Source organism: Heterocephalus glaber, unplaced genomic scaffold (assembly GCF_053883595.1).
Source record: "Heterocephalus glaber isolate CG9 unplaced genomic scaffold, H.glaber_assembly_v1.0 deba00001606, whole genome shotgun sequence".
Taxonomy (NCBI): Eukaryota; Metazoa; Chordata; class Mammalia; order Rodentia; family Bathyergidae; genus Heterocephalus; species Heterocephalus glaber.
Genome location: NW_028258377.1, coordinates 16,203,696 through 16,780,411, shown reverse-complemented (window position 1 = coordinate 16,780,411; position 576,716 = coordinate 16,203,696). Strand labels below are relative to the sequence as shown.

Genomic DNA, 576,716 nt, shown 5'->3' with positions numbered 1-576,716 from the left:
CCACCTCTTGATTTTGCTATATAAAACCTCCCCTATAAGTAGAGTCTGTGGCAACCCACTTTTCCACTTTCCCACTTTCCCTTCTTTTCTCTCTTAAGAGCTATCTCTCAGTAAAATTTCCTACTTTAAAACAACAAATCCCTAGCTGAACCCCACTTCGGGAGTCATTTGCTATGGGGAGTCCCTGATATTCTCTGAGTCCCTGTGTCCTCATCTGTAAAGTGGACTTGATGAGCATTCAGTGAAACACTACACATGGAGCCTCTTGGCATATAAGGGATGTGTAGATCTATAGTCATCTGAATAGTATCTCCTAGACATTGGAGGTTATAGGGCTTCCTTTTGGTTTTTGGTGCTGAGGATTGAATTTATGGCTTTGTGCATGCTAGGCAAGTACTCTACCACAGAGCTACACCCCATCCCTTTTTGTTATTTTATTTTTAGACAGGGTCATGCTAAGTTGCCCAGGCTGACCTTCAACTTGCTATCCTCCTGCTTTGGCTTCCCAAGCAGCTGAGATGACAGCCATGCACTTCCATACCCAGCCTCCCAGATATATTGTTAATCCAAAACTCAAGTGGCTAAATGATATGTATGATACTACTAATCTAAAAGACAAATGAAATACAATATGTACATATGTAAAATGCAGAGAAAAAAAGTTGAAAATTTGCACCAAATGAAAAATAGGGGAAAAAAGAAAAATAAGGGTGCTGGCTGGGTGTGATGATGCACGCCTGTAATTCCAGCCTTCATGAGGGTGAGGCAGGAGGACCACTGCAAGTTCAAGGCCAGCCTGACCTACATAGTGAGTTCAAAGCAATCTTGAACTACATAGCAAGACCTTGTTTCAAAAAACAAAACAAACAAGCAAAAATAGGGAGCTAGGGGTGAGTGGAAGAAAAGTAAGATTGAAGTTGGAGATCAAAGGTGGATTTAAGGCAGAAGTGGTGGTGCATGCTTATAGTCCCAGCACTCGGGAGGCTGAGGCAGGTGCATCGGTGAAAGTTTGAGGCCAGCCTGGGCTACTTAGTGAGACCCTGTCTCAAAAAAAAAAGAGAAAATGAAACAAAACAAAATAACCCCCCAAAAAAGTGGATTTAGCTTTGTATGTAGTTTTCATTTTTATGAGGAAAACAGATTCCTTTATGACTTGTACTTAAAAATTATGACTGTAGTATTTAAAAATTAATTTGAAAGTAACCCAACAAAAACCTTTGATAGTGAGCAGGTACATATCTTACTTATACAGTAAAATCTGATGTCTTTCTGGTTCTGTTTCCCAATTCACCCCACTTCTGACCCCAGTCTGAGGCTCAAGTTACTTCTGGGCCATGATAGTCACTATCAATATTGGCAGAAGACTTTCTTCTCTAAAGATCTCTCAGTGACCTCATTTGTCTCCTCTCCAGGCTCTCGTGCCCCTAGAGACTCCTAGAGGGGCTGACCTCGGTCCTCAGCCAGAACCCTGAGGAAGCTGCCTCCCTCCAGCCTTCTGGGAGGCCCCCAAACATTTAGAAAGCATTCCCCATCTCCTGGACTCAGAGCTTACTGGCTGGGAAAATGGAATGACACCTCCCTCCATTGCATTCTCCCCGAAAAGCTCAAGATCACCCCTGGCACATGAATAAGCCCTGTCTGATGAAGGAAACTATCAGCCATCATTGCTTAGCCAGGGGAAGGGGCTGGGCACAAGAAGGACCCACTCTTCATGGTGGAGCCTTTGTCCTGTTTGAATCTCTTCTTAAATGTTACTTGTGAAATTAACTCATTACTATTTCTTTAGTGCAATAATCAGTTGGTGCAAACAAAAGCAAGTTTCACAAGAGCAAATTTTATTTTGATAACTGCTTTAAAGCGGATGAGAGTTCTTGATGAATGTACAGTTTTGAGGGGCAGAGTGGAAGGAACAATGATCCTCTGATGATTCTAAACATGATCATGCCCTCTTCTGGAGGACAGGATACAGATGTCTATATCCTGTCTACGTAACACCCAAAACCCTTCCTGGCTCTCATGTGAGGATTTCTGGAATTTGATTCACATAGGAAGCTAAGTCCAGGCTCTGCTAAAAATGTAGTTGTTTGTAAAGGAACAAAACAGTGCAGAGAATGGAAGGAATTTATAGAACAGGGGGAGGCCTTGGTCTCTGTTCTGACTCATTCTCCTTGCTTTGATGGGACTGTGACACCCAGAGGTGGGTTGTGTTTTCGGATCCAGCCAGATCCAGATCCAGATCCAAGGGAGAGTGAAAGGAGTGACACAGAATCAACACCTCACCCTCCTGATGAGCACTAGCTTCATTCTGCAGAGGAAAGAACTGAGGCCAGAGTGGAGAAGGGGTCAGCCCCAGCGAGACCTGGGCAGGCTCAGATCCAGAGCCCTGCCTGGCGAAGCCTTCTTTTACACCCTTGCCCTCACCTCTGACCATGCAGCTCTCCATTTTGCCTTGAGAAATGGCAGTCTGGCTGGGGCCATTGGAACCGGGGTCACTGTTGGGCTTGTTTATGTTTATACTGATTTATGGAGTGCTGAGCACTTAGACTTGGAGAGAAAGGGTTCCTGTTCTGTGATACTGGCTTCTCATGGACTTGGTTTTTGTTTTGTTTTGTTTTTGAGACAGGGTCTCCCTATGTAGTTCAGACTGGTCTTGAATTCACTATGTAGTCCAGGATGGCCTCGAACTCAAGGCAATCCTCCTGCCTCGGCCTCCCCAGTGCTGGGATTAGAGGTGTGTACCACCATGCCCGGGTTTCTCATCGATTTGTGAAGAGAGGGAGGAGAAAAAGGAAGGAAGAAATGGGCCCAGGATTTAGCTCAGTGGTGCTGTGACTGCCTTGCAAGCGCAAGGTCCTGAGATTGATCCCTGTACCAAAAAAAAAAAAAAAAAAGAAGGAAGGAAGGGAGGGAGGAAGGAAGGAAGAAAAAAGAAAAGAGAAAGAAGGAAGGAGAAAGAGAAAGAAAAAAGGAAGGAGAAAGGAGAAGGGAAGTAAAAAGAAGGAAGAAAGGAAGGAAGGAAAGAAAGAGAGCAGGGGTCGGAGAACCTCCAACTCTGCAGATCTTAGAGACGGAGAGGTTGAGGCTCAAGGAAGTGCAGTGATTTACTGCCGAGTCACCAGTCTCCCAGAGTCAAAGACCTTTTCTGTTTCCTCTTCAGTCAGTTTGACACCGAGCTGCCACGGCCCGCCCTGAGGAAGCAGAGCACAGTCATCAGCCAGGAGAGCGGACCCACCTGGCCTGGACGTCACGCAGCCTACGCACGCTGACGCCAGCCCGGTGACACACGCTCACGCTCCGGCCACCTAGAGCCAGAGACCCCAGGTGCAGGCTCAGAGCAGGAACAGCAGGAGGAGCCTGCAGGGTGGGGCAGGCGCTGAAGCTGGAGGGAGACTGGAAGGATGAACTTTGGGGAGAGCCCGGCCCCACCCCGGGCTGTGCCACACACCTGAGGAAAGGGTCTGAGAGACTTAAAGAAGATGAGCAGGTGGTGCTGAGTCACTGTAGCTTTCAGGAGCCACTGACAGAGGCAAAGTCACTTTGGGCAGACCGACTGAGTCTTTGAAAAGTATAGCAGGAAACTCAGAGGGCTGCTGTGTGTTTGGAACAACTGCTCCCTCTGTATGGATCCCAAAGATTCTATTTTCATGTAGACACTTTCCCTAGAGTAGGAGGGTGAGCACAAACTATCATTTCGTTAAATGTATACTATGGGCCTGATTCTATACTAAACTCGGGGCCTCCATCAGGTCCTTTAATAGTAGATATGGGCAACACTAACCCCAGATTAGCAATGAACAAACTGAGGCACTGTGGAGAACACTTTGAAATAAGATGGAATTGTATAACCCTAAGTGTGCTGTAACCCTAAAGTGTGCTGTGACTTTAAGAGTGCTGTAACCTAAGTAGGACATAATCATAAGAGTGATGTGTAACCATAAGATATGAAAGTAGAACCTTAAGCGGTATGGAACTGATAAGGGTGTGCCCTGAACTGGACAGGGTGTACCCCGAACTGGACAGGGTGTGCCCCGAAATGGACAGTGTGATAATATGTAATAAGTCTGAACCAATACCACAAACGCCCAGTTAGAATAGTATAAAAGGAGCTGAAGACCCCAAGCAAGTCGACGATCTGTCCCACCGACCAGTCGACTAGTCACTCTGCTGATCTGACTATCGACCGAGACATCTGCACACCTGATCCCGCTGGAAGGAGCATCTCCGCCGACCAGACAAGACTAGAGGACGAGGCAAGCGGAGAGGCGGATAGCCTAGCGTGACTCGACGCCCTTCGTCTACGGATCGGATCGGACCCTCTGACCCTAGGGGAGGAAACGTCGCGCTCCCATAAGGACTTGCGCAGTACAGGTACAGGGACGTGGTAATTGGCAGACTTAATATTGTGTGATAATTGCATTGAAGTGAATTATGATACTATAAGTGTGTGAACTGCCATCCGAGTCCGAGTCCTCTTTACCCACGGTGCCTGTTCGCGACAGGCACAGAGAGGTTCAGTAACTTGCCCAGGGTCACACTGCCTTAAAAACAGAAAATAGGGAACTGGGATAGGATTGGAATGCAAGTCCAGGACAATCCAAAGTATATTATCTCATGAGATTAACAGAACAGGGGCCCAATGAATGGTTAATGTGTCCAGGAGAAGGAAAGGTTCTGGCAAGTGGGTCTCAAGCAAGAGTCAAAACTGAACTGTAAACTGAGTGTGGTGGTGCATGCCTGTAACCCCAGCACTCTGGGAGGCTGAGGCAGAAGGATTGCAAGTTTGGGCAACTTAGTGACTTAGCAAGACCTTGTCTCAAAATAAAAAATAAAAGCAGGGCTGGGGATGCAGCTCAGTGCAAAAGCCCCGTGTTCAATCACCAGTTAAAAGAAAAAAAGGACTGAACTGACCCTTACAAGGGAAATTTATACTCCTAGATTTATTTGGATTCAGAGACCCAATGCAGACTAAGGAAGGGGCTCAGAAAAGCAACCCAATGGACTGAGATCTTCTTGTGTGCATTGAAAACATTAGAAAGTTACCTCCCAGGGACTGGTGACCAGGTAGGTTTGCATGTCACTATGTAGGGGAGCGTCTAGCACTTCACATAAAATGGCAGTGGTGTGCACACCACACTCCAGTGACACATGCACACGTGTGCTCCATTGACTGTGTGTCTGTGTGGGATACAGGAGTTGGTGCCAGAGTGGTGGAGGACACATATCTCCTCTCCATATCCATGGAGAGTGGGCCAGCTAATATTGCTTGAGCACCTACTATGTGCCTGGCACTTTGCCAAACACAAACAGCAACGGGGAGTCCAGGGTCCAAGGAGGATGGGATTTACAGCCATGAAGAATTAGCTATTTGTCTGGCTAATCTGCTCTTGCCAGGACTTGGGTTGGGAGTGCTTTAACTCTTACATCGCTTGCATGTATGTTCTTTTCCTGCAGGAAGAAGAGCCCAGCAGGAGTGGGTACAGGAGTGCTTGGGAAGAACTGCCCAGCATCTCACTATGGAAGGGCCACCCTGAGCCCATCACTTTGAGACCAGCCGCATGATGGCTTTCTTTTTTTTTTTTGGTGACTTTCTAATTCGATCCTCCCTTGTGGCTTTTCCATGGCACTCTGGGGTGAGAAACAGCTCTCCCTTCTCATTTGTTTTTTCAGTGTAAATTCAACTCTTATTTTTTCCATTCAATGTCATCACTAACAATTTTGATGTTGAACTTGTCCCAGATTAGCCAATGGGAGCTCTTGAGCTGGCTCCTGTGTCCTTTTGACATGTCCCTATCATATCCCCTAAGTGGATGAGGACACACCATATTGTTTCTTTAAGACTGCTTTTCTTTTCTTTTTTTTTTTTACAGGCCTGTTTTTCCACTGGTGGCATTCATCAGCGACCTTCACTGGGTTTTTTGGGGGGTTTTTTTGGTACTGGGGATCAAACTTGGGACCTTGAACTTGCAAGGCAGGCGGTGGCACCACTGAGCTAAATCCCCGTCCCCATTCACTGTGTTTTTGATCACACCTCATGGAGACAGTTATGAAAGAAGACTTCCAGAACTGCTTCAGAAGTGGCAAGAATGATGGGATAAGTATGTTCAAGCGAGGGGAATAATTTGGGGGGGATTAATGGCAATGCATCTTTTAATGTAAAAAATTCTTTAGAATTTAAACATTCACCATATTGTATGTTCTGACCACACCTTGTACTTAATCATGATAATATGTGACTAAGTTACTGGTTTATGTATTATTGTACTACATTTAAAAAAATTATTTTAGAGTGTGCCATTTCTATTCACTCAAAACGAAGTTCACTGTAAACCATGTTACGCTAGCAGAAGCCTCAGACATCTCAAGTTTGCTGTGTCTCTATGCATCATTTTCTCTTGTGTGTGATCTGACCTAATTCTTGTTCACCGTGGCCATAGGGGCAACTGGCTCAGACAGTGTCCTCTCACTACACAGCACACACTGTTCTCGTTGTTCACTGTGCCCATGTGTGACAGTGTCCTGTCAACCCAGGCCTCTTGCTTGGTCGGGGCCTTCCTGAATACAGTGGCCACTCAGGCCAACTTCCTGCCACCCTGGCATCTATTTATTCTGATTTACACTCCTTGCCTTCCCTCAATAAGTACTTACTTATCACCCTCTATGTGTGTATTCTAGATACAGAAAACCAAACACAGAGCAAGAAAATTCCTGTTGGGCTGGGCATTTTTAGCTCAGTGGTTCAGCCGCCTGCCTTGCAAGTGCAAGGTCCTGAGTTTGATCTCTGGAACCAAGGAAAAAAAAAAGAAAATTCTTGTCATCTTAGAGCTGATGTTCTTGTGGGAAAGAGAGACAACACACCTAATAGATCAATGAGAAATAAATGAATAAAAAATTAGAAGATAATGTCTATAGTGAAAAAAGTTAAGAGTAGGGTAAAAGGGGATTGGAATTGTAGGGGGAGGAATGTAGTTTGAAATAGAAGGCTAAGAAATTCTTACCAAGAAGACATTTGAGCAAAGACTGGGAGAAGAAGGTGCTAGACAAAGTCTTGAGGCAGGAACATTTCTGGGGCATTCAAGGAATGATGAAAAGCCACTGTAGCAGGAGCAGAGTGAGCGAGGGGAGAGTATAGGAAAGGAGGTCAGATGTGCAGTGGAGCAGACCCTGTGGGCTGTGGATCATTGCAAGGACTCTGCCTTTTACTGAATGAGATGTGCAGCCCTAGGAGTGTTGTAGGCAGAAGAGGGACCTGGTGTGATGTAGGTAAAAGTTCTGCTCTGGCTACAGCATGGGGAATAGGCTGGAGGTGAAACAAATGAAAGCAGAAGACCCACTGAGTAGTGATAATGGCTCGAAGAGAGAGGTGATGGTAGTGTGGATCAGCAGTAGCTGTGTGAGGTGGTCAGCAGGGCTCAGCCTCTGAATGCATTTTGAGGATCCGAGAGACAAATATCAAGAGTCCAGGACCAGACACAGTTTGGTGACCTGGTGAAATCCCCATAGCAGAGGCTGGTACCCTAAAACTCTGCACCCTCGAAGTAGGAGAGAATTACAGCTACTAAACCCCAAAGAGACTGAGTATAGCTTCAAGCCATGTGCCCTTGTCAATCTCAAGTTCTGAGCATGAAATAGTGATTCTAGAATGCTTGTTTGCCCCAAGATTCCTGGCAAAGCAACAACAACAACAAAAATTACCGCAGTTCATAAAATTATTTGTATATATACGTTTTCCAAACACAATTATTCAGCTGGGCCTGGTGGCGGACACCTGTAATCCCAGTACTCCCGAGGCTGAGGTAGGAGGACTGCTGTAGCCTGGACTACATAGTGAGTTCAAGGCCGCCCTGAACTACATAGTGAGACACTATCTCAAAAACAAAACAAAAAACTAAAATTCAAACACAATAATTCACCACATAATCAAAGATATCTATATTCACAATGAGAAAAAGTACCATGAGTGATAACATGCAGAAGTGGACCTCTGGGCCTCCAGACACGGTGATTATCAGGCACAGACTATAATGTAATTATGCTTGCTAAATTCAAAAAGATCCAAAGCCAGGGGCCAGGGATTTAATTCAGCGGTGCTGTTGCCTGCCTTGCAAGCACAAGGTCCTGAGTTCGATTCCTGCTACCACAAAAAAAAAAAATAGAAGAGATCCAAAGCCATACCTGCAAATTCTGTAAGGAAACCAGAAACCATAAAAAGGAGCTTATTGTGTCCAGTCCTGACCTGAAACTGATGACATTCGCTAGTGGTTAGAGAAGAATTTAATGAATGGGTGCTTTTTCAAAAGTATGGAAAAGTGCAGGAAAATGACAGGAGAGAAGCTGGAGCTAGTGGCAGTGAGTGCTGTCACCATACCTAGGCCTGAAAGGGCAGGGAGAAGTAGTTGCCTGAACTCAGCGAGTGGAACAAAGTGCGAAAGCCACCTGGTTGGAATTGGGAGGCCCACTGAGCGACAGACACAAGCAACCTAGTGACACTGGAGGGGGGTTCTGGGGAACACAAACCTAAACTTCACTCTTCTCCTCTTTTCAGCGTACCCCAGGGGCTCCCCATAGGCTGCAATCAGCCAGAGAATAAGGGGTCTCTCTGAGCAGGTCAGCCTCCCAGCCCACAGGGAAGGGTGGGGAAGCAGAGTTGCTCAGGAGGCACACAGAGAAGGTATCTGACTCTGTGACACAGAATATTTGAAAAAGAATCAAGCACAAATTCAGAAATTGAAAAATACAATCATTAAAATTAATAGTTCAAAGGACAGGTTTAACAGCGGATTAAGCACAGCCAAAGAGAGAAACTGAGGATTGGAAAATGCAATGGGTGATAAAAAATGTGGTGAGTGTTTAAATTTTTAAAATTTATTACAGTGAGAGATTTATTGCCATTGATCTCCCTCAAAATACTCGCCATTACTTCAAAAACACTTATCTCATCCTTCTTGTCACTTTCCGAAGCAGTTCTAGAAGTCCTCTTTCACGAGTGTTCTCAAGGTATGATCAAAAATACAGTGAATGCTGCTGTTGAGTGCCATCCAATGGAAAGGCAGGCTTGTAAAAACACTGTGTATCCTCACGCAGCTTCATCACTGGATCTGGCACTCTGTGACTTCCGGATCTTCCCCAAAGTCAAAATGATGTTGAAAGGTAAATTGTTTTGAATCAATTGAGGACATCAAGGCAGGCATGATAGCGCAACTAAAGACACGCACAAAAGAGGATTTCCAGAATTGCTTTGGAAAGTGACAAGAATGATGGGATAAGTGTGTTTGAAGCAAGAAAGAATAGTTTGAGGGAGAATAAAGGCAGTGTGTCTTTTATCGAAAAAAATTTTTAAAAATGAAAAGGCACACGGCTTCTTTTTCCCTTCACACTTCATAGGTCAAAAGAAACTATGCAAAATTAACAGAGATTAAAAACAGAACAAGGGAAGAAAAATAATGGGACAGTAGTAATGTTTGAAAATATGGTAAGTGACAATTTTCCAGAGCATTGAAAAAGGATGTCAACCCACAGGTTCAATAAACTTGAACCTCAGGTCTACATCTGTGCTTGTTGTAGTGACCCTGAGAAGACAAAGAGGGTCATGGACGACGGTGAGGATAATAGGCATCTGTAACCTGGTGGAGTCGCTGTGAGTTGAGATGGAGAGACTGAGTGGGATGAGGAATTCCCTGCCTGGCCTTTATGTTTCAGCCCTGTGGCCCTTGGAACTCTAAGTAGCTTGCCAAGAGCCCCAGAAACTTCCTCCAGATGGCCTCCCACTTCCAGTCTGTTGCCTGGAGGCTGCAGCATCCTCCTGCGTGGTCTCCCCTACAGTCCCAGCCTCCATGCTGGCCACCAGAGGCAAGCTTCTAACAGCTGCAGACTGTTGGGGAGGAGGTGTGTGTCCCCACTCCTGGGGCGCCCCCTGAACCCCACCAAGGAGACTGGTGCATTCTGACTGCTGCGTTCAGCATTAGGTCTGAGACACAGAGCCCAGGTTTTCTCTCTTCCTCCTTCTAGGAGGAGGCTGCCTGCAGGGAGTTTCATTCTGCTCTGCCTCCCCTGGGCTTCTCCAGGGAGCCTGTGCTTTTGTTCTGCCCTTCCTGTGCCTGGTGATCTATCTGCCAAATTCCAGGGTTCACCAACCCTGGAATGGCCCCCAAACCCACCCCACCTGCCCTCCAAATAGAAGTCACATTTGTTCAGAACACAGGCAGGGGAAGGATTGCTATGCTTTCGGGCTCCTTCAAACTCCAAAAGTAAAACACTATAATACACCTTGACTTAAAATGTTCGGGGATCTAATTGCCTTAATGGCCTATAGAAGAAAGTTTAACGTCTTTAACACAGCACACAGCGGTCTTTACAATAAGCCTCCACCTACTTATCTCTACCGATCCATGTTAGCTTAGGCATATCATGCTCTCCTCACCCCACCTACCTCAATCCTTATCCAGTGGAGCCAGTCCCTTGGTTTTAGAGGCTACTTTATAAATCTCTCTCTCTCTCTCTCTCTCTCTCTTTCTCTCTCTCTCTCTCTCTCTTTCTCACTTCTCTCTGCACTCACACTAAGGGAAGTGTGATCTCATGAGCAGCACTATGGAGAAGTCCATGTGGGAAGAACAAAACCCTGTAGCCAACCACCTGTGTGAGGGAGCCTGGATCCTGCAGCTCCAGCTGCCTTCAGACAGCAGCCTTTACTGAGCCAAAGCTACCTGGTTAAGCTGCTCCCACATTTCTGACCCTCAGACACTGAGACAATGCATGTTTTTTGTTTTAACGTTTTAAGTTTGGAGTAATTTCTTACATGGCAATAGATAACAAATGCACTGCCTCTCTCCCCCTGACCAATTCCTACTTGTTCTTTGTGTCTTGGCTTAGACTCATCCTCCTCCTGGAACCCTTCTCTGATTTCCTGACCCAAACTCCTGATGATTTAGCCTTCCAATATTCGTTCTGCCTTCTCTGCCTGGACTCCACCTGAAGGAACCACTCTTCTCCCGTCTGAGCCTATGCATGTCTGATGAGGCTGACCACCCCTCCCAGGCTCTAGGGGCTGGTGGACAGCCTAGACCTGGCCATTTCCCTGGAGCCACTGTGCAAGGCTATGACCTAAGCTAGGCCTTGAGGATCAGCCCAGGAGCCTTTGTCAGAGGTATTAAGAAATAGGTGATCTTTATCTACGGGAGTTGCTGGGTGGGGAAACGTGAGCCTGGACCTACATTCTGCCAGCATAGAGGGAAGGCCCACCTTGAGATGTGGCCAGAAGAAATAGATGAGCTGGGGGATAGGGACAGATTTCTGATGCAACTGTTGAAGCATCTGGATTCCACTGTGCTTGAAATCCATATCTATTGTCTGCTCCCTTTTTATCTTTCCCGTGATAGTGCTTTGAGATGATATCTATCACTTTCAGCTGAAAGAGGGCAGACTAACTCGTCTCCGTGGCTGGAATTAGCCACACACACACACACACCACCCCACTCCCAGGCCTTGGTGCTTCCTGAACTCACTACACAAAACTGCACTGGGCATTGGTGCTCCTGTCTGAATTTTGCACCACACTTTGCTTACCTCCTTTCCTGTTTCTTAAAATCAGAGCTCTATCATATCTATTTCTACGTCCACAGCACTTCCCACCATGAGGTGTTTAGTGAATAATTGTATAGTGAATCAATGACTGTCTTCTGATTGGTCAGGAGACTTTAATAGAGCGAGGAAGGGGAGTCACAGCTTCAGAGACCTGCTTATTACAAGGCCAGTGTTCCCAAGCAGTCTCTGAGTTGACAAAGGATTATTATTTTGTAATCCCTCTTCATCCAGATCATGGCTAAGCCAGTCATACCCATGGAACAGAAACCAGTCTCCCATAACAGAAAACAAATCTGACCCAGATTTTTCCAGCTTTAAACAACTCTCAGTGATGTTTTTTGGCAGAAGTGGGTAGAAGGGCTTGAACACATGGATTCAGGAAATCTCCTACATTGTAGGACATTGTTTCATTTATTGATTGATTCATTCAGCAAGCTTTAATTAGTACCTACTATGCATCAAGCATTAAGCATACTATGTAATCTTCACAACCAGCTTCTAGGGCAGTGTGGTTGCTGCCTCTTGACACATCAGCAATTATCCCAAACTTGGAGGCTTAAAACAACAGACGTTTACATGTCCCAGCATCCAGACGCAGTTCAGCTGAGCACCTCTGGGCCAAAGTGTGCCCTGAGGTCACAATCAAGCTGTCCACCAGGGCTATGTACATCCCATTTCCAAGCGCAGTCCTCTGGCTGTTGTCAGGCACAGCAGATTCACTTGCAAGCTCCCTCTCATGGCTTCTCCCAGAGTGGCCTCACCACATGGCAGCTGCTCCTGCTGGGCGACTGATCCAAGACAGAGTATACAAGACAGAAGTCAGACTTTATAATACAATCTTAGAGGGAACATGCCCATCATTCCACCACATTCTGCTCAATAGAAGCAAGTCAATAGGTTCAGCCCACACTCACAAGGAGGGCATTATGAGAGGGTATCAATACCAGGACATGGAGTCATCGGGCAGTCTCAGAGGCTACCTGCCGCAGGCAAGGTATTCTTATCCTTCATTTCATATCCAGAATACAGCTAGTTAAGCAACTTGTCTGGGTCACTCAGCCAGAGAGTTTTCTGAAAAGTAGTCTCTTATATCCCCAGGCTAGTTGGGAGTGAGATGAAGGAAAACAGGAAGAAGGTGTTAGTAGGGGAAAAAAAAATAAGGATAGAGTCTGTGTTAGTAAGCAACTGATATGTGACTGATTAACCCACAACTTAGTAGTTCAGTTTTTTGGGTTTTTTTTTTTAGCAATTTTAATCAGCCTTCTGTATCAGCTTCCTGACAGCAGTACGCTGTCGCCAGGAACAGAATAAGATGAAAATTCTGACATCATTGCAAACAACTTAGTAGTTTAGTGGCTTAAAATAAACATTTATTAATTTACAATTTCTATGGGTCAGGAATTTAAGAGCAGCTGAGCTGATTCAGCTCAGAGTCTCTCATGAGGCTGCAGTAAGCTGGATCCAGGGCAACTTTGGGGACTCAATCTGGGCTAAGGATGTGCTTCCCAGGTAGCTGTCTCACATGGTTGACGGCCAGTGGCCTCAGTGCCTTGCCTCATGAACCCCTCTACCAAAATCATGCTTAAGCACACTTAGGACATGGCAGTTGGGCTTCTCCCCAAACAAATGAGGCAAGAGAGCCTAAACAGAAGACGTAATGTCTTTTGCGACCTGGCTTGAGGAGTCACACACTGTCATTTCTGCAATATCCTGGTGGTTACACAGGTCAGCCTATTCATTGTGGGAAGTGATTGCCCAAGGGCAAGGGGATGTCCAGAGGTGAGGCCCCCTGGAGGCTGGCCACTGCAGAGTCCTGAAATTCAACTGTCATTGCACCATTCCTCCGCTCAAAGGGGTCCAGAGTGTTCCCATGCATGACAGCATGAAAACAGATTTCCTTAGCTCCATTCCTTACTGTCTCTTGGGGGGATGGACCAGACCTCAACAGTCCCCACAGAGATCTTTGCTCATGTGTCCACCCTGCCCCCATACTCTCTGTTCTAGGGAAAGGCCTGCCTCACCAACATTCTGCTTTCAACATGTGTCATTGTGCCCTCTCCATGAGCAGGCCCTGACTGGGTGTGGGAATATGAGGATGAGCAGACACACACCCTCCCTCGGGGAGCTTCCACTGAAGGCAGGGAAGTAGGTACTAGCCACTTAACAATAATCTAATCACAAATTATGCCAAGTTCTCCCAAGGAAACCTACACCAAGATCATATAATAGGGAACTGGCTTATTCCATGTGTGGTATTTTAGCAGTTGAGTAATTAACTAGGGTGGGTACTTTCTGAACCTATAGTATTAGCTATAGGTTCAAGGATAAGTGAAAATCCAAAATAACAGTAGCTTAAATAAGGCAGATGTTTGTCTAGAAGTCTAGATAGCTATGGTACCACTCAGTGACAGGGACTCAGGCTCCTTCCATCTTGTCCTCTGTGTGATCTCATGGCCCAGAATGGTGACATTGGCATTCTGTGCAGCCAGATGGAGAAAGGGACACGGAGGGAAGAAGTACATATTCCTGAAGCCACTTCATGACACTTCCCCTTATATCTCAAAGGCCAGAACTCAGTCACACTTAGCTGCCAGGGCAGCTGGGAAAGATAGCTTTTATTCTGAGCACCCATAAGTCCAGCCAAAAACTGGGCACTTCAACCACATGCAAAAACAGTCACACCAGTCAACCCTATCTAGCATTTACTCTGTGTCAGGCATTTGGAGATCATGCCAAGTGCACCTCTAATTCAGTAGGTCAAGGCTGGGGATGAGAATCTGCTCTATGGTATGATGCCCAAGTAGCTGGTCTTTGGACCACATTTTAGAAAGAGGGGACTAAGTTTCTAGTTCTGGCTGAGATTTCTTCCTCGCTTGCTCCCAAGAGCATCAGGCTGCTGTTGAGTGAGTGAAGAGAGGGGAATGGAGGAGGCCAAAGGGAAGAAGTGACTGGTCGGCTTCGGTGCATGCTGCAGTGTTTGTCCACCCCACCCCTGCTGGGCTGCCCTCTTCCAGTCCTCACAAGGAACAGGTATGAGGCTTCTACTGTAGACAAAGAACCTGCCCGCTGGACCAGTTGTTTGAACGTGAGCCTCCACCTTTCTGGGTTTCTTCCAGCCCTGAAAGAAGGGGCCAGTGACAGGACCTGGGGGACTTGGGGGACGTTCAGATCACAATGAGTTTTTCCTGCTGTTCAACTGCTTCCCCTCAACCCAGCAATCACAGAGGGAGCTGCTCTGTATTTCTGAGGCACTGAGGTTGGGAGAGAAGGGCAATCGGCACTTGTGCCTTGGGCCAGGTCACAGTGCAGAGTCTACCTCTGGACAGCCCTGCGTGTCCCTAGCTCAGAGTGGGCACTGGAACGCAGCTGGAGGGAACCGTAAGTGAAAGATGTGAGCAGACAGCTGTCCGCCAACCACAACGGCTTCCGGCCGGCAGATGAGCCCTTAGTAGGTGCACTGTTTTCTCATTTGACCCTCAGGAAACACCTCTTTGAGCAGGTGTCATCATCCTTTCTACAGAAGTGGAAAGGGGTGGGGGCCTCAGAGATGCTCAGTGATTTTCCCAGAGAGGCACAGCAGGGGTGGATGGTGGGTCTGGTGTACGATCCACGTCGGATGGATCTCCCTCCCTCCCCCTCCAGTATTAGGCCGGTACTCAGAGCTGGACACTATGCACAGCCCAAACTGGGACCAATCCATTTCATCTTCCCTCAGTGCAATTGTTTTGCAAATGCAAAAATAGGTAAGAGGCAGAGGCCACCCAGAGAGAAAGAAAGAAAACGAATCTGAGGCTTAAAGGAACGAATGATGGAGTCTTGAGGGAAGCCCCCATCGCTCGGCCCGAGGCCCTACTCCTCCGGATGCCTCCCGCGGGCCCCTTTAAACGGGTAGCGGAAGGGGCGGCGGAGGGCGGCGGGGGGCTGCGGCGGCGCCCAATGGGTTGCGCGGAGCGTCACTTCCCGGCCGCCTGAGGCGAGTGGCGAGTGGCTGGGGGAGGCGCGGGGGCGGGGAGGCCGAACAGGCGTTGGCAGCGGGCTCGGACCCACGCGGCGCCACGGCCCCCCCGGCCCGCAGCGCTCACACCCCGGCGGCAGCGGCGGCACGATGCCCTTTGATTTCAGGAGGTGAGTGTCGCGAGCCCGGTCACCCGGGAGCCCCTTCCGCAGGCCAAGGGGACACCCGGTCCGCCGCGGACCCCTCCTGCCCTGCATGCAGATGCAGCCCCCCAGCCTGGTGCACGTCTGGGGAGGCCTTCGGGGACCCGGCCTTGCAGGAAGTCAGAGCTGCAAGGTCCCCGGCGTGCAGCCGGAGACCAACCCACCTACCGCCACTCTGCAGAGCCCCCGCCCCAGCCGTCCCAGATACCTTGCATTCCCTCCGTCCCGGCACGGGAAACAGGTTTCCTCCAGTTGGGAACCAACCAGCACCCCCTCCTCCCTCCCGAGCCTCCTTTAGCGGACCCCACACCAGCTGACAGGTGAGGCTGAGCCACCCCGCCTGACCGCTCAGAGCAGCAGAGCTGGCAGCTCCAGCCTTTCTGGCAGCGGCTGGAGGCTTGCAGGTTAACGTAGCCTGTGTTCCTCTCCCTGCCTCTGGCCTTGTCCTTGTCCTCTGGGTCTGAGGGCACTACAGAAGGGGGGGGGGGCGCTGGGAGCCTTGGACAGGGCTCTGCAGAGAGGCCAACAGGGTTTGGTCTTAGCTTTCTGCAGTCCCACAATGGGTCCTTTGTGGGGTCGAGCTGCCTCGTGGTCCACTGTTGGTCCGCAGTTGGGCTGGGCCAGGCGTTCTGGAAGCCTTCCCAGGAGGGGGTCTCCACCAGACGTTCCCTTGAGGTATGGAGCTCCAAGGGGATGCCCTTGGCTGAGGCTGGGAAAACAGTAGAGCTTTGTAGGAGAAACTGGGTTAAGAACCTGGTTCAACTCTCTTCACAGAGCAACTTGATATATTCTAGAAGGGCAAAGGCTCTATGTTCAGACTTCCACTCACAGTTGGCTGGCCTGTTAAGTGTCTGAGACCTCTCAGTTTCATCACTTGCAAATTGGGACTAAAAATAACCTCCCCACCTGCAAGGACTGAATGCACGAGACACCTTAACCACGTTTGCATGGCTTGCAGCTTAGAAGTAGGCATCACTGGATGAGGGGCCTCTCCATAAGTATTTTCCACATCCCTAAAGTAGAGATTCCGCTGTCCCCATCAGAGGAGGAATTTCCCCCTCTCCTCTTACAGGGGTGAATGACAGGATAATGTGACAGCCCAACCAGAAAGGTCCCTTTCCTGCTGTGACCCCAAGACATGGGGCATGCTAGGGTGTAGGTGTAGAGAGGATGTCAGCTTGAGACCTTGAACACCTGACGTGTTGTTCCAGCCTGTTCTGATCATCGATGCCATCTAGCAAACATTTGCCAGCTTCCTGCTCCTTCCAGGCAGTCTGAGGCTGGTACCAGGGTCCCTGGGACAAATGCAGACTGAGGGCAGTTATGAATAAGGGGACCCCCACTGATGGAATTCAGAGGCATTCCTGACACTAAAAGTGAGTGTCCCCACCATAAGAGCCATGGTTAGCACACTGATTCCTGGTTCCACAAAGTCTCCCCTTCCCTGGGCTAACGATAGATTCCCCATGTGAGTCAGTAAGTTCCAGTGATTTTGATTTTGTTGGAGGAATCACTATGTCTGGTCATTTAATCTTTTCACTCTGCACCCTCCCCACCCTCATTGCACAGAGGAAGAAGTGGAGGCTCTAGGGCTGAGGGTCTTGCCCCGGACCTGCTCAGTGCTTGCAGGGAAGGTGAGCCTGGGTCCCAGTTGGAAGTGTGAAGGTCAAGTAAGGTGAAGGAACGGAAGCAGAAGGGGCTAGCTCTCGCCTTTGGCCTTGGATGATCCTGCCTGTTGCCAGCTCTGTGTTAGGCACTGTTAGTTAAAGGAGACATGGCTCAGCCCTGAGCAGCAGCTGTCCGGGTGCTCCCTGAGCATGCTTCAGCTAAAGGAGGCAAGTTAGTAAGTTCCTCGAGAGCTTGGGCTCACTGCAGAATGGTGAGAATGGACTCAACACATTGCCTGTGCACAATGGAGAGTGGGCCATGTGTGCCCAGCAAATCTGCACTCTTAAGATCTCTTGACCACAAGGCCCAGGGCTTCGTGCTGAGGAAGTGATGCCCCGACCTCACATCCCTTCCTCCTCTTCAGTGTCCACTCATCAAGGATTTCCTGGGTGTCTGCACGATGTTTAGCCCTCTGCCATCTACCTATCATGGGGAGATGGGTGGCACATGATCCATCCCAGGAGAAAGGGGAGGACAGCATGATGGGGTTCCCAAGGGAAGGGTGCCAGCCAGCGTGCAGGGGGAGCACCCATCATTGCACAAGCATCGACATCCATTCCCTTGTCACCTGAGAGAAGAGCTTTGAATCTTAATTCTAAATCCCAGAATTTGGAGACTCCATAGTGGAAGCTCTGTCTTGGGCCATATAACACCCAAATTGGGGAGGTTGGGATTGGACTCGGGGCCATCAGCTCCAAAGCCTTTGCTTTGGGAGAAAAGGCAAAGTTTGGAAGGCCCCACCACCCTGTCAGATCTTTCAAGTATGGTGGGGCGTGCAATCATAATGCAAACTATGATTGGGACTCCCCACCTCACCCCCAGCCATTTCAGGGCAGGAGAAACCTGGGCTTCCTGTTGCTCTTCTTAAAACAATCAAGAGAGGGGAAAACTAGCCACCTCTTGCCTTGCCTATCAATAGTTCTGGTTTCTTACTGCCCGTAGGACCTCATGCATCTTGCGTAGTTCTGGTGTATTTTCCTGTCTGTGAAATGGGAACATGAGCACACCCATTAGGACTGTTGGACCATGTGTGTAAAACATTTAGACACATAGTGAGCACCCAGTACTTTCTGGTTGCTACATTCAATATTTGTGTCTTTTCCTTTAAGCACTGATCATCCCCTAACACTCTATAATTCACTTACTTATGGAGCTTATTCTCTTTCTCCTTCCCTTTAGGATGGGGCTCCTGAGGGCAGGGATTTGTATCTGACTTTTTCAAGGTATATTCCCAATGCCTAGAACAATACTTGGGCCAAACTCACCCCTTAGAAATGCCTCTCAAATTGTGTCAAAGAAGCCAGAGGCATGGTGTGATTGCATATGCCAGTGCTTCCTTTAGCAGGCAGATTTTCAGCTACTAGTGAAGAATGCTCTCCCTTCCTCCTTCCTTCCCTTTTTCCTCTCTCTCCCTCCCTCCCTTCTCTCTCTTTCCCTCCTTCCTTTCTTCTTTCTCTGGAGATAGAACCTGGGGCCTTGTGCATGCTAGGCTCTACCACTGAGCTACAACCTGATCACCCCCTCTCCATCCTTGAATTTGCCTTTCCTAAATTGTTTTTGGGTTGATGGAGGGGGTAGAATACAGAGGAGGAACCCTGAGCCTTAAATGATTACTTGTGTTTGTTTTTGTTAAACTACTTCCCTGATAGCTGGATGTAGCACTTGTGGAACTGGCCTTGTGACCTAGATCCGGGAGTGTTGTTCCTAGTTCCGGCTGGCCTGACGCCAAGAGCACCTGCCACCTCCCCTCCTGAGGCTGGGACAGCCCCAGCCCAGGAGGGAGGAGGCGGGAGATAAGAACGGGACAGACCCTGTGCTTCAGGCCCAGGGGGACCTGCACCCTTCTCTCAGGAGGGGGTCCAGTGGCAGTGCCCCTTGAAACTCCAAGTCCTGGGGAGTGTCGCTGCCCTGCCATGGCCAGCTGTGCCCTAGGACAGTGCACTTACACTCCTGGAACCTCAGTGTCTTCATTTCAGGAGCTCATGTGATAGTTAGTTGTAGGGCCAGTGAGATGTCTCTGCAGTATCAGGCCAAGGACAGTTTTGGGGCCCAGTGCAAAATGAAAATGTGGAGTCCCTATTGAAAGAGAATTAAGAATTTCAGGATGGTGACAGCAGAGCTTTAAGCCAGATATGGATCCCTCTGAGCCTGTAACCCTGTGTGACAACACAGGTCCTATGCCCTGTGAGGCTTGCCCTCCTTTGGTCACCTCACTGTGGCTTTCCACGTGGTCCCTCCCTGTCCAGGAGACCCCAAAGCTCCTGAGGACCTCAGAGCGAGCTTTCTGAAGTTGACCTGATTTTTTTCATGTCTTGGTTCTAGCCTTCAAATGGATCTCATTGTTCCGAGAATCAAGTCTGGATTCCTTAGTGCTCCACGTGGCCTTGTCTGATGGGGTCCCCAGAACCTGTAGCCCCCTTGCCCCATACACCAGGCACCACAGGGGACTCAGCATATTTAATACTCCTCAGAGGGTGACCAACATGAATGTCTGTATTTCTATTCTGCTTCATTCCAGGCGGAACTGCAGGAAGCTAATAATAGCACATACTCTATAGCAAGTTTCTAAAAATATAAATAGGCTTAAAAATCAGATCAGAGGGAAAATTATATTTTAAAAAAAGCCAGGATTTCATGTTTATCAGGGATGTGCTAGTGGCAGGCACTGTTGTACACACCTCACGTGTCGGCTCATTTAATCCCTGGCCATCCCGCCTCACTGACAAGCCCACTGAACTGCAGCAGCGTGAAAGAGCGGGGCCGCTGGCGGAGGAGCCAGGGCTGGAGTGCAGCCATCAGGTTCCAGAGCTCCACTGTGTCCTGCCATCTGTCTCTAAAGCTTTTTCTTTTCCATTCACTAAGTTCAGAGAGGATGGAAGCCTCTTCTCATTAGATTTACTGGTTTCCTCTTCACTAATGCTTACCCAGTTGTGCTCATTATGAAACTTGAAGCCATCTTTTCTCCCTCCCTCCCTCCCTCCCTTCCTCCCTCCCTTCTTCCTTCCTTTCTTTATTTTTAAACTAGTCTCATGTAGTCTGACACCTGATTCTGGAACTTTCTATTACTAAAGACCCCACCCCCCTACCAGTTTATGGCATCTCATCCCAGAGTGCCCAGAGTTTTCCATACTGACCACTGGGGGCTTTTGAGTTGAAAGCCTGTGTTCACCTGCTTAGCTGGACTTGGCCAGGGGAGAATCATTCCTCCCCTCACAGTGTGGATTCCTGGCCTTGATTCCCCAGTGACTTGAGACAGGGGTTCAGCCAGCTGTGGTCTTGGTTAAGTTCTATCCCCTTCTGGTAATCTTTTCCAGTTGGATTTTGCAGTTGCTGTTAGGTGGTTTTCACAGACAGGACAGGCAGGCAGGACATGAGGAGGACATTTTGGGTGAGGGTTACCTGGTACCTCTAAATCAGTGAGCCAGCTGCCAGGTGTAATCCCAGGATTTGGGAGGCTGAGGAAGGAGGATCACTGTGAGTTCGAGGTCAGCCTGGGCTACGTAATTCAAAGCCAGCTGAACTACATAGCAAGACCCTGTCCCCAAAAAGGAAATCAATCAATCAGTGAGCCTGAACCATGGCCATCCATCAGAATCATCTGAGGAGATTTAAAACCCCTCAGACCTAGGGTACACATCAACCCAGTAGTCAACATTAGAGGGTGGTCCCCATGTGGGTGTTTAAAAATCCCCTTATATGATTCTAATGCCCAACCCAGACTAAACAGAATTGCTGTGTCTCAGGAGGGACTGTTGGCAAGCAGGTCAGGTTGAGCCTTGAAGGGCGAGACTGGGGAATGGAGTTCCGGTCCCACCTGTCGCTCCCGTGTGGCCTTCAGCAAACCTGTTTCCCCAGCAGTAAAGTGGTCTTACATTTCACTATCCTCTCTCTTCCAAGCAAGTGCCCAGACCAACAGCTTCCACATCACCTAGAGCTTTTGGATGTGCAGAATCTTAGCGTCCACTCTGAATCATCTGAATCTGCATTTTAATAAGATCCCTAAGTGACCTGTACATGAGTTAAAATTTATAAAGCCCTGCTCTCAACAACTGGCTTGACTGAAGTCCTCTCAGTCAGTATTTCTCCATCCACTGCTGGTTGCCTTCCTTACCAAAGGTACTGAGAAGTCTTGCACAGAAGGAGCCAATCTCCTTGACCAGCACAGTTTTGGCAGATGTATAGTCTGAGGTAGTGATGGAAAACCTTTTAGAGCTTTCAGTAACAAACAGCCGGCTGCGGGCTCCAGTTCACCACAGCTAGTCTAAGGCTTGATGCCTAGTGCTATTTCTCAGCCCTGGTGCCTGGGCCTGGAAACACAGCCCCTAATTGATCCTTTAAGGAAGTAGTAATTAGCCTGATTGTTGTCAAATTTAACATTTACGTCTATTAACCTAATTATATTGGTTGTATAAGTGGGGAAAGTATAGGCTAGGAAAAAACCTCCAACATGGCTATGTGTTTGTTTTTTAAAATTGTGGCCTGTGGGAAAGGCAGGAGGATGTCAAGGTTCCTTGTGCTACCATTACCAAGAACCAGGGGGTATACAGGACACCCTACAAATACCAACTGGCCCTCGGAGCAGGTGTTATCAACACTCAGAAATTTTGGGTCTCACACCTGGCATCAGGGAATCCCTGAGGACCCAGCACATCTGACAGTATAATCGATCGGCCCTTAAATACCCAGCTTCCTCCTGGAACCTGCCTGGCAGTGCTGCTGAACAGGAAGCAAGATCAGTCTGAAATGGACTCCTCTGCTTATCCAAATGGTGAAAACACTATGCACGATGAGAGGCCCGGTGGTAATTAAAGTACAATATACTGGTAATGCAGTAGTTTCTACAACATTAGCTTTTCTTTCTCACATTCTTGTTTGCATCAAGGATCTCTTGGGAAGACTGCTAGTCTTATTAGTAATGATTAATGGTTCTTAAGCTTGTATTGTGTGCAGTGCTTGGCTGGGCATATCAGTGGACTTAATAAAGTCACACTGGCCCTATGAGATGGACATGATTATTATTACTTTATTTTCTTTATTTTTTCGAATTAGCATATAATAAAATTGACTTGTGTGTGCTCTTCTATGAAATTTAAGAGATGTTTGTTATGTAAATGTTTATTATGTCACTTCCATCATCAGATACAGAACAGTTCCAGCACTCCACAAAACTCTCTCATCCTTTATAGTCACACCACATATTAATTCAGTTTTTAAAAATGTAGTAAGAACACTTGAGATCTACCCTCTGAACGGGTTTTAAATGCACAATGCAGCATTGCTAACTATAGGTACCACATAGGCACATCTCTAGAACATAGTCATCTTGCATTACTGAAACTTTATATGCATTGAGTAACTCCTCATTTCTCTCCCCAGTACCTGTCAACCACCATTCTACTCTGCTTAAATGAGTTTTTCTGTTTTGGAGCCTTTGTAAAAGCAGAATCATGCTGTATTTGTACTTTATTACTGACTTACTTTACGTCATATTCTATCTTCCAGGTTTATCCATCCTATCATAAATGATAGAATTTCCTTTTTAAAGAATAATATATGTCACTTCTTCTTCATCCATTCATCTGTTGATGGATATTCAGGTTGTTTCTACAACTTGGTTGTTGTGAACAATACTGCAGTGAACATGGGAGTGCAGATATCTCTTTGATGTATTGATTTCCATTCTTTTAGATAAATATTCAGTAGTGGGATTGCTGAATCTTGTGGTATTCTATTTTTAATTTTTTCGGAAACCTCCATGCCACTTTTCATAGTGGCCACACTATTCACAGACTCATCATCGGTGCATAAGGGTTCCCTATGTCCACATCCTTGCTCACAATTAAGCTATCTTGTTTTTCTGGTAATAGTCATCCTTACAGGTGTGGTACCTTGTGGTAGTTTTGGTTTGTATGTCCCTGATAATTAGTGACATTGGGCAGCTTTTCATATACCTGTTGGCCACTTGTTTGTCTTTGAGAAATTTAAAATTGGATTGTGTGTTCTTTTGCTATTGAGTTGAAACAAATATTAACTCCTTATCAGGTATTATGGTTTGCAAATATTTTCTCCCATTCCATAGGTTGCCTTATCACTCTGTTGTTTCTTTTGTTAATTCAGTTTTAAAATTGAAAGCCAAGGCTCAAAGCTGGGAAGTGACTGGCCCAGGCACACAGCTGGTGAGGTGCACAGCTAGAATTCCAGAACCTGGTGGCTCACCACCATGTGGTCCTGCCTTGCTGACACTTTGGGTTTGTTGATTTTTCGATTCTCCACTAGGTCTTTTCTCCCCTTCTGGTTTCATGCCAGAAGCCATCAACATACAGAATTTCATCAAAATATCCCTTGAGAACTTTGGGGGACCCTGGTGCTATTTGGCTTTCTTTGATGTCTCGCTGAGTTCAAGAGTGCATTCATGATATGTAGAAAGTGTCTCCAGATCTTCAGGCCAGTATGTTCTGTGATGGTCCAAACTTGCCCACCTTCCCCGAATGTTCTCCACTGCCACCTCCCCACCACCACCACTGGGCTGACTGACCACAAACTCACCTGGGAATATGGTCAAGCTGTGCTTCAGATGCCCCTCCCATTCACATCCTTTCCTGTACTAACTATGCCTCTATAACCTTATTTTTCCTTATCTGTAAATTGGCATGCTCCCAACTTCCTAGCAGGGATTTTGAGGATAGGATGAGCTCCTGTGGCCCATGAAACAAGTGTGAATGGACAGTGGCAGTCTGTACTCTCCTGCTGGCCTTGCCTGCAGCACAGTCCCCGTGTTTCTCACACCCTGCAGCAGGTTGTCTAGTGGGTGACTGTGGGAAACCACCAGACACCACTGCGTTCATCTATGATTAGAGAGAAAGTGGCCGAACAGTCACAACCGGAGATGCTCCCAGGACCCACGCTCCCAGGTGCCTCTGCGAGAGAGTTGGGCAGGTTGCAGGGTGTGACCAGCTGGAGGGCAGTGCTCCGTCAGGAAGGGCTGGTTTCAGTGCAGCTGTCGCCTGCAGGTTGTCGTGTTTTTAAGAGATGATGAAAATCTTTAAGTTTCATGAAATTAGTTGATAATGCAGTCCAGTTAAACATTGTGTCGGACCATGCAAACCTTTCTGCGGGCTGACAGTGGCTTGTGACTGACAGTGTACAGTCTCAGCGTCTCAGGTCCTGATGTGACCAACAAGCGCTCCCTGGCAGACAGGATTTGGACCAGAACCCTGAACTCTCAGGAGGTGGCCTGGTGTTCCCAGATTGGTGGCCGGAGGCAGAGGAGTGAGAGATGAGTAACTCAGCTGGCCTCGACAGAGGCAGCCCTGTCCTACCCGAGCCTTGCCTGGCCTGCGGGGCCTGACCCCTCCAGGGCCGTCAGCTGGAGCCCTCTCCTCTGGAGGGCGCTGCCAGCTTCTGCCACTGCACCTTGCTCTCCTCTGGCAATCCTAGGCCTGGACAAGGTCCCTCCTGAGGGGCATGCCCCTTTACCAGTCCCTTAATACCTTCCATCCCCAGGTATCCCTTTCCACCCACCTCCTAGGGCTGTGCCTTTTATCCAGTGCCAAGTGACAAACTTTTCTTGGATTCCCTCAGTTCACCCTCAGTCAGGTAGAAGCTATTCATTGCTCCCTCATTCGAGAGAGGGACACACAGAGGGCAATGGACTCAGTCAGGATCACACAGACAGCAGGTGACGCAGCTGATGCTTGTGTGTGACGTCAAAGCTGGCTTTCTCAACTACAGTGTCGTGCCCTCAAGGGAGTGTTATCACCTCAATTTGGGGGGGCACTCCATGGGGTACCCCAATGTTGTTATCTACTTGTTTATATTTATAGTTTGTTGCCATAGGAGCCTTTGGCGGGGGGGGGCGGGGGGCGGCTCTGGGTCACTGGTGAGGAGGTTGGGTCCAGGTGATCATTTCCTGTCACTGTGCTTATCTGTGAGCAGGAAATTGCCACTGAGCTCTGCTGGGGTATTATAGGGGTGCAGCGCTTCCTGTGGTGACCAGGCTGTCATCCTGACAAAGGAAGCTCCCTTCAGTGTCCAGAGCCCCCATCAGTAGGCCAGGAGTGGGCTGGGGGTGGTGGAGGAGCCATTTGTTCATGGAATGTATTTATTGAGGACCTACCATGTGCCCGGGTCTGTTCTAGAAGCCTGGGATATAGCACTGAGCTAAACACAATCCTAGCCCCTGTCAGCCTCATGGGACTTACATGTTAGTTCTGGTATTTTGCTTCTCATTTTTAAAAACTAAGTAAATTTCTACTTTTGAAGTAATGTTAGAGTTATGAAAAGTTATAAAGATAGATCAGAGTTGCTGTTACCCCATTATCCATTTCCTGCATTACATGACCTTCACAAGTAAGAAGGTACATGATTATTAACTAAATACAAGACTTTATTTGGTGACTACTTTCATTTTATACTGATGTCTTTTCTTTTAGTGCTCAGGATGCGATGATCCTGTACTGCATTCAGTGGTTGTGCCTCTCAGTTCCTACTAGTTGGGGACAGTTTCCCAGTCCCTCTTTGTTTCTCATGACCTTGACAGGCAAAGGAGGACAGTGTGGGCATCCCGTAGAATGTCTCCCAGCCTGACTTTGTCTGAGTTTCCTCAGGAGTACACAGGGCTATGGGTGTTGGGGAAACATCTGGATCAGTGATGGTGAACCTATGGCACGCATGTTATTTTTCTTTTAAGACAAAAGATGTTAATGTATGAGGGGTTTTTTTCTCAACTAAAACCTCAGTATTCAGGTTAATTTCAGGGTTGGAACTTTGTAATAAATAAGTGGGTTTGAGGTTGCACTTTGGGCTCTTGTCTCTAAAAGGTTCGCCATCGCTGATGTAGGGTAAGGTGCTCTTCTCAGTGCTTCTTCTCAGGATTCGAGACAGCTGTGGGACCTGGTGAGGTAGACCTCCAGCTCTTGGTTAGGGCCATGTGCGGCTCCTCATTTGGATGGGGAGCCTCTCTCTCTCCTTGCTCACTGTGAACTGACCCCCCCTCCCCGCGCACCATGGATGTGGATCACCAGCACCTGAAATTCATTGTGCAATGGCATCTGATGTAACAGTGCCTCTTTATGCTCTGTTTGCACAGGACCCACAGCAGTGGGTGCCTTGGATTATTTCTGAGCCTCGCAGCACAAGATGGGGTGGGGCAAATATGTGTGTAAGGGGTCAGGATGATGTCAGGCGGGTGATAGTCACAGTGTCATCTCTCCTTCATTGCAAACCTGTGGGGTTGGAGGTATCATCAGGGCTTGGGAAGGGTGGGGAGCAGAGGTAAGGAAGGATACAGCCAATCTGACCCCCCATTCTGGTCTTTCTAAGACACCCTGAACCTTTTATAAGTAAGCCAGTAACAAGAGCCATAGGAACGGTCATAAAAGAAACCTGAAAAGGAATAAAAGTATTTTTTATGAGGCAAGAGACTTGTCCCAGTCTTTTTTTTAAAATAAGTTTTACTATCTTTAGGTATACAGCATGATGTTATAAGATAGGTAGGTAGAGATATAGATATAGTTATTATAGTGAAATAAATCAACATATCTGTCATCTCACATAACTTCTGTGTCTGTTTTCTATGACTGTGACAAAATACCTGAGACTGAGTGACTTATAAAGAAAAGAAGTTTATTTAGTTCACAGTTTTTGAAGCTGAAAGTGCAAACAGCATTGCACAGGGTCTATAAGGGTCCCTCAGGCTGCATCACTTCATAGCTGATGGCATCATGGCTAGATCATGTGCAAGAAAGCAATCACACAGCAAGATCAGAAGCCAGAGTGATGGGAAGGGCCCTGTGATAACAACCCATCCTAGGGAAACCAACTGGAGTTCCTGGAGAACTACCTTAGTCCCTTCAAGGGCAGCACCCTCAATAGCCTTCCATTAGCCCCTCTCTAAGAGTCCCACTGCCTGGTAACATTGCCACACTGGGGACCAACCTTCCCTCACATGGGAGGACTGGCCAGCTCCACATCCAAACCATGGCAGTTACCCCAACACAAGTGGTAAGAGCAGCTGTAATCTACGTATTGAACAAAAATCTCAAATATAGGGCCAAGGATTTAGCTCAGTGGTGCTGCCGCCTGCCTCGCAAGCACAAGGTCCTGAGTTAGATCCCTGGTACCAAAAAAAAAAGTCTCAAATACAATAGACACTGGGACCATATCCTCATGGTGTGCATTAGATCTCCCCTCCCTGTGCTTCCTCACATTGACCACATAATATCCTGTGACCTTCTCATTTCCTCCCTAACCCAGACCTTGGCAACTACTTTCACTCCTATCTCTATATATTTGACTTTTTTTTTTTTTTAGCATCCACATATGAGTGAGATGTTGGTGCATTATTTGTCTTCTGTGTCTGGTTTATTTCACTGGGCCTAATGTCTTCCATGTCCATCTAAGTTGTGGTATTATGGTAAATGGCAGGATCCCCACCCCCTCGCCTTTGCTGAGGTCCTAAGGATTGAACTCATATTTTTAAAGGCTGAATAATGTTCCATTGAATCTCTATGCCACAGATTCTTTCTCCATTCACCCACTGATGGGAAGCTAGGTTGTTCAGATGTCTTGGCTATTGTGAATAGTGCTGCAGTAAACATGAGAGTACAGACCTTTATGAGGTGGTGCTTTCATCTTTTTGGGGCATATACGTAAAAATGCTTACTGGGTCATTCTATTTTTGGTTTCTCTGGGAACCTCCACTATGTTTTCCCCAGTGGCTGCACCAGTCTATCTATATTGGTACCAACAGCATGCAAAGGTCTCCTTTTCTCCATGTCTTCCCCAGCACTTGTTAGCTGTTGTTTTTATGGTAACAGCCATCGTAATGGGTGTAAGTTGATATCTCATAGTGGTTTTGATTTGCATTTCCCTGACAGTTAATGGTGTCGCACTTTTTCGTAAACCTCTTGGTAATTTTTGTCATCTTTGGCAAAATGTGCATTCAAGTCTGTGCTCAGGTTTTGATTGGGTTTTAGGTTTTTTTGCTATTAAGTTATATAAGTTTTTTATAAATCTTGAGTATTATTAGCTCTTTATCAGATGTATATGGTTTACAGATATTTTTTCCAATCTGTAGGTTGCCTTTTCATTCTGTTGACTCCTTTGCTGTACAGAAGCTTTTTGCTTGTTGTAGTCCCATTTATTTATTTTTGCCTGATTGTTTGGTGTGATATCCAAGAAATCACTGCCAAAGCCAGCATCAAGGAGCTTTTTTAAAATCTGTTTTCCCTAGGAGTTTTGTGATTTCAGGTCTTACATTTAGGCTTTTTATCCATTTTGGGTTGATTTTTTTTTTTTTTTTTGGTACCAGGTATCGAACTTGGATCCTTGCGCTTATGCAGCAGGTGGCGAAACTGCTGAGCTAAATCCCCGGCCTTGTGTTGATTTTTGTATAGAGTATAAGTGTCAAATTTCATTCATTTGCATGTGAAAAGCCAGTTTTCCCCACAGAATTGATTGAAAAGACTATCTTGGTGACCTTGTCAAAATTTAGTTCATCAGGTATATTTGGATTTATTTCTGGGCACTTTATTCTGGGTCTAAGTGTCTTGTTTTTATGGCAGTATCATATTTTGATTATTATAACTTTATAATATAACTTTAAATCAGGAAGTATGATGTTCCAACTATTTTTTTCCTCTAAATTGTTTTGGCTACTTGGGACTTTAGTGGTTCCATATAAATTTTTATGATTGTACTTTCTATTTCTGTGAACAGTGCCATTGGGATTTTGATTCGGGTTGCATTTAATCTATATATTGCTTTAGGTAATGTGGACATGTTTGGTTTTGGTTTTTTTTTTGGTACCGGGGATTGAACTTGGGTCCTTGTGCTTGTGCAGCAGGCGGGCGGACATATTAATATTAATTCTTCCAATCCATGAACATGAATGCCATTTATTTGTATTCTCTTCGATTTCTTTCATTTGTAATTTTTTTTGGTACCGGAGATCGAACTCGGGACCTTGCGCTTGCGAGGCAGGCAGCAGAACCACTGAGCTAAATCCCCAGCTTCATCTGCAATTTTATAGTTTTCAGTATGCAGGGTTTTTACTGCCTTGGTTAAATTTATTCCTAAATTTTTTTTTTTGCCTTCTAAATTATTTTTTATTGTTTGTTTTTTTTGTTGGTGTTTTACTATCATAAATGAGATTGTTTTCTTCTATTTCTTTTTTAGGTAGATAATCATTTGTGTATGGAAATGCCTCAGAGTTTTCATGTATTGCTTCTATATCCTGCAGCTTCACTGAATTCATTTTTTAGGTCTAATAGTTTTAATATCTAGGGTTGTCTACCTACAGAATCATGTCATCTGTTAATAGAGATAGTTTTACTCCTTCCTTTCCAATTTGGATGCCTTGTGTTTCTTTTTCTTGCCTGAACGCTCTTTCTTGCACTTCTAGTTCTGTGGACAGAAGTGGCAAGATGGGCAACCCTGTCTTTTCCGGATCTTAGCAAAAAAGTTTGCAGTTTTTTGGTTTTGTTTTTTGCAGTTTTACTCCACTGGTAATGTCAATGGTGGGTTTTTCATAAATGACTGTATTATTTTGAAAACTTTCTTCCTATACCTAAACCAGTAAGAGGTTTTGTTTATTTGTGGGTTTTTTTGGTTTTCTTCAATCAAGGAAGAATGTTGAACTTTGTCAAAGGTTTTTTTCTGGGTCAATTGATATGATCATGTGGTTTTGCTTTTCCATCTGTTAACATGGGGCATCATATTGCTTGGTTTGCATGCGTTGGACCAGCTGTACATGGCAGGGATGCATCCCACCTTATCGTGATGTATTGTCTTTCTGATGTATTGCTAAATTTAATTTGCTAGCGTTTTCTGCGTTCATCAGAGACACTGGCCAGTACATCTCTTTAGTTGTGGTGTCTTTGTCTGGCTTAGGTATCAAGGTGACGCTGGCCCCATAAAATGTGTTAGGGAGTATTCCCTGCAGCTTTGATTTTTGGAAGAGTTTTGGATGTGCTGGTATTAAATCTCCTTTTAGAATTTGGTAGAATTCAGCTGTGAAGCCTTCTGGTCCTGGGCCTTTCTTTGTTGGAAGCTTTCTATTTCTTATCTCAATCTATGTCTTTTGGCCTAGTCTTTCAGGTCTCTTAGAGGGCACAGGGTGGTGGGCCTGTCCTGAGCTCAGTGCTGTGGATCCAGGGTGTGGCTCTTGGCCGCAGGTGAGACGACCTGTCTCCCACCTCTCTGTACCTGCGGAAGTCACCCCCTCCCCTCTGCCAGGCTCAGGTGCCACTTTCTCCCAGAAGCCCTCCTCTTGCATTCAGTGGCTGATGCCCCTGCACTGTAAGCCCAGGTGCTCTCCTGCTACCCTCCCTGACCCTGACCATGCTGCCCTGCCTGTCTCCAGGTCTGGCTCTGTGCTTTTGCCTCACAGGCTTTGTTACTTCCTCAATCATGGGGCTCCAGGTCCTTGACAGCGGTACACTGGTGCTGTCCCCTGCAGGACTTGGCCCAGGGACAGTCACATAAGTGGGTCATGGCTATCCCTGGGAGATGTGCTCAGCTGAGTGGCATTGTGGCAAAGCAAGAACTTGGCACATCTGCCCATCCTAGGTTTAAGTCTCAGCTTCACTACTTCCTCACTGTGTGGCCTTGAGCACTGTGCTTCACCCCTCTGGGCCTTAGTTGCCTCATTGAAAGATAAACTAATAAGACATAGTGCCTGGTGCCTGGCCTCATCACCGGTGCCTGAGCAGCCTGCTCAACCTTGCTTCTCCTCTCCCGGTGGAGGCCCCTGGAGACCCGAGCAAGAAGCAGGCACCATGCTTCGACGCAAGCTGACGGCTCTCAGCTACCACAACCCTGCTGGCTTCAACTGCAAAGATGAAATAGAATTTAGAAACTTTATAGTTTGGCTTGAAGACCAGAAAATCAGACCCTACAAGATTGAAGACAGAGGTAATATAAGAAACATCCCCAGCAGTGACTGGCCCAAGTCCTTTGAAAAGTATCTCAGAGATGTTAACTATCCCTTCAAGATTCAGGACCGACAAGAAGCAATTGACTGGCTTCTTGGTTTAGCTGTTAGACTTGAATATGGAGGTAATGCTGAAAAATACAAGAACTTAACACCTGGTAATGCAAAAAATATTGACAGTGCAACTAAAAATGCAGAGCCATTGATCAATTTGGATGTAAATAATCCTGATTTTAAGGCTGGTGTAATGGCTTTGGCTAACCTCCTTCAGATTCAGCACCATGATGATTACCTGGTAATGCTTAAGGCAATTCGCATTTTGGTTCAGGAGCGCCTAACACTGGACACAGTTGCTAAAGCAAATCAAACAAAAGAGAGTTTGCCTGTTGCTTTATTTATTTATTTATTTTTGGTACTGGGGATTGAACTTGGGTCCTTGCGCTTGCACAGCAGGCGATGGAACCACTGAGCTAAATCTCCGGCCCTGCCTGTTGCTTTAGACAAACATATTCTTGGTTTTGACACAGGAGATGCAGTTCTTAATGAAGCTGCTCAAATTCTGCGATTGCTGCGTGTAGAACTCAGAGAGCTCCAGACAAAAATTTATGAAGCCATAGTAGCTGTTCAGGCAATTATTGCTGATCCAAAGACAGACCACAGGGACCAGGGATTTAGCTCACTGGTTCCGCTGCCTGCCTCGAAAGTGCAAGGTCCCAAGTTCAATCCCTGGCTAAAAAACAAAACAAAACAAAACAAAAAACAAAGACAGACCACAGACTGGGGAAAGTTGGAAGATGAACACTTTAGATTTCTGCTTCTTACCTACTTAGTACAGTTGGGAACTATATACTTCTGGCATGTACTTGGAAATCAAATCTCATTTTGGAGGGAGGAATCCCAGAAAATTGACTATGTTCTAAAGATTTACTGCCACTATTACCTTTTTCTTTAATAAAGTTTAAGAAAGTGAAAAAAAAAAAAGAAGACATAGTGCCTGGCTCCCAGGGCCGTCATGGGGATTAAATGAGTTTGTCTCTGGAAAGCCCTTAGGATTGAGCTTAGCAGCTACAGTATTAGAAGTTCAGTACTTGTTCATTACAGAAAAAAGCACCAGGATACTTGGGCTACATAGAAGATTCACGGATAGGCAGGAGACTGGATGAGAGATACCTTCTTTTATTCAGCTAAGAATAGAAGATTCAGGGCCATAGCTTTCTGAATTGGAATCCTATGGTTTCTCTGCAGACAGACCCTGACTTATGGTGGTTCCACTTAACAATTTTTCAACTTTATGATGGTGCAAAAGTTTAGTCGTTGTGTTTTTTGCTTTCAGTGCAGAATTCAGTCAATTCCATGAGATCCTCCACAATTCATTATAAAATAGGCTGGCAGACTATTTTGCCCAATGGTAGGCTGAGGTTAAGACATGCTGGGCTAAGCTGTGGTGTTTGGTAAATTAGGTGTACTAGTGCATTTTCAACTTGACAATATTTTCAGTGTACAATGGTCATCTCGGGATGTGATCCCGCTGTAAATTGAGGAGCATCTTTATTCCGTTTACTGTGCTAGTGATCTCTTTAGTTACTATTGACAGAGGAAACTGAAGCTCAGAGAGGTGAAGTAACTTGTCCAAGGTCACCCAGACAGTCAGTGGCAGAGCTGAGACTCACATCTGGGCTGGTTGCCTTAACCCCCTTGTATGTCAAGGAGCAGGTATAGTTTCCCACAGGAGGTGCTTGTACTTTGGTGAGTGTTAGGTCCTCACATCCCTCCCACTGTCACGGGTGTGGGTTTTGACTTTTTTTTTTGCCCCTGGTGTATGGTTCAGGGTCTGACCCATGTGTTCTGGAAGGAGGGGAGGAAAGAGGTGACAGTCGATGGGCAGGGATGACATCAGAGTAAAGGCCTTTATTGAACGTCTCTTGGTTATGGAGAAGTGTGACAACACATCATTGTATCCTGTGTTCACTTTGGATGGGTGAAGCGGGACTTTTACTGCCCGCATCACAGGTGAGAACACTGAGGTGGAGCAGTCCAGCCTACTGCTGGTCTGCATTGAGACTGACTGATCAGAATCAGTCAGTATGGAAGTAGAATGGGTAAGCCAGCTCCTTCTCTTTGGACTCAGGGGCCCATGGTTCTGAAAGCCGAAGTAACCCCGCCAAGATCTACTACCCAGTGAGTCAGGCAGCAGCCGCTGGTTCCCACTGTCCATAGCTCAGCTTCGCTCTATTACTAGGTCATGCTGGAGGCCAGGTCGTGTGTCAGAGCAGAGTTAGCCCTGAGTCAGAGGAGGCGGAAGAAGGCTCTCCTTCGCACCTCTGCCCTGCTGGCCCATCCAAAGTGGGGCCATTTGGACCCCTGCCCGCCCCACACTCCACTAGGCAGACCTGGAACAACCAGGCCAAGTAAGGGTGAGGGCTCGGGCCAGAGGAGGGGAGAGGGGCAGAGTGGCACATGGAGAGAACCTAGGGCTTCCGGGTCCCAGTCCTGGCTTTCCTGCCCACCCACTATGTAGCCATGGGCTGCTCACTTCCCTTCTCTGAGCTTGTTTTCTGGTCTACAAGCAGGATTGCTGTGCAGCTTTAAGGAGAGAGCTTCGTGCAGCCCCTGGCTCATAGGCAGTCCTAATTCAGTGTCTGAGTCCCTCTAATGTCCTTTCCCATTCATGAAACTTCTCAAGCAGAGGATGAAAATGGGGGACAGTGGGGGTTGGATTTTGCCCACAGGTGTGATTATTGGGCCCACCTGTTAAAAAAGGAAATTGAATTAAATGGCAGCCTTTTAGAATAAGGCAATTTCATATGAAAATGTGGGTTTCCAGTGTTTCTGAGGAAATGGGCCTTATGTGGTGGGCATATGCCAGCCCGTGGCTGAGGCGGAAGCGGAGCCACCTCTGGGGATGGGCACGCTCCCTGCTGCTCCCCAGCACCATACCCTCACCCCATCTGCTCCCCATACTAGAGGTTGAGCTCTGAACATTTGTGCTGAGCTACATCCTTAGCCGCCCCCCTTTTTTGCGGGGGTACCGGGGATGGAACTCGGGACCTTGTGCTTGTGAGGCAGGCAGCGGAACCACTGAGATAAATCCCCAGCCCCTTTAGCCCCCTTTTTTAAAAAAAATCATTTTTTAATTTCACTAAGTTGCCCAAGTTGGGCTCTGACCTGTGATCCTCCTGCCTTAGCCTCTCTTCATTTATAGAACCTACAGGTCATGGGGCACCAGCTTATGGGGATGGGGGAGCTGAGAGAAACAGGCCCTGGGCAGAAGTTCAGCTAGACTGAGCCCTAGGGATCTAGAAGTGGCAGGTGTGAGGCCTGGGGTCAGAGGTCCAGGCCCAAGTGCAAATTGGCTGTGGTCAATTCAGGGGCCTTAGGTGCCTCGATCTCTCTGGAGCCTGAAGACTGTATTGTAATGGAATCAAATTGATTGGATCTAATGGAAGAGGTTGCTAAGAGCCCAGATTCCTGAGATGGACTCCCTGGGAAAGGAGTCCTGCCCACTCTACCTTGGGAAAATTACTAAGTTTCTCTTTGCCTCACTTTCCTCATTTGCAAAATGAGGATCAGAGGTCATTAATAAATAGGCTTTGACATATAGTAGACACATGGTAAATATGAGTGGCTACTATGATTTATCCCCAAATAGTATGTATATGTGTGTGTGTGTGTGTGCGCGTGCGCACGTGTGTGAGTGTGTGTGTGTGTATTTTTTTTCTTTTTTGGTGCTGGGGTGGAACCCAAGGGCTCACACATGCAAGGAAAACACTCTACCAATGGGCCACACTCCAACCTTACAGCTTCTGTAAAAGATGGTCATAAAGGTTCCTGGAGAGACCCTGTGTCTGGAAATCCCCAGTGGAGTCTAGTGTAATTACATCTGTATCTACCAGTACATGCGCCAGCCGAAAGAAAGCTGCCAAAGCTTCAGGTGTACTATCACCACTTGATGGGGGACAGTGTTACATTTTAGTGCCTCCACTTTGAGCTCTGTGCTTAAAAACTCCATCAAACCCACTCTGTGCAAAATGGGTAGAATGAAGAAAGTGAGGTTCAGAGGCAGCTTCTAATTTTCTAAAACACAAGTGTGGGATGCAGGTTCCCTTTGGTAGCTGATTAGCCTGTGTGACCTGGTTTTTGCTGGGTGATGTCACATCAAAGAGACCTCTTAGCCTCTAACTCAGACTGCTTTCTCATGAGGAATTCTGCTGCACTTCATGCCAACAGTGGACTCCAAGGACCCAGACAGGGAAGTGTCCCTCTGAAAGGAGCTAGTGTCCTTAGGGAGAGAATAGACACCAGTCATTACTGCTGGGTCTCTGGAGTCCCCCATGAGAGCAGAGACTAGCTCTGCTGTGTTCCCTTCTGGGCCCCCAGGGCCAGAACAGTTCCAGACATATTGAAAGCTGTTGAAAACTATCTCATCTTTGATGAGCAGAGTCCCCTTTGTGGGTTTGAATCTCAGCTCTGTTATTGCAGGCCCTGTGATATGCTAGCACCTCAGCACTTGGGACCTTCCTCTTGGGGACCTGAATGAAATGGCATGTGTAGATCACTTGGGATGGCACCTGGCCATGGTCGCCATTCACACATGGGGCTGGGAATCTTATTTGCCCAGGTGTTTCTGTGTTTGGATTTTTTTTTTTTCTTTGGTACCGGGAATTGAACTCGGGACCTTGAGCTTGCAAGGCAGGCGCGGTGCCACTGAGCTAAATCCCTGTGTTTGGACTTTGATACAAGCTCTCATGTGGGGCCCTGGCCTTTGGGTGGTGGGATCACAGCTGGCCTTTTAGCGCCTTCACCTGAGCACCCTGGCAGTAACAGCCCAGAGGAGAGGGCCTCTGAGGAGAGCCACCCATCTGTCATAGAAGCAGCTGAGTGTACATGGTAAGTATAAGTGCACATAGGGCCAAGTGCGTATGTCAAACTGTGCTCCTGTCTTTGCTGCCATTAGTATCCCAGCTGGTGTCATCCTGAGGGTCTCCAGTGTGAAGACTTGAGAGATGGGGTTCATGTCCATCCTCCGTCCAGGCAGAACTGTCTGTCGTGGGTTACTATGCCTGGATGTACAGGAGATCCACTGTGGTGTGCGTGTACCCTGGAAGACAGGAACAGCACCCATTTCCGAGGCTTGTAGTGGAAATTCTATGAGCAGTTTGCATAACAGGGTCCTTTAGTGCCTGGCATGTTGGAAGTGTTCAGTAAATATTGATTCTTTGCTATTAGTCCACATGAGATTTGCTACAAAAGCAATTTAAGATATAACAACAGAATCCATGTACATAATTTTCAATAGTGTGTCTTCTCATCTCCTTTGACAAGGGACTTTTACAAGATCCTGGGGATCCAAGTCATCATGTCCCCATTTTAGAGATAAACTACTGAGGGGCCAATTGCCCTGAGGATTCACGTGGCCACTCTGTCACCAGGGCTCTGGGGCTCCCAAAATGGACCTCTTCAGCCAGCTGCCTGTTCCTGTTGTGGGTTGGGTATTGTGGGTCACTGTAGCACCTGTCATCTCACCTGGATGGCATTTCCGAGCATACTAGGCCACACCACTGGGTGGGGACAGTGACACCAGGAGGGCAGTGTGGGGAGGAAAAAAGGCATGCTCACAGCCTTCCATACCTGGTCTGGACAGGGAGAATCCTGTGCCCTCCATACCCATGCCTCATACTCTACTGGGGGCTGGACCAGAGACCCCACCCAGCATGCTTCTATCAAGGTGAGTCGCCAGATCTGGTTGGCATCTGTGGGCTCAGTGCTCCTTGGAGCACATCATCATTACCCCTGGAGCACCTGCTGTGTGCCATGCACCATGCAGAGGCCATGGCTGTGGTACCTGCTCTTGGGAGTCTTACTTTACACACCTGCAGGGAATACAGACACGCAGGAATACCCAGAGAGCTCGGGGCATGTAGGTCTTGCTGTGTTCAGGGTTCAAGAAGGTTCCCCCATACCCTTCATCCTGAGACCTTAATGATGAGCAAAGTGGGTCTAGTGCCACCGTGAGGGGTCCGAGCCTCCCAAGCAGAGGCTGGGATGGGCACGGCCATGGTGAACTGACTCATGGGTGCGAGTCAGGAGTGGGCCTGGGCCTCTGCTTGCAGGGAGCAGCTTTGCTGGAGCTGGTTCCACGCGTGGCGCCCAGCCTCTCAGGCTGTGCAGTGGAGAAGGCCTGGGGCAGCCCTTCAGCTCCTGGCTCTGGTGGCAGTCTGTTTGCCAAGGGGTCACTTTGATTCACAGTGTCCACATGGAGTGACGTTTTGAATATGTTGACCTTCGATTCATCAAATGACGCTTATTAAATTGTAAGTCACATTGAAGCCAAATAAAAAGACTGTGGAGGAGTGACTTGGCTTGTGGCCTCCTGGCAAGAGGGCACCTGCAGCGCTTGAGGCAGAGAAAAGACAGGAGCTTTAACTGAGAGCCTGTGTCCCCAGGTGTGGCCAGTGGGTCATCCCAGGGACCGCCTGGGTGGGAGAGGGTGGAGACTGGGTGCACAGCCAGGTGTGAGAAGTTGTGACAAGCAGGAAGGCCGGGCCCAGGCAGGTGGGCTTGAACCTGACTCACAAGAAGCCACGAGCGCTGTTTAAAAGGTAAAATGTCTTCACACAGGTCACACAGGAGTCGGCCGTGCGTGCAGTAGTGCTCATCAGGCAGAGCAGATGGCAGAATGCGAGAGTGAGTCAGGAGGCTTCCTGGGGGAGCAGCACCTGACAGACGAGTTGGAGGGGGTCCCTACAGGGGAAGAGATGACACTCTAGCGGAGTGCTCAGCACCCAGTGAGAGATTGAGAGATGGGGATGGCAGTGTGGGAAAGAGGGTGCAGTGCACAGGTAAGGTGGGTCCGCAGGTGCTGCCTCAGACACCTGGGAGCCAGAGAATGTTCTGGAGCAGAAACGGTGCTTAGGAAAACAAAAAGGATCAAGTAAATGTGAAAACTTCCTGGCGCTTGGAAGAAGGGGAACTGGAAGCCCATTGGCCCATATGGATTGGCACTTTGCCCGAAGATGGTGAGGGATGTGTTCTCCCTGTGATGACTGCTTCTTGTTCAGATCCTTGTGAGACAAAACAGACAGTGGAGCCCCACCTAAGACTGAGTTCCCATCCTCCTCCCCACCCCGTACCTCAGTGTCCCCACTCATAGCGGGGAAAGTGACCTCCCACAGGGTGTGTGGAGCTGGATGAAATCACAGATACTGCACACGATCTGTCTCCTCACCTGCTCTCTGCTGCACCTCCCTTTTCACTTTCCATCTCTGTGCAGTGTGATCGTTCATTCACTGTCACTCACTGGTTCACGTACCGATCATGAGGGGTCCTGTCCGGTAGGGAACACAAGAAGGGAATAAAGTCTCTGCCCTCAGACATCAGGGTTTGGCAATTAAATCAAACATCCAATTAGACGTGTAATTAGCAGTTGATACGAACCCTCTGAAGGATAGATGCAGGGACCTCTGCGACCTGAGACCTTGGCACCAAGGGAAGCCTCACGGAAGGGTTCACTGATTGGCTGAGGTGGAAGGAACGGTGCAGGCAAAGGCCCTGCAGTGGGGTGGGCACAGGTCGGCAGGCAGAAGCGGCTGTAGGACAGAGCCAGGCTGTGTGGGGCTGAGGAGTCTGCTGGGCCAGGCCATGAGAGCCTCGGAGGACACAATAAGGAATTTGTCATTTATTCTGAGAATCCTTCAGCTGTAGATATTGGAAGCAGATCCTCAGGTAAAGGTCACCCTGGACCAGAAGGGAAGAGTGAACCAGCTGAGAGCCTCCCACACATCCTCAAGAGGCAGGATGGTCTGCACTCTACCCCCACCAGGTCCTTTTGGTGCCTCTGAAGGTGGCAAAGGCTAGGACCATGTGCCCAGGAGCTGGGTGGGCTAGGGTGGAGGAGCCTTTGCCACGAGCCCTGCTGTTGTGTAACCGTGGCAGATGAAACCCAGCCCACTCCTGAGGCATCAGAAAGGAAAGGCTGCTAGGGGAGTGCTCCCATGTGCCCAGCGGGCCCAAGTTCATCATGCCACCAGCCTTCCCAGCACTCTGCAGGTGTGGGCAGCCATGTCTGGTCCAAAGGAAGAAAACAGGCCTAGGAATTTTCCCAGTGTCCACTGATCCTTCCTGCCAGGGGCTTGGGGCCAAAGTCCTCACCTCCTGCTCTACAGGTAACACTAGAGTGCCCTGGAGTATCTGAAACACTGGCTGATGTGGCTACCAAGGCAGCAGCACTGCACATGGCCACAAGACCTGTGGGGGGGGCCACTCTGAGGGTGTGACCGCTGAGCTTTCTGTGCCTCCTTCTCTGTAGGCTGCTCCATCCAGACTTAGCCTCATAGCTTCCTGGGATCCCAGGTCTGGGTGGGCAGTGGGTGGCCTTTCTAGAGGGCTTTGTTCCCCCTAAGTGCCCCATCTGTGCTCCTCGAACCCTGTCCATTTTCCTGGTCCTTGTGTCAAGGCAGGGCTGTTCCCTCTAAATACCAGTCCCCTTACATGTGCATTTTTCCTCTATGATTTTTCCTGTTTTGATGAGACACTGCCCTTGGCAGTGCAGGTTCCCGAGGGGACTGAGGTCTGGGCCCCAGCCAGCCAATCATTCAAGAACTCCACTCCCAGGCAGGCCTCACACCCAGCTGCATTCCTCCAGGGTCATAATCTCTTGCTCTGTGTGAGTGGGGCTGGTCCCCACCACCCCCAATTCCCATGATTTCTGAGGCCACTTCCTTATTGTTCTCAGCGGACTGAAAAGGGCTGTGTTGTAGTCTGGAGTTTTCCTCATCCTTTTCTGTGTTCTTCTAGCCTGAGGGGCATGGAGCTTACTGGAGTTCATGGTCTGGCACTGGAGCCCATGCATAGGGACCTGCTATGCAGGCTGCCTGTGGGAAAAGGGAAGAATAGGGAATGCCTGCTCAGTGCCTCAAAGCCTACTTGTTTGTTCCTTCGTTTATTGGACCATTCAACAAATGCACTAAGCACATCCTGTGTGCCAGCCATGGTTCTAGGCACTGGGCATTAGCGTGTACATTAGAAAGTATCATGGAGGTGACAGTGCATTCACCTGGCTCATGTCAGGTCGAGGCTGAGTCCAGAGACTGCATGCAGGTCAGTAGTGCTGCTGGTCACCTCTGCTACCTCCAGGAGATCACTTTAAAAGCTCCCCCCTCTTCAGGGCCCCTGGAGTCCCCATGCCTCCTGAAGCTGAGGATGGGCTCGATTTCAGCTCTCAGCCATTGTCAGGTGCCATCGGGCAGGGGACAGCTTGCCCAGATGTACCCAGTAGCCCTGCCAAGGGGACAGCGTGGCTAGTAGCTGGTGGTTTCAGGATTTGGAAACCAGAGTTCTCTGACTCCAAACATTGGTCAGTGCTTCGAGGTTCTGGACTGCTTGTTAGCAGCTGATCTCTGCTCCTTTGTCCCTGCGAGGTTCCTTGACTCTGTGCTATGCTGTGCCTTCAGCCTTTCCTTAATTACTCAGCCCTGCCAGAGGTGCCTTTGTTGAAAGTATTTGTCCCAAGTTAGTACAAGCTTTTAATCTCACCTTTGACGTATATGTAACCATCCTGTACTCCTACATGTTTGTTCAATACTTATTCATGTTTTCAGTAAACGGTACGTGTTCAGTGCCCGGCCCTGTGCCAGGAACAGAGATGAGCAAGCCGTGCCCCCAGCCTCAGGCAGCTCAGGTATGTGAGGCTGTGGGCACAGTGCTCTGAGGAGAAGGGGCAGGACAGGGAGAGGCCTGGCCACCCTGGGAGGACTGAGGATGCTAAGATGATTCTTGCTATTAGCCAGCAGTGGGAGCTGAGGGTGCAGCTTGGTGGCTGTGTGTGTGCTTAGCTTATGTGAGTCCCTGGCTTCCATCCCCAGAACCAAAAAACAAAAGACCAACAGTGGAATAGCATCCCCTGCCTCCTCATGTCTATTGATTTATTTAATACCCACAACCTATTTATGGACGTTCTACACATGGAGAAGCTGAAGCCCAGAGAAGTTCACTAGCTCATCCAGCTTCAGCCTGGACCAGTGGCTAAGCTAGGATTTGAACCCAGGCCTCCCTGCTCCAGAGTCTGTTCTCTTAACCGCTACCACATCACAGGGCTATGAATATGTCTGATAAAGGAATGGGAGCAGTGTTTGCTTGGAACAGTGTTTGCTCAGAACTCTGAGAGACACAGACTACTCTGAGGCTTGTGTGGCAGAATCCAGGGCAGCAGGCACCTCAGAAGAAGCTGTCTGTGGGCTGGTGCTGAGCAAGGGTCCTGGGGTCAAGGAAAGGAGAAGGACGGGTCCTTCCAGAGCCACAGATCTGCAGTGGGGCTTCTGAGTGGTCTTGTGTAGGAAGGAAGGCCAGGGCCTTTGTGACCCAGAGCTTTGCCTGAGTGCCTGGCCTGGTGTTCCATGGAGTAAGAAGGGCCCTGCTAGGTGGTCATAGACCTGGCTGTGTCGCTGACCACTGGGATCACTCTGGATGAAACCAAACTTCATGCTCTGCTTCAAATCCACCATGGAGAACAAGCCGAAGTCCTGGCCCCAGCCTGCGGACTCCATCCAGGCAGTCTGTCCTCTGTCCACCTTGCTGACCTCATCGTGGGCCATCTCCCCTCCCTGGGCCCTGGCTGTGGTAGCCATGGGTGTTTTCACACAGCTCGGCTTCATGCCCACCTCAGAGCCTTGGCCAAGCCCTGGCCGTTCCCTCTGCTTAGAAGGCTTTTCCTAGCGATGCTCCTGGCACAGTGGCTTCTTTGCCTCCTCAGGTCTCTGTTGGGAGGGGCCTGCTGCACCCTCTGTCATGCTGTGTCCCATCACCTTGTGTCTTCCTTCATAGCTCTTGTCACACTTCAGAAAAGCCCCTCTTCTGTTTGCTCATTTATTATCTGTTCCCTCCATCAGAAGGTCCATTCCTCAAAGGCCTGGGCTTTGCCAGTATTGTTCACTCCTGCTGTCCCAGTGTTATCAATGAGCCCTGGTACTTCAGACACTAAATATCTGCTGCCTGGATGAGTGAGCCTCAGTTTCCTCATCCATGAAATGGGAAGCAGCAGACTGATGTACCAAGACTGAGGCTGTGGTTTGGTTGATTTGACCATGCCAAAACTCACATTGAGGCTTAATTTCTCCCTGTGGTGGTATTGGGAGGGAGGGCCTAGAAGGAAGTGGTTGGGAGTTGGGAGTGGAGCTTCTGAACAGATTAATTCTTTTCTCATGGCAGTGAGTGCCCACTCACCCTCCTGCTTTCCACCGTGAAGCCTCACCTGTCTTCTTAGCCTCTAGAACTGTGAGCCACAATAGCCTCTTTAAAAAATAAGTCAATAAATTATCCAGTTCCAGGTACTCTGTTAGAGCAACAGAAAATGGACTGAGACAGTCAGTATGAGATTAAGGTTCCACCGCCTGCCTCACAAGCGCAAGGTCCTGAGTTAGATCCCCAGTAGCAAAAAAAAAAGAAAAAGAAAAGCGGTTAAAGATGTATATTTGGGGCAATGGCCTCGCACAGTGCCTGATACGTAGTAGGTGCTTAGGGATTAGTAAATAATTCAAGTGTCCAAGCCCAAGTGTGAATCACTGAGCTAGTTTAGAGTCAGAGTGCACTTCATAGCTATGTTTTCTGACACTGCTAGGCCAGCTCAGGACTCACTAGCTCTAAAATCAGAACGATGGATAAAGCAGAATAATGGATAAGGTGGAAAAAAGTACAGAAAGGAAAGAAGAAAATAGGGATTCAAAAGGATAAAGTCCTGAATGCAGTAGACTATTTTTTACTAGAAACATGGAAAGATATGATTTATCTCAAGGCCAAGCTTTGCTCACTGGCAAGTTTGTAAATTCCTGCCAACGACTTTTATTTTTAAGACAAAACAAAGGACAAGTATTTCAATGAATAAATGTAGAAAGAATGATGGAATGGGAAAAATCACCATTAGAACCATAGTAATCACCATAGTAATAATTGCTTCAATTAAAACCCACTGGTGGATGCTAAAATTAGTGCATAAAAGCTTAATCAGAAATGAGACATCTGCATAGTTTTAGAGTGCCCCCCCTAAATGTCTAGTGATTACAGGGAGGAAATAGAAACTTTGCAGTGCAGAGTGCTGGCAGACCTGCTTAGACAAGTGACAAAGGCTATAGTCACCATCAATGAGACACACTGACATTGTATCTCTTGGCATTAAGGAGGACGCATACCTCTGGAGTTCTTTCCAGGAATGCTACAATGGCTTGGAGAGGGTTTGTTTCTGCCAGAATTTGTGTGGAAATTTGATGGTCACCATGGCAGTATTGGGAGGAGATGCCTTTAAGAGAGGATTTGCAGCCTGGGATTTAGCTCAGTGGTTTCGCCGCCTGTTGCGTAAGCACAAGGACCCGAGTTCAATCTCCGGTACCAAAAAAAAAAAAAAAGAGAGAGAGGATTAAGTTGTTAAAAGAGATTAATGCCATTCTCAGGGATAGTTCTCACTTGAATAGGACTGGATCAGTTATCATGAGAACAGGTTGTTAGGAAGCAAGACTGCCACGTGTGCTTTGTCTGTTTCAAAGATAAAGGGCCCCATTTGGCCTTCTGCTTTCTGCCACAAGTTGAATCAGCATGAGGCCCACACAAGAAGCCAACCAGATGCTGGTGCCATGCCTTTGGACGTCCCATTCTCTAGAATTGTGAGCTAAGATAAACCTCTTTTCCTTGTCACTTCTCCTCTCTCAGATATTCTGTTAGAGCCACTTAGAAAATGGACTAAGTTGAACGCACACCGATAATATCAGAAAGACCCAGTTCAAGGGACATCTGAGAAAGTGACAAGTATTCTTCGAAAGTGTCACCATTTAAAAGATAAGGAATGACAAGGATATGTCACAGATTGGAGGGGACAACAGCTAAATGCACTGTGGGATCCCCAACAAGCAAAAGGGCAATTTGGTTAATAGGATCATGCCAGGGTTCAGTTCTAAGCGTTAAGAATCTTGCCATAGTTATGTAAGATGTTAACATGAGGCGAAACTGGTTAAAGGGTAGGGGGAACTTTTGGTACTATCCATTCAACCCTTTTGGGAGCCTAAAATTATCTCAAAATGCAAAGTTTAGAATGATAGCACAAGTGAAGGGGAAAGATAAAGAACAGTAGAGAAAAATGTAAGTGGTAGCTTCATTATCATATTAAGACTTTACAAATGAGTATAGCTGGTCTTCAGTCCTTGGGCTCTGTATCCACAGATTCAACCAAACCCGGCTTGGAAATGTTCAGGAAAAACATTGCATCTCTTGTCATTATCCCCTAAACAATACCATATAGCAACTATTCACACAGCATTTGCATTGTCTTATGTAGAGATGTTTAAAGTACTCAGGAGGCCGTGCCTACATTCCATGCAAATACCACATCATTTTATAAAACTTCAGCATCCCTGGGGTCTTGTATCCATGGAGGTCTTAGAACCAGTTCCCCGTGAACATTGAGCAGTGACTGTACATGTTTCTAGAAAGATCTGGGGAGGGGATGGTGACAGTGACAACGATAACATCCTTGCACTCAACAGCATAAAAGTCGATGCTTTTCCACTGTAAAAATCCCATTTCCATGAAGAATTTGCCCTGGCAGTTGACTGGCTAATCCTGACTTTTCTTGAGGGGGATCTGGGTTCCTTCTTGAGCTGTCACCCTTAGTAGGGAGTATGTCCCTTATTGTCACCTGCTGATGTCAGAGTATGAGAACCGTCCCAACCTCAGATCAGGGATGTCCTTAACCAGTACAAATCTCAACCACTCCTGGCCACTACCACAATTTTTGCTGTGTGTACATCTACCTACACTGTGATGCACATCACATTTTATTTAAACAGACTCATTTTTTAATCCTTGAATTGATGAGTTTTAAAAGGCAAACTTTCCATATCATCCCTAGAAATGGAAAGCCAGTACCACCTGCCATGAACCCAAGATATCCATAAAAGAGCAGTGAGAAGGAGCTTCAAGCTAGGGGCTATTGCTGGCTATTCTTTGCCTGACACTGGCTGTTCGTTTTACTGCAAAGTGAAAAGTTAGGGGGCATACCTCAGTGGTAGAATATATACCTAGCATCATTAAAAAAATGAGATTTTTTAGGTGTTAAAGGCCTTTAAAAAAATAAGGCCTATGAGCACCAAATGAGATCTTCTTCTAGACTTGATAAAGGCAATTAAAAGAGCAATAGAGTAGGTACAACTTCCTTCACCTGTGATTTAGATCATTTGCTGCCCTGTCTGTGTTCTACATAAAGCCATCTTACGTACAAGCTCTCTCCATAGCCACCTGTCTCCTTTTCGAGGGACAGGAGTGAAAGAGCCCTTGGGAGTGGCTGGCTGCACTGTGAGGCTGAGTGGCCATAGGTCCTCAGATGGCCTGGCCTACCACTTCTTTCCAGGAATTCAAATCTTTTCTGGTTCTTACAGAGCCAAGTCTAAAGCCACTTCCTCTAGCACAGTTCAGGAGAGACTGGGCATGCTAGAACTGCTAAGGGGTTAACATGTACTTCCTAGGACTTTCCCCGTGTACCCATTTGAGTTACCACAGGTCTACAGAGGGAAGATGGGAAGAGACTGCTGTATTCCTGTCCTTCCCTCAACTGTATAGTATTTTTGGTCTTTAAAGAAAGTCAAACAACCTTGCAAGTGCAAGGTCCTGAGTTCGATCCCTGGTACCAAAAAAAAAAATCAAACATAACTTTCTTGGCAGTATTAGAACTATTGTCAGAGTGTGTTGTTGTTCCTACTTAATTCTGAGACTGTGGCTTTGTCATATTGAGCTAGTACCTACACTGTTGCAGTGCTATGTGGCTCAACAGAACAGGGGTTTTGAGAATTTTTTGTTTTGGTTTTGGTTTTTGGGGTTTTTTTTAGTACCAGGGATCAAACTCAGGTCCTTGCGCTTTCAAGACAGGTGGTGTAACCACTGAGCTAAATCCTCCGGCCCTCAGAACAAGGCTTTTAATAGCTTTCACAGCATCTGTCCATAAGAAATACATTTTATATTGCAACACAATGTACAGTGCATAGAAGCTCAGCACAACAGTGCTTCCTTTATTAAAGGCAATAGAAATATTTTCTGTTTTGTTGTAGCCTTTTTTTTTAATGCTTACTGAAACCCAGTAAATGGATTTCTCAACTTATTACATGCAATCAGTAAAACATTTTTGTTTTGTTTTGTTTTTGGTACTGGGGTTCAAACTCAGGACCTTGTGCTTGTGAGGCAGGCTCGGTGCCACTGAGCTAAATCCCCAGCCCAGTAAAACATGGTTCTTAAGGATCAAACCACAGACCCTATTAACAAGTCTCATTTTTTTTTTTTGAGAGCCTATTTATGCTTAGGCACATACCCTCGGAACCTGTGCTGCCACCTCGTGATCATGCAGACAGTGGGGAGCACCCATCACTCTTGGCGGCCAGGCACTGTGCTTGGCCCTTCCCATGTGCTGACATAGGAACCCTCTTAGAGCAGTCCACTGAGGTGAGTGCTGTTTGATAGCATGGGAAACTGAGGCACAGGGAAGTAAAGTAAATACCCCAAAACCACAGCTGGCACCTGGAGGAGCTGGGCCTGGAAGGCAGCTGCAGACCTGCTGTAGCAATGCACTGTTCAGCCTGTCTTCCAGCAGTGGCAAGAAGGACCCCTGGGCCCTGGTCTGTCATAGCCCAGAGCAGAGCTCTGCTGGACTCTGGCTGCAGCCCAGTGACTGCCTTTGTTTAGCTCAGTTGCATCACCACCAGGGGAGCTGTGAGTGAAATGTGCACAACTGATGCCAAGTGTCACATGGACGAGTTCATGAAGGACAGTGATACAGCTGCAGAGCCCTGGAAAGCCAGCTGGGTAGAGTGACTGCAGACCTGAGCCTGGCTCCAGGCTGTAGGGGTCTGAAAGCCCAGGGTTTAGGTCTCAGCTCCAGTGTTTCCTGGCAATGCCACTTTGGGTAGCTTTGTCCTTATCTGGAAAGCAGGTGTCCTGACAGCCTGTCCTTCCCCAGTCACTAACACTACTTGGTCAGGAAGTGACACCTCTCCAGCCACTCTGGCTACAGTGAGGGTAAAAGGGCACTCAGGTGGGGATGTCTAATTTGAACAAAAGGCCAAGGATGTTACAGGACAGAGCTCGGGAGTCCTTGCTAATCATTGTCAGTTCCCCTGGTCTCACCGGTGGGCACAGTGTGAACAGGTTGCTGCCACCCCTTGGAGGCCTCAGGGACACCTGCTGGCTGGCATTGGCCGTGGTCTGTGTTTCAGCTCTCTGCTGTCATTTGACAATAAGAAGACAGCCAGGCAGGTCTCAGTCAGCTGCAGAGAAGTTGCTACCTGCATTCTAAGCCACTTTCCTCTCTCCCCTCCTTTGAAGAGGCCCTTCTGTCCCCAGTGCTAACCCACAGTGGTGCTTCTCCATCCTGATGTTGGGCAGCTGGGCAGCAGGGCTAGGCCTCCACCCCATTCTCAGATACACTGCTGTCCCCACTCCCCTGCACTCTGCAGGGCAGTTCCCAGGAAGTGCCAAGGCCCTCTCCCTCCCTGCCAGCAAGGACCTAGTATCTGCTGGATGCCAGAAGCTTTTTGTGCCTTCTAATTAGCAATCTCCTTTGTGCTCAAAATCCCCCTGGAAGAGGATGTGATACTCCCCTCCCCATTTTATATATCTGTGAGTAAAGGGAGGCCCAGAGAGGTCTACCCAGTTGCCTAAGCAGAGTCAGGGTTTGAACCCAAAGCCTAGGTTGTCTCTGCCTTCCCATGCTGCTTCACAGAGAGAAGGAGTTGAGTGGGCACACCCCAAGTGGTGACGACAGCCACAGAGCTAGTGAGCATAGTCACAGCTCACGTCTGCTGCGTGCTTGCTCCATGCCGTAAACTGTGATCAGTGCCTTAAGTGAGTTTCCACATTCATCCCCACTCCTATTGGGTAGGCAGGATTTTTATCCCCATTTTACAGATGGAAAACCCTGGGGGTTCAGAGGAAAATCTGCCCCAACTCACGCAGTTGATATACGAGGCAGTAGAGCCCCTGGCTGTGAAAATCCATGGAGATTGTAAGACCAGATACACTGTTACACCCAGACAATGGGATATTATTCAGCACTAAAAAGAAACGAGCTGTCACACTGTGAAAAGACTTGGAGGACCCTTAAATGCATATGGTTAAATGAAAGAAGCCAACCTGAAAAGACTACATGCTGTATGATTCCAGCTATATGACATTCTAGAAGAGGCAAAGCTGGAGAGAGGGAATGGTTGTCAGGAGTTGGGCACAGGGAAGAATGAATAGGCAAAGCACAAAGTAAGGCAGTGAAACTACTCCGTGTGACACTGTCGTGGTGGATGCATGTCCTGATACATTTGTCCAGACCCACAGAATGTGCAAGACCAAGAATGACCCCTGATGTATGCTGTGGGATTTGAGCAATGTGATGTGTCAGTGTTGGTTCACTGATGCGTCTTCTGGTGGAGATGTTGGTCACGGGGAGGCCGTTCATGTGTAGGGGCGTGGAAGATATGAGTATTTTGTGCCTTTCACTCAGTTTTGCTGTGAACCTAAAACTGCTCCAAACAGCAATCTGATTTTTGGGGTTTTTTTTTTGTTTTAAGGAACAGGTCCATGATGAACTTGGTACTGGAGATGCCAGCTAAGGGGCAGGAAGCCCTCCCTGGCCAGGTTAGCTGTAGGCTCCTCTTTTGTGGTGTTTCTCCCAGGCCTGCTTTCAGGTATCCTTGGAAATCTGATCCAAGAATGTGTGCTGTGCAGGGAGGGAATAGAGGAGGGCAGTAGTTATAGCAGGTGATGGCTGTCATGGGTGTGGGGTCTGGCCAGGGCCGGACAGATCCCACCAGTTAGGGAGAAAGAGAGAGGAGGCGCTAACCACATTCTTTGGTCCCGACTCCCCAGGACAGAGTGTGCTCAAGGGAGACTGGCCTCACCACTGGCAGGGCATTGCAAAATTCAGCCTCAGTTGAATCAGTGTCCTTTGGAAAAGTACATTTTGCTCAGGAGCCAAGTAAAACTGGAGACTGTGCAGCCAGTGCACTGAAGTGGAGAGGCATGACTCACACCCTGCGGGAGGGGCTGAGCAGGAGGCAACCCGCTTGCACTGTGGGCCCTGGCGCCCTCTGTGCCAGGCCCCTTGGCCAGCCCCAGGCCCTCAACTGGGACGCTGTGTGCCATGGGCAACATCATCGATGACTTCGTCAGGGATTAGGAGCCCCTCACTATTTAAAAAAGATGTTGTCTCTTAAGAAGTCATGGATAAAATGAATCACTATAAAAATTAAATTTCCTTATTGACTTGCGTTATTGGCTTAGAGATGGCTTCTCTCCAAGAGGAGTCTTTAGTAGGTAACAGCTCCAAAAACCTAAAGATTTAGGGGCATCTGGGAATCCTGGGAAAGAGACCAAGACTGGTTCTTGTTTATGACATTAGAGAATTCAGTGCCATTTTCTGGATATCGGTTCTTGCCCTTAAAATGGGTCTGGACTAAATTATCCTCAACAAATATCCAGAAAGTGTGAATCTCATGTTCCCATTCCAGAGCCTTTGGCAGGCATTGTTGGTCCCTCTCAGCACTTAACAGGGAGGCAAGATGAGGCCTTACAGCTAGACAGCGGCTAGACTTGATCCCTAAGGTTGAGACCTCCAGGTCAGAAGAGTCCATGATCTCAAAGTTCCCTTCTAGCTCACTAATGCTTAGGTCTCTTTTCCCTCTTGCTATCTTTTCTGTTCTGCCTGTACTGATACAAATATATTTCACAGCCAAGATTTAGGGTCAGATTTGGCCTGAGGACCTAACTGTTTTTACCAAATGTTTTCTTTGCTTTGCATATTTTTTTATTTTTTAAAAAACACTTGACATTATTTTTAATTGGTGATTTCCCATTAGATCCTCAGATTTCTGATTTCCCCTAATCTGGCCACCCCAGGGCCCCTGGGTCCAGCCATGGGCCCAGCTGGGATTCTTTCTGTGGACTGTAGTTTGCCAAGGGCCTTACCCAGCCCCCTTCTCTCTTTTCTGGAACCTGCCAGGCCTGCAGGCATTTCTTTATGCCAGAGGCATGTATTTCTGTGAGACATGCTGTGCCTTATGGTCTCTTATTTGCTGATGTGAGCAGCTGGGTGATCAGTGCTTGCATCTATTCCTTCATGTGGCACACTTGATGTTTCCTGGAATCTCTTTCAGCAGGAAAGGTGTTATCTAAGAATAACACTTTCCTGGCGAATTGACTTTCTATGTTTATTGTTCCATGAGGACTTTCTTCTTAAAGCCAGGGCTCAGATAGGCTGTGAGCTGTTGAAGAAAGTGTAGGCAGAGGCTGATGCTGGAAGTATGGGGGGGGGGTGTCCTCACCCTTACTCCCTCTCAGTCACTCATCACTGCCTCTCTCCCCACTCCATCTGTGAAGTCACCTTGACAGTGGCCAGTCAGGAAGCCAGATGGCTCCTTGAGGTAAGCTCACATCTGAGGTGAGCTCACGGCTCAGGTAAGACCCACAGTGTTCTGGGGCTCAATGAGCTTCCTGTTACTTAAAGGTGTTGCTCCCAACTCAAGATTGCAGTGCCAAACACTGGGGCTCCCAGAATGTATAAGGCAGCTGCCTGCTCTTGAGAAACTCACAGCTTTGAGGGACAACACAAATACTCTGAATAAGACAGGGTAGGTTGTGCTGCTCACTCCTGAATACAGCGTGTACAGGTTTGAAGACCACGTAGCTTGTGCCATGGGACAACAGAGAGATGCTCAGGGGCTGCAGAAACATTGAAGGGGTTAGGTGCCTCTGCTGGCCTGAGCCTGATTAGAGATCAGAGAAAAGAATGAGTGAATTGAGTTTTAAAGAATTAGCAGGGTCCTTGGACCTCACCACCTTCTCCAGCTTTATTAACCTCCTTATTGCTCCAGGAATCCAACGGGTATGTTCCCTGCCCCAGTGCCTTTGCACTTACTATCCCTTCTACCTGGAAAGCTCTTCCCTGGGTATCCATATGTCTGCTGTAGCATTTATTTTACATAGCTCCTTGTCCGATTAGCCTTACCTGACACCTTCCACAACCCACCTAAAACTGTCCCCACAGTGTTTTCTTTCTTCTTCATAACATATGTCAGCATAACATATGTCATTTGCACCTACAGGCCCCTGTGCCATGTTACCCAGCCAGGCCCAAGAACCTCCTGCTCTGCAAACCCCAGCTCACAACAAGCTCATTGAGTCACCTGGGCTTTGGGGATCATGAGCCTTTGCAAGAGGCACCCCATGCCTACGACGCCCTCCCTCCTTTTCTCCAGCCTTGTTCCTGCTTGTCTTTTTAGATTCAAGGTTTTGGTCTCAGATCACTGTTTCTATACAGCCTTTTCTATATCTCCGTTTTCTTTTTCTGTGAAGATGGGGATGGATCTAGCTTTTGTACCTTGAGTGGTTTTGAGCAAGGATGTGGTGAAAAGAGTCAGTAAATGCTGTGCCCCTTGACCTCTTGGAGCCTTCATCCTGTCCTTTCACCCCAGGCTTCTTCAGAACTTGGCCTTGACTTACTTCCCAGTGTTGTTGCGTATGCTGTCAAAAAGGCATTCTCCTAGCACAAAGCAAAACTGAAGCAAATGGGACCCCCATCCTTACTTGGGCTACTCCAAAAAGAGATGCCTTCCACAGGTATCTTGGCATGGCCACTTTTGCCCCTGATGCCCTCCCCCTGAACTTAAAAACACTGACAGCAACAGTTTATTCCTTTTAAATCTCTGTGAAAGGCTGTGCCTGGCGGGGAGCCACAGGCATGAGAAGCCAATCCCCGGAATAGCTTCTGCCGCTCAGCATTTAAATGCTGTCTGTATTTTTATCCGATGATGGGTCACTTTTAAAAAACCCCTCTCATGTTCTGCCCCTCTAAGAATACATTTCCATTTATAGAGTCTGCATACTGGATGTTGTTGTGTCCTGGTGGTGTGGGGCCACAGCCGCATCCTGTTTCCAGTGAGTTGGAAACATTTTGGGGGCCCCTGCTAATCCCTCACTTGCACTCCCTGTGGCCTTGACGAGTGGGAAGCCTGACTCCAGGCCAAGCCCCGGCTGCATTTCTTCTTCCTGTGCCTAAGCTCGCTCATCTGGCTGCTGCTGGGTGGCAGCTTCGGGAGAGGGCACGGGGCCCCTTACTGGCTGTGCTCTGCTAGGGCCCCCCTTGCTGCCGCTCCGTGGGCCCCTCGTCCCTTCCCTTGCTGACTGTGTCTGTGGCCTGCTCACAGCACCAGGCCTCGCATGGGCACAGGGGGGCAGCACTGAGCACAAACAGCCAGGGCCCCCAGAGGCCAGCGGAGAATTTGGGGAGCTAAAGTAGGATCAGTGTGTGGCCCCCTTGATGCCTGACCAGGGGTCCAATTTTGATTCTGCCTCTTGCTGGCAGTGTGAGCTTAGGCAAGTGGCTTGGCCTCTCTGACGCTGTTTCTGCATTTATTGAAGGTACCTGGTGAGCAGTGGGGAAAGTAGGTCTGGCCAACCCAAGTAATGGTTAGCCCAGGGAGCAGAGCCCAGGATACAGCAGTCTCTTCCCATCTTCCCTCTGTAGACCTGTGGTAACTCAAATGGGTATAAGGGGAAAGTCCTAGGAAGTACATGTTAACCCCTTAGCAGTTCTAGCATGCCCAGCCTCTCCTGAACTGTGCTTTTGGCAATGCAGATTCCTGCTCTCCCTAGCCCCAGCCTGGCTTAGTTCATTGCACAGTAGGGACCTGTAATCTACAAATGTAAGTGGCTTCCTGGGAGATTCTGAGGTAGTGATCTGTGGCCCGTACTTTGAGAAATGCTGCTCCCTTCATCCATCCCACAAGTGTTTCTTGTGGTCACCTCTGTGCTGGACCCTTTTCTAGGCCCTTGAAGTCCAGGCAGGTAAGACTGTGGCTCTTTCACTATGTATATTCCAGCGATGGGGTCAGGCAATGAACAGACATGGCCCTAGTCAGCAATGCCAAGGACTGTGCAGAAAAAGAGCAGAGTGAGGTCAGAGAGAGGAGTATATTTCATTCGGCATCCCGTACAGGCTTCTCCAAACAGGTGGCATTGGAATATAGAACTTAAATGAAGTAAGGGAGCAAGCCATGCCATAACCTTCCAGGTATGGTAGGACCCCCCTCCCCCATCTGAAGTTTTAATTGTGTATGGTCAGAGTCTGTCCAAAAATTTAAATTAAAAATTCCAAAAATAGACAATTCATTAGTTTTAAATTGTGTGATGTTCTAATCATTATGATGACATCTCCCAACGCTCTGTTCTATCTCACCCAAGATGCAAATGATCCCTTCATCTGGTGTCTCTGTGCTGGACACACTCTCCGTCCATTGGTCACTTAGTAGCCATCTAGGTTATCAGACTGTCGTGATGTTACAGTGCTTGTAAGTAAGCCTTATTTTACTTCCTAATGGCCCCAAAGTACAACTATAGTGATGCCAGCAATGTTATTGCAGCATATTGTTAAAATTGTTTTATTATTGATGTTGCTAATAATAAATTTTATCATTGATATGTATAGTTAAAAACATAGTATATATAGGGTTAGTGGTATCTGGTTTAAGGCATCCACTGAGGGTCATGGAACGGATCCTGCACAGATAAGAGGGGGCACTACTGCAGAGAGAACAGCAGTTTACACAAATTCTTTATCTAATGAACATCAAGAAGTCAAGACCCTGGGCCAGGGAATTAGCTCAGTGGTTCCGCCACCTGCCTCGCAAGCTCAAGGACCCGAGGTCAATCCCCGGTACCAAAAGAAAAAACAAAAAAGTCAAGACCCTTCCAGTCTCCTCTGCATTTGGTTTCATAGTTTATCTGTAAGGAGTGCTTTTGGCTGGAGTAACAGGAAGCCTGGCTAAAAGCAGACACAAATAAGAGTATATATATTTTTTTTGGTTTTTGTTTTTTTCAAATAGCCAGACAACCAGAGGTAGGCAGCTGCTGATGTTGATCCAACATCCCAAGGATGCCAAACAGTTTTTAATCTCTGCTGTTAGCTAAACTTTTCCCTTGTAGTCCCAAAAGAGCTGTCCCAGTTCCAGATGTTATATTTGCATCCAAGATGAGAAGCTAGAAATGAGTATGGAGGTATTAGTGCCAGTGATGTCTGACCCTTTGATCGTAAAATCACACACTCCCTGGCCCCAGGAGACACTCTTTTAATATCATCGATCCAAGCTGTTAGGTGATTACATCGTGCTACAGGGAAGGCTGGGGAAGTGAGTGGTTAGGGTTACACTGAATCAGGATCCAAGGAGATCTACTCATTGCACATGATTAGCACCTTTCTTAAAATTCTTCTAATTAGTAACAGTTTCACATGCTTTTTTTCCCCCTTGTAATCTTTATTTATTGAAGAATCTGGGTCATTTATTCTCTAGAATTCCCACAGTATGGATTTGGCTTATTGAAACACGTGACCTGTTCCTGGTATTTTCTGTAAACTAGTTTTTGTTTTGTTCTGGGGTTTTTTTTGGTACCGGGGATCGAACTCCCGTCCTTGTGCTTTCGAGGCAGGTGACAGAATCACTGGGCTAAATCCCCGGCCCTGTTTTCTGTAAACTAGTGGTGAGAGCTGGAACCTTGATTAGACTCAGGGTCCATTCTCTCGGCAAGAACCATTGCTATGCGGTGCCGTGTGTTTGCATAGCCTCACATTGGGAGGTCTAGAAGGGCTGGTGCCTTCTCTTGGAGACACTGAAATTGAATGTTGGGTTGAAATGGTGGCTGCCTGGTCTGGGTAGTAGGAAGTGGCCTGTCATTGCTGGTCCTTGCCTAGAACCACTATTTCATCACTGATGACTTTTCTGATTCTCTTAGTAGTACTAATGCATTAATTCTTTGAAATTTTTTTATAAAGTAGAACTTTGCCCTTGTTAACTATTTGGTTATCAACAGATACATTTTTTATAACAAGAAAGTCAGAATAAGTGTTTTCCCTTTATCAATTTTCAGAGGCTAAATCGGTGACCTAGCACCTCTAGCACCTCTAAAGGTATCCAACAAGGCTTTTTGTTGCTGCTGTTTAAAGTGTAATTATGAGCTCCTGGATTACATCATGCAGTTGATGTGTTGCAATCGTGGCTGTTATTAAAATTGTTTTCAAGGAGCTTCATTGAGGTATAATACACACAATAAATGTCACATACTTAAAGTATATAATTTGAGAAATTTGACATATGTGTATACCCATGAAACCATCATCACACTGAAGATAATGGATGTCACCATTTACCCCCCCAAAGCTTCCGTATACCTCCCCTCCCCCACCCCACAACCAGCCAGCTGTTGTCACTCCAGACTAATTTGCGTCTTCCAGAATTTTATGTAGATAGGCTCATACCGTATGTGCTGTAGTTTGCTTTCTATTCAACAGTTATTTTGAGAATCGCCCATATTGTTGCATGTAACAATGTGCATTGTTTTTTATTCTGAATACTATTCCATCTTGTCGGTAGGCCATCCTTTATCCATTTGCCTGCTGATTTGGTTTGTTTCCATCTTTTGGCCATTATAAATATAGCTACTATGACTATTCAAACATACCTGCCTTTCTATGGGCATAAACTTTCATCTCTGAGGGTGGCTGGATCATATGGTAGATGTATGTTGTGGTTTGGGTATGGTTTGTCCCCATGAAATCTCATGTGGTTTGATTCCTCCATGTGCTGGTGTTAGGAGGTGGGTCCTTTGGCAGGTGATTAGCATGGCAGGGTGGGGCACTTTCATGAGTGGATTAATGCTTTTCTCTGAAGACTGGGTCAGCTCTTTCCAGACTACATTAAGTCTTGAAGCAGTGAGTTGGGTCTCCTGTGAATGAGTTAGTCTGGAGGGATTAACTCTTTTCTTTATAAACTTCCTAGCTTCTGTTATTTTGTTATAGCAATGGAAAGCAGACTACAGTGGTTTATGTTTGACTTTTTATGAAATTGCCAAACTTCCAAAATGGCTTCTCTACTTTACATTCTTGTCAGTGGTATATGTGAGTTCCCCCTTGTTACCAACACTTGATATGGTCAGTCTTTATAATTTCAGTCATTCTAACAGGTGTAGAGTTGTGTCTCATTGTGGTTTTAATTGGAATTTCCCCCAGGGACTTTGATATTTGCCCTCCGTAAATCTCAGATGAAATGTCTGTTCAAATCTTTGGCTCATTTTTTAAAGTGGAATTTTTTTCTTATTATTGAATTTTAAGAGTTCTTTAAACTGTATTTAAATCCTTTATCAGACATGTGATACACATATATATTTCTCCAGTCTGTGGCTTATCTTTTTATTCTTTTAACAGTGGCGTTCAAAGAGCAGAAGTTTTTAGTTTTTGATGAAGCCTTACTCATCAAGTTTTCCTTTTAGGAATTATATTTTGTGGTAGCTCATATAAAAACTCTCTGCCTAACCTCAAATCACAAAAATTTTCTCCTCTTTTCCTCTAGAAGGATTTGATAGATCTTGCAGTCAGATCCAACTTTGTTCTTTTAAAAACTTGCTCTGCCCATTCTAAGTCCTTTGTATTTCCATGTGACAAGAACCAGCTTTCCAATTTCTACAAAAATGCCTGTGGTGATTTTGATTTGGAGTTAAGTTGAACCCGTAAGGCAATATGGGGGAAAATCTCATCTTACCAATATTGAGTCTTGTGACTTACTGTGTGTTTCTCCATTTATTTATGTCTTCTTTTATTTTCTTGAGTGATATTTTCTAGTTTTCAGTACATGGGTCATACACTTCTTTTGTCAAATTTAACCCTAAATATTTAACTTCTTACATATCGCCTAAGAATCATAGATGTAACCATTTATATACATGTTCAGTTTTACCATCTATGTTTTTCTTTTTGAAGATATAATCAAGAGTATAAATTCATTGTTATCACTACTCCCCACCCCTCCACACAGAAGCACACACATAAAATTTAACAGAACACAGTATTTGCCCTTTGTCTCTCTCCTTTTACTCTGTCCCAGAGAGTCCCCATGCCAGTGTATAGGACCTTGCTCATTCCCCTGAGCAGCTACATCATCCTCCGCTTTCTGGATGATCTAAGTATACGCACTGGTCCCCTCTGCCCGCATGTTTGCATAGTCTTCAGGAATTTGCTATTACAGCTGGTGCTATGGTTAATAGCCTTATGCAGACATCATTTTCTCTTTTCACCTGGAATTTACTGGGTGTCATTAACAGGCCAGGTCCTGTATGACCCACACAAGATTGAGGGACGAATCTGACCTAGCCCAGCCTAACTGGTGTGCAAGACCCTGTAGCTGTCTCCCAGAGCTGGGCCAGGAGTTTATCCACACAGCCCAGGGAGTTGGGGGAAGCCGGCTTGAGATGGAGATTGTGGTTTGTCTGGGCTCCTGGGAGCCCAGCAGTCAGTCTTGCCTCTCTTCCTCTTTGGCTAGACTTGGTCTTTGTGGGAATGAGGGGGAGGGGAAAGGCCAGTACTCTGTGGTCAGAGAGAATATTCTGGGGTGGGAGAGGTCACGTGTGGGATGATAGAGCAGATATGGAGCCTGCAGAGCTGAGAGGCCATGCTGAGGATAGAGACCACCATGTGGGGGCCAGGGTTTGGGGAGAGAGCCACAAGGATGGGCCGGGAGGAAAGAAATACAGTAAGTCCCTGACTTACGAGGGAGTTCCATCCCAGGAGCACATTGGTAAGTTGAATTGGATTTTTATTAGGCTTTACATTGTATATTTGTATCAAAGGTGTGTAAAATGAAACACATACAAAATAATGTACATAAACTCATTTTACTTTTACAGTTACCTTAAAATGGTACAGGGTTAGGGATAAGGTGAGCTACTTCCACAATTTGTTCTCATCTACGAATGTTTGTAATGTGAGATCGATTCATATCTGTGAAAGTTCCCAACTCGGATGTTCGTAAGTCAGGGACTTACTGTATTATATATTTATATCCTCCCCGTCACACATTCGTATGTACCAGAGGTCATCTCCTAACCTTCCCACAGCTCCAAGCCTTCAGTCCTCCACCTCCCAACCCGTGACTCTTAGGCAGGTGACCCTGTTAGAAACAACTGTCCTACAGCCAGACTATGTGAGTTCAGGTCTTGGCCCTGTGTCTTGGGCAAATAATTGGGAAGAATGATGTTATCTGCAGATGGAGTTTTAAAGTGATAACAAGGAGTGGGGGATTTAGCTCAATGGTGCTCTGTCTGCCAAGTGCAAGGTCCTGAGTTCGATCCCTGGTACAATGAAAGAAAGAGAGAAGGAAGGAAGGAGAAGGGAAGAGAAGGGAAGGGGAGAGGGGAGGGAGGGAAGGAAGGAGGGAGGGAGGGAGGGAGGGAGAGATAACAAGATAACAAGTGTAAAGTCTAAGTTCAAGCACTGGTGCACAGTAAGCCTTCACAATGGGAGTAGCAGCCATCAAAGATGTGATTGCTGTTATTGTTCCTCTCTTAAACCTCCTCCATCCCAGATGGAGACAGATGTTTATTCCATTTGACAGAGGGGAGGGCGGCCTAAGCACATATTAGCAGTTTGAATGTCAAGGTCAGTTTTCTGGTGGGAGGTGGGGTGAGAATGATTTTAGGACTCACTCACTGGAGTGTGCTCATTTACCTCTTGGCCCCAAACACACAGACATGCACACATGTGTACACAGCCAAGTGCGTACAAGCACAATCCCCATGCTGGTGATACTTGGTAAGGTGGAGGGAATCAGAGAACAAATTAACAACTTTTTTACCTAACTCCCTGGCCCTCAGCATGGGGGGCTCTGCCAGGCTGGTGGGCAGGGCCAACCAGGCCAAAGCTCCAACAAAGAGCCTTGATGGGTATTTTTGGAGTGAATGACCCACCACTTCCAATGACTTGCTGCTAAATGGCATCTAATTTCATTAAGCCTTGGAAACAGTGACATCACAAGCTCCTGCCCTGTAGCCACCCACATACAGAGAGCCACAGAGTGATCCGAGATTCATCTGCAAGAGCAAGTCCTGAGCAAAAATGTTAAAATAGCAAAGCTGAGACATTCTGCTATGAAAAGAAATTACAGATGAAACTTGTTAGTCAGACATTTCCAGTGGCAGTTTCCTTGCTTGGGAGCAGGGGAAGACACGTGTGTTTATTTTGGGCCAGGTTACGTGACCATTCTTCCCTCTGTCGGCTAGAGGTGGCCTGTAAAGTGCATTTCTGTTCTGTAAGTTGGATTCTTATTGGTGTCTAGTTATGATGTTCTCACAGGGCTGTTTTATCCTACAGTATGATGCTCAGAGGCATGAATTTGCCACCTTTCTGCGTGAAATAATGACGTTTGTACTTAACGCACCAGCACTGTAAGTCACGAAGTCATCCAGGTGAACCCTGTCTTTTTCCTATGGCTTCCTTCACCCAGTTTTTTCCATGTAAGCTCTGCCTTCTCAGGCACAGAGTAAAAAAGGACAGGGAAGCACTGCTTCACTCCAGGTTCTTAGTGTTCGTGGGGGCCATCAAGGTTGTGACTGTGACTTCACCCAGCAAAAGCAGAGCAACCACTGGCCTCTTGGAGAGAGTATAGGATGAACAGGGGGATGAGCTTACTCGTGGAGTTTTATTCCACTTACACTTTCTCCACTTCAGTGCTGGGGACATGGGGCTGCGCATGCTTCTTTGTGGAGGTCTGTCTTGGGCACTGGAAGCTGCTCAGCAGCATCCCTGGCTCCCCCTGCAGGATGCTGACAACATCCCCCAGCCCCAGCTGGGATGACCACAATGTCTCTAGACATTGCCACCTGTCCCCTGGGGGAATAATTGTTCCTCTTTGAGAACCACTGGCATATACCTTTTCAAGGAATTGAGAGGTATGAGGAATTCGTAGGTTTTTATTGACTTGTTTTTATTTTAAATACTTTTAAATTTTGATTTGTAATAAGACAGGGTCTTGCTATGTTGCCCAGGCTGACATTGAACTCCTGAGGTCCGGAACTTCTCCCTTGGCTTCCCAAGTAGCTGGGACTGCTACCGGCACATGCCACCATGCGGGCTGTTTTAAATACTCTGGAGTTTAATAAACCTTGAACTGGTCAATTCACTCTTCTCGAGGCTTCTGTTTTCTCGTCTGTAAGATGAATGGGGCGGGGCTGTGTGTGTGGAGATGACACAGTATTCTCAGAGAGGCTGCTAGTCCTGGTAGTAGAGAGAGTTAAGGGCAGGAGGCCCCATGAAGTCTCTGTTGGGATCCTTTCCCTGCAGGTGATGAAGGTCTTTCCCACCTGGCTCCATTTCCTACTCCAGTTCTCTCTACTCCTGGAGTCCAGGCTAATCTTTCTGAAATCCAATTGATTGTTCTCTCACTTTAATTTAAGCTCATTTTAAGTGAAAATTTGTAAATGCCCACCAAAGTAGAGAGAACAGTACTATATAAGGAACTACTGCAAGCATATTACCCAGCTTCACTGCTGTCCATTTCATCTTCCTCCCATTTTGGGGGGAGGGGATGGTTTGAGACAGGGTCTTTCTATGTTGTTCAGGCTGGCCTTGAATTTACTATGGAGCCCAGGCTGGCACTGAACTTGCAGGGATCTCCTGCCTCAGCCTCCCAAGTGCTAGGATTATAGGCGTGCACCACTACTTCTCACTTTGAAGCCCAGCCTGTGGGCCTCATCCTTGTGCCAATCCATTCATTCACTCAATTCCCCCAAGAGCTTGGGCTGGGCAAGGCTGAGCAGAGAGAAGGGCTCAAGGGGAAAGGCCTAGGACCTGCCCTGGAGAGACTCACAGGCTGCCGGAAGGCAGGGAGAGGACATTTTATTTTATGACAGGAAGAATCTGCCCTTCAGCTTTCTCTGTTTGAAGCCAAGCAATTCTAGTTCTTCAGCCCTAAAATGACCCTAACACCTACTAGGTCTGCACTCAACATCCCCTTTCCCTCCCTCATTCTCTTTCCCCTTTCTTCCACATTCTCTTGACAGTGAGGTGGCCACGGCTGATCACATCACCACAGCGAGGGACTGACTAATGTGAGCGAGAGAGGATGGCCACCTCACTTCCTAAACTGTCACATGGTGACAGTTAAATGGTGGCCCAATTTCTCAGTGACATTCACTACTGACTCACTTGACTTGTGGTCAGCTCTGAAATCAGGGTCCTTTTCAGCTCTCCTGCCCTAAGACTGCTCACCAGCTTGGGTCTATGGCACTGGAAAGCGACATTTTTACTGTATTCTGTGGGTACTAATATCCTTTCCAAGGAGCCAAAAGCTTGGTTAGATTGGCAGCTTCATGAGGGCAGGAGCTATGCTTGTGTTGATTAAATCCATTTCCCACCCTCTAGAACACTATCTGATACAATAGATGCTTTGTAAATACTTTTGAATTGAATGAATGAATTTTGAACTGGTCCCTGTTTTCCAAGAGATGCCCATCTCCTTCTGGGCAGCATCCTTGGAAAAGCAAATGACCAAAACCTTAATACCTTAATGTAGGTTTTCAATAAGTGAGTTCTAGACTGATTCCAAGTATGGGCCAGTAGAAAGACTCAGAGCCCTAATTCTGCTACTCACTGCCTTGGTAACTGAGCAAGTTGCTTCCATTTGAGCCTGTCTTTTCCCTAGAAATATGGACCATCAGTACCTACCAGGGTTATTGTGAGAATGAAGTGCAAATAAATATGTGACAAAGTACCCACCCTGGCCTGAAAGTGATCATGGCTTAGTATCGCTTATTCTTTCCCAAATACTCACTGCCTTTGGTTTCCGCCTGCACTTTGCCTCAGACCTCACTGTCTCTCTTCCAGCTTTATTCACTCATCTTGGTCACCACATCCCGGCCCCAACAAAGACACTGCCCTCAGCCTGACGCCCAGCACACTCAACAGGGACAAGGCCTGTGTGAAAAAATTATTAATTTTTTTAAAATTTCCATTTGATTTTTTAAAAGTATCTTTAACTTTTTGTTTTGAAATAATTTCAGGTTTGCCCCCAAAATTACAAAACTAGCACAGTTTCTATATCCCCTTTACATAAGCTAACATCTTACATAATCACAGCACCATTATCAAAACCAGGAAAATAGCATTATGCAGGACTGTTGGCCAATTTACAGGTCTTACTCAAATGTCATGAGATGTCTCACTGATGGCCTTTTTCTGAGCCAGGATCCCACATCAGATGTAGTTGTCATGTCTCCTTAGTCTCCTGTAATCCTTGGCAGTTCCTCTGTCTTTATTAGTTCTTTATACTCTTAACACTTTTGACAAATGCTGGCCAGTTACCAGTTTGGATGTTTGGTGTTTTCCTTGTCATGAGACTGGAGCTGTCCATTTAGGGCAAGGCCCCACAGAAGCAATGCTCCCTCTTTAGTGTGGCACATAGGAGGTAACTGATGCCACTGTGTCTCCTTCCTGGTGATGTTCACACCCTTGCTTAGTCAACATGATGTCTTCCTGGTTTCTCCACTGTACAATTGCACCTTCTTCTTTGTAATTAATGAGAATCTTACAGGGAGATAATATCCTGTTCCTCCTCAAACTTTGGCCTTATCCATTTCTTTCTCTCTATACACGTGTGCAGATTCATGGCTTCCTGTTTTATCTAGTGAGTTATCATTATGACTGTCATTATTCATTGTGATGCTCACACTGTCTTTTCTCTGGTCAGCAGTAGTCCCCTCAAGCTGGCCTCTTGCCTCATTGATTTGTCCTCTTCTTTCTTTGGACACTTTCCTGCTTTCTGACCTAAGGTGAAGCTCTGGGCTCATCTTGCATGTTCCCTTCCCAGCTCTGGAACCAGCCACTTCTGCAAGGCACTCTGCGTCCTTTGAATGGAGAATGATATTTAGAAGTTGAGGTTTGGCTGCTGGCTCTCCTCATTGCTGGCAAGCCGTTGGGGTTCCTGGACCCACTTTAGGAAAAGAGCTAGGGAACGTATGTACAGATAACATGTATACACATGCATCTATTTCTATATTTGTCTGTATTTTGAAAATCATGAATTCACACCAGTACCTCCATTTCCTCTCTATCACCACATGTTTGTAGCTCCTTCCTATGGCAAGGAGGCACCTGAACCCCATTAGCCTCAATATATGTCAATATTTGATCAGTCCCCTCTGCCACCCTTCTTTCCCCTTTCTGCTCACCCTGATACTCTGCCCCAGGAGAACGCCCCCTCAACCTGAGCACCCTCTGGCTTCTACCAAAACATACAATTTTTCATTAGTAGTTTCTATTTATTTATTTATTTATTTATTTTGGTATCAGGGATTGAACTCGGGACCTTGAGCTTGCAAGGCAGGTGGTGGCACCACTGAGCTAAATCCCTGGCCCTTGTATATATTTTTTTAAATGGGAGGTCCAGTTTTGGTTTGTGGGCCTCTCCTGGTGATTTGTACCAGAAAGCTGAATCATTAGCTACCTGGGGTGGCTCGAGCTCCAGGGCACTGCTAGAAGGAACCTTTCAGACTCTCTGTGGACATCCTTGTTTTATGTTCAGGGAAACTGAGTTCCAGTCAGGGACAGGAGTTTTCTGAATGTAGATAATCAAGTTGGGCCAGAGGGAGGACAGGGGACCCTGCCACAACCCTGCCTGTTGCTTGTTTTTCCAGTCTAGACCCCATATGTCCTCTCCCCTGGCCTAACGTGTCCTTCCCCAGACATGAGACTGACTATGTCCTTCAGCTCTGCCTTCTCAGCCCAGAGGGTCACAAGCTGGGTCCCTGGGCCTCGTTTGATCTACAGACTTGTCTTATTTGTCATGCACTGTATTGGCCCAAGATTTAAGAATTGGAAGCTTCCATGTCAATTTAAAAATTTTTGGCTTCACTTGGCAGATCAGAACATCTGGCCATGCTGACCCCATACCTCCACCTGGTTCCTCTGCAGATGCTCCTCAACTTACTATGAGGCTACACCCCAATAAATACATTGTAAGTCAAAAATGTATTTACTACCACTAACTTACCAGCCTTCATAGCTTAGCCCAGCCTGCCTTAAACATGTTCACTACATGTACATTGGCTTACAGTTGGGCAAGAGCGTCTAACACAGAGCCTATTTTATAATGAAGTGTTAACTCTCTGCTGAGGTTTACTGAACACAGCACATTGGAGTGTAAGTCAGTTGCTGTCCTGATCCTGTGGCTGACTGGGAGCCTCGGCTTGCTGTCAGTATTCAGCATGGAGAGAAAGAATTGTACTCAGTATTTCTAGCCTGGGAAAAGATCCAAATTCAAAAGTCAGAATGCGGTTTCCCCTGAATGCATATTACCTGTACACCATGGTCAAATCAAAATCACTATCAAACTATCACAAGATAGGGTGCTGTCTGTATAGTGCTGCAACTCAGCCACAGCAGGCCCCTTTCCTATTTTCTCCCCATCCCCAACTCTCATTTTGCTGACCTTGGACAGCCCCGAAGTGTGTTATCTACCCGGTCCCTGCTGGCACTGGCCTGGGAATCGCCAGCCACGGCCTGGCCCTCCGGACCCACTCCGGCTATGCACATCTCTGGCCTCCTGACTCATTCCCCTCCCTGCCCACATGGAGTAAATGCAGCGCTCTGGGCTCTGGCCCACTCTTAGTCTTGACCTTTCCTGTCCCCCTCCCGGGACTACTCTCCTTCCATCCACCCTCAACCTCCTCCTGCTCTACTATTCAGACGTCCCCTCTTACAGGAAGCCTCACAGAGTCTGAGCAGAACAGAGGTGGGGAGTAGGGGTCTGGTCCCCCAGTGTTGGCCACACCATTCTCTTTGTTTTGTTTCTTTGTCTCTGCTGCTAAGCTACAGGTTCACAGGGCCAAAAGCCAATTTTTATCCCTGTGTCCCTAGTACCTTTGAAAGGCTCTGCACATAGTAGATGCTTTGCAAATGTTAGTCAAGTGAGGATTAATAAAAACGCCAGCAAATTCTCACTGAGTACTTCCTGGATGCCAGGCACTGTTGTCATTTGTTTACATGAATTCAGTTATTTGACCCTCATTGCTGTGCTGTGGGATATTTACTGTTGCCCCTGTTTCATGGACAAAGTAACTGAAGCACACAGTGCTGAAGTAGCACGCCCAGCGTTACGCAGTGGTGGAGTCCTGGTTGAATTCCAGCAGTTTGACTCCATAGCCCATGATGGGACCTCTAATAGACCTTTCAAGGTTAAAGGGCTCCACATTTCCAAGATAAGGGAGTTGAGTAAGTATGGAGAGTTGTGTCACATAGATCTCCTCTCTCCCTGCCACACCCCCAGCCCTAATTTCTGGTCCCTTTAGTTAGGAGCCCAAGCACAGAGCAGACAGCAGAGAAAGTGATACCTTGAACCTGGCAGCCCACAGGAATTTTTTCTCCCCTGAGGTCTTAAGAAACGAAGCATGTTTCCCATGTAATTAGCACCCAGAGTCAAGTATCAGCCCTTATGCAAGATTGCCAGGCCATTGCATTGGGCTTAGCAGAGTGTATTTTGTTTGCCAATTACCAGAGGAGTCACATGCCAGCTTGTCACCAGCCACTCCACTGAGTCAAGCTCCACCCAAGAGCCTGGGAATGCTCTGTGGACTAAGGCTTTGTTAATAAATCTCTGCGGTGTGAGAACTGTCTGCTGCTCACATTTGAGGGACAGGAAGGGAGCCAAGCATGTGAGCACCTCCCCTGTGAACTTGGCATCTAATCCTCTGCAGACACATTTCCTCTTCTCATTAGCCTTGCAGGGTCACGTAGTTATGGCTCCACTTTTGCAGATGAGGAAACTGAGGCCCTGGGAAGAGAAGTCCTTTGCAGCCTGCAGTCTGATCCAGGCCTGCACTGTTCAATAGCCAGTGGTAAGATGGGCTCAGAACTGAACCCACATCTATGTGATTCTGAAGCCCTGGCTTTTCTCAACACATCCCTCAGTTGGGCTCAGGTGGGACCCACAGGAAAGCAAGGTCGTGATGTAACCATGGAGGAAAAGCACAGTGAGGAGGCAGCACTGTCATGAGTTGACACCAAGACTGTGGGCTCCAGGCTGGATTTTATGCTAATCTCCTGCTATAAAGTAAAGTTAAGAAGAATCTCCAAGGAGCAGACAGCAGGACCAGAGCCAGCAGGAGGGTGGGTGGGGGTGGAAACGTGAGGAGGAGGTGGTGGAGGCAGGAAAGGGAAAAGGGCGGAGAGGTGATGCAGAGCAGGAATGCAGCACCAGCACCATCAAACTGAAGAGAGCCCAAGCCTTTCCCTATTTTAGTGTACACGTCACCCGACACTCAGGTGTTCTGTTCATTCTGCAGTTATTGATCCAGTGTCTACAGCATACCAGGCCCATGCTGGGGTTTGGAGACACGGCTGGGGACAAAACCTAATAAGGCCCCTGCCCTTGGGGAGGATACATTTTGATGGGGGAAGACCCATCAAAAAATGTAAACAGGGCCAGGGATTTAACTCAGTGGTTCCCTCGCCTGCTTTGAAAGCACAAGGTCCTGAGTTCAATCCCCCATACCAAAAAAAAAAAAAAAAAAAAGAAATGTAAACAGATGAGTGGGCAAGGTCACCTGTAATGGCCCTGGGTAATGTGTCACACAGAAGATATGATGAAGAGATGCATGGAAGGACAGTGGAGGGGTGAGGGCTGCAGAAGGTGGGCTCTCCTGAGGCCTGGGGCAGGAGGGCGGGACTGGTCTGAAGCAGTGGAAGGAACTGTGGCTCTCTGACCCTCTTGCCCTGCAGCCACCCCACCTCCCACTGCCTTGAGACCCATCTGTGCATATGCCCTCCTCACTGCTGTTCTATTTCTACTCTGCAGGTTTGATATCTACAGGAAGGTGCCCAAGGACCTTACGCAGCCAACGTACACTGGGGCCATTAGTGAGTAGCTGCCCTCCGACCCCTGCCCCCACCCCTGCCTGTGCCCCTGGGTACTCATACCGTCTGCACAGAACTTCTGGATCAGGGAAGAAGGAAGGAAAAGCAGAAGGGAACTTCATGCCAGGTCCTTCACCTATTACCACATTGAGTTTCTGTTCTTACTGTATCCCTGCAAGGAATAATCATCACCTATTTCTAAAAGGATAAAAAGAAATTATTAAGACAGGTTGGGGATTGCTGATCTGAAAATCTGAAATCTAAAAATCTCTAAAATCCAAAACTTTTTTCTTGCAGTGCTGGAAATTGAACCCAGGCCCTCATGTGTTCTAGGCAAACACTCTACCACTGAGCTACATTCCCAGCCCCCAGAGGCAAAATTTTTTGAACACCAGCACGATGCTGGATGTGGAATATCCATACCTAGCCTTATGTGACAGGTGGCAGTCAAAACATAGGACCACTAAAAATATTGTATGAAATTACCTTCGGAGTATGTGTATAAGGTGTATCTAAAACATAAATTAGTTTTGTGTTTAGACTTGGGTCCCATCCCCAAGGCCTCTCATTACATATATGCAACTATTCCAAAGTCTGAAAAAATACAACACCCACAATGTTTCGGATCCAAAGCATTCTGGATGAGGGATATTGTACCTGTAGGGCCACCTTGGGAGAGGAAACTGAGATTGAGGGGTCTGTAGATTTACTTTTATCTTCATATGACTTGTATGTTTTATATGAGCATATTTTTATCCATTTAAAAAAAATCACAGACCCAGATTTTGGTTTCTAGAGACAATTCTTCAATGAAAGTAACCCGGGCTCTTTAGAAAAATGGCCGCTTCAAGCACTAGGCAGGGAAGGTATGAAGTGATCCGAGACACCTTGAGTCAGCACTCAAGAGGAAGGAGGCAGGAGGACAGGAGGACTCAGAGACCGAGCTGTAGAGTTATGAGGTTAATAATGACATTATTGGTTGAGCCCAAAGAATTAAGAAGGTCTGTGAGGCTATACTGATGTGAATAAGTGAGAAGAGACAAATCTTCCTTATAGAAGAATTCCAAATAATATATATAGATACTCACCCATCCAGAAGGTGAGTGTGGGCAGGATGTACCAACTCTCTGCCAAAGAATGGAAATTTAAAATAGTAGCTTTGCTGTAGGGAAACCTGGAGACAGCACCTCAGACAAAAGTGAGGCAGGTTTACATCACTAGTGGTAAAGCACATGGTTGTCATGACCCCTAATGGGATGTGTGGAGCCACCTTGCCCCCAGGGATCTTCCCCCAAAAGCTACAGGTCACAAGAAAACATTACAATCTCAGGTTGGGAGACCTTCTCTGGGATGCCTGGTCAGTCCTCTTCCAAAAGAACCAGACCTCAAAAAGCTGAGGGAAAACCGAGGCACCGTCCCAGATTAGAGCAAAAGCACCCAGGATGAGTAAGTGCAAAGAGGGATCCTGCCTCAGTACCTGGGACAGAAACAAAAGGCATTTGTGGGAAAACTGCTAGAATCCAAATGAGGCTGTAACTGAGTTAATAGTACTGAACCAATGATAATTTCTTCATTTTGACAGATACTCTGCATTACGTTGTGATCAGTAACAAAGGGAAAACCAGATGAAGGCTCTGTGGGAACTCTATGCTATCTTTACTTCTATTATCATTCCACAGTAGAAGTGTATTTTTAAAAAGAAATGATACCCAAACAAATCAAAGCTGTCTTACAAGCGAGGATGCTTCACCTTCATTTTTCTGATGAGAAAATGACTCAAAGGGGTAAGGTGACTCATCTGAAGTTTTGCAGCTTGTGAAAGGTAGAGCCAGAACTAGGACTAGGACTCAGGTGGGCTTCCTTGGACGGCCCTGCCCTCTCCCATGGGAAAGGGCCTGGTATCCAGGTCCAACAATCCTCAGCTGGGAAGGTGGCCTGGGAATGCCCACCCACCCCATTTGCACCCCCGCCCCCATCAGCTTATTGAGGCTATGGAAGCCTTCTTGAGTATAGGGGATGGGAATAGCATAGCCAAGTGGGGGACTGCATGTCGCACAGGCCCTGTTATCAGGCAGAGCTAGGTTGATTCTCCCATTTAGCAGCTGTGTGACCTTGGGCAAGTTACTTCACTTCTCTAAGCCCCAGTTTCCTGATGTGAAGGTTAAATGAGATCAAGCCTGTCCAGAGCAGGGCACATAAGCCCTTGGTGCATGGACAGCTCTCCTCTCTCTCATCACTGTTCCTCCTCTAGGAGCCCACAATCAACCTGTGAGGATCTGTGACTCAAGAGGCTGTGTGTCTTTGTCCTTGACCCCTCCCAAGGAATGGATGTTTAGGGAAACATGAGAGGAAAAGGGATGCTCTTAATTTATGAGCTTGTCTAAAAAGGTTCAGATGAAGCTCCCTACCCACTTTCTGCTACCAACCAACAGCTCAGACCTCTTTCCTTTTCTCAGTCCTACAGTCTCCCCCTTGTGTGGTTTAACAATCAGATGTGTATCCTTCTAGAACTTAAAAAAAAATATTCAGGCTTTGATGTATCTACATCATGCTTACACACCGGAGGAGCATGGTGTGCACATCTTTCTCTGTCTCCTGGACACCTTTCCTATCAGCACACCAACCCCCCGCACATTCTGCTATCCTATTCCATTACCTGGCTGACCGGTGGTTCAAGTAACAGCCCCTGAGGGTGTGCATTCACCATGCCAGTTTGTTGCCATTGCCACATCCTTGTCCACATCTCTTTGCATCCTTGTATGGCTGTTTGTAAGGTAACTTTCCTAGGTCAGAAATTACTGGGCCAAAGGGTATGTACACTGTGCCATGCAGAAGGCCTTGCCAGATGGCCCTCCAGGGACGTAGAGTCTGATGTGCATTCCCAGCCACAGCATGAGATGATGAATTTCCTTACACAAGAGGAAAGGCGTGAGGCATAGGAAGCCAGCCCTTAGCTACCATTTAGTGAACAAATATTTATGAAGCAGGTCCTGGGGCCAGGCGCCATGCCAAGTGCTAAAACCATGCTGATGAATGGACTTGACTCTTTGTCCTTGAGGAGCGCACAGCTAAGTGGGGCAGGCAGACTCAGGCACACGCCATCACATTATGTTGTGCTAAGTGCTATTAATAACTGAAAGAAAGCTCAAGGTCACTGGAGACTTATGGATCAGGATGTGGACTCTGCCTCTTCCACTTACATAGCCAGTAACCTTGGACAAATTTCTTGACCCTTTGGCAGAGTGTTGGGTCTCAGGTCCACTACCTGGCTGCTCCAGGTTTCCTACTAGCAAGCCTCTTCCCGGGGTCACATTCCTCCCATGCAGGGCCTGAGTCAGTTTCAAAAGAAGGCTAGACTCAGAGTCTTGCCCAAACATGGATTGAAAGCTCTTCATCAAGCCTTCCAGAAGACCTTCTGATGGAAATACTTCCTAGCTGCTTTCGTGTTTTTCATTCATTCATTTGACATATATTCGTTTTGTACCTTCTCTGAGCCAGGCACTGTGCTAGACCTCAAGGCCACAGTGGTACAAGACCTTGTTTCTGTCCTCCTAGTCTAGGTTGGGATAAGGAGAACAGACACAATAAAGCAAGTGTGATCAGGGCCTTTGGACTTCTTGGGTCTTGGTTAGCAGACTCAATGCTTATTGTGTCTACCTGGTGGGTTGACCAAGCTTTGGTCCAAGCACTAAAAAAGCATATAGCTTTCACAAAGAGGCCTGTCTTGCCACCTCCAGCCCAGATAGAGGGAGAACCTAGGGGCTTATCTGTAGGTACTCCCCCTCCCTGCAGGCCTGGGGCAGGGGAGGCAGCTGGAAGACTTGGGTCCATCTAGGTCAGCATGGACCTTCACAAATGCCTCCTGTGTTGTACTTGTCCATCGCTATAGGCTCTGATGGGGCTCGGAGTGGGGTGGTGGGAGTGATTCTGCAGTGTGGGTCCTACATGGTACTTAACAGAAAAGGTGCAAGGTTCCAGATGCAGGATGCTTTGTCCACCTGGTGAGATTACTGGCAGGTGGTGGTGGGTACAGTAACCATAGTTTCAGATGAGAAGAGGAAGACCAGCATCCAGGGAATTTGGGTTGGTAGCATAGCTTCCCTGGCAGATTTGTTCAGCAGCTGGAGAGGACATTTGAAATTCATTTTCATACCATTAAAAAAGGAAACAACAACAACAAAAACTCCTGCTAAGCATGGCCACTGTATGAACTGATGTGAAGCCCATGTGGACATAGATTTCTGAGTGAGCACAGCATGATTAGAAAAGGTGTGCCTGTTGTGCTCTGTTTGTTTAGGGAGAAAAGGGATTTTAAAAAATAAATAAATATATAAATCTATAATGTATAACTTGTATGACATTTTATGTACTGATATTAATACATAAATATGTACTTTTTATTAATACATATTTTCCATACATATTAAATACATTCATATTAGAGAATTGCTGCATACATATACACATTGCATCTTGGTCCTTATGTGGTTGTGAGAGCACACACAGAACCGTTGCAGGGATGGGAGCTTTGGATCAGAAGAGACTCACATGTATGCTGTCTTAGTTTTCATATGCTGTCTTAGTTACTTTTCTCTCATTGCTGAGACAAAATACCTGACATGCAAAGTTAAGGGGTAAAAGGTTTATTTAACTCCCAATTTGCTCAGGTGGCTCCAAGGCAGGGTGGCGCGGCAGACAGGCATCGCAGAAGAGAAACAGTTCATGGCAGGCAGAAGGTAGCAAAGCAAGCAAGGGGCTTTAGCAGCCTTTTTCTGCCCCTTTTGTACTCCATCTAGGCTACCAGGATTAGGGCTGTGCCAAACCAGTCAGTGGACTGATTTAGTAATCACACTTAATCCCAGCAATACACTCAAGATTCAGCCACCTCTGAAAAAGCCTCAGCTATGACTGCATGAGGCTTCAGGGGAACATCAAGACACAAACTATAACATGCATATTAAAAAAAAAAGTAAAGCCCTTAAATGCTGCCATTATACAACTTTTTCAAAGTTAAGTAGACATTGGGAGTATTCTAACCTCCGCATGATAACTTGGTGTAATTATAGGGACTCACGGACCATTTGATGACATCCTACCCTTCACTGTAGCCCAAGTTTCTGGGGACCCTTTGCTCAGTGCACACAGGCACTCCATCCTGCCTCCCACAACCACATGGCAGTCAGTTCATTTTTCTCCCTGAGCCTCTATTTCTGTGTCCTTAACATGGGTGGGGGCCCCTGTCAGGATCTGTAGGAGCTTGACATGACAGGGTGTTAATGCACCTACAACAGAGCATACAGTGGATGCCCAGCAAATGCTTGTTCTCTTCCTTCACTCAGAATCCATCTTTAGCTGTTTATTGTTAAGATAGGAAGGTAGGTAGGTGGGTAGGAAGATGATAGATAGATAGATAGATAGATAGATAGATAGATAGATAAAAAGTAGGTAGGTAAATAGGAAGATAGGTAGGTAGGTATGTGGATAGATACAGAAAAATACAGATGCCTCTTGACTTTTGATAAGGTTATATTCCAGTAAATCCGTCCTAGGTTGAAAATATCATAACTCAAAAATGTATTGAGCTGGATGTAGTAGCTTGTGACTATAATCTCAGCGACTCTGGGGGCCAAGGCTAGAAGATGGTGAGCTTAAGGCCAGCCTAGGTAAGATAGGCTCTGTCTCAAAGAAAAAAAAAAAAAGCATTGGATCCTCCTAACTACGAACCATGATAGCTTAGCAGCAGCACTTTAGAATACAGCTGTTTCTCCTGGTGCTCGCAGGGCTGACTGGGAACAGGGGTTCACTGCCCTGCCCAACATCATGAGAGAGTATTCTGTGTATCTCTAGCTGGGGAAAAAAGCAAAACTAACGGTATTGTTTCTACTGAATGTGTATCACTGTCACCCCATTGTAAAATTGAAAAGCATGTGTAGACAGACCAATGGGAGCAGACACTCCAGCCCGGCCTCAGAAGCGGGTAGGGAGGCAGGAGGGATCGATGGACCTCTGTATCAGTGTGGTGAAGCTGTGGCACACAGCAGGCCATTTATATCATTGAAAGCTCTAAAACGTTTGCCATCACTGCTCTATATGAAAACAAGGCTGGGTATTCTGCAAAAGTCAGAAATCTGGGCTTTTATATAAAATCAAACATTCAATGTGGACTCCACATTTTAAAATATATGTTACTCTGTGCTGCAAGTACTACATTTCCCTAAAAATAAGACAGGGTCTTAGATTAATTTTTGCTTCAAAAGACACAATAGGGCTTATTTTCAGGGGATGTCATTTTTTATGTACAACAAACCACATTTATTCAGGTATAACAATCTATACTTATTCATTTATTCATATACAAAACTTTACATTTATCCATATACAAAAACCTACATTTATTCAAATACAGTCATGTCATCTTCTGGAACACCAATCATAATTCCATACGTCCTTTGTATGTTGCAACAGACATACTAAATGCATCCCTCTGGCTGATGTTATTAACGGGCTTATTGGGAGGGTAGGGCTTATATTACAAGCATCCTGAAAAATTATGCTAGGGCTTATTTTCTGGTTAGGTCTTATTTTCAAAGAAATAGATGTAGTTTGGTGGTAGAGCTTGGTGTGCACGGAGCCCTGGGTTCAATTCATAGCGTAGATAGATAGACAGACAGATAAAATATCACTCAAGCCAAACAGAACACTTTGGTGGGCCCCAGTATGCAACCTTTCTTTCGGGCTGACTTGCATTAAAGAGCGCTCAAGGAGAATAGCAGGGCAGGTTCAAGGCAGTTCACCCACATTCAGGAGGCCCACCCTGACCCCAAGTCAGATCCATACCCAGACAGACTCCTTTTCTGGGGGTGGAATTGCTTCATACTGAGGCCATGAGTAAGAGGGGCTTTGGAGGGTCTGTGGGGATGTTGCCCACCCTGCATGCTAGGCCTCAGGGCAGGTTTTCTCCTGAACTGGCAGGATGGCTGGGGAGGGCTGGCCTCCCTTTCTTAACTGTCTGACTCTCAGTGTCATTTCTTGCAGTCTCCATCTGCTGCTGCCTCTTCATCCTCTTCCTCTTCCTTTCAGAACTCACCGGATTCATCACAACAGAAGTGTAAGTCCTTTTGCCCTGGGGCAGCGTCATGGGCTTTCTGGGACCCAGATGAACAGAGGGAGGGGTTTTTAGAAAGGACAGAAACCTTCAAACCTTCTAACTTCTATTGCCAGTGCTGTGACATCTGTTACTCACATTTCACAGAAAGGGTTTTAAACTTAAAGCAAATGTGAACGTTGCTTTATCAAAGTGGAAGGAAATGTATGAGCTCAGGTGACCACTCCAGGTCCACACATGAACAGAAATTGTTCACTCTTCTCTGCCAACCCATTGTGTGGGTTTTTTTCCCCTCTGAATCATCTCAGGGCCATTTCATGTTGAGTTCAGAGAGTCAGTGTGGCTTCTGGTAGAGACTGAGGATAGTGACATCAGGCCAGCCTCTCCACAAGGCCCTCTTGTTTCTCAGTCCACGCTCAGAGGAATTGGTGGTGGTAGGGATCCTGGCAGCAAGTGACATGATGCAGACTTGATCTCTCCCTGATTCCTAGAATTACCTACTGTCACCAGCCTACCAAGTGCTCAGGGGGTGTGTAACACACAGTGCCATTGGAATTGTTCCTCGGAGGAGGTCTCCTTTGCTCTCTGAGATGGAGCTTCCTGCCTCAGGCACTGGCTTCAAAGCCTCTCCATTCCTGTGTTTACAACTCACAAAGCCAAGGAGGAGCTGGGCCCACTTTGGAATTTCTGGTTTCCATTGCCTCCCTCTCAGCCATAGACAGTAGGAAGCTACAACTCAGCTGCTTAGGTGAAGATGGCCCTAATGTTAGGCAGATCTTACCACCTTTCACTTTCAGATGGTCTGGGAGGTGGCTGAGGCTGGGAGAGATGAAGGGATCCACCCTCTGTCACGTAGTTAGGTGGTGGCTCTCAGACCCACTTGGCTTCCAAGCCCACAGGGGTGCTGGACTCCCCTGATCTCTTTCCTGAATGTTGCTTCCCCTCTCCTCTGTGTGGGAGACTCTGTGTTCCCTTTCATTCTGTTCCTGTTTTTTAACCTTGATGGAATCAAGCCAAGGGGGCCTCATAGACTAGTGGGAAAAACACTGGGCATGGCATTGGGAGACCCAGATCTGCTCACTGGCTACTTCATGGTTGCGTGACCCTGGGCAAGTTGCTAAATCACTCTGGGTTTTAGTATTGCTGGCTGAATGAGCAAGAGCAGACCAGAGTCAAAGTTCGCTTCCAGCTTTGGAAGAGGCATTGTCTGCTTGTTAAGAAGTGACCCTTGTGGCCATGCAGGGGTCACAGAAAGAGTTTTGTTCCTCTCTGACCCCTAATGGGAGTCAGAGGTGACCTTGTCCAAGGCAAGCATCTTTCTCTCGGTGCACATTTGGGCCATTCAGTGTTTTCAGGAATTACTCCATCATCAATCAGAAGGAGAGGCAGAGAGAGAAGCAAGAGTTTGCAACTTGCTATTGAGACTTATTACGTACTATATGCCAGGCAGGCACTTGGTGGCCTCCCTAGGCTACCCTTTTCTCTCTGCGATGGTGGAGGTTTACTGTCACACTTATCATGTTCTGAGTAAGGTGCACATAAGATAGCAGCCGGGGCCAGGCACTTAGGCAGGTGGCTTTATGTGTTGTAGCCAGGAGCACCAGCAAATGCACAAAGGCCCTGAGGCAGGAATTACCTGGTATATGTGAAGAGCAGAAAGAAAGCTGACCTTTGGGGCATGGTGGGAATGTCTGTAATCCCAGCACTTAGGAGCCTGAGGCAGACAGATCACCACGAGTTCAAGGCCAGCCTGGGCTACATAGTGACATAGTGAGTTCAAGGACAGCCTGACCTGTGTAGCAAGACCCTGTCTCAAAAAAAGAGCAGAAGGCTGACATGACTGGGGCAAAGTGAGGATCAGTTGGACTCACTCTTTGGCTGGGAGAGCACTGGGGCAGGCCTGCAGGAGCTAAAATGGCTGTGTTGGACAGACAGCCAGTAGGCAGACAGAACTACACCCCACTTGTCCCTTGGTGTCCTTGGGGGATGGATTCCAGGGCCCTCCCAAAATAATAAAATCTTCAGGTGCTCAAGTCCCTTCTATAAAATGGCCTGGTATTTCCATATAACCTCTATGCACCCTTCTGTATATTTTCAACCATCTCTAGATGAACTTACAGTAACTTATATAATGCAAATGTCATGCGAATAGTCATTATACCATTTTGTGCAGAGAATAATGACCAAAAAAATGCCTGTATATGTTTAGTATAGACACATTTTGTGTGAGTGTGTGACAGAGTGTGTATGTGTGAGTGGATGGGGGTGTGTTTGTGAGTGGCTGGTACTGGGGATGGAACCTAGGCCCTGGCACATGCTAGGCAAGTGCTCAGCCACTGAGCTGCACCCCAGCTTTTCCATGTTTTTTAGTCCAAGGTTGGTTGAATCTGTGAGTGTGGAACACATGGATAAGAAGAGGGCTTTCCTATTAATTAGTGATATGTGATTGCTCGGAAGAAAAAAGCAGAACAAAGAAGGAGATGTAGAATGAAGAAGCTGTAGGGGTGTTGTGATATTTTGTGAGGATTAAACAGATTATTTAGCAGAAACGTATTTAACCTAGTGCCCAGTGAGCTGTAACGTTAACTGGCCTGCCTGTACTCCCTACCTAACTAAGCAGGTTTAGGGGCCGCTCTGTACCTGGCATGTAATACCTGCACAGTGCATGTTCATTTCCTTACACCTTCTCTCCAGTCCTTTACGTTTAAGAACCAGCCTCCTCGGCGTCCTGACAACTCGAGGGTGGCATTAGTCAGCTTGGCTGGTGGTGAGGTTGCAGGGTAGGGCACTGACAGGGAGTTTTGACGTCAGAGCTTGGGAGTAGAGCAGGCGGGGCCCCACCTGCTGTGTGCCTGGGGTGCTCTCCCACAGTCACTCAGCTGTTTACCAAGCGCAGGGCACAATGTGTTCCTGCTGCTGTCCCCTCCCCTGCTCTGGGATTTCCTCTTCCTGGCTCCTGCACTGATCTCACCACATCCCCAGAGAGGAAAAGAGATGAGGGGCAAGAAGAGGCTTGAAAAAGTGCGAGGGGCCACATGGCCTATGCCTTGTGTCGGGATAGTGGTAGACACTCTTCCACTTTTAGTGTCTGTGGCAGGAGCAAGGTGAGGAGGCAGGGTAAGTAGAACCCTGTCAGGTCCGTGGCAGCACAATGACCCTAATGCCTCCTCCTTCCCTCTTACCTCCTTACCATGGCTTAGGAGTTGCCCAGAGGGACAGGGATGAGGACTTAAGGAGCCATCAGAATGAAAAAGGATTGTCCCTTTGGGGTCTTATATTCATAGAAGCCTCTCTGGTCCCTAGGAAGCCCTGCAGGTTTGGGAAGAACTGAGTGTGACCATTTCTTTTTCTGGGTGGCAGCCCTCACGGGTCGCTTTATGACCATGGTGGGTCAGTGCCCCTCTCTCACCATGAGAGTGTAACCCAAGGAAATGAGTTCACCGCCAGTTGGATCAACATCGTTCCAACCCCAGCCTGTGGTTATCAGTGACATAAGATGCTTATTCTGGCCCGGCCCCATGGGGAGGAAGGCATGTTTGTTTGGGCGGTTGGGTTCCAACCTGGGCTTTGGACAGACCAGTGATTATCCTGGGAAAGTGGCCCCACAGGATGTTCTGAGACTGTGTTTTCAGCCAGCCAGTCCCCTCCCCTGAGAAGGTGGCCACAGAATGTTCTGGCCTTTGACTGCTTAGTCTCCAGATGGCTCTTAATTAGTAACCTGATGAGGATTTATAATAATAAAATGTAGCTACTATAACACTCCCCCAATAATTTATAGCATAATATACTTTACTTTCTAGTTGTGATTTACCGTTAAGTGACCCCATGCTAGGTTAGCATGCCTGGGTTAGGGCTGAGGGTGTAGCTTAGTGGTAGAATGCTTACCTAGCATACAAAAAGCCCTCAGTTCAATCCAGTGCACAAAATGCAGAACAAAACCAAAAAATGCCTAGGTTAGCATTTTATAATGATTGTCTCATTTAATTGTCACAAAGCCCCCTAGGGTTGCTACTACTGTTAGCTCCACTTGAAAGCTGGAGAAAGTGAGGCACCACACGACTAAAAGCCCATGAGGTCCGTGGGTGGAGGAGCCCGAGCCAAACCCAGGTCTGTTGCCAGCTGAAGCCCAGCCTCAGCTCCCACCCTCTCATTCTTCCCATCTGCTCTGAGCAGTTTGGAGCCCCGGGCATGTGGGAGCTGGTGATTTTTGGTCCTCTAATTGACTAGAGGACTTAGGTGCACCCTTTGGGAGTGAGGTGGCCAAGCAGGCAGGTGGAACACCAGGAAGTGGGAGCTCGGAGGGTACCTTGAATTGTATCCTTACATGTGTCTTTCCCATAGTTGGCCTGTAGTTTAACCAAGGAAGAATCTGGGTCTCCCCTGAGCCCAGGCCACCTGCTCTGAGCGTGGACTGTGGGCTGGAGCTGGGTGCAGAGCCAGGATGTCACATTAAAGGAACACTACGGACCTTGCTCTTAGCAGTGGCAGGCTTGACAGCTACTGAATGTGGAGTGACAGGGGTGTATCTCAGCAAGATCACCTTTTTTGAAAGTAGGTTTGAGCCATGACAACCCGAAGGCCCAGGTGGGGGGGTGCCAGTGATGGCCAGAGGCAGAGGGGCTGAGAGTCATGGGACCAGGCTTTGGAGCAGGGGATGGGCCAGGACAGGGTGGCTGGCAGTCCAGGGCCATTTTGCAGACATCCATCATGTAGGTAATAGATGTACTTGCTTACTTGCTGGAGGCTCAGGGTTTAAAGCCCAAGCCCGAGTGCTTGCTGGCATGACTGACAACCTTCCCTTCCCACTCATTCCCACCCCCACCCCACCCCCACCAGTCCTCACTGCGGCTTGGCTGCGGCTGCCACAATGTAACTTTCCATTCCATCACATCATGAAGCATGGAGGTCAGCAACTTTGGGCAGGAATCCTAACTATTCAAGTGCTCTTCTAAAAGCAAATAAAATTGTTTTCCATAGAAGTCATCAGACTCACGTCTCAGCCTAAAATTTCAAGGCCCTCAGCTACATTCCACCTCCATTCCCCACCTTGCCTCCCCAGCCCCGTTCTTCCCCTGTCCCTATAAGGCCTGTTCTTGCCGACCTCCTCCCCATGCACTCAGGCCACACAGGCGCCATCTGGCGTTCCCCACCTGGAATTTGCCCCCCACTCCACTAGAGCACACCCTCCCGCTTCCCAGGACGTCTGACTCAGAACTCCTCCATGTGTTCCTGTTCGGCTCCACAACAGCTCTAAACATGCACTCTGTGTCAGAGGCTTCAGGAGTCCTCGTCCCAGTGGAGGAGTCAGATGTCCCTGGGGTGGGTTCAGATGCTGCTGCCCACCAGGTGTGGCAAGAGGATGTGAAGAAGGAAAGTTTGTAGGGTACAGAAGGTGAGGAGCCCTAAGGGTCTTCATGCTCTGCCCGCACTGGGGCCGTGGGCTGGGCACCTCTGAAGATGATCAGAAAAGACAGTCACACCTGTATGACAGGTGTGTCTGCGGCCACATGGCCTGCAACTCTCCCTGGCTCTGTCCCATCCAGATAGGGAAAAGCATCAGGAACAGCTGGGATCTGGGCGTGGTGGCTTTGGGTTCAGAACCTGCATCTGCCTCTCCCTGGCCGTGTCATCTTGCCTGGCACTCATCCTCCTCTGGACTGTTTCCTCCATGTGGAAAGCACTGGAACCCTGTCCAGCCCTGGCTGGCTTGCTGGGTGTATAAAATGAAATAAGATGCCACATGGTGGTGTATGCCAGTAATCTCAGCACTCTGAGAGGCTGAGGGAGGGAGAATCACAAATTTGAGCCCAGCCGTGGCAACTTAACAACTTAGTGAGACCCTACCTAGAAATAAAAAAATAAGATACAATAAAAGGGCTGGGATGTAGCTCAGTCCTACTGAGGCTCTGAATTCAGTCCCCAGAACTGTACAAAACAAAGAAAAGAAGGATGCCACATGTGAAAGGGCCACATTGTCCCTGGCATGAGCTAGGTGCACAGAACTGAGATATCTCCTAGTTTTATAGGAGCCTGAGAATATATGGGGTGGGGCTTTGCCAAACACCAATATGTTTGCTCTTCACCATGATACTGTGAGGCGGATACTGTTAGCATGCCCGTTACTTTTACCTCATTAAATATTGATATTGGTAATAATGATGAAAAATAGTGGGTATAGCTTGACCTCTTACTATTTACCTTTTATGTTTTGTTTTGTTTTATTTTTTGAGACAGGGTCTCACTATGTAGCTCAGGCTGGCCTTGAACTTACAGCAATCCTCCTGCCTCAGCCTCCTGTGTGTTGAGATTACAGGTGTGCACCACCATGCCCAACTGAGCTGTTACTGTTTACTAAGACTGTGCTCAGTACTTCTCCTGTTCTCATTTAACCTTTGCAGTGGCCCTGATAGAGATACACTTGACCTCAGGGACCCTTGGGGATTGGGTCTGGAACCTCCACCCCCAGGACACCAAAATCTTCTGATGCTTGAGTCCCTTGTATATAGTAGCCTAGTATTTGCACGTATCTTGTGCGGTCCTCTCAGATACTTTAAATCATCTCTAGATGACTTATGCCTCTTCATTCAGTGTAAATGCTCTCGTTATTATACAGTTTCATTGGGGAATAATGATTTTTAGAAGCCTGTCTGCATCCAGTACAGACTCAGTTTCTTTTACAATTATTTTTGATCCATAATTGGTTGAACCCAAGGATGTAAAACCTGCAGATACAGAGGATCAGCTGTACTATGATGGTCCCATTCATATCTGGGGAAATTGAGGCTGGTGGAGGCAAAGTCCCTTATCCAACATCAATCAGCCAGGAGGTGGCTGAGCCAGGATTTGAACTCTGCCAGCATGGACTTCCCCATGATGCTATGCTCTCTACCCAGAGCCCGTGGTAGGTCCCTGAGACAAAGGTATGGGATGCAGAGTCAGTCCCTTCACTCCCGGGCAGCCTCCAGCTTTATCCACCAGTGCTCCAACAACCCTGTTAGTAGCCAGAATTCTTTTCCCTAATTTCTTCTTTCTTCATGTTTTCCTCTCTCCCTTCTTCCTTCCTTCCTTATTTTTTTTTCCTCCTTCTTAGGTACGTGTAACTTAGATACAGTGAAAGGAGAGGCGTGGTGAGCTTTCCTGTTTGTATCCAAGTCATCTCATCAAGACATAATACTTTTCCACCACCTGGACGTTCTCTTGAGCCCCCTGCCCCTGTCAGTAACCCCACAACCACTACAGCTGTTCTGACTTCAATTACCGTACATTAATTTTGCCTATTTTTAGACTTCATCGAAAGCTGCTCCAGTTGTTCAGATGAGGAAACTGAGGCTCAGAGGCATGAGGCAGTTTGTCCTGGACATGATAGCTTCTAAGTGGCAGAGCCAGGAGGTGAGCTCACATGTACCTGCCACTGTCTCCAAAGGGTCTTCTCATTGCCCGTACTAGGTGTCAGGCCTTTGAGAGTCCCCAAACCACAGGGATGTCCCAAAAAACATTTATTTTTCTTCTAGGTGGGCCAATTTCGGGCCTTTTAAAATCAGTTCAGTGCCTACCATGAGGCCAGCTAGCCTTGGCAGGCCCCTGATAAGTGGCTGTGGGCAGCAGGCCTAAGGCCTGGCTAGGGCAGCAGGAAACCAGCAGGCCTGGAACATTTGCCTTGGACATGGAAGGTGGCCATAGTGACCTCATTGGGTGGCACAGGTGATTGAACCTCGTTCATCCTGTGGCCTGGAGCCCCCCAGGAAGGAGCCTGGGAACAGCCAGTTCAGCCTTACATAACCAGACTGGCCTGGGCCGCACAGGCTGGCACCTCATCGCCTTTGTTCTGGGAGGCCCAGTGGCCCAGGGAGCTGGCCACTCTGGTTATTCTGGTTGGGAGGACAGGGACCTGTGCCCGGGTGAGGCCTCCTGAGGCCGCGCCGATGAGCTCACCGTGGTGCCGCACCTGGGATTCTCGCTTGCAGCTGAGGTCACCTCCCAGGATTACCAGGGGATGACATCATCCCACAATGCCACAGCAATGTGCAGAGGCCCGGGCTTGCCGGGTGAAAAGGTGAGGAGCTTCAAGGAAGAGCCTCACTCGGCTGGGAAGGGAAGCAGGGGGCTCTCCCTTGGAGACTGTTTTGTTAATCACCCAGAAATTTCATTACTAACCTCTCTCTGGAGTTGCAAACCACGGCTGGGGTAGAATTTGGGTGCTGAAGGCTAAGGAAGGGGATTTCTCTGTCAAGATGTCCATCTTCCTCTGGCTTAACTCCTGGCTTACCCCTCACCACCAGAGTTTGCTCTTCATGTTCTGTGCAATACGGGCCAGTACTGTGAACACTTCCAAGAGTAAGCCCTCGTTTGCTATCCCCACATCCTTTGGCCTCCAAGGGCCAGGGCCCTCTCATTTTCTCCCTTGACTCAGTACTGAGGAGAGGAAGGGAGGCAGTGTGAGCTCTCTCTAATGGCTCAACCATTTCCTGTTGTGTGATCTTGAGGAAGGAACACACCCTCTCTGAACCTCAGTTACCTGGTTTTGAAATGGGGATCAAGACATTTCACAGGAGCAGATGGGATGATGTAAATGCAAATATCGGCTTCCCTAGTTGCCCCCACCCCAACACCACCACAGTGGGCTAGGGTTCCAGCAGTCTGAAGGTTATGCCTTCAGTCTGAAGGATAGCTGTGGCTATCCTGTCCCTGGGAATGTCCTTGTGGCCCCCACAAGGAAACAAACCCTGACTGCCTTTCTCAGACCATACTTCCTGGTTAATTGAGCACCAGCTGTATCACGCTAGGTGCTAAGGACACAAAGGCGGTCCTCAGTAAAAACAAATTCCTTCACCCCAGCCAGATTCATTCTTTTCCTAAGAGATGACCATTTCCAAGGTTCTCTTGAAGTTTCATTGTTTAGAGCAGGCAACCCTTTATTTTTTAGACTGAACAGGACCTAAGGGACCTAATAAGTGTGGGGGGGGTTTTCAAGATTGATAGATTGATTGACTAGCAGTACTGGGGATAAACCCAGGGCCTTCACTCCAAACTATATCCCCATCCCTTTTTATTTTTTTATTTTAGGACAGAATCTCACTAAGTTGCTCAAACTGGGCTGGAACTTGGAATTCTCCTGCATCAGCCTCCCAGAGTGCTGGGATTACAGCTGGGCACTACCATGCCCAGCTTAGTTGTTTTTTGGTTTTTGGTTTTTTTTCTGGTACTGGAAATGAAACTCAAGACCCAGCACTTGCCGGGCAGGCATGGTGTCCCTGAGCTACATTCCTGGCCGAGTTTTATTTTATTTTTAATTGGCAGATAATAATTGTATATATTCATGGAGTACAAGGTGGTGTTTTGACTCATTGTGGAAGGATCAGATCAGCCTAATTAATGTCAACTAAATTTCTTTGTGGTGATAGTATTTTAAATCCTCTCTTAGCTAATTTGAAATAGGATTCGCTATCCCTGTCACATGATGGCCCCCTTAGCTAATTTGAAATGATGTATTATGATTAACTGTTAGTTACCTTGCCTGTGCAATAGAGCACCAAAACTCCTCCGTTCTAACCTTGTACCCATTGACCAGCATCTCTAGGTCCCCATCCTAATAACTGTTCCCTTCTGCTGCCGACTAGGTCAGGCCTTTGGATGTGGCTCCCTCTCCCTGCAGTAGTTCTCTGCAGGGCAAAAGTAGGTTGAGGCAGGGCAGTGTGACAGCCAGTTGACAGCTCCTCGGCAACACCTCCCGGGGACCTTAAGCTCAGCATCACCTGTAGAACTCAGTGCGTTCCCTCCTTCCAGTTCTGCTCCATTTCTAGGGACTCTTGGCCCAGAGAATGGGTGCAGAAAGAAGTGTGGCCATGTCCCTGATGGCCATCCATCATTGAGTTGGCCTGCTGCACAGGACATCCTGCTTCTCTGCCTCCTCTTCACTGCTCTTGCCTGTCAGGCTGCAGCCTCCCTATCCCATGATGGCCCCCTTAGCAGCCCTCAGGCAGCCATAGAGAACCCATTAAAGGCCAAGCCTTACCATACAGCTATGCTTAGCATCCAGTCTAAAGGCCAGGGCCTCTGAGCTGCCTAACGGTCCTGCCCACTCTCCAACTGTCATATACCACAGTTCCTTTTGCTCTGCAGCCATGGTGACCTTCATGTAGTTCCTCAAATGACCCACCCCTCCCCAGTTCTAGGCCTCTGTACATGCTGTCAGGACCTCCTGCCCCTCTGCAGGGACCCCGTCTGCTTACCTCCAGGCCTTAACCCACAGAGAAATCATCCCAGCCAGCTCTTCCCAAAGAGCAGGCACCTTGTTATCTCTCTCAGGGCACCCTGCAGCACTAATCATAGTCGGTGGCAACGTATTTATTTAGGAGATGAGTGGTATCTGGTTCTTGTGTGTGTGAGTTGACTGGAAGCACAGACCATGTTTGTGTGGTGCATTGCCATTTCTGGCACCTGGCAGGAAGTAGGTAGCCAAAGAATTGTTGAATAAATGTGTGTTGCTAACAGATCCTGACACCGTGCCACTGTCCCTAACTATGGTCATTATGATGATCCCCTACCCCCAAAGATATCCACGTCCCTGTCCTCATGGCTGTTACCTTACATGGCACAGGGAACCTTACAGATATGATTGCTTTAGGAGTCATGAGATGGCAAGGTGACCCTGGGTTATGCAGGTAGGTGAGATGGGTGGGTAGGATGAAGTCACAAGAGTTCTTGTATGAGGGAGGAAGGAAAATGTTGTGCAAGTATAAGAAAATAAATTTTGGTTATCACACAGCCATTGACTGTGTAATAATTTGTTATAGCAGCCACAGAAAGCTCATACAGCTGTCTGGTTATGTTGCTAACCTTGGATCCTCCCTAGGACTTTATAAAGGCTCTCAGGGACTTCCTGACTTCCTGCTGGGTGGGAGAGAACCCCAAGAAGAAAGGTAGTAGGTCCTGTGTGTCATCTGGTGCCAGGCACTAAGCCCTACCAAGACCCCCTTTTCTCATTTTAATGTTCAAACCACCCCTTAGTTATGAGCAGTATTGTCACCATTTAACAGATGAGTTCATAGAGGTGAGCATATAAAGTGCCAAGGCCAGGATTTGAACCTGAATCTTTCTCTGAAGTATGTGCTGTTACCCTTACCCACCCTTCCTCCCTCCTGAGCATTGGCCTCTTTGCTATTTCTTTTTCTTTTTGGTACCAGGGATCAAACTCAGGACCTTGCACTTGTGAGGCAGGGATGGTGCCACTGAGCTAAATTCCCAACCCCTCTTTGCATTTCCAGAGTGTACTCAAGGAGGGAGCCCTGGTCCCCTGGGCCTGAACATGCACATGGATTACAGATGGAGGTCTGGGCCATCTGTGCTGTGGCCAACAAATGAGGTGGTCCCTAGCTGTCCTTGGTAGCTAGGACCGGTGTCTCCATCTCAATAAAGGTTTCTGTACTTATCTCTCCAGTGTGAACGAGCTCTACGTTGATGACCCGGATAAGGACAGCGGGGGCAAAATTGATGTCAGTCTGAACATCAGTTTACCCAATTTGCACTGCGAATGTGAGTATTTCCAACTGCTGCTCCAGCAAGGCACCTCCTTCGGACAGATCTGTGTATGCAGCTGTGACAAGATGTCCAGGATAAGCAGAGTGAATGGCCAACAGCAAGGGAGCATGTGCTGCCCCCCATTCTTCAGAGGTTTTCTGGAGCAGTGCGTGCACACACACATACACACACACGCACACACACATTCACTCACTACTCAGAGGGGTTACTTGTGTAGAGCAGCCACATTGGTGCAGGGAAGTGGAGCCTCTTGAGTCTTGTTTCTTAGAAGCAGAACAGCAGATTCTTATGCACCTGGCCTGTTGAGAGGAGGAAGCGGTAAGGGAGGGAGGGCTGCAGGACCCAAAGATGAGCCAAGGCGCATGTTCAGCTGAAGTCCAGTGTCAGCCTGACTCCACAGGGAGCTATGTGAATGACACAATAGACCTGAGTACTGAGACTGGGCTGTTAATGTCCTTATCATTGGCAAATGGCTGCAAAGTAGTGTGCATGGAAACAGTGCCAGTCACATGACCTCCCAGACAGTCAAGGCAAGGAGACTTCTAGTTAGTCCTGAGCACTGGTTTAGAGCAGGACACGGCTACAACACCTGCCAAAGCTGGGGCTGGACCACTACTTGTGAAAGGACTCCAACAACATCTATTCCAGGGAAGCATCAGGAAGCTTCCTTTTTACGTCAACTCTATTTTTGCTTATTTATTTTAATCAAGACAATAAATTACTTCTACAAAATAAAACACAATCAGTCTGATTTGGAGTCAGATCCTTGCTTACAAAAACTGGGACTTTGGCTAAGGTGACTTCAGTTTCTCCTCTGCAAAATGAGCTTATTGTAGGAGTACCTATGGCCTGAGATTGTGGGGAGGATCTGATGCGATGGTTCCTTGACCTGTTGGAGCCCTCTCTGGGCCTGGGGTCCCAGCCATCTCTCTTCCCTGCCTAGCACACAACCTGGTGCAGCCTCCTGTCCTTCTCCCTCCCCCTCCCTTCCTGTTAAGGGACACAGCCAAGGGCAGAACACTGGGTGGGCCTCCAGCCAGAGATAAGGAGACATTCAGCCCTAATACTGATTTTGATGAGAACGACGGCACAATTTTGAATCCATTGTAGGCCCCAAGCCAGGGAATCTGTTGAAATAGGTCAACGTTATTTATTTTTGTTAAAAAAAAATTTTTTTTCTTCCTGTTTGAAAAATAATTCATTTGGCAGCTTCTCCTTTGGGAGCTAATTGTGTCTCTGGAGAAAGGAAATTCTTAGGCCAGAGGACTGGGACCCACAGAACAGGAAAGGGAAGGGGTGGCTCCAGGTAGTGGCCTGGACCAAGGCCAAGAGTCCTCAGGCTGCTGATTGTGTTGGCCCCTCTGCCCTGCCCCCCAGCAGGCTCTGCCAGATCTGCAGGATACACTACAGCCTACGTCGGGCAGCTGACACCAGCACCGTAGCTCTTTTTTAGAAGAACCTCAGGGTGGGCTGGGGATTTAGCTCAGTGGTGCTGCCACCTGCCTTGCAAGTGCAAGGTCCTGAGTTCGATCCCCGGTACCAAAAAAAAGAAAAGAAAACCTTAGGGTAGCTCAGTGGTAGACACACTTGCCTAGCATGTACAAGGTCCTGGGTTCAAGCCTAAGTAACCCCCCCAAAAAAAACCCCTCACATTTTTATCATAGGCAAAAATGCATACTTGTCATTGTACCTCAGAAAATCCAGAGATGTGCCCACAATTCCACAGATGATGACAGTGTCTGTTAGCATGTTGACATCATCCTGTCCACTTGGCCCTCCCTTTTGTGCATCTTTGAACATGGCTGAGATCATGCTATATGTATAGTCTCATACCTTGCTTTTATAAATAATATTCTTTATTACAAAACTAATAAACTAATATAGGAATTTTTTAAAAACACACTTTCAATCCTGGCCAGGCATGGTGGTACATGGCCTTAATCCCAGCACTCTGGGAGGCTGGGACAGGAAAATCACAAGTTCGAGCCTACCCTAGGCAACTTAGTGACTTAGGGAGACCCTGTTTCAAACTAAAAAAGAAAACAGCTGGGGATGTAGCTCTGGGTTCAATCTTCAGTACCAGAGAGGGTGGGGAGGGGAGAGGGAAGAGAAATTAATTCAAAACACACACACAAAATAAAGATACTCCTTTTGTATTCCTCCCCATTACTCCCCAGTGTGCTGCCCTCTCCTAAGGAGGCCTCTGCTAACAGAGGGGTGCCGGGCTTTTCCCCAGGTGCAGATCAAAAATGTTCAGAAAAAAATAACTGCATCTGTACCAAACATGTTCAGATGTTTTTTCTTATCATTATTCCCTAAATGATACAGCATAAAAACTATCAGTGTTGGCTTTCTGTTAACTTGAGATAATCAGCATATAAAGAGAAAAGTTTTGTTTTGGCTCACAATTTTGGAGATTCCAGTCCATGACTAATTGGCCCATTGCTTTGGGCCTGTGGCAATACATCATGGTGGAACGCAGCTGCTCACCCACACCAGGGAAGCAAAAGACAGGGAACCCCAGCACCTTTAGGAGCACTCCCAGGGGCCAGAAGACTGCCCCAGGCCCCAGCTCCTGAATGCTCCACCCTTCCCAACAGCACCCAGCCAGGGAGCAAGCCTTTATCACCTAGGCCTTTGGGGGACACTTAAAATCTGAACTGTAGCAGCTATTCATGTGGATTTGCATTTTGTTTCATATTAGAGTCTTTAGAAATGATTAAGCACACTGAGGGATGTGCATGGGTTATTGGGTTATACTACAGCATTCATCGAAGGCACCTGAGCATCCCCAGATTTTGGTATCCCTGAAGGTATGGAAACCAATCCCTCAGGGATACTGAGGGACAACTGTACCATGTTTGGCTTTTTCTTTCATCTATATATGAAAGAAAGACCATATGTGTATATGTATGCATATGTATAAATGTATATATAGAGAGAGCCATTGGCTTATCCCCCCTCTTGGCCAGGCCTGTCCTGCATCCCCTGCCTCATTGATGTGTTAAGGTCAGAGGTGAAGAGCAGAGTGGCTGAAGGGTGAGGGCACTGGAGCAAGATTCCCTCATAGCAGTCCAAGCGCTGCTCATGTTTCTCAGCTGGGAGATCTCTGTGCCTCAACTTCACATGTCAGCTGGGGCTGATACCATCATCTTCCCACAAGGATGTTTAGATGGTGTGTTCTCATGTGACAGCACATAGGAAGTGCTGTTTTAAGTTTCTTTGATCCTCATGAGGAGTCTGATAGAGGAAGACGTGGAGGCACAGAGAGGTTAGGGAACTGCTAGGCAGTTCGCTGCTGCCTGCTCTGAGCCTCCTCTCCATGCATACTGAGTTGGCACATTCTCTACCTGCTGCACCACATCAGAGAGGGGAGCTATTCCAGGCCGTTACCTGATTTCAAATAGGGCAGCCTAGTGCCCACATCTGGACATGTGTGTGTATCTGCAGGCCAGGCGGCAGTAGAACTGTGAGTCAAACAGGGACCGGCTCCTGTTTCTTTTATTTATTTATTTATTTATTTATTTGGTACCGGGGATTGAACTCGGGTCCTTGGGCTTGCGCAGCAGGCAGCGAAACCACTGAGCTAAATCCCCGGCCCTCGTGTTTCTTTTAACCTCAGCCTTACAGCGTGACCTTATTTCCCAGCTTCTGCAGACCCGTGCCCTCATCTGTAATGGCTACATCACAGCCCCTTCTATGGACGGCCCTCGCCCATTTCCCCACTCCCACTGAGGAGCACAGATTGCACCTGCTTTCCCTTTTATGGCTGGCTTGCTTTAAAATCACATCTAGCCATTTTTTCTGTGTATTATAGCCTCCCTTCTAGCTCTCTACGTTTCCCTAGTTTACAGAGATTTCCCCCCTGCTTGCCATTCAGATCATCTCAGGGAATGTGGTAGGCAGTGCCTATGTTACAGGTGCGGAAGCCAGGTCCCAGTGAAGGGACAGAGTCCTATTGAAGTTAGGAGCAGGACTCCAGCCCACAAGGTTCCTTTTGGTGTGCTGAGGAACCTAGAAAAAGCACCCAGGCTCTTGGGGCTGGGCCTGGTTTTCACCTTTGTGCATCCCTGGTGGTTAGGCAAGTGCTTAGGACCTGGTAGGAATAGACTCTGGGTAGGAGAAGTTGTGAATGAATGAATGAATGAACGAACAAATGCCTGAACCCATCCACTCAATGAACCCAGAGTCTGAGAATCAGTAAGTGCTAACAATTATTCAGTGCTTTTCATTTGCTGCCCATCAAACTCTCTTCTAAGCATTTTTTTATACCTGTGATTTGATCTTTTTAATCTTCCATGGAAGCTTCAATTATTACCACCCTCATTTTACCAAGAAATAAATGGAGGCATCTAGAAGTTAATAAGTACCTGAGCCAATGAGTTAATGAGTTGATGAGTATCTGTCAAAACAGCTGGGAAAGTGCAAAGCCAAGATGGAGACAACCAGGGGCAGACATGGTGCTTCCTCTTAACCCCTACCATCAACTGACTGCGTCAGTCTCCCTGTGAGCCGTCACCACCCTGCACCCTGCGTCCTCAGTCCCCCACCCCATCAGCTATTGCTTCTCCCACATCCCTTCCACTCTTCTCCAGCAACAGTCAATGGCAAAGGCTTTCTATTACCTTTACATTGCTGGGACAAAATGTCTAACACGTAATTTTAAGAAAGATTTTAGTTTTTTGGTTTTTCTTTTTTTTTTTCTTGTGGTACTGGGGATCGAACTCAGGACCTTGCACTTGCAAGGCAGGTGCATTGCCGCTGAGCTAAATCCCTGGCCCTAAAGAAGAAAGATTTATTTGAGTCCATGGCCAGCTGGCTCCAAGGCAGAAACATCATGGCATAAAGAAGGATAAACCTGAGGCATTTCTAGGTAAATGAATGCACCTTGACACCATGCTCTTAGGTGAGATAAATTGGATACACATGTTTAAATAGTGGAAACAAGGACCAAAATGTGTAATAGATATTGGGAAAGGGGAAGAAAATGTTCAAATGAGAAGGGGAACTAGGGAGTGGGGAGAGGGAGGGGAAAGGAAAGAAGGGACAAGAAAAAAAAGAATAGAAAGAAAAAATGGAAACAAAGCTTTTAGAGGAACTTTTAGAGAAACTTTTAGAGGAACTTTTAGAGGAACTGGGATCAGAGGGAGGGGAAGAGAATGGGAAAAAAATAAGCAAGCTACATCATGTACAGGTACAAATTCCCTATGATGAGTGTTATCACTATGTATATCTAAAATGTACCAATAAATGTTTTGTTTTAAAAAAAACTAAAATAAAAATACAATAATAATACAAGGATTTCTTTAAAAAATCATGGCAGAGGGCACAGCAGAACAAAGTTGCTCACTCATGGCAGCCAGGAAGCAGAGCAGGGGAACAGCCAGAGAGGAGGGGACTGGGAGCCAGATACAGTCCCCAGGGTCACTATCCTGTGACCTGCAAAGACCCCCACAGCATGCTTTACTAACCTGGGCCTCTCTCAAGCCAAGCAAGCTGACAGTCAGTGTTAACCATTGCTGGCACTGTGGCTGTGCTGGGAGGGGAGTGGGAATGTTTTGGGTGGTGCTTCCTCGTAGCCAAGCACCCAGTTCCTCCTCTCTCCACTGACTTCCTTTGTGGCCTGAGACCCCAGGCTGTGAGCTGGGGGCGGAGGGCCAGCATGTCCGAGGCCTGGGTGAATGAGGGCTCCATCTCGGGGTGGGGTAACTCTGCTCCCCTTGGCTCCCGCAGTGGTCGGGCTCGATATCCAGGATGAGATGGGCAGGCACGAGGTGGGCCACATCGACAACTCCATGAAGATCCCGCTGAACAATGGTGCAGGCTGCCGCTTTGAGGGCCAATTCAGCATCAATAAGGTATGGAGACCCTGCCTGCGCCCCATTGCCCTGTCCCCTTCCTCCCTGGACACCTGTTGGTGGAACTGAGTGCCACTCCTCCTGACCCCAGCAGATCCCCCAGCAAGCAGACTGCCAGTGTCCAGCGCCTGGCAGTTCCTGCTGAGAATCAGGGTGGGGTTTGTACTCCCTGAGGTTTTAAGCCCCTGTCACCATTCAGAAGTGGACTACTCTTTTCCCAATGAGGGGGACAGGGTGGTGAGATGCCCTTAGTATTTGTAGCCTGGAGCCCTCTTACTCCTCTTAACTAAGCAATATCCAGCAGGTCACTTGACCCAGATTTTTACATCTTTAAAGTGACTGTGTGATGGTGCTACTAATAGAGTGATGCCATCCACTTCAGAGTTGTGTGAGGATGAAATCGACATTCATTCATGCAAAAAGTTTTATTGAGCACCTTCTATGTTCAGGGACGGTTCCCAGCTCGGAGGCATTGCAGTGAACTGATGGGCAAAGTTCCCAGGCTGGTAGAGCTTATGTTCCAGTGGAAGGAGACAAGCAGTCTACAAATGAAAAAGCCGTTGCAGTAAAGTCAGGGAGACATGAGCTGAGGTGGATTTGAAGGTGCCTTGTCAGCACCAAAGGACCACTCAGGTATCGCTGTTGTTTGCCCTAGGACCAGAACTTCAGGTCCTAAGTCAGGGAGGGAGGGCGAGGAGCCTGGTGGACGCCAGCAGGGTCAGTAGGCATGTGCCTGCACTCCGCTGCACTCAATATCAGCACAGTGGACAGCACCATTGTAAAGAGTGCTGATACCCAGAGAAGCTAAGTACCTTGCCCTGGGTCATACAGCTATCCCGAGGTCCCAGCCAGCTGTATGAGCCAATGGGTGTTCCTGGCTTCTACTTGCCCCCTTGCAGCCTTTGCTTAGAACACCCTTCCCCAACCCTGATACCTGAACCTGAGGTTGCAAACTCCCTGGTCTCATCTGGCCCAAAGACAGGCTGGCATTTGTCCTGGCCGGCATTTAAACACATCAGAGCTAGCATTAAAAGATCAGAAGTCCACCTTTCTAGCTCTTAAAAGTCAGAGATTCAAGCCACATCAGACCCATGTTCCCACGCACAACAACCTGGTCCAAGGAGCAGCTGTCCCCTTTAGACTGTGGAGCCACTTCCCATGATCCCTGATAGGTGCCTGGAAGGCTGGGGCTTATCTTTCATGAGCTCAGGGCTCACAAAATGCTAAAGCAGAAGGCATGGAGCCCTCTTAGGTTTGGTTTGTTTGATTTTTGCTTTATGAGGCAGGGTCTTGTATGTAGTCCGGGTTGGTCTTGAACTCACTGTGTAGTCCAGGCTGGCCTCAAACTCATGGTGATCCTCCTGTCTCACCTTCCTGAGAGCTGGGATCACAGATGTGCACCACCACATCCAGCCCTCTTAGGTTTTGACTGGAGTGGAGAAAATGTCATTTATGCTGCATTTTATGGATTAAACTGAGTCACACCCTAGCCAGGCCAGGTTCAGGGGAGGGGGTAGAGGACAATCCAAGGGTGAGGATGTTGGAAGGGGTCAATCCCAGGGCTTTTTCTGCAGCTCAGCCACCACACAGTGTCCTTGTTATACCCCTGATTTGGATTTGGGAAGCTGACTGAGGGTTTTAAGCAGGGAAGGAATGTGATTAGTTTTATGCTTCAAAACCATGTTAGCCAATAAATAGCCATGTAAGGTGATTGAAACTTAATTAAAAATCAAATCAAAGGTCGCTGTCTCACTAGCCAGATTTCAAGCGCTCAGTAGTTGCACATCGTGGCTGTCTTTAGGTGGCCTGTGGATACTTTTTTCGTGTCTCTTTCACAGTGACCAGCATGCACATGTGTTCCAAGACACCTCTGCCCCAACCCCTGCAGGAACATGGAACTCCCTGCCCACTCTCCCTTGTTAGGGGCTCATGGCTTTGAGGAGTCACCCGCTTGGGTAAGGATGTCAACAGTGATGGTGTGTCAGGATGACCAGGACAGCAGCTGCCCTCCTTAGCCCGCAGCAGCAGGAGTAGACTTGTCCCTTAGCCCCCATATCCGCCCATCAGGAGGCCGACCCACAGCCAGGGTTCACATGTTTCCAGCTACCCAGACAGGCTTCATGGTGACCTCACTTAATCACCCAGCCCCTCAGGAGGAGGGTGGAAGGGGCAGGGGGAGGAAGCCCAGCCCAGCTATATATTTTTAAAATCCATCAGAGGCACTGACGTAGGTTCCTCAGTCACAGGCGCTAAAAGTGTCGTCGTTTCTTTCTTCAACCCAGCGTGTGCAGGCATGAGTCAGCCCCTGGTGATGGATTTGGAGTGGAGCGGGAGTGGGTTACTGAGTCACAGACCTGCAGGCATGGCCGAGGGTGGCAGGTGCTTGGGAGCCAGCCTGCTCAGCTCACATAACTCCCTGTGTGAGGCCCAGGCCCCAAACCTGATTCTGAACTGTGCCCGGGGCCATTCCACAGGAGTTCCCGGGCCACTGGAGTGAAAAACTAGCTGGACACACACACCAGGCAGCCATGGGTTTCTTATTTCCAGGAGTGATAGGCAACAGGGACTTTAGTGCTACCTGCATCATGGGAAGGTTTTATAATGAAAATGTATCCAGATATTATTTGTAGCAGTGAAAATGGAGTCTTTTATGTTTTGTTTTCTTGTGGTGCTGGGGAACCCAGGGCCTCCTGTGTGCTAGGTCAAACTCTTCCACCAAACTGCACTCCTAGCCTTGAAAATGAAGTTTAAAGAAAACTAAATGCAGCTGGCCTTTCCTCATGCCTTGGCTGTGGACATGCTGTTCCTCTACCTGAAAGGTTCTTCCCTGCTGGGTGATAACAAATGTGTCATCTCACAGTCCTGCCCCAAGAGCTGCCACCTGCTTTGCATGCATCACCCCTTTTGATCTCCCCGAAGCACTCTGTATGATGGAGGACGGCGGCACAGAGTGGCCACTGCCCTTGCTAAAGCCTCCTAGCCTGGAAGTGGGATTGGTTTTGAGCATGAGCATGGAGCTCAGAGCCACTGCTCTTTCATGGGTTCTCTGGTCCCTGAAGCAGGCCATGTGGTCCCTTGAGAACATCTCGTTGTGCTGTCCTCCATGCCACACCCTAGGCCCAGTGAACAGTCCCTCCGCTCGACCCATGGCACACTAGACAGTGGCTTGCTGATCCGCAGCTCTTGGCCTGTCAGCTTAGCCCTGCTGCAGACAGGTTGCTGCAGAAGCCTGTGGCTTTGGGATGGAAGCAGACTCACTGACAAGATCAGCAGACTTTGGGGGTGGCCACACACTAGGTGTGCCATAGTACTTTCTCCAGTGCAGCCCACCATGTCTCTACTGAGCTGGAATAAGATAAACCCTGGGCTTTACAGTGTGGCATTTGGGGTTTTGATAAATGGCCCCACCTCCCTCTTGTGCTTGTTTCCTCCTGCTACTACCTCCCTGGACCCTTCTCTATTCAGGGTTCAGTAATTCCAAACTCTGCCCACATGCCTTCCCCTGTCTTCCCGAGTCACACAGACTCATCCTCAAGGCCTTAGCACAAGGGTGTTCCCCAATCATGCCTTGCACCCCCGACAAAGCCAGGGGTCCTTCTCCTAGCCCCCATAGTCTGCACAGCCCTCTGGGCCAGTGTGGGACTTTCAGGGTCTCCTTGTCTGTTCTAAGTCAGTCTCACAGTGAGCCAGTGGCTTGGCCAGTCCAGACTGTCTGGGTCCTCTCCCCAGATCTGCACCTCCTGGAGGACTGGCTTCATGTGACCATGAGCCTAGGGCACTGAGACTAAGGGGCATCAGTGGGAGGGAGGAGCATGTGCAAGAGTTCAAACTGCAGCTCTCGGGCCTGTGACCTTAGCAAGATTTTCCCCTACGATAAGCCTCAGTTTCCTATTCTTTATCATGGAGATGATCAGGTTCCAGAGTCAAAGGATTGGATTCATTCATTCAGTAAATATTTGCTGAGTACCTGTTATGAATCAGGGTCTGGGGAGTATGGTAGGGAACAAATCCCTGCTGGCAGGGAGCTTTCCTTCCAGCAGGAGGAGAGAGAAGAGAACAAAGTAAGCATAAGGTATGGCAGGGGATGGTGAGCAGTGCTTTTGCAGGTGTGTGTGGAGGAGGTCCAGGTGCCCTTCAGATAGGCTGATGGGGAGAGCCTCTCTCTGAGGTGTCCTGAGCATAAACTAAAGGAGGTGAGGGAGGGCCATAGTGTGGGGCTTCCAGAAAGGGGTGGCAGTCCAAGGGCCTCAGGTGGAATCATGCTGGGCAGCCCTCCCAGCACAGTGAGGAGGCCAGTGTGAGCAGTACGAACTGTAGGACAGGAGGCAGAGAGCAGGGGGCAGGTGCGTGCAGCGGCCAGGCCGCAACACACGAGGATATGGACTTTGACTCTGCAATAGTCAGCTTTTCCATGGCTACAGTGGATAATGTATAAAGAAAAAAGGTTTATCAGCTTAGTTTTGCATCGGGCAGTCCCTTTATTAGCTTGGTTTTGCATCGGGCAGGCATGCAGGAGGGGTCACTCGATGAGACAGGAAGCCAGAGAAGGGAGGAAGGCGGGTCTTGCTGGTTTTATAACCCTCTTTTAAGAACTAACCAAGATCCCATGAGAATGACATTAATGCCTTCCAAGGGCAGAGCCCTCCCATGACCTAAGAACCCTCCCGAAGGCCCCATTTCTTAGAGATCCCAGGGTCTATCACTTGCCACTGTGGGGAGCAAGCCTCCAACACATAAACCCTTGAGGGACAAACTACGCACAAACTATAGGAGGCTGAGAAACAGAATCATTAGGGTTTGGTGCAGAGGTGCTGTGAGATCATACAAAGGGTCTAAAGCAATCTCTCCCATCTCTGTTGAGGAAATGCCTGGGGCAGGGAGGGATAGGGTGGGAGAGAGGTGCCCAGGAAGGAGTCCTCAGTGTTGCGTGTCCAGAGAGCTTGGACCAGCGCAGCAGTAAGGCCTCAGAAGGGTCAGATGCTGGGTGTGATTTGAAGGTGTGACTGACAGGGTTTCCTGACATGGGATAAGAGAAAGCTAGGGTTCCAGGATGACAACAGGGCTTTAGTCTAAGCAGCTGAGACAGGAAGAGGGGAGAGAAGACCTCTGGCTGACGAAGGGTGGTCACAGGAGAACCTATGGAGGCTCTTGGCACGTGGTTATCATCAGCACCCTCCATCCATGTGGCCAGCTGCCAGTGTGGAGGGGAAGAGGTACAAGTGGATGTGTTGCAACATTGGTCAGGATGTGCAAGGGCTGCGAGCCCCAGGGAAGAACTGAGGCCACAGTCTGTCCAGGCTTACCCCGTCCAGGATAATGGGCAGACTTGGGTAAGTGGCGATTGTGGTATAAAGCTCAAGGAAGCAGTGGTCATCTGCAGACTGAGTTCCCCACCCCACCATGGGGCCATGGCCCAGAATCCACAGAGGTGGATGGGGACCAACTGCCATTTTACATCCTGGCTTTGTGCCCGTCATCCAGGGGGTGCATTCACCTAGTTGTCCCAGCACCCTCCTCTGGTAGCCACTAGTGCCTTCACTCTACAGGTGAGGGGCCCAAGGCTCAGAGAGGTGGAGTGACTCCTTCAGAGTCACACAGTTGGCATTGTTACCAGCCTGCATTCAAACTTGGGTCTGTGTGACCCCATTGCCCATCCTGGCCTGGATCACACAGCCCCTGCCTTCCATCTCCTGAGGCAGTCAGCCAAACTCCTGAAACCCGCATTTCTCCCCAGGTCCCTGGCAATTTCCATGTCTCCACACATAGTGCCACAGCCCAACCACAGAACCCGGACATGACACACGTCATCCACAAGCTCTCCTTCGGGGACACACTACAGGTGAGCAGGGAACAGCCGGGGTGGCAGGGCAGGGAGTGAGTGTACAGGGGCTCTGTCACTGGCCGCCATCTGTCTCCCCTGGCCACAGGGAGATGCATTCTGGAGAGGTCGCCCGTTTGAGGCTGTCTTCATGCAACTCGTTTTCATCATTTCTCCCTGAGCGCATGGCTGTAGTTATCTACAGTGTGCCACGGTGTGCAGCTGGCAGAAGGGAAGAACAGGGCTGCCCTATGCTCAGTCATTAGTCTGAAGGAATTCTGATTTTATTTTAAACACAAAACTTAACTTTAGGGCCCATCCATTATCCATCTGTCCCTCCAAGAAACATTGATCAGCCATGCATGGTGGCATGTGCCTGTAATCTTAGAGCTCTGGGAGGCTGAGGCAGGAGTATTGCAAGTTTGAGCTGCCCAGGCAGCTTAGTAACTTAGCAAGATCTCATCTCAAAATACAAAACCACAATCCACAACAAGAGAAGGGAACATTCTAGCACTCTTGTCTTCATCACCATCCTCGTGGGTTAGAAACCAGGACTTCAGATTCCGGACCCCAGGCAGCAAGAGGGCAGTCCTCTCGGCCCTTCCCCTCTGCTCCCTGACTACTGAAAGTGTGCCGTTCTGTTGAGGGCTCTGCAGACCACTGGGGTTGGGTTGTCCCACCCGCCATCACGCACTGGCCCCTTCTGCAGGAGCCTGGCCCCACCTATATCCCTGATCTCCCGCGGGCAGAATCTTAGCCTCTTCCTCCTTGGGGCCCCAGAGCCTTTGAACAGACACTTACCTGATTCACTTCAGCTTTCCTCCAGACCTTGATGTCAATGTTGCTTCCTCCATGAAGCCCTCCCAGCTGTCTGGCTCGGTACCCCTTGATAACATGGCCCATGGTGGCATACTTCACACCCTGGGTGTGCCCTGGTCCTGCTTCAGACACTCCTTGAGGCTAATCTGGTTTCCCATCATTCTCTGAGAAAAGATCGGATATGGCTGTTACCCCATTCTGTAGCAGCCCCTGCCGGGAGGCACGGCCTAACCAGCTGCCACATGAAGTTCTCTGCTGCTGAACTGGTAGGAGGCCACTGCTCTGAGGTGCCCCAGCCTGGGCTCTTCTGGGGCCTTTCAGAGGTATGGGGCGCTCAGAATTGAGTACCTGAGTTTTCTGTGTGGCTGCAGAGAGCTCAGCATGAAGTCAGATTTGAATTTAGGCTCTGGCTCAACTACTATCAGTTGCTGGATGCCTCTCCAGCCCTTGGTTTGCTCTTCTGTAAAATGAGCCCAGTGAAACAGCTTTAAGGAAATTAAATGAGAGGACAGAGTTGCCAGAGTGGCACATACTAGGTGCTCAGGATGGGAACCTGGCTATGGCCTACTGTCTACTGTCCCAGCCCATGCTGTCTACTGCTCCCCACAGCCTCCCTATGAGACAAACTGTGCAGATTCCCTGTACACATGAGTGAGATCCCTATAGCAGGTGGCTCCCGGCCAGTCCCCCATAGCCTGGGACGGTGGCCTCCCAGGGACATCCCTCACTGTGCCTCTCCATAGGTCCAGAATGTCCACGGAGCTTTCAACGCTCTCGGGGGAGCAGACAGACTCACCTCCAACCGTGAGTATCCTGGCTGGACAGTGGTCTGCACAGGAGTCCCCTGCTTCTGTGGAGCAGGAAGAAGGGCAGAGGGGTGGGGTACTCCACTCCTGCGGCCAGCCTGTGAGGAAGGTAGACTCCACCCCATCTCATGGGGGAGGGGAGAAAAGCTCCCTGGGGAAGGTGAGTGGCAGTACTTGGCACATCAGCTGAGCTTGCTGAACGCCAGCTACTGTCATTCTTCCCGGTGCCATTGCTGCCACTTCACTGTGTTGAGTGGAGATGATCCCCTAAGATCCCCCTGGGAGAGTTGGCAGAGCCCGAGTCCATTCTGAGAACAGCTGTGTACGGTGGGTGGCCCAGTCATCTGCCCCTACCCCTCCAGCTTGAACCCTTGGTACCAACTGGTGGCTCCTCCCAGAGTCCTCTCTCTTTCAAAAGAATGCCACAGAGGGCCGGGGATTTAGCCCAGTGGTGCGGCTGCCTGCCTCGAAAGTGCAAGGACCCGAGTTCGATCCCTGGTACCAAAAAAAAAAAAGAAGAATGCCACAGGGCTGGGGATTTAGCTCAGCACCTGCCTTGCAAGCGCAAGGTCCTGAGTTTGATCCTGGGTACCAAAAAAAAAAAAAAAAAAGTTAAGAATGCCACATCTCCACACACAGCAGAAGAGCCCATGTAGATGGCGTGGACACCCACCACTTGAGTGCGCAGGGGGCACCCAGACTCTTCTTGCTCTGCACCCAGGGTCACCATTTCCACCCACATGGCTTTTTTTGTTATTTCCTGAAGCACATTTTCCCTCTCAGAGCCCGGAACCCAAACAAAACATCTGTCCATGATCTGCCCTCCAACAAACCAAACTTTTCATTGCTCTGTGTCCTTATGACGTCCCCATTTTATTTTTCCTGAGCGTAGGTCGAAGTTTCCTTTTGATTTTTGTTCTTGGCATTGTTACATAACCACCATCTGTGCACTGTCCCACCTCGCCACTCTGCCTACCTTCCTAAAGACATCTTTTCATGATGAAGATGTCAGTTGTCTCCAGTTTCTTGTCATCACAGAAATGCCTCTGATACATGTGCCATTTGCTCTGGTTTTTTGTTTGCTTGTTTTATTTTTTGAGACAGCATCCTCCTATGTAGCCCAGGCTGGCCTCGAACTCACTTGCAGTGATCCTCCTGCCTCAGCTTCCTAAGTGCTGGGATGATAGGCGTGTACCATCACACCCAGCATGTGTGCCATTTACTCTCCACATTGCCCGCTTGCTCTCCAGTTGCATGTGGGTCCACCTGTGCTGCCTGCAGAGTCCCTCCTCCCCATGAACAGTGCCTCTTTGTTGTTATGCAGAGGGCTGGTCTCGCAGTTGAGGCCAGGAGTTTGTCTGTGTAGGGCTGTTGCTCTCATTAAGGGCAGCATGTTCCAGAGTGGCCATCTGCCTGTCCTTGTAGCTAGGATGGACCCATAAGCTGCTCCATATTGGGAGAGAATGAAGCTATGGAGGCCCAGAATGCAGGAGCCCATAGAGGGTGTGGCCATAGAGGACCTTGCCTGCTCTGGGCTAATGACAGAACCCATCTCAGCATGACGTGGAAGGAAAGACATGAGATCAGGCAAGAGACAGCCAAGGCAGCGCTGGCTTTCATTTCCTCAGCTTCCGAGCTCCCTTGTCCTGTTGGACCTTTGTGTTACAGATCTGAGCTCAAATGCCACCACCTCAGAGAGGCCCACCCCATCCCCTGCCCCGGCCACACTGTCTAAAGCAACCCCCACTCCTAATAACATGCCTGTTTTTCCACCTGGCGTGTACCACTCATGGCAGTGATCCTGTTCTTTCAGTTTTCTTTTGTTCCTGGCTGTTGCTCCAACTAGAACAGAAGCTTCATGAGCTCAGGGACTCTGCTTACCCACTACTCTGTCTGTCCCCAGGGCCCAGCCCGGTGCCCAGTGTCTAGCAGGTGACAAACAGTCACATTGGAGGCCACTGTGGAGGAGTAGATGCTGGATGGCAGGGCAGTGTGGTGACCTCAGATTCCAGAGTCTCCCTCCTGTCCCCCAGCCCTGTAGCCTCAGGAAAGCCTTTTAACACTGAGCCTCAGTGCATCTGTAAGGTAGGGAGAGTCCTTACCACAAGGGTTAGTGAGCCACATGGAAAAAGATTAGTGCGTGGACCTGCACTCACATTGTGAGTGCTCAGTTTTAGCTGTTCTCTTTGGGTTGACAGCAACTTCCTGCAGGAACAAAACTCCGGGCAGAGCTAAGGTGACCCTCTCTCACGTGGAACTGTGTTCTGTGCTTTAGCACTGAGTGTTCCAACTGGCCGTGAATGGTGCAAATGGAATCGAAACAAATGTGATTGTTTGGATGCACACACATGCTGCTGGCTTAAAAATGCAGCTTAAAAATGCAGCTTCTAGGATGAGGGGTGCAGCGGGGTGCAGAACACTTGCCTGGCATATGCAAGGCCCTGAGTTCAGTCTCCAGCATGGAAAATAACTGCAGCCCCAAATCTCTTCTCAGTGGTGAGGGTGAGACAAAATATTTGGCCGTGTGTTAACTGGTAAAGCTGGGAAACGAATATGTGGGGAATTATCATCTCATTCCATGTCCTTCATGTTTGTATTGCTCCATACTAAGATGTTGGGAGGGAAAGAAGAGGGAATGTGGGGAATGTGAGCCTGCCTGGGCCAGATCAGAGCCAGCAGCCTCTCAGATTAGTCAGCTAATCAGGGATCCCTGGGGGTGTCATCTAGTGCTGGGTCTCCGCTGGGCATCTGGCAGACTGCAGCAACAGCTTTAACAATAGTCACCGCCTTTTGAGTCATCAATTCTAGTGGTCAGAGAGTAAGCTAAGGAAATAATCAGGAGAGTGTATGAAGATCTAGGGAAATAATGCTCACTGGGTCATTGTTTACAACAGTGAAAATGAGGAACCACGTCAGTGCCACCCGAGGAAGTTGGCTGAGTACGTCGTGTGAACCTGCATCATGGAATTTGTGCAGCTGCTGACCATTATGTGCAGGACCACACTGGTAGTCAGGCACCAGATGCCTGGCACCTACTGTGTGCTAGGCACTATGCAAAGCTCTGGGGACCTGGAGGAAAATGAAACAGACTCTCCATGGAGCTTCCAGTCTGTACCATGGACTTAAAAAGATGTCCGTGATGTCCAATCCTTAGAAGAAGTTACAGTATGATCCTACTAGAGGAAAGCATAAACATATGTATAAATATATGTCTGGCAGTTTATGTAAGAATGTGAACCAATTTTCTGGGGGTGATGGATTTAAGGGTGCTCTTTTTTTTTCCTTCTTGACTATCTGTATTTTGCATGAATTCTAACAAAAATCTTAAACAGGTGTGATTTTGGTAAGGCAGTCACTCTTTCATCCATTCCTTCAGTTTTAACCCTGTGTGATGGGCATCAGGAACACCGTATGTTAAGGGTGGTCTTTGGACTCCTGGTAGAAATGCAGAGGCCAAGCCCTAACCCGGACCCGTTGAGTGGAACTCTACAGTGATGGAAGCAGTCCAGGGTCTGCCACAGATAACCCTAGGTCTCTGACCTCTGGATCAAACCAGGAGCCTTGGAGTCTCCTGGGCTTAGCTTTGAGGCCACAGCACTATTGCTAGATTTTTGAGGAATCAACTGAATTCCAGAAGCCCTGTTTTTTCCTTAGGAGATGCAGTAGAGGCAGGAAGAGGCAGGAGGGAGCATATCAGGGCCAGGTATGTTCTCTCCATCCCCACACCTCTTAAGGATGAGTCCAAGAACAGCACTGACTCAATGATGAGACCAGGATTAGAACCCACAGGACTAAATTTTATGTTGTTTTAGCTCTGTGGTCCCCAATTCAAGGTTCTAGAAGGCAATAATCCATAGATCCTCTAGCCTCTCCCAGCATCTCAGAAGGCCCAAGAGAATCCATACCTGTCCCGGGTGAGCTCTGGCAGCCATGGGCCAGCCATTTGCAACCAGTGCTTGGCTCTAGTTACTTCATGCTTATCAGTAGCTGATTCATCTGTTCTTCCATTCATGCTTTGTCCAGTCATCCTCCCATCCGTTCATTCATCTAGCAAGCATTTGCCACCATCCCTGCCATACCAGGCCCTGTGCAGGGCTCTAGGGACTGGGAGATGAGTCAGGCACAGCCCTGGCCCTCAGTGCCCCCCCAATCCTGGCTGGATGGGAAAGAAAGAGGGTGAAAGAGAATTATGTTGGCACATTGCAGGGGAGGTGGTGGGAGACCTGATCTGCCATTCATTGATAAAGGGAAAGAAATCAGTCAGTTTTTCGTGGATGTTTTTTCTGGTTGGTGGGTCTTCTTACAACTGAAACCCAGTTTGTTTTTTAAAGTAAAACTATTCAAATCAATAGCCACAGTGAAATGAGACCTTTCTCAAATCCTGCCTTCCTCCCTAGGGACCAAAGCCGTTCAGAGTTCCCTGGAATTCATTCTAGAGAATTCTGTTGCATACACACTGTAGAGAGCTGTCTTCCCCTGCCTCAGATTCAGGGTCTATAAGGTGGTTCTTTACACTCCCCAGTACCTCCCGTACTCTTCCCGGCACCTGCTCTTTCGTGGCTGCCTGACTGATGGACATTTGGGTGTTTGCACAATTTTGATAGTGCGTGTAGTGGAGAGGGGCCGTCTGGTGGTGAGATGGGGAAAGAGCCCCTTGCCGAGCAGGAGGGTTTGGGATGAAGACTGAAATAGTAGAAAGAGCTACTGGCTGGGCGGTAACTATCCCCCTGATCATCCTACTCTGTCCTTCCTGCAGCCCTCGCCTCCCACGACTACATCCTGAAGATCGTGCCCACGGTTTACGAGGACAAGAGTGGCAAGCAGTGGTACTCCTACCAGTACACTGTGGCCAACAAGGTGCGTGGGCGGGCGGGGGCCGGCTAGCGGGTTGCAACTGCGCCCTCTGCTGGTGCAGAGCAGTAGTGACAGACAGCTACGCCTCAGGCTATTTCTGCTGCTTCCTTCCTGGCCTCTCCTGGGAGGGTTTGTCTCTCCAGGCTGTTACTCTGGATAAGGATGAAAGACCCAGTCCTTACCACGTGGGAGTCTCAGAGTTCCGGGGTGGGGATCTAACCAGAACGCGATCTGTTGAGAAAGAGCCAGGAGGGGCCTTTCCCCAGAGGCCCCAGGGTTACAAATGCCTCAGAGGCCCTACATCAGTCCTGGTCCTTCAGACTCAGATCTTGATTAAATCAGCACACGGCAGATGCTCCAGCTCTTGGGACATAAGCCCTTCATCCAAAATCAGGAGGCTGTCGAATCACTCTAGGACAGCTGTGGATTAATAGGCAACACACATCCTTCCAGAACCCCAACACACAAAGTCATGGAGAAGTGGGCAGGTCTTGGTGAGAAGCAGAGGGTGATCAGAGTCAATGTAATGGGAGGACTTAGTAGTGGAAATTTTCAAGCAGAGATGACCCTACTCATGGGATGTGAATGCTTGAAGCCTGTTGGCTGAAACGCCTCCCCTGGACTCCGTAGGTGGGCTTTCCCCATCAGCCCCAGCACTTGCCTTTTTCTTCTGTTCCAGGGCTGCCCACGCCCACTGTTTAGCTCAGTTACCTAGAATAAGAGGAGCAGCAGCTGTCATTGGGTACTTCTCACGGGCTAGACATGCTGAACTCCCCTCCACCATCTTTTTCAGTTGCTGTGACAGCTCTGATACTGGGAGCGTTAGTCCTGTTTTACACATTTGTCCATCAAGCCAATGAGGTGGTCATAGACATACACAGTGGCCACGTGGGAATTAGAACCAGGTTCGAGTTGGGCTTCAGAGCCTAGTCTCCTGCTTACATCAGCCACTCCATCTGACAGTGGCTGTGGAGACCAGAAGTCCGGTCAGGCCTTCGTGCTGCATCACAGCATGGTCAAGGGCATCACGTGGCCAGACTGAGCAAGTGTGCCAGCCTGGGTCCTCTTAGACACTGATGCCATCTTGGGGTTCCCACCTGCATGATCTCATCTAACCCCATTTACCTTCCAAGGCCCCTTCTCCAAATGCCACTAATATATGACTGTGGGGGCTGCATGCAAACTGTGGCAGCTCCTTGTCACCAGGAGAACACAAATGTGGTCTGAGCAGAAAGAAGGTGACCTCTCAACCAGTTCACCCCAGCTTAGTCATCTAGCTATGCTACCTGACCTGAGACACATCACAGAAGCACCTCAGTTTGCTCACTTTTAAACTGCTGATGGTTCCCCCTTCATAAGATTGCTGTCAGTGAGACAGTGTTTTCAAAAACGCTTAGCCCACGAAGATAGTTTGGGTAAATGATACCCACTGCTACTGTTTTTCTTTTTCTCTGTTCCTCAGCTCTGGGCCATGACCCAGACAGTCACCCTGCCCCATCAGCTCTCCTTGGAGAAAGCTGATCTTCCTCTGCTCCTTCCCCAAGGCCGGAACAGCCTACTCGGCTTCTCCTGTGAGCAGGGCTGGCATCCAGCCGGGAGCTCAGGGCTCCAGAGCTGCTCAAGCCCAGCATTTGGGGCTGGGGGTGCCCCAGTATCAGTCTCCATGTACTGTAGACAAGCAAGAACAGGAGCTGGGTGCTTGACTCAGGGGTAGAGCACTTGCCCAACAAAAAAATGCACCACAAAAAAAGTTTTTTTTGAATTTTAAAATGTGAGCATAGGCTAGGCTGTACGCTGAAGTGCCCAAATTGGAGGAATTCTGTGGTCCTCCTCCTGGAGCCCTTTGTGATGAGGTGGGGAAAACAAAGCCCTGAGCAGCATCGTCCAGTCCTCGCGTATGACTTCTCAGGAAGCCTGTGGTGGGGCGGGGTCCTGCCTTCCAGTTCTGCGTGTCTTCCCTCTTTTGATGATGCTGGCTTGCTCCCCTATGCCCGTCATGCTCTTCATACACATACATGTGCATGCGTGCACACACGCACACACGTACTCCTGTGTGTGGCTCAGAATGTCCCCTCCTTGAGAAGTCTTCCTGATTCCCCTGGGGAGAATGGGCCACTCGTTCTCAGCTCATGTCCCTCTGTCTCATGTGGCAGGGATGTTTTTGTGGCTTCCTTCTCTGGGGAAGGGGCTTCCTCACCTCAGGGACCCCAGCACCCAGAGCAACAGAGGTGCTCAGCAGACCAGTGCTGAGTAAATAAATGAACTTGGCATGGCCAGGGGAAATATGCTTTTACTCAAGACTGAGCCCAAGGTTACACTTTTCCTTTCATATCTCTGCTTTCACATTCATATTATGATTCCAGTGCTGCCTCCAGGGCCACATGGTCCATTTCCCAGTGGCTGAAGGGGTGAATGATGCCTCCAGTGGTGATACCCGTCCAGATGCTGAGGGCAGCATTGGGGGACCAGCGAGAGGGGTGTTGGGGAGGCAGGGGAACCTGGTGCCATGGGACAAAGGGAGAAAGCCCTTGCTCCCAGGCTGCTCTGCTGTGACCCCGTGAGACCTGGTCTGTGCTTCTGAGTCTCACAGGATTCTCGCTCCCCTCTTCCACCCCAGGAGTATGTCGCCTATAGTCACACAGGCCGCATCATCCCTGCCATCTGGTTCCGCTACGACCTCAGCCCCATCACAGTGAAGTACACCGAGAGAAGGCAGCCGCTGTACAGGTTCATCACCACGGTGAGTGCCGGGATGCCCCATCCGGCTGCACCTCCTGCATCGGCAGCCTCAGGGTCCAGCTGACCACAGGAGGCTTTGACTCAGGGAATCTGAGAAATGTTATGGGAAACATACTGTATCGGTGGTATGTCATCTGGAGAATATTTTTTATGGGGCAATGCCACTATGTCCTTCAATTCCATTTTTTTTGTTTGGTTGGTTGGTTTTGTTAATTTTTGTTTTGTTTTGTTTTGTTTGAGACAGGGTCTTGCTGTGTAGTTCAGGCTAGCCTTGAACTCATGGCAATCCTCCTGCCTCAGCCTCCCAAGTGCTGGAATTACAGGTACTACCACACCCGGCTTTAGTCCTTCAATTCCTAAAACAAATCTCCATATGGTTCCATGAGATGCTGATGATTTTCTTCATTTTTTTTAATTTCATGGAAATTATTCTTAGTAACATTTCAAGCCATAGTAGCAGAAAATTTTCCTTTTGATGTGTTATTTTTACTTTCTTCTTTCCTTTTTGCTATTATCTCTATCTTATCCAGTTGCCTCTGGGGCAGCTTCTAGCTGTCAGTTTCCTCTTACACTGATTTTTTTCTATCAGGTATGCAGTTTCCAGGCCTCCCATTTAAAATGTCCTTGGGGGCTGGTGATTTAGCTCAGTGGTTCCACTACCTGCCTCACAAGCGCAAGGTCCCAAATTCGATCCCTGATGCCAAAAAAAAAATGTCCTTGGGCCAGGGATTTAGCTCAGTGGTTTTGCTGCCTGCTGCGCAAGCGCAAGGACCCAAGTTCATCCCTGCTACCAAAAAAAAAAAAAATGTCCTTGGGGACAGAACAGGAGGTCACAGTGCCCTGCTTCAGCCCAGAGGCCCAGGAGATATTGGGCAAACTAGTCAAGTAAGGTAGACAAGATGGGATGATTGTTCCTACTCACAGATGTGGAAACTGAGGTCTAAATTTAAATATAGCATTGAGAAGCCTTTAAACTTCTATATTTCTTCAAACTTATTTTTAAGAGGCAGAATTTTGCTGTGTTTCCCAGGTTGGCTCTGAACTCCTGGATTCAAGTGATCCTCCTGCCTCAGCCTCCTGAGTAGTTGGGACTACAGGTGCTTGCCAATGCACCTGGCTTCATACTTTTAATAAGATCAGGAATCTTCTCCTGGCCTTTTCATTTCCTACTGTGGCTAGGTCTGCCTTAGTCAAAACTCTTACTGAGCAGACAGAACTGGAACTGGCTGGAGGGACTTCAAGTGGGCCTCAGGCATGGCTGGATCCAGCCACAAACATTGTTGGAAAGAGGGCTCTCTGTCTTGATTTGCCTTCCTCTGTCCTGGCTTCATTCTCAGATAGAATTTACCAGAAGAAATTGCCTTTTCCGACCCTGATTCAGTACTCTCACTGACCTAGCTCAGGTCCGGTGCTAGTCTCATGGTTGGAGAATGGAGTTCTCTGGTTGGCCAGGCCTAGGTCAAAGATGGTGAGGGATGGGGCTCCTCAGGAGAAAAGTCAGGAGCCAGTTCCTGGGAGAGGGTCAGTGAGTGCAGGGAGGCAAAATGGTCCAATATTCACCTTCTAACCTATGATATGAGTTGTGGTGCGTGAGGAGAGAGGGTCCTCACAGGGCCATACAGCCCCCTTCCATAGGGGATGGACCCCAGTCAGGTTGAGGGGAGCCATTGGCCTGAGAGCAGGAGGTTCCATGGAGCCACAGGAAAAGAACCTTTCCTCCTTCACCCAGAGGCCAAACCTTTGAAGGCTTCTTTTCTTTCTCTTCCCCATTTTGGCCACCAGCCTGTCCGCCTTCTCTGCCCCATCTACCTCCACTCAAGTGTGGGTCAATGAAGCTGCAGGCTCATGGGCTGTGGGGATCCTGTGACATCATTAGCTTGGTGATGTTTCTGAATGGCCCAGGCCACCATTTTGGTTGCCACAGCAACCATGAGATCAGTGCTGAGTGAGCCACCCAGCTGTCCCTGGCAGATGGCGTCATTGTGTGGACTCAGAGGCCCTTGTCACGGGGCAGCAGATGTGAGGATGACGCCTGCCACACACACACAGCACTGAGCTCCCCGGGAGCTGGTGGGGCGGGTGGGGCTGGATGGAAGTGGAGGCACCTGCTGCGCTGTCCCTTTCTCTTTCAAAGTCAAACACTTGTGTGCAAAGCCTCCCAGCTCCAAGTGAGGGTTTCTGCAAATAGCCCCTCTGAGAGCTGCTGATGAAGAGGGGCTTAGGCCAGAATGTCGTCACTGGCGGCTGCAGGGCTGGGGTAGCAGCTGTGGGTGAGCAGGAATGAGGAGGGGGAGTGTGGGCAGGGCCCCCCAGGGCTTTTTTAAGTATCAAGTACCCGGCTTTCTGGGATGTCCCATCTCCCAGGTTCTCTTGGTCTGCTAAGGACTTGCTAATCCTGGGCCCAAACAGTTTCTTCTCCTAAAAGTCTTCACCCAGGTTCCTTAAAGGTCCTCTCTTGGACCCTCAAGGAACCTTGCTGAGACCTACACTTTGTGCTCTACCAGGAAATTCCGCCACCAACGGAATAAACAAATTATACACAACAACACGCAAGTGTTCCCCTCCTACACACGGACATTTGTCCCCTGCCCCACCACTTGCTCAACTCCTTTTTTGAGATTGCCTTCAAGTGGGTTGTGGTGACAGATTGGATGGCCTCAGGGGTGTCAGATCTCTTTCCTTGCTTGGCATATTTTATTTTGGAGGTAATACCCAGAAGTCATAAAGTGCCAAATTGGGCTGGTATGGCTGTGACCATTGTTGCCCAGCAGAAATTACCAGATGCCGATGATGTGCTCCCCTTGAGTGCCACTCAAAGCCTAGCATTCTTGAAGAGTTGCGCATTGAGTTTGACTGAAGTGGTAGTCAGGGACCTTGGGAAGAGGAAGCGTTGCTCTAGCAAGCTCCTCCCATCATATTCCTCTCCTTGGTCCTCACCCTCCTGTCCTCACGTGTAAGACGGTTCCCCAGCCTTCAGGTCTCACTGCAGAGTTCAGTCCCAGGTATGACCTCCAGGTCTGATGTAGCTCTGACTCCAGCACCCAGCATAGGGACTGGGCTGTACATGGGCATTCATAGATGTACAATGCGGGCCTGCTTAAGGAAGGGATCACAAGCAACCCTTATTAATCACATACACACCAGGCAGTTTTATAGTTATCCCCTTTAGGCTTTCCAGAAAGCCTCCAACTAGGTGATACTGTTCATGTTTTCTATATGAATTCAGCAGAGGCTCAGAGAAGTGAACAAAGTCATCCAAGATCACACAACCCATAAATGGCAAGGCTGGGGTTTGACCCCCATGCCTTCCTCTATGGCATTCCTTTCCTACCACCACCTCAGTCTTCCAAAACAAGGGCTCTTGAACTGGGCCTTGTTGCACACACCTATCATCCTAGCCACTCTGGAGGCTGAGGCAGGAAGATCACAAGTTCAAGGCTAGCCTGTGCAACCTAGCGAGACCCTGCCTCAAAATAAAATTAAATTAAATTAAAAAGGGATGGGCGTGTAGCTCAGTGGTGGAGTACTTGCCTAGCATGCTGCAAGCCCTGGGTTCAATCCTCATTACTCAGCAACAAAAACAAAAACAAAATGATCCTTAAGGTTAGTGCAGCACCAGAGGCCCCAGAAGTCATGGAGCCCTTGGTGTAGGACACCGGGATTATCGATACTGGAACTTCCAGCCCAGGACAGAAATATTATAACAGGAAATAGAGCTGTTTGTGAGCGCACATGCTAGGATCACAGCCACACATACAGACCATATAGTTTGCATGTTTTCCTGCCCATATCTGATTCTCTTTGGTTCTGTTCGGATTTCTGCATGCATTTGCTAGAAACAAAAGGTATCAAGAAGAGGAAAGTAGAGTGGTGTTGAGAACTGACCAGGGGTAGATTTAAAACTGAAAGGGCCAGGGATTTAGCTCAGTGGTTTCGCCGCCTGCTGTGCAAGTGCAAGGACCTGAGTTCAATCCCTGGTACCAAAAAAACCCTCAAAAAATACTGAGAGATAAGCCTGGATGAGCTCAGTGGTAGAGTGTGTGCTTACCATGTGTAGCCCTTGTCTAGGTTCAGTCCCCCGCACAAAACAAAATCTCTGAAGCTTTTACACCCTGAGGTTGTGTGAGCTGAGAAGAGGCTGCCTGCTGCTGGAGGAGGGTGAGGAGACAGCCTTCACAGCCTCCTTCAGACAGCCTGGATTCTCTCCTGGCCTGTCTCTCTCCTCCCTGCACTGTGAGCCCAGGAAGGCTGACTCTCAGTCATCCCCGTCTCCAGGCCGGGCACAGCTTAGTTAGATTATAATAAACAGGTGTTTAAACAGTGGGCAAACACACGAGGGGCGTGCACCCCAGTCCTCCCATCCAAGGCAATTTCTGTTATCTGAGGAACAGAACAAAACCAAAATTAGAAGCTTGGTGATTCAAGTCTGGAAATGTGCAAAACACTTCATTCAGATCCTTGTGGGGCATCTGAGCTAAGCTAGCTCTTCCAGAAGGTTGTATACCAGGGACACATTGATCCAACTGGGTCTGAACACAGCCGGAGCTCCTGAGCTTGTGGTTCTAAGGCAGGATCTGAGGCAGGGAAGGACTAAAAGATAAAGTGGATTCTACTATACCAACAAGGATTTTGTGTTTTTTTGTACTGAGGACTAAACACTCAGCTACATCCCCAGCTTATTTTATTTGAAGAAAAGTTCTTCTAAATGACCCAGGCTGACCTTGAACTTGCAGTCCTCCTGCCTCAGCCTCACAAGTAGGTAGGATTACAGGCGTGCACCACCACATCCTGCTGTAAGTCTTGTTTCGAAAGGTACACAGCTTCTTACTTCATAAACTCTGCAGGTGAGGATCCTTTATTTCAGGATATTTGTTATATAAACCTCTTTCTAACAGAATTGAGAAAATAATTATACTTAGAAGCTCTCCATCCGTGAAGATAGGCACTGGGGGAGGCTATAGGTTGAGCGCAAGGCAAGGTGGTCTCACAGAAAAAGCAGACCCTCTGCAGCCTCCAAACCTGGATTCTGGAGGCCTGTGCCTCCCTGGTGACTGTGTGACCTTTACAAGTCCTTCCCTCTCTGAGTCTCTGTCTCCTCATCTGTGATATGGAGGTCACCCCGAAAAAGGATTGAATGAGAAGGTAGAAAAAAGTGCCGTCCCAGGCCCCACACATAGTAGGTGCTCAAGCAAGATGGAGGCTGTTTAGGGTGGAGTGCATTTGAAGTTATGAAAATGGCAGAGAGGGACCCCACTGTCCCCCAGGCCCTGGGCCAGGACAGGAGGCTGAGGGGTCTGGCAGGCGTGACACAGCTGGGTGGAGACCACCACACCCGCTCCTCTGCCACCCGCAAGCTTTCAGGGCCCAGTCACCAGCCTCCCTACACGACAGCCCCCACCCGGCCGCCACGACTTGGGTGTTCTCATCCGTGGCTCCAGTCTGTCTGGCGCCGCTGGCGGCATCTGATGGGACTTGGATTTATTATTTATTTCCTCCGGGGAGGCCTTTTCCACAGGCTCTGAGAACCACACTGACTGGATGGGGAAAGTGGGAGAGCAGTTCCTGGGCACTTAGGGTCCCCCAGGCAGTGGGCCTCAGTCTCCACTATCCTCACTGCAGGCCTCATTTCATAGATGGGGGAAACTGAGGGTCAGAGGCATTAAGCTGGCTGGCTCTCCCTGCCGGGGCCTCGGAGCTGGGACTGCACCCCAGGAGCGTTCCCTCCCAAACCACAGTGTGCACCCCATGGTGTGTGACTGGGGGGCCAGGGAGGGGCAGTGAGTTGGGAAGGTGTTTGCACTGGTGGAAAAACACCAGAATTTGGCTGTCCAGCCACTGTGGTTAGAACACAACCTTCCACGTTGCAAGGATTTGAGAGCTGTAACTGAAACATAAAGGAAACACACACCTTTCAGAGTTAGGCTGGGGGTGCAGCTTAGTGGCAGAGCACTTGCTTATCATTCATGAGGCCCTAGGTTCCATACCCCACATTGAAAAGAAAGAGAAAAAAACCCCCAAAAACTAATAAGCTGACTTCATCCTAGTCACGGTAGAAGGTTGGGAAGCTGAGAGAAACTCCAAAAGGAAGTTGCTGGGTAAGAACTGAAGAGTATTATTGATGATTTGTTTGTTTGTTTGTTTGGTTTGGTTTGGTTTTTTTGGTTCCAGGGATCGAACTCGGGTCCTTGTGCTTGTGCAACAGGCAGCAAAACCAGTGAGCTCAATCCCCGGCCCATATTGATGATTGATGATTTCTGATTTCTGTGTTCTCTCTTGCTTTTATTTCTGAGGCTGTGGTGGCTGAACAGAGTAGGGCTGCAGGTGCTGGCTGAGGTGACTGTGTGGCTCAGCAGCTCTGCCCCACCCCACCTCAGCTTGTCCCCGGCCTCTGGGCCTGGCAGGAGTGACAACAGCATAGCAGTGGCAAGTGAGCAGGGGACAGGTGTTTACATGTGCATCATGCCACAGACACTGCCACTGTAGCCCCAGAGACTGAGGAGGCCCAGGAACCAGAGGGTACAGGCACACGGATGGGAGGGGTCCAAATCAAGTTCTGCCAGACTCAAAGCCCAGGCCCTGGATGAAGCACCAGGGCCCTGGATGGAGCGCCCAGGCCCAGGGTTGAGGTCAGGTGGAGGTTCCCACAGGCAGTGGACATCACTGTGGCCACTCGCTCCACTTTAGCTCCACCACGGCCTTGAGTCACCTCTGCCTTGCCCTGGGCATGCAACTCTGCTCCTGTCCTGAGGTGGTCATGTCATGTTTTGATTCACTCATTCGCCCACTCGGCCGCTCTGGTTCCTACTTCTCCCTCACTGTCTCCTTTACTTCTCAACATACCCTACTGTGGATCACTTACTTCTGCTCTCCTCTCTCCCTGGGGCCTCTGAGAAGTGAGGGTGTAACAATAGGACTGGCTTGGGCATCGGTGAGATGCAGGGGGCCCGGACGGGTCAAAGAGTAGGAACAGCTTCTGGCCTGAGGGGCTGTGCCCTGGAGCAGGGCTCCTCCTCACAGACCCTCCCTGGCACTGGCTGAGGACGGCCCTGTCAGGGCATCTTGGGCCTGACTTCAGAGTGCCCTTAGAGTGCTCCAGCATAGGACAGCTGCCAAGAATCTTGCTGTCCTCTCCTTCCATGAATTGACTTGTCCCCTGCTTAAAGTGCCAGGCAGAGAATGGAAATTGAGACCCAAAGTCCTCTCTGGGGAATAAGTGATAGTTTACTCATTTTTCTGATTAAAGTGGGTCTCAGGTTTAGAAAATATCAGATCTTAGCAATAAGGCTGGAGCCTTCTGGTCAACTGAAAGAACAGATTAGGTGCCAGGCATGGTGGCACAAGCCTGTAATTGCAGTACTCTAGGAGGCTGATGCAGGAGGGTCACAAGTTCAAGCTCAGCCTGGGCAACTTAGTGACATAGTCAGCTCCTGTCTTAGCATAAAAAAATTAACATTAAAAAAGGTCTGGGGATGTACCTGTATGAAAACCCTGGTGCCCAGTACCACAAAAATAATTAAAAGTTTTTTAAACATGAGATTAGGTGTCATTTACTGAGCATCTACTTTGTGCCCAGCCCTCCAGAGGTATTTTCTGCAGAATGACAATTAGCAAGGCAGGAGTGGTTTTTCTGTCTTTTTTTTTTTGGTACTGGGGATCGAACTCTGGTCCTTGTGCTTGTGCAGCAGGCGGCAAAACCACTGAGCTAAATCCCCAGCCCCAGGTTTTTCTATCTTATAGGTAAAGGTGCTGAAGCCTCAGAAGGCTCTCCTATGGCCAGAGTTTGTAAATAAATAAAAGCCACAACTCAGCCCCCAAAGGTTGGGTTCTCCTGGCTGTCACGGCAGGCCAGGCCCCCGTGGACTCCCCAGTCATCATCTCCCACCCACTCTGTTCACTAACAGCAGGAGGTACAGCCCTCCCTGCCTTGTCCTCTGCACCCCTAGAGAGAGAGACAGATAGGAGAGCCCTGATTCTCCTGGCCCTTCTGTGTTCATGAGGAACTGGAGACTGGAATCTCAGTATCTGCTTTCTGTCCTTTTTTGCGGGGGTGGTTAGGGGGTATACTGAGGATTGAACCCAGGGCCTTCACAGTAAGTTACACCCCCAGCACATTTTTTATTTTGAGTGTACAGGGTCTCACGAAGTCACTAAGTTGCCCAGGTTGGGCTCAAACTTGGAATCTTCCTGCCTCAGCCTTCTAGCTGTCCAATTCCGTTCATTCCTTTTCATCTTGGCCCTTGTCCCCCTGAGTCAGAGAGGCACTGAGTTACTGTTACCACCTTCCCTCTTGCCAGCAACTCTCCACCTTGTCTTCAGCTTGTCCTAGCATCCTTCCAGCATAGCCTGTGGCCTCTGATCATACCTGCTCCACACATTTGGTCCTACATCCATGTGTGAGTGTGGCAAGGCTGTTGTCCTGCCGTCTCCATGCACAGCTCAGCTCCAAGTGCAAGCACAGCCCTGGTGCAGCCTTGGAGCTTCATTTCCCCATTTTAGACATGGGGATGGTGCCCTTTGCAGATGAGGGACAGTCATAGCCAGCTGCAGCAACACCTGTCTTCCTCTCTGTCAGATCCATGCAGCACCCAGACCCTCCCCCTGGGACCCTGCTTCACCCATGCAGGTTGTCCCCTATGCATGTGCACATGTCGGGGAGGCCAAGCAGGTTAAAGGGAAACACCATTGTTCCCTTATCCACAGCACTGCTTTCTGCAATTTCAGTTATCCGTGCTCTTCCAGTCTCAATTTTTTTTCTACAGTATTGGGGATTGAACATAAGGCTTTGTGCCTGCTAGGCAAGTGCCTTACCACTGAGCTATACTCTTGGCCCCCAGCTTGACAATGTCACAAGGAAAAAATAGGTTTTTTACTATAGTTTATTGTTGTAATTGTTCCACTTCATTATTAGTTGTTGTTAGTCTCTTACTGTGCCTGTTTCATACATTGAACTTCTTCATAGTGTTATATGTAGGGGGAAAAAACCATCTCTATATGGTTGGGTGCCACCCATGAATGTAGGCACACACTGCAGGTCTCAGAACGGAGTCCCCTGAGGATCAGGGGCTGTGCTCATGGAAGCCAGGGGGCCATGCCAGCAGGCCATGTGCCCAGATTCCCACCACCCACACCTCTGTCCACCAGAGACCAGCCCCCTCTCAGACGTAGGAGGCTGGGGGCATGGCCAAGGGAAGTGGCATCAGGTCACCCTCAGCTTGAGACTGCCAGTAACTCACTCTGTGATGGGCCAGCTGCTTAGCCGCTCCCATGCTCTCTGGGCCTCAGTTTCCCCACAGGCCACACTGTCTCATGTATGCCAGTGTGCATGTTTTCTCCCTGCGTTCCAGGACAGCACAGTGAAAGAAAGCTTCAGACCGGGTGCCAGGTGTATGTGAGTCACAGACACCCAGGTTCCAAATTGTGTGTAGATGAACACAGATGTGTTTGTGTATATGTGTGTGGTTATTTTTTTTTTTTGCTCCATTCCACTTAAATCATATTTTCCTATCCTCTGATCCAAGCTCTAAAAGCATTTTGTGGTATAAAATCTCTCATCATCTGATCCACTCTACCGAAATAAACCAGTTCCCCTGCCGTCATATTCCTTGAAAAGTGCCCCTACGTCATGCTCTGAGGCTGGCAGGGAGAGGCCTTGCCCGCTTCAAAACACTTCATCATAATCCCTCCAGCACGGCCAGTCCTCTTCACTCCCTGGAGGGCTACTTCGGTTTCTTGGGCTGTTATTACTGGAATGCCAGCTGCTCCCCTTACAACCCGTCCATACAGACCTGCTGTGTCTGTCTTGGGCCTTGCAAGCCTCTGCTTAGCTCATCTCATGGAAATATCATTTGAAAAATAAATGCCAGTTCCATCTGCCCTTCCCTCCTGCCTTTGCTGTGTCTCTGGTCCATCCACCCCTTGGCATTGATTGATCTATTTATTACAGTGCTGCCATCTCCCAGAGTCCCAAGGTGGTTGCTTGTTGGTAGCTGGCTATCCACCCACTCCCAAGTGCTGGGATTACAGGCTTGGGCCACCACGCCCAGCTGAGGCCCTGGGTTTCATCCCTCACACTGCAAAAAAAAAAAAGCTAGAAAGTTTGTCCTGATATAAGTTTTCTGATAGCTGCAGAGTGATTTTGGTGCTTGCTTTATGGTACTCTTACAGTTATTAGCATGATTATCAGCTTATTAGCCATCCCCCTGATGCAGTGCAAGCTCCTGAGGTTGGTTTCCAGGCCAGTGCTGCCGATTCAGTCCACTGCCAATCTCAGTCACAGGCGGCACAGGGCCTGGCTCTGTCAGCCTCGCCTTCAAATCCTAGGATTGTCACTTCCTGGCTATGTATGACCTTGGGCCAGTGGCACTGCCTTTCAGACTCTCCATCCTTTCAATTTGAAAATGGGATCATCCAGAGCCAGTAAAGTTAGGGTAGAGGTTAAAACCACAGGCTCCAAGGTCAAGATAAACCTGAGTTTAAGTCACAGCTCTGCCACTTACTTAATAAACTTTGGGAATTGATGGCTAAGCCTCAGTTTCCTCACTGTGAAATCAATTTAATAATCCCCCTCCTCACTCAGAGGACCCATATGGAAATCAAAGGAGCTAAAGTTGGTTGTTATCATGCTAATTATTCATCATCCAGCAAGTGGTTTTCTTTGGGCCCTGAGTATTCGTGGACCACAGAGCAGCACAGTGGCAGTCACAGGGCAGTGTGAGGGGATCTGCCTGGGGCTTCCTCCAGCACTGACCTCTGACACGTACCATCTCCTCCCCTCTTTCAGATCTGTGCCATCATTGGTGGGACCTTCACCGTCGCTGGCATTCTGGACTCCTGCATCTTCACAGCCTCTGAGGCCTGGAAAAAGATCCAGCTAGGCAAGATGCATTGACGTGCATTGACGTCCCGCCTGGTCCGACGGCCAAGGACCAGGGAGACCACCAGCTCTGCCTCTAGCACCCTGTCTCTCTGGCCCAGGATCTGGCTGCATCCCAAAGTGTGTGTGGGAGGTGGGGGAAAGGTACAGGGGTGGCTCAAGGTTCCACAGCTACCTCTCTTCCCCACATTTCATTTTAGATAAATAACACTGGCTGGAGTCATGATGTTCCTTTCCCCTGGGAGCTCCAAGAAGAGAGTCAGACAAGGGGTGTGCTCTAGAAATGTTGGGGAGTATTTCTGGAAGGCCAACAGTCCTTCCTTCTTAGGGAGCAGCCTAGAATCCTTGTTGACCAGCTGTTAGCCAGGCTTTGACAATCTTGCAGTGTTTCCCTTACTCAATTTGGACACATTATCACTTAGTTTCTCCCCTGGGCAGTCAATCTGGGCTCTCTACTGGGACCAGGCTGCCCAAAGGTACTCCTGCCTGGGGCCTTCAATGCAGGATGCCACTTTCCAGACAAGCCCCTGAGGTTTGACATTGTAGCTGGAACTCTCATTTCCGCCCCATCCGTCCCTGGCCAGGCCTTGTATCCTTTATTCCTACCCATCTGATTCTTCCGAGAAGCACGTGCCCAGTTGCTCGAGTGATCTGCCCACTGGTCACAAGGTGGGTCACAGACTCCTCTCCTGTCCTGTCCTTGTTCCTCTGAACCCCCCACCAATGTGCCTCTGCCGCTGTGCTGTGTGGCACCGGCATTTCTTGGTGGAAAGGCTGGTTCCCACTGCCAAGTCCCTCCATGGCGCTGTTGGGACCTGCAGTGGCAGGAAGTGGAAGTCATATGACTGAGAAGTCACCCTGGGAGAACCAGATAGATGTGGTTTGTGCACTTAGTCCGAAAGGGAAGTATCCTTCCCGATAACCCTCCAATAATCAGGTCTCAGCCTCTCTGGGCAGCCATCATTGGTTCCAAAGCTTTAGCTGAGGGAACAAAGTGGACCAGCCCTTCTTCTCCCTGTGGACCTCCCCATCCCAGGCTCCCCTTCCAGGGATGCCCCGCACTTGGACCTCTGCAGCCCGGGATGGTCTAGGTGACATTGAATTCCCCTGCTGTCTGACCACACACCACATTCCCCCTGGGGTGGTAGACTCCAGTGTCTCCCCACTTGCTGCTGAGGTGGGTTCCTACCCTGCTGCTCCCCCTCATTTGTCCCTTTGTGTCCTGAAAGGGAGGGGCAGTGGTCCAGGCATGAATTCCACCCAGGGAATTTTAGTTATGCCCTCATGTTCCAGGGAGAGTACCCTGCCGCCTGTTTTGCATTTATATCAAGATTGTTTGCATACTTTTATAATGAGGGGGAGTTTCCAGTAGAAGGATTTTTAAAATTATCTATATGGGGTAGCTCAAGTCTCTGCCATTTGTAAATCTTGGCTCTGATTCCAATTAGCAAAGCTGTCCCTTTTGCATATGAGTTGACTAATGTGTGTATAAAATGTCGTTGGTTATTTCTGGTATCTCTAGGCACTTGGATTTTTTTTTTCATTCTGTTCCCCAGTTATAGAAAGGAGTCCGTTTGGTGTGTGAATATGTGCACCTGTAGAGGGTGACAGGGTGGGGTGGGTGTGGAAAATGTGTGGCATGCACATGAATTGAAATTTCTACTTTTATGCATTAGAAAAACAAAACTCTGAGGACATGGGGGATGTCAGTTTCCTATGGAAGAGACACCACTGGTCTGTTATTCTTACAAACAAAATCTCAAGGGAAAAAAAATGTTTTAGTCCTTTCTCCACTCCTTGCGTTCAAATAGATTATTAAAATGCTGATTTTCGGAAGTAATGTTGTGTGATTCTTTCTGCCTTGGTTGTGGCTGGGGAGCTGGGAGGGAGAATCAGAGTCAGAATGGAATTTAATTCCAGAAGACTGATTTGGAAATGTTGGAAAAAATATCTATTGGAAACCAAGAGACTCATGTACTTAACATGATACTTACCATGATACCTTTGAGCAATTCCAATCATCTTTGTCCTGGCCAGATCATGTCAGTTAAGGGATAGGAAAGGCTCTAGAGAAGGGGCTTATTGTGAACAAGTTTGGCCATTGGCACCCCAATTTCATATACTGATAAATGAGGAGGAATCATGATATCATTGTAGTCCCAGGGCAGGCAGCTCTGAAATGCTAGACACTTAGACTCCAGATACTTGTAGGACTCAAGTTGTGGTTAAGTATTTATCAGAAACAAAGGAATCACATCTGCTGTTTGTGCTTTTTTTCTTTTCTTTCTTTTTTTTTTTTTTTTTTTTTTGGTGCTGGTGCTAGCAATGGAACCCAGGGCCTCAAGTATACTATGCAAGCACTCTACCACTGAGCTACACCCTTGGCCCACTGGCTCAAATATTTGCAATTATTTTCTATCTTGGGCAATTCCAGTACAAAACAATAAATCAAGACATGAGATGGCAGGGGGTGGGTGTAATAGATTCATGTAGATAATCAGAAAGTCAAGACCTCTTTGTTGTTTTGTTTTGTTTTTTTATTGTACCCGGGATCAAACTCAGGACCTTTCGTTTTTGAGGCAGGCTTGGTACCACTGAGCTAAATCCCCAGCCCAAGACCTCTTAAAGGAAACTGTTCCTTTTTTGAATCCCTGCAGAATGTTCCTGGGACTGGCACTTTCTGGATATGTAGCCTCAGTCTGGATCCTTAACCTCTCAGTGCCTCAGTTTCCCTTAAGTGGAAATGGGGATAGTAAAACAAATACATCATAAGATTGTTGTAATCTACCATTGAATCATTAAATTTAACTTTAATTACACAGATAATACATGCTCATAAGCCCACTGGAGGAAAACCAGAGAATACTATAAAGTTTAAAAAAAAAAAAGAAAGAAAAGAAAAATTAAGGTCACCCTTAAACCCAGTAATCAGAGGTAGTCATTAACATTTTAAGGATGCCTTTCTGTAAACAAAATAGATCATATTGTACATATTATTTTGTAGTTTCCTTTTTTCTATGATTGATAAACATCTTCCTAGGTTAATAAATATGGGACTTTCCCACCCCCTCTTTCTGGTAGGGATGTAGCTCAGGGCCTGGAATGTGCTAGATAAGCATTCTAGCATCGGGCCACATCTCTAGCCCTAAATCTCATTATTATCTTTCTTGGCTGCAAGATAAACAAATAGCTGGGTGTGGTGTCGAATGCCTGCAATCCCTGCACGCTGGAGGCTGAGTAAGGAGGACTGTCATGAGTTCAAGGCCAGCCTAAACTACATATTGAGACCCTGTCTCAAAAATAAAATAAAAAGATAACAAATAATAACCACAGCAAGCATGTTCATCCTTTGTGCCCTCTCACTCCAAGCCTTAATTTTCTCACCTGTGAAAGAAGCAATTCACAGGGCTTTTTTTTTTTTGGTACCAGGGATTGAAGTCGGGTCCTTGCGCAGCAGGTGGCAGAACCACTAAGCTCAATCCCCAGCCTTTCACAGGGTTTTTTACCAGATGAAATGAGGTAATGCTTGTAAACCGGTGAGCACAATGTCTGACAGGAAATCCACACCCTATTAAGATTAGCCATCCTTACCTGAGTTTGATCCTCGGTACAAAAAAAAAAAAAAAAAAAGATTAGCCATCTTTGCCAGGGACTTAGCTCAGTGGTTCTGCCACCTGCCTCACAAGAGCAAGGTCCTGAGTTCGATCTCTGGTACCAAAAAAAAAAACCAAAAAAAAAACCACAAATCAACAGCAACAACAAAAAGATTAGCCATCCTTATTCTTCCATTCAGCAAATAACTTCTCCCAATTATTAAGTTTTTACTGTGTGCCAATCATTGTGCTAAGGTTTTGTTTTGTCCTGACACCAAACTGATGACGTATTATCATGATTCCCATTTCTCAGATGAGGAAAGTGAGGGATCACAAGACTAAATATCTTACCCAAGCCACTGAGCCAGGAAGTAGTGGCGATCCAAAGCCCAAGCAGGTCTGATGCCAAGTCTCACATAATTCCCCACCCCTGCCTCTGGGACATAAAATTATGCAGTGGGCATTTGCTCTGTGTTAGGTGTGGGGCTTTTATAGCAGTCCCTGTGCACAAAGGGCATGAGCATGCGGTGAGATGAATGGACAGAACAGCAGAAAGTGAATGAGTGAACCTGGGTACGGATGGGGCCTTGAGGGTTGCTCTGGGAAGGAAAACCTCCAACTGCTCTGTGCACTGTGCGCCTGGTCTTGCCAGCACCTGCTCCCAGCTGCGGATGAAAAGTGACTCCTTTTCTCATGATCACTAAGCCCGACCTCCTAACCTTTGCAGCCTTGACACACACCGATGACTTGGCAATTACTGTTCCCTTTAACCACTTGCACCACTTTAACGCCATGTATTCTGCTGCTCAAGCTTCTGCAAACAGCCCAGGTGTGGCCTTCCTCCAACACTGACTCAGAGGATCTGAAATAAAACCTGAAAAAAGACCAACCGAGATGCCCCGCTTGACAAGTACTGGTAAATACGGGTGTTTAGCAGTTTCACCACTACCCGTCAGGGGACGTTGATAAGTCCGAAGAGTGTCCAGGATCAGCCTGAAAGTGGCTACTGACTTCGGACGAGACATCTTCCTTTCTGAAGTTTGGGGTCCCCATCTGTGAACATACAAAACATACAAACTCATGTTTGGCATCCGACGCAAAGTAGGAGCTGGACAGACACGGAGTGAATGGCTGAACTGGAAGGGTAGAGATAAGGGATGAATGAAGGCTTTTTTTTTTTTTTTTTTTGGTACTGGGGATCGAACTCGGGTCCTTGCGCTTGCGCAGCAGGCGGCGAAACCACTGAGCTAAATCCCCAGCCCGAATGAAGGCTTTTGAACTTTCATAGAATAAGCCCTTGGGTCCCTAGGGGGAGAATAGAGGAAGCTCAAAGCCTTTCCCTTCCCTCTTAGCCTAGTGAAGGCGGCGCCTCCGTGGGTGGGTGTTTCCTGCATAGCGCTGCCCAGACCGCAGACTTCAGACCCCAGGTCCCGCAGGGCATCTCCATGTGAGGAGCAGTGGGGTGGGGCCTGCCTCCCTGCAGACGTCCAACTCCGGAATTGGCCCGCTGCGGGGCGGGGCTGAGGACCCGGGTGGGTGGCACGGCGCTGTGGGCGGGGCTAGCGAGAGGGGCGGGGCGATGGCCACGGAGTCCCAGGAAAGTAATTGGTCCTCTTCCAAAGCTCTCACAGCTAAAAAAAAAAAAAAAGTAGAAAGGTAGATAGTGGTCAGAAAAAGAATGAAGCCAGACTAGTCGGCCCAGAGATGCGCGCTTTGTGAGAACCAATGGGAAGGAGCTCGAGCTGCTGGAACCTATTCCCTGTGAATTCAGGGCACATTAGGTATTTTTTAAAATTCCCTAAACCTAGCGTGGTGGCACATGCCTGTAATCCCAGTATTCTGGGATCCTGAGGCAGAAGAACTGCAAGCTCGAGCCCAGCCTGGGCAATTTACTGACTTAGTGACTTAGACGCTGGGTCTCCCTAGGTAGCCCAGGCTGGCCTCGAACTCATGGGGAATCCTCTTAGCCTCCCGTGGGCTGAGATTACAGGTATGCATCACCACTCCCAGCTAGAGAGACATATTTAAAAATATAAAATAAATAAGAGGCTGGAGGTGTAGGTCAATGCGAAGGCCCTGGGTTCAATCCCTAACACGGGGAGGGGGGGGCCTCTGGACTGTAAAAACATTTCTTTTAATTGAATGCAAGTGTTGTGTCCTCTCCCCCTACAAATATTTAAATTTTAAAAATGGTAGCGGTAGCACACACCTTGCACTCCAGCCAGAGTGGCAGGTTGCCCACTTATATTAAATACAGAAAGCTAACACTTAGGCCATCAGGATTAATGATAAAAGTCTGAAAATGAGCCCTCAGATAAACATGAGGCCTGGCCTTAGGACTATCCTGAAGCAAGTCCCACACACAAACCCCCTTTCATTAAGAAAAATCTGACTGGAATTCAGTACTATGTGCCAGGTACTCTAAATGGAGTACACATTCTAAATGGATTAACTCATTTAATCTCGGTAACAACACTATGAGGTGCCTACTAAAACCATCCTCAAAGAAAAAAATTATGAGAAAAAAATGGAATCAAACTCTGTGTAGATAGGGAAGGGTGGAGGGGGTGAAGGGTGCACAGGTAATGGGAGTAAAAATAAAAACTAAGATGCATCATGTTCTGGTACAAACACCCAATGATAAATGTAAATGTATTTTATACCTAAAATGTACCAATAAATATACATATTTTTTAAAAAATAAAATAAAACCATCCTCATTTTACAGATGAGAAAACTGAAGGCTGAAACATGAAAGCCATCTTTCAAGGTCCAGTAATGATTAGAAAAGGGCCTTGGATGGAGGTCTGACTCTGCATCCCTAGCTCTTTTGAAAAGGGCTAAACAAGTTGGCAAGAGGGAGAGTTTTGCAAAGCCAGATTTTTGGTTAACAACGATCCTTAAACATTGGTACACCTCAAAATCTTTGGGAGGGGAGACGGTGCTTGCTTTAAATTTAAAGTCAGGGGCCAGGGATTTAGCTCAGTGGTTTCGCTGCCTGCCCTGCAAGGGACCCGAGTTCAATCCCCGGTACCAAAAAAAAAAAAAAATTAAATAAATTTAAAGTCAGATTGCTTGGGTGTAGCTCAGTGGTACAGTGTGTGCTTATGCATGAGGCTCCAGGTTCAATCTCCACCACCAAAAAATTAAGTGAATGAATAAATACTCAAACTTGACCCCTACCTACCACTGTCTTGTTTTTAGGATTGTGATAGGGCCTGAACATTTGCATTTTGAAGAGGCTTCTTAGTGATTTTGAAGAAACAAGTCTACAGGTGGCAGTTAGAGGGAGCACTGGTCCTCGGTATGGACAGGTTCTACATTCACAGATTCAGAGATGGAAAATGTTCAGGAAAAAAATGTGTCTGTACTGATTTATTTTTCCTCTCCTTACTCCCTAGGCGATACAGTATAACAACTATTTACATGGCATTTACATTGTATTGGGTGTTATGTATGTCACCTAAAGATGACAAAGTATATAGGAGGGTGTTTGTAGGTCGTATGCAAATACTATGCCGTTATATGTAAGGGATGTGAACACCTGTAGAGTTTGCTAACTTTGGTAATTGATATTGAGTACAACTGCACAGTAAATATCCAGACGACCTCTGCAGTCTCCTTTGTGGAAGGCAACAAGGGCAAAGAGTTTTGGATAGGTAAGAACAACTGACAGGGCGCCTATTAAATGAGCATCAAGCCGAGCATGGTGATGCACGCCTATAATCCCAACGCTCGGAAAACTGAAGGATGACGGCGATTTGGAGACAGACACCTGTTAGGCTCCCTAGGAGGGTGGAAAGAGGCACTGCGATCCCACCCCAGGCCGCAGAGGGCGCCATTCTGCTTTTCTCCAGCAGGAATGGGTCCCTGGTATCTTTCTGCGCTTGCGCCACAAGGAAATGTCACTTCCGACTCTGCGCGTACCTGGCCGGAACCTGCCGGCGCCTGGGAAGTGAGTGAAACCCAGTTTTTGTTTGGAGCGTGAAGTAGTACCCTTCTCTCTGTGTGTCTTGAGGACACGCGCCTCTCTGCGCGAACCCCAACAATGCGTTCTGTAGCCCAGGCGCTCCTCAGCTTCAAGGGCCAGTGCTGTTCTCGTTCCACCACACCCCTTAGGTCACGCCCCCTCCTCCGCCAGTCTGACTTTGTGCAGCTCCCAGACCCCTCGCACACTCACACCTGTACTTCCCCTAATCATCCTCGAGGACTGATCTTCCCTTAGAGCACTTGCGCGGGGATGGGGAAGGTGCTTTGGATGAAGAAGAAGCCTCTCCACCCCACTGAGCGCCTCCTTCTCTGGCCGCCCTTTGCAGACTGTAACCATGAAGTTCAACCCCTTCTTGACCTCTGACTGCAGCAAAATCCGCAAGTGCATTTCAGTGCCCCCTCGCACGTGCGCCGGAAGATCATGTCTTCTCTTTCCAAGGAACTGCGGGAGAAATACAACGTCCGCTCCATGCCCAAACCCGGGGATGATGAGGTCCACGTACATCCCCCATCTTCCTCGGGTTCTAGTTACCCAGTTGTGTGGCGTGTGGCCACTTCCTTTGCATGAAAACATCCTATGTGCTTGGACCTGGAGGAGTCAGGGAACGTCAGGTCCTGAAGACTCTAGCAAGACCTTTAACTCTGTTAATGTGCTATACCAGAGGTGGAGCCCAGAGCCACTAAAGAGTGCCCGCAGGTCTTTAGTAATAGTAAATAAAATAAACCAGGTAAGCAAAAAAAACAAAACAAAAAAAAACTGCGTAAAAAAAAAAGTTTGTCCTGTGGTGTTTAGTTTGCCAGGTATTGCTGGGGGTGGGGGGCGCTCTTAGAACCAATCTAAGCAGGGGAAAGGCTTCTGTGAGAGTAGGTTGAGCTTAGTGTGTTTGATGGACAGGGCTGTAGGAGCTGGTCATGGAAGGTACTAGATTTGGTGGGAAAAATGGAGAAGCAACAGCACGTCAGAGGTGCAAAATTATGAACCACTGTAGCCCATGTGTGAAAGCATGTCTTCTATTTTCTGTGATTGGAGCTTAGGATTTATGAGTTGGGTTTTGGGGGGGGGGGTTTGGTACTGGGGATCAAACTCAGGACCTTACGCTTGCACGGCAGTCTTGGTGCCATTGAGCTAAATCCCCGGCCCTGAGCTTAGGATGTATGGGAGGGAAAATGATGTTGAGGGTGAAGGAAATAACTGGGGTTAGATTCCCCAGTGGAAGGGATACTTATTGAGCACTTAGACATTGGTCTAGATACCAGCAAAGAGCAAGTTTGACAAAGCCCCGTATTCCCATGGAGCTCACAGTGTTAGAGCGTGGCTTCTCAGCCTCCGTACTGTTGACGTTTTGAACCTGGTAATTATGGAGGGAAACTGCCCTGTGCATTGTAGACTGCTTAGCAGCATTCCTGGCTTCTCCCCCACCAGACGCCAGTAGTACTTCTCCCCCTTTTGCCATTTTGACAAGCAAAAATATTTCCAGATACTACCAAATGCCTCCTTGGGGGCAAAATTGACTCTTCTCCAATTGAGAAGCATCGTTTTAGAAAATGAAAGGAGATAATGTGATGGAGTTCAGTGTATCATCAGAGAAACTGGATTCTTTAAAGGTTGAGGGTTATATTGAGGATAAGTTTGTTTGGGGTTTTTTTGTTTTTTTTTTTGGTACCAGTGATTGAACTCCGGACCTTGCGCTTGCGAGGCAGGCGGCAGAACCACTGAGCTAAATCCCCGGCCCTATATTGAAGATAAGTAAGGCTGATGTGACAGAAGTGGGAAGTGTAGTTCAGATGTGTGATCAATAGTTACAGTCTCTTCTGGATCCTTCCTGTTAAGCACGTTCTAGAATGAGAGAACTGCAAACGCTTATAGGGGCTAGGCAGACAAATGAAGGAAGAAAAGTGGACTGAGAAAAGTGGATAAGAAAATGTTAACCTGGAAAGCTCAGGCTTCATTTGAAGGAAATAGTCATGCACTTTCAGCCCATTGCAACCTGGGAGAAATGCAGTCTCAGTGCTGTCAGATTCTTCAATTTGCAAGAGAAATGAAAAATTCAGATTCTCTTGCAGCCCTGCATATCCATCCAGCTCCTACTCTCTTCTCCATTTCAGAGTCAAACTCTTCAAGAGTTGTCTAGCTGGGCATGGTGGCACATGCCTATTATCCTAGCACTCAGGAAGCTGAGGCAGGAGGATTGCCACAAGTTCAAGGCCAGACTGGGCTACACAGTGTGTTCAAATTCAGCCTGAACTATATAGCAAGACACTGTCTCAAAAAAAAATTGCCTGTATTTCATCTCCCATTCACTCTTAGGTTCCCTCCAGTCTCATCTGTATCCCTACTTCTTTTTAAAAACTACTTTTGGCAGAGGTTACCAGTAACCTCTTTGTATCTAAATCCAGAGGACACATTTTGGTCTTGTCATACATACTTGACTTTTTCAGCAGCATTTGACATAGGTGCTACCACCTAAATTGAAATGGTCTCTCTGGCTTTTGGACACATCATGCTCACAGTTTGCTTTCATCTTGTCAGACTCTTGTGCTGACTATGTCTTCTCTCTCTAATCCCTGTCTCTTACACATCGTCAGGGGCTGGGCCTGGTCTAGCATCTCTTTTTGCCCTATTTTTTCTATGTAGGCATATATGGAAATAGGTAGTATTTTATTCTCAGAGCTTTAAATGTCTGCTCTGTGCTTCCTTCTTTTATCAGGTAACACAACTCATACTTGAGAGGCAGTCAAAAAGTGGCATATTTCCCTGATCCTCTTTTAACTCACCTTCCACAGCCATTCAGTCAGTAATTTTTTCATTCATTCAACAAGTATTGACTGAGACCCTGATCCCCTTGATTCACTTCTCTGAGCCCAGATCTACAGATCTGCCTACCTGCCAAACATCTCTGGATCTCTTATAGACACCTGAAGTTTCATAGCCAAGAACTCTTGATACTAACACCCCCAATGCTTCCAAAATCTGATTCTTCTCCCATTTCCCACAACTCAGTAAGTGATACTTAGACCTTCCCAGTTACAAATGCCATAAACCTTTAAGTTATCCTTAACAACTTTCCCTAACCCTCCTCCCTTCTAATCTACCAACAAGTCTTGTTGATTTATCTCCACAATAAGTCTTGAGCTGATTTCCACTTTCCATCACACTGGCCTTTTTAGGTCCTTAAATGGCCCTTGATCTTTCTCCCTCTACCTGGAGTGTTTCTCTTCCCTTTACCTGGCTAACTTCTCTCTCTCTTTTCCAGTGCCTGGGAATTGAACCCAGAGCCTTCACACTGAGCTACATCCCCAACCCTTTTGTATTTTTTTTATTTTGAGACAGGGTCTTGCAGAGTTGCTAAATTGCCCAGGCTGGGCTCAAACTTGCAGTCCTCCTGCCTAAGTCTCCCAGAATGCTGGGATTATAGGCATCCACCACCAGGCTGGATTCCTCATTTTTCTGGTTTTGTCTTAAATATCAGTTCCTCAGAAAAGCTTTCCCTTATCCTTTTATATATATTATAGTATTATATACTTTGTTTTTCCCCCCTCATAGCCATGAACACAATCCATGGTCATTTAAAAAGAAAAAAAAATTTGATCATAACATATTTAATATATATACATAAAATGCTCAGGTAGCTGTTACCTTAATTATTTATTAACGGCCTACTACTATACTCATTAGGCTAAGCTCCAAGAGGCCAAAGAGTTTGTCTTGTTTGCTACCTGAGCCTGGCACATAGTAGGATTTTCAGTCAATAACTTGTTGAAGGGCTGGGGATTTAGCTCAGTGATTCCACCACCTGCCTCACAAGCGCAAGGACCCTAGTTCGATCCCCGGTACCAAAAAAAAAACAAAAAAAAGTTGAATGGATGGAAAAAATACTGACTAAAAAGGTGTGGATGGCGAGTTAAAGGAGGAGTAGGGCAAATAGGCTGTTTTTTGGATGCCTCTGAGGTATGAGTTGTGTTTCTGTATACTCAAGTTAAATGATACAGGATCCCCACAAGTGCAAGGACCTGAGTTCGATCCCCAGTACTAAAAAAAAAAAAAAAAAAATGATACAGGAAATTAGTACTGCAGCTAGGAATTCAGGTCTCTGAGTTCGAAGGCCATCTTTCTCCATTAGGAAAATAAAATACCCTCAACTGAATTTGTTAAAACTGACTTTTCTGGCAGTTACAGTTGTGCCAGTTTGTAATCCCAGTATTTAGGAGGCTAATGCAAGAGGATTGCATGTTGAGGCTAGCCTGGGCAACTGAACAGGACCCTGTCTCAAAAAAAAGGTCTGGGATAGCTAAGTGGTAGAGTGCTTGCCAAGGCCCTGGGTTCAATCCTTATACCACAAAACAGTAACAAAAACTTGCCTCTTCTCTTTTGGGATTACCTTGTTTTGTTTTGTTTTGTTTTGGGAGAGAGGTTTTATTTCATTTTGTTTTTAAGACAAGGTCTCCATACATTACCCAGGCTGTTCTCAAACTCCTAGACTAAAGTGATCTTTTTCCTGCCTCCTGAGTAGCAGGGCTGGTCACACTTCCACACTGGGCTTTCTCTTGATGTCTTCTGAACTTCACTTACCTCTTTAAGAAGTTGGAGCTTCCTCCTATTTTACAGAGAAAACTGCAGCTGTCAGCCTGGAACCTCCTGATTCCACAGCCACTAACTTACTTATAATTCGACTTCATTGTCATTATTCCCTCCTGTTACAATGAAAGGGCTATCCCTCTTTCTGGTTACATAAATTGATTTTCTACTGTTGAACTCAACTTGCATACCTGTAATAGATCCTAATATTAGAAAAATCCAATGGTGGATTAGATTTGCTAGTATATTGTCTTAGTTACTTTTCTCATTGCTGAGACAAAATACTCAACACCCAAAATTAAAGGAGGAAAGGTTTATTTTGGCTCACAGTTTGTAGAGGTTTCAGTCGGTAGTTGGCTGGCTCCAAGACAGGGTGGCCTGGCAGAGGGGCGTCACAGAGAAGAAACAGTTCACAGTGGGCAGAAGGTAGCAGAGCAGTGACATAGCAAAGAAGTAGCAAGCTATGGGAGCAGCCCTCTTTCTGTCCCTTATATTCTATCCAGACTATGTCCCTGCCCTCAGGGTGGGTAGCACTCATACTCGGGAGGGCCTTCCCATTATCCATACCCAGAACTATGCTAAACCAGTCACTGATTTAGTAATCACACACCCTTGATCCCAGCATCACACACTCTAGATCCAGCCATCTCTGAAAAGCCCTACTTATGACCATGTGAGAATTTGGGGGGACGCCTAGACAAAAGCCATAACACCATCTAAACCTAATCCATCTGCCACTGTGTGCTTTAATCCTGCATTCTCCTCTCTCCTCTTGGAGATCTTTCTGTTTATTATCTTTGTTCTCTATAGTTTCTTTCACCCTCTTCCTCTGTACTTGTCCCTTTTCATGGGCATTTAAATACATTTATGTTTACCTGTCTTTTAAAAAAAAAAGTCCCTTGGGCTGGGGATTTAGCTCAGTGGCTCCACCACCTGCCTCGCAAGCACAAGGACCCGAGTTCAATCCCCGGTACCAAAAAAGTAAAAATAAAAAAATTTAAAAAGTCCCTTAACTTCATGCCCCCTAGAACATCTGTCCCCTCATCTTCAGAGCCAGGCTCTGTGGCTCTGTCTTCTCTCATTTCCCCTTCTCATACGGTGTACTCATCGCCCTCCCGTGAACGCTGTCCACGACACCTTCTCCCCTGGAAGTGCTGTAGTCACCTTTCTACATCTATCAAATATTTTATCTGCCCTGGACTTGACAGTTCATGGCATTTGACATTCTCTTGGCTACTGTAACACATATGCCTGTGGCTTCCTTTTCTTTCTGGCCTCTCTAGTCTCCTTTAAGCTTTTCTAGAATGTTGATGTGGCTCATCTTTTTGTTTTCTATCCTCTCATATCACAAGCCCCCTGAGTAAAATAAGGCTTTAAATTGTATGTCTTTGTATGGCCTTCCAGGGGTTTATCAGATTCCCTCCTGCAGTGTTAACAGATGCCTCAAATTCAACATGGTCCAAACTAAATGATCTTTCCCTTAAATCTGTCCTTCTCTGTGTTCCATACCTCTGGGAGAGGCATAGCCAGCCAAGTGTATCCTGATGGTCTTTATTTACACAGACCTGTGTGGGTTTTTCAGTGAGCCGTGGCTGTCCTCCTTTCAACCTGAAAATCACCTTGGAGAGTAAGCTGAACAATCTAGATAGGCGATTTAGAAATATTTAGCTCTCTAGTTGTTTGTATATTATATTTCTTCTGTGTTTATTAATCAGTGTCACTTATACTGTATCTACTGTTTAACAGGCCTTCAGGAAAACCATAGTCTTTTTTTTGTTGTTGTTGTTTTTTTGTGTGTGTGTGTTATTGTTGTTGTTTTTGCAGTACTAGAGATTGAATCCTGGAGCTAGTGCATAAAACACATGCTGTACCATTGAGTTATACCTCTAGCCCAAAAACCATTTTCTTTTCTTTTTTTTTTTGAGACAGAGTCTCCCTAAATTGCCCAGGTTGGCCTTGAACTTGTGATCTGATCCTCCTGCCTCAGCCTCTCAAGCAGCTGGAATTATAGATACACACTGCCATTCTGTCCTAGTTTAGGGGTTTTTTTTCCTTACTCTTTTTTAAAATTTTTTAAATAGAGTAGATCTTTAATACAGAAACAGCACATGAGATTTATTTGGATAGTAGAAATCTTGAAATTTAGAAGAATATAAATTTAAAGCAATAATCATCTGTAATCCTACTTCCTGCTGAGATTACTATTCATTCCACTGCATTAAATGTTATATATATGAATCTCAGAGTATATGTATACACACATATGTCTCTTCTTTCTCTCGAAAACACATATCTGGATCATTTCCCTAGGTAATAAAATATGTCTTTTTTATTATCTTTAACTACTTTCCTATATTTAGATCTTGAGAAGTTGTTTTTTTTTTAATTATTAGGATTAGTTTTGTGGTGACCATCCTAGTCCAAAGAGGTTTTTTGTTGTTGTTCTTCAGATCAAAGAAGAAAAAAATTCAAATGAAAAATTTCTAGCCAACCTGGCAAAACACAAAGCAAGTTTATACCACAAATAGCACTGGGTTTTGACTGCCAGGGCTTAATCTGTTTTTGTATAAAAGGTTATATTCATAGCCTACATGAGGACAATTAGCTTCCTCGTCATGACCTTCATCTATTAAGAATGGGTTCTCTTTTGTACTTTCTTTTAAGTGGTTCGAGGACACTACAAAGGTCAGCAAATTGCCAAGGTCTTTCAGGTGTACAGAAAGAAATATGTCATCTACATCGAGCAAGTGCAGCATGAGAAGGCTAATGGCCCAACCATCCATGTGGGCATTCACTCAAGCAAGGTATGGTCCCTGACTGAGTGGTGGCAGCAGCCATGTAAATGGTGTAGAGTTATTGGCACGTGGTACCATCTGCACAGGTGGCCAAAGTAAGGGCTTAGCAAGCAGGCTTGATTGGTTATCTGTTTTGCCATCCTGGTGATAACTTGAAGGTGGTGGCAAGATGGCTCCAGGCATCTGAGCATCACTGTCCCACTGGACAGTGTCTAGAGGGAGAAGGGGAACATCTCCTCCTGGGACCTTCATGCCCATCTGGTAGGATACGCTGTTCTGCTTTTGCACTCTTGTTTTATATTGTGTTATAGGATCTGTCTTTTTCCTGAGTTACACATTTTAAAGGCAGAATGGTCAGGGTCTTGTCCTTCTAATCTCTGTATTACCCAGTAGCTGTTGGGCATGTAGATATTTTTTAAAGCAGTGCATCTTTCCAGCCAAGGAATAATGAACAAATTTTCTTAACCCAAGTGACATATCACTGATCTATCTAAATGGTCAGCTGAATCCCCAAGAATTAGCAGGGTGGGAGGCTGGCTAGTATAAAAAGGAGCCAGGTATGGTAGCACCTGCTTGTAATCTCAGCACTTGGGAGGCTGAAGCAGGAGGATTCTTGCCAGTTCAAGGCCAGCCTGGGCTACATAGTGAGTTTAAGGCCAGCCTGAACTATATAGCGAGACCCTGTCTCAAAAATAAATAAATAAAATAAAATAAATTGTATAAAAAGGTACCTAAGTGGTGTTTATTGTCAGGGGATGCTCTGGTCTTCAGGATGATGGTGATTGTTTGGTTAGTTGGTTGGTTGGTTTTTTGAGACAGAGTCTTCCTATGTAGTTCAGGCTGGCTTGAACTCGTGGCAGCCTTCTTGTTTCAGGTTCTCAGGTGTTGGGATTACATTCTCAGCTAGGGATGGTGGTGATTATAAGTTCTTCATACCTAAAGATCTGTTGGTTTTCCTAACAGGTAATTATCACCAGGCTAAAACTGGACAAAGACAGAAAAAAAATTCTTGAACGCAAAGCCAAGTCTCGACAAGTTGAAAAAGAGAAAGGCAAATACAAGAGCTCATTGGGAAAATGCAGGAGTGAATATAACCTGTCCTGCAATCATGATTTAACTGCAGATGTCTAGCCTAGCCTGTTCTTTGCTGGGACTTTTCAAAATGTCTCTGCAATGTTTCATCGCCTTCCTGTTTTGTTACTGATATATGGCTCTGTAAATCTACTTTTGTGATTGATTAATAATTTTATGAATAAAATTGGAGCTATTTCCCAACTCCAAATGGTATTTACATCACTTTATAAATGAAATCCATCTTATCAGTTCTGTCCTGCAAGTCTTGCATATATTTGATCTGTGGACCAGCAAAAGAACATTGGTAGGGTTAAGCCAGCCTGCCCCTGCCTGAACCGTCATACCAATGGAGGAGAAAGGCATGGCTCTGGTCCCTAAAGCAGAAGTTTGCCTCACTCAGCAGTCGTGACATGAATTGGCATGCTCAAAACACCACGGAGTTCCTAGTCATGATGTGAACTGACACACTGAGGCCTCATGAAATTCCTGGTGCTCCTTTGTCCTCCCGTCTCCTAGGTAACAAATTCTGGAGCTAACTCACAAAACTAGCATCCTCTAGATGAGATTTGACTTAGATGGTTTGTTTTTATATTTTTTACAGCTTTTACTAATTTCCAACATTTAAGATGTGTGACACTCCACGGAGAATCACCTGGCTGCACAGGGCCTGGTTCCCGCATTGCATTCAGGTAGTGGAGCTCAGGGGTTGGCTTCTTGCCTGGCCTCCACTGGCATCTGTTTTAGACTCCAACTGAACTTCATTCTTGATTTAGCTCCAGGATCACATCTAAAATCTTCCCTGCCCCTGTGAAAAATGATTGATTAAAATGCACCCAACAGCATTTTTTCTTATGTTTTCAGTACTGTGGATTGAACCCAAGGCCTCACACATGCTAGGCAAGTGCTCTACCACTGAACTACATCTCCAGCCCACTCTTTTGTGACCCACTGTTCCCTATCTGAGAAGCTAGAAATGCTTATCTCTAAGGTTGTGAAAATTGAAGTAGCAGTCCCCCAGACCCACCTGATTCATGAGTTACTTGGGTGCTGTATTAGTTGCCATCCTCTTGCCTAGATTGTATATTCAGTAGGTCCAAAGAGAAATAATGTGTGTGTGTGTGTCTTATGTGGATTGCCTTTTGTTTGTTTTGTTTTTTGTACTGGGCATTGAACACAGGGCTTTCACACTGAGCTACATCTCCAACCCCCTTTTTTATTTTGATTTGAGTCTTTTTTTTTTCTGGTACCAGGAATCAAAGTCAGGACTCTGAGCTTGCCAGGCAGGCATGGCGCCACTGAGCTACATCTCCAGCCCTCCCCTTTTTTGAGACTGAGTCTCACAATGTCACTTAAGTTACCCAGGCTGAGCTTAAATTTGTGATCTTCCTCACTCAGTCTCCCAGAGCGCTGCGATTATAGGCTGTGCCACTATGCCTAGCTGACTAATTCTTAGAACGATATAAATTTGGAAAACTAGATGGAGATATATGTAAAATACATATACCTTATAAAATCCATGGTAGCCTACCACATGACCATTACATAATCAGCATCCTGAACTGTATATCTAATGATCATTGTAACAGGTCAGCCAGTAAATTCTGTAGTTTGTACTTTTCTAATTTCAGTATTGTCTTTATTCTTTTTCTGGTTTTTTGAGACAGGGCCTCACTATATAGTTCAAGCTGGCTTTGAACTCACTATGTAGCCCAGGTTGCCCTCAAACTAGTGGCAGTCCCACCTCAGCCTCTGGAATGCTGGGATTACAGGTCTGTGCCACCACATCCAGCTAGTTTTGTCTTTACTCTTTTTTTTAATGAATTTTATTGGTACATTTTAGGTATACAATATAATGACATTCATTATTGGAAATTTGCACCTTTACATAATCTCTCTTGGTTCTTATTTTTCCCCCTTCCCCTGCCCTCCCTTCAACCCCTCCATTCCTCCCTATTTACAAAGACTTTGTTTCTATTTTTTCATTTTCTCATATTAATTCCATTCCCTTCTTTCTTTCCCTTGCCCCTCCCACTTCCCCTTTGTCCCTTCTCTTCCTATTTCACATTATCTATTATACCTTTTAGTCCTTATTTACACTTTCAGTTTCTCACACTAGAGAAACTATTCGGTATTTACATGTGTGTGTCCTATTTATTTCACTTAAGAGTATCACCTCAATGTGCATCCATTTAGCTATAAATGTCTCCAATTCCTCATTTTTTATGGCTGAATAGTACTCCATTTTATATTAAAAAAACACATTTTCTTTATCCAGTCTCCAGTTGATGGGCAATTGGGCTGCTTCCAAGTTTTAGCTATTACAAATCGTGCTGCTATGAACATGAGTGCACATATATCACTGTGGTATGATTCTTTTAATTCTTTGGGAAAGATCCCCAGCAGGGGAATAGCTGGGTCAAATGGCACTTCCACTTCTAGTTCTTTGAGGTATTCCCATACTGATTGCCACAGTGGTTGCACCAGTCTACACTCCCACCAGCAGTGGAGCAGGGTTCCTCTTTCCCCACGGCCCCGCCAGCATTTGCTATTGGTTGATGTTATGATAGCAGCCATTCTTTCTGGGTTGAAGTGGAATCTCAGCATTGTTTTCATTTGCATATCTTGAATGACCAGTGATGTTGAACATTTTTTCATATGTTTATTTGCTATTTCTACTTCTTTGTGTGAGAAATGTCTGTTCATTTCAGATGCCCATTTTTGGATTGGGTCTTTAAATTTGGGAGGTCTGATTTTTTTAAGTTCTTTATAGTTTCTAGATAGTAGACCTTTCTCTGAGGAACAGCAGGTGAAAATTTTTTCCTACATTGTAGGTTGTCTCTTCACACTGTTGGTGGTTTATTTGTCTTTATTCTTTTTTTTTTTTTTTTTGTACCAGAGATCGAACTCGGGACCTTGCGCTTGCGAGGCAAGCGGCAGAACCACTGAGCTAAATCCCTAGCCCTAGTCTTTATTCTTAACCAACATGTTTTAGGACTCCAAAAGCTGCATAAAAATCAGATTTCATACCAGATTAAATTTGCCAACTCTTCATTGTATAATTCTGACACCTGGTCTGAATCCTAGGCTCTCCTCATTATTCTCATCAGTACATTTAAATTATGATATCACCTAGGAATTAGACTTAGCTTATTTTCAGCAACTTATTCCAATATAAGCGATAGATAAGAGCTTCGAAGGCTGGGATCCTCCCCACTCTGGCACTGAAATCAGCACATTGCTGACGCTTAGCCAAGTAAGGAATAGTGCATGAGCAAGAGCAGGAACTCAGGCTGGGGAGGTAGCTCAGTGGTAGCAGCCCTAGGTTTGTTCCCCACAGTGGCAAAAAAAAAAGGAGGGGCATGGTTTAGCTCAGTGGTGCTGCACCTACTGTGCAAGTGCAAGGTCCTGAGTTCCATCCCTGGTACCTAAAAAAAGAAAAGAATTTGGCATCAAAACAAATTTTTTTTTTTTGTATTTTTTTTGTACGGGGGACCAAACTCAGGTCCTTGCACTTGTGAGGCAGGCAGTGGAACCACTGAGCTAAATCCCTGACATCAAAACAAATTTTAATCCTAGTTCTATCAGTTCTGGACAGTGTGATCTTGAGAAAATTGCATATCAGTGACAAAAGGGAAGTAAAACTGTACCTATCTCAGAGTTGCTAAGTGTATTACTTAAGGTACTATGTGCTGGGCATGGTGAAGCACAACTGTAATTCTGGTACTCTTGGAGGCTGAGGCAGGAGGGTCACAAGTTCAAGCCAATACTGGGCAACTTGGTGACTCAGCAAGAACCTGTCTTGAAAAATGAAAAGGAATGGGGTGTAACCTAGTGTGAAGTTCCTGGGTTCAATCCCCAGTGCCAGAAAAAAAATACTATGTATAAACAAAAAATTTCTCTTTTTTTTGGTTTTTTGAGGCAGGGTCTCCCTTTGTAGTTCACGGTAGCCCTGAACTCACTATGTAGCCCAGGCTGGCCTCCAACTCACAGCAATCCTCCTGCCTCAGCCTCCCAAGTGCTAGGGTTACAGGCATGTACCCCCTCCCTGGCTTATAAACAAAATTTTATCCATTGTCTTTTAGAAGAGATGAGTGATGGACTTGTTCACAGGAGCAGAAGTAAGTTTTTCTCACCAGAGTTAAGACAATTAGACTGTTGAATGCAAAGTAAGGTTTAAGGCCAGCAGTGATGTGTTTGGGCTGCTCCAGGGAAGGAGACTGAAAAATACTGGGTGGGTGGGCCTGCCTATCAAGTTTCATGCCCTGGGATATGATCTTGTTTCCTGGAATGAATGAATTAAGCAGTTTCCTACTGACTTTTTCATCAGATTTGCAGATGTCTGTTCCCTTGAGTGAGTCTCTTTGTGCTATTTTGGGAAGACTCCAAACTTTTAAACTGCAGATAAGTGCTCAATGTCTGCTTTCATATCATGCTCAGACATGAGCTGTTCAGCCACACAGCTTTTGATGTGAGTTGAGTAGGCAAGTAATTGAACCTTCCAGAAACCTACCAAGTCTGCCATCCTCAGCTGATGTTACAGACTGAGCATTTCCTAACTTGTGATGACTTGAGTCTTAGTTCATTAGTATTTAAAATTTGTGTTTTTAAAATAAGTACCAGGACTGGGGACACGGCTCAGTGGCAGAGTACTTGTCAGCATGCATTGGCCTCGGTTCCATTCCCATCACCTAAAACAAAAGAAAGTAAGATACAACAAATAATGCTTATAAATGGTACAAAATAATGTCACCTTGACCCTCAGTCACTCAGTTCCCTGCAATGGAAGTCATTAATTCATTCTTTTGTATCCTTCCAGAAAAAGTCTGTGCTTATACAATTAGATATTAAAAGTTTGATCTATGAAGAAGTCTTTATGAGAAAAATAGGTCACCTATATCTAATTAAACAGCTATATATAAGATTGATTTATTGCCTAAACACCACATTTACATCATAAACATGCACAAATAGTAAATCAAATATTCTTTGTCCATCAGGAACAATTAAATCAATCACATGCCAACTTATCTCTAGCAGTGGAGTAATTCATTCTAGATTTTTTGTTTATGGTGTAGGCAAACATACTATCAGTGAGCTATACTCCCAGCCCCATGGGCACCTGGTTCTAGAACAATCTCCCAAAGGTCACATCTAATGCAATAGATGCTTCCATCTTGGAAAGTAGGGGTTGTTTTGTTTTTTTGGTATCCTCACTCCTTGCTCCTTGAAATAGGGGAGACAGTCGTGAGAAGAACAAGAGCCTTGATGATGGACATGCAGATGCCAGTTCTGTTCACTTACAACAGCTACACTCTAGGCAAGTTACAAATATGAGCCTCTTCCTCATTGTAAAATGGATGTAATAATATTGGGTGTTGTGAGTAGTCAATGAAACAGGTAATTCTAAGCACCTAGTCTAGTGTCTGGCAAAAGCAGTCACTCAAGAAAGGATTTATGCACTTCTCAAGCTTTTTGTCCTAAGATCTACTTGCACATTTAAAAATTACTGAGGACTCAAGTAGCTTACACTTATGTGTGTTATATATCAACATTTGCTATATTAGACATTAAAACAAAATTTTGAAGTATTTATTTTAAATTCATTTAAAAATATGGGGCTGGGGATGTAGCTCAGTGGTGCTGTGCCTGCCTGGCAAGCACAAAGTCCTGGTACAGGAAAAAAAAAAAAAAAGATAAAAATAGCAATAGGGCTAGGGGAACAGTTCAGGAGTAGAGTGTATGTTTAGCATGCTTGAGACGCTGGGTTCCATCCCCAGCACAAAAACATAACATAATAATAAATCACGAACATTTTAACACAACTAAAAATTTTATGGAAAATAACTATCTTTTCCAAAACAAATAAAAATGTAGTGGGAAGACTGGCATTAAGCTACATTTTTGCAAAATTCTTCAATATCTGGCTCAGAAGACCATGGATTCCCACAATGCTTCTGTTCTGCATTGTCTGTGACAATATGCTTTTTTTCCTTTTTTTATTAATTAGATTGGTACATTTAAGGTATATAATATAATGACATTCATCATTGGAAATTTGTACCTTGGCAATATGTTTTTTAAGATGAAGCACGAAAAAATAATTCAGTCTCAGATTCATCAGTAGAAAAGAGGTCCTGCTAAGAGACTCTGGAACTCCCCAGGGGTCCTCAGACCACACTACTCAGAGTCTCATTTATTTCCTAAAGACTTTAAGCATCTTGAGGATAGAAAGTATTTGCTCATTCAGTAGGTCACTGAATCATAGTTCCTGGCCTTACCCATAGTTTTCATGTGGAACGTGTGATAAAATGTTTTTGGCCGACTGACTGATAGAGGGAGCTGTTGGCCAGTATTAGCCCACAAATCTAATACTGAGATAAAGGATTTTTCTTGTTTCTCAGAGGATGAAATGGACAGATTCAGACAGAATTGCTGTCTGAAGAGCCATGTCCCTGATCTCCCTGACATCTGATTCCTAAAGAGTCTGCCTAGAAAGGGAGGCTAAGGTTAGACACTCTACCTGAGAGATCAATTTCAGACTAAATATTTGCATTTATTTAAGAAATGGGGGGCCGGGGATTTAGCTCAGTGGCATCGCGCCTGCCTCACAAGCACAAGGTCCTGGGTTTGATCCCCAGTACCAAACGAAGCAAAACAAAACAGAAATGGGAAAGAATTCACAATAGCCAAAAAACGGAATCAACCCAAATGTCCATGGATGGATGAATGGATTTTTAAAAAATGTAGTCTATACTTATAATGGAGTATTCAGCCTTACATAGGAAGGAAATTCTGCCACATGGACAACATGGATGAACCTTGAAGATATGCTAAATGAAATAAGCCAGTCATAAGAGGATAAATGCTGTATGATTCCATTTACAGGAAGTACCGAGGGTAGCAACACTCATAAAGATAGAAAGCAGAATGATGGTTGACAGGTGCTGGGGGAGGGGAAATGGAAAGTTATTGTTGAATGGATATGAAAACCTTATAGAAATTGTTTACACAATACTATGAATACAATTAATTGTATGCTTAACACTGGCTAAGATTTTATGCTATATGTATATTACCACAACTTAAATACATAAATAAATATCAAAGGGGAAAGAAAGTAAGTGAACTCTTTTTCTATTTAGCCTGGCATATCTCACCTGTTCTTAACAACACAGTTCAGTCGCACAATTGTGTACTCTCTTTGTATAATGTGATCTCAGAAACAAAAATCAGTTAAACAATTGCTGGTCTCCAGGAGAAGAATTGGACAAGATACATGCACAAACACAAAGAGATGGGCCAACAGAAATGGTTCTTGGAGAAGGCAGTACTTGAACTGGAATTTAAGAACACAACATTTCTGCTGAGTTTTGGAGGGAGCAATATAAGCATAAAGAATACCAACTAGTTTCCTGCATTACTGGTCAGTTAAAGGCTTAGAATCATGTTTGAAAAGTTGATGTAGATGTTGAATATTATTAGTCCAACTTTCCATGTAATTTAGAGACCCATTTTACTTGGTGAAGAAAAAAATCAGGAGGTAATATGAGGCAACAAAATGTAGCTATTACAGGGAAACTGGACCACAAAAAAACCCCACATTGGATTTAGTTGATAGATCTGTTTTCCATCTTGCTTCTTCCTATGAACATTATTTTTTTTTTGGTTCTTCTGAGGGAGGGTCTTGTCGGGCAGTTTAGGCTGGCTTGAACTCACTATGCAGTTTCCTATGAACTGTCAGTCTCAACATCTGAGAATTGGTTTCCTCTATTTTAAGGTTGTAGCATGCCATAATTTACATATGAAAATTCTCTTTTTTTTGGTATGGGAGATCGAACTCAGGACCTTGCACTTTTGAGGCAGGCGGTGGCACCACTGAGCTAAATCCCCTGCCCATATGTGAAAATTCTTGGCAAGCATTAGAAACCATGTTTATCTTCTTACTATAGAGGCTAATTCCTACTCTTTCACAGCCTAGCTGAAAACTGGCTGGTGTGGAAAGGCATGCACTATGTGTACATGACCAGCCATTCCACCTTCACACTATCTTCAGTGCCTGTTTGCAGGTCCATCTTCTCCCCAGAGTGTGAAACTCTCACCCCACAACCTGACATAGTGCACAAGATACACCATAGTGCAATAGTTAAGAGCTCTGCATTTGAAAATAAGATCATTAGGGTATGGTGGCACCTGCCTGTAATTTCAGCATTACAGGAGGCTGAAGCAGGAGGATTGCTGTGGGTTCGAGGCCAGCCTGGGCTACATACTGAGTTCAAGGCCAACCTGCACTACATAGCGAGACTGTCCCCCAAAAGCAAAAAACAAAGCAAAACAAAAAGCCCCAGATCAACAGTGGTTGAATCCTGGCCCTTACCACTTACCGTGTGACTTTGGACAAGATTCTTTTTTTTTTTTTTTTTTTTTTTTTTTTTTGGTACCGGGGATCGAACTCAGGACCTTGTGCTTTCGAGGCAGGCGGCGGCACCACTGAGCTAAATCCCCGGCCCTGGACAAGATTCTTAACCTCCTCCCTGGGCCTCATTTTCTTCAACTGCAAGACTGTAGTGCAGAATTAAAAAGCAACTCATACTAAAAGCTCATGTTCCAGTGCCCTGTACATAGGAACTCAGAATAGTAATTTATTATGTTAAGCTTTCTTCATGTCTGTTGCATAAAAAGTAAAGTTGTTAATAACCACACTTTGCCTAAAGGGCCTTAAGTTTCTATCGAAAACTTTGCTGTGCAAGAGCAAGAACCCGAGTTCGATCCCCGGTACCAAAAAGAAAAAAGAAAACTTTGCTGAACCCTTACAGGCTAAACCCTTATCTCTAGCCTGAGCTACATCTCTAAGCAGCTGCTGCCCTAAAGCAGGCCAGCTGAGGGCGGGACTCTGGAGCCAAGGGGCGGGGGTCTGGCGCGCAGGTCACGTGGGGCGTGAGAGGCGGGGCTTTGCGCGCGCCGGTCACGAGTCCCGGCGTTGACACTTCCGGGTGGGACCTAAGTGAGGCTTCTGGGCAGGGGCTGGCAGCTCCGGCGGCGGTCATGGCGTATCACGGCCTCACGGTGCCTTTGATCGTGATGAGCGTGTTCTGGGGCTTTGTCGGCTTCGTCGTGCCCTGGTTCATTCCTAAAGGTCCCAACCGGGGGTAAGTGAACGAGGCCACCTCGGGAGGGACGCGCGGTGAGGGCCGGCCTGGCCGGGCTGGCAGGGGCAGGGGGCGACCCCGCACCCCGGGCACCGACCTCCTACCCTGGCGGAGCCCCCTCTTATCCCTCTGTCATCTTATCACAGCAACTTCAGTGTCCTCGGCCCGAGTGTGAGGAGAGTCACTTTTGGCGGATCCTCCTTGGAAATGAGTTTAGGAGATTTTTTTTTTCTCATGGCCTTGGAAAGGAGTTTATGGGCTCCAGAAGTTGGGGTTCATCCCTCCCTGACTTCTGATCTTTTGGCCTTGCCTTCCCCTCGCATGAGGCCTTGTTGGATGAAACTTTAAAAGATGAGGTAAATAAAACAAAAGTTGTTCTCTCCCCCTCACCTGCTGTCTGCGTACGGAACAAACTTGTTCGACAATGAGCCCAGGCCTCACATCTAGTGGGCGCCAGCAGGGGATCGGTGCCTGATCTCATGTGAGATTAATTACTAGGAGCAAGAGGTATTGTTTAGAGTTCCCTGCGTCATATCTTTTCGGAGGACGCTTCCCTACTCGTACGTGATTGTAACAAGTGCTTAGAATGTTTGACTATGAAAGATTTGTCCCGCAGACTTCTTTATTAAATAGAGCTTTGTCAGGGCCGAGGATTTAGCTCAGTGGTTCCGCAGCCTGCCTCGCGAGCAGAAGGTCCCACGTTCGATCCCTGGTACAAAAAAAAAGAGTTTTATCTATTGGGGAAGTAAACCTTTGTTTTGGGGTTTGGAGATCGAACTTGGGACCTTGCATTTTCAGGGCAGGCGGCGGAACCACTGAGCTAAATCCCCAGCCCCTTAAACTTTTAAAATGTAGCATAAAATAGAGTTTTTAAAAAAATAAAATAGAATCTTCAAAGGAGCCTTGGGCACCCTCTTTCTGGTTCCTCTTTTGCTTTTTAATCATTTTTTCCCCTCAGCTCAAGATCATGAGGCAGTGAGACTTGGATTGATGTCACCGTTTGTCAGAAACACTCTTTATTCATCCTTAAAAAAAACTAATTGGTAGCTTCATAGTGCCTCCTTTCACAGTACTTTGTGTGCACAGTAGGCACTAAGTATCTTGAGTGGGTAGTTCTATTGCCTTGATTAAAGGAAGGGAAATTTTATTATCTCATTTTCTCTCTGCAGTAACTTGCTTTTTACTTCTGTTAACCTAAAAATAGCCACACATTTTTTTAAAAGGAAAAATGGTAGATGAATTTCTATCATTTGTAAGCATCAGGTCTCACCTTCCCCTTTTCTGAGCAGCTATGTAGTGTCATATCACCAGCTTGTAGTAGTAGATATAGATTTATTACAGCTTCTTGGCCTTTTGGCTAAGATCAAGTATAGTAGATATAGATTTATTTTTAAAAGCGGAAAACTCACTGTATTGCCCAGGCTGGTCTCCAACTGGAGATCTCAAGAAATCTGTCCACCTCACCCTCCCAAGTAACCAGACGTGTGCCACTGCTGCCAGAATTGTAGTTGATGTAGACTGTCAGAATTCTAAGGTTATTAAAAGAATTTTCAGGGCCAGGGATTTAGCTCAGTGATTCTACCGCCTGCCTCGAAAGCACAAGGTCCCGAGTTCGATCCCCGGTACCAAAAAAAAAAAGAATTTTCATGAACCAAATGTAATTAGACTTTTTTTTCTACTAAAGTTAGAGACCACAAAATGCTTCTTTGTTGTGTTTTATCTTCAGTGGTTTCATTACTGCTTTTCTGGCCGTCATCCTCAGAAAAGCATTTGTTAATGTGCTGGCAGTAGTGACCACTCCTTTATTTTTTTGGTGCTGGGAATGGAACCCAAGGCCTTGCACACCACGCACTCTACCACTGAATCACACCCTCTGCCCCACCGCTCCTTTCTTTTGTTTTTTGGTTTTTTTGGTACTAGGGATCGAACTCGGGTCCTTGCGCTTGCAAGGCAAGCGACGGAACCACTGAGCTAAATCCCTGGCCCCCACCGCTCCTTTCTTAAAGACTATGGTCTCCTCACTTTGGGATCTGATGCTGCTCTTATTATCGAGGTAAATAAAACCCCTCCTATGTCTGCTGAGTTTCTAGCCCTAGTGTAATGATTCTGGTATTTGACCTGCTAGTGATATATTATCTGGGTCCAGTTCAGAGCCTCCACCACAGTCCTTGTATTTCCTGCTCTTGGCAGGATTGAGCAGGTCTTGAAACAGTACCTGCTCGGAGTTACAGGATTACATTTTGAGAAGCACTGGTCCTAGGTAGATGACCTCTGTGACCTTGGACAATTTAGTTAACTTTTCCATGTTTCCATTTCCTCATTGTAAAATTAAAATGTTAGTACTAGTTCTCTTACCCCTGCAAATCAAAGACAATTTTTTGAAATACATGAAGGAGCTGAACTCCTTCATGGGCTTCAGTGAGTTTTAATATAGGGAAAAGATATGTCTGATTTGAGGGATTAAAAGTCTTCATAAAAGAAGTAGTAAAGGAACTATGTAAGAAGGGAGAAAGGCACTTTCCATATAAATGAACATCAGTTATGGGATTACTGATTTTAGTGTAATTATCTATATGGTTATCCAGAAGTAGTAATTATGATATTTCTATTTTGGATGGCATAACTATTTGAGCTCATATTTTTATAATCCTGATTGAGAATTTAAGGGCATGTTAATTTTTACCAAAACTGAATCTGATAATTTTAAGTAAAGCAACTGAATTTGGGCTGTTTACTTATTAATTGAAAAGAAATATGGGCACTTAGAAACTTGTCAGTATATTGGAAAATGTGAGAAGAGCTTTTTGTTCAAACTGTGTAGTTAATGAATTGAATTTTAAGAATTGTTTCCCAAACTTTGGGTCTGTGCTAGCCTATTGATTTTTAAATCAATAGCTTAAAAAATCTAGTTAAAAAAGTACTTGAAAATACTGTTTCTTCATGTTTTGTTACTTCCTGTCCTATGACAGTTCTATACTCAATGTATTTTAAAATAAAAGCCAAATCCAAGATTGAAGGGTTAAAAAAAAAAAGAAAAGGAGAAAGGCAAAAAGGACTTCGGTGTTGCATCCTGTTCCCCAAGAGACTTCTGCATAGCACACTGTGGAATTGGATGATTAGGAGATGAAGGGCCTGAAGAGGCAGGGTGAAGGTAGAAGGGAAAAAGCCTCTTCTGGATCTACTGCCAGCTGAAAGCAAACTGCTCTTTCAGTCCTTTCTGCAGCTGAAAAGGGATGGGATTGAATCAAGCCTGTGCCTGTAGGCAGCTTCCTGACATTCCTGTTGTTCATGCTTTCTCTTTTCAGGAACCCCCAGATTCTGTAAAAGCTTCAAGTTTTTTCACAGTGGCTCCCTTACCAGGTGTGGAGGAAGAGATGAGGAATGAGCACAGGGATAAGTGTGCCAAGAATTCAGGCAGCTGCAATCTTTTCAACGTTTTCAGACATACATAAAAGTAGGAAGAACAAAAGGAATGCCATCTATCCCCATCTAGATTCAGGAACATATTCATATATGCCTTATCTGTGAATACATATGAGTACATATGTAGATACCTTTTTCAAATTTTGCTGAATCGTTTGTAGATAAATTGTAGGATTTGTGACTTTTTGGTTTTTTGAGACAGGGTCTCACTGTGTATTTCAGGCTGGCCTCAAACTTGCAGTGATCCACCTGCCTTAGCCTCCTGAGTTCTGGGATTACAGGCATATGCCACCACGCCTGGCTTGTCTTTGTGACTTCTAACTTCTGAATATGTCAGTATGCAGCCCCTAAGAAGAAGCACATTTGAGCCAGGCATGGTGAACCATGTCTGTAATCCTAGCATTCCAGGAGGCTGAAACAGGAGGATCACAAGTTCAGCCTGGGCAACTTAGTGACTTCTCAAGACCCTGTCTCAAAATTTTAAAAAAGGGCTGGGAATTTAGCTCAGTGGTACTGCGCCTGCCTCTTAAGCACAAGGTCCTGAGTTCAATCCCTGGTACCTTTAAAAAAAAAAACTTTAAAAAGGCCTATGGATGTAGCTCCAGAGCAGCAGCAGCACATTCAGAACTAACATGAGGGAGCTTTTATATGAAATGATTAATACCAGCAGGTAATGTGGAAGAGGCTTAGCTGTCTCAACTCTCTGAGATGATCTTTTGGGAAGAGAGGACAGGGAAGGGATTTTAGATTGGGTCACGGGTGCAGGAAAAGATGACCAGCAGCTTGGAATTAAGACTCATAAACGGTTCATTCCCCAGTACTGAAAAAAACAACCTCATAAACATGATGTGACATGGAGGACAGTGAAGGCACCTGCCTTCAGGTATGAAGGGATGAAGGTAGAGGAGATGAGGAGTGGAGAGCTTTGATTATAAGTGAGGAGGTGGACTTGATTTTGTAGATAGATCTTCACTTTTTTGTGCAGTTAAGCCTTTTAGCACCAACTCTTACGGTACTTATGTATTATAAGTGTAATATATAAATTATTTCAAATAATCTGCCTTCAAAATATACTATCTAGAGTCTGATCAGCTGTTGCCAGCCTTAGCCACTTGGATTATCCCAGTTCACCATAACTGACTTTCTTTTCCCTTTGACCCTCTTCTCCCCAGTCTCTTTCAACCCACTTGAGTAACCTATTAGAATTTGGGTCAGATTTTGTCTGTCCTTTTCTCAAATGCTTCCCTTTCACTCAGTCTTTTTGCAGGATGTATGATAGCTCTTTGACTGCTCTTCTGACTAGGCTGTCCTTGCTTTGCTTCAGCCACGTAGGCCTTCTTTCTCAGAGCCCCTAGGACCCTTGCACCTCCCATCTTTGTATTTGCTGTTCTCCCTGCCTGGGCCCTCACTTTCTTTCTATGGGTCTGCACTCAAATTCCACCCCCTCTCCAAAGCTTTTCCTGACTGGCCTCTAAAATTGTAGCCATTTGCTCCAGTCCTCATGTAAGGAGTCTTCCTTTCCTGCTTTATTTCCTCCTTTAGCACTTGCTGGCATACTAATGGTATTGCTTATCTTGTTTGTTGTCCTTCTCCCCAACTAGCATGTAAACTTTAGGAAGGCAAGGTTAGGTTTTAATATTCTTTGTTCATGTCCCCTGGACACTCAGTGCACATCTGCTGAATGGATGAATGTGCTAGTAGATTTACTAGAAAAATGCACGCACAAAAATTCTAACATGAGTTAAAGATAAATGTAAATAGGGGTTCTAATTCTTGCTTTGCAGGTTGTAGGAGATAGTCATCCTCATTCCAAGAGTGTGGAAATAGCTCTTGGGAAACTACTCCTGTGGGGTGATAGGAGGCCACTAAAATGTCTTAAGGTGGAGAATGATACAGTGAAAAGCATAGATTAATCTGAGTGATTGTGGATAGAATGAAAGGGATGGAAAAAAGTTTTTAGTCTGCCAGTAATAAGTTAACCAAAGCACGCTGGTTAATTTTGTTACAGATAGTGGGGATAGAAAGGAAGAAACCCAGTTAGGGGAAAATGTTCTCAAGGGTGAATCCTTGGTGTTGGTGATGGTGAGGTTCAGGGAAGGAGTGAGCAAAAGATGATAGATGGGAGTGGGTAGAAATGGTAGGGTTGTTTCTGGGCAATGGGAGATTCCCTTTCTTTGTGTATGTGCTGGGAACTGAACCCAGGTCCTCACACTAAGCACACAATCTGTCACTACCACTGAGCCACACCCCCAGCCCTGAAGGGTAATAAGTTTAGAAGGGGAGCTCTTGGTATTTATTTTTTTCGGGGTTTTTTTTGTTGTTGTTGTTACCAGGGATTGAACTCTGGACCTTGTGCTTGCAAGGCAGGCGGTGGCACCACTGAGCTAAATCCCCAGCCCTAGTATTTATTTTTTTGAGACAGGGTCTCACTGTGTAGTTCAGGGTGGCCTTGAACTCACTGTGAAGCCCAGGCTGGCTGTGAACTCTCAGCAGTCCTCTTGCCTTAGCCTTCTGAGTGCTGGGATTACACGTATGCACCACCATACCTGGTTTAGAAGGGGAGCCTTAGGGAATAAATGGAAAGGATATCCTGAGTTCTGTTTTAAAAGTGTTAAAATTCAGCTGATCCGTGTGTAACTTTCAGACATGAATAGAGAAAGGGGAGAGGTCAACACTAGAGAGCATAATTTAGAAGTACAGTGTTAACTCACTGCAGAGAATACTACCAAATAGGGTAGTTACTTGGGTGTCAGAACTGTCAGTAAGAACAGACTTTTCCGTTTTAGATGAGTTTGATTTGGACGTATAAGCTGTGGCATCAATACATATCCTTTACATACAAATGTTTAATTATGTACTTAAACTTCTACCAAGTATACCCTTAGGCACATTGTAGTCTACTGGATATTTGAACAGATTTGAGACTGCTTTCCTTTTTTTGGGGGGGGTACCGGGGATCAAACTCAGGACCTTGTGTTTGCAAGGCAGGCAGTAGAACCACTGAGCTAAATCCCTGGCCCAAGACTGCTTTCTTGATGCACCATCTGTGGCAGTTTAATAACATGGGAAGGGACTTAAACCATTCTACATAGCTTGCTAGTTATCTAATAACATTTGTATTTTCCTTTTTAGAGTTATCATCACCATGTTGGTGACCTGTTCAATTTGCTGCTATCTCTTGTAAGTATATTGACCCTTCTGAGTAGTTTTGTCTAAAAATAATAAGCAGTTATTCTGAGTATTTGATGTGTATAGTTTATATACTTGTCTCATTGAAGCTTAACTTTTTTTTTTGGTACCGGGGATTGAACTCAGGACATTGCACTTGTGAGGCAGGCGGCAGTACCACTGAGCTAAATCCCCAGCCTGAAGCTTAACTCTTGTAATACCTAGTATCCTTAAATTGTAAACATCATATATTTCCGGCGCTTAGTATATCACGAGAGTTGTACAGATGCTCTGCTTCTGGGAATACAAGTGCAGTTTCATTGGCACAAATATAAAGTTTATAATTAGTTGGAAATTATACTACTTCATATTTTACTATTGTGAAATATTTAGATTTATTCATTTGGCTTACATATCACTATGAAACTCATAAAGCCATTTTTTTTTTTTTAGTTTATTTGAAAAAGTAAAAATGAAGAGTGAGAGAAACTGGCTTTGTAGATTGAGCTTGGGCTGAGTAAAAGAGGAAAGGGCAAGATAGAAGAACACCTTGGAGAAACCAGGATGAGCTGTCATGAGGAAAGCCACAATACCCATAGAACCATTCTTTACTGTGACTTATCTGATGAACAGAAGTTGAGCTAGAATTATAATCAAGTAGAGTAAGGATAGTTTTCCAAGTAATTCACTGTACATTATATCAAAGTGTAATAATTTGCATCTGAGTGGATTCAGTTATATAAACTAATTGAATGAAAACTATTTTAGGATATGTAAGGTAATTTCTTTCCTCAACATATATATTTAGAATGTTGCCCTTTATCTTCCTGAATACCAGACGTGGCAGAACTACAATTGAACTGTTTTAAAGATATTTCCAGCTCTTGTCAACAATCTCTTCTTTCCTGATAGATACGGAACAAGTCAAGCCCCAAAAAGCAGCTGAGTTTTAATCAGTTCTTGGAGGGTAACCACTTCAATGTATTCAAAGGCTGTAGGATTTTGACTTCTTTTTCTAAAAATTGAAATATGGATCACATACCTTAAAAGTCACTTTTTAAGAATTTCTCTGTAGAGTTTGGAAGAAGTGAATTTTTTGTTTTTTGGAGGGTTTTTTGGTACTGGGGATCAAACTTGAGACCTTGCGCTTGCAAGGCAGGTGCCAGAACCACTGAGCTAAATCCCCGGCCCTAGAACAAGTGAATTTTTTTTCCTTAAAAACAGCTTTCTAGCTCTCTTGAGAGTTTAATGACATGCAAAAGACTGGTGTTGGCCCAAGTATTATTTAGTGCCCATTTGAGATAGGAAGCAGCAGTTCTAATTCATTCTGAGATGAAAGACCAGTGCTCTCTGTGATCCTGAATCTGAGAATGTCCAGTATCTTTGGGCTTTAACACAAAGGTTTTTGAAAAGAGTTTATGGAGATGAGCCAAAGTCCAGTTCTTGGCATAGATCAGAATCCCTGTCAGAGTTTCTACCATGAAGTTGGGCTGTCTGGCCAGTAATTCATTCAGTTGCTAAATGCAACTTTAGCCGGGCATGGTGGTACACAATCTGTAATCACAGCAATCAGGAGGCTGAAGCAGGAGGAACGCCACAAATATGAGGCCAGCCTGGGCTCCATAGTGAGTTCAAGACCAGCCTGGACTGAATAATATAGCAAGACCCTGTCTCAGAAAAAAATTTATGAATAAATAAATAAATGCAACTTTAGAGTATTGTTTTTTGTTTTGTTTTGTTTTGTTTTTGTGGTATTAGAGATTGAGCCCAATGAGCCCAACTGAGCTACATCCCCAGCCCTTTTTTAGGGGGGCGGACAGGGTTTCATGAAGGCACTGAATTGCCTAGGCCATGTTTATAATCCTCCTCACTGAGTCTCCAGACTGCTGGGATTATAAGCATGTGCTACCATGCCTGGCCAAAACTAGGGTTTTAAATTACAATACATTGTAAAAAATTGTGCTAAATGATGCTGGTGTTTGACTGTTTCAACAGTAAGGCTTAGATAATGGAATTTTCTAAAAACTTTTTTTTCTGGTTAGAGTGATAAAAGAGGCTTTTTCAGGTGATAGCTTAGTCTTCAGAGTAAAAGTCTGCGTGGGGCAGGAGTTTTTTCACTAGTTGTGTTCAGCTCTGAAGTACAAATGAGAGCAAATTTATGTATCAAAAATTCCATCATCTTAGCAAGGGTGATGGAACATGAGCTTTTCTTACTGAATCTCCCTTAGAAATCTGGACAAGGGAGCCCTTTATCAAAATGAGTGTGAAGGAGTGGTCCTGTGATTGAAAATGCCTTTGTATTTATTGCTTTGAAGATCCCTGCAGTGTGAGGATTAAATTGATGGTGGTATCTTGCACTTGATCTTAGCTAAAAGGCCAAGATGTGATTGATGGTGATACCTTAAAAAAAGAAAATTATTGCGCAGAGGAATGGCTTAAGAGTAAACTAAAATGGGAGAAACATTTTGTAACTTTCTGGTTCTCCATCATCTTTCATATGTGATTAATTTTCCTGATAATCTCTTTGAAACAAACAAAAAAGCCTTTGCAGCCATGCTTCTTCTTTTCTTTTCTTTTTTTTTTTTTTTTTTTTTTTTTGCATGTTTTTTGTGGATCTCACCGAGCACTTATTTTCCTTTTCTAGTGCAAAATGAATAACTGGACTTGGTTGAAAATTATTTCTCTTTGAGTCCTAGTGACTGAATTGAGAACTATCCACCAGCCCTACCTCTTGCTGTCTAGACACTTGTTCATGTCTGCACTTGGCTCCAAGTGCTGGTGAGTGTTGATAGTGGATTGGTCACTGACGTATTAGTACTGGTAGTTGTCTTAGTTACTTTTCTCTTGTTGCTAAGACAAAATATCTGACACCCAAAGTTAAAGGAGAAAAGGTTTGTGTAGCTCACAGTTTGTAGAGGTTTCAGTCCATAATCGGCTGGCTGCAAGGCAGAGGAGCGTTGCAGAGGAGAAACATTTTGTAGCAGGCAGAAGGGAACAAGCAAGTAAAAATGACCCTAGCCCTCTTTCTGTCCCTTATACTTTACACAGAGCAGGTAACACTCACACCCTTAACCCTATCATCGAACTATGAATCAATCCCAGCGTCACACACTGTAGATCCAGCCACCTCCGAAAAGCCTCAGCTGTGACTGCATGAGACTTTGGGGGGACAGCTAGACACAAGCCCCTAACAGTAGTTTATAGCGTTCTTACGTTTGCTTCTGGCGACCATTTTATGGTGAGATTAGCTGGGTAGTATCAATTTTATGGAACCACTTTTCTCTTTCATTTCTTTGATAATATATTGTGTTTAGCAGGCTATCTGCCTAAAACGTTTGGATGTAATTCAGATCTCAAATATTTTACATACTTTATTCTACAAAGGAATGGGATTGTATAATGAAATAAATTTGAAATTCAAAAGAAAAATTCACTATTAGACACATTAGTATGTTTTCTTGAAAATATTTACTTTGAAGTAAGGCACGCCCAAAGAAACTTTGTCTTTCCTAAACAAAGTCCTGTTTTGAAATACATTCGTGGACTTTTAAATTGCCTTCTGTTTATGGCAATTTCTTCCCTTGTTAGTTTGTTCTAGTTTGAGGTTTGGTTCCCAGGGGCAGAACTTGTTTCAGCTCTGAATAAGTCAGGTTCTCCGCCAGTATCACCTCATTTTTGTTAATAATTCAGCACAGAAAAGTCTGAAAGGTCCCTCTTTGAGGCACAAAATCACTTTTGTCTGTTAAGTATACAATCCTATTAGTTACTGTCCAGTACTTTCTCTGGGTCTTAGCTAAATTTTTTCTTTCCTTTTTTTTGTTACTGGGTATCAAACTCAGATCCTTGCTCTTTCAAGGCAGGTGCCGGAACCACTGAGTTAAATCCCTCGCTCCCTTAGGTTAATTTTTAATGTCAAATTATGTTGTCGCTTACCTACAACTCATAAAACTCACATCTTAAGGGGAAACTAGAAATTTAGTGTTGTAGTGTAAAGATACAGTTGCTTCTTGGAAAATGTCCTCTATCTTTAGCATTTGACTAATTGTATGTCTTACCAGTAGAGTAATACAGAAAAAGGAGTAGTGTCTAGGAGTCATGAGACCTAGGTTCTTCTAGGCTGAATAGTACATGGTTTAGTCATGTTTCAGGGTGTTTTGGGAGGTTTTGTTTTATTTTGTTTTGAAGTAGAGTCTCGCTATGTAGTTTGGGCTCTCCTTGAGTTCACTACGTAGCCCAGGCTGGCCTCAAACTTGCAGCAATCCTCCTGGCTCAGCCTCCTGGGTGCTGGGATTACAGGCGTGTACCACCACACTCACGTTGTTTTGTGAGTTATAAAGAAGATACTAAATTTGAAAACTTAACAGAGGACAATAAAAATGTAAGGTAATGTCAGGTGTGGTAGTGAATGCCTGTAATCCCAGCGCTTGGGAAACTAAGACAGGAGGATCTCTACGAGTTAGAGGTCAGCCTGGGCTACATAGTGAGTTCAAGGTCAGCCTGAACTACCAAAGGTATATGTGTGTGTGTGTGTGTAAAGTAGTATTACTGGTGGTTTATTGTATATACCTCATATACATTATTTTAATTTGAAAAAATATATGTTACTTGTAAGCACAGTTTTCTTACAGAGCTATACAGCGTGTATTTTATTGAGCCCTGTTAGACTTCATTAACTGGACATGTGTTTTTTATAGTTTACTATGAACCAGGCCTTGCATCTAGGCACTGAATATGTAGCAGTGAATGAATGGGATACACAGCTCCTCTACCCTTTTACTGAGGAGAAACTGTCAGTGAATAAGTCAGAATCTCCTCACAGCTCATTCATTCACTTCCCAGACAGCTTTCCCCATCCTCTCATTCCCACAAATGCCTTTTCAGTTGTGACCCCCAAAGATTTCCCTTCAGTTGTCTTTCAGCACTCTAATTTAGTTACTCAGAACAGCATTATAAGGACCTGCATGGCCATAGGAATTTACAGATACACAGCTGAGCCCAGCCACCTTCCCTACCCTTTCTGGGTCCTGGCTCTAGAGCCACAATCACCTCCGAGGTGATCCACTTTGATTTCTAACCAAATAGCTACAAACTGGTCAGTTTCAGGGATGCTCTTTCTCTGTCTGTCTGTCTAAGGTACTAGAGAGGGATTCACACACACTAGGCAAGCACTGTACCACTGAGCTACATCCCCAGCCCCTTTCCCCTTTTCAGTTCTAGGAATTGAACCCAAGGCCCTTCCCCTGAGCTGTATCCCCAGCCCTCTTTTTTATTTTAAGGCAGGGTCATTTTGAGTTGCTCATTCTGGCCTCAAACTTTAATCCTCCTGCTTCAGTCACCTGAGTAGCTAGCATCATATGCTTGTGCTAGCATGCCTGTCTGTGGCATATACTTCTATTTTTTGACTCTTGGTTTTTTATTTTATTTTTTAGAGACAGGGTCTTTTTATATTACCCAGGCTGGCCTCGAACCCCTGGACTCCAGTGATCCTTCTGCCCCAGCCTCCCACTGTGCCAGGCATTTTTTTTTTTAACTTTTAAAACCTCCTACAAGTATATTTTCTCTGTAATTTGACTGTCACCCACCTTCAGACCTTATCACTCATCCCTAATCTTATCCCCCCACTTTTCCCCTCCACCCCAAATTACTTTGAAGCAAATCTAGTTCATCTGTAAATATTTTGGTGTTAATCACTATTTTCAAGTTATTGTGTACAAAAAATTCCTTTATATCACCAAACATCTTATATTTTACACCACTTTTATTTTCTGGTACCGGGGGTCGAACTGGGGGCCTTGGGCTTTCGAGGCAGGTGCGGTGCCACTGAGCTAAATCCTTGTGCTGCCCCCCCCCCTTTTCTTTTTGGTACCGGGGATCGAACTCAGGACCTTGTGCTTGCAAGGCAGGTAGGGTGCCACTGAGCTAAATCCCTAGCTGTATCATATTTTAAATTTCCTAATTGTTTCATTGTTAACAGTTTGCTTGATTAGAGTCACATAAACACCACACATTGAAGTTGGTAGAGTTGTCTCTTTAGTATATGTTTATAGATTTCTTCTCTGTACCTCTTTTTCTTTTTCCCCTGGGTTTTGTTTGTTTGATGTGGTGTGGTTTGGTTTCAGTGCTGGGAATTGAGCCCAGGACCTTGTACATGTTAAGCACACATTCTACCACTGAACTACAACCCAAGTGCTTAGGAATTTTTAGAAACACTGGGTTGTTTGCCTCCAAATTTTCCAAAGGCTAGTCTTTAATTGCATATCCTTGGTATTGTTGAAGAGGCCCTTGTATATTTCCTGTAAATTGGCAGTCATAGCTAAAGGCTAGATCAGATTCAGGTTCAATATTTTGGCAAGTCTGTTTCATAAGCAGTGTAGCGTACTCTCATCAGGAGGTACATTCCGTCTGCTTTTTCTCTGTGTTGCTGGTAGCCACTGATGATATGAGTTCTATAATTTCTTACTCATTCATTAGCTAGAATCCATCTGTAAATAGAGATTTACTTCATCAACTGTTTGATTATCCAAATAACTGAGGACCAGGGATTTAGCTCAGTGGTTCCACCGCCTGCGTTGAAATAAACTCCAAATAACTGAAAAACAGTTCATAAAGGAAAGGTAGGATGTATATTTGGTTTTCCCTTTATTTACCAGTTTTAAAAGTAATGAACTGGTTCCCAAACATCTTCAGTGGTGAACAGTGATTTTGTTTTTTATTAGTGTCGTTATAATTGCACACATGTAAATGTGTTGATGTGTTGAAGTCTACTATAATTAATAACCTTATTGATGTTGAGATTGTCCATCCTTGGCCAGTGGGAGCCTCTTCAAAGTTGGCCCCTGAGTCCCTTTCACCCAGCTATAGCATGAGTTTTATTTGGCCTTCTGGTGGCGTGTTGTTTTCTGTCTTCATCCCTACCCTGGAGTTCCTTCAGGACAAGAAAACATTTTGTACAAACAGGATGTCTCTAACTCTGTAGATGAGTAATTTTTTTTTTTTTTACAGTACTGGGGATCAAACTCAGGACCTTGCGATTGTGAGGCAGGCACAGTGCCACTGAGCTAAATCCCTGGCCCTGTAGATTAGTAATTTTTTGTATCTCTTCTAACTGATTTGCTAATGTCTGCTAATAAAAGGAAACAGTGACATGAATAATGGAAAAGAGTGGATAACAATTTAAATTTGTTCCTGAAAGGTTAGACTCCCTTGCCCTTGGACCTTTTAGTTTAAAAATCTTACCTAGATAGCTAGAAGAAGCCATGAGCTTTTAGCTCATTTGCTTGTTCTTTCATTGGGTTTTTCTCAATTTATCTCTTACTTATGTATTTTTGTTTTGTTATTTTGAGACAAGGTCTCACTGTGTAGTTCAGGCTGGCCTCAAACTCACTACCCTAGGCTGGTCTTGAACTCAGAGATCCTCCTGCCTCAGTCTCCCGAGTGCTGGGATTTTAGGCATTCGCCACCACGCCTCTATCAATTTTTTAAAAATAACAGCCTTATTGAACTAAAATTTGCATACCATACAGTTTGCAAACTAAAAATGTATAATTCAGTAGATTTTAGCATATTGATGGAGTTGTACAACCATGACTGCAATCAAATTTAGATAATTTTTGTTACCCCAAAACAAAACATTATCCACTAGCTATCATCTCCCAATCCCTTGGCAGCCGCTGAGCCACTGAGCTAAAATCTTCACAGATTTTCCTACTCTGGAAATTTTTTAAAAATTCAAAATAAACCTTGATCATAGCAACAATAAAGAATTTAACATAGCCAACAAAATGGAAATCCTGCAAAGTGAACTCTCATACCGTATTGGAATGAAACTAGAAACCAATAGCAGGAACTTAGACTACGGTAACTTTCTTTTTTCTCTTTTTTCCTAGTATCTGTCTTTTATTTCATACTTTATTGATATATTAATTTTTTCATGTAAGGGAAACCATGTTCAAGCTTGTGTGTCTGATTTACTTCACTTAACATTATTGTCTCTAGGTATGTCCATTTTCCCACAAATGCCTCAAGTTTATCTTTCTTTATGGCACAGTGTGTCGGTTCTGGAATATACAATGGACAACCAGTCCTCCAGAGCTGGTGGTCACGTGAAGACAATCAAACCAGCAGATTAACAACACAGCAGTAATATTGACCTTAGTCTATACAGCAGAGTTGTTCTTAGTTTGACAGGGTGCTTTAAAGGGCCAGACAAGATGCTGTGATGGAGAACAGTGGAGGCAATGGAAAGGGGAACAAAAGTTACTCATGGTGCTCACAGAAAGCCTCCCTGAGGAGGAATTGGCCATGGAGGGAACTAATAGGCAGGGCCTCCTACAAACCCAAAGGACTGAGGTATAGGTAAAGAGCTTGGAATGTTCAGACGGGGCAGCCCAATGTTGCTGGGTTTAATGAGTATGGGGAGTGGTAGGTCCAGGATTTAGGTTGGATTTTATGGGCCAGGAAGGAAGTTTGGTTTTATATCAAGGACAGGAGATCTTTTTAGATTTTTAGTAAAGGAGTGTTTGGAGGGATGATTGCTCTGGCTGCTCTGTGGAGAACAGCATATTGGCAGGAAGAGCTAAAGTGAGGACACCTGTCCAGAGGTTATTGCATTACTCAGGTGAGAGATCCTTGTTGTTTGGCCTGAGGTAGTTGTGGTTAAGATGAAGAGAAGTGCACAGATTTGAGAACTACTTTGAGAATGGAAGTATTTGGTTCTACTGGTAGATTGGATGTAGTAGGTATCAGAGATGATTCCCAGGTTCCTGGATTAGACCATTGTCCAAGATGGTAAAGACTTGGGACAGGATGAATTTTAAGACAAAAATTCACTGGGCCATATTGAGGTCTGAGATGCCCGTAAAACTTCCAAGAGCTGTTATGTGTGAAATTGGATAGAAGGGGAAGTATTTGAGGCCATAAGAATATAGGTCAGTGGTGGTGAACATACGGCACATGTGCTGCAGCAGGCTGTTTGTATCATTGAAAGCTCTAAAAGGTTCACCATGACTGACATAGGCAATTAGCTAACCCAGTGTTTCTCTACCAGGGCTTCTGCTGGCATCCAGTGAGTAGAGGTCCAGGATGTTCCTAAACATAATACCTGGCACAGGACAGCCTTGGATTCCCCTCAGGGAGGTAGGTGACCCAAAAGGTCTTTAGTAATGAGGTTAAGAAACTGACCTAAAGGATGAGAAAAGAGAATGAGGGGAGAGCCACAGTTGAGGAATGCCAACATTTAGGTGTGCCATAGTCCCCCACATACATCTGTGCTATAACTCTCCACATTTGTGGTCACTCAAGGTCAACCACCATCTGAAAATATTAGTAGTTGTGTTGATTCTTTCAAAAGAGATCACATTCACATAACTTTTATTACAGTAAATTGTTATAATTCTTCTATCCTATGGTTATTCATTGCTTATGATACCTAATTTATGAATTTAGATGTGTGGATGAAATATACATGAACTACATATTTGCGATGTATGTTACACATGGTTCCAGGGATCTACCTGGGGTCTAGGAACAAGTCCTTCTTGGATAAAGTGGGACCACTGTACAGATGAGGAAAAGCCAGACAGAGAAGCCTAGCAGAGCCGCCTCTGTTGAGTAAGGGGGCATGACTGGGAAAGTTGGAGGGGTGATAAAGTGGTAAAAACCAGCAGGCATTGGTCCTAAAGAATCAGTTTTTCACAAGAATGGACAGGGATGGTTTGAAGGTAGCACAGGAGAAGCAAAGATGTCACTAACCCCATTGCCAAAGAATAATCAGCCATCTCTGCTTGAAGGAGCTGGTGAGGGGTTCAGTTAAGCTGCAAGTAGTGGGAACTCCTTGAAGAGAAGGAGATAGGTGACTGGCAGATCCGTGAGCAAGAGCTGCAGAAAACACAGTGGAAGGGTTCAGACAAAGAGAAGGGTGGGAAGTTGAGCCATGGTGAGATGAGCAGAGCAGTCTAGGGATGGGGTTTTTGGCTTTTGTTTTTATGTTGTTGGGGATCCAACCTAGAGCCTCACACATGTTAAACATGTACTCTACCCTTGAGCTGAACCCTGAGCCCCAAGCGGTGAGGTTTGATTCATAATAGGTGGTCTGGGAGGTTTCAAATGTTGGCAAAATTGAGGTAGACAAAGGTAGGAGACCTGTTGCTCTCAGTTCATATAGTCCCTGTTGTTAGGCTTGGACCTGCAGACTTACCACAGTGCCTCTGCAGTGGAGAGGGTTTGAGCCTCTTAGGGACAACTGCTTCTAAAAGCTGGAGGCACTAGAATGTAGAAGTCATGCTTTGTTTTTTTCTTTTGGTGTGTGTGTGTGTGGTGCAGAATTCAAGGCGTTATGCATTTTAAGCATACACTCTGCCGCTGAACTAAATGTACACCCCTACACCAGTTTTTGAAAAGACATAGTTTTGCCACTTTTATTCAAAATTATTTGACCATACACATACAAGTTTTATTTTTGGCCTGTCCCTTCTGTTCACTAATCTCTTTGCCTAGACATACACCAATACATTGCTGTCTTGAATATTGGCTGTTCTAAAAGCCATATTTTGAATCAGTTTATCAGTTTCTAAAAATAAAAGCCTGTTGAGATGTTTGCTTTGTTTTATTTGTGGTATTGTGGTTTGAACCCAGCACCTTTGCATTAGCTGCATCCTTAGCCTTGTTTTTTGTCTTTTTGGTTTGGTTTTTTTGTTTTTGCTTTCATTTTTTCTTTTGAGACAAAGTCTCACTAAATTGCTGACTTGTCCAGGCTGGGCTAAAACTTTGCGTACTCTTCCCTCAGCTTCCCAGAGTGCTAGGATTACAGGCGTGCACCACCAAACCTAGTATAGCCTTTTGGGATTTCAACTGGGATTATATTGATCAATTTGGAAAGAACTAATATCTTTTTTGTTGTTGTGTTTTGGTACCTGAAATTGAACTCAGGACGAGTATCTTAATGATGCTTAGTTTTCTAGTTGTGTGGTATCCCTCTCCATTTATTTAGGTTTCCTTTTGTTTCTCTTAGGAATATTTTATAATTGGGGGGGTAGAGATCTTGCATATTTTTTGTTAAATGTATTCCTAAGTATTTTAATGTAATTTTTGTTTCTGTTTAAATGAAATAGTTGCACATTATCATTATTAATCTTTTCAAATAATCAAATTTTTAGCCTTGTTACTTTTGAGGTTTTTTGGTTAGTTTGTTTCATTGACATCTTCCTTGTTTCATTTTCTTTGGATTTGATTTGCTCTTTTCTAGTATAGGCATTTAATGCAGTAAAATTTCCTCTAAGTATTGCTTTAACTCCATCCCCAAATTTTGATATGGTGCATTTTTGTTTTATTCAGTTTGACATATTTTTAATTTGTCTTCACATTTCTTTTCTTTTCTATTCTTTTTTTTTCCTGGTACTGGGGATTGAACTCAGGACCTTGCTCTTGAGAGGCAGGTGTGGTGCCTCTGAGCTAAATCCCCGGCCCTGCCTTGCAATGTCTTTAAACAGTCAGTTGTTCAAAATTGTGGCATTTAATTTCTAAATACTTAGTGCTTTTGTCAATATCTTATTTCTTACATAATTCTCTATGGTCAGAAGATGTGCTCTGTTAGATTTCAGACTTTTGAAACTGGAACTTTATGACTCACCATTTTATGTATCTTGCCAACATTTCATGTGTGCTTGGATGTATAGTCTTAAGTTGTTGGTGGCAGTATTCTATAAATGTTAGGTCAGGATTATTCAAATCTTCTATGTTATTACTGTTTTGTTTTTGGTTTTTTCTATTCTAAGAGAGGGATGCTAAACATCACTAGCATATGGTTGTAGACTTTTATTTCTTCTAGTTCTTCCCACGTTTGCTTTATATATTTAAAGTTATGTTACCAGGAACATACAGAGTTAAGATTGTTTTATCATTATAAAATATTGTTTATCTTTGGTGATGTGCTTTGACTTGACTTTTACTTGATCTGATATTAATAATCATACCACTTTTTTTTTTTTTTTTTTTGGTACTGGGGATCGAACTCAGGACCTTGTGCTTGCGAGGCAGTTGTGGTGCCACTGAGCCAAATCCCCAGTCCCATACTACCTTTTTATATTTGCATGGTTTGTCTTGTTCTATACTTTTGTTTTCAGTTTATGTGTCTTTATATTTAGAATGTATTCTTTTCCTTTGGTTTTTTGTTTGTTTGTTTGTTTTTGGTACCAGGGATCGAACTTGGGTCCCTGAGCTTGTGCAGCAGGCAGCGAAACCACTGAGCTAAATCCCCAGCCCATCCTTTGGTTTTTTGAGACAGGTTCTTGCTATATAGTTGGGGCTGGCCTTGAGATTACTATGTATCCCAGGCTGGACTGAAACTCATGCTGATCCACCTGCCTCGGCCTCCTGAGTGCTGGGATTACAGGCATATGCTGTCACGCCCAGCTAGAATATTTTTACAGACTGCATATAGTTGGGTCTTATTTTTTTAAAAAATCAATTCTGACGGTCTTTGCCTTTTAAATGTCAAATGGATAGTCCATATAAAATTAATGTAATTATTGATATAGTTAGGTTTGGACTTACTGTTTTATTGTCTTATTTGTTTCATCTGATTTTTGTTCCCATTCTTTTCCTGCCTTAGTTTGAATGAATTTAATATTATTTGGTGCTCTTTCAATATTGCTAAGAACATCTAACCTACACATCTTGTGTTCCACAGATTATAATACACATTTTTAATTTTCCACAACCTACTTAGAATTAATACTTATTAATCACTTAAGGTAAAATGTAATGATCTTGCAACAGTGTAATTCAATTTACCCTCATTCTGCATCTTTGTGTTACCATTGTCAAATATTTTATACCTACATAAAAACCACATAATAGTATTTCAAATTTTTTAGTTATGTTTTTAAAAATATTAAGAGGAAAATGTCTCATATTTGTCCACATCATTTCTGGGGTTCATTTTTCCTGTAGGGTTCAGTTTCTACCAGGTATTGGTTTAGCCTGAAGAATTTTCTTTAGTATTGGTTGTAGGACAGGTCTGCTGGGCAGTGGATTTTCTCAGCTTTCGTTCATCTGAAAATATCTACTTCAGTTTCATTTTTTAATATTTTTGCTGAATATAGAATTCTGGATTGATGAATTTCTAGTTTTAGGTTTTCCCCCTTTTGGACAAACTTTAGAGATGCTATTCCATTCTCTCCTGACCTCTATTGTTTCTCTTAAAACTCGGCTGTGATTTGAATAGTTATGCATTCTTTTTCCCTTGGCTGTTGTCAGAATTTTCTCTTTATCTTTAGTTTTCAACAGTTGGACTTTATTTATTTATTTTGGTACTGGGAATCGAATTCAGGGCCTTGTGCTTTCCAGGCAGGCACTGTGCCGCTGAGCTACATCCCTGGCCAGTTACACTTTATTATGCATAGGTATGGTTTCCTGAGGTTTTTGGAGTTGAGTTGTAAGTAATATTTTCCACCAAATTTGGGAAGTTCCAGTCTATATTTATTTTATCATTTTTTTGTTTATTTTTTCACTTCTGAGATACCAATTATGTGTGTACTTTTTTTTCCCCTTTTCCTGATTTACTTCTTTCTTTCTTTTTATTCTGGGCATCAAGCACATAGCCTTATGCATGCTAGGGAAGCATTGTACCACTGAGTTACAACCCAACCCCCAGCCCACTTTATTTTCTCCCTCAACATTTTCCCCTCATTTCTTTAGATTGCACAGTTTCTGTTGATCTGTCTTTAAGTTCACTATTCAGTTATCACCAGTCTGCTAGTAATCCAGAGACCTTTCTTTTTTTCGGCTTAGAGATTATACTTTCTGATTCTAGAATTTCCACTTGTTCTGTGTGTGTGTGTGTGTGTGTGTGTGTGTGTGTGTGTGTGTGTGTGTGTGTGTGTGTGTGTGACTGGTGATTATATCGAGGGTCTTGTACTGAGTTACCTCCCCATCCCTTTTTTATTTTGAGACAGGGTCATGGTAAATTGGTAAGTTGTCCTGGCTGGAATGGATTGCTAACAGCACCCTCTTTTATGAGATTCCCTGTCTGTCTGTCTATCTATTTTGTGTTACTGGGAATTGAACCTGGGGCCTTTGCACTGAGCTACATTTTTAAATTTTGAGACAGGGTCTTGCTAAATCACTGTGTAGCTCAGACTAGGCTCAAACTTGTGATCTTGCCGCAGCCTCCCAGAATGTTGGGATTATAGCTGTCTACCACCAGTTAACACTTCAAGTCAATAGTAACTGTAGTTTTCTGCTTGAGTCTCAGCTGTCCTCCTCCACACTTGAACTGGGTAGTGTCCTCAGGAGAAATCAGTATAGTTTCCTTCCTATTTATTTATATGAGACAGGGTCTTGCTAAGTAGTTCCAGCTGGCCTTGATCTCACAGTGTAGCTCAGGCAGGCCTAGAACTTCCTCCTACCTCAGCCTCCTGAGTGATGGGATTACAGGCACGTACCACCACTCTGGGCTTGATTTTCTTCTTTCCAGTGTCAAATCCAGTTTCCGGCCCATTTTTTGGTGCTGGGATTGAACCCAGGGCTTACATACTAGGCAAGTATGCGGCCACTGAGAGAGTTGAGGGACTGTAGTCAAGGAAGGACAAACTTGGAAGGGATTCACATCTCATTGGGGGAAGGTATGGTTCAGCTCCACCAGAGAGCAGAGAAGTTTCTTCGTTTTGCCAGGCCAGAGGTGGTCTGGAGCTCCTGGACAAGCATTAATAGGCCACCCTCGAGTGTAGGCAGAAGGGCAAGAGATCAGCGGCCTGGCTGTCTGTGCTTCAACTGGCCTCCAGAGCACATGGCCCATCGAGGGCTCTGGCTTCCGTGCTGTAGAAAAGTGATGTCAGGCCAAGGCCACCAAATCAGAAAGACCAGTTCTGGGCCTGGGCCTAGGCCTGGGCAGGCTTCTCACATGCTCTCACACTCACTGAGCCTCACATCTGCAACATCCCTCCAGTTCCCTCTACTGAGAAGGCTGAACATGGAGAATTCAGTTGTTTCTCCCCAAGCACATACTGAGGGGTGCATTTGGAGCTGAGAGGCAATAAATTATAACCAGTGCACACTCTCTGTATGTCTTTTGGCAGGCAGAGCCCTGTCCCTTTTAAGATCACACCTGATTAGGGTAGGTCCACTGAGGATTGTCTCCCTTTGGTAAAGCTTGATTTATAGCATAACACAGTTTAATCATAGGCTTCACTGTTCCAGAGGTTTATGTGGGTCTGTACACTAGGGGGTAGGAAGCTGGGGGGAATATTTTAGAAATCTGCCTGTTGCAGAGTGGGTAAGTATGGGAGAGGAGGTAAAGACAGAGTGACACACTGCTACGAGAGAAACTCCTTTGTAAAGTAAATAGCTTGTCTTTCATTTCATGGCTTGAATACATTTTTTTTTTTTTGGTACTAGGAATCGAACTTGGGTCCTTGCGCTTGTGAGGCAGGCGGTCAAACCACTGAGCTAAATCCCCAGCCCTTGAATACATTTTTAACTGTCTCACAAAGGAAGGAGAAAATAGTGTTTGTTGAACATGTATTTGTGAGCTACTGCTCAGGACACTTACATTATCTCTTTAATTCTTAACACCTTGAGGCAAGGACTATCATCTTCATTTTACAAGTGGGGGAATGATCTTAGGGTTTGTAAGGTCGCTTGGCATGGAGCCACTCTACTAATTGATGGTGTATTAGAATTAAAATTCAACCCTGTGTAATACCACACCCCCTATATTCTAGTAGCATCTAACAACATTGCTGCCCTTGAAAGTGTTTGTACCATTAGAATGGATGGTAGGATTTTACAGAGGTCCCTTAGCAGAGCCAGGACAAGACACCTACATTTCTGCTGTTTGATAAGGAGCCCACTGGCAGAGGTCACTCCTCTCATGGCCCTGGCTTGAGGGACAGTAGATCACAGAGCAGTCATAGCCTAACTTCCCCATTCCAGCAGGGAGGCTGAGACTGCTCCATCTGTGTGTCACCAGGAAGTAACCCATGCCTTTGTTCCCTGTTCTTACATCCGACTGTGGAACAAAAGAACAAAGCAGGATTTGAGAGAGCTGGGTAGAGCCTTTTCAGTGGTGAGAGTATATTTTTATGCTTGGAGAATTCTGGTAACCAAGAGCTGAGCTTATGATCAATGGCCAGGGAGTGTTTGTAGTGTAAAAGTGCCTGGGCATATCTCTGCCAGGGTGCACTTTGCTACCATTTTGGTTTGCCACCAACCCACTCTGTCCTCAGAGCCTAGTGTGGAGCATGGCCGTAGTAAATGATTGTGGAATTACTGAGGGTCCTCTAGGCTGCTTTGTTGGTTTCGTCCTTAATACTTTATTGAAGCAGTTTGGTATAATGGGACTCAGGAATCCTGGGCTCCCCCTTCCAGTTCTGTCAGTGATTTGCTGTGGGTTATTAAGCTCTCTGGGATTTAGTTTTCTTATCTTTAAAATGCAGAACGGATTTAAATGTAGGACTGGATCCATTCTGGCTTTGTAGTTCTCTGAAATATACTACTACGCCATAGCTGCCTCTGTAGTTTGAAGCATCTCAGATGGCTGGGTTTTTGGTTGGCCTTCAGGTTATGAAGACATGTGGCACAGTTTGGGCAAATAAGGGTACATTTAGTTCCTTTTACACATGAAGTAATAGATTGATTAGAATATGATCTCTTCCTCCACCCACTTCCATCAATTCACAGTGGATTTTTTTTTCTCCTTCCAATCCTCTACATGTTTATCAGTTTTAAAGGGAAATTTTTAAGTCAGGATGCAGTCAGAAGGGCAGGCACAGAGCTCAGCTGGTTAGAGAGAAAATTCCTTCAGAAATTCCAAATGAACTATCCTGGACTGTTTCCCAAGGAATTTGTTGGGTTTTTTTTTGTATCGGGGATGGAACTTGGGTCCTTGCGCCTGCACGGCAGGTGGCGAAACCACTGAGCTAAATCCCCGGCCCTCCTAAGGAACTTTAAAAAACTGATTTGGTGGAGTTTTATTTGAGTGGAGTTTTTTTTTTCTTTTTTCTTATTCTTGACTTGAAATATTACAAATAGTGCATCTACTCAGGAGGATCACTTGAGGTCAGGAATTCGAGAGGACAATCTAGATAGTGAGACCCTGTCTCCAAAAAAAAAAAACAAAAAGATATGTAAAATTAAATTCAGAAATTTTCTAAATACTGATCTGAGCAAGCAAAGTGGTTTTCATTCTTGCTTCTAGATATTTATTCTTTCTTTTTTTTTTTTTTTTGGTACTGGGGATCGAACTCGGGTCCTTGCACTTGTGCAGCAGGCAGCGAAACCACTGAGCTAAATCCCTGGCCCTAGATATTTATTCTTTAGTGCCGGTATCAAAGATTTGTGATGGACTTAATTAATATCCAGCAGATAGAATCTCATTTCCTTAGTTCCCAAACAGTTTAGATATAGCTAAATTCATACCCTCTGAAATGTTAGTTAACCTATCTCAAAAGGTCAGTTTTTATAGCAAGAACATTAATATGACCTGGTTTCTGATCTAGGACCTAATAGTATTACAACCATAGGCAAATCACTTAGCTCCACTCTGCCTCAGTTTCCATAACTGTGTGGTGTGAGAATTAAAGGAAAGGATACATACGAAATACAGCATCATTGTTTTCAAAAGCTCCCCAAATGATTATAACATGCAGCAGAGATTGAGAACATTCCCTGAAGTGCTGGGAGATGGCGTTTTTGTTCAGTAGAATACATTTTGGGTGATAAGGAGTTAGTTTAAGCACTGTCATATTTTTTTGTTTTGTATTTCTAAGCATTGGCCAGTTATCTCAGCCTCTTATGAAATGTGGGCAACCGTTTTTACAGGCAGCTTGTATTGCCTGCTAGGATTGGGGAAATCCTGGGTTTGGGTGGAATTTTCCATGACTCTTAACTCCACACTGTTATTAGTGTTGACTGTGGCCACAGAGCTCTTCAGTGGGTCTGCCTGTGTCATCTTCCTCTTTCTTCTCTTTCCTTTGTATAATGTCAGATGGACGTTAAACCTCAACTACAAGTCATGGTGTTGTATTTGTTTTTAATACCCTAGTTCTAAGAGCAGATTGAGAATCTTATCTGAATTAACTTTTTATTTATAAAGTGAGTCAGCTTGAGGTATCTTCTTGGCCTGATTTCCTCAGGTATCATATTTCCTGTCACAAAACCAGCTTTTGTGGGCCGGGGCAGGCAGGTGCATCATTTCTGTAGGCACTGGCTTGTGGTGCTATGTGGGCTGCCTTCCCAGCAGCCTCTGCATTGGTGAGCAGAGTCAGCCTTTGGATTCTGTTGATTGAGAGAATTCCAGACATGACAGCTAATGGAAGAGACATCCAGCCCCAAGAGGGCCTAGTTAAGTTTGACTAGTTCCCCTCTTATTGAGGAATTTAAGGTTTTGAAAGTGTAGGAAACCTACAGAGCTATCTGTCTCCTTTTCCTTAGAAAACAATTCCCTAGACTCCATGCAGAGAGAATAACATCGGATTGTATTACTATAGTTCATACTCCCAGAGCAGTAGGTGGAGGTTGAGCTCATCTATTTGCCATACTCCACCTCCTTCCATGAAAGAAGTTCTAATCCATTCCTGTATCTTGAGTAGGAACTACAGTCAATGTGTGTTCTGCTTCCTTCTGCTTCTGTTTAAGTGCTATCTCCTTCCCTGACCATCTTGTCAGGGTACTATTCTCCCCCAACCATTTTCTATTCCTTCTCCCTGCCTTATTTCCTTCATTGCATTTATGTCTGACATCATATAAGCTCTATGAGGATAATGACAATTTATCTTCTTTATGGTACTCCTGGGGCCTATAAACTTAGTGCTCATTAAATATTTGTTTAGTAAGTAAAACATGGAAAGGCTTGAATAGTCAGATATTTGCATAGTGTCTTTCTTTTTGTTCCCTGCTTTTTGGTCTTAGCACAGTGATTCTCAAATCTCATTGGATATATGAATTACTACATTGGGTGTAAAATCATTTATTCAGAACTTTCTGAACAGTGTAAGAAAAATTTAAAGGTAACTTGTGCTGTTTCTCTTTCTTTTTTTGGTACCAGGGATCGAACTCGGGTCCTTGTGCTTGCGAGGCAGGCGGTGGGACCACTGAGCTAAATCCAGGCCCCAAATTTGTGGGGGTGTTTTTGTTTTGGTATCGGGGATTGAACTTGGGACCTTGCACTTGTGAGGCAGGCAGCAGAACCACTGAGCTAAATCCCAGGCCCTTGTGCTGTTTTTTGCTTCTAACCTTGAGATAGCATTGTACTCCATAATTGGTCTGTAATACAGAGGAATACTGTACCTTATTATTTAGATTCTGAAGTAAGCAGGGGAAATTAAAATGCCCATTTGGATCAGCTCCACTGCCGCCCACAAGATATATTATGTATTTTAGTGGCAGTGGTGATTAGAGAAGGGAAGCATAAGTGTTACGGTTTAAATGGAAGCTGACAGGCTGAAATAGGACCTTGCAATACTAGCAAAAATGGATATGTCATATGAGTTGTGGGTCTTAACATTTGCGGCATGTATATAATAAGACTTATTTTCCCTGAGCCTGGAAGTTGTGACAATGACAAATTGTGATTAGGTGAAGACACTTTGAAGTACAGATAGAAGGAATTCAGGAAATCTTGGTTCCTTAGAAAGATAATCAGGTAATGAGAGAAAAGGCAGAGACATACTGTGACAAAGCCTCAATGCTCTGGATTTGTGCTGGGAAATAAAGGCATGATTTGTGCTGGGAAATATTTTATCAGACACGCTCCTATTAGCACAATGTGTATTGAGGGTTTGGTCTGAACACAATAGATTTAAGTTTTATTAATGCATTTTTCTGTCCTACAGGAAAATGGTTGTGTTTCGACATGGTTTCACCACCTTTGGTTATTCTTATTCCTCTCTCCATTTTTTTTTTTTTTGTTATTTTTTAGTTGGTTGATTGCAATTCTGGCCCAACTCAACCCTCTCTTTGGACCACAGTTAAAAAATGAAACCATCTGGTATCTGAAGTATCATTGGCCTTGAGGAAGAAGACATACTCCACAGTGCCCAGTCATTGAGGTGACTATACACTTGACTTTAATATTAGTATTGTCAGTCAGTAAGCTAGAGTTTACTTGGACTTTTTCTCAGAATTTCATGACCATTTTAATACAATGCAAGAGCCAGCTGCTGAAAGCAAAATGTGACCTGAGGAGCAGAATGTTAGAATTTAAGCCATTCTCAATCTTAGGGATTTATTCATAAGAGGTTTTTCAATTCTACTATAACCCTGCCTTTTAAAAGAAATACAGTTTGATTTGCAAAGTTAAGCTTGGATGCAGGCTTTCAGACAGATCAGCAAAGTGACAGTTTGTACTTGGTGTTGCAAGATCCATCACCTATGAGAAATGGCTAACAAATTTGAAATTAAGAATGTTTCTGAATGCTTTGGATGGAGAGGGTGGCTTTTGAAAGCTGGTCTTAAAGTTGCAGCTTTTATTTGGTTCTGAGAATCAGAGAAGTAAACACTGGTAGAGTAGAAAGTTTGTTCGCTGGCTGAGAGGAAACTTGTTTATTTGCTGCTCTATCATTGTTATTTGATTAAATGGTAGTTACTGCCACATGCTTAAATAGATTTAGGTTCAACTTTGTTGGCAAGGGTGCTTCTGTGGTGGTACATGAATCACATATTGCCTCACATCAGGAGATGCTGTGGCTGGCTCTTCTATTTTTCTGATGCTAAGATGATCACTCGGTTCAGGTAATGACAGCACAGCCTGGTCCCTTCAGTGGTAAAGTTTTCTTGTCAGCCTTCATCCAGTGATTTTATCCATGCATGATCATAGTCTGAATCATTTCAGTAGAAATTGCAAAATTGATGATTTTGTAGTTTGAGCATTTCTTCCATATTTGATTAACTGAAACATTCCTATAAAGATCAACTTTCCAGCATGAACTAGGATTATTTAATAACCTTGAAATACAGATCATGTGGGAAAAGCAGGATACAGATTTAATTCTTTTTATTTTCAAAGTGAGATCTTGGAGCCCAGGTTACTTTGAGGATATCCAATGAACTTTTCTTTTTAATTTTAATTAATTACATTTGTTATCTGTTTTATATGAAGTTATTCTTTCTTTGGACAATGGGAGCTTATTTAGACTGGCTTCTGTGTATCTCATTTAGTTGTTAGCTTTTGTCAGTTCCTATAGTTTCTGGCAACATCAAGATGTCCCAGACTCCTCTTATATGTTTTCTGTCCCAGACTTGCATTCAGCTGTTTCTCCAGTTGCTTTCTAAATTTCCTTCTAGAAAAATCTCAGCTAGGTATGGTGGTACATGCTTATAAATCCCAGTTTGTAAATCCCTCAGGAGGCTGAGGCAGAAGGATTGCAACATAAGTGATACTCGCTGTAATTTTTTATCATACTTCATTTTTTTTTTTAAATCATGAATTCACATTAGTGTTTCTAACTCATTTAACATTGTAAGGGTTTTACTGCATTGGTTTTATACTTGCATATCATTCATATTTGCTGAGAATCTTGGTTCCTAATGACAGCAAATAACTTTCATTATTCTATAATATATATAAAATGCTGTACTTTCAAAATAACACCACTATAACTAATAATTATAAGTTTATCAAATATAGTTTAAGATTTCTTTACTGCTTTGTCCTTACAATAAATAAAGATCAAAATGCTGGGGTTTTTTTCACTTTTCAAATTTTTATTAGTACATGTTTGTAGTATAGAATGATTACATTCATCATGGGGAGTTGCAAAATGCTGTTTTTTGAGACCACTTGAAATAATTATGTTCTAGCCAGGAATGATGGTTCACACCTTTAATCACACCACTCAGGAGGCTGAGGCAGGAGAATCACCATGAGTTGGAGGCTAGCCTGGGCTACACAGTGAGTTGAAGGGTAGCCTGAACTACAAAGCAAGATCCTGTCTCAAAAAAAAAAAATTTATTTTCTTTGTTGGTTATATCATCAATTGGATATACAGTTAAATTGTTGCATTTAATATTTAATTTATATTAATTTTATTTTCTGTTCTTTTGAATATAGAGTTTGAGTATAAGTAAGATATGTGTGGAGAAGCCTTATCATTTTACAAAGATTAAATAAATACATTCATCTATTTATATACGTACCCATGTACGCTGCTGTCACAGAAAAGATATCATATATACTATTCTTTACCTTATTTTATTTTATTTTATTTTATTTTGGTACCGGGGATCGAACTCGGGATCTTGAGCTTGCAAGGCAGGCGCCGGAACCAGTACCTTATTTTATTCACCAAATAATGTATGCTGGCAATTGGTGCTTATCAGTGTATAGACATCTTCCTTAACTCCCAAAGCCATTGATATCCTTTGGGTTGTCTGAAAAAGGAAAAACCAACTACAACTCAGACAGTTTCTCCCCCTACACTCTCACAATACAGTTCACTTCTTATAGCACATGTGGGGCAAAAGGTTTCCCCACACATCAAGCCAGCAAGCAATTCTGTGGCTTTGTGGATACTGATAATACCTACCTGGAAATAGTTTCAGTTCCCACAGGTTGAGGGCTGCCAGTTACAAGCCCCAGGTTGTTTTGCTTACACTTTTGACCGACTTCTGGTATGAACCAGGCTTCCCCATAGCCCCTTCCTCATGTTGGATTTGAGTGACTACAGAATTTCAGGAAACAGTTTACTGGTTTTTTAAAAGAAAGTTTTCTTATTAGTATATGTTCAGATTGCATAATAAATACATTCTTCCTGGGAAATTGGTACATATACATATTGCATTTTACTGATCTCTTATAAAAGATTTTACAGAGGATACAAAGATATGGGTAGGGCTAGGCATGTGGCAGAAGGGACCACCACCATCTGAAAACCTCCATACATTGGCCATCTTGCCAAACCCTGTCCTTTTGGAATTTTATGGATATTTCATTGCTTATCTAATGCTGATAGGGTGAGGGCATCTAGCAAGGCCTGTTTGCTTATGTCTTTTTTTTTTTTTCCTTCTCAGTACTGGGGATCGAACTCAGGACCTTGGGCTTGTGAGGCAAGTGTGGCACCATTGAGTTACATCCCCGGCCCTGGAGAATTTCATTTCTGGCCAGCTCCAAGACAAAAAGACAGGGAAGATTAGAATTTTCTGTGACCCACCTTGGAGCAGAGAATTTCTACTTTGTATGGCCTGTCTTGGGTAGGGAGTTTTGAGCCAGTAACTTCAGAGGAAAACCAATATATTTTGTTTGTTTGTTTGTTTGCTTTTTGGTACTGGGGATCGAACTGGGGTCCTTGCACTTGTGCAGCAGGCAGTGAAACCACTGAGCTAAATCCCTGACTCAGAAAACCAATATATATGTGTATCATAATTTCATGGTTTGTTTCCAATATTTTGCTGTTACTGATGCAACCGCACCACCTTCTGTGCATATGACATTTGGTATTTTTGCATGTGACCTGTGGGGTAGATTCCTTGAAAAATAAAATCTCCAGGTTGCAAACATATACTGTTTTTCTAGAGATAGCTGCATTCTCCTTCATAGAGATTATACCATTTTTACATTCCCATCATCAGTGTATGATAGTACCCATTTTTCATAGCTGGGATTTTACCAATCTAATAGGCAGGTAGTCGGTGCCCCCGTGCTATTAGAATTTTGTCTTTTATATACAATATATATATATTTTTTTAAATATATAATTTTTTTTGATAGGGTCTCACTAGGTAATTGGACTAACTTGGACTAACTGTGTAGTCCAGGCTGATCTTGAACTCACAGTGATTCTTCTGCTTCAGCCTCCCGAATGCTGGGATTACAGGTGTGCACCACCATGCCTGGCTGACATATATATATATATTTTTTTGGTACGCTGAATTGAACTCAGGACCTTGCACGTGTCAGGCAGGCGCGGTGCCACTGACATACATGATTTTTTTAACCTACATTTTTCATCAAGTTCTCTTGTTTTTGAACTATAGTATAATGAATGTTAGGTGAGGTTGATGAGGTCTGAAGCTGGGAACTTCAGTCCTGTTGGATCTGGTTCTGGCATTGCCTTTCACTTCATTTCCCTGAGCTTCATTTCCTTTCCTTCAGTAGAGAATTGAGCCCTTTGACACTGAATAACACTGACTGGGTGAATCTGACAAGGTTACATGGGTCCACTTTTTCAGTCTTATGTTCCTGTTGACCTGACTGACTGACATATTCCTAACATTTGCACTCGGGTCTGCAGCATAACTCTGGGATGTTTGAAACCCTGTATTAATGGTCATTCCTTTAAAAACAAAATACCAAGAAGTGGGAGGCACTTCCAGGGGGCCCTGATGATGAACATCATGTCAGACCACCTCACCACTGAACATAATTACATGGCCCATAACTCTAGAACTTTGGAGTTAGCACATCAAGAGATCTAGGTTTGTGGCCTGTGTGCCTACAGCCCCTGCTACTCTGGAGACTGAGGAAGGATCAGTTGAACCTGAGTTTAAAACCAGCTTGGATAACATAATGAGACCCTGTCTTCAAAAAGGGGTGGGGGGAGAGTGAGACTGAGAGAGATTGAGCTCATCTGTGCCTAGGATTAAAACAGACAGAATTCTGAAGATAGTATCTCACTTTGCTTTGTGGTAAAATCAAAAGATTGAGCTCTATTTTCCTTTTGAACTTTGAATTTTATGTAACAGTAAGATGATACAGGAGTTCAGAAAACAGATTTAGGCCTGTCCTTACCTGATAAGGAAAAATAATTTTATTTTGTACATGATTATTTCACTTTTGTGTTTTGTTTGTAGTATTGTTTGAACCCAAGGCCTCCTTTGCCCAGCTGTACATGATTTCTTTAAGAGGCCAATTTGGAAAGTAAATGTAAGGTAGACATATTCAGTAGAGAAGAATAAGGCTCAGTCATGAAAGCTTTAGAATTTTTTTTTCCTTTGTGGTACCAGGGATTAAACCCAGGACTTTGCATGTGCTAGGCAAGTGCTCTGTCCCTGATTCCCACCCCTATCCCAAGAATAATTTTATATAGATGAAATTGAACCTCTGAACAGCATACTGTTAAACACCCCCCGATTCTTTGCTACTTTATTCACTTTAATTGTCATGGTTTTCTCTCCGGTATTGAAGAACTGAACCATAGTTATTGATGAGAGGCTGAGTTACACTCATTGTTTATTGGCCAGAAATCTTGTCCAGTGCTCGCTCCATCTCTTCCTGGAGCCAGCCTTGTGTGCTTTTTCTTGATTGCTAAGTGGGGCTTCCGAAGATATCTATGAAGTGTTGCATCGAGGCTGTGGGCGCTGTGGGTGTGCAGCCTTGCACTCGTGCACTGTATTACAGCTGTGGGATGTGATGCTGTGTGGAATCCCCTGAGGAGTGGATTTGGCTTCAGGTCAGTATCCTAAAAGGTTTTCATGGTTTTTGGGTTTTGTGTTGTTTTGTTTTATTGTTGTTTTGGTCTGGTTTTGTTTCTGAGACGTGGTGTTGCTCTGAAGTTCAGGCTGGCCTCAAACTTACTGTGTGGCCCACGCTGGCCTGAAACTTTGCTACTTTGCTTTGTTTATGAGATGAGCTCTCCCTATTTCCTAGGCTGGGTTGAACTTCTGGGCCCAAGTGATAACTCCCACCTCAGCCTCCTGAGTAGCTGGGGATGACAGGCACATGTCACAACATCTGACTTCTGTCCAAGACTTGCCATTGTGGTATGGCTTACCATAATCCTAAAGGGCAGATACTCTATTTTATTATAAAGCCTAGGACAAGAGAGGAAAAGAGGATATTGGCAGTGAGGTGCCTGTGTATTCAAGATACCCCTCACCACAAAGTGTTTTTTTCAGTCTGACCTCTCCGCCTGGATATTCTGCTCCCTTTTCAGATTCAGCCATGTCTCCGTTTCAGTTCCCGATGGCATAGTTTGCTCTGTCACTTAGGGTCAGAACCTGTTGTTAGTCTCTGCTCTTATTAGTCTGTGTCTGGCCTTCCTTTTCTTCCTTCTCCAGGTACCCTAATTTCTGGCCCAGATCACTGCAGCACTAGGCCCTGATGCCAGCCCTCACCTGGCATCCCTATCTCTGCAGTTGTCCATCTCCAGAGCACCACCCTGTCCACCTTCCTGATGCTGCACTTCCTGAGACCAATTGCTGCTTGCCCCAAAACTTTTGATAGTTCTTACTGGGCTAAAATGGGGTTGTGTTTTAACCCAACGTCTCTGAATTTAGTGGCTGCCTACCCCGTGAAATGCAAATAAAACACAAGTACACAGCTTTTGTTAGGGTCACCAAAGGTCCCAGGAGCCACAAAATATAGAAACATTTAATCTGCAGGTTATGTCTAGCTCTCTGACTCAGCCAGTAGCACCTTCCCAGGCTGCCCGCAAACCACCACCACTTTTCATCCTTTCTTTTCGCTGCCTCCTACATGAACTGGTGCTTCTAGCCTTGCCATTTACAAGTTCTTGACCTAATTAGCTTTACTTAGCATCTCCTGCCTCACTAGCCTACTGCATTCATTAATTTAGAAAGCAGTTAGTAAATGCCATCCAGTGTGGATTCTTTGTGCTTTCTGGCCTCAGCACACCCATTCTCTTAATGGTCTCTGATGTTTTCTCTTTCGCCACCTAGCCAAGTGCTTGTACTTCCTTTCAGGGCCATCTTATTTTAAGTGATTTCTTTTATCCTTAGATGTATTTAGCTCTCCAGTTTTTGCCATTCATTTGGTACGTTGCCTTCAAAGGGTCTCCCTATGTAGCCCAGGCCTGCCTGAGCTTCCTGAGTGCTGGGATTATAGGAGTGCATCACCACATCCACCTCCATAATATTTTAAATACATGTGCCTTCAGTTTGCTCACCTATTGTAGTTTACTTTCTATAAAATATACCTTACACATCATAGTAAGGAAGAAATTATTTTTCATATTTATCTGAAATGAAAAAATAAAGATAAAAATTAACCCTATCCTGTATGTCCCTTAAGAAATATACTCAGGTGGCTGGGTGTGGTGGTGCACACCTATAGTCCCAGCACTGGGGAGACTGAAGCAGGATCCCTGCAAGTTCAAGGCCAGACTGGGCTACATAGTGAGTGCAAGGCCAGTCTGAACTACACATCGAGACCTTGTCAAAACAACAACAACAACAAAAAACCTCTAGTAGAGTGCCTGCCTAGCATATGGGAGGCCTTGAGTTTGATTCTCAATACCACAAGAAAAAAAATAAGATCCTGGGTGTGGTAGCGTGTACATCTGTGATCCCAGCACTCTGGGAGGTTGAAGCAGGAGAATTGCAAGTTCAAGCCCCGCTCCAGTAATTTAATGACCTTGGGAGAACCTGTCTCAAAAAATTAAAAAGGAACAGTGGATGTAGCTCAGTGTAAAGGCCCAGTGTTCAATCCCTAGTAATGAGGGAGGGGGAACAAAAACAAAAAGAATGACATTCACATACCCTTTCCTGAAGATATTTGTTTGTTTGTTCGTTCTTTTTGAGGCAGGATCTCACTGTATAGACCAGGCTGGTCTTTGGGATTGAACCAAAGGCCTTCATACTGAGCTACATTCCAGACTTTTTTTAAAAAGTAATTTTTTTTTTTAGATAGAATCTCGCTGAATTTCCCAGACTGAACTTGAGTTTGTGATCCTTCTGCCTCAGACACTTAAAGTGCTGGGATTTTAGGCATGTACCACCACACTTGGCTCTGACCTTAATATTTTTAAGTTATTCACAGTTTTATCTAAAAGTAACCTCAGTGGCTGCTTTATTTTGGAAACCTAAAACATAGACTCTGTGAATTCCTTAGCACCACTCCCAAATAGCTATGTACTGTCAATGAGATGGTGATACACTTCCTTCATTTACTCCAAAATCAAACCTCAAGACCATATATTTAACATAATGCTCACTCACATTTATTTCAAACTGGTTTCATTGAGATTGAGTGAAAATTATCCCTCATTTGTGTGTAATTTTTCAAAAGTGAAAGCCCTGCTTTTCTCCTTGGTGATTGTTTGTCAGAAAAGGCCTAAATGGAGCTGGGCATAGGGGTGCACACCTGTAATCCCAACACTCAGGAGGCTGTGGAAGAGGATTGTTGAAAGCTTGATACTAGCCTGTACTACATAGTAAGTTCAAGGTCACCCTGAACTACACAGTGAAACCCTGTCTCAGAAAAACAAAACAAACAAATGAACCTAAACAATGAAGAAGTCTAATCTGTATGTTCTATATAGAAAGTTAACACATAAAATAACCACATTCACTACTGTAGTATTCAAGGTAAAGTTTTTAATCTACCTGGAATGGAAGGACTTTTACTGCCTTAAGGAGAACAGAAAATGATCATTAGAGCAGGTGCAGTGGTGCACACTTACAATCTTGGCATTTTGGGAGTCTGAGGCAGGAGGATCACAAGTTCAAGTCCCATCTTAGCAAGTTAGTGAGACCATTTCTCAAAATAATAAAAAGGGGGCTGATAATGTAAGTCAGTGCTAAAACATCCCTGAGTTCAAGTTGAAGGAATGGAGGGAGTTCAGAAGGAAGGAAGAAGGAGATAGGGAGGGAGGAAGGGACAAAAGGAGGAGAAAAGAGAAAAGAGAATAGAAAAAAGAAAGAAAATGATCATTAGACCAGAGCAAAAGGTTTTATGAGGTTTTCAGACAAGTCATTCTAATTCCCACTCCTTGGCCTGACAGTCTCCTAGTGCATGGTAAAAAAAGTCTGTAACTTACATTTTTTTCTTCTTTTTTTGTTTTCTTTTTTCCTTTCCCTTTTCCTTTCAATCCTCGGTACCTCAAAAAAAAAAATTGTCATTTGTCACCTACACTTGTGGTAGCCAGCATTGGGAACAACCTAGAGTGCAGCCCGAGGGCAGACAGGGAGCTGAGAGGAGACTGCAGGGCACCTGTGCTCACAGTGCTGCTGTGAAGGGTGACTGGTAACCCCAGGGCACTCTCAGTTCCAGCACCATCCGTGTTAGCACCTTCATACTTCCTTCTGGCTGTAACACAGGCTGTTGAATCACGCACTGTGACAGCTCAGCAACATCCTTGTAATCAAACCTTTTGCCCCATCCCATATTGAGTTCTTTGTTAGAGTTCTTTGTTTAGACATTGATTGTGCACCCACTTATTTGAAAGTATTGTCCTGGTTGACTTTCTTGATGTTATGTTTTTGCTCCCCTTCAGAAGGTTTGAGGACCAGTTATTGGAATGATTCTGTTTTGCAGGTCACGAAGAAAATTTCTTCTAGATCCAAAAGCACCTCTGAACCCAGACCGCCTTCTTTGACTTGCCTATTTTGGGCATCAGCTGCCTTCAACTAAGTTCACACCATCTTTGAAGATCTTTTCCTACAATGCAGTAATTTTTCCTTCATCGTTTTTTACACTTTGATGAAAGATGGGCCTACTTAACCTAAGCTGTGCTAACTCTACAAAATGTACATGCACTCCTCTGAGGGAGAAGGTGCTGTTTTTCTGAGAACTCTGTTACTCTTGCCTTGGCATCTGTGGATTTGAAGATAGCTCCTCCCAGCTCACAACATAGGAATCAGCAGTGTGTTGAGAAACTGCCGCAAGACAAATAAGACTCCAGTGGGGCAGTCAGTTGGAGATTGTGCTCAGAAAGATCTGTCCCAGCAGATTTACACCAAGCTATATTTTCAGGATGAATTTCTTACATCTGCCATCATTTGGAATAAAATATTTTTCTGCTTTCTATGGAAATCTGGCTCTGGTGTTGATAAAATTCATTTCTATAAACTATTCTGTGTCTAGATAATAATGCCGTTTTAAAAATGATTTTGTCAGCCGGGCATGCTGGTTCACACCTGTAATCCCAGGATTCAGAAGGCTGAGGCAAGAGGATCGATGTGAGTTTGAGGCCAGCCTTGACTACATAATGAGTTCAAGGTCAGCCTGAACTGCATAGCGAGACCCTGTCTCAAAAAGCAAAACAAAACAAAGATTTTGGTGTCTGAACTTAGGTTGGATGTATAAACCCTGCCTTGTAGTTTGAGATCCCTGAAGAGACTGGTAAGTACATTTCTTAATCATTCAGTAACCATTTGAGTGCCATTAGGTGATGCACTAGAGGAATAAACAGGTTTATCTTGGGGTTCCTGCAAGTTCAGGAGCTGATATGTCATTTAGAGAGGTACAGTGGTTATACTTAGAGATACAAGTAGGGCCACCTTTGACCACTGTTTAAAAATGATGGCCACTCACCTGTAACCCCAGCTACCCTAGAGACTGAGGTGGGAGGATCGCTTGAGACCAGGAGTTAAATGTTAATCTGGACAACACAGTGAGATCCTGTCTCTTAAGAAAAATAGGTTACAGTGGTGAGCATGTGGAGGATGACTATCAGCTATAGCGACCAGGGAGTGAATGCTGCTGAGATGGAGACATCACACCCTCAGAACAGGACTAAAGTAACCTAGAATGATTAAAAAGCCCAGCCAGGGGCAGTGCTTTTGTGCATTAGTAGCAGGTATCAATTCATGAGTTTGGCAGCTCTGTTAGTTTTAAGAAACTAAAAAGTAAAATAGATTTAAATTTTTACCACCTCATAGCTTTTTGACAGCCAGCCAAGTTTGGATTTCCTGTTTTGCAGTTTGTAATTTTCTATTCCCCCTAAACTGTCCGAACTCATTACTTTGCTATTCTTAAGACCAAAGAGAGTTTCAAGTTGAAGTGTCTCTCCTGCTTTCATTTCTTCCTTTTTATTCTTTACTTTTGTTTTGAATTTAACATTTTTCTGAAAGTTGGGCTGGGGGTAGGGTAAAAGTGGTAGAGCACTCGTCTAGCATGTATAAGGTTCTGGGTTTTGATTCCCAGCACTCCTACCAAAAAAAAAATATTTTTTTTGAAAGTTAGGCAATGTACATTTTTTTTATTGGTACTGGGGATTGAACTCAGGACCTTGCACTTACAAGGCAGGTGCCGGAACCACTGAGCTAAATCCCTGGCCCAAACATTGAAGTTTTGGAGTTGTGGTTTTTTTTTTTTCCGGTACCGGGGATTGAACTCAGGACCTTTCTCATGCAAGGCAGACCCGATGCCACTGAGCTAAATCCCCAGCCTGAATATTTGAAGTTCTTAAAGGGCCCATGATAGTGTAGATATACCTTGTTGTTTTATAAATAAGGAATCTGAGCTCATACAAGGAGATTTCCTTGCTTGGTTTAATGCAGCTGGTCAGAAGCAGCCTGGGGAGCAGAATCCTTGTTTTCTAATTTTTATTCTAGAGTAATTTATACTGGCCAACATGCCTCTTTTAAGAGTTGGGCTGGCCGGGAGCCAACTCTGGGCCTAAGCTGTCTTCCACCAGAAGAACTTACATGAGCCCTAATCGGGACTTGCATCTGAGAAGCAATGCTGGTGGTTACTGTGAATGTGTGAGAGGGTGCCACAAGCTTTGAACTCTGACCACTTGAGAAAGTATGACTCCGATGCATGCAGTCATGTCCTCAGATTCACAAAGTCAAGCCTTACAGCCCATTGGCACTGGGGATTAGTCTAAAGTCTTCCCATGACTAGAGTGTTTGTTGCCCATGCTGGCCTCAAGCTCCCACCTCAGTGTAGCAGCACTTCCCTTGAGTGTGGCATTTGCCTGTCTGGAGTTCAGCATATGGCATTTCCTAATAGATCCCAGGTTCAGCACAGGAGGCCCCAGCTGTGGTGTGCCTTGCAGCAGTGATGGAAGCATCTTTGGAGGCTCTTCTCATTGATGATCAGAGTGTGGGACACTTCTTTTTTTTTTGGTATTGGTAATCGAATTCAGGGCCTCGCACTTGCCAAACAGGTGCTGTACCACTGAACTATATCCCTGGCCCTATTTTTTTTTTTTTTTTTTTTTGCACACTTCTAGTTTAATGGCACATCTGAGAGCCCAGCTAACAACTCTGGCTGATCCAAGTCCCTGAGCTCTGTCTTACTCTGTCACTTTGTGCTGATCCATTTTTACACTTCTCACTTGTTCTAAGTGAATCAGACATTGAGAAGTGAACTGTGTGATGTTGCTTAATAGTTTGCTCTTGGTTGTGGTTGCCATTTGTGGGGGTTGCTTCCTGTAGACCTAAGTAAGGAAGATTAGTGTGTTGACTGCATGCATAACAGTGGGAAATGTGGGATTACTGGAACATCAAAGGGCCTGGACTTAACAGTGTTCTCTATAAGCCCTACTGTGACTCCCTCCTGAAGAGGCCTTGATGGCCTCAGCATAAAGCAGAGACCACTGCTGAAGCAGGAAGAAGTTAATTTCCTACCCAAACTGGAGATCAAAGACAGCAACTGTTCAAGTATCTAGCTGCATTACTATTAATGAAATGAGGGAATAATGAAACCAACTCAGATTTTGAGGGAAAACTCAGTAAGTGCCCTCTCCTCAGAAAGTCACTTTACTCTAGAAGCTCACTTTCCTCATTTATGGATTTTGTTTTTACAGTGCTGGGGATGGGACCCTGGGCCTCGGGAATACTAGGCACGCAGTCCTAGTTCTCCTGGAGGTATGCCCCCAGCCTTGAAATTCTTGATAAGATTTAATGCTGTTTACTTGTAAGCTCAGGCAGAGGTTCTCTCCTTACCTCACCTTCATAGTGGAACTGTTTAGTTCCAACACATTGCCTACCCTGGAGTCTGAGACAGATGCTTGTGAATCTCCCTTTTATAATTCCCTTGCTCTGGTGCTAGCCAGAGTCCGGACTGGAAGGAGTTCCGTCCCCTTTCAAAGGATACTCAAAATGTCCATCTCCTCCAAAGCCTTTCCAGGTTTACATAGTGTGGCCTCCTGGAATGATCATTAGGCTAGGAGAATCCTGGGTTTGCAGTCTTATTGCATTGCTTGCTAGCTATGTAACTTGGGACAAAATATTTAATTTCTGATCCTCAGTTTTTTCATTTACAAAATTAGGATAATACATACCCTTTCTGCTGTATGAAGTTGTTACCAAATGGTGATGGTGGTGGAGATACTTTATAAATTGTAATAATGCATGCCTGTAATCCCAGCACTAGGGAGGCTCAGGCAGTAGCCCGGGCTACATTGGGAGTTCAAGGACAGCCTGAACTACATAGTGAGACCCCCGTCTCAAAAAAACAAAAAGTATTTTCCAAGGGCATACTGACAGTCTTTTTCTATTAAGGTAGGACCCAGAGGGATGGCTTTTTTCCCCTTTCCACATATGGATTCCCTTTTGATTAGTCATTCGTATTCAAAGGGTTACAGAGAAATTTTAAAAAGGCATCTGCACCAGGTCCTCAGGCCTGACCTTTGAAGGAAAAACAATGTTAGTGTAAGTGGCTGGACCACACCCTTCCTGCCTTCTTGATTCTGCCAACCCTCACTAGACAAAGGTATTTCTGGAATGTTTTGGAAGATGGAGTCTGAGGACAAGTTGATTTGTTTTAGCATTTTGTTTTTGTTGTTGTTGTTGTTGTTGTTTGTGGTGCTGGGGATCCAACCCAGTACCTTGTGTGCAAGGCAAGTGCTCTATCAACTGAACCACTACAACACCAGCCCTTTTGGTTGTTTTTGAACCTTTATTACTGTCCCACTATAATATTTTATATTCTTCCTTTGATGTTGCTTCGAAAGTAGAATGTCATTTGGCTCTGCCAACGCAGATTTAGAGTTGAGAAGTTATTTTAAATTGTTGCTCAGACTCATGGAAAATTCAGCCCTGGATTTCATCCTTCAGAAGTTTAAAGAGTCAATCACTCCTTTACTTAATGAAATTTAAATTATATTTTAAAATAGATAGCTAGGCAGTTTAGCATTGTTTTGTCACCCCATCTCTCTACACAAAAACTTTCTTCAATTTGGAAAACAATTGTATATTTTATTTATTTATTTATTTTTTAGTACCGGGGATTGAACTCTGGACCTTGAGCTTGCAAGGCAGGTGGCAGAACCACGGAGCTAAATCCCTAAATCCCCGGCTCAACGATTGTATTTTAAATGGAGATGGAGACTTGGGGTAAAGTTATGCACTACTTTTCTCTCGGTCTCTAGTTGAGCTTTTTCTAGTTGAGTGGAAGTTGAAGAAAGTTCATAATTTTCAAAGGAAAGCACAACATAAAAACATCATTATAAAGAGTGTGTATGACAGTACAACTGATTGGAAGCAGCATTAATATCCATTCTAAGATGCTTATCAGTCAAACTGTTGTACCCAAATAAAGGAGTATCACTATTTTTTCCAAAATGTATGCCTAGGGGCTGGGGATTTAGCTCAGTGGTTTCGCTGCCTGTTGCGCAAGCGCAAGGACCCGAGTTCGATCCCTGGTACCAAAAAAACAAACAAACAAAAATGTATGCCTAACCTGGCTATGGTGGTGCACACCTGTAACACTCAGGAGGTTGAGGCAAGAGGATTGCTGCAAGTTGAAGGCCAGCCTGAACTACATAGCAAGACCCTGTCTCAAAAAACCAAAACTCAAAAGAAAACATGCATTGAAGATAAACAACAAAACTAAAATTGTCTCTGGATGGTGATTACACATGATTTTTTTTTAGCATATTCTGCAATGGATTAATAAAACAGTGGGAGTTACTTTAATAACAAAAGATAATTGAATATTGTGTTCAGAAAAAAACCACAGGATTTTAAATTTCTGTACATAAAAAGAAGCCTAGTAGAAAATATTCAAGATGTTGAAAGTGTTTATTTCTTTTATACTTTTTTTGTATTTTCCACACAGAACAAATTTGTAATCAGAGAAGAAAAAAAAGGTTTATTTTGTTGGTGACCATTGTCAGAATAATGTTAGTAGTTCCTTCAATTATTATGTAATACACATTCCCTTTTTTTCTCCAAGTAATTCAGGGTCAGGGGAATGAAGTCAGATTTGTAAAACACTGAAGATATTCTGAATCAATGAAAATCAACTAGTTCACAGAGAAATTCTGATTACCCCTGTCCATTGTGCAGGGCAGAGTACAGATTCTGCAGTGTATAAAACACTCCCCTCCTTTTGTATCAGTGCTCACAGTGACAGCATGGGAAATGAAAAGAGAGCGTTGATTTTTATTCTGCCCACATAGAAAAGTGAAACTCTAGAGTATTAACGTGCTGAAGTCCCACATGGTTTAGAAAAAGCCCCACTGTTCTTCCACTGCCAACGGCTCTAAGCAAGTCCTTCATTCAGGCTGTGTTGCTGCTTCAGTGCATTGCTGTTTCAGTCGGAATCCTGTCCTTGTGAAATGTGTTGGCTCTTCTCCAGATCCTACTCCCCTGCCCCAGGCCCACTCCAAAATGGGTGCACTCTAGTAGCTGTGGATCCTCAGCAACACCCCCCACCCCACCCCACCCCACCCCACCACAAAGGCAATCCCGATTGTATTTAGATGGCTGTCAGGATTTTGACAAGTCTTCCTTAGTTCTTTACATTGTCCAAAGTGTGCAACTACCTACTGTGGGTTACTACCCCAAAACGGAAAAGCAGAACAGATGTTTCGTTAAAGTATGTTCAATTTAAGAAGCTAAGGGTGATTAGTTTTCCATGTTCTAAATGGTTTTCAACATTCAACAGGTATTTTCAGGTCCTATTTGTGTATAGGTTGCCTATATGAAACAGACTCAGCCCCTGACCTTGTAGAACAAGAAAAACAAAGATAAAGGGTGGTTTTCTGGGCTGCTAGAGTACACCTGTAATCCCAGCATTCAGGAGCCTAAGGCAGGAGGATCCCCAAGGGTTCAAAGCCAGCCCGAACTCCATAGTAAGACCCTGTCTCAACCCAAATAATAATAAAAATAATAAATACTGGATTATTGTAGGGCTAAGGATATAGTAGCTCAGTAGCAGAGTGCTCACCTAGCATACCTAAAAGTCTGTGTTTGATCCCCAGGACTGAAAAATAGAAAGTGATTGCTCTTGGATAGTGTTAAAAGGAAAAGATTTTGATTAAATCAAGGTAGGAACAATGCATTTCTACTGAGCCGGGAGCCCCACAACAAGGTGCTTGGGGGAATGCAGGTTGTGAGGTGAGAGCACTAAGAATACTAACGGTGGAAGAATGGGTTTTGAAGGAAATGACCATTACAGGTGAAGCCAGGCAAAGAGGAGAGGTCAAAGTACTTGAGGCTGACCAGGGAGGAAGTTATTGCAGACTCTAGGAGAGTAGGTGCCCTGGATTAGGGTAATAGGAATGAAGCCAGAGAAACAACTACACTGAGGTAGTATTTATTAGCTAGTACAGATAGGCTTCAGTGGTTGGTTGGATGCAGTGTCGGGGGTGAGGGACAGGGAGTAGTCAAGGATTGCACTCTGGTTCCTGGCATGATAGGTGGATGGAACTTCTCACAGAGGTCAAGGTGCAAGGAGCACAACAGGCTTGGGGATATGGTGGAGTTCAGTTATGGACAGTTTGAGTTTGCAGGTCCCTGAAGTCTCCACAGGGAGATGCCCAGTGAGCAGCTGTTGTGTGGTCTGGAGAATAAAGAAGGAGCAGCTGGAGCTGGGAATGTAGGGCGCCAATCTAGATAACAGGTGGATGTGGATATGAGGCACAAAATCCTAAGCTATTAGGTAGAGGAAATGGATTTAAACCCAGAAAAGTCTGATCTTAGTATCCAGGGAACATTAGAGTGTCCCTGAGTCTCCAAGATACTTTTCCAGGGTAGAATCCCTTATACCCACTTGTGGTCTTGTAGTCTGAGCTTCTTTGCCACACTTTCAGCCTTTCAGTGTTTTGTAGTTTTTCCTACCCCAGAAGGATCATTGGTTCTTTAATTTTACATTACCTTCTCTGAAGAAGCCAAAAAGGTAAAACAATAGGTTCCTGAAAATGAGGCTAGAGGCCATTTAGAAAACCCTAAACCTGGTTGTGCAGGGTCTTGTTTTGGCTGCTTCAGAATGAGTTTCCTGTCAACTCCAGGGTCCTGTCTTTTGTCCCTCTCTTCCCCAGCTTCCTCCCAGGCCCAGTTTGGAAATGGTCACCCCTCTCCTGTAGGGCCCAAATATAGTTCCTTGCTACTTTTGTCACACCTCAAGGTCTGCAGGCAAATAATGGCTGCCCTGGTTTTCCTCAGTAGCTGCAGTGTGAGTTGCTCCAGGGGGCCGAGTTCAGTTCCTGCAGTCTGTGGTGCAGCAGTGTCTAGGACAGCAGCAGCCTGCACTGGCACCTGCATGCCAAGGAAAGGTGCAGCACCCCATGCTCTCTGCTGGCATTTCTGAAAGGTGGGAGCAGAGTGGAACTTTCAAGTGATTTCATATTCAAGGCCCTGAGAAATTGGCATTGTCTCTCTCCTCCCTTGGCCAGAACACCTCCATCCCTCTCCACTGAGCCTTGGGGTCCCAGGGTCAGGTCCTGGAAAAATTGTGGCCCCTCTGGGTTCTCATGGCTACCTTTGCTTATCTCTAGCATCACAATCGAATCCCTGGTTTGCTCAAGTGTTTGATCCCTGCAATCTTGTACAAAATAGGTACTTGATAATGTTCATTCATTGTCAGGTGGCTTGGAAAAAGAGTCCTGTGGGAGATCAGCTTTCAAATTTAGTAAATTCTAGTCTCTGGGAATTGAGTTTGTTCAAAGCAAGGATAAAACTGTCTGGCTCAAAGTTCCACGATCAGTTTGATGTTTGGCTCTCACTGTTGAAATTTTTAATAATTTTGTCTTAAATTTTTTTGGTTCTGTACAAAGGGAGGGGAGGGAGTTTGGGGGGGCGGAATGGGATAAAATAAAATTTATTAATAAAATAAACCTTTTTTTTCCTGTGCTCAGGATTGAACCCAAGATCACTTCTCGGCCTTTTGGCTAAGATCAAGTGTAGGATTGAACCCAGGGCTTTGTGGATGCTAGGCATCTGCCCTGCCACTGAACTACATCCCCTAACTCCTCTTAATAATTTTTGAACAAGGGTCCCAGCATTTTCATTTTGCAATTGGCCCTGCAAATTATACAGCTGGTCCTGCATACTGGAGAGTGTCTTTCTGACCTCTTGTTCCTAATTGTGGTCCACAAATGTCTGTAACACCCTGAAAACACCTACAGAGTTAGATGCATGTATACTTGTATTTTTCTGGGGAGCAAGTCTAAAGCATTTTTCAGATCCCCAGGAAAGTTCAGAATCATTGGTAATATATTAATAATAGCTTGTGCCAGGTGTTGTGGTGCATGCACATAATCCCAGCACTCAGGAGGCTGAGGTGGGAGGATTGCTTTGAATTTGAGGCCAACCTGGAGTACATAGTGAGTTCAAGTCTAGCCTGAACTACATAGCAAGACCTTGTTTTAAATAATAATAAAATAATAATAATAATAATAATAGTAGTAGTAGCAGCTAACCTCAATCTAGTGGTTTATCACCTGCCAGCCCCATTGTGTGTGTTGTCTTGTGCTTTACTAGATTTTAATGGATTGAACAGGACAGAGAGCAGTACTGTGCATTGTTGTCTAATCCCAGCACCTTTGTTCTCTACCCAGAGAGAAAAAAAGAAAACCACCTACTGGGTACTCCCTTCTTCCATGCCCTTTACAGAAACAGATCCACTGTCATTACTTTCTTTGTTAGGAGAAGGAGAGAACCACTCCCTACTTTGTCCTAACCTCTACTTCAATTCCCAATTTTCCCAAAGATGGCTTCTCTTGTGCCATAAAGGAAAAGGTTACTAGTTAAGTGGGCAAGAGGCCCCTTCAGGTCCAGCTCATCCAGACTTCTGCTTCCAGAATTCTCTGGTTTTGTCAGAGTGAAGGGATACCTCTCCAGTTGCCTGCCATCCCTGTAGAAAGACAGGCTGCCCTGTGGGAGGCAGGTGGATACCCTCAGGGGGTTAAGCAGTGAGAAGAGGTCTTGACCCTTACTCCTGGAGCTGCCACTTCTGATGTAGGACAGAATCTGCAGTTAGCATTCATGTCTGTCAATGCTCTTTACTTAGTCGCACTGTTGTAGTTGTGAAATAGTGCACCCATTTATTTGATACCTCATCTCGAAGCCCTAGCATTATGAAAACAAGATTAAAACTAAACCCCCAAAACTTGCAGCATAGTCTTTCCTGAGTTTCCCACTGTGTTGTGAGGGAAAGTTACAACTTTGGGCATTTGCAGGTTAAAAAAAAACTTTATTTACATAGATAGGATCCCCTAACATCACCAATTCTCTGAACTTTTTATTACTTCTTTCCCTTAGTAACCTTTCTGAACTATTTACTTTCTTCCTTTGGGAATCCAGCTTCACAGTGTTACACCAGATGTAGTCCTTTGGAGTGTGTCTCTATTTGTAGTTCAACAAACTGTTATCGTGGCTACAGGACTTGGTTCCTGCTTCTTATCACTCTGTCCCTCAACTTTCTGTTTTAATCGTCCTACTTCTGGCCTCACTAACAGAATGTCTTATTGTACCTGTCCTTTGGGAGTCTTTGCTACAACAATTGCTAAATTGTTCTCATTCCCTGGCTTCCTGGTTTCCTATCAGTTATAGCTGCTGATACCAACATTGTATGTTTAGCCCAGCACTGCCCCCCGCAAAAAAAAAGAAAAGAAAAACTGAAAAACCCAAAACCACTGGGACAACTTGTTATCCTACAACTTTTTAGTCAGTGAAAGAGACAATACAATTTTGACAGAAATGCTTTGTCAGGAGATGGCAGGAAACTGAGTGAGATGCCTACCTGCTTCTCTTTCTCATGCTGCTTTCCCTTCGAAGAAGCAGCTTCCAGTCACATTCCTCCCTGGAAGGTGGAGGAGGGGTACCTTTTATGTACCAAGTCCTTTATTAAATTCTCAAAATCAACTCACAAGGCAAATTAGAACAGAAATAAAGGACTGGTCAGCTTAGTAAGTTACTCAGGTAAGATAACAAGAAAGTAGTACTGAAATACATGTGTTCTGCTCTAACTATGCTCTGGCTACCTTCTTATGAATTCTCTTGCTGGATGGTGGGCTTTCCACATAAGTCTCCTTCACTAGGTTCTGAGTTCCTCCAGGGCAACCACTTGTCTTCAGTGTACACATTTAGCATTCTACAAATGTCAGCTTCTTTCTCTCCCTTTCCTTCCCAAGTTGTCACTAAAGGCAGGCTTGAATATGTGATCTAATGAAGTGTTTTGCATTCTCTGTAACTCAAAGATATGTTAGTGTTTATACCCATTTGATTTCATTTAAAAAACACGTACACATGATATGAATAATATAAAGCACTATGTACATTAAGTGCTCAGATAGGCAGTAGAAGAAGAGACAAAGACTGAAATAGAAACAGACTCTCTGAAAGAGGAAAGATTTTTTGTTTTTTAAGACAAGCTCTCCCTTGCAGCTCAGGTTAACCTTGAATTCATTATGTGGCACAGGCTGGCCTTAAACTCCCAATCCTCTTGCCTCAGCCTCCTGAGTGCTAGGATTACAGGTGCACACCACCATGCCTAGCAAGAGCAGGGATCTTGATATGTCAAGGATGGATAGGATTTGGATCTTAATTTGTTCATTCAGATCACAAACCTGCTCCTGTCCTATGGTAGGCTTGTTGCTGGGGAGTGGGAAAGGTTGAGGAATCAGGATAAATAAATTAGTAGACTAGGGAAGAGTATTTGGGAATAAAATCTAGTGCCTTCTGGGAAGAGTAAGAAACTGAGAGCTTTCACAGAATCAGAGCTGTCACACAAAGAAAACTGTCCTGTTGAAAGATCAGGCAGTGGGAAGAACTGATTTTTCTTCTCCCAAAGAATATTTTTAGGCAAGATGAATGCGGGATGGATGCCAGTTGCCAACAATCAATATGTATCTCATTTAGATTCACCCTCAGCAATACTCCAGTCTTCTTGCAAAGAAGTCATCATTTAGTGTCAGAGAGACACAGCTTTTCCTGGAGATAGTCCAGTTTTGAGTTAATTAATCTCACTTCTGAAGCTGTGAAATCTCAACATACCACACAGGTCCAGAGGAGTCTGAAAAGAAAACACTTTGACTCAAAAAGATGACACTTACTAAAAAGACATGTACATAATCAGCAGGCAGGGCTTAATCTGTTCTAATAAGGACTTAGTCACAGTGTAAACATTAGGTTATGAGGACAGGACATATGACAACCATTTTTAAAAGATTTAAGTTTTTGTGTGTGTTTTATTTTTGAGACAGAGTCTTGCTCAGTAGCTCAGGCTGGCCTCTCTCTATATAGCTAGGGCTGACCTTGATCTCTTCCTCCTGCCTCAGCCTTCCAAGTATTGTGATTATAGGCATGTGTCACCACCACACTTGACAGATTTCTTCGTTTTTTGTGCCACCTGAGTTTTTTCAGTTCCTTTTTTTTTTTTTTTTTTTTTTTTGGTGCCGGTGATCAAACTCAGGACCTTGTGCTTTCGAGGCAGGTGTGCAGGCGCCACTGAGCTAAATCCCTGGTCCTTCAGTTCCTCTTAATGGCATACTCTGATTCTTTGAAGTTTCCAGGGATGCTTTACATGCTTAGCAACTGTTTTTAATTCTTGCATGATATAGGCTTGCTGTTAAAGCTAGAAGGATTATAAAGAATATCCAGTTTTTGGTCCAGATTCCTCATCCAGGAGAATCTGGAAGCCAGAGAGGTCTGGTTCTTACAGTTAGTGGCAGACCTTATATTAAGGTCCTGTCCTCATGAACAGTATTCCAGACAGTCAAGGTGTATTTTTATCTTATTTTTGAGAGAGGATCTTGCTGTATTACTGAGGCTGGCTTTGAAGCCCTGGGCTTATGAGGCTTCCTGCCTCAGCCTTCTGCATATCAAGGTTTAAACTGGATAACATGTTGGCACTTTCAGAGAATATCTCTGTAAAGATTCACAGAGCATGGGTAACTGGTTGCTTCTGAGAAGGGGAAATGAGTGCCCAGGGAACATGGTTAAGAGGGAGACAATAATCATTGAAAACCTTTTTGAACCTTTTGAATTTTATACAATGTGTTGTTACCTCATCAAAAAGAAATAATTTATTTTTAAGAACTCAATGGAGTCCTAAATATCTATTGCTTTGTTTCTCCTTTTGTCTCATATTCCTGTAAAACTTTTTTCCTGACTCAAGATATCCCCATATGCAAATTATTATACAGAAGATGGTCGGACACCTTGAAAGTTGTGATGCCAGTTGGTTACTACTTTGTGGCTAGAACAGTAGCTTCCTGAACCTCAAGCCAGTGCTATTCCAGAGTCCCAATTTCCTGCCAACTTTGACTGGCAGAATCTGGCTGGATAAAACCCAGAGAAACACAAGCCAATTAGGATCCAGTGATTTCATTCACCTTAGAGCAAAACAAAGTCATTAACAAACCTTGATGGAAAGGTCTCCATTAGCCAAAACTATCCTTTTCCAAAACAACAGAAAATGCAAAGTCAGGGATCCAACATAATTCACCAGTAAAGCCCTCAGCAGGGGGAGCCTTCTAGAAGATGGACCTGGCTGCTTGCTCCCTGACCCCAAGAAACTGCTGCCAGGTAGAGGAGATGAAAATGCCTGTGTCCAGAGGGCAGTGTAACAGTGGAAGAGCTAACCATTTGCTGGAGCTTTTCCAAATAGAGGATTATACAAAAAGATACTGATGCATTTCATGGAGATTTAATACATGTTTCTCATTTTATCAAGCCAGAGAACTTGGCTTAAATTTACCAAGCTAATTTTTCTGCTTGGACTTTTTTTTTTTGAGACAGGGCCTCGCTATGTAGTTCAGGCTGGTCTTTTTTTTTTGGTACTGGGGATCGAACTTGGAACCTTGCATTTGCGAGGTAGGCACTGGAACCACTGAGCTAAATCCCCAGCCTTTCAGGCTGGTCTTGAACTCACTCCGTAGGCCAGGCTGGCCTCAAACTCACAGTGATCCTCCTGTCTCAGGCTCCTGAGTGCTGGATTACAGGTGTGCACCAAAACATCTGGCCATTGGCTTCGGTTTTAAACTCCAATGAAAATTGGAAATTGGTGTGTTAGACTTAATAAAGAAAATAATTATAATCCTGTCACTTCCTGTGCTGTAAATAGTCACTGCTTCACTAGTTATTGAGGCCCTATTGTGTGCTTGCCGTTGTAGGGAACACAGAGAGATTTTTGCTTTTAGGTATATTTATATATACTTACCTAATTTTGTGTACAGAAGTTTTACTTTAATGGCTGTTAAACTGCTAAAGTCTACAGTTGTCCTTTTAGTCTACAGATCTTTCAAATAATGCCCTTCAAACAATCTAATGCTGCCATTCATTATATGTTAACTGTATATCAGACACTATAGTAAGTGCTTTATATGAACTACTTCTCACATCAACCCTGAAGGAACTTACAGAGGTTGGAAACAGCCTCAGAAAAGATAATTTGTGGTAGTTCATATGTGGAGCAAGGATTCAGATCCAGGCTATTATTCGTTCAACCAGTATGTAATGACTGTCCATATGCCAGACTTGCAGAGTAGAGAACAAACACTGCTAGTCCCAGCCCTCTTAAAGATTTGGATGTGTTGGGGTTTTTGTGGGGGGGGGGGGGGTACTAGGGATTGAACTTGGAACCTTGCGCATGCGAGGCAGGCGCTGGAACCACTGAGCTAAATCCTGGCCCCTGGAAGTGTTTCGTTTTGAGATGGGGGTCTCACTGTGTTGTCCAGGCTGGGCTCAAACTCGTGGGCTCAGAGGGACTCTTGTCAGCCTCCCAAGCTGGGACTACAGTCACACTACACAGGTCTACTCCCCTAGTATGTTAGTCAAGGGTTCTATCACTGAGCTATATATCCCCAGGCCCCCTGGAAGGCTTCGATTCCAAAGTTCACAGGTTTTACATTGACATTAAATTATTTCTCATGATCAGTGCAAAGGGTAGTTTTATCTTAAGAGAAAGCTGACACAGTGACTCATACCAGTAGCTGGCATAAGCTCAGCTACTCTGGAGGCTGAGACAGGAGGATGATAAGTTTGAGCCCGGTCTGGGCAACGGAACGACTTAGTACGATCCCGTCTCTAAATAAAAAAATATAAAGGGCTGGGTATGTAGCTCCGTGGAAAAGGCCTTCGGTTCAGTCCCCTGTGCCGGAAAGGAAGGGGATGGGAGAGGGCAGAGCGAGAGAGCAAAGAGCATCAAGTTGTTATCCTGAAGGAATCTAGCCAGGTGTCTTTGTTTCTCAATCTTCCTTTCTTGTGCTTTATAAAACCAAACTTCTACTGCACACAAAATTCTGTGCCCTAAGTATAACAAGCATTTTGGAAGCACAAAAGACCTAGGTTCCAGGCCTAGCTAGGACATTTAACAGCTGTCTGACCTTGGGCAAATAATCCATTAGAGCCTTACTTTCCCTTCTGAAAAATCAAGTGTTATTTCGTGTGTTTGTAGGGAGAACTAGTTGAGGTGATGAACCTACCACATAATACACGTTCAATGTTCAAGAAAGAGCCACTGGTGTTTTCAAAAGAATTAGGAAGCACAAGATAACCTCAAAGTCACGTGTTATGAAGGCTGTCTTGGTGCTTCCACTAGCATTCTATTTGTACAGCTGTGTATGAATCTTCTCAGTCTTGTTTGTTTTTTGGTACCGGGGATTGAACTCATGTCCTTGCGCTTGTGAGGCAGGTGGCAGAGCCACTGAGCTAAATCCCCGGCCCCGAATCTTCTCAGTCTTAAAGGTGCACGCAGTCTGATTGATCCTTGTGTTTGGGGATATAGTACGTATTCACTACACGTTAGTTGAATCAGTGAATGAACGAACAAACTTAAAGCTAGGTCCCGCTCAGTGAATGAGAAGGCTATTCATAACACTGAAAGTCTATTCAGTTCCCTATTAACTTTCCTTTCGCTCCTTCAAGTTTCAGTTAACTTAAAACTGTAAATGAACATAAGGTCACTCCAGGCCTCACTGCGTAGTTCTGAGGTTAGCTAAAACGCTGGCCATGAAAGGCTTCGGAAAACAAATATCCCCTACAAACGTGTGCGCCTCGGTATCAGGAACCGCCCTCGCCCACGCCAGAGCCGCAGGCACCTACCGCCAGACCCGCCCTCTCTTCCTGGTTTTCCCCGGCAACCCGCCCCTCTAGTGTCATGTGATAGGGGTGCCCTGCCAGGCCAAGCCCCTGATTGGCTGAACTTCAGGACACCTCGCGATTGGCCAGAGGCCGCCGGGCCCCCGCCTCCCTCCTCCCTCCTCCTCCTCCTCCACCACCTCCTCCTCCTCCTCGCCACGGCCCACGTGAGGGGGGAGAGTCACGCGATTTCCGGGAACCCGTCAGGAAGGACATAAACAAAACAAACCCGAGGCAGCATGGAGAGGGGCCGTGGCCCCTGCAACGGAACCGGACTCAACCCCTGAGCCGCCCCCACACCTACAGGTAAGCGCCGCTGCTCACTGACCGGAGCTCGCAGGGACCTGGACTGGGGTACAAGCCGAGCGGCGGGCGGAGAAAGGCCGCTGGCCCAGGAGGCAGCAGTGCCGGGGCTCTGGGCTGGGCCGGGACCAGGGCTGAGGGTCAGCGCTCGCGGAACGCGACCACCGCCCGCTGTTCTCGGGGTCAGGCTCCCCTCCCCCACTCCCGGCCCGGGACCGTTACATAAAAGCGCCAGGCGGCGGCGGCGGATAAGACCGGCGGAAGGGCAGCAGGCTAGGCCGGGGATGGGCATTGCCGAGCGTCCGCTCTGCCAGGGCGCCAGGCCTTTCTCCGCTGTCCCGGAGCTCCAGGCCGCGGCTGCCGGCAACCGGCCTGTCAGAGACGGGAGCGGGTGGGAGGGGCCGGGGAGGGAGGGGAGACGAGGCTGGCGGGGGAGGAGAGGGGGGCGTGTGAGGAAGGGCCGGGACTGCGGAGGTCGGAGCTGGTCTGGCGGGAGACAAGGAAGCGCGGGATAGGGCTGGAGGGGATCCGGGCTGGGGTGTCTCAGAGTAGCCGCTCCCCTCCGTCCCCGCCCCAGAGGCGACCGGCGAGAGGGGCCTCCCTCTCGGGATTTGTTTATATGTCTTCTCAAAGCAGCTCGAAGCAGCTCGGAGGCGGGTCCCTTAGGACTAAGTGGCAGACGGTGATGTCCAATCGACAAGGCCATCCGAGGCGCCGCACCAATGGGTGAAGGGAAGGCGGTGCCGCGAGCACCCCAATTTGTGTTAGGCTGTGCCGGGGGTGGGCCAGGTGGGGCGGCCATGTTAGATGGGAGGGGACCTACGGTGGTGGGTCACTGAGGGGAGGAGACGGGGCAAAGGGCAAGCGAACGGGGCCGGGGGCGTTTCAGGTGGCCAAAGGCGAGTCCCATTGGACCAGGAAGTAGCTCGGGGGTGCCAGACCCCGACCTACCGCTCTCCTCCCACGAGCAGAGGAGGCAGGGAAGTACTGAGGGCAGTCAAGCCTTCCCTGGGGGTGGTTCCTGGGACTAGATGGAGCTCAGTCTCTGGATTTTCCCTCTTGCTCGGCCCTGCGCTTCCTGACAAACCCGGCCTCCAAACCTTGTAATCGCCCTCCTTTAACCTGAGAAAGCAAACCGTTCTGCTGTTTGTGAGCGGGTTTGAGCCTTAAGACCACCTTAAAGGAGGTACTTGGATAATAGCGGTCTTAAGTTTCTGTACCAGGCCTTTACGCAGGCAGTGAGGGGGGAAGTTCTGCTTTTCTAGGTTTTATATAGAGAAAACTGGGAAGAGAAAAGCCTAGAAAGTTGAGGGCTGGGCGGGGTTTCCATTTTTTCGTCCAGATGCCTTTTAAAGACCTGGCCCCATGCTTGCCCTTGTCTTATTAATTTGCCCATCTTGTTCACATTTATTGGTAACTCATGTAAATCAACTTCATGCGCAAACAGCCTTGAAAAAATTATTTAAGCTTGAACGTTCTTTAGGACATTTTCTTGTAAATGCCCAGCAGGTGAGAAAGAGGAGCAAGGTCTAACTTAATTCTTTTTTAAAAGCATAAAATAAGATTCCTGAGTGAATCTTTCAATCTGTAGTAAACTGGTTGTCACTTGGCTGTACTTTTAGATATATTTTTTTGTTTTTTTAAAAATCTAAAATAGTTAAGAGATACACCAAAAAGGAAAATGGTATGAGTACATAATTAGAAAATCAGTTGTATCGTGATTATGTTCATCATGTTGGCCTTGTTAAATTACTAATTTAAGCTTACTTTAACATCACCTTACAACCTGTCACTACAGAGGTATTGTCAATGGTACCAGGCTATTGGGTAAGCACTCAGAAATAGGAACACTTCAGAATATCATTGGAGACTCTTCCGGACTATTTTAAGAATTCACAGTATCTCCTTTGTCAACTGGAGAAAAATAGTAATGGATAAATAAATGAATTATCAGGTTTTATTGGTATTTTGTATGATTGACTCACGGATCTTTTAAGAATGCTGTGATGTGTAAAAATGTAGCCCTGGATTATTTGATAGACTTTTAGTTCTTAAGTATAACTTTCATAATATTCTAGAAATACTTTATAGAAATATTTTATAGAAATTCTAGGTTGGGGCCGGGGATTTAGCTCAGTGGTTCCGCCGCCTGCCTCAAAAGCGCAAGGTCCTGAATTCGATCCCCGGTACTAAAAAAAATTCTAGCTTGTATTTTACTATCAATATTGTGTTGCTTTCTGAACCCTATCCCTTTACAGTGCCATAATCAGTTATAAAAGAGTGTAGCTAAAATTAAAACCAGACAACTGTGTCATTGATAGCTAGAATGGTCAAGGCAATTTTCATTGTTAAATTAGCCCATAGTCAATTACCGTTGCTTAGCGTTTTCTTAAGAATAGTATAACTAACAGAACTTATTTGGCTGTAGTTCTTTTGTATGACTGGTGTAGCAGCTTTGGGATTTTTATTTTTATTTATTTTTGAGACAGTTTAGCTAAGTTGCCCAGACTGGTGTTGGACTCGTGGGCTTAAGCGATTCTCCTGTTCTGGAAATACAGGCAGTGCAACCATTCCCGGTTCTGGGATTTTTCGACATATGAACATAGAAAAGGCCAAATACACCCAGAACAGATTTTGGATACTCTTACTACCTTCTTATTCTGTTATGACAAGTGAAAACATTTTAAAAGTCAGTGATCTAAGTAGTTTACTGGTTGAACATTTAGAGATTCAAGGATACCAGTGCAAGGAATGAAGAAATAACTGTTATACATCTTGGTGGAGGTTAACTAAGTATGTGACAATGGAAGTAGAAGGAATTTGTATGTTATTACTGTAGCAGTTTTTAAAAGCTTAAGAGAAAGTTACCTTTGCCGTGTGTGTAGTTGTTTTTGTTGTTTTTGTGGTGCAGGGATTGAACCCACATGATAGGCAAGTGCTCTACCACAAAGCTGCACCTGTCCTCCCCCCCCCTTTTTTTTTTGGTACCGGAGATCGAACTCAGGTCCATCGGCTTGCACAGCGGGTGGCAAAACGACTGAGCTAAATCCCCAGCCCCTGTGGCCCTTTTTAAAATGTTGAGATGGGATGTCATTAAGTTGCTCAGACTGTCCTCAAACTTGCGATCCTCCTGCCTCAGCCTTCTAAGTAGCTGGGATTACAAGCATGTCCCACCATACCTGGCTCACCATTTGCTTTTAAAGTTTAATTTTTAGTCAGAATTGGCAATTGTATGATTTTGAGATGAATCAGCCAGAGGCTTTTTTCCATTTGGTTTGTAGTTGGATGTTTTGGGAAATAATTCATTGACTCTTTGACCATATTTATTCAGTATCTTATTCCAAGGTACATAAACTTATAGACTAATCATAAATTTGTTAGATCATTAGTTTTGATTATTCTAAGACAGGTTGACAGACACTTTTCTGTACAGAATCACATAGTAAATACTTAGGCTTTGTGGGCCATATTGTCTCTGTCACTACTACTCAGCCCTATAATTTATAGCATGATAACTGATAATAGCCAAAGAGCTGGACATGATAGCACACTCCTGTAATCTCAGTACCCAGGAGGATTGGTGTAAGTTTGAGGCTAGTGTGGGCTACATAGTCAATTCAGGGCCAGCCTAAACTGCAAAGTGAGACCTTGTCTGAAAAAATAAACAAAAAAAGGAGACAGCCATAAAAAGTATGTTCAGGATGTATATTACAAATAAAACGTTATTTACATGAACAGGCTGTTCCTCTGGCCAATAGTCATTGTTTGTCAACCCTTGTTGGCTTGCTCACTGAGTTTTAAGTACTGTGATATTAAGGTATCGAGTATGTAAATATATACTTAAGGTCATATTTGAGCATTAGCCAACTGTATGTATCTCCTGACTTAAAATAATTTTAGTACAAGTACATATGGCATCATTGTAGTCTGTATTTTTTTTACCTTACTTTCTTATAGCTGTTTTCCTGACCAGCCTTTTAAAAGAAATATTAGTATAAACCCTATGTATTTATTTGTTTGTTTACTTGAGATAGTCTCCCTGTGTAGTTCAGGCTGGACTTGAACTCACTGTGTAGCCCAGGCTGGCCTCAAACTTGCTGTGATCCTCCGGCCTGTTTCCTGAGTGTTGGGATTATAGGAATGTGGAATGCACTACCACACTTGGCAAATCGCATTTATTTTAGAGATGCATTCTTTTTTTTTTTTTTTTAATTTTTTTTTTTGAGATAGGGTCTCACTTTGTAGTTTAGACTGGCCCTGAATTGACTATGTTGCCCACACTAGCCTCAAACTTACAACAATCCTCCTGCCTCTGCCTCCTGAGTGCTAGGATTATAGCCATGTACCACTACGCCTGGCTAGAGATGCATTCTGATTGAAAACAGTTTAACTCTTCAGATATGGTACTTAAGAACTTTTATATTCAGGGCATGGTCCTAATGAGGTTTAAAGGTTCATTTAGCATGGGGTTTTTTTGTTTTGTTTTGTTTTTTGATTTTTTTGAGACAGGGTCTTTATATCTCAGGCTGGCCTCGAACTCGTGGCAATCCTCTTGCCTCAGCCTTCCAAGTGCTGGGATTGCAGATGGGTGACACCATGCCTGGCTAGCAAGTCACTTCCAACAAAACATTATTTCTGTTCTAAGAAATGGTGTTCCAAGTGAACCAGGTACCTGTGGTTTTTTTTTTTTTTTTTTTTTTTTTTTGTACCAGGGATTGAACTCAGGACCTTCCGCTTGTGAGGCAAGCATCTGAACCACTGAGCTAAATCCCCAGCCCCTACCTATAGTTCTTATATTCAGATACACAAGGATTTGGAAGACACATTGATTGTGTCATTACCTGAGATGTTTGTAGAATTATCTAAACATTAGGGTACATGTTTTTTCAACACCTCAAAAGATACAGGTTGCATTTTTTTTCTTTTGAAAGTGATGCTAAGTATCCAAGGAAGCAAAGATGCCATAATCTAAAATTTTACATATATATTTTCTTCGTTAGTAGTTTTTGCTTTGTTTTTATGTAATATTTTTTCATCTTCATTTACTTAAACTGGATTTTATGAAAACTGTAATTTCAATAGAAGCCAGCTGTGGTGCCACATGAACATAGTCCCAGCACTTGGGAGACTGAGGCAGGAGGATTGCCTCAAGTTCAAGGCCAACCTGAATTACAGAGCGATACCCTGTCTCAAAAAAAAAGTTTCAGTATACTATATTGGCTTTTTTTTTTTTTTTTTGAGACAGTGTCTCACTGGAGTTCAGGCTGGCCTTGAACTTACTGTGTAGCCCAGGCTGATCTCAGATTTGAGGCAGTCTTCCTTCATCACAGGTGTGTGCCACCAACACCTGGCTATTATTGGCCTGAACTGAAAAGGTTCTAGCTCACTTACTGTCTGGCTAGATGTCAGTGGGTAGTCTCAGTTTATTAATTTATAGTGGTAGGAATTAATCATTATTTCCATATCACAAAGGGATATTGGGAAGTTTTTAGTTACTGTGTTCTCAAGCTCATGTATTTTGAATATGTTAAGTGGAAACATATATCTCTCCTTTTTTGGGGGCGGGGGCAGTACTAGGGATTGAACCCAGGAGCTTTCCATTGAACTATATCCCCAGCCATTTTTATTTTTTAATTTTGAGATGGTTTCGCTAAACTGCTAAGTTACCCAGGCTGAAATTTGTGATCTTGCCTCAGCCTCCCAGAGGGCTGGGATTAGAGACATACATTACCATACCTGCTTTGGAATCACCTCTCAAATTTGGATTTCAATTTGCTTTCTCAGTTTATCTTTATTAGCACTTCCTTATTACCATAGTGTTTGTCTTCCGATTAAACTATGAGCTCCTTAGTCAGAGTCTACATTTTATTTTGGTACACTCACTGCTTCACTGCAGTTCAGTCATCTTGAGCTATTTAAATAAATGTATATGTTGGTAGGCACATGTCATTTGGAAGATAATAAAGTCTACAATTTTTTTGTTTTTTTAGGTACTGGGGATCGAACTCGGGTCCTTGCGCTTGCACAGCAGGCAGCGAAGCCACTGAGCTAAATCCCTGGGCCCTAAAGTCTACTATTATAGAGATGATGGACTTTTGTTACTGGGAAGGGAAGAATTAATCATTATTGTCCAATCAGAAAGCCTTTATTTTAAGATTGAGCCTTAAAAGAAATAAAGAAATGGGCCGGGGGGCTCAGTGGTTCCAGTGCCTGCAAGCACAAAGTCCTGAGTTCGAGCCCCGATATCAAAAAAAAAAAAGAAAAAGAAATAAAGCTGGGCCGGGGATTTAGCTCAGTGGTTTTGCCATCTGCTGGGCAAGTGCAAGGACCCAAGTTCAATCCCTGGTACAAACAAAGAAAGCTATTTTATGATTTTTTTTTTTTAATTTTATGATATCTTAAACCCTTAGTTTTTTGTTAAACTTGGTGCACACACCTCTCAGATACAAAAAAAAGTTGATTGTGTTTCACTTGCTCTTAGCCAAAAGGCCGAGAAGCATAGTTGATTGTGCTTTATTCATTAGATTTGTCATTAGTAGGCTTGGTTCTGGGTATTTGACAGATATGAACAGAGCCTTTTTTTTTTTTTTGTACCAGGGATTGAACTCGGGCCCTTGGGCTTGCACAGCAGACAGCAAAACCACTGAGCTAAATCCCCGGCCCAAAGCCTCTTTATTCTTGTAGACTTATAATTTTTCACCTATATAGCAGACCCCCTCCCTTTTTTTTTGAGAAAGACTGTAAAATCATTTACACCTAGCTAGGTGTGGTGGCACATGCCTATGATCCCAGCCAGCACTTGGGAGGCTAAGGCAGGAGGATCTCCATGAGTTGGAGGCCAGCCTGGGCTGCATAGTGAGTTCAAGGCAAGCCTGAACTACATAGAGAACCTGTCTCAAAAAATCATTCACACTTGATTCACCCCCTGAGGATCAGGCTACACTTGGAGAGAGTTTGTTGCAGAGAACTGCCTTGACACCTTGTGGGTACAATACCATGTTGTTCCATCACCACCAGACAAAATTTGTTTGCTTTTCATCAACTTATGACCTTTGTTCCAGAATCTGTCTTGGAACTTTCCTCCCTGAACAGCTTTTTCAACTACTACTCACCTCCCTTCTAATTCTGAGCAATTCTAATCATCCCATCATTCACTTCTTTGGAAACCAAACTACTTTTCTCTTACATATTTTGACAGTTTCCTATGAAAGCCTTATGAGATAGCTGATTTCCTCCAGTTTTCTTCAGATTCTTCTTGTACACTTACTTTTTTCCCCCCCAGAACTGAGGATTGAACCCAAGGCTTTTTTGTGTGTGGGGGGGGTACTGGGGATTGAACTCGGGACCTTGCATTTGTGAGGCAGGCACAGTGCCACTGAGCTAAATCCCCAGCCCTATCCTCACTTTTTTAAATTTTGAGAAAGGGTCTTACTAAATTGCTCAGGCTAGGACTGAACTTGTGATCCTCCTGCCGTAGCCTTCCAGAGTGCTCAGATTACTGACATGTGTCACCATCATTTTTTTTAGATGAGAGTTTTACCTTGAGAGTTTAAAATTCCATCTGGCTGCTGCACACCATTCCTGAGGAAATTGTTGCCTTCTCCTTCAAAGGATTGCCATTCACTGAGAAATTTAAATTTTGGGGGAGGGAGTACCGGGGATCGAACTTGGGTCTTTGTGCTTACGGGGCAGGCATTGGAACCACTGAGCTAAATCCCTGGCCCGAAATTTAAAATATTAACAAAACTATAACTTTAAAAAGGTCCTTGATGTATAGTTAATGGAGAAGAATTAGGGAAAGGGTGCTTGGACTTGTGTTCAAAAGATTCACTGAATTTGTTAAAACAGCAAGGCTTCTACTATCCTACTTATGTTGTATATAATGAGAGTAACTTGCTCAGTTTTGGAACTGCTTTTCAGTAAGGATTTTGTCTTTACTGTTGAATCCTCTTCTGGAGTTGCCCATACACTGGGAAAGAAAGACAACCATTGCAGCCCAGTATTGTGGCAGTGTTTCAGGACAAAACATAAACATATGCAACAGAAACTTCTAACTGTCTGGGAGAGTTTGAGAAGCTTCACAAGAAGAAATTTTTTAAAAGTGGCATTTGAACTAAGTTTTGAAGAATAGTGAAGAAAGCATTCTGGTCCAGTTAAAGAGATATAAAAGGTAAAGAAGATGTATAGGGTGGGGCTGGATATGAAAATCTTGAGATAAGGCAGAGGTGAGGGGATTAGAGAGAAGAAAACTGATTTATAAGATTAGGAGGAAGGGCACATACCTGTAGTCTCAGCACTCTGGAGGTTGAGGCAGAAGGATTGCCTTGAGTTTGAGGCCAGCCTGGGGCTACATGAGGGAGTCCCTGTGTCAAAAAAAAAAGGAGGAAAAAAAATTTGCTTTCACTTTAATTCTTTGGAGACTGCTCTACTATGTCAGATCTCTGGTCCCTTCTGTACCTCTGACTTTTGTTGGTTGGTCTCTTCTAGTTTTTAGTTTTTCTTTTTAGTCCCTGGTCAAGGTCTGACCCACCTCCTCTTGCTTCTCTTCTAATCTGTGGATACCAGGGTATCTTTGATTTTGACCTTATGTGTCCCTTGTCTTTATTTCACCTCCTACCTTATTTCTGTTCTTTATTCCCTTAGGGTTTCACTTTGACCCTTACCTTTCATTTTGCTTTATTTTAAAACGAAACAGATTCTTTCATACTACCTGATTTTTTTTTTTTTTTGTACCGGAGATCGAACTCGGAACCTTGAGCTTGCCAGGCAGGCACTGGAACCACTGAGCTAAATCCCTACCCCTACCTGATTATTTTGCATATGAGTATCAGTAAATACCTGTGAGTTGATGAGTTGATTCCCTTTTAGGCAGTCTTGTAAAATGAGCTTGTCTTTTATACCTATCCAAGTACTAATTATCTATCTCTGAATTTCTTTTTTATGAAACATTTTCATTTGTGTTCAAAAGTGCCACTTCTTATAGACGAATTGTTTTATAATGAGATCCAGTTCAAACCTCATCTTTTTTGTGAAGCTATCTCAAAATTTCCCTGGTAGAATTGGTAGTATTCTCTGTAAAATCTTTTTTTTTTTTTAGGTACTGGGGATCGAACTGGGGTCCTTGCGCTTGCGCAGCAGGCAGCGAAACCACTGAGCTAAATCCCCAGCCCATTTTTTTTTTTTTTTTTTAAGATACTGGGGATTGAACCCAGAGCCTTTGGATTGAGCTACATCCCTGGGTCTTTTTTTTAATTTTTAAAATTTTGAGATGGTCTTACTTAGAATTGCCCAGGCTGGGCCTGAATTTGTGATCCCCTTGCCTCAGCCTCAAAGAGTGCTGGGATTACAGGCTTGCACCACTAACCCTGGCTTCTTCTCCGCAGTTTGCTAATATTTTTTTTAATGGTGAAAATAATGTGTGTTTAGAATTAGCCAGCTGGACTCAGTTTAGATGATCCCAATTTTGTTGGCTACATCCAAAGCATCATAATCAGGAGCCAGTCGAACATATGCCTTCTTCTCTCCATCAGGCCTGATTAGAATATTGACCTTGGCCACGTCAATGTCATAGAGCTTCTTCACAGCTTGTTTGATGTGGTGCTTGTTGGCCTTGCCATCCACAGTGAACACTGTGTTGTTGTCCTCTATCTTCTTTATGGCTAACTCTGTGGTCAGAGGGAACTTTGATGATGGCATAGTGGTCAAGCTTGTTTCTCCTGGGGGCGCTCTTCCGAGGATATTTGGAGTGCCGTGGGAGCCGCAGTATCTTGGGATGGCGGAAGGTGGGTGAGGTGCGGATTTTCTTCTTTTTGTGCCTGTGGATGCCTTTCAGCACTGCTTTCTTGCCTTTCAAAGCTTTTGCTTTGGCTTCAGCTTTAGGAGGGGCAGGAGCTTCCTTCTTCGCCTTCGGCACCATCTTGGTCTGCTAATATTTTCTCAACAGTTCTTTTCTGGGGCAGTGGGGTGCCGGTTGAGGCAGGGTCTCCCTTTGTAGTTCAGGCTGGGCCTGACCTCACTATGTAGCCCAGGCTGGCCTTGAACTCGAGGGGATCCTCCTGTCTCAGCCACCCAAGTACTGGGATTACAGGCGTGTGCCACCATGCCCGGCTCTAAATGTAGATATTTATAGTAGAGTACATTTGTTAAGGTCCTTGTTACTTTTGTTTTAAAGTTTAGAGTAACAACTTGTTGGTTGCCTGACTCCCAAGTTAAAAACCATTGAGTTACTGTAAGTGAATTTTATTCTGTCTTCTGATTGTAGGGATATTAATTTACAAGAGTCTGGTGGAGAGGTGGGAACAAGCCCTGATTACTCTTTGTACTTCTCTGTTGACTGGTGATTCTACCATATGTAATGTATGTTTTCTCAGCAGTTGGAATAGTCTGCTTCCTGTTTGGTTTATTCTAAACCCTTTTGAGGCAAGTATGCCAAAGATCAAATTCTGTGTCTGTTTATTTGAAACTGTATAAAGTATTATGGATATATATACATAGATTTTATATAACTCCTTCCTTTAAGTTGCCCAAAACCTATGGGTAAGCCAGTATAAGTAACTGTAATAAAAATGATGTGATATGTAATTGAACATACATTAGGGCAATAAATCTTTTATGGAGCTCTTTCCTTTTGAAATTTACCTGCTAATTCTTTTTTTATCTGCTAATTCTTTATTGTGTATAAAGATTACTAGATAACAGGTTTATGAATTATTTTGTGAATTCAAAGATTATTTTGCTGATTAAACCAGCATAATTGGCAATCACCCTCATAAAGCTAGGGACAGGCGTATTAAATTATCTAGATTTCCTGAGTATCCTTTTTCACCCTAATCCCAGGAAGCTAGGTTTTTTGTGATAATTAAATGAGGAATTTAGACAGTCATATTCTGAGTTGAATTTGGGTTTATACCTTCATAGCAGCAGCGTCCCAGGAACTTCATTATATACCAGAGAAGGAATCTGAAAATAAAAATAGCCACCATTTATTGTCTGTTTTTGTTGTTGTTTGTTTTGATTTTTGAGATAGGGTCTCGCTATGATGCTCAGGCTGGTCTTGAACTCACTGTGTAGTCCACACTGGCCTCAAGCTCTTGTCAATCCTCTTGCCTCAGCCTCCTGAATGCTGGGACTACAGGTGTGCACCACCAAGCCTGGCCTTGAGTGTCTGTTTTATGCTTCAGCTGGAAACATACTATAGTGAATCACAGTATCCCTGCAAAGTAAGAGGGTAAATCTTGCATTTACACATAAAAGAAGGCAAGTAGGCATCTGGAATGAAATTCCAGATATTAGAAAGTAAAGTTATCTAGCTTTGACTCCTCATCGAAGAACCCTTTTCAGGGGTATTAGATGACTGTATTCAGAGCCTTGTAGTCCTGTGTCCACAACCTCCATATCTACTGTTGTTCAGTCACATCCTGGTGGCATATAGTTTCTTTGACACAGTAGGAAGGAATTTGAAACTTATCTCTAGCATGTATTTATTCCATTTTTGAGAAAGTGTCAAATCTGCGAGAAGAGGGAAGAAGCACACTTTGAAGAAGAGCTCAGATCCCTAAGAGCAGGGGCCCCTTCTGCATCCCATGGTGGGCATTTCACTCAAGTCTTACTGTATCGCCAGGTACATTCTTGTAACACTGCCCGTTTTCATGGCTGCTGCCTTGAATTACACTGTTCCCTTTCTGCAGTTTGTAGACTTCTGCAGAACAAACTCAAATCTTTATCATCCTGAATAGTTTTTTTAAAAACTAAAACTGGTGTCTGCTAGGCATGGTGGCACACGCCTGTAATCCCAGCTCTCAGGAGGCTGAGGCAGAAGGATCACCATGAGTTTGAGATCAGCCTGGGCTACATAGTGAGTTCAAGACCAGCCTGAACTACACTGTGAGGTCCTATCTCCAGAAAAACAAAACAAAACTAATAAAACCTCACTAGGGTGTGTATGAAAGATGGAGGGTATGGAAATGAAGACCATGTTAGTGCAATGCCTGGATTCAGTTGGTTTAAATAATTTTTAATCCTACTCCTTTCTCTACTCTCTGCTTCTTAGACAAGAATTATTTTAGGTCTTTAAAATCTACTTGAATTCAAACAACTCTTTCTGGAAATTAAAAATATTTGGGAGTTTAGTTTTTACTATTTTTATTCTATGATACCACAGAAGTTCAAGACTTAAATTAACAAGCTACTCTAAGTTACTTTGGAGCACATAAGCATGCTCAATAAATGCATATTGAATGACTTGATTCTTTTGCCTGTTGTTGTTGTTGTTATTATTATTATTATTATTATTTTGTTTTGTTTTTGGTACCGGGGATGGAACTCGGGTCCTTGCACTTGCGCAGCAGGCAGCGAACCCACTGAGCTAAATCCCTGGCCCCGCTCATTATTATTTTTATTTATTTATTTATTTTTTGCAGTACCAGGGATCGAACTCAGGACCTTGCGCTTGCAAGGCAGGCAACAGCACCACTGAGCTAAGTCCCTGGGCCCTCTTTTGTAATGTCCTCATTGTATATGAAGAATATCATGCTTGACTCCTTATCCAGGAAGTCCTATGGTGTTAGGGGGTCATTGTAGCCAGCTTGTCCATACATGTCCTAGGAAAGGCACTGCTTTTAGCACTGTAGTGAAACAAACAAGATAGGGTGGTCAGTCTCAAAAGATTTTCCAATCTGTTAGTAGAAGTAAGGGGAGAGTGAGGACAAAAAGGAAAAATTCTACTTGAGTAGTGGCACACACCTGTAATCCCAGCCCTCAAGAGGCTGTGACAGGAGGATCACTGAGTTCAAGGCCAGTCTGAACTACAGAGTGACACCCTGTCTAAAAAACAAAACAAAAAACCCACAAAAAGGAAAAATGTGAGGAAAGATATGAAAGCTAGTCTCACTGTTGGAGATCCTTCATGGAGTGAAGTGGGATTGAGGAGATGGTGAGATCAGGCTGACATTAGTGTTCATTAATAGAAGAATAGTGGAACATGGGGTTGTAAAATAGTTTCATTTCTATCTTGACTATTTTGGAAATTATCCAAGAGTTGTTTGGGAGTTGTTGAAAACTTAGGAACACAGTGTTAATATGATGTGGGTATGGAGAATAATTTTTTTTTCTGAGATAAGGTTTCACTATGTAGTCCAGGCTGGCCTCAAACTTGCAGTGATCCTCCTGCCTTAGGCTCCTGAGTGATGGGATTACAAGTGTGCGCCCTCATGCCTGACTGGAGAATAATCTTAAAGTGGGGCCTAAGAAGTGAGAAATGGAAAGGCTGGGGACAGGAAGACTGTAGGGTAATTATTTCTATGCTTAATTTAAGATGATGAGAGCCAAGGAAAAGTTGTGGAAATGGAAGGGCAAAGTCAAATGGATGCATTTGTGTTCAGTAGAGTGTGCTGTGTCTTTATTAAAGAAAATTGGCATTATTTAATAAAGCAGTTGGGGAGCAGGAAGAGAAGAGTCAAGACCGAGATGAACCCTTCATCTTGTCAGGGATACTATCAACAGAGTAGGAATGTTTGGATGGGTGATGGCACGTTCTTCGAGAGGTGATAGAATGTGAATATGGAGAGACCCTGATCGCAGATGGTAGGGCTCATGCACCCATGTGTTTGTCTGAAGGTATAGATTTAGGAGTCCTTTAGACATCATCATTGAGGGACTGAGCATGGTCTCTGTGATGCTAAGTTTGCTTGGAGACATCCATTTACTGAATGACCTTGGACAAATCTGTTGTCTTTGCTGAACTTTTTTTTATTAGCGTAAGAAGGATTGGACAGGGGTAGGGGACAGTGATAATCCTTATACTGTATTTACTCTGACTGCTTCACTAAGATATTTTATCAAAATCCTGGCTCTTGTTACTTCACCAAGTTTTATCAGTGTGGTTTGCAGTCTCTAGCCACACAAGCGTTTTGTCCCCAATGGTAAACAAGGGTGGCTAGGTTAGAAATGCATTCTCTGCTTCTGTCTGGAATCATTCCATGCTCTTGTGCTCTGAATAGCTTAACTTCCAGAAATCTATGCTGCAGAAAACCTCTAGTATCTTCCAGTTGTTGATAGTTTTCAAAAATAATAAGTAGCCCTTCCTATCCAAGTCAAATTGATCCAGAGAGCTACTTTAATGTCTTTTTGTTATTGTTGTTATTAGCTCCCAAAGGGCTTTAACTAGATTCCCATATGCTGTCTCTGTAGCCCAAAGATTAAAGTTGGCCAGAAGCCTTTGGAAAGAAATTGAACAAATTCTGAGAGGTCTTGTGTCTTCCTCCAAGACCTCATTGCAAGGAGAGATCACTTTTAGATATCATATCTCCTTAGGATTTTCAATAAAATGGAGCATTAATTGTTTTGTTTCATTAAATGTTTGTGGCAAACCTAATTCAGCCCGTATATTTTTAGAATTCTGAGTATGAGGATAAAAGGAGACTGTTAGATTGACCCCAGCTATGTAAAGGGTTTGCAAGGTCATATGGCAGAAAGATCATACCTATTAAGTACTGCTTTGGCTAGGAACATGATCTTTTTTACCCAATTTAATGAAAAAAAAAGTCTTCTCTTTCTTTAGTCTTCTCCTCCCGTCTTCTATCTTAAAGACTAACAGCAGGAAGACTTGGAAAATAAATACTGAGAGTCTTGCTAATAATTCCTGACATAAATTGTTTTTGTTTCAGTTTTGTTTCCCAGTACTTGGGAATTGTACTCAGGACTTTGCACTTGCCAGCCAAAGCTACATTCATGGCCCTCCTGACATAAATTGTAATCATGTAGTTTGAGTTTGAGATTTACTTGCCTGTGTCTAAATATTAGTCTAGATCACTGCTATTGGAGGGTATAGTGATTTGCCTGCAGTTGTGTTATAGGATTCCAATTACATAATAGAGGGATGAAGTTCCCCCAATGTATTCCTTTCCTTCCTCAGTAGCTTGGAGATTTTGGGATCTCTGATTTCTTCTGTACTATGAAACAGGTGGTAACTTCATTTAGTAAGCATCTGATTGGACTACTTTGTTGAACTCTTGCATATTAGAGTAGTTTAAATTGTTAGGTGAGAAATATCATTATAGCAGGACAGATGGAGTGTATGTATGGCAGGTGGGTCTTGGTTTACTAAGGCACTTGGGCAAACTGGTAAGTTGTCTTTTTTGTCAAGGAAGTCTCATGGGATATACATATTATATAAACTTTTAATTTAACATATCAGTGATTTGGCCTTTTTGCTTTTCTTTTTTCTTCCTTCCCTGCCCTTCTGTCCTCCTCTCTTCCACCTTTCTTTTTCCCTTTCCTTCCCTTCTCTTCCTTTTCTATCTTTTCCTTTTCCTTTCTTATTCCTTCGCAGCTTTTTCCCTACTTCCACCTTTCATTCTTTTAACTCCTTCCTTCCTTTCTTTAAGACTTGGCAGAAATAAATTCAATTCGGAATTGTGACAGTCTTTATTTCTTAGAATTGTGTATATGGTATAGGTTAAAGACAACAGAGAGGGCTGGGGATTTAGCTCAGTGGTTCCGGCACCTGCCTTGCAAGCATAAGGTCCCGAGTTTGATCTCCGGTACCAACCCCCCCTCCCAAAAAAAAGACAACAGAGAGAAGGGCTGGAGATTTAGCTCAGTGGTGCTGCCGCTCTGCCTTGCAAGTGAAAGGTCCTGAGTTCGATCCCCAATACCAAAAAAAAAAGATAACAGAAGACAACCTCTGACCACATGAAAAAAATGTTGGCATGAACCAGCAAAGATTAAGAAAGATCTAAATAAATCATAGTATATGAATTATCTAACAATATAAATATCTTGGTATTCTTTAGCTAAAAACTGTAGAAAAAAATTTATTGCAGTAAAATGTACATAAAACTCGCCTTTTTAAGAATTTTAAGTGTATAATTCAGTGTCTTTAAGTACATTGACAGTGTTGCATAACCATCACCACTGTGTATCTCCAGAATATTTTCATCATCCCAAATAGAAACTCCTACCCATTATATAATAACATAGACCCTGGAAACCTATATCCCATTTTCTGTATGAATTTATCTCTTTTGAGTACGTCATGTAAATGTAATCATACAATATTTGTCCTTTTGTGTCTGGATTTTGTATCAGGATTTTGTTCCTTTTTTATGGCTGAAGAATATTCCATTGTGTAACTATTCTGTTTTTACAGTCTGTTCATCTGGTGGTTGTTTCTACTCTCAGCTATTGTGAATAATGCTACTATGAATATGGGTGTATACATATCTGTTCAAATGCTTGCTTTCAATTCTTTTAGGTATACAGTATTCCTAGAAATGGAATCACTGAATCATACAGCAATTCTATATTTAACTTTTGAGGCACTGCCAAACTATTTCTTACACAAGCTGTCCCATTACTTCTCACCACCAATGCCTGACAGTTTTGATTTCTCTGTATCCTCCACTACACTTGTTATTTTTCATTTTTGGATCATAGCCACCCTAATGGGAGTTTCAAATTTTTAAACATCTCCTCTGATGAATGTTGGGTGACTCAGAAGGGCAGCTTACCATGATGAAGAACTGTTTCCCTCCAGTTACTAAAAATGGTCAGTGGCTTAAGCTAGTGTCATATAAAGGAAGAGATACAGGGATTCTGGCTATCACATACAGTATTTGCTGATTCAGAAGATATTTCATTTATAAAGAGATTTTTGTTTCTTGTGTGATTGTTTTTAATATGTACACTGAGGAAGCAGCTGAAAATCTCAGATTCAGAAGGGGCACAATTTAGAAGCTCTTGGGTATGTGTAAGCTGCTTGGGACACACAAATCAGCTCTTGGATTTGGCTTTTAAAGTTATGATTAATGGTTTGAACAGTCCTTAGAGATAAACTTTTATAGGAAGGCCCTTGACTACACCTACTGTCTTTATCATTTGCATTGTCTGAGATTCACTAAAATACACACAATAGGAACTGATAGGAAAGGCCGTGAAAAAAATCAAAATGATAGCTGTCTTCAGATTGTACCATTACTGCTTAAAAATTAACCATTTGCTCCTATTGCTCCATTCAGTTTCAGGAATGTTTTCTTATGCCTAGGAGGTGGTGTTATATTTTTTAATGCATCCAAGTACAGCAAATCTATTAGTAGATCTTTTTCTTTTTTTTGTTTGTTTTTTTGTTTTTTTGAGGCAGAGTCTCACTGTAGTTCAGGCTGGTCTCTAACTCCTGGCAATCCTCCTGCCTCAGCCTCCTGAGTAGTGGGATAACAGGCGTGCACCACCACTCCTAGCTCTCATAAATATTATTTCTGATAGGCTACAGTTCATTTCTCTTGAGAAACCCACAGAACTGTATTGGGAACTGATGAGCCAGTGCTGTGAAAAATAGGGAAGTAGCTACTGGGGAAATTTAGCCTTTCCCTGGCTTTTACCTCTCCCTGAAAGAAACTAGTCTTCAGGGAAGGTGTAAGATTTTATGATCAGATTTGGGAAATGATATCTGCTTTGTTCACCTCTTGTGATTTATAATATAGACAGCACCTTAAAGTTTTTAAGAATTCCTGTAATAAATGCAGTAGACAGTGTTGTTTACTGTAGTGTTTTCCAGACTTCACAACTCTGAAACTCTGATTGAAGTAACCATTTAGGATTCCTTGGAACAAATATTCCTCTGTTATAATGAAAATTAGATCATTGCTGCTTTTTCCTTTTTCTTTCTTTCTTTCTTTCTTTCTTTCTTTCTTTCTTTCTTTCTTTCTCTCTCTCTCTCTCTCTCTCTCTCTCTCTCTCTCTCTCTCTCTCTCTCTCGTCTTAAACTTGAAATTCTCTTGCCTCAGCTTTCTATGTAGATGAGATTACAAATGTGTACTGCCGTCGAACATTCCTTTTGTTTTTTTGTTTCTTTGTTTTTTGTTTTGAGACAGGGTCTTGCTATGTAGCTCAGGCTGGCCTTGAACGCACTTTGTGGTCCATGCTAGCCTTGAACTCAATGGCAGTCCTCCTGCCTCAGCCTCCCAAGCGCTGGGATTACAGGTATGCACCACCACGGCCAACTGAACATTGTTTTTGATATATTTTAATATCAAAACTTTGAGTAAAATATGAATATCCTTGGGCCTGAAAAAGTGTAAAATCACCCAGAAAAACAAGTTGTACTTTCTTCCTCTGTTATTCTGCCAACAAAGCATTAATGTCTTCTTAATAGATGGCTCTCAGGTATAGGCTAAGTTTTGGAGCAGTGTATCATTATGGAAAATTCTGTATAGTGGTAATCATTAAAGCTTTTATTGTTTTGTTTTTCTTTTGGGTGGGAATTTTGTTCTTTGGAACAATAAATGTTTCACGATAAATGTTTGGAACAGGACTAAGAATTTCTGGTAAATGGGTACAAAATATTGAGGATAAGGATAATTTATTGTAAAGTGGTTTCATTTATTTTAGAGACTGAGAGAGTTTTTATTACTGAAAAAGGGTCCCATTACTTAGAGTAGAATTAGTCCTTCTCCCATCCTATTTGAGAGACTAGGAGAAGCAACTCTTAGGACCTTCAATACCCAAGTGAACAAGGTCAATCCTTTACATAGTGGATACCCATTTTTTGGGGATCAGCATCTTTTAAAACATTTAGCTTTGCTGCCAAAAAATGTCACAAATAAATTTCTGAGCTGGACTGTTTATGGAACAAAGAAAGCATTGGCAAAATATATTTCATAATAATTACCTTTCCAAATTTATTTTATTACTGGTTCCTAGTAATCTCATTAATTTTCATAACATCCTTGTTTCATAGTTAAGATAAAAAACTTAGATCTCAGATTTGGAAGCTAAGCCATAAACTTAAGCAACTTGCTTTAATTCATAAGGCTTTTAAATTTTAATTATGAAATCAAAACAGGAATCAGATCTCTTATATTCCAAACAAGCGCTTTTCTTTTTTTGTTAACAGCATTAAATCATGTTTGTTTTGATGTTTTAAAATAAAATTTCTAAGAAATGCTTGACTTGTATGAAAGTTTCATTACTTAAATATCAGCCAGGAGAGAGTAGTAGTTTTTTTTCCAGCTACAAAATATTTTGGGGTTTATTTATATTTTAAAAATTAGTTTTAGATGTTTTTATTAATGAGTTTCATTTTGTCAGGTTCATATATACACATAACATATTTTGACCGTTTTTTTTTTTTTTTTCTTTTTGGTACAGGGGATCCAACTCGGGACCTTGCGCTTCCGTGGCAGGCTCCGGAACCACTGAGCTAAATCCCCAGCCCAATATTTTGATCATTTTTACCCTCCGTTATCATCCCCTTAACTTGTCCTCCTCCATGTGTTCTTTTCTTTTCTGTTTTTCTTTTTTTGTTTTTTTTTTGTGTATTTGGTTTTTTAGAGACGGTCTCACTGTGTAGTCCAGGCTGACCTTGAACTGTCTATGTAGCCCAGGCTGGCCTCAAATGGCCAATTATCCTGCCTCAGGCTCCCAAGTGCTGGGAGTACAGATGTGTGTTATGATTCCCAGCTTCCCTAAAGATGAGACAAATGAAGTTTAGAAAGATTCTTCTCAGTATTGTGTAGTTTGTGGGCCGGGGATTTAGCTCAGTGGTTTCGCTGCCTGCTGCGCAAGCTCAAGGACCTGAGTTCGATCCCCGGTACCAAAAAAAAAAAAAATAAGGACATGAGTATTGTGTAGTTTGCAAATGAAAGCTATGTGACTAAAACTTAGCCCTTTGTTTATTCAGCATTTCCCTGATAACTGAGCTACTGGCAGAGTGTTTGATAGATACCAACAAGTATACATTGAATAGGACTCAGTCTATTCTGAGTCCATAGTCTTGTTTTAGTAAGGATAAGTTTTCAGTTTTTATTTATTAAAAAAAATTTTTTTTCATTATTTAAAGACATGTTCTCACTACGTAGTTCAGGGTGGCCTTAATCTTTCTGCCTTAGCCTTCTGAGCGATTCCAGCTAGTTTTCAGGTTTTAGAGGATATCAGACCTTTCTTACAGAAAGATTCAAGTTATAAACCAGGATTTCACTACTCTGTTTTGTTGAATATGTGACTTGAATTAAATACCTTCTTGGGGTCTAGGTAATAGGTCTTGAAAAGATCACTGATTTTATTTCTTGCAAGAATCAAGGGAAAAGTTAGGACTGCAACTGCATTTCAGTAGTAGGAACAAGGATGGGGTCACCTGAGCAAGTATTTGCCTTTGGTGGGAGCTGGGATCAATCCATTTGGACTGTTGCATTGTTTTTAGGGCTAGGCTGGACACTAGACATTATTTTTAGGTTGGCCCAGTGAGCTGAGAATGAGAGCCCACCAGAAATTAGAGACCAGGAAATACAAATTGTAGTCCGTTTATTAATCTGATTAAGTAGAACAGTTATTGAGTCCCTTTTCGTCTATTGCTTATTTATTTAGCAAGAATTCTTTGAAATTGAAATAATATATCACTCTAGCCCAGAGAATGTGAGAACTACAGAGGGCACATTTAAATTAACTCTGCATTTGAGAAAATGACACTTCATCTAGACTGCATGAGAGGAAGGATGGGACAGCAGTCCTCAAACTTTAGGGATGATCAGAGTTGCCTTATTAAATCAATTTCCCACTCCTGAGGTTTCTGTTGTAGTGGTGGGGCTGGCACCCAAGATTTTTGGATTTCTAGCAAGTTTCTGGGTTGATGCTGATGATCCTGGAAGAAGTACTGATTTAGGAGAAGAGGTTACAGCTGGTATTGTTCAGTTCTTCCTAATTAATATTAACATTTTCATATATAGGAAAAGGGAATGTACATTTAACTCTCTACCCCTTCAAGACCCTGTACCACATGATTTGCAATCATAAATTTTAATTTAACCCTTGAAACCATTGTGCAAAGTGATCCTCATTTCTATTCCCCCAACATACACCCTTCTAAAACATGCTGAAGTAATTCTTCACAGTTTTGGCTTATAACTCAAAGAATAATGTTGTTATATATACTATTTAAATATTTTGTTTAATGTAAAGATATATTAAATTCTTGTACTATTATGTATTACTATTCTTATAAATTTATGAAAGATAAAAAATGTAGATTAATTTAGCAGTAATAACTATACAATAGATAGAATTAATATTGAGATATGTTTCCTTATAAGGAAACAAAAGTAAAAGAGGTTAAGTATAATGTATGTTTCAGATCACAGGAAAGATGAGGGTATACTAATTTGGTCGAGTGGTTTTTAAAAATGTTAACAGTTGGTTATTGGCCAACCCTGTTTTAGGAGCAAACAAGTGAAGAAATGGTGAATTTCAGAATAGTAGGCACTAAGATATTAAATTTTTGAAAATATAACCTATAAGACTTAATGTTTAGTGTACAGTGTTCTTTGTTAATATTGTTTTTGAAAGGTTAACTTGTTTGCAGTGAAGCTCAGTGAAATTGCTCTGTGTTGTTTGACAGAATTGCACAGAATTATTAAAAAGAAAAAAGCAGTGATCCAATCAGTTGAATTGAAGGATTCTGGGGAAACCTACTATTTACTGTGAAAATCATCTTGGAATTAAAAGTAAAGCTGGAAAGGAATTTACAAACAAGAAAAAAAAGAAGTTTGGAATTGGACACACAGGATCTGGGCTTGGAAATGCCTCAGGTAAATCATACAGAGTAGATGTAAAGTTTTTATTTTTTTGCTGCTGTAGAAAGTCAGTACTATTAGTTTTATAAATTCTCTGAATCAACACAACTTGACATATTACTCTTGTTTCTGATCTCAGCTAGCTTTGAACACATGTCCTTTATTCCATTGCCTTTATTTTTTTTGTTGTTTTTTTTTTTGAGACAAGGTCTTGCTATGTAGTTCAGGCTGGCCTTAAACTCACTATGTAGCCCAGGTTGGCCTTGAATTTAACACTGATCCTCCTGCTTCAGCCTCCCAAGGGCTGGGATTACAAGTACATGCCACTATGCCTGGTGCCTTTGCTTGTATTTTTGTGTTTGTGACAGCTTTTAACTTTGTTGAATTTGACATGGCAAGCACAGTGAATAAATAGGTTAGAAGGTGGGTAGATCTGCTAGCTTTATGGGAGTTAAACCAATTCCCCTGAAAATTAGTCATAGTAACCCTCTTTCCATCTCCTTTGACTTCTTATTTCCTACTCTTTCCTTGTGTTTATGACCCTTTAAAATAGATGTCTAGCTGAGACAAGTGGGAGCTAAAGTCAACCTGCCCTTGTATTCTGAGTTGCCTCCCTCAAGCCAGGGACAGAGCCTGGTGGTAACAAATCTTTCATGGGTTTTCAGGTGTCGGCACTGGTCAACTCCCAAATGTAAGGAACTTTACCTTGGTGTTGGTTCCTGTGACTAGCTAGATGCTCACCATAACACTGGCACAAAAATACATCTGTTTTCTGTACCTGGCTGTGGACAGCACTGGTGTAGAAGTAAAAGGAAATAGTGGGGAACTTTAGCCTCCTCACCCCATCTGTGTCCCATAAAGCGCACGCGCGCGCACACACACACACACACACACACACACCCCACATGCACACGCACACAGCGTGAAAAACATGTCTGGAATGATTGTAGTACAGCATCTACTTTGAGTTGATCAGTTTGGGTTGGAGGTGGTAACTGAAACAATAAATATTAGTTCCCATTCTGCTTATCCAAACTCCTTCTCTTCCCCTTCTAGTGGTTAGCTCATAACCCTGCCAGTGTTTGTTTTAGTGTTGGGAAGAAACAGAAATAATGAGCTGGCAGGGACTCTGAAGAGGGGCCTTATGTGGGGCCATATAGAACTATCCCTTGAGCACAGGGAATCAACAGCTTGTTGAGACTGGGGAACTGGGGAGGCAGGCAGCAGAAACAAAGAGGAATTGCTACCAGATACTAAAGAGATCAGAGAGGCCAGGGATTTAGGTCAGTGGCGCCGCACCTGCCTGGCAAGTTAAAGGTCCTGAGTTCAATCCCCGGTAAAGGAAAAAAATTTTTTTAAAAAGAGAGCAGAGGATTCCCTCTACCTCTAATGTTTGTGCCAAGTAGATTGCATATCCTCTTTTAGACTTCTTACCCAAACAAGATTTAGTATGCTGATTATTGAATACTTGAATTGAGGATTATATGCCTTTTTTTTCCTTAAGCTAAATTTTCTAGGAGAAAAGGTCCTACAGGTTTGGAAGGGCTACGGAAAATGAAAGAAAAAAATAAATGGAATGGGAAGTACCATATGAAAAGTATTGCTCCTCCTAATTAGAAGGTATATGAATAGACAAGTATAAGCAAATGATACCATTTTTTTAAATTTCTGCAGAAAATTACAGAAGAAAACAGGGAAAAATTATTCTTTCTCATCCTCTTCTCTCATTGGAGGTAGATTTTAGAGTGAGGCCTATTATTTGAGCCACTGTAGGAGTATGAGCCCTGACTTTGGAGTGATTTGGATAGATACTGAAATGTAAAAAGGGACTAGAAAGAAAAAAAAGGAGAACTCAATCATGAGAGCCAAGGGTTTTGTTGTTATTGTTGTTGTTGTTATTGTTAACTGTTTTTTGAGACAAGATCTCACTATGTAGTTCAGGTTAGCCTTAAACTATGTAGCCCAGGCTGGCCTCAAACTTGAAGCAATATTCCTTCCTGCCTCAGCCACCTCCCTAGTACTGGGATTACAGGCGTGCACCACCACACCCAGCCTAGTTGAAGCTAGCTTGCACGCTTGCTTGCGCTTGCTTGCTTCTTTCCTTCCTTCCTTCCTTCCTCCCCCCCCCCCCATTATAAAATGAACTGCACCCTTTTCAGGGATCAAGATGGAGACTGTAGTGGTCACACCCAGATTTTTGGTCATGTCCAGGAGATTTGGAGGCTGTTTTCTTGATCCTCTTTTGGACTGAAGTTGCCCAATTTGTTTTCCAGTTTCTTTTGGGAAATAAGACAAACACACTTAGGGAGTACAGAGTAAGACCTCTGCAGACTGCAGGAAATGGCAGGGAAGTTCTCTGTTTGAGGTGGGAATTAGAGTATATTAGTATACTAGAGATGGATTTGAAAAAATGTTGTATGGCTAAATAAAAGTACTTATTAGATGATATATGCTCATTCAGGTGGCTAAATAAACTTTAACATTTTTAGAAGTTGGCTCTTTTTTTGGTACCAGGACTCGAACTCAGGACCTTGTGCTTATGAGGCAGGCATGGCACCACTGAGCTAAATCCCCGACCCTTGAAGTTGGCTATTTTTAATAGTTGCTACTCCTTTTTTTTTTTCCTCTTCTTAATGCATCTTAGGTGTTTTCCTCATCTAAGTCCACAGATTGCTAGTTGAAACTCTTAAATGTACTATACAGTACAAAAATACAGAATTATTTTCTGAAAATAAGTTATTTTCAGATAAAGTGTAATAAATTGGTCTTGAAGTGGTCTTTAACTTTGTAAAATGAAAATCACTCTGTTGTAGCCTAGTGTAAGCGGAATGGATCCGCCTTTTGGGGATGCCTTTCGAAGCCACACCTTTTCAGAACAGACTCTGATGAGCACAGATCTTTTAGCAAACAGTTCCGATCCAGATTTCATGTACGAACTGGTAAGCAACATTTTCTTGGTTTTAGCTTTGATTGATTTGGGGTAAAAGTGTTGTGGCATAGTTCTTCAGTCTATGAATGTTTGAAAAGGAAAAAGATTTTTTTCAACCAGGTTTGATTCATAGGCTTAGTAATTTTAGAAGGATATATGGACACATCAAATACTAAGAAAAAAGATTAAGTATCTTGAAGTCCAGTTTTTCATGAGAAGAGGAAAATTTTTTAAAATGCTGAGCCAAGCATGGTGGTACATGCCTATAATTCCAGCACTTGGGAAGCTGAAGCAGAAGGATTGCCCCAAGTTCGAGGCCAGCCTGGGCTACATAGTGAGTTTAAGGCCAGCCTGAACTGTGTAGTGAGACCCTGCTTCAAAAATCAACTAACCAACCATTAGGAATACTTTACTTCCCATATATAAGAATTGTTAAAAGTTGTCTCAAAAGATCTTATTCTATGGCTGCAGTTCTTAGTTGTTCTTTGCCTCTTTATTTAAGTTCCTGCTTAAAAAGATATATCCTTTTGTAATAAAGATAAGGACATTAGTTGCTTTTTTTTTTTTAAACAGGGTCTCACCATGTTGCCCACCCTGGCCTGTAACAGGCAATGATTCTGCCTCCCTTTTTTTTTTTTTGGTACCGGGGATCAAACTGGGGTCCTTGCGCTTGCGCAGCAGGCAGCGAAACCACTGAGCTAAATCCCCAGCCCTCTGCCTCCCTTTTTTGAGACAAGGTCTACCGGTGTAGACCAGGCTTGATTTAAATGGACATCCTCCTGCCTCAGGCTTCCAAACGCTGAGATTACAGGTGTATGCTACCATACCTGGCTCCAGCTGTTTTAAAAATTATTTTAATTTTCAGACAAGATCTTGATAAGGTGACAAGGTTGGCCTTGAACTTTAGATCCTTCTGCTTCAGTCTTCCAAGTAGCTTGGATTACAAGCATGTACATCACACCCGGTTTATTTGCTTTTTTTTTTGGTACTGGGGATCAAACTCGAGTCCTTGCGCTTTTGAGGCAGGCAGTGGAACTCCTGAGCTAAATCCCCAGCCCTTCTTAAGTGAAGCTTATTTCTACAGATCCCCAGTCCTCCTAATACCAAGAAACATAAACTTATTTCAGGAAGAATGTTTATAGTAAAGTTTAAGAGCTCTTGACAATTGGGCCATACTCAAACCTCTCAAGGAACATTATTCCCCCCCCCCTTTTTTTTTGCCAAGTAAATAATGAAGTATATGGATTAGTATTGTCATGTCAGTAGCCTTTATCTTAAAACAGACCAGAAGTCTGACATATTCAAGTGAGGATGGAGGCAGATATTTGCTTCCTAAAATATGGTGTGTGATGTCTTTTTTTAAACTTTTCTTAGGATAGAGAGATGAACTACCAACAGAATCCTAGAGACAACTTCCTTTCTTTGGAGGACTGCAAAGATATTGAAAATCTGGAGTCTTACACAGATGTCCTGGATAATGAGGGTGCTTTAACCTCAAACTGGGAACAGTGGGATACATACTGTGAAGACTTAACCAAGTACACCAAACTAACCAGCTGTGACATCTGGGGAACAAAAGAAGTGGATTACTTGGGTCTTGATGACTTTTCTAGCCCTTACCAAGATGAAGAGGTCATAAGTAAAACTCCAACTTTGGCTCAGCTTAATAGTGAGGACTCTCAGTCTGTTTCTGATTCTCTTTATTACCCCGATTCACTTTTCAGTGTCAAACAAAATCCCTTGCCCTCTTCATTCCCTGGTAAAAAGATCACAAGTAGAGCAGCTGCCCCTGTGTGTTCTTCAAAGACTCTTCAGGCTGAGGTTCCTTTGTCAGACTGTGTCCAAAAAGCAAATAAACCCACTTCAAGCACACAAATCATGGTGAAGGCCAACATGTATCACAATGAAAAGGTGAACTTTCATGTTGAATGTAAGGACTATGTAAAAAAGGCAAAAGTAAAGATCAGCGCAGTGCAACAGAGCCGGCCCTTGCTGAGCCAGGCTCATACAGATGCAGCAAAGGAGAACACATGCTACTGTGGAGCCGTAGCAAAGAGACAAGAAAAAAGGGGAATGGAGCCTCTTCAGGGTCGTGCCACTCCTGCTTTGCCTTTCAAAGAAACCCAGGAACTATTACTCAGTCCCCTACCCCAGGAGGGTCCTGGGTCAGTTGCTGTAGGAGAGAGTAGTAACCTTTCTACTAGTATGTCAGTCTCAGATTCATCCCAGAAAAAAGAAGAACACAATTACTCTCTTTTTGTCTCCGACAACTTGGGAGGACAGCCAACCAAAGGCAATCCTGAAGAATATGAGGAGGATGAGGAGGATGATGATGAGGACCACGATGAAGGGTTTGGCAGTGAGCATGAACTCTCTGAAAATGAGGAGGAGGAAGAAGAAGAGGAGGATTATGAAGATGACAAAGATGATGATATTAGTGACACATTTTCTGAACCAGGTATTATAATGCTTGGAGGCTTACTAAACCTATTGCTGTTTTGAAATAGGAAGTTTTGTTTTGATGGTTGTTTTATTTTAGTTGGGGGATTAAATGACTTAATAACTTGACTTGAATATGTAACTGCTTTTTTCTATCCAAGCAGTTCTAAAATGATCACTTTTGCTCATATAGTAGTCTATATGCTGGCTCCCTGAGAGCTTATTTTGTCTTAGGTTCAATCACCTGAGTGGTCACTCTCTTAGGCAGTTGTGCAAAGATGCCAAGACTCTGTTGTTTTAAAATGTATTCCTGTTTATGACATGCTCCTCTATCATGGTTGAGATAAATTAGTATCTAGGATGGTTCACATTATTCATGCCTATAACAAAGCCAATTTAATTAATAATGTAAAGCAGGGATTTTATTTGTGTGTGCTACATTTCATTTCTACACTAAGAAAAATATATGCTAGAATTTGATAAGCATGAAGGAGATTCTGCTTTACTTATAGTGTATATAGTGCGTGTAAGTAAAAAGGCAAAAGAAAAAAAACCTGTGGGAAACTGGTGTTCACTTCAGCCCTTATATGTTGGGCTATAGCTACTAGTTGGCTGGTATAGTTTATTTATGAAAATGGCATTGCCAGTGGCATGGAGATAAAAATGCACAAAGAAGTGGAGATCTTCAAATTTAAGCAAAAATTACTTGCTTCAAAAATAGTATTGATACCAATAATTCTGTGTCAAACTGGATTATTTTTAAATAAACTCTATAAATTATCAAAGAGAGCCCCTTTCCATTGTGGTATTGAGAATTGAACCCTCAGCCTTCCCACTGAGTTACATCCCCAGCCCTTCTTATTTTTTGACACAGGGTCTTGCTGAGTAGCTCCGGGTGGGCTCAAACTTGGGATCCTCCTGCTTCAGTCTGTTAGAGGGCTGGTATTACAGGTGTGTGCACTACACTGGGTTCAACGAGAGCCAGTTTTGTTGATTGCTAGGATGTCAGGCAGTCTAATATTGATATTTAATTTTCTGGAAGGTTTTTAAGGTACATTAACTATATTATAGCCAGTGAAGCACTGTTGCTGCTTAAAATTTCTTTACTTTTGGTTAAATCTTTATCTTACAAAAGCACTTAGACTTATGCAATTGATAGAAGTACGTTACTTGATTTGGATGGAGTTTTAAGTAAGTAAAAGAAAGATACTTTAAGTTTAATGTGGATTAAAAGGACATATGCCCTTTGGTTTGCAGTACAACTTTGTATAGTTTAGATAGAGCAGTTGTCTTTTCTACTTATAGGAAAGTTTTTTTCTTGGAAAATTATTAAAATCTGCCTCAAAAGGTTTAAAGAAAACTTGTCTTGGTAACAAGGGATAGTTTGTATAGCTCCCTTCCCTTGGAAGGTCATAATGCTGTCTGTGTGTGGTCCTTAAAATCTAGTAGATCAATCCTGTTGGTTTGTTTTGAGATGGAGTATGTTGTGTAAACTGGTCTTGAACTTGGGGGTTCAAATGATCCTCTTTGCCTCAGCCTCCAGAGTAGCTGGGACTACATGCATGCTCCTATGCCTGGCCAGTCCTATTAATTTGTCTCCTATTTAGGATTAGGTTAGAAGGTTAGGGAAAGAGGAGACAAAGAAAAGATAGGAAATATTTACAAGCTGGTACAAATCCCACCATCACCAAGGCAAGCAAAGACCCTACCATTTACTCCACTTTAAAAGTTGTTCTTGTCAGCGGTTGTGGTGACACGCTTATAATCTCAGCACTTTGGAAACTGAGGCAGGATTGCCGTGAGTTTGAGGCCAGTTTGCACTACATAGTGAGTTTGAGGCCAACCTGAACTACATGGTAAGACCTTGTTTGTGTTTAATATACTTAAGATTCTTTGAATTTCACAGATTTGAATGCTTATTTCCTTTTCTAGTCATTTTTTAAAATGAACTTTCTACTCCTTTCTCTTTTTTTGTTCCATTTGGTATTTCCATAATGTTTCACTTGATGGTGTCTCTTAAGTGTTGTAGCCTTTCTTTAATCTTTTTCATTCTTATTTCTTGTTCTTCTATTGAGTAATTTCAAATAACTGGCCTTTGAGTTTGCTGATTTGTTTTCTGCTTGATCAAATCTATTGAAGCTCTCTGAAAGTTTTCAGTTTTAAGTAACTGTTCTTTAGCTGCAAATATTCCGCTTGTTTCTTTTTTATAGTTTCTGTCTCTTTGTTGAATTCTCATTTTGTTCATGTGTTGTTTTCTTGATTTTGTTTAGTGACCTATGTTCTTTTAAAATTCATTGAATTTCTGTAAGATTATAATTTTTTTTGGTACCGGGGATCAAACTCGGGAACTTCCGCTTGTGAGGTAGGCAGAGGAACCACTGAGCTAAATCCTCGGCCTAAGATTATAATTTTTAATACCATGTCAGGCATTTCTTAGATTCCCATTTATTTTGGGTCAGTTACTGGTGCTTTATTTTTGTTCCTTGAAAATGTACACACCTCATCTAGTATTTACAGATTGACTTTGCCTTAGGAAGCCTTTCATTAAGCCTATGCAGAGATTCACAGCCAAGCTAGCTGGAGGGGTCCGTATGCAGGCTTGCTGCTATAGGCATGGAATGCTATGGCCTTTTGCCTGAGTCATTGGGCAGTTGAGCCTGGTGCCTAGGACCATAGGGGCTGTCCTGGTGTCTGGGTCTAGCCTGAAATCTGGGTTCATAGGATCAGACCTGACATGGCTTGGCATGGCCCTGGATGTACAGGGGCCATACTGGGATTTAGAGCCTAGTGCTGTGCCACTGCCTCCTGGGTTTTTAGGAATTGTTTTGGAGCGTGGGCCTGATCCTTTTGACTTTATTTTGTCTTTTTTCAGGGTCTTTCCATGTGGTCCAGGCTGGCTTTTTTTTTTTTTTGGTACTGAGGATCGAACTCAGGTCCTTGCGCATGGGCAGCAGGCGGCGAAACCACTGAGCTAAATCCCCGGCCCCACCCTGTCTTTTAACATGTTCCTGCCAGCTTGAACCACTGGTGGTACAATGCATGACTCTCCCTCATGCAGCTTATACCACTTGTGATACAAATGGATCTAATTACTTTTATCAGTCTTTTTACTGATAAAATTAATAAAGTGGGACTGTCATGCATGTACCACGAGTTGATTCAACCTACCTGGCAGCAAGGCATATGAATTATAGCCCTGATGTGAATGTGTGAACTCACTATGTAGCCCAGGATAGCCTTGAACTTGCAGTTCTCAGCTTCCCAAGTGCTGCAACTTTGGGCATGCACCACTGTGCCTGGTCCTTTCTTTGACTTTTAACTTTACTTAAAATTCATCCTTGATCTTTTCATTTGATTCTGTCTGGATAAATGTGTTAAGAGAAGAGGAGGTCCATAAAGAGTGGTCACAGAGTAAATTGACCTCTATTTCCATGGGGCTTTTTTAGCTTTTTGACTCATATAGGGAAGGGGAATAAGTTTCATAGTTGGCCTTGTCCTGTCTTGCCACATCCTCCTCCCATGTCCCTCATAGAATAACCCTTGTCTGTGAGCTGTTCTTTAGCATCCAGCCAGTGGCTTTAACATTAGCTGGCACTTAGCAGGATCAAGTTCTCTTCTTGGACCTATTTAATCATGTTGAATGTTTGGATGGCATTTAAATTTATTCACTTCCAAATGACTTGAAATAAAACCCTTTTGGTTAGTATTACTTGGACAACTCACAAATGTTAATGTTAATGCTTTAACTATAAAATTAACACAATTTTATGGTATTATTTGGGCTTTATTTAAATTTGTTAATGAAAATTTCCCTTTTTCTTGAAAGGAAGAGCTAAACAAACAATTTCAGGAATGTAAAAGTGAATTATTGGTCAGAAATAGTGAAAAAAATCATTGAATCAAAAAAGTAAGGATTAAAAAAAACTAAGGATAGATCCTTCAGAGTGCTAGATTTAGGGTAGGTGATTGGTTTAATTTGTAGCTGATGGTTTACAAGGGCTCTTTTATAATGGCTAGCTTCCTTGATTCTGTTTCTTGGCAGATGGCTACAACAGTTCATGAGCCTACAAAGTTCCCGGAAAGATGCAAAATAGAGTTTCAGACCTTATTCTGGACTGACTGCCAAATTTTAATAGAGCCTGTTCTGTGGATAAGCTACAACTGTTTAGGGTCATGAAATTACATGGTTCTAAGACTAAGAATCGGGCCCCTAGAATGAGTTTATTTGTAATCCGCACTAAGCCTTTACACAGTTGACTTTACCAGCTTAATGGCAGTAGTCTGCACTAACCAGTGATTGGGATTTGAGGCAGTAAATATGACCTTTTTGACCTCGTTTTGATAATTATATCAGAATGGAATGAGTTTGATCATTATAGCAATATATTAGACCAAAAAAAAAAAAAAAAAGGAAAAGAGTCTGTGGAAAATGTTGCATTAATTTCCATTTAGAAAAAGAAAAAAAAGAAAAAACAGTGCAGCTTGCTGCCAGAATTCATATAATTTTCACCAACCATGAATTACTGTATTTTGTAAATGGAAATACCACTACTAAAATGAGAATGATATACAGATAGAATGTTATTCTTGTTTCCAAAGACTATTGATATACCAGAGCAATGTGAAAATAATACTAAAAGCAAGATATTTCATGGCAAACTTTGAGAGTAAGGTTAGGAATATAATCAGAATATGATCTGTGAGTTATCTTGGACTAAGCATTACAGCCACAAGTGCTGCTGGCAAGTATTCTGAGGCCAATGGAAAATGGCTTAAACAAAATCATTTATTAAAAAGTTTTTGAATGTCTACTTTTGTGTCAGGAACTGTTGGATATTAGCTTTATGGAGACGAATGGTTTTCTTTTTGTGTCTGTTTTTGTTTTTTTGAGACAGGGTCTCACTATGTAGTTCAGGCTGGCCTTGAACTCACTATGTAGCTCTGGCTGGCCATGCGCTCATGGTGATCTTCCTGCTTCAGCGAGGAATGGGTTGGGTTTATTGACAGTTATAATTTCTCAGTCTTCTTTGGAGGGGTTGGCTTTTTTGAGATAGGGTCTCATTGTGTAGTTCAGGCTGGCCTCAAACTCATGGCAATCCTCCTGCCTCAACCATGAATGAGTTTATTGACAGTTATGATTTCTCAGTCTTTTTTTTTTCCATTGTCAGGGATTGAAGCCATGACCTCAACTTGCTAATTAAGCAAGTGCTCTGTCACTGGGCTACACATACAACCCATTTCAGTCTTCTATGCTTATGTGCACTGTAATTTTTCAAGAGACAGATACAGGATCAGAGTTTCTTAATAGTTATTGGGCTGGGGATTTAGCTCCATGGTGCTGCACCTGCCTTGCAAGTGTAAGGTCTGGAGGAGTTTGATCCCTAGTACCAAAAAAAAAGGTTTTTTGACCACAGAATTTGCATGGTTGTGAAGCTTTATTTTATGATAATAGTGTTCCTTAGAACACTTTGAAAAATATTTAATGCCCCTACATAGTAGTAGAACAGTGATCTGGGAATGTAATTTTTCTGTGTTCTACTTAATCACTGTAGTCTCTGCATTAAATAATGAGTGGCTTTAGGCAACAAATCCTCTGTGTGTGTGTGTGTGTGTGTGTGTGTGTGTGTGTGTGTGTGTCTCAGAAAGAAAGGAGATAGGGAGGTAATAGTGAATTTATGGTGTATGTACTTAAAAAATGTTAATATGTTAAGTTAAAGAAAACTGATAGCCCTTAAATATTTATTTGGAAAAAGACATATGTAAGTAAATAAAACTAGTAGTTAAATTGGGTGAGACAAAAGAAATAAAAATTTTCATGAGTCTTTGAACTTAACATGGAAAATATGTGAGTAAAATCCAGTCAGCCATTTAAGGTAGGCACGGGAAAAGTGAGAAGTCCACTTGGAGCTAGAATCTTGAGTCACTGTGGCCTGACTCACTACCAGCTCTACCAGATCATGTCAGCCCACCACGAATATGGTCATTTGCTCAACTGGGGTTAATAATTTCTTCTTCACCAGGTTCCTAGAAGTCAAATGATATACAGTATGTGAGTACATGAAGTGAAGGGGGCAGTGTTTTGTTTGAGGAAAGGCAAAGATAGATGCTAGTAGCTAAAGAAACATACAAAATATCCAGGGGAATGTGTTGCCTGAGGAACCTGTATAAATTTTTTTCCTTGTGGTTTGGGCTGGGGTAGACTAGTAGAACACTAGTTGTGGAAATTGGTAGGAAGGTGAGACTGTTTTGGTTGTGCACAGCCTGTGTTGAAGTGTTTATAGTTCAAACTAGGATTATCTCTGTGAGCCAGTAAGTTTTGCTTAGATTAGTGTGGAACCAAGGGTCTTTTTAAAAAGATCATTTCTGGTGAAAACTTAGGTCCCCTGAACCTTTTCTAAAGCTGGGTTGATAACTGGAACAAGATGAAATCCTTTGAGATGAAACATAAGCACAATAGGTAAAAAGCTATTGCTTTATTGCATGGCTGTAATCCTAGCACTGGAGGGCTGAGGGAAGAAGATTGCCATGAGTTCAAGGCCAGCCTGGGCTACATAATGAGACCCTGTCTCAAAAACAAACAAAAAAAGCTATTGCTTTATGTATTTGACAGTTTTTAAAAAATCAGACTTCGGGCTGGGGATTTAGCTCAGTGGTTTCACTGCCTGCTGTGCAAGCACAAGGACCCGAGTTCAATCCCTGGCACCAAAAAAAAAAATCAGACTTCTAAAAATGATATCTCCTGTACACTATTGTTCAATAACCTAAGGTTCAATGTCACAGTGCTTGCCATACTCCTTTAAAGGACCACATGAGCACTAACCTCTAACATTCTAGTTAATGATGAACCACATATAGAATATGACAGTATGCACCTCAGCCTAGTTTGTGTAAATACACTCTATGATGTCCAAACAGCAGTGAAGTCTCAGAATAACACATTTCTCAAAGATTTCTCCACGATGTTAAGCAACACCTGACTTCACTGTAAATGCCAGCAGTGCTACAAAAAACTAGTTTTGACTGTTGGATAGAAACCATTCTGCTCTCCAAGTTTATCCTTTTTTGTTTTTCAGGTGTGCTCTGCCACCATGCCCAGATTATCCTTTTTTTAAAAAAAATCATGTTTATTGAGGTATAATTTTCATATAGTAAAGTTTACGCCTCTTGGAGTGTACCCTTATATAAGTTATTGTTTCAGTGCTGAGGTAGAAGTTTTACAAATGCATATCATCATATAACCACTTCCTTAATCAGGTTGCAAAATAGTTTAGGCCCCCAAATTCCCTCATTTCTTTATGGTCATTCTCTTCCTTTACCCCGAACCCCTGGCAACCACTGTCTCTATGGTTTTGCCTTTTCCAGAATGGCATATAAATGGAGTAGTGTTCCTAATTTCTTCTTACTCTGAACAAAACTTGGTACAACTCTAAAATTCAGACTTTTTTTTCCCCAAAATGAACAGATTTCATCACTTTCTTAGTGATGTTTCCAGTGGAGTCATGTTTTTACGAGGAAAAAATGGTCCTTTTTCTTAGTCAGTGCCTTCTAGTTTTTCCTGACTACTCTAAGTTTGGGTTTGTGTACATCTTATATACACCCTATTCCTCGTGTACTTAGCATTAATGCTGCACAGTTCACCTAAGACAGTCATTCTCTGAAGATATTTTAGATTTATAGGTTGTCCTGTGTTGGGTCTGATCAACAATTCGAGCAGCTCAGAATTAAGTATTTTCTAGAATTTCTCATTAGAAGGAAAATATCTCCTTAAAAGTGAAACAGCAAGGGGCCTGGGATTTAGCTCAGTGGTTCCACCACTTGCCTTGCAAGTGCAAGGTCCTGAGTTTGATCCTCGGTACCAAAAAAAAAAAAAAAAAGTGAAACAGCAAGGCCAGCCTGTATGACTTAGTGAGACCTTGTCTCAGAATAAAAACTTTAAAAGGGTTAAGGATGTAGCTCAGTGCGAAAATCCTTGATTCAATCTCCAGTACCACCTAAGTAAATACAAATTGCTTCTAGTAAAATATTAGCCAAATAAACATACACGTTTTTATTTGCTAGTCTAGGTCAGAACCATCTTTCATACTTTTCCAAATGGGGGAGTGTGGAACATAGGAAGAAAACTACTGCTCCCTTTCAAAACTAAGGTGCCACGGTAGATGGGTAGAGATGTACACAGCTTACTCTCGCTAAGCTGTTTCATATATGTAAATACTAAAAGGAGGACATTTTAAAATCACTGTATAGTATCTAAGTACCATCATCTAATGATACTTTTGACATTCCTGGAGCTATGTGTGTTCTTTCAATCCCATGTGAAGATACCAAAAAAAAGTATCATACACTAACTTACAGAAATCAAAGAAACCCAAGGAAGATAAACCCAAGGATTCAAGGGTGCTTAATCTCTGAATATTTTGTGAGAGATTTATGTGTTAACTTACTTTATAGACCTGATTTATTACCTTTGACATGTTAGTGATGTTTCCAGATGAAAGAAAATGTCTCAAGTTACAAAAAGAATCCTTTTGTTTGTTCTCATTGGTGTATTGAAGTTTATGGGGTTTAACAGTTTGAGATAGCTATCTCTTCACAACCACCCCATTCTCAGCTTTGAATATAGTCCTTTTTTAACCTTTTCTCATAACCTTATTTTAAGGTTATGAAAATGATTCTGTAGAAGACTTGAAGGAGATGACTTCAGTATCCTCTCGGAAAAGAGGTAAAAGAAGGTACTTCTGGGAGTATAGTGAACAGCTTATGCCATCACAGCAAGACAGAGTTCTGAGGCCATCTGAATGGAACCGAGATACCTTGCCAAGCAATATGTATCAGAAAAATGGCTTACATCATGGTAAGAGAGAGTTGCTGTTGAATATTTAGTGTCATTTTAAGTAGAGAGACTGAGCCATAATTCTTAACTCAGTGTGCTTGGGTTTTCAGCCTTTTGTAGCCAGCTGGAAAGGGAAATAGTAGAGCTGATATATGTGCTATGACTACTCTTTGCCCACAAATAGCTTTTACTAGTATCAAGAGCCATCACCTAAGCAGAAGGAAGGACAATATAAATACTATTTTATGTCTAATACCTTCTTATTACACTTACTCTACTACTCATAAATGGCCAGGAAGCTGCTGAACTGTCACAGTTGCTATAGGACTGAGGAGAAAGCAAATGGGCTGCAGCTTCCCTCTCTTCCATTTTCCTCCAACCCTCAAAGCTAAATGTAAAGGAGGATATTGGAATATAGAGAAAAGGAGGGAGAAAGAAAAGAAATTATAGTTGTGGAAAAGGAGTGATAAAGCTGGGCATGGTGGCATATACCAAAAAAATACAGAGGGGAAGTATCATGCTCAGTAAACAATTTAGTATTCACTTATGCTACACATTCAAGTTGCTAAGGATGTTTGAGGATAGGAATTATGTATAAGTAGGTCTGTGCCTCAGTTTCCCTGTCCATCAGCACCCAGATCTGTACTGTATTACTTCCCAGTGAATAATTATGAAATTTTTGCATTCTGTTCAATTTTCTGCCAAAAATGATAAACTCAGTAAATAATTCTAGGTAATTTGTGATAGTTCTAGGAAAGGATGGTGATGGTGAACATTTTAGAGCTTTCAGTAATTCAAACAGGCCACTGTGGCATATATGCTGTAGGTTCACCACCACTGCTATAGAAGTTCAGAGGACAGAGCCATCCATCCTCTTTCCCTGGAGTGATAGGGGGAGACACCTGGAGTGTTCTGTAATGTTACTTATCAAAGCAGCTGAAGAAGAACTTTCAAACAAGGTGATCCTTACTTGTTGAATTTTTGATCCAGCACAAAAAAATATGTATGTTTGACAAATTTTTAGTCCCAGCATCAAAACATCTTTGAGGGCTGGGGATTTAGCTCAGTGGTTCTGCTGCTTGCCTCGCAAGCACAAGGACCCGAGTTTGATCCCCAGTACCAAAAAAAAAAAAAAAAATCTTTGAGCAAAATATCTAAACTGTCTTGTGGACCATATATTATATCCTACCCCTGATTTTTGTGTACACTTGCACTCCAGTCTGAGATTTGAGATGCTTAATTCCATGAAAGGAATTAAGAATCTGTTGTACTGGGGTTAGGAACCTAGGAGTAAAGAAGGACATGGAAAAAAAAAAAAAAAAAAGGACATGGAAAAGTTTAGAAGTATGAAATAGCACCCCCACACATACTTTGTGGTGCTAGAAATGGAACCCAGAACCTTACATATGCTAGGCCAGTGCCCCACCACTGACGTACATCCACAGCCTACCCCTATTTCTTGCAGCCACACATGAGAAGATGGAAAGAGAGAAGGCTAGCCCTTCTAGGTTGTTAAACATACTAAGACTTTAAAAACATGCCAAGACTTTTTTTTTCTTTTGTGGAGACAGGGTTTCTCTGTAGTTTAGGCTGGCCTCAAACTTGTGGTGATCCTCCTGCCTCAGCCTCATGAGCCACCACGCCTGGCCAGACTTTTTAAGATGGTGGTGACTGTGGAAAATGTATCTTTTGTTCACACAAATGAGCTAACTTGTAACTTTTTTTACAACTGTCTAAAGGAAAATATGCAGTAAAGAAGTCACGGAGAACTGATGTAGAAGACCTGACTCCAAATCCTAAAAAACTACTCCAGATAGGCAATGAGCTACGGAAGCTGAATAAAGTGATTAGTGACCTAACTCCAGTCAGTGAGCTGCCTTTAACAGCTCGGCCAAGGTCAAGGAAGGAAAAAAATAAGCTGGCTTCCAGGTAAGTGCTAATAATGTTTACTCATGGGAATAAGTCTAGGAGGTGAAGTTAGATTCTGAATTTTAATAGAAGAGGTGGCCTTAAACCATTATTAAAAAATAAAAGTTTTCTTCTGTAAATACTACAATAAGAGTATTATACTTTTCCTTTGAAGGTAAAACATGTTATTTATGTTACCTAGAAAAGGTTTTTAAAGGGAAAACTGAATGGATTCAACTGCAACTGCCGTATAGTATAACAGTGAAAATTTGTGCAGCTTTATATTTCATTTACTTTTTTAGTGAGTCATGTTTATTGAGGTATCATTTACTTACGGTAAAATTTACCTTTCTAATGTACAGTATTAGGAATTTTTACAAACATAACCAATCATATAACCACCATCATAATAGAGATACTGAGTATTTTCATCACCTTAAAAAAATTACAAAAGCAAACCTCTTTTCCCACCCTCAGCCTCTCACAACCCCTCATCTCTCTCTTGTCTATATAGTTTGGCTTTTCTGGGCTGCCATATAGTTGGACTGTACTGTGTGTGTCCTTAGAATCAAGCTTTTCTTTCACTTAACATGATGCATTTGAGATCCATCCATGTCATTGTGTGGAGTAATAACTTGTTCCTTTTATTACTGAGTAGTATATACCTTTGTAGGGGTATACTACAGTTTATCTGTTTGCCAATTGAATGACCTTTTGAGTTATTGCCAGTTTTTGGCAAGTATAATAAAAGCACTGTAAACATTGACTTGGAGGAGTTTGTGTGAACGTAAGTTTTAATTTCTCTTAGATAAATGCCTAAGTGTGTATGTTCAACTTTATACTGCCAGACTGTCTTTCATAGTACTTGTGTGTACTATTTTACATTCCCGCCAGAACAAATGAGGGTTCTACAGTACTTACTTTACATCCTCTATAATAGTGGGTATTGTCAGTTTTTGCTTGTTTATTTTCAATTTTTTAGTCACGCTAATAGGTGTGTACTGGTTATAGCTTCATTTTTAAACATGTGCTAAATTTTTAAAAATCCATCTGGAAATGATTTTAACATGTTTTATAACTCGGATCCTTAGTAAACATCAGTATGCAATGATTTTTGGTTGCTATTAGAAAATTTGTATTAGTGCATATATGACTTTTCATGTCCGTTAGTATTTGTTTTATATAGTTGGGTGCACTAGTGTTTGGTGCATAGATATTTATGATTGTCATCTCTTCCTCTTGGATTCTTCCCTTTACAAGGATGTAGTGTCCTTCTTTGTCTCTCTTAACAGTAGCAAAAAGAAGTATATTCTGCATATTTTAAAAGGAAAAGTGAACTAATAGCTACTTCCTTTTACAGAGCTTGTCGGTTAAAGAAAAAAGCCCAGTATGAAGCTAATAAAGTGAAATTATGGGGCCTCAATACTGAATATGGTAAACCTAAACATTGAAGAATTTGATTAACCTCCTGTTAACTTTGCTGACCTCTCTTGTTCTTTGGTTTTGTTATTTGCTTGCCCTGCATTTTGCCCAGCCTTCTTTTTGTTGATCCATTCAGAAAGCCATGTGCCCACTTTCATTCTTGCCTTCCTCTTAGTGTGTGGGTGTCTGTGTCTGAGGCTGCACGAATCAATCTCATCATTACAGTAATGAGGTGGTCTGCTTGTAACCAGTCATTCTCCTGTTTTATAATTGTGTTCATTACCCAGTTTTGTTTACTTATTTCAATATTTTCCTTGATTTGAATATTTTAACCTTTGGCTAGTTTAGAGCTGTGTTTTCAAATTTGATTGCTAATTGGAATATCTGTTTACTTGTTAAAATAGATTCTTAGGCTTCTCCCTGAATCTTTTGAATTGGAATAGAACCCAGCAATGCTTTTTTTTGTTTTGTTTTTTATGAGACAGGGTCTCGCTTTGTAGTTCAGGGTGATCCTGAACTCACTATCTAGCCCAGGCTAGCCTCGAACTCGCAGTGACTCTCTTCCCTCTGCCTCCCAGGTGCTGGGATCACAGGCATGTGCTACCATGCCCAGCCAGAATCCATATTTTTGACATTTCCCAGATTATTCTTTTTTCTTGTGACACTCAGGATTGTACCTAGGGCCTTGTGCATGCTAGGCAAGTGCTCTACCACTGAGCTACACCCCCAGCTCTTTCATTTTTATATTGATTATCGCTTACTATTACATAAGTAAAGGCAAATTCTTCCATGTTGGTGATATGTTCCAAGAGTTTTGTTTTGTCTTACAGATAATTTATTATTTGTAATCAACTCCATAAAACAAGAGATTGTAAACCGGGTACAGAATCCGAGAGAGGAAAGAGGACCTAACATGGGGCAGAAGCTTGAAATCCTTATTAAAGAAACTCTTGGTAAGAATTTTGGATAAATTAATAAAATAATAGCATGTAGTATAAGATATGTGATTCTAGGAGATAATAAAGGTTCTTTTAGTTTAAGGAAATACTCAAGTGCTCTCATTATAGTTATTTTTTCTCTTTTTTGTTGTGGTGCTGGGGATTGAATTAGGACCTGACACATGCTAGGCATGTGCTCTACGACTGTGTTACATCCTCAGCTCATACTTACTCTCTTTTATGAGTAGTTTTGTCTTTTGAGATTTAAGGTTTCTAAACATATACTGCTGATTACTAAAATTTGTAATTTAGACTTAATCATTGTACAGTTTTAATTGTTAAGAGAGATGTGTTCAGACCAGGGATTTAGCTCAGTGGTTTTGCTGCCTGATGGGCAAACACAAGGACCTGAGAATGATCCCTGGTACCAAGAAAGAAAGGGAGGTGGGAGGGGGAGGGGGGAGGGAGGGAGGGGTGTTCAGAAAAAAAAAAGAAAGATATGTTCAGCAACTTTAACCTTACATGGGATAAAAAGCAGGCTCTGAGCTGTAAACCTAGTTTGCACCTTTACTGACGGTCTCATTTGTTTTGCTCAGTAATACATTTCACATGATTCTAATAAATATGGTTGTCTGGTTTCCCATCCCCAAACAGTTTGCACACTATAGTGAGGGTCAGAGAGGCAGGCATTCTGAAGCTAGGCCAACTGGTAGTAAGTGGGTAGAGAGGAGATAGCTAGTGTAGACATAGACATGAAAATGTTAAAGGCTGAGGAGCTTAGCTGCCATAGGAGCAAATCATTTTACAGATCAGTGGCTTGACAATCCGTGAAAATCCAAATAGTTAAAATTCACAGAGTAAAAGGCCATGTTTGTCTTGAACAAAATTATACTGACCTTGAAAACAATTTCACATGAACAGTAGATCCTAAATATCAATATTTTCCTAAACAGTCACTTATTTTTTTATTTCATGTGGATTACTTAATTACTTCAAGCATGAAGCAAAACAGGAAGCAGTAATAATGAGTTTGCTTGACTTTCTTCAAATGCACTGATGCTGTTTTAATGTTCTGAGTATTCTTTTTTTTTTTTCGGTACCGGGAATCGAACTCGGGTCCTTGTGCTTGCACAGCAGGTGGCAAAACCACTGAGCTAAAACCCTGGCCTTGTTCTGAGTATTCTTTCAAACCATTTCTGCTGATTTTTTAAAAAGGATTTCATTCTTTGTTAGGTGGAAGAAGAATTTAACACAAGAAAAAAGTATTTTTATCTTTTTATTTTTTAAATTAAAGCTCTCGTATGTTGATCAATTTGTGTATTTCCTTGATACTTGAAAGTCAGTTTTCTTCACCTGATATAAAATCCTTGATGCATATTTTCTTTTTTTTTTTTTTAATTCTTTTATTGGTACATTGTAGGTATACAACACAGTTACATTTCTCATTGGGAATTGTACCTTTACATAATGCATCTTGGTTCTTATTTTTTCCCCATTCCTAGCCCTCCCTTCACCCCCTCCACCCTTCCCTATTTACAAAGACTTTATTTCCATTTTTTCCATTTCTCAGCGTTTTTCCTTTCCCCTGCCCCTCCCACTATCCCTACCCCTTTGGACCTTTTCTTCCTATTTTACATTATCGATTATTCATTCTAATCATTGGTACATTTTAGGTATACAATATAATGACATTCATCATTGGAAATTTGCACCATTACATAGTCTCTCTGGGTTCTTATTTTTCACCCTTGCCCAGCCCTCCCTTCAACCCCTCCATTCCTCCCTATTTACAAAGATTTTGTTCCTATTTTTCCATTTTCTCATATTAATCCCATTCCCTTCTATCCTTTCCCCTAGCCCTCCCACTTCCTTCCCCTTTGCCCCTTTTCTTCCTATTTTACATTTAGTCCTTATTTACACTTTCAGTTTCTCACACCAGAGAAACTATTCGGTATTTATTCGTGTGTGTCCTATTTATTTCACTTAAGAGTATCACCTCAATGTGCATCCACTTAGCTATAAATGTCTCTATTTTCTCATTTTTTATGGCTGAGTAGTACTCCATTTTATTAAAAAACCACATTTTCTTTATCCAGTCTCCAGTTGATGGGCATTTGGGCTGTTTCCAAGCTTTAGCTATTACAAACTTGATCCATATTTTCTTTCCTGGGTATCTTGAATATGTTTTTCCAATTTCTTCTGCCATAAAGTATTTCTGTTGCAAAACTGTTGTACAGTTTTTATGTCACTTGTTTGCTGCTTTTTCCCAGATACCAAAATGATTTTTACTCTTTCTTTAAATCTTTGTTATTTTAGTAAACTGTGCTTAAAGTTAGTCATTAAAATTTGATATTCTCACATATGCACTGTATTCTTCCAATGTGTAGTTTCAGATATTTTTAGTATTTGATTTTCTTTTCTAGGAACTCATGATTTGCAGGTTGAATCTTCTTTGCCTGTCTTCAGTGTTTGTAAATTTTTTTTTTAGTGTTTGTAATTTTTTAAAGTTGTTTTTAATCTCTTAATTTCCCTCCCCTCCCCCCAGGGATTGAATCCAGGGCTTTCTTACTGAGCTATATCCCCACATTTCCAGCTCTTTTTTATTTTGAGATAGGGTCTCACTAAGTTGGTAAGTTGACCAGGCTGGGCTTGAACTTACATTTCTCCCACCTCAACCTTCCAGGGTGCTAGAATTACAGGCATGTGCCCCCATGCCTGGCTTAGGGTGATTTTTTTTTTTTAATAGAATTTTAACCTGGGTACCTTCCTGTTTTTCATTGATATGTGAAGTTAGTTTTTTCAAATTTTTAAAAGATGGCTTGTTCACAGTAGCTTTTTTCTAGCTTCACAGAGTCCTCCTTTTTTTCAATTAGGGTTCTTCTGCTCCCCTACCCCCATTTTATCTGGACCGTATCTATCTTTCATATCTTTTCTTCTGTAATGCTCAGTTTTAATGCCAGCCCCACAAGTTTCTTATCAGTGCTGGCTCTTCTGTAAGATCTGGTTGGCCATTTTTCTGAATTCCCAGAGGCTTGACTGTGGGGCTCTTCATATCTTACTGTAGGACCTTTTGAGTTCAAAATCGCTTACAGCTTCATCTGCAGTTCTCAAGTTGGCCTCTTGTGCTTCCCAGTGAATTATATATTGGCCATTTTAGACTTATGTTGTCCTCAGGTCCATTACTTCCATTTATCTTATAAAAATACTGATACCATTAAATAAATAAATGCTGATATCATTCAAGTCTTTTTTTTTTTTTGGTACCAGGGATCGAACTCGGGTCCTTGCACTTGGGAGGCAGGTAGCACAACCATTGAGCTAAATCCCTGGCCCTCAAGTCTTTTTTTTTTTTTTTTTTTTTTTAGTACGGGGGATTGAACTCAGGACCTTGTGCTTGCAAGGCAGGTGACAGAACCACTGAGCTAAATCTCTGGCCTGATTCAAGTCTTAATAGCCTTTGATATTTGTTCCCTCTCTCTTAAATGTTGAGGTTCATGAAGATAGCTTGTCATTTGTCAGTGTTTCAGGAGTTTGATTGGTTTTTGGTTTTTGTTTGTTTTGTTTTATGATGGTGTTGGGGATTGAACCCAGGACCTTTGCACTTGCTAAATTGCTAAATTGCCCAAGTTGAGCTCAAACTTGGAATCATCCTGCTTCAGCCTCCCGGAGTGCCAGGATTATAGGCATGAAGACCACGCTTAGCTTTCTTATTTTTAAGAGACAGTCTTATTTTGTTGCCCAAGCAGTCTTCTAACTCCTGGGCTTAAGTAATTCTCTTGCTTCAGCCTCCCAACTAGTTGGAACTACACAGGTGTGTGCTACTTGGGCCAGTTATCCATGGATTTAGTTGTTCTATTTTTTGTTTGTTTTGGTGTTGCTGGAGATTGAACTCTGGGCATTGAACATGTTAGGTAAGTGCTCTAGCACTGAGCTACGTTCCCCTTCTCATTTGCTTGTTTTTATATGGAAAAATGGAGATTTAAAAATATGCAAAAGGTGTGGTAGAATATTCTTTGAAACTATTTATCCTAATGTGTTTTTTGTGATTAACTCTTTGAAAATTTTTCTTTGATCCTAACAGTTTGTTAGATTACAGGTTCTTCCGGAGTCAGTTTTGATCATTTAATATATTCCTAGAAAATTATCTTCTTCTAGATTTTCAAATTTATTAAAATTGATCTTGTCTTTAGTTTTTGGGGGTTTTTTAGAAGTTAAGAGTAGGAAACTTTCTTGAGAGAGATAGCTCCTGAGACAGGAGGGGACCCAAAAGTGGGTTGCCAATGAGCCCACTTTCTGAGAAAGTATTATATAGCAAAGTCATGACAAGGATACATGGGTTAAATTTTTTCAGATAAAATATTATTTTATTAAAATATTTTATTTTATATAGGTTTATTTAAAACATTTCTCACCTTCAGTATTCAAAATACAAACTCCACAAAAAAATTAGTTGGGGTTGGTAGCATACACATGTAATCTCGGCACTTGGGGAGGCCGACGCAGGAGGATCACTGAGGGCAGCTTGGGCTACAAAGTTGAGTTCAAACCCAGCCTGAACTAATAGCGAGACCCTGTCTCAAAACACAAAAAATAAAATACGGGCCCCCCCCCCCAACTCAAAGACACCCTGATAGCCACAACTTCCAGTCTCTCCGATGGTGTTTTGTAAGTCTGGGCATGTTCAAGTTGGACTTAGAACTGGAATGATAGAAGATCCGGTCACAGACTCCATTTGTTCTTTGATTTTTCTGTCTTTTGGATTTGTCCTTTCTCCTGATTATCTGCTTACAAGCTGACCTGCTGGGAACTTGACCATGACTGCAGTGCTTGCCAGCAGGGCTCCTCCAGTCGTGGGAGCACAGCGTGAAAGGTTTAAAAAATTCTGAATTCTCGCCTGGCAGAGCGGGAGACTCATGTCCACTCTGGGGTTAAAAGTGCCGCTTCATTTGTAGGGCAAGGTGGTCCGACCTGGAGAAGACCGACCCGATCGCGCTGCGGGCACTGGAAGGGGCGGTGCCCCTTGTGTTTGCGGTAGTACCTGGTCAGTTCATCCGAGCGGGTGAACTTCCACTCTCAGCTATCCCAGTCGCAGCGGTACGGCTTCTCCTCGATGTGGGTCCACAGGTGTGCCTTGAGATGGGAACTCTTGGTGTAGGTCTTGCCGCAGCTGGCGTAACCACAAGTGTGGGCTGTCGATGTTTTCCGGGGGCACGACCTTCTTCCCCTCTTTGGCTTGGGCTCTGGCAGGCAGGAACCGGGCGACATGAGCTCTTGGTAGTGAAGCTCAGGGACGGACAGGAAGGGTGTGTAGCCGGTCCCGAATGGGGATGGAATCCCCGGGGCAGCGGCAGGGTGGGGTGACGTTCCCCGGAGCCCAGCAGTTCCGGGACCTCCGGTCGGGCTAGTCCTGCTCGTAGCTGCAGCCCCAGGGCGAAGTGGTGCGGGCCAGGCCGGAACCTGCTGCCCAGCGCCCAGGGGGGCCTCCCGGGCCAGCCTAGCGCGTAGGGCACCGCCTCCCGCTTGACCCTGGGGCTCGCTGCCCGCCGCTGTAGGGTGCCACCGTGGGGGCCGCCTTTGAAGCCGTACCCTCTCCCGGAGGTCCTCAGCGACGCCTGCTGCGCAAAACTGCCCATCGGCGGCTCCTGCTGCTGCTCCTGCTGCTCCTTCTGCTCCTGCTGCTGCAGAAAGTACACCGGGTCCAATTTGGGCTGCAGTAGCTCAGCCAGGAAGCTGCCAGACGGGCTCAAGTTGATATCGGCCAGGGTGAAGGGAGGGGGCGCCCACTCCCAGCTGCACAGGAAGCCACCGCCAGTGCCACTGGGAGCCATGCCTGGGTCACACCCGGCCCATATAGAGAGCGTCCTGGCTGCCGCTCGACTGGGAGGATGAGGACGTGGTGGGCGACGGCGGCCCCTGACTGTTGATAAGACAGCGAATTGGAAAGAATGAATCCTAGGTCCAGGAGATCGTTGAATTGCACCCTGTCCCTCCTGTGTAGAAGGGCTGGGTTCCTATCCCTTTAGTTTTTCATTTCTCCTGTATGGCTAGTTGCTCCATTTTCATTCCTTATTTGTATCTATTATGTTCTTTATTTTTTCTTTTCTCCTCCCTCCCACCCTCTCTTCCTTTCTTCCTTTCTTTGTTTTGTCCTGTACTGGGGCTGAACCCAGAGCTTCTTCACCCATGCTAGGCAAGTGCTCCACCACTGAGTTACTCACACACACACCCCACCCCCCTTTTTAGACAAGATCTGGCTGTGTAGTTCAGTCTGGCCTTAAACTCGTGGCAATCCTCCTGCCTGAGGCTCTCTAGTGCTGGTATTACAGACATGCACTACCACACCTGGCTCCTTACACAGCCCTTTTTATTTTTTGAAACAGGATCTCACTAAATTGCCAGCTTGGCCTCAAACTTGCAATTCTGCCTCAACCTCAGGAGTAACTATGATTACAAGCATGTGCCACCATGCCGAGCTTCTTTTTTTTTTTTTTTTGTACCGGGGATCAAACTTGGGTCCTTGTGCTTGTGCAGTAGGCAGCAAAACCGCTGAGCTAAATCCCCGGCTCTATTCCTTATTTCTTGACTAGATTGGTTGTAGGTTTTTCTACTTACTCCAAAGAATCAGTTCTTGAATTTACCAGCTCTTCTAATTTCTTGAGTTACTAGATTCTTAATTAAATTTTCTTTATTCTTTTTTTGGGTCATTAATATAAACAAAAAATCCTTGAAAATTTCTTCTGAGAACTACTGAAGTTATTTCTTATAAATTTAATGTGTCATTTTTTCATTATTTCCTAAGGATTTTGAACTTTTATCTTTGATTTACTTTTTAAAATTACCTTTATTGGTACATTTTAGATGTACATAATGCTAACATTCATCATAGAGTATTTGTTACCCGTAAGTGATATATCTTGATTCTTTTTACCCCACTCCTCTCCCCTCCCTTCAGGCCTTCTTCCCCTCCTTATTTACAAAAGCTTTGTTTCCATTTTTTAAAAAAATTTTCTTTTTGACCCAAGAATTTTTAAAGAGAGATTTAAAATTTCTTAGAAGGTAGGAATTTTACTTTTTAGGTTTCTTTTGTTTTAGTTTTGTTTTGTTTTGTTTTGTTTGTGTGTACTAGAGATTGAACCCAGGGACTTCACACTGAGCTACACATACCACAAAATACATTCTTAGGTTTTTATATAAAGTAGTAGGATTTTGTTAATCATTCTGAGAGTGACAGGAGGTGTTTAGTTTTATTTTTGTCATCAAAAGATCTGATTTGTTTATATGACCTTTTTTGCCTTTGTTAATTGTTCACTGTATAATCCCTTATTAAGGTTTCACTTTTGTATGTGTCCTCTGATAATTTGCAACTTTGTGTTTTTGTCTTGTGGGTTGCATTTTAAATATAATTTAAAATGTATACTTAATGTTTTCTCTCAACTTGCCATGTAAGATTTCAGTCCTACAGAAAAGTAGAAATAGTATAGTGAACATTTGTTCAACTTGGTTTACCAGTTGTTAGTGAGTTTTTTTTAAGCAAAACATTTATTGGTACATTTTAGATATACACAATGATAACACTTATCATAGGAGTTTGTATCTGTACATGATATACCCTGCCCCTTCCCCTTTTTCCTTCTATTTTTACTTTTTTCATGTGCCCCCCAGTTCCCCTTCCTATTTGAACATCTTCTTCCCATTTTCTCATATCTTATTATATATTTTAGTCCTTATTTACACTTTCGGTTTCTCACACCAGAGAAACAATGCAGTGTTTAAACATGTGTGTCCAATTTATGTCACTTAAGAGAATGGTCTCCAAGTGTATCCACTTTAGCTATAAATGTCTCAAGCTCATCCTTCTTTTGGCAGAGTAGTACTCCATTGTATAAAAAACCCACATTTTCTTTGGTTGATGGGCATTTGGGCTGTTTCCAAGATATAGCTATTATAAATTGTGCCGCTATAAACATGAGTGTGCATGTATCGCTGTGGTATGATGCTTTTTATTTTTCCATTAAGTTTATTGGTACATTTTAGGTATAAAATGCCATTGGGATCTTGTACCTTTACATGACGTATCTTGGTTCTTATTTTTTTCCCCTTCCCCTGCCCTCCCTTCACCCCCTCCACCCTTCCCTATTTACAAAGACTTTGTTTCCATTGTTTTCCTTTTTTCATATTTTTTCTTTTCCCTTCTTTCCTTTCCCCTACCCCTCCCACTTCCCCTACTCCTTTAGACCTTTTTTCCTATTACACAGTATCAGTTATACATTTTTTAAAATTACAATATCAAGATTTAGAGGACATTACCACAGATTTTACAGAATTTAAAAGGATATAGAAAGCATATTACAGAAATCTTTTTTGAAATAAATTTGACAACTTCTATGAAGTACCTTGGAAGACAAATTAATGAAACTGACTCTGGAAGAAATATAAAATTTGAATAGTACCTATTAAAGTATATTCCTAGCTTGAAAACCTACCTATATGACAACAACAGGATCATATACATCTTAACTGATAAATTATATCAAACATTTAAAGCAGAAAAGAAGGAACACGTCTTTAGGAAATCAACATTGTGCTAATACTAAAACTGGCTAAAGATAATAGAAAAGTATGAACATTAATAAAAATTTGTTTAACGAAACAAACTATTAAAAGTCAGATCTGGCAGTATGTAGTAAGTGGTTTTAATATAGGGATGGCAGTGTTGGTTCAGCATTGGAAGATCCACCCCCATAAATCATCATTTTTAACAAAGGAAAGGAAAAAGCCATATCCTGTCAGTAGTTGCAGAAAAAGTATTGGACTAAATTCTACAACTGTTCATGGTAAAAGCTATCAGGAGACTAGAAGTAATACAGAACCTTCTCAACAGATAAAAGATATGTACTCCATACTTCCAGCAAAAACACCTTATATGAATGGAAAAGATACAATGCTTTCTCCCTAAAGTGAGGAACAAGGGCAGATATGCTTACTCTTCATCTGTCCATTAAACTTTGAAACATAGGCCCAAACCAAAATAGTCTGGCAATAAAAATAATTAGCATAGGATTGACAAGGTAGAAGTAAAATCTTTATATGTAGATGAAATGATCATCTACAGAGAAAATACTAAGAAATCTGTAGGAGCCCGTAGAACTTGTATTTGAATTTAACAGGATTAGAAAATGCAAGGTATATATAAAAATTCAGATCCATGTATACTTGCTATAAATGAAGAATTGGATATTGAAATTTAAAAGTTATGGGGCCGGGGATTTAGCTCAGTGGTTCCGTCGCCTGCCTCGCAAGCAGAAGGTCCTGAGTTCGATCCCCGGTACCAAAAAAAACAAACATTTAAAAGTTATGTAGGAGTAGAAAAGACCTGGAAAAGTAAAAAGAAAAAAAATAACAGTGTTGGAAGACATTTATTACCTAGTTTTAAGACTTCTTCTAAAGCTACAGTAATCAAGGCAATGTTGGCATAAGGAAAGATACAGATCAATGGAATAATAGAGAATCTAGAAATAGAACCACATATATATGGTTCACTGATTTGTGAAAGATTATTTAACATTAACATTTTATAGAACATAAACTCAAGGGCAGAGGAAAAGATAATGTTTTCAACAAATGGCACTAGAACACCTGGCATCCATATGTAAAAGATTAACCTCAGCCCTTTATTTCCATACATAAAAATAACTTGAAAGGATCTATGAACCTAAACATGAAAGATTGAAACTATGAAACTTTAAGAAGAAATTATAAAGGAAAATGTTCATGAATTTAGGGTAGACAAGAATTTCCTAGGATACAAAAAACATGATATATAAAAGAAAAAAATTGATAAATGAGATTCCATCAAAATTTAGAACTTTAAAAGACATCGTTAAGAAAATGAGAAGTAGTCCTTAACCAGAACATATTTATAATACATATAGCCTGTGACCAGAATATATAAAGAACTCTCGCAGCTCATTAACAGACAACCCAGTTAAAGAATAGACACAAGAAGATGATAAATAGCTAGTACAGCACATGGAAAGATGTGTAACACTAGAATCAGAAAAATACTAATCAGTACAATAACAAGATTGTATTATACACTCAGGGAGATTAAAGGTTTTAAAAGAAGAAATGTCAGCTTAGGTGTGAACTGGTTAGAAGTTTAATACTGCTAATGTGAATGTAAAATGATAAAATATTTTGGAAAACAATACAGAAATTTCTAGTATTACTGTTAAGAACCAACAGCTCTTAAGTTTTCACTTAAGAGAAATGAAAACACATGTTCACAATAGATTTGTACATACAGGTTGTCCATTATCTGAAATTCTTGGGACCAGAAGTGTTTCAGATTTTGAAATCCATTTGATCTGCAAAGAGGATAACTATTCCTGCTTTTTTTCAGGTTCCTGTCACATGGAGTATTGTTTTCCACCCTTTAACTTTCGGTCTTTGAGTTTCTTCTTAAATTAAGTGTGTTTCTTGTATGCAGCATATTGTTGGATCATGCTTCTTGACCAATTCTGCCAGTCTATTTTTTTTGATTGGTGAATTTGGATCATTAACATTGATAGTTATAACTGATATGTATTGACTTATCATTGTCATGACTTTTTCTTTTTTTGTATTTTCTCCGTTTGCATTTAATTTCATGTCATGCCCGATGGATTCATTCTGCTGGACTTCTGGGGTTGTGATCCTTCTTGTCTTTTCTTAGGATATTGTCTAAAATTTTTTGGAGTGCTGGTTTGGTATTCATGAAGTTCTTCTGGTGCTCTTTGTCATGAAAGTATCTTATTTCTCCATCAATTTTGAAAGATAGTTTTGCAGGGTACATCAATCTGGGTTGGAGGCTGTTTTCCTTTAGGGCTTGAAATACATCTCTCCAAGCTCTTGCCCTGAGGCTTTGTGTTGAGAAGTCTGCTGTGATTCTGATGGACTTTCCTTTGTATGTGATTTGTTTCTTTTCTCTAACTGCTTGTAGAATTTTGTTCTTCTGTTGGGTTTCTGGAATCTTAACTATTATATACCTATGTGTAGATTTCTTTTGGTCATGGCTAGTTGGAGTTCTGTATGCCTCCCTTATCTGTATGTCAAGTTCGGGGCTGGAGATTTAGCTCAATGGTCCTGCTGCCTGCCTCTCAAGCGCAAAGTCCTGAGTCTGATCCCCAGTACCTGCCCCCCCCCCCAATAAAGGCTCGGGACTGTATGTCAAGTTCTTTTCCCCTGCTTGGGAAGTTTTCTGCCATCATTTCTGTGAACAGTTTTTTTATGTTGTCTGCACTCTCTCCTGTTTCTTCATTGACTCCCATCAGTCTTATGTTATTCTTCTTTGCATTGTCTAGCAGCTGCTGGACTGATTTCTCATGGTCCCTTACTATTTTAAAGAAATTTTTCTTTTCCTGGTCACTAATCACAATCTTATCTTCTGTATCTGAAATTCTGTCCTCACATTGGCTCATTCTGCATAAACTTTCAGTGGAGTTTTCAGTCTTCTGGAAATCTGTTTACATCTGTTTTATGGATTCCATTTGTTTCCTGTGTTGGGATTCCATCATGTTCCTCAGCTCCTCTATTTTTTTTTCTTTGTCATACCAGGGATCAAACTCAGGTCCTTGCACTTGCAAGGCAGGTAGCAGAACCACTGAGCCAAATCCTTGGCCCTTCTCTATTTTTTTATCTGTGTCCACTCTAGATTTATTAATCATGTCTTGCACTATGGGCACAATCTCTGCTGTTATCTGAGAAATTATTTTTTATTTCATTTTTTCCAGATCCTCTTGTGCCAGTTCAGGGAGTCCAGGTGGTTGAGTATCAGATTGTTCCATCTTGTTTCCCTTTGGGGTTGTCTTAGGTGATCTGGAAGTCTGGTTTTGAGGCTTGTTTACATGTCTTCTCATTTCAGCAGATGCAGCTTGCTGTGCCTTTGTTGAGGCAACTTTTTGCTCACCCAGTGATCTTCAATTTTCAGCAAACCACAGAGCTGCCTCTTCTCTATTGCTCACCAGTATACTAATTCCTGGGTTCAGAAAGGTGGCCTTCTGGATCCCTGAGCTGACCTGTTGTCTGGGTAGGCTTCTGGCTGGGGCCTGTGCACACTTGGGATGATATCTAGGTGTGTCGCTGGCTAGAACCCCTATGTAGCTGTTTGGGAGGGTCTTTCGCTGAGGGCTATGCACCCCAGTTCCTGTTGTGTAACCAAGCTTTTGGCTAGGGTCTCGCGCACTTACTGATGGTATTGGGGCAAACCTCTGGCTGTTGCTTGTGCACCTGTGCAGCTCTTTTCCAGGCAGGCGCTTGGCTTGGACTGGTGTGACCCAGCCTCTGGGGTCGGGGTGGAGCCCTGGCTGGGATCTGCTTGCAGCTGTACTGCTCTGGTCCACATCTCTGCTACCCCAACTAAGGTGGTCTGGTGTGCCTTTATTGCAAAGATTTTCTTCACTTTTCTGGTGGGCTTTTATTTTCATCAAGGGGCCTCAGAGAAGCCCTCTTTTTGTTCACTTCTACTCTATCTTCTTAAGCTCAGAGCAATGTCCTTTATGACCCCTGCAACTCTGCAGTGTGGATCTAGGTAATGGCTTGGCACAGTGGGGGTAAGGGGGCTGGCGCCCACGTGGCTCACCTCGGTACTCTCTGGTATGATTCTTTTAATTGTTTCAGAAGATAGCAAGAGGGGGAATAGTTAGGTCAAATGGAACCTCTAGTTTTAGTTTTTTGAGGAATCTCCACACTGATTTCCACAGTGGTTGCCAGTCTACACACCCACCAACAGTGGAGAAGCATTCCTTTTCTCCCCTGTACCCCCTGCAGCGTTTGTTAGTGGTTGATTTCTTGGTAGTAGTCATTCTTTCTGGAGTGAGGTGGAATCTCAGCATTGTTTTAATTTACGTGTCTCAAATGACCAGTGATGTTAAACTTTTTTTCATATATTTATTTGCTATTTCTACTGCATCTGAGAAGTGTCTATTCATTTCAGATGCCCATTTTTGGATTGGGTCTTTAAATTTGGGGGTGGGGTCTGATTTTTTTTTTTTTTTTAGTTCTTTATATATTCTACATAGTAGTCCTTTGAGGAATAGCTGGCAAAATTTTTTTTCCCACATTGTGGGTTGTCTCTCCACTCTCTTGGCAGTTTCTCTTGTTATGCAAAAGCTTTTTATTTTTATTTTTAAAATTTATTTACTTTGGTACTGGGGATCAAACTCAGGACTTTGAGCTTGAGAGGCAGGTGGTGGAACCACTGAGCTAAATCCCCAGCCCCAAAGCTTTTTAATAAGATGAGATCCCAGTTGTTGATATTTTGTGATATTTCCTGTGCTATTGGGGTTTTGTTCATAAAGTCTTTGTCTACACCAATGTCTTCCAGCAGACCAGTGTTTCTGTTTTAATCTTTAGATCTTTGATCCATTTCGATTTTAATTTAGTGCCTGACAAAAGACATGGGTCTAGTTTCAGTCTTCAGCATGTAGAAAGCCAGTTTTTCCAGCACCATTTATTAAAGAGGCTATCTGTATTCCAGAGAAGGTGTTTGGCTCCTTTTTCAAAGATAAGATGGCTGAGTATGTCTAGAGTCATTTCTGCATCTTCTAATCTGTTGCATTGATCCTTAGGTCCTGTTTTTTAGCCAGTACCATGCTGTTTTTATCACAGTAACTTTATAGTATAATTTCAAGTCAGGGATTGTGATGCCCCCTGCCTTGCCTTTGTTGCTCAGAATTAATTGCCTTTGCTATTATTCTAGGTCTCTTCTGGTTCCAAATGAGCCAGTTGTTAATATTTTGCTGTGTTTGTTTTTTGTTTTTGTCTACATGTGTATTTGGTGGGGGAATATTTGAAGGTGACTTGTAGACATAATTCTTTATTCCTAGCTATTTTAGCTCATATCTTTTTTTTTTTTTTTTTTTTTTTTTTTTTGGTACCGGGGATTGAACTCGGGACCTTGCCGCTTGCAAAGCAGGCGCCAGAACCACTGAGCTAAATCCCCGGCCCTAGCTCATATCTTTTGAAAACAAAGACATTCTCTTCATTCACAAGATTGGTATTATATCTAAGTATTTGAACATTGGTAAAATACTATATATACTCCGGAGTCTACATTTCCCCAGTTGTATCAGTAATGACTTTTATAACTTTCTTATTTATGATCCACTTCAGGATCAAGCATTGCATTTAATTGTCTCTCTTTTGTCTCCTTTCGTCTACATCAGTTTTTGGGTTTTTGTTTTCCCCTTAATTAAAAATCCAGGTGGTCAGGCATGGGTGGTGCATGCTTGTAATTCCAGCACTCAGGAGGCTGAAGCAGGAGAACTGGCATGAGATCATGGCCAGCCTGGACTACATAGTGAGTTCAAGGCCAGCCTAAATTACATAGAGAGATCCTGTCTCAAAAAAGGGGTGGGGGTGGGGGGCACGGGGATTTAGCTCAGTGGTTCTGCCGCCTGCCTCAAAAGTACAAGGTCCTGAGTTTGATCCCTGGTACCAAAAAAAAAAAAAAAACCCAGGTGATCTTCCAAAATGTTCCACCATTGGATTTATCTTATTTCCTCATGACAAGATGCAATTAAAATTTTTAGGAAGAATTCTTAATATATCTTCTTTATTCTGTTAGTCAATAGGGACATAATATCAGTTTGTCCCATTGACCATATGGTTAAGGTAGTATCAGTATTTTTTATAGCATCTTTATTTCATTCTATGAGCAGTGACTAAGTGAATGTATTTCTATTTGTACATTCTTTTTTTCTTAACACTTTAAAAAAAAATAAACATGTATATGTTTTTGTTTTTTGAGACAGGGTCCCCCTATATATTCCAGGCTGCCTCAGACTCACTGTGATCCTCTGCCTCTGCCTCCTGAGCGTGGGGTTACAGATGTGCACCACTACATCCGGCTGTAAACCTATATCTTTATTTGATTTATTGACTACTTTTGGGCTTTCTGTAGAAGATGAGGAAGATGAGAAAATCACCATATTTTTTTTTCTTCTTTTTTGGTACCGGGGATTGAACTCTGGACCTTGCACTTTCAAGGCAGGCAGCGGAACCACTGAGCTAAATCCCAGGCCCACCATATTTTTAAAAAAGAAAAAATCATCATACTTATGCTCCTCCTACCTTTTCTCCCTCTTCTACCTTTTCTTACTCATTTTTCTTCAAAATGAACAAGGAACATAAATTGTATTCAATAATTTTAAAAATTGACTAAATATGTCCTTTGAATATGTAGTTTCAGCTATGTGGGTGAACCAGCCCCCTGTCTCCCATGGAACATGTGAGGTTAAAGCAGTTGGAGGAGACTGGCTGAGAGAACAGGGAAAAACAATTTGTAGCCTTAGAAAGTGGTACCTCTAGCTATGGGTTTATTACTTGTCATCTATCCCATTTTAAATGTTGATTAACATCTTTTATGTTTATCTTGGTTTGATTTGACTCCTCTTATTTTAAAATTGTAGACATGAATCTGATGGGGCAGAATGATTTTCTGGGCTGCAGTAGCAAGAAACAGAGCACTCTTTTGGACACATATTGAGCTGAGGGCCACACCTAACCCTTAAATATTTTGTATTCCTTTCCTTCCCTCTTAAACGATCTCCATTTCTGTGTCTTAAGTGTGCCTTTTATTCCCTTCAGGTCTCCCAGTTGCTGGGCAAACTTCAGAATTTGTTAACCAAGTGTTAGAGAAGACTGCAGAAGGCAATCCCACTGGAGGCCTTGTAGGACTAAGGATACCAACATCGAAAGTGTAATGTGTAATCAGCTTCATTGGTCCACTGGTCAGAAATGTCTTTCGTCACGTTCCCCATTGTAAATTTTCATTCTGTTTTGCATGTCAGTTAGCATTATGTAAACATTTACAATTAGGTTACATTGTTTTAAGAACTTATAGTGTAAGTGAAGCATGATCCAAACTACTTGATTATTGCATTTTCAGAGCATAAACCGTGGTTAAATCTGCTGCTGGCATTAGAATTCAAATTCATACATTAAGTAAATGTTTAGGTACAGATTGCACAAATATGTTATTGGAAACATTTTGGAGGAGTGAATATATTAGTTAATGCCAGTATCACGGCAGGTTTATGCTCTGAACCACACAAAAATATTGAGGAAGCATTTTTTTAAAAACAATTTAGATTGTTTTTAGAATTACTGCTTTTTGTTCTAATTTTCCACAACCATTAATCTCACTTGTACATGGCACACTCAACAGGCCTGTATGCCATGTTAGATATTCATTTTCAGAGCTTAATATGATATATATAAATATATTATTTTTTTATATATATATATATATATATATATATATATATAAATGTCTGTGCAAGTAAGAAAAAAAAGCATATTCTTTGTGCCTTGTATTTTGGGGAATCTATAAAACTGGTAATATTTTGTATGATGAAAACCCTAATAAGGAAAAACAAGATATATAGATGGAAAATTACGGGGTTTAAATGTTTTTTTTTCCAACTCTTTTTCAAATTTTTGAATGTATATAGGACTATGTTGAAATGTAGATATATGCCACAGAGTCTGTGTATTGTATAAAAAACAAAACAAAAAACAAACAAAAAAAAAGATGGCTCTAGAAAACTCATATTTCGGTACTTGACCGGAAGAAGACAAATACTTGCACATTATTGTGATTGTTTTATTTTTTGTACCAAAGACAAATGCAACTGATATGGCAAACTGCCAGTCTAAGTAAAGTTTTGCACAGCTTACATGATACTGTATGAATGTATGAAAAAAAGAAAAAATTAAAAGGTCAGGGTTAGGGATCTTACTGAACTGTGAATTTTATTTCTGTTTGGGTCCAATTATCTACAGAAGGAGCATCCATACATACAAATATTATTTTGCTGTTCCTCTAGTTCGCTTCCATAGTAGATAAGCTGGTGGCCATTTAGATGTCTGTTAAGTCTTTTATTTCTGCACTTATTGTAGGAAATTTTAATATATTTCATTTTAGTAAGCTATTGATAAAATAATTTTTGACTTTGAAAATTAAAAGTTTTATTTAGCTTACTGTAGTATACTTCCACCAAACAACCAAAATACAGATTATTTTTATTGTATTATATATATATATTGTAAAAAAAGAGAAAAGCTAAAATATCTAATTCTTTAATTGCCACTTTTCCAATTGATGTATTATTGTGCATGTAATATTTTCGAAGATCAACACAGCTGAAAACAAAAAAAAATTTATAGATTTTTTATATTTTTGTACAGGTATTTTCGAACTAGCTTCTTTAAACTTACATGTGACTTTATTCTTCTATAGTTTCTAGAATTGAGAAACATTAACACATTTAGTTTTTAGGTGCTCTTTTTTGCTTACATAAAACAGCTTCATTAGTCAGTGTTTAAACTGTTCAAGCTTTACCTCTTGATAAGAAATTTCTTATGTCAAGGCAGCATTATAAACCTTCCCCACAGATCTTTCCACTCTGTTTTATTCTCAAATCTTGTGTTTTAAACTCTCAGAAAACTCAAGAAAAAACAAATGTATCTAGCAAAAACCAAAAACAAACCAAAAATTTCAGATATAGCTGCTGGGAAAATAACTTTCTCATTACCCACTGTAAAATTTATTCTATAATTATACTTTGTCTATATAGTATGTTTCCTTTACTTTCTTCCTCTTCCCTTTAAGCTACAGCATACGAAGCTGTAGCACTTGAATGTTTGATTCCAGAACACACATAACAACCCAGCATTGTTGCTTATTTGCTTGTTTGACATCATGAAACATCAGAAACTTAAAAGGATTGTCTTAACACCTTCACTGACCTGTGATGCACAAGATTTTCCTATGTGTTTGGTGGAAATGTACCTGATTAGTACATTCATGCTAGCAGATGATAAGCTCAAATCTAATGTTAATAGAATGCAAGTTCATCATTTCAAGTTTTTCCTTTTTAGGTGGGAGAAGGCAAAGCACAGGTTTGCAACTTGGATGTATATGAAGTCTTGACATTGTATGGTAAATTGAAGTGTTCTGAAATATGGCAGTTTTGCAGTCAGGTGAAAATTGCTTTGTGATAGAGATTTAGCTGGTAAGGTTTATAAGATTGCCCCTTTCTAGCTGCCCTGTTAGGAATTCTGGTTTTTGATACTTTTTTCCTGTCTGCAAACCAGAATTTGATTTTTTTGGTCTTGCATTTCAAAAAAAGACTGAATCTCTGTTTAGTAGATTCCATATCCTTGCATTTCAGTGTTTTATATGTACTACTTAAGTTAAATAGTTAAAAGCTTTTAAATAGTTGAGCTTTTTAATGTTGACACTTTATTTTGTACCTATTTATATATATATATGTATATCTTAGAACAGCACTTTGTTAAAAAAAATGCATTTTATATGATTCCTGCCATTTGCTGCTAAATCTGGGCTGGTCAGAATGCTGCAGCGATACTTGATCTAAATAAAAACCTGGCAGTAAAATGTAGAGTGAAAGTTAAATCCTCTTGCTGTTTTAACTTTATCACAAAGATGACATAGGCAAGCTGTGCAGCTTTACATTTTAACCAGGGGACTCTGTGGCATTTAAAACCGTCTAGAAATGGTTGTACTTTAATGCCAGTAATAATCTGCTTCCTCTATTGTCATTAAAATATATACGTTTAGTGTATCACACAAACAATCTTATAAGGTAATCTACAAACCCCAACAGTTGTACATGTTCTGTTTTTGAAAATTGTGGCATGTATTTTTGGGTGAAGATCATTAGAGAAAAGCTTTCTAAAGTTTTCTGTGTTCATACATGGTATACAGATAGCTCATTATAATGAAGTCCAGAATCTTAAGTGAAGGCATTGTGAATTCACCTCAAATAAACCTGTTGTTCCAAAAGCAATGACAAACTTTGACTCAACTACAGCTATGATTTTAAGAGGAAAAAAAAATACTTTCTTCCTAGTTTGAGATACACTGGATTCTTTATAGAGTTTGTCTCCCTGTGAAAGCATGCTGTCTAATTGCTCTTGTTAAGATCTTGTCTGAATTTTGAATTGGGTGCCACACTTTTTTCAGTCAATATGGTTGCTTGTTCTACTCTACCATGTATGATTCCTGTCCTTTTCTATATCCTTCATGACAGATTATGATGTGGCTTTATATTGTGCCTTACTTGTACATTTAAAACTAAATGTCGTCATTCCCTTCCATTTCCTAAATGTTTAACTGATCTTTTTGGTAAGAGAATCAGAGCTGTTACAAAAGCATCATGAAGGATTTCAGATGGGTATGGTTTCATATTCCCTCTCCTTATAGTTATTTTGTATTTGTATGAAAGACCAGTTTTGAATGGTCTTTGAATATGAGGGGGAAAAGATTAGCAGTAATTTCACTACATGCATCCCTTTCACTTTCATGAATTTGTCATATATCTTCTTTCTAATGCTTGACTTTATTTGCTTTCTAGCAAGTCTGCATTTCGAGAAAGATGTGTTCAGTTAATCTGCTTGAAATTGACTTATTTCATTTCCCAGAACTTTTTAGAGAGAAGAGTACCCATTTTGTTTGTTTTATACAACAGATGACAAGTCTCTTTAAAAGAAACAGAAGTACAATACTTTTGAAATACGATGCTGTTAGTTTGGATTTCTTTTTTATATATAATATTCATACAATTATCTGATGTTTGCCTTCATTAATAAAGCTGTTAGTTTATTCACCAAAATGTCAAGAATGGATGTGCTTTTCTTTATTCCACACATTTAAAATTCAGTTGCTAAGATTTAGTTAACTTTTTAAGAAATGAATTCAAGTTGCCTTCAACAGGAATTAATAAAAACTTATGTTCCCTCCTTTATATAGTCTTCCTAAAATTCTGTTCAAGTATGTTCTAGTTAATTATGTAACAGAATGTTAGCATCTCTCCAAATCTTGAAACTTGAATTTTGAGAATGCATTGAATTACGCTTTCAGTGTTAAAATAAAAGGTTTCAATTATTCTTCTAGTGAAGTCTATTGTGGAATACCACTTCCCATGGAACTGAGGCCATTTCCACACCTTTGCACAGAACTGCAGTCTTGTTCTTCCCTTGGATCATGACAAATAAGTCTCACACAGTGCCGTAATACTTGTGGATTCTTTTGTAATCTTTGTAATCTTAATAAGGGCATTATGAGAAGATGACTCCATGTTTTTTAATATTTCAAACACATTGGGATGTAACAGTGAATGTCAACTGTAGGAATGGTTGTTTCGTTTTAAGGAATAAGCATGTTGGGGAAAGGTAATGACAGTGTACTACTGAAAGTTATACATTTCCATAGGCAAGTGGGATTATGTGTTGAAGCATAGTCCTCCTGCTTAGTAAACTGATTGAAATTATAGAAATGACACCTAGGAACTGAACTATGCCAAATTGCCATTTTTGTTTAGAAAAGAAAGATTTGGAGGTGGCAGTAAGGAAATAGAACCTTATAGCCACTTCCAAATAGTATTTTGGAATTGAAGGTTTGGTGACAAGTGAAGAACATCAGAGTTGGGTATTTCAGTGTGCCAAGTTCAGGTGAACTAGGTTTGCCTCTTTCATAACAATGTAAACACAATGGTGTAGTTAACTCAATTTTGGGTGGATGGAAGCAAGACTGATTACTGTGTCTTGCCCTTCACCCTTTGTTTTTTTCAGAACCAAATAACATAAATGTGTATGTGTGTACTGTATCTGCCTTTCCACCACATTTTTATGACATTGTATTCCATTACCTGCTTTTTTACCTTCTTTCTCTGCGGTTTGTCCTGTAGCTTAGCATTTGTGGTTAACACTGACACTGGGGCTGCCAGCACAGAAGTAACAGAAGAACAGAAGGGCAAGAATTTGAAGTATTTGTTTCTACAGTGTGGCAACCTCTTTTGCATAGTTGCTTAGGATCCTGTTTGTAATGCTATCATAAATATTCTGTGGTTTTGTTTCTTTTTCCTCCCTCCAAACTGGAGCTATGGCACTTTTTATTGGATTCAGTCTTGTCTTTTGTCCAGAAAGAATTTTATCTTGTTGATGCATGAGCTGTTTAAAATTATCCTATTCAATGTTGGTTAATAGTTGTGCAGTTTTCATTTCAGAAGAAAAGGCAATGCAAAGATTGCCTTTGTTTTCTGTCACCTTCCAGCCCCTCAGCACTTCTAGTCAGATACAGATTCATCTGTGTATGCAACATCCTTTGTAATTTAAAATAAAAAAGATGAAAAGGTTTTGAATTGTTTGCCTTGTGTTTTCATCCTTTTCCCTACTGCCTTTCTCTTGGCCTATGATTATACCTCAAGACAAACTGTTCCAGAGAAGTCTCCAACTAGAGAGCAGTGGACTCCCAATCCATCTGCCTTTTAGTATACAAAGAGCTAATTTTTTTTTTTCTTGTGGTACTGGAGATGCAACTCAAGACCTTGCACTTTCGAGGCAGGCATGGCACCACTAAGCTAAATCCCTGGCCCAAGAGCTAATATTTTTGATACATTAGGCTGATATTTTCAGTATTGGCGTGAAAGCTAGCAGTGATGTAGAGTTATTTATTGATATAACCATTTTCATTCTTCATAGTTTAAAGCATAATTTATATTTTACATTTTTTATTCTTTGGGCAAATAATTCCTTCAAGTAAAATAAAATAGATGGTGGGCTGGGTGATTCCGCCACCTGCCGCGCAAGCGCAAGTTCCCAAGTTCAATCCCTGGTACCAAAAACAACAACAACAACAACAAAATAGATGGTGGGCTGGGGATTTAGCTCAGTGGCACAGTGTCTGCCTCGCAAGCGCAAGGTCCTGAGTTTGGTCCTCAGTACTGGAAAAAAAAAAGAATTGGGGTCTCTCCTGACTTACAGATTGGAGTATGTTTTTGTGTGTTCAGTCATTCTCATTAAGTCTCCAGGTTAAGTCAGGTGTGTACATAGAACCTTAAGCCAGGTGGGCCTAAGGAAGGCCTCCACAGGAGTATGTGTTTCTTCAGCCAACAAACATTTGTTGAGCACCTACTTGGCCAGGACTTGTGCTAGATATGGGCTTTAGAAGGATTGAAGGGACCTCTAATAATGGACAGGTACCATGTTTCCAGGATTGCAAAACAATACAAGAGCTTTTACAGGTAGAGGGCCCTCGGTACCACATCCAGTGGAGCGTGTTGATTGACAGACTTGTGTTCTTGACTGCCTAGACCAGTGGTGGCGAACCTATGGCACACATGCCACAGTGGGCTTGCAGAGCCCTCTCTGTTGTCATATCGCCCTAGTATAGCCCCAGAAGTCAAGCATTTAGGTTTAATTGCAGAGTTGACACTGTGGAATAAAGAAGTGGGTTTTGGAGGGCTGGGGATAAAGCTCAGTGGTGCCACACCTGCCTGGCAAGCATAAGGTCCTGAGTTTGATTCCCGGTACTGAAAAATTAAAAGATAAAAAATAAGTGGAGGGCTGAGGATTTAGTTCAGTGGTTTCATCCTCTGCCTTGCAAGCATGAGGTCCCAAGTTTGATCCCCAGTTCCAAAAAAAAAAAAAATTAGGTTTTGGGTTGTCGTTTGGACGCTCAGTCTCTGAAAGGTTCGCCATCACTGGTCTAGACCCTTTGGTTCATTTGGGTATCTTTTGAGGTCTTGCTTCACGATTCATCTCAGGCCCACTCTTCACAGGAGCCTCAGTTATGGCACTGGGAACTTAAAGGAGCTGGGTGAGTCAGGTCAGTGTTGTCCTTAGAAAACTGAATCTGTGAGTAGCATCCAGTTAGGGGAGTCATTTGGTTGTCCCTCCTCAATGACTGATTTTGGAACCAGGGGAGTTCTTTAGCCATAGTGCAGTGGAGAGTTTGAAGGAAAGAAAAACATTAGTTGGGAAATGCTTTCACATCCCAGCTAAAAGTTTCAGAATAGGAAGGTATTAAATGTCCTAAAGGGTGGGGGTGGCATTCTTTAAGCCCTTGCTAGCTGCTTTCCTGTTAGGGAACCCAGCTGCTGCTGTCAAGGGCCAGTGAGGTTGGTGTCATGTCCATTAGACAAATCAACACGACTCAGATGAGGGGATTAACCCCAGACCCATCTTTTGAATACCAAGCTCCAGTACATGCCCCAAGTCGTCTTGCTGTACTCGGGACCATTCACACTCCTCTGATGGACTAGGTGAAGTCAGACAATATTTGTAAGGATGTTTGTGTATGAGGGAAATAATAGGCTTAGGATCTGAAACCTAAAAAGAACTAAAGCCAAAACTTGGCAGATGTAGTAACCAAAAACTAGTCTGATAAAGTGTGAAGGTGATAACGGAGCAAAACAGGGTTGGAAGTAATCGAAGTTGGGTGTGTGTGTCACCAGATTTGTACACCTGTCCCTCAGAGATGGTCTCGAAAGGGTATATGATTGCTTCTTGTTGGAAGTGTGGTGGAGAGACTAGAAAAGGGGAGCTAAAAGGGAATGGAATATGAAAAACAAGTCTTTGTAAATAGGGGTGGAGGGGTTGAAGGGAGGTCAGGAGAATGGGGAAAAAATAAACCGAGAGATTATGTAAGGGTGCAAATTTCTAATGATGAGTGTCATTATATTGTATACCTAAGATGTACCAGTAAAATTTTAAAAAATTATGAACATTCAAGAAAAAGGGGAGCTATGTTTTCTCCTTTAACTGCTGGAAAGAGATGCAACTAGGGACTGTTGATTGCATAGGAACCAACAAGAAGTGTGATGGGAGAAGGTTTGAAGACATGCAGCAGATCTGCCCAGTGCTGGCTTTGGGATTCCTCCTTTGTTCAAAACACTGGAGTCACTTGAATGTTGACTTGTTTCTTTAAAAGTTTTAAATCTTAAAACATTGCCAGAAATAACTAAAAAATGCATTAAGTCTAAATAAAACAAATACTGTGAAGGCTACAGAAGAAAATTTGAACAGATGGAAAAATATACCAACTCTTTGAACAGATGCAGGTCAACTTGAAGCTACTAGTTTGCAGTTATATTAACAATTGTAATGTCATCATAATACAACCAACAGGCTTTATAAAACACTGAAGTTGGGCCAGGGATTTAGCTCAGTGGTTTCGCCGCCTGGTACACAAGCGCAAAGACCCGAGTTCGATCCCCGGTACCAAAAAAAAAAAAATTTAAATTTAAATTTAAAAAAAACCACAAGTTTATGTGAGGGAAAAATAATAGCTGGAAGATAAGGGACCAGGGATAAATGGTGTGTTTAATCCCAGCAAATACTAAAACTAATTATAGAACTAAAAGTGTCATTTTGGTAACATGAATTGACAGGCCAGTAAAGCAGAGTGGAAAGTCTGGAAATTGACTCAAATATAAATATATATATATGACAATTTAGTATGATAAATGTGTCACCCAGAACCAGTGAGGAAAAAAAAGATGGGCTTTACAGTCAAGAGTGTTGGAATTACTTGGTAACCTTTGAGAAAATGTAAAGTCCCTATACCTCACACCATCAGCCAATATATATTTTTAGTGCATTAAAATCTAAATGTAAGAGAAAAACTAAAAACACCAGGAGGAAATGTGGGCAATTTCTTTAAATCCATGGGGGATGTGGAAAGTCTTCCTAACTTGAACCCCAGATCCAGGAGTCACAAGTGAAAGTTGATCAAGTTTATGTAAAACAAAATTTTAAAAGTCTTTAAGGGGGCTGGGGATTTAGCTCAGTGGTTCTGCCACCTGCCCCTCAAGTGCAAGGTCCCAAATTTGATCCCTGGTACCAAAACAAAACAAAAAATAAAAAGTCTTTAAGATTAAGGTCCCAAAACACCATAAGCCAAGTTGAAATTCTATAGACCAAACACACAAAAAAATTTTAAAGGAAAGAAAAAAAAGCTTTGCAGCTCAACTCTAAGGGCTAATACATAAAGAACTCCTGGAAACTAATATGACAAAGACCGATGGCCCAGTAGAAAAATAAGCTAAGTGAATGCAGATAGTTCTGAAATACAGGAAGAATTCTTAACCTCATTCATGAGAAATACAAAAATAAGACTTTTTTAAACAAGCTGGTTAGTAAAAATCTCAGTGTTAACACATCACGTTGGCAGTGCTGTGGGAAGCAGGCATTTGTACCAGTCCAGTAGTGGGAATGTAAACTGCGAAGACTTCTCTGAAGAGCAATTTGATAGTATGTGTCAGAATTTTAAAATGAACATATTCTTGAACTGGCCACTCCATTTTTTCTGGACAAGTTACTGTTCCTCTCCTGTACTAACCCCATAGTGTTGTGAGAGTTGAGGGAGATGAAACGCAGAAAGCACTTGGTACAAGTTCAGGGAACTTGGGAGGGAGGTTCTCCCAGACTGTTGGCTAGTAATACAGTAAGGAACAGCCATGGGGTTCTTACACTGCCATCTTGTCACACTGCGATTGATAACTTCTCATGTATTATTTAATTCTCCAACCAACCCCATGAAATAGGTACTGCTGATTATCGATCACCAGTTAGCCTCTGAGGAGACAGACACAACAATGGGAAGGGGGGTTGTAGAACAGAATTCAAGCCTAAACAGATGTCCATGCCTGCAGTGAGGTGAGAGTGTGTTGAGTGCTGTAGGAACATGGGTAAGTGCATACGTTGGTAGTATCACACTACCCAAGGGGCCATATATATATATTTTTTTTCTTTCTCTCTTTTCTTCTCTTTTTTTGGTGGTATAGAGATGGAGGAACCCAGGACCTTACTTGTAAGCGCTATACCTCTTAGCTACCCCATCTCCTGGAACGCATGGGGCCTTACTGGTTTTTGAGGGAAGAAGTGGCTTTCAGACAAGGCTCTCCTACTTTCAAGTTCAGTAATCATGGGCCAGTGTTGTTTGTTTTGTTTTAATCCACTTTCAATCCATCTCCTGATGTATACTGAGGTATTACCAACTTTAAGAGTGGTTGTGAAGATTAAAAGAAATGAACACAGCAAAGCGCTCAGGTCCTCACAATCTGTGCTTGCTGAGGTGAAATGAACCAAAGTAGAAAGGGCTTGAGGTGTAGTGTAGTGCAAGAGCACTTCCTAGCATATACCAGTCCCCAGGTTCGATCCCAAACACCACCACCACCAAAAAAAGAAAACTTGGATGGGTTGGAGCAAGTTGGGGGAAGCATTCTATGAAGAGGGAACACCATATTCCAAGGCTACAGAACCATAAAGAGCCTAAAGAATCCAGGAAGGGGAGTGTGAGGCCAGGGGGCGGTTGATGGAGGGGGTGGTGGCAGATGTCCTTGAGGATCCGCTAAGAAGCTTGAACTATTTAATAATAAAGATAAAATGAAGAGAGCCACCATTTGTTCAAGGTTTGCTATCTAATCCAATTGTGCTGGGCGTGGTGGTACACGCCTGTAATCCTAGCTAGCACTTGGGTGGTGAGGTAGGAGGAGGATGGACGGAGGTTTGAGGCCTGCCTAGGCTACACAGTGAGTTCAAGTCCAGCCTGAGCTACATAACTTATCAGTTCTGTGTTTAGAAAGATCCCCTGCACCATGCGATGTATGGATTCAAAGATGCGCTGGTGAGCTGCTTTGAATTTCAGATAGATTTTTTAAATGATTATAATTTTTCTTTTACTTCACAATTCATACTGCAGAAAATGATAAATACAAGAAAAAAACATAAAAGACTAATTGTATCTTCCAGAGACATCCCAGTTGATACTTTTCGGGTCTTTTTTCTCTGCAAAAAACATAGAATGGCTGATAGGTGGAAGATGGAAAGCGGCTACAATTAAGCGTTCCTGATATTCTCTTTTCCTCTCCGTTTTATTAGGATCAAACCCAAAGGAGAGGCCAGTTTCTCACCACGCTTCCGGGAAAGGTGCCCAGTGCTCCGCGCCGCGACATTCATTTGCCACTCACGCCGGGCTCCAGGTGGCGCTTCTGTTAGACGGGGCGAGTGGGAAAGAAAGGGACGCGAAAACGCGATTGAGTTTGGGTACCGCCGCTGCCCGTAGCCGGCGTCTCCAACATGGCGGCTCCCCAAGATGTCCACGTCCGAATCTGTAACCAAGAGATTGTCAAATTCGACCTGGAGGTGAAGGCACTTATCCAGGTACTAATTTGTGGGACTTCCGGGATCCAGGAGTCCTACCTCAGATATCTCTGTCCTCCTGTGAGCTCGGTGGTTTTACTTCCGAACTTTCCCCAGGCCACTGGCTCCGCCTCAAGGCCAGATACTCTATTTTCCCCATTTGGTCTGGTCCCCCCTTATTTCTTCCTTAGGTTGCCATTGGCTCACTTTCTTATGAGGCACCCTCATAACCCCTTCCTCTCACCTGACTGCCCCGTAAAGGTCCCTCTTGATCCCTTCCATCCCCACTCTCGGCTGTCGTCCCGCCCCCGAGCACCTCACAACACACCTATCACCCACCTGACACCTCCTTCCCCTTCATCTGGTAGCGTCCCTGAGATCATTATCTCGCCCTCTGCAGACCAACTCTGGTGCGTCCGGTGTCCCGTGAACCCAAGGCTACCTGTCACAGGAGTCATTGGCTATTGTGAACATAACCTGAACTTTAGGGGTTTTTTTGTGAATGAAGAAATCGAATAATGCACCAAGGACTGGGTCACAAGGCAGACAGTACAAAATTAGTACCCAGATGGGGAAAGTACCCCAAGGAAAAACATCTTAGAATGTCTCTATTCCGTTTAACAGATGGGGAAATGAGATGCTCCATCTTAAGCCATTTAAAGGTAGAAAACAGTAGTGCAGCAAACAGTTGACATAGGCAAGAATTAGGAATGTAGATATGGCTCACGAGTTTAACAAAAAGAAACCGAGAGTTTTAAAGCTTGGTTTTAAACAAACTGTTTCCCTTTCCAACAAAAGTCACTAAACATTAGATGTAGACTCAGAGTTTGCAACAGACTGTGGCAAAATGTGAAGCAAAGTAGGTTTCCCCTGGTAAACCAGATACAGAATAAGTCAAATTAGTGGCTTATAATATACTACAAGGAACTGTGATTTGATAGGCCAGAAAACAAATGAAGAAACTAATTTCTTGAATTCACTTCTTGGACATATAAACTGCAAAACTCTGGGCCAATCCTAGGAAAATAAACATCGGATTGAATTTATACAAGTGAAATTGTCAGAGGCTGAGGTTGTAGTTCAGTAGTAGAGGTCATGCTTAGCATGTGCAAGGCCCTGGGTTCAGTCCCCAGCACAGATGACAGATGTGCATGTGTACACACATGTACACGCACACAATTTACTTTTATACATCATTCTAGCATTCAAGTTCTTCTGATTACTAAAGAGCAAGAGTGATCAATTATAACTAGATGTATTACATTCTTATAATGTCCCAGCTGCTCTGCTAAGTGCTTTAGATATATGATCTTGAGGGAGCTAATATGAGAGGCACAGAGAATTTAACTTTTTTTTAGGGTTGCACAGCTATTAAGTTGCTACATCAAAGATTTGAATGCACATAGTCTGGCTCTAGAGCCTGCTATAAAACTTAGCCCCGTACTTTTGAATTTGTTTACAGAAACAAGTTCTAAATCTACCCTTACACAAGTCTGTAAACAAACAGTGATGTGTAAAAGATGGCTTGTAAAATCAGACTAAATTAATCTTGTCATATATTGCCAGTAATTTAAGCATCCTGATTTTCAAGTTGGAAAGATCTGGAGTTATACTGTCACTTTTGGATGTCCAGTCTTATTGGGCATGTAAGCCACTTTAAGTCTTTCATACTGGCCAGGTCATGATTTGTTAAACTTTAGGGACTAATATAATTTAGGTAAAGTTGTGTTTCTTTCAATGCACTTATTATTTTTTTTTTTTAGAGGCAAGCACTCTATCATTGAGCTAAACCCCCAGCCTGCTCTATATTTTCTGTTCAGCATTAAAGAGGGATGTGAAAAATTTAAATAATGTTTTTGTTTGTGTTGCAGAGGTAAACACCATAGATCAGGATGAATTATAGTCAGGCCAACCTTAGTTGTGGTCTAAGTCAACTTTCTTACTGTACAGATGATGTCATTTCATTTCATTGCCTCCAGAAAGGCTCCTCATCTCTTCAATATCTCCTAGGATATTCGAAACTGTTCAGGACCCTTAAGCACACTTACAGAACTGAATACTAATGTGAAAGAGAAGTTTCAACAGTTACGACACAGAATACAGGTGAGTGTGATTGCAGAACCATGATTCTGAGATGGATAACAAAGAAGGGGACTTGGTTGTGAGAATAAAACTCTATTTGAGAGCTCTCCAGGTTCTTCAGATACCAGCTGGAGGGAGTAGTAGACAGTGAAGGTGACTCTATAACCAACCTGTTCTTTATTTATAATTGAGCGACTTGAATGCAGATTGGAATTTTTCAACTTGAAAACCCTGAGGGCACTTCCACCTATTTTTTTCACCACTTTCTCTAACCCTTTCACTCATTCCTCACCTCAATCCATCAGTAGCATCTTATGGGTGTTTTTGTGCTGTCACTTTGCCCAGAGTCTCTCTGTTTCTGAAGTCATCAGTCACATATGCACATTACCACATCTGAATTCAAGTATGGTGTATGTGCTGTCTCAAAACTAGCGAAAAGAACCAGTTTAAATAACAGAGGCATTTTTACTACTGTGCCATCATGGGAGTAAGATGGCAGTGTGGATCTGGCTGTCTTGAGGTGGCTCTGGAGGTGTTGGTCTTGCAGCATGTGGTAAAGACTTCGTATGACATGGCCCCAAAAGCCAGCCAACAACTTTGTTGGTGCCTGTCAGATGAAAATAATCTGTCCCAAAGTTGGCCAGTTGGGCTGCTGAGGAACAGTATGTCTGTGTCCTGTGTGTTACCTTCCTAAGGGATTTTCAGGGCAATTTGAAAATAGGCAATTTTCGCCACAGGAGTTAACTCTAGAATTTTAGCACTGTCACTACACTTAGCTGAGCTCTTTCTGTCTTCACCTCTAGCACTGATTTAATAAGCTTAATTTTTATTCATTTATTTATTTTTACTTTCTGCAGTATTGGGGATTGAACCCATGGCCTTATACTTGCTAGGCATGTGCTCTACCACTGAGCAGCATCCCCAGCCTAATTCTAAATTTTTGAAAGAGTGTTATTTTCACGTCATGTATTATATGTGTGTGTATACACAATTATTAGCATACATGAAAAGTCTGTGTGCTTCTTATTCTCTGTAATAAACAGCTAACCACTTTCATTTGTAACCATATATTTTTCCAGAGTTTCTCTACTCAAATTCTTATCTAAAAGTTAGCATACTATAATACTACCTTTCAAAACAATGTGTAGTAGAAGACTTTGCATACTTGTACCCAGAGATGTTCCTCACTCTTTTTGTATAGCCATCATTTTTGTAACTGTTACTTTATCAAAGGACAATTATGTGGACTGCTTCCACATTTTTGCTTTTTAAAGCTAATTTTTATGTTATGTACGTGTACCAACTCCCCACAATGAGTGTAATCATTATGTACTGCAAACGTACTAATAAAAATTTTTCAAAAAACCTAATTATTTTCTATAAAGCCTTTCTTCAACTCAGCATGATTTAAACTCTTCAGTTATACACACCGCCTTCAGTATGATTATTTCCTTGTATTTACTTACATGCTTGCCTGATGTTTACTTCCTTCACTAACTTAAATTACTTCACCATTACATTTACATATTTATTGTGCTCCCTGCTTCTGATTGCTTTAGCTCCCTAAACACAAGTGGGGGCTGGCATCTAGCAAGTTGATAAGCATATGGTCAGTGAATGAATGACTGTCCCAGTCCTTTTTATGTTTTTGTTTTTCTTTTGTGTTACTGGATTGATTCCACGGCCTTGCTCGTGCTAAGCAAGCACTCCACCACCAAGCTTTTAAAGTTTTTTTATTTTTAAGACATTCTTGCTAAGTTGCCTGGGCTGGGTTTGAATTTGCCATCCTCCTGCCCCATTCTTCTGAGTAGCTGGGATTACAGATGTGTGCCACCAGGCTCAGCTCCCATCCCACTTTGAATCTGCATTTCCTAAGTATTTGCATACTCTTTATACCTGGAAATATATACAAGGTTTCTGTTTGATATTTTTAGCTCTAATATGAATATCTTTTGTGTATTTGTAACAAGATTGTATGATACAAGAAGATAATTGGCCTCCTATCACCAAAATATGCTGTTCAATATATAGTCATTGTTGGACATTGACTGTGTGTAAATATCTCTATTTGCATCTGTCTTTGGGCATATGGTTCTCAAACTGGAATTTGAGAATTACTGTATCCCCTTTCTTTTGTACAGAGCTAGTGGTGATTCTTGGCACCAGAATTTCCAGGAAGTCTTTGATGAGGAAATTATGCATTTCTCCTTCCTTTCCTCCCTCTATTCCCCCTTCATTGTGGGGATCCATTCTTCCCTTCAATGATTCAGTGCCTAGTATGTGCCAAGCATAAGGAGTAAATATAGTGAATAATCCTAGGAACAGCTCTGCTTTCAGTGAGCTTGCATTCTAGTAGAGAATATAGATTTTAAAGAAATAATTATACAAATGATTGATGACATTTGCAAAAATTTTTCATTTCACCGTCAATTTTTTCTTCTTTTTTGTGCCTTAGCAATATTTAGGAGGATAAATTTGAAATAATATCTGAGCTATTGAAATGTAGATACACATACTTGTTCCAAATCAATACATAGAAATTATTATATAAATAATTTAGTATCTAAGTGAGCTAATACATTTATATTTTAGGTCAATAGCTTGATTGAAACTAGAACTTTTTAAAATCTGTAAACAAAACTATATGAAGAGACTTGAGGTGTCTCTTCACCTCTAGTGTGCTTGATGGTTCCATAATCTAAAGTTCTTTGGGGTCTCATACTACTGGTTTTCACCTCTGCTGCCCCTCACTCATGGTAGGTTGTTTCTCTGGTGTTTGGTTATTTTTCAGGACTGTGAGCACTCATTTTCTACAGGCCTTCCTGTAACACTGTGTTGCCTGAGTCCAGAGCAAGTCCTTCAGGGGTTTTCATATTTGCTTCTGCCAGGTCCCCTGGGATTATCAGAAGTCTGGAGAAACTTTTTATGTAAATTTCTCTTCATGGAGCTTCTGAGCTACTCAAGGAAAATAAACCTCCTATCAGTTTCAAAGAATCTTCTTGACTATAAATTCTGAGGAGAGATTTTTATTTTTACCCCTCTAACCAAAAACCACAGCCCAAAATAGACACTCTGCTAATGGATGGACATTTTCCTAGACCATTTTCCTGAGGGTATAACCTTTTATGGGTCCTAGATTATTGGTGTTCTCACTTCTAATTCTCAGCCTCAGGTGGTGTGAAGCTTCATTGTGAAGCTTCATTTTCCTGTCCTACCTGACCTTTCAAACCCTCAAACTATTTGTAGCTGATCTCTGGTGAAAAAAGTACACAAATTGAGAGTATTTACTTTTTTTTGCTTTGTTTGTTTGTTTGTTCATTTTGAGACAGGGTCTCACTATGTAGCCCAGGCTGGCCTTAAATTCTGTGTAGCCCAGGTTGGCCTTGAACTTGCAGTGATACTCCTCCCTCAGCCTCTTGAATGCTGGGGTTACAGGCAAAGAAAGAACATCTGGAAACATGATTGCTTGTTGTTCCTGTGATATTAAGTATGGGATCAGTGGGCTAATATTTTTAACTTCTTTTTATTTCAAACATACCTGAAATTGTAGGAACTGCACCTCCTACTCTAGGGTAGCCATGTATTACTCACGGACTGACCACTGTGGCTCTTAGTTCCCTTCTGTCTTTTTGTCCTAGGAATTTTCCTTACCTGCTTGTAAACTGAGCTATGTATTTAAAAGGATATATGTTATATATTATGTAGCATTCCTGGGTATCCTGTTTTAAAAGGGTACTTCAAATGTAGCTGTGTGCCCTTGCTAGAAATAGGAGCGCTTTTCTGTTTTCATGTTGGCTTTTAAAATCATTTTAACATGGAGCTATTTTCTCCTCAAAGGAGCTTGAGCAGTTGGCTAAGGAGCAAGACAAAGAGTCAGAGAAATACCTTCTACTCCAGGAAGTGGAAAATCACAAAAAGCAGATGCTCAGGTAGGCCTGGCCTCCTTTCAGTTGCCTCTACAGGGTCACTTGCTCCCTAGTGTATGTGTTTGCCTATTAAACCTGGTTCATTGGTGACTTAATTGTATCATTTACACATAGGCTGAATGTTCTCTCTAGATCAGTAATTCTCAAACAGAGGAAGAGGAGGGATAAGCAGAGCTTACATGGGGAGTTGGAGCTGTGCGTAGTTTGCAAAAACATTTAACATACTGTATTTTACATTTTTGAAAAAAAATGGATCAATTTTATCTAATAATAATTTGTACTAAAAAAAGTCCCTTGAAAGTAAACCTACTTGGGACCAGGGATTTAGCTCAGTGGTTCCAGCACCTGCCTCAAAAGTGCAAGGTCCCAAGTTCGATCCTTGGTACCAAAAAAGAAAAAAAAAGAAAATGAACCTACTTAAGACGAACCAAAATTTAGAAGGTTTTGAATAGAATGTTATCTGGAAGATGACACAAAAAAATGTAAGTAAATAAACTTATGTTAAACAAATTTGAAAGTTTAATTGCAGCTGTGCTGATCTTTGATTCTAAAACTACAGCTATATGCTATTTCTTGATTTTGAATAGGAAAAGGTATAACTTTCCAACACAGTTGTCTTACAACATGAAATAGTACCTTTCTCTTCACACTTGACTTTTGTATCATAATCATAAGAAGAGGTTTTTTTTTTTTTTGATACTGGGGATCAAACTCGGGACCTTGCCCTTTTGAGGCAGGCGGCGGAACTGCTGAGCTAAACCCCCGGCCCAAGGAAAGTTGTTTTTGCAAAACTATTAAGAATTCATATAAAAAATGCAAATATGAATATGCTTTTGTTTGGTGCTGGGAATTAAACCTAAGGCCTTGTGTATTAGCATGCACTCTACTACTGAACCATAACCCCATTCCCCATGTACTTTCTTTTAATTATTTCCAGGGATAGAGACCAATGTTATTATTGATACTTTCAGAATATTTAATTTATATTTATGACTTCCTCAGCTTTCCCAGTCCACTGGTATTCAGGTCATTCTCTTTTGAAGCCCCTGCTGTCTCAGCATTCCCATAGATTTTTTTCTTTGTTCTTTTTCTTTTGAGGGAGGGAACCTGAGGTTTAAACTCAGAGCCTTTGCACTGAGCCACATCCCCAACCCAATTTTTATTTTTTACGTTAAGACAGAATCTTGCAAAGTTGCCCAGGCTGGTCTTGAATTTAGGATCCTCCTGCCTCAGCCTCCCAGAGTGCTGGAGCCCTGTGCCACCAGGCCTGGCTTCTCTTTGTCCTTTGTTCATTGCTCTAACTGTTTGTGACCTTGCTTCTGAGTTGAGTAATCCTCCAGCATCATCCTCACTGACAACACCTGTGTATAACACCCAGTCATCGGGAGATGACTGACAAACATGGGCATGGTGGAACCCAGTGAGAGCAGTGAGGAGTGTGAATGATGAGCATTGCTCCAGTACTTGCCTCATTAGTGATTCCTTTGTGTTATGATGGCAGTTTCTTTCCTATGCCACCAAGGGTACTCAGATCATAAACATGGAGTAGAGAGGGGCACTTGTAATAAATTATAGTAAGTACACCAGACACAATCTACTTACTGTGCCCTTAAGGCTGAGAATGGGCCAGGGGTGGTGGTGCATACCTGTAATCACAGCACTCAAGAGGCTGGGGCAGGAGGATCGCTGTGAGTTCAAGGCCAGTCTGAACTACATAGAGAAACCTTGTCTCAGAAAAAAAAAAAAAAAGCTGAGATTGACTATTCATGATGTGGAGTTACAGGTTAGAAGAGAAAAAGCAATAGATTAATACTTGGCCAGGAGTGTGTTATACTAATTGTGCTTGCTTAGGTTATCATGCTTGTCACACCATCTGTTTGCTTGTCTTTCTTCCTAGTAAATGTGAGCCTCTTGAGGGCAGGCACTGTCACTTATTCATCTCCCCACCCTAAGGCCCTGTGCAGCTCCTTTGCAAACAGTTTAAAGATGTAATTGATTCTTTTTCAATGGCAGGTATGAAATGGCATAGCAGGTGCTGCTCAGGCATCAGAGCCCATTTGAAGACCTTCATCATAGAAGTGCTATTAGAAAACTACTTACTGGGCTGGGGATTTAGCTCAGTGGTTCTGTCTCCTGCCTTGTAAGTGCAAGGTACCGAGTTTGATTCCCAGTACCAAAAAAAGAAAAGAAAACTACTTACTAATGTTCATGTACTCTGTTTTATTTTCATTTCATTCATTCATTCATTTTGTGGTGCTAAGTAAGGATCAAACCCTGGAGGCCTTGCTCATGCTAGGCAAGCACTCTTATTACCGAGCTGTAGCCCCAGTTCCATTTTCTTTTTCTTTTTTTTTGGTACTGGGGATCGAACTCGGGACCTTGCGTTTTCGAGGCAGGAGGCAGAACCACTGAGCTAAATCCCTGGCCTGCCATTTAATTCTTGAATATTTCCAGGGATAGGACCATTGATTTGAGCTGGCAGTGTAAGAGTTCTAGGGCATGAGTTTGATTCACAGGGGGATACAATTAGCTTCTTAGAGTCTGTCAATAAAGGCTGTATTGCTAGCCTCAGGAAGCTGCTCAACAAATTTTAGTTGGCACTCCCAAAAGAGATTAGGTAACAATTGTGAATAAATCTTGTCAATTGGGACCTTGCTGATACCCTATGTTTATATTGTCCATGATTGGTCTTTAGTATATAAAGAACAGCAAATCTTGGAGGAATATTGAGAAAGATTGGCTTTTGTGGGTTTTTTTACTTCCTAGGGCAACATATATTCATGGAGTAGCTAAAGGGCTAGAAATGGTAGTTCTAAGTACTGGAGGTGAAGAGATGAGTAGTAAGTTGTGGTTCTCAAGGAATGGCATGTCCAGGACCTTAGAGGTATTTGACAGAATGAAGCCTCATGTACCCAGCTGGGTGGTTTGGATCTTACCCTGAAGTCTGGAGCCATTGTGCCAGGTCCCTATGTCTTCTAGATGCCTGAGCAGGGAGGGATGACAGAATATCCTGGAGACAGCTTCCGGGATCCAGAGGAGAGGTGTTAGGACCTGAGGTAGAATAGTTGCTGAGGCAACCCAGAAGAAGTGTCAGGAAGTAGGGATGGCTACACTGCAAGGATGAACTATTGTGACTGGAACTAATAACCTGATGGAGCCAACAGAAATTCACCATGACCCCTCTCTTCCAGCAACCAGACCTCATGGAGGAAAGCCAATCTCACTTGCAAAATTGCAATTGACAATCTAGAGAAAGCAGAGCTTCTCCAGGGAGGAGACCCCTTACGGCAAAGGTATCTGTCCTTTCCTGTTTCTGGGCTCTGATAACAGGATAGGTAAAATTGACATGAAGTAAAACCCTCAATAGGGAGCCCCCTCTTGCTTTCAGCATAAGTTCGTACTTTATTATTATATAAGTAATACTTTTTCAAGTAAATTGGTAAAATAAAGAAAAATATGAATTACAAAATGAAAATAGGCTATTCTCTTATTATTCATGAACATTTCGGTACATTTCTTCTCTGTGTTATTTTTCCTTCCAAATTTTTTACAGCCAAAATTGTACCATGTATAAAGCTTAGTATCTTATTCTTCTATATTCAGTATTATAGCAGAAAGCCTTGCTTGCTTTTTAAAAAAACTTTTTTTTTTTTTTGGTTTTTTGAGACAGAGTCTCACTGTGTAATTCTGACTGGCCTTGAACTTGCAGCCATCGTCCTGCCTCAGCCTCCTGAGTTCTGGGATTACAGCTATGTGCCACCACGCCCAGTTTAAAAACTCTTTAAACATAATTTTAACAGTCCATAGTATATGATTGTATTAATTAGTCTCCTGTTTGTATGTGTTTATGTTTGTAGTTTTTCAGTATTTTAAGTAATGCACCAGAGCAGGTCTTTTATCCACGTTTTGGATCATTCCTTTGGAGAGATTTCCAGGGATGAAATTATTGGGTCAAAAATAAATAGTTCTAAGTCTCCCAACAAATTGCTTTGCAGACAGTAACATCAGTTTCCATTCCTACTAGAAGTTCACAAGAATGTGGTCTTGCACATACACTTAGCAACACTGACAATGAATGTGTACTAATATAATAGGTTAAAAAAAAATGACTCTCATTTGATTATAGGGCTTTTTTTCTTTCATTTTATGGTTCCGGGGATTGAACTCAGGACCTTGTGCTATCGAGGCAGGTGGCGGCACCACTGAGCTAAATCCCCGGCCTGATAGGGCTTTCTTGAAACAAGGCTTTTGTTAACATTCCTCCTTCCTCCTTGGGACTTTTAGGAAAACTACCAAAGAAAGCCTGGCCCAGACGTCCAGCGCGATCACAGAGAGCCTTATGGGGATCAGCAGGATGATGTCGCAGCAGGTCCAGCAGAGTGAGGAGGCTATGCAGACTCTAGGTAAAACTGAGGCTGGAGTGGGAAGCTTTGCCAGAGATACTGGCCCCAGAGCATTTGCCCTACCCCCTGTGCCCACCTGACGCTTCCCAAATTGTGTGGCATCTCGATCATAAGATATCTTAAACCTGGGCCCTACACGGAGTGGAGTGTGCTGCTCTCATCTCTCCTTTGGTTATTACAGTTCTGGAAGACCCTACATTCCATCATGTTTCCCAGTGGAAACATTCCCATGGCACAGGTGAAAAGCAGAAATCTCTAGGCCTGTGATTGAGTGGGTGTTGGCAGCACTGGGCAAGGCGCCCGGGAGGAAAGACCCCTAAGGAGGAGAGGTTTATTTTGGGTCACAGTTTGTGGGGATTTCAGTCCATAGTCAGCTGCCTCCAAGGCAAGGTGGTCTGGCAGTGGGGCATGGTGCAGGAGAGATAGCTCATGGCATGGTGATGGGAAGCAGAGAGAGTATGGAGGAAGGAGTAGGGAAGAGATAAACCCTTTTAGGCCACGCCCCCAGTGACCCACTTCTTTTGACTATAGCCCACTGCCTAACAGGGAGTCACCTGTAAGTCGCCTCGTCCATTTACCTCCCAAAGCCCCGCCAAGAGCACATGAGGCTTTGGTGGACATCTACTTATAAACCATAACAATCTTGGTATGTCTTTCTTTAAAAAAAAACCAAATCAAAAGACCCCTCCAAAAAAAAACCCCAACAACTAAGGGTCTCTTTGGAAAAAAATAAAAAGAACCATAATACCATTATCACCCCAAAAAATTATCTATAATTTTTAACTGCTTTATTTTTTTCATTGCTCCATTCACACAGACAGAAGGAAAAGGAAAGCAAGCTGAGTGTCTTGAGGCTACTTCTTTTGTTTGGCACTTGCCTGAGCATTTAGGCTCAGCACCAGCCAGTCCCCTCTTCCAAGCCTGTGCCTTGGGAGGAGGCTGGGAGAAAGGGAGAATGAGGAGGCAGCTGGACTTTCATTTCAGGTCAAGAGCATTTATACTCTGATGTGAATGAAAAGGAAACACAGACGCTGATGGTTTCTGGAGTGTGGAGAGGGCCCTGGTGTGAAGGTTGTTCTTGGACACATTTTATAGAAGAAATAGCTATTGAAGAAAAAGAAAAATGTAATTCATAAGCCTGTCCTTGATTAAAATCCCCTCAGGACCTCAGTTTAAAAGCAAAAAAGCCTTTAGGGAAACGAATCTGCTACAAAAGGGTAGATGTGAGGGGAATGAATTAGGCTAGGGAGGGGCCGGCATTGCTGGAGGGTTGGCAGTTCTTGGGTGATAGGCATGTAGCATTTCACGGTACTGTTCTAATTGTGTGATGGTTTCAAATGCTCCACAAGAATAAAGTTTAAAAAGAAAGGTCTAGGGCCAGGGATTTAGCTCAGTGGTTCCGCCGCCTGCCTCACAAGCCAAGGACCCGAGTTCGATCCCCAGTACCCAAAAAAAAAAAAAAAAAAGAAAGGTCTATTAGGTGTTCACTTAGCTAGATCTTAGGGTTTTGAAATGGCAGAGGCATGAGTAAAGACTTTTGGCTGAGAGAGACTTTTGATGTTTGTTCCCTCCCTTCTGTTATACTGCTCTGACAATATGTTCCGTTTCTTCCCATAGTTTATTTTACTGGCATGCTCGCGTGCACACGTGTGTGTGTGTGTGTGTGTGTGTGTGTGTGTTACTGAGGATTGAACCCAGAGACTTCACACTGAGCTACATCCCCAGCTCTTTTATATTTTTATTTTTATTTTATTTTTTATTGTTTGGTACTGGGGATCAAACTTGAGACCTTGAGCTTGTGAGACAGGCGGTGGAACCACTGAGCTAAATCCCCAGCCCTGTTAGCTTTTAATTTTCTGCAAAGGTAAGGAGGGAGAAAAACTATCCTAGTGTTGCCCACTAGAAACATGATGGGAGCCACATATATAACTAAATTTTCTGGTAGGTACATTATAAAAAGAAAGAAGAAATATGTGAAGTTAATTTTAATGGTTTATTTAACTCATTATATATTAAATGTTACCATTCCTATATGCAGTAAAAAATTACTGAGATAGCCATCCCTTGGTAACTGAATGACTGGTTCTAGAACCCACTATGGATTCCAAAATCTCTTCTATAAAATGATGTAGTATTTGCACATAACCTACACACATCCTCCCACATCCTTAAATCATCTCTAGAGTAATTACAACAACCAATGCGGTATAAATAGTTGTCATACTATATTATTTGGGGCAGCGATAGTGAATCTTTTAGCAACAAGTACCCAAACTGCAACCCAATACCCACTTACTCACCACAAAGTGCCAACACTGCAATTAAACTTGAATACTGATGTTTTAGTTTAGAAAAAAACAACTCATAAATTAACGTCTTTTGTCTTAAAAGAAACATAACACACATGCTATAGGTTTACCACCACTGGTTTAGGGAATAATAGAAAATAATTATTAGGGAATAGTTAATAATAATTAAGGAATAATTCTGTACATGTTCAGTATGTGTAAGTTTTTCCCCCAGTATTTTCATCCTGATGTTGGTTGAATTCATTAATGTGGAAACATGGCCATGGCAGAATGCCTGTATGCATTCATTTTATTTTGCACATCTTTGAGATCTTGTGTGTATTTTACACTTACAGTGCCTATGGTCCTAACATTCAGGAGGTTGAGATAGAAGGATCACCGTGAGTTTTACTTGTCTCAAAATAAAACAAAACAAAAAGATAGCTCAATTTGAATTAGCCACATTTCACATGCTTAGGAGCCACATGTGTATAGTGTTTGGCACATTGTCAGTGTAAAAAGTAGCATTTTTCTGGGTGTGGAGGCCTGTAATCCCAGCTACTTTGGACTCCTGGTGGTGAAAGGATTATAAATTCAAGGCCCACTTGGGCAATTTAGCAAGACCCTGTATCAAAATAAAATAACAAAGAGCTAGGAATGCGCTCAGTGGTAGAATAGTTGTCTAATATGTGGGAGACCCTAGGTTCAATCCCCAGCAGCCCTCTCCCTCCAGAAGGTACCATATTAAATAATACAAAGACCAAAATAAAAAGGTAGCTCTCCTTGATTCCAGCTATCCCCTGGCCTCAGCCCTCTGCATCTACTCTCCAGAGGACACTGCTGTTACCAGCTTCTTTTATGTCTTTCTGGTGTCTTCCAAGTCTATATAACACAGGCAAATGAAATATTATTTATCCCCTTTTCTTGGATAAATGGAAACAGTTCATTCAGACTCTGGTGCCAGGGATTGAACTCAGGATCTTGTGCTTTTAAGGCAAGCACAGTGCCACTGAGCTAAATTTCCCTGGCCCTCATTCAGATTCTTATTATCTTGCTTTTTTACCTGTTTCATTTGATGAATGTTCCAAGGATGCCTTATTATCCCTTGTAGGAGAACTTTGCCAGGTAAACCTTCTCCAAGTGTTAGGCCCATATACTTACACTCAGAAGTACATTTGAATGCCCAGCCTGGTGGTGTACACTTGTAATCCCAGCAATTGGGAGGCTGAGACAGAAAGATGGTTGTGAGTTTGAGGCCAGCCTGGGCAACATAACTAAGTTCAAGGGCAACCTAGACTACGTAAGCAAGAACCTGTCTCCAAAAAAAAAAGGAAAAAAGAAGTACATTTGACTCTAAGCACAAGGAGCCTTTAAGGGACACTACCCTCCTAGGTGTCGCATAGTAGCTGGGGAAAAGGTATCACATCTTTCAAACTGCTCCCAGTGTCCCAGACTGAAGGTCTCAGCCCGTCCTTGCTCTTTTGTGGTCCTGCAAAGGTAAGTCTGATCATCAGGTGTCCTGGTGGGCCACATTTCACTTGTGGAAGGTACTAGTGCCTCAGCCCCTGCCCCAATACAGCCCTCATGGAGTCTGTATGTGATCAGCTGGATAGTCTCATGGCTGGTGGTATTCTTGGGAGCGCCTGTCTGCTTCAGAAAGCTGAGGTTGGTGGTTAGGCAAGCACCCTGCTTCTGCCCTTCTCCCTGTCGGTGTCCACGTTCAAGGACTCCCAAACAAGCCACATCATGTTGGGTGGGACCCAGGGAGGAGCCCTGCCTTGTCAGGTCCTTACTCTGCTTTTCTAGGTGATCTCAGTGGCATTAGCCTTAGATTGCCTGTCTTGCTGGGAGACAGCTGGCAGAGCAAGCCCTTTGGCATTTGGACTGTCCCTTCTCTGAGTCAGGCTCCCTCCCTCTTTTGTTTCAGTCAACTCTTCACGAACTATCCTGGATGCAAATGAAGAATTTAAGTCCATGTCGGGTACCATCCAGCTGGGCCGGAAGCTGATCACAAAGTACAACCGCCGAGAACTGACGGACAAGCTTCTTATCTTTCTCGCCCTGGCCCTTTTTCTTGCTACTGTCCTCTATATTGTGAAAAAGCGCCTCTTTCCATTTTTGTAAGATCTGAGAGCTGCCACCTTTGGCCTCATCACTCTTGTTTTCCAATGCATCCAGGGTCAAAGCTCTAGCTAGGCTGCCAAACTGAGCCACATCCTCCACGTATGCTCTAGCTGGTCAGCAGGTCAGATGGGAGAAGACAGCTCCTCTGTTTTCTGAAAGTGTATGCCTTGCAAAATGCAAGCAGAGCAGTGGGAGATGAGGACCCCTACAGGACACGGTCAACTTGCCCAGCCGTCGGGCACTGTGGGTGACTGCTGCTTGGAGCACTTGGAGTCCAGCCCCTGAGATTTGTTGCTCCTCTCTCCCTCACACAGAGGCTTAAGGGCCAGATGTGGTAGAGGGGAGAGCAAAGAGGTGGGAAGAAGGAAGAGCTCCTGGTCATTCCTTGAAAACTTGACTCTATTTAGTAGAATGAAAGATGTTGAGTTTCACAAGATTCTGCTCTGGAAAATTATGTGCCTCTTTTCTGATTTCAAGGACACAAGCTTAGATATTATTCATTCACTGAACAAAGAATTAAGCAGATGCCACATGCCATGTGTCCTAGATACTGCTGAACATCACACATATACCACTAAACTGGACATTGTTCCTTTGTCAAGCAGCAACAGGAATAAGACCTCGCAGCTATTAGGAAGGGCAGTGCAAATGGCCTTCTGTTGGAGGTGGCTCATCCCAACTTCTGAAAATGCCAAGGTAGAGGTCTCATCCTCTGTTACACAGTACCCTAGTGGCTCCCGAGTGTGTAGTAACTAAAGCACCTTTTTCCCTGAGGATCAGACTGTGTATAATCAAAGGGAGAGAAGCCAATGAAAAGCTGAGGCCCATGTGGGCCCGAGTTCTATCAAGGCCAGCCTCCCCCACCCACTTACAGCCCCAGAGGACCTGGCAGGGTTATGTGGGAAAGTGGAAGGAATGAGGACTTGAAGGCTTGACTTGGTTTTGAGTTCAGCTATACTGTTAAACCATATGGCCACGAGCAAGTTACCTTCTGTCACAGCCTGAATTTCCCCATCTGTACAGTGGGGGTGATAGTCTACATAGACCCTTATAGAGTCAATTTGAAAGTTAAAGAGAATATAAGTACCAGGTGTAGTATCCTTACGACTGGGTCTGTGGTAGGCTTCCTAAAGGCTGTCACCTCAAAGGCTCTAGGCAGAGGTATCCTATAGCAGTCAGCCCAGGGACTTCTGGCCAGGCAGAGGCAGGGTATTTTTGGTGTGTGGGGGAGTTGTAGAAGTGGGGATTAAATATGGGGCCTTTGCATTGAGCCACATCCCCAGCAGTTTATTTTTTTGTGTTTTGGTACAGGGTCTTTGCTGTGTAGTTCAAGCTGTCCTTGAACTCACTATGTATCCCAGGGTGGCCTTGAACTTGCAGTCCTCCTGCCTCAGCCTCCTAAGTGCTTGGATTATCAGCATGTACCACTGTAACAGGCAGGCAGAGGCAGTTCTATTTAGATCTGTCTGAGCAGAAAGTGTCAAGTTAATGCCTCTGTTATGAAGGGATGCATCATTCTGGGACCAAGTTATAAGAGAGATTGGCTATGTACCTTAGACCAGCTTAATGAAGAGGTTCTGAGATAAAGTTTATTTCTATCACAGTATTCAACACAGTAGTCCACCTTCATCTTCAGTGATTATGTTTGAAGGCCCCAGTAGATGCCTGAAATCTTATGTAATACCAGGCCATATATACAAGCACCTCAATACTACAATAGTTGATCTGATAATTGAGAAGGCTGCTAAGGGACTAATGGGTTGGTAGCATATAGAGCATGGATACACTGGACAAAAGGATCATTCACCTGCTGGGAGGGATGGAACAGAATTTCTTCATACTACTTGGGTATGTGATTTAAAACTTAATAACTGTTCATTGCTGGAATTTTTCCATTTAATATTTTTTGACTAGTTGACCATGGGAAACTGAAACTGGAAAGTAAAACTGCAGATAAGGGGAGACCACAGAACATCTCTCTCTCTCTCTCTCTCTCCCCCTCTCTCTCTACACACACACACACACACACACACACACACACACACACACACCCCATCCTTAAATAATTCCTGGCCCCAAAAGACACTCAGCAGAAATTATACACACATGTGTCTTATTTATAGTCAAATTAAAGCTTAGAATAAGACACAGATGGGAAATTCCCACTCAGATACTCAGATTCCAGCTGTAAGTGCAGCAGATGGATGTTATCAAGTCAGGATTTTCTTGTCTTAACATTTCTCTTTAGTACATCCCGCTAATTGTCAACATCCTCCTCACAATATGGAAATGTTTGGGCTCTGTACTCCCTAAAAATTCTCCCTTTGACACTTTATACCTCTTTTATTTGCCTCCTGAAAATAGAGTCAAATTTGATCCATTTGGAAATGTCATCAATATATTTTCCAACCCCCATCAGCCACCAGGTTTAAGTCTTTCCTAACCAGGCTGGCTGTCCAGAAAGCAGCCCTTCCATGTTCAACCATGAGGGGGCAGTGTCCACATTTGGTCTGTGGTTTTGCAGTATGTCTGATGGTCTCCATCTGACCATTTGAAAGACTGTTATGGATGCTTTTTTTTTTTTTTGTACCGGGGATCGAACTCGGGTCCTTGCACTTGTGCAGCAGGCAGCGAAACCACTGAGCTAAATCCCCAGCCCGTGGATGCTTTTTTTAAATACACAGTTACGGATTTTTTTAAAAAACCTAAATATATGAAGTCTACATATGTGTTGGTTTTGGAGCATGTTTCATAAATGACCTTAATTCTCATTGTTAAGCAGTAAGTCAAGCTCATTATGGTTACATGCAAAGCTACATTTTGGTTAGCTGACAGTCAATTAAAAATACAGAGCAGCCCTCGAGAGTGGTCACTGAAGAAATATTTGAGCCCCTACTGTGTGCCAGGCATTTGTGTTGGTAATACACAGTGGACAAAACAAAGATGGAGCTTACTTATGGTGTGTGGGGAAGGGAGAGCAGATGATAAACAATTTATAAACTAAATAAGTCATTATGTAAGAAAATACAGCCATCCTTGAGTATGCTTGGGTTCCACATTTGTGAATTCAACCAGCCTTGGGCGGAAAATATTTAAGAAGTAATTGCATGTGGCTATCTTTTTCTTGTCATTATCTCCTAAGCACCATGATACAACAACTATTTACATAGTACATATATTATCTTGAATATTATAAGCCATCTAGAGATGATTTAAAGTGTACAGGAGAATATGCATAGGTTCTGTCAAATACTATGTCGTTTCATATAGGAGACTTGAGTATCTATCCCCTGTGGCTACCAAAGGATGACTGTAAGCACCGTGGAAAAGATGGAGCAGGCTATAGACACCTGCCACATGGTTGTGTGGGAGGTTTGCAATATTAAGAAGAGCTGTTAGGGTTGGCCTCACTGGAGTGTGATGTGAGCAGAGACTGAGGCAGAGTCATGTGAACAGCTAAGGGAACAGAGTTCCACCAAGAGGGAACAGCAAGTGCAAAGGCCAAGTTAGGAGCATTGGTGGTAATGTGTGAGGAACAGTGAGGATCCTCACCCTGCCATGCTTCCCCTTGTGTGGGTCAGCACAGCAGCAGTTGACCCTCTGGACATTGGTTTGTCTAGAAGCCTCCCTCCCCAGTGATACCACACTCACTTGATTTTCTTTTCGTTTCTATCTCTCTCTCTCTTTTTTTTGCCAGTACTGGGGATTGAATCCAGGGCCTTCCCACTAAATGACATCTCCAGCCCTTTTTAGTTGTTGAGACATGCTATCTCAGAGTTGCTAAGGTGCCAAAGCCGGACTCAAACTTACAATTCTTGTCTCAGCCTCCCAGAGTCCTGTAACACTCATTCTTTTCTTCTCCTCCTCCTCCTCCTTCGCCTCCGCCATTCGGCCTTAAATGGCATCTTAGATCTTGTTTCCCCTGCTGTCTCTTGCATGCTCTTGTCCATGTCCCTACAGCTTTAACCATCACCTGTAGAGATGTCATTAATAATTTCTGAATTTAGAGCAGCAGTGTTGACTCCTCAGGAAGCTGAGGACTCCTAGATCATCTGCATGGCAGTGTCCCTGAGTCTTCTCAAACCTCACTTGGGCCTGATTGCTCCCACCAGCCCCACAGCCTGGACCTCCTTGGGATTCCCTGTGTTCCCAGAACACTTCTGCTTCCTGAGTTCTATTGGGGCTCAGGACACACTACCCCAACATGACTCTGTGGGAGCAAAATATACCACACCAAAGTATACTCCTCGGGCATATTTTGAGCGGTCATGCTGGGAAACCACAGACCCTGGAGTAACTCAGAAAAGCTGTCCTTTTGCACAAGACATTTACATCTCAAGTAAATCTACATTCACGGATACCTTTATGGGGAAGAGGGCTGATGGAGACAACTCTGACTGAGAGATTTTATCTGCATCAGAGCACATTTAGTCACCACACACTTCCTTGCCCTCACATGATCCCCCAGAAGCCCCAAGCCCCTGCTCCTTAATGTAGCTCAATTCCCTGGCCCTTCTAGTCTTAATTATTTTGCAGTACGCTTGCATGTGTATTCATAATCAAGTATGGTTGCTCTTCTGTTAGTCTGATTTATGTCTTTAACTCACAGCCCAGCCCATCCAAAGACCTAGAAGGGTAAAGGGAAGCCTTGTTTTGCTCCACTGGCATTCCTTTTCCCTTCCCTAAGCCCATGGCCTGTTACCTTGTCCCTCAGAACCAGAAGAGGTTTCACTTTATGCAGCAGACACATGTCAACACTGTTCTGAAAAGAAGGTCTGGATGCAGTCTTTGTGTTGGCCAAAAATGCCCTGCTGGAAGCAGTTCTGCCAGAGCACTCAATTTGGAGATGCTTCTAGGGAAAAAGATAGTTCAATAACGAATTTTTAAAAGAGTAAAACAAGTTCTTTTTTCCTCCTTGGCTAATGGTGGTCTTCCCTGGGGCCCTCCCTGAGGGTTTGCCCAAGCTCTGTTTCTTCCCTAAGCAAGGGCAGAATAAAAATAGCTGAGGGCTAATCTAAGAGATAGCAGAGGGGTGGCTCAGCAGTGTTATCAGGAATGAAGGGCTGCAGCCTGGGGGCAAAGGGAGGGGGTTAGTGATATCACCCCCAATGTCCCTTGGTTCCCAATAGCAGGCCCAGGGCAACATCCTGAGCCCTAGGACCCCTGGTATTGGGCAAGGTATTGGATGTGTTACAACTTTAATGGGCCATAATGCCACGTTCAAAAGTGTGGCCTTCAGTGGCAGAGACGCAGGTTCTCATTATACTCTTCCTGGCTGTATGTTTCTGAGCAAGAGAATACCCTCTCTGTTGTTTCCTGTCTGCAACACCAGGACAGCTGGACAGTAGCACCCTCTTAGGGGTACTGGGGGCTACCCCCACCCAGAGCTCATATGCTGCCTCCCAAACTGTTACCTTGAGGGCCGACATCTTCACTTCCAAACAAAAGCCAAATGGCCTTATTCCCTCTTTCTCTTCTGGACCTAATGTTGAGAAACTGCTTAGTAAAGAGGAGGATGCTGGAGTGGCAAGGAATCAGGACTCAAGCAGGAATTAGAGCTCCTCACATGACAAAGAGCTGAGGGCAGACCCTGCAAAAGGGCCCATCTTTCCCATGCTAGGGGGAAAGTCAGTGGGTGGAATTAGCTCTATGTGGAACATCCTCTTATCATTATTAAATATTTGTTTCCCCCTCACTCCCCCGTGGACTTGTTCACTGGCAGAGAGTTCTCCTAGATCAAATGGATCCACAGGGTAGCAAATGCATATGGACTGAGGCATGAGCTATGGCCAGTTTTAATCTGTTAGCTTGATTGGTACAAAAAAAAACCCCCAAAAAACAAAAAACCCAAAAGTGCTCCTGGCAGAAATTTCATAGCTTCTGTGAAAAGTATTCTTGGTTTCAGTGAGATGACTTTTCCATGGTGTTCTTTGCCTCCTTGAACAAGTTATGGAACCAGTTGATTAGAAGACCAAGAGAGTGTGAACTGTTACTCCTCAAACTCCTGGCTGCTTCCCTGAAAGGCCTCCCCTCCCCACCCATCCCACTCCCTTACTGGGTAGGTGATCAGCGACACTCACTCTGGTGAGTCCTGGGGGAGTCCAGAATAACTTCTTTGAGTCCCTTATAAAGGGTGAATAGTAGTTAGAATTAATGACCAGCTACTCTATTGTGAGTGGGATCCAGTAGCAATATTTGGTGAGATGTTTCAGTGTGATGATGAAGTTAATTTGCAGTGGGGGCTGTGTGTGTGTGACAGCATCACTGTGTGGCCCCAGATTGGTCTCAAACTACTGGGCTAAGTGATCCTCTTGCCTGAGCTGCCTGAGGGTTGGGACTACAGGCATGTACCACCATGCCCAGCTCCATCTTACTAGTTACTGAGCACTTACTATTTGCCAGACACTGTGCGTATTCCGTCTAATCCAGGAATTCTATAAGGTAGGCAGTGTTATTATAGCTGAGATGGTGGGGGCCCAGAAAAGTCAAGGAACCTACTCAAAGTCACATAGCTAGTAAATGGTGGATATGGGTCTCAAATCCAGGAAGCTGGGCTCCACAGTCTCTGGAGTTCCATCATCAGCAACAATGAATAAGGCCAGGGAAGCAGAGGGACTGGCCTCTGTCAGTACAGATTCCATTCTGCAACCATGATGAAGTAAAAGGGAGGGATCCCTGTGAGGAAACCTGTTCAGGTTTGGGGAAGGAGGCATCACATAAGCAGGAGGGAATCCACTGACCCATGTAACGAGCAATCCAGGAGCAAACAGTGTTGGGCACAGCTCAGCCAGTCTTCCTAATGACAATGTCATTAGGAACTTCATCTCTCCCCTCTGTCTTCCTCCATAAGGACTCTACCTCTGTGGCAGTTCTCCTCCTTTCTCCATACAACAGCCCCAGACTTACTCCATTTAGCCTGAACCCCAGAGAAAGAGACAGAGCCTTTTCCCTAAGAGTTTCTGGGAACTCCTTCAGTCCATGGATCTTGTGGGCAGGAAGCAGGGACACCTTGATTGGTCAAGTCTGAGTCTTGTGTCCAGCAAAGATGCGAGGTCTTCCCTACTGCAATCAATCACCGAAAGAGGGTGGTTCCCAAGGAAATCCAGGTGCCATTATCAAAAGGAAGGTCAATGGATGAAAAGGAGTTGGCAGAAAAGAACCATGAGAGTAGGGAGGGACACTGGAGAGGGAGCTGGGAGCAGTGAGGCCCAGGAAGCAAGCAGAGTGCTGGCTGGAGGTATCAGGGACCAGGAGACCAAGGAAGCTGAGGTCTGAGGAGACACCACCCATGGTGAGACAGATTAGGTTGTGGCCAGCCAGCTGGGCAAATGGGCATGGCTCATGAATCATGAGATCCAGGACACGGAAAAAAAACAGTTCCCAAACCCAGCACCTGGGACCAATCAGAAAGCGCTATCTTTAATTATTCTGATGGGAGATCAAGCAGGGTTTTCATAGGACAGCCTAGATCTGAGCTTTCTCATGGCCTGCTCTCACCCTGCAGAGCATACTTCTTTTAAAACCTCACTACCTTTTGCATGTGTCTTGTCCAGTTCTTTGTTCAGAACACCTAGAACCTGGAAAGAACCCCTGGAAAGAACCCACAACACTGCAAACCCACAGTGACACTGGGATGCCCTGCCTACTGAGCATTTTCAGTGGGTGAAGAAGACAGAGAGTAGCCTGCCATCAGTGTGGAGTGTTCTGTCAGAGAGTCAGCGTGGCATAGGCAGGAGAGAGGCTGAATGAGAGAGGGTGAGGGTAACTCAGAAAGGCATTTTGCAAAGCAATAAAAGGGAGTTTACTGGGTAAGACTAGGGTGATTCCTCAGAGATTAAACATGAAGTTAACCTATCATCCAGCAATTCCACTTTTGGTTATATAGTCAAAAGACTTGAAAGCAGAGACTAGGACAGATACTCTTTTACCGGTTCTCAACAGCAGCATTATTCACAATAGCCAAAAGATGGAATAGTCAAATTAACAGAAAGAGACAGTAGAATGGTGGCTACCTGAGGCTGGAAAGAGGAGGGAGTTATTGGGGAATCTCAATTAGGGATGATGAAAAATTTTGTGGATGGATGATGGTGATGGTTGCAAAACAATGTAAATGTACTTAGTGCCACTGCACTGCACACTTAAAAATAGTTAAGACGAAGTCCAGCAAGTTGGTGGACACCTGTAATCCCAGCTACTCAGGAGGCTGAGCCAGGAGGATTAAAAATTCAAGGTCAGCCTGGGCTACTTAGAACCTATCTCAAAATACAATTTAAAAAAGACTGGGATGGGGCTGGGGATTTAGCTTAGTGGTTCTAGGGCCTGCCTCGAAGGTGCAAGTTCAATCCCCAGTACCAAAAAAAACCCCAAAAAACTGGGGTGTAGTTCAGTAGTAAAAATGGCCTGGATTTTATCCCCGGTGCAAAAAAAAAATTAAATTAAAAATTTACAAAAAAAATATTTTACAGCTGTAGTTGGTTCTGATTTTTAGTTGCTTCCACACTCCCAGAACAGCACCATCAGGCAGTGCCCCTCCCCGAATCCGAATCCAGAAGTCTCCATTCTCTATTCACTTCTTCCTGCTTTCCACCAGTTGTAAGAGTGGGAGGGGCTTCCTGTAGTTACTATCTTTGCATTACTTTTGGATTCACGTTTGTTTTGCCTCTTGCTTCCTCCAACATGTTTCTTCTTTGGATGAAATTCTCTATACTAGGAAAAATAGGCCAATTTTATGTTCTGTATAAAATGGCAAAGTATTTGCTTAGAACCTACGCACATCCTCCCACATACTTCAAACCATCTCTAGATGACTTTAATACCTAATGCAATGTAAATGCTGTGTAAATCCATGTTTAGGGAACAATCCAAAAAAATGTCTGTGTGTGTCTGGTACAGATGCAGTTTCCCCCTGTGTATTATTCCATAATTGGTTTAATCTGCAGGTGCAGAACCCCTTGAATATAGAGGGCCACCTCATATTTTATTGCAATAATTTTTGTTTGTTTGTTTGTATTTGAGACAGGATGTTGCTATGTAACCTAGGCTGGCTTCAACTCACCATTCTCCTTATTCACCCCCTCACTTCTGCAGTTACAAGTGTGTACCACCACACCTGGCTATGATGATTTGTTTATTTGGGTGGGATTTACAGGGAACCTAGTAGGGTGATTTGGGGGTTAAAGGGTGAACTGTGGAAACCTGGGCAGCTCAGGGACCAGGTCCTGACTTGGGATTCTGCTCTTGGCTACCTCTTATCTCTGCTCTTTTCCATAAGCAGCTTCATCTTCTCAGCCACATTAAGAGGACAAAGGTAGCTTTCCCAAACCTAGTAAGAAAGTTTCCAGGGAAGGATGCATGGGATGCAGAAGTTTGAAATCTGCAAGTCATATTCAAAAGCTCTCAGCCAAGGATTTAGCTCAGTAGTTCCACCCCCTGCTTTGCTAGCATAAGGTCCCAAGTTCGATCTCTGGTACCAAAAAAAAAAAACCAAAACATATTCAAAAGCTCTCATTTCCTATATCATCACCTCAAAGGGATTGACCATTTTGTTTCCAAAATGACCTTCCCTTTTCCTACTGGCCTGATTTGGCCTTGGATGGCTTACTGTAAATCTTTTAAAATGGTCTTCCTAGCTCAGGCTGAAGGGAAAGGCTTATTTAAGGTGAAGAAAACTAACACATTCCAAGACTGTGAGGGGAAAGGAGAGTAACAGTGAGAACAGCAGATTGAGTGAGGTCATGGATAAGGAAAGAGGAGACGGGGCCTCCAGCTCAGTGGAGGGTGCACCATGGGAAGGAAGTTCAAGTTCTGCTCTAAGGGCATTTGGCGTGCATCTTTTGTCTCAGTTTCCCCGTCACAAGGAGATAACATCTGCTGGGAGTAGAGGGTCCAAAGCAGATTTTAGTGCTGTGAAGACAGATGGAGGCGGTGGGTGGGATAACTGGGTAATGTTAGGGTGCCAGAGAGGTTCTTGGGAAATTTGTTCAGGAAAATACTGTGTAATCATTGAAAATATGTGTGCAAATTTGTTGACATTGCTCCTATTAAATTTGGAGCCTAAGCCCTCTGCCCTTGAATATGAGTTGACTTCAGTGATTTGCTCCTAATAATAAACAGCAGTACGTATGATGCTGTGTGATATCCAAGAGTAAGTAATGAGGTAATATAGCAGCCACTTGGCTATTGAGACATGAGCTCATGGAACCCAGCCACCATGCGGTGAGAAAGCCCAGGCCACATAGGGAGTTCACTCACTAGTGTTCTAGCTCAGCTGAGGTCCTTGCAACAGCCAGCATCAGATGTTAGATATGTGAGAGAGGAAGCTTTCTAAATGATTCCAGTGCCAGCCACTACTGCATGAGTGACCCCCAGTGAAAAATGGGCAGCTGAGCCCAGTCAATTCCCAGAACCATGAGAGAGAATAATACTGGATGAATGTGGTTATTTGATACCAGCAAATTTGGGGTAATTTGTTATGCAGCACTAGATAACTATAGCATGCTGTTACTACTCTCAGAATATCACTTTCTCTTGTTGACTTTGTCTTCATTGAGTAAACATCAACTTTTTTCTTATAATAAAAGTGATACAAAAAATTTTTTAAAAGTGACACAGGCTCATTTTTAAAAATTCAAAAAAGCTATGGTTTTAGCTCAGTGAAGCACAAGGTCCTGAGTTTGATTTTCGGTACTCAAAAAAAAAAATTCAAAAAAGACTGTAAAATGCTAAAGAAGAAAGATCATCTGAAGACACATTATCCAGATACAATAACTTGTACTAGGTAGGTGCTAATAAATGTACTGATTGGGTAAATGAACTGGTGGGTAGAGCACATTTGGCTTGATTCCTGCTCCCTGTCATTGGGCAATTAAGTTATGTGTTGTTTTTCAGCGTGGTAGATGACTGACTTCTGGAGTTTGCTGCATCAAGCAAGATGGAAGATGGGAAACCAGTGAACTGAGTCAGGTAAGACAGCCTCAGGTCTGGGCCTCAGACATTCATCCCTCCCAGGCAGCAAAGTGTTTCCCAGAGCTCTCAGCTTCCTCCCACCTGGAGCACAGCCCCACACCAGAGGATGAAGCAGCAGGTCAGAAAAGAGACAACAAACATCTTGCTTCTGGAAAATGGATTTACACAGGAAGGTGGGCTTTTGTGACAGTGTTTACATCCATCTTTCAGTCTTGCCACTCATGTTACTCAGTGTCACCCTAACTTCAAACACTTCTATGCAGCAAGCATATATGTTCCTGTCTGCCACTCACAGGAACAAATGTGGTCGCATAATCCTGAGAACTACAAGGAATGTGGCAGATAAGTGTAGCAACCAAAGCCAAATTATTAACTATTTTCTAAACCAAAAATCTGCAAGGACAGAGCAGAAAGACTTTTGAGCTGATAACATGTTAGTGACCCAGAATTTGGTCAGTCCTCCTATAGCAATACTTCTAATTTCTTCTAACTGGAAGACACTACTAACAAAGGTGGTATATTTTCCTTATGAATTTCAGCACCTTCAAGATCCCTTTCTTGCCCTTGTTTTGTAGCAGTGATGTAACTGGTAGAAGTAGGTAGCGGGGCAGGGAAGTGTTGAGATGGGCTCCCTGGATACCTGGGAGTGCTTCTCTCCTTTCTTTAGAAACAGAAGTGGGGCTAGCAAAGCAAAGATGAGGTTATTTGGCTCGGTAGGGGACAGCTTGGAAGAAGGACCCTAACTCCCTTCCCCTTCATTTGAGAACAGCCTCAAGTTTTACTTTGAGCACCCTCAGTCCTCATGGATAGGATGACACTGACCCAGCCCCAGGTGCCAGACTTAGAGATGGGCGCTGCACGGTCAGGGTCAGAGTGATTGGCTTACGTGACCAAGGCTGCCCAGACTGAGCATAGTCTGAGGGTGCTTTGCTGGAATTCTGGAGAAAGAGACATTGTCTTTCTCTAGAGTCATTAAGCTTGTGGGAGGGATCCTGGTGCTATTGGAGAGCCATTTGGTGGAAACTGTCCAAGGGGAGAGCCCAGCTGAGAGACAGAGGAACACAGAGATAGCATCCTATTGAGATAATCTGAGCCCCTGGATCCAGCCATTCTTGAAACTAGATATATCTCTGGTCTTCCTATTTGGATCAGCCAAAAATTAACTTCCTTTACTTTGGATTTCCACTTGCCACCAAAGTGTCCCTATTAACATAGGCCCTGTGTGCCTGATTGAAGGAGGGAGGGAGTAAGACAGAAGGAACTGGCAGGCCAGCCCTGCTCCCCACAGTGCTTCCAGAAAAGAACCCTCCATATCAATATGGCCAAAAGCATAAAATTTCTGTCTAGAGCTTTCCTGCAGAGTCCCCAGGCTCAGAGCAGGGCATTGGTGCAGTAGTTTACTTCTGTCACCAGTTTTTCTTGTTGTTGTTTGTTTTTTGAGGCAGGGTCTTGCTATGTAGCCCAGGCTGGCCTCGATCTTGCAGCAATCCTCCTGCCTCAGCCTCTCGAGTGCTGGGATTACAGGCAGGTGCCACCATGCCTGGGCTAGTTGAAGCTTTTTTTTTCTTTCTTATTTATTATAAAATGAATTGCATCCTTTTCATGGATCAAAATGGAGACTGTAGTGGTTATGCCCAGATTTTTGGTCATGTCCAGGAGATTTGGAGGCTGTTTTCTTGATCCTTTTTTAGACTGAAGATGCCCAAATTGTCTTCCAATTTCTTTTGGGAAATAAGACAAACACACTTAGGAGTACAGAGTGAGACCTTGCAGACTGCAGGAAATGGCAGGGAAGTTCTCTACTTGAGGTGGGAATTAGAGCAGAGTGTGCTGGGGCTGGGGATTTAGCTCAGTGGTTTCGCTGTCTGCTGTGGAAGCGCAAGGACCCGAGTTCAATCCCCGGTACCAAAAACAAACAAACAAACAAACAAACAAAAACCTCAGAGTGTGCTGTTAGAGAAGGATTTGAAAAAATGTTGCATGGCTAAATAAAAGTACTCATTAGATGTTATGTGCTGATTCTGGTGACTAAATAAACTTTAACATTTTTAGAAGTTGGCTATTTTTAACAGTTGCTACTCCTTTTCTTAGCCTGACTTGGCTTCCACACAGGGCCTCTGACCCTAAGAGCAGATCCCACCTGACCACAGAAGGTGAGACCAAAGGACCAAGAATATGAAAACTGGATGTCAAAGCCTTTTCAGCCCCAGGTGAGCTCTGCTAACTGTGTTCCCCATGTTGCTTGTGATCTAATTACCCCCTCAAAGCTTCCCCTTTTATTCTTTATTTTGAGACATTACTTGAGACATTATTAAGTTGCCCAATCTGGCCTCAAACTTGTGATCCTTCTGCCTCAGCCTCCCAGAGAACTGGGATTACAGGTGTGTGCCACTGAGCCCTGTACAATTCTACATTTTTATGGATATGTACACTTATAGTAAAAATAGAAAAAAATGAATGGGAAGAGTAAATACCCCAGTCAGGATAGTAGCTTCCTCCATAGAGATGGAGAGGGTGTTGGGGCAGCTCAGTAGAGTGTATGCAGGGGCGTCAGTGAAGTTGGCAGTGGTTTGCTTCCCAAGCCAGGTAGGGTTGGGCAGCAGCTTCCTGCAGAGCTTCCTTGCCCGTGTGCTGTGCCTGCGTTCAGTGTGCTGAGCTCCATGCTCAGGAGCCTGTTTCATCCATAACCCAGGCCTCAGCACAGCCAGCAGAGATGGAGCTACTTATACCCCTGGGCTGTAAGCTGGTATTGGGGAGGTACAGCTGAGCAGATGGGCCTGATGGTGGCCCTATGGCATCTCAGTGACTCAGGGTGCCCTGAGTTGGGATGGGTGCTTTGGGCAAGGCAGCATGTAGCCTAAGGCCTCAGGAGTGGTGGGCACAGCCCAAAGCAGGACCCATAGCAGTAGGAGGGAGGTGGCACGGGTACTTCCAGAGGCCTAGCTCTGAGCTGCTGGCTTGAGAACTGGTCTTCACGCAGACACTTCTGTCTGTTTGGCCAATGTGCCCCCTTTAAGGGCAACTGAGCCACCTGCAGGCAACCATCCTCACCATGCTGCAGTGTTTTACAAGTTAGAGAGCGGTTATTTTGAAATAGTCACTATGAAGAAATTGGATTGGATTTACAATCTTAAACTCCTACATTATAGTTACTAGGGAAAGAAAAGGGCAATTTTCTACATGTAATTTTGACCATTGTAAAAATTTTAAGGTTAACAAAACATTTTGTTTGTTTTGAGACAGGGTCTCGCTATGTAATTCAGACTAGCCTCGAACTCACTGTGTAACCCAGAGTGCCCCTGAACTCACTCACAGTCCTGCTGCCTCAGCCACCTGAGTGCTGCAGTTACAGATGTGTGCCACAACCTCTGGCTACAAAACACTGTAACATTTTTTTTTAATCCCTTACTTATGAAAGCAAAGTTTCTTGGCAGTGTTAATTATTAAGAATTCAAAGTTCTCATTAAAGGAGGAATTGCTGGTACCCAATGAGCTTGAAACCTGACATTAATCCCTTTCATGGAAGTAAATTTTCTTTTTTGTGGGGGGAGGGAGAGCAAATTTTCATTGAGATTTTGAAAACATTTTATTCAAATTTTATGTCAAACATATATTCTAACCTATATTTTATTTCAAAATCAGAATTACAAAATATGAAGATGTGAATTTTTTCACTAAGCCCCATAGGGACATGCCTAAAACTCTTCTTTTTTACTGCAGGTTGACATGGATATATTACCTTTTTTCTCTTTTCTCCTTTTGGTGCTGGGACTTGTACCCAAGGCCTTGTACATGCTAAGTACACATCTACCACTGAGCTACACACCCAGCCCTTATGTTACCATTTTCAGTGGTAACACTGATTATGTGCTTCATGGTGTGTCAACCTTTTCACTAAAAACTGTGAAGATTGGGAATACAGAAGCCTGTACCACTGTCACTGTCATCATCTTTCTAATCCAAGATTCCACATTACTTGCCTTCTCTCTTCTGCATCCTTCTTGGGAATCCCCACTGGGAGCTCACTGTTATGGTTCAGACTTGATAGAATTTTAAAAACAATCAACATCAACTACTGATTTCCATACTGTATTATCTAAACAGCATTACAATGCCTGACTCTTTCCTACATTTCAAATTAGTCACAAGAATAACCAATTTTATTCTCTAGATAAAATTGACACAGAAATATTCTCCTATGTGCAAATTTTATACCAAAGAACTTTTTCTCTCTCTTTCTTTCTTTCTTTCTTTCTTTCTTTCTTTCTTTCTTTCTTTCTTTCTTTCTTTCTTTCTTTCTTTCGAGACAGGGTCTCAGTTTGTAGTTCAGGCTGGCTTTGAACTTGCAGCAATCCTCCTGCCTCAGCCTCCTGAGTTCTGGGATTACAGGCGTGCACCACCACATTCAGCTCAAGAAGTTTCATTTATAAAACGCATGTTAGAACAAGATGATTTCCCAAAGAAAAGTACATGGTTCCTTAAAACATAAAACTAGGTCTTTGCAGATAGTAACTTCTTAACACAAGTGTGTCAGATAATAGAGACGCTTAAAATTTAAAAACTGCTTGGGCATTTATCCCAGAGAAATGAAAACTCATGCCCACACAAACCCACACAAACCCCTGCACATGAATGGTCACAGTATCTGTCCTAGCCAAAACCCAGAAATGGTCAGATGTCCTTCAATGAGCTAGTGGTCAGACGTGCTCTGGGAGGGACATCCATGGAATACTGCTCAGCAAGAAAAGGATCAAACTAGTGATCTGGACGGACGGGCAATCTGGATGTACCTCAAGGGAGTGATGCTGAGCGAAGAAAACCCAGTGTCATTGTCCCCTCGTGCCACAGGAATCCATTGCTCTGTCATTCGTGAAAAGACACAGCTACTGACATGGAGAACAGACTAGTGGTTGCAGGAGACAGGGGTGTGGGAGTGAAGCTGCAAAAGGGCTGCATGAGGAAGTTCCCACGTGGGGATGGAACAGGGCTGGGCATGATGGGGGTGGTGGCTGCACAAATCTATCCTCAGGGTAAACTTATGCCAAACAGTAGCCTACGCAGAGATCAGTGCATGGAAAAACTGGAGTGGACAGAATAAGGCTGGCAGCTGAGTTCACAGAGTCGATTTCCTTTTGATGTTGGACCACAACTATAGTCACATGACAGCAAGGATGCACTCTGAGGCATACATCATTGTGCAAACAGCAGAGTGCACTTAAACAAACTAAGGCGGTCATGATGTCACTAGGTGATATAATCTTCTGGGACCACCATCATGAGTGTGGTTCATCATTGACCAAAATGGGTCACATGACTATACATAAGCATGCTGGGTGGAGGGTACATGAACTCCTGTGTACTATTTTTACAACTTCCTGGGAGTATATAATTATTTCCAAATAAAAAGGTTTTAAAACTTACACACTAGGAGTTTATTGCAGATGAATATAAACTTTTGGCAAAAAAACCTCAGCTGGTTGCTGGCTTTCTGCTTACTCAGGCTTCACTTACTCACCACTGTCCAGGGCACAAGCTTAAGTGCAGGATGAGTTTGACTTGTCTGATCCCCAGAGAATTCAATCTTATCCAGGAGACAGAAGACCTTTCACAAATATCCATGAACTGCTGGCAATGAAAGGATGGTAGATAGCATGAGGAGCCCCTTCTAAAATCTCTCACCAGCAGCAGAATCCAGTCTAAGTCTTTGCATTTCAGAACCCTGCTTAGAAATTCATTAGAGAGTGAGAGTTCCTTCAGAGTGGAAAGATGGCCAGTAGTGTTTCCTGAGCCCCTGGGAGGCCCCAGGCTAGACCCAATGAGCCTCCCATGCTTGCTCTGTCCCCACTACCACCTGGTGAAATGGACTACATTGTTTTACCTCATGAGAAGCTGAGGAGTTTTTGCCCATTGATTAGTTTCCTGTGGCTTCCATAACAAATGGCCACAAAGTGAGTGGCTTAAAACAAGCCAAGTGTATTCTCTCCCAGCTCTGGAGGTCAGGAGTCAGAAACTAAGGTGTGGATGGGGCCATGCTCCCTCCTGAGGTCCTGGGTTAGCATCCTTTCTTGCCTCTTCCAGCTTCTGGTGGCTCCAGGAGTCCTTTGACCTGTGGCTGCAATGCTATAGTCTCTGCCTCCATCTTCATGTGGTCTTCGTCTCTGCATGTCTCAAGTCTCCCTCTGTGTACCACTTAATAAGGACTTGTTGCTGGATTTACGGTCCACATGGATAATCCAGGATGATCTCATCTCAGAATCCTTAATTACATTTGCAAAGGTTCTTTTACCAGGTAAGGCCACAGTCACAGGTTGAAGGGGTTTGAAAAGGGTGTGTCTTTTGGGGGCCATCATCCAGCCCCCATTAGACTTGGCTAATAAGTGGCAGGGGCAGCGTGTGAACTCAGACAGGTGTGATGCACCTGGAGGGAGGGGTATGAGGAGTTTTATCTTGTCACCTGGCCCCTCCAGAGCCAAGCCCACCAGGGATGGGGTGGGGATCAGTGAATACTTTTATTTTGGTTTTGGTTTTGGTTTTTTGAGACCAAGTCTCACTATGCAGTTCAGGCTGGCCTTGAACTCACTGCATAGCTGATAGCCGATGGCTTTGAACTCATGCCATCCGTCTGCCTCAGCCTCCCGAGTGTGGGATTATAGGTGTGTGCCACCATGCTTGGGTTACTTTTTAAATGATTGAAGGAACAACAAATAAGGGAGTGAATGAAAAGAAGAAGGAATGAAAAGAAGGAGGGAAGGAAATAGCCACAACTTATCAGTTGGAGAAAGAAGAGGCTTTGTTCCTGGACCTATGGTTATCCATTTTGTTGGGGATCAGAGGTTACTGTCGGCAAAAGTGTGGCCCACTGGTTGCTTCTCTGGCCTGTCTGGTGGTTGCCATGGGTCCTTTTAACAGATGGCCCTTCCGGGGGTCCCCTGCTCTGGAGGTGTTCAGTGCCCTCTGCTGCCTTCAAATGCAGCTCTTTCAGGGACTCAGCTGTCTGTGCTGTGGGTAGTCATGCATTTGGGCAGAAGCTCAGGAGAAGCACAGGCAGCTCCAATACATGTGCTAAGGGATGCAGAATCCAGCTTTGAGGCCCCTGCTGGGGCATCCGTGTCCTTCAATCTTGCTTCTAACCTCTTTCTCTTCTTTTATTTCTCCATTTTTCCCTCTTATCTCTTTTAAATTTTCTTCCCTGAAGGTAAAATTGTTGGGTATGGATGTTTACTGTATATAATTTTTTGATTTGTTTTAGATTTTGTTATATAACTATAAATCTTGTACCTATGGTTAAAGGTGGCAAATTAACAGTTGTCACAGTTTGACATGTTCTAGACTGTGTTTGATGCTATTGTTATTACTGATTGCAGTACTTTATCCGAGATTACAGTTATTGTAACCAATTGTTCTTCCTTGTATGCCAATACTGAGATTGTCTGGGGGTCATAAACAATACCATATCATATCAATACCAAACATACCAGTATCAAAGAACTGGGTACTAGGTCAAATAGGAATCAACCCCATCCTTAATAAATTGATAAGGCAGGATCTTGGGACAGACTCAAAAGCCAAAACCCAGCTATACCTAGAAGACATCTCCGAAAAGTAGTCATTTCCTAAAGAGGTCTCGATACTAGTAATAAAGCTACCTACAAGCAGTTTACAGGCATCAATGCAGAAAACAAATAAAAAGTAGATAAACAGAAGTAAGATACAACCCCCAAGGTTCCAGCTCACCCAAGGCGAACCCGGGGGGATTGAGATGGAAGACATCAAAAGCCACCCAGTTGAAATTTCTGAAATTGTAGCAGTGGAAGTAACAAAGCAGATTAATAAGTCTCTAGAAAAAAAATCAGAAATAATTACACAGATAACTGTAAAGAGATAATGACCACAATGAAGGATATGGTTAGTGAATCTAGAGTAGATACAGATAAGAAAAATAGGGAAGCTTAGGAAAGTGATGGAAACCATGAATGCCAGACATGGGGATGAACTGGATTTGATAATTCCAGCCCTCAACCATGCATCGTCTCAGCTGAGGCTACAGACATTGCGGAGTAGACACAAATGTCCACATTGCCCACAAAAGATTAAAATGGTGGGTTTTTTAATGCCACTGAGTTTAGAGTGATTTTTTCCTGTAGCAGTAGACAGCTGGAACATTACCCATTATCTGAGGAAGCCAGGGATACTAACTTTAAATGCTTTTATGGGACAAAACATGCAAGGAAAATGAAAAAAATGTGTGTGTTAAGGGAGTTCAGGGCTATGGGGTGCACTGCATAGGGCACACCCACCTATCATTCTGGAGTGACCCCTTTGTGACATAGGATTGAACTAATAAAACCGTGGATGAATGAAGAGTTTGGGGGACACCCCAAACTCATATCACTCTCATTTGGGGAAATCTTAGGGAGTTCTCAACTGTTGGAACAGAACTATGGATTTTGAAGCAGAGGCCTCATCTCTTGTGTTGTGTCCATCTGGGAAAACAAGCTCCTGATCAGTTCAGCTGAGATTAGAGGACAAGACTGACCCAGAGCTGTTCCCTGATAGTACCCCCAGCTCTGGACATCACTGATACTGATTCTAGTTCCAGTTTCATCCTCAAATGCTTCTTTAGGACCACACAGTGCCCTGGTCTTATTCTATCTCTACCCCATGCCTTGCACCGAGTTCCTTCCCAACCTCCAGATGCACTTCTAGCACCTAACACAGTGTCTGTACATAGAAGTGGTTAAGTAAGTACTTGGCATATAGATAAAAATTAATTGATTTCCTGTAGGGCTTGTGTTCAGAGAATTTGCTGATCCAACACTAAGTGACCTGATTTATGTGATATTGCAGTTTTCATGGCAAAACACTTATTTGACATCAGCCTTGTGAGCTCATGTATTAGTTTCTTGGGGCTGGTTTAACCAAGTGCCATGAACCAGGCAGGTGGCTTAAAATAGAAAACTGTTGTCTCCCAGTGGTGGAGACCAGAAGTCTGGAATTGAGGTGTCAGCTCAATTCCATGCTCTCTCTGAAGGCTCTGGGGGATGAGGAGGGGTCCCTTGCTTGGATCTTTTAGCTTCTGGTATTTTCTAGCAATCTCTGGCATTCCTTGCCTCTGCCTCTGTCATCCCGTGGCCCTCTGTGATGTCACATGCTCTCTCTCTGTGTTCACCTGTCTCTGTGTCCAAATACTCTTTTCATAAGGACCCCGGTCATATTGGATTAGAGCCCACCTTAAGACCTCATCTTATCCTAAGGTCACATTCTGAGGTACTGAGGGTTAGAACTTCAGCTTATGAGGGACACAGTTCAATCCAATGTAGCCTGTGTTACCCAAGTCCAACCCTGAGACAAGGATCTGTTCCCACACAGCTGATGAAAGGCCTTTAGAGCCTAGGGGATGGAGATAAGAGCCAAGCCATGGTACCAGTGCATCTTCCAACCCACCCTGCCTGGTGGACCTCTGGAAGTCCCTAGTGTATCAACTCTACCATACACCTTCTGCCTCATCCAAAGATGATCCTCCCTTTATTGCCTTTCTACATCTTCCAATATGGTAGCACTCACTACCACATTTCATTAATTTTTTCACTATTAGCTCCAGGAAGGGCAGAATCCTTGTGCATCTTTTTAGCACCTATATCCCCAGCACCCAGCACAGTAAATGGTGCTGAAGACCACTGAATGGGGTTTAAATAATGTGGTTTGAACAGAGGATACTACCTCCTCTGCTGCAGGTGCACGCATCCTTCTCTGACCATGTCTCATTGGACTGCATGACTGGTGAGAGACTTGGAGAGAAAGCTCCCTTTGAGCCATTGTAGAGGGGCAGAGACTGAAGTCCAGGGGACCAGGGAGATGACTGTAGCCACAAGCTGTCACGTAGAAAGCATTTGAAATTTCATTTGTGGAAATTTCAACCTGAAAGCAAAAAGCCGCTTGAACTTTGCTGGGAGATAAGGTACCATGTCCAGTGATAACGGTGCCCCTGGGAGCCAGGGAGGCGCTGGGCAGGGATCAGACAGACCAGGAATGGTAAATATAGAACAACATGAAAGCAGGCAGCAGCCCTCCCCGGTCCCTCCTTTCCAGCTGTGTGACGGTCAAGTGTGACAGAGCCAGGGTTGCTCATCCACCCCTTCCAGGCCTGTCTCGCCCACCACATCTATCCTTTCTGGTGCTCTGAATGAAGTGACAATGCCTAGGGACCATGACAGTAGTAAGAACGTGTGCACTTGGCAAACCTGCCTTCAAGAAACAGTCATACCAGCCATTTGCTGCCAATAAACAGATACAGCAGATGTGGTAGTATTGTCTGTTCAAGCTACATTATTTAAACCCCAGTCAGTTTTCTCCAAACCCTTTCAAGCAGTGAGTACTTCTGTGTCTCAGTGTCTATGCAGTAAAACCCTTGTCAGCCCAAGAATGTGGAAAAGGAGCTGGAGGCTGGTTGAGGTGAAATGCCTTGGTCAAGGTCACACAGAGGGTAAGCAGAGCTCATGGCTGCCTGTGTCCGAGGCCTGAGCCCTGACCACTGCACCACATCACCTCCAGTTCCACCTGCTTTGGTACCTCAGGCTTCAGCCTTAGGCCCAGTTTCCTTCTTGAGGCTGAGATCATGGGAAAGAAGGGAAAGGAACTGATGTTTGTTGAGAATCTGCACAATCCCATTTTATACTTCCAATAACAGGGCAGGGTGTGATTTATTAATCTCATTTCACAGTCAAGGAACTCAAGGCTCAGAGCAGTGGAGAAGGTTGTTCATGGATTCACAGTGGCAGAGCTAGAATCAGAATGCAGGTCAGTGGATGCTAAAGCCAATGCTTTTCCCATTGCTCCATGGTCTCTTTTGGAAGAAGACTCCTTTGTGCCTTACGTTGGCTCCCCCATAGCTGAGGACCCCATCTGTCTCACTAGAGGTTCCTCCTCCAGCCCTGGTCAGACACAGGCCTATTTAGTTGTGGCTATGGGTTGTGACTGCTCCCTCACCCTGGGATACCTTCTTTGAAGTAAGTGAGTGGGGACTTCTGAACAAGGCCGGGTTGCATTTAGAGATAGAAACAGCTTTCATGTGGTCGAGACCCAGGAGAGAGACACTTCAAATGATCACAGCCCTCAGGGGCTTCTGTGGCTCGCATAGGCCAACTGGGATTTGACAGTGAGGTTACTCCACAAACAACTAATAGAGATTGACAGAACCCAAGGATGAGATAGCTTTAGAATAGGTCCTTGAGTTCCACTGGGAAAACCATTGGCTGGAGATGCTTCATTCACTAAATGTTTACCACACATTGAGGCAGGGAGAAGGAAAGAAAGGGAGAAGGAAGGCCAAAGTTTAAAAGCATGAGTTCTAGGGCAAGATTGCCTGCTATATTCTGATTCCTATAATTGAAGCAAGATTGTGTGGTCTATATTCTGGTTCTTATAATTGTTAATACTGCCACTGTAGCATTTGCTGTATCATAATCTTGTTACACTAGGCTGTTTATAATTCTTTCTGTATCAGTTGATGCATAATTCTGCATAACAGAACTTCAGTGGCACACACAATAAGAATGGAAAGAGCTGGCTCTTGTGGGCCAATTGGAGGTGGGTTGATGCGGCAGGCTGGATCCATTCCCCACATCCTGGCACCACCAGGCCAGCCTGAGCTTGCTGCTCTCGTGGTGAAGGCAGAAACACAGAAGCACATGCCTCACCATGCAGATACTGTGCCTGCTTCTGCTAAAGCCTCACTGGCTACTCCTGCTGTCAGGCAAAGGAACCCATTTGCTGCCCATGGAAGTGGGGAAGAGAATGAATGTGTTGGAAGAGTAAACAAATCTATACACATCCCTTCCACATTGTGAGCTCCATTAGGAACCTCATTGTCTTTGCCCAGGACTGGACACAGAGTAGATACTCAACAGATAATAATGATAATAATAGCCAGGGATTTAGCTCAGTGGTTCCGGCACCTGCCCTGCAAGCACAAGGACCTGAGTTCGATCCCCGGTACCAAAAATAATAATAATAATAATAATAATAATAATAATAATAATATTTACTGAGTACCTGCCCTGGGCAGTCACTATGCTAAGAGCTTTACTTCTGTTTTCTCATTCAGTTATCTTAACAGCAGATGAGAACACTGAGGTGCAGAGAAGTTACGTGAGTGGTCCTAGGTGGCATGGCTGTGTAAATGAGTCAGGACACAGCCTGGGTGATCTGGTCCCAGAGTCAGCTCCCATAAAGTATTAAATGAGTCCAAGAACAGGGACTCTGGGGTTAACGGGGGCAGGTGGGAGAGGCATGATAGACGAGGCAGTTTGCCCTCAGACTTGAAGGATGAGGAGGCCTTCCAGGGTGTGGTCAGGGTAGGACGTCCCATACAGGGGAATAGCATATGCAAAGGCTCAGGGGTGGGGCAGGCTGTGGCTACTGGGGAATTGTGAGCAGTTTGGTGCTGTTGAAGAATGAATTTCCAGAAGCAGACAGGTGAAAGATGAGGCCAAGGGGATGAGCAGGAAAGTCACATGGTGGAGATGCCTGTTCTCTCCCCCTGTACAGAACTTGGGTGTTGAGTTGACATTGCTATGGTTTGGATATGGTTTGAATGTGTCCCCCAAGGGTTTATGTATTGAGAACTTGGCCTCAGTGCGGCCATGTTGGAGGTAGTGGGCACTTTAGAAACTGGGGCTGGGGAAGTCATTACTGTCCCCTTGTCACTCTCTGGCTTTCTGTCTGGCCACCTGAGACCATGACACGGCTGCTATGTATTAAGGAAGAATCATATAATAAGATATGTGAAGGCTGCATTCCCAATACTACCAAGCCAGAAATCAGAACAAACTGCATGAAAGAGATATACACTTTTAATTTAAGTCATTCTAGTTTGTGGTCTCTTTGTTATAGCAGCCTGACTTTATCCTGACCATTGGATCATAGGATTTCATCACAGCACAAAGAGGAGCTGAGGTTTTACCCTTGAGCGAGTGCTGCAAGCTTATGTAAAGCCTGTAGGGGTCAGGCAGGCCATGTGGATGACGAAGGCCAGCTGAGGGTTTCTTTTCACCAAGAAATATATTCTTTCCACAGAACCCTCTTCGTCTGTCTTTAATGTTTCCAATTTTGTGAGGTAGATGTAAAGAATCTTTTTCTTCTCAACTCTGCTATTAGAGAAACAAGTGGCAACACCTTATTATTGGAAAGTATGTTAGTCGGCTTTCCATTACTGTAACAAATACTTAAGAAAACCAGCTTACAAAGAACAAAGGTCTATTTTAGAGGCTTCAGCCCATGATCATTGGCCCTGTTGGTTTGGGCCTAGGTGAGGCAGTGTGTTGTGTAGGAGCCATGGTGAACAAACCACTCACACTATTGTTGGGAAGTCAAAGAGGAAGAGAAACAGGCTGGGGTCCCGGTCGCTCCTTGAAAATCTCTCACTAGATCCCACCTCATAAAGATTCTATCACCTCCCAATAGCACCAAGCTGGAGACTAAGTTTAACACATGGGCCTTTGGGACTATAGCAGGAGGCGCTTGGGAGTGGTAGGGACTCTGGAAAATTAGAATGCAGCTGCCTCAGGTCAAGCTGCTACTCAGCCCATATACTTTTCATCATGTGAGAATGTGAGCACCCTCCTTGGCTAGATATCCCAATTTTTCAAAAGTTTCAAAATCTGGACTTTTAAGCTTAGCACAGCTTATGTCAAGGAGGAACACAGAGCCTCATGGGAAAGTGACCAGATGAAAAGGCTCAAGGCTAATGGACAGTCTGTGGCTCTGCAGCTCCTCCAAACAGCGGTGTGAGTCCACAGCACCCTAGGCCTCCTAGAACCCAGCCAGGCAGGACAGAGAGGAGCCAGTCTCCCCAGTTCAGAGCTGTCTCCCTGAGCACTGCTGACTGTGGATGCTGGTTATGGAGATGAGGGACTAGAGGCCATTTTCTGAGCCCTGGTAGAAAATTTCCAGCTGTTACAGAAATAGTCCTGATGTCACATGCATTGTTTCCTTTGTTAAACAGTTAACCCTATGTGGCCCAAATAAACCTGGATTGCAGCCTTGATTCTAGGGACTAGAGGCATGATAGAGTGTTGCATGAGGATATCAAGGGGAGAGATTTGTGCTTTCAAAACAGCCTGGAGAACATGTTGGGGAGCAGGAGGCAGGGGGTCAGTGTTGGGACCGATGAGTGTAGAGTGCGCATGGACTCCAGCGCTGAAGCCTGGTGACATAGACTGGCCTCTCATTGGCTCCCACTTAGCTGTACATTTGGAGGGTGCCCAGCCTCGCTGTCTAGCAGGCTTGGGAAAGCTGGGGGATGCTGGCTCTTAGGAGACAGTTCCTCTCCTCCAGCCTTAGTCCCTTGAGGGAAAGCCCGGCTGTGACAGCCCACAAACATGATTCAACAGCTGGCCCACCCCCCTGCTGCTCACAGACAGCTCCTCCTCCTTGCCCAGGAAGCAGCCTTGCTGACTGGTTCAAGGTCAGGAGTCCGAGTCATCGCAGGGTGATGTGCTGACCCAAAGCGACCTCCCTGAACAATACCACACAGTTCCGAGGCCAGGCTGGAGCTCCCTGTGTGAAGGTGGCATCAGCCAGGAGAAGGGAGCCTGCTCTGGGTGGCACAGGAAACATTTCTCTTTCAGTAATTTCACACTTAGTTTCTTTAGGAGATATAACCGGTGAGGAAGAGCTGTGATTTCATGGCTGTTATTGTTTAGGGTTAGACGAGTAAAAGCACTGAGTACATTAATGCAAACTTAAAGAAAAATATAAAGTAAATAATAACAGCAGTGAGTGGAGATTGTGGAGTTGGATCTAGGTGTACAGCTTTGGCTAAGTTCTGATTTCCCGTTCAAACAATGATGGTTTTATTCATATGCTGAATACCAGCTTGGTATTTCTACATGCACTGAGTCTCTTTTGGTTCACAATTTTGAGAAGATTTTTCATCACTATTTAAGGATAAAAAACTGCTGTGCGATCCAGCACTTAGGGAGGCTGAGGCCGAAGGATCACAAGCTTGAGTCCTATCCAAGTAACTTAATGAGACCCTGTCTAAAAGTTGAAAAAGTACAAAGGGCTGGGGGTGAAACTCAGTGGCACAGTGCCCTAGGGTTCAATCCCTAGGTCTGTGGGGGAAGAAAGGATAAAAAGTGAAGTCCAGGTGACTGCCAAGTCACTGACCCCAAGGTCTGTGTGTGGCTATTAGGGACAGGGCGATACAGGCAAGGGTGTGTTCTCTGCAAACAGCTCCAGAAGGCTGGGCTGGGACAGAGGACCCCTTGTGGCCCAGGGACTGATGCTTTACTGAGCACTTGGTAGAGCTGTTCTGAGGTTCCTCAGAGTGACAGCCGGACCTTTGGTCCAGTTAAAATCTCGAAATCTAAAGGGAAATATTGCCCCCCTATAACAGCATCTCCCACATACCTCATTTTTTCTGGTACCCTATAAGTTACCTCCCAAATGTGAAAGAATTTTCACAAGTCCAGGACTTTTCTTCACCCAACAGTGTTCTGGTTTCTCCTGCTCAGTTTGTCTGTTGCATCCTGCTGTATGGTCTGCTCTCTTCCTCCTCTCTGGCTGTCCTAACCCATCTGTCCACCGAGTCCCTTACAAATAATAAACACCATGACAGGTCTAATAGCAAAGGACACAGACAGTTGAAAATAGAGATGGGTGACATATAGGTGTATCAGACATCGCCTATGCCTCACTGATCCTCAGTCACCACTTTGGTAACCACTGCTCTGCAAGCTCCATGCAAATTTATGTGGGCACAACCCAAAGTGCCAGCCCGCATGTCACGCTTCTAACCACTCATCCTAGGGCTTCCCTGCTGCCACTGAGGGCTTGCTCAGTTCCCTCACACATCAGTCCCCATGCACACAGAACCTGCAGATGCAGGAAGTCCATATCCCATGGGAACACCCTCTACCAGCAGGAGATGGGAGACCAGTGGATACTCTCCTCATTCCTCCCCTTGTGCTGTCCTAAGGGCCAGTCATGCACATGACCTCTGGAGGATGTCCCATTTCCTATCCCAGGAGGTCCTTGGTCAATTGCACTGGACATGGAGTGGTGACCAGTTGGGAAACTCACCTTCCCAGCTCATTCTGCCCACTCCTGCTGCTCTGGCATTCCATGACAGCACCACAGCACTGTGGAGAGTTCTACCCTCAGCTCTGCCTCCTTAGAGACTGGAGACAGTGACCTCTGGGGAACACAAACAAAAATGGACCATGGTTCAGACAAAGTAGACTCAAGGCAATGAGGAATAAACTAGACAAAGGCTGTCAGCCCTGATAACATAGTACTCACCACAGGAAGAGACAGTCACATGGTGGCTCAGAGGCAGGGTTGGTACCAGACTGACTACCTGGTTTCAAATCCCAGCTTTGCCATTTCTCACCTGTGGCCCTACTGAAAGTTACTTAATCTCTGAGTCTTCATCTCTCCACTTACAAAATGGGACATTGAAAATGGGCTATAAAGTTTTAGGATATTTCCTGAAACTAACTAGGGATATAAAAAAGGAATCTACAGTATAACCTGTATAAGTATTTACATGTCAAGGAGCAAGCCACTAAATACAGTGGCACCTTGGTTCATAAAGTTAACTTGTTCCATGATTCTGGAAAAAAGGCTACAGTCATGTTCATCACAGGATGCAGAGTTCGTAAACAAAATTTTGCCAAAACATTCATGAACTGAGGTAACACTGTATAAGATAAAAAATTCTTAGAAATACAAAAAATATTTGGCAAAATTTCTATTGCAATGTCATGAGAGGCTCTAATAAAACTTTCTTGGTTACTGTATAACAAAGTATACTGTATAACAAATATATATATATATAATTAGACCTGATTTGTCCATACTTGGTAGCATAGGTCAAAACTGCCTTCCTTTTATGGCTGAATAATATCCCATTGTAAGGGGTACTACATTTTGTTTATCCTCTCATCTACTGATAGACGCTTGGGTTGTTTCCACCACTTGGTTCTTGTGAATAATGCTGGTATTAGATGTACAGATGTACAAATATCAATTCTAGTTCCTGCTTGAACCCAGATGTACAAATATCAGTTCTAGTTTCTGCTTGCACTTCTTTTGGTCATATGCCCAGAAATGGAATTTAAAGATCATATGGTTATCCTATGTTTCGTTTTTTGAAGATTGCTGTTTTTCACAGCAACTGTACCATTTTATATTCCCTCCCGCAATGCATGAGTGTTTCAGTTTCTTTACATCCTGGATGCTACTTGCTTATTTGTTTTTTTGTTTTGTTTTGTTTTGTTTTTTTCAGTACTGGGGATCAAACTCAGGACCTTGCTCTTGGGAAGCAGGCGTGGTGCTACTGAGCTAAATCCCTGACCCTGTTGTTGTTATTTTTGATTAGCCATCCTAATGGGTGTGAAGTGGTATCTCATTGTGATCTTTATTTGGATTTCCCTGACTAGTGATATTAAGCATCTTTTCATGTGCTTGTTGGCCATTTATACATCTTCTTTAGAAAAATATCTATTCAAGCCCTTTGCCCATTTTTCAATCACGTTATTGTTGAGTTGTGGAAGTTCTTTATCTATTCCGTATATCAATTCCTTATCAGATATATTATCTGCAAATGTTTTCTCCCATTCTGTGTTGTCTTTCATTCTGCAGACAGTGTCCTTTAATGTACATATTTTTAATTTTGATGAGCATCTATTTTTTTTGTTTGTTTGTTTTTGTTCTGGTACCAGGGATAGAATTCAGGACCTTGCACTTGTGAGGCACGCGGTGGAACCACTGAGCTAAATCCCCGGCCTGAAGAGCATCTATTTTTGTTGTTGCTGCAGCAATTCTTTCTTCCCCTTACCCACTCTGTGTGCATTGCTGATGGTGTTCATTTTCTGTAGTACCCTGGTGGTGTTTTGGAACTTGTTAATACAAGAATGTGGGTCATTGTCAAAGGAGACCTTGCGTTAAAAATGCCTGACTTCCAAGAATGTGATGTTCCCAGCTAGCACAGCTCAGGACAAAATTGGTAATGTTTCTGGTAAAAAGATTAGGAACCTGCAAAGGAGCAAGTGTCTAGGTGTGGGAGCTAATTGCTTGTGAGGCCTCCCTGGCCCTGGCCCCTGTGGCTCAACCTGCACTTGACTCTGCACCGCAGGCCCCAGAGGCTGCTGGATGAAAGAGCAGAGAAGATCAATTCCAGAATCTTGATCTCAGCCTCAGCTTGGACAGCTGTATGAACCAGGCCCTTATTCCACAAGAGAAAGGTGGCCCCACCATCTGGATGGGGATGATTAGCTTCTCCTAAATGCAGTGCTTAAACCAGATTCCCTGGCTTTGAAGATGACTCCTGCAGGACCGATGAGTTAATTTCCTTGAGGGGAACTCTGTCAGGTTTAAAAGCCTCATTCTCCAGGTGGCTCTAGCCTCATCTATAAACACTGCTAAGGAGAGACTGGGTTTCAGCTTTTACAAGATGAAACTCCTTGCTTTTCACACTTCATGAACATGGGGAGGGTGGTGCAGGGAACAGATGTGTGATTGAGCTCTAGATGGCCCCAAGTAGTTTGAAGTTATTTTTAATTTTCTTTTGTGTACTTTATTTCGGTGGATGCAGTTGTGCTCTTCCAGTGTCATTCTTCCCATAAGAGTATGTCAAACTCTCAGCCTTGTGACTGCACCTTGTGTTAATTAGTCCATTTTCTGTTACTGCAACAAAATACCTGAGACTGGGTGACTTATGAGGAAGAGAGGTTTATTTAGCTCACAGTGTTGGAGGCTGAAAGTACAAAGAACATGATGCAGGCTCTGGTGAGATTCCCCCTGGCTGTATCACGTGGTGGCAGATGGTATCATATGGTGGCAGATGGCATCACCGTAGCAGGCATGTGAATGAGAGCAATCACATGGTGAGATGAGATGGCAAAGGGCAGCTGGGGTCCTGTGAGGACTATGTGAATCCCTTCTGTGGATCCCCAGTGACCTGAGAGCTTCCCTAGGCCTTTTAGTACCACCACACTGGGAGCTGAAATTCCAAGGCATGGACGTTTGGGGGACACACTCACACTGTATCCAAACCATAGGGCACCTCTAGATTATATCCATTCATGTGCTACCCATTTATTGAGCAACTGCCATATGCCAAGCAGTGGTGAACAAGCAAAAGCAGTAGAGTCTAGTAGGAAAAGGGGTGGTCCGAGGCAGCCTTCTTGAGTTTGTCCTGGCTCTCCTCCTTGTCTGTGTAAAGTGATGAAAATGACGAGTTTCTCTGTAGGGCTGTAGTGAGGATCCCATGTAGTGCTGTGAGTACCTCCTGACCTCCACATGGCTCAGTCAGTGTCAACTGAATCGGCACTTCTGTGTGCGTAATGTCTAGAAGGGAAGACAATAAACCAATGGACCAGAAAATGAGCAGTTACAGACTTCTACAAAGGATACAAGAATAGGGAAGTTGGAGGACTCCATTTAGACAAAGGCTCAGGAAGATCCTCTGTTGGAAAAAGAGGAAACTATTCACTTTCAAGAGGAGGGGACACAGGCCAAGTGCAAGGAAGGTGCTTCATGGGCAGAAGGAAGAGATCTACAGTGTGGCTGGGGAATGGCAACCAGAAGTAAGCAGAGATGGCAGGGTCTTGTTGCCCGGAGAAGGAACCCAGAATCCCCTACCAGCATCAGGGAGCCCCAGACGGACTTCTGTGGGAAGGTGCTGTGCCAGATTTCTGGTTTTCAAAAGCTCCCTCTGGCTGCTGGAGAGAGGAGACTGTAGGCAAGTGTACTCACTTTTCATTACCACAACTGGTGGCATGACACAACACAAACTTATCTTAACAGTGTTGGAAGCCAGAGTCCTGCAATCAGGGTACAGGTGGGGCGATGTTCCTTCTGGGGCTCAGGGAGACTCTGTCCTTACCTTTTCTGGTCTCCAGAGGCGACTACATTCTGCACTCCTGGCCGCTTTGCTCTAACCTTGGCTGCCATGATCACATCCTCTTCTCCAACTCTGACCCTCCTGCCTCGTCTAAGGGCCGTGGTGATCCACTGGGCCACTCAGACAGTCCAGGACACTCTTCCTATCTCAAGACCCTTAACCGAGTCATGGGTGTAAACACTTTTTCCAAACACTGTAACACATTCACGGGGTGTGTGTAGGACATTGACATGGACATCATTGTCTGTTACAAGGAGGAAGAGCAAAGGCAGAGTTGGGAGACATCTGGGTCATGCAGGTGAGAGATAATGGTAGCCTGGGTCGAAGGGTATACTCAAGAGAAAGTGGATGGTATTGGGAGGGACTTACTGGTTGCCCTGGCAAAGGAAAAAATCGCAGATGAAAAAGAGGTCTGGCCCTGACAGCTTTCATCTGGAAGTGACATGCTAATTTCACTTCCTATCCACAACTCACATGACCATGGTAACTTTCAGGTGAATGCAGGAGAGTTCTTCTTGGTGGTCTTAGGCCAACCCAGTTCTCCTTCTTTTCTCACTGGATTTCAAGAATAACTCTTAAGTGCTGGGAGCACAGCAAGCTGAAGTGAGTTCATGGGCCCATGCAGCCTGGACTTTCTTCCAGGGCTCTCTGCAAACAGAGCCTTCATCATTTTAGCTCAGAGTGTCCACATGGTCCCCACATTGTAAAAGCCAGGGTAAACTGCTTTCCAGGGTCTCTTGCTGTGGTCAAGTGACACACCTGCAGTTGGGACTCCATCTGCCCTGAGCAGCTGTGCTGAATCCTGAGGACAGGCGCTCAGAGAATCCTAGGCTCTGTGATCTCTTCTGCCTGTAACTTGGGGACCTGTCACTTGTGCATGGGTGTTGTCAGACAAGTTGGTAAACAGAGGACACTGAACCTACTTCACGGAGGGAGATGGAACCACGTCACATGCCACCTAGGAGGACACACAGCATGTTGCTAACTGCCCTACTGACTACCACATCTGCTATGGAGACACAGAGCTGAGAGCCACTGAAGGTGGCATTTGTACAGTGGCTTCTCATTCCACCTGAAGGAATATTTTAACTTCTTGCCGTGGCTTAATATCAGCTCAATATACCTGCCATAATGTGAAACAATGTCTCCCTTTCCACCCAGTGGCTCATGACCACCAGTTGTACTCTGTCCCCCTGTCTTTGGGTTGGCTGTTGTTTGACTGATGTTGGCTGGGCTTGGTCATCATCTTCCTTGGACCTGGGAACTGGCAGAGCCCTTCTTCCTACTGCAGTGGCAGAAGCCCAAGGGAGTAAATGGTACCACAAAGCTCAGAGAAAGTCTGCCTGCATCCTGGGCCTCAAGGAAAGTCCTGTGGGAAAACTCAAAGTTATGGGGCAAGGAAGTCTGTGTTTTGGTATGGGGTGTGGAAATCTATGAGTAATCAATCTGTCTATCCCAGGCCTACAAGACTCACCATTCTGGCTCATGATGTGTTCTCCACCCACTCACTAATCACCCCGAAGCTCACTAAGTTTTATCTGCATTCCCTGCTTCTTAAACATACTAAGGCTCTTCCCACCTCAGACCCTTTGTGCAAACTGCTCCTGCAGCCTTTAACCCCCTTCCTGAGATCTTCTCATGGCTCCATCCAAAAAATTCAGAAATTAACTCAAATGTCACATCTAATATGCTGCTAAATATCTACCTGGCTAAATGTTTAAAGCATCTTCCCCACACCTGGCATCTTCAGTACTGGCCATCTCCAATGATCTTTTATGCATTTATTATTGTCCACCCTTTATCCTGACCCGAAGCTGAGGTTCATGATGGCAGGCACCTTGCTCACTGTTGTGTCCCCTGTGCCTTGGGCAATGTCTAATATGCATGCATTGAACAAATTTCAGGGCCACCAGGGAGGAAATGAGGAGGAGAATTTGCAAAGTAACAAGTACCTGTAAATTGCAAACAGGCATGTATTTGAAATTCTTTTCCCAGTAGTGCATTTCTTTATCTTAAAATTCACAGTAGATAAATGCTTCTTTCACTTAGGCAGGATATATCTGTTACTCTGTGCTGTGAGGTGGGCTCTGTGTAGGGTGAGTGTGCAGACACTCTGTGCCCTGGCACTCATGAGTTAGCAGAGATTAGTAGAACAGGATTTACGAGTGCCATGTCTTCTGCTGGAGTCATTCATTCACTCTTCACTTACTCATCACACGTGAGCACCTGCTAGGTGCCATGCTCTAGTTCAGGGGTGGCGAACCTTTTAGAGCTTTCAATGATAACAGCCAGCTGTGGCATGCATACCATAGGTTTGCCTCCACTGCTCTAGATTAAGCACTGTAGGCACAGGGAGGACTCAGGCAGAACAATAATTACCCTATTTCTAAGTCAAAACAGTGAGAATGCTTTTGTGTATTTTCTTTGGAGAAATGGCTATTCTAGTCCTTCATCCATTTCAAAATTGAAACCTTGCATATTTCTTCAGATTTGTTTCATAGTTACAACTGCATAACTGTAGGGCATCATCCTGTGTTGTCACCTGAGGGTGCTTCAGACAAATACCTTGGCTGGATGGCTGCAGGGAAGATGGTCTCCTCGTGCCCAGTGGCAAGAACCTCTCCTAGGTACCTACCTAGACATGGGATTGCTATTTAAATGAGGCTTACTTTTGATAAGAGATCACTAATGAATAGTCTTATTTTATGGGGACTTTTTTTCCCTTCCAACACTTAAACCAAGTTATTTGGGTAGCAAATGCTTAGATAAAGAAAGAAAGTCCTGGGGGTCAATTATTTAGCTCAGTGGTGCTGTGCCTGCCTTGCAAGCATAAGGTCCAGAGTTTGATCCCTGGTACCAAAAGAAAAAAAAAAGAAAGAAGGTCCTTGTACAGTTTTTACTGTTGTTCTCTTGAAACTCAGCCACCTCTCCTTTACTTATAAATACTGTTTCATTTCTTTTCTTCTCTTTTTTTCCCCTCTGTTCTCCTCCTCTTCTTCTTTCTCTTCCTCCTCCTCACCATGTGAATGATGCCAAGGTCTGCCAACCAACTCTGGCAGTAACTAGATGTTCATTGTAGAAGACAGATGACAGAGGAATCACAGTTAATATTTTATATTCTATATATTTTGGAATCGATAGAGGACTGAGAAATAAATTTATGTATCTTTAGTCAACTGATTTTGGACAAAGATGCCAAAAAATACGAAGGAGAAACAACCTCTTCAACAAATGGTGGTGGGAAAACTAGATATTCACATTCAGAAGACTGAAATAATTCCTATCTCTCACCATGTACAAAAATCAAATCAAAATGGATCAAAGACCTTAATGTAAGACTAGAAACTCTGAAACTACTAGAGGAAAACACAGAGAACACTTTAAGATATTGTATAAGCAATGATTTCCTGGATAGGTCTCCAGGAAACAAAAATAAAAATTGACAAATGGGCATTATGTAAAGGTACAATTCCCAATGAGAAATGTAATTGTGTTGTATACCTAAAATGTACCAATAAAAGAATTTAACAAAAAAAATTGACAAATGGGATTACAACAAACTAAAATGCTTTAGCACATCAATGAGCAGAGTGAAGAAGCAGCCTACAGAATGAAGGAAATCATTGCCATCTATTCCTCTGACAAAGGATTAATATCCAGAATATATAAAGAACTCAAAATCTTAACATAAAAAAACAGGCAATCCAATTAAAAAATGATTAAATGACCTGAACAGACACTTCTCAAAAGAAGTACAAATGAGCAATAAATATATGAAAAAATGCTCATGTCTCTAGCCATCAGGGAACTACATATGCATATCAGAACTACAATGAGATTACGTCTCACCCTGGTTAGAATGGATATCTATTATTACAACAAAACTAAACATAACCAGGTATAGTGGTATACATGAGTAGTCCAAGCTGCTCAAGAAGCTGAGGCAGGAGGATTGCTTGAGCCCAGAGAGTTTCAGATCAACCTGGGAAACAGACCCTGTCTCAAACAAACAAATAAACAAACAAAAATAAAAGATACTGATGGAGATGTGGAGGAAAAGGAACTCTCATGCACCATTGGTGGGAACATAGCCACCATAGAAAACTGTACTAATGGATTATTAGGATAATTTTATTCCAGAAATTAAAAATAAAACTACTGGAAACATCCAGCTATTCCACTCCTGGGCATATATCTTAAGGAAATGAAGTCAGCATACAAAAGAGATATCTGCATGCCCATGTTTGTTTTGACACCATTCATAATAATCAAGGAGTGGGCCCGGGGATTTAGCTCAGTGGTTCTGCCGCTGGCCTCAAAAGCTCAAGGTCCTGAGTTTGATCCCTGGTACAAAAAAAAAAAAAAAAAAATCAAGGGGTAGAATCAGCCTAGATGTCTATCAGTGGATGAATGGATAAAGAAAATGTCACATACACACTCACACACACACACACACACACACACGCGCGCGCACACACACACAGACACACAGAGGAATATTATTCAGCCATACAGAAGAATGAAACTCATTTTCAGGAAAATGGATGGAACTGAAATGTAAGTGAAATAAACCAGACACAGAAAGATAAGTATCATATGTTTTCTCTTGTATGTGAAAACATGGAGGGGAAAAAGAAAGAAAAAAATCTGAAAATAGAGGAGGAGCTGGAAGAGCTGGGAAGGGGGTGGGATGGAGAGTAGAGGACAGAGGGCAGAAACAGGGAGTATGGCCATGATCAACATGTGATTTATGCATGTATGGAAATAGCACAGTGACTATCACTAACTTGTACAGTTAATAGGTGCTGATAATTATAATAAAAATTTGAATCATATGCATTGAAGGAATACAATACCAAAAATAATTTCTCTTTCAGTATAAATCTGACATCATGTGACTTGTCCTTTCCGTGTAATCCTGTGGCAGACCAGGGTTGAATTATTTGAAGCCTTCAGGAGTTCTCCTGGTGTAAGATTGGAGATTGCTGTTGGCCAGACCCATGCTGGCCTATTTCCTCTCCAGCTCTTCCCTGCCAGCCCCTGCCCACAGCATGCTGAACACCAGCCCAGGGGAGAGATCCAAGTTCTAGTTTTCACTTGGCCCTTACAGGCTCAGTGACTCAGACGGTCCACTTCACTTCACTCTCCTCTGTTTAAACAGCACCTGAATCCATCCTACAGAATTGCTGGGAGCCCCAAATTGCTGGAGCCCCACATGCCTCTAAGGGGCCCAGGGCACAGCAGGCTAAATAATAGTTTATAAAAAATGGCAATTAGATTATATAAAATAATCATAAATCATGCATTATAATTTATAAATACACAGTTTTTTAAAAAACGTAATTGAGGTCCTACTGGAAACAGTTTTCATCTTGCTCTCTTTCACTTTAAAATGTAACTTCAAAAATACATCTGTCAAGAATCTGTATAGTTCTGATTGTAGGCACTCCACTCTGTGTGTTTGGTCTGTCTTAAGTCATTTTCTCATCGCTGAGACCCAATATCTGATAGCCACAACCAAAGGAGGAAAGGTTTATTTTGGCTCATGGTTTGTAGGAGTTTCAGTCCATAGTCCGCAGATCCAAGGCAAAATGGCATGCTGGAAGGGCCTGGGCGGAGGAAAGCTGCTCACCAGGAAGCAGAGAGCGAAGGGAGGAGCTGGGGATCGAGATATGCCCTTCCAGGCCATGCCCCCAGTGACCCTCCTGTGAGTGCTCTTGGGGGACATCTAGACACAAATCATAACATGATCTGTTTATCTGCCCTGTGTCACACTGTGTTAATTACCATAGCTTTATGATCCTTGTTATTTAATAGAGAAATAACCCTCTACCTCATTTCCCTTATCTGTGAATGTCTTGGCTATTCCTAGGCCTCTCTACTTCCACGTGAATTTTCTAATCCTCATGTAAAGTTATAGAATACACATAGGCACTATTAACACACTTGGATTCCATGGAATCTATAAAATATTTAGGAATATTTTAAGCTATTAATTATTCATTTGCATATTGTAAAACTCATGTCTTCCCAAAATGTTTTTGAAGTGTTTATGCTAAGTAGTTAGGAAAGCTGGATAATGGAAAAGAAGTCGAAAGTCACCAGTGAGGACAAATATGGTGAGAATTGAGCATATTTGCCTGGAGATAGGGGGGCGGGGAGGAACTATTCTTTTTCATTTGTAAAAAGAAATCTAAGGTCATCAGCAAATCATGTTTCCTGTTGTTGGAAATGTACAAGGATTTATGAAGGGCCCCAGAAGAACAAGACTGAATGAAAACTGGTGTGACCATTGACAGTGAGAACTCTTTTCCAGGTAGCCGCCTGTGTAGGGAGGGACCTTCCCTATACCCAGGGGACTGGTGAGGAGTGGGAGAGCTAACCTGAGCTGGCTGAGATTTCTGCCAAGTCGGAGTTCAATATGGGTGGGAATAGTTGGGGGATTAGAGGGTGTATTTATTAAAAAAAAAAAAAAAGTCTGAGCCAGGGATTTAGCTCAGTGGCACTGATTCTGCCTCAAAAGCCCAAGGTCCTGAGTTCAATCCCCAGTACCAAAACAAAAAAGTTTGGCTAATTTCCTGCTGTGGGAACAGAGCACATGACAACATCTTTTAAAGTACTATTTCTTTGTCTATATTATGGAGCCCACAGTGAACGGCAGATTGGAAGGCTTTGATAATCACACAGAGTGTTGCACACTTTGAGCCCCCTTGGAGGCTGGCTCACTCCCACTTCCCATCCTGCAAGACTCCATAATGGAGTTGAAGATCTGGGCAACAAAAAGACTGTCTCTGAATAGTACCCAAATCCATCTCTTCTCTGAAGCAGCACTGGCAAGATTTGGGCTGCATAGGCCAAGGGACAGCTATGTCCTGTGGACTGAGACACATGGATCCCTGAGTCTCTCTCACAACTGGGCCCTTTCTACTTCCTCTCCCTCTGCCCTCCTCTCCCCAGTTCTCAAGGATACCTTGGCTAAGCTGTAGCCACAGCCTGGGTCACAGCAAACAAAGACACAATCCCTGAGATAAAAGAATGGGACCCGGAAATTTGACTCCAAGTTTCTCCCACACCCTCAAGGGCTAGAGCCCACTGGGTCCAGGGCCTCTGCAAGTTTCAGTTCTCTAACTTGCTAACTGATGAAGATCACCTGGTCACCAGCAGTTGTACAGGCTCTGGTCCCAAAGAGTCCAATTGGAAGGAGCTGGGCTCAAAGGGGGTTGGGGCTGTCCCAGCCTCAGGGCAGTTGGTGTCTTCAGGGAAGTTTGGGAAGTGCTGATCTGGATTCAAGCACTGCCCGCCTCCCCATTCTGAACTGGAGTGGCCTTAGTTGAGTGATGATTATTAACTCATCTGGATTTCAGCCTCCTCCTTGGAGAATGACAGGAGGAGGCACAACGTAATCCCTGAGATGTCAGGCAATAATTCGTACAGTTATCTCATGCAGCTGTGGGTTGGAGCAGGGTGTGGAGTTTGTGGTGGCTCTAGGTGACCTGCCTGTCAGATCTCCTCACTGCTTACCATGCCCTGGAGCAAACTGTCCTCTGAGAAGCAGCAGAGTGGGCAAAAAAGACACACTGCCAACCTGGGATCCTGCTGCCATGCCTCCCTGATGAGATTCCTCTCCTGTTCATAAAGAACAGTTCTTATCTTACAGGTTTGTATGTGCCCAGCACATAGAAACATTCCAAGAAGTGGGAGCTAATGTTACTGTACTCTTTGATCAATCAGCAAACATTTCCTGGTGCTTGCACTTTGCTAACCCTGAGTTGAGCACGGGATGGCATTGTATTCTTAGGCACTGGAGCTGGTTTGCCTGGGTTTGAAACCAAGCTCTGGCACTGACCAGCTGTGTGACCTTTAAGCACGTTACTCCTTCTCTCTGGGCTTAAGATGAATTCATCATCTGTTTCCTCTGCAGATCTCAGTTAAAGAGAATTAAATGGGTTCACTTGCAAAGGGCTCAGGAACTGGAAAAGTCTGTGAGTGATAAAGGAATAAAATCTAGCCAGGCTCAAGTGGCTCATACTTGTAATCCTAGCTATTTGGTAAACTGAGGCAGAAGGATCACAAAGTCAAGGCCAGTGTGGGCAATTTAGCTAGGCCCTGTTTCAAAATAAAAAATAAAAAGGGAGGGGATGTAGCTTAGTGGTAGAGTGCCCCTGGGTTCAATTCCAGGTTCAATTAACCCATCAATCCACGTCATAGGACTTTTTCTCCAGGAGCCTTGTCTGCCAGGGGAGTCAGCTCCAGAATGTTACCAGGAGGGAATAAGAGGCCCGGGGTGGCCCTGAGCAGTGAGGCTGGGCTCAGGGTGCATGGCTAAGAACCTCTGGCCCTGCTCCCGCTGATACTCAGGCTCCTGGGTCTGTGGCAGCTCCTGAGGGTTCTGGGCGTCCTGTTCAAAAGCAGGTATATACAGACCGATTCTGATCTGGCTGATCCTATGCCTGCGGGTTAGGAATGACCCAAGGAGATGAAGAGACGTCGGGGCTGGCGGGGGTCGGGGGCGGGGAGGAGGAGAACCGGTGCCCGGCTCCCAGACTGCGACCGCAGCAGCCGCCGTCCCCCACCCCGCCCCTCGCCTAGCGGTGTACAACAGCGGCGGTGGACTGAGGGAACCACTCCAACCCAGACTGGGAGCCTTTAAAAAATACAGATCACTATTTATCTCTGATTATTTTTAAACTGCGCGTGAGCTTGTTTGATTAAAAAGAGAAAAGAACTAGTGAAACTGAAACGTAGTCCTCTGGGGCCTCCCAGGCACCTCCCAGGCACGCTGAGCCCAAGCCTGCCGGCGTCGTTTATATTACAATTAAAAAACAAAACAAATCAATACCAATTTAATGGGGGGGGGCGTTGTTGGTTTAGGGTATTTCTGACCTTCTCCGCCCGAGCGCTTGGCTCCCAGACCCAACGCCCTCCGAGAAAGCTGAGGAGGAGCCTGAGCGGGAGCGGGCCGTGGTGGATGTCGCTAGCCATATCTGCGGTTTGTCCAGGACACAAGGCCTGACATTCTCACTCCGCTGGCGACAGCGTGGGGTCTGCTTCACCCTGGGGCACTGGAGAGTCAGCCCAAAGGGCTGGGGGGGTTCATAAACCCGCTCCCTGCCTGTGCGCTTCCCAGCTCCTTGCTCAGAGCTAGTAGGACCTTGACCACTGACAACTTCTTCACTCTCCCAGTTTGTAAAGGAAGGTGGATTAGATTAGAGAACTTCTGCAAAGCATGTTGTCCCGGATCCCAGCTTTTGCCAACCCCTCTCCAGAAGCCAGCCAGCTGTTGCTATCCTTTCCTGGGAGGGCGAGAAAGGCACAAGGAGACCCTGGGGTGACAGAGAGGGGAAGTATCAGCAAAGACTTGGGATACAGCTCAGTGGTAGAGTGATGCCTAGCTTGCCTCCTTGTGCAAGGTCCTAGATTGGATCCCCAGGACCGAAAAAAGGGTTGTGGGGGGGTTTACATTAGATAAAAGAAATTTTATTTCTAATGTTTTTGCAGACAACAGTAAGATGAAAGAAGCCCGCCGGTATGCAGAACCCAGAGGACCTCCTGCAAATTTACTGATTGATTTAAAGTGAGAGGGCTGGGGATTTAGCTCAGTGGTTCCACTGCCTGCAGTCATCCCACCTAAGAGCTGGTCTGGTGGTCCAGCGAAGCCTCAGTGTGCCCCTCCATGAGACGGAACTGTTGTGCCCACAACACTGAGGGTCACGCTGGCTGGAAGTGTGTATGGCCCGGCCACACAGCAGGCTCACAGCGACCAGAGTTGAGATGCTAGGTGGGGGGTGGGGGGCAGGCTGGGCTGAACTCATCCTGCCTGCCTGCCTGGCCTGGATCTTATGGCAGAGGAAATTCAGATCCAGGGCCTCCTAGCTAGGCTGCAGCTCAGCCCTTTCTGCTTCATCTGACAGCCCAATCCATAAGCCTTTATCCTGTTACACATCCCACTCAGCACCCAGTGAGGCTCCTAATCAGAGGGAGCACTTACTGATGTTTCCCCTTTTCCCAAGGGCGCTTGGGGTTGGACGGGGTGGTGCGGCAGTTACCTGAAGAGACGCCTGACCCACAGGCACCTGCGGGCGCTGCTTGGTTCCTAGTGCTGCAGTGGGTCAGCTCCTGGTGTGCCAGGCCTGGCTTAGCAACTCTTCCCTGGGCCACACAGAGCAGCACTTGGTCCCTAGACTCCACTGGTGATATTTTGCTCTAGGGAAATACCTCAATGTATCCCACCGCCAGCCCAGTGCTTTCCCAGCAAAATATCAAAAAACCCAAATTCCACTGGGAATAAAAAGCCTGGACTCCATCCCGCTTGGTTTCATCCCTTTTTTAAGAATAGCAAGAATAGTGGGTTAGTTCTTCTGGCTCTGGGGGCTGGAGATAGATGAGCTGAGCCTCAGAGGACTGGTGAGACCAGTGAGATGCTCTTGCTGTCTTCATTTTACAAGCCAAAACAAAACAAAACAAAAATATCAAGCTGGGGTGGGGACACAAACCTGTAATTTCAGCACTCTGGGAGACTGAAGCAGGGGGATTGACTTAGCAAGGTCCAATCTCACAATAAAAGGGAGCTGGGAAGGAGAGTTTAGGATTTAGCCCAATGCAAAGGCCAAGGTTTCTATCCCCAGTAGAGGGGTTTAGAGACAAGAGGTGGGCTGGGGTAGTGTAGGCCCTGAGTTCAATCCCTGGCACCAGAAAAAACAAACAACCCCCCCCCAAACAACAACAACCACCACCACCACCACCACCACCACAACAACAAGCAGAAGCATGCAGTTGGCAAGCTCCACAACTAGATTTTAGCTTAATTTTGTCAAGCCTGTTTTGTCATCTGTAAAAGTGGAACTGTAAAAGAGCAACTTCGGTGAGTTGAAACCTGGTTCTCTGTGGTGAAATTAGTGTCCTGGCGCAGGATCTTCCCTGACCAGGTGAACTGTTGTGGTCTGTCTACATCAGGAGGGGACCACTGTCTGCGGGATACCCTTTGGGGTTGGGCTCTGTGTCCAGCCTAGCTGGATGCTGTGGAGGCTCTGAATGGGACTCCAGGTACTTCTGCTAGGAGCATCCCTTCCCTTAGCAGCAGAATCAAGGGTGTATGACAAGGTCTGGCTCTTGGCTTTTCCATCTGTAAAACCCTGAGGCATTCTTTTAAGTGGGATGAATTACAGTGTTGCTCCAGTAGGATAGTGCCCAGTGCCTGCAACAGTGTGGGGAGTATATTAGGGCCCCAGGAGATGAGGCTGGCAGGTGCCCCCCCACTTGAAAGGAGAGAGAATCCCTGAGTTTTACTAGTACTGGCTATTTGCTGGTGGCAAGTCATTAAACCTCTCCAGTTCTCCGATGCTAAACTCTAAAATAGGATCTTTCCCAGAAAGTGCCAGACAAGGGACCCAGAACGGGTTGGTTTTTGTTATAAATATTATCGATTTGCCCAGTGAAAGAAGATGCCTGAGACAGATGGCCAGCCACCTTTGTGCTCAGCAATTTTTGACGTGCGGTAAGCAGAAAGAAGCAAGCGTGCAGGGTCAGCGCACTCACTTTAATGGGAGGAGGATTCTCATTTCTTACAGCAACAGGTAAAAACATAAATACGGATGGGTGGGCAGCGGCAAGGCAGCAAGAGCCGGGCGCCCGGCCCAGGCACGGGGAGGGCGGCCGGACCTTAGGCCCCCGTGCCCGGCTCTCGGTCCCAAATGGCTGGCGTTCAGTCCGTGAGAGGTGCCAGCCGGGCGGACGCTCGGGAAGAAACCCCAGGCGGCTACCGAGACGGTGGGCTTCGGGGTCACTCACCGCAGACTGGGTGGACATTCGCGCTCGGGGACAGAGGCTTACGGTGACAGAACACGTTCCGAGGCGTCCGCTGTAGTGAATGTGAAATTCGAGGGACGCAGGTCTCGGCGGGGGCCCTTCCTGCCTCCTGAGACTATGCGGGGTCGGTCAGGGGCGCCCCAGGCGGCTCCCTTCCCTACCAGGCTCGGATGCCGTGTAACGTGGACGCTCCCGAGTTACCCTGCGGAATCCCGGGGCTCTGCACAGCGTTCAAGTCCCCGACGCTGAAGTTCACGAAGTTGTTGGCGGCAGCCGAGGCCGCCTGAGCCGCAGGAGGCCCAGCCGGGTAGGCGGCGGCGCAGCTGTAGCCAGGGCTGCAGGCCGCGCCTCCGTAGCCGGGGTAGGCGGGATAGGCATTATAACCGTAGGCGTTGAGGCCCACGCCGTAGGCAGGTGCGTAGGGTGCCGAGTCCCCCAAGCACGGCTTGCCGTCGCGCACCAGCACCGGCACCGCGATCCTGCGGGCAGGCGGCGGCGGCGGCGGCGGGGGCAGCCCCACCAGCTCCAGAGTCTGGTCCTGCCGCTGCCGCTTGCACTTGTAGCGCCGGTTCTGGAACCAGATCTTGACCTGCGTGGACGTCAGCTTCAGCACGCTGGCCAGCTGGTCGCGCTCGGGAGCCGATAGGTACCGCTGTTGCTTGAAGCGCCGCTCGAGCTCGTAGACCTGCGCCTGCGAGAAGAGCACCCGCGGCTTCCTCCGCCGGCGCGCGCGGGGCCGCTCCGCGCTGTCCGCCTCTGGCTTCTCCAGCTCTACCGCCTTCTGCAGCGCGCACAGCTCTGAAGGGCAACAGAGGCAGAGAGACACGCTTAGTTAGAGCACCCGTTCCGCAGGGCGCCTGCCCGGCAATGCGCCCTCGGGGGCGCCGCCCTCTCCTTCCGGGAGCGCCCCGCTAGGCGTCGGCTCTCTCTGCCTCCGCCGAGGGCAGAGGGCTCTGCGGACACCCATTGCCGCTTTTCTGTCGATAATCAATACAGCCTGCTTGGAAGCCCAAGTACCAGGGACAGCCCGAGGCGCTAGAAAACAAAACAAGAGAAAGCTTTGCCCTCGGGCAGTTCGCGTCCTGATGAGTGAAACAGTGATTTAAGATTTCAAATTGCAAAGAATGTAAAACCGAGTGATGCTGTGAGGATGAATTATATTTGAGGAATTAATTGAAGGGATATCGAGGCCTCACGCTTGAGGTGGTCACCTTGCCTCAAAGTTAAGTAACCAAAGAAACAGAAGGCCAAGAGACGTTAGTTTGGTATTGGCAAGCTCAAACGTGGTGGGAGCGGTGTTTGCGTTATGCCCAAGCAGCTAGGGGTGGACAGGGGACCTCTGAACCTGACCTGTCCGCTTACTGGAGCCAGATTCGAGTTGGTAGCAATCGGTCCTAGTCGCCCAAAGATGTTCCCGAGCCTTCTCTCGGCTCTTAGACAAACCCACAAATCCTTTCCCGGCAGCCCTTGCCCGGTGACCCCAGCCTCTCTGGCCTTGCGAAGACACCACGCTGGCACAGGTCTCCCCAGCTCGCCCCTTTCTGAGCCCAGGCCGGGCTCCCTCCCCTCCCTGGGACGCCTGGCAATCGGGTGAGCGGAAGCCGCCACCTTTCTTAGCTCTCCAGTCCACTCCAGGGGCCTTCACCCTGGCCTTTTTTCTTTTTTAAACATTTCCCAGGACAGAACCACTCTGTCCTGGTCGTGTCCAAAACTTGTACTGGAAAATTAAGCTACACTGGATTCCTGAGGATCTGCAGTATCTCATTTTAGAATCAAGGCCCTTGCTTCCAAAGACTCCACTGTCCTGGCCCAAAGGAGGAAAGGCCCCAGAAATCCTGTCCCCGGTGGGCTACAGAATGTCCCGGACCTTCCTCCAATTGTGGGCACAAGCGTGTTTGGTGTCAGCACTTTAATTTCTGTTTGGCTGTTCTCCCTAGATCCAAAAATGACTCGTAAATCCAAAAGAGATTTTAAAACCCCTGTTACAGAGAGATTATCTATTTCTGTTCTGTCTACCAACAAATTGAAACTTCATAACAGATCTGAGAGCCGGCTGCAGCGGCCTGAGGCTTTGTTAGGCCAGGAAAAAAAAATGTTTGTTTTTTTTTGGTCTCTTGTTTCTGATCCTTTCAATCTTATATTTCCGCTAAACTTCCGAATGGATGCGGGCCCCCAGCTCTCCGTGCCCAGCCCTCAGCCGGGCGCGCGTCTCCTTCTGGGCCTGGTCTCTTCGCAGCCGGGGTTTGGGGATGAAAGTGTCCAGAGAGGGGAAACGGGCCGTTGTTTTCTCCTTACCATCCTTATCCGTTCTAGGGTCCTTAGCGTGGTCTGGGTCGCCGTAGGCCCGGGGATAGAAGGCGGGGGCGGCGGGGAAGGCAGGAGCGCACTTGGAGGGCGAAGGCGAGGGGCCCAGCTCGGCGCGCAGCTCCGGGAGGCCTGGCGCCGCCGCCTCGGGCGGCGCTGAGTAGGCCTCCGGCTTGAAGGCGGCCAGCATGCAGGAGGCGGGCGCCAGGGTGGCCTCCAGGCGCGCGGAGAGCTCCCCGGCGGCCAGGCTGCGCTGCTGCTGTTCCAGGTTCAAGATGTCTTTGACCGAGAACGGCGTGGGCGTGAGCGCAGGGCTGGGGAACATGGTGGCAGCGCCAGTGTCACAGAGCCAGGTGGGCGGCAGAGAGAGGCGCTGCCCGCGGCCCCCGGCAGCCTCCCTGCATAGTGCCAGCTGATGGCCCGCACACCCGCCTTCCTGCTCTGGATGTGGAGGGGCAGCAGGTAGGCCGAGCACAAGGGGCAGGAGAGGCGGGACCTGGTCGGAGGAGGGGGATTCAGTCTGCCATTGGGCCAGGGGCCTCGTTGACAGGAGCGACGAGCAGTTTTGTGTCACCTAATATAGTCATACAGCTAGGGGGAAAAAAAATCCTGCTCAGCGTTTTTAAAGGGACCGCGGCACATTTAAAAGCCTCCCCTTTTGCTCCTCTAGCCTGAGATGGCCCTAGCAAGACCCTTCACAGAGAAGGACCTGACATTGCCCTGAGCGGGGGCTCTGGGTCAGGTTGGGTGGGTCTGGGATTTGAAGAAAGGTTCCTTCCCATCCACAAGTGAATGGATGAGTAAAGGATGGGCAGGAGACTGGAGAAGGGGCTTATTTCCAGGGATCAGTAAGGCCTTTTTACATAGTCTTCTGGCTAGGAAAAGTCTGCATGAAGGAGAAGATTGTTCTGCAGGTGGTGGAAGGAGGGGGCGATTTTGGAAATTTGGGCATTTCCTTTGGTTTGACCTACAGGACCTATAGGGCCCCAGGATTCTCTCCTTCCCTAAGATCCCAATCCCTGGGGGCCTCCTGGCTGGGTCAAGCTAAGAAAAAAATGGGAAATAGGTGATTGTGAGGTGAGAGTGGCCTCCTACTGTACAGCAAGTTGTAGAGCACTCCAGGGCCCCTTCCCTGCCAGTACCCTCCTGGGGAAATGACTGAACTCCTCCTGATAATGCCCCAATCCAGAATCTCAGTGATAAATTCAGCTACCCAGAAGAGAGCTGTTTTCTAGCTACTGCAGCCTTCTTTCTCCTCTTCTGGAGCCCAGAAGTCCTGCCCTCTTGCTTCCTCCATCCTCCCCGCCTAGCAGCTAGACACTGGGCCTCTGCCCTCTCTAAGGCCTTAGGACCCAGCTCAGGTTTAGCTCCCAGGCAGGTGGAGCTCCTCTGAGCCCAGAAGGGCCAGGGTTTTCCAAGGCTTCTGGTCTCAGCTCTGAGTGGGGCCTCTGATAGGGGACCAGGCACATCGTGGCAGAGCACGTGGGATGGTCATTTTTACTCCAGGGCCAGTAAGGTAGGATATGTCTGTTGGACAAATTGGCCATGGCATCAGGAGTGCAAGTTAAATTGCCGGATCCTGCTCAGCCATGGCCATCCCTCGGAGTCCCAATCCTGTGTGAGAGATCTGGGGAAGCTCCCAGCCTTCCCTTCCCTAGAACACCAGTTGTATTTTTCCGCACAACTTCAAGGAAGGTCAGAGGTGGCATAGGGGTTCTAGGTTAAGGACACTGCCTTACTCTATCAATGGAGATGGTGAGGCTCATTGGTGAAGAAACACTGATTTTCCAAAACCTAATGACTACAGCTTGTGCAGGGAGGGCCTGGGTGAGATACCAGGACCCACTGAGAATAGGGATGTGGAGGGCTGATTAGGAACCTAGGGAGAGGCACCTGTAGTAGAAGGGTGAAGCCCGTTAAGAGGCTAGCCAAAGATACCACCTTGCAGAGGGAATGCTGGAAATACAGTGGAGGGATAATATTGACACAGTGATCCTTCGGGCAGCACCATAGGTCAGGGTGTGAGTGAAGTTAAGCTCTGGCCTGGCATTAGGTCCTTTCCTACCTCTCATCAAACTCAAACTCTCAAAGCCTGTGCCCTCTGAGCTAGGACAAAAGAGAGCCAAGCCTGGTAGTCCCTTTGGCAGGCAATCCCTTGGTGCTTCCGGTGCCAGCAAGCAATACCAGGCCGAGGCCACCCCAGAAAGATCTCTCCTCAAGTGTTCCAGCCAGAGTTGACTCCTGGTTCTGAGATTGTTAGCTTGGTCTGTGGAGACTGCCCTTTCCCAAAGGTACCCAAGGAATGCTGCTCATCCTCCCATCTCTCCACCTCTCAGCTTGGACTCTCCCTCCATGGATTTGCAACCTCTCTGCTGTTCTTCCTTGTAGCCTGTGGCTAGATAGTTACTGATCTAAGCTAACAGAGCATGGGGGCTGCACTGTCTTGGAAGATTGTTTTTTTGGGGTGGTGGGAGAGGATGTCTATTGAAGAGGTGGTGATGACGTCTGGCAAATGAGCCACATCCGATTCAATTAAATGTCTCGAGGAAAAGAGCTTGGAGGGAGGGTCCTGGGAGCGCTGTTAAGTGAATGGGCTGGCCGGGCGGGCAGCTAGCGATGACAGTTTGAAAGATTAGTGTGAGTCCATGTCTGAAATATTGCTGTTTAATGGGGGACATTGAGGCTGCATTCGGAATCCCTGCTTGAACTTTTTAAAAAAGAGAGAGTTCTGGAGAAAGAAGAAAAATTAGCATTTCCTTTGCAAATCAAAGCAGCGAAGATTTATCGCCTATTTTTGGGTAAAGGGGTTCTCGGAGCTGACGGATCTATGGGTCAGGTGGCATGAAAAAGAAAGGGGAAAAAAACCCTTCCTATTTAGACAAAAATCAGTGACTTTTCCGCCTCCTGCACTCTCTGTACATCCGGCAGTGATTTCTCTTGGCTTCAGAGAAGGCCCTAGTGCTTCCGGAGAGAAGAAACGGGCAAAACTAGATAAATGCCGTGCAAAATTGAAATTAGGGCAACCCGTGCTGGTCTCTACAAAGACATGTCCAAGAACAAGTTCCAACTTTGCTTTGCGATCCATACTGTTTTCTAGCAAGTACAAAAAAATGTTTTTTCTTTAAATAGATGTTGCAATGGTTGGGGGTGGGGTGGGAGAAACTTGATTCTCTGGCCTGGACGGGGACACAACCTCCATCTTCCCAAGGGCCGTGGGCCCAACCTGGCCGCTTCTCTAAGCCGCACTTTGACCAAACTAGCAGGACAAACAAACAGCCTTCAGCCGAGAGAAAGGCAGGAAGAGACAGGAGGAAGAGAGGAGAGATCAGACACCTGTGCCTCGATTCCTCTGCCTTTTAAAGACTTGATGCTTCCAGATTAGTCGAATTTGCGGGTGGTTCGAGAGCATTCTGCGCAAATAAATTATTATTAATTGCAAAGCGATCGGAGCAGCCTGGCACCCACCCCCTTCCTGCAATCAGCAGGGCCAGCCTCAAAAGGTATATATGATTAATTGAAAGATAAGCTGGAACTATCACCGGGAATGTCATTAATGCGCCGAGGAGACGTGCGTTGGAGACAGGCGGCGTTATCCGGGGCTTTATCTTCAACAACGCCTCGCTCTCGGCCCGCTCCGGGGAAACAGATGGAGGTTTCTGTCTGGGACGCTTGCCCCGTGTTTATATTTTGGGAAGAATCGCAACTCAAGGGAGTCCCCGGCGGGCCCCCTGATAAATGAACATTAGCACTTTTTCGGACTACTGTATCAACAAAGGGGCTGCGGCGCGGCAATAATTGGCGAGAAAGCAAACAGAGGGCCGAGAGCGCGACTCTGCTCTTCGTCCGGCTGATGGATGAGCAGCGGTGGCTGCTGCCCAGCTCCCGGCCTTCGCCTCGGCTCCCGGCCTGGCCGAAGGGCCCCTCCGCCGCCCTGGCTTCCTTCCTGGCCTGGGGCGGGGGTGCTGACTCCAGAGGACAGCCAGGCACCCGGTCGCCTCGGTCCTGGGTCATGCCGCGTTCCGACGGCTCGGCCGGCACCGGTGGCTCCTCAGCCGCGCGGTCTAGAACGCCCGTGATTTTGTCAGTGTCGCGGATCTTCTTATTCTGATTGCTTGGCTGAAGAGAATGACGCTCAGAGAGATGGGGTGGCTTGCTCAAGGTCACACAGGCTGGACGTGACAGTGTCAGAATGTCAGGATTCCAACACAGGAATGACTCCAGACTTGAGTGTGTTTTTTTCTTGCATGTAGCTAACTCCTGGAAAGCCAGACATCCCACCACCGCCACCTGGAGAAGAGAAAAGGACTGTTGGATTTGAGATGCTGGGTCTAGCAAAACCTTCATTGAGGCCAGAGACTTCCCATGTGAGGAGGGGAAATTTAAGATGTCCCCAATTCACTTCCTCCTCCTCCTTTTTGGTAACTGCATTATTGAGATATAATTCACACACCATGCAATTTAGTGATTTTTCATATATATATATATATATATAATTTTGGTACCGGGGATCGAACTTGGGACCTTGCGCTTTCAGGGTGGCAGCACCACTGATTTTTCATATTCACAGAATTATGCAGTCATCACAATCAATTTTGGAAGTTATTATCTCTTTCAAAAGAAACCCATAACCTTTATTCATCACCCCCGACCCTCCTCCACCTTCCCAGTCCTAGCCAATCACTAACCTGTTTTCTGTCCCTAGAGCTATTCTGGGCATTCCACATGGAATCCTGTAATATGTGACCTTTTGTGTCTGGCACCTTTCATGTAACATAATGTTTTCAATGATGATTCATGTTATAGCATCTATCAGTAGTTTGTTTCTTTTAGGAACTAAATAATATTCCATTGTATAGATGTACCACTTTTGTTTATCTATTATTAGTTGATGGACATTTGGGTTGTTTCCACCTTTACGTTATTGTGAATAATCGCCTTGTTGACTTCTACCCTACAATCTAAACTTTTAGAGACCTGGGGAAGGCCCTTTTCCTCCTCCTGGCAACTAACTCTAACTTCCCCTCAAAGATGACTTCATGGCCCTGACACTTGTGCAGTCATACAGGGCATGAGTTTGGTTTAATGTCCTGTTCTTGCTGCCTTGAAATTCTTGGCAATTTTTGAACAAGAGACTCCACATTCTTATTTTTACTGCACCTACAAATTATGTAGCCAGGCCTGCTTTCTAGGTAGGCTGGGGAACATTAACTCTAAGTCTTCAAGGTTGCTCTGCCCTATGCCATAGCTCCTGCTGGTGGAAACACCCCCCCTCAAAAGGCTGTCTTTGTAAAGCTGCATAGCCAAAGGAAGGACCTAGAGACACCAGAAGAGCAGATCTTCCTGGATATCGTGTGCATTCATATGCGTGTGTGTGTGTGTGCGTGTGTGTGGTGGAAACTAAAAGAGTGGGTCAGAACTTCCATCCAGACTCAGTGCCAAATGACTCCAGAGTCTAGTTACTACTACATAGTGCCTGGCTTGGCTTCCTTCACCCTTTCACCCAGATTTCCTGGAAGCTCATCTAACAACCTGGTGCTGAGGAGGGCCAAATATTCAGACCCTGAAGGTGGCAGAGCTGTACAAGAAAGGGTGTTGTACTGTGAGCCAATACTGGTTTGGTCCTGCCCTTCACACCAGTCAACTAACCTGAATACTTTTCCCTCTCTGCCCCCTCGGTTTTGTATTTGTCTCCTTGAGGGACATAGGTATACCTTAGGTCCCTTTCCAGCTGTGCTATATTGTTGCCTGGACTCACCTGAACAGTGAGGAGGGGTGTAAGGGCACATTGGTGCTTGTCTAATCTATAAAATAATACTGGTTAAGATGAGAAATAGCTCTGCCAAGTGTAATATTGTATTTGCTGGGACAGGGCATGGTCCATGCAGCAATACAACTTCAAAAAAAAATAGAAGTGATGTTAGTAAAGGAAATGTAAGATTATTCTTATACTAAGTATATTTAATTGTAGATTAAAATTTTGAGCTTAAAAATAAAACATATAGTATTAAGGTAATAATTTTGCAGTGTTTGCATATTTTAGGGGACAGATAGAAAGGCAAAAAATGCCCTAAAGGGCTGGGGGTATAACTCAGTGGCAGAGCACTGTCTGTTGTGCATTTTGAGAACCCCTGAGTTTGATCATCAGCATGGAAACAAACAAAAACAAAATGAAACCATAAATATAATCAAAGAGAAAAACAATGCACAAGGGAAAATGCTAGAAATTCAGGACAAAAAGGAAATTCCTTAATATAGAAAGAGTTCCAGTAAGTCAATAAGAAAATGATTCAAGAAAACAATTGAAAATTGGCCAAGAATAGGAGAGCCTTGCTGGTGGTGGTGGTGGGGAGCAAAAAAGAAACAAAAATAAAGAAATGCTTATTAAACAACTGTTTTCACTTATCAGATTGAGGAAGAGTAAACACTGGAGGTCTAGGGTGTTGCTCAGTGGGAGAGTGCTTCATTTGGGTTTGACTTCCCAACACTGGGAAAAAAAAAAAGGGTTGATGTCCATAGTATTAGAAGGGGAAAAAAAAAGCATTCAGTTTGGGCTAGGGGTGTAGCTCAGGGGTAGAGAGGGCTGGCCTAGCATTTATGAGGCCCTGAGTTTGATCTTCAAGTTTGATAATTACTGTCTTAATCACTTTTTTGTTGGCCAGTGCTGGGTATTGAACCCAGGGCCTTCACACTGAGCTACAGCCCAGTTCTTTTTATTTATTTATTTTTTATTTTGAGATAAGGTCTTACTAAATTGCTAAGTTGCCCAGGCTGTGCTCTACCCTGTGATCCTGCTGCCCCAACTTCCCAGTGTACCATACTGAGATGATTACTAGCGTGGACCACCACCCTGGCTTAATCACCTTTTTATGTTGTTGATTGGAAGCTGGGAAAACTGGATGGAGCAATTTCCTACTGTCAGGATTTAAAATGCAAAAGCCATTTGAACAGATATTTTCACTTCTGGGACTCTATTTTGTAGGTATACATACATGGGTATGAAAAGAAGAGTATTTTCATTGCAATTAAAACAAAGCATTTTAAGAATTAAAATATTTTAAAACAACCCAATTCAGTAATTCTATTTTAGAGGACCAGTTAAAAAATTACGTTACACTAATAGAACGGAATACCAGCTGCCTTAAGAAAGAATTAGTCACATTTATATGAATTTTAGGATATATTTTATAATACATTAAATATCCAAATTGCAGAAATATGTATGATCTGATTATTTTCCTGATGCTTGGGATAAAACTTGGGGCCTCATGCACACAAGCACTCTACCGCTGAGTTATACTCCCAGCCCTGGAACTCTGTGTTTTCCTTTTTCTTTTTTTTTGGTTAACTCTGCGTTTTCAAAGGTAAATAAAATGCTAAAGAAAGTTCTGGGGAGAGAAGAGGAGCCAGGAATAAAATATGACACTTTTACAAAGTATTTTTCTGGGGAGTTTCCATTTTATTTGGGGTTGTGGAAATATCTAGGCCAGAATCCCTTGAGGTATAAGTTAAAAATGCAAATTTCTGGCTCTTACCCCTCACCCGGGTATTTAAATCTATTTAAATCGGAGGTGTGTATATCACAAACTCGACAGGCAGCCTGGCTCTCATCAGTTAAATCTCCATGAGACCACGGAAGCCAGCCGGGGTAGAAAGACAGGGTCAGTGGTCAGCAGAGGTCCAGGCAGAGAAAGGCCGGGCGGCCTTTGTGCAGCACTGGCTGCCATCCAGTAGAATTGCCCTCAGAAGAGATTCTCCCCTGACTGTGCCTCAGTCCCAGGGGCCCTCCTGCAGGGCAGGCCCAAGTCTTGGGGTCACCTGAGGGATAGCTCCCCACATTGCTCAATGCACTGACTTGCTGGTTGGAAGTGCTGTGAGGCAGGGCCACGGGGCTGGGTAGCCCCACTAGGTGCTGCCTGCAGGCCCTACCCCAGCAGGCCCATGGAAGGGTGTAGCATGTCCTAATTTTCCTGGCACCTACTTTGGGCTTCTCCTGAGGGACAGCCTCTAAGTGCCCCTGTGAAATAGTCCTCCATCCCTCCGAACCAGATCTGGAATCTGTCCTAACAAAATTAAAGTGACTTCTCTATTTTGAGGGATAGGGAGAGTAAACGGAAGTATCTCATGCCTGACCTTCCCAAATGCAGTGGGGACCCTTGCAGTCACTAGTCCCTGCTGTCTGCTACACAGGGAGGCGAACCCAGCAGCGACCCGAAGTTCAGGGTCCAAGGAGTTGGTCGCAGCTTCCGTCCTCTCTGGCTGCCTCGGACTGGTCAGGAGAGCAGCCCTGTCCCCCAGGGGACCCCCTTCCAACCAGGTCTGGCCTCTTGGGGCAGTGAGCGCCTCTGGCCTCCATGCCTTAGCTCCAAGCCGGTTGTGCGCTGCTCGCCTGAGCCGGGTCTCGGCGTCCGCCCCCAGGAACCCTTCTTCCTCCTGCTGTTGGGACCTTGTTGCTTCGTGTATTCGTCCTGAGACCATAGCCACGTATCCCAAAAGGAACTGCCAGAAAAGTTATGAGTCCTCATTTCCTGCTGGTGTTAAACATATAAGAAAAACAAAACAAAACCAAAAGCCAAGGCGAATGTTAAAAATTACCTCGCTTTCCAAAGTATTTTATGGGCTTGGGCAGGGCGCGGTTTCTCATCCCTATGACAGGATGCACAAAGTGTCCTGTTACTCCCTTTGTTGGTTTCTTTAACAATCGATTTACAGTCACATCGATGACTCTTCTAATTATATATTTTTTAAGAGTAATACATTGCAGGAACTAAATAACACAACATAAAAGTGTAAAACAGCTTGCCCCCAGTCACTCAATTACCTGGCCCAAAGGGTTATTTAGTGCCCCCCCCATCAAAGGAGGAATTGGCACATACTAGGAAAACACTAACTTAAAAATCCACTTTATTGAGGCATATTGTACTTAGAACAAAATGAGCAAAATTTAAGTTGACAGTTCCATGAGTTTAGACACTTGGATAAGCCTACAGAGCGGTGATAAGAATCGAGACAGGAAAATACTGACATTAACCCCCAAAACTTTTTCTTGCTCCTTCCAAATTAATTGCCACAATCACTGGTTTAAAAAATATGTCCTTCTAAAGATATTTCCTGCAAATTTATTATTTATTGCAAATTTAAACCATATTATGGGACTTTTTTTTTCAAGAGCAATTAAGTTCTGCAGACTCATTTGCATTTTTGCCATCGTCAAATTTTGTTATGAGTATGCTGGTGTGTGAGTCACTTTTCTCTCCCTTTTAGAGGGTTTCTAAAATCGAATTTATCCTGGGTCAGGGGGTATGATGGGCTTTAAAACTCATGTTAGGGTTTGCTGGATCAGGGGGAGTCGCTTTGCAATTTCCGTTGTCGTTTCGCGTTAATTCCCCCCCCCCCCCGGGCTCTGCTGGTGGCTGCGACCTTCTGTCCCCTCTGCCAGACGGCTGCAAACCGCTTCAGAGAAACAGCCAGGCGGGAGCCAAGACTCCGGAATCGTCCCTCAGGATCCGCTCGAAGGAGCTCAGAACTGGAAACATCTGGTGACAATCGAATCAGACCGCGATTTTAGAATATGATGAAGAGGAAATGTTTGTTTAAGGGTCAGCCCACACCTGCGCGGCAGGTGTGAAGCTCGGGGAGCCGCGGCTTTGGAAGAACCGTCTCATGGGCGCTCAGATTGGGTAAGAGCCAAGCTGGGCGCACAGCCGCGGGTCTCTGCCCACAGCGCCGGGGTGGGTGGGGTTGGGTTAGGGGAGCAGGGGTAGCGGCTCTGCAGCAGCTCCGAGGATTGGGGTTGGGTCGTCCGCTGTCAGGGTCGCCTGCTCCGGGCCCGCTGGAACCCCGGACACTGCCACCGGAGCCACCCTCTCTGGGTGGCTGAGGTGTGGTCAGTATTGAATTCCGGCTGGAAACGACCATTCAGCGGGCGACCGAGTCCTCCCACGGTCGCCGCCCTTCCTTCCTCTTCTTCCTTCCTCCAGGTCGTGTCTTCCAACCTGCTCTGCGGAAACCGCGAAGTCTCCACCACCTGGCGGAGCGGAGTGCAACCCGAGAGGTGGCAAACTGCTGCACCGGAAAAACTACATTCCGATTCCACGAGATCCTGTTCAATCAATACCTATTGCGAGCCTCCCCGAAGTAGGCAGGGCGCAGGGGACCCGGGACGACGAGCTCCAGGGCTCCCGGGCACACTTAGGATCCGCGAGGGGACGAGAGACTTCGCTGAGTGCACTCTGCGCCCCGTTTGCGTTGGAGAAGTGCGGTAATTCAAGCGCGAAATGAGCACAGCGGAAAGGTTGCCCCATCCAACTTCTCAGGGCGCTCGGGACAGTGGTAGACATCCAAGCCTTAAAAGGAGCACAAGCCAGCGGTTTCAGATGGGTACAACCGCGGCGATCGGTACCCTCGGCGAATGTGTACACTGGTGTGCTTTAAACGTGCCGAGAGGACGGGGAACACACACGTGTGCCTTAAGCGCACACTTTTGTCTGTGTGTGTTTTATGTGCACGGGGCCAAAGCATTGCTCAAGGGCACAGAGATGACCCGGGACGCTGATTCCAGTCTCCGTTCTCTCCGCCTCTCCGCGGTCTCTGTGCCCGCGGGCCCGCGACGGGTAGTCCCGGGAACACACGCGTTTCTGCGCTCGCGGTGTAAACGCGTCTGTGCGATCCCGGCGCCCTCACTGGGCGTCGCCTGTGCAGACTTTCTGTTGTGTGGTCTGTATCTCTAGGTAGGGGACATCTTTTGTCTCTCGGCAAGAAGCTTTCCTCCGGGAGAGATAAAGTAATCGATAGGGTCTTTTAAATAGCTCCGCGTTTCCTGTGGGGCGAGGAGTATCAGCGCGCACACCAAATCTGCTCTGGTATGTCACCTTATCTCCCGTCCCCGCTGTTGTCCCCAAACGCCGTCTGTCAAGGGAGACGCCACCCGCATTAGGACCCAGACTGGGGCCCTTCCGCTCGGGGTCACGCGCGGCGCCCTCGGGCGCTCAGTCCCGCTGGCTCTTTGGGGTCTTGGAGACCAGGCCAAGAGGCTGGGGGCAGGGTGAGGGTGCTGGGCCCGTCGGGGGCATCTTGCGGGTGTTTGTGACTCAGGCGAGCGCCTTTTTTCTAACCTTAGAAATAGTCCAGAGTTTTGGCGGCTAAGCCGGCCACCTGGCTTCTCTGTGCTGAGGAAAACCGGGCTTACTGCCTTCGGAGAGGGCCGCTTGGATGTGAAAACCCTGCCTGGCCGGAGGTTACTTCCTCCTCACCGTAACACAAAGTTTGGCTAAGCTCCAGGTGGCAGGTGCTGGGTTGAAGAGGGAGCTCCTGAGCCCTGAGGGTTAGGGCGATCTCGAGTGCAGCCGGATGTCTTCGTCCCAGCCTACAGCAGATCCATTCTACCAGCCTGTAGCCAGCTGGAGTTGGAGCTGACCCAGGAGAGCCAATGGCAGGGCCTCGGAAAGTAGTGCAACCTCTGGTGGTCTTGCAGCCTTAGCAAAGGCCCTGTGGCAGGCCTGGGCTTCCCTGTCTTTGTTGAATCCTTGGTGGAGTTCTGCAGGCCAGGCCCTGCACCCAAGTGTTTTCAGCATCTGACCACCCTTAGACCCAGGGTCTCCTCTCATCTGTAGGCACTGTTACGAGCATCTCATTTTTCTTTTTCTCATTTGAGTCAGGTGCGTACAATTTTAAAAAAATAAACAAAATTACAATAATGAAAACTCTTAACCCTCTCTTCCCTCCTACCCTTAACTACACCAAACCCACCAAACCTCTAAATAACACAAGTTAGCCTCCCCTGATTTCCAGCTTCACAGGGCTGGGAGGCTAGAGGGAGAAAATTACTTCTTGGCTTCTATACAGACTTGCTCCCTTTGAATTGCCAGGGATCATTCAGGATTACTCCACTGCTGAGAGAGGACCACCCACCATACACAGCCTGGGGAAAAGCCAGACCTTGGGAAAATTTGACTTCTCCTTTCTTAGGGTTTATTTATTGAAAGTAGAAATTTTCATTAGGACATAAAGTCAGGGTAAATGCCTCTTCCTGTTGAGGAAGAGGCATTCTGAGTTTTCTTGTTCTTTAGATCTTCCTACTTGTGGCCTTTCCAAAGGAATTTGACTATTAGCAACACCCAGAGGGTGGAGGAGGAGGAGCACGGTGTAAACTGTGCTTTCGAGTGCCCTGGGCCATACTACCCTGTGCTGTGCTGTGCAGAATGTGAGCTGGACACTGCCATTCTGCTCTGATCCAAGGGCTGAATGTGTTTCATCCGATGGCTTCTTCTGTTACTCTGATCTGGTCGTTTAGTCCTGGGCAGATGTGGGTGTGATCTTCATGGAGAGAGAGGACCCCATCTCCACTCCTCTAGGGCAGAGCCCTCAAGTAGTCTGCCTGTGAGAGAATACTTTGTCAGAAGGAGCCCAGGAGGGCCAGGGATTTAGCTCAGTGGTTCCGCCGCCTGCCTCAAAAGTGCAAGGTCTCGAACTGAGTTCGATCCCCATTCGATCCCCAGTACCAAAAAAAAGAAAAGAAAAAAAAGAAGGAGCCCAGGGTACTTGACTTCTTTCCTTCTAACAAGATATATGGGGTGAGAGATGGAGAGTGAGGAGACCAGCCAAGGGGGTTTTACGGTGGCCCCTCCATTCCCTTCTCCCTAGATGTGTCAGTCATCCTATAGGACCCTCGGCCTTTTTCTTAAGGGAAAGAGGGTACTCTCAGCTCAGGAGAAGTAGCAAGAGGTGAAGTGGGAACAGGAAATACTGGGAACAACTCTTAGCCCAATCCTGAATGTGAGTGCAGCAGTGATTCTGGGAGATGCTACTTAGGATAAAATAAGTTTCCTTTAGCTGCAGACTGTCTCTGAGGTCCCCTGGAGTCTAGCAGTACACTATTTCCCCCTCTCTGAATACAGCTTTTCAGGCTTTCTGGTTTTCAGGAACTTTTACTTGAGCATAACACAAAAGTACACAAAATGAAATTGTGAAACCCTGTGAATTTTCACTATCTGAACACAGCTGTGTAGCTAGGACACAGTTCAAGAAACAGAACGTTATCAGCATCTAGAAAGCTCATGAGCTCCATTTTCCTCCAGGGGAGCGTGATTGATTCTGATTTCTAACATAGATTAGTTTTTCCTGTTTTTGAACTTTATATCTAATCAGACTGTTTGACACCTTTTAAATGTTGGTGAGATACATTGTAGTTGTACTTAGCTCCTTTTCATTGCTGTGTAACATTTTATTGTATTACTATATTACAAATTGAACATCTTTGACCTGAAATCTAAAATGCTCCAAAATGTGAAGCATTTTGAGCACCAACATGATGCCACAGTGGAAGAATCCTAACTTGACCTCATATGACAAGTTGCAAACAAATGCAAGTAGGGAGCTGGGAGTGTAGCTTAGTGGTGAATGCTTGCCTAGCATGTACCAGGCCCTGGGTTCAGTGAGTGGATTGGTGAGGGGCGTTGAGAAAAAAGCACAAATGCAATAAAAATATTGTGTGAAATTATGTGACTATGAAACATAAATGAATTTTGTTAGGACTTGCATCTCATCCTCGAAATATAGATGCGCATGTTCCAAAACTGAAAAAAAAAATCTGAAATCTGAAGCATTTCAGGTAAAGACTCACTTGGTGCACATGTGCAGAGTTTGCAGTTTTTCTTTGTTTGGGTTTTGCTTTGTTGCTGAGGGTTGAATCCAGAGCCTCCTGCACAGTGTCCAGTTTTTGACTGTTGGGGATAGTGAGTGCCTCTATACACATTTCTAATGGGTAAATGTCTAAGAGTGGGCTTGCTGGGCTACAGGATATTCACAGATTAAGCATCTGTAGATCCTACTCAACAGTTTTCCAGATTGGCTGAACAAATTCACACTCATTTGGGCAGTATATGAGAATTGCAGTTTTCTACATCCTTGCCAACACTTGGTAATGTGAGTTTCAAAATTAAAGCGGTTCTGGTGGGGGTGTAGGGATATCTCTCTGTGGTTTTGTTTTGCCTCTTTCTAATGACTAATGACTCAAACACCTTTTCAAATACTCTTTGGCTTTTTGACTGGTCTCTTTGTGAAATGCCCATTTCTTCGTGGTTAATGGAGCCTGTGGTTTGCATTTTTGTTTCATTCTTTTAAAATTATTTATTATTAAATTTATCTTTATGTGATACACGAAACCTAAAAATCATACATATTAATGGGGCCTATAATAACTGTGTAAGGTTTAAATCAGGTTAAACAAATCTATCTCCCCAAATACTTGTCATTTCCTTATGGTGAAAGCTTTCTATATCTTTTAGTCCAGCTCTTTGAAATGTACAATTCATCCCCCCCCCCCCCTTTGCCATGCTGGGGATTGAATCTAGGATCTCAGGCATGTTAGGCAAGAAAAGAAATTCAGAGCCCAGGACCTCTTGAATGCTAGGTACAAGCTCCATCACTGAGCTGCACCCTCACTCCTGAATTCTGTGTTTTAAAACCCTGCATAATGTAAATGCAAAAGGACTTGGAGACCTGCCCCCTTTCAAAGTCCCAGAGGCTGCCCCACCTCTTCCAGGCAGTCTTTCCTGATTACTGCAGTTCAGAGAGAACCAGTTTCCTTTTGGAAAATGAGTGAAATATGAATATAATTTTAGACATGCTTCTGCAATTTGAGAATTCTTATCTTAAAAAGTCTTAGCAAACAAACCTCTTAGCAAAATTTAAGGTGAAGATAGCATATGATTATTTTAATTATTTTGATTACTTTCAAGTGATTCACTTGTGTTTTTCTCCTTAATTAATTAATTAATTGTTGGTACCGGGGATTGAACTCAGGACCTTGTAATTGCAAGGCAGGAGCAGTGCTACTAAGCTAAAGCCCTGACCCTATTTTTGTTTTTTTGAGACAGGGTCTCATTATGTAGCCCAGGCTGGCCTCAAGCTTGTGGTAATCCTCTTGCCTCAGCCAACACACCCAGATGTGTTTTTCTTTTTAAGATGCATTACCTATTTGCATCTTACCTAGTGACATCTTAGTTTTTAAATTAATTTTTGTGGTCTCTTTTTGTATTAGTTAATTCTTTGCCATTTTATTATCTGTTGCAATAAAAAAAATTTTCCCATTTGTCTTCCTAAAACCTTTATTTTTTATTGTAAGGCACCTGATGATAATGTCTAAAGAGGAAACTCATACACAGAGTGGGGGGTGTTGGTTGCTAATTAGAACTGCCTCTGTATGTGGCAATGGCAGAGCAAAGACTGTAAGCATCAGGCCTGACAACCATCCCAGCAGGGGATCCACAGGACAGAGGCCATGACTGCTCTGGACTAGGACAGCATAAGAGATCGGCTGACATTAGAGATTGGTCTGCCCTGATGGCGGCCATGTGTGCATCTGCGCCTGCGTGCGTGTTTGCGTCTGCACGTGCATGCATGCGTGCGTGCGTGCGTGCGTGGGGGCACCGGTTTTGAAATTTTCATCCCAGGCCCAGGGATGATGGAGATGGAGCAGAAGGCATGTCAGTGGCTGCTCTCAGGGTAGGAGGTGTGCAGGTAGGTAAACCAACAGAAAGAGGAGAAGGAATCCGGGGAGCATCCAGAAGAAAGGAGAGCAGGGGAGGAGCAGAAGCTCTGGTGCAGCTCAGGCTCTAGAGTAGGGCCGTGCGCTCCTGCAGAGGATTCTGGAACCTCCTGGAACCTCCGTGTTTCTCATCTGTAAAAAGGAATAATTTTCCTAATTATTACAAAAGGTAATTTGTGAGAATTAAGCAAAATAATGTAAAATATAGCTTCAGATTCACTGACACTCTGGGGTCTACATCCTTGCCCTTTGAATCTAATACTTTTGCTATTGCTTCAACCAACAGAGTACCACAGAAGTAGCTCCATGTGATGAAAAGAAAAGCCACTTAGTTTCTTTCTTTCTTTTTCTTTTTTGGCTGGAGCACTTGCTCTTGGGGGTCTGAGCCACCACAGTGTGGCCTGGAGGCCACATGCTGTGAGGGAGCTCTAGTCACCTAAGAGGCCATATGCAGGAACCCTGGTTGACAGTTCCAGGGGAACCAGCCCTCTGCTCAGTCCAGCTTAGGTGCTATACATGGAGGTGACTAAGCCTCCAGCACCAGCAGGTCCTACTGTCATGGCTGAAATCCCACACTTCAAGGTGCAGAGATGGGTCAGCCATTCCTATTGGGTCCAACTGTCCAGCCTGTGCAGCCAGTGCACCTAGTGAGTGCACATAGTGAGATGATTGTCTTTGTATCATTGAGTTTGCAGTGACTGATTACCAGAACTCAGACCAAGCAAAATAGATTAAGGTACTGTTTTCTCTTGGTAGGTGCTCACTAAACTCGAATGCTGGTAGCATTATTGGTGAGAGTATTGTTCCAATTCGAGAGGAAAAGGCTGTTCCTGGAGCAAGAGCAGAGATGCTGGCTTTAGGAAGTTGATCCAAGGTTATCTTATGCTTTCCTTTCACCTGGACAGGGTCTTTATTTTGGTTTTAATTTTAGCTCCCTTGCCCCCTACCTCTGAGGTCCACAACTGCAAATAGCCAAATAATGAGGTGATCGGGGGACCTTAGAATTTTCTCTTTTTGTACCCTCACTGCTCATGTTAAAAACTTCTAGAGTGGTATTGGCAAGGATTGCAGGCTGGAGAGAAACTGGAGAATGTGGGATGCAGAGCAGGGGAAGTGTTACCTTTTTGTTGCTACAACTATCTTTCTTCTTTCTTTCTCTCCTCTCTCTCTCTCTCTCTCTCTCTCCCCCCCTCCCCCAGTATGGGTATTGACCCCAGGACGTTTACACTGAGCTACATCCCCATCTCTTTTTCTTTTTTCTTTTCTTTTTTTTTTTTTTTTTTTGGTACCGGGATCGAACTTGGGTCCTTGCGCTTGCACAGCAGGTGCTGAAACCACTGAGCTAAATCCCTGGCTCTTATTTTTTCTTATTATGACAAGGTCTTGCTAAGTTGCCAGGGCTGAGTTTGAACTCTCTATCCTCTTGCCTCAGCCTCCTGGAGTAATTACAGGCCTGTGCCACCATTTTATTTTTTTAATTCTTAAGAGTCAGGCCCTCTGCTGGGTTGCCCAGGCTGGCTCTGAACTCTTGGGCTCAAATGATCCTCCTGTTTCAACCTCCCAAGTAGCCAGGACAGGAAAGGATTGTTTGTTTGTTTCTGTAGTTGTGACTTCGGCTTTCAGTCAGCCCTGTTCAAGTTCCTTTGCTTGTCTCTCCTTCCGGGGCTGGGTGGGTGGGGGCCTCAGGGAAGAGAAGCAGTCAGCAGACAACTAAGGGATATTGCATGTGGGAGTTCAGGCAGCAGGAGGGAAAGCTGTGGGGCTGGTGGGCACTGTAAACATTTCAGCATTTCAGCTGGGGCAGAGCTGCCCTTTCCCCCTCTCTGGCAGCATCCTCCGCTAAGCTAGCAGAGGAAGGACGGTGCCGGAGCCTGTGTGCGTGTCTTCTCTAGTTTCCCTTGTGAGCTTGATGCATCTTCCTGAGCTCCAGAAGCTGCTTCTCCCTGTGAAGAGCATCAGGCAGAGCGGCACTAGCAGATTTTCCACAACTGGGCGCATCTGGACAGATCGTTAACTTGCCTGCACCCTGGCCCGCTGCCTGTAGGGCTTGGTCCCAGCTGGATGTTCCCAGCCCTGTGCCTCACCTTGACCTTCCCCCTTGGGAGGCTGCCACTGCCAAGGCCTGGGATTGCTGGCCTGTGCTGCCTTTTGCCCACTTTCTGGGCTGCTGGTGGCTTCTTCTAGAGAACAGGGAAAGTGAGGAAGTGAAAGAGCAGAGGGGGATGAGGAAGAGAGAGGGGGACAGGCAGAGGGAGAGATAGGAGAGAGACCTAGGAGAAAGAGACAGACCGAGAGGAGAAATACTGAAATAATCCAGGCTGGGGCGTGCGGACTGACTTTAGGGGCAGCAACATGCCCAGCCTGCCTGCTGAGGGGTGTTCCAGGTGCTGGGAGAGGGAAAACTGATCTCTTCTCTCTCTTCCTCTCATCATATGTAGAGTGACAGTGGCCAGGTGTCAGGGAAGGAGAATGGGCAGGAGATTATTAGAGGGCATTTAGGTTTGATGAAAACATTCATCTCTTTAAATGGTGAGAGTGGCTTGCTTTTAATCAGTGAAATGTGGCTGAGTGCAGACGGTTAGCAGTAAATCATTGTGTGGCAGGGCATCTCCTGTGAAGCAGGTGTGTGTGTGTGTGTGTGTGTGTGTGTGTGTGTGCATAGGATGGGGATGAGGAAGAGCACCCGGGAGAAGCCAGGGGAGCTTGGTGAGAAATTAACCCCCTCTGTCCTCTTGTGAAACTGGGCAGGGGAGTTGTTGATCAAAGGGCACAAAGTTTCCCAGGAAAGGAGTCACGAGTGTGGTCAACAGTAATGCATTATGTATGTCAGAATAACTACGGGCATTTCAAGTGTCAGCATAAAAGATGATAGGTGAGCATCCTGTTGGATATGCTAATCAGTTTGACTTAATTATTCCACATTAGAACATCACCTGGGTTGGGTGTGGTGTTGCATGCCTGTAATCCCAGGTACTCAGAAGACTGAGGCAGGAGGATGGTAAGTTTGAGGCCAGCCTGGGCAATTTATGGAGGCACTATCTCAAAAAATAAAAAGGGCTGGAGATATAGCTCAATGGTAGAATGCCCCTAGGTTAAATTCCCAGCAGCAGAAAACAATCCCACCCAAACCTATTACACTGTATCCTGTACAAATGTACCATTATGATTTGCCAATTAAAAATAATATTAATAGCAATGAGAAGAGTAACAATATCAACTTCTCAGTATAGTAGTTGGTAAAATTACCTTGATCACCTGAATAAAGTACATAGCTCGAGGCCTTCTGTCTTTTTTTTTGTACATGGGGCTAATTACAGATGTTGAGATGTTAAGAGGGATCAATGTATATGAAAGATGTTATACACATGTAAATAATTTTTTACCATTGAGAGTATATTCTTTTAAGAAATTGCCATCTAGCCAGGCATGGTGGGACACACCTGCAATCTTAGCACTCATGTGGCTGAGGTAGGAGGATGGCTGTGAGTTCAAGGCCAGCCTGAATTACATAGCAATACACTGTCTCAAAACAAAACAAAAAAGAAGTTAAGGAATAAGCCTGGCATGGTGGCACACGCCTGTAATACTAGCACTCAGAAGGCTGAGGCAGGAGGATCCTCACAAGTTGGAGGCCAGCATGGGCTACATAGTGAGTTCAAGGCAAGCCCCAACTACAAGACCCTTTCTAAAAATCAAAATTAAACTAAAAAAAGAAATTGCTATCTATCTATCTATCTATCTTTGTATCATCTATCATTTATTTTGACAGCGCTGGGGATTCAGGGCCTCAGACATGCTAGGCAAGTGCTCTAACCACTGAGCTACACCCCTAGCTCTTCCTATCCCTTTAAACAGTAAATTGGATTTTTGCTTTATTTAAAAAGACAAAAGAAAAAAATGCAGTACTAAATAGATACAAGATCTCACCTTAAGGGAAGGCCTTCTACTCAGATGTCCCAGTGTCATCTCTGGGATGGTAGAGACAGAAAGAAACATCTTGCAGGTTCCCAACAGTAATAGGCTGAGCATGGCTTTGCTCCATCAGCCTGGCTTTCTGTGACTTGGAGGGTTAGAAATGGGCACTCTGTCAAAAAAAAGAAAGAAAAAAAAGAAAAGATAACTCCGGAGAAGACAGCATTGACAAGGGGTGGTTTGCTTTTTAGTTGTGGGACATTTAAGCATCATTTTGAAAGAGAATGTAGGCTTCCCCTGTCCAAAAAAAGAGGGTGAGGTGGGATGTAGCTCAGTGCAAAGGGGCCTGGTTTAATCCCTAGTGTTGAAAAAAAAAATCACGCGGAGTTCTTTTTCCGTGTGGATTCTTGCCACTCCTTCCTTCAGAAATTCTTATTTAGTGGGACTCAGGTGTCTGTATTTTAAAATAACCTTCTAGGCTACTTTGATGGTGCTGGTTTTCTGGTCTGTACTTTGACACAACTTCAGTGTGAGTGAGTGAAAGCACTGCTCTGTCTTCCGGAGATGACATTCTGAAGGCTGCTCCTTGAGAAGCTGTCAGGGCTTCCGGTTTCTGGAAGGGAAACCAAGTGAGGCTGTCTTTAGGAAGCATGCTGGGCAGCCAGTGCACACCTGGAGCCTGGCCTCAGGGACAGGGTCTTCGGTAGAAGGGCTCAAACTTAAAGGAATTTCAAGGGAGAGGAGCCATGGGTTCAATCCCCCACTCTACACACACACACGCACACACACACACACACACACACACCCCGCAAACACTCTTTGGCAGATGAATCTGATACTGTTTCCTCATAGCCCCTTGTAGACTTTCTTAATTTATTGTCTTATATTCTCATTCCTTATTTTTAAACATTTAAGGTTTTCCTTATTTTCTAGTACGTTAAGCAGTGAATGCATTCTCACTGTAAACATTTCAAACTCTGAACAGATTGCTCTGTTTCCCTAATCCTACTTCACTCTCTGGAGATAATCTTTGCTACTTTTTGAGATGGGTCCTTCTAACTTTGTGCCTTTGAGGTGACCATAAACTACATGTGGCTATTAAAGCCTGGGATATGTAGCTAGTATTAATTGAGGTCACTGTAGGAAACTTTGGGGGACTTATCATGAAAAAAATGTAAAATAGCTTATTAATTTTCTATATTTATTTAAATAATATTTTATTTGATTTTTGGTGCTGAGAAAATGCCTCATGCATGCTAAATACATATCCTACCAGGGCTGGGGATTTAGCTCAGTGGTTCTGCCTCCTGCCTTGAAAGAATCCCTGGTACCAAAAACAAACAAACAAACAAAAATACATATCCTATCAGTGAACTGTATCTCCAGTCCAATTGATATAATATTACAGATACACTGGGTAACAAAATAAATTCCTTTTTGTAAAAATATGGATACTAGAAAATTTTAGATTACATATGTAGCTAACATATTTCTATTCAACAGTGAAGTCTAAATCTCTCTCCATATACAGCTACAAAGAAATGATAACTGAGGTCATTCATTTTGCACTAATCTGCATTTTGTTTTTTCTCTTACCAGTCTGCCTTGGGAGTGGTCCCTCATCAATACGTATAGATCTCCTTTTTTCTTTTAGATGGATGCAAAGTATTCCATATTGATAAGGCATAATTCATTAAACAATTCCTATTGATGGACATTTGATTTGTTTCCAGGCTTCCCTTGTTATAGACTAATGAACAGTCTTTTTTTTTTTGGTACCAGGGGTCGAACTTGGGTCCTTGCACTTGCGAGGCAGGGGGCGGAACCACTGAGCTAAATCCCTGGCCATCTAATGAACATTCTTGCTCTTGTCTTTTAAAAAAATCTTCACATCAACTTTGCTCAGTTGACATCAACTTTGTATAACATATGGAGACTCCTTCTCAAACAAAGAAATAAAAATAAAAATAAAATCTCCCACCTCCTACTTCCCTTGGCTTGCAAGATTACTGGGGTTTTCAGATTCTTTTTGAAAAACGTAGAATGACTTAAGGTTTATTATCCACAAGGGAACATTTGGGAATGAAAGGTGGTGATATTAGTAACAATGCTGGGACAACAGGAGTACAGAGGGGACTGTTCCATGCTGATTAGGACATGTGGCCACCAGAGCCTTAGAGTGTCCCACTTTGTGCCTTACTGGTAGATGACTCACAACATGAGGACTGAAGCCAGTCCAGGCCCTTGTCTCAAACAAACAATGGACCCCAGGCTCCAGGCTACCCTTTTGTCTGTCTGGATTGGTGATTGCTGGACCAGAGGAGGTGGGAAGGGAAATGGATCCAAATCACCCATGAGGGCATCCTGCCCTTGTGGGAGTCCCCACCTCCCAGAAGCTCTTTGTAGAGTAGAGGGTGGTGAGTCTGAAGAGGGTTGAGGCGCTGATTGCATCTTGACCACTCATCGGTAACTCAGGGACAGTCTGAGCTGCTGTGACCTTGAGGTGAAGGACCCCAGATCTTGTTACCCGTTCCTTCAGGAACCCTCCACGCTCTGCCTTCCTTCCTTCCTGTGACTAATTTCTGAAATCCCTGTGACTGAGCAGGCATTGGATGGAGTTTCCCGCTCTGGGAGGCCATGGGTGCCAGACTGGGGGGTGGTGAAGGCTGAGACTCCTGTGTGTCACATGCTGTCCTTCAGGAGCAGAAGCGGAGGCTTCCAGATTGGGTGGCAGCAGCTGGTGGGTGTTGGGATAACCGCACTGATGGCTGAGTAGATAGGACTCTCATGTTAGTAGATTCCAGAAAGCAATGTGCTCCCTGATGAAAAGGCTGTGGTCATTGTCTTAGAGGATCTGTCGGGCCTGGCTTTGACAGTTCTCAGCTGCTCCATAAATCTTCCATCAGTTCCATCTGGCCAAAAAGATGTCATCACCATTTTCTCCTAGCAATGAGGAGTGAAAGGTCAGTAATGAAACAGCTTCTGTCATCCTGTTCAAACCAAAGAAGACAAACTTAAATTTTTGCATGGAAGGCGAAAACTAGTGCTGATGTTGGGTTATTTACGTTAGGGTAATAGATTATTATAAGGAAGATGATTATGGTTTAAGTATTATTAATGACTAGGAGTCATTAATAAGATCAAATTATGTGTGTGTGTGTGTATATATATATATATATATATATATATGATTATATAAAGCATTTACTAGGTAGACTTACAATGGCTTCCTGCTGAATCAGGGGAGGAAGAATGATATGTCACTCATGTCTCTTTTCAAGCATCTGTGTTTTTTTTTGTTTGTTTTTGGTACTGGGGATTGAACTCGGGACCTTGCGCTTGCAAGGGAGGTAGCGGAATCACTGAGCTAAATCTCCAGCTCTGGGGTGGAAGAATGAAAGTGGCCATCTCCATGCATAAGGGCCAGAGGCTCCAGTTGAAGTTTGAAGGCCTGGAGCTCACTGCAGAGTCCACGCCAGAAAGCTCTGAAGAGTCTGCACTGGAAGCCTGAAGGAACTGGATGTGACTGTCCAAAGGCAATGTTGAAGACTGGAGCTCCTCCAAAGAAGAAAAAGAGACTTCCTTCTTCATTCCCTTTTTATTCTGTCCAGGCTTACAAGCCTATTTATTGGTTGGTGCCACCCATATCTGGGATGGCTCTTCCTACCTCAGTTGTGGCCTACCTGTCAATCATCAACAGATACATCCACATTTTAGCTAATCTGCTAGGTGATTCTTACTCAAGTGGATATATCACAATTAACCATCACAGGCATTGTTGAATATTTTAGGCACCCCCATACTGAATGCACAGTACCTTAGGATTTGAACATTGGGAGGATTCTGAGCAGTCATTCAGCTCAGCTGCTTTCAATTTTTTTAAAGCAATGAAACCCTTATTGAAAATGATATTTAAATGTGGAATCTCAATGCATAAAATAAGACAAAATAGTTGAGATTTGGCACTCTGCTCTCTCCATACTGATTTGTGCTGTTCTCAGCGTCTTGGCTCCTGTTTGGAAACTTGTCTTCCTAAATTGCCATCCAGTTCCTAAATCCCCATGGGGCCACCTCAACAATGGGTTCTTAATGTCCTGCCTCTTGCTTACTTACCCCAGTCTTTACTATGCAAAGTTAGAGCCCACGACCAGAAAGCCTTACTTTAATGGCAATATAGTTTTTCTTCTTCTCTCAAATCTGTGGCCCATGAAAGATTTTAGGAGTGGCCTATTTAGTATCTGTGCTGGAGTTAGTGAGTGCATCAGGCTGCTGAGCCATTTTGTGCTAAACAGTGACAGAGGCCTTTTGGAAGACTGCATAGTTTATCATGAATCTAGTCAAGATCATCTCCATCACCAGGGGAAGGCTCCCTCCTGCCTGGGGAGCTTGGGGGGCTTCCCCCTTCGAGGGTTGGGAGAGGAGTTAGAGTCCTTGAGTGCCATCCTGCTGACAGTAGCTTTTCACCTCTCAGGTTCCTCAGTGCCCAGAGACAGCCTGGTGCTTGAATGTTTCATGCTGAGAACCAGCCTGAGAGCATTATCAGCAGATGGCCTCCACGCTGAAAGATGTTTCAGTAATTTCCAGAAAACAATGATGACAACAATAACAGGAAGAAGACACCTACACAGAAACAGCCAAAGGCATGGTTCTTAGAGGAGACTCAAAGGCAGCTTGGGAACCTGATGCATGTACCTCTGACTTGGTTGGAAAACTTCAGAGGAGGGTGGTGTTGAAAGAAGAAGTTTTTATTGCTTTCTGTGTCCTTTCAGCTAGTAGTCACCAGCAGTGCTTTAGTCGGGTTCTACTTTCTTTTCTTGCAGTGCTGGTGATTGAACCCAGGGCCTTTGCATTGAGCTATATCCCAAGCCCTTTTATTTTTATTTTTTTTGAGGCAGAGTTTAACTAAGTCAACAAGTTGCCCTGCTTGGATTTAAATTCACCATTCTCTTGCCTAAGGCTCCTGGAATACTGGCATTATAGACACCAGGTCTGACTAATCACATTTTACTTTCTGAACGTGATGTAAATTTAAATTCTTGGATGAGGATAAAAATTCTGAATGATTCTGTTAGTAGAGCTGGCTCTCTGTATCCTAAGATTCAACCAACAGCAGATTGAAAATATTTTGGAAAAAAAGCACACATCTATTCTAAACATATAGACTTTTTTCTTGTCATTATTCCCTAAACCATAGAGTATAACAACTATTTACATAACACTTACATTGTGTAAAATATTATAAGTAACTAGAAATGATTTAAAGTACACAGAGAGTGCGCATAGGCTGCCTGAAAATACTATGCCATTTTATATATGGGACTTAAGCATCTGTAGATTTTGGTATGAGGGTGACCTATAGCCAATCTTCCTCAGATACTGAGGGATGCCTGCATACACTGTTTTGGCCTCCACCAACACTCATGCCAGGGCTCTAGACCTGTCCAGGTTTTGATCTGGTGGCTCACTTTAGTCCATTGGTTGTCAAGCTCGAGTGTGCATCAGAATCACCTGGAGGGTTTAACATGCAGACTGTGGGCCTCCCTCCTATTCCTATTTCAGTTGACTGGGTGGGGCGGAGAATCTGCATTTCTAATAGGTGATCCTCATGATGAAGGCCTGGGGACAGACTTTGAGAATCACTGGTGCTGAGCTGTCCCCTGACCAATGAAGCTTCAGATGAAGCATAGTTAATCCTACTTCTTTTTTTTTTTCAGTACCTGAGATCAAACTCAGTGCTTGCAAGGCAGGCCTGGTGCTACTGAGCTAAATCCCCAACCCAGTTAATCTTACTTCTTGTAGGGGATTGTTTAATAGTCACAGATTCTTCCCAATCTAGTGTCCACCCCTTTTGTGATGTGACTTTGCTGTCCCTCCCTAGCAGAATAGATCTAGCTCTCCCCGGCTTCAAATCTGGGCTCATCTTGCAACTTGCTTTGGTCAACAGAATGTGATGGCATTGAGTGACTTCCAGAGTCCTGATCTCAAGAGGCCCTGCAGTATGCACCTTTGCCCTTTTGCTTCTCTGTCCTGAGACCATGATGGAAGGAAGTCAGTCTAACTTGCTGGAAGATGAGAGGCCGCATGGAGGAAAGCCAAGACCCCCAGCCCACTGCCAGCACCAACTGCCAGATACGTGAGTGACAGCATCCTGAATTTTCCAGCCCCAGTTGATCCTTAAGCTTGGGTTTCTCAACTCTGACACTATTGACATTTGGCACCAGATAATTCCTTGTGGCAGTGCTTCTGTGGGCAAAAGGATGTTTTGTAGCATCCTTGGCCTCTCCCAAAAGATACCAGCAGTACCAACCAATGATGTTCTGGGCATTCCCAGATGTCCTGGATGGGGTGGAGTGGGAATCACCCCTGATTGATAAATCAATGCTGTAGTTGAGTGTTGCTCAGTAAATGAGCTCATGGGAAACTAGCTGAGAAACCACCCAGCCAATGTATAAAATCATGAATTATAATTAGTCGTTGTGTTAAGTTGCTGAGTTTTGGGTGGTCTATCTTGCAGGGATAACTGAGAGACTTCTAATTATCTCTCCTAGAGCTCTTCCTTCTTTCTTAGTGTCATGCATCAAGAATAATACAGGTTGGGCTGGGAATTTAGCTCAGTGGTTTCGCCACCTGCTATGCAAGCGCAAGGACACTAAGGTACCAGAAAAAAAAAAAAAAAGAATACTATAGGTTGAGCATCTTTGTTCCATTCAGATTTGAAATTTTTGGAATGGGGATGTTCAACCTGTAAAGCCTTTGCGAATATTCCCAAATTTCAAAAAACTCCAAAAATCTGAAACTCTTCGGGTTCTAAATATTTCAGAAGAGGGATATTTAACTAGTAATTCCTTTTGTTGAAGCATTTGCTACTTTTTTCATTTCACTTTTATATTTATCATTCCACTTTCCTATTAAGTAGTTGGACAGACATTTTATTTTATTTTTTTGAGACAAGGTCTTGCTTATATAGTTCAGGCTGGCCGTGAACTCACTATGTAGCCCAGGCTGCCTCACCCTCCTGAGTGCTGGGATTACAGGTGTGCACCACCATGCCCAGCTGCACAGACATTTTAAAAGTCTTTTTCTAGCAGTGAAAAATGAGAAGTAAGACATTAATTGCCCAAGGCTACATAGCTCGTAGGACAAGCCAACCTTTCTAATTTCTAGCCTGATACAACTCAGATCTTGAAGACAGACTGCCTGGATGTGAATCCTATTCTGCTACTTATGAAAAATGTGATCTGGGCAAGTTGGAACTTACCCGATTCTCAATTTCTTCATCTATGAAATGAAGACAGTGATATGGCTTACCGCATGGGGATGTTTTTGAGGTAGAACATGGTTGACAACTCTTTCTGTGAAGGAGCAAATAGTAATATTTTAGGCTTCATAGACCATATATATATATTTTTTAAGAGAATAGGAAAGGTTTATTGGGGAATAGGAATGGGAAATAGGAATATCTCCTGAGAGACAAGAGGGGTTCTGAGTAGATTGCTATCAAGGTCATGTCTCTGAGAATGTTTTATAGGGTGAAGAAGTCGAAAGATGCATACAACGTGGTCAAATTATAATCAACCAATAAAATTACAAGTGTAGCTGCTTAGCTAATATTGATCCAATAGGGAAGCAGGGCATGTAGGAAGGGCATATGGCTGACATCATTAACTTTGGTCGATAATCTGTAGTCTTATTCTTGTCTTTAGTCTTAGTAGTCTTTTTTTGGGGGGGGGTACCAGGGATCAAACTCGGGACCTTGCACTTGCAAGGCAGGCAGCGGAACCACTGAGCTAAATCCCCTGCCCAGTAGTCTTAATGTTAGTTCATAGACCATATTATTTTTGTCATAGGTACTTAACTCTGCTGATGTAGGTTAAAATAGCGATAGAAATTATGTGTCTGAATGGGCGTGGCTGTTTCAACAGGGCTTGATTCATAAAATCAGTCAGTGGGCCGAATTTGGTCTTGGGCAATAGTTTTCTTTTTTTTAAAATTTCTTTTTTTTTGAGGGGGAGGTAATAGTTTTCTAATCCCAGAGATGGGAAGATTTGGCCATTGCCCAGTACAAGGGAAACATTTAGTAAATAATAGCTATTATTGATATTATTGTATGAATATTATAATTGCTTTATTCTTTCATCAGTCATACTCTTCTGCTTTCCATTTTTGTATTTTCTCTTTCAGCATTGTTATTTTGTTCCATCTATTTGGGTGTGAGAAAAAATTCAGTTTCACTCTGGCTGTCTTTGATTCCTGGTGTTCTGGAAGGATGAGGCCACTGGGGGAGAACTGATGCTCACAATCCCCTACTACAATGGGTAGACAAAGAAGTGACCAATAGTCTTGTAAAAATGACTTTGGTTTCAAGTACTTGATATAAAAGACACTGTGGTTTCCTCCTTGCCCTCTTTGGATAACTCACTCTGGGAGAAACTGGCCTCCAAGTTGTGAGGACACTCAAGCAGCCCTTTAGGGGAGGATCCCATGGGAAGTAACTAAAATCTCCTGTCAAGAATCACCATGTACTTTCAACCATGTGAACAACCTTGAAAGTGGAACTTCTAGCCCCAGTTTTAAACATTCTAATGACTACAACAGGGCTGACATCCTGGCTGTCAGAATGATACACTTGAGCTACTCCTACATTAATGATCAAACAAACTGTATGAGATAATACATGTTCATTGTTTTTTTAATCCACTGTGACTTGAGGTAACTTGTACAGTGATAGCTAACTAATACACCATTTCATACTGCTACATTGACTACTGTTTAGGTTATATAAGAGCAAAAACTGGATTTCAGGTGAGAGTTTGCTGAGTGGCAGAATAATGAACAGTCATGATCAGTTGACTATTGTTGCTGTTTTTGAGAACCTCTGACCTCAAGTGATCTGATTCCAATCTGACTATCTGTCACATCTCACAGAAAACTCATAGCCACACCAGGTTATTAGTACTGTGTTAAAAATGTAAATTATCATTTATTGTATACTCCCAGTGTACTGGGCCCATTCTCGAATAATTTTCAAGACCACTCTATGAAAAAGGTACTAGTTTTAGTTTCACTGTACTCTGATCAGGAAACTATTTGCCATGGCTGATGTCCCCACCAAAATTCAGGTTGAAATTTAATCCCTGGTCTGAGGTGTTAAGAGATGGGACCTTTAAGAGGGGATTAGGTCATGAGGCCTCTGACTTCATAGAGAGGATTAATCCACTTATAGATTAATGGGCCAGTGAGTAATCTTGAGAATGAGTTTGTTATAAAAGCCAATTTGACTCTTTCTGTTGTTTGTGCTCCTCTCACCATGTGATGTCCTGTACCATCAGGGGGCTCTGCCGAAGAAGGACCTCACTAAGTGTAGCCTCTTGAACATGGACCTCCTGGCCTCTAGAACCATGAGATGAATAAAACTTCATTCTTTATAAATTTCCCACTCTCAAGTGTTCTGTTACAGCAGGAGACAGACCAAAATACTTCTTGGGAAAGATTACACAGTTAGAGGATATGAAGTGAGCATGCGTGACTTTGCAGTCTGAGCTTCTCAGACATCTGTTTTTTAGAGCTCCTCCCTGTCTTTGGCACAGGGGAGGTGATAGTTGAGTTATGTCTTGAAATAGAAGTAGGTGTTCACCTGCTAGAGAAAGGAGAAGAGACCATTAGGAAGAGGGACCAATATGGGAAGTGAAAACGGGGCACCAACGAAGTGAGAGTAAACTAGTATTTGAACTCAAGTTCATCCAGTTCTAAAAGCTGTCAAGAAATGGAAAGCTTGTGTGGCAAAGAGTACACAAAAGAGAGCAAACACAGATTACAATTTTTCTTTCAACAAATGGAAATGCAGTCCTATTGTCTTCTGGTTCCCATTGTTGCTGATGGAAAATCAATTGTCTAATTCCTGTTCTTTTTTAAGATAATTCAGCTCCCAACTGTTTTTAATTTTTTTCCTTTATCTTTGATTTTCAGGAGGCTTTTAGGTTTTAAAAGTACTGTGTCTAGGTATGGATTATTTATTTATTTATTTAGTTTTATTTATTCTGCTTGGGATTTGTAGGACTTCTTGAATCTTCTTTTTTTTGGTACCGGGGGGTCAAACTTGGGTCCTTCCGCTTGCGAGGCAGGTGGCAGAACCACTGAGCTAAATCCCCGGCCCAAATATGAGGTTGTCTATTAGGGTTTTCTTTTGCTTTTTCTTTTTTTGGTACTGGGGATCGAACTTGGGACCTTGTGTTTGTGAGGCAGGCGCTGGAACCACTGAGCTAAATCCCCGGCTTGAATCTTCTTGAATACCTCTCTTCAGTCTTGAAAGATTCTTAATGGGTATCTCTTCAAGTATTATTTCTTTCTCTTCTGGACTGGATTAAGAAATGCCTAGCATGTTAGTAAAGCACAGTTTTGGGTGTGTCTGTGGAGATGAGTGGCATGTAGGCCAGCAAACTGAGGGGGAACTCCCACCCCCGTTGTGGATGACACCAACCAATAGGTTTGTAGCCTGGATAGAATAAAAAAGAAAAAGAAAGAAGTTCATCTGTTTTGATGAGCTGTAGTCTGGTTGGGTGGCTACATTTTTTTCTGCCATTGCCTTTGGACATCTGCTTTCAGTTTCTTTGGCTTCCCTATGCAGACTTGCACTTATTACTCTAGTGAGCTTCCAGGACTTCAACTTTGGACAGGTACTGCATCTTAATCCCTTTTGTTCTGTGGCTTCTATGTTTTGGGGCCAAACAGCTACTGGATCTTCTGTATCTCCAAGATGCAGACAACCATTGCGTACTCTCTTGCCTCTTGTCATGTAAGCCTAATAATTATATGTATATTTTCTCCACTTTTGTTCCTTTAGATGACACTAACCAATACAGAGTTCTTAATCCTGACTGTTGTAGTTTTCAGTTATGAAATTTCCATTTGGCTTTTAAAATTATAGTTTTAAGTTCTTGGCCAAAATTCTGTGTTATCTTTCATGTTCTTGAACTTAGAATAGTTACTTTAAATCTTTGATTACTTCAATAGCCAAACCATCTGTGGGTCTGTTTCTGTCATTTGTTTTTTCTGCTTCTCTCTCTTTCTCTATTTTATTTTATTTTTTGTGGTACTGGGGATCGAACTCAAGACCTTGTGCTTGTGAGCAGGTGGGAATGCCACTGAGCTAAATCCCTGGCCATTCTTTCTCTATTTTAAATACTGTTTTGTGTCTTTTGTGCTTTATTTTTTTTTATTGTATTTTGGTCATTGTGTTTGCAAACTTGGTTGCAGAATTAATTTGAAGCTTCAGATAATGCTGATTCCTCCACAAAAGATATATGTTTACTTCTGCCGGGCTTTTGCGGTATTAAAAATTCAGGATCACTTAAATGTAATTTCAGGGACCAGACATAGTGGCACATGCCTGTAATCCCACCACTTGGGAGCCTGAGGCAGGAGGATTACCAAGACTTCCAGGCCAGCCTGGGCTACATAGTGAGTTCAAGGCCAACCTTGAAAAGACATTAGAGCTCTAATGTCTTTAAGCAGGTGTTGTGGTTTGTGTCTAGATGTCCCTCCAAACCCTCATGCAGTCATAGGTGGGGGTTTTTCAGAAGTGGCTGGATCTAGAGTATATGATGCTGGGATTAAGGGTGTGTGATTACTAAATCAGTCAGATTGGTTTGGCATTGCCCTAACCTCAGTAACCTAGAGTATAAAAGGGGCAGAAAGAAGCTGCTAAGGTCCTTTGTTTGCTTTGCTACCTTCTGCCTGCCATGAACTGTTTCTACTCTGTGATGCCTGTCTGCTGTGCCACCCTGCCTTGGAGCCAGCCAGTTATGGACTGAAACCTTGACAAACTGTGAGCCAAATAAACCTTTCCTCCCTTAACTTTGGGCAATGAGTATTTTGTCTCGGCAATGAGAAAAATAACTAAGACAGCAGGTTTTTACTTTGTCTTTTTTTTACTTTGAAGAATCATCAATTTTATTAAAAGCTTAATGAAATATTTATAAACAACAACAAAATAAACTAACAATAGACAACGTTAAATTTCTTCCCTTTTTTTCCTCAAAAATATATGCTGGCCCACAAATTCTCACAAAGAAACCACTTCTAACAAAAGCATGTGTAGATTTTTCTTTCAGCTTATTTTATCTTTGCATGCTTCAGTCACAAATCTCACACCTGAGGCAAAGAGAGACTTATTTAGGAATCATCATCATGGTCATTTACTTCTATTACCTTACATTTATTGAGAAGAGAGACAGGGCAAATTTACTAGTATTTTTGAATCTATCAATTCCCCTATTTTATTTTTTAGTATTGGAGATTGAACCCAGAGCCATCCACATTAACTGCCCAATTTTAAATATGCCAAGGAAAGTAAAAGACAGTTCTTGACAATATTCTCCTTCTTTACATAGTCAGGGAAATTTCATGCATTTCCTCCATTTGTCTTGTTAAAGATTTGCTTGTTTTTGGACCAGGGATTTAGCTCAGTGGTGCCACCGCCTGCCTCGAACAAGGTCCTGAGTTCGATTGCTGGTACCAAAAAAGATTTGCTTGTTTTAGCTGGGACAGTGACAGGTGCTTAATCCCAACTACTAGGATGGCTGAGGAAAGAGGATCACAAGTTCTAGGCCAGCCTGGGAAATTTAACAAGACCCTGCCTCAAAATAAACAATTCAGGGCTGGGGATTTAGCTCAGTGGTTCTGACACCTGCCTCAAAAGCGCAAGGTCCTGAGTTCAGTCCCTGGTACAAAAAAACAAAAGACAATTCAGAAAAGGTGGCCTGGAGATGTAACTCAGTGCTAGAGCATCCCTGGGTTCAAGCCCGTACCACCAAAAACAAAAAACAAATTCACTTGTTCTGCAGCTTATCCACCTAACCTCAGTAGAATGGAGGTTGTTCTTAATTATCTCATAAGTGGTTACTGGTTTTTTTTTGTTTTTTTTTTTGGTACTGGGGATTGAACTCGGGACCTTGTGCTTTTGAGGCAGGCAGTGGAGCCACTGAGCTAAATCTAAGTCCCTGTTACTGGTAATAGGAGTTCATCCAGATTGTAGTTCTCAACTGTGTCACTAATTACCTGTAGAACCTTGGGTCATGGGCTTTTGTTCATTTGTTGAATGTGGATAGTATCACAAACCCATTTCCCTTTAGTCCCTATCTCAGGACCTTCAGAGGAAGAGAACTTGGGTTGGAGGGAGCTGGTGCTGACTTCAGCCAGCGGATTGGTCCCTAAAGAAGTCTGCATCAGGCCAGGGATTTAGCTCAGTGGCACCGCACCTGCCTTGCAAGTTCAAGGTCCTGAGTTCGATTACTGGTACAAAAAAAAAAGTCTGCATCAGGAAATCTCTTCTGTTGCTTTCTAAATACCAGGTTTATAATGGTACACTGCTCATTACAGACTATGGTAGTCAGATCTTTTTTTGTGTGTGTTTTCTTTCCCTTTTCCAGTGCTGGGAATCAAATTTACGGTCTCTCACATACTAGGCAAGCATTCTGCCACTGAGCAACAACTCCAACCTTTGTTTATCATCATTATTTTGTAAATTAATCAATTACTGAATTAATTATATTTTGCAGTGTTGGGACTGAACCCAGCACCTTGCACATGGTCGGCAAGTGCTCTACATTGAGCTACATGCCCAGCCTGGTAGTCAGATCTTAAATCTGAATGATCAGGTGGGTTTTCATTCCACTTTTTCTCATTTTTTTGGCTCACCATTGCATTTCAGGAAGCATTCTTTCTTTCCTCTAGTTTTTGTGTCTAGTAGCTCTTCACAGGCAGATCCACACAGGGCAGTAGCCAGGAACCCTGGATTTGCCTAAGAGCAAAGCTCCAGGCCATGACTTCCCTCTGTAGCTGGCCAGCTACCCAGTAGGGCCCCATCTCATGCTTATTTTGGCCTTGGTGAACTGCACCGGACCAGGGCTGACCCCGCCCATCTGTGGATGTGTGGCCAAGACAGGTCCCAGGGTCCTGCTGGGGCTGCGTGTGAGGGGAGTTGGTGGTGCAGGGTGATGGCATTTGTGACAGGGTGAGGGAAGGAGATTGCTGGCTGGGCTTCAAGGGGTGCGATTAGATTACAGCAGAGGTGCCTGTCTGGCCGAGGTGGGAGACTTGGTTCTGTTTGCTGCCTTCACAGTGGTTACACACTGGTGCGAGGGGCCGTTTTAGGAGCGGTAGGCAGTAGGCTGGGGGCACAGGGCCAAGAAGCTCCCTCCACACAGTGCTGCCCTGGGCTTTTACTTCTTTTTCTTTTCCTCCTCCTTTTTTTTTTTCTTTTTCCTGGACTTATGTCTCTGCATTGTCAAAATACCTGGTGAAGAGGTTGCCAGCCACTGGAAACCTTGGCAGTTTCACTCCTGGCAAGGTCCTTCTCCTCTCCCTCCCATTGCCGTATGTAGCTGAGTGCTTTCTGAGGCAGAGGAGTTTGGGCTCTGCTGTCAGACTCAGGAGTTCAAACCTTTGCTTACTATTAGCCGAGTGATCTTCAGTGAGTTACTCAGTTTTCTCGTCTAGGAGATGGAGAATGTGATACCCATCTCTTAGTTCTTGTAAAAGCCACATTAAATAAAATACATAATGTCTCTAATGTGACTGTTGGCACCTACCATGCATTTGAGTGGCATTTCCCTTTTCTTTTTATTCTCTTGGTATTATTTTGGTCATTTTCTGTTACATAGCTTGGGAAAAACTTTTTGATGAGGAGTAAGAGATTCAAGTGTGGTCAGTATGCATTGTAGTTACTGTCCTCCTCTAGTCACTACCCTAACTGTTGTCTCTGATCTCAAGCTTTGGGTGACTGTCTGAGGACCTGTAGTAGGTGAGCAGCATCCAAACCAAGGTGCAAGAGATAGCTCAAGAATAGTGTCCTGATAGAGCTTTATAGAACTCACCTTGGGAGGGAATAGGGCACTGTGCCACCCTCTGTTGAGGGGAATGCTGTTTTTCTACATGTCCACTGTAGGGCTCCAACCCTCTCTGTGATTTTTCTGCCCAGGTACCCTTTTTATGGAAAATCGGTCTTGGAGTAGAAATTCATTATTTTGCACCACATTAAACATCTCTGTGTGTGTGTCTGTATATATATATTTGGTTTTTTGAGGCAGGGTCTCTCCCTTTATAGTTCAGGCTGGCCCCGAACTCACTATGTAGCCTAAGCTGGCCTCAAACTCACAGTGATCCTCCTGCCTCAGCCTCCCGAGTGTTGGGATTACAGGCATGTGCCACCATGCCTGGCAAACATCTGTATATATTTTTAAAGTTTTTTAAAAAATGAATAATGTAGAGTTTCTTAACCCTCTGTTGTTTGCCACAGTCAAGTAACATATTATTCTTTATTTAATATGGTAGTTGAAGTTAACTCAGTTTTAAAAACTTGGACAAGAGCTCTATCTCCAGTGGGCTGATGAGACTCAAGGTGGGCAAGTTGCCCATCCACTCCAACTTGGAGCTTGAGGCTCAAATTTGTGAGGCCCATCTTTGCTTTTCATTGAAAGATTTGTGGCTGAATTTTATAGTTCTACTAGGGACAGAGCATGCAGTGACTTTTGTCCATGGTTGGCTCTAGGAAACTCTTGTTTGATAAAGTGATTTAAAATGCAAAGGAAAAATAACATTGTTCACAGTAAGTTGGGTTCTCCAATCCAGAGAATCAGAAAACAGCCTACCAGAAACAAATCAGGAGTTTTGTTCAGCACCACTCCTAGGTGATGAATGTTTGCATTCCTTTTGGTTTGTTCTGGGCTGTTTCTCTCCCATTTTCCCCAGCTATCCATAGGAGGGTAGTGTAATTCCATAAGGAATCAGATGTCTTGGATGCTCACAGGAGACTATTTCTGCAGGCCACTTCCCACCCTGCTTCTGAGCTCCTGAGAGGCTGTGGCCTATTAGGATCCTTCCACAGCAGCTCTGCCCAGGTCACCTCCATCACCAGCCAGGCTGGCTGCTCTCTTCTCTGCATTTGAGACAAAGCATACCTCATGAGCATCAGATGGGATTTGGGTGCCCAGAGCCCTTCAGAAATGCAGCTGGGAAGCTGGCACAAATCTCAGAGAGCACAAGGAAAGGAATGAGTGGTGGCTGAGGATAGCTCATCCATCAACTGGCAGCCAGAGAATCAAGTAACGCACTAAGCAGGCTGGAGGGAGCACCGAGCTGTTTGCACCATCCCAGTGATCCCTAATTAAATGTCTTGTTGGAACAAAATGGCTGGCGACAGCAAAGCTCATTGACTTCTCCCAGAGGGTGGCAAGAGCACAACTGAACACTGTCTTCTGGAACTTCAGCCATCATCACCACTCTCAGTGGCTGGCACATCAAACTGAGCTCAGAAGTCTGGCATTGGTGGCGCCAGACAGGCCACCCTGGTGCTCAGTACCAGAATGGGATTGTATGGGAGACCCCCACCCCAATTGAAGGACAATATACACCACCAGTGATAGCAATATCCAAAAGTTAAAAGAAATCACCTCACAGACTTAGATGATTCCATACGTATTGTCACATGTCATCACTAAGAGTGGGGAGACCAAGTTCACATTGCTGGAAGCTCAGAATTTTCATAGTCCTTCTAGAAAAATCATCTCTTCCTGGCAGAGCTTAGATTAGAGGTGTTTTTCATCAGGTCTCTCTCTTGCAGTTGCTCTTTGCTCCCATAGCTTTATTCTGGCTTAGATTGTCAGCCTAGGCCACCCAGGGGCAGTGGGCTGTGTATGGGGGCAGCCCCGGCAGCTGCTTCTTTCAAATTCTCTGGGATTCAAGGCTGGGCTCTGGGTGATTACACTGCTGTTATCTGGGATTAGCTATTTTCGCTCCCTGTATTTATATCATGGAAGCTGCAGCGTGATGCGACCAGATGCCAGTGTAGGCAAACTGCTCCTTCCTTCTGGACGCACCTGCTGTTCTGCTAACACCCAGCAAGGTGGCAGTTGGTGGCAGACCAGACCTGCCAACTCCACCAACCCCTTCCCAAGTGTCCAGAGTGATGAACTGAGACATAGAGAGAAACCCAGCTCAGCAGTGACAGGCGAAGGCCACATCCAGGCTTGGAGGAGGTGGGGGTGGAGGGCTGGCAGCAGTCCCTGCAGAAGATGCCTGTCACCTCCCTAATCCCCTGAAGTCTTCCAGTCTAGGAACCCTGTGGCCTGCTCCCCACCCCTGTTCCACCCAACATGCCCCACGAGTATCTCCCTATGTTGCATGTGAGGCGTCTGAAGGGCCCTCGTTTTAGGCAGCCCAGAAAAGCACCTAGTGCCTCAGAGTCCCAGATTTAAGTGTAGGGGAATTCAAAGACCCTGCTCTGTCTAACTTGGTTCATCTTTATTTCTACCTCCCCTTCCCTCCCTGGCCTTCCTCACTTGGAGGATGTGGGGAAGCTCTATCTGCTAGCTCATCTTTCGGGACTCAGAGAAGTGCTCACAAAGCCCTGTCCTATCTCACTTGAGGTGGGTGAGATGACCTCGAGAGATCTTAAAACAGCACAGTCTGTTACTTCACAAAGTGGAGTTTGCTCCCAGTCCCTGGTGTGTTGAGTGAGGCTTCTTTCACCACACCTGGGAGGGCTGCCTGCCGACTCATCCCTTCTCCTGGGCAAGAGTAGACATTTCCAGCCATGGCCAAATCACCCTGGGAGCTTGGAGGCCACCAGACCAAGGGTAGGCTTCTGACGGAGCAGGGGGCTCCGAGGTCATGCACCTACAGAACACTGGCGGGGTGTCTGCTGGCTTTCCTGGGCCTCCATGCTGCTCAGACTCTGTCTTTGCCCATGGCTGCTTCATAGGGCAGGGATTACACAGGTGGCAACAAATGAACTCTCTTGGGTACATGTTAGAAATAAAAAAAATAACACCCTGATGTAGGGTGTCCTCAACCTCAGTTGTTTGCCAAAGCCAGGCAAGATAAATACAGGCTGACTAGCCTTCATTTGAAATGCTTGTGATCAGATGCATTTTTAGATTTCTGCGTTTTTTGGATTTAGGAATATTTGTGTAGATTTACTGATTGGGCACCTCTAATCTGAAATCCAAAATGCTCTGAAATCTGAAGTTTTAAATTTTAAGTTTCAAATCTGGGGGATTTTAGACTCCAGATTTTTGGATCAGGGATGTTCAGCCTGTAATGTATAAGTCATATAAGTAAAGATAATAAAAATAAATGTCAAATCAAAATATTTATTCAAATAAATCCACTTTTTAAAATTCAAAAACAACACAGCCTTGTCCCAATTAAGAGTATCCAAGAAATCACAAATTTGAGGCCCTAGTTATATTTTGGTCTTACTCAATTTCAAAGTGAATCATATAGGGACTACCATATATTGGAAAATTCTTGTCTAACTAAAGGAAAGCCAAAGAAGTGGTGGGAATCCAGATAGCTACAGTGGATGGCATGGGGTGGGAGGGAGGGGCCACATCTGAATGGGGCTTTGTCTGTGGGTGTGGCCTGGTGGGGGGAGTGGGAATGAGAGGGAAGCAAAAGAGAAACTTCTTGATTGACAGAAGGTAGAACAGCATTACATGTTTGGAATGTTCAATCCTCAGAGTGAACAGGAGAGATATGATTAAAATCCCTGTCTTAGTCTGCTTTTTTTGCTGATAACACAATACCACAGTCTGGGCAGGTGTTAATGAAAGGGGTTTATTGTGGCTCACCATTCTGGAGTCCAAGGTCGAAGGCCTGCTTTGCTGATGGCCTTCTTGCTGGTAGAGTCCAAGGAAGCATAAGGTGCCATGTGGAGAGACAAGGAGTGTGTGCATCCTCCAGTCCCTTCTCTCATGTTACCTGGACACCATCACGGGGCTTCTCCCCGATGACCTTCTTTGATCCTAATTGCCTCCCAAAGGCTGCACCTCTAAACACCACAGTCAGATTAGGTGTCCACCCACTCCATACCTCACAGCGGGGACTGAACTGGAGCAGGAGTTTCGGAGGGGACAAGTCACAGTCAAATCACAGCACTCCCCAGTCCACAAGTACAAAGCCTCTGCTCTGTTGATGTCTTCACTCAAAGATTATTTCCTGTCCTATCTCTCCTGGGACCAAACACCCCACAGCAGGCTGAGCAGGGGGGCTACTCTATGCAGTGGTACTTGTGGCTTTGTGGCCTCCTGTGCTGTTAATGTCTGTGGCACTCATGTGACCCTGCAGGAGGAGGTAAACATCAAGTTCACAGCAAACTTGGGCCTGAGGAGTTCCCCTTTCTGAAGTAGAGAATGCTGTGTGGCCCCTTCGCCAGCATGCTGGTCAGTCTTGCTCACATGGGAATGGAAGTACTCCTGGAAGGGGGGAGGACATTCCCATCCCCTCCCCATCCCACTCTTCCCTACTAGACAAGAGTCACAGCTCACTGTGTTCCTTTTGGGAAATTGAGAAGCAGCAGAAAAAATTTTCACTAATTAAAAAAGCACTGACAATATTTAGTTATGGTGCTTTTTATTCATCTTTCTATGTATCTTTTTTCCATAACTGAGAAGACATTGAATGTAATTTCTGGCTGACTCTTCCACGGAATATAAAATTGTAAGTATTTTCCCATACCATTAAACACTTTATAAATTTAATCTTAGTGGCTATGTTTTCTGTTTTGGTGCATTAAATGTTCTATTTTTTACTATTATAAATAATATATTGTTAGCAATATTATAAATAATAGCCCATCTTTGTTCATATAACAAAAATTTGAATTATTTTCTAAGAAGGTTCTCAGAAGTAGGATCAGTGTAGATTGTTTGCTAACTATATTTTGTCTAAGAGGGAAATATTTGCATCATATTTATATGTACCATGAAACTAATACAGGTTGAGTATCCCTTATTCAATGAGCTTGGGACTAGCAGGGTTTTGAATTTCATGTTTCATTCAGATTGTGGGACAGTTCCACATAAAGAAATATCTTGGAGATGGTACTGAAGCTTAAACATTAAGTTCACTCATTTTTTATATATACCTTATATACAGAGCCTAAAAGAACTTTTATATAATTGTTTTTGGGTGGGGATGGGTCTCACTATGTTGCCCAGACTAGTCTTGAACTCCTGGGCTCAATCCTTTTACCTCAGCCTATCGAGTAGCTGGGACTACAGGCACTACCTACCACTGTGCCTAGCTTGTATAATATTTTTAATAATTTTATGCATGAGACAAAGTTTCCTGAGTGGACTGTGCCACTGTGATATCCTATCAGTGCTCAAAAATTTCAAATTTTGGAACATTTCAGATTTCAGAATTTTGAATTCAGAATTCAGAATTTTGATCAACTTTCAACAGTAACTGAGGGCTGAGGGTTGCGTGGATTCTGGCCAGGTAAAGTTAGGGTAAAGGAAGACTTGTCACAGTACACCTTTGTGCAAAAATTTAAAAATGAACCATAAACTCTAATTGCAACTTGCTTGTAGAACAGATGTAAAAGTCTCTCATTAACCAGTTCCTGTCCTTTCCCTGTCACACCCAGCATCATTTGCTCACAATGAAGTGTTGGGTTACACAGTTGTAAGGCATCTCTGCTTCACAAGTCATGTGGGCCCCTAGGTGTCTTCTGTCTTCATCACCAGCCTGCGTGATGCGGAAAGAGACGAAGTGGAGGTAGGTAATATTCTTTTGAGGAAGAATGTGGAAGTCAAATGTATCAAGTCTTCTCATGTCATTGGTAAGAACAGTTAGGGACTGCCCCTAGCTGCAAAGGAGTCTGAGAAATATAGTGCCTACTTGGGTGGCCAGAGTGCAAGGTGATGCTCTGTTATTACAAGGAAGGGGGGGAAAGCGAGGCTGGCAGATAATTAGTCATGGGAACTTTTTCTTTGATGGTGCTGGGAATTAAACCAAGGGCTTCATGTATGCTGCACAAGCACTCTACCACTGAGCTACACTCCAGCTCCACAGGGATTTTTATTAAAAAGGGATGGCTGGAAATTGTCTATACCAGATTATTTTACAGTCTTTCATTTCTTACTAAACTCATAAAATTGTTATTGTGGGGACAATTGAGCGGAATGATAGTAATGGTGTATTATAATAGGATTATCTCCACTTTCCTGTAATTATTCTGCAATGGAATGCTTTCTCTCAGGTGACCAACGAACTGTAACAGCTGATTATTCAATTTGGTAACTTTGTCAATGATAACTTTCTCACAAAACTTCAGTAAGTGTGGTGGCTTTGCTTCCCCAGGAAAAACAAAAGAGCACTAGTGTGAAATGTGGAGGAATGAGAAAAGAACATCTACTAACACATCATGTCCTTGCTATTTAGGGATTATTAACACGGAAGAAGCTAAGGTCAAAGAAAGGAAAGAATTCACCTCTAGGTCACTCAGCCTGGAATTGGCAGAACTGGGTCAAATTTATCTTGACTTCAAAGCCAATACACTTTAAACAATTTAAAGATTTTTGTCAAAATTATCTTTCCCCATCTCTAGCTCAGTCCATTCATCTCAATGCTCATTCCCAGAAACCTATTTAACTTTTAAAATTTTCAAATAACATGTGAATTAAACATAATGCCTCTTATTTATTGACATTCCCATTAAATTAAATTAAGCTAATTATTAATTATTTTTTCCTGATTCTGAGGATTGAACTCAGGGCTTGTGCTTGCTAGATAAGCGTTCTATCACTGAGTGTGGACATCTCCAGTGCTTAAGTTATCTTTTGATTCACTAATTGTGACCATTACTGCTCAACTTTCAATTATACAGATGAAGATTTTAGCCTGCCTATGCTTTATGTTTTCCTTTCCCTTCAACAGGATTTATCTGAACATTTTGTAAAATTCTTATTTGATACTTACATTATTATGACTGTAAACATTGGTCATTGTTGAATCTGATAATCTACTGTGATTACATTTCCATTCTTGGGTAGTTTTTTTTTTTTTTGTTTGTTATGAGGTATCAAACTCGGGTCCTTGAGCTTGCGCAGCAGGAGGAGAAACCATTGAGCTAAATCCCTGGCCCCTTGTGTAGTATTTTTTATTTGTTTAGTTTTCTTTCAATAGCTGACTAGTGGTACCCAACTTTTCAAGAACTCTGTAAACTCCATATAATGTCCTATATTGTCAAATCTGTCAGATAGTTCATCAATTTAGCATTTTTCATAAAGTCATCTCTCCTTCTGTTCTTTAACCTTTTTGCAAAGCTGTTGGTTGTCCTGGAATTTCTATTCATCTCTTTCCTGGGAAATCTGTTTGCTTTTTTACTCGTGTTGGTTCCTTTTATCTTGATTTTTTGTCTTCCTTGTTTTCTTAGAGATCAACCTTCAGTAGTTTTTTCAGAATGGGTGTCTAAGTGCTGAAGTCTTGAGATCTTGAAAGCTTAAAAGTATCTTAATTTTACCTTATTTGATTTATAGTATATACATACTGTACAGAGATATAGAAGCTGGAATTAAATGATTTTAAGGATCTGGAATTCAATTATGTGTTTTCCCTCATCTGTGGTGAAATCTGCTACCATTTTATTTCCTGATCTTTTTTTCCTAACTTACTTTTTTTCCACTGTGGATGTTTTCACTATCTTTTTCTTTATCTTTGCTGTCCTGAAATTTCAGAATCGTGTTCCTTGGTATAGTTACTTTATTTTATTGTTTGAAATAAATGGAAACTTTGGTCTTTAAAAATCTGGAGATTCGTGTCCAACAATTCTGTGAAAATTTTTGTATTATTTTTGTGATAATTTCTATTTTATTTATTCTTGTTTTCTGGAAATTCTTCATTCTTTCTTCACTTACTGCCATGTCTTTGACTTTTTATTTGGAATATTTTAGGAAGATATATTTAATTTTATCTTTAATTCTTTAATTTTAAATATTCTTTGCTCAATCCTTTTACTAAAATATTTCAGCAATAATTAAATTTTTATCATGAGAAATTTCTTGTGCTTTGGCTTTTTTGGTGTGTGTTTGTTGTACAGTAGTACATTGCTTCTTGTCATTGTTTGTGTTTAGATGTCCCCCCCAAACCTCATGCAGATGAGGTGGGGCTTTCTTTTTCAAGGGTAGTTGAATTTGGAATGTGTGATGCTGGGGTTAAGGGCATGTGATTACTAAACCACTATATGTGAGTGATTAGTTTGGCACCATCCTAATCCTGATAGTCTGAATAAGATAAAAGGGGCAGAAAGATGCTGTTAAATCTCTTACTACCTTTGCTGCTTTGTGTGCACCATGTTGTTTCTCCTCTGCAATGCTTGTTTGCCACCCCAGCCTTTGGAGCCAGCTGATTATGGACTGAAAACTCTATGAACTGTAAGCCAAATAAACTCCTTCCCCTACAACTTTGGGTGCCGGGTATTTTGTCTCAGCAATGAGAGAAAAGTAACTAACACACTCCTGTTTCATGGGAACAGACCATTCTCTTATTGCTCGGAGAATATTCATTGTAATTCTTTGCCTTTTCTTCCTCCTTTTTTGTGGTATTGGAGATTGAACCCAGGGCCTCAGAAGGAGCTCTACCTACTCTTTTTATAAACTGACCTATAATTCACATATGGTTAAATTAATCTCTTTAAACTGTAGAAGTCAGTTGCTTTTAGTATTTTTACAATGTTTTGCAGCCATCACCACCATCTAATTCCAGAACATCTCATCACCTCAAAGAGAAACTCTTACCTACCAGTTAGTCCTCACTCCACCCTCCTCCCAGTTGCTGGCAGCCACTAATCTATCTATTTTATGTCTATATAGATTTGCTGCTTCTCACATTCATGTAATTGGCATCATGAGATATGTGGCATTTGTATTTGGCTTCTTTCACCCGGGATGTTTCAAACACTCATCTAGGTCAGTGGTGGCAAACCTACGGCACATGTGCCGTAGCTGGCTGCTTGTTATCACTGAAAGCTCTAAAAGATTTGCCATCACTAATCTAGGTTGCTCTATGAATCAGTATTTCTTTACTCCTTTTAATTACTGGAATATATTTTATTTATGAATATACCACATTCTGTTTATCATTCATCAATAATGGACTCTGTGTACCCTTTTAAGAGATTTTAAAAAATAATTTTTGTTTTCAGTCTTTGTTCATCCTTTATCTATTTCTGAGCCTTTCTGGGGTTCTGTAGAGTAAACTGTGGGTCCCACCTCCCAACCCCGCAGGTCTCTGAGTTTGACTTGCTTCTTCTCTGCTGGATCATCTGCATTTATCTGTGGAGTTTTAGCTTTATAGGCCAGATTCGCGGGTTACATGTGCTTCCTGGTTTCACAGGAGTTGCAGTTTGTGCACCTATTTCTTCTTGTCCCTGTGTAAATAGAGGACAACCTTTATTTAACCATCCTGAAACAGGAAGGCCTCTAGTGTACCTTTCCTTAGGCCACCTGGCTTATTTATTTGCTTTTTGTATTTTTTTTTTCCAGTACTGGGAATCAAACTCAGAACACTATACTTCCTAGGAAAGCATGGCACCACTGAGCTAAATCCCTGGCCCTGTTTTTTTTTTTTTTCGGGACAGGGTCTCACTATGTAGCTCAGGCTGCCCTTGAAATCACTATGTAGCTCAAGCTGGCCTCAAACTCACAGCAATCCTCCTGTTCAGCCTCCTGAGTACTGGGATTACAGTTGTGCACTATCACACTTGGCCGTGGCTTTTTTTTTTTTTTTTGCCATTGCATGAACCTTAATTTTATTGAGTCTCAACACCCTTGTGCAAGTGTGCAACACGACACTGCCAAATGTAGAAAGTGATCATTATTCTTTTTTTTTTTTTTTGGTACTGGGGATCAAACTCAGGCTCTTGTGCTTGTGCAGTAGGTGGCGAAACCACTGAGCTAAATCCCCGGCCCTCATTATTCTTACTTTGAATTAAAACATCAGTGAAACTGCCATGGCTTCTTTTTAAAGTACAGTAGTGCCTTGGTTAATGAACTTAATTTGTTTTATGATTTCCGGGAAGATGGTTGCATTTGTGTTTGTGTGGGGGAGATGGCCATGTCCATGTTTGTCACCTGAGTTTTTGAACAGAAGCAAAATTTTGCCGCACGCCTTTATTTGTGAACTGAATTGTTTACAAACAGAAGCATTTATGAATCGAGACATTACTGTACATTACATGGATCAGATTGTAAGCACTAAAAAGAGCCACTTAATCAATTCATTCAATAGGTATTTCTTGATTCCCTGTCTCTGCACACTGCACTCAGTACTGGAGAATCAGCCCAAAATAAGAGAGAAACATATCCTGAAGGAACTTTCATATTACTGAGAGCTGGCTGAGCAAATAGTCACAAAGTGTTAAGAACAGTTATCCCTTGGTACCCATGGGAGATTTGTTCCAGGGCCCCTGTGGATTCCAAAATCCTTAGATGCTCAAGTCCCTTCTATGAGGTAGCATAGTATTTGCACAGAAGCTGTATAATCCTCGCACATACTGTAACTCATCTCTAGATGGCTTAGAATCGCTAATACAGTGGGATCTTCATTCATGAACTTGATTCTTTGCACAGTTCTGGTTGCAAACGGAGTTGGAGGAGAACTGAAACAAATTCAATGGTTAGGTTTAATGTTTGACCTTCTGGGGAAATTTAATGGGGTTCTCTTCCAATTTCATTTGCAACCGGAATTGTGGAGAGAATTGAGTTCATGAACTGAGGTACCATTGTACAATGTTGTCATACTGTATTATTAGGGAATAAGACAAGCAAAAGCCTGTGCATGCTGATATAGATGCAGTTCCTCCCCCACACAACCTTTCTGATCCACAATCAGTTAAATCTGTAGCCCCCAGACATAGAAGGTTGACTGCACCAGGAGGGTAAGGGCAGAGAATGGGGTACCCAAGTGGGAGTCCTTAACTCAGGCTTAGAAGAAAGCTTTCATTTTCCAGAATGCACTCACACATGTAAGAGAATCCCTCAAAGTTCAGAGATGAGAAAGCAACCCTATACTTGTTCTTGATGAGGCCCACTAGCATCTTCTTTCAGGCGGGGGTGCCTGTGGCCTGTGGAAGTTCATCTCTGCATCCGTGGGAAGCTGGCTGGAGCCTGTCCCCTGGCTGCATGTGGCTACTGTCCCATGATGGATGCTGGTGAAGGAGGCCATAGTACAGGGCTCCACCTTCCAGACAGTCCAGCTGGTAAGTGGCTGGATAGATGGGAACATGTTTTGAACCCAACCTTGTTTGCAGGGTATATTCTCAGTGGGTCAGTGTGTTAGAAGACGGTTAGGCACAGAAGCTCCAAGGATGGAAACTAGGACGAGAACTCACCCCAGAAAAGAGCTGCCAGTGAAAATGAGTTAGGGGGTAGAAGCTAAGAAAGTGTCATGAACTGAGATTTGCCACATCACAAAGTGTTCCAAACAGCTGCCCTTTTAATTTTTCAATATTATACTTTCATGTCTTTTTCCCTTAAACCACATTCGGTAGATGTAAGATGAAAGGGCCTTGATTCGCCATTAGTGTCACCCAGGTCAGGGATGTGGTAGGCTCTGACCATTCACTCTTGTCCAGCTCTGGCCTTCCAGAGAGCTGCTGCCTGGTGAAGGGGCTGGAGGAGCTGGAGGGGCTGGAGAGGAAGGGCGGAGGCTGCGGTGGCAAAAGAGAGAGGGCGGAAATAGACCTGGGGGAGGGTGCATTCTGAGCTAGCCAGATTTAGCTGAGTATGTCAGGAAAACATTTCTAATTATGAATGTCTTAAGGAAAGAACAAACAGCCCCGCAGAGCAAGGATGCGCCCTTGCAGTTTATGGATGGGTTGGATGCTGTTAGGGAGGGATGTTGGATCAAGTCACTTTGGTCTTCCAAGTCTTGACTATAAATAAATAATGTCTTCTAAGTGTAGACCAAGGGTCACTTTCCTTGCATTAACTTCATCTTCACAGCGACCCTCTGAGGAGCACTAGCGGCCCACTTCACAGAGGGAGAGGCTGAAGCCCAGGGAAGTGGCCAGGAAGTCGCTGTCTGGCACAGCTAAAGGCGAAAGGCCTTCCATTGTAGTGGTTGAGAGCATGGGCTCTGGTGAGTTCAGACTCTGGATTTCATCACCCTTTCCCAGCTGCGTGACCTTGGGATAGTTCCTTCCTGTCTCTGAGCTTCACTGTTCTCATTGGTGAAACAGGGACGATGTAAGTGCCTCCCTCAGTGGCCTGAGAAATGAGGGCTCAGCTGACACCTGGCCCAGCACAACCCCAGTGACAGTACATGAAAGCTCTGTTCTTTCAGCACATTTGCAAACACTGACTTCAAGTGCCTTGCCCAGATGAGTTCTTGGGAGCTGTGGTTTTGAACTAAGCTGTTCCATCCTGGGGCTTTCACATACAGGAAAGGACTCAGGCTTTCTGGGCCTGTAGGCATATCTGTCAGTGTTAGTAGGAAGGAAAGCCCAGGAAGAAGAACAGGCAAAGAGCAAGGGGTGAAGCTGGGACCCTGAACTTCAGGCTAAGACCTCCCTGCTCTCCTTCCTGCCAACCAAAAGCGCTGCTTTAACCTTAGCAGCAAGTGTGCAGAACCTAGTGTTACACAGATGTCATACATGTCACCATTACGACACAGACTAGGGTCTAGCTTTTTGCTGGTGGAGCAAACTGGTAGAGCTTTTTGCCCCCTGCATGGTGTCTAAGGTCCAGGTGAAGACCTGCCCACCGTGAGGCTTCTTCAGGGTCCTGGGCCGGCCTCTCCAGATGCTGCTGGCTTCGTGTGTGGTAGATGAAAGAGAAGATTTGGGAAGGACCATGCTCGGGTCCTAATCCTGGCTTGGTCACTAAGAGGCCATGCAACTTCAGGCAAATGACCTCTTGTTGCTGTTTTCATCTATAAAACGTGGAAAGTATTACCTGTGACCTCACGAGCTTGTTAGGTGCATGAAGGGGCTTGGATATTGCTTGGCACTTTATAATGAGAATGCTGAACAGGTGGCGAATAATTATTATTGTGACACAGTAGCTGGGCCAAGTCTGCTCAAACAGGGGTCATGGTTATGGGATGGCATCCCCTGCTGTTTTCTCCATTCTCTTCTTCCACTGAAATTCTTCTTTCTATAGGAAAGAGAGCTAACCTAATAAATGCTTCCATTCTTCTTTGTAATGTGTTTTATGAATCATCCTCTTCTTAAGAGATTTCTGAAGACCATTTACATTTTAACCCACAGGAGTGCCTGCTCTGGGCACACAGGGACTTCATCAGGCCAGAAGCATCAGGGCTGTATAATTATAGAATTTGGATATTTTCTACATGCCACACCCATGAACAGTCCTGATATGACAAAGTGAAGAAATAATATGAACTGGAAACAATTACCAATTCAATTTGTCTTTATATCTATTTCAATGACTTCAGAAAGGTTTTTTCCTGAATGTATATAATTTTTAGATGTCTGCAATCAAAATGGAGAATAGTTTTACATTCTTCCTCCCATTTATATATGTTTCCTAAATTGTTCCATAATGTCCATCATTATATTTGAAAATGTTCATTCAATTGGACGAACCACAATTTGCTTAGCTATTTATCACTGTCATTTATGTTGCTTGTAACTTTTTATTGTTTGGAGATAAGTCTGCAAAGATGTGTGGAGCTCCCCACACCTTGCCTTTGTCTCTTTATCTCCTGACACCCATTGATAATTTCAGCCTGTAGCTCCTTAGTGTTAGTGAGTCTCCTGCCATCGGGTGGGCGGTGCATGCCCTGTTTTTGTTTCTGGACTTGCTCTTTGAGTGCCAGGATAGCCTTGAAGCAATTCAGCCACTCAGGCATGGAGAACTGAAGGAGGGCTCTGGCCCATGTTGAAATCTAAAGCTCAAGGCCGCCTTCAAGTGCTAACATGCAGGAACTGCAGGGCTGGGAGATGGAGTCTGGGCCTCTGAGGGGGCTGCTTAGCTTTGAGATGTGGGGCTGAGGCCTTGAGGTCACACTCATCTAGTTCACAGATGGAGCAAGGACAGTGAGATGACAATCACCAGGCTGCAGACGGTTTCTCTTCAACTTTTATTCTGCTCAGTTTTATGGTTGATTTTCTTCATAGAAAAAGAGGGAAGCAGGGGAGAGGGGAAGGAAAGAGAAAAGGAAGAGGGAGAATGTGCTTATAGCCACCAATAGTTAAATGCCAACCACCTGCCCATCTTTTTTGTTAGGTTGTGTACATCCATCAACGCAAATGTTATAGCTGTGGTCTTACAACTGCTGTTTTACAAATAAGAAAACTGAGGCTCAGAGAGGTCATTACTCAAGATCACTCAGCTGTCAGATGCTCAAGTCAGATGCAAAAACCGAGCCTTTTAGAGGCTCAGCTTGGCCTATTTTACTATCCCAGGATGATCTTGGTGAAGCACTCAGGACAATGATGATCTCAGCTTAGGCCAAACAGGCAGATCCTCCAGGAGTATCTGTTGCTCTGCTCTTCTCCCCAGAGCTCTCTCCTCCGGCTCCCAGGCTTGGGGAGCAGGGAGCTTTTCTAGTCTGACTGGGGCACCATGCCCAAGCCCTCTGTCCCTCACACAACCATCCTGGTTCCTCAAAGGCAGCGCAGGAAAATCAAAAGCTGCCTGCTTCCCTGAGGCTCACGATGTCCTGGGCGTCTGCTGCAGGACCAGTCCTGCCACTCTGCCCTGGAGGGAAGAGCCCAGGCAGCCAGACTGTGGCAGCAGCTTTTGCCTCAGGGCCCAGGTCCAGCAGCAAGGCCTGCATCCCTCTCGTCATCATCATCATTATTAGCGGCAGTGCTGGGGCTTGAACGCAGGACTGTGAACATGAAAAGCATGAGGGCTATCACGGAGTCTCACTCCTATCCCACCCTTCTTTAAAAACAGGATTCATGAGGTCAAATGGAGGGACAGAAGGGACCCTTAGCAGAGTTAGAATAAAGACCTGGGCCCTTTTTAGAGAGTAGAAAATGCAGCCTCTATGTGGCTATGAGCAGCAGTTTTCAAGCAGCTTTGTGGGTTGAAGCTGATAGTCTTTGGCGCTGACTCATGCCTCTGTGCCGGCCGGCGACACTCCTCTCCTAGCGCAGGCTGCCATACCTGCCCCAACTCCCCTATTAGCCCACAAGACCAAACCCCTGGCAAGAAGCTCAGTATCCAATCAACCGAGTGTCGACCCTCACGGGGGTGGAGACAGGATCCCTACCAGGTAAAACAGCACCGCAGGCCCCAGATTCGGCGGCGACTCAGCTCTGAGCACCCCACTCCTCTCCGGGAGTGGCTTTGTACCGCTTCCTGTAATACCCGCAATAAAGGTTTTGCTTTGCCTCGGTCTTCCCTGACACCTTTTCCTTTTTCTGCGACACAGGCCCGGGGAGGGTGAGTCTGGGGACCCCTAAGACCCCAGACCCACCGGACGTAACATTTCAAAAACCCAAGAAATTGTAAAAAAAGGAAAAGCAAACAAATATTTCTACAATCCCAATTTTCAGGTAACCACTGTTAAACAAAACAAAACAAAATGTTCCAGTGGCGAAAGATTAGTCAAACAGCACAAAAAGGAAGAAAATATGTGACCTCTGGGATTCCTTCAATAGTTTTCTGTCACACAGACCAGCAAAGACTAGTGTGTATTTTAAGTGTACACCAGTGGCGTCGCGTTGTCGCCGCCAGCCGCTCAGCTGGGCTCTTTCCGCTCCACCAGGGCCGGCTCCTCCCAAGATTCGGGCACGCAGGTTGCGCTGTCTATGCTGTGCTCGTTTTAGGATGTCAGACGCGGATATTGTTTGCAGTTTTCCCTTCAGTTCTCGAAGCCACGGTCCGTCCGACCTCTCCGCGGCGGGGTGGGAAGGAGCTGGGACTGAGCTGGGACTTGGCGAGGCGGAGCCCCCGGTGGAACTTGTTGGCTCTGCGTACTGCGGACTCCGGGCTGCTGCCCCCTGGTGGCCGGCTGGGAGCGTCTCTGGCTAAGCGGGCGGGTACCGTCCCAAGCCTTCCTGCGGCTGACCGTACCTCAGTTCCTCAGCCTGTTCTTGCTGTCACAACACGAGGAGAGTCTTCGTCCTCATCCCTCACTCAGCGGATGAATCCACTTCACGGCCTGCCTCGTCGAGGCGGCTGTGGAAATTGGTTGGAACAAGGCTAGTTGGCTGCTGCTCTCTTGCGGGGGATTCTGACAGAAGTTGGGTGCCTGTGGGAGCGGTTCTGAGTGCTGAAAAGGAGGATATTCCTTATGCTTAAAAGGAAATGCCTGCTGGACGCAGGTGAACTTGGTCTATCACTTACTTGCCGAATCTTTCTTTTGCCTATCGGCCCACCATCCACCCTCATCCATCTTCCCATCCCTCCATCCATCCATTCATTTCTCCCTTTATCATCACTCATCCACCTGCCCATTTATCCATCCTTTTTCTCTCTCCATCCTCCTTCCTCCTTTCCTTCCCTTGCTCCTTTCTCCCTTCCTTTTAATCATTCAAAAATATTGAGTGCTAACTTGTGCAACATCAGTGCTAAGTTCTGTGACCTTGGACAAGTTACTTTACCTCTTTGAACTTCAATTTCCATATATGAAAGTTGAACAGAATGACATCTGTTTTTTTTTCGGTACTGGGGATTGAACTCAGGGCCTTCTCATAGAGCTACATCCCCAGTCCATTTTAATTTTGAGACAAGATCGTGCTAAATTGCCCAGGCTGGGCTTGAACTTGTGATCCTCCTGTCTTAGCCTCCCATAGTGCTAGATTACAGAAATGTGTCACTAATCTTGACGTGACATCTAAATTCTGCAGAGTTGTTGGGAAGCGTAAAAGAAATACTACAGGTGATATATGATACACAGTGGATGTTCTGTAAAAGGCATTTATTTATTAGATCTGCGACTTAGAAGACACCTAACCTTCTGGAAGTTTATGCTTTTATTAATGAGACCTGATATAGGCACATAAAGCAGCTGGAGGGTTTAATATTATAAGAGCACCACACATGCATGCATGATGTGTGTATTACAGGCAGGCATATACACACAGTAGGCCCGGGCAGTGCAAAGTGGGAGCTGATGGGTCTTCTTGGAGAGGTAAATCTTTAGCCAGGCTTTCTTGATTTGTGGTTCTGGGGATTGAACCCAGGGGCATCACACTGAGCTCCTCTCTCTCTCTCTCTCTCTCTCTCCCCCTTCCTCCCTCCTTCCCTCCCCTCCTTCCTTCTTTTCTTCCTTCTGTTTTGAGAAAGGGTCTTGATAAGTTCCCAGGAGGTGAGGCGGGACTCGAACTTGTGATCCTCTTGCCTCAGCCTCCCCAGGGCCGGAATTACAGGTGTTTGGCATTGTACCTGGTTGAGCCAGACTTTCAAGAATTGGGATTACTAGTGAGCCAGTGAGAGGGTCTATCAGGAGAAGGGATGAATCCTTCAAGCAAAAATACTCTCTTCCACAAAAGGGCCATGTCTTTCATTTTTTATTTTTGTTTTTACCTATGACAGTTGTCTGGGTGGAATCAGGACCTCCTGCATTCTAGGCAAGTGCTACACCACTGGGGTGCCTTATCATCTCCCCACAGTGCCACATCTTGATTTGACCTGCATTTCCAAATCATCAGTCATGACACCTGAAAAAAAAAAAAAAGGTGAGCTCTGTCAAGACAATCTGTTCTCTGGGCATGGAAGTAGCCATCCTATTATGATATTAAAAATCAGCAAGAACCACTTTAGCCATCGATTGATTGCTAAACTCCATTAGTGCAGTGAGTCTGGGAGTCCCCTGTGAACCCAGACAGAGCTTACCTGCAGGGCAAGGCTTCCAGGATTCCAACTCAGCCAATGATTATTAGCACTTGTTACTTGACAACAATTATTAAACATCACGTTGGATTCTTCATATACCTTCCAGGTGGGATTATTACCCTCATTTTCAGAGGAAGAAACAGGATCAGAGGAGATAAATAGTTTGTCCAGGACCACACCGCTAGTAGGTGTAGAGTCAAGATTGCAATCTGGGTCCTGTTATTCCTTGACTTCCTCCACTGTCTACTTTGTTTTCTCCCATAGTCTCTCCTGGGGTTGAGCTCCAGGTAACAATGGTTCCCCTCTTCCTGGATGTTCTGTGTTGTGGGCCTGAGCACGGGTACTTCTCCCTTCCCCATCAGGGAGGGCTGAGCAGCCCCTCCTCATCAGGGGTGGCAGAGGGAACTCGGGAAGCTCCAGGGGTTCCCTCTCCTTGGAAGGCACCCCAAGCTTTCAGTCCTGGGGTCTCTTAACTCAACTAAGCGAACTTTTCTGTGATAAGCTGTGGCATCTTGATGGGCTACAAAGAGGCTTTCATTAGTGTGTGATGTCTACCTTAGGATTCCTCATTTTCTTTAGTAAATAATATTTTTTACAATTAAAAAACTTGCATAAAACACAGAAAATGAAGGTGCTCATCGTGCACCTCCCCACATAGCTCTTGTTTGCCCTAATGAGTCCTGGTTAGAGTCCTGGACTCAAGGTAATCAGTGTAGGGTGAAACAGACCCTAGCAGAGGACTGGAGTGGCGGTGGGGAAGCAGAGCAATTGAGAGGGGACCAGGGCTGAGAAGGAGGGAAAGGATGGGCAAAGCCTCAGAGGAGGTGGAGAGATGGTGTGTGGAGGGGAAGGAATGGAGGCCACAGTAGGCAGGGGCTCGTGTGGGGAAGTTGACTTAAGGCAAGGAAGTGGTTTGGTGAATTATGCGTGCGGGCGTAGAGGAAGCTACCTGGAGCATCTGTTTGATGCTTCATTGGGAGCAAAGGTTTCCTTAAAGCTCTGGACCAAAAGTGCGATGCTAGGGGCCAGGGATTTAGTGATTCTGGCACCTGCCTCAAAAGCACAAGGACCCGAGTTCAATCCCCGGTACCACAAAAAAAAAGTGCGATGCTAGGAGGCCTGGACTTGTGCAGGGAGGTGCCCAGATTCGCTCACAGGTGCCTCGCACCTTGAGTGGAGTTGGTCCAGCCCTCCTTTGAGGGTGTTTTGAGGATAATTAATTCAAACAAAAGTGCCCCAGCCCATCTCACTCAGCATGTTTTCCTCAGGATTGGCTATGATGAGTGAGATCTTATGAGCCTACAGTGCTAGGCACAGGGATGCTCTTGAGGGTTCTGCCTGGGTCAGGAAAAAAAGGCAAAAGGAGACAGCAGCCTCTGCTGGTAAGAGCACAGGTGCACGTGGTCTCTCTGAGGAAGACAGGCAGATGTCCATGGTGTGGGAAGCATGAGAGATGCTGTGAGATGCACTGGAGTCTTGTTTCCTGGTGACATCCTGGAGGTCAGTCTGGTTTTATGTATAGAAATAATGGCTCAGTTGAATATAAACAAAACTGCTTATGGGGATATGAGCTAGGGCTATTCATTTTCTCTATTTTCAGTATTTTAAAATGTTGGGCCATATAACAAAGGAGGTTGGCCTGCAGTGTCCCCTGGCTCAGGTTGGGGGTCTCTCTCCACAGGGTGCAGCAACTTGGGCTGTGTGTGAGTGGAAAGATGGGAGGTAGGGAAGCGGCTGGGAGGTGGGCAGCTGGCTGTGTGCCCTGCAGACCACGGGCTGAGGCCACCTGCACGAGGTGACCTCACATCTGTGGGGTACTCATCAGGCCGTCAGGCTCTAATCCTTCTGTCCATCCAGGCCTTGAACAGCCTGGGACAAAAATGATTGTAATCTTTACCTGACACAGGAGAAAACTGGGGCCCAGAATGGTTAAGTGACTTGTCCCAGCTCACACAGCTCGTGGTTGAGGCCAGGTCTTTGCACTGTGGGTATCCTCCTCTGCCCCTCTCTCTATGGAGAGACGCTTGGGAGAATGAAGGGGCTGGGTTTCAACTCCAAAGCCCACTCTGGAGCACCCTTCCACACTGGAGTCGCCAAGGGCCCACCCACACAGGCCCTTTGGTCTCTTTAGGGTTTCAAAAGCTTTGAGTTAGTTGCCAATATTTAAAAGTCAGATTATCTGTTGGTATGGTTTGAGTGGGTCCCCCCCAAATTTAATGTGTGGGGAAATTGGCCCCCCATGCAGCAGTGTTGAAAGGTAGGACCTTGGGGAGGTGAGCTTGGCCAGACCCTCATAAATTTATCAATCCCTGCATGGATTAAAGAAGGATGAATGGGTTTTCATAGAAGTGGCTTAATTATAAAAGCAAGCTCTTTCTGGCCCATGTGCTCTGTCCCCCATGAAATTCCCTGTGCCATGTTATGAGCAACATGTGGTCCTTCCCAGAGGCTGGGCAGATGGCAGCACCATGATTTGGACTCCCAGCCTCAGGGGCTGTGAGGTAAATAAACTTCTTTTCCCTATAAGTTACCCTGCCTGTGGTAGTTAGATACAGCAACAGGATATGGATTAAGGTGCAGGTTAAATTCAGATTTCCAGCTTCTCTTGTAGAAAATTGGTCTTCATCTTGGTAAGGCCACCCACTGGCAGCCTGAGCATGCTATTTCAGGGCTCCGCAGTCTCCACTGCCCACTCTATCTCCTGTGGAAGTTGAGTGAAGCATAACCTATGAAAATAATAGTTCAGAGCATGAATGGTGGAGCCCAAGTGTCTAGATCTGAATTTTACCAACTGCTTATGTGACCGTGAGAAGTCAGTTAATGTATGTGGTTTTAGTTTCTGAATCTGTGAAATGGGAGCAGCAATACTATGTACCTCATAAGGCTGTTTTGAGAGACCCAAATGAGCTAATATTCAATGTGTGGTTGAAAAAATTAGGTTTAAAAAATTTATTATAGTAAAAACACATCCCTCTCAAAATACCCCCCTTCTCTTCCTCATTCCCTCATTTCTCATCCTTGTTTTTCTTTTTTTTTCCATTTTTTCTGAGACAGGGTCTCGCTATGTAGTTCCAGCTGGCTTTGAACTCACTGTGTAGCCCAAGCTGGTCTCCAACTTGCGGCAGTCCTCTTGGCTCAGCACCCCCAGCCTCCCCAGTGCTGGGATTACAGGCATGTGCCACCATGCCCAGGTTTTTCATCCTTCTTGCCACTTGCTTTTCTTTTCTCTTTTTAAAACTTTTATTAGTACGTGTTTGGAGTATGTAATGATTACATTCACTATAGAGGATTGGTACATGTACACAACACATTTCAATTTTTTTCTTTTTCCTCCTTTTATTTTTCTAGCATCAGATTCATTTATTTCTCTTATAAGACCTTATAAAGTTAATTATCACATATATAGATTGAAAACCAGATTAATAGGCCAAAGAACACATAAAACATGTAAGGCAATTGTGCTAAGCTTCACTTTTATTTTTAAAAATTATTTATTTATTTATTTATTTGGTACTGGGGATTGAACTCGGGAACTTGTTCTTTTGAGGAAAGTGGTGGAACCACTGAGTTAAATTCCTGGCCCTAAGCTGCACTTTTAGAGACATTGTCTACATTGGATTATAATACCTCTTTTCACCTCTTTTTTTTCCTGTTGTCTATCTTTCATTTCGTACATTGTATGTATTTATATATTGAATTTTTCATATAAGAGAAACAATGCAGTATTTAAACTTGTGTGTCTGAGTTACTTTACTTAACGTATGGTCTCTAGGTGCATCAGTTTTCCTACAAGTGACTCAAGTTTACCCTTTTAATGTCAGGGTACTATTCCATTGTGTATAAATACCACATTTAAAAAAATTCATTCATCTGTTGATGGACATAGAGGCTGTTTCCAAGATTTAACTATTATGCTGGGGGTGGGGTGGCACATGCTTGTAATCTCAGCACTGGGGAGGCTGAGGCAGGAGGACTTCCACAAGTTTGAGGCCATCCTGGGCTACATAATGAGTTCAAGGCCAGCTGGAACTACCTAGCAAGATCCCCCCCCCCCCCCCCGCACACCATAAAAAGGTTTAGTGATTATGAATTGCACTGCTATAAACATGCATATGCATGTATCACTGTGGTACGGTATCTTTAACTCTTTTGGGAAGATACCTCAAAGGGGAGTATGGAATTTCTACTTTTAGCTTTTTAAGGAATTGCCATAATGATTCCCATAGTGGTTGCCAGTTTATATTCCTACCAACAATGGAGAAGGGTTCCTTCCTCCCTACGGTCTCACCAGCATTTGTTATTGGTTGGTTTCTTGATGGTAGGCAGCTATTCTTTCTGGAGTGAGATGGAATCTCAGCATTGTTTTAATTTGTATTTCTCTAATTGCCAGTGGTGTTGAACATTTTTCATGTATTTATTGGCTATTTGTATTTCATCATCTGAGAAGTGTCTATTCATTTCAGATGCCCATCTTTTAACTGGGTCTTTAAATTTGGGGGGTCTATTTTTTTGAGTACTTTATGTATTCTAGATATTAGTTCTTTGTCTGAGGAGTAGCTGTCAAAATATTTTCTCCATTCTGTAGGTTTTCTCTTCACTCTGTGGTTTCCTTTGCTGTGCAGAAGCTTTTTAATTCGATGTGATCCCATTTTTAAATTCTTGGTATTATTTCTTGTGCCACCAGGATTTTGTTCATAAAGTCTTTGCCTACACCTTCAAGAGTTTTACCTATTTTATCTTTCAACATATTGTTTCTGTTCTAATGTTTAGATCTGTGATTTTTTTTTTTATTAAAAAAATTTATTTTTTGGTACCGGGGACCGAACTCGGGACCTTGCACTTGCGAGGCAGGTGTGGCACCACTGAACTAAATCCCCGGCCCTAAGTTTAACCTTCTGCATGCAGATAGCCAGTTTTCCAAGCACCATTTGTGGAAGAGGTTATCTTTCCTCCAGCAAAGGGACTTGGCTCTTTGTAAACTAACATAGATGAGTGTGCCTGGAGTTGTTTCTGTATCTTCTATTATGCTCCATTGATCCATGAGTCTGGGTTTTTTTTTGCCAAGACCATGCTGGGTTTTTTTTTTTTTTCCTCACTATAGCTTTGTAATATAACTTGAAGTCCAAGATTGTGATGCCCCTCTCTTGCCTTTGTTGCCCAGGATTGGTTTCGCTATTCTAGGTCTCTTTTGGTTCCATATGAATTTTAGGATTGTTTTCTTCATCTCTGTAAGCAATGTTATTGGTATTTTGATTGGGATTGCATTAAATCTATATAACAGTTTTGAAAGTTTGGCCATTTTTACAATATTGGTTCTGCCTATCCTGGAACAGGGGATATCTTTCCACTTTTTGATATCCTTAATTCCCTTTTTCAGAGTACTATAGTTTTTATTATAGAGATCTTTCACTTCTTTGGTTAGGTTAATTCCTAAGTATTTCATTTTTCTTGATGCTATTGTGAAGTGTATTGTTTTCCTAATTTCCCTCTTGATGAGTTTGTTATTGGTGTACAGGAATGCTATTGATTTTTGAGTGTTGACTTTGTAGCCAGCTACACTGATGAATTTGGATATTAGTTCTAGGAGTCTTTTGGTGGAGTTTTTGGGGTCTATGATAATTTAACTTCTTCCTTCCCTATACATATCCCTTTTATTTCTTTCTCTTGTCTTATTGGTCTAGCTAATGTTTCAAGACATATTAAAGAGAAGTGGTGATAGTGGGTATCCTTATATTGTTCCTGATTTTAGAGGGAAAGTTTTCAGCTTCTCTCCATTTAGTATGACGTTGGCAGTTAGTTTGCCATAGATGGCTTTTATCAGGTTGAGGTGAAGACCTTCTATTCCTATTTTCTTCAATGTTTTATCTTCAGTGGATGTTGGATTTTGCCAAATACTTCTGCATCTATTGAGATGATCATGTGATTTTTGTCTTTGGCTCTGTCAATATGGTGTATTTTATTTATTGATTTGTGTTTTCTTTGGTACTGGGGATCGAACTTGGGTCCTTGCGCTTATGAGGCAGGCGGCAAAGGCACCACTGAGCTAAATCCCCGGCTGGATTTGTGTATGCTGAATCATTCCTGAATCCCTGGGATGAATCCTACTTGCTCATGGTGTATAATCTTTTTGATGACTTGCTGCATTCTGTTTGCCAAAACCTTATTGAGGATGTTTGCATCTGTGTTCATTAAAGAGAGTGGCCTGTAATTCTCTTCATTTGTTGCTTGGGTCCTTTTCTGGTTTTGGAATCAGAATAATGCTTGCTGCCAGGAACGACTTTGGGAGTTACTGCTTCCCTTTTGATTTCATTAAAAAGTTTGAGGAGTACTGGCATTAAGTCTTCTTTAAAGGTCTTGTAGAATTCAGCAGTGAATCTTTTGGGACCTGGGCTTTTCTTACTTGGTAGTATTTATTTATTTATTTATTTATTTATTTATTAGTACTGGGGATTGAACTCGGGTCCTTGTGCTTGCGCAGCAGGTGCTGAAACCACTGAGCTAAATCCCCAGTGTTACTTGGTAGTTTTAAAAAATATTACTTCTTCAATTTCACTGACTGATTTTGGCTTATTCAGAATTTTTATATCTTCTAGGTTCAGCTTTGGTAACTCATATGTATATAGAAATTTATCCACTTCCTTTGTATTTTCCATTTTATTAGAGTATAGGTTCTCAAAGTTGTTAACAATGATCGTCTGGATTTCAGGAGAATCTGTTGTGATTTCACCCTTTTCATTTCTATCTACATGGATTTGGGTCTTTTCTGTCCTTATTTTGGTAAGATTAGCTAAGGGTTTGTCCATTTTGTTTAATCTTTCAAAGAACCAACCAAAGATACATTGATGTTTTGTATTTTTTTTTTCAGTTTCAATTTCATTCATTTCTGCCTTGATTTTTATAATTTTTTTCCTTGCATTTGCTTTGGGTTTAGATTGTTCTTATTTTTCTAGGACCTTGAGGTGCATCATTTGGTTATTTATTTGAGAATGTTCTGTTTTTCTGATGTGGGAATTCATCGCTATGAACTTCCCTCTTAGGACTGCTTTCATTGTGTCTCATAGGTTCCAGTATTTCATAGTGGCATTATTGTTTGATTGTAGAAACTGTCTAATTTCTTCTTTAACTTCATCTGTGACCCACTGATTATTCAAGAGTATTGTTTAATTTCCATGTATTTGGATAGTTTATGTGATTTCTTGTGTCATTGATTTCTATTTTCTTTTCACTACGACCTGATAATATGCATGGGATAATTTTGATTCTTTTGTATTTGCTGAAGCATGGTTTATTGGCTAGTGTGTGGTCTATTTTAGAGAAAGACCTATGTGCTGCTGAGAAGAATGTGTATTCTATTGTTATTGGATGGAGCATATAAATATCTATTCAATCCATTTGTTTGAAGGTTTGGTTCAATTCTGATGTTTTTTATTGATTTTTTTGTCTAGTTGATCTCTCCATTTGTGATAGTGGGGTATTGAGGTCCCCCATGACTATTTTATTGGTGTTTATCTGACTTTTCATGTCCATTAATGTCTGTTTTATGAAGTTGGGTGTGCTGGTATTTGGTATGTATATATTTATAATTTTTAACTCTTCCTGTTGAATTGTTCCCTTAACTAATATGTAGTGACCTTCTTTGTCTCTTCTGATCAGTCTTAGCTTGAAATCCACTTTGTCTGAAATTAGACCATTGCATGGAATATTATTTTCCATCTTTTGACTTTTAATCCATATCTTTTTGAATTAACTGTGTTTCTTATATGCTGCATATTGTTGGGTTTTTTTTTTCTTTCTTTTTTTTGATCCATTCTGCCAATCTAGATCTTTTGACTGGGGAATTGAGACATTCACATTGAGAGTTAATACTGAGAAGTACTAACTTATTCCTGTCTTCTATTATTTTTCTGTTGCTGATTTTCTCATTTTCCCCCTTTTGTTTAGGTGCTTGCAAGGTGTATTCATTCTCTTCGACTTATTGACATTGTTGGCTTCATTGTCTCTTTCTAGGATAGCCGTGGGAATTTTTTGCAATGCTGGTTTGGTGGTCATGAATTACTTGAAGCACTCCTTGTCATGGAAATACCATATTTCTCCATCAGTTTTAAAGGAAAGTAGGAAAGTTTTGCAGGATATATAAGTTGGGGTTGGAAATTATCTTTTAGGGATTGAAACTCTACACTCCAAGCTCTGCTGGCCTTTAAGGTTTGTGTAGAAAAGTCTGCTGTGAGTCTAATAGGTTTACTTTTGTATGTGATTTATTGCCCTTCTCTAACAGTTTTTAAGATTTTGTCCCTGTGATGGACTTTTGTAATTTTGAGTATAATGTGGCGTGGAGAGGTTCTCTTTTGGCCATGGCTATTTGGTTTGCTATATACCTCATTTATTTATATGTTTATTTCTTTCCCTATATTTGGGAAGTTTTCTGCCATTATGTCTGTGAAAAGGTTTTTAAATGCTATTTGTGTTGTATTTTTTACTTATTTCAGTTACTCTTAGATTAGTTTTCTTTGCATCATCTAGAAGGTGCTAGATCAAGTTTTCATTTTGTCTTGCTGTTTTTAAAGTGTCTTTGAGTAGTTTTTTTTTTTTTTTTGTACTGAGGGTCAAACTCAGGACCTTGCACTTTCTAGGCAGGTGGTAGCTTCTAGCGGGGAGCTAAATCCCCACCCAAGTAGTTGGTCTTTGAAGGCATCATTGTCTTCTAGTTCTGAAATTCTGTCTTCATCCTGCTGCTCATACTTTCAATATGATTTTTAATCTCCTAGATTTCTGATTGAAACTTTTTCATGAGCTCTTATTATTTGGTGAACTGGTCATTTATGTTTTATATCATTTTATGTTTAGTTATGTCTTCTCTAATCCCACTGAGTATCTGTTTGAGCAGTTTTCTAAACTTCTCTGTTACACTTTCCAGTAATTCAGGTGTGTGGCTTATACTATTCTCCTCCTTGGTGCCCCCTGGATGGGCTTCAGGGGAATTGGGGGTTTGGGGAGGCATTTTGTTGCCTTTTCTTCCCATGTTTTTATTGTTTTTGTTCATTGTTTTTGTGTGTGTACTGAGGTTTGTGGATGCTCATAGTCTAAAGACTTTGTTGCTAGTTGTTTTTTAGTGATGTACTTTGGGTATCACTAACTATAATCTTTTGCCACAGCCCCAAGATTCAACCACCTTTGTTATTTTGGGAAAAGAGGGTACAGTGTAGTTAGTCCAGCTACCAAGTTCCTTGGGAGTGTACTCTAGTGTTGTTAAAGTCACAAAGGCAATCTGAGTGTTGGCTTGTAGAGATGTAATGACAATTATGTGACCCTGTTAATATTAAGTGAAACAGCTACAGTGTATTGCCTAAAACAAATTAGATATTAACACACCATAAGAGCCAGTTATGTACCACCCTTATTCCTAGAGAAGAAACTATCAATTATGATATAAACATTAAGGCAACTCAGGTACTGACTTACAGCTGATTTATTCTAAATATAACAGCTGTATCTCTGCTAATAGAAAAGAATTCAGCAGCAATTTTATAGAGTTGACGATCAAAAGATTAACAAAGCTTTGTGGTTATACTATTAAAGATTTAGGGTTTGGGAATGGGGGATGCAAAAGGAAAACTTTGAAACTTTAAACTATAACATGAGAAGGGGGAGAGAGAAATGGTACAAAGGATCTTATTGGGGAGGAGAAGGATATCTATAGAATTGGGTAAAGGTAGGACAAAAAACTGGCAAGAAATAGAAGATAAAAGAAAAAGTGGGAGAAAAAAGAGAAATTATACAGAGAGCAAAAATAAGAGAGAAGTAATACGGGGGAGAAAATTTAAAAGGGAAAAGAGGAAAAATAGAGAAATAAAATAAGAAAAAGAGATTAGAAAAAGGCCGAAGGACAAAGGGAGATTACCCAAACCTCAGGAAACTGGTGAAGAAGACAGGAGGGAAGAATAAAAGGAAAAAACAATGAAAACAATGTTTACACCCACAAAAAACCAAAATCAAGCAAACAGACAAAAACCTCAAAAAAGTAAAGAAAAAAAGGAAATTTCATTATGATTTCAAGGCTGTGGTTATCTTCTGGGGTCTAGAGTATCATGGCAGTGTCCAATTCAAGGTGTGACCCTGCTCTCACTAGTAGACAAAGAAAGCAATCAGAGCCCAGATACATGCTGTGTAACCACCAGCAAGCTGGCAGTAGGATTAGGATGGGATGCCAGCTCTGGGACTTCCAAGTCTATGGAAATTTGGGCGGAACCTGGCTTCTCATTGTGGGGGTAGGGCCCAAGTTGTTTAGCTTATGACACTCTGGGTGTCTCTTGCTGAGCTGACCATGGACATCTCTCGTGGTTGTCCCTCACCTAGTCACTGTGGGAGTTTAACACTGGGAACCCTGAGATGAAGCCAACCTGTGGCTTCTCTGAGTCTCAGGTTCAGTTGGCTCCTCCCTAAAATGGCATTTGACCAAGCACTCTCTCCAGGGGATATGGCAGACACTTGGACTGGAGTCACTCACCAGCTGTTGTAGCATGTGGCATCCAGTGCTCCATATCACTGGTGCATTTCTCCCCAAGGGCCTCTGGAGTCACCTGCTTTCACTGTGTCTGTGTAGATTTTTATCTTCCCTTCTTAAGAGCCACAAGCCAGGAGCCTAGGAGAAGATGCAGATTGCCCCTTCCTTTTTTCCGTGTTGAGATCTGTTTCTTCAATTTCTCTGTAGGTTCTGATTTTCCTGTCTCAGGGTTCCACCTCCCTCCTTCTTTTCTTCCCCAAGTTGTTATTTCCCAGTGTTTGGATCCCAAATCTTCGAGAGGCTGATTTGTTGCTGCATACCATTCTGTCATTTTCCCAGAAGAGCTCTTGGCACTTTCTGAAGCCGTTCTGGAAGTCTTCTTTCCTCAGTGTCTTTGGGTATGCTGTTCTGGCTGCCTCAACGACCTGAATCAATTCAAAACATTTACCTTTCATGGTCATTTTGACTTTGCGGAAGAGCCAGAAGTCTCATGGTGCCAGATCTGGTGAATAAGGTGGATGAAGACACCATAATGTTTCTATGAATCTGCCTTTATGGTGGATGGCACTTGTCAGCAGCAGTGTCCACCCTATGTTTGATCACCGTTTGTAGACATTCATGAAAGAGAACATTCAGAACTGTTTCAGAAAGTGAGAAGAACAATGGGACAAATATGTTCAAAGTAAGGTGGTGTGTTTGAGGGAAATCAATGGCAATGTGTCTTTAAATGTAATAAAGTTTTATAATTTAAACATTTACCATCTATCTATATCTATATCTATATTTTGATGCTGGGGATCAAACTCAGAATCTTGTGCTTGCAAGGCAGGTGGCAGAACCACTGAGCTAAATCCCCAGCCCAATTCACTGTATATGTTGATCACTCCTTGTATGAAAAAGTGCCTGATGCTTTGAAAGCATTATGTAAATGTTAATTATTACTATCAGTTTCTTGTAGTAGGTGCAGTCATGTGTAGCATGGCATTTCTATCAGTGATAGACTGCATTTATAGACTGCATGTAAGATGCAGTCTATCAGATACATAGCTAAAGAGGGTGCAAGAGAACAAGACACGGCAGGGTGAGGAAAAGAAGAACCCCAAGAAAATTCACAGTGAAGTGTTTAGTAGAAGGTTTTGCAGGCCTCAACAAGCTTCCTAAAATGTTTGAAAACACGGACCAACACCACAAGATTCTCATGAGAGGAATGTTCAGGGGGCATGCTATGCTTACAGGCAAATCTATGACTGAAAGAAAAAAAAAGAAATCAACCAAGCAAAGCACTGTGCACATGTTTCTGAAGGGGACACCTCCTCAGGCAGGTCCTTCAGAAGGGCTCCAGAAGAAGGCATTGTCACCCTAAATGACGGGTCCATAGGTGCTGCTCCCTGGGGACCTTCCAGTGGGATGAGATGTGGAGGGGAAGACAGGGATATGACAGTGCTGACTCTGCATAGGCCTCAGCCTACTTGCGCCTTCATTTTTAATAAAAATGTTTAAATGAAAGAATATATATATATATATGGTGTTAGAGTAAGTTTTAAAAATTTTATTTTCTTTTAAGGTCTTTACAATTACATATATATATATTTAAAAATTTTATTAGTACATATATGTACATATGTACTTCTTACATATGTGAGAATGGAAAAAAATCTTTATATAATGAAGATATAAAGGATTTTTTCTTTTTGTGATTGAACCCAGGGCCTTCACACTAAGCTACATCTCCAGGCCTTTTTCATTTTTTAATTTTGAGACAAATTCTTACTAAGTTACTGAGTTATCCAGGCTGGGCTTTAACTTTTTTTTTTTTTGAGACAGGGTCTCACTATATAGTTCAGGCTGGCCTTGAACTTCCTATGTAGCCCAGGCTGGCTTTGAACTCACAGTAATCCTTTTGGCTCTGCCTCCCAAGTGCTGTGATTACGGGCATGTGCCTCCATTCCTGGCTAGGAAGATATTTTTGTAGTGATGTGCAGTTTGTGTTTTATGCTGTTACTACAAAACAGCAAAAAAAGTTAAAAACATAAAAATCCATAAAATTAAATGTTGCAAGCTGGGTGTGGTGGTGCATGCCTGTAATCCAAGCACTCAGGAATCTGAGGCAGGAGGATTGCCTTGAGTTTGAGGCCAGCCTGGGCTACAGAATGAGTTCAAGTCCAGCCTGAACTACATAGTGAGAGCCTGTCTCAAAAAAAAAAAAAAAAAAGTTTCAGTAAGCAAAGGTTCACCATGAAGGAAAAATACTTTTTCTAACTTCAGTGTTGCCTAGGTGTAGTGTTGATAGTCTACAGCAGTGGACAGCAGTGACCCCAGTCTTCAGATTCACTCCCCACTCACTCCTGACTGCCCCAGAGTGACTGCCAGGCCTTCAAGCACCATCCTAGTCAGACACACAATTTTTAAAAGTCTTTTAAGATATGGCATATATCTTCACTGTGCCTTTTCTATGTTTAGATATATTCAGACATACAAATATTCCTTACTGGATTACAGCTGTCCCAGTACTCCGTGCTGCTGCACATGCAATCCAGGCTCATGGCGGTGGTGCAGGCTATACTGCACCTCCTAGGTATGCACAAAGCTGTGTGGTCTGCGTGTGTGAACACCCCCCCCCACACACACACTCTGTGACGTTGCTCTTCCCATAGTGTGACACATACTTTTCCTTCTTGAACTACCAAATTAATCTGCTCTGATGGGCAGAAGTCCGCAGAGAGGGCTGGGCACGAACTTGGGAGTGTGGGACAAAGAGAGGCGGGCACGGAAGAGCTCTTTCACTGAGACCAAGGCCCAGGCTTCCGGGGCCAGCGCTCCTGCTGGGACCTTGCTCTGACCCGGGAGCTGCAGAGCAGCCTGTCTCTCGTGTTCGCAACACCCCGGCCTGTCAGGCTGGGCCCAGATCCCTCGCTCAGCACCAGACACCTCAGACCCCAGCTGGGAGGTAACGCAAACAAAGGCGGTTATCTCACCCAGCTCCCCGCTGCTCAGCTGGGCCGCTCAACCCTGCTCTGGACAGCATAAAAAGTCAGGCACGGGTGACAGAGGCAGAATTTAGAGCCGTTTTGGATGGCTGCTGGGATTGGAGCTGTCAGCCGAGGCGAGGCTGCACGCTGGCGGCTGAGGCTCGGCGCAGAGTGCAGGGCGGTGATCCTGCGCGGAGCCCCATCCCCCACCGGCTTCTCTATTTATAATTCCCCTCGATAATAGGGCCCATTCATTCCCTCCGCGGGCCCCTAATTGCTCTGGAGCGGAGGGATGACAGCCTAATTATTAACTTCACACAAATTGAACTTGGGCTGTGTCAACAAAACCCATTCGCTGTCACCCAGGGGCAACTCTTTGCCCTTCGTTGTGGCAAAGGGCAGTTGGAAAAAAAAGGGAAAAATGAAGAACCTTGGTGTGGTTCCAGCTTAAGCAGATTTTTGTTTTCTGGCCTCAAATTATCTGCCTCTTCTCTCTTTGCTGGAAACTGTGGTCTGCTGGTTGCCACTGCCAGATGGAGGAGACATTTGGGTCCCTGGAGTTGTGGGGTGAGTGTTAAAAGGGTCTCTAGGTGTTGTTGGGCTGGGATTAAACACTGGGCCCAGCTCAGCCCACAGACATGTTTTATTTTGCTAGCAGGACATTTTAAAAACATTTTTTAAAAATTGAGGTAAAATCCACGTTACATTTAACAATTTTAAAGCATGCAGTTCAGTGATATTTCAGTGTGCTCCCAGTGTTGTACAAGCACCACTGCATTTCGTTCCAACATTTTTGTCACCCCAGGAGGAAACTCTGTACCTGCTAAGAATATACTCCCCACTCCCCGTCCCTGAAGACCCCAGCACCTCCCTTTTGGCTTTTTGAATAGATTGGGTATTTCATATAAATGGAGTTATATGCTGAGCTGTCTTTTGTGTTTGATCTTCTTTTTTTCATTTTGCATACTGTTTCTGAGGTTCATTCCTGTTGTAGCAGGTAGTAGTGCTTGGTTCCTGTTTCTGTTTTTCAAGACAGGGTCTTCTTATGTAGTCTAAGCTGGCCTTGAACTTGCTGCATAGTCCAAGCCGACCTCAAATGTGAGAGCCTTTTGCCTCAGCCTTCTGTGTACTGGGATTATGTGTGTACCCACATTCCTGGCTTACTTCATTCCTTTTTTAAAAAAATTAAAAAGGCTTTTACATTTTGAAAAAAATTCATATAAAGTTTTAACTTCATTTCCAGCAGGCTGATTGAGATAGGATTTGTGTATTGCCCAGCCTACCTCTGGATGTGTGTAATCCTCCCATGGCTTTCTCAGTGGTGTACACAGCTCACAGATTTGTGGCACCATGACCATGGTTAGATTAGTCTTTCACACTGAAATCTCAGGAGACTTTGCAGAATGCCTTGAAGAATCAAAAGACCTGCGTGGGCATACAACACTGCATCTGTTTGCACTTGCGAGTCGCCACAGCCCTACTATTTCCAGCTCTGTTGACCTGGCCTTAGAAGCACATGAGCTTGAGTTGTAGGCCAACACTCCAGCTGGACTGATGAAGATACAGACCCAGCCTAGCCACTCTGCTTCTCAAGGTTGTATAATGAGCCAGTCATAAGGAGGAGTCATGTCCTTGACTCCCACTGCTGTCCCACTCTTTCCACAGGTATTTAAAGTAATTGTCAAAATTTCTATCCTAAGGGAGGTGTGACCCTATGTCTTAATTACTTTACTTGTGCAAGGCTGAGACAAAGTACCAGACACTCACAGTTAAAGGGGGAAAGGTTTATTTAGTTTATAGTTTGTAGAGTTTCAGTCCATAATCAGCTGGCTCTAAGGCACCACAGAAGAAAAACAGTCTATAGGGCCAGGGATTTAGCTAAGTGGCACTGAGCCTGCCTCACAAGTGGAAGGTCCTGAGTTCGATCCCTGGTACAAAAAAAAAAAAAGAAAAAGAAAAAATAGTCTATGGCAAGGCAGGCAGGAAGCAATGAAGCAGCAGCTTCCCTCTCCCTTTTACCCAATCCAGGCTACAAAGCTTCTGGGTGGTGCCACCCACACCCAGGGCAAGGCTTCCCATTACCCACAGCCAGAACTGTGATAATCCAATTAGTGGACTAATCCAGTACCACACATCCTTAATCCTAGTATCATACCCTTAATACACATTCATGCTGCTAGATCCAGCCACTTCTGAAAAGCCCCACCTAGGAGCACATGAGGCTTTGGGGGACATCTAGATAGAAGCCATAATGCCCTACATTTATGATAGCATTTGTGTGTTTATGTGGTTAATAAGCATTTTGGCATCATCTCGTTTCCTCGGGGGGAAACAACCCACACAGTCACATGGTTTGAGTAGAGCAGGTCCTGTCCCTCCCCAGGGCTGTTACTTCTGGGCTGTGTTGCCTTAGCATGTGACTTCAGTTGGAATCTTTGGGAGTGAGAGGTTCTGTTGCTGCTAGGGGTCCTGAGAAGGTAGGATCCGAGCTGAGGCCTGACATCATGTAGGAAGAGCCTGGGAGATTTGAGCGGATACAGAGGAAGAAGCAGTGAGAGATGGAGAAAGACTCCCAGTGACACCATTTGAGCACTCTGATATAGTAGTTTGTGAAACTCTGATCTGTTTTTTACTTTTTGTGGTGCCGAGGATCAAATCCATGACTTTGCACCTGGTAGGTAAATCCTGTGTTACTGAGCTACATCCTCAGCCCCTGACCTTATTAGTTACCAGGTTTTTTTGGTAGCAAGGATCAAACTTGGGACCTTGTGCTTGCAAGGTAGGCAGCGGAACCACTGAGCTAAATCCCCGGCATTAGTTACCAGTTTTAAAAAAACTCAATATAGTCATGCATCACTTACTGATGGGAATATGTTCTGAGAAATGCACCCTGAGGCAACGATGTCATTATTCAAACACACCATAGAGTGCACTTACACAAATCTGGTTGGTGTAGATCAATCACTGGGCATGGCCTCTTGATGTAATCAAGAGATGCAGGCTGGGGATTTAGCTCAGTGGTTCCACCGCCTGCCTCGCAAACGCAAAGACCCGAGTTCGATCCCCGGTACCAAAGAAAAAAAAAGAGATGCAATGAACATGAAGTGGATGAAGCTGCTTCCACTGTCACACAGTATGCTATTTTTACAGTAAGCTAGGTTTAAAAAATAAGTAGCAGGGACCAGGGATTTAGCTCAGTGGTTCCGGCACTTGCCTTGCAAGCACAAGGTCCCGAGTTCGATCCCTGGTACCAAAAAATAAAAAAATAAAAAAAAATAAAAAATAAGTAGCAGAAATGCTGGCTATGCTGGTGCATGTGTGTAATCTCAGTACTCGGGAGGCTGAGGCAGGAGCATCACTTCAAGTTCAAGGCCAGCTTGGGCTACACAGTGAGTCAATTCCAAGTCTATAAAACAGTCTTCACTTATTGAACACTCACACTTTACCAGTGTTTTCACATCCGTAATCTCATTTAACCTTCATGACAACACTGTGTGGTAGGTAGTTTTGATCACTTATAGCTTATTTACGAGGTAAATAAACTTGTAAATGGCAGTGTGCAGAGTCAGGTATGGAAAAATACAAAAGAGCCATCTGCCTGCTGGAGAGCCAGATGATACAGCCCAAGGTGGAAGACCTGGAGCTCACTGCAGAGTTCTGTGCAAGTCGGTGTCAGGAGGCCGAAGGGCCTGTGTTATAAGGCTGGAGAGTCTGCACTGGAAGGCTCAAGAGTCTAGGTGCAAGCCCGGAGATGGCTGTCCAAAGGTGATGATGAAAACTGGAGATCTCCAAAGAAGCAGAAACGAGACTTCCTTCTTCTTTCCCTTTTTATTCCATCCAGGCTCCAAGCCTATTGGTTGGTGCCACCCACACCCAGGGTGGGGCTTCCCTCCTCAGTAAGTCCATCATCCACACTCAGAACTATGCTAAACCAATCAGCTAGGTGCTTTCTTATTCAAGGTGACACCACAGTTAATTACTACAGCAAGTCTAAGGCTAGCTCCTAAGCCACAGCTCCCCAGTGAATTGAGAAATATTCTCAGTTTTCCCAAGAGCATAAACATGCCTCCCTCACCCCCCATGGTCACAGTAATCCAGGATAAATATGGAAAAATTGGAATACACAGAACAGTATATTAAGAATCCCACCATGCACAAACAGCCTTCGTTAACATTTTAACAAACTGTTAGATTTGTTGGTGCAGTTTTGTCATGTATGATAATTTATGTGAAGAGAATAAAACAATGTATTATGTACAATTTCTATTCTGTATGGTTTAGATGATGGAATGTGTGCCCTCCAGTGAGCAGGAAAAGGCAGCATCCCTAGTGAGTCCTCAGCTCCTGGGGCAGCTTCTTCCCTGGGGCCTGGCAGCTCAGCAAGACTCCACCCGGTCCGATGGTTTGTACCAGATGGTGCCCTGCAGCCCCAGGTCAGCTGATGAGGAAGGGAAGCTTCCGTGTCTATTTCCTGCACTGGCAGGGTGGTATGTCATGGGGTTACTGTAAACACAACTCCCACGGAGAGACGGAGTGGGCTGTGTCCCAAGCACTGGTTTTAGTTATGCTGCTCAGATCATTCTCAAACTTAGGCAATGAGGTTTCCTTTCTCTGACCACGAAAATCATCAATACGGCGCTGTACTCTCCATAGCCGCCAGGTGGTGCTATGGAATAGGAAACGAATTTGCTGGTTCAAGGTGTTTTTGAAAGGGGAAATAAAGGTAAAAGGGGCTCTTTGGAGCAAAGGAGGAAGTAAGTTGGAAATGCACAGTCACTGAGGGTGTGTGCACCATGTAAGGGGAAGAGATAGGGTGAAAGTCTGGCAGAAGCAGAACACTCTGGGGAGGAAAGATACAGCAGCAATGAGTCAATGAGTATGTCATCATGGAAAACATAACAAGGAGTAATTGAAAAATGCAGTAGTGGTCAAATTTAAAAAGTTTATTACAGTAAAAGACACATTGTCATTAATTCCCCTCAAAGTATGCCCCCTCTCTTTGAACACACTGATCGCATTGTCCTTGCCACTTTTCGAAGCAGTTCTGGAAGTCCTCTTTCTAGGGGCTGAACAGTTTCATCCTCCACCATGATTCCAGTCCAGGTAACATCTTACTTCTGGTAAGGCAATTTCTGTCAAATAAAAACATAAGGCGTGTCCTTATCCACCTACCCACCAAATCTGTCACTGTGAGACTTCTGGCTCTTCTCCAAATGACCATGGGAGGTAAATGCTTTGAATCTATTCAGGACATTGAGGCAGCCACAACAGTGCCAACAAAGACAGCCATGAAAGAGCACTTCCAGAACCGGGATAAATATGTTCCAATTGAGGGGAAGTATTTTGAGGGAGATTGATGATAGTGTGCCTTTTACTGGAATAAATTTTTAAAAATTAAACATTTACTGTATTTTTAAACCATACTGCATATATGAGAGATAGGATGATGTAGAGGGTATTCCTGTGGGTTCTGGGGTCACACAGGCAGGCTTGGGTCTGCATGCAGGTACTTACTCGTGGTGTGGTGGTAGCAAGGCCTTCCTTTCTGAGCCTCACATCTGTGGAATGGACTGTCTCTCTGGGCTGAAGGAAAGATGCAGGAAAGGAAAAAGGGGCTTTTCCCCAGGCTGGCTTACAGATTGTCCAGATGGTATAAGATTTGGCAAGTTGTGGTTCTCACTGAGTCTGTCAGGGATAAGGGTCTCCTCTTTGTACAGGGCCTCTCCTCCCTGTGTAAGCGCGAAGGTTCCCAATATGCTTTTGGTTGCATTGAATCAAGGGAGCAAATGTGCACTCTAGGACATAGTTGAGGGCTTCACATTGTGAGAGAGACAGTAGGGGCTACAGGCCATCAGATAGAAAGACCAGGAAGATTTCTAGGAACAGGTGGAGCTTATCAGGGCCTTAGAAAACAGAGAGGCTTAAGGGGGTATCAGAAGCTGTTGGGGATCAAGCTATGTGAGGAAAATGTTGGGGACCAGGCTACTTGACTTAGGGACTGCAGGGCCTGTGCACATCATAGCTGGTCCTCAACAGCTAAGAATGACCTTAGGGACACACGTGTTTCTTAATGGGCAGCTGCCATGACCTGGCCATGGGGATGTCGACCTCAGTCCATAATATAAGGAGCTCAGTACTCCTGATGATGTGGTCACTGGACTGTGGTTGGAAGAAGATGTTGGGCTGCATTCACGTGATTGCTAGCGGTACCTCACTGCTCTGACTGACTTGTCACTCAGCTCCTGAGCAGGGGAAATGATATGTGTTAGGCATCCATTTTGTGCCAGGAAATATTCACATTTAATCCTTTGAGAGTCTTGTGAGTTAGGTATGATTTCCCCATTTATAGCCAAAATGGGGCTCAGCAAGGTTAAGCAGCTTGTCTAGAGTCACAGAGCTAGCAAGTGGCAGAGGCAGAATTCAAAGCCAGGCCTGTCTTAGAGCTCCATGGATATCCATTTATTTACTCAAATGCCAACCTCTGCATGTCAGCCTGGTTTTTCAGCTGCTGCCTCCCGTTGGCATTCTCATTTCCTCACCTGGATTCTTGCAGTCCGCTTTTGTACTACTGATCCATACAGAGCAGCTGTTTAGGCCATCTTGCAAAGGAAGTAGAAGAACACAGAAAGATAAAGGAGCAGCAAGACAGAATAGAGGTGATGAGCCACTTAGCTTAAATCCATGGGTTTTGAAATGTTTTGCTGTAGACCTCTTTTCATCTCCTTAACCTAATCATCATCATCATCATCATCATCACATCAACAGCAACATCAATAATTGCAGCTACCACCACGGAGTGATTTTCATGTGCTAGTTGTTGAGTTCATTTAATCCTCTTGACAACTCTATGGTGCAGCTCCATTATCTCCATTTTATGACGGCAAGATTGAGGCCTAGGAAATGACTTGCCCAAAGTTACACAGCCAGTGAGCATTGGAGGCAGTGAAGGAATCCCCCCGTATCCACAGGTTCCTCACACACAGATTCAACTAACTTTGGATTGAAAGTGTTTGGGCAAAAACTTGCATCCATACTGAGTATTACAGACTTTTTTCCTTGTTGCTTTTCCCCAAACAATGTAGTCTGGCAAGTATTTATACAGTGCTTATGTTGCTTCAGGAATCATTAGTCATCTAAACATGATTTAAGGGACAGGAAGATGCATGTGGATTCTCTGCAAACACCATGCTCTTGTGAGCACCTGTGGATTTGATAACTCAGAGGTGCTGGAGCCAGTCCCAGCAGATGCTGAGGGACAACAGCTGTACTTGAATCTAGCCAGGGTAGCCTCAAAGCATATGTGCTGAACTCTGCCATGTTTCTGTACCTGCACACTGTACCCTCACACTGTACCACACATTATACCTGCATACTGTACCCGCACACTGTACTGCTGGTCTGAGGAGTTCTGACTCGGAAAAGACCAGCCACATGTCACTGTTCTGCTGCCAGGGTTGGACTCAAGGTTGAAGACTAAGGGTCCTTTAAGATTTGCCCCTATGTACCCAATAGGTGGCCTTACTGTGGGGGTTCCCTAGGTCTGCAGACAGTGTAGAGGAGTCCCCAAAGCTCCTCCTGCCCCACTTTCTTACTGGATTCAAGGCCCAGGGTGACTTGGTTGAGGCTCTGTGCAGGCTGGAAACTTGTCAAGGACAACAGAGGCCTTTGCTCACCTCTGTGTCTCCCTGCCCGGGTCATGGCCAGTGCTGTGGGTGAGCACTGGAGATTTAACCAAATGAGTGACATGCCCAAAGCATAGAGAGGCCAGGGAGGCCTGCTTCCTCCTGGCCTTTCCTGAACCTTGACTTGCCCTTCTGCTATGGCTGGAATGTTCTCTCCAACACTCTTGTAATTCAGTTGCCATTGTGACAATATGAAGAAGCAGGACCTTTAAGAGGTGACAGATTAATGCTACTGTGTGTTTGTCATAAATTTGGCCCCCTCTTGCCTTTACTCTACGATTCATGTGTGTCCTGCCTCTCTGTGTGATGCAGAAGGCCCTTGCCAGATGCCAGATGCCAGAAGACACTCTGGGCTTCATACCCTCTAGAGCAGTAAGAAATAAGTCTCAATTCTTTATCAATTGCCCAGTCTCAGGCACTCTGTTCTAGCAGCAGGAAAAGAAAGCAGACACTCTGGTTTTTCTCATAGGAGGAATTCTAGTGCATGGGACACATGGGAAGGGGACTGTTTCCGCCCTGGCGACAGAAGCCTACATAAAGCAGCTCAAGTCCTGGGGACTTCATCAGCTCCCTAACCTGAGCCTCCTGGGGGCTGGCTGAGTCCTGGGGCTCTGCCTTGTGCTCTCCTGTCTCTGCGTCCTTCCAAGTTGGTGAATGCTGCAATGCACAGCCCACTTTCCCTTGGGCCAGGCCTGTCCTCAGAACTATGCAGTGTCTGCTGATCTCACCTCACTGGGAATCTGCACTTGGACTCAAGACAAATTGTCCAAGGTCATGCTGCACCTCTGGGGGAGGTATGGTTACCAACTCCCAATGCCCTTGGGAAAATGTTTATAGGGCCTTTGTGTTCAGATTTCTTTGGGGGAGCAGGGCCTTCCTTTAGTGACACTTCCTTTAGTTGGTTCCCCTCTGCTCCCTCCTGCCTGGTGTGTCTCCTGTTGTGTGTCCCCCCACACACTTTATGATTTTCTGTCTCAGAGTCTATTGCTAGGAAAGCCAACCGACAGGTCCTTTACAAGAAAGTCTCCTCTGCCAGATGCCACGTCCACCTGAGTCCCCTGGCTTGGATCATGGGCTTATTTCTGAACAGCTCCTCCAAACTGGCTAACCTGGGATTACAGGGAGGAACCACCCACACCTGCCACCCCCCCGTGCGGAACACATGGACAAAAGGGAGGTTCCCTCCAAGACTCTGATGCAGTTAATGGACAAGGCTGAGGGCAGGTAAAAACAGTAGGAATCTATTAGACAATGATGGTTAATCTTGATTGTCAACTTGATTTGATTCCTAGATGCTTAGAAAATCAGTAAAACACAATCCTGAGTGGGTCTGGCTGAGTCATGGGGGTGTGACCTTGGTGACTATATCTGGTTTCAGTCTCTTTCTCCCTCTCTGGCTTTTCCCCTGCTCCCCAGTTCCAGGCTGTCATGAAGTAGGCAACTTTCCTATGTCACAGCCTTTTGCGGGATATTTCTGCCTTGGAGCTAGCTGACCATGAACTGAAATCCCTGAAACCGTGAGCTAAAATAGACTTCCCCTCTTTTAGGTGTTTTTTTGTTTGTTTGTTTGTTTGTTTGAAGACAGAGTCTCACTGTGCAGTTCAGGCTGGACTTGAACTCACTATGTAGCCCAAGTTGGCCTTGAATTTATGGCAATCCTCCTGCCTCAGCCTCCTGAGTGCTGGGATTGTGGGAATGTGCCAGCTCCTTTTGGTTGTCAGGTATTTTGTCCCAGGATAGAAAGTTGATTAATATAGGAATTTTCCTATCTTCAGTCTCCTCATTCTGACTTTATTTCTTTTTTCTGTACTACCTCCCCACATTTCAGGTGCTCAGGACTCTTCAACCTTGAATATGACAAGAAAGGACCTGGAATGAGCCCTTCACACATTAGCAAGAATTAAATAAATATGTTTAATACTTTCTAGAGGAAGAAGCAGAAAAAAGGGGGTAGAAATGAAATGAAGACAGCTTGCATACAAGGTAAGAAAGCTTCTTTTAAGAGTCAGAGCTGTCTAAACAGGAAATAAGGTGCTCAAGATTAGCTCCTTGTCACTCCTTGTCACTAGTTGCTCCTTGTCACTAGTTGTCACTAGTTGTGTACAAGCAGATGAGAGGGGCTGTCATGATAGGATGTTGTGGAGTGAATTCCAGCTGTAGAATGAGAAGGCATCTAAGGCTAGGATGTTCTGGGGGATAACAGAGAATACGTCTTTAAGATTAGGGAAACCTGGGTGTGTCTGTCTAATAGCTAAGGGCTGCTCCTAGGACCATCAATTCTGATACCTCTGCCTACCCCATGCACGGGCCTGGGGGATGCCTCCCAGTGAAGGGACAGAGATACTCATGCCAGCATAGAGGGCACTAGGGAAGGGTGGGTGTGGGTACCTGCAGGGACAGGGCTCTGGCTGAATGTGTTAATAATAGTAGCATCACAAATGAGCACTGAAATTGCTCCTCAGAATGTACAAAGCACTTTCACATACATTATTTCTGTTCCTTTTAGAAACTCTGCAAGAGGTGGTTATTCCAACCTTTATACTCTACCTAGGAGTGATGAGACCTGGGCCTGGCTCCTGCCTGCTGTGTGGTGAGCCCACTGTGAGCCTGGGGTCTGAGGGCACTTCTGCTGCACTTGGGAAGGCTGGAGAGGTGCTCTTGGCAGTTGGGTGTCTTGAGAAGACAGTGGCAAAGCAAATCCTGGGTAAGGGGTCTCAGTGTGGCCTCCTGAAATCTTGAAATCTGTGGCCTGCTCCTTTTTGCCTTGTAAGTGTTCCACATTGGATTCCCATTGGCGTCTGGACTATAATGCTGGTGACACAGTATGGCCCTTTCCAGGAACAGTGGGCAAGGTTGTCCTGATGTTTTTCTGAATTCAAAGAATTTCTCTAATCTCTCAGAACTCGTGGATGGCCCTGATTCAGTCCTGGAGCTCTGCCGAGGCTATTTCCCTGGCTCTTGGTGAGCCCTCGGATTTTCCTGCCCTTTCCTTGTGCTTTGCTTCCTTTTCCTGTCCCCACCCTCTCAATTTGGCAATCCCAACTCTGTTCCTGGCTTGATGCTTCCAGACCTGAGATGCATTCTTGGAGGCTCTGCATTTGGCATTCTGGGTGGTGCTGGCTGGGGTAGAACCTCCGGCTCCAGCCCCAGACCCTTGGATCTGAGCCCCAGCCTGCTAGCTGGCCCTGGTGTACCAACTCCCTGTTTCTCAGGCTGGTTTGCAAGATGTGGGGATGACTACTGAGAAGGGCTGTGTGTCCAGGTCCCCTCCTATCTCTTCAGCTCAGCACTTCCCAGGATTCTGAACAGCAGGCCCCCTTATCCTCAGGGAATATGTTCCAGGACTCCCAGTGGATCCCCGAAACCACAAAGAGTACTAAATTTTGTATATATTGTGTTTTTTTCCTAACCCATAGATATCCATATTTCACCTTTCTTCACCTTTCTTCTTTACAGTACTTTCCATCTTCCCTCTGGCAGGTCTAAACTGCCAGCATCATTAACTTTGTACTCTGGGGCCATTGTTAAGTAAAATAGCAGTTCCTGGAACACGAGCACCACGATACTGTAACCAAGATGGCTACTAAGTGCCCACGTAACTAATAAGGGTGAGTAGTGCATACAGCTCCGATACACTGGACAAGGGAGGATTTGCAGATTTGGTGGGATGGCTTGAGATTGCATCACACCACTCAGAATGGCACTGAATTGAAAACTTATGTATTGTTTATTTCTGGAATTTTCCATTGAGTATTTTCAGACTATCATGGCTGATTGGAAATAACTGAAACTGCAAGCAGCAAAACTGTAGATGAGGGAGGTAGGGACTATGATGTGTTAGGTGAGCCTCTGGTAGTCTTAAGGTAGAACGAGAGTAAAGGGAAAGAAAGTGGAATAGATGCATTAAACCAACTGAGTACTCTGTGAACTTAAGTTACTTTGTCACCACTGCAGCTGTCTGTAGTAAGCATTGTTACTGTTATTTACAAAATGAAGAACCTGAGGTTCACTGAGGGGTAATGACTTGCCCAAAGCCCCACTACCGGTCAGTGGCAGAATTGGGCCAGTTCAGCTCAATCTTTATTCTAATGCCTCCTTTCTTTATTTCTAGCCCAGGCTTCTTGGCATTCCAGACCCTTCCAGACCCATGAAGCTCCTCCTGTATAGCTCAGGTCTGCCCAGTAAGTGTATTCCTTCTTACTGGCCTCAGGGACTGTGACATAAATGATGTCAATGAGAACCTTTGAAAGGAGAACCACCCCCTACCTGCACCCGGTGATGGCCATCAGGAAGTAAGCTGTCAGCCTGCAGGCTCCAGGGTATGGCATATGGCATAAAGTTGGCACAGAAGGAACCAGATGCAAGACATGGCAAAGAAGGATTGAGTCCTCAAGGTACTTCCAAGCCTGGATCCTACCATACCTGAATCTGGCACCTTTTTAGTTGAGTAAGCCATAGGGTGGCTGCCACTGGCAAACAGAATCATCTTTTACAACTGCCAGGACTTGCTCTGATTCCCCCGGAATGATTTTGTTAGATCTGTCCCTTTGAAGCACCCATACAAAGCCCTTATATTCACCCTTGCCCTTAAGTAGGCTCTGTTATATATTTAGTTGTATCCTCTTCAGCCTAGTGCATATCAGGTGTTTTGACTAGTTTTTTTCATTTTTCTCTATCATCTATCTATCTATCTATCAATCATCCATCTCTGTTTCCATCTATGTATCTATAAATTTCGAGTTCTGGATAACAGCCTGGAGCTACCTATCTCTTGCCTTCTCTGAGCTTGTCACAAACTTAGTTGTCTTCAAGCCCCTCTCCAAACTTTGCAAATGCTGCATCTCCATGGGTTTTATTGCCTTAAATATGTACACATAAAGCTCAGAGTGGTAGGTTTGGAGTCTTCCTTTACTTTGAGGCTTCCAGGTGTGATGTAGGAGCCAGGCTCCTGTGTTGTGAGACACTTTGTCATGCCTGGCTTCTGGTCACCTCTGAGAGGTACTATGGCTCAGCCCACCAGCCTTCTGCTCTATCCAGTGGCCAGTGTGGACAAAGAACTGAAGATGCAAGCTCAGTTAGACCTCCATTCTCCTTCCTAAGGTAGCTTTGGGAGTCTGGAAATTCTCTACAAAAGAGTTGGCTTGGTTTTGGACTGCTGTTGGATCTAGTGGTACTGGGATGGAGAAGCTTGCTGTGTCAAAGACTCACTTGCTGGCTTAAATGGCCCCTTTCATTCTTCATTTTGCCAACAGGAAAACCCATTGAAGCAGAAACCAAAAAGAGACCTGCTCAAATTATAACGGAAAATCTGACCTTTTGACTCTGAATCCTATGCTGAGCATTTCTGCACCATGTAATTCCTCCTGCTGCTTTATTTGGTCTCTTTCCTTCTGAGCGGAGGGGAAACACAGCTGTTGGGGCTTTGGGGGAGGATGTCATGCTTCTTAGGACCCCCACCCCCAAGCATGGCTCAGTGGGATGAACTCCTGACCCTCGAGCTGCTGCAGGAAGGGTGACGTGTTGACTCCGGCTGGATTCTGGGCACCGTGGGAGAGGCAGACAGACCAGATTGAATTCTTTGGCCCAAGAGGTTAAAAATATGTAAGGGAATGGAAGAGCAGGAATTGCTGATGCGCTCATTCAGCTCCCCTAGGAAGAGGTTTTGCTGGAATGAGGTGTGAGCATGCAGGGAGCGGCTGCTGCAGGGTCCCTGAGGGATTTGTGGCCCTCATGGCTGCAGGTGTGGATGCTTGGCCTCCAGGTCACCCTTGGACACCTGCAGGCCTCTCTGCAGGGGCAACCAATCTTCACAGCTGGGAGTCTGGGCTATAGCAGGTGGCAAGAAGCAAGGAAAGGGACGCCAGAACCTATACTTGCTCTGGGAGTTCCAAAATCCCTTGAAGAATACTGTGATTCCTGTGGCCAGGAGCTTGGGGCCTTGGAGCGAGGTGGATCATAAGGCAGAAAGGCAAGCCCCAGCTCTGGAAACTATTAGTATGCAGGGTGCTCCTTCTCCCTCCACCTCTCTACTCTTCTGGTTTTTTTTTTTTTTGGTACCGGGGATCGAACTTGGGACCTTGAGCTTGCGAGGCAGGCACTGGGACCACTGAGCTAAATCCCCGGCCCCATCTTCTGGTTTTTATTGCTTAGTGCTCTTCCTCTGGGGAGATCTCAGACCCCATGAAAAGGGGAGGGGTGTGTGTGGCTTCAGTGTGGCTTCAGCTCCCTGGCTCCAGGGCTAACCTGTGACTCAGTCTGACTAATTAGGGCACTATAGTCAACTGGCTGAGCAGTGAACATGTGTCCTAGGCTAGACTAATGAGGCTCATATTAGTTAGGATGGGCTGAGTTAAGGTTCAGTAACAAATCAACCTCCCAGCATTTCTTTATAACGGAAGTGGTTTTGTTTTTCAAATCCTCTCTCAACTCTTGGAAAAGAGAAGCCTTCTCTTGCTGTTGGGTTTCCAAAGCTCTAGAATCTAAGTCTGGGGAGCTACCCTTCAGGGAGTCCACCTGGGAATGAAAGAGAACAGAATGGTGGCTTCTCAGTGATATCATTTGAGTCTCTGAATCCAGCCAAGCCTACTTCCCATTATCCAAGGCAATCTAGTTTTCCCTATTTTTCTCCTTCATTAATTTTCCTTTTCTCCCTCTATCCTTTCTTTTTCCTTCTTTCCTTGTTTCTGTTCTTTTTCTCGGCTTAAACTACTTTGAATTAGATCGCTGTCACTTTCAACCAAAATAATTCTAATATGTAAACCCAAACTCTATTTTCTCCCAGTAAGTGGCTCAAAACCCACCTTCTTCAAGAAGCCTTCTCAGATTAATGCTCTCTTTCTCTGATCCACTTATTCTTTCCAATGACCACTCAGGATTTATAACTTTTATTTGCATAGTATCATTTTGTTCTTATTTGTATACAGTGGTAGCTCAGTTCACGAATTTAATTCTTTCCATGATTCTGGTTGCAAACTGAATTGGACAAGAACTGAATCAAATTCAATGGTTAGGTTCAGTGTTGATCTTATGGGGAGACTGTAGTGTCATTTTATCATATTGTTTTTGTAAATCTCCTTAAGTAGATGTATATAAGTAAAGTAAGGAAGAGGAAGAAGAAAAGGAGGAAGAGGTAGAAGAGGAGGAGAAGGAGGGAAGAAAGAGGAGGATAAGAAGAAGGTGACAAAGAAGATGAAGAAGAAGAAATAATTTACCCAGCTCTTATGGTTCCATGGTGTTTTGCTAAAAGTTGAGATGGAGTTAGAGTAAGTCATGTGAGAATGAATGACAGAGCTGGGCATAGTGGTGCAACCCTGTAATCCTAGCACTCTGGGAGGGTGAAGCAGGAGGATCACAAGTTCAAGCAAAGCTTAGTGACTCGGGGAGACTCTGTCTCAAAATAAAAGAGAGGGGATATAGCTCGGTGCAAAGGATCTGGGTTAAATCCTCAGCCTCAGCACTGCAAACAGCAACAACAGCAACAAAATAATGAAAGAAAAAAGATAAAACCCACTCATTGAAAGGTTCAAACTGAGGGAGCTTGGGAAGCTGGTCAAAGATGGAGGAGGACTTAATCCTAAGTGTTGTCACACAGTGTCAGGGTGGAGTGAAAGTCCCCTGCTGGACCCAGAAGCATGAGGACTGAAGGAGGCAGCCAAGATGTGTTGATTCCAGAGTTGCCCCTGAGGTGCCCCATCCCAATAGACTCCTAATTTTCAAGGCTGCATCACCTGAGACTGCGTCAGTTCTGTGACCAGCAAGGCAGTAACATCTCTCTAGCCAGGTCAGCATTGTATCACCCCATGGGACCTACAGCATCTATCTACTGTCTGGTTTCCCTATTACCTCCTTGAATTCTCTACCTGAGAGCTGATTCCATGCAGGCTTGCATCCTGCCTTAGCTCGAGTGTTTGGATGTGCTCAGCCCTGTCCATCTGTGAACCCTGGGCTGGGTCCCTGCTGTGTCTTGCATGCAGTTCTGCAATGCCCAGTGCTATTTCTGCCTGCCTGGCTTTCCCCGAGCCTTTTGTCCCTTTCCTGCTGTGCATCTGGGCTCTAGGTGTTGGCCCACTGCACCCAGATGCTCCTGGCTGGGGCAAGTTCTAGGGACAAATTCTAGTAAGCTCCCTCTGGCTTCTGCAAAGTCCTCTCCTGCTCTCTGAGAAGCACAGTGTCTACCTATAACTCCCTGGGAGGTCTGGAGAGGAAACGACTGTCCCAAGGTTCCTTGGACCTTGAGATTTATTCAGAAATGTCAGTGAGGCATTTTGGGATCACCAGATGGGATGCTAGGTACAACTATTATTAGAGAAGCACAGAATGACTTTCCCTTCTGGTGCTGGAGGAATCGGAGAGGAAAAGCTTGGAATTCTATATGCTCAGGCTCCCAGCCTGCTCTTGACAAAAGCCCTTTGAGGACAGAAATAACTGCAGCTCCCAGCTGGGCTGCACATTTCTAGTCCCAGCAGCACTTGCTCTTTGTCTGGAAACTGCTGTGCTGGTGTTTGCAGAAGGGGATCCTCCCGCTAACTGTGTACTCGCCAGCCCTGCTGAAGTCACACTGCCTAGGAAACGGCCTCCCTGCCCACTGGCCTTGCTGCTGTTTATCTTGTCTTCAAATGAGTCATTGCTGCTTGTGACTTATCGACAGGCCTGATCTGGCTCTGCAGAGAATCCAAAGGCCATGGGTGGCTGCCCAGACCCCCTGGAGGAGGAGAGAGATGTTGACTTGGTCTTTGGATTCCTGAGGTCAAGTTTAGGCTCCCCTAGGACCACCTGGGGGAAGTCACTTAACCTCTGTGGATCTGTTTGCTTTGCTGTAAGTAGTAATAACAATCTCTACCTTCCTGGGAGGCAATGTCAGTCTGTATTTTTTTTTCCAAATGTGGGTCTCAGTGTGGAAGGCCAGGAGAGTTTCAAGGTGGGGGCTGTAAGGTGCTGTCATGGAGTTGACAGCCACCACCTGATACCTTTGTCCACTAAGCAACTGCTTAGCCTTCCTCCAGAGCCCTCTCCACTTCCTGCACTGAGGTGACAGGCTCTGCTCTCAGCAGGTGTTTCCTCCTCCCTGGCCACATGTGTGCTTAGGCTCAGTGCTGCTTGCAGAATTGCCCTTCATGTTGTCTGTGGGCAGCTCAAGCTACTCTTTTTGTTCACATTTTAACTTTCGTCAAAGTAATGCCTATGTGTTTAACAACGTTAAATACAATCTTAATAGCAGAGATTGGCCTCATCCATGGCTGTCCAGAATAGAGATAATATCTTGCAGCCTCTTTACACCCAGGAGTGACCAGGGGACTTGGTTCTGTGCTGTGAGATTTAAGTGGAAATATTTAAGTAGTTGTTTGGGGGAAACGTCCTCAAAAGACAAAGGTGTGGACCCTTTCTCATCCTTGTCTTTTCTTCCATCTTTCCTTTTGCTGACTGGGATGTGAATTTGATGGCTGGAGCTGGAGCAGCACCACTGGTCCATAAGGTGATCTTGGAACTCTAGGCCATGCATAGTGTCATAGGGAGAGAAAGGAGCCTGTCTTGGAGAACTCTGCGCAGCAGCCTGGAGTTGCCTACTTCTACACTTTTATCTGAGTCAGAAATACATTTCTGTGTTTTGGGGGGCAGGGGATTGAACCCAGGTACATATTTGTTTTAATTAAGGGATTCTGGTTTCTTTTTTTCAGAGCTAATCCTAGCAGACCTAAATTATAAGTGGCAGTATCTTGCCCCCCAGTGCCCACCACTGAATTCTATTCCCAGAGACAACCATGTGCTACCATTAAGCTGTTTCTTTTAGTGTTTACCTCCAGATGTCTGAACAACACAGCTCTGGTGCTATTTCTTGTTTATTGGTTTACTTTATTTTAGACATTATTGGCTTCCTCCTATAAAACTTTAGGATTTAGTTTACTCTGCTCACTGCTCCTCCCCCTGCTGCTCTGAAACACTGCCCTTCTTCCCATCCTGCCAACACAGACTCTGGTTAAATTCATGTATTTATCCATTATCACCTCTATGTCCTTGTTGATCACATCCTGTACTATTACAGGGAATGTCCACGGATTACATATTCCTTCTGAATATAACTCTTTACTTTTCATCAGTAATCCATCTTTTAGGGTTGGTCTAGTTTTCTTTCAGGACTTAGGGAGGAACAAATTAAATTTACAAAAATATATAAATCTTACGTACACAGCTTAATGACTTTTACATATGCTATTCCTGGGGTGGCACTGTTGATTGAGGTCAAGATATAAAACATTCATCTTGTCTTAGAGGGTTCCCTTGGGTCCCTGTTTAGTTAATATCTACCTGTCCTTGTCCTCCATGAGATAACCATTATTTTGACCTTTGTCTCCATCAGTGAGTGTTTCCTCTTATGGAATAGATTCTCATTGCATTGTGTGCTTTTCTGTCGGGCATTCTATACTCATAAAGATTTTGAGGTTCATCCTTGTGGTCATGTCTAGCTTTCATTCATTCCTTTTTATCACCAGGTTGTATTCCTGGGATGGAAATAGCACATTGAGTTTATCCATTCACCATTTGATGCATATTTGGTCCGCTTCCAGTTTTTGACCATTATGCATAGAGCTATTCTGAATATACTTGCATCAGTATTTTTGTGGATATATGTACTCATTTCCCTGAATATAAACCTAGGAATGGGATTGGTGGGTCAGAGGATGGCATATGTTTAACTATAAGAACTGCTAAGTTGATTTCCAAAGTGACTGTGCCACATAGACCCCACTGGGACACCTTGTCAACATTTGGGATTGTCTGTTGTTTCTGATTTTATCTGTGTGCTGAGTGGGCAGTGGTTAACAGTGTGATTTTTTTTTTGTATTAAATTCTTTTATTGGTACATTGTAGGTATACAATACAATTACATTTCTCATTGGGAATTGTACCTTTATATAATGCATCTTGGTTCTTATTTTTTCCCCATTCCTAGCCCTCCCTTCACGCCCTCCACCCTTCCCTATTTACAAAGACTTTATTTCCATTTTTTCCATTTCTCATCATTTTTTCCTTTTCCTTCTTTCCTTTCCCCTGTGCCTCCCACTACCCCTACCCCTTTGGACCTTTTCTTCCTATTTTACATTATCCATTATTCATTCTAATCATTGGTACATTTTAGGTGTACAATATAATGACATTCATCATTGGAAATTTGCACCTTTACATAGTCTCTCTTGGTTCTTGTTTTTCACCTTTGCCCAGCCCTCCCTTCAACCCCTCCAGCCCTCCCTATTTACAAAGATTTTGTTCCTATTTTTCCATTTTCTCATATTAATCCCATTCCCTTCTATCCTTTCCCTTAGCCCTCCCACTTCCTTCCCCTTTGCCCCTTTTCTTCCTATTTCACATGACCTATTATATATTTAGTCCTTATTTACACTTTCAGTTTCTCACACCAGAGAAACTATTCGGTATTTACACATCTGTGTCCTATTTATTTCACTTAAGAGTATTGCCTCAATGTGCATCCACTTAGCTATAAATGTCTCTAATTGCTCATTTTTTATGGCTGAGTAGTACTCCATTTTATTAAAAAACTACATTTTCTTTATCCAGTCTCCATTTGATGGGCATTTGGGCTGTTTCCAAGTTTTAGCTATTACAAACTGCACTGCTATGAACATGGGTGCACATATATCACTGTGCTATGATTCTTTTAATTCTTTGGGGAAGATCCCCAGCAGTGGAATAGTGGGGTCAAATGGGATTTCCAGTCCTAGTTCTTTGAGGTATCTCCATACTGATTTCCACAGTGCTTGCACCAGTCTACATTCCCACCAGCAGTGGAGCAGGGTTCCTCTTTCCCCACAGCCCCGCCAGCATTTGTTATTGGTTGATTTCATGATAGCAGCCATTCTTTCTGGAGTGAAGTGGAATCTCAGCGTTGTTTTCATTTGCATCTCTCGAATGACCAATGACGTTGAACATTTTTTCATGTATTTATTTGCTATTTCTACTTCTTTGTCTGAGAAATGTCTGTTCATTTCAGATGCCCATTTTTGGATTGGGTCTTTAAATTTGGGAGATCTGATCTTTTTAAGTTCTTTATAGATTTGAGATAGTAGACCTTTGTCTGAGGAAGAGCAGGTGAAGATTTTTTCCCACATTGTGGATTGTCTCTTCACACTGCTGGTGGTTTCTCTTGCTGTGCAGAAGCTTTTTAATAAGAAGAAATCCCATTTGTTGATTGTTTGTGCTAGTTCACAGGCAACTGAGGTTTTGTTCATAAAATCTTTTCCTACACCGATGTCTTCAAGGGTTCTACCTAACCTCTGTTCCAACTGGTTCAGAGTTTCTATTTTAATATTTAGATCTTTAATCCATTTTGATTTTAGTTTAGTGCATGGTGAGAGATACAGGTCTAGTTTTAATCTTTGGCAAGTTGAAGCCCAATTTTTCCAGCACCATTTATTAAAGAGGCTATCTTTTCTCCAGTGAGGGTGTTTGGCTCCTTTGTCGAAGATGAGATGGCTGAGTGTGTCTGGCATTGTTTCTGCATCTTCTAATCTGTTCCACTGGTCCTCAAGCCTGTTTCTTTGCCAGTACCATGCTGTTTTTATCAAGTGTGATTTTAATTTGCATTCTCTTGATGACTAATGATGTTCAGGCTCACTTCATATGCTTATTGGCTATTTGGATATCTCCTTCTGTGAAATGCTGTTCAAGCCTTTTCCTCATTGTTTGGTTTCTTTAGTTTTATATTACTAATTTAATTATAAATGTCTTATATCCAGACAGAACCATAGAGAACCATCCCTGGTCTTCTCTGTTTTCCAGAGGGGGATGTCTGGAGCCCTCCTCTCTCTCTTGGGCTAGATCTCTGCCTTCTGAGTCTGATATCATCTTTACTACCTTGTTTTTGTGATGCACAGCTTCAGGAGCTTCTTGTGAAAGAGTATGTGAGAAGGAAACTTTTGAGACCTTGAGTATTTGAAAAAATATTTTTTGGTACTGGGGATTGAACTCGGGTCCTTGTGCTTGTGGGGCAGGTGGCGGAACCACTGAGCTAAATCCCTGGCCCTTGAAAAATATTTTGATAGAATCCCACTTGATTGGTGATCTGACTGGGTTTAGATTTCCTTCCCCTTAGAACACTAGAGCATTGGGCTGGGGATTTAGCTCAGTGGTTCTGCTGCCTGCCTCACAAGCACAAGGTCCTGAGTTCAATCCCTGGTACCAAGCATTGATTCTTTAGCATCTGGCTTCCCAAGTTGCTATTGAAAAACTGATGCCATAATGATCCCTGATTCTGACTTTAAAAATTTTTTTCTTTGGAAGCTTTTGGAATTTTTCCCCTTGTCTGCAAGATTTTCAAAATTCCACAAGAATGTGTATTGTTGGGGAATTTTTCACTGACTATCTGGGATCCTCTATAGACCTTTTCAACCTGGAAGTTCCTGTTCTACAGTTCTATGCTAATTCTTTAGGTATTCCTCTCCCTTTTTTCTATAGTTTGGATGTTGAATGTCCTTCAAAAGCTCATGTGTTAAAGGCTTGGTCCTCAGTGTGGCACTGGTGGGAGGTGGTGGAATCTTGAAGAGGTGGGGCCTAGAGGGAGAAAGTTAGGTCACTGGAGGTGTGCACTGGAAGAGGACTGTGAGACTCTTGTCTCTTCCTCCTCCTCTTTCATTTCCTGGCCATGAGGTGAGTAATTTGCTCAACTACATGCTACCTACTATTGCTGTCTGGTGCCCTGAGCAGAGGCCAAAAGCAATGGGTTTGCCCAGTAATTGACTGTAATCTCTAAAATTATGAGCTAAAATAAGCCTTCTTCTCCATTAGTTATTTATCTCAGGTATTTTCTTATAGTGATGGAAAGCTGACTAATACATTTTCTTTGTTCTCTCATCCTGGAACTCTTACTGCTTGGATGTTAAGTCTAGATAGATCTTCTAACTTTCTTATTTTTCTCTTCCATGGTGCATCTCTAAGAGATTTTCTCAAATTCATCTTCCAACTGTTTAACTGAATTTTTCATTTTATATTTTAATCTCATGGAGCTCATGTTTGGTTTTCTATGTATTTTCCTTTATATTTCCAGAAGAAATGGGATGACCATGGATGACTTAGGTGCATCCATGAGTGTAGGCAGGAGGCATTTAGAGACTGGGTTGGCCAAGTCCATGAATAAAGTAGGTGGGGTATAATATATCAGAGACAGATGGGCATTACAGTGAACTGGAATATGGGCTTAGTACTGGTCTTTATTTTGAGGAGAAGCTGGATGTCTAGTTTTTGTTGTTTGTATATGCTAGCAATTAACTTGGCATTTAAAAAATCAAACATATTAGTGAAAACACTTTTGGGCATGAGCTTCCAATTTTTAACTTCTAGTGTGGGCACTCATGGTTTGCAAATGACTGCTCTATTCATTCTTTTATTTACTTCTCATACCAGTTCTGTGAAGCTTCTTGCTGCAGAGCAGGCCATGTGTAGAACTTGTCTCAAGGACTAAGTGCATTGCTCTATTTAAAGTCTTTTTCCAAAACAGTGTTCACTGTTAGGTAGCTATGGATGTGCGCTACTCAGATCTACATGCTGTGAAGAAAAAAGTTACTTCACAGGCTCCAGCTATCCCAACTTAGGGATCTTCTATGATTTGTATGTGATTTGTCCCTCAAAGCTTCGTGTGTTGGGAGCTGGATTCCCAGTGCGGCAGTATTAAGAGATGTTGAGACCTTTAAGAGGCGTGGCCAACTTGGAGGTTGTTACCACTCCTCCCCTCTATAGCTTCCTGTCTCACCACATGATCTCTGCTTCACACCTGCTCCCATCACCAGGAGGTGATGGAGTCATGGGGGCTCTTGCCAGAGCCTGTGCCAGGCTGTGTAGTCTTTCAGCCTCCAAAACCGTGAGCTAAATAAACCCATTTTATTTGTAAGGTGTCAGATATTTCATTTTAGCAATAAAAAATAGAAAATAGGGCCCATTATGGTGACTCTGCTGAACCACACTCTGACCGGGTAGCTCCTAGTCGTGACTGAGCCTGCAGGGGAAACAGAGTGAGGCTGTGCCTGCCACACACAGGCCGCTGCTGGTGGCACACTCTGTTTGGGGCTCCCCAGGGTTACTCTTTCTCCGAGCTGCATGGCAGGCCTGTTGGGCCTCTTTCACAAGTGTCTGAGCTCTGATGGCCTCCACCTGTTCTCCACATGACCCTTCCAGACTTCCTGAAACAAATCGAATTCCCTCTCAATTCTCTCTGCTTCCTTGAGGACCTGAACCAACACAACTTTAGAGGCCCAGGCCTGGACACAGACCTGTGGGAGTTTCTTCCATTATGGCTAAGGGTGTCTGTGTAGGGGAATCTCAGGCCATTCAAGGTGGACAGCAAGGGGCCTCCAAGGGTGGCCTGGCCATTCCTTCTGGTAACCACCAAGAAGTGAAGCCCCCTTGCCACATACTGGAAGTCTCTGAACAGTCACAGGAATCTCTCCCCTCTTCAGAGCCCCCTGGATGACTCAGGGTCTGGGGACAGAAATTCTCCGGTGGTTTCCTAGTTTTGGTTGGAATGTAGGGAATGTAGTTAGGAAGCTTTCTCTTAGGGGGTATGAAGGGGCCTCTTGTTCTGACCCTCCTTTAGGACAGTTGGGTCCTGGGGGTTTGATCAATTGACCCTCTTCCCAGTCCATGTCCTTGTCTGCATTGGTCATTGTGTTCCCATCCATGCTGACCTCCCCACAAGTGTGTTTCCATGGAGTTTTGTGAACTCCAGCCATAGGCACGAATCCAGTGCTTACTGAATGACCCTGAAGAAGGGAGACACGGAGCTGTCCAGGCAGCGGCTTCTTTTGTGTTCTCTTATCTCTTTTCATTATCACACTCGCTCTCCATTGAATATTTCAAAGTGACACTTTTGCAATCAAGGTCATCTGACCTTGGCTGTTGGAAGGGGATGGAGCTGTGTCAACTTCTGGGGAGGGACACTCTTTCCATCTCCTTTCCAGCTGCCTCCTGAAGGTTCTGTGGATCAGAGGAGCAGCAGGAGCCTTCCTCCTGCCCTTGCCCGGCTAGGAGAATGCCATCCACATTTCTTCCTAGTGCATCTGCCACAGAATTTATCTGTGTTCTCACAGTCACAAGGGTAACCTGTGCTGACAGAGGCATTCAGCATTTCTCCTGTAGCAGGGGCACCAGACCCTCCCGTTCAAGGACTGGGGAAGCCTTGGGGGCTGTGGGCCTGGCCTACCCAGGAGACTGTCTTTTTCCTGTATTATTCTTGGTTTAGAACCCCTAGTGGGGTCTCTGGCTTTTTGAAAATTCACCCACTCACTCTGAGAGGGCATTTGGACTCTGTCCTGGTTTTGGTTTCATACTCTTGTGTCTTTTATCATTTCTCTTTTTGAAAACTGCTTTTCCCTTCATTTCAGCTGAGTCATTTTCCTCCTCCTCCTCCTCCTCCTCCTCCTCCTCCTCCTCTTCTTGACACTCCCGGGGGCCCGGAAGGAGGCCTGTCCCAAATCCTTGGCTCCTCCAGTCCAGATCTTTTCCAAATGTCAAACTTGTAGGAACCTTGGCACAGAACAGAGTGGGCTCTGCCCCCAAATCTCTTTCCTCCCTGTCTTTGTTGGTTTCTGCTTTCCTTTCTCATTAAAGAGTTTTATTAATCGGCTTTTCTGTAAGTATGTTGCCTTGAGGTTTCCAGAGAGAGCGTGGCAGGAAAGACCCTCTGCTCCCTAACTGGCCTTGCCAATGCTTGGCTGAGCTTGACACACAAACTCCTCTGCAGCTTAAGCTGGTGGGATCCACAGACCACCATGCAGTCCAAGGTCTGCGTGTCCACCCTGGAGAGGGGTTTGGGTTTTCTAAGGGTCCCCATCTGGTGAGTCTTCAACCCCTTGTGCCTACTTCCAGCAAATTCTCACCATGTGGGGCTAGCCCCTCTGTTCTGTTCCTTGAAGACTTTGTACCTGTCTCAGAGGATCCACAGAACAGAATGGGCAGGAGGAGGCAGCATATCCTGTTTGTGCCCTTGGCTTTAGGCCAAAGCCTTCCAAAATGGCCGGGAGAAATAATAACCATCATTTCCATGGAATTGCACAGTCTTCAAAGCATTTCCTATGAATTGTGACTTTTCTTATAGCATAAGTCATTTTATCCTCACAATTCCCCTGTGAGGGAGGCAGGGCACTGTTAGTTTCCTTATTTTGTAGCTGAGGAAATAGGCTTAGAAAGGTTAACTGGTTTGCCAAGTTCTCAGAGCTGGTCCTCATTTATTTTCTTACAGTCATTATTTATATTTCTATCTTATCCCCAAAGAGATTTACCTGGTGCAAGATCAGTAGGTGGCTAAATCAGAACTCTTGCCTGTGTTCCTGACTCCAAAAGTATAGTTTCCCAATGTTTTGTAATTTTGATACCTTCTCACTGATTCTATGCCACTTCGATGTCTCTTATGAGGACACAAGGATATATTTGCTTAGAAGTCAAAATGTGAACTGAAACTTTTCTTTCTTTCTTTTACTGGGCCTCCACCTTGAGCTCCATTTCCAACCCTTTAAAGAATTTTTTTTTTTTTTTTTTTTGGTCCCAGGGATCAAACTTGGGATGCCAGAACCACTGAGCTAAATCCCCGGCCCTAAAGAAATTTTTTTAGACAGCATCCTGCTAAGTTTCCTAGGTTGGGCTTGAACTCTTGCTTCTCCTGCCTCGGCCTCCCAGAGTGCTGGGATTATAGTTGTGCACCACCACAACTGGCTTAAAAACTTTTGATTTGATATTTTGGCATCCTTTTAGATAAGATGTTTCATTCATTCATTCATTCATTCATTCCAGGCAATGGCAGGGCTACTGGAGATACAGGTAGCTGTATGTAAAAGTGACACACTCTTCTCCTTCATGGTGGTTAGATCTGAGAGGCTGTCAACACTGAGGCGCCATTTTGAAGAGGCCATCTTGGCAGTGGATTCTTGTCCTAGCCAGTGCCATGTGTAGAGTCTAACCACCTAGCTGAGCCTTTCCAGATTTCTGACCCACCAAATTATAAGCAGCATAAACTAGTTGTTTCATATCTAATAAGCTTTGGAGGATAGTTTTGTTACGTAGCAGAAAATAATTGGGACAGAATCCTATGGACTGCTTGTTCTTCCTGAACAAAGCCCTCTTTGGATCCTCAGTCCTTTGCAGAGGGCAAGCAGGTGGTTCTTCTTTTTAAGCATGAACTCCCCCTTAACTTAAGAACCATTAAAAGTCCTGGAAACAGTGTAATGTAAAATTGAACTAGCTGATTAATGTCAGGCAACTTGTGAATAACGACCTTGCCTCTGGGAATTCCCTGGAGGAGCTTTTCTTGTTTCTCCCAAGTGGTGGCTTGCTCAAGCAGACCCAGTATTAAAGAGTGTCCAGGTGGCTATAGACCCAAAGGTGCCAGGAGTTTTGGGTTGTATCAAATAGCAGGGTTCAGTGTATTGGAGTACATTTCAACATAAGCTTAGTTGGTTTTGTGACTTTTTTTCTTGTTCTCTTTGCAGAGTGATTTTTTTTGTTGTTCTTTTTGGGGAGTGATAAAAACTGAACTGCTTATGCAAGCACCAACGTGTGACTCCTAGTTCAAGGTTTCTTTCTTCTCTTCTCCACCCACAAAAAATAATTCACATAAAACCTGTTCTCTGGCCAAGTCTTGTCCTTCCTCAGCAGGGGGGATTTATTTTTTGTTGACTTTAGAACAAATTCAGATTTCTGTCTCCAGAGTTTGGGGCAAGCTGCTCCAGCTCTCTTTGGAAACTTTGCTCAAATACCAGCATATTTGGAAGCCCTTCTGCCTTCCTCCTCTCATAGCCTAATAATACTTGAGCCATTAGGTTGGAGCAGTCCTGAGGATTTTGGGGAGGCAGCTGCATTTCTTAACTAATTTGGGTGCACTTAACCCAAGTATTCACACCTGGGGCGAGAGGAGGCAAGTCCAGGGGAACAGAATGAGTCCTTGGGTGGCTTTGCATGCCACCCCCAGAGCTTACCAGCTTTATAACTGTCTCCCGGCATATTTTTGAGCCTCAGTTTCTTTATCTGTAAAGAGAGGTTCAGAAGTAACATAGTTAAATAAGAGACAAAGCAACGGGCACCTAACAGGTCCCCAAGAATCTGTGAGTGTCACAATGAAGATGTTGACAGTAGGGAGTTTGTTTCTCAGACAGGGCTGGTGAGGGGGTGAATTTGATGAAGAAAGTTCTCACTGCACGTTCACAAATGCCAGTTGCTCTCCAAATGATTTCCTAAGTTGTGCACAAGACAAACCTTTTGAAAAATTACTCACTGGTGAAGGAAGTGATGAGGCTCCTCAGTTCTTCTGCTGTCCTTTAACTGAACCAGTTTCGGTCTCTGCAGTAGGGAAAGGTGAGGGCATCAATTTTCCTTTCTCTTCTGAAGCAGAGCTTCTCAGGGGCTGACTGCTATAAATGTAAGAGTATAATTACTCTTTTCTAAGCCGTGTGTAAAATAGGAACAATACTGATTGGTTTAAATTAAAAATAAATTGAAGGTAGAAATTCTAGGCTTGGAGTAAGGGAGGGCATGTAGGCTTAGGAGTCCCTATATGGGTCGAGTTCAAGCCTCCTGCTCACTGGCCACATGGTTAGAGAAAACCTACACCCCAGCCTCTTCACTTGTAAAATGGGGCTGATATCTGTTACTTGTGGGACACAGGATGAGATAAAGTGTGCAAAATGTGATTATGGAGCCACAGTAGGCTCACCTGTGCTGCTATAATCTGACAAGATTGGGGGTGTGTTCAGGGTGGTATGGCTGTAGACTGTGGCGATGTAATCTGTAGTGAAGCAGAACTCCAGCTGTTTTTTGCAGTGATGAGGAAGAGTTGAGGAGAAAGCAATGGGCTTCCTGGGTGGTGCCAGGCCACTGAGCCATTAAGCTGTTGGCATCTGCTGCAGGCTCAGCGTGAAAGACTGGGTGACCAATCCCAAGGGAACACCCAAAGATGAGAGGAGTGAGTTGAAAGAACCTAACAGGGCATGAGGGTGGCACTTCTAGGCCGGCTGCATAGAATCCCTTCACTCTCTGGACAGCTCATGCAAGGACTTGGGCAAAGTTGCTCTGAAGGAAAAGCCCAGGGACTTCACTCTCTGTGAGCTAAACATCCCACAGAGGCAGAGGACTCTCCTCAGTGTCTACAGCCTGCTTGCCCAGCTGTTCCTCCTTTGGATGGGACCCCAAAAGCTCCTCAGATAGTGATACCTCTCAAGGGGAAGCCATTTATTAAAAACATTTATTAATGCTTGCAGGAAAATAATGCAGTGTAACAATGTATAGGTCCTATTGCCTACATCCATGATAGAAACACATGATTATGGCTTAGCAAGCTCCATAGTGAGGATTCTGAGATCAGACAGGGTTGTTCTTCCTTAGGAAGTGGCCACTGGAAGCATTGTTTGTTCCACATTGTTTTAGTGATGGTTCTACTCAGTTCCAGTTTAAACCTCTCCATGAGTGTGTTTGTGTGTGTGTAAGTACGACTACAGTTCTGGGCTGGTGTTTTCTATTTATTTAGTTTTGAGTGTCAGCACTTTACTCTCTCCATCCTCTCATTTCAGAATAACAGGGCTATTTATTGATACAAAGGAGAGGTGTGCAGATCATCTTGTTAAGATGCTAAGCTCAAAATAAACACTGCATCTTTATTTGGAGATCCACATCCTTCCTCCAAGGAAGACTCATGTGTAAATTTGTATGAAGCATGAAGCCCAAGGAGAGGGGCTATTTTTTTTTTTTTGGTACCGGGGATTGAACTCAGGACTTTGGGCATGTGAGGAAGGTGCCGGAACCATTGAGCTAAATCCCCGGCCCTGAGAGGGGCTATTTTTAATGACTAGTTTGCTTTCATTTTAGATTGTGCAAATGCTTCCATTGATGTCTACATGAATTTGGACAGTTTTGAGCAATAAATGCTACTGTATGTTTCCAGTCACAAGAAGGGTCTAAATGAGATGGTATTTCCCTGCCTTGTGAAAGGGGAAAAAAACAGCCAATGGTAATGAAAAATATGCAACAGAGATCACTCAATGAGTACAAATGAGCATAGTAAGCAATTTTATGCCTTTGGGAGAAATCACTGAGATAATAAATACAAATGACAAATATTTACAATAGACACAACGAATGGGACATCAGTAGGCGAACACGTAAGACATTTACACATCCAGTCCAGGAGCTGGTGAACAAATGAACAGCTGACCCAGCAACGCGGGAGAATGTTATTGCTTCAGCTTTTGAGTGACGTAAGGAAAAACAGTCAACGTGCTGCAGTGGCCTGTGGCATGGACGACCACATTTATGTTTGGTTCCCATGGCAGAGCCTGGGCTCGTCTCCTTCCTTCCAGGGCAGAGCTGGACTAGACACACAGATCCTCTGTTCTTTGCAGTCCCAGCTCTGTCTGGGTACTTCTCCTGGTGAGTCGCTGACCCACTCCGCCTAATGATTGCTTTCTTACATGGGCTGTGCGATGGATTTGGGGAATATAAACACTAGTTGTGTTTGGGGTGAAGGTATTCCCTAGAGCAAATCATTTAAGAGTAGAAAAATTTAGCTTCTGTTTCTGGCCTCAGGTTGCTTGAGGGAGAGCTAATGAATGTCCAATGTCCAATGTCGAGATAAAGGTGGATGCATATCTTTTGGCTTACTCCCTAGAACTATGCTCAACAAACTCTGGCCTGGGAGTCAAATTCAACTGGGGGCCTGTTAAATAAGATTTTACTGGAACAGAGCCAAGCCCTTTCGTTTACGTGTCTGGGGCTGCTTTTAGGAAATAAAGGCAGAGTGGACTACCTGCAACAGAAACCAAGTGGCCCACCAAACTGACAACAGTGTATTTACTATCTGGCCCTTTGTAGAAAGTTTGCTGACCTTTGTTCTAGAAAGACCCAGCCCAGGACATCTCTCCACTCCTGACAGTACTGACTTCTATTCGAGCTTTGGCTGTAGCAAGAGAAGCTTTAATTTAAAGCTATTAGGAAGAAAGTGCTTATCAATGAGATGCTCACGGTAACTGCAAGGAACTCACTTTTATAGATCTCCTGACTATTATAAGTCTTTCCCTCCCTGCCTGGCATTTTAGTTCCATCTTTTCCCTCTACCTTTCTTTTGTTCACTTTGACTTCCCTCTTCATTGCTAAATATTTAATTAGGATCCGGAAAGTCTTGTCCCTTAGAGATTTTCAGCAGTCCCTCCAGTTATGCTAAAGGTTAGCATTTCTTGATGGGAATTACTTAGCAGTCTTCATTCTCTTCTCCCCTTTTCTGTCCTTCAGCACACAGGAGCTAGGTTTCCTGCTTGGCTGCATAAGATCACGTGTAGGCCCGGTGCTCTATGGATCTTGGCTAACGGGTCAAGGTGAGATAGCAACATTCTAAGGGAATCTGTCAAATAGACTCCCCATGTGTGCGTTTTCCTCCAGGTAGGTTTGTCCCAGGTGAGTATGAGCCCATGTCAGTACAGTGCTGTCTGCTTCCTTTTTAAACTGTACTTACAAAAAATTCAGTTGCAAAGGATGGGCTGGGGTTGTTTATTCTCCCCCTTTAAGCTGGTTTTAATGACCCAGTTGCTTTGTTTGAAAGCCATTTATTTAGATGACAGATATGTAGATGTCACTGGATAAATAAAAAAGTGAAATCAAGATTTGAAGCAGTGGTTAAAATATAAACACATGGGGCCAATCCCTCAGATGGTGTCCCCTAGACAGAACAATGGCTCAGAAATTACACATAGAAATTACACTCCCCCCACCCCCCTCAAGCAGCTCTGAATCACAAGGTCCCATGCAGGAAACTTGGCACTGAGCCCTGCCGTGGCCCCTGGCTCCTTGCCACCCTGCCCGTGCATTGCTCGCCACCTTTCCGTTCACTCCTGGAAACCACATGTCTGCCTTCTGCAAAGATAGCACCAGGAGCTGCGGGTGGAGCCTAGCACCCCTAGTGTGGTCCAGCCCAGGTAGGCCACCTGCTCATCTCCCCTCCCTGCCTCACCTCCCCCATGACAGAGTGCACCACGCACCCGCCACCCACTGGCTCCATGGATGGAAAGAAGACAAAGTTACAAGGAGGACGTGGGGGTTCCCTTGAGTATGCATGGGTTCCTGATTCCCTAGGCACCTCTGAGGCCTCTCTGCCTTAGGAGCTGTCTCACCTGTTCATACACCTTCATGAAGTCCACAATCCCCACAAAATCCTTCGTGTGACATCCCCCCTCTTTAATGGTAAATGTTTTGGAATGTCCATAGATAAGAAAATGGACGTCGTAGAGGAAAGGTTTCATGGCCGGGCCTTTCATTTCACCTCCGGATATCAGAATACTCAGACTGTTCATCCTCCCACTCACTGCTTCCAGAAGGTCCTTGGGCCCCATGGCCTCCGGCTCTGCCCCGGGCATGGGCATTTGAGTGGCCCTTGCTCCCACGCTCTCCCTTGATGCCTCGGCTGCTCTCCCTGCTGCTGGGCTCTGAGAAGTGGTGGCTTGCTTCCCCGTGGTGGGCCCGGGAGAGTCTGGCTCTGTCCATCTGGAGCTGGTGCTCAGGAGGCACTGTGGGGGGCCTGTGGATGGCTGAGGTGCAGAAGCTCAGGATGGAACATAGGCCCCCCCAGTTCTGCTCACACTGAGCCTGCACGCTGTGGGTGATGGCCTCCTTCACCTCCTCCCCACAGGTAAGCAGCAGATTCACCAGGTCCACGTAGGGTCTAGAGATTGAAAGCAGAGAGAGAGACTAAGAATGAAACAAGTTCCATAGGGGTCCTGGTGTGGTGTGATGGTGCCAGGAAAGAGATGGGGTCAGTGTTTGGTTTGGTGGAACTACTTTAAACCTTCGCCCATGTTCCATGGAGCACTGGCCTCTGCCAACATGGGTGGCCATGTGAACTTGGATCCATGGCACAGGGAGGCTCTCACTCTTACACTATGTTCTGGCTTGTATCTCTATATCTCCCCAAAGCCTCATGCAGTCACAGGTGGAGCTTTTCAGAGGTGGCTGGATCTAGGACATGTGATGATGCTGGGATGGATTCACGATGCAATGCTAGGATGAAGGGTTCCCCACCCTGGGTGTGAGTGCTACTGACTGAGGGTGGGTACCCTGGGTAGAATATAAGGGACAGAAAGAGGGCTGCTGTTGTCACTGCTTATCACTTGCTGCTGCTGCTGCTGCTTTGCTGCCTTCCCGTCCTCTTCCCACAATGAACTGTTTCTCCTCTTCAATGCCCCTGTGCCAGGCCACCCATCTTTGGAGCCAGCCAACTATGGACTGAATCCTCTACAAACTGCGAGCCAAAACAAACCTTTTCTAATTTAACTTTGGGTGTTGGGTATTTTGTTTCAGCAACAAGAAAAAGTAACTAAAACATACTAGCTGTACAGACAGTGCCTGCCACAGGAAAAAGGGCCAATAACAATTCACAGGTGCATAACAAGGGCTGGGACACTAAAAGGAAGGTGAGCATTGAATAGGGGAGCTGTATGAATAGCAAGACAGGAGCATGCTGGGGGTGTCCAGCCAGGGGAGCTAGGTGAGTTTCACCTAAGTGTTGGGTCTTGGGGTCAGTGGAACTCATTTAAGCAAATGGCAGAGGGCCTTCACTTCCGCTCAGGAGTTCTCTCAGTAAGGGAGAAGACAGAAGACTTAGGGTTTGGGGCAGGCTCCTAAATGGCTGCCTTGACCCCCTCCCCTCGGTCTCTTGTGTGGTGCCAGTGAGGTCAGCTTATTTTGTACCAGGTGCCATTGTTGGAGGAAGCCTCCCCTGACTGGGGCTTCCAAGAGCCATTTCTCCCATGTCTGTGTCTGCTCCTAGCTGAAGCTCATGATAAAGGGTATTTTGGGAAGTTACTGAATATACTTCCCTCTATGTCTGGAGGCTCTGGAATAGGCAGCGAAGGGCTTCAGGAAGACCACTTCCCTGGGACGTCATTTCCCTTTCTGGTTAGCAGAGAAAGGGGAGTGGAAGTGGCTGTCTAACCACCCTTATTCTTTCAGTCTAGGCTTCCCCAGCACAGGAAGTGAGGGGCTCCAGTGTTGGCAATGAGAGCCTGCTCTCATCTTTGTTCTGAAGGGTTCATCCCCTTCTGGCTGCCTTGGGCCATTCTTCTGGAAAACTGTTAGAGGAGTTTACTCCAGGAGGGTGGAAGATGTGTGCAGGAGGTGAGGAGCAGTGTGCTTGTTTTTTATATTTATGAACCATCTGGTAAGTGGTGTGCCCAGCAATGAGTGCTTAGGGCCCACTGAGCCTTTCTTACTGTCACTGGCCTTTTAAAATCCCCAAGGAGGTAGGGAATGCTTCATGTGGCCAACTGGCATTCTTTGTTTCTTCTTTTTTCTTTTTTAGGACTGGGGATGAAACCCAGGGCCTCATGCATGCTAGGCAAGTGCTCTACACTGAAGTATGCTTCCAGCTGCCTAATTGGCACTCATAAGCAGCCCTTAGCAAAAGTTCTGGATACATTTGACCATGAGCATCAAGCCCTGGGCCATTGCCCTGAGCAGCGAAATCACTGGAATGTGAGATCTTTATGACAAGCAGCAAAAGTTTTTTGCTCCATGGGCCTTGGCCATCTGGATGGCTGTATTAGAGCCAATGTGATCTTTCTTTGCAACTTGGCTGTTGTTAGTATGCGGAAAGAGCAGATTGTTTTAAGATAATGTGTAAAGCAGTTTGCTGCCATTTTTATTAATTAGGTCTCAAGTTATAATTGAGCAAACTGTCCTCACTTCGTGAATATAAAAACTGAGAAGAGGGAGAAGGTGGCCTCTGGGAGCTTCCAGGATAGGAAGGCCCGAGAGTGGAGAGGAGGAATGTTCTGGTTGATGGAGTTCCAGTTGCTTTTTAAGCCTCCTTGATACCTTTGATGTTAGAATCTGTTCATAGTGGAGGTACAAAGTGCTTAAACTCTCTAAGGCTGGCCTCTGCCAGTGACAAAGACAGCATAACACTGTCTTTTTAGGTTTCCTCAAGGGCATGCATGCAGCAATACAAGGGAAATGCTCAATGCATTTGATTCAAATGTTGGCTTCCTTTCATCCTTTTTTTTCCTTTTGGTGTTTCTGGGGATTGAACCCAGGGCCTTTTCACTGAGGTACATCCACAGCCCTTTTTATTTTGAGACAGGGTCTTGCATAAGTCACTAAGTTTCCTAGGCTGGGCTCAAACTCACAATCCCCCTCCCTCAGCTTCCCAGGTGCTGGGATCACAGGCATGTACCATCACATCCTGCTTCCTTCCATTTCTTAAAACTAGCAACTGGCTCAGGGAGGTCAATTTCACTGAGCATATCTGCTAAATGGCAACAAGATTTTAGCACCTACTGTACCCCCAGGGGCTAGATGAGTACCTTGCAGAGGCTGAATATCTGTCTCTTTGGGGATTCTAAATTGATTCTTTTCTTTAAGAAAGAGTAAGAGAAAGGCCAATTCCCCAGGGTGTTGTCTGCCACAAGAGGTCTCAGAACCCTAAGGCTGAGATGGGCCCCAGAAGGCAGGGCTAGACCACATTCTCCTCAGCCCCTGGTCCTTGCTCCCTACTAGGAGGCTGTGGACTGCAGGGAGGCTTGTGTGTGCCAAGCAATTTAATCTAAGCCATGTTTCAAGCTGGCATGGTGCCTTCTCAGGCTGAAGACTGAGCCCGTGGCTAATGATAAAGTCCAGCACACTCAATGGGGGTATCAGTAAGGTTAAAAGATTAAAAACAAAATAAAAAAAAATACTTGGAGGGGGATGTGTCTGGATGTCTCCAAATGATGGGTGGCTGCCAGTGACAGGGTGTGTGGAGCCAAGGTAGGCTGTCTGCAGCTAGGGGGAGGCAGATGATAAGGAGAAAGTGGCGGTAGATAGGAAGCGCTGAGAGGAGTAGAGGAAAACAGAATCAAGAAGAGCGGTTTTAACTGAATGTGTACATTTTGAAGTAGATGATGGTTGGGTTGAGGAATGAGGTGCTGTGGATTCTGAGATGACTGAATTTCCTTTTCTCTTAAGTGAAAAGCAAATTTGGTTCTTATTCTCTCTCTCTCTTTTTTTTTTTTGGTACTGGGGATCGAACTCAGGACCTTGTGCTTACAAGGCAGGTGTTGGCACCACTGAACTAAAGCCCAGGTCCTGGTTCTCATTCTCTTATTTTTGACCAATGCAACATATTCTGGAATGACTTTTTGATATCTGGGCACTGACAGGATCCTTTAATCAGTCAAGAGGGTTAGAGGGAAAAAAAAACCCTCAAGTAATTCAGCTTAAAATACAAGCAGATCCCCTGAAGAGCTGTGGCCTCATAAGAGCAAATAATTGGGGTTTTAGAGGAGCTGGAGTTTGATGGAACCCACACCTTTTAGGTGCTGCCTTTGCGGGAAACAAGAGGACATGCAGGTGACCACATGGTGTGTCCTTAAAAGAGGCCCAAAATTCTGATCAGGCTGGGCTGCTGGCACTTCCAGAGCAGGCTGGGCTAGGGCCATGTGTTCATTCTAAGTGGTGTGGAGATCCTTTGAAAATAAGGGTACCTGGCTCGATGGGCCATATTCATGGAGAAGACACTAGAAAGCCACCTCCTCCTTACATTTGAAGGGTGAGGGCACAAACATAAAACTTTCAGTTTTCCTAAAGAAGACTTTCTCTAAAAGACTACAAAGACTATTTACACTCTAAAAATGTATCACAGACTTATAAACTGCTCATCCTCCATTGCTGAGGCCAGCGAACCATCTCTAATGGATGATAGGAGGAGAGGGGGCTTGGGCAAATAGACTTCATGGAGTTTCTCAGCCATGGGCTGTTTGCGTTTGTTTTTTCCAGAGGTACCTTGAAAGAAGGGGCTTTCACAGTACTTTCTGTGTAGGATGGGGATATATTTGAGAAAGGGGGAAAAAAATCCCTGCCACATTTGGGGACCAATAAGGCCTTAGTAGGTCTAGCGAGGGGAAGACAGGCCAGGAGGAAGGAAGCTAGAATTCTGACAACTGGCTTTAGTCATATACAGCTGGCCCTCTACATCCATGGATTCAACCAACTGTGAATCAAAAATGTGCGGGAAAAAACTGCACCTGTATTGAATATATGCACTCTTTTGCCTTGACATTATTCCCTAAACAAAATAGTATAACAATCATTTACATATCATTACATTGCATTAGGTATTATAAGTAAGCTAGAGGTGATTTAAAGTGGGGTATATATGTAGGTTATATGCAAATACTATACCATTTTATATGAGACTTGAACATCTGTGGATTTTAATATCTGAGTGGGGTCCAGGAACAATATTGAGGGACTACTGCATATCTCTAATTCCCAAATTGAAAAGTAGGAACCAAATCCCAGAGCAAGTTCCTTAAGCTCTTAGCTTCACTTCCCTCCTCTGTAAGAAGGGAACAGTAATTCCTATCTCAGTGTTATTAGGAAAGACAAATGTGATAATTCATGCAAAGCCCTTGGCCTAGGGCCTGACACATAAAAATAATGTTGTTGTTGATGCTGTTGTTCCTTTATAGGTATTTGGAAGAATAAAAATATTTCATAAGGCATTAGTATGACTCAGAAAAGGCAACATAATTTGTTTTGGATAAGAGCTGCTTGTAGAGCTGTACCATAAATCTTATAATCCTTACACTGTACCAGAGGGGTTGTGAGATACCTAAAAACTTATAACCAAGTGGGCAATAACAGGACATGGTTGTTGTACTCTATAATCTCGATGGCACTGGTAGAATAGGGATAGCCTGTTTAGACATACCTGGGAGAAGGTCATGGTATGAATTGTGGAGCAAGAATTCATAGAATTGTACTGATTTGGTTCAATGAGTCACTGTGGAAAGAACAATAGTACCACCAAGCTGGCAATAACACGTTCTGGACAACTTAGCCAGTGGCTTGTTTTCTGCTCAGCATCTCTGAAGAAGGAGTCATCCTAACCTTCAATGTTTATGAACTGTGCATTGTGCTAGGAACAGTTATGCACCAACATGCTTTACCATCCTGAAACATTTAGGATTTTTTTTTTGACCGGGGATCAAACTTAGGACCTTGTGCTTTCGAGGCAGGCGGCAGAACCACTGAGCTAAATAAATCCCCAGTCCAACATTTAAGATTTTATAACTGGGATAATTTTTAAGGGATGAGATGGCTTGGGTTTATCACTGAATTTCAAGTCTTTGAATAAGTTCAGTTCACACTTTTTAGTTTTGGCATCATAACGTTTAGCTGATAAAAATTTTTGATGCTTGTTTTGCATTTTTTTTTTTTTTTTTGGCAGGGCCTTAATGAGTTAGAGATGGTGAGCTGGACTTTCTGAGCGAAAGGAGAGCCTGGAGGCAGAAAAAGAAGCAATTGCTCTGAGTGTTGGGAATTTAAGAGTGTAGGTTCTGGGGCCAGACTGCATGGGTCTCAGTCAAGCTCTGCATCTCACTATGTGCGACCCTCAGTGGATCTGAGTTTTCTCATCATGTAAAATGGAGCTGATTAAGGCATCCAGCTCAAAGGGCTCTTGTGAGAATCAGGTGAAAAACAAAATAAAACAAAACAAAACATAAAGCATTCAGCACATGATCTGACACTTAGTAAACATTCAACAAATGTGATTAGGTATCCTGCAGCTACCTGGAAAACCTGTTGGGTTCTTGTCTAAGGGAAAGAAAATATTTCTTAGTGTACACACACACACACACACACACACACACACACACACACAAGTCTGTTTCTGTTGCCCGTGATTTCAAAATAGGTGATGGAAATCTCTCAGTTTTCCTGAAAGCCAGCAGGAAAGAAGGAGATTCCTAGGGGAGTTAGCGTGGCTTTCTGAATCAACCTCAATCTTCCCCATTTGACAGGAACTCAGCCTCCAACAGCAAACCTCACAGACTGACTGCAGCACACTTCCAATCTCCACTGCTCCATCTTTGCCAGAGCAGGTGAGGCACTAGGGGTACTCACTCGTGCAGCAGTAAGTCTTTGAAGTGGATCATCTCCACTATGACCCGGATGTTCTCCTGCGCAGCTGCGCACAGATCATGCTTGAGATAGCATTCCCGTTGCAACTGGAACACCATTTCCTTGATGGCAGGGCACTTCCGGCTTATGCAGCCGAACCTGTGCCGCAGAGCATGGGCTTTACACTTCAAGGCGTCCTTGATGAATGACTTGCCCTGAGGACAGAAGAGGGAGAAGGGGCAGAAGATGAAAGACTTTGTGATATGGTTAGACATCTACCCATTTTTGTTTGTTTCTTTCTTTTTTGACAATACAATCCCAAGTTTCCTTCTGAGACTGACAACCTCCCAGGTGACAGGCTACATCCGTGGTACATTCTGAGGGACATTGATACCTCTAGAAAAGGGGTGTTAGTTCTGTACACTAACAAATCTGCCTCTTTCCTCCGCATCTGTACTTTTAGTTTTCCTTGAGCTGGGCTTCTGTGGCTGTCTGTTCTCAAGTCAGCCCAGTGTTGGCTACTGACAACTTTTCTGGAACCAGTGGAATGGGGCCTTAACTCCTTTGTCATTCTCAGCAAGAGCTCTTCCCCAGTGGAAGATGTCTCTTTGTCCAAATCAAACATTTTTCCTTTTTCCTTCAATTCCAGGGCCACCACAGAGATGGTGTACTCTTGGAACCTCCTCTTTCTGCCAAAGTGCCTCCGATTTGTACTCCTGTCATCTATCCTTCAAGGAGGAACATTCTTTGCCTTTCCAAAAATGACTCTACTCCTTTAAACTGTTAGGATTATTGCCTCTAAAAGGCTTTCCTGGCACCCAGCCTGGCAGCATCTGAGCCTGAGTGCCCAACTGACAGTCCCTCCCCCGCGGTCCTGCTCTGAGGGGCCAAGGCGGCCAAGCATACATCTGGCCTGAAGTTCTCTTTCCTGGCAATCCCATTAGACTGTGCTTATCCTAGAAAGGAGACAGCTGTTGGGGGTGTGGAGGCAGCTTTGCCTTTGCTCCCTTATCAACCTCTCGTGGCCCAGAGGCATTGTGGGATCCCTACCCAGGAATCTTCACACCCTCCATTACTATAGAAATGAGCTCTCCTTGGAAGAGGTCACCCTCTGTTTTTAGACAGGCCCAGAAGTCACTGAGTTGAGAAAGTAAACGGGTTTAGGTTGGAAGTAGGAAGCCAGCCAGTACATTTATTTTGGTTCTCCCTTTAGAAAGCAATCAAAATATCTGCAGATCATGTCCGATGGCTGAAAACCCATGCAGTACAGTCACCTTCCCAGTGCCCCTTCTGTGAACTGTCCAGTAGGAGCAAAATGGGATGGAGGGCAGAGTGTGCCAATTTATTAAGCAGTTCTATGCCAAGAATTGACTTGAAAGGGATGCCTCTAAGTTGAGAACATATTCCTGTTGGTTGAGGGGTGAAAAAGGAAGATTAATTGATGCAAGGACTGTGGCAACCTGTTCTTGCTCTCTTCCCTGACATCCTGTGAGGTTACCCTTCAACACATCTTTCCTCTGGACTTCCTATGACGTTTCCTAATTCCAGTTAATCCAGAAGGGATGCTTTCTTTGAGAGCCTCAAGGAGTTTAAAGTTCTACCTTTTCCCTACCCAGGTCTGTTTTCCCACTTACCACCTCATGTCCTCTAGCCCTCTCTGGTTCCCAGGCATTGCCTTGTCAGGCTCTCTACAGGACATCAGTGGATGGTGACTGTGATGTGCATAAATCACACCCAAACTGTTGGCCTTTCCAAATGCCATCACTCACCAATGAAATGGGACAAAAAATGTATGAGTTATAACAACAGGGTGTTTCAACAGGGCAGATAGGGCCAGGGAGAAAATGAAGGTGAGCCTAATGCCACATGCTATCAAAACATGTATTTGAGCTGTTGGCCCTGGAGCTGTCAGAATGCTAGTTGGGTTCTTGTTCTGCCCTGAGTGGCAACTCAGCTTTACCCTGGGGGCCCAGGGGTGTCTGAAATGGGTCAGGCTCTGACTATATTTATTATATACAGCAAAAGAAAAGTATGGAATTCCAAGACTTATTCAAGGTTTTGACTTTTTAGATTGGGAGAGTAGAGTCTGCTACTCAGAAGGAATAAATTGTCCACTCTTTTGGAGGCCTTGAATTATCTAGATTGCTTGCCTAGATATACACTAGATGACAGATTCTCTATTAGGTGGAATGTGGAAGGGGGAGTCCCTCCCACTTCAGCCTACTGTTCCCAATGCAATGGGCTTTGGGGACTGTGTTCTGGGTGTCCAGACACAATATGTCCTCTTATGATGTCTATAATTGACTATACTTTGAGGAGAAGGAAGCTGGGAGTGGTGACATGTGCCTATAATTGCAGGAGACTAAGGCAGGAGGATTGCAACAAGTTCCAGGCCAGTCTGAACTGCATAGCAAGACCCTGACTCAAAAAATAACAACAACAAAAAAAGTGTAGAAGGGTTTAGTATATACACCATCTCCAGACAGCAGATCATTAATGCCACTGGCATCTTGCTATAGACCAGGAATCTCTTGCAAGCACTAAAATGCCGCAAAGAACAGCCAAGGAAATCTGTTAACAAGTCTTTCCAGGGACCATTTTAATCATGCTATGCCAACCCCAAACCTTCATGCTCTATGTGGTTGTTACCTGGGCATCAAATTTTCCAGCGTTGTGCAGAAAAGTCATGCAAATTCCATGTAAGCCCCGAATCTCACAAGAGTTGTTCTCGAAACATTCAAAAACGCCACACCCTACATCACCTGCGTTGACCAAACAGTGCTGGATCTCCGCTAAAATGAAAATTACATACAAATATATATATATATATATATATATATAAAACTCTCAGCCATGCTGGGGAATGCAGAGAGGTCAGGTGAAATGAGTTAGTAAGGACTAAAGGAAAACTTAAGGGGAAAAAAGTTTGTAATACTATTTCAGGGTCTAAAGAGGCAAGGAAACAAAATCTCATCATTCACTACTACTCAAATAAGTACTGATAATTGCAAATAGTGTATTTGTAAAAATTAATTTAAAATGACAAACATAACCATAAGAAGTTAGGTCTGAGTATCTTCCTCCCATTCTCTCCATTTTATTTAAGCATTTGTGGGAATAGTTTGAGAGCAGGAAATATCTCAGCTTTTTCTGAAGATTGCACCTCATCAGTGAAATACTCGTCTCTACTTGGATCCGGAGAAGCTGCTGCCATTACATCCCAGCCATTTCCTTACTGACCCCCAAATGAGTTCCTCCAAAAAGCAGTTTCAATTCAGCATTATGATTCAACAGCTAAAAATCAAAACAAAATTCCTATTAAGGCAGCGCCTCCAAACTATCCACATTAAAAATACCAGGCAAAGGAAGCTGCGGTTTTCCAGCAGGCTCAAGAGTCAGTCAGATGTGGGATAGCCGTGCAAAACGCCACCGCTAGCCCTGAGAAGTTCCTTTAAATTAGGGTGTGAGATTCACTTAATCCCCTAGAATTCCCGTGGCCCCAGAGCTTGCTGCCTTCCTTCGCAGAATGTGGTTCTCATTCGTCTCTGGAAGGACAGACTGAGGAGGTAACTGTCAGGCTGCCTCGAGCAAAACCTCGCTTCCCCCCCGCCCCCATTCTCTGATTTAAACCGACCATAAAATTACATCAGAAAAGTATATTTTGGAAGATGGGCGGGGTCAGAGTAGAAAATCTGCATTCAGATTAAATCTAGCGAGAGAATGAGGGACGAGTATTTGTCGAGGGTCACCAACTCCGGAGAATCACGGTCAGTTTTCAGAGCAAGCGCCAGAGAGGGGGAAGGGTGGCGAGGGTCCTCGGGAGCGGAGCGCGGCCGCGCGGGTGCGGGACCGGCGCATGGAGGTAAGCTGCTCCGGGTGACCCACGCGCTGCCCCGGCGCGCCGGCAGGACCGAGACTCACTGACTGGGGACGTCCCTTATGGGCATTCGTCCGTTCCGGCTCTGGCTGTGAGCGCACGCACTCTGTGGCCGCAGCGCTCTCGCACGGGCCCCCAAAAGGCCGCGGGGGTTGGGGTGGGCGCAGAACGATGGAGTTGAGCTGTAAGCAGATTTTCTTTCTCTCTTCAGCTCTGGGAAAAAGGCCAGCCCCGTGTCCCGCGCGCCTGGCTCTGCTCCGCATTTTGCCAAGAGCGGAGAGGCGGTTGAGCAGAGGAGGCGCACGGTTCGGGTCGTGTCACCATTTCTTCGCGTGCTGACCTGACCAGAAGCAGAGCACGGCGGCGGCACCATGGAGGTAGGCTTTGCGCCACCCCCTTCCTCTTCCAAAAGTCGTATCCCGCAAAGGGCGAGTACGCGATGCAAGTTGTCTCGCCAGCAAAGTTTTGGGGTGTCGGGCATCTTTTGAGGAGGGGGAGAAGCAGTCCTGCCTAGGCTAGCCGGCTCGGAAGAGGTGGTGCCGGGTGCGGGGGTTGGGCCAGCCAAAGGGTCCCTCAGTGCCTCCCCTGAGTCAGCCGGGATGGAGAAGTGCGCTTGCACGGGGTAACCTGGCAGCGTTGGGCCCTGCCTCATTTCCCCTTAACCCCAGGAGAGGACAGCAACAAGTCCTGCCCCAGCCATTTCATCACCCTGCTAGCACGTGCGGATTCCGGGCGCTCTGAGCCTGGCGCAACCTCGCCTCGCCTCGCCTCGCCTCGTGCTTCCCTACGCACGCCCCGGGCCACACCAAGAGTTCACGGGGCCCCGGATGGGTGCCGGGCTCGGGGCGAAACGCCCGAGGCGCGCTGCGCGGTGCAGTGTTCTCCCAGCCGCTCCTGGCCGCAGGGGCGCGCGCATTTTACCTGTGTTCTGCAGGGACAGGCGGCCTTTCTGCTGGGAGCCCCTGTCCTGGGGACCTTCGGGTGGGTTGGTGGCTTCGGTCCCTCGCGCCGGGTCGAAGGTGGCTAACACCAAAGCCAGGGTCACGAACTGGCCCAGCCGCTCGGCACACATGGTTCTTGGTATAAACCTCCCGCCGGGAGACCTGGATTCTTTGTGCTCCCCTCCTCCTCTTCCTCCTCCGCCGCTTCCCCTCCTCCTCCCACTCTTCCTCTTCGCTCGCCTTTTCCCTCCTCCTCGCAGCCGCGGCTCGGATAGAGGTTACCCAGCGCCCTCCCGTAGCTCTCCAAAGAGCATGTGACCAGGCCGTTAGCAGCGCCGCGAGTGCCGGGCAGTGGCACGGATGGTGCCTCAAATATCCCTGGAAGCTCTGGTGTCACTTGAATGAAGGAGTCGAGCAGGTGTTGTCCCGGAGGCTGGACCAATCCGAGACCCCAGCCCGTTTGACAACATAGCCGGGAGGCGGGGCTTGCGCTCAACTACTACTGGAGGAAGCTGAGCTCCGCTGGGAGCGCCCGACAAAGTTGCAGACCTGGCAGCGGCCACGCTTTCGCGTGCGTCTGTGAGTGTGAGCGCGGCCGGAGATGCGTGCGCGTGTGCGGCTGCTCCAGGGCAATGGCCGAACGCATTTCGAAAAAATTAAAGCAGATCCCAGCTCCAGTGGCCGCTAAAGGGGGGGAGGGCAGTCGAGGACAGTCTATGCTGGGACTCCCGGGTCCTGGGCTCGCATCCGGCTGGGAAAGTTTTGTCTTACCACCATTTGGAATTCACTGAAGATTTTAGCCCGGTGGCCTGGATAGATGAGAGCAGTCACCCGGGCACCGTGATAGTGCGGGCCGAAGGAGCACGCTTGGGAATTCTTAGCGAATTGGCGTTCTGCATTAAAAACAAGTAAACAGGGTTGAAGATAGGAGCAGAAGCACTTAATAAAGTATTTGGCCTGAACAACTGCCCCATCTTCTCGCTTTTTTTTAGGTGGGCCCTGTGACACCTGGGATGTTGTGTCTCGCCCTCTCCCACCACAGATGGATTCCGGTCTGGGCTGCAGGGATCCAGGTGACAATCCAGTCTTGCATCATTTCAAGGCGGGTAACGGAGAGGTGCAGGCAGCCCCGAATAAGCCCGCAGCGGAGCCCAGCGTGCTCTGGGTTTAAGGGCAACTTTACGCGTCTCCAAATACACACTTCCATTTTCTCGAGGCGCTACTCTCTGCCCTGCTCTGGATTCCCTTTACTCTTCAATCTCTGAATGGAAGTGAAAAAAACGAGAAAGCAAAATTCGGAGGAATGCTCTCCATCTCTTCTCCTTTCCTGTTGGAGCCCCCTCCCTAAGCACTGCCTGGATTAGATTGTCCCCAGCTGCTTTCTCCCAGGCTGGAGGAAGCGAGGAGAAAGTTGGGCGCCGCTTGGAGCGCCTTTCCTCCTGCTGTGTGTGTACGTGTGCACGCTCACGTCTCCCTCGCTCCGGGGCCGCGGACAGGAATGCTCCTGGCCTTGTCAGCCCGACGGCGCAACTCTGGGGGCTAGCAGGGATGGGGGAGGGCGGCGACGCAAGCGCCGCAACAGCGCCCCCGGGCGCGCACTGAGTGTTGGCACGCCCTCGTCCCTCCCCCGCACTCCCCACCCTCCTGTGGGAGAACAGGTGAGCCCGGGTACCAGCTCTGAAGCCTCACACACCCAGCCCGGCTCGGCGTCCGCGCCCTCAGCAGTAATGTGCCAGGAAGGTTTCATCACCCACCGCCTGCGGGCGACGCAGCCCCGGGCCTCCGCAGCGGGGCGCACTGGCGGGTTTATTGGGGCTGCCATGTGACATGCGTGGGGGAGGGGAGAGGGAGACGCGGGGCAGGTCATCCTTCGGCTGACTGCTCGGCTTCAGCTTTCCGTCCTGAGGCGGAAGCTAGGGGCCAGGTGACCGCCGCTGACTGCGGCTACCTTCTCGGTGGAGCAGACTGCAGATAGGAGGAAGGCAGAGGAAGACCGGGAGGGCGCTTTCAGAGTGCGCTTCCCATGGGCTGGAGTGCCCAGGAGCCGCTGTCCACTGTACCTGCTCAGATTTCAGAGCCCCAGGAAATGATCACTTTGATCTGAGTCTGCAAAAATGGCAAGAAACTGACCACTCATTCCCATGCTTCCGATCGCAGCTCCTGCTGCCGCAGATCTGTTGTGGAAGGCAGACTGGCATCCTCATTGCTCGCCTAGCTTGTTTGAATACTCAACTTAGCTTCCCTTATTCATGAAAACCACCTCCTGCAGATCTTTAAAAGCCAAACAAGCAAACAACACAACAGCACTCTGGCCTATGCCAATTGCTTAAAGTCCCACATTTCCTGGGGTCAAGTGGATGTTTGTTCTCAGTCTTGATTAAAGGTATTAACTGAGTTCTTTCTTTCCATCTGGTCTCTTTTGTGGGTGAGAACATGAAGAGTATTGGCATTAAAAAGGCATCTGGTCCCCCCCCCCCTTTTTGACAAACAGAAATAGGAAATCCAGGGGGCAGGAGCAAGCACCTTTTTGCCTGCTGCAGACACCTAGGCTTCTGCCAGCAACCTGGCAGATGGAGGTGACTGGTACCTGTCTCCTCTCTGCCTGTGTTAGGCTCTGCCCTTGCTACCTGAGGACCTTTGCCTGCTCTCAGAGGACCTATAACTTAAAAATCATCTTGAGGGTATTTGCCTTACAAAGCAATTAGCCAAGGAACACTCATAGTTCTTGGCTGAGTGAACAGCCCCTTTAGAATGAAAAGAGCAGGCAGTAGCTAGAATTTGAGGTGTTGTAAACATGGGCACTTGTTCTTAAAGGTATACCTCTGGACCACTTAGCCAAGGCCAAAGCGTCCAGATGAGTCTGCTCAGTCCAGTCGATCTTATCAGAGCTTTGAGAATTCTGCAGAATCACTGGACTGTTTGCAGGAGCTACTAATCCAGGCTCTAGGCCCAAGGAAGAAGGAGTGCTGGGTGCACAGACTGCTGACTTTGTTGGGATTTCTTCTTCCTACTGATTCCTTTGGCTCTGTCACTCAGCCTGTTTTGGCAGACTGGCTGAGAGTGGGTGAAGAGGGGCAGTAATCATAACACTGTTATAAAGTAACATGAATTGAGAATAGGCCCTGTGTCCCCTGCCAAGTTTGAGACTGTGTTGTCCTAGACCTGAAGTCCACCCTAACTTTGAGTTGTGAGAAGCATGAGGACAGACCGGTTGGTGCTGCCCTGAGGTTAAGCAAAGTCAGGTTGCAGAGTTGGGCCCTCTTTCCATTGAGACCATGTAACTGGAGAGGCAGTCATGGCCCACCATGTAACATTCAGTAGCTTCTGTGGTTGAGTCATGGGGCCCTGTTTCCCCTCTAAATTCACTTCATCAGTTAACTTCAGTCAGCTTGAAGTGGTAAGGTTTTGAAGAGGGGATATTTGGGTGAGATCTTGAAAGATGGAGCAACTGCCACAAAGTTGAGGCAAGTGAAAGAGAGTTGGTGTTGCAGGTGGTAGGGCTGGAAGTAAATGCAGCAGGGGATCAGTGGGATTTGCATCAAGAATAGGGGTTGTCCAGTTGGTGTTAAAGAGATCAATCTGGTGAGTTCGACTGGGGCATGCTGTAGAACTGGGCCATTGTGAAAATTCTTGCTCATCATGAAAGATCTTGCTCTCTCATCCTGAGGGATATTTAAAGATGAGAATGTGGGGTACTCTTTGACTAGATGCTTTTTAGGAATTAGGAAAAGCTTAGGGGCCTATTGCTGACACTGTGGAACAATGGGAAGGAACGAGTTGGAATTTTGATGTGTGTTGCCATGTCCAGCAGGAGAGGCTTTCTTGCTCGGTGTAAGCAGGTGGAGCCTTAAAGAATTGGATGAGTTCTTGTCTGTGGGGCAATGTCTGTAACTTGACACATGCTGTCTAGTCCAGGCTTTCTGAGTTCTAAAAACCTGGGTGGAGAACATGGCTTAGTCCTAGGGAGCTCCGCCCACCGCCCGCCGGCCCACTTGAACTGACTGCCTGGGCTGATGGCGCCACCTTATGGTCAGAGGGGGAACTGAATGACCAAACAGCTTATCTGGTTCAAGGGCCTGGGCACTAGTATTGAGTCACTTTCTTTTTCCTTAGTTTCCTTACTTTTTCCTTAACAAGTTAGTTAATACTGATTTAGGCGATCTTCTCATAATGATTACTTTAATTCTCTCCATCAAAGAAATTGCTCTCAAGCTTATTTTCCCTCTTCCTGCTCCATCCTTTGCTGTCTTTGTGAGCCCCAAATCTACCCTAATCATGGCTCCTATGTATCCTGCCCACAGGAAGGAAAATGACAGATTATTGTAGTGAAACTGGACATTCAAAACTACAAATTGCTGTTGTCAGGCCTATGAAATTCTTGCAAGCAGAGGTCTCTCCCTAAAACAATATCTATAGTTCTTCTAATCTAATTAACTTGATTATTTCATTCAATAGAATTCAAGATAAAGCAGACCATGTCTTTAATGTTTGTGTTTATTAGTAATACTACAAAATTATTTTCTACTAATTTTCTCTCTAAAAACACACAACTTCAACAACATTATAAATTAAGAAGGCTTTTGTTGGGCTGGCCTGGAAACCTAAAATTTATTTTTAGCTGGATATAGTTGCATGTGCCTTTAGGTCCCAACTACTTGGGAGGCTGAAAAAGGAGGACTGCTTGGGCCCATGAGTTTGAGGTCAGCTTGGGCAACATAGTGAGACCCTGATCACAAAATACATAGACCACACATTTATATGTACATATTTATTTTTTGGAGAAAAATATATTTTGAACTCCTAAAACAATCAACTCTCAAAGCATTGAAACATAACACATTTGTGAATTGGGCATTTCCTCTATGTTATTGATCAATAGTCAAAATGTTCATGGATTGACTGTAAGTACAAATGATAAAAAGGAATTTTTAAAAGCCTAGGAGGGGGCTGGGGATTTAGCTCAGTGGTTTTGCTGCCTGCTGTGCAAGCTCAAGGACCTGAGTTCAATCCTCAGTACCAAAAAAAAAAAAAAGCCTAAGAGAACAGGAGCACTGTATCCCTCACAATAAATCCATTTACTGGAAAGAATATAAGGCAGTAAACATTGGATGTCTGTTTGTGACCTGAACATTGTTAGTGCTTTGTTTTGAAGCTTGCATTTTCTCAGAAGCCCCTCTATTTTCTTTGGGTCATAATTTCTGCTTTCTCATTGTTTGCTGAGACAAACTCCAGGAGAAACTATCCCAAGGAATGAGTTGCCTGGGTTCCACCAAGGGAGCTGGTTGAGCCCAGAGGTCAGCATTGTCATGGTGGATACTGAGGAGCTTTCCCTGGCTAGGTTTCAACTTTGTTCTGAGAAATGTTAGATTTCAGGTGGGTGAAGAAGCAGTCTTTTTTTTTTTTTTGTGGGAGGAGTTTCTAATGAAGTAGGTTTTGAAAGTCTTTGGTAAATGGCCAAATCCATTAATGCAATTTAACCCTCAATATTTGATCAGTTTTACATTTAGATTGAGTTTTTTTTCCTGAGAAGTTCTGTTTGTAAGGACTGCTATTTCATGACTTTTATTCATTTTTAGGAGTATTTCTAAGACCAAAGAGCACATTTTAAGCAAAAGTTGAATAAAGCTCATTCTATGTTGAAATAACCACATAGCACCTTGGGAACCATTTATAAGTCTATGGGTGGGTGTATGGGTAAGTCATAGGAACTTAGTGATTTTAATTTTCTTATATATTGAAAAATTTCAATTTAGTCACCCTAATAAATACTTTATTATTACTCATCAGTTATTCCCAATTATGGTAAAAATCACTGAAAAAGAAGGAAGTGGAAGAATGATGGAATCACCTATAAGGATGATGCAATAATGAAACTAATCATCACTACTGCATCATCCCCCGATTTTTAAAAATTACATTGTCTAAAGTGTTACACCATCTCTCAAGAAGGCATAAAAGAAGACAATGGGGAGAAACAACCTCAGGTACATTCAGCCAAAAACATAAGCTGGAGGAAAGATATCCTCTTTCACAAATGGTGCTGGGAAACTGGCTATCCACATGCAGAAGATTGAAGCTAGGCCCATATCTCTCACCACATACTAAACTAAAATCAAAATGGATCAAAGATCTAAGTAATAAAGCAGAAACAATTTACTGGAAGATAAAACAGGTAAAACTTTTGAAGACAGGTGTAGGCAAAGACTTTCTGAATGGAACCACATTCTTATGTTGCATAAGAAATAACATGAAGCATCAACAAATGGGATTATATCAAATTAAAAAGCTTACGTACAGCCAACAAAACACTCAACAGAGTGAAGAGACAACTTACAGAATGGGAAAATATTTTTGCTAGCTACTCCTCGTACAGAGGACTAATATTAGAATGTATAAAGAATTCAGAAATGATAACCACAAAATAAAAGACTCTATCAATCAACAAAGGGGCAACTGAAATGAATAGACACTTCTCAGAAGTACAAATGACCAGTAAATACTTGAAAAAACGTTCAACATCTCTAGCCATAAAAGAATGCAAATTAAAACAACACTGACATTCTATGTTACTCCAGACAGAATGACTAACACCAAGAAATCAAGTAAAGGGCCAGGGATTTAGCTCAGTGGTTTCACCACCTGCTGTGCAAGCGCAGGGACCCGAGTTTGATCCCAGGTACAAAAAAAAAAAAAAAAAAAAAAATTAAAAAGAAATCAGGTAAAAACAAATGCTGGCAAGGATGTGGGGGAAAAGGAAACTTCAGCATTGTTAGTAGAAATGTAAATTAGTATAATCACTATAGAAATCAGTATGGAGATTCCTCAAAAAACTAAAAATAGAAATTCCATTTGACCCAGATATCTCCATTCACAACCTTCTCAAAAGAGTTAGAGACATCATGTTACAAGGATACATGCACACCCATGTTTATAGTAGCACAACTCATAATAGCTAAATCTTGGAAGCAGCCTATATATACATCAACAGATGAATGGATAAAGAAAATATGTTATTTATATACAATGGAGTACTATAGTGCTATAAAAAAGGACAAATTGGAGTCATTTGTGGGAAAATCAATGCACCTTGAGATGATAGTGTTACATGAAATAAATCAGGTATACAAGCTTAAATATGTTGCGGTTTCTCTTATATGAGAAGCCCAAAGTATAAATAAATTAAAGAGCAAAATAAAAGATGGATAATAGGAAACTGGGAGATAAATCTTTTGCAAATGGGAAGGGGACCAAGACCTGGAGGGAGGAGGGAGGCCTGGGAGGAGAAGAGAATGTAAAAAGATTAAGATGTGTTATGCACATGCACCAACTTCCCACGATGAATGTACGTAATCATTATGTAGTGTAAACATGTGCTAATAAAAATAAATTTTAAAAAAGACACCATCTCTTTAGTCTTCTTCTTACAATTACCATTTTTTCAAATTTGGACATGTATTTTATTTAATTTTATTATTTCTTTAATTGCTACATAAAACTGTACATGTTTATGACATACTATTTTTGCTTTTGATGAATACAGTTTTGAATACAGAATTTTTTATTTTTTGCACAAAATTGTAAAGAGAAGAAAATTGACAGAGGGAAACACAATTGTTGGACAAATCAGATGACCCCTACAAAGAGACAGCAGCGTTTTATACTCTGATGATGGTGGGGAAATTGAGTATATAAGGAAAATTTCAGCCATGTGTCTTACATAACAGTAATTTAGATGAATGTTCTCAAATTTAAGAATCTATGAGTAAATGATGTATTTCTAAGGACAGAAAGAAAACATGATATTCTCATCAAGTTAGTCATTTGATAGGAATGATTTCATCATGTAATATTTTGCAACATGAACCTGGAGTATTCTGTCTCTCTAGAAGAATGTGGGCCAATAGTATTCTTTTTAATTTTTGTGATATTTGCTCTCTCAAAATTTTTTGATACAATTTAAAATGAACAAATGAGGAAGTCAGATCAAAGGTGATTACAAGGGTGATTGAAAAAAAAATAGGTGATATAGAAATGAAAGAAAAACATCATGACTAATTGTTCTGATGGCTGTTTATAAATATAAAAATAAAAGTGCTTTGTAAATGTGGAGCAAAGACAATGACCATCTTCTCTGACACAAAATTATGAGCTGTCAGAGGTTTCAGAAGCAATGTGTTTTATGCTGTAAGTGTATGAAAAACCAGAAGCAATGATAAGCTAGAACTTAGAGATTTACTTGAAATCTGAGATCAGTATTTAAAAAGTGGATCTGCCCCAGGTTCACACACAATGTCTGGTGATCAATTAGTTGAGGAATTTGGCTCATTTTGGGTTTATATACTTTCAAAACCAAGAAAACACACAGTGAAATTTTGTAATTTAAATTATTAAATTTTCTAATAAACTTAAATGCTTTTAGTCTCATTAGAATAGATTATTCATAAAAATAAAAAGGATCCATTGGACCCTGATGGCAAAGGATGACAGCAACTTTTCCCTTAGTACACTGTGGGGGTTAAGGTTGTAGAAACAAATATTAAAACGACTCCTTCAGCAAGTAGGAGCCACTTTGTGTAGATGGTCAGTTTTACCATCCATCCTCAACTCACTTCTCACACACAGTCACTTGACTCCCACGTTGGTCCATTTCAGACTGTATCAAATAATCATCAGTCTGAGGATTATTTTAAAGTAGAAGCTTGAATGAGAGGCATCATGAAATAGCCTGTTTATTCTCCCCTCTACTGTAACCCAGTGCTTCTCAAACTCCCGTGAGTGTAAGAATTACTGCACAAAATTAAGTACACATGGCATGAGTACTATATCTTAAAGGGTAGTTTACAGAGTTTAAAAAAATTTTATTTTACTTTTTATGATGCTGGGAATGGAACCCAGGATCTTGTGCATACTAGGCAAGTGCTGTACCACTGAGCTGCATCCTTAATCTCCACAGGATTTTAAAGATTTTGACCACTCAAGGTTTTTACTTTGACAATTTTAGAACTTCGCTTCCTCTGACATTCATTCAGATGAGATGGGGCACATTCAGGAGGGCATGGGTGTAGATTCTGACATTCGTTCGTTTGACAAACTCATGCATATCTGTATACTAGACCTGGTGTTGCAGTATGAGCAAAGGGAAGATAGGTACTATCACTGCCCTTATTGAGGTAGTAATCAGAGGGGAGGAAACAGTAATTTTTTATAGCACCATGTGGTAGAAATTATGGTAGACAAGAACCAGGAGGGTGGTGGAGGGACTTGTGAGAAGTGTTGAAGATGAAAAAGTTGAGTTTTTAACATTCACTTGAAAAAACCAAAATTGGATCTTGAAGGATGGTTAGGAGGCTCTGAGAGGTTGGAAAAAGTGAAGAATCCAGGCAGTTGGACCAACATACACGGAGTCCCAGAGGAACAAGAGACCAGCCAGGTTGAAAAGCTGGGTGGTTTCCTGTGGCTGGGAAGGGTAGTGTTCAAGATGAAGTGGACTCAGGTTGGATCTCTAGGGCCTGCTGTCTGCCTTCATCCACAGGTACAGCCAGCATCGTTTACTCAACAGTGGAGACACATTCTGAGAAATACCATTTTAGGCGGCTTTATCACTGTGTGATATCAGAGTGTGCTTACACACTAAGCTGCTGTGTTGTCACTAGATGATATGATTTTATGGGCCCACAGTATAATAGATGTGATTCATTTTAGATCAAAACATTTTTACTCAGTGCATGGCTGTGACAGAGAGTCCAGTGCAAAAGTCTTAATAATTATTATTAATTATTAATTATTATTCCCCCCCTCCCTGGACATCCTGAGGATGTGGCACAGTGTGGATACTACGGATGGATGGGAGGGAGAGACATTGAGGCAGGGACACCTCAAGAAATCATGTGGCAATTTGGAGATGGCAAAGAAGAGGTGATTTTGGGAATCTTGTAGGGTCAGACTGGCAAAATCTCTGACTTTTGCATATGAGGGGAAAGTGGGGATCATGATGAAAGTGTAGGCTTCTCTTTTAGCCCCCTCTTTGTGGCTTTCTCTTGTATTCCTCCTAACAATGCTGTCCCTCATGCTTCTCTGGCAGAAATCCACCGTCATCTTTGATATTCTCCTTTCCTTTGCACTTCTGCAGGAAACTTGTCACCGACTCCCATTTCTGACTCCAGAGCACATGTCCATTCCATTCACTTCTCACTTTTTCCACCCTCTGGCCTCAGACAGCTCTATACTGCTGCAGAACTGACCAACTGGTCTCCTGCTTCATTTCTGCCCACCACCCTCTCCATCCCAATTCTCTGCACAGCCACAAGCAAACATCTCCTACCTCCAAAATCATACCAGTTGGTTGCTTAACTCCAGAGACTCCTTAGAATCAAGTCCACACTCCTGACCACAGACTGACCACGGACTGGAAGGCTGTGCCAGATCTGGCCCTGCAGGTTTCACAGATCTCTTATGCATTCCTTTCCAGCACCTTCTTTCCACACTGCAAGTAGGCCAAACACTTTCCTTAGGTCCTTAGTGCAGGCTGTTCCTGTAAGACAGGGGCCTTTATTACTTTTTTTCTTTGTTGTTTTATTCCCTCTCCTACCCCAAGTGAACTATAAGCTCCCTGGTGTAGGGAAGATTGCCTGCCATATTCAACGTCCCATCCCTAGCACCTACTACAATGCCTGACATAGTAAATTAAAGGTGTGTGTGTGCGTCCATTGGTTAACAAAATGCCTCATAATTCCATTAGCAGAATTGGGACTTACAGAGAGGGTGGGGGAGGGGAGGTGGTTATATAAAGGGTTAGTGGCATATAGGTGGATATCTGGTGGGCAAGTCACTCACTATCGTCCCAACTCTTGTAGCACTTCCTGATCCCTTAGTGCTTTCTGCCTCTCTGCCACCTCAAGTCCAGAGAGTGTTATCTGGAGTTCATTTAGCTGAAAGATTCCAAGTTCGGATTTGAGCCTGGATATTCAAATCCCTAGATCTTTGTATTTTCTTGTAGTTCTAAAAGTCATAATCCACATCTCCATGCTTACCGGTGGACAATCAGGATTATGGATCATGTTGAAAGCCAACATGTTCCTTTTGATGCTGATCAAAGTGAACTTAGTTTACAGATGATTTAAAAAACTTATTATTTTTGTTTTCTTCCTAAGATCTTAAAATCCTTAAGAGAAAAAACGGGCCGGGGATCTAGCTCAGTGGTTTCACCGCCTGCCTCTCAAACGGAAGGACCCAAGTTCGATTACCGGTACCAGAAAAAAAAAAAGTTAAGAAAGAGAAAAAACTTTGAGAAAGAAAAATATGCTTAAAAGTAAGGCTTCAGAGGAAAGAAATAGGAGCAAAGTTAAGGTTACTATTTAAAAGAAAGCCAAAGAATATTCTTACATTCTTGTGTTTTTGGGTGTTTTTGGAAGGCTACCATCACCAACAAAAAATGTGGGCAACAAGATAAATTAGCACACAATTAAGGGTAGAGGGCTGATAAATGATAAGGAGGCAAAAACAGGCTCCTGAGAGATGGCAGAAGAAAGGGGGGGGCTGTCCACAGGGGTGGTTAGTAAGCAGCATGTGATATCATCAATGTTACCAACAATATAGTGATCCCTGCAGGCCCAGCAAGTCGTGGGTATTTAGTGGCTAGGGAAAAGAGGCAAGTATTGAACCCTTGATCTCCATTTCTTAATGGCAGCCATATAGGGAAATGTTTCAGGGCAAGGAGAAACAATCTGTGGAGTGTGGGGCTAGCTTACAGCTGCACTGTGGATAAGGTAGGGGCTTTGGATTTAGACACCCAGTTTTCAAGTCTAACATTGATTAACTGTGTGATCATGGCTGTTGTAGTTAGTTCTTCATTGCTGGGACAAAATACCTGACACCTACTAGTCAAAGGAGAAAAGGTTTATTTTAGCTCAGTTTGTAGAGGTTTTGGTCCTAAGGCAGGATAGCATGGCAGAGAGGCATGGCAGAAGAGAACAGTCCATGGCAAGCAGGAGGCAGCAAGCAGTGAGCTTGCCTTCTTTTTATTCCTTTATATCCAAGCTACAAGCCTATTGATTGGTGCCACTGGTGGGTCTCCTGTTTTCAGTAAATACATTCAGCCACACCCAGAACTATGCTGATCCAATCAGTTGGGTATTTCTTATTCAAGTTGACACAATCAGTGGAGTATTACAATGGTCAAGTTACTTCACCTCTCTGAGCTTTAATCTGCTCAACATAAGCACAGGAATAATAGTATATATTTTGTAGGGTTATTATAGGGTTTAATGGTATCAGGTGTTAAAATGTTTTTGTTCTGTGCTTGACACCTGGCAGGCACCAAATAGGCATTGTTTTCCTTCATGATTAAAGCAGGGATTAAATGGTTGTGACCATTTTCTGATGGGCATCTGAGTCTAAATAAGAATTGTGACCTTTTGTGGCTTTAGGCACTGCCGTCAAGTCCTGAGGAAGTAGAGTTAGTGAGCTGCAGTCTCCCCTGCCTCTGGGTTGGGTGTCTCCATTAGAGGGGGAGTTAGGGGTGGGTTTCATTGGTGAGGGAGCTGATTGGGTTGTAGCTGGATACGTTTTTATTTGCAGATTTCTGTGTGCAGTAACTTACCACATTTGCTTTTTTAAAATGCCGTAATGGGCTGCCATAGTAGAAAGACAAAAATCTTTCATTTGTATGTGTGTGTCGTCCAAATGATATTTTTAAAGATTTATTTTTGTGTGTTCACAATGTTCTTGAATAATGTTTCCGTAATTATGGTCAAAGATAAAACTCGCACGGTGCACAAAATCTGGTCATGCATATTTTAGAGTGTGATTGTCTTTTGACCAGCCTCGGGATCTATTTGCCAAGTTCTTTGCCATCTCATATTTCCTTAGGAGGACTTGCTTGCGTTGGCTCACTGAGCAGGAAACTTCTAAACACAGGACAAGGTAAAGGTGATCTCCCTGCTGGGGAGATCTTTCCACTTTCCCTGCAACAACATGGCTCGCTAGCTAGACTAGGGAGGACAGATACTCATGTTTTAGCCTTTTATTCAACCAGTATCTGATGAGTGTCTTCAATGTCCCAGGCACTATGCTGGTCTGTGGGAGGACACTTGGGGGAATAAAATAAGCAAGCCAGCTGGTCTTGTGCAGCAAGTCAGGTAACAAGACAAGGGAAACCGGACAGCTAGAGTAGTCAGACAAGGCCCCCTTGAACTGAGATCATTTCTATAGAAACCTGAATGAAAAAAAAAAGCCACCCAGCTAGAAGCAGTACAAATGCAAAGGCCCTGAGACAGATTAGAGCAACCTTGGTTCATAGCACTGCAGGATGTTTGGTGTGGTTGCAATCCAGTGAATGATATGAGGCATGGCAAGAGAGGAATGATTTGAGGTAAGGGTAAAGGCCAGGGTGAGGATTATGGATTTCAATGTAAAATGTGATGGAACTCTTGAGTGCTATAGGAATTATGTTGGAGGAGGGATTGAAGGAAGGCATGCTAGACAGAAAGAATACTTGGGCAAAGGTGGAACAGGAGGCCAGCATGGGGCTAATGGAGAACATGGCTTGTGCTGCTTAACACATTATGTTTCACATCTCTGCTCCTCTTTGGGGCTCTACTGTTTTTGTGTTTTGGGGGTCACATGGTACAAAATCATCCTCTTAACTCTGTTGTTGGGGACCTCTGCTGTTTAGAGCCAGCCTGGCATAAGCTGGAGTCCTGTGGTTCTAATTCAAAATTCTTAATAGTTTCTGGTTGCAGAGAGAGGGTCTGATTGGCCAAGATCCCCACTTTAATCTTTTGTGGGAAGGGGAAGGGTTGTGAATTGGGAACTTGTCAGCTTGTGTCTACCCTGCAACCTAGTAGGTAGGGTGGGGACAGTGATGTCATAATGGAACCTCAGGGTAAAACAAGAGATTGAAAAGCTTCCCAAGGCGCCAACCTTCAAGATTTAAAGGGAAGTAGGGCTGATTTAGCTCTGTTCTGGTTCTGTTTCTGCTCAGCATTCTCAGGTCTAAGATTCCTGGGTTGGCTTCTGAGAGGGAGGAGACAGCCACCACAGCAAGAACAGCACCAGGAGTTTTAGATTAAAAATGGAAAGCAGAGAGTAGGTGAGTGCCTGCCTGGAGAGTGACCCTCAGTCAGGCCTGGTCAGGTATAGTGAGGGCCTTCATGCCAGTTCAGAAGCCTTGCCACGAGCTTGGGGCACACAGGCAGCACAGAAAACGCATGGCTTGTGAATGTCCCTCACAAAGCTCTTGCACCTTTAGAAGTGCAGTTCTCTGGTGATTTTCACTGCCACAAGAAGGTCCTTAGGGACCTGAAGTAACTTCTCAGGATCCAGGGGGTGAGATAAGAGCAAAAGGAATGTTTCTGAGTTCCCTCCTGTCATTCAAATCTCCTGAGCTCCCCTTTCCTCTGCCCTCCTGCTTCTCTGAGTCTGCCTCCTTCTCTTATGCACTCTTTTGCTCCATTCTTCTATAGTTTCTACTAGTGTAAACCTGTTCTTTCCAATAAGCAAACTGTGAACTTTCCAAGTCAAGGAGAACTTGAGAGCTCTCTTTGTGTGACTCTCTCAGCCATGGATAAGACAAAGACTCTTAGCAAATATTTGTCCATTGAATCAAATTGACTTGTGATTCTGATCTGTTCTCAGTGGACAGAAGGTCAATGGGATGAGTCTACATTTATGCAACTGATATCAGAACCATCCATTCATCAGTCATTTTTTACCACTTTTGTAGTTTTGACCATGCTTGCATTCTACTAAGACAATGACTTACTTTCTACTTTCCCTCAAATGGCTTTTTTTTTCCACTTAGAAAATTATTCTAGCAGGAAACTTTATACCGTGACCACACATGAAATCCAGTATCCCTTCCCATAAATAGAAGATGATTGTGAAATTAAATCCAAAACTCTTAAATAGAAAGCATATGTCCAGTGCCCCCTGAATCATCTTCAGGGCTCCAATAAAACATACATCCCACTCCAGGGAACTCTGATTTGTATCACCAGTGAGGGTGCATTTATAAGAATAACAACCATTTCTGGCAAACTTCTGTATCTTGGGCAACTTTCCATTCTGTGAACTGTAGGCAAGGTGGCCAGGGGCTGTACCGAGGAGGAAGTGTGGGTGACCATCAAAGAGCCAGTGGAAAACCAAGGCTTGGTTTTTGAGCCTTACTTCTGCTCTTCTGCCTGTCCTCTCAGACTTGCTCTTTCAGCTCTTGTCCTGAAAGCAGCTGTCAAGAAGGCAACTGGGTGGAAGGAACAGGGAGGGCTGGAGAAAGCTGGCCAGTTGGCTGAAGGGGAGAGAGCAGGACTGGAGTCAGGACCTGGCAGAGAAAGACTGGTAGGGGATGTGGGCACCTTGTGTGGCAATGAGGTGAGCTCAGGAAGAGAAGACGGCTGAGTGTATTTGTCTACTGAGCTGTAAGGAGCTGACCTGCTGAACAGGTACCAAAGCTACATTTCCGTTCTAGGTCACAGTGGGTGATTTTTCTATACAATGAAAGATTTTAAGTATAGAAGGCAAAGTACAAATGCAAAAGCCAGATGATTATTATTAAGGTAAAGATTCTCTCTTTTCCTGCCTCCTTCCTCCCACTCCTTCTTTCTCTCTGTTGGCCGTTTGGATTTGGCTTAATTAACAGTTCAGGTTTGAGTAGCTTAAGAGATCAAATGACACAGTGGATCATCAATAAACCTCCAAATTCCAAATCTGTTAAATCTTAGAACTTGTAAGAGGCACTGCTGTGAAACATTGTTTGGTCTGTTTTCTGCCCTTGTAACAAAATACTTGAGGCTGGGTACTTTATATAATGAGAAAGGTTTATTTAGCTCAGAGATCTGGAGATTCAAGGGCATGGTGTTGGCATCTTCTTGGGCCAGGTGAGGGCTACCCTGATTATATCGCAATGACAGAGAGAGAGAGAGAGAGAGAGAGAGAGAGAGAGAGAGAGAGAGAGAGAGATCATGTGGTGAGACAGGAAACCAGAGAGATTGAGAAGCCAGGCTTGCTCTTTTTATAAACAACCTTCTCCTGCAGGAATTAACTGGGGTCCCATAAGAACTACATTATTCCATCTGAGGATGGCAACCCCAGTGACCTAATGACCTTTCAGTAAGCTGCATCTCTTAAAGGTTCCACCATCTCAACATAAACATCCCAGGGCCCAGCTTCCAGCACATGAGCCTGTGGAACTCGCTCAAACCGTGTCCTAAGCACAGCAAATGGCCCTTCCAAGCCTCTTGGCTGAGCTTTTCCAGCATTTTGGGCATCCTCAGTATCTGAACATAACCTGGCAGAGAACCTGACTGGCAAGTGACCCGGTAGCTCCTCACACACCCTTTGCATTGCTCATGTTGCTGATACCTAAAGTTGCAACCCTTTTCCTCTGGACCCTAGGTCTTGGGCTCCTGCAAAGACACCATCCAGACCAGAGACCAGTCTTTGCAAGGATGTTGGAACCAGGGTGCCTGATTGAGGGTCTGGAGAAGGTGTCACATTCTCCTGTCCTCAGGGTGATCAAGGCTGATTTGCTTCTAAGTAGGCACACCAGGCACCCTGTAGATACTTGGGCCTGTGTTTGAGTCCTGAACTTATCTCCTTGCTTTCCAATTTCATACGTGCCATTTAGCCTCTCTTGCCTACCTTGACAGTCTAATCTGAATTCTAGCTTTGCCATTTGGTAATTGTGTAACTTTGGGCAAGTTATTAACCTCTCTCTTCCTCAGTTTCTCTCATTGTAAAATGATGATAATTCTACTACCCACCTCTTAGGGTGGTTGTGCAATAGCAGACTGAACACATGTTAGTGTGTGGAGTCCCAGCAGCCATGTGTGGTGTGCACAGTCCATAGATGTGGGAATTACCAGCATCATCTGAGGCTGCTGTTCCATTCCCCCTTTTGCACTAGGGAGGAGTCTGAAGTTGGGAATTCTGTCTGAAGTTGGGAATTCTGTCTGGGAGCACCTGCTCCTCCTGACACTGCTCCCAGACTCACTGCCTCACTGACCTGGACCCTGGGTCTCTTGTGTCCTGGCTGTGTGTGCATCGTCTAATTTGCATATGCTTCTCCTACTCCTCTAATTTTTTTTTTTTGGTACTGGGTATCCAAACTCAGGTCCTTGTGCTTGCGTAACAGGTGGCGAAACTGCTGAGCTAAATCCCCAGCCCCTCCTCTAATTTTTTTTAAATTAGAAATTCTTCCTCCTTTCCAGCTGCACCCTGTACTTGTTAACCATCCTCTTTCCCTCTCCCTCCAGTAATCACTATTCTGCTCTCTACTTTTATAAGGTTAACTTTTTACGGTTCTACACAGAAGCGAGAGCATGTGGTATTTGTCTTTCTATGCCTGGCTTATTTCATTTAATGTCCCCTACTTCTATCCATGTCATCACAAGTGACAACATTTCATTTTTTTTTTATGGCTGGATAATGTTACACCACATTTTCTTTATCTGTTCATCCACTGTCAATGAATGTTTCCGTAACTTAGATATTGTGAACAGTCCCATGACAAACGTGGCCATATTGATGTCTCTGACATACTGACTTCATTTCCTTTGGATGTGTACGAAGTCGCTCCCATGCTGGTAACCCTCTCATGTAACAGGGATCCCCCCAGTCCTCCTCAGCCCCAGTGGTCATGGAAGTTACCCTTCCTCCCAACTTATGCTGTCTTCATCCCTGTTATGGGATCCTCTGTTCTCAGTCATCCCTGCATGCCTGTCCCCCATCTACTGTGTCCAGGGACTTCTACTCAAGTCCAGTTCAAATTCACCTATCCTCTCCCAGGGTTGGAGGCACCTCAAGACCCTAGAGGGGTTGATTCCATGTGTTTCTGCCTTGGCCCCTCTTCTTGGCCACGTCTCCTGCCCAACTGTAACCTTTTCTCTGAGGTTTCCTCACATGTAAGAGAATCCCTGAGGGGCAGCTCATTTCTGTTCCCGGGCTCACTGCCTGTCCTGTGGTCACCTGTTAGTTCTTTAACCTTTTCAGTCTCTTCTTTGGTGACTGTAAGTTTCTAAGACATCAGTGCTTTTCTCTCTATCCCTTATGCGCAAATTGTCTACCTAATCCCCTGCTCTGATCTAAGTCTGGTTATGTGTCCCCAAAGGTCTCAGTCAGCATACCCTCAAAACTTTGAGGACCAACCTCCTCATCCTGCCGTCAGGTTGGCTCCTCTTTCTAATTGTCTCACATTGGCCGACAGGGTCCTTCTCCTAGCTCAGTCTCTCAACTGGGCTAGCTCGGCTTCTTCCTGGCTTCATCTTCCACCTGCCTCTTCAGCTATCCATCCTTCTGGCTCCATCCCTGTCTTTCTCCCACCCCCAGCCTAGGCTCTGGTCTTTTCCTCCTAATCCTATAGCTGCTTTCTCCATGATCTGTTCTTTTCAGTCTACCCTTATACTCCTGCCAGATTGTGTTATTGCCTGTCTCACAGGGAAACTTTAACAACTCCCAGAGGCCAGTTCAGCCATAGACCTCTTAGCAGGGAGCCCAGAGTCTTCCCCAAACTGACTCCCATACAGTGGCTCCCCACCCTGGCCCCTTCAACATCCCACCCACCTTTCCCTCTTCTGCCTGACCCACACCTTCTTAGTCTGCCTTTTTCTGCTCCTTGTCGGATGGCTCCTGGATGGTTAGTTTTATGTCAACTTGCCTGGATTATTTACACAGCTCTCTCATCAGACACTAATGTAGGGTTGCTTTTGAGGTATTTTATAGATGGGTTACCATCTGTGATCAGTTGACATTAAGCAAAGACAATGACCCTCAGTCCTGTGGGTGGGCCCCATCCATTCAACTGAAGGTCTTAAGAGCAAAACTGAGGTCTCCTGGAGAAGAAATTCCGCCTTAAGACTGCAGCATCAGCTTCTGCCTGAGTGTCCAGTCGGCTGGCCCATCCTAAGAGTTCAGACTTGCCAGCCACACAGTTGCATGAGGCAATTCCTTATGAGAAATCTCTGTCTCTTTTGGGATCTATGTCCCAACTGCAGATTCAACCAACTGCAGATAAAAAATATTTGAAAAAAGTGTGCCTGTGCTGAACATGTACCAACTTTATTCCTGGTCATTAATTTCTAAATAATACAGTATAATGACTATTTACATGGCATTTACATTGTATTAGGGATTATAAGTAATCTAGAGATGATTTAAAATATATAGAAGGATGTAAATAGGTTTTATGCAAATACTATGTCATTTTATATAAGGGACTTGAGCATCTGTGGATTTTGGAATCCATAGAGGTTCCGGGAACTGATCCCTCATGGATACTGAGGGATGACTGTATTTAGACACACACACGTGCGCGCGCGCGCGCACACACACACACACACACACACGCACACATCCTACTGGTGCTGATTCTCTGAGAATCCTAACTCACATACCTCCTTGAGTGCTTGTCTCAAGTGTCACCTTCTGGTATCCAGCCTCCAGGAGCTTGGCTTTCTTCCCTATTCCCATTCCATAGGCTGTCAGGAGGCCTCCTTCAGCCCTCCTCCTGTAGTGCTGTGGGATTACATAGCTTTACAGTGCACTACCTGATTTTGTTTTTGGGGACAGGTACCCATTTTGAACTTCTTTAGATCCTCTTTAGCTCCCAGGAGAAATGAGAACATCCTAGGTGATTACCAAATATTTGCTAAGTGAATGCATGGGGACTGGTGGTAGACTGAGGGATGTTGGCTCTAAGCTGATCAGAAACACTATCCTGCATTTTCAGGGGAGAGTCAAGGGTATATAACCAAAGGCCAGACTTTGGTCTACAATTCAGAGGCTTATTCTTTGGGTACTTGAGGCTCCAGGCCATAACTATTTTCTTTCCCCTGGTTATCTCTCAACCTGCCTCTGTTTCCAGACATAAAATCAAAGTTTAGAGACCTTAGGGACATTGCTGTGGCTTAAATGTATGTGTGTCTCCAAAATTCCTATGTTGGAACTTACCCCTTGAGGTGGTGATATTAAGAGGAGGGGGTTTGGGGTGTGATAAGGCCCGAATGATTGGGGTGGGATTAGAGCCCTTACAAAAGGGCTCAAGGAGAGAATTCACCCCTTCTGCACTTCTGACTCTTCCGCCATGTTTGGACACAGTGCTCATTCATTGTGCCCTTCTACCTTCCTCCCTGTGAGGACACAGTAACAAAGCGCCCTCTTGGAAGCAGAGAACAATCCTCCCTGGACACTGAGTCCCCTGGTGGCTCGATCTTGAACTTCCCAGCCTGTAGAACTGTAAGAAAGAAATTTCTGCTGTTTATAAATTACTCAGTGCAAGGTATTTCATTACAGCAGCAGAGGTGGACTAAGACAGACATTATACTCCCCAGATTTCTGGCTTTCATTTGATTAACAGCTATAGCTTGATTGTTGTCATGCTAGGAACTGAGTCTTTCTCATAGTTGCATGTCATTCTGAGGTTCCTTTCTAAGTGGCATCCCTTGGGGATTTTCACGTTATTCTAAGTGGAAAACCACACAGCCAAGGAGACAATGCAGGACAACCTGAGGACCCCAAAGCCACCTCCACAGTGCAGGGTGGATCCTTTTGTGTCCCTGGTGACATTTCATGACATGGCCTGGTGACCACAGAGAAAATTCACGTAGGAAGCCCCTGCCTTGAGCTAGGGAACTTTTTGTTTTAACAAAAGCCAAGGCCTTCCTGGAATTTTCTTTCAAAGACCCGGCACATAACCCTGCTTTACCTCTGCTGGGATGTTTGGAATTGACAACCCTCAAGCTCTCTTTTAACCAAAAACACCACCGTTATTGGTGGGTGAGGCAGAATTAATAAACACAAGGAGGGCATTGCAAATGACTTTTGAAATGGCAGGAAAATTCCTTTTATTTTGTCATTTTTATGGAAAGGTCAAATAATTGAAAAAATGTCCTCAATGAGGAGTTATACTTAGGGTTTATAAAAAAGCACACTTTGTTGATAAAATATGAACTGTTTGAAAGATTTATAAGAGTCTAAAATCCTGTACAGCCCTTCAGAACTTGAAGCAGCAGGAAGCCACTGTGATATTTTTAAAACAAGTATTTATAAAAGTAATTGGGTACTCTTGATGTGGAATAAGGAGGGGGGAAAACTGCTAAGGAAGCTATATTGGACTTGACATAAAAGTGAGGTATGTAATTTGGGAGCAGAGTGAAGGGCGAGGAACGAGTACACACAGTACCTGGGGCCTTTTTCCCTCTGCAGAGCTGGAGGCAGGAACCGAAAGCCACCGGCCACTGGCCTTCATTGCCACCTCCCCTGGTGCTGGGAGGGAGGGAGGGCAGCTTGGAGGCCTGCGGGCAGTGCCCAGGTGTCGCAGCTAATTTCTGAATCCCCTGTTTAAGACTCCAAGGTCCTCTCAAACTGATTACATGCAAACAGGACAGAAAACACATGGTTCTGAGAACATTTTGGTTAAAATTAAAAATGTGGCAGAGACTGTGCCAATAATTTACTTGAGAATATCCAAACCAGATGTTGCTAGCCCATAATTCCGAGTAATTTGCCAAAATTATGTATTTACTTTAATCCCAGAAATGAAGTTAAAATATGCATGGTGTTTGTTATTTGTGAAGCTGAAAAAAAAAGTCCAGTGTAACCTGGGCTAATACTAGAGGAGAACAAGAAATAGTCAGGATGTCTATTAGCTGGTACTCAAACATGCACAGAGTTGACCAAAAGACGATTGGCTACAGATGCTTAAAGAATAAAATATCCTAGGAGGTTAAGCAAACATCATCGGGTAGGATGTTAATTCATGAAATGACAACCTTGAATTAAGACAGTGTGTCTACTGGTGACAGAGTTCTAATTCCTGAGTGGCTCCCACTCATGGGCACATCATCTTGTTTATGTGATGCCAAACATTTGGATGAAAATGGAAAAATAAATTCAGTCAGCTGCCTGGATTTCTGTTCTCTGTGGAGCCAAATAATAGAATTGCAGGGCTAGCTTGTCAGTAGACCATGTTTTGTTCTGATTTAGATGTTTAGCATCTAACTAGAGGCAATTTAGTGTAGTACAGAAACACACAGGCTTTTGAGTTAGCCTGCATAGGTTCAAGTCCCATCTCTGCCTGATACTAGCTGTGTTGGGACTATGTTGGGGTAGTTATTTAAATTTCCTGATCTTAGTTTTCTCATCTGTAATATGGGCATAATAACAGCTCGTAGGGTTATTGCGAGGACCAATGAGTTAATATGTGAACACAGTAAATGTGCTCCATAAATGTCCCTTATCTTCGTTCTTCATGGTCTTTGAAATCTAGGGCAGGGTGATCCAAGCATTAATGCCCTTGGTTTTATTTTTATTTTGTTGGGGTAAAATATATGTAACATAAAATTTACCATCTTAACCACTTTTGAGGTGTATAGTTTGGAGGCATTAAGTACGTTCTTATTGCTGTGCAACCATCATTACCATCTACGCCCAGAAGAGAACTGCCTCTGGGATCCACAGCTGGCTGTCCTCAGCTTCAGCTTGGCCCACATTCCCCCTCACCTGAAATAATACAGTGGCCTGGTGGCTGCGCTTTCTGCTCCCCTCTAATCTACATGTGTTTCTAGCTGAGTCCTGTGTAGACCAATCCTTCAAAATGCAATTTCGTCTCTGTCGGCCCATGATTCTCCCCCACCCCCGATACCATCCCTACAGGCTGAAGCCTGGCCTGATTAGTGTGGCGTTTAAGGCATTCAGAGGCCTCAAGAAGGGTTTTGAGGTCTCTGAGTATACATTGCCTAAGGGATAAGCGATCCAGGAATCATGCCCATTTTACAGATGAGAAGTCAGGTGCTCCAGCCTGGGGTGCCAGCCCACTCACGATGGGGTGCTCTTTGGGGTCAGCCTTATTGTGTGTAACCTGAGGAGCACCAGGCTCCCGGCAGCTTTCCCCGTGTCTGGATACCTGCCTGAGAAACAGTGCTAGCAGTGGGAGTGGCTGTAGGAGATCTGTGTTCTCATTCTGTCTCTACCCCTGCTCAGTGGCAGGCCTAACCCCCCTGGGCTGCCAACTGGCATCTCTGAGATGAGATACATGAGATGCAGCTTTGGTTTCTGCCACAGGGGATGAGGCCTGTGGGCTGAGGACTGCCTGGCTCAGAACGGTGGAGGGAGAAGGTCAAGAGGAGGAGGGGAGCCATCAGAGCTAACTGCCCGTCACCTGCTTGCCTTCAGAAGATGTGCCTTCCGGGACCTGGTGGAGAGCAGATGCCAGTGAGGTGCCTGTGGAGAGAAGGAAGCGTTTTCATGTTCAGCCACACTTCTGCGGTCATGCAATTGGGTATGGCGCTTTCTTTCCTTGGTCTCTATTAATCAGCAGCCTCGCAGCCCGTTGTGCCTCTTATCACTTTATACCATTTGTTCTTATTCTGCAGCTGAAAATTGTGAGGAGTGGACACCTTTCTTTGGGGTTATTTAAAAATAACCTAAATGATCCTTGATTTGTTCTGTATTTCTTATACTATTCTTCATTGCTTTGGAGACCATCCCAGGGTTTTGTGGCTTAAAAACCTGGAAAAGGACAGCCTCGGGTGGGGTGTAACTGAGGTCAGTTGTGCCCCTGAATCTGAGGAGAAGGTGCTTTTTAGGGCTTGTCCCCTTTGACCTGATTCCCAAGTGATTACACTCTCAGTGAGTTCAGCCTCTTGCAAGCCACTGGCGGAAGTGCTTTGCTTGTTGCTTAAAGTACTTTCCACACAATATTCTTTGAGGTTACTCATGCTGTTAGGACTACACAAGGAAGAGCACTGCTTGCTAAGACATTTCTATGGGGTTTTGTTTTCTTGTAGTTTGGCTGGTTGCAAGAAAACCTCAGTAAGTGGGATGCCTTCCCAGGGGGGTCATGAATGGTATCATCTGAGGGACAGACCTGAGCATGGGGCTACTGTCTTAGCAGGGAGTGGCTAGCCTGAATACATGAGTTGTCTTTCTGTGCCTGGCCTATGTCACTTAACTTAATGTCTTCCAGGCTCATCTATGTTGCAGTGAATGACAGGATGACTTCATTCTTTTTTATGGCTGAGTAATATTCCCCCATGTGTATATATACCATATTTTCTTTATTGGACACTTAGTTTCATTCCATATCTCAGCTATTGGGAATGAGGCTGCAGTAAGCATAGGGCACAGGCCACTTTTACTTATATCTGGAAGCTAGAAAGCTGGACCTCAAAAGTGAAGAGTTGAGTTGTGGTTACCAGGGACTGGGGAGGTAGAGAGGAGAAGAAGTTAAAGAGATGTTGGTTTACAGGGACAAAATTATAGCCACATAGGAGGAATATGTTCTAGCACTCTCTTGCACAGTAGAATGACTGTGGTTAACAGTAATTTACTGTATTTTTCTCAATAGCTAGAAGAAGGGAGTTTGAATGTTCCCAACATAAAGAAATAATCAGTGTTTGGGGTGGTGGAAATGCTAGTGACCCTGACTGACCATCACACACTGTATGTAGGTGTGACAGTATCACTCTGTACCCAATAAAATGTATACTTACGTATCAATTTTTGTTTCTTTTTTTTTTTTTTTTTCTGTGACCCTGGGGATGGAACCTAGGACCTCAAGCATGCTAGGCAAGTCCACTACTGCTGAGCTGCACCTCCAAGCCCTATGTATCAATTGAAAAAAAAGAACGAGTGGGTTAAATTTGATAGCTGATCAGAAGGAGTTGGAGATGAGGCGCCTCTCTCAGTGCAGGCTGTGCAGGCTGTGTGGGGCTGCCTGGGGACAGATGTCATGGCCCATGCATCTGCAGTGAGAGGGGAATAAGCACGCTTTCTTCTTGGTCTCTGAGGAACGTGTGAAAGGCAAGTTGTCCGACCAAGAGTGGCCACTAACTGCGCCCCTGGCGATTGCATCCATGGCCCAGCCACAGCCCTGCTTGCTGTCAGTTAGTCAACAACTCAGACTGAGCCCCTCTGTCTGCAGGGCCCCATGGGCTCATGGCAGGGCGGAGAAGGAGACATCTGCTGTCACTTCCAGCATGGGGCTGAGGGCCGGCTCCCTGGAGGTTGTTTATTTCTGCTGAGGAATTTTTCTGGCAGTGAAGCCAGGTTGCCTCTGGGAAAACATGAATATTTGGGGATGGTCAGCACAGTCAGGCTTCCTATGGGTGTGGCCATTCATCACGCCTGCACCCAAATGCACACATGTGCACACATACACACACACACAGCATGGACCCATAGCCCTGGGATGCACGTACTCATATGCACACATGTCTAGTCACTCACGAGCCTGCATATGTGCACAAATGCTCATGCACACAAGTAGGAGAACACACATACACACACATGCACACACACAGACATATATACCACCTAGTTCCTGTGCTAAGCAGGCGAGCATAAACATTAAATGACACCCTACTTATAAAAACAATGAACCTAGCAGCAATTCATAAAATAAATGCCAACATAATCCTTATACTTTTCTTTCTACTTCCTCTTAATATCTTTCCATCTTTTTCTAACCCTACTTGTTCTGCTTTAAGGAGAGAGGCCAATACTTCTTCTCACTCTGACTTTGGCATTGAAAACTTCCCTTGAGTCTTATTCCTGGCTCTCTGACCTGAACAAAAGCTCTTGCTCTTTCCTTTCGGGGGGTGATGGTGCTGTCTTTTAATGGTGAAAGTTGAGGCATCTGGAATCAGGCTGTCTGGGTTCACAGGCCACTGGCCCATATTTACTGGCAGTATGACCTGGGGCAAGTTGCTATTTGTGGCTCAGTTTTCTTGTCTGCAAAATGGGAATAGCATTAGCTCTGTGTTTCTGGCCCCTCTCTGGAAGATTCTTGGACCTTCACTCTCTGTGCTTGTTTCGCCTCTGCAGAGTTTGTGTGTGGGGAAAAAGCTTCTTTCTTCATGTGAGCTGGGCAAAAGGAGCCAGCATGACAAGACACTGGTTCCCTAGTTCTTTTCTTCCATCCAGTGGCTTCTGTTTGCTTTGGTTTTTACCCTTTGGAGTTATGGTTGGGATTATTCCTAATTTGCAGCACATGGTTCCTTAGCAACCCTCACTAATATAGGATTAGGTACAAAAATACTTTTGGTTAGAATTTCAAACATCTTAATTTATTATAGACCACTGGTTTAAAAAATACTCTTATTTCCTCTTCCTTATTTCAGAAGTAATGCAAATTAGTTGTAAAATATTTAGAATACTCAGACAATCAGAAAGAATGAAAACCAGCCTTCTGTCAGCATCTTGGTGTATATTCTTCTAGTTTAAAAATGTATCTACATATATATTGGTACAAGATGGGTACTGTTCTACACATCCTTTTTGTAAACGTCTTTCCTCTCATTTCCTGATGCCCATCTGTTCATGGTGTTTTAAAATGATTTTTAAAAGAATATAATGCTTCAAATCGGATAAAATGTGGCTTCTCCAGAAAAAAAACCAACACCGTACCTGGCTCTAGGTAGACTGTGTGCAGTCTCAGGGGTGACAATGTGAGGGGTGAGGGCTGAGGTGGATCAATGGCATTGGTGCAGGGGTTGCCCCAGTGAAGCACTTCTGTCCCAAGGGCCCTGCCTGGGCTGGAGTGGGGGAGGGTGCAGTCTGAACATGGTAGGAAAGCCCCTCCCAGTTGGCTTTCCTCTTGCAGCAAGAGATGGCTTTAGGCCCAGGTACAAAGGGGATGGATGGACAGTCTGCTACCACTGCATTCATTGACACTGGGGTAGTTACAGTGAAATGTGAACTCCTTGAGGTCTGGGCATGGGGTAGGGGATTGAGAGCTCACAGATGCTGGAGCTGAACTATCTGAGTTGAAGGCTCACTACTCCTGCTTGGAGCTTTGTGACTGCTATGGTTTGAGTGTGTCTCCCTGTGTTAGCCAGCTTTTTGTCACTGTAACAAAATGCCTGAGACAAGCAACTTATAAAGAGAGAAAGTTAACTCTGGCTTATGATTTCCAAGGTTCCAGGCTGTGGTTAGTTGGCTTTCATGTCTTTGAGCCTGTAGCAAGGCAACACATCATGGCAGGGAGTACATGGTGGAGGAAAGCTGCACACCTCATAGCTAGGAAGCGAGAGAGAGAGAGAGAGAGAGAGAGAAAGAAGAAGCTAGATTCCCAATGCTTTCTTCCAAGACACATGCCCTATGATGAGAAGATCTCCCACTAGGCCCCATCCCTTAAAGTTTCCACCACCTTCCAATAAGGCCAAGCTGTGGTCCAAACCTTGAACACATGGGCCTTTGGGGGACATTCCAGATGCATACTATACATACCATAGCATGCTCCAAGTTCAGGTGTTGGAAACTTAATCTTCAGATTCATAGGTTGATGGTCGGCCCGTTAGGATGCAAGATTAGATGAGATCATGATGATGAGGAAGAGACCTGAGCCAGCACACTTGCTTTATCTCCCCATGCGATGCCCTCTGTCATGGCACCATGCAGCAAGAAGGCTGGCACCTTAATACTAGATTTCCTGGCCTCCAGAACCATGAGATATATACTTCTTTATAAATTTCCCAGTGTTAGGTATTTTGTTGTAGCAACAGAAGACAGACCAAGACAGTGTTGTTGACCAAATAACTTATTTTGCTCAGTGCCTCAGTTTCCTTATTATGAATTAGAGATTGGAATTGTGTCTATCTCATAATGTATTTATATGGATTAAATCAATATACATGTACCAAACACTTGGAACTCTATTATGAGTATAGCATGAGCTTTCATTAGTTATTTATGCTTTAGGTTAGTGGTTTTTCATCTTGGTTACACATTAGAGTCAGCTAGGGAGCTTCAGAGACTCCTGAAGCCTGCTCCCCACCTGAACCAACTGAATCAGAGCCTCTGCCTGGGTGGGCATGGGCTGAAAAAGTGCTTTTTTTGGAATTGGGGATTGAACCTAGGGCCTTTGCACTAAGCTATATGTCTAGCCCTTTTTATTTTTTTTTATTTTGAGACAGGGTCTTGCTAGGTTTCCTAGGGTGGACTTGGAACTCTTGATCCTCCTACTTCAGCCTCCCAGAGTGCTAGGGTTACAGATGTGTGCCACCACACCTGATGGCTTTTGGTTTTTAAAAGCTCCCAAGTGATTCTCATGTGCAGGCGAGGCTGAGAACCATTTATTTGTACCCAGCAGAAGAACACATCAGTTCCTCACTCTGCCAGGACAAGGTCAGGTACTTGAGAGTTACCCATGGTGAGATGAGGATTTGTCCTGGCAGCTCAGAGCTATGCTGTGTGTTGATCTCTGAATTGACCTCAGTGCTTGGAATTACCTGGGGGAGGTGAGCAGAAGGACAGATTCTTAGATTTGATACCTGGAGATTTTATTAAGTGACTAAGCAAGGAGCCTCAGGAATATAGATTTTTATAATTTTAAAAGAAGTTTTTAATTGAAACATAATAATTGTACATATTTATAGGGTACAGAGTGACATATCAATATGTGTATGATATGAAATGATCAGATTGGGGTAATTGGCATGCTCATCACCTCAAACATTTATAATTTTCTTGTTAGGAACATTCAAAATCTTCTCTACTACCTACCTGGAAATATTGAATTAACTATTGTCAACCATAGTTACCCTACAGTGCTTTAGAACATTAGGAGCTATTCCTCCTATCCAAATGTACCCTGGACCCATTAAGCATCCCTTTTCCATTTCCCCTCCCCAGACCCTTCCCTAGCTTTGGAAACCACAATCTTATTCTCTACTACTATGAGATCAACTTTTTTTTAGCTTCCACATATAAGTGAGATCATGCGGTATTTGCCTTTCTGTGTCTGACTTATTTAACTTAGCATAATGTCCTCCAGTTCCATCCATGTTGCCACAAATGACAGGATTTCAGGAATCCAGATTTTTGGAAAGCTCCCAAGACAGTGGATATAATAGCCATTGTAGCTTAGCCAACAAGTTATAAGCTCTTCTACATCTTGGAATCTCAGGTTCCTCAGCTATATATCTTGTATAGTAGCATCTGTATAATGGTATATGGCCTTTATTCAGATGATGGGGCTCCATAGCCAACAGAGTGAATGTGGGGATAGTGGTGACAAGTAACTGAGTGCCCTCGCACCTGTGTTTCTAGACTGGCAGCAGCAAGCCATATGGGCCTGGGACACATATCCAGGTGTGGTCTGCCTCCAGCTGGGTAGAACTTGACTATACAGTAGCACTTGTAGCTGCTAGAAGGAGTAAGCATCTTCTTCTGACCTGCTGTGTCCTGTGTCCTGTGTGGGGATCTTTTCTCTAGTGTTTGGTTTCCTATTGGTGCTATAACAAACTACGTACATACATAGTGGCTTAAAACAACACAAACTTATTATCTTACAGTTCTGGAGGTTAGACCTCCAACATGAGATTCACTTGGCTAAAAGCAGAGTGCCAGGAAGTTGCATTATTTTTGGAGACTCTGAAGAGAAGGTGTTTTCTTGGGGGGTGCAGGTGCAGAGGGATCTCCAGCTTTCAGAGGTCACCTGCATTTCTTGGCTTGTGGTCTCCTTCCTCCATCTCAAGAGTCAGCCTGGTGAGTTCCTCCTCACATGGAATCACTCTGATCTCTCCTCGCTTCCTCTCTCCTCTTAAGGACACTGGTGAGTCCATGATGCCCATCTGTGTAACCCAGGCTGGTCTTCCAATTTGAAGAGCTGATGGGCAAACTGAACCCCATTCACGACCTTATCTCCCCTTTGCTATGTTACTTAACAAGTTCACAGGGTCAAAGGTAAGAATGTAGACATCTTTGGGGATCATTATTTTGCCTATAAACAGTTCTTTAGATCTTTTACTGTTAAGAATCTCAGTGAAGGGCTTATAGCCCATCTCCCTATCAGACGTAAACTCCTGCATGATTGAAATTGTGTTTTGCTCTTACCTGAATTGTTCACAACTTGATCTTCAAGCTCAGGCTACTGGGAGTATGGGAAAATTTTCCAAAGGGTATCTGGGCTAAGGTAATTTCAAAGGAAATCTATTTATTTGTCTTTTTTTGGGCTGAGCTGGAGATTAAACCCAGGGCCTTATGCATACTATGCAAGTGCTCTGCCACTGAGTTATATGCCTAGCCCTATTTACACGTCCTACTAACATACCTCTGCCTGAGAATGTGCCCACTATGAAGGCTTGTTCTCTTTTCTTCCTGCTCTTTCAGGATGTTTTTTTCTTACCTTAAAAAGGAAAGACTAGCCCTTTTCTCTTGAAGTGCCCAAGAGTGACATTCAAAATATTTGTGTCCATGAGCTGTGGGTATAGCTCAGGGGCAGAGCATTTGCCCGGCATGCATGAGGCCCTGAGTTTAATTCCCAAGCAAAAGGAAACCTTCCACAAGTATTCATGAAGCTTTCAGGTTTCTCTTTGCCCTAATTGAGATATATCTTCAAGGATTTGTACTTATACATTTAATATTTAGATATTAAAATTTGTAGCATATTTGTTTCTTGATTAAATGAGTATAAATAATTGCAATGATAGTTCAATCCAGAGGAAAAAATTTAATACTCAGAGCCTAGTGGTGGAAGGAAATAAACAATAGTTTCAATTTTGATATATTGTTTTGCATAGAATTATGATACTAAGAATTGTACATAGAATTGTGGCAATAAAAAGCTTCCTAGCATAAAATTGTATTAGAATAAATTTGACTTCAATGAGGAAGAAGGGAAAATGTAAAGTGTTCTGACTCATAAGGAAGAGTTTGTTCATGCCTTTAAAAAAATAGCTAATGGTGGGTATCAAATTGCTATGCTATTTAGATTCCATTGGAAACATTGAAAAAGTGATGTATCAGTTTTATTTATAAAATGTCAATATTTACAGTACAGTGGAATTGTACCCTTTGTACAATTAAAATTTATGATAAAAATTATATGTGTCAAGCAAGTATGTACAAAGGCCAAATAGTGAATCCGAATTCTTTTCAGGGGTAATGTGAGCTTAAATGTTTGAAGACCACCTGCTCTATGGCACCTTATGCACAGGAGGTGCTTAAAATGTTTGTATTTGAGGAGGGAAGTTTGTAAAGCATTAGAAGGGATAAAGGTAAGGTAGACACACAAATGCTTGAAATTAGTTTTAATAAGTGAGATTCTCAAATGGATGCCTCAAATGTGCTCCTCTTGGCAGCTCATGAGCCTCTTTGAGGATGTGGGGATTCTAAGAAACCATTAACCTTCTTAGACTAGAAATTGGGGTTAGCTTAAAGCAAAAGAGACTAATATGACCTGGTGGGCATTGTCTAGTCTTTGAAGAATGGCCCTCAGGGGATGGTTGTGCACACCTGTAATCCCAGGACTCTGTGTGGCTGAGGCAGGAGATCCCAAATTTGAGCCCAGCTGGGGTAACTTAGTAGCTTAGTGAGACCCTGTCTTAAAATAAAAAATAAAACGAGGGTTGGGAAGTAGCTCAGCTCCCTGGGTTCAGTCTCTAGCACCACACACACAGACACACACAGACACACACACACACACACACGCACACACACGCGTACAAGGAATGATACTCAGAAAAGGAATAGAGATTTTGGTTGCTCATTTATACCAAAGCCAGCCTGCCAAGCAATGAACCATCCAACTATCCATCTGACCAACCAGCTTACCGGAATGTTAGATCCTATGCTGGAAAGCTGGAGGTGGAGGTGGAAGGAAGTGTAAAGTTGAAGTAAGCACAGTTTCTTCCTCTCAGGAGCTGGGGCGTGGTGCGTTCTGTAACCTCTTGGCCTTTTGCTGGCTTCTCCTGGAGACCTTCACCTTTGCTCTCTCTCTCCCTTAAGATGTGTCTGACTGATAGAACATGCTTCTGGAAGAAGAGGATTTTGCTGTCCATGCTAGCTGCAATTGAGAGTGGGGTGCTCATTGCAGCAGCTGCTCCTCCCTTTCTGTCCACCTGGTGACTCCCCCCTCTTTCACCTATGTGCTCCTTTGCCTTAGGCTGTTGGTTCCGCATCAGAGAGAGCAAATCCATTTTTAGGAGGAATGAGTAGATGGAAAAATGTCACCAATCACTCATGGCAGAGGTCACCAAAGCTTAATTAAGACCAGACATTTTGAGCTCAGTAACTTTGTAGATGGGGCAAGAAGACTTTTGCAGCCTGGAACAAGGACTCAGGGTCTGGACAAGCTTTTGTGATCATTTGGTACCACCTTTGTGCAGAGTGGGTTTTTTTCCTGCAAGATAGAGGATGCAAAAATGGACAAAATATAGTTTCTGCCCTCGTGGAGATTATAATTAAATTTTTAAAAACTTGTATGAGAAGTGACAAGGCATAAAATTGTGTTTATGCTCCTGTTCCTGCCTCTCTACCTCATGATAGACAGGTATGGGAGAGGGGAGAGTGACAGTGGTGGAATCATGTCTGTGGCTTTATGGGCTTTGTCTTTCTCTCTGTTAGACAGGGGACTAGGGGGTTTCCTGGGCCCTGTATGCTGATGGGGTAATCACTAGGGAGAAGGGATGGTGGAGGAAGTACTGGGAGGTAAATAATCACTGGAGAGAAAAACAACGGATCCGGGAAGTGGATGTGGGGAGAAAGGAGTCAAAACCTTATTATAGGAAGTGGGGAGAAGTTTTGTTGGAAAGTTAGTTAACCCCGGGCATGAGAAGAGAGAATGCAGAGGTGGAAAAGGAGAAGTCGGGAAAAGGTGGGCGATTCAGTATTGATATGGATTGCAAATGAGACCCCTGTCACGATCTGGGAGAGGTGCTGGGAGAGGTTGGGATTGTCTTTGAGTAATTTTGGCTTCTAAACCTTACTTCCTGCAATGTGATACCAGACTGTGTTTGTTTGCTTGGGCTGCCATAAGAAAGCACCACAGACCAGGTGGGTTCAACAACAGAAGTGTATTATCTTGCAGCTCTGGAGGCTGGGGATCTGAAATGCAGGCATGACAGGATTGCTTCCTTATGAGGGCTGGGAGACGAGGGTCTTTTCTGGGCCTCTCTTCTCAGCTTATGCATGGCTGTCTTCATGTTGATAAAGTAATCTACTCGGGTGCTATAGTTTGGATCTGTAGACCCTTGTATTAGATGCTTGTTCCTCAGCATGGCGCTTCTGGGAGCTGGTGAAACTTTAAGAGGTGAGGCCTTGAGGGAGGTTGTAGGTCACTGAGGGTGTGATCTTCAAGGGGATCGAGGGACCTTGGTCTTGGCTGCTTTCTCTCTCTCTTTTGCACCCAGCCATGAGGAGAACAGACTTCCTTTACCACACACTGCTGCAGTAAGTCACTGTGCTGCCATAGGTCCAAGGCAATAGGCTGATCAGTCAGAGACTAAAACCTCCAAAACTAAGCCAAGATAAACCCTTCTGATTTGTAAATTGGTTATCTCAAGCATTTTGCCACATAAACATGTTTATGTGCAAATTTTCCTCCTTTGTGGGGGTACCAGTCATACTGGATTAGCAGCCCACCCTATTCTGATATGACCTCATCTTAATGAATGACACCTGCAAAAACCCTATTTTAAATAAAGTCATACTGAAGTACTAGGGGTTAGGAACTCAACATATGAATTTTTGAGGGGGACACAATTCAACCTATAACACAGATAGACACTGAATTACATAGTGCCTTGGCTTGTACTTGAGTTGCTACATGCACTTTTTATTTAATGAATTAATGTACATAGCAGTGCAAATGATAAAATACTATGCATTTGCTATTGCTAAAACCAAATAAAAATAACTCTCAGTTTCAGCTAAGGCCAACTATGCTCTTTGAAAAATCTTCAAGATGAAATGTATATTTAATCAGGTGATTATGCTTAAAATGCTTTATCAGTTTTCCCTTGCACTTGTAATAAAATCCTAGCTCTTTGCTGTGATTTCCAACAACTTTAGGACAGTTCTCCACCTCCCAGACCCCGGCACATCTGAGGCCATGTCACTCACTCTGCTTTGGCCATGCTCTCATTCTTTCAGTTTTTGGAGCACTGTTAACTCAGCTGGTCTCAGGACCTTTGCACAGACTGGCCGTGGCTGCCGTGCTCTTTCTCCCAGTTTTTCCTTATTGTGCATGGTATATGTCTCTTCATCTTTCCAGCTGGGGCATAAATCTCACCTCCTCAGAAGTTCTTTCAGACCACTCTTCCCCCTGTCTAAAGTAAGTTACCCCATTATGATCTCTTACAGAATAGTGGGGTAGATAGTAGCTCCCTAAAAGCTATGTTCACCTGTAAATGTCACCTTAGTCAGAGAAAAAAGTCTTAGTAGCTTTTATTAAGTTAAGCATCTTGGGGTGAGGTCAACCTAGATTATCTGATGACATGTGTCCTTGTTAGAGAAAGACATGAGGAGAAGGTTGTATGGTTGTGTGACTATGGAGGCAGGACTTGGGGCAGTGCAGCCAAGGCAAGAAGAGGCAAGGAAGGTTCTACCTTAGAACTTTGGAGGGAATATAGCCCTGCTGACACCTGGGTTTTGAACTTCTAGCCTCCAGAACTTCAAGAGAATAACACATTTCTGCTGGTTTTTTTTTGTTTTTTTTTTGGTGGGAAGGTTTGAGACAGACAGCATCTTGCGATGTAGTTCAGGCTGGCCTTGAACTCACGGCGATTCTCCTGCTTCAGTCTCCCAAGTGCTGGGATTACAGGTGGGCATCACCATGCCTGGCTCACATTTCTGCTGTTTTAAACCACCCAATGTGTGATAATTTGTTACAACAGCCATAGCAAATGAATACACACAGCATCTTATTCTTTTCCTTCATGTCACTTATGACAACTTACTTTCATGGACTTGGTGATCTGCTTATGTTTGCCCCAGCTTACCTTCAACTACGTCACACTGTCAGATGCAGGGCTTTTCTGTTCCATGTTGGATCCACAGTGCCCAGCATAATATCTGATGCACAGCAAATAACAAATAAATATTTGTGCAATTAGGGACAATTGTGTGTCTTCTTGCTTGGAATTATTTAAGAAAACAGCATCTTCCGGAGAGATTAAGTGCTGGGCTTATTGGAGGTAGAAAGAATACTTCTCAGGAGCTTGCCTTTAGCCAAAGGCTGTGGTCTTTGTGAGGGGCAACCATTCCCTCTGAAGCTGAACCCACACTTTAATTTTTTCTTTCTTTCTTTCTTTCTTTCTTTCTTTCTTTCTTTCTTTCTTTCTTTCTTTCTTTCTTTCTTTCTTTCTTTCTTTCTTTCTCTCTTTCTTTCTTTCTAGCAGGCTCTCACAAGGTAGTCCAGGCCAGCCTTGAATCTGTGACCTTCCTGCCTCAGCTTCTTGAATGCTGGGATTACGGGCATGTGCCATCATGCCTGGCTGAACTTTTAATTCTCTTTGCTAATCTTTTCTTTACGGAAAGGGAGATATTCATCTTCCCCCTAGTCTTGTCCAAATGACCACTCAGGGACAGCCTGGCTTGGAGCCTGGAGGTGCAGTACAGGAGTGCAACAGGCACTCTATGTTTCAGCAGGGTTTGGTGCCAAAGAAAACACATTCTTTGATGAGAAGGGTGATTGCTCAGGCTTTGTCTAATGCTAAGGCAGAAGGGATGGACCATTTGAACTGGGTTGGTATTCATGATAATATACGGTTCAGGACTCAATAAAAGGGTATAATTCTATTGAGGATTCCACTGAGCTCATAAACCACAGGAGTGTGGCTGTCAGCAGAATGCAGAGATTGGGTTACCATGTAGCTTGTCAACCAGGACCACTGTGGATTGCTCCTGAGGAAGGGTTAGGACAGGGTCTTTGGGGCTTCATTCCTAGAAAATAAGGGCTTAAATAATTTAGTTAATGTATGTGCAATTGTGTGTATGTCTGTAGTCCCAAAGTATACCAAGCATCACAGTGGACCAGTTTCATTACTTGGTGTTTGTTAATAAAATTTACATACAAAAAGAAGATGCCATAAATGAGCAAATGGATGTTTCCTAGAACTTTGTGTGAAAAAGCCCTTACTTTTACCCTAGAAACATAGCACAGAATGTGAAAAGTGACATGGCTTAAGACAATAGACAACGACGGGGACTGTGGTTAACTGGAAAGTGCCTACCTTGATCAGACCTTGAGTTTGCCAATTAAAATGTGTGTGCAGCCAACGTGACATCTTGGTTTACATGTGTGTCTTTCTACTAGATTGGGGATTGACAAACCACAGCCCATGGGTCAAAATCCAGACAGCTTCCTATTTCTGTAGATTTTATTGGAGGACAGCTATGCCATTGTTTAAACACTATCTATACCTGCTTTTAAACTTAAATGGCAGATGTGTTAGTTTGTTTTCTATTCCTATAATAAAACACCGGGGATACATTTATAAAGGGAAAAGGTTTATTTTGGCTCACCATTTTGGAGGCTCTGGTTCACAATTGACTGGCCTATTGCTTTGTGGCCTGCGACAAGGCAGCACATTGTGACAGGAGTGTGTGGCAGAGTAAAACCACTCACCGCATGACCAGGGAACAAAAGAGAGCCCCCAACCCCTCCAAGGGCATGTCCTCAGTGACCTAAACACCTCCCAGTAGGCCGCATCCTTTAAGGGTTTTACCACCTCCTGATGGCACCTACATGGGAGACCAAGCCTTTAACACACATGGGCCTTTGGGGGACATTTCCAGATCTAAGTGACCGTAATTGTGTGAGGGAACAAATGATCTTCACATCTAAAATATCTATCATCTGGCCTTTTATAGAAAACATTTGCTGACTCTGTACTTGCCTGTGAATTTCCAGAGGGCAGCCTGGCCCACATAGTAAAGTCAGTCATTACGTTGAGGAGGGGATTTTACTTGATCCATGGTAGGTACTATAAATTGCTTACCCAACAGCTATTCTTCCTTCTTCCTTTCTGACTGGGAAGCCATGAGCTTTAGTGCTCCTAGAGGGTGAGTCTTGATTGGTTTAAGCCAACCCTGATTATTCTGCTCCTACTAGTTCTGTGGGTTAGGCACAGCCATGTGGTAGATTTTTGGCCAGTGAGAGGTGAGGAGAAGTCTACTGGAGGTTTCTGAGAAGGAACAGTTTCACACTCTTAGAAAGAGACTCAGAATGCTGCCTTTCCTTCTTTCTCCTCTGGCACAGGATGTGCCACTCTCAGAAGCAGCATCTTGGGACAAGCCCAAGGCCAACAACCAAATAGCTGAGGATGGCAGAGTGACAAGATAGAGCCTAGGTTCTTGATGACATAATGAAACCAGATTAACCAATACAGATTTGTTCTATTGTTATTATTACTTTTTGGTGGGTTAATGTTCTTATTGCTTATTTACCTTGAATTGACCTGATTAAGAAGCTCATACTCTACAAAAGTAAATCTATGTTGTTGGATCTGCTTACTCTTCCCTTGGGATTTTTGACTTGTTTACTAGGAAGATTTCCTGTAACCTTATAAAAGTGTTCTATGCTTTTTCTTGTAGTGTTTTATTTTATCATTTAGAATTTTACTCCAAGACTTTTTTTATATGGTGTGAGGTAGGGGTCTGACTTTGTTTTTCCTCCAGTTTTAGAAGAGAATTTCTTTTTTGAGTGCACCAGGGTGAATGAAATTCAATGGATTTACAGAATTTCCATAAAGATAGTATGTTCTTTTATTATACTGGGAAGTAGTAAGTCAAGATTGATTCTTGTAGATATCTTACTAGAAAACAAGATGATTAATGCTTTTTAAGTGCCATAGTTATGCAAGTAGAGTGTTTGCTACTTCCCAAAAAGAAATTTAAAGTACCTTGAAAATTTTTGACAGAGACATCGGTTTTAAGACAAACTGTAATGTGAGAGAAACACAGCCACCCCCCCCCCCCTTTTTTTTGGTGCCGGGGATTGAACCAGGTCTTTGCGCTTACAAGGCATGGGGCAGAACCACTGAGCTAAACCCTTGGGCCAACATTGACCCTTTTAAGTGCAGTCAAGTGTTACTTGATGGGGATACCTTCTGAAAAATGTGTCATTAGGTGGTTTCTTCATTGTACAGATATCATAACGTATACTTACACAAACCTAGATGGTGTGGTTTACTACACATCTGGGCTATATGGTATATAGCTCATTGCTTCTGCATAGCACATTACTGTACTGAGCACTATAAGCAATTGTAACACAAGGTTAAGTGTTTGTGTATTTGAACATGGTAAAGGTATAGGAAATACACTAGGCCATAGGAAATTTTCAGCTCCATTATATAATCCTATGGTATTGCTGTCATATATACTGTCCCTTGTTAACCAAAATGTTGTTATGCAACACATGAGTGTTATCTGATTTGGTGAGACCCAGGGAAAGATATTGGTTGATTTCCTGGTGCTGATTAGGAATGTTGGCAGAAAAAAGTCTGAGTAAAAATTTATCGTCATCTTGCACTGTGTTGATTTTGAACTCCAGAAGTTCCTAGTTATTTGAAGATAATTGATAAAGAAACCCTTAAAGTAAATCCTCTTGAAGTAGGGACTAACGTTTCTTTCTTATCAAATCTAAAACAAACATGAAAATAAACACAAACAGGAACTGGTCCTTTGTTAATTAAAAGCTGCCTTTGATAAATTGAAATGATAAATTGATGAATTGAAAAACTTGAGATGATAACTTACTCAGAGAAGATACTGTACTTGCAATACATACAACAACAAAAGATTAGTGTCAAGAATATGAAAAGAACACCTACAAATCAATGAGAAAGGAAAATAAAAAACTGGTCAAGAAACACGAACAGATATTTTTGAGAAGAGGAAGGATGAGAAGCCAGTTGGTTTATGAATTCTTGCGCAGGGCCAGGGAAATTCACATCAAGACCTCAAAGAGTTTAGGCTTCATGTCCAGTTAGTTGGAAAAATGTACCTTATATGTAACCAAATTTAGGATATAATTGTAACTGTGTACTACTTCTTGGCACACAGAAAGTATGAATCAAATGTTGATTTTGTGTGAGTATGTAATTTCTTTTTTCTGCTTCTCTCTTTTCTTTCTGACTATGTGTAATTTTCCCTCTCACCTCTCTCCTCTGCTCTTCTCTCCTCTGCTCTTCTCTCCTCCCCTCCCTTCTCCTTTCCTCACTCTTTCCCCTCCCCCCTTTTCTTTTCCAAATCGTAAGAAAACCAGACTCAATATTCAGAGACTTAAAAAAAAGGGTCACTGTCGACAAAATGATTTGAGGACATCAAATTCTGATGTTCAAATAATTCTTTTTCTAAACTCTTTTTAGCATCATTCCTGCAGACTTTCACTTTAAACGTTAGCTAACTGACTAATTACCACATTTTCCTTTGCCAGTGGCCCTGCACTTGATTTGAGCTGCTCCCCACAATTACTGTCCTGGAATTCCTGATTTCATGCATTCTAAGGAAGATTGTCAATGTCACTTTGCATTAAAATGATGCAGCATCTTAGGGCATTTGCAGCTTCCTGTGAGCTTGACAAAGCATTTGACTTAGAATAGCTCAGGATGGGAGGAGGTTGGCAGCTGGAGTGGCCCACAGTTGCTTTTGTTGCTAGCCAGTAACACTCCCCTTTTTGGAATATACCACTGTTTTACTTGGGGAGAGCCAACTCTCAGATCATTTGGTTTTACTAAGGACTTCTGCAACCACCTCAAGGGTTGTACTTGGGTTCCCAGCCTGGCTAATCGGAGAACTTGCATCTCCTTGGCCACAAGGATAAAATAAATCCTTGGGTACCAAAGACTCCTTATTGTTTTTAAAAATAGATGCATCCCTAACTGAAAACAGGAAGTTGTATCAGTTTCTGTAACAAATTACCTTAAGCAATAGTTTAACACAAAACAAATGTATTTCTGCAGGTTAGAAATTCTAACATGAGTCTCCCTGGGCTAAAATTAAGGCGTTGGCCACGTTTTGCACTTGCTTAAGGGTTTAGGGAAGAATATGTTTCCTTGCATTTCCTAGCTCTTAGAAAGCAACTGCACAAAGCCAGCACTGGTGGGTGAAATCCTTTCACTGTATCACCCTGTCTCCTCTTCTACTTTTCGGGACTCTCCTGATTACAGTGCACTCACCTGGATCCTCCAGGATAATCTCCCTATTAAGATTAGCTGATTAGCAGCCTTAATCCCCTTTTGCCATGTAAAATCATTTAGTAGTCACAGGTTCTGGAGATTAAGATAGGGATGTTTTTTAGGGGACATAGTCATTTTTCTGTCTACCATGGCAGTTTATTCAGTTATTCTAACTTGATGTAAATAGTACTTTAAAATCAAACATTTTTCTCTGCTTTAATATTGTGCCTATTGAGAAATCATTTGTATTTAAGTAGGTAACATTTATCATGGCCTTAGAATTTGTTTATCTACAAGGGCCACTCATTGAATGTTAGGGCTTCTGCTCTACTACCCAATCTACTTCACAATTCCATAATTTGGTCTACTGAGCAGATATAGTTACCTGTGTACAAAGTCCTGGTCTCTAGACTTTTCACATCGCTTATGATAAGTCCCTTAATTGAACTTAAGGGTAATACAAAAACTCTCAATATTTTGGTTGATCTGAATTAATTTCCCTGAGCCTGTTAACTTGCTTTTTGGTAACCCTGTTTCTTGGGGAAAATCACTTTTTCTCCAACTCGCAGTGCATGCATTTTAACTGAGCCTGCTCCTACCTCCAATTCCATAGGTGGGCATTGGTCCCAGACCTGGCCAATCAGAGCACATGGATTTCCCTGGCCACAGTGATTGGTTCAGTGATAGATAGGTATGTGACTGAAGCCAGGCCAATGAACTTTCACTATGATTTTTTGATGGAACTGTTGGAAAAGAGGAGGTATCCTTTCCTGAGGTTGGTGAGCTATGGGAGCCTGTACCTTCTGTTGGTCATCTTTGGGGAAGGGCAGATCTGAGAAAGGAGCCAATAGCGACAGCAGTGTGCTGTTGTGGAGGGAAGTAAGTTCTTCTTGACATCTTTTGCAAGGTTTTTACTTTCTACTTTTTACACAAGTTGTTTAAATTAGATTTCTTTTACTTGCCCTCAGAGGAGGCCAGAGAACTAATATGATGGCAGAATTGAGATTAGAGTACACATTTCTTAGCCCTAGTTCACTGCATTTTCCATCACATGTGAGTTCTGTAGTCATGTACTCATTGTCAGTCTGCTTCTGGATGTGCAGTCTAGCAAGATGTGACGTTATCACATGTGTCAGAAATTGCCACCTACACTGATGGAACTCTGTCCACATCAGTCAAACAGGTTATCTGGGAAAACATTTGTTTCATGGAACGGTGGATCAAACCTCACCTTCAGCAGGCTTGTACAAAACCCTCAGAGTAAAATTTTGTAGCACAAAGTGACTGGGTACCAGAGATGGCATGGAAATCTGACAAACATATGTCTTGGTTTTCTAATATGCAAAATGCTACAAGGGACAATGGGTGTACTAGTCAGGTCAGGCTAAGTTTTGCTGTGGTAACAAGCATTCTCTAAATCCCAGTGGTTTTTAACCATAAACATTTGTTACAAGTGGGCAGTGGATTGATAGCCAGGGTGCTAGAGGGGTCACTATCCTCAGCATGGTCAATCAGGATCCCAGATAGGACAAGAACACTGAAATGACACAGGCAACACATGGGTCAGAGCCAGGCTCCATCCAAACATTGGGAGACCAGAAGTAGGATGCCACCATATCACCATGTGTTAGAAGACAGAGTCGGAGATTGGAGATATTTGGTGAGTACCACTCATGAGATCCATGGTTGAGAAGTTCTGCCATGACAGAGGGAGGAAAAATTGTAGGCTGAATATACATGCATGTGCATAATGACTGGGAAAATGAGGAAATTAGGTGAATGATTCAGGTTTCAAATACTTATGAGGCCTGATAGTTCCAAATAATCATGTATCACTTAATCCAGGGGATGTGTTCTAAGAAGTGTGTCAAGAGGTGATTTTGTTGCAGTGTGAATGTCATAAGATTGTATGTACACAAGCTGAGTTGGTATTGGTGGATCATTTGACATAGCCTCAATTCCATCAAGAGACTTGGTAGATATAAGATGCTTGAGGCTGCTGCTAGCATAACACCAATATAGGGGGAATAGATGCCACTTCCAAACCTGCTAGATATCCAAAACAAAATTGAAGAATGAATTCTCTAAAACTGAAGAATAAATCCTAGGAACAACAGAAGTTCAGAGTAGGAAAAATTTGTTGAAGATAGCTACTATCTAAGAGAGACAGAAGGGGGACCCAAAAATGGGTTGCCAACCCACCCTGCTTTTCAAAGGCATTTATTGAGCAAAGCCACAAGGTGAGGTGGGTTCAAGATGAGACAAAGCTACAAGACCCAATTGCAAATTACAGGGTGGGTATGAGGTGGGACAAAACCATGATCAACCAATAAAAGTACAAGTACAGTCAAATGGGAAAACAAATCAGGTACAAGGAATTTCCGGAAAGGACATGGGCTAGGGAGATTGATGGCCATTTAGAATTTCAATTACTGCTAGGTTCCACCACTCCCAGCCAAGAGGAGGGGGCTTCTGGACCACCATTCCACTGCTCCCAGCCCAGAGTTAGGGGCTTCCGGGCCTCTGTTCCACAGCTCCCTGTGGAGAGGAGGTGAGCTGTTTGGGTGCCAACAGCACCCCCCCCCCCCCCCCAATTAGAAGACATGTAAACAAGTCTGAAAACCAGACTTCCAGATCACCTACAGTAACTCCAAAGGGAAACGAGATGAAATAATCGGATGCTTAATCAACCACCTGGAGTCCCTGAACTGGCAACAAAAGAGGATCTGGAAAAAATGAAATCAGAAATAATTTCTCAGATAACAGCAGAGATTGTGCCCATAGTGCAAGACATGATTAATAAATCTAGAGAGGACACAGATAAAAAAATAGAGGAGCTGAGGAACATGATGGAATGCCAACATAGGAAACAAATGAAATCCATAAAACAGATGCAAACAGATTTCCAGGAGATTAAAAACTCCACTGAAAGTCTGCACAGCAGAATGAACCAATGTGAGGACAGAATTTCAGATATAGAAGATAAGACTGCAATTAGTGACCAGAAAAGAAAAATTGCTTCAAAATTGTAAGGGACCATGAGAAATCAATCCAGCAGCTGCTAGATGATGCAAAGAAGAATAACAGAAGACTGATCAGAGTCAATGAAGAAACAGGAGAGAGTGCAGATGACATAAAAAAACTGTTCATAGAAGTGATGGCAGAAAACTTCCCAAGCAGGGGAAAAGAACTTGACATACACATAAGTGAGGCATGTAGAATTCCAACTAGCCTTGATCAAAAAAATCTACACATAGGCATGTAATTGTTAAGATTCCAGAAACCCAACAGAAGAGCAAAGTCCTACAAGCAGTTAGAGAAAAGAAACAAATCACATGCAAAGGAAGGCCCATCAGGATCACAGCAGACTTCTCAACACAAACCCTCAAGGCAAGAAGAGCTTGGAGTGACATATTTCAAGCCCTAAAGGAAAACAGGCTCCAACCCAGATTGATGTACCCTGCAAAATTATCTTTCAAAATTGATGGAGAAATAAGATACTTTTATGACAAAGAGCACCTTAGGAACTTCATGAATACCAAATCAGCACTCCAAAATATTTTAGACAATATCCTAGGAAAAGACAATGAGGATCACAACCCCAGGAAGCCCAGCAGAATGAATCCATTGGGCATGACAAGAAACTAATTGTAAAGGGGGAAAATCCAACAAAAAGAAAGAGTCATGACAATGATAAGTCAATACATATCAGTTATAACCATCGGTGTTAATGGTCTCAATTCACCAATCAAAAGAAATAGACTGTCAGAATGGGTCAAGAAGCAAGATCCAACAATGTGCTGCATACAAGAAAGACATTTAATTCAAAAAGAAACTCATAAACTGAAAGTTAAAGGGTGGAAAACAATACTCCATGCGATGGGAACCTGAAAAAAAGCAGGAGTAGCTATCCTCTTTGCAGATCAAGCAGATTTCAAAACAACTCTATATAGGAGAGACAAAGAAAGACACTACATCCTTGTAAAGGGAACAATCAAACAGGAAGAGATGACAATCATAAATATCTATGCACCAAACACTAGTGCGCCCAACTATATAAAACAAATAGTTATGGACATGAAAAGTCATATATACACTAATACAATTGTAGTGGGGGACCTCAATACCCCACTGTCACAAATAGATCAACTAGACAAAAAATAAGTAATGAAATACTAGAACTCAATCAAACTCTTGAACAAATGAATTTAACAGATGTTTATAGAGTGTTCCACCCCACAAAATCAAAATACACATTCTTTTCAGCTGCAGATGGGTCATTCTCCAAAATAGACCACATACTCATAGAACGTGTTTAAGTAAGTGCAAAGGAATTGAAGTTATCCCCTGTATATTATCAGACCATAGTGGCATGAAATTGGAGATCAATAGCAAAAGAAACTGTAAAAATTACATAAACACATGGAAATTGAACAACACACTTCTGAATAACCAGTGGATCATAGAGGAAATTAAAGAAGTCAGACAGTTTCTTCAATTAAATGACAATGACAATACAATATATTGGAATCTATGGGACATAATGAAAGCTTTCTTATGAGGGAAATTCATAGCACTGAATACACATATTAGGAAAACAGAATGAGCCCAATTAAACAACCTGATGCTGAACCTCAAGCTTCTAGAAAAAGAAGAGCAGGACAAACCCAAAACTCATACAAGGGAGGAAATTATAAAGATCAGAAGAGAAATCAATGCAATGGAGACTAAGAGAATGATACAAAAAATTAATGAAGCCAAGACTTGATTCTTCAAAAGAATAAACAAAATTGACAAATCCTCAGCCAACCTTATTAGAAAAAGGAAAGAAAAGGCCCAAATCCCTGCAATTAGGAATGAAAAGGGTGAAATTACAATGGACCCAGCAGAAATCCAGAGGATCATCAATACCTACTTCCAGAACCTATACTCCAATAAGATGGAAAACACGGAAGAAATGGACAGATTCCTAGATATATATGAACTACCAAAGTTGAATGAAGAAGACCTAAAAATTCTAAACAACCCAGTATCAACCAATGAAATTGAAAACGTAATAAAAGACTTACCAACTAAGAAAAGCCCAGGTCCTGATGGCTTCACTGCTAAATTCTACAAGACATTTAGAGAGGAACTGCTGCCACTACTGTTTAAACTCTTCAATGAAATTGAAAGGGAAGCAACACTCCCGAATTCATTCCTGGAAGCAAGCATCACCTTGATCCCCAAAGCAGAGAAAGACCCAACTGAAAAAGAGAACTATAGGCCAATCTCACTAATGAACATAGATGCAAAAATCCTTAATAAGATACTGGCAAATAAAACACAGAAGATCATCAAGAAGATCATACACCCTGACCAAGTGAGATTCATCCCAGGGATTCAGGGATGGTTCAACATGCAAATCACTAAATGTAATACACTTGAGAAAACAATCCAAAAATTCATTTGGAACAAGAAGAGGCCTAGAATAACAAAAGCAATAGTAGGCAATAAAGACAAGGTAGGGGGATCACAATCCCCAACTTGAAACTGTGCTACAAACCTACTGTGTTAAAAACAGCATGGTACTGGCAAAGAAACAGACCTGAGGACCACTGGAACAGATTAGAAGATGTTGAAAAAACTCCAGACACACTCAGCCAACTCATCTTCGATAAAGGAGCCAAACATCCTCACTGGAGGAAAGATAACCTCTTTAATAAATGGTGCTGGTATATTTGGGTTTCAACTTGCCAAAGATTAAAACTAGACCTATATCTCTCACAATGCACTAAACTAAAATCGAAATGGATTAAGGATCTAAATATTAAAATAGAAACACTGAATTGCCTGGACCAGAGGTTATGTAGAACTCTTGAAGACATTGGTGTAGGAAAAGATTTTATGAACAAAACCTCAGTTGCCCATGAACTAGCACAAACAATCAACAAGTGGGATCTCTTCTTATTAAAAAGCTTCTGCACAGCAAGAAACCACCAACAGTGTGAAGAGACAACCCACAACATGGGAAAAAGTCTTCACCTGCTTTTCCTCAGACAAAGGCCTACCATCTTGAATCTATAAAGAACTTAAAAAAATCAGACCTCCCAAATTTAAAGACCCAATCCGAAAATCGGCATCTGAAATGAACAGACATTTCTTAGACAAAGAAGTGGAAATAGCAAATAAACATATGAAAAAGTGTTCAACATCACTGGTCGTTGGAGAGATGCAAATGAAAACCACGCTGAGATTCCACCTCACTCCAGAAAGAATGGCTGCTATCGGGTAATCAACCAATAACAAATGCTGGCAGGGCTGTGGGGAAAGAGGAACCTGGCTCCACTGCTGGTGGGAATGTAGACTGGTGCAATCACTGTGGAAATCAGTATGGAGATACCTCAAAGAACTAGGACTGGAAGTCCCATTTGACCTAGCTATTCCCCTGCTGGATATCTTCCCCAAAGAATTAAAAGAATCACATCACAGTGATGTATGTGAACCCATGCTCATAGCAGCACAATTTGTAATAGCTAAAACTTGGAAGCAGCCCAAATGCCCATCACCTGGAAACTGGATAAAGAAAATGTAGTTTTTAAAAATACAATGGAGTACTATTCAGCCATAAAAAATGAGAAATTAGGGACATTTATAGCTGAATGGATGCGCATTGAGGAGATACTCTTAAGTGAAATAAACAGGACACACATATGTAAATACTGAATAGTTTCTCTAGTATGAGAAACTGACAGTGTAAATAAGAACTAAAAGGTAGAATAGTTAATGTGAAATAGGAAGAAAAGGGGCAAAAGGGAAGGGGAAGTGGGATGGGTAGGAGAAATTAAAGAAGGGAATGGAATTAATATGAGAAAATGAAAAAATGGAAACAAAGTCTTTGTAAATAGGGAGGGATGGAGGGGTTGAAGGGAGGGCAGGGGAAGGGGGAAAAATAAGAACCAAGAGAGATTATGTAAAGGTGCAAATTTCCAATGATGAATGTCATTATATTGTATACCTAAAATGTACCAATAAAATAAAATTAAAAAAAAATTATTGCTATTCATTTCCAGGGGAAGTAGTACCTTTTCTTTTTATAATGCTAACCAGTGAATGTGCCTCAGTTGTTTTGCTATGCTGAGGGCCCACCTTTGTCTAACTGCCTTATAATAATTTCTGAATAAATTAGCTATCTGGAATAACACCACGTGCTGCTTACTGTTAACTTTTTTTTTTAAAGTAGGAGCATACTCTAAAATAATGACACAAAGTATAGTATAGCAAATACATAAGCCAGTAATGTAGCCATTTATTCCTATCAAGTATACATACTCAGCCTAATTGTGTGTGCTAAACTTTTATATGAGTGACAACACAGTAACTTTGATAACATTAATGTCACCGCAAAGACAGGAGCAAGGCATTGTGCCAAGATGTCTTGATGGTGATGATATCACTAGGCAACAGGAATTTTTCAGCTCCATTATCATCTTGTGGGATCAGTGACTTTATGGGTCAGTTGTTGACTGAAATATTTTTAGGTGCCTCCTCCTCTTTGTCAGTTTGAACTTGAAGTGCCATGTTCCTTTCCCTCTCAGGCTCCAGGTGTGTGGCTGTACTGTCTCCACTCCCTGGTGATTGGAGGAGGCTGATCACAGGTGAGTTGGATGAGGGCCGAGAATTAGGGTGGATGGATGGCCTCCTGGTGGGGGATACGGGAAGCTGGGAATGCTCCCAGTGGGGCAGAGTTCCCAAATTTTAGGCTTTCATGTAGCATTGCTCACAATTTGTCCCACATTGATGCCTTATTTGTACTATTATTTACTTAGTATTTCCTTTTAAATAGAATTTTAGTGAAATAAATTCTTCTACTTCATGTTACTTCCATAAATGAAAACAATAGCATCACTTAGTAAAGAGAGAATAGAGAGAATATAATAAAACAATTATTAAAATACAAAGATGTCTTAACTCTTGATGACATTGATGTAGGCAAAGACTTTATGAACAAAACCCCACTTGCACAGGAAATATCACAAAGAATCAACAACTGGGATCTCATCTTATTAAAAAGCTTTTGGACAGCAAGAGAAACCACCAACAGAATGAAGAGACAACCCACAGCATGGGAAAAATTTTTTGCCAGCTGTTCCCCAGAGAAAGGATTAAAAGGCCCAATCCAAAATTGGGCATCTGTAATGAATAGACACTTCTCAGACGAAGAAGTAGAAATGGCAAATGAATATGTGAAAAAAATGTTCAACGTCACTAGTCATTCGAGAGAATGCTGAGATTTCACCTCCAGAAAGGATAGCTATTATCAAGAAATCAACTAATAATAAATGCTGGAGAGGCTGTGGACAAAAAGGAACCCTTCTCTACTCTTGGAGAGAGTGTAGACTGGTACAACAACTGTGGAAATCAGTGTGGAGGTTCCTCAAAAAACTAAGTTCTGTGCTGGGGATTTAGCTCAGTGGTTTTGCCGCCTGCTGTGCAAGCATAAGGACCCGAGTTCGAACCCCGGTACCAAAAAAAAAACAACAAAAAACAAAACAAAAAACTAAGTTCAAAGAGGAAAGGGAAATAGAAGAAAAAAATATTAGAAAAGAAGGAAAAAATGGAAACAAAACTTTTGTAAATAGGAAGGTGTGGAGGGGTGGGTGGAAGTGAGGGAAGGGGAATGGGAAAAAACAAGAACCAAGATACATCATGTACTCATGTATTCATCCCAGTGATGAATGTGATCATAATGTATGCCTAAAAACCTGAAACTAGAGGTTTCATTTGACCTAGCTATTTCCCTTCTTGGTATCTTCCCAAAAGAACTAAAAGCATCCTACCACAGTGATAAATGCACACCCATGTTTATAGTGGCACAGTTTGTAATAGCTAAAGCTTGGAAATGGCCCAAGTGCCCATCAAATGATGAATGGATAAAGATATGTTTTTTTTTTTTAATGCAATCAGCACTACTCTGCCATAAAGAAGGATAAGCTTGAGACATTTCTAGCTAAATGGATGCACCTTGAGACCATACTCTTAAGTAAAATAAATCAGACACACGTGTAAATACTGCATTGTTTCTCTGATATGAGAAACTGAAAGTGTAAAAGAGGACCAAAGTATATAATAGATATTGTGAAATAGGAAGAAAATACTCAAATGAGAAGAGGAGCAAGTGAAGGGGGAGAGGGAAAGGAAGAAAGTGATAAGAAAAAAAAAGTAGAAGGAAGAAAATGGAATCAAAGCTTTTGTAAATAAGAGAAGAAAGATAGGTTGAAGAGAGGGGAAGAGAATGGAAGCAAGATATATCACGTACAGGTACAAATTCCATATGATGAGTGTCTTCATTATATATATATCTAAAATGTACCAAGAAAAATACAAAGATATTCTTAGACCACCTGAAATACTTTCATTTGATGTACATGTCAGAATTTTTTTCAAATTTTAATGTGGATGTGATTTGCCTGAGGATCTTGTTAAAATGCAAATTCTAATTCAGTCCAGTCTGGAATGGAGTCTCACATTTTTCATTTTTTTTTTTTTTGGTACCGAGGATCAAACTCGGGACCTTGCGCTTGCGAGGCAGGTGTGGGAACCACTGAGCTAAATCCCCGGCCCCACATTTTTCATTTTTAAGCAACAAATAGTAACTTGAAATTCAGTAGACAGAGTCACACGCTCATGGGACCCTGAGGCCCATTCATTCCACCTCCAGGTTCTCTCTCCCCACCTATCTTTCTACCTCCTCCAGCAAAGACAAGGCCTGAGCACATCTACCACAGGTCACATGGGTGCTGCTCAATTATTTCCAGCCCCCCTTTTTCTAACACCTGGTGGTCTCATTAATTCTGATCCTTTACAGTTCGGTGGGCCTGGTCTGGCCCATGTGTTGTGGAGTGAGGTTGACACATGTCATTTAATTGCTCTTATCCTATCTAGTATGGTGACACCACATTGGAGATGTGGCAGCTGGATCATCTCAGGTGAAAATCCATTGCCCATCCACAATGGACAACGTACCACGAAAGAAACAAAGCTTTCAATCTTAAAGATACTGGGATTGTTACTGCATAAAACCTAATGTGACTGATACACCCCCAATTTTTTTTTTTTAAATTTTATTGGTACAATTTAGATTTACGTAAATATCACATTCATCATAGGGAATTTATACCTTTACATGGCATATCTTGATTCCTTTCTTTTTCCCATTTCCCTCCCCTCCTTTCAATCCCTCTTCCCCTTCCTTATTTACAAAAGCTCCGTTTCCATTATTTCCTTTTTTTCTCCCCCCCCCCCCCCCCCCGGCCAGGTCCCCTTTCTTATTGAATGATTTTTTTCTTATTTCACAATGTCTATTATGCCTTTTGGTTCCTATTTACATTTTCAGTTTCTTACACCAGAGAGACAGTGTGATATTTACACATGTGTGTTCAATTTATTTCCCTTAAGAGTATAGCTTCAAGGTGCATCTATTTAGCTACAAATGTCTCAAGTTTATCTTTCTTTATGTGTGAGTAGTACTTAGTAGTAGTATTAGTGTTGTTTCCAAGATTTAGCTATTACAAACTGTGCTGCTGTAAACATGGATGCACATATATTGTTATCATATGATTTTAGTTCTTTAGGAAGATGCCCAGAAGCAGAATAGGTGGGTCAAATGGGACCTATAATCCTATTTTTTTGAGGAATCGCCACACTGATTTCCACAGTGGTTACACTCCCACCAACAGTGGAGAAGGGTTCCTTTTTCCCCACATCCCCACCAGCATTTGTTGTTGGTTGAGTTCTTGATATTAGCCATTCTTTCTGGAGTGAGATGGCATCTTTTGACCACTTTTTTTTGGTATAGGGATTGAACTTGGGACCTTGTGCTTGCAAGGTGGGCGGTGGAACCACTGAGCTAAATCCTTGGCCCATGAGATGTTGTCTTAGTGTTGTGTTGTTTTAATTTACATCTCTTGAATGACCAGTGATGTTGAGCATTTTTTTATGTGTTTATTTGCTGTTTGTACTTCTTCATCTGAATCATATCCTTTTTTTTTTTTTTTTTGGTACCAAAGATTGAACTTGGGACCTTGCCCTTGCGTGGCAGGCGCCTGAACCACTGAGCTAAATCCCTGGCCCTGTACTTCTTCATCTGAGAAGTGTCTATTCATTTCACATGCTCACTTTTGGATTGGGTCTTTAAATTTGAGGGGACTTTTTTTTTCAATTCTTTGTATGTTCTCGATATTAATCCTTTGTCTGAAGGACTACTGGCTAGAATTTTTTTTCTCACTCTGTGAGTTGTCTCTTCACTCTGTTGGTGATTTCTTTTGCAGTGCAAAAGCTTTTTAGTAGGGTGAGATCCAGTTGTTAATTCTATTATTTTCTGTGCAGTCTGGGTTTTGTTCATGAAATCTTTGCCTACTTCTACATCCTCAAGAGTTCTCTCTATTCTCTCTTCTACCAGATTTAGTGTTTCTGTTTTAATATTTAGATGTTTGACCCACTTTGACTTTAGTTTAGTGCGTGGTGAGAGACATAGGTCTAGTTTTAGTCTTTGGTATGTACAAAGCCAGTTTTCCCAGCACCACTTATTAAAGAGGTTATGCTTCTTCCAGTGGATGTGGTCGGCCCCTTTGTCAAAGGTAAGTTGGCTAAGTGATACACTCAAGTTTTACCCACACTTTTTAACCTCACTTTTCCTTGCAGCATTTTGTAATAAGTGTAACAAATGTTTGTCAAATTGCTTGTTCACAAACACTGTAATCAGTGTCAAATTGCTTATTTTTCTCCCCATATCTTCAATCACCATGTTAGCATTCTTGTTCCATTTTGAGTTATGTTCAGGTACTCACAGGTCCTCTAGGACTCCCTTGGTGAGGAAATACTCAAGGGAGGAAGCTGAGGGATGAGCCAGGTAGCTCAGGAGTGGAGTCAACAAACTCTAGTTTTGGAAACTGCCGTGGCTTGAAGGTTCCTTCCAAATTCATGTAGAGCATCAGCCTCTAGAACTCTGAGGAATAAACCTCTTTTCTTTATAAATTACCCCTGTTAGGGCTGGGGATTTAGCTCAGTGGTGCTGCCGCCTGCCTTGCAAGCACAAGGTCCTGAGTTTGATCCCCGGTACCAAAAAAAAAAAAAAAAAAATTACCCCTGCTGTGATATTTTGTTAGGGCATCAACAGATGGACTAAAATAGTGAGTCAAATGACATTTGAGTCAAGTCCCTAAAGAGAAAGGACCTAATCGGGGTCATGCCAGCTTGGAGGCCAAGCCAATGGCACTGAGCATGTTGGTGATGAGATTTCTTGGCTCCTGGCTGCTCAGTACATTAGATGCCACCTGGAACCATGGTGACCAGTAAACTTGTGAGTACTTGACAGGTCATCTTTGCAGCACTTTGGAGAGGAAGGGATGTAGGTGGCTGAGATGGCATATTCCCATTAAGTATTTATGAAAGAGTAGGAACTTGATCTAATGCAATTCCCAAAGAAGAATTAAAGCTAGGCTTTTGTTCATGGTACTTGGAGCTCTAGGAGCTAAGTGGAGGTCTGGCTGGGACTTGCAGGTGAAAAGTCTGAGAAATGAAGAGGCTTGGGGATTGCCATGGTTTCTGGTGGGGTAGAGCATGGCCACATCAGAGTTTCTGTTTTAGCAGAATGGTACAGCTGAGTGACAGATCACAGGAGGGAAAGGCTTGTGCCAAAAGAGGAGGTCTTTCTGATTCTGGCACACTTGGGAACACCTTTTATAATAAACCAGTTTTCTTTTAGCATTTTTGATTCAATGAATAAGACATCTTTGGAATAAAATGAAGTTAATATCCTTTAGTGCTCTAAATGCCACTAAACACATGAAATCTTCCTCAACCTTGTTAGCAATTAGGGAAGTGATAGGCAGTCATTACTGCTGTGGTTAGATTGTGTTGTCTAATTTGTGTTGGACCTACTGAGACTAGAGTCATGTTTTTTTCTACTGGCCTTGAACTTGGGAGGACATAGGCTGAAGTCACTGCAGTCATCTTGCCACTATCAGGGGTAGTTGTCTGAAAATGGAACTATGACAGACTAAGGAAGGATAAGAAATGGAGAGAGAAAAATACCATGGCCTGACAACACCACTAGAGCCTCTGAATCAAGCGGTACCTGAGGCTGGAATTCCCTCGGACTTTTCAGTTATGTGAGCTATATTTGAGTCAGATTTTCTATCATTAACAAGAGTTCCAACCAAAGCAAGGATAGTGATAGAGGAGAAAAGGATATCTGTCATTCACTGAGTATTTACTACACACTAAGTGCTATGTATGTATTCATTTAATCTTCACAGGCCTATGAAATCAGGGACTCTTTTTATTTTACAGACAAGGATGCTAGGTATATACAGTTTCTAAAACTTGTTCAAGATGGTGTAGCCAAGCTTGAACCTAGGCAACCTTCCCAGGGGAACTATAACTGGACCATGGCCTGATCAGCATCTTTAGGTACAGGACACGAAGTGGTGGTGCTTTCTCTGCCATTGATCAAGGCTGGTTGTGCAAGTGGGATCCTGGGCATTCACTCTGTAAAAAACCCCACAAGATGTTCTCAGGTTCATTGTCTTCCTACATTAGAAGATGATGATGATTTTCCACTGTGCAGTATAATGATATGGGAGTAATTTGTTAATTAAATGTTAGTTGCTGGGAATGAATAAATTGTTCTCCATCACTAGGGGATCTTTCCAACTCACTTTGAAGTTGGAGAAGTAAGATTCCTTCTTGTTCACTGTGGTGCCTTCTTCCACTTCATAACTCCATATGATGTATGCTGACAGTGTTCCCCTATTTATATTCTCTGGGAAGAAATTATTTATTGTCCCTGATGTTAGAGGAAAAAAATCAGGTCACTGCCTCATGTGTCCTCCTTAGACCATCCATACATAACATGTGCTTCATTATGCAAAGAGAGGCATTGTTTGACACAGATATAATTGAGGCCCTCTTGTTTTCTATGTAACCCAACTTTTCACCAAGATAGCCTGTTCTCCAATGTTTGCAGGTAGCCTTCTGCAATGAAGTCAGGCAGGTTTCTTATGCTTTTGTAAGATGCTTGATCTGAGGCTCTCTGTGAAGTTGTAACATCATCACATTTTACCTTCTCTTGTTCTCCTTCCCCTTGCTGTTGGTGGACATCTCCAGGATGCCCAGGGCTCAGGCTGTTCCCTGCACACAGCACAGGAAGACAGAGTTGGGCATGTGAACTCTCCTGGAAGCTACACCCAAATACTGATATCTTGGGGGCAACACTTCATAGGGAAGTCACTCATGTGCTTCATTTCTGCTGTATTGTATCAATGTTGGGTTCAACTTTTTATTTGTTGATTTTTGTTAGGGGGATGTCATAATCCTTTTGAAGTAATTTACTTTATTACAGTCTACTTTGTTCTTTAAGTACACAGAACATTGGGATCTGTTTTTTGATGGTTCTTGCACCATAAAATAATGTAGAATTTGTATCTTTTCTGAAATAAAGAAGTTATGTTAAATGAAAATCATTAAGGTCCTTTTGAAGCCACATGCAAAATTTACTCTCAAAATGCTTTACTTGAGGGGAATGGAGGAGCATTGCTAGGCTTTGGTTCAGGTGGACTGGAGTAAAATCCAAGAGCTTTATAGGTGTCTCCTTTATTTGAGGGAATGTTTTCCAAAGCCCCCGGTAGATGCTGAAACCTACCAATTTCTATACATATGGTTTTTTTCTTATGAGTATGTACTTGTGATAAAGTTTAATTTACAAATCCAGCACAGTAAGAGATTAGCAACAGTAGCTACTAATAGTCCAGAGCAATTATAACAATATGCTAACTAAAATACAACAAGTTGTGCGAACATGGTCTTGCTCGCTGTCAATCTTACCACAGTCACCTTTCTGCCTGTGGTGATGAGAGATGGCCCGATGCTGGTGTGAAGAGCTGAGCTGAAGTGAGAGGCACAGGGTTTGTGACATAGTGCAACACAGACACTGCCATACTGTGACAGTTGCTAAGTGACTAGTGGATGGGGAGCATATACATGAATGGGTACGGTGGACAAAGGGATGATTCACATCTTGTGAGACAGGGCAGAATGGCATGAGATTTCATTACACTGTCCAGAATAGTACACAACTTAAATCCTGAAAATTCTTTATTTTTGGAATTTTCCATTTAATGTTTTCAGACTATGGTTGCCATTGATAACCACAAGTGTGGAAAGGGAAACCACGGATAAGGGACCTCTGTATTTAGTACCTGTGGGACTTTGGGCAAAATACTCTACATCTCCGAGCCTTGGCTTCCCTCCTCCATAAAATGAGGAACTTAATCTCTGTGAAAGCGATGAGGAAGAGTAAAAGTGTCTGAGACATGGGCACCACCCACTGAATGACAGCTGCTTTTACTATTTTCTTCCTGTGGCTTCTTCTCATTTGGTGAGATTCCCATAAGGACTTGGGTATTAGGTAGAGGTGGGGGACTGCAATAGAAAAAGGAAACATGATGCCCAGGTATGTCTTGTGTTTGGCAAAGTTGTTCACAAAATTAGGACTCAAAACCCAAATAAGGATATTTTAAGCAGTAGTTTACTTTCAGAAAGATTCTCCTTTAAGCTGTAAACTTCCCTGGATCATTTAAGACATGACTTCATTTCCATGCCACTTTGGATCAGATTCCAGAAAAACTATGGAGGCTGCTCTGCATGAGGACAGTGCTTTGACCCTGAAGAGACTAGACTTCTCTTACAAAGCAAAATTTTATGGTTGAATCCAGAGCACTGATAGCTCCTGAAAGGAGTCAGAAGAGCAGGAGAGGTGTGCATGAAAGAAGGCAGAGGAGGAGGCCTGGAGGATGGGGTGGCTTTGGAGGCTATGGAGTCCCAAGGGGACCCCTTAGGAGGAAGCATACAGGGAGGTAAATGGGAGAGAAGAAGGACTCCAGGGCTGGATGGGGAAAGTTAAAATTAACAAATAGTTAAAATATTGCTCATTTTGATTATATCATGAAAAAATGGTAGTGACCAAAGCTGCCTGGATTAGGAAAAAGGGTGTAATTCCATCTTGGGGCTTCTGGCGAATTGAGCTTGTGGTTCTGTGGCTTATGATGTCACCAGAACCCCTGGCTGGAATCACAGCCTTTTAATTTACAACTGGGTAAGAGGGGAGGCCAAAGGTCCTCTATGCTTGCCCTCAGAATGTGGCAAAGACTGAAGGGTCGAAGTGGAGCTGGGAGGTCCTAGTCTGTAGGCTGACCCTTTCTCCCCTTAGCGGGTCGCTGGCTGTAATGAAGCCATTGTTTTGTTCTGACCTCTGCTTCCTCTCTTCCTCTTTGTCTCCTCATCCCTCCTTCCCTCATTTCCCCAAGTCACACAACTTGATTTTTCCCATGATTTATTTTATAAAAAGCCCAAATTAACTAGATTCTCCTGGTCTTCATGCTCATTTAGCTCATAGTTCAGGCCTTTCCACTTCAAAACCACCCACAAGGTGCTCAGATGTGAAGTCCCTTGCTCCTGAAGGGAGAGTCTGCTGTGAACTGGGCGGCTCACTTGCATCCCCCACAGCTAAGGAGCTGATGGGACTTGTGTCGACTCCTCTGGTGTTCTGGCCCAGGAGATTGGCTCTTCCTTGCTTCAAACATGGCAGCAGAGCCTTTGCAATGCCTTTGATTATGCTGATTCCTAACCTTCATTTCTTCACCAATCTTTAAAAATATTTTCTGAATATTGAGTATGTGTCAGGAGGCCTTAAGCTGAGATTTGGGGGTACAATGGAAAGCAGAGTAGATGAGATTGCTGTCTTTAGAGAGACTGGACCTGCCTCCTTACTGTGCCTTGGGGGAGTGGCAGAGATCTCAAAGTTTGTTTGTTTGTTTTTTTAAATACATTTTAGGTATACAATACATTTACATTTCTCATTGGGAACTTGTGCCTTTACATGATGCATCTTGGTTCTTATTTTTTCCCCATTCCCTGAACTCCCTTCACCCCTCCACCCTTCCCTATTTACAAAGACTTTATTTCCATTTCTCATAATTTTTCCTTTACCTTCTTTCCTTCTCCCTTCCCCTCCCACTTCCCCTACCCCTTTGGACCTTTTCTTCCTATTTTGCATTATCAATTATTCATTTTAATCATTAGACCATTTTAGGTATACAATATAATGACATTCATCATTGGAAATTTGCACCTTTACATAATCTCTCTTGGTTCTTATTTTTCCCCTTCCCCTACCCTCCCTTCAACCCCTCCATCCCTCCCTATTTACAAAGACTTTGTTTCCATTTTTCCATTTTCTCATATTAATTCCATTCCCTTCTTTAATTTCCACTACCCATCCCACTTCCCCTTTGCCCCTTTTCTTCCTATTTCACATTATCTATTGTACCTTTTAGTCCTTATACTTTCAGTTTCTCACACTAGAGAAACTATTTGGCATTTACACATGTATGTTCTATTTATTTCACTTGAGTATTGCCTTAATGTACATCCATTTAGCTATAAAAGTCTCTAATTTCTCATTTTTTATGGCTGAGCAGTACTCCATTTTATTAAAAAACCACATTTTCTTTGTCCAGTCTCCAGGTGATGGGCATTTGGGCTGTTTCCAAGTTTTAGCTATTACAAATTGTGCTGCTATGAACATGGGTGCACATATATCACTGTGGTATGATTCTTTTAATTCTTTGGGGAAGATATCCAGCAGGGGAATAGCTGGGTCAAATGGGATCTCTAGCCCTAGTTCTTTGAGGTATCTCCATACTGATTTCCACAGTGCTTGCACCAGTCTACACTCCCACCAGCAGTGGAGCAGTGTTCCTCTTTCCTCACAGCCCTGCCAGCGTTTGTTATTGGTTGATTTCCTGATAGCAGCCATTCTTTCTGGAGTGAGGTGGAATCTCAGCGTTGTTTTCATTTGCAACTCTCGAATGACCACTAATGTTGAACATTTTTTCATATATTTATTTGCTATTTCTACTTCTTTGTCTGAGAAATGTCTGTTCATTTCAGATGCCCATTTTTGGATTGGGTCTTTCAATTTGGGAGGTCTGATCTTTTTAAGTTCTTTATAGATTCGAGATAGTAGGCCTTTGTCTGAGGAAGAGCAGGTGAAGATTTTTTCCCACATTGTGGGTTGTCTCTTCACACTCCTGGTGGTTTCTCTTGCTGTGCAGAAGCTTTTTAGTAAGAAGAGATCCCACTTGTTGATTGTTTGTGCTAATTCACCGACAACTGAGGTTTTGTTCGTAAAAATCTTTTCCTACACCAATGTCTTCAAGTGTTCTACCTAACCTCTGTTCCAGGCGATTCAGTGTTTCTATTTTAATATTTAGATCTTTAATCCATTTCAATTTTAGTTTAGTGCATGGTGAGAGATATAGTTCTAGTTTTAGTCTTTGGCAAGTTGAAACCCAATTTTTCCAGCAGCATTTACTAAAGAGGCTATCTTTCTTCCAGTGAGGGTGTTTGGTTCCTTTATTGAAGATGAGATGGCTGAGTGTGTCTGGTGTTGTTTCTGCATCTTCTAATCTGTTCCACTGGTCCTCAAGTCTGTTTCTTTGCCAGTACCATGCTGTTTTTATCACAGTCGCTTTGTAGTATAGTTTCAAGTTGGGGATTGTGATACCCCCTGCCATATCTCTGTTACCTAGAATCGCTTTTGCTATTCTGGGTCTCTTCTTGTTCCAAATGAATTTTTGGATTGTTTTCTCAAGGTCCATGAAGTATGCTGCTGGGATTTCAATTGGAATTGCATTGAATCTATATAGCAGTTTTGGAAGTATGGCCATTTTCACTATATTGATCCTTTCGACCCAGGAGCAGGGGATGTCTTTCCATTTTCTGATATCATCTTCAAAGAGATCTCAAAGTTGTCACATCCACATCCTCATTTCTCATTCTGCCCTCCTCCAGCGTTTCCCATTTGAGTGGATACCTAGTTGCTCAACCTTGAAACCTGGAATGCCCTGCTTGGGTTCTCCAATTCCCTCATCTCTATTACCACATCCATCAGACAATTCTGTTTGTTTTGTCTCCAAAATAGGTTTTACTTTACAGTGTTTACGATACCTGTGGTCAAACTGTGGGACTGCATAACCTTTGTTCCTTTTCTCCAGCCCCATTGTGATTAAATGTGAGTTAACGGATAAAGATGCTTGTTAGTTTTGGGACACTAGATAAAAATCTGTAACAGACCTAAAGTCCCAAAGTAAACTACTCAACTCCTTGTTTGCCTGGAACTGATGTTCCGGGCACCACAATTTTCAGAACAAGCTGCTAATGTCTGCTGACCATCAATACGTGACAGTCGACCACTAACCTTTGTCCCCCTTTCTTTAATTCTATGTTAACTTCCCCCTCAACCCCCTATAAAAACAGCCTCGGACTCTGAGCCAGCTGCCTCTCTAAGCTATTTTGCTTTGGGAGTGCTGTCTGGCCAGACTAATAAAGGTCTGTTTTATTTTCCAACTTGTCTGGTGTGTTCCTTCCCGGGTGTTCTTTGCTGCAGTCAGCTCCTCGGAGCGTTTGGTAAGGCTCTTGGTCTTACATTCTGAAGGCACTGCTGGGATTCCTGGGTGTGCTTCACTATAGTCAGCTCCTCGGAGCATTTGGTAAGGCCCTCGGTCTTACAAAACTAGGTTTGAAATTTTTTTCTTCTTCAATACTGGGAATTGAATCCAGTGTGCCTTCACACTGAGCTACATCCCCAGACCTTTTTGTCATTTTTTAAATTTTGAGACAGGGTCTGGCTAAGTCAAGAGGTTACCCAGTCTGGGCTTGAACTTGTGATCCTCCTTCCTCCACCTCCAAGAGTGCTGAGATTAGAGGTGTGTACTACTATGCCTGATTTGAAAATGTTAAATGGGAAATTCCAAAAATAAATGATTCATAAGTTTAAGTAAGTTTTATTACAGTATTTTTATAATGGTTCTATTTTATTATTTATTGTTCATCTTTTACTGTGTTGAAGTTATAAATTAAACTTTATCACAAGTATGTATGTATAGGATAAAAACCAGTCTATATAGGATTAAGTACCATCTGATTTCAGGTATGGGGGGTTTGGATAATGGGGGATGACTGTATTCTATTCTGGACCACTGTTTTTTCCATCTCCCTGGTATCATTTAACTCCACCAACCCTTGACTACTGTGATAGCATCCTGATGGTGCCTCCCAGTTCTGTATGATTTTCTCTAATCCCACCATTCTCAGAGTGAGCGTCCAGTATCAGCAGCAGGAATTTGTTGGAAATTTGAATTCTGGGGCCTCTCCCATACCTGGAGCAGCAGTTTTTGAGAGTGGAACCCAGCAGTGTTGGTTTTAATAAGTACCCCAGGTGATTCTCATGCATGCTTGTGCTTGAGAATATCTTCAACCCATTTTCCCACAGGCAGGTCTGAGAACTGTTTATGTATTTGGTTTTAACTCCTATTTCACAGATAAAGGACTTTTATAGGGTAAATTTGATTATATAGCTTCCAAGCTGGAAATCTTTAGGAGCTTCCCACCGCACTCAGGAGAAAACTCTTTCCAAGAGCTCACAAGACTTTTGGGGCTGGCCTCTTGCCCAGTTTCTCCTTGAGAGATGCTTTTCCTTTGGTCGTTTGTTCCAGGCATTCACATTTCGATGTTCCATGAATATGCAATTCCCTTTCCAGCCTGAGGCCTCTGCATACACTGTTTCCTCTGCCTGGAACTCATTCTGTCCTTATTTTACATGGGTAGCACCTCTACCTCATTATTCAGGCCCATCAAAAATGTGGCCACCTCAGAGCCCTCCATCTTAAAATCATTTTCCCTCCTATTGTCTGTTTCAGTTCCTTATATGTATCTAAGTAGCACATGTGATTAGTCATAACTTTATTTCCCATTTATTTGGGTTTGTCTCCTGACTTGTGATAGGTGGAGTCTTTTCTCTACTGAGACTGTGGTATTGTTGTCAAAACTGCTTGTCCCAAGTCTCACCTCCTCAGCTCTCACCCTCTTTCATAGAACTTCCCAACCTGCTCCACCCTAGGGTCCCCTCAACCAAGCCTGAGGAGGAAGCCTACTTCTAAGGACAGCAATGTCTACCCTCTTGGTCTGCGTTGTTTTCTGGGGACACTTGGGGCCTGGCTTTCTCAGGTGATAGGACTTTGCCATTGGCTATCTTCTGGGTACTCCTTAAGTATAGAACATATAGTGCTTTCCATTTGGGGGTGTTTGGGTCTGACTTTCAGAATTATGCCACAGTATGTTTGTGAGTATCCCCTGGCTATGGGACCCCTTAGATACCAGAATCTGCAGATGTTCAAGTCCCTCATATTTAAAATGGTGCACTATGTGCGTGGAACCTATGCACATCCTCCTATACGTTTTAAATAATCTCCAGATGACTTATAGTACCTAATACATCATATTTGCTGTGTAAATATTTGCTATACTGTGTTGCTTAGAGAGTAATGACAAGAAAAAAGTCTATACATGCTCAGTACACACACAATAAAAAATATTTTCCATCCATGATTAGTTGAATCCTCAGATGCAGAACCTATAGATATGGAGGTTTGATTCTACTTGTATTGTTATTAAATATTTTTCTTTGCATGTATTCATTGTGTAACATCAGTAGATTTAAGTGGAAAGTTCACATCATGATCATAAATAGAAAACTGTCAATTGCTATTAAATTCTAAGGATAAATACAGAGAGGTCAAGATCATTTGATGTGTTTCAGCTAGACCCTTCTACCCACCAAAAACTTGAGACTTAGGGGTTCTTTGTTAAAAAGGAAGAGCAGCAAGTTTTAGAGATGTAAGACATGTTAGCCTCCAACCATGACTTTTCCCAGGCCAACTCAAGTAGTTTGGAGAACTGAGAACAGAATAATTTCTTGATTTACTGTTATTTAGGGTGATGTCTAGCCCCCACCTAAACCATTTTAGGTGCAAACAGTTAATACATATATCATGCAGAGACTAAGTGTCTTACTTCAGTTCACTCCTCACAATACTCCTATGAGGTATCATAATTCCACACATTTCACCGGTTAGGAAATGAGCAGCTGGGATATTAACTTGCCCATTTCATACAGCTCAATAAGGCAGAATTGAACCCAGCTAATTCCAGATAACTTAATCTCAAATGCAACTTTCTATTGCCTCTTTTAAAATTAATAAATATTTCATTGATGCAATAATTGTAGGGGTATTTATGGAGGTATAACCTGATGTTTTGGTACATGTACACATTGTATAGTGATCAAATCAGGCTACTTAGCATATCTCTCACCTTAAGTATTTACATTTCTTTGTGATGAAAACATTCAAAAATCTCTCCTCTAGCTATTTTGAAATATTCAATATGTTATTATTGATTATGCTCACTCTAGTGTGCAAAAGGACACCAGAGATCCTCCTGTCTAGCTAACTTTGTACCCATTGACCATATCATCCCATACCCATCTTCTCTCCTCTCCCCATCCTCTAATAACTACTATTCTCTCTGCTTTTATGAAACCAGCTTCTTTAAATTCCACACATGAATGAGATCATGCGGTATTTGTCTTTCTCTTCCTGGCTTAGTTCACTTACATATTTCCCTTAACAAGTTCATCTATGATGCTGCAAGTGACAGGATTTCATTCTTCTTTATGGCCAAATAGTATTCTATCATATGTATGTTCCACATTTTCTTTTATCCATATATCTACTGATAGACATCTAGGTGGTTTCCATATCTGGGCTGTTATGACTAGTGCTGCAATAAACATGGGAGTGCAGATGTCTTTCTGACATATTGATTCCATTTCCCTTGGATGTATAACTTGTATAGATTACTGGATCATATGGTAGTTCTATTTTGAATTGTACAGCTGCTCAAAGGTCCTGTTCCTCCCCTCCTGTTGGGTGTGGCTGGCTTTTTGAAAGGTAACAGAGTGAGGTCAAGCAATTTCTTCTCTGGGCATGGTGGGTCTGGCATGGGTGGAGGGAGGTGACCCATTGGCAAAGCTGCTCCCTCCTGTGGCAGGAGCTGTGGCTGCCATGCGTGTAGCACCCTTGGGTCTTTGGCTTCCTCCTCTTCATTGACTGCCTGCTGTAGCGTGGCACTGTTGGGCATGAGGGACTTAGTGAGAAAGCATAGCCTGGATTTGATCTCACAATCAGCAGTGAGGAGCAGGACTGTGGGTGGGCATGGAAGATACCACATTACTGATTTCTGTTCCAGAGGCAGTGGTGGTGAGGCAGGATGGCCTACATGTGCCTGGCTCAGGTTGAAAGGTGGAGAGGTAGATGGATTTGGAGAATGCGTCTAGAAATAAAGAAGGATACCCAGGATATCTCAAGTGAATTGAAAAGTGTGAGAAGCAGCATAGGGACCAATCAGGTGGGGCCAGCCAACCAGCCTGTTTTTCTCTTCTGCCCTTCTCTACCAGCCCAGGGAGAATCCCAGGGAAGAATATGAGCTGTTGTCTTTTGTTATTGCCTTTCAAAGGGCATGGATTTGAAATATGTGCTCAGTAAGCAGTAAAGACTTTGGGCTCAATAGAGAAAAATGGATGATTGGTCTGTGTCCGTTTCCCAAATGACCAAAGATCGTAGCAATTTGATTTTTACAGTCTCTGTACACCAAGACAGCCAGAGACTCTGAGGTACAAAGATGGACAGCCCAGGAAGGTCATATTAGGGGTGAGTTTGTTTATTTTAAAGCCCACACTATCAGTCAGGTCAGATTTTTAATGTGAGGATTTTGTGTTTTGCATATGAGGAAGTACAGTACCTTGGCTACTATCTGTGTGCCCAAAACATCTCTGTAGAGGACACTTATGCCCTGTGAATGAAATGAAACATACTGGGGCCACATCAGAATAGGATATTCTTGGCTTGGCATGGTGATCCCTGGTGAATTGCTGACAAGTTCCCTGTGGTAGGAACTGCCATGCACCGTACTTGGAGTTTCTGAGGTCTTCAGAACGTAGAATTGGAGAGTTGTAATGAAGGTCATGTGGCAATGTTTTGGGAGGATACACATGCCTCCTGGGATATTTGAAGGATGCATACATTTTGGGATGGCTTTGCATAATAGCAGTGGAGGGCCAGTTTAGGCATGGGAGGAGAGAAAAAAAGACAGTCACTTTAAATCTAACCAGAGAAGTTTAGGTTGTATCTGTTTGAACAATGGAAGTTGTTTGGAAATCTACTGAACTACCACTGACCCGTGTAAAATCTGACCATCATTAATGAACTTAAAGGATGTGAACTGTGCTGCCTAACCTTTGAGATATCAGTGTTCTTTTCCTTCTCCCTCCCCAAAATGAGTTCAAATTTTTAATTTTAGCTGATAGCAAAAATTGTACATAAGTATGGGATACTATATGATGTTTTGATGCATGTATACATTGTGTGATGTTCAAATCAGAGTAAAATTAGTCCCTTAAACACTGGATTTTTCAAAAATCTTTTCATCTAAGTTTTGAAATTTTTACTAGTACATGTTTGTAGTACATAATGTTTGCATTCATTTTAGGGAGTAGGTACATGTACTTGACATATCTTGATTCTTTTTATTCTCCTTCCTCTCCCCTCCCTCTTCCCTCTGTATTCCCCCATTTTCATGTTTTTTTTTTTTTTTAGTTCATGTTTTTGACACGTGATTATATTCACTGTTTGTAGTTGGTACATGTACATGACATATTTTAATTCTTTCTAGGTTTTTAAAAAAATTAAATAAATAGTACATTATCATCATATAGGCAAAACTACTACCTGACTTCAAAACATACTACAAAGTTATAGTAATTAAAACAGCATGGTAGTAGCATAAAAATAGACACATAGACCAATGGAACTGAATGGAGAGCCTAGGAAGTAAGCCCACACATCTACAGCCAACTAGTCATCAACAAATGTGCTAATAACATACCTTGGAGAGAAAAGGGTCTTTTCTGTAAATGGTGCTGGGACAATTGGATATCCTCATACATAAGAATGAAACTAGACCATATCCTTGACCATATTAAAGAATCAATTCAAGTTGAATTAAAGACCTAAAAGTAAGACCTGACACTGTCAGATGAAAATATAGGGGAAATGCTGAGATTGTTTTACTCAGTGTTCTGGGTAAAGTTCTTAGGTTGCAAGTAACAGAAATTCCCTGTGGGAATTATTATCAGGACATTGGCTGCACTCATAGGATCAAAAGTACAGCAGAGTGCCTGGCACTCTTCCAACCAGATGTCGGAAGAGATAAATAACAGATTTCCATTACTTAGGGGCAATAAGTGCAGAGAAATCAATTTGGACCATCACAATTTCTATTTTTGAGGTATAATGAATGTAAGTATAGCTATTGATTTTCTCTACCTGATCTTACTGCACATTTGCTGAAAGATACCAATAGGCTTGTATAGACACAAACTTCTTAATATATAGCCAGTGACTTGGCCTTGATGTTGAGTTCTGGCTATTTTAGCCACTTGTTTAATCCATTGATGACTAGAATTGAATGCAGAGACATTAACTGATGCTGAAGTGACTACACTGATAATATTGGGGGTCTATCCTTTAAGTATTGGAGTCATAAAATTTTTTTGATCTAGAAGTCTTTGCACATGTTTCATCAGCCAGAAGGACAAAGGAAGAGGAATATGAGACAAATTGATAGTGACCCTTTCTCTCTTGATTTTTTTTTTTGTACAGGGGATCAAACTCAGGACCTTGCACTTGGGACACAGGTGCAGTGCCATTGAAGTAAATCCCCAGCTCTCTTTTGATTTATTTTATTCTCTTACTCTATTGAGTTAGGTGAGCAAGTTATATTGTTAGTTTTCCACCTATGTCTATTCTCTCCATTCCTGACAATGGAGAAGTATCTTCCAGCAACATTTTCCAAAGTATTTACCATGGGTCTAGGCCTTGAGAGCCTGGGGGGAGGTGTAACAGACAAATGGGATTAAAATATATTGAAAATTACACCATCTGTTGGATATACCTGATGTACATTGGCATATTAAAGTCCATTGTAAGTCCTTCAGTAAAGATATCTACTTAGTGTTAGGCCATTTTGTATTTCCCAAACATTTTTGACTACAGAACAGCTTTACATAACACATATTATTACCCTCTGGCTGTGGAATGCTGGCTTACAGTTCTCTTTCACCTTCATTGGGCACATGAGGCCTGGTCAACTCTTTCCCTTGGCACTTTCAGATTTTCTACTGTGGCTTCAGAGTCCATATTTACTGGTATTTGACAATGCCTAAGTGAACGTGGAGCCTCTCAGCATACATATATGCTGCTCCAGATTTTCTATGACTAGATGTATTGACTCTGCCAGCAAATGTTTGTCAGGTATGAACGTACAAAGTTACCTAGTAAATCCCCTTGTGACCAAGACAGAGTGAAGGTGGTGAAGAGGTCTTGACAATGTCCTGCCAAGATACAGATGCAGGGACATCCATGAAGATATAGGCAAGGCTTTCTTTCATAACAAATAAGCCGTTGTGAGAGGAATGCGTAAGAAGAAGAAACTTTTTTTCTTTCTTTCTTTTTTTTTTTTTTGGTACCGGGGATCGAACTCGGGTCCTTTCATTTGTGCAGCAGGTGGCGAAACCACTGAGCTAAATCCCAGGCAAGAAGAAGGAACTTAATTGGGAGTACAAGGGAGTTAAAGCAGAGACTCTGCATGGACTGGGGCAGTTGTAACTAATTGATATGTCTGTCAGGGGACCTGGTGGAATGTCTTCTCTTCCTCATTGATATAAATACAGCTTTCCTGCTGGAATGATTCAAAGGAGTGCCCTGGATTCTCAGTCAAGCTGGGCTCCTGTGGGCTGACTCCAAGGGTGGCTGAGCACACATATCCACATACTTTCTCTGTCCAGGATGGGACAAGGAAGTTGGCCTGTAGGACCCAAGCCTTTCATGGGGTAAAAGGCCTTTTGGGCTGCAGGAAAGTGACAAAGGTATTTTTTCTTAGTTGATATCTCAACCTTCATACCAATAGCATAACAAATGATGAATTAGATATTATTCCCTTTATTTTCTTATTATTCAATATTATAGTATAAGAAAGTGGTAACTCAGAAAAGCTGAAAGTCTAATATAGTGATCACTGCTTTATCCCCATACTGAGATTTAGCATTTTGTTCTTTATTTCCTTTGTATAAATAGGCATTTGTGCACGTGTGTGTATTGTATGCATATTATGGATATCTATGTGTCTTAGTTACTTTTCTCTCTCTGCTGAGACAAAATACCCTACACCCAAAGTTAAAGGAGGAAAGGTTTATTTGGCTTACATTTCATAGAGACTTCAGTCCATAATTGGCTGGCTCCAAGGCAAGGTGGCAGAGGGGCAACAGTTCATGATGACAGAAGACAGCAAAAGCAACAAGAAACCCTAACAGTATCTTCCTGTCCATTTTATCTTATTCAGACAACTTAGGGAAGGTAGTACTCAAAATTTCAATCTTAGTGCCCTTGAGCCTAGCATTGCACCATAAATTAATTCCAGAAAAAACCCCACCCATGACTGCATGGGGCTTTGAGGGGATATCAAGACACAAGCCATAGCTCTATGTATCTGTATTTTTCCCCTCTGGCTAAATCTTTTTAAAGCAAGTTTCAAATATTGTGACATACTGCATCAGTTTGAGAGACAGAAACTGTATATTGTCTGAATGGAGAGATTTACTGTAAAATGCCCTGCTCTTATCTCTGGGGAATATGTTCCAAATCTCCTAGTGGATGCCCCAAACCACAAATAATACTGAACCTTGGATAGGTTATATTTTTTCTCTACAGATGTATCTATGATAAAGTTAAACTTATAAATCAAGCACAGTCAGAGATCAGCAACAATAACTCATAATAAAATAGAGCAGTTGTAGCTACACTGTCATAAAAGTTATGTGATTTTGGTCAGTCTCTGTTGAAAGAGTTAAGACAAAGATTAGTATTTTTAGACTGTGGTTGACCCGTAGTAACTAGAAGCATGGAAAAAATGAAACTGTGGATAAGGGGGACTACAGTAATGACTTGTTAACTAGATATAAGGGTACTAACTAGGTAACTGAAAGACTGAAAAAGAACTCTACAGAATCATGGAGGAAGAAAATTTTAGGAAATTGCTACCATCCTTAGGGCAGGGAGAATACAGGCAAGTTGGAATGATTAAAACTAGAAACTTACGCCAAGTGTAGTGTGGCACACACCTGTAATCTCAGCCCTCAGTAGGCTAGGGCAAGAGGATTGCTGTGAGTTTGAAGCCAGGCTGGGCTATATAGTGACTTCACATCCAGCCTGAACTACATAGCAAGACCCTGTCTCAAAAAACCAACCAAACCAACCAACCACCCAATCAACCAACCAAAATAAACATACAAACAAACCCCAAATCAAAAAACAAAACAAAATAAAAAAATCCTAGAAATTTAGAGGCTAGGTTCCATGTTGTTTCAGGTCTGATGTGAAGCTTCGGGGCTGCTGGGTTCCTGCTGGTCTGTAGCCATGGGGCTGGGAATCAGACCTCTGAGACAGGGGATGGAGTCAGTTGCTGATCCAGGTAAGAGCTGCTGCAGGCTGATGAAGCCATGTTGCTGGTGACGGAACAGGAACATGAAGTAGACAGGAGCAAGTCAGTTTCTCCCTTCCAGCTTCACAGCCTTCCTTTTGGCAGAACCTGTCTTATGGCTTGCACAGAAACGGACCCAGCACTGCAGGGCTAAGTACAGTTGTCCCTTGGTATTCTGGGGGATTGATTTCGGAAACGTCTGGACACCAAAATCTGCAAATGCTAAAGTCCCTTATATAAAATGGCATAATATTTTGCTATAATCTATAATATACTCCTGTATACTTTAAATAATTTTGAAGTTTCTTATAATACCTAATATAAATGCTATGCACATAATTGCCATACTATATTGTTAAGGGAATAATGTCCACAAAAGTGTCTATACGTGTTCAATAGAGATGAGATTAAAAAATATTTTCAATCTGCAGTGGGTTGAATTTGTAGATGTGGAACCGACGGAGGCCAAGGGTCCAATGTATAGAAGGGTGAGTTTAGAGCAGAAAGACAATATTTTAATAAATGGTATAAGCCATAAATATCTCAGCATGTGTCTCCTATTGTCTGCATCAACATTATCAATCTCCAATACTATCTTGGCTAAGAAATAGTGGTTTCCTAGTTTTATTTATTACTTAATCCATAGTGGTTTCCTAATTATCTCCCAACTTTTTTATGGCTGAGATTTTAGATTTTCAAGGATTAGAATTCAGTCATACTTTCTGCACTGCATTTACTTGGCATACTTTATCTCTCTTATTCTAGAATAGTCTACCCTGACCCTCCTTTTTTTCCAAATGATCATGGCAAGAGGCTTTGTCAACAGAGTTGTACAAAGTCCTGTATCTGAATATCTGTGTGCTTTATCATGGTGTTGCATTACCTAATCCTCTATCCTCAACAGTTTCTATAACCTAAAAGTTAAGGTTTTTTTTTGGTACTGGGTTTTGAACTCGGGACCTTGTGCTTGTGAGGCAAGCGGCAGATCCACTGAGCTAAATCCCCGGCCCCGAAAGTTAAGTTTTTATTAGATAGATTAGTTTCATTAACAAGAATACATACACTCCTTGACTTACAATGGAGTTATGATCCAGATACCCAATGTAAGTTGAAAATATCCTAAGTCAAAAGTGCATTGAAACCACCTAACCTACTGATCAGCCTAGCTCAGTGACAAACATTCTGTAGGGTCTCAGCTGTTCAACCTCAGGATTACATGGCTGACTGGGAGCTGTGACTCAGTGCTACCACCCAGTATCAAGAAAGAGTATCATACTACCTATGACTAGTCCCAGGAAAAGATCAAAATTCCAAATTCAGAGTACAATTTTTACTTAATATTGCTTTCACAACATTGAAAAGTTAAAACATTGCTGGTTGAGCCCTCCTAAGTTGGGCATTGTCAGTACTTCATAGGTGATGTTGCATATATACTTCATTCCAATGTACATTTTAGCATATGAGTTATAGCATAATCTTTCAAAAATACTTGTTAACACTAGAACACAGTTCTGTACCCCTAGGCACAAAAGCCAGACCATCTTCCTGGAAAGGGTGAAGGACCTGGGTTTTCATCATCACAGGTACTATGGGTTTGTTCTGGTGGAACTTGCTCTTGTCGCCTACACTGTGCCATCTGGAGCTGTCTGTCCTAGGTACTAGGATCCCCCATGTACCCTGCAGCATACAGTGTGGGTATCACTGCCTCCCTGAGTAGGTTGGGCTTGGCTCTTTGAAAGTTTGGCTTTGATGTTTTGCTAGAAAGCCAGAGGGATGAGTGCTGACACTGTGGAAGGAGAGTTTTCTCTTCTTTTCCTGCCTGCTGTTGTGATCTTTGTGAGTTCTTCGTGGGGCCACCTTGTAAACCCTGCTTCATGTCATGCTCTCATGTCATCTGTGACCACATCTTTCTCATCTGAGATCTGGATCTCTGAGATCACTGATGTGCTCTCTGGGATCTGGACATCTGCTTTGCCATCACCTTTGATCGTGGCCATCCTGACCACCCTTTGCCATCTTGAGCAAAGCCCTTGCCTACTGCTTGGCAAAGGTTTGGGTCCTTCTTTTGGGTTTTATTTTCATCTAATCCATTTCACTTTCCCATGTGCATGAGCAGAAAGTAAGCTCAGCTCTGAGCCACATAGCAGGAGAAGAATTCTAGTTTTTTCTTTGCCCCAGATGCCTGCAGGCACCAGCAGGTGTAGTGAAGTGGAGGACCAGAAGTAAGAAAACCAACAGCTCAAGTTCAAACTACAGTGGTAGCTGACACTTTTCTGTGCAGTGGAAATTATGTTGAATTGGAAAGCCCATGCATAAAGTAACTGCAAAGTCTTTGGAGCTCTTCCCATCAAGAGGTGGTCTATTTCTCTAACCTTGGAATTGGACTGGTATTGAGTCTTGCTTTAACCATCAGCTGGAAAAGTGCTAGCATATTGGGGTTTGTCTGTTTTACTGGGCAGTGGTGGCAGAGTGGAGATGCCTCCACACCTATCTCTAGGGAGGGGATTTCCTCTCCTCACTCTTTAAGACTCAAACGAACACCACCTCCTTTGATCTTCTCTACCACATAGTTTGTTCTTTCACCAGGGCAAATACTAGATACAGGTTGGTTGAGTATCTTTGATCTGAAATTCTTAGGACCAGAAGTATTTCAGACTTTGGAATAGTTGCAAATAAATAAGGAGGTATCTTAGGGATGGGACCCACCTATAAATACAAAATTCACTTATATTTCATATACATCATATACTCATAGCCTGAAGATAATTTTTATAAGTATCTTTATCTTTAGTGTGTTTGTGTTTTGACTATGACCCATCATGTGAGGTCATGTATGGCATCATGTGGGTGCTCAAAAATTTTTATACTTTGTGTTTTGGATTTTTGGATTGGGGCACTCACCCTGTACTGTAGTGTTTTGTGTGTGCCCATATCTAGCTCCTTTATTAGACTTTGGGGAGCCTCTGAAAGATCAAGCTTGCTGCTATAGCTTGGATCTGCCATATTCCCCAAAGGCCCGGGTGTTAAAGGCTTGGCCCTCAGCCTGGGGTACCTTTAAGAGGTGAAGCCTAGCAGGAGGATGTTAACCCACTGGGGGGATGTTCTAGAGGGGACATTGGGACCTCAGCTCCTCTCTGTCATTCTCTCTGCTTCTCAGCTGCCATGAGATGACCAGCTTGCCCCTACCACATACTCCCTACCATGATACACTGCTTTGTCATGGGCTCAGAAGCAGTGGTACCAACTGACTGACTGTGGACAGAAACTGTGAGCCAAAGCAAACGTTTCCTCTTTATAAGTCAATTAGCTCAGGTATTTTGCTATAGTAATGGAAAGCTGACTAACAGCTGCTAACCTGGGAGATTTATTTACCTTTTTATCCTATGCCCAGACTGATGTGTGTTAGAGGAACAGATGGCACAGGGAATGCCCAGAATATTCTTTTATGCCCTTTTCTAATGGTTCTTTGTCAGATACCCTGAGGTTAGCTGTATCTTGTCATAGCAATTGCCAGCCACCTCTCTTTGAAAATCTAAATCAGAGTCCATCTTTGAACCCAAAACTTCAATCAGCCAAGGATTTCAAGACAAAAGAATTTTCTCACCTTTTTGTGAATTTATTGAAAAGCAGGTAGCAATAAAAAACAAACCTCAAACCAAACACATAGTCCCTCCACATGTTAAGCATGTCAGAGGCTAAGCTCTAAAGATAGGATGTCCAGTTGGCTCTCTGGACTGGGGACTATAATTCTCACCTCACCAGGGCCTCTGAACTGGTGAAGCCACAGGACGATGTGAGGTGGGCCTCTGGAGGTAGGTGATTTACCTCCAGAGGGAAGTGGGGATTTTATTGCTTGTGCAGTGTGGGCCAGGCCAAACATTTGGATGATTATGAAAGAAAAGTCCATAAATTCATGTCTGGCTTCCAAAACTCCTGGTATTACCCTTGAGAGGGCCAGGACATGAATACATGTTTTCCATTTTCATTCATGTATTTGATTCCTCACAGTGTAGGACTTGGTAAGGATGGGTAGGCTGGAAAGACTTGAAGTGAAGGCCATCACATAGCCCGAGAGAAGCCTGGGGAGGGACAAACATGCCCAGTGGTGCCTCCCTCTCTTTTATGCCTGGAGGTTCCTTAGCACTATGACCTGGTGACACCAGCTGTGAAGATGGCCACCTCTTGCCAGGAGCTGGCTTTCCTTTCTCCGTTAGGGGTCTAGGGAGTTTGGATGTGCAGCACCAAGGCTGCCTGCATGCATTAGAGCTCTCTGGCTCCCCAAGAATGGCTGAGCCTCAGGATTGGAGGAGGGTGAAGTCCTCCAACAAGTTGCCTGTTGGAGGCAGGTTGGGGTGGGCAGTTGAGTCTGGCCCAGTTTGGTTCCAGGGGGCCTAGTGAGGGCAGCCACTCTGGGTGGGGACTCTTGGCTGTCCTGACTTCCAGATTCATTTGCAAGCCATCTTCCATCAGTGACAGCTTCGTCCTTGTCATGCATCAGCCATTAAGTGTGGATGGTGGCTTGGTGGAAGAGAGGCATGGGCTTCCTCTTGAATAGTACCACACCATGTAGCTTGAGGCTCCCCTCCCTCCCCAGGCAGGCAGGGAAGAGAGGGGTCCAGGAAGCCTGCTGAGACTTAGACTTTGCCCCGACCCTCACTCTGGGACCTCCTGTTTGCTGCCTGGATTTCCTACATCAGGACTTTTATTCCTTTAAGTCCAAGCATTGATACTTTCCTGGGATTTCTTTTTATTTTTAATTTAATTTAATTTTTTGGCACCAGGCATCGAACTCAGGACCTTGTGCTTGCCAGGCAGGCTCAGCGCCACTGAGCTACAGCCCCAGCCCAGGGATTTCTTTTAAAATACTGCTCTTGCACAATTCATAAGAACTAAATCTTGGAAGTAATTCACATGTCCATCGACAGATGAATGGGTAAAGAAAATGTGGTATTTATGCACAATTGAGTATATTTTGCTATAAACAAAGATAAATTTGAGTCATTTGTAGGAAAATGGATGTACCTCAAGACTATGATGTTAAGTGAAATAATGTGGTACCTCTTAAATATTGCATGGTGTCTCTTATATGGGAAACCTAGAATAAAACTAAAGGGCAAAATACAAGATAGATAATAGGAAGAAGGGAGGTAGATTGTTTTCAAAGGGGAAGGGAATCTAGAGATGGGTGGAGGGAGGGAAGGGAAAAAGGATAAAAAAGAATTAAGATGTGTTATGTACAACTTAAGATGTATTATGTATCAACTTCCCACAAGGAATGTAAACATTATGTACCACACACATGTACCAATAAACTAAAATAAAAAAGAAAAACCTATAGCTTAATTTATTTCAGTTGCAATAAAAGCCAAAAATCATAATAAAATCTTCACAAAGTTAAGAGAAAATAACTGTTAATATATAATTGTAAATTTAGAAAAACTTTCAAGAAGAAACAACTAACATATATGTTCTCGGATAAAGTGTTTTTAACTAATATACACTTACCAAAGTTATTTGGAAGAATGTACCTCAGGAAGTTGTGAAACGATTGCTAAAGAAAAGTTTAAAGTGAAAGAAAGAATATCAAAGTAAAAGAATATAAACATTGATAAAAATTTACTCTTGGATGTAGTGAAGATGAACATAATGTCATCTAATCCGTGTGGACAGAAAAAGACAGAAGTGAATATTTGGTAATAACATATTAATTGGGAGTGGACAGTGTGTGTCAAAATGTTTAAAAATCCTCTTTATATTTGAAAAAGGCAGATTTTGCTGTTAAATAAAATTGTGGAAATAATATTTTAAAATGCTGGTCCTTCTGAGAAGGGAGACATTAAGAAAGGGCTAATTACCTTGCATGGGATACCTTGGTCATCTCTCTCTCTCTCCCCCAGGGTCTTGTAGCTCCGATCAGAGGATCAGGGAAAGAATAAGCAACTGGGGCTGGGGGAGGGGATGCTCACAGATAAGAAAAACCCACTTGGAGGACAGGAGCAAGTGGGGAAGGAGGACATGGGAGCCTTCCTGGCAGTTTTGTGGGAAGCACAAAGAAAAGAGTGGACAGTCTATTCTAGAGTGAAAGATGGGGCTGAAGAAGAGAGCACAGACAGTGAAAAAAACCCTCATAATTTGGTGCGCTGCTTTGCTCTCCAAGCTCTTTGAATTCTGACCTGAAATTTTCAACTCTCACTCTTCCTAACTCCCCTGTTACTTATGGAAGAACTGAAGGAAGGATGAAATACAAATATGAGTTTCTTAACCCTGAGTCTTGCTGGTAGAAGGGAGAGGACTCTACCCTCCATTAATGTGATGCATGAGAGGAACCTGCATGGTGTCTGTAAGGACATACAGTTGTCCCTTGTCCTTCAGTATCCATGGAGATTAGTCCCAGGTCTCCTGTAGATACCAAAACCCTCAGGTGCTCAAGTCCTTGATATAAATGACACAGGATTTATAGAGAGCCTACATACTTCTTCCCATATATTTTAAATCATCTCTAAGTTACTGATATGTATTACAACATAAATGCTATTTAAACAGTTGGTATACTGTATTGCTTAGAGACTAATGACAAGAACGAAAGTCAGATGCATTTTTTCAAATATTTTTGATACTGGAAGTTGGCTGAGTCCCTGAATGTGGAACCCATGGATGTGGAGGGCTGTTGCACAAATTTCTCAGTGCCTCCAAAGAACATCTAGAGTGTCTCCTTTTACCCTTCATGTGGAGTAACACTAAACTAAGAAAACTGCAGTTGCTGGAAGCTTGTGGCCAGGGCCCTGATGAGAATGAGAGGCTGAAAGATGCTGGCGTCACTCTGTGGATTGCTGTCCGGTTGTGCTGGATGATGCCAGTGGCTGAGAGTAGAGAAGCGTGGCCAGGTTGACCTCAGAACTTTTCAGGTAAGTGGTCTGACTTTTTTATTTGGAGGGTGGGTGGGATCTATGTACACTCAGGCTATAAGCACACAGGAAATTTTTTAAAAGATTGAAATAGGCAGGCAATATACAAATACCACTTTTTGATGAGTTCTACCCAAATAAATAATTTCAGAAAACCACAATCTAAGAAAAGTATAAAATGAAAAACCATGTAAAAAGCAAAGTGTTCCTCCATGAAACAAATAGGATGTTTACTGTCCTATGTGCCGTGAGGCCTTTCCTACTCTGCAGTGAAGCCTAGTCTAGGCTCTAGCATTTTCATGGAGTGAAAGAAAGATTAAAACATTTATGAGACCATGCAATGAATGGATAGAAAACAACAGGATGACCTACATGAGTAAGGATATCAGGATTAAAAGAAACGAAGGTAGAAAATAAGAAAAATCAGAGTTAGATTTGAGCACAGATACTTGAGTCACTAAGTCCTGCACCAGAATTGTGGTAGACTACATATTTGTCTGTGAGCTTACTGGTTGCTAAAGCAGAGAGGGGAATATGATCCACAAAAGAACCCATGTTGTCCCCTAACTGAACACAAGCCACGTCTAGAAGAAGAGCAGTTCTCACTGGAACCAAGGTTGGATGGGTTCCTAGGCTGGGTTTTGTGGAGGAAGCCCAGCATGATAAAGTCAAGGACTTCTCTGCCAGCTCTCAGTACATGGAGCACTGAGTTTCATATATTTACAAAAACATCCTGGCCGTAAACATTCACCTATTTCATGATTGGGTTTTACCCAAAGGTAAAATGTGGAGCAATAACTTTCACAGTGCATCCTCTGGGATAAAAATATGCTAAGTCTAACAAAGATGAGCTGATTTAAAGATTTAATTTCTTCTCAGAACCTTTCATGTGATAAGGCATTTATGTCTCAGTGGCTGGTAGTCTTTCCAAAGCCTGTTTGACCAGACTATCCTCTAAGTACCTGTAGTATTTTGGGATTCCACAGAAGAGGGAGGACTGAAAATGTGGAAAAGATCTGTAAGTCTCAAGCTAGAGACATACAGTCTTGTTTCTTAATGACATCCTCTTCTCAAACTCATGAAAACAGTTTTTTTAAACTGACACATTAAAAACTGTGCATTTTTATGGGGTACCATGGGATGTTTCAATACATGTGTACATTGTGTAATTAAATCAGGGTGCACGCATCTAGCTCCTCAAAAATTTATAAGATCTTTGTGATAAAAACGTTCAAAATCCTTTCTTCTAGATTTTTGTGGACGCACACAGTACATTATTGTTGTCTATAGTCAGCATACTGTGCAGAAGCACACCAAAGCTTCTTACTCTTATCTAAATGTAACTTAGTACCTAGTGACCAACCTTTCCTCTCTCCTCCCTCCCTTCCTTCCTCCCTCCCTCCACATACTCTAGTAACCACTATTCTATTCTCAATTTCTATGAGATCAACTTTTAAAGATTTCATTTATGAATAAGATCATACAGTATTTGTCTTTCTGTGCCCGGCTTATTTCACTTAACATAATGTCCTCCAGCTCCACCCATGTTGTCTCAAATGACAGGATTTTATCCTTTTTTATGGATCAAATTTATTTTATTTATTTATTTGTTTTGGTACTTGGGATTGAATTTGGGACCTTGTGCTTTTGAGGCAGGTGACTGAACCACTGAGCTAACTCCCTGGTCCCTCAAATTTATTTTTGAAAAAGATACTCCTGGGGTGGCACCTTGGAAAGTACCCATCTGAAGCAATGTTTCATGTATTTCTTATGATTTTCCTAGGACATATACATAAATGAGATAAAAACATTTATAACTATTTTAATGTGAATATTCAGTGAAGCCTCACCTAAATATTCTTGCACATGTTCAGTGGTAAACCTGCCTAGTGGCCCTGGAGTCCAGCTGTAGATGAAGGTATGTATTACACATGTCTGTCCTTCCCTAGTCCTCTGTGGATCTGGGGTCTCAGCTCTGAGATGCAATGGGAATTAGGCAGAGAAGTCAGTGGTTGTCTGCTATGGCCCAGGCCCTGGGTTACTGGAGCTCTAGACATGGTGTACCTGGCTATGTGTTCATCCACCCCTCTGGCCTTTTATGGGCTGAAAAATGGAAAAAGTGCAGGGAAAACACTTGATATGGTTTGAGCCTAATGGATCTGAGCTAGGAAAAAGTGAACACTATTCCCAATGTCTTAGACTCCCCAGTGGGTCTACTTTTTTCTCTTCTTTGTTTACGTATATTTTTTAATCTTTTTGCAGGGATGTTTCCAGATGGGATCCTTCAGGTTGTATGAGTGTGAATCAGGTTCATAGCCTATCCTATCTTCTGCATTTTCCCCAGTTTTGTGGCCAAGTGTTTGGAAATGTTTGCTTTCTGAAGGCAGACATTCATTTATCTTTTTCTTTAGCAAACATATAGTCTGTGCTGACCATATGCAAAAGAGGAGTGAGCCAGTGCACACAAATATATACAAAAGTTATTTAGAAGTTATATAAATCTCTGTATAAGTAGCATAAACTAGACTTCCAGCCAAAAATGACATTATGTATTTGACAAAGAACATTTATATAACAAATCCTATTGTTTTAGTAAAGTGATTTTTAAACAATTTACACTCACTGATCATTGCTTATCCAACCAGTCTGATAATTAAATATGGGCATCCTGATTAGGGACAAAGTGATACAGATGAGCTTTAGTCTTTCTGATGTCTCTCTTACATCAGCGTTCTCTCTCTGCCCTGGCCATTAGACCTTCCCCTGTGTCTTTACATTCTGCAGGACTAAAAGCCTTACACTAACATAGTCATTCAGCAAATATTTATTATCTATTGTGCTTTGGCATCTTTAAATTCCTCAACGTCTTTGCATTGGACAATTACATCTGATCCCCTTCAAAGGCCTCTGGAACCCACTTGAAGACTGACTTACATGGCTATTGTTCCCAAGTTACCCTTAGGAACTTTTCTATTTAGCTTTTGGCCCAGAGGCCAATAGAAAACAGAACACCACCTTCTTTGAGAATTATAGTTAAGAAGGATTTGAAGCAGATAGCTTTCAAGTGAGATGATGCACTGTGCTCATCAGCCATCTGAACAGACTGTGATTTGGTTGGTAGGAAATGCTCAAATAATAAGGAATAAATTTCCAGGATGGTTAAAAGCCAGCAAACATAAATTTCTTTAAAAATACCACTATTAAGTTAAAACTGGTACTTTAGAAATGAAAGTTTCTCTATGTATTAGATCAAAGATCAGTAGAGGCTGTTGTCTGAATTCTGGGAAGGATCAATAATATAATATAGCAGTCCCTCCTTATTACACTTTTGCTTTTTGTGGTTTCAGTTACCTGGGTCAACAGCAGTCTGAACATATTAAATGGAAAATTTCATAAACACTTCATAAGTTTTAATTGCACATTTCTGAGAAATGTGAAGAAATCTCACAGTATCGTGTTCCATCCCACCTGGGATGCAAATCATCTCTTCATCCAGAGTATCCATGCTGTATAGACTACCTGTCCATTAGTCACTTAATAGCATTTTAGTTATCAGACACACTGTCATGGTATTACAGGGCTTGTGTTCAATAACCCTTATTTTACTAAGTAATGGCTCCAAAACATTGGAGTAATGGTGCTTGCAATTTATATCTCACCTTTAAAGTGTTTCCTTTAAATGAAAATTTTGAGTTAATAAAGAAGAAAAAATGTAAGTTGAGGCTGCTTTTTGGGGGGGGGGGGAGGTACCGGAGATTGAACTCGGGTCCCTGCACTTGCAAGGCAGGCGGTGGAACCACTGAGCTAAATCCCCAGAAGGTTGAGGCTGCTAATGTCCATAATAAGTTATTATTGTTAATCTCTTATTGGACCTAGTTTATTAATTAATATATAAGAATATATATACGAGAATAAAATAGTCATAAAGTAGAGGGTTCAATACTATCTACAGTTTGCGGCATCCCTTGAGATCTTGGAATGTGTCCCCTGAGGATAAGAGGGTATCATAATAGGAGACCTGTTTGTCATTCTGATGTGTAGACAGTTATTAATGAGATTACAGTAGAAATTCACAAAGAAGGCAAACATTGTCTCCTGATTTTCCCAAAGGACTTGGATGAACCAGAGACATTCTTTCCTGCACATAGATACATCTGACAAGGAATAGTTAATGAATTTGCCTGTTGGTCTCCAGTGTTTCTGGAGATTGCTGTAACTTGGGAAGATCTCTCTAGAGACAGAGAGGAGAAGAGGCATTGGTGGAATAATCCATTACTGTCCTGTTTATGCCTTTCTAGTGTGTCTAACTTTCTCCTTCATCAAGATGTATTATCCTAAAAGTTTTAGTCCAATGGCTTAAATGTTTTGCTCTGGCCTCTACTGAGATGGGAAATATTTTTGGCTAAGGATTTGTGGCCAAATAGGGGTTGTGAAAGAGGCCTACAGGAATTGGTTGACAACATTATTTAGCCAGTATTTATTGAGCTCCTACTGTGTATCAGATGTTTGTGTGCACGCGTGTTTGCATGTGTGCCTGTGTGTGTTTTCTAGCCCCAGAAAACCTGCAGCAGGCAGTGAGGATCTGTAGTTTCCCTCCACCTTTGGTAATTTATTTTTTTCTTAGCATCACACATCAGTATTTTGTAGTTTGCAAATAGCACTTGCTCTTCACCTGTATCCCCTTTTCTTCTCTGAAAACTCGAAATTTCATACTGGCACAGAACCATGTCCTTGGAGAAGCCATCCTGGTCTCAGAAATCTGGCTTCAAGCTTTCCACCTTGAGGATTCAAGATACATAGTTTTCTCTTAGAAAAATAAGAGAGCAAGTTAATTTCCTCCTCTTCTGTGGGTAAGAGTAGGTTATGATTTTAGAATGTTGTCCTGATCCAACAAGTTTTGCAATGCAATTACCTCATCTGTATGAACTCAGACTCTGTGGTCTTACAAAAAAGCATAAAAGATTAATTAGAGGGGTTATTTGGAACAATTGATACTACTTTATCTTATTTGATATGTCTTTGGTTCTTAACTTACTGATTTAAAAATGTTTGCTTCCTGGTTGATTACTTGATAATAATTGCTGGTTGTGTTTCAGCACTGTGCATTTTTATTAAAAAGTAAAATGTTTTAATTATAAAGAAGGCAGAAAACCATAAAGGAGAAAGTAAAGATGGTCTATAAGCAGATTTTAAAAATAAAATGTAGATTGCTTCTTGCCCTTTAGCTAAGATCAAATATAAAAATTAAATACAGATAGACATATATCTATATTTATTTATAAAAGTCAGTTCATATTAAACATACCATTTGTAACCAGTTTTGTCACTTAACATATGAAAGTTTCCATGTTGTTTCATATTTTTCTCTATCATCATTTTAATAGCTGCATAGTTATTCCCTGTGGATAATGCCATAATATATTAAACTAGCCCTTCTCTGTTTAGACAGTGAGGCTATTTCCAACATTTTGCTTTTATAAACAATGCTCTGCTTAGTATCCAAGTGCATGTATCTTTAGCTATGATGATTTTCCTTGGGGACAAATGCTTAGAAATCAAATTGGGATGTCAAAATATGCACATAGTTTAAAAGTTATTAATAATCTTTGTAATACTGCTCTCCAAAAATGTTTTACCAGTTTGCCTTCCTGTGAACAGTAAATCAGGTTGTTTACCTGTCTCTCCTTCTATCAGTAAGTATTAAAAAGGAGATTTAAAACATATTTACCAGTTGGATAGGCAAAGATGTTACCTATTAGTTACTTTGACTCAATTATTTGTAAGAGTAAACCTTTTTATATTCATTGTTCATTTGCATATTTTTTCATGAATTACTTATGTCTTTTATTTTTTATTTATTTTTTACTTATGTCTTTTAGAATGTGGTTTTTCTCTAAGTGCTTTTTATACATAAATATTTGCCATCATATATATCATAAATAATTTCTCCTCCTGATGGTTTAAGGTATTTTTTAAATAAACAAGTTTTTCAACTTCATGCAGTTAAATCCATAAATCACTTTCTCTATAATTTCTGCCTATATCCTATGCCTTACTCTCCTAATATGTTATATATAATATACGTAAACATTTTAGCCTATACTTTAAGCATTATAAATGTAACATACCCATGCTTCTGAAGGATCCAAATGATAGATACAATATAAAACAAAAGCAGACATTCTCTGTGGCCCCAAAGTACTGTTAACAAGTCACTTGTGCGTGGACTGTGACCTTTAGAGTAGATATGTAGTATGATCAAAAGAATAGCGAATGTTTAAATATAATTTTTTATGGTAAATGACACGTTGCCATGAATCCCTTTCAAAAATTGAGGAGAATTTATGACAATGTATCTTTTACGGTAATAAAGTTAAAATAAAAACAAAAAATCTCGTACATTCTTCATAGTTTTCATCATGTGTTTGACCAGTGGAAGGACTACTTGCACTTGGTTTTGCTCTGTGGGTGTGGAGAGCCGTTGGTCCTGGCTCTTGGTCCCATTTCATGTTCACCCAGCTTCTGGTTTCCCACACAACATTCTCTTTCATCAAGCCCCAGGATGGGTGTGGTCAGCGTGGCTTGTAGCTGGGGCCATCCCAGCGGACAAGGCTTCCTGGTCCCTGAGACTTGCTGATCTGCACTTGCTGGTGGGTGAGAATGGGAGGGTCTGGTCAGCCCAGCTTGCTCTCCTAGGGGCCAGGGTCATGTTCGAATCTGACTTTCTCAAAGGAAAGGATGCTGGTGTGAGCCCTCCAGCACCAGCGTCAGGTGGACTGTGTCATGCTGCCAGAGAGCCACTGAACTACATAGGCAGGCACAGCCGCAGGGTGACATATCTGAGGCCACTTGGGCAGCTGGGACCAGCACCCAAAGCTCTGTCTTCTTGGCTGATGTTTTTGGGCTATGTTATTATAACAGATCAATCACTGAAGTGCTTTTGTCAGTGTGAGGGGGAACTGAATGTTCTGAAAGTTTCTGATTCGTCCATAGGCAGGGGTTAAAATAAAATCATACTGTTTCCCTTCTGCACTGAGGAAAAGTCAGTCTGCCTTTTTCATGTAGCGTTCCTGAGAGCACTATTGCATCCTGAGAGTCACACGAGGGAGGTAGAGTGTTCCTCTTCTCCCTACATCTTCCTGATTTTTTTTTCTAATCAAAAAGTTGTATTGAACAAAATACTGGTTTCATTTGCAGAACATGTTGATGTCTGATTTTTGTTCCTGTTCAGTAGTTTTAAAAAAATATACAGGTTCAGCTCAGGTTCAAGCTGGTCTGCTATTTTTTTTTTCTGGAAAAAAACACTTTAGTTTGTTCCACTGTTCAGTAACAAAATTAATGTTTGGGCCCAGTTCAAGGTTCAGCAAATGGGTGTGGGTTGTTTTGGTCATGGACGGACAGTATGAGCCCTTGATTGGGACTGAATTTCTTCTGTTCTAGGGGAGAATTGCTCGTTTGTTAGTGAGCTGCCTTCTCACCTCCTGAGCGAGGGCTGCCTCAGAATTCCCTGGGAGTGATGCCTGCCTCCTGGCCAGGTGGTGAATGGTCCTCTGTGTACAGGGCATGGAGCCTGGGCAGAGCGGGTGGAGGCAGGAGGCATGGGGAGTGGTCAGTGGGAACCTGCCCCATCAACTCACAGATCAGGGCACCAGGAGAGGAATCCCGGATGCCGTGTGGTCCTTCCTCATGCCTGAACGACATCTTCCTGAAATCTACTCATAGCAGATGCGTCCATTAGTGATGTTTGGGAGGAATCACTAGAGGACATGAGGAACTGGGTCCAGGGTGTGCCTGTGAAATAGAGAGGTATGATCCAGAAAGCTCTCATCTTAATGGGTCTTTGTTCGGCACATCTATCTGGAGGACTTCTGCCAAGTGGCTTGTTTACTTCAAGCTGCCCTCTCTACTTTAAAATGGGGATCCTGAGCCAGGTGTGATAACACATAGCTATAATGAGGCTGAGGCAGGAGGATCACAAATTTACATCTACCCTGGAGTGCATAGCAAGTTCAAGTACAGCCTGGACTATGTAATGAGACCCCATGTGGAAAAACAACAACAAAAAATGGAATCCTGAGATTATAACCACCTTTAGCCACAGGGCAGCTGTGGACCAGGTTACAGGTTTAGCATATGCCTGAACTGTGAAGAAACATAGTTTTGGGGGCCACAACACTTGGGCACAGATTATTACCTGAAAATACCCAGCGGCAAAAGAATTTGTAAGTGGTACAGATGGGAAAATGATGCAAGAGTTCAGAGCAGGGAGATTTGAAGTGAAAGAGAATTCTTTGGAACGGTATTTGAAGGGAGGAGCAAACCTAGAGTGATCTGCTCAGAGCATGGGGAAAGATGTGTATATCACCTACCCACCATGACAGATGAGGTCCATTGTTGCCCCAGAAGTTATGTGGCATGTATGTGGCTGAGGTTATTTTGTTCTGCTCTGATCGGCCAGTCCCAGACCACCCACTCACCATGGGATCCTTCAAAAGGACATGGTCTGGGATGGTTAATCTTGACTGTCAACGGGTTTAGCCTGAGAGACACCTAGGAGATTAGCAAAGCACACTTGTGGATATATCTGTGTGGGTCATGATCTTGAGGACTACATCTAGTCCTTGGGACCTGGCCCTACCTGTCTGGCTCTTCTCTGTCTCTCTGCTTCCTAGGTGCCATGAGGTGAGCACTCTTTTGGCACTCCCTTCCACCATGATATTTCTTCCTTGGAGCCAGGTGACCATGGGAAACAATGGACCAGCATAAACCTCTCTTCTTTTGAGTTTTAGGTACCAGGTATTTTATCCTAGCAAGGAAAGGTAACTAACACATGGTCAGAGTTCTAATTGGTAGGAAAGGGAGTAGCTCCTGAGCAGACCAAAACAGACCTATCTAGCCAGGTGTAGTAGTGTGCTCCTGTAATCCTAAGTATTTAGGAGGCTGAAGCAGAAGATGGAAGTTCAAGGCCATCCTGGACAACTTAGCAAGATGCTGTCTCAAAATTTAAAAAAAAGAAAAAGGGATAGGATATAGCTCAGTGGTACAGTTCCCTGAATTTAATCCCCAATACCACAAAAACCAAACCAAACCAGCCAGGTCTGCTCAGGATGGGGACAGGATTTATGTACTTCTTGTGGCTATTTTGCCCTTCAGAACCAGGACAGAGCAAAAAGCACCTATAAAGTGAACACCATCAAGAGCTGAGTTTCTCTTTCCCCTTTGGGTTCTGAGTAGATGCTTATTTAGTGGGAGCAAAAGAATGCAGTTCTGGCTACCCATCCCCTAGGAGCTGCAGAACTGGGGGCACCCATTGTGCTCCTGGCACGTGGCATATAGGGCTCATCCAAGAAGGGCCTGGTTCCAGGTCACTGGACCATGGCAGTTGAGGTGGTGACCGCTGAACATTCCAGAGGCATGTGTGGCAAGACAAAGGCGAGCTTGAAGAGGGGAGGAACCTGAGGGCATCATGCAGGGTGGCCAAGATTCCAGGGCTCAGTGTGGATGGAAAATTGCATGCCTATGTGACCCATGTCACCTCTTCTGTCTTTCTTCTCAGGCAGGGAGCCAGGTTGGTTTTCCTTCCCTGTGGGACAGCTCTGGGTGGTGGGCACTCTGGAAGCAGCTCACTCCCTGCTCTGAGGCTGCCTGGAGGGAGGGAGAGAAGCAGCAGCCTGTGTGGTTGTGTGTAGCCTTCTGGGACTGGGATGATGAGAGTGGTTAGGCAGGAGGATACATAGACACTCAGCCCTAGGCTCTGCGGGTAATGCTCGGAGCCCAGCTGGCCTGGCCTGTTGGCCCTGGTGTTTTCAGTGACATCTGGCAGAGTCCATGAGGGTTTGCATGTAGCTGATGTTTGAGGGGGGTCCTGCTAGGGAATGGGGGAGGGCTGATGGGAAGTGGGGTGGGATAGGTTGGAGGCCAAGGGAGATGTTGCTGACACAGTTCCTGGAGGGTCACCTGAGTCAGATCCTGCCAGGGACTCGGGAGTGTCAGTTCCTCTGGTAAATTGGTAGAGTGCTGGGTTCTCAGACCCCGTGACCTTCAGACACCAGCTAAAGGGCTCGCAGAGGGACATAGACTCCCAAACACTGCTTAAAGACTCGGGCTTTCAGAAACAAAACAGGTATGGAAGGTGCTACCAACCTAGCAAAAGGCACTCTGTGTGTGGAGAGGGAGGACTTGGTAGTGCAGAGACATCATTTCATTTTACAAAACTCCACATGTATTCTGGCCAAGAGCCCAGAAGCATTGTGGACAATCCCCTGCCCCTTTGAGTCCATTCTGGGTCCTGCAGACCAACTTCATCTTGGGCTCCACTCCTTGTCTGAGACCCCAGACACTGCCCCTTTCTCTCAGGGATTTGCAACAGACTGTACCTGGCCTGTATTGGCCGACCTCTTGCCTTTTGTGTCACCCCACTAGTAGAGCTAAGCACCTGTACCAATCCACACCAACTTCTTGACTGCCAGTAACCAAGGCTATGGAGGCCCAAGTGTCAGAACAATGTCTTCCCCATGAAATCCATTTATTCACGAGTAAGGTTAGTGGTATAAGGATGCCCAAGCAGCTGCCACAGGAAGGTGAAGCAAGAAAACAACTAGGGATGGAAAAGCAAAACAAACCACCAGGCAGCCTTCCTGAAGTTACATTCAACAACGTACTAGTCCTGTGTAATGCTGATAGGTGTCTCCAACCTGGAGAGCACGGTCAGTTGAGTTTAGACACTACTTCCTCCAGAGATCCATACCTTCGCACATTGAAGGCTCTGAGAAGGCCTGCAATGAAAAGGATATTTATTTTCCTTTTTGGCCCATTGTTTTCTAAACCCTTGAACCAGCACCTTTCCTTCTGGAATGCCCAGTAAAGGTCTCATGAAACTGGTGTTCACCTGACACGGATGCAATCAAGACACAGCTACTTCTCTGGCTCTAGAAGCTAAGCCTCCACGTTCAAATCTGTGCTCTAGCAATATTTAAAGGTCTACCTTGGGCATGTTCCTAGCCATCTGTGCTTCAGTTTCCTCAACCAGGGGCAATAATACAACCTACAGCATAGAGTGGCTGTGAGGATTAAATGGGTTAATGCATGTGGAATGCTCAGAGAAGTTACTATAAATGCTAACTGAGATGGTGATGTTGATGCAGGTAACAGGGAAGAGGAAGATGATGATGGCGGTGGTGGGGCTCCCTGTGAGTCTTGACCTGAACACTTTACCGTTGACCTTGCCTCTGGAACCTTCCCTGGTGGGGGCTCATCAGGGCTGACAGGTTTGTGCTGGTCTCTGAGTGAGGCAACAGTGAAGCAAGACTTAAATTTTGCTTTCAAGTTCTATTTCTAGGGGTCCTCTGGGAGTGATTTGTGTCCTTGGTTTCCTAGGACCTTCAGCATGTAGGAGATGGCTCATGGGGCAGGAGTTTCAGACATTTGCCCCTGACTTGCTGAGAACTCAGTCTGCTGGTCCGACTTCTCAGAATCTCAACTCTGAGAAAGAAAAAGTGAACCATAGAAAAGGAGCTGTTAAGAAAAGAGGTCCAGAAATAGAGGCCCTTTGAAACAGCACAGGGGTAGGATTATGTGTGGGGTGGTTTTGGAGGTGCTGGCAGACTCTAGAGGATGTTATAATTGTGGCTGAGATGGCCGGTCCATTCCCAATATCCATTCTTCCCTTTCAAGTAACACTTCTACCTAGCTAAAAAAGACTACATGTCCCATCCTCTTTGGCAGCTAGGCAAGGTCACCTGACTAAATTCTGTCAGGAGAAGAACAAGGACTGTATGGTAGTTTCAGGAAATGTCCTCGAATAAGAGGGAACGCTCTCATTTCCTCTTTCTTCTTCTGGCTCTGTAGAATGGAGACATGATATCTGGACTTGAGCAGCCACCTTGGACCACGAGATGACATGACAATGACAGTGAATTACAAAATCAGAAGATGACAAGTGGAGCCATCATATCAACCCTGGGCTGTCTATCTCTGGGCTTCTTATATGTAAAAAAGAATACATTTCTGACTGATTCCAGCTGCTATTATTTGTGAGGGAGCTGGCAGAAGGGAGCTAGCTCTACTATACCCATTAAACTGACACAAGTATAATTTCACCTTTCTCTCTTAGGTGGTGGCCTGAGGAGTAGAATTCTGGAGACCTAAGGTCAGAGCAGAAACACTGAAGGCCTCTGGGTGGTGACACATTTCCTGACTGGCTCAGGCTGCTGCTGTTCACAGCCTGGCCGAGCTCCTCTGTTTGGCCTGAGCAGTGAGAGAGATGGACAGAGAATGGAAGGGAGAGGAAGCTCTGACTGGTCCTCACAGGGCTGAGTTGCCAAATGTCTTGTTCTGAAAAGGGAACGGGTTTCACGTGGATAGATGGAAGGACTACTTGTTCCCTCTGGAAAGTTCTATTAAATGACCAACCCAGACACACTTTAATATTAATGGGAAATTCCTCCCGTTGTTTATGAAATCATTTTAGAGTTGATTTTAAAAAGACAGGGGGAGAGGGAGAAAAAGGCATTTGTTAGCTAAACGAAACCTAGACAATTATTTATAGATGCATCTGAGTGGCTTGTTTTAACATGGAGCAACTGTCTGAAAAGACTCCACTTTGACACCAGTAAGCACTCCTGGCACTAAGAATAAATTTATGAATGTCTTTTATGAGAGTCAACAAACTAGACAAATAACCCCACAGACTGTCTTTCGCGTCTCGAACCAGAACAAAGACAGTTGTATTCGTCATTGGTCCTGGGCAGGAACTGGGCCAAGCTGAGCTGCCCTCCCTTGGGCCGGATGTTGCCCTCTAGCTAATGTGATTTCTTTGGGCACAGCCACGGTAGCAGGCAACTGCCTGGTTTATTTCCATTCCCCCACTTCCCTGATTTGTTTGAGTAGCTAAATATCTCTTTCCCAGGAGAACATCTGCTCTTTTAAGAATGGAAAAAGCAGGAAGGGCTTCCAAGATGCGAGGTTGGAGCTCACCCTCCAGTTTGACAGACCTGAACCTCATTGAACATGGCTCCTGGGCACCATGCTTCATCTGTAGAGAGAGCTCATGCTACTCAGTCTCCTTAGGGCTCTGGATCTCTCCCTGGTTCAGTGACTTTCAAGACACTCTGAATTCTCTACTATGATGCCTGAGGCTTAAAAACTGCTTTGATCAAGGTTTGGTCATTTTTTTTATGTTTTACTTATGGATGCCTTCCTATCAAGATGCTTTGGTTAGAAATGGAAGCACAAAAATGCAGGGGTGCAAAAAAAATATGATGAAAAAACGTGAAAAACATCAATGAAAGGTAACTTAAATGTTTCTGAATAAAAACTGTTTTCTTGGGGGGAAATACTCTTTCAAACTTTCTCCTCCTCTTCCTTTTCCTCTTCCCCAGGTGCTCCAGGGTCCACGGACACTTGTGTAACACTGGGGCAGTGTAGGGTACTTTTCTCACGGTAGCTATCCTGAAGATTGTTATGGCATGGCTGATGTGGCTAGGTCTCTGGCATGGTGTATGTGTTTTGAATGAGACTGCTCATCATTTCTGGTTTGTGTGTTGCCACACCAGCCCTCACTATAGACACTAGTAATCTGTCCATTTCCCTTCATGCTGAGGTTCCTGTGCTTGGATGCTGCCTGGCCCCACCTCTCTGGCCTCTTGGGAGTTCACTGGTCCTCACAGCTCCTCCTGTCTCCCTTCCAGTACTCATGGAAACTTCTGGGTCTCTTAAACTCCCCTGCTAGGAGAACTATCTCAGCCTGGCCTCTTGGCCTAACCATGCCAGGTGGCCATTTCCATTTTTCTTGGCCACTCAGTATTGCTGGGGCTACACTCTGCAAGCTGCTTTCTGTATCAGAATGAAATCTTATTTTCTTATAGTCTGGAAATTTGAAGTCCAAGATCGAGGTGCCAGGTTGGTCTCTACTGAGGCCTCTCTCCTCAGTTAGCAGGTGGACACTCTCTTGCTGCCTCTTTATGTGGTTGCATTGTTATCCTTCTGTGCACCTGTAGCCCTGTTATCTTTTGCTCTCTTCTTTTTCTTTCTCCTTCTCCTTCTTTGGGCTGGAGATCAAACCCATGCCCTTGTGCATGCTAAGATGTACTCTTCCACCGATTGACATCCCCAGCCTCTCCTCTTCTTAGAAGCACACCAGCCCTACACTAACAACCTCACTATAACTTAATCACTTCTTTTAAAGACCTTATCTCCAAATATGGTTACATTCTTCAATCCTAGAGATTGGGAAGGAACAGAGAAATTTTTGGGGAACATAATTCAGTCCATGAGAATTTTCTTCCCCTCAATACATGTGGAGTTTGTCCATCCAGCTGGGGCGGGTCCTTCAGAGGCCACCAGTCTTCCCACCTCATCTGCCCCTCTCAGACTCTCTGCTGCAGCAGCCTCACACTTCAGGCAACAGTGGGCTTTCACCCTTCTCAAAGAGGGGACGAATTCTTGCCTGACAAATTCTGCCCTTTCTCCAATGGTAGCTAATAGGCTCAGACCACCACCCATGTTCTTTGTAGGGGAAACAATCTGAAATTTAGAAATTCAGGCTGGGGTGTAGCTTGGTGATAGAGTGTGTGTTTAACATGTGTGAGAACCTGGGCTTAATCCCAGGATATACGCACAGACACACAAAAATCACTTGGAATTTAGAAATATACAAATTCCTTTTCTCAACCAAGCCTTACTTTCAAAACTATTTTCTTGCTGCTGCCACGCCAAATTTGCTTTGAAATTTGAAGCTCAATTGTTCAGCCTTCTGATGCAAGGGATGGATGGGGAGCCACAGGGTGACTTGATTTATAGGGAAGGAGAAATCAATTGATACTATATTTTATCTAGGTCAGATGGCTTAGTTTCTTTTTTTTCATTATAAAAAGGAGTATATGCTCATTTTAGGAAATTTTGGAAATTAATTCAAAGAAAAAATCCTGCTTACACCTGATATTCCAAAACTGGTACAGTTATCATTTTAGCCTATTTTCCTGCTTTTTTCTATGGATAATTTTTGGGAATTATTTAAAAAATATGGTATGTAATGTATTTTAAATGGTTAAAAACAGGATACAAAGGTACACAGTGAGAAGTCTCACAACCATTCCTATCTTGCCCCCTGGTCTCACTATCTCTTGAGAGTCATCACTTGGGCTGAGTTTTCGGGCATTTGTCCTTTCAGAGTCTCTTGAATATATGCTCTTATTCTCTGGTTTCTTACATACCAAAAACTAGAACTTTGAGGTGCCCTGCACATGGGCAACTTTCAGCATTAGCACTGTCTCTGTAGCTCCCTGCAACCTGGAATCTCAGTACTCTGGGCTAACACCTTTACCTGTCTAGGTCAAGCTTTGGCTATGATGGACATCTTGGGATTCATGGAAGTCAGTGCTTCTCCTTTCTCCTGGTAACAAACCCTGGCATACTCTCTTCATCTCAGCCCTGGCCATGGGTGTGAGCACATGATCCAAGTCTGGCTGGGTAAAGAAGGGCTCTTGAGGCAGTCATCTCTGTATGAAGCTATGCACTGGTGACCAACTTATTTGGGGCTAGAAGTGACAGAACAAGCTTATATGCAGCAAGGTGCATGGAACAGATTTATTATTCATAGAGAAGCAGCCAGGGCAAGAGCTGGTCTCCTCAGGATTAAAAAGATACCTGGGTGGATAGTACATGTCCTCTTTGGACTGCAAATGAGGGGCCCTGAAAGGGAACCTCCCCTGGGTTATATACCTCAAGATATGGCTCACTGGGCTAAAGTGTTGAAGGAATTGTTTGTAGGAGGGGACAGTTTGTATGAGCTTTCCTAGCCATTCTGTCCCTATCTCTGGATGCTACACATTCTACAGGTATTTTTGAGAGCCACAAGCAAGAAAGGAGGGAGGACTGTATCAATCTAGGGCCATCCAGAGGACTGTCCTATAGCTATGTGATTCCAGCTGACCAGGACTTTCCTCCTGGTGCTAGTGGGAGTGCCTTCCTCTGGCATCCAGCTTACTGTATTGTCATAATGTGAAGTTGGTCATCTTTCCCACCACACACATGGGGCCCATCATGAATAGGAAAAAGGTGGTCAATACTCAGAAAGAGAGGAAAATCTCGGACTACTCCTTGGAGTCCTGGATTCAGCCCTGGTTGAGATCCACCCTCTTTGGGTTATGGAAGTTTGAACTGCATTTCTGTTACAGCTGCAAGAATCCTAACTTGTACTGATCCAGTGAACTCTGAGCCTCTGGTCACGGAGAGGTGGGGGTTAAGAGCATAGACTGCAAAATCAGACTTGCTGGGTCCATAGTCTGACTCCACTGCATAGCAAGTGGCCTTGGCAAACCGTGTAACTTTTCTGTGTCCATGTCCACCCCCTTGGGTGATATAACGTGAGCTGGTGTATGTCAAGTATGTAGGCCAATGCCTGGGCCATGGAAAACTTCATAAATGCTATTATTTGCATCCATCTGTCCACATTTTACTGGTATCATTGCCACTCTCACCAACCCAACCTTCATCCAATCCCATCTTCCCTCTCACAAGCCCAGAGTTGCTCAACATGAAACAATTGGCATCAAGATAGTGGGAAATAATAGCTGTGGATGAGATCGTTCAGTTAGCAGATTAAAAGGTCTAAGGCTGGGCAAACAAAGAAACAAGCAAAATGCAGTCATGCCTTGGTTCCCCACTGCTTTGAAACTTGTTGAGTTTGGTACTCGATACATTTTGACATGAAAGTTTTATCCTGGTACTAATTATTTCTTTGGTACTCTATGGATAAGCTAGAACTTGTTGGCACCTTGTGACTTGCTACCCTTTCCCGTCAAAACAATTTGGTGCTTGTTGTTTTTGGTACTGATTGCAACTCTGGAACCAATGAATGATGATTACTGAGGTAGCACTGGACAGGTGCCAGTGAGATGCCACACAGTACAGTGGTCTTTTAAGGATGAACTAAGGATGTACAGTCCCACATTTCTTTCTCCAAGAGTTTTCTCTCATCAAGATACTTCCCCAGAAGTCAGTATGGAGATACTGCAAAGAACTAGGACTAGAGGTCCCATTTGACTCAGCTATTCCCCTGCTGGGTATCTTCCCCAAAGAATTAAAAGAATCATACCACAGTGATATATGTGCACTTATGTTCATAGCGGCACAGTTTGTAATAGCTAAAGCTTGGAAACAGCCCAAGTGCCCATCAGCTGGAGACTGGATAAAGAAAATGTGCTTTTTTTTTTTTTTTTAATAAAATGGAGTACTACTCAGCCATAAAGAATGAGAAACTAGAGTCATTTATAGCTAAATGGATGCATATCAAGGCCATACTCTTAAGTGAAATAAATAGGACACACATGTGTAAACACCAAATGGTTTCTCTAGTGTGAGAAACTGATAGTGTAAACAAGGATTAAAATGATTAAAATCAATAATTGATAAATTGAAATAGGAAAAAAGGTCCAAAGATGAAGGAGTGAAGGGAAGGGAAGGGGAAAGGAAAAGAGGGAAAGGAAAAACTATGAGAAAAGGAAAAAAAATGGAAATGAAATCTATGTAAATAGGGAAGGGTGGAGGGGGTGAAGGGTGCGCAGGTAATGGGGGAAAAAAAAAGAACCAAGATATATCATGTACAGGTACAAACACCCAATGATAAATGTAAACAAATTGTATACCTAAAATGTACCAGTAAAAGAACTAAAAAAAAAAAAAAAAAAAAAAAAAAAAAAAAGATACTTCCCCAGGACAAAGAGCTGCTGTTGTATTTATTCCTGGTGTTAGTTTGCTAGGACTGTCATTGAATACTGGGCAGCTTAAAGAGATGAAATCTGTTTTTTTACAATCCAGAGACTGGAAGTCCAAGATCAAGGTGTTGGCAGGCTGCTTTCCTATGTCTTCACATGGTCTTCTCTCTCTCTGTGTCTGCACCCTGATCTTTTTTTATAAAGACACTGGTCATATAGGATTAGGAGCCACTGTAATGTCTCCAGTGTACCTTAGTTCCCTCTTTAAAGGTTCTACTTCTAAATATAGCCACAGTCTGGAATACTGGGGGTTAGAACTTCAACCTGTGAGACCTAAGTGACTCCATTCTAAAATTTGGTGGCATAAATTTCAGTTCTAAGAAAAACCACAAGATGTATTTTGACCACCTGCATGTGATAGTGTTCAGCCGTCTCCTAGCAACAGCTAATCAGTAGTTAGCAACCTTTTGCAGCTTGGGTGTGCAAGGCACAATCAATCAGGTTTAATTGCCAATCTAGAACCTTGCTGTAACCACTATAAAAACTCCTGCTGATTTAGAGTCAGGGCTCTCAATCTTGACCCGCTGTGGCGGTGGCGGTTGGGAGTCCCTGCTTGAGCTTGAGCTTGAATAAACGACCCTCGTGTGTTTACATCAGAATCGGCTCCTTGGTGGTCTTTGGGGACCTCGAAATCTGGGCACAACAAACCCACATGTTAAGAGGACACAATTCAGCCCATAACACTCCCTGAAAGTGGCTTTTCACCCAGGCATCTCCTGCCTGGCACCCTCTTTCCCTGTTCACAAATCCCTCTTTGTCCTGTGCACATTTTAAAGGCTGGCCTAGTTGAAAATGAAGGCTTTCCTATTTTTATTTATTTATTTATTTATTTATTCATTTATTTATTTTTTGCCTTTCCTATTTTTTAAAAATGGGTTGTGAAGAAAGTAGACAAGTAATGTGTGTGCCTAGGAACCTGACTTGGGGTAAATAGTAAGTTAGTGTTCAGTTCTGTAACTGAGTATAGAGAGCCTTAGGATGTTGAGTAAAAGAACATAGCAAGATTTTTGGTCTTCTATTTTCTAATTTCCTCCAAATATTTTTAGTTGATCTGTCATCTTTAGCTTTGAGTCATAGCAGAGTTTATTTCATTTAGTTTCATCACCAGGAGAGCAAAGAGCTGATTGTGATGGTGACATAGTAGGAATAATGAGGAGCAGTATCCTCTTATTTTGGCTGCTGGGATCCCAGCCTGCACACAGTGGCTGTGTCCATGGGGCCACCACGGGTGTCTCTGTATGTTAATTTCCCTGACACCATCCCCTGCTCAGCCTTCCTTTTCTTATGCATGGTTTCATTCTCTTTTTTATTATATTGTGTATATTGTTGTAAGCTTTCTTCACATCCATTCAGTCATTCATTAGCCACACATGCATATATAAATTATCAGGAAATATTTTCCTGTATCTCAAGATGGTATTAGAAGAAATCAGGCTTTTACCTTATAATTTGAGGCTGCAGCTCATTAATATGCCACCCATATTTATCTATGTTGTTGTAAATGTCATCACCTTTTTTCTCCATTCTTGGGATTGAACTCAGGGCCTTTACACTGAACTACATCCCCAGTCCTTTTTATTTTTCATTTTGAGACAGGATCTCACCAAGTTGCTTAGTTGCCCATGCTGGGCTTGAACTTGCCATCCTCCTGCCTCAGCCTCCCAGAGTATGGGATTACAGCTGCGCACCATCACACAGGACTCTCATCTTTTTCAATGCTGAATAATATTTAATTACATATTTCTCAGAATTTCTTTATTCATTCATTTATTGAAAGGTACTTAGGAGGACATTATTCTGAGTGAATAAGCTAGACACAGAAAGAAAAATACTGCATGATTTCACATGTGAAGCTAAAAAAGACCAGTCAAATAAATAGAAACAAGAAAGAGAGTAGACTGGTAGTTATCAGGTAGGAGAAGGAGGAAGTAGTAGGCTAAAATACAATGGACTCATGTATTTAAAATTCTGTTACATGACATGATTAAGATAAGTGGGATATTCTGGTTAGTGAACTAATCTGGTTAATAAAGAGATGGAATGTATCATGTACAGATGCAAATTCCCTATGATAAGTGTTATTATATATGCCTAAAACGTACCAATAAATGTTTTGCTATAAAAAATTAACAACAAAAACAAAAATAATGAATTATTCTTTATATCATCTAAAAATTGTCAATTAAAACAAAGATACAACAAAACCTCTGATTCTTTTTTTTTTCATTAAGTTTATCGGTACATTTCAGGTATACAATATAGTTACATTCATCACTGGGATCTTGTACCTTTACATGATGTATCTTAGCTCTTATTTTTTTCCCCATTCCCCTGCCCTCCCTTCACCCCCTCTACCCTTCCCTATTTATAGACTTTGTTATCATTTTTTCCCTTTTCTCATATTTTTTCTTTTCCCTTCTTTCCTTTCCCCTACCCCTCCCACTTCCCCTACTCCTTTAGACCTTTTCTTCCTATTTCACAATATCAATTATACATTTTGATCCTTATTTACACTTTTAGTTTTTCACACAGAGAAACTATTTGGTATTTACACATGTAAAACTTCTAATTCTAAAGTTAGACTGTGCATCATTAAATATTTTTTAAATTCAGAAATTAATTTAATCTTAGAAATGGTGATCTATAACTATGCCAGTGCACTAGAGATAAACTAGTTAATTTGAACTTTCTGTTCATTTATTATTATATTATTAATATATATTAATACTTAGTTTATCTCTAGTGCACCAGCATAGCTATGGTAGCCCCAGTTGATTTTTCCATCATAGTTTCCCAGAAAACCATAAATAGACAAAACCATTAGAGTTATATGAGGGCCCTTACAACTGGGCCCTGGCTCCAGGGGTTGCAGTTTGATACTCTCTTAAGATAAACCAGGTACATTCTAGCTAGAAGGAAGATCCTCCTTTTCAACTCATAAATACATCCCTCTGTTTGATCCAAACTGTGGGGTCCCCACTGGTCTTGGGGCCACCTAGGACTATGCTTGCATCAGTAACTCCCTTAATAAATTGTACCATGTGCAATCCTATGTCTATTTCTCTTCTCTTACGTCTCATGGCACTTGAGGTTGGTACTCCTACACTGGGACTGGGGTATTCCTGAACAACCAAATAATTCTGTGCAAATGAAACACAATTCTGGCTCTTCTTGAGCTTAACCACTAGTGTACACACCTGCATAAATGTTTGCACATGTGCACACACACAGCCCCCACATAGGCACATACACACAATTAACTATAATATAATATGGTAAGTGTGGAAATTCCAGGCAAATGAGTCAACAGGCAAAATAGATAATTATATCTGGGAAAGTCTGAGATGTTACCATTCTTGCTAAGCCTTGAAGGGTGAACAGGATTACATCACAGAGAGATGGATGAAATGCATTTAAGATGCACAGATAGTGCAGATAGCTATTGAGAGGTTTGGGGAGGTGAATTGGGTATACTGTCATGAATGCATCTTAGCAAATGAGAAGCTGAAAAGCTTTCCTGGGGGAGTACATTTGTAAACTTGCTTTACCTCACGTTCGTCACTAGTGGGTAATCATTTTGCCTATTTTATGGGGTTGGAAAGTTACAAAAAAGCTGAGGGAATGTAGGTGCTTCAAATGGTGTTTAACACCTAGTAAGTGCTCCATAAGTGTTAATATTATTATGATTATCTGTTCCCAATTCCATCTTGAGACTCCTTTTGGCCCTTAGCCTTGTGAACAGAAGCTTGATAACCTCACTGGGCAGGTCTCACATGTCTCCGTAAGGTGCAGCTTCCTGACCTTCTGCAGCCCCACTGCTGTACTCCTCAAGGGTTCTGGGCCTGGATGCAGAGGAAAGAGTGAAGAGTGCATGTCCTCTGGTTTTAATATCTTCACTCTGAAAAATTTGTTTCTGTGCTGAAGACTCTTGGCCATTAAGCCAGGCTTCTAATTTGGAAATGTGGAAAAACCATATAATTTCAAATATTTTCCATGAAGTGCTATAAATTTCTAGGCCTCCGCAATAATGCTGTCTCAGGTCGATGAAATGGAAAAACCCACTGGTGTGGGAGATTTTGTTTTGCCACAACCCACAGCTGTGCCACTTTGGACAAACTCTTCCTCTCTCTGGACCTCAGCTTCACGATGACATTGATGATAAGAGTGATGATGGTGACGACTGTAATCGTGATGGGGTGATGATGAAGAATGTCTACTACAGTGAGAAAGCCATGTGCCTCCTTCTTGGTGTATATATTAATATCTTCATTTTTTCAGAAGAGCAAATTATGGCTTAAAGGCAATAACTCAGTTTGGTTAAGATCATCTAACCAGTAAGTGTCACAGCCAAGTTCAAACCCAGGGCTACCTAACTCTAAATATCAAGACTTCTCACTACCCCCTCTCCCCCTTTTCTTTTGGAAAATTGGAAAGACTTGGTGGGATGACCTCAGAGGATACTTTAACCTCTAACCCCCATGGTCTATGGCAACATCTCTCCCTCCTCACTACAGGTTGTTGAATATAATGCTAGATCTTTGTCACAAACATGTTCTAACTTACTTGGTGCAGCAGGACAAGTTAGTGTGCATGGAAGGAGGGTGGAAAGTTGGTGTCATGGACATCTATAATTATTCCCCCCTGCAGTAGGAAGGGTGGAGTGGATAGTTCTTGTCCATGCTCCTTGATGCCAGGTGAGATTGAATTCATCATTTGATTTGGGAGGTTTTGTCATTTCTGGTTTCAGCCACAGCTCGGAGCTGGTCACTTTTTATAGACAAGAGAGCTGGGGGGCACCCTGGGGCCAGCTCAGATGCTGCAGGGACACAAACTCCAAGTTACCTTTGTTGTTGCTCAACTTGTTGAGCCACCCTGGTGCAGGGAGGTCAGCAAGCACAGTCTCCCTGGCAGGATGGAGACCCCTCAGCCTGAGCAGCATGGATTTCTTTGGCTTACTAGAATTAGATTTTTTGGTTTTATTGGAGGGTCTTTAGTTCTGGTCCTGGATTCACAGAGCTAAGTTTGAATTCGGGATCAGCTTCCCAGCCCAGAAAAGCACCCTGGATACGGATAAGGCTCCAAACTGGGAAAGGTGTTTAAAACTTCCAAACATCAGTGGTGCTAATTACACTTTCTCTATTTTTAAAATAGAGATGAAACATGCATATGTTGTATGCGACGTTTTGTGATAAAATATACATAATATTGATTATTCCAACCATTTGTAAGTACACAATTCAGTAACGTTAAATACATTCAGTGACACTAATACATGGAATATATTTAATGGCACTGAATATATTTAATGGAATCATTGCCATCTATACCCAAAACTTTTATATCATGACCAACCAAAATTCTATGCCCATTAAACACTGACTCTCTCTTCCTCTTGTCCTCAGCCTCTGCCTGGTGGCCTCTACCCCACTTTCTGTCTCTGTGAATTTGCCTATTGTATATACCTCATGTAAGTGGAATCTTGCCATGTTTGTCTTTTTTGTGTCTGGCTTACTTCACTTATGTTTTCATGGGCCACCTTGTTGTACTATATATCAAAGTTTCATCCCTTTTAATGGCTGGATAATATTCTATTGTTCTATCTATATTCACAGTTTGTTTGTCCATTCATTTATTGATGGACATTTGGGTTGTTTCCATCTTCCAGCTACTGTGAATAATGGTACTTATGAACATGGGTGTCTAGGTATCTGGGTATCTGACATGATTTTATGTATGTACTTAAAAGTATAATTCCTGGGTACAGTATACCAATATTAAGTGTTCAACTTGATGAATTGGCCCATACATTTGTACCTGTGGAACTAGCCCCATGAAGATAGATGATATTCCCATCTCCTCCATCCCTTTACAAACAATCCTTGTCTCCTTCCCTGAGGTGAGCATGCGTCTTCCATGTTCTCTGCCTCAGTGTCACCTCACTGGCTGGCATAGAGGGTCAGGGAGAGTTAAACAGATTAATGGGTTAAAGGAACGCACACACACACACACACACACACACGCACATGCACACACTAGTATACACACATGCACTAGTATAAATATACATGCACATATATGCACACAACTTGTCTCTGCAACTTTATAGTATAAAGAAACACCTTTTTAATGTTTGTTTTTCTGAAACAAGGTCTTGCTATGCAGTTCAGGCTGGCCTTGAATAATTCACTATGTAGCCCAGGCTGGCCCCAAACTTGTTGTAGTCCTCCTGCCTCATCCTCCACAGTGCTGGGATTATGGGAGTTGGCCTCCATGCCCAGCTCAAAGAAACACTTTTAATTCATATTTTCATTTGAGCTTTTCTAGTTTCTTGCCCTCTAAGATTGTTTTAAGGAACACAGTGATTCTTGACCTCTAAGTTCTTTTTTTCTTAATCTTTACATTGTAATTGAATCTCTTTATTTCCCCTCTAAGGAAATTTCTTAATTTGAGGCAAGAGGAAAGATTTGCATGTCCAAAGAAAGTGACTTTGCAGGAGTTGATTTTGAATTTGTGGGTTAGAAATTGTAAGGAAGCAAGTCACTAAATGGAGGTCTTCCCAGGTCAGGTACAAGAAGGCACCGTCCACAGGACACAGGTCAGTCTGCAGCAGTGAATAGCAGAGGCCTGAGAAGCTTCTGGTGCTGGAGCTGAGGAGAAGAGGACGGAGGAGATCTGTGGTCAAGCCTCACTGATGAATAAGGGAAGGAGTATGTTGTGAAGGATACAAGGGAGCAAAATGGAAACAGGCATTGTTGAGTCTGAGGTGGGCAGAGGGGCTGTGAGCCTCTGTCTCTGACAATGTTTCTGCTTCTTGTTGAGTGTCTGCTCACTACTGTCCTGGGTTTGCACCCTCCATTCTGTGTATCTTCTCTGATACTTCTGTTTACTCTTCACTATGGCTGCCTCATACTTGCTTTCCTGTGAGCCGCCATTACTCAGCTCCCCTGTTGCTGCCCTGGCACCTGGGGGAGGAGGTTTGGGGACTGGCATAAAAGTCCAGGCTGCTACCTGGAGACAGAGTGTGCACTGGTCAGTCCCACACAATCTAGACCTACTGAGGATATTCAGCAAAATGTAGCTGCTGGCCAAGGATGGGGCACGTTTTGAGCCCAAGGCTCAGCTACAGCCATCCCCGGATAAGAGCCACGCCAGATTAGCTAGCTCTGCCTAGCTTGCTGAATGCCTCTCACTTCCCTGCTCAGATTCTGACTGGAAAGCTGTCTTAGTCACTTTCTTTGTTGCTGGGACAAAATGGCCAACACCTGCGACTTAAGGGAGGAAAGGTTTATTTTGGCTCAGTTTGTAGAGGTCTTAGTCCATGGTTGGCTGACTCCAAGGCAAGAAAGATAGCATGGCAGAGGGGCATGGCAGAGGAGAGCTGCTCACAGCATGACAAACAGGAAGCAGAAAGAGGGACAGAGTGAAGGAAGGAGTGGGAAAGAAAAACCTTTCCAGGTCATGTTCCTGGTGACCTGCCTCCTTTGACCATGCTCCACCTCCCAACATTACATTTAGCTATAAACTCATCAGTGGACTAATCCACTGAAGATTATCACTCTCCCATGATCCAATGACCTCCCCAAAGTCCCATCTATGAACCCGTGAGGCTTTAGTGGGACATCTAGATATAAACCACAACAAGCCCTGTCACACTAGCATTGTATCTCCCCCATGGCCATCATTTCTTTATTTTTTAAATTTTTTCCCCATTAAGTTTATTGGTACATTTTAGGTATAAAATACAGTTACATTCATCATTGGGATCTTGTACCATTACATGAGTATCTTGATTCTTATTTTTTTCCCCTTCCCCTGTCCTCCCTTCACCCCCTCCACCCTTCCCTATTTGCAAAGACTTTGTTTCCATTTTTTTCCTTTTCTCATATTTTTTCTTTTCCCTTTTTGGCCATCATTTCTTTAAATTCAACCTATTCTGTGTTCTGGGAATGCAGTTACTCCAGCTTCCAGATTAAGACTTTAGCTTCTTTAGTGTGAATTTACAGTCCATCAATTGTTTTCACTGAGTCATGATTTGTCCACAGCTGCCTGCTAGAGGATTCTAATTCTGAGCATCTGAACCCTCTTGGAAGCTCCTGTCAGCTAACTCCCTAGCTTGGATGCCTTTCCAGAGGCTTCCTCCCTAGAGTCCTCACTCCCATCTCCTTGGCTGTCATGCCCTCGTTATCTTTTCCTTCAGACTTTCTGCCACCATGACTTACTGTAACTCTCAATGAGTCTTGCTCTTGCTTGGCTCCTTTCCCATTTCTATTAACCTTTCTCTCACTTTTTTGTTTTTCTCCACTCTTTTTTGCTCTGCCTCTGCTTCGTTCTTTTATTCTTTTTGCCCATGATAGGGAGGGCCTGCAGTTTTAAAATTTTGTTTCAACATTTCACATTGTTGCTGGCTGTTCTTCTTTCATTTCTGTTTTAAAAACTCGAATGTCTGTGCTATGCTGGATTGGGACACTGCCATACTCAGACATTTCTTTTCCCTTTGAGTTGGCCAAAGGCTGGGAGGCCCAACTCTTGTATCTGTAACTCTCTACTTGGAGTCAGAAAAGCTACATTCTAGTCCTGAAGCCATCACCACACTGCTGAAGGTTCCCTCTCTCTGAGGAGATAAGAGATCTCACTGGTTCTTTTGTGATATTTAGGACATGCTCATGGTATGCCCAAAGTAGAGTACCAGACTCTTGGGAAAGTACACTGAGGTGAATCTAAGCAAGCTGCTTTCTCATACCTCCAGGACTTTGCAGTTATAAATAAACACTGATTCATACACACCAAGCTTTCAGAATTCTCCTTGTAGGACATGGTCCAGTAGAACTCAGGGCTGGGAAGCTGTATATTCCATTTTCTATTACTATAATGACATACCTGAAGCTAGGTAACTTGTAGAGAAAAGTGATTCATCTTGGCTCATGGTTCTAGAAGTCCAAGTTTGAGGAGAATGCTAGTGATGGTCTTGCTGGCAGGATTATGTTTCAAGGTATCACATGGCAAGGGCCAGGGTATATGTGTGTGTGTGTGTGTGTATCTTTCTCTCTTTTTTCTTGTACTGGGTATTGAACTCAGAATCTTTTGCATACTAGGCAAGCACTGTACCACTGAGTAATACTCCAGCTCTTTTAATTTTATTTTTTGAGACAGGGTATTGCTAAGATGCCTAGACTGGCCTCCAACATGTGATCTTTCTGCCTCAGTCTTCTGAGTAGGGATTACAGATGTGTCCCACCATGCTCAGCTTCTGTCCCTCTTCTTATGAAACCACCAGGATTCAATCACTGGCATTCCACCCCAATGACCTTATCTAATCTAATCACCTTCCAAGGGTCTTGCTCTATGCACTACAGTAGGACTAAGTTTTGATTCTCTTACTAGTTCACAATGGGAATGAAATTTCAACACATGAACTCTAGGGGAACACACTCAAACGTATTTGAACCACAGCAGAGGCTTCTGCTAGAAATTATGCGTTTCATTTTGAAATCTCATTTATTTCCCTGGAGGTCAACCTCAACCATGAGGCAGATCTTATCTCTATCTACTAGCCAAGAAATGCTAAGGGTCAGCCTTGGACAACCTTGTCCAAACCACAAGCCAGGTAAGACAGCAGGGCCACATTTGAGTGTGGGTGTCTTTGCTCTGCTGTGTGATTACTCTTTATTCAATTAACTATGAATTCCTAATTTCTACTCTTTGGGTTCCACATGACCCATCTCCTTCATGTTTGTGGAAAAGGAAGATAGAGAAGACGAGTGTATTTAAAGAATGTAAGGAGTTTCATAGCCTAAAAGAAGCCAGCCTGGACCTGGAGCCACTAAATACAGATGTTGTCACAGTCCAAGATCCTTAAGAGAAAATGTTGAATATTATCAATCTCAAGATTGTATTTTTCTATAATCCAAAAATTCATTTGGAACCAGGAGAGTCCTAGAATAGCAAAAGCAATTCTAGGCAACAGAGAAATGACAGGCAGTATCACAATCCCCCATTGGAAACTATACTACAAATCTACTGTGATAAAAACAGCATGGTACCAGCAAAGAAACATATCTGAGGACCAGCAGAAAACTTTAGAAGATGCAGAAACAATTTCAGACACACTCAGTCACCTCATCTTCCACAAAGGAGCCAAACACCCTCATTGGAGGAAAGATAATCTCTTTAATAAATGGTGGTGGAAAAATTGGGTTTTAACTTGCCCAAGATTAAAACTAGACCATATCTCTCACCATGCACTAAACTAAAATCTAAATGGATTAAAGATCTAAATATTAAAACCCGAAATGCTGAACAGGCCAGAAGAGAAGTTAGGTAGAACTCTTGAAGACATTGGTGTAGGAAAAGATTTTATGAACAAAACCTCAGTTGCCCATGAACTAGCACAAACAACCACTAAGTGGGATCTCTTCTTATTACAAAGCTTCTGCATAGCAAGAGAAACCACCAGCAGTGTGAAGAGACAACCCACAATGTCAGGAAAAATTTTCACCTGCTGTTCCTCAGACAAAGGTCTACTATCTAGAATCTGTAAAGAACTTAAAAAAATCAAACCTGCCAAATTTAAAGACCCAATCCAAAAATGGGCATCTGAAATGAACAGACATTTCTCAGACAAAGAAGTAGAAATAGTAAAGAAACATGTGAAAAAATGTTCAACATCACTGGTCATTCGAGAGATGCAAATGAAAACAACGGTGAGATTCCACCTCACCCCAGAAAGAATGGTTTCTATCAGGAAATCAACCAATAACAAATGCTGGCAGGGCTATGGGGAAAGGGGAACACTGCTCCACTGCTGGTGGAGTGTTAACTGGTGCAACCACTGTGGAAATCAGTATGGAGATACCTCAAAGAACTAGGACTGGAAGTCCCATTTGACTCAGCTATTCCTCTGCTGGGTATCTTCCCCAAAGAATTAAAAGAATCATACCACAGTGATGTATGTGCACCCATGTTCATAGCAGCACAATTTGTAATAGCTAAAACTTGGAAGCAGCCCAATTGCCCGTCCACTGGAGACTGGATAAAGAAAATGTGGGGTTTTTTGTTTTTTAATAAAATGGAGTACTCCTCAGCCATAAAAAATGAGAAATTAGAGACATTTATAGCTAAATGGGTGCACATTAAGGCAATACTCTTAAGTGAAATAAGTAGGACACACATGCGTAAATACCAAATAGTTTCTCTAGTGTGAGAAACTGAAAGTGTAAATAAGGACTAAAAGGTATAATACATAATGTGAAACAGGAAGAAAAGGAACAAAGGGGAATGGGAAGTGGGAGAGGAAGGGGAAAGGAAAGAAGGGAATGGAATTAATGTGAGAAAATGAAAAAAGGGAAACAAAGTCTTTGTAATTAGGGAGGGATAGAGGGGTTGAAGGGAGGCAGGGCAAGGGGGAAAAATAAGATCTGCAAAGAAGATAGCTACTCCTGCTTTTTTTCAGGTTCCCATCACATGGAGTATTGTTTTCCACCCTTTAACTTTCAGTCTATGAGTTTCTTTTTGAATTAAGTGTGTTTCTTGTATGCAGCACATTGTTGGATCTTGCTTTTGAACCATTCTGCCAGTCTATTTCTTTTGATTGGTGAGTTGAGACCATTAACATTGATGGTTATAACTGATATGTATTGACTTACCATTGTCATGACTTTTTCTTTTTGTTTGATCCTCCCCCTTTGCTTTTAATTTCTTGTTGTGCCTGGTGGCTTCATTCTGTTGGGCTTCCTGGGGTTGTGATCCTCATTGTCTTTTCCTAGGATATTGTCTAAAATTTTTGGAGTGCTGGTTTGCTATTTATGGAGTTCCTAAGGTGCTCTTTGTCATGAAAGTATCTTATTTCATCATCTATTTTGAAAGATAGTTTTGCAGGTTACATCAATTTGGCTTGGAGGCTGTTTTCCTTTAGAGCTTGAAATACATCACTCTAAGCTCTCCTTGCCTGGAGGGTTTGCATTGAGAAGTCTGCTGTGATTCTGATGGACTTTCTTTTGTATGTGATTTGTTTCTTTTCTCTAACTGCTTGTAAAATTTTGTTCTTCTGTTGGGTTTCTGGAATCTTAACTATTGTATGCCTATATGCAGAATTTTTTTTTATCAAGGCTAGTTGGAGTCCTATATGCCTCACTTATCTGTATGTCATGTTGTTTTCGCCTGCTTGGGAAGTTTTCTGCTATCACTTCTGTGAACAGTTTTTCTTTTTATGTCATCTGCACTCTCTCCTGTTTCCTCATTCACTCTGTTCGGTCTTATGTTATTCTTCTTTGCATCATCTAGCAGCTGCTGGATTGATTTCTCATGGTCCCTTACTATTTTAAAGAAATTTTTCTTTTCCTGGCTACTAATTGCAATCTTATCTTCTATATCTGAAATTCTGTCCTCACATTGGCTCATTCTGCCATTTAAACTTTCAGTGGAGTTTTTAATCTCTTGGTAATCTGTTTGCATCTGCTTTACGGATTCCGTTTGTTTCCTATGTTGGGATTCCATCATGTTCCTCAGCTCCTCTATGTTTTTTATCTGTGTCCTCTCTAGATTTATAAATCATGTCTTGCATTATGGGCACAATCTCTGCTGTTATCTGAGAAATTATTTCTGATTTCAGTTTTTCCAGATCCTCTTTCATTGCCAGTTCAGGGAGTCCAGGTGCTTGAGTATCAATCAGAGTGTTCCATCACCTTTCCCTTCGGGGTTGCTTTAGGTGATCTGGAAGTCTGGTTTTGAGACTTGTTTATGTGTCTTCTCATTTCAGTGTGTGTGTGTGTGTGTTTGTGTGTGTGCTGCTGGTGCCCAAGAGGCTCACCTCCTCTGCTCTGGGGGCTGTGGTACGGCAACCTCAAAGGCTCAGCTGCTTCTCCCTCTTTCTTTTGCAATACTGGGGATTAAACCCAGTGACTTCACACTAATCTACATTCCACTTCCTTTTGTATTTTGAGACAAGGTCTCACTAAATCACTAAACTGTCCAGGCTAGGGTTGGACTCATAATCCTCCTGCCTCAGGCTCAGTGAGTTCTGGGATTACAAGAGTATGCCATCATGCCTGGACCTTCATTTAGGAGTGACATGGTATTGTTTTGGAGGGTAGAATCGGATATGTATGAGGAATTGGTAGGGTTTTAACATTGTTTTTTTAATTTAGGGTATTGTTCTTTTTAAGACAAAGAGATCTCAGATCATTCTTTCTTCCTAAACTCATGAAGAGACCTTCCTTCCTCCTTCCCTTCCCCTCTCCCTTCTCTGTTCATGTGGTATCTCCTTTGTGCTGAGCACTGTGCTAGGCACGGATGCACAGAAAGTCAATCCTAGCTACACAGAGGTTAGAGTCTACTGGGAACAGTGTCATGTAGACAGATTATCTCAAACCATTGTGGTACCCATTGGAAGCATGTACTAGGTAGCAACTGCTTAGGGGTCAGTGTGGGTTTTCTATTACTAGGAGTGATATAAGGCTTTCAGAGGGCAATGAAGTGTGAGCCAACCACAAAGAGCAGACAGACATGGTGGAAGAGTGTACCCTAGAAGTTACAGAATTAGCAGGACTAACAGTTGGCTATGGAATGGGTGACATGAGATGACACTAAAATGTCACTTATCATCAAAACTTGAATGGGACACACTTTGGGCAAAAGAAGGAAATGCCAATTCTGATGACCCCTGGGGATTCTTCAGCCTTGGTTTCCCAGCCCTTGCCCAGTATTTTAGATGTTTTCCTTTCTTCTCTTTCCCACTGACCTAAAATCACTACAACACCTACAACCAGAGCTGAGCCATGATGGTAATAAGTGGAATGATCCCTGGATGTTTCAGTTCCAGGATACTTTGGAGATCTATGGAGAAAAAAGCTCCAAAAGGAAGCAAATGCTTTTTTTGTCTTATTTGGGTGAAACTCTTTACAGACCCTCCACCACTGGAGACATGTTCTGCCTGTGCCATCTGCAAGGCAGACCAGCTCCCCCAGTGATCAGTTTCCTCCAAATTCCAGGAGCAGAGAGCTCTGTGTTTTCCCTATCCTGACTACATCTAGTCCTGTGACACAGCCAGGTTCTTTCCCCATCTTCAGTTGCATAGTTCAGATCTGTTTAGAGTAAACAGCCGTCTTTGTTTGCTCAAGATGGAAGGGTTTCCTGGGAAGCAGGATGTTCAGTTTTAAAGCTGGTAAAACCCCAAGAAGATGAGGACAAGGGGGTCTGCGTAGATCTGTTTGGACCTATGTTCCCCCTTGATGAAACGGTGTGTGTGTGTGAGTCAGTTTTCATCATCTGTGAGTGATGGATTTGTTATAGGGCCCTGGTCTGGGGAGTTGTGAGAGCAGTTGTAATGATCTGGGTCAGACCACTGTCCTAGATCTGGATCTGGGCCTGAAGGTTTACAGTAGCAGGTGGAGAGAGAAGGTGGACAAGAAATGAGAGAACCCAGGGAAAGGTGGGGCTAATGAGGCTGAGATGGGACCCACAAGAAAGGGCTGGGTTTCACGACAGTGAGCTATGATGCATAAAGATGGGCTGGAATCTACAAAGATGGACTGGGACTCATGAGGTTGGACTGGGACCCAATAGGATCGGCTGGGACCCACCAGGGTAGGCTGAGATCCACAAAAATGGACTGAACCCACAAGGACAATCCAGGCTCCCCAAAGACATGCTGAGATTCGCATCATTCTCATCCACCTCAGCATCCCACCAGACAGCCTGCAGAAGCTGGTACCTTTTGTTGTGAAGCAATTTATCCATCCAAGCCTCAGAGAAGCTGAATGAGGAGACTCAGAGGAAGCTGAGGATTCTGCTGTCTGACTGCTCCCACACTCTAAGAAGGTGGTCAATTGTGTATGTATAAGAGCTGTCACAGCACTCAGTCCCACACTTTCTTTTGAGCATGGACACAGCTCAGAAGCCATTCATGATCGCCTTCCAAGTCCCACACAATTTCTCTTGTGGCTCAGAATCATATATAGAAGAGAACTCTGAGGAAAACAATTCCAGCTTACCTAATTGATGTGGTTCAAGCTTGTCACCACTTAAAGAGATAGATGGAGATGGGGTGATTTCAAAAATAGCATTCTCTTTCCTTATGACCTGCAGCTGGTTTCTTTGGTATTTTCTTTTATTTAAAAATTTTTAGCATTTGGGTTTAATTGACAAATTATATATATTTGTGGTATACAATGTAATATTTTGATCTATGTATACATTGTGAAGTGATTAAATCAAGCTAATTAACACATATATCACTTCATATACTTATCTTTTTTGGTGATAGAAATATTTAAAATCTAACACTTTAGAAATTTTCACGTACACAGTAGATTACTATTGATTGTGATCACTGTGCTGTACAATAGATCACTAGAACTTGTTCTTCCTATCTAACTGAAATTGTATTTTTTGATCAACATTTCCACTCTTCTCTTTTACCCTCTATGACCACTCCCACTCAATGGCAACAAAATTCTATTCTACTTCTATGAGTTCGACTTCTTTAGATTCCTATGAAAGGGAGATTATGCAGTATTTCCGTATCTGGCTCATTTCACTTAGCACAATTCCCTCCAGTTTCATGTATGTTGTTGAAAATGACAAAATTTCCTTGTTTTTTAAAAGTTGAATGGAATTCCATCATACACACTACACTTTATCTATTTATTCATCTGTTGAAGAACAATTATGTTGATTCCCTATCTTGGCTGTTACAAATAGTCCTGTCCCAAACATGGGAGAGCAGATGTCTCTTTAACATACTTATTTTATTTCTTTTGGATGTATACCCAGTATTGGGATCAGTGGATCATATGGTAGACCTATTTTTCATCTTTTGAGAGTCCTCCATATTGCTGTCCATAATGGCCATGCTAATTTACATTTCCACCAACAGATACCAAGGTTCCTTTTCTTCTCTGTATTTCCAAGGGCAAATATCCTTCAGCACTATATGGCTCACAGAAAATATCACCATTACTACAACATTTTTCCTAATTATATGGTCTTGTTTGACACATGAAACATGTTAACTGTACTGTAGGAGGTTAACATTCCTAGCAGATGACTTTGCCTTTCCTCTTTCCTCCTTTCCTTCTTTCATTTTTTTTTTTTTGTGGTAGTGGGGCTTGAACCCAAGGTCTTCTCACTGAGCTACATCTCCCACCCTTTTTGTATTTTTTTTTTTGAGATAGAATTTCACTGATTTGCCAAGGTTGGGTTTGAACTTGCAATTCCCCTGCCTGAGTGTAGGGATTACAGGCATGTAGTACCACACTTAATTGAGAATTTGCTTCTTTCTTGGGATTGTTTTCATTTCGAAGAAGCCCTCTATTAGCCAGAAATGCTTCCAGTAGTTTCTCCACCACACCCACATTTCTGCCTGCGAAGCTCACTTGGAACTAATACCCTGACTAGCACTAGCTCTAAAATCTATCCTCAGTGCATTTGCAGCCTCAGTCACTTGTGTCCCTCTCTGTGGTCAGCGTTCTGCTCCAGGACACCGTTATGCCTCTCCTGGACACCTGGACACTTCCTACCTGCCTAGCCTTCCCCTGGTGGTCTTCCTCCCCATGCTTGATACCCTACGAAGGGTCCTCACTTCCCTGGGAATGAAATCCAGATTCCTTGCCTCCACTTGCAACATGTCCTCCTAGGACTCCCATTCCCCCCTCAGCCTCCTCTCCTCCTATGTGCCTCTTATGCTTTCATGAGTACTTTTCGCTCCTTACACATGTGGCACCTGCCCTTCCCTCCTGGAGTGCTCTTTCCCACCTTACTGCATCTGACTCGCTTCTCTCTTCTTTTTCTCTCAGCCTTCCCAAGTTACTCTCTGATTCACTGCCCCAGTTATTGCTGCCCTGGTCACATTATAGTCTTTACCTTCTTTCTTTTTTGTACTGGGGGTCGAACTCCAGTCCTTGCACTTGCACAGCAGGCGGCGAAACCACTGAGCTAAATCCCCGGCCCAGTCTGTACTTTCTTGTTCCTTTATGTCTTACCTGTTGTCTGTCCCCTTGCTATAATGCCTGGCCTCAGCTGTCCCACTCATAGCATATGTTCCCTTGGGCAGCAACCATGGATGGCTCTCTGTACACACTGCTTAAACTGGTGAGTAGAAAATGTGATGCGGTAGAGAAGCTGTGACAAACACTGCTAGTGATCAGAGGGAAAGTGTGTTAATGATTTTCTTGGTCAGCCACAAATGGGGTGCCTGCTGGCTCAGACCCCAAAGAGGAAAGATGAGATAAATATCACCCAACTGACATTTCAAATGAACATCAGTCATGTATAATTTTTTATGCCAACAATCGTGACAGGAATAGCAAAGGTTCATTGAGTGTTGACTATGCACTCACCTTTGTTTATGTAATAAGCAGCCACAGAATCTCAGGAGTGCACAGCTAAGACATCTGCAATTTGCCTGGGGTTTGGCTGACCTTGGCGGCTCCTGGCTGGATGAGTTCTGGGCTGCAGGTTGGGTCCTCATCTGTTTCATGTGATTAGTCTTGCTGGTTCCTGAGCTGAGACAGGACAACAAGAGGGCAATGGCAGCCCCACAGGTACACGGCAGACCTTCACTAGCTCCTCACTGGGTGGGGTGAGTGATTGTTAATCCAAAGCCCAGGGCGTGAAGGCTCCTCCATGTTCCCTGACCCTGTGGGAAAGATTTGGATGTAAAGTATTACCACAGGGGAATGGAGAAATGAGACCAGTGTTTCAGACTGTGTCAAGATTGTCATTTAATCATTCAAAATCCCCAGAAGGGTTAGTACTAACACATTATGTTACTATATTATATACTTTACTATGTACTATAAGCATATAAGTATAAATTTTACTTAATATTTAAGTACATAATATATGTAAGTGTTGTAGTGCTATATTATAGTCTATATATTACATATTTATACTATATACAAAATATACTACATGATTATATATGATGTTATAATGATAAGTGTATGTTATATATCATACTATACTACTAACAATATAGAGTACATACAATACTATAAAATTATTGCAGAGCCGGGGATTTAGCTCAGTGGTTTCGCCACCTGCTGCACAAGTGCAAGGACCCGAGTTCGATCCCCGGTACCAAAAAAAAATTATTGCGATATTTTCCTACAAGTTCAAGGTGCAATCCTCATTTTTGTTGATAAAGACATTGAGACTTAAGAGTTGAAGAAACTGTCCAGGGTCACACAGTTGGTTAGAGCTTGAGTCTGCCCCAGCAGATGTGTCTCTAGGGTTTAATCACTGCCCCAGGCTGCCTCCCATCGTTCTGATAAAAGAAGCAAAATCCTTCTACATTCGGTGGTAGTATATGTTAGACTGCTAGTGTCCTTATATCTCAAATTCTGATTCTTTACCTAATTCTTGGGCATCTTTGGGCTTTCTTTGGTCTAAACTTTGCATAAAGCCCTCTCTTCTCATTAACACTACAGGGCATCATCTCCTTAGGGTTTCTAACACTTTTGGGAGTTAATGCCTGCTGATGACTTATCAGTAAATAACATAGTATGATGACAATATATATTATACTACATACTATACAGTATACTACAAATACACTGTGTAAGTACCTATTATACTTAATATATAAGTACATATTAATAAGTATTATATACTAAATACTATAAATATACCAGATAAGTATTATATATATTATATAATATATTATACACTATAAATATATTGCATTTTAAAGATCTCAACTCTAAATGTGCAGATTTTAGACACCAGGCAAGTTCATGGGAGAAGAGAAGGAAACAAGGAAGCTTTTGGGGATCTTCAAATCATTTTGAAATAGGAAGCTTACTTAACAGTCAAGATTTCTGTTGCATTTAGTTTCTGTTACTCTTGGGGGTCAGAAGTGAGAGAGAAAAAAGAGAGTAAGAACCCTCAAGATTGATGCTGTGGGCCAATATACATAGATATGCACTTACATAAAGGCATTCCATACCACATGCAGGGCAAAGCCACTGCTGAGACTCTGCTTCAGTTATGATGGAACATTTCAGCTCCATCACTTGGCAAGTCCTATAACCAGAGGTCTTTCAACATAAGATGGGCTAGTGGGAAAGGGATCTGTCTGAAGGACTTAATGCCATGGGCTGTTCTGTGTGTATGTGTATTTGTGTGTTTATAGAAAATTCAATACTTAATTGCATGCTTGGCCTGCTCACCACTAATTTCTAAAAGAGACATTCCAAAGTCTTGGTTAGGTTCACTCATATCTCATAAAAACCATAACTTGACTGCGGGCACCCAGAATTAATCCTTTGTGGAGACAGAGGCAGCAGTCACCTGGGAGAGTTGGAGGTTCCAGAAGACCTAATGTGCTAAGAGTTATTGGCCATACCTAGCCTCCATTTGCTTTCCTCCCTCCTAAAGGGACCCAGAGTTTCCCAGCATGTGGTTTGAGTGACCCCACCCCTATCCTCAGATCCAGAGGCAGATTGGTTGAAGGCAGACAGTCTAATTCTAGTTACAGTATGTTAGTGTGAATGGATCCCAAAAGTGGAAACCCAGGAGTTTTTTGAAGTTTATGGAGGAAGACAGACTCTTTCCTCCTTGAGATATAAATAAGGAAGATGAATTCCGTTAGTTCTCATGTAACTGAGAGAAGCCATGGATGGAAACAGACTGGGAAGGTCCAGAAAGAGGTGGATGCAAAGAGTTGCTGAGGGGCATCGTGCAGCTGCTGGACCAGACCTTACCTGGATCCTGTTCCACCTCCAAAATCTTTAGTTTCCTCTAAAGGGTAATGTAAATTAGGTTTTCTGTTACTTGGAACTAAAATAACCTGTATGATTACACTCACCCAGTCAAAACATCATCCTTTGATGTTCTCTTCTGGTGTTGAAAATATTCACTAATAGAATCACTTCTTTGCAACAAATCATAATGCTCAAATGCCTCAGGAAGCACTTGAAAGGATTAACCTGCTGACAATTTTGATTTCTTACTTCTAAACATCTAGAACTGTGAGATAATACATTTCTATTGTTATAAGCCATCAAATTTGAGGTAATTTGTTATAGCAGCCCTAGGAATCTAAGACAAGGGGTAAGAATGATACAGGGAGATCTGGAAAAACAAAGCTATTGTACTAATCCAGATGAGAAATGAGGCCACCTTTATCTACAGTAGACATATTGACAAGGGCAAGATGTCATGCTGTCAAAGTGGGCTTTGTTGAATGTCTTAGTCCATTTTCTGTTGCTACAACAAAGTGCTGAGACAGTAATTTATGAAGAAAAGAAGTTTATTTTGGCCCATGGTTCTGAAGGCTGGGAAAATGCTGGCATCTGCTTAGGTTTTGGTGAGGACATACAGATGATGAAGGAGAAACATAAAGAGGAAGTAGGCATGTGTGAAGGAGCACCAGTACAAGTAGACTGTGGGGATTGCCAGGTTTGCTTTTAAAACAGCCCATTTTCATGAAAACTAATCAATTTCCATGAGAACTAACCTAGTCTCTTGAGAAAGATATTAACACATTCGTAAGGATGTTGTCTCCATGACCTAATTACCTCTGAAAGGCCCCACCTCCCAGCACTTCTACTTTGGGAATCAAATTTCAACATGAGTATGGGAGGAACAAACTACTTCTAAAGTATAGCACTGAAGGATCAGATGTGGTCTATGAGAGAAAGGGAGGAGTCAAAGCAGACTTTAATAAGAGCTTTAGGTTGAGTAATGGAAGAATGGAATTGGCATCTTCTGAAACGAGAAAAACCAGGGGAACCTGGCTTATTGGGGAGGGCTTATAGGGAAGGTCAGGAGTTGAAGATGCCTGTCAGACACAAGTGGCAATGTCAAGTTGGTGGTTGGATACATGCACTTGTTACTTGAACTATACAGGGAGACATGGGCTCATAGATGGTACTGTACTTAAAACCAAGACTCTGGATGAGCACAGCAAGGAGCAAGAGTAGACACAAAGGTGGAAAAACAGGGATAGAGTTCTTGGTCCCACGTTATAAGGTTATATGTTATAAGGTCAGGGAGTGGGTCCTCCTGGTGGTTGGGTCAAAGATTAGAAGTACTGGTGGGTTTTAAATATTGTTATAATTGTGTTAATAAGGGACCTAAACTGGGGAGTGGGTAGTCTGTTAGGTGGGATTTCTTAGTGGAGTCAGCTCAGGCTTGCATAACAATACCAGAGACTGGGTGGCTTAAACAGTAGATATTTATTTCTGGGCTATGAAGTTCAAGGTCAAGCGGTCAGGAGGGTAGGTTTTATTCTTAGGCTTCTTCTCTTGACTTGTAGGTGGCTGCCATTTTGCTGTGTAATCATGTGACCTTTTTTGGGCCGTATCTTAGTTATTTTTATCATTGCTGAGACAAAATACCAGACACCCAAAGTTAAAGGAGGAAAGATTAATTTCACCTCATAGTTTGTAGAAGTTTCAGTCCATAATCAGCTGGGTCCAAGGCAAGGTGGCATGGCAGAGGGACATCGCAGAGGAGAAACAGTTTGTGGCAGGAAAAAGCATTCAAGCAATAAGCAACAAGAGACAGGGCTGGGGATTTAGCTCAGTGGTTCCACTGCCTGCCTCGAAAGCGCAAAGTCCCGAGTTTGATCCCAGTACAAAACAAACAAACAAACAAACAATAAGAGACAAGCAGGGCCAGGGACCCCTTTCTGTCCCTTATCTCTTATCCAGGCTATGTGCCCTTAGGGTAGGTAGCACTCACACCCAGGGTGGAGCACCTTTAATCCTACCCAGAATTATGCCAAACAATCAGTGGGCTAATTTAGTAATCACACACCCTTGATCCCAGTATCACACATTCTAAATCCCCCCCATCTCTGAAAAGCCCCATCTAAAACCACATGAGGCTTTGGAGGGGACATCTAGACACAAGCCATAACAGGTAAGATCGGGGAGAAAGAAAGCTTTGTGGTGCATTTTAAAAATAAATTGGCACTACTGTCATCATGGGGCCCTCACTCTCATGCCTACCTTCCAAAAGCCTCACCTCTAAATACCATTATATTGGATGGACATGAAGATTTCAACAAATTGACCTTAAGGGCACAAATGTTCAGTCTGTAACATGTAGTTATTACCAATGACAAAGCCTAAGCATCCCACCAAAGGTGTGAGATGAAGATTGAGTGTCTTAGTCACTTTCTTATCCCATGGATAAGATACCCAATACATACAAATTAAAGGAAGAGATGTTTATTTTGGCTTATAGTTTTAATTCATGGTTGGCTGATTCCAAGGCAGAAACATTGTGGCAGAGGGGCATGGTAGAAAGCAGAGAAAAGGGAAGAGCTGGTGGAAAGAGTACACCCTCCCAGGTCATGCCTCCAGTGATCCACCTCCAAACAGTTCCCACCTTCTAACAGAACATTCAGCTATAGAACTCATCAATGAATGAATGCACTGATGAGCATAGCAACTGTATGATCTAATCACCTTCCACACACATGAGAATTTTAGAGTACATTTTAGATCTAAACTATAACATTTTGCCTCTGTCCCTCAAAAGACTCAGGTCCATCTCATAATGCAACATGTTTAGTCCACCTCTAAGAGTAGCCAAAGTCATAATGGTTTCAACATTGCTGAAAAGTCCAAGTCCAGAGTCTCCTTGGCGACTCAAGACAAATTCTTACCTGTGAGCCTCTGTAAAAATAAAAAAGTTAAACACTTCCAACATACAATGGCACAGGGTAAACATTTCCATTCCAAAAAGGAAAAAATAAGGAGGATAGAAAGAAATCAGACAAAAGCAAGATTGAAGCCTACAGGGCAAACATTAAATCCTGTAGCTCTGTGTCCAGTACTTAGGGCAGGTTTTGGTGAGATGTGCACTCCAAGGGGTTTGAGTGGCACTGTCCCATGGTATCAACAAAATACCCAACACCCACAAATTAAAGGAGGAGAAGTTTATTTTGGCCCATTGTTTTAGTCCATGGTTAGCTGGCTCCAAGGCAAAAGCAACATGGCAGAGGGATATGCAGAGAAAAATATATTTAACCCATAATAGTCAGGAAGCAGAGAGATGGGAGAAGGTGGGGACAAGAATATACCCTTCCAGGTTATGATTACAGTGATTTACCTCCAAGCAGGCCCCTTCTCCTAACAGTACATTCAGCTACTGAACTCATCAATGAGCAGATCCACTGATGAGCATAGTACTCCTTACATCAAATCACCTTCTACACACACATGGGAATTTTGGGGGACATTTTAGGCCTAATCCATAAAAATGAGGAAGTTGGAGGTGAGGACATTGAGAAACTAAGAGGAAAGGGAAAAACTATTTTCATGGAATCAAACCATTAAGCATTATGACAGGAGTAGCTTACGGAAAGAGTGACTTGAATGGGTGAACAGCACTGTCACTGCTAAGGGTGAGTGGGTGAAGTGGTTATGTGGCTGGACTCCCATGCCAACTCCCTGAGTTTGACTCTTTTTAAAAATTAATTTTTTAAATTGACAAAAATTGCATGTATTCATTATGTACAACATGATGTTTTGAAATATGTATACATTATGGAATGAGAAAATTGAGCTAATTAACATACATACTGCCTCACATGCTTATTTTTGTGATGGGAACACTTAAAATCTACCCTTAGTGATTTTCAAGATTGCAATACATTGTGATTAAATATAATCACCATGTGGTACAATAGAACTCTTAAACTTATTGCTCTTTGACCAACATCTCACCCCTTTCTACCCTCTAGACTCTGGTAACCACCATTCTACTCTCTGCTTCTATGAGTTTGACTTTTTAGATTCCATATATAAATGAGATCATACAGCATTTGTCTTTCTGTGCCTGGCTTATTTCACTTTGGCATAATGGCCTTCAGATCCATCCATATTTTTGCAAATGACAGGATTTCTTTCTCTTAAGGCTGAATACTATGTATGGACTACATTTTCTTTATTTATTCATCATATGGACACTTAGGTTGTTTGCCCAGCTTCAATATTGTGATTAATGCTGCCATAAACAGGGTTTCAGATGTTTCTTCCACATCTCTTGAATTTGAATCTTACCCAAGTGATGTTTGGTGAAAGTCTGCAACTCTTTGTGCTTTAGTTTCCTCATTTTTGAAATCAGGATAATAGTCATACCTCCCTCCTGGGGTTTTGTGAAATTTAAATAAATTGATGAGAAGAGAGTGCTTAAAACAGATAAAAGCACATTATGAGCATCCTACCAACACCACTATTACGGTGCCAAGATCAAGTTGGGGTAGGGGTGGGGCTGGGTGTATAGTTGAGTGGTATCAGGGTCCATGAGCCTTCTGAGGGAATTTGGTGTGATAAAAACTTGAGATTGGCTAGAAGGATGCCTCCTCCCTCTCTATTTGGAGAAACAAGGAGTTTATGAAAGTAAAGAACTGCCCGAACCAGGCAGCAGAGTCCTCAGGAGAAACTTGGGATTTGGTTAAGGGCAAGAAGGCAAAGGGCAGATAAGAGAAGAGGGTGAGGACAGAGCATTTTGCTAAGAATGGACAGTAAAGGCCATGGATCCATGGAGAGTCTGGGAGACTGGGGAGAAATAGTGAGCTGAAGTCACAGCAGGTGCTTAGAGATCTTTTGGGATGAAAGACCAGGTGATGGGCCACGGGCGGTGGCTGCAGCATGATGGAATTGGCCTTGAAGATGTCTTAGACCGTGAAGTGGAGATGAGTGCTGGGTGTGTGTGTGCACGTGTGTAGCAGTGGAAGAGCGGCTGTTCTGCCAAGAGCCTGCAGAGGTCTGTGAGTCCCTGCCTCAGAAAATGGATATTACTGTTGAGTCCTGCTGGGAAGAGCCTGTGCAGCTAAGCAGTGAGCAAGCCCCTAGAGTAGAGTCACAGGTGGCTGTGGAAGGACAAGGGATGGGAAGGGCTTGAGCTTGGACTGGTGGATTGATGGGAGCCTAATGTGCAATTTTAAAACTGCAAGACTTTATCCAGATAGATGCATGCTTTATAAAGATAAACGAGGATGAGGATGGACAATGGATACTGAACAGGGAGAAATTCAAGTTTAAGGGACTGTTGTAAGAAATGAGGCAGAAGATACTGAAGACCAGAAATCATCAGAGGCAGTGAAAGAATGAAAGGGGGAAAGATACGAAAAAAAATTTCAGAAGTACAGTCTATCTTCTGGAGACATTCAGAACTCCCTGAGAACATAGGGCCCAGTAAGGTCACTGGAACCCAAAGATGCTGATTGGAGATAAAGAAGTAGACAAAGATAGTAGAAACCTACTGCTGGATGAGGCTCCATCACTAACTAAGTTTCTACCTTTAATGACTCTCCTGAGTTTTCCAGTGACTCAGTTTCCCTAACTAATCTCATAAGCACAAGAATAGATTCAGCTTTTCCTGAAACTTCAGCCATGGAGAGTGACTGGATGGTGCATTGTCACGTGTCTGAACACTCCAAACAAACATGCATTCCCTTTGCACAGCGAGGGTCATTTCAATGTGCTTTCCCGGCCATTATCTCATCTAGTGCTTATGAGCCTGTCAGTCAACTGAGGCAAATGATGATGACAGTGAAGATGATGATGAAGATATCTAACATTTACAGTATGCTCATTCAATGCCACTCACTGTACTAAGCATCTTACTTGATTTCTTCAATAATCCCTTGAGGCACACAAATTTACTGTCTCCATTTAAAGATGAGAAAGCTGAAGCTTAGAAGGATTAAGCAAATTTCCTGAAAATATACACTTAGTAATGGCCTGGAACAAAGTTTTGAATTCAGGTAGTTAATTGACATAATCATCAATTAACCACTTCTGATGTGTATAAGCAAGGAATAAATAATGTCAGCATTTTTGCATTAGATTAGAGAAAGGCCAAATCTAATCTGTCAGTTGTTTTGTAAATGAAATTTTATTGGAAACTAAACCCATTCATTCATTTGGGTATTGTCTATAGCAGAAATGAGGAGCTGGCACAGTGAATTCATGACTGCCAAAGCCTACATGCTTACCACGGGCTTGTTGCCTAGTCCTGCACTAGACTATTCAAATTTTCCTATCCTCTTCCTCTTCTGCCTTTCACCTTCCTTCTCCTCCTTCTTTCTGCCTTAATTTCTCTCTTTCTCCAAGCCATAGAAGAATGATATATAAAATATGAAACAAAGGGAGATTGCTCGTAATGTAGCATTGTTTTCATGGATATTTTACCAATGCCAAGTTGAGAAAGAAAGAGCAGTATTAAAAGAGCACCAGGTGAGTTTTGTGATAAGATCATTGTTAAAATCATGGCAAGGATAAAAAGTGACGCCTAATCCTCATAATGTATTTATTATCCATCCACTCTGGTCCAGGCACTATTATAAATGTTGATACTTTTGCTCACCTGTAAAGTGAAGGGGAGAAAATGACAGGAGTTAGGTTAAATTCCTACCCCTTTCAAATACATTCTAAACTGCTTTTCTGAGAAATGCCCTGTCTCTAAACAGAAGTAATATTTATACAAGTGTCATAGACAATTAAAGGTGCCCCTTTGAGGAGATCATTTTTATAAAGTGGATTTCTAGGACAAACAGGCAAGTAGTAGATCTTACAAAATGTGTTTGGGTTCTTTAGGTCATAGTGAGGGGAAAGAAAACTCTGTATTCTTTTTTGATATATTTGACAAAAACAAACCCAGCTAAAGTTCACCAGCAACAGTTGGGCATCTTATGTGAGGACTCAGATGAGGAGTTGCAGTGTTACCTCCTGACCACTAGGGGATGGCATCCTGTTTTGGCAGAGAAAGACTTGTGAGGGGCCTCTCTATGTATAGGGAAGTTTTACTCATCTGTCCTTCGCTTGATTTCAGCCAGGGTCTTATATGTGGTTTTTTCTTAAGATATTCAGCATCAAAGATTGTCTATGACACATTCATACAGTGCTGAATTGCTAAGTTCACCTCCATTCTGTTTGGTTTTGAGATCAAGAGGGTCTTTATGGTGAGCAAAAACCATTTCTTTTTTTCTAGTTTGTATCCTTCTGAAAAACACAGAAGTCCTTTTCAAGGAGCCTCCCTTACTCAGGGAGAAGACATATTTAATTATCTCTTGGATAAGCATTCTAAGTATCTTTCAAATGTACACTTTTTGTTTTTTATTAAGTTTATTGGTACTATTTAGAGGTACATAATGATCATATTCATCATAGGGAATTTATACCTGTACATAATATATCTTGATTCTTCTTTTTTCCCATTCCCTTCCCCTCCCTTCAGCCCACTTCCCCTCCTTATTTACAAAATTTTGTTTCCACTTTATCCTTCTTTTCTCATTTTTACCTTTCCCCGCCCTGCCAGATCCCATTCCTTTTGAACAATTTCTTCCCATCAAGTATCTTTCAAATATTAACTTGTTGGATGCTCAAAGTCACTGTATGAAACAGGTACTCTTATCAGACCCATTTTACAGATGACTAAACTGAGACACAGAACTTGCTGAGGGTCATGCACCTACCAAGTGTTTGGGCTTGGACTTGAATCCAGGCAATTGAGCTCCATAGCCCATTCCTTTAAATAGCATGTTCTGCTAGGCTGTGTCCCACGAGAGGGGCCAGATAAACAATGACATAGTTTCTAAAACATTTTAACCCGTTTTTCATTATATGTACATAACAGAAAATTTGGAAAGTAAAAGAAGAAAAAAGTTATCCACAATCTTAACCACTCCACCACAATTACAGCAAGCATTCTAGTGTTTTTGCTTTCATTTTTATATGCCTGTATGTGTCATTTCATATCTTTGTGCATGCAATTTGTATCCTGCTTTTCCACTTAACATACAATGTCCTAATGTTGTTGCATAATTTTCACAGCCACTGCTTTAAAGATTTCCAGAATGTGAGTCTGTGGTGACATAATAAAAGTTCTAGGGTAATTGTTAGATAAGAATGTCCCAAGAAGGAAGAGATCAGTACAGTTAAGGCCAGGATGCAAAGAAAGGATGCCCCAAGGGCCTCTGGCCCTGAACGATGACAGCAAAGTCCACCACCCTGATACTGTCGTGGTACTGTCACTCACATGGCACTGTGCTAGGAGGAGGCAGTTGGCAACCCAGTGCTGCATGGCATTTTGGAACTGAAAATAGCTCTATTAGGTGACAACATGTGGTGAAGACTTGGAATGGAGAGGCAGGGGCTTACTCTATGTTAGGATTGTAGATACTGCATGCGAGAGACTGCAGTTAGAAGGTGTAAGCAGCACCCTTCCATCTCCATTAGCTGTGTGATCACGGACACATCAGTTCATTTCTCTAAGTATGTTTTCTTAACTATCTTGTGGGAATAATAACAGGTCTCATAGAGGGTAATAGAAAAAAAATGAAATATATGGTGTGTGAGGAATACTTTTGGCTAAAAGTAAAGGCAAGCTTGATTTATAGCAGATCAAGCAATGAAAACTTTAACTAGCTCACATCACTTGAGGGCTTTCTCTGGGGGTGTTAACAACTCCAAGGGACAAGTGAACTAACTGGGATGAGAACAGGTGGATAAATATCCCCATATTTGAATGGGCCTGGGAAGAGGGATGCTCTATATGGATTCTGAAGATCCCCCAGAAGGACTGAGTTCCAGCTGTCTAAAACTATACTCCACCCATTACTTGCTCTTCTCTTTGTGTCTCACTTCTCCTTTTTGTGTTTCCTGGCATAACTTCTTAAACTACAGTTATCTCTTGGTATCCCACAGTTCCACAACTGTGGATCCAACTAACTATGGATAAAACATACTTTAAAAACCCCATCTCGAAATCTACAGTCTTTGTTTTCTTGTTATTATTCCCTAAATGATATAGTATAACAACTATTTACATAACATTTACATTTTATTAGGCACCATAATTCATCTATAAATGATTTAAAGTATACAGAGGAATATATGTAGGTTATTTGAAGACATTATACCATTTTATATAAAGGATTTGATTATTCATAGATTGTGGTATCCTTGGGGGTCCTGGAATCAATCTTTTGTGGATACTGAGGGACAACTAAACTTGTTGCTATGGACACCTGATTTTCACAAAATTTATGTGTGATTTTGGAGTTTATATTTGATGCTGGCACCAGTTAAGTCTTTTGGGACTATTGGAATGGAATGAATATATTTTGCATATTAAAACATTGAGGCCCTGATCTTCAATGTTATGGATTTTGGGAGGTGATTAGAGTTACATGACATCATAAAGATGAGGTCCTCAAGATGAAATTAATATGTTTAGGAGGAGGAGGAAGAGAAGGAGAAGAGATATCAGAGAGCATTTCTTCTTCTTCTTCTCCTCTCTGAAGGCAGTCATCTGCAAGCCAAGAACTAAATCTGTTGACACCTTGATATTAGACTTCCCAGACTCCAGAAATGTGTGAAATAAATTCCTAATGTTTAAGCCACTTAGAATGGGATCTCTAGGCTGATTAAGACAGTGTATCTAAGTCTCTGCCTGAAAATTTGATGACATTTTCCCACAGAAGGTGGAACCTGTGTCTTTTCCTCTTGAATCTAAGCTGAGACTCTCTTGCAATCAGTAAGGTGTATCAGAAGTGGTGCTTTGAGTGATATTCTGAAGAGTTCAAAATTGCTCTGAAACTTCCTACAGAAAGTGAAGCCCAATGTCCCTTCTCCTTGCATGTGGGCTGGACTTGGTGACTCACTCCTAGCAAACAGAATTAAGTGTAAGTGATGAGGTGTGACTTCAGAGGTTCTACAGTTTGGATCTTGAATGTCCCAAAAAGGCCTGGGTGTTGAGGGCGTGGCTGCCAACCTATGGTGCTACTGGAAGGTGGTGGAACTTTTAAGCGGTGGGGCCTCATGGGAAGAAGTTAGGTCATCAGGGGTGGGTCCTGGAAGGGGATATTGGAGACCCTGACCCTTCCTCCCCAGCCCTGCTACCCAGCCATGAGGTAAACATTGCCTCCTCCATCACATGCTTCTGCCATGATGTTCTGCCTCACCACAGACTCAGAACAATGGGCTAAGTGATCGTGGACTGGAACCTTTGAAACGGAGCCAAAATAAAATTTTCCTCCTTATAAACTGATTATCTCTGGTATTTTTTCACAGTGATAGAAAGCTAACACAAGAGGGCTAGGCCATGAGAGGCACAGCACTCTCCCCTGCCCTCGTTTCTTCTGGGAGAAGCTGACTGCCATGCTTTTAGGATACCCAGGCAACATCATGGAGATACCTATGAGGTGAGAAAGTGAGGCCAACAGAAACAATGAGGTACCTTGGAATCAGCTCTTCCAACACCTGCCAAACCTTCAGGAGGCTGCAGCCCTTGTGGATGCATTGGCTACAATCTCACAAGAAACCTTGAGTCAGCAGCAGCCTGCTAAGCCACTCCTGAACTCTTGACCCATTGATGCTGTAATATCATAAGGATTTGTTGTTTTAAGCTGTTAAACTTAGGGAGAATTTGCCATACTGCAATAGATAATTCACACACACAGTACCTTCCAAAGCTAGGTCTCAAAAGGGTATGAGTTTCTGCCAGATTCCTCTCCTTGATTCTGGGCCAAATTTGTACCCTCGAATCTTAGGGACTGGCTTGTAATCAGTACAGTCACAATGATACCTTAATTTCTGAGGCTGAATCAGAAAAGAACATGTAACTTCTGTGTAAAACTTTTTGGAAACTTATGGTAGGAGAAGTCAGGCACATTTTAAGATATTTGAATACCCCAAGACTTCCATGTATATGCTCTGGATGCTGACCATCCAGCCAAGCCTTCAGGTCAGTTGACATCTGACAGCACAAATAAAGACATGGATACAGAGACAGATAATATCGCCTTACAAGATACACCCTTAATGCTTTATACTAGGCAGGTGATTTTGGTGGGGGTAGGGAAGAGTTTAAATATCCAACTGTTTTTCTGATTAAAACATTTTTTGGTAATAGAAATTCATGCTTACTGTAAGATTCAGATGCTACAGAGAACAGTATGAAATGAAAGGTAAGTCCCCTTCCTTCTAATAGTGTTTTAGGCTGAATTGTGCCCCTTTACATTTGTATGTTGAAGTCTTAACCTTCAGATCTGCAGAACATAACCTTATTTGGAGTTAGTCTTTACAGAGATAATCCAGTTAAAATGAGGTCACTGGGGTGTGCCCTAATCCAACATGACTGATATCCTTATAAAAAGGGGAAATTTGGACACAGGCACAGAGGGAAAGTGATATGAAGAGACGTAGAAAGACAATGCTGTCTACAAGACAAGGAGGTCCTTCTCTTGTGGTTATCCAGAGGAGCCAGCCCTGCCCACCCCTTGACCCCACACTTTTAAACTCAAGAACTCTGAGAAAAAGTTTTGTTTTCTGAGTCATTCCACTTGTAGTACTTTATATCAATCCTAGTGCTGCAGTGTGAATCTTGAATGTCCTCCAGAGGCTCATGTGTTAAAAGATTAGTCACTGGTGCTTTTAGGAGTGGGAAGAAATTGGGTCTCTGAGGTGTGCCCTTGAAGGGCATATTGGAAATCCAGTCTCTTTCTCACTTTTTTCCCTTCTTGACCACATGAAGTAAGCAGCTTCCTCTGCCAAGTGCTCCTACTGTGATGTGTTGCCTTGCCACAGGCCCACAAGCATCAAGCTAATCATCCATGATCTGAAACCTCCAAAATATGAGCCAAAATAAACTTTCCTGTTTTTAATTTGATTATCTCAGGTATTTTGTTACGGAAGTGGAAAGCTGACTAACACATCTAGCAAACTAGTATAAGTAGTTTCTCACATGTCCCCCTGCTGCCAAAGTCTGCATATATCTACATATATGGAGGGGTATATGACTTTTTCTTACATAAATGGTCATTTAAAAATACTTTGCCATACTAGGATCTCTTCATTTTCTAAGGTAATCTTTTCATAGCAGCCTGTGTAAGTCTATTTAATTCTTCTCACAGCTGCGTGGTGTCCTGTAGTTAGGAGAAAGTACACATTACTTAACAACTCTCCTATTCACGGACAAGTTGTGTATTTTCAATAATCCCCTGAGGTCATTTAGTGCCTGAGCCTTAAGTATGGCATGGTTGGTGAAGAATAAGCACAGAAAATATCTGAGATCCACAGACAGATACTGGCTCAGCACAGAACAGATGCCTATTTTATTTGCTCCTTGGTTAACACTTCCAATGACTCATCCTTTAGAGCTCAGCTGTGAGCCCCTCTTGGATTCTCAGAACACCTTCTTCTCTCATCCTTGCTCTTAGCACACTTGGAGTTTTCACCCTGGTCAGTGTGATTTCCCAAATCATGTCAATTTCCCTCTGAGCACAAATAACAGCAGACTTTCTAGTCCTGCTCTTGGGCTATGTCCCTGACACCTCACACATCATCTTGCATGATCAGAAGAGGCCCCCAAGAAGTATTTATCCAGTGAGGAAATCCTTGTAAACTGTAAGCCATCAGACCAATGCATGATAAAATTAATTCCCAGGTAAAGCAACTCCCCAGTGATAGAGGAACAATATCATATCAAAGCATGTGACCCTCCTTGAGATCAAAGGACTTGTAAGATCCGCTCTTCTGAGCACATTTCCATTTCCTGTTTGACCTTTGTCCCTTGCCTTCTAATGTCTTGGACAACTGAGAATTTGCAATAACAATCACCAGCAGCTTCCCATTGCTGGTTTGTCCTCTGTCCTGCATGGAATTGAATGAGAAGTACTGCTGAAAGAATGAGTTGAATGTTTATTTTAGAATAAACAACTGGTTATAGCAGCTAGGCAGGGCTTTTTGAGGTGGGCTTATATATTGGGGAAGTGGGGTCAAGAGCCCCTACATCAAGAATATATTCTGGGTATTAGGATACCGAATTTACTAGTCATGAGATGTGAGCAAGTTACCTAATAGGAATAAGAGAACAGTAACCATAACAGCTGCTAGCATTTATTGAGCACTTACTCTGTGCCAGGCACTGCATTTGGCATGTGCTAAGCAGCTTCACTCTTAAACAACTCTGCAAGATAAATACTATCCCTGCCTCCACTTTGCACATGAAAAGAAGCCAGGCTTAATTCTAGAGGCCAAGAGACAGTTCCACAGTCATGCAGCTCGTGAGTGGCAGGGACAGGTTTTCAACTTAGATGTACTCCATTCAAATTTCTTAACCATTCTATTATGCCTCTGGGGACCTCTGTTTCCTTTTCTGAAAAAGAAAAGAATCTCTGGGCTCCTCTGACTTTGCATTAGAATCTCTCTCTTCACAGAAGAAGAAGGGCCATCTGGAGCAAGTTGGCCAGGAACAAAGGATCATGTGTCTTCAAAGTGAATTAAGCCCATCTCTTAAACATTAAAAAACAAACTTGGTAGAACTCGACAAAGTTACAGTAATGATCACCAGTACAGTGATAACTGAATGACAGTAAAAATCAAAACCACTTCACATCCATTAGTATGTCTACTGTCAAAAAAAAGCAGAAGACAACAAGTGTTGGTGAGGATATGGACAACTGGAACACTAGGCACTACTGGTGGGAATGCAAAATGTTGCAGCTACTGTGGTAAATAAGATAGTGGTTCTTCAAAAATTAAAAACAGATTCCCAGATGATCCAATTATATATTTTTATATATACCCCAAATAGTTGAAAGCAGGGTCTTGAAAGATATTCATGCACCTACATTCTTAACAGTATTATTCACTAGTCAAGTGGTGGCCACACAAGTGCCCACTGACAGATAAGTAGATAAAAAAATGTGGACTATACATATAGTAGAATATTATTCAGCCTTAAAAAGGAAGGAAATTCTGACACATGCCACAACATGGATCAAACACTGGGATATTATTGTAAGTAAAATAAGCCATTCACAGAAGGACAAATACTGTATTATTCCACTTATATAGATACACAGAGAGTTCAAACTCATGGAATAGAAAGTGAAATGGTGGTTGCCAGGGTCTGGGGAGAGGGGTAGATGAGATACTACTAGGTTTGGAGTTTCAATTTTGCAAGACAGAAAGGTTCTGGAGGGTGGATGGTGGTAATGATTGCATAAAGCATTAATGTACTTAATGCTACTGATCTGTATACTTGAAAATGGTTAAGACAGTAAATTTTGTTACATGTGTTTAACCACAGTTTTTAAAAAGGATTTGAAAAAGAGTATCAATAAAGGCTGTAACTTCACTGGGACTAGCATTGCCAATGCAGAAAGCCACATATGCAGTGTTGGAGCATCAGGAGTGCTTCTGTGTGGGGGAAAGCGAATCTGGTCTTGGTGGCTTTCTTACTGAGTCCTGAGTTGGGCCTGTGGCCCAATCAGCTGTGACAGCTGAGCAGCAAAGCACTCTAGGGTCAAGGCTGCCCTCATGCCTTATGTGAGCCCTGTGACATCTGCCCTGCACATATCATTTCAGGAACATGAGGACTGCAAGTGGGGAGCCCTGACAGCTGGGAGTGGGGGTGGCCGGAAGAGGTGGATGTTCTTCAGATGGCCTCCAAGCGGCAGTTGATGGCATGTGGCCTGGTGCATGCATTAGTTCTATTGCTTTGGAATGCATTTGAGGGAAGAGGGCCCTCTGGGACAAGATCTTTATTTCCTTTTCTTAAAGGGGGATGATTGGGTTTGTTTTTAACTCTCTAAAGTTCAGAAATACTCTATTATATCTCCAAGTCTCAAGAGGTGGGGAAATGAAGTGGTGACATGCTCATTTCTTTTTCCCTAAGAAAAATGGAAGGTTAATCACTTGCTGAGAATATAATAAATGCATGTATAAATAAATACATGCTATGCAACATTTCTGACCAACAATGATGGACCTTGCCGCTGTGAAATATTTGGAACGTTTTGTTGGACTGACTCAATAAAATAGTGGAAGCCAGTAACAGAGATTCTAAAGGAGAAAAATGACCATTCTGTGCTTTTTCCTAACATCAAATTTAAGCATCAAAGATGAAAGGAGGAACAGAAATAACTACCTGATAGAGCTAACAAGTCTCTTTCAGTGGGGAAGGAAAAATCATTTCTCAGTTCATCTTCTGTTGCTATAACAGAATACCCAAGATTGAATAATTTGTAAAGAAAAGAAGTTTATTTAGATCATAGTTCTGGAGGTGTAAGAGCATAGTGCTGATGTCTGTTTGGCTTATAGTGAGGACCATGTGTTGCTCCCTGGTTGGTAAATGGAAGGGGAAACAGGCTTGTATAGAAAAGAGCACATGGAGAGACTCAAAGCAAGAGTTCGAGCTGAAGACACAAAACTTCCTTTGTGACAACCCACTCTTGCAGTAACTAATCTTAACCACAAGAGTGAGAATCCATTTCTGTGAGAAGGGCATAAATCATGCTTAATGACCTAATCACCTCTTAAAGTACCCACCACCTCTCCACATTGCTACACTGGGAACCAAGACTCAACCAAATGCCAATGAGATTTGGTGGCAACAAACCATATCAAAAACATTGTAGAACCCAAATTCAACTGGCTGAAGAAACAAAAAGAAATTTATTGGTTCATATACCTGATATGTTCAAGACAATATGGATCCAAATATTTGTTCAAGCACAGCTGGATCTAAACATTTGCACAAAGTCTTTAGACATCTGTCTCTTTCCACATTTAGCCCTGGCTTCTCTCTGTGTTTGTTTCTTTCCTGGGAAGTCTGTTTGTGGTGGCTCCAGTGGCTCCAGGTCTGTATCTCTCCATTAAGAGAGAGCTCTTCTTTCTCAGTAGTTCTTGTGGCCATCTAATGATTGGCACTTTGGGTCTGGCCTAGGTCACTTGTCCATCTCTGAATCATTTGTTGTGGTCAGAGAAAAGGAATATGCTGAATGGCCAAGGCAGGATCATAAGTCCATAGCTAGAGGCAGAGGGCAAGGAGAGCCTTTCTGGGCTATGGGGACTGACAGTGAGGGTGGGGTGGCTGCCAGAGGAGTCTGGGGGCTGGTACTAAAAGAAGAGGACAAAGATTCAAGGCAAGCAAGTAAATAGTTGCAAACCGAATGGTGCATGTGAAGGAAGGTAAAGCTGGGTCCTATTCTGGATTTTGAATTTTTTTCTTTCTTTGGTCTGTCTTCATTGCAAAATGTCAAAGGCTATTGAAGGAGTGGCTACTCTTCTGCATGGATTAGCACCCCAAAGGGCTGAGTGCTGGGAAAGGCAGCCAGGCTAAAAAAGGTACAGGATTCCTGCCTGTGAAGGAGCAGGGCAAGAGGCTGGGACTTTTAACTAGGAAAATAGAAATGTCTTGGTTTTTTTTGTACTGGGGATTGAACTCTGTACCTCCCGCTTGCAAGGCAGGTGGTGGAACCACTGAGCTAAATCCCCGGCCCTAATGTCTTATAAGTGGACAGATGGTTGTTTTTCCAACATCAACCTTCCTTTTCTCCCATTGAGTAATAGCAACAGTATGGCAAATTGACCCTCAGCTTGGAGATGCCCTGTTTGGTCTACAGCTAAGTCAATCCAAGAGGGTTCATTCCCCTTACCCCTGTGATTGGCTTACAGATAGGGAGCTCTGAGACTGTTCTGACTAACAGGTTGCAAGGAGAGGTTTGATAGAGGCTTCTGCGAAACTCAATCTGTGCCTTGATAAGGGGAGTTCAAGAAGGGATTCTGTTTTTACCCCCGCCCCATGAGTGAACAAGAAAGCCAGTAGCCTCATTAACTATTGGTAGTCATTCTGTGACTGAAGGACAACAAACCTTGGGAAAGGGAAAGAGTGATTGCCCCGTGACACTGCTGAGCCATCAGGACAATCCTCATTCTCAAACTCAGCCTCAAGATTTCCTATTAGTTGAGTCTATAAAATCTCCTTATTTTTAAATCTCCTGTGAATTGGCTTTTCTTTTCCTTGAACCTAAAGGCATTTGAGCTGGCATAACCTAATCTACAGAAAGATTAGATTTGTTTGTTAGAAAGCAGAATTAGAGCTAGGGAATGTGAATATTTCTCTCAATAACAGGAGCTGCCTTGCAGTGAGTATTCTGGCATTTGAAGCATCCAGGCCAAAGCTGAGGATGTCAAGGGGATTTCTAAGAAGAAAGATGTTGCTGCTGGCATCCATACACCATCAAGGTGAGAACTCATGGAGCACTTAAATGTGGGAACAGGCCTCTGAGGCAGGGAACTAATGGTGAATGCCCTTCTGTGCTGCAGCACAGCTTACAAAAAGGAAAAAAAGATAATCTCTTTAGTTTTTCTTGCACCATCTTCAAAATACATCAAGATTGTTGAAATACTTTCTCCAAAATCTCCCACAATTTAAGAAGGTAAATCAAACTGGTGCTAACTAAATGTGTAGTATAGCTAATGTGTCTGCTTTAGATCTAGTTGTGATGAAGTTGCATTGTATTCTTCACTTACTTTTATAATGCTTTATAAGAGAATGGGACATTTCATAAAATTCATGTGGTTGACGAGACAATGTTCATTTTATCTGACACACACATAAATTCCAACTCCATGGATTATTATAAAGGTTTATAGTTGTGATATATTTGCTTTCCTGACATATTAGGAGTCATATTCATGATTTAATTATTGCCAAACCTAGGGTCAAGAATGCATCTTAACTTTGTCAGGGCAATATTGTTCTTTTGGGAGAGAGGGGAGCCAATTTACCTTCATCATTCTGCTAAATTTGTAAGCACATTCTCTGTTCTAGGCTCCTTTCACAATTCTCTCTAGATCTGACATTTATAAATTTATTTAAGCATTTAGAAAAGCATTGAAGTTTCTAGCATATGCCATCTATATCCTCTGAGAAGCCATAATTTATCCTAAACTTCTATTTGCTGAGCTTTCAGAACCTCACCTTGGGTGGGTTTCTTAGGGTTTTAAAGCACAGTCCTTGCCTGCCATTAGCTGTGCCATCCTCACTTCCCAGCAAATGCCATCTTCACTCTGCTTTGGATAAGTGGCTCATTTACTCTTTTCTGTTGATTATCAGAGCAACTTAATAGCATAGGTAGATCTAGCTAGACAAAAGCAGAAGCAGGGCCTGGGGTTTAGCTCAGTGGTTCTGCTGCCTGCCTGCCTCACAAGTGGAAGGTCCTGCGTTCAATCCTTGGTACCAAAAAAAAAAAAAAAAAAAGCAGAAGCAGAGATTTTGGAATGCATTGATGCTGCTCTAGTGACACAAAGGGGAATCATGGCTTAGAAGTTGAGCCCTTGATGCCCAGTCTAGTATGTGACTTTAGGCAACAAGATGAAGAATACAAAGGAGTATTATAGACCAGGTTCTGAGTTATTACTGAGTCAAGAAACATTCTTTTTTTTTTTTTTGGTACTAAGGATTGAACTCAGGACCTTGTACTTGCCAAGCAGGTGTGGCGCCAGTGAGCTACATCCCTGGCCCCAAGACTCCTTATTTGAATGAGTAGAAGCAGCCTTTTAATTTCCAAATCAAATGACTTGTCACCAAGTGTAAGATTCTTATGCTTGTTTTGCAACCTGGAGGGTGGTAATGGGCAGGAAGAGCTAGACATGTTCTCAGATGTCTGGATAGTTGTTGTCATCCTACTTCATGTAGAATAGTTCATTGAGCCCCCAAACCTCACAGTTCTCCTATGAGCAGCCCTGAAATAGCTCTGTTTGTTTCCTTCTTAGTCCAAAGCCACAGATGAATGTCTGAAGTCTTTTCTTCTTGCCTAGTGCAAAGCGACCACAAGGGTTGCTAAGGTTTGTCCAAGGGGCAGGCGCACTGTGTACTCATGTTCCCACTGAAACACCCATTCCTGTTATGTGACTTAGAAGGGGACTTTTAACAACCTGAAAGCTTGTCCCTAGCCAGGAGCACTTGGTAGCAGAGAAGCCGAGGAATTAAGGGTTTCAGCAGTGTGTCTCCAATCCAGCCTTTGCTCTCCAGCCAACAGGAATTGTAGTGTGTGCAATTTTGTAGTTCTAACTTTTTGAAAGCATGGATTGCTAGTCCTTATTGAGGGGGGCTTTGGCCACATGTCCTCCTTCTAAGGCTCCTGGTCACCTTACAAGGCATCTTAGTCACTTTTCTGTCATTGGGATAAAATACCTAACACCTGCAACTTAGAGGAAAGCTTTATTTTGGCTCACAGGTTTAGTCTATGGTTGGCTGGCTCCAAGGCAGAAACAGGATGGCAGAGGGGTACAGCAGAGGAAAACATGCTCAACCCATGGCATCCAGGAGGCAGAAAGAGAAGTGAGGAGCCTGGGGCAAGAATAAACCCTTCCAGGACATTCCACAGTGACCTACCTCCAACCAAGCCCCACCTTTTAACAGCACATTCACCTCTGTACTCATCAATAGATGAATCCACTGATGAATATAGTGCTTCCATGAACTAATCACCTTCCAAACACATGAGATTTTGTGGGGGGAGGCATTTTAGATCTAAGCCATAGCACAAAGTCTTTGTCATCTCTCCTGTTGGACAGGTGAGGGAACTCATGCTCCAGGGAGGGAGATCCTTGGCTAGAGTGTCTTTGCTTTGTGTTGGCAGAAGTGGGATTCCCGCCCACTTGGAAATGCCACTTAGTGTCTATTGATTTGTAAACATGTAATTGGAGGTACTTCTAAAAAATATTGGAGAAAGTAGGAACATGTTTTCTATAAGCTTCCATGTGAACTTTCTTGCCTACATCAGCTGTTGTGACTTGATCATTCTCCCAGGTTCTGATGTTTCTTTAAGACAGGACATGTGCTCCTGCTCTCTCTCTCTTTTTTTTTTTTGGTACCAGGGATTGAACTTGGGAACTTGTGCTTTCGAGGAAGGCACCAGAACCACTGAGCTAAATCCCCGGCTCTGCTCCTGTTCTCTTAACCAAGGCTCCATTGGCAGAATAGAAAGCAGTAGGCTCATGGGTCCCAGAGAGAGGTGCATTCCACAGGGCGGTGAAGGGTTGTTATCATTGAATCACATTTATTGAAGAGCCTTGGGCAGTGAGACTGAGGAAAATGTGTTGTCTCAGGAAAGGTTGAATTTAATTCAGTTGTCTCTCACTGTGTGAGAATAAATCTTGATGGCCTTCCTCCTTTTTCTGCATCTAACCATCCTTGTGTATATTGGCTAGTTTTACTTTATCATTTTCACCATTTCTCCCATGATTTTAGTGGTCATTTTAAATTTCTTCTCTTATAAATGATCAGTTTATGTTTTCTAGCACCATTTCTAAGCCTAGATAACTAACAAACGTCTCTCTCTGTCTCTCTCTGTCTCTCTCTCTCTCTTTTCTGGACCAGGGATTGAACTCAGGACCTTGTGCTTGTGAGGCAGGCACAGTGCCTCTGAACTAAATCCCCAGCCCCTGTATCTCTCTCTTTTTGAAAGACTTTGCCCACTTTCTGTCTCTGCCTTCCTTAATGCCCAGAAAACAGGTATTTTGAAAGAAAACTTCTAGCTGTACCTTCTTCTTGTCTCATGAGCTGGTATGGTTGGTTTTGAGTTCCTTACACATTTTCCATTATTGACAGTTTTCCCTGAAGCTCATAATGATGGACCTGGGAACTTTAGTAACCATGAGCTCCCTCTTCACTTAATAAGAGACTCTACCCATGCTTGGAATCTCAGGCTTACCCCGAACTATCCCTAGCTTCATGTACTCCATCTGTCCCCAACAGATGGGGGTCCCTAACCCCCCGGGCCATGGACCAGTACCAGTTCATCAGTGGCCTGTTAGGAAGCAGGATGTACAGCAGGAGGTGAACAATGGGCTAGCAAGCATAGCTTCATCTGTATCTACAGCTACTTCCTATCTCCTGTGAGATTAGCAGCAGCATTAGATGCTCAGAGTAGCATGTACCTTACTGTGGACTACATATGCGAGGGACTTATGCTGCCTGCTCCTTATGAGAATTTAATGCTTGATGATCTGAGGTGGAGCTGAGGTAGTGATGCTAGTGCTGGGGAGTGGCTGCCAATACAGTTTAACATTAGTATAGAGATTTGCCTGCACAGAGACCATAATAAATCAATTGCTTGCAGACTCATATTAAAACCCTGTCTGTGAGTAGCAAATGATAATTAAGGTGTATATGGTGGCAGGCTTTATAGTGACAAGTGAGTCGATGTACTTCAACTATACAGCAGCACCTGTGGCAGGCACTTAGTCAGAATCTGACACTTATTTTAGTATGTTTGTGGCCTGCTCATTATTTTATTTACCATTTCCATCTGTATCTCTTCCCCACATTGTGGACTTGTCTCAGTCACAGTTTTGATAATTCCACAAGCTACCCCTATCAAAAAAAACCCAAACATCACTGGAGTGCTTCTTTGAAAAGTGTAAAAGACTCAATAAGGAAACATCAGAAGACTCTAAAACTGCCAACCAAAGGAAATCTGCATTGAAAAGAAAAATATCAAGAGTCTTACTTAAATTATGGGTTCATTACAACAGGTGATTCACATTCTGCAAGCTTGCTTTGCATAATGTGTAGTGACCGGCTATTCAAGGAAGCCATGACATTTTCAAAAGTGTTTTGCCACATGTAGACCAAGTACCCTGAATTAAAAGACAAGCCTTTGGAGTTCTTTTTAAAGAAAAAAATATGAACACAAGGAACAAAAGCAATTATTGAAGGCCACTACTGCATCCGATATGTCTGCACTGAGAGCATCATTCTTAGTGGCCAATCATACTGCTAAAGCTACAAAGTCCTTTACTATTGGTGAAGAACTGATTTTGCCTGCTGTTAAGGGCATTTGTCATGAATGTTTAGGAGAGGCTGCAGTTAAAAAAGTGACATGTGCTCCTCTTTTAACTAGCACCATAACTAGATGAATTGATAAAATAGTACAGGATATTGAGGGACAATTGTTAGAGAAGATTAATGAGGCACTGTGGTACATACATAATCCAGGTTGATAAGTCTACTGACATTGACACCAAAGAAACAATACTTTCTTTTGGTGATATGTTTTTCAAGAGAATGTGCATGAGAATATGTGTGATTTTGTTGCTGACCAATATCACAGGTGTAGAACTATTCAAGTCTTTGAATGAGTACATACCATGAAAACTGAATAGGTCATTTTTGTTGGTATATGCACAGATAGTGTGGTTGCCATCACTGGACAGATTTCTGATTTTATTACTCAGGTCGAAGAGGTCTCTTCTGAATGTGAGTCTGCACATGGTGTTATCCACAGAGATAATAGCTAATCAACAAAATCACAAGAACTTAACAACAGTTTACAGGCTATGATTAAAATTATGAGGCTGGGGATTTAGCTCAATGGTTCCATGGCCTGGCTCACAAGCACAAGGTCCTGAGTTCAATCCCCGATACAAAAAAAAATTATGAAGCACATTAAGTATATACCCTTAAATCACGAGTGTTCATGCAGATATCTGAGATGGAGGCAGAACACAGCTGTCTTCTCTTACGCATACAAGAGAGATAGCTTTGTAAAGACAGATCACTGGCCAAAGTTTTTGAGTTATGAGAGCCACTTGGAAGGTTTCTTTTAGAAAAATAATCACCACTGGCAGCACATTTCAATGGCATAGAATGGGTTACAAATCCTGTTTACTCATTGACATATTCAACCTACTTGATAAACTCAATCTATCACTTCAGGAGAGAATGACAACTGTGTTTAAGTCAATAGATAAAATGGATGCATTCTAAACCAAACTGTAGTTAAGGGGGTGATGAGTGGATGTTGGAATTTTTCACGCTTCAAACATTAACAGAGATTTTGAAAGAAACTGAATCAGGGCCTTCTTTCTCCCAGCTGGTGAATGACCACCTATCTCAGTTTTCAAAAGAGTCTGAGCATTACTTCCCAATTACAAAAGACCCCTGAACTGGGAAGGAATGGATCCATGACCCACTTGTAAATAAGCTAGGTAAATTGACTTTATCCATACTAAAAGAGGATCAACTGCTTGAAATGACAAATGATGGTGGCCTTAAAAATATGTTTGAGACAACTTTAAATCTCCATTCTGGTTTAAAGTCAATGCAGAATATCCTTGATTTCTATGAACTCATTGAAAAGCTTTCTTCCATTTCCAACATCCTATCTTTGAGAAGCAGGATTTTCTGCAGTGACACCAACCAAAACAAGATTACAGACTAGACTGGACATAAGCAACACACTTCAAGTGTCATTATCTCCCATCACTCCCAGATGGGACCATCTAGCTGCAGGAAAACAAGCTCAGGGCTTCCACTGATTCTGCATTATAGTGAGTTGTATAATTATTTGATTATATGATCATTACATTATACAATGTAATAATAATAGAAATAAAGAGCTCAATAAATGTAATGCACTTGCATCATCTTGAGACTATTGTGCACCCCTATCTGTGGAAAAATTATCTTCCGCAAAACTGGTCCCTGAGACCAAAAATTTGGGAGCTGATGCTTTAAACTCTCAGCACTTTTTAATCATTTTTATTCTTTAAAATATGACACATTTTTACATTTTCCTAGTCATAAAAGTAACACACATGTAACCATAGGAAACAAATAGATAATGCAAAAAAAAAAACCTAAAAGAAAATAAGAATTACTTAGGTTCTTAGTCTGTTTTCTACTGCTATAATAAGATACCTGAGGCTGAGTGATTTATAAATGAAGGTTGTTTGGGCTGGCTCACATTTGACAGAATTTGCTTGGTTTCTGAAGAGAGCCTCATGCTACATCAATCATATGGCAAAAGAATCAGAAAGATGAAGTGAGCATTCATAGAATCAATACATTTTTTGTCTTAGTCAGAGTGAGAGGAGTTGCTGGGCTTTCTATTTCTATTTCAGGTGGGAACACTGGCAACCAAACCTTAGCATGAGTTTTGGAGGAGCCAAACCATCTTTAAACCATAGCACCCAGGTAACAGCAGGCACTGACATTTGGGCAGGGGTATAGGAAAATACTCTTCTACATGTATTAGTCCAGCCTGTTTTCATGACCACTCCATGGGGGCAACATTGTTAAAATTCTCACTTTACATTAGAAGTGAATGATGTTCAAGGTGGTAGCAAAGATGTGTTTCAGATGTCAGCTGGAGCCCTGTGCCATCTGGGATCTTGTGAACTTGGCCATGGGTGTGTGAGTTGGGGTGTCCAAAGCTGAGTCCCAGAGCTTCTCCTGCTCCTGTGTGGATCCCTATGGGTGGCCTGGGTCTCAGGGTGGGGTTTTGTCCCTCTCCATTGGATGTTTCCAGGAAACTGTAAGTTTCAGATGCCACCTGTGTTTTGTTTGAGAAGTCAGGTTTTAATCATGGGAGTGAAAAGAGGGAGAAGTAATAACCACAGCTGATGTTTATGGAGTGCTTACCATGTGCCAAAACCCATTCTGAGGGTGTGTGGGTATGAATTCATTTACTCTTCATACAGTAGCTTCTGCTGGAACCTCTAGATCATAAGTGAAAACACTTATGCACAGAGAGGCTGAGAGACTGGATGGAGTTTACATAGCTAGAAGGTGATGTGATCCAAGATCCGATGTGCTGGTTTCAGTATCTGATTTCAACTACTCCCTCTCCTGCCTGAATCCAGTGCTCAGTGATGAGGCAACCAAATCAAAAGCAGTGTTCTGGGGGGACAGTTTCCTCTGTAACAGGATTAGAATGAGGATCAAGAAAGAGCCTTTCAATCCTCTCTCCATCCTTGAACACAAGAGAGTCCCCAGTTGGGAGGTGAAGGTTGGCTGAGAGTGGAACAGGAAGGGCTGGCTGGGTGTCCAGCTAGACAGAAGGTCAGGGTCCAGAGATCATCAGGGAGCAGGCCGGGAGCTGAGATAATGCCCATAGGGGACTGTTGGCATTTTAGGGGTATACCATTGTCAGAGAATCCCCAAAAGCTTTGTCTAGTCACTCCAGCATGCAGTCTAATGGCCACCTGAGGATCATCCATTAGATGACACTTACTTGAGCTTGGAGACTTTTCCAAGTCCCATCTCCATCCTGTCCTGTGTGGACATACTTCATTCTTTCAAGATCTGCCATACCCGTACCACCCCTTGAGACAAGGGCAGCAGGGTTTTGAGATCCAGAGGGAAGGTGGCTGTGTATCCCAGTTGATGACCTTGGGTGGGAACAGACCACTGGTGAAACTCAGTTCCTTTTCTGATAGTAATGGGTCAAGTTGTCTGTCATTATCCTAACAGGCCATGGGAGATTAGAGAAAGGGGTGATCATGTGGATGGAAGCTGGGGAGACTCCTTGAAGAAAGAAAGATATGTCTCTAGAAAGACAAAGATGAATCAACCTGGAAGAGAAGGGAGGCAGGAGCACAACCAGGCAGAGGAGAAGGGGAAGAAGGAGTGTACGTTAAGCATCCAGCAGTATGGACTGAAAAGACTCGCCAGAAGTCAAGTTTTGGATGGTGCCAAGATTCAGCACTTCTTATGTTTAGGATGAGAATGTGATAAGAGTCAAGAAGTGTGGGGTGTGGAAGTCACATAGAATTAGGCTTAAATTCTAGTTTTGCCACTGACGAGCTGTATAATTTCTGACAAGCCACATACTCTTACCCCTATGCCAGGATCAATTTCTTCATCTGTGAAATGGAAATCTTGACACCTACACAAGGAAGCCACAATCAGAACTTGTGAGATAATAAATATACAGTGGGTAGAACAGTGCCTGGCCTGTACATAGCATTTGCTTAATAAATGGTATCTGCTACTGTCATTTGACAGAGAACCCCATTTCACAGGCAATAGAAATCTCCATGCACTGCTGCTTTGATTTATATTGACTTTGTGGAATGTCTCCAAGTAGAAATGAAAACACACTCTAGTCTTCAAAAAGACTAAAAGAGATTGGGAAAATCCTAGTGGACATTCATCTAGAGGAAAATTATGCAGTGGGCATACAGGAAGTTTTGGGATGTCATTCCCCTATTTGATTTGATTTGTTTTGGTTTGTTTTTCATGGGAAGCTGTGTTCATCTTGAGTAATTTGCCCAACAAACACTGGAAACATGTCTGTTCCTTCATATACAACAGTTAGGCTTCTGGCTTGTGTCTGTGGAGAGATTAGGATCCAGGAAGAGCTGTTTGTCTTGGTGTGGGGGTGGAATTTGCCCTGATCTGCCCCACGTTTTCTTCACTCAGCATAAGACTGGGAAATCAGGAGAAGCTGTTGGAAGCATGTACTGCTAAATTTCCACCTTTAACTGTTCTCAGTGACCACCACTTAACAGTTCTGAGTGGGAATTTGAGGAGCTAGTGATTCTAAAAAATGACACAGCTGCAGAAAGTTTCTTAGGTTTGAGGATGTCCTATAGCCAGAGGAGCTTTGAAAACTCTATAGTCAATCCAGTGTATGGTCTAATGGTCATTTGTGGGTCACTCATCAGAATCCCACTTATTTGAGCCTAGAGACTTTACCAAACATGTTAGTCAGCTTTCTGTTACTGTAACAAAATGCCTGAGATATGCCACCTGCCTTGCAAGCACAAGGACCCAAGTTTGATCCTGGGTACCAAAAAAACAAAACAACCCCCCCCCAAAACAAACAAACAAAAATGCTTGAGATAATAAACTTTTAAAAAGGAAAAGTTAATTTCTGTTCACTGTTTTGAAAGTTTTAGCCCATGACCAATTGGTCCTCTTGCTTTGCACCTGTGTCAACATATATATCATGGTGGGAACATTTGGTGGAGGAAGCCAGTTCACCTCATGCCTTGGTGCAAAAGAGAAAGGGAAGGACCAGGGTCCCAGATCCTTTTTAAGGACACACCAAAAACCAGAAGACCTCCCACTAGGCCCTACCTCTTAAAAGTTTCTATCATCTCCCAACATTATCACTCTGGGGACCAAGCCTTTAACACATGGGCCTTTGGGAGGCATTTCAGATCAAATGATTAGTATCAAGTCCCATCCAACTTCCCTGTATGGACACACTCTGCTTTTTCAGGTGAAATGATTAGTGACGAGGTGGCTTTAACTAATGGGTTTTTTTAATCTGAGTAATAAACATTCAAAGATTTTTAGGACTCACTGAATAACAAGCAATGTCATAATTAGATGGAAATTTAGCAGTCATTTGGTCCAAGCTTTCTCTTGTTTCCTTTCAACAAAGGTATAAATACAAAAATCTTCTATCTTCTAGGAAGCTTCCTATGTCCATTTTTTAATTCAAAATGAACCATGAAATTCCATAGACCCTAATTTCTACAGATAGGACTTAAAGACAAACCTGAGTTCTGCTTTCCTTGCCCTGTCCTAGTCTATCCCTCTCTTCCAGCTGGTTTTCACATCTGATGGATGGCACCCATGGCATGTGACAGTGGCACGCACACAGTGGGCATCCACTAAGTGTGGATGCTGACTGTAGAAAGCTGTTTCAGAAAGTCTTGTTTATTATTACTTTACTTCTTTATGTGAGTCCAAATGCTTTGCTACCTCTTTCCTGGTCCTCCTATGAAAGATACAAAATTGAGACTCTGTCATAAATGTTCAAGATCAACTAACATGGTTTTTCACTTCATTCATGAATGTATTACCTTCATAGTCTTGTTGGTTATTTTGAGCATGAATAGACTTTTATCGAATAGAGTTTTAAGATCACCTTTTAAACAAATCAAAGAAGATATTTTACTACTTTCATTTTAAAAGAAAGCTTTTAAGGCTCAATATGCTAGATATATATTTATATATAAAAACATACCTATCAATTTAAAATAAAATAAAATAAAACCAAATTTTCCATGGTTTTGCATTCCATTTGTGGTACATGTCTCACGTTTGGTACATACAGTTATGATTGAACTTCTTAATGATACAGATGGGAAAACTGAAGCTCAGTGATATGACATTGCTTGGTCAAGACCATACAGTCAGCCAGAAGCTAACCATGGACCTCAGTGTAGAATCCAGAATTCATTGGAATTATCAGTCTCTATAAGCAACCAAGTATTCATTCATTCATTCAATATCACAAAATGTTTGAAAAGCAAGCATAGTTCCAGGTGTTGTGCCAGATGCAAAATATACACTTGTTCTGGTGGACTCAGGATTTGATGGGGGAGACTGGAGTTTAAGGAGCCATCTGCATTGAGTTATGTGGCAAGAGCTGTGATAAAGGCAAGGTGCAAGGACTGTGGGAGAGAGAAGATCAAGGCTTGGAATCCATGCAGCTGAACCTCCATGCTTCCCCTTATCTAGGCTTAAAGAGATATTGTTCTCCCAGCAATAAATACCACTCAGGTGTCAAATTTCCTGGCCCACAAACCTGTCAAACTGGTTAAAAGAGAGATCACATCTAGTGTCCCTTGGACCAGAATCAAATCCCAGCTGTGCAAATCACTTGCCTGGTGACATAAATATGTTGTGTCATTCCTCAGGGCTTAGCTTTCTTATCTTTAAGATGAAGTTGACATGATCTGTTTGTGTCTTAGGGATGTAAGAAGAAAGTGGAGTCATTCATATAAAGTATTGAAAACAGTGCCTTTCCCATAATAAATACTCAAGACATGAGAACTATTACCTACCATTCTAGATGGATAGTTGCCTGCATGCCTACTACATCCCTTCTTCACACTGAATCATGGACAAGTTTTTTCTCTTTCCACCAATCTATCTGATATTGCAGAGTTCTGTTGTGGAGATCAAGAACAGTTCTTCATGTGGTCTAGGACCCACTGGGTGGGTCAGAGGTCTGTACATATCCCTTGCCAAAGGACTCACTTTCCTTGAACACACAGGTGTTAAGTCAACTGTTAAATACAATTTGAAGGATCACTCTTGTTAACAAAAATCAGCATAATAAACATGGTGGTTCCATGGTCTTTGGGTCAGCAACTGGAAGTTGAGCCAAGACTGTCTGACTTCATTTCTGGAGGCAAACATAGCTCCAGCATTACCCAAACTGGGCAATGAGGAATCTCTCATGTTCCTAACACTTTCAACAATGCCCCATTATGCACAGTGACTCATGAATGGGACCATGTCCATGGAACAGCATGTGTCTCTCTGCAGTGAGGACAGTGCCTTGTTGTATGTTTGAACTAATTTCTTAGGCTTGTCTCCACCATAGATTTTACTTGCCTTCTTTTATGATAGTTGCTGGAAACTTCTTGTATCAGAGAAAGCCAGAAAAGGAAAGGGCTATGATTTGTCTCACTGGGCAGCTGAACACTTTGGAGACTGAGCTTGGGAGAGAAATGGATCCAAAATGAATTAAAAATGAAGTCTTGGGTATCTTTGCAAATGATACTTACCTTAAGTGGCACATCAAAGAAGATATTCAAATTATGGGTAATTATTGTGATTGCTATTACCATAAGCTTTCTTTGACACATGGGCGAAAAGGCTGCAGAATATTTAAACAGTTCCTCAAACATGACAGAGTTAAGAAGACACTGTGAATTGTGTGCATTGGGAGCTGATTTACTTCTTATGTTGTTATTGTAATGAACTTGAGCAATTTTGTAGGGAATGAAAACTCTAAGAACACAGACTTGAGTTTTGACATTCTGATGGTGGAGAACTGCTGGCAGTGATGCCCTGGCCATTGCCTTTTCCTCCTGCCTGGCACTGAGGCCCTGGCTAGACTGAGCTGAAGCCATTTTGGAGGGTCTCATGGAGCAGTGTGGGCTCAGAGCCAGCCTTTGGACCTGTGCACTGTGGGAGGCACGGGAACACTTGCATGTCTATAGTGGGCTCAGTAGTGCAGCTTCACCTAGTGCCAACTACTTGTAGTCAGCAGAGACTCAGTTCCTCAGTAGGCCTTCTGGACTACTCATGCCTTGAGTCCCTGTCTCTGATCTTTGCACAGGTTTCTGTTACTACTCTCATCAAGCACAGTTTTCTGTTACCTGTGTTGCTGTGTTGTAACAGTAAGGGTGAGAATTTAAATTCTTTGGGAAGGTCTTTGCTTACTGCTGTCTTCTCAACTAGATGGTGGGTTTCTGAGAGTAGGGACACACAGTAGTGCATCCCCAGCATGGAGAAAGAAAGCACTCAGGAAATGTTTACTGAAAGATCAAATGAATGAATGACACCCACAGGCAATTTTCTGTGTATGAGGCAAAGTAAGTTTTCAGGATGCCTGAAGCTCTTATAATAGGGGTCATGTAGGAATACATGTCTCATGATATTGTAACTAAAAGTCTCCCTTTAAAAATCACATCCGTTACCTGTTGTGATTCCATACAGCCTTTGCATGGATAAATTTATAGGATTCCTAGGTACCTGATTACAAGGGGAGTACACATGTTTGAGAAGCAATGGTTGAGTTAGAAGGAGCCAAGGCTATGGAGTACCATGAAATGAGGATGTCTATGAAAGAGAAGGGGACTGGGAAAGGAAAAGCAAGAGGCCAAACTTTCCTACTATTCTGAGGCTAAGAAATGGGGCAACCTTAGAACTATGAAGTCCCAAGTAAGCTCTTAGGCCTGTTTCTGGCTTCTTAGAACAGGGACAATACATTAACCCATCTTCTACTTACTTATGTGTTCATTCACTGAACCAAGTGACACTGTCCACCTGTAATATACCAGGATATAGTAACAGAATGAAGGCATTTCCTTCCCTCATGGAACTTCTAAGGTAGTTGGAGAAAAATTGATATTAAACAAATAAATCTATTATGATGCCATATAATTATCAGCTCCCTGAAGAAAACTGAAGCAGGAAAGGGAATGGAGAGAAATGGGAGTATTGTTTAATATTCTGGTTGGGGCAAGGGTGGGGATGGGTAGGTGAGGAAGACTATGAGGAGGAGACAGAAAAGCAGAGAATAGAGGAGGGAGTCCTCATAACTGGGCTGCTCATTGGTGAGAGACAAAAAGACTGAGTTCTAGTCTAGCTTCATTGTACTGGGCAAGATACAGATTTAAGCCAAAGAGATTCCTTTTGGAGATATAGGCTTGTGCCACATGAGGACTTTTTTGGTCAATGATGGACAATATACATGATGCTCAACTGTCTTAAAGATTGTGATGAAGTTGAAAAATTCCCGTCACCTAGTGATGTTGTAAACATCATAATGATTCAGTACAGTGCACTCCTTATGTGTTTGTGATGATGCTTGTATAAACAAATTTACTATGCATTCAGTTGTATAAAAGTATAGCACACACAGTTATGGACAGTACATAATACTTGACCTTAATAAGGAATGACTGTGTTACTTGTTTATTATTTACTATACTCTATCTTTGTTGTTATTTTAGAGAGGATTCCTCCTAATTATTTAAAAAGAAAGTTTTCTGTCAAACAGTGTGCCATGTTAAGTCAACAACAGCCTGAACCACCTTACCTTTACCATGCTTCTTGATCACATCATTCTCTTACACTTGATATAATCTCATGTTGTTTTGCTCACCATGGCCTCAAAAGCAATAGGATGTAACACATATAAACCACATAGCCTCGGTGTGTAGCCAGCTACACCATCTAGGTTTATGTAGATACACTTTGAGATGTTCACACTGCAGTCAAGTCACCCAATGACACATTTCTCAAAGTGTATCCTCATTAAGTGAGGCATGGCTGCAGTTCTTCTGAGCTAAACTGGGGGTTACCAATGGCTAGTTGATTCTGGGGAGCTGTTGGCCCTTTCCTTCAAGCTCCAAGTGTGTTTCCCTGAGCCCTGCCACAAGACCTTCTTAGGTATGTAGAGTTCGTAGGTTGAGTGTTTAGCACATGGCCAGCTGCTTTTCACTGGTATACAGGAGCATTGTAAAATCACTGGCATTTGTTTTGATCAGTTGCTATGCGTGTTTTACCAGATTTTTAACATTTTGACTCTTAATCCAGGTAAAATAGGAACTCTGGAGCCAGATGGCTTCAGTTCCAATTCCAGTTCTACCATTTACCAGTTGTGTGATGTTGGGCAAGTTACTGTCTATACTCTTTCCACATCTGTGAAATGGCAGTGTTAACACAGTCAGCTCATAGGGCCTTTGGAAGAACTGGACGAATTAAGCAGAGACACTTGAAGCAGTGCCCAGCATGTACCCTGTGTAGTTGTATGCTCTTCTGGCTGCCTGTGTCCCTCCCTCACTGCCTCTGTGACTTCTTGTGGAGAAGAAGCTTGTTCCATTTGGCTCTGACAATGGCTGTGTCAGTTGGCATAGGGTGGGACTCAATAGATGTTGGGTAGATAGTTGGATAAATGTATGAATCAGTTAGCTTGTTGTTAAACTTTGAGGGTGATGATGGAAAGTCTGGTGGATGGACAGGGATGATTTAAAAGAAGTAGAACATGGTACAAAAATCCTATTAAATCCCTGTCCTGCAGAAATGCCTGAGACTTGAAGGAGGAGGTGGCCTGGATCATCTCATGTGGGTTCCACATTGACCTTGATTGTCCATGGGTCAGTTGAGGTTCCTTACAACACCATCCATGTCCTACTCCTTTACCACTTTAGGAGGTAGTACTGTCATTGGTTCCATTTTACAGATGAGGAAACTTGAGGATGGAGAAGTGGTTTTCTTAAGGTCACAAACAGGACTGTTATTCCAGAGCCTTCATCCAAGGCTATGCTTCACTATTGGACCTTTTCCACCTGTCACTAATTAACAGTTTCTGCTGCATTGCTCTGGGCCAAGAACTCATTCTTTGGAAACTGTTCTATCATCAGAAATGAACGGAGACTTTGACAGGTGGATGTGCCCACCCTGAGTGCTAGGCATTCATGTCTCAGAGCCTTTACAGCAGCTTCTTCTCAGGAAAATTGTATCTCTTTCAGAGAAATTTGTCTAAGGTCAATCAATTCGCAGATGAGGAGAGATCTGGTATCTGGTGATGCACACCCTGAATTTGGAAATGTAATTTTAGGAGTGTGAAATTGTGTGGAAAAAAGGTGTGGGGAGGCCTCTGAGAACAGAGGAAATGTAATATTTCTTGAGTGTTTACAATACTCTGGGCACCCTGAATACGTTTTTTTTTTTTTTAAACCGGGGATCGAACTCGGGTCCTTGCGCTTACGGGGCAAGTGGCGCAACCACTGAGCCAAATCCCCGGCTTGAATACTCTCTTAATAGTCTTCCACATTGTGAAGAGCATTTTATTATACACATCTTGAAAGGAGAAGACTGACACATATATAGACAGTCCCAAGCTTACAAAAATTCAACTTACAATTTTTAACTTTTTGGTCATGTAAAAGCCATATGCATTCAGTAGAAGTGATAGTTCAAATTTTGAATTTTAGGTTTCTTTTTCCCCAGGACAGCGCTGTGCAGTAGGATGCTTTCTCCCCATGCTGGGCAATGGCAGTGAGCGGCAGTTCCCCATCTACCTCTGATTACAACGACCCAACACTCTTGTTATGCTGAGTTGCTATACTGTGATGTTCAGTAGATTGGGTGCATTTTCAGTGTACAGTTTTCAGCTTATGAGAGGCTTACCAAGGGATAGCCCCATTGTAAGTCAAAGAGCACCTGTATTGGTTTTCTGGCTTGCAGAAAGAGCTAGGTAACTAACAAGGGCTCCTCCAGAGATTTGAAATTGAGTCTTTCACTCTTCAGAGCCCTGTGCTTTGAATTGTCTATTTTTGGGATTGTGCATCTGGCTGTGACTTAAAATGAGATTCTTATACTATCTGTGTGAACAGGGCACAGTTACTTTAAATGTGAGCAAGTTCATGACCTTGACAGTTAGATAATTTGTTCATTTGGGGAAATTTCATTGCTAAAAATAATTCCAAGGCTATATACTTCAAGACATACTTGGATGTCCATGTTTATAATATTATTCTAGAGGGCCAGGGATTTAGCTCAGTGATTTCACTGCCTGCTGCACAAGTGCAAGGACCTGAGTTCGATCCCCAGTACCTCCCCCCCCCCCCAAATTAGTCTAGAATAGCAAAAGGTAGAAACAAGCCAAGTGTCCATGGGTAGGTGAATGGATAAACAAAATCTGGTCTATACATACAATGAGATATTATTTAGTCTTATAAAGGAAGGACATTGTGACACATGGTGCAACATATATCAACCCTGAAGATATTATGCTAAGTAAAACAATCCAGACACAAAAGGACAAATACTGTATGAATACGTTTATATGAGGTATCTTGGGTAGTCAGATTCATAGATTCAAGAACCACCAGTGTGGTTGCCAGGGGCTGAGGGGAAAGGGGACAGGGGACTTGTACTTTAATGGATATGGAGTTTCAGTTTTACAAGATGAAAAGGTTTAGTGAGTGGATGGTGGTGATGATACCATAGTAATATACTTCATGCCTATGATGTGAGCACTTAAAAATGGCTTTGTGTATATTCTATCTTCCCTACATATGAGGGAGAGAGAGAGAGGAGGGGGGAAGAGAGAGAGAGAGAGGAGAGAGAGAGAGAGAGAGAGAGAGAACCTGCAGCATAGGAACAGTTTGATATTTTCTGATTGGAAGCATTTGAATTTGGCTTCAAGGAACTTAAAACCTTTTCAAAATTTACCAATGATGGGTGGGAAGGGAGGCTCAAGTGTGGTTCTACTGGGTACCTTGAGTACAGTCAGCAGTGCAGCAGTTCCTGGCTTCTGGACAGCTTTTGAGTTGAGAATCTTCCT

At 43.6% G+C, this 576,716-nt stretch overlaps 6 protein-coding genes, 4 long non-coding RNA genes, 3 other non-coding genes and 1 pseudogene across 24 annotated transcripts; 9 read left to right on the top strand and 5 right to left on the bottom strand.

Moving 5' to 3' along the window:
• Positions 1–4,125: 4,125 nt before the first annotated feature.
• On the top strand, positions 4,126–6,232 carry LOC147822949 (uncharacterized). The gene is made up of 3 exons (XR_015444782.1): positions 4,126–4,368; positions 5,452–5,630; positions 5,868–6,232. It is a non-coding gene; the product is annotated as an uncharacterized LOC147822949 (long non-coding RNA).
• A 5,438-nt stretch (positions 6,233–11,670) lies between these two features.
• LOC106010787 (uncharacterized) lies at positions 11,671–16,476 on the bottom strand. Its single transcript, XR_001184512.3, has 2 exons — positions 15,944–16,476; positions 11,671–12,365 (listed from the first exon to the last, which is right to left on the bottom strand). It is a non-coding gene; the product is annotated as an uncharacterized LOC106010787 (long non-coding RNA).
• Positions 12,813–12,912, bottom strand: LOC147822948 (small nucleolar RNA SNORD16). Its single transcript, XR_015444926.1, has one exon. It is a non-coding gene; the product is annotated as a small nucleolar RNA SNORD16 (small nucleolar RNA).
• Ergic1 (endoplasmic reticulum-golgi intermediate compartment 1) lies at positions 14,528–119,319 on the top strand. 6 transcript variants are annotated; one of them, XM_087194830.1, is made up of 10 exons: positions 14,528–14,607; positions 67,015–67,076; positions 74,109–74,181; positions 85,616–85,710; positions 91,450–91,574; positions 97,309–97,413; positions 98,955–99,015; positions 103,774–103,874; positions 106,489–106,611; positions 117,391–119,319. In XM_087194830.1, exons 1-10 carry the CDS (start codon positions 14,543–14,545, stop codon positions 117,496–117,498), a joined length of 918 nt encoding a protein of 305 aa, XP_087050956.1. In that variant the 5' UTR covers positions 14,528–14,542; the 3' UTR covers positions 117,499–119,319. The 6 variants fall into 6 exon arrangements, with proteins under 6 accessions (XP_087050956.1, XP_004836431.1, XP_021095194.1 ...); XM_004836374.4 differs by lacking the exon at positions 14,528–14,607 and adding an exon at positions 15,551–15,702; XM_021239535.2 differs by lacking the exon at positions 14,528–14,607 and adding an exon at positions 37,033–37,061.
• Positions 25,274–36,896, top strand: LOC101696789 (tRNA-splicing ligase complex subunit RTRAF). Its single transcript, XR_015444781.1, has one exon. It is a non-coding gene; the product is annotated as a tRNA-splicing ligase complex subunit RTRAF (transcript).
• A 5,656-nt stretch (positions 119,320–124,975) lies between the features above and the next one.
• LOC101726677 (uncharacterized) lies at positions 124,976–133,712 on the top strand. Its single transcript, XR_015444777.1, has 3 exons — positions 124,976–125,794; positions 132,307–132,446; positions 133,401–133,712. It is a non-coding gene; the product is annotated as an uncharacterized LOC101726677 (transcript).
• An 8,742-nt stretch (positions 133,713–142,454) lies between these two features.
• On the top strand, positions 142,455–178,952 carry Atp6v0e1 (ATPase H+ transporting V0 subunit e1). 2 transcript variants are annotated; one of them, XR_015444776.1, is made up of 5 exons: positions 142,455–142,657; positions 149,213–149,260; positions 169,164–169,293; positions 172,253–174,630; positions 178,455–178,952. XR_015444776.1 is itself a non-coding variant. In XM_004836372.3 (4 exons), the coding sequence occupies exons 1-3, from the start codon at positions 142,554–142,556 to the stop codon at positions 169,255–169,257; spliced, it is 246 nt and encodes an 81-aa protein (XP_004836429.1). In that variant the 5' UTR covers positions 142,455–142,553; the 3' UTR covers positions 169,258–169,293; positions 178,455–178,952. The 2 variants fall into 2 exon arrangements, 1 of the variants encoding a protein (XP_004836429.1); XM_004836372.3 differs by lacking the exon at positions 172,253–174,630.
• Positions 178,953–194,295: 15,343 nt separating this feature from the next.
• Crebrf (CREB3 regulatory factor) lies at positions 194,296–255,716 on the top strand. 3 transcript variants are annotated; one of them, XM_004836371.4, is made up of 9 exons: positions 194,296–194,482; positions 215,865–216,054; positions 218,853–218,978; positions 220,343–221,426; positions 230,064–230,258; positions 231,977–232,166; positions 233,506–233,579; positions 234,398–234,520; positions 250,133–255,716. In XM_004836371.4, exons 2-9 carry the CDS (start codon positions 216,046–216,048, stop codon positions 250,246–250,248), a joined length of 1,917 nt encoding a protein of 638 aa, XP_004836428.1. In that variant the 5' UTR covers positions 194,296–194,482; positions 215,865–216,045; the 3' UTR covers positions 250,249–255,716. The 3 variants fall into 3 exon arrangements, with proteins under 3 accessions (XP_004836428.1, XP_087050955.1, XP_021095135.1); XM_021239476.2 differs by lacking the exon at positions 194,296–194,482 and adding an exon at positions 195,333–195,665; XM_087194829.1 differs by lacking the exon at positions 218,853–218,978.
• Positions 203,761–204,419, bottom strand: LOC101725579 (large ribosomal subunit protein uL23 pseudogene; annotated as a pseudogene).
• Positions 255,717–261,264: 5,548 nt separating the features above from the next.
• Bnip1 (BCL2 interacting protein 1) lies at positions 261,265–279,359 on the top strand. The gene is made up of 6 exons (XM_004836369.4): positions 261,265–261,514; positions 263,504–263,596; positions 267,413–267,504; positions 270,693–270,794; positions 271,786–271,904; positions 276,120–279,359. The coding sequence occupies exons 1-6, from the start codon at positions 261,431–261,433 to the stop codon at positions 276,314–276,316; spliced, it is 687 nt and encodes a 228-aa protein (XP_004836426.1). The 5' UTR covers positions 261,265–261,430; the 3' UTR covers positions 276,317–279,359.
• A 7,848-nt stretch (positions 279,360–287,207) lies between these two features.
• On the top strand, positions 287,208–435,949 carry LOC106010769 (uncharacterized). 4 transcript variants are annotated; one of them, XR_002387434.2, is made up of 12 exons: positions 287,208–287,278; positions 289,373–293,570; positions 316,689–316,716; positions 346,700–346,888; positions 396,333–396,487; positions 397,011–397,208; positions 397,961–398,112; positions 398,616–398,898; positions 416,777–428,184; positions 428,506–428,671; positions 429,496–429,814; positions 430,228–435,949. It is a non-coding gene; the product is annotated as an uncharacterized LOC106010769 (long non-coding RNA). The 4 variants fall into 4 exon arrangements; XR_015444779.1 differs by having other exon boundaries at positions 416,777–428,279; positions 429,496–429,820; XR_015444780.1 differs by having other exon boundaries at positions 416,777–428,671; positions 429,496–429,806.
• Positions 318,688–321,757, bottom strand: Nkx2-5 (NK2 homeobox 5). Its single transcript, XM_004836368.3, has 2 exons — positions 321,291–321,757; positions 318,688–319,793 (listed from the first exon to the last, which is right to left on the bottom strand). The coding sequence occupies exons 1-2, from the start codon at positions 321,622–321,624 to the stop codon at positions 319,153–319,155; spliced, it is 975 nt and encodes a 324-aa protein (XP_004836425.1). The 5' UTR covers positions 321,625–321,757; the 3' UTR covers positions 318,688–319,152.
• Positions 415,536–429,502, bottom strand: Stc2 (stanniocalcin 2). Its single transcript, XM_004836367.3, has 4 exons — positions 429,216–429,502; positions 427,067–427,209; positions 424,421–424,632; positions 415,536–418,199 (listed from the first exon to the last, which is right to left on the bottom strand). Exons 1-4 carry the CDS (start codon positions 429,364–429,366, stop codon positions 417,797–417,799), a joined length of 909 nt encoding a protein of 302 aa, XP_004836424.1. The 5' UTR covers positions 429,367–429,502; the 3' UTR covers positions 415,536–417,796.
• A 4,075-nt stretch (positions 435,950–440,024) lies between the features above and the next one.
• LOC110344701 (uncharacterized) lies at positions 440,025–521,894 on the top strand. Its single transcript, XR_002387436.2, has 4 exons — positions 440,025–443,324; positions 452,288–452,504; positions 515,717–515,839; positions 516,420–521,894. It is a non-coding gene; the product is annotated as an uncharacterized LOC110344701 (long non-coding RNA).
• The last annotated feature ends 54,822 nt before the right edge of the window (positions 521,895–576,716 follow it).

Bases quoted from the DNA above. Each gene is read 5' to 3' on its own strand.
- Ergic1 (XM_087194830.1), top strand. From the start codon at position 14,543: ATGCTGCAGTGTTTGTCCACCCCACCCCTGCTGGGCTGCCCTCTTCCA. The intron at 97,414-98,954 runs GTGAGCAGGGAA...GCCTCTCCATAG, and splicing joins CCTTCGGGGACACACTACAG to GTCCAGAATGTCCACGGAGC. The intron at 99,016-103,773 runs GTGAGTATCCTG...TCCTTCCTGCAG, and splicing joins AGACAGACTCACCTCCAACC to CCCTCGCCTCCCACGACTAC.
- Atp6v0e1 (XM_004836372.3), top strand. From the start codon at position 142,554: ATGGCGTATCACGGCCTCACGGTGCCTTTGATCGTGATGAGCGTGTTC. The intron at 142,658-149,212 runs GTAAGTGAACGA...TTTCCTTTTTAG, and splicing joins CCTAAAGGTCCCAACCGGGG to AGTTATCATCACCATGTTGG. The intron at 149,261-169,163 runs GTAAGTATATTG...GTTATTTTTTAG, and splicing joins TCAATTTGCTGCTATCTCTT to TTGGTTGATTGCAATTCTGG.
- Crebrf (XM_004836371.4), top strand. The intron at 218,979-220,342 runs GTAAGCAACATT...AACTTTTCTTAG, and splicing joins CAGATTTCATGTACGAACTG to GATAGAGAGATGAACTACCA. The intron at 233,580-234,397 runs GTAAACCTAAAC...TTTGTCTTACAG, and splicing joins GGGCCTCAATACTGAATATG to ATAATTTATTATTTGTAATC.
- Bnip1 (XM_004836369.4), top strand. From the start codon at position 261,431: ATGGCGGCTCCCCAAGATGTCCACGTCCGAATCTGTAACCAAGAGATT. The intron at 261,515-263,503 runs GTACTAATTTGT...AATATCTCCTAG, and splicing joins AGGTGAAGGCACTTATCCAG to GATATTCGAAACTGTTCAGG. The intron at 271,905-276,119 runs GTAAAACTGAGG...CTTTTGTTTCAG, and splicing joins GGAGGCTATGCAGACTCTAG to TCAACTCTTCACGAACTATC.
- Nkx2-5 (XM_004836368.3), bottom strand. From the start codon at position 321,624: ATGTTCCCCAGCCCTGCGCTCACGCCCACGCCGTTCTCGGTCAAAGAC. The intron at 319,794-321,290 runs GTAAGGAGAAAA...GTTGCCCTTCAG, and splicing joins CCCTAGAACGGATAAGGATG to AGCTGTGCGCGCTGCAGAAG.
- Stc2 (XM_004836367.3), bottom strand. From the start codon at position 429,366: ATGTGTGCCGAGCGGCTGGGCCAGTTCGTGACCCTGGCTTTGGTGTTA. The intron at 427,210-429,215 runs GTAAAATGCGCG...TTTTCATTTTAG, and splicing joins CCTGTCCCTGCAGAACACAG to CGGAGATCCAGCACTGTTTG. The intron at 424,633-427,066 runs GTAACAACCACA...TTCTGTCCTCAG, and splicing joins CTGGAAAATTTGATGCCCAG to GGCAAGTCATTCATCAAGGA.